Source organism: Vipera berus (genome assembly GCF_964194415.1).
Source record: "Vipera berus genome assembly, chromosome: 1".
NCBI classification, from domain to species: Eukaryota; Metazoa; Chordata; class Lepidosauria; order Squamata; family Viperidae; genus Vipera; species Vipera berus.
Window position 1 is genome coordinate 271,455,105 of NC_138202.1, and position 576,716 is coordinate 272,031,820.

The 576,716-nt window shown below is 39.3% G+C and overlaps 1 protein-coding gene across 6 annotated transcripts; it reads left to right on the forward strand.

Annotated features, from left to right (window-relative positions):
- Positions 1 to 6,122: 6,122 nt before the first annotated feature.
- UTRN (utrophin) lies at positions 6,123 to 383,148 on the forward strand (the record flags this gene model as incomplete). Of its 6 annotated transcripts, none has more annotated exons than XM_081313934.1 (77): positions 6,123 to 6,542; positions 8,128 to 8,236; positions 9,377 to 9,546; positions 60,842 to 60,903; positions 67,009 to 67,101; positions 67,783 to 67,860; positions 68,829 to 68,921; positions 72,798 to 72,970; positions 73,989 to 74,104; positions 74,974 to 75,125; positions 80,563 to 80,766; positions 82,687 to 82,868; positions 84,280 to 84,430; positions 84,724 to 84,843; positions 86,715 to 86,816; positions 90,407 to 90,514; positions 91,191 to 91,370; positions 91,548 to 91,717; positions 92,680 to 92,803; positions 94,467 to 94,554; positions 97,421 to 97,659; positions 98,427 to 98,607; positions 101,063 to 101,208; positions 105,981 to 106,193; positions 112,140 to 112,253; positions 116,371 to 116,517; positions 117,981 to 118,151; positions 119,965 to 120,144; positions 122,103 to 122,237; positions 123,832 to 123,981; positions 124,987 to 125,148; positions 125,438 to 125,566; positions 126,983 to 127,156; positions 127,895 to 128,050; positions 128,867 to 129,037; positions 130,944 to 131,123; positions 132,713 to 132,841; positions 133,679 to 133,849; positions 134,639 to 134,794; positions 136,731 to 136,868; positions 137,885 to 138,037; positions 148,017 to 148,202; positions 149,152 to 149,324; positions 154,083 to 154,233; positions 155,576 to 155,751; positions 157,170 to 157,305; positions 157,749 to 157,898; positions 162,701 to 162,779; positions 163,590 to 163,804; positions 167,806 to 167,923; positions 168,847 to 169,052; positions 172,233 to 172,387; positions 178,054 to 178,243; positions 269,620 to 269,792; positions 276,272 to 276,428; positions 296,380 to 296,509; positions 306,919 to 307,187; positions 309,095 to 309,241; positions 310,726 to 310,804; positions 311,651 to 311,711; positions 324,894 to 324,955; positions 326,678 to 326,752; positions 332,349 to 332,550; positions 335,616 to 335,701; positions 340,520 to 340,677; positions 341,843 to 342,009; positions 345,734 to 345,845; positions 355,316 to 355,452; positions 356,434 to 356,472; positions 356,764 to 356,829; positions 357,544 to 357,609; positions 360,993 to 361,151; positions 363,665 to 363,908; positions 368,097 to 368,205; positions 370,202 to 370,294; positions 381,590 to 381,612; positions 382,944 to 383,148. In XM_081313934.1, the coding sequence occupies exons 3-77, from the start codon at positions 9,468 to 9,470 to the stop codon at positions 382,950 to 382,952; spliced, it is 10,428 nt and encodes a 3,475-aa protein (XP_081170060.1). In that variant the 5' UTR covers positions 6,123 to 6,542; positions 8,128 to 8,236; positions 9,377 to 9,467. The 6 variants fall into 6 exon arrangements, with proteins under 6 accessions (XP_081170060.1, XP_081170061.1, XP_081170062.1 ...); XM_081313935.1 differs by having other exon boundaries at positions 6,133 to 6,173; XM_081313936.1 differs by lacking the exon at positions 6,123 to 6,542 and having other exon boundaries at positions 8,077 to 8,236; positions 97,424 to 97,659.
- Between the last annotated feature and the right edge of the window lie 193,568 nt (positions 383,149 to 576,716).

Consider the following 576,716-nt stretch of genomic DNA (forward strand, 5'->3'; position numbering starts at 1 on the left):
CATGATGATACATCAGATGATCCATCAATTATCTAATCAATTTATAGTGTGAAGCCCATCATGAAGTCTTAATTATGTATAGCAAAAGATACAGCACAAGACATATCCAGCAGTTGGCATTTAATAACGAAGGAGAGAAATTCAACTCCATCATCTTTATTTATATATCCCCCTAAGGGTAAAGATTAGTCTGACATTTCAATTGGGCTATGGCTAAACTATAGTGAGCCATTCTGTATATTAATTCCTGAAATAATACATGTTATTGTTTAGGAGGATGTAAATGTTTTCTATTAATACTTTTGCTGTAGGCCAATATGTGTCAACGTGGTTCTGCTAGTGTTCTTTCTTTGGGAGAAGACATTGCTTTTATTTTTATTTTCTTTTATTTATATATTAGAGCATTATTTGTCCACCTCAACAACTTTAATCTGGGGGGGGGACTACAATTCCTAGAATTTTCCAAGCAGCATACTGTAGGGGAATTCTGGGAGTTGAAGTCCACACACTGTGTGGACATTATCTAAAACACTGATTTAGCAAATGGGCTAGATAAAAGCAAATCTCCTGCGTGTAAAGCACGTATAGCTTTATACGCAGGTGTAAACATAACCACACATTTAACCAGTTCACTGCATACATGATTTGGCTCTTTTCTTCTCAAAGCTTTGCCCCAATGGTACTATTGAGAATAGAGTAGTCTGTCCCATTTAGTACCATTTACTATAAACATTTGTCACTTTTGGAAACAGATGTTTAGGTAGTATTTAGGTAGTATTTGTTCCAGGGTAAAATGTGTGTCTTCAGCAGATAAGGAAAACAAAACAAAACAAAACAAAATCTATTTAGAGGAGTGACCCCTAGTGGCTCTTTGTGGTTATGAAAACTTCCCAAATGCTTTGGGAAGCAAGGATTTGCAATTTGAGCAAAATGTCCATGAACTAACCAGGATGACATGAAAGTTTATACATATATTGAAGTGCTCCAGAATTAATTATCACAATAACATAATACAAAAAGCAAGTTTTTGTTTTGGAAGGAGAAACAGAAGAATTTGAAATGTACAACAAACGTCATTTTGTTTGAAATGTTTTGAAATCCCCTGCAAATTTCTTCACAGGCAGTCCTTGACTTACAACCACAACTGAGCTCAAAATTTCTGTCACTAAGTGAGACATTTATTAAGTGAGTTTTGCCCTGTTTTACGATGTTTCTTGCCACAGTTGTTAAGTGAATCAGTGCAGTTGTTAAATTAACAACCTTCGCTTGTCAGACGGATGCAAAAACACATGACCTTGGGACACTACAAGTGTCATAAATATGAGTCAGTTGCCAAGCATCTGAATTTGGATCACATGACCACGGGGAAGCTATAATGGTTGTAAATGTGACAAACAGTCATAGGTCACTTTTTCAATGTTGTAGCTTTGAATGATCACTAAACAAACTGTTGTAAGTCAGGGACCACCTGTGTAGGTGCCATTCACATTCCAGTGAGGCCTGGCTTTCCTCTTCAGCTTTATTTTGCCAGATTCTACCTTAATTAGAACGAGGCTTCTCCCACCTAGCAGCCTTCAGGGGATTGCTAGAGCGCCCCTCTGGCCAGTTATTTATTTATTTATTCTGTGTCTAGATCAAACCTTAAACTACCAAAATGAGGCCACCCTTTTGACTTTACCATTGGCCAGAAACAAATCACTTTCAGTGGATTATACTGTAGTGATCCACAGACCAACAAGTGGGCCAGACAGTGCGTCTCTCCACATTTGCACACTGTCTTATTATCCTCCAGCAATCTCCATTTGAGCTTGTTGGTCTTGGGCACTCCCACCCTCAACCTACTCATTGTCCTCCAACTCACATAGGGGAGATCAGATCTCTCAGTAGCGTCAGCTATAAAGGCGGATGGATTGCCAAGCAGCTGAATTTTGTTCACATGACTGTGGGGGCCCTGCAGCAGCTATTAACTTTGTCTAAAATTGGTAAGTTCATTCAGTGCCATCGTGATTTCAAATGGTCACTGAAAGAACTGTCACAAGTGAAGGACTACCTGTATCTATTTTGTTGGAAGATATTATATGGGTGGGCTGTTTCCTTTTTTCTGGTATTCTGGGTTGCTGCAGTGTGTCGGTGTTGCTCTGAAAAATGTTCTTACACAGCTCCTCTTGTGGAAGATGGGTTTGCTGCTTTGGTAATGAAGCACTTGGTTAGTGTTTTCGGTAGACTTGTGTTTCTGATTTGCCAACATCTGCTCTGCTAAGGATAACTGGGAAGGGTAACATTGTTGTTTTCTTCTATAATAACAATTACAACAACAACAACAACAACAACAACAACAACAATAATAATAATAATAATAATAATAATAATAATAATAATAATAATAATAATAATAATAATAATAATAAAGTTGGAAGGGACCTTGGAGGTCATCTAGTCCAACCCTCTGCTCAGGCAGGAAACCGAATACCTTTGCAGACAAATGGCTGAATTTTCTTTGTGAATTTTAGTGCTTTGAAGCTGCAGTTGATGCAGGTAGTCCTCGACTTATAACCATTTGTTTAGTGACCATTTGAAGTTACAGTGCTGAAAAAAGTGACTTATGACCATTTTTCACATTATGACGGTTGCAGCATTCCCACGGTCATGTGCTTAATATTTGGGTGCTTGGCAACTGGCATATATTTATGACAGTTGCATTATCCCAGGGTCATGTGATCATCACTTGTAACCTTCCCAGCTGGCTTCCAACCAGACAGGAAGCCAGTTTCACTTAACGACTGCATGACTCACTTAACAATTGCGGTCATTTGCTTAATATCAGTGGCAAAAAAGTTGTAAAATGAGGCACAACTCACACAACAACTGTATCACCTAGCAATAAAAACTTTTGGCTCAGCTGTGGCCATATGTCGACAACTACCTGTAGTCTCATGTGTCTTCGCTAGTTGTTTTACTTTTCTATTACGATTAAGTTGTCATCCACACTGGGTCCATACTTTTAGTTGTATGCATGAAAGTGCTATAGTTTCTAGACACTGCACAATGGTCTTTGCTATGAATCCTGAGAATGGTGATCTCATGGGTGTTCATCTGATTTGTTGATATATTTGTCCATCAAATTGAAAAATAGTAAGACAGTGATTGATGAGGACCATGATTTTGGTACTTCAATCTTAGTGTATTTGGGTTCTTCACTGAGCTTGTCGATCAGAAGGTCGGCAGTTTGGCGGGTCGAATCCCGAGTGCCGCGTAACAGAGTGAGCGCCTGTTACTCGTCCCAGCTTCTGCCCACCTAGCAGTTCGAAAGCACGTAAAAATGCAAGTAGAAAAATAGGGACCACTCCGGTGGGAAGGTAACAGCGTTCCGTGCGCCTTTGGTGTCTAGTCATGCCGGCCACATGACCACGGAGACGTCCTCGGACAAACGCTGGCTCTTCGGCTATGAAACGGAGATGAGCACCAGCCCCTAGAGTCAGAAACGACTAGCACGCATGTGCGGGGGAACCTTTACCTTTACCTTTTTTACTAGTTCTTTACCTATGTGAAGAGTTCTGTGACATCAAATGAAACTATAATTTCATCTTCCATTTTTAGGACTTTGATTTAATAGAGGAACTGTATTGGGGAGTTGTAATGGTATGAGAGAAAGACGTTGGGAGATGGGGTGGGAAACATGCTGCCTAGGAAAGATCAGATAGTGGGGTGCAGGGACGGGAAGTGAGCTGCATAACAGGCCAATAAAAAAATCCAGAAAGGATCCTTTCTATCTTATGGCTGTAAAAAGAGACAGTGGGATATTTGTATTTTCAAACTTGCAAAATTTTATTAGTCTAACAATAATGTAAAATTAGTTCGTCAGATCATGTTCCCTGTCTGGTTTACCTGGAAAGACCAGGAGTTGATGGAATATTTGCTCCTCTCTGTGAGATGTCTATGCTCTTTTGTATGTTTTTTGGCTACGTTGTAAGTTGTGGGTCTTTGATAACAATACAATTGGGCAAAGAGCTACATTGGTCTTATATATTTTTGTGTGTCCATAGACCTGTGGTGGAATGAGTCCACTGCTTTTGATTTACACTGTTCTTCTTGTGTTATTTGACCTTTCTTGATAAGGTCATTGATGCAAGCCCAACACACAGCCTATACTCTCTCTTCAAAGAGATGAGAGATTAGTGGTGTGGGGATGGAGGCATATTGCATATGGCAGGCCTTTAGGTACCACGTCTAACTTCACCCTACAACCATACATTCACACATCCTCTCTCCATAGCAACATAATTATTATAGATTCACTGAAACATATATTCCCATAGCAGAGCCTGCATCCAGGGATAGGTGAGTGGCATGAAGGTGTTTTTTTTATTAAGATGGTAGCTTCAACAATATGATTGAAGTCCCGTCCTTTATTTTTTTAGTATGCATCACCCATGCAAAACATGTAAAATAGGGGTATGGCTTTGATCCGTGGTGCAGTTTCTATCTTGATTTTGGGGAACCCCTCTGTGTGTGCCCCTGCACCCAAGACATAAGACCACCATCCAGCCCTTGGCAGCAGCACTCCTTCAGAGGCAAGCAAAGAAAACTACTGCCCTGCAGCGCATCTAATGGGGACTAAAAATAATACAAGTCTTACTTGCTTACAGGTAATCCTCAACTTATGACCACAAGTGAGCCCTAAATTTGTGTTGCTAAGCGAGACATTTAAATGAATTTTGCCCCATTTCATGAGTTTTCCGGACGTAGTTCTTAAGTGAATCACTGCAGTTGTTAAGTTAGTAACACGACTGTAAAGGGAATTCTGGCCTCCCCATTGACTTTGCTTGTCAGAAGGTTGCAAAAGGTGATTACATGACCCAGGGACACCATATATAAATGAGTCAGTTGACAAGCATCTGAATTTTGATCACGTGACCATCGGGTTGCTGCAACGGTCTTTGAATATGAAAAAAATGGGTCATTAGTGCCATTGTAACTTCGAACAGTCATTTCACAAACTGTTGTAAATCGAGGACTAACCGTACCTGCTCGCTTACTTACTTCTCGGGGAGGAGTGGCCCAACGTACGTTCATACCATCATTCCCTGTTAATACGAGAGACTGTGTATATAATCAGGGAATACACTCATTCACAGAAAATTCTCCTTTGAAACCTTGTCTATTCCCGATATATTTATTTGAATTTATTAATCGCCCAATTCCAATGGATTCTCTTCAGTCTGCTTCCTGAAAAAGGGGGGGGGAGATGTCTTATGTAATTATCTTCACCGCACAAATTGCCCTTTTCCCCTGGACCAGGGGTAGGCAACCTCGGCTCTTTTATGACTCATGGACTTCAACTCCCAGAATTCCTGAGCCAGCGTAGCTAGCTCAGGAATTCTGGGAGTTGAAGTCCATGAGTCATAAAAGAGCTGAGGTTGCTAGCTGGCTCAGGAATTCTGGGAGTTGAAGTCCATGAGTCATAAAAGAGCCGAGGTTGCCTACCCCTGCCCTGGACGGTTTAACTTCCCAATCCTGCCTACAGCCCTGGGATTTCTTAGTGGTCTCCCGTCCAAGGACTCGTCAGGCCCATCCTTTCATGGTTTTTTAGGGTAGTTTCCTAAAGTCATCGTTAGGATGCTGGGTGTGGGTGTGTGTGTGTGTGTGGGGAGGGGGTTTTGTCCCTCCCGGCAGGGTTCGACGGCGTCGATTTAAGACCAGCAGGAGCAACTCGGGCAGAGGCAAAGGCGGGCGTCCCCGGTGATTGACAAGGCGAGCGGTCACGTGCTCCCGTCACGCCACCTCCCTCCGCAAGCAGCGCAGGTCTGCTCTACGGGCGAGCGGAGGATAAGCGCGCGCCGAAACAAAGTTCCCAGCGCAGCAAAAAAAAAAAAAAAAGTTGGCCGAAATTGTCAATGCCCGGCGTGCGGGCGGGCGGGCGGGCGGAGGAGGTTCTATCGCCTCGTCAGCCATCACGCCTCCCTTTCCATTCGCAGCGGAGGCAAGCCGAGCAAGCCGGGCCGAAGCTGAGAAAAACTTTTCCGTGGCGGTCGCCGCTTCCTTGCCCGCTCTTGCCCTCACCTAATAACAAAGGAGGGATCCCGGGGTGGGGTGGGGGGGGGGCCGGGAGGAGCCGAGGGAGACCGCCCCTCGCCGCCGCCGCCTTCCTCTAAAGTTCAGCTCGCCCGGCTGGGGTGAGAGGCGAGGCGCTTCCCTCCTCCCTCCTTAGGGCGAAGCAGCCGGTGGAAAGTGGAAGGAGAGGCGGCCAAAGGGTTTCGCGGGTGAGGGGGGGGGCGGGTTGGGTTGCAACGAAAGAACAGTCGGGTGAAAAGTTGGCTTTGCTTTTAGCGACTTCTTTAAGCGGCGGCGGCGGCGGTTTGCCTTTTGCGCTGGCTTCTGCTCGACGGGCGCTTTGGCTTGCTTTGGGAAGTTTCGGGGAAATCTTTGGGGGGAAAAAAAAGAGCGAAAGCCGCAGCAAAAACGCCACGAAGCGGACCCCCCCCCCCCGAGGACTGACCGTCCGCCACACACGAAAGTCTCTGCTTCCCCCGCCCACCCCGCAGGTAAGCCGATGAATATAATTGACGGTGAAGGGAAAAAAATAAACATAAAAATAACGTGGAGGACCAAAAAAAGGGCTCCCCGAAGAATCCAGGTCTCTCTTCCCAACTTCTCTCCCGCCGCCGTAATCGATTCTCGGTCTGGGGGATACTTTCCGTTTGAGTAATTGCTGTGCTGTGTGTGTGTGTGTGTTTGCGCGCGTGTTTGTCTTCGCTTAGGGCAGGGGTCGGCAACCTCGGCTCTTTTATGACTCGTGGACTTCAACTCCCAGAATTCCTGAGCCAGCTATGCTGGCTCAGGAATTCTGGGAGTTGAAGTCCACGAGTCATAAAAGAGCCGAGGTTGCCGACCCCTGGCTTAGGGTTAAGCCAGAGGTTGGGGCGGAGGGGATTCCGCTGCGAAGTGACAACTTCGTGGAGAAGTCTGCTCCACGTGGGAACGGCAGTTTATTATTAATGTGGCTTATTAGTCGGTCGAGCGCTTTTTTTTTTTACAGCTTCTCGGACTCTTCCGATTGTTTGGAATTTGTTTCCCTCTCCTCAACCTGGCTCCCTTTTAGCAAATGAAAGAGCGCGTTGTGTGTGTGTGTGTGTGTGTGATCTTTATATTGGTTTGTCTTTGAGAAGGGCCATTTAAAAAGCCCCCCCCCTCCCTTTCCCTTTGGCATAAAGTTTAGCGATCTGACTTCGTGGTAGTAAAATGTTTTATTTAGAATGGTCTATCCGGGGACTCTTCCATTGGAGCACATTTTGTGGAACTTATTACCTACCTATAGTGTTGGCGATGGGTGTTAGAGACTGAGCTACCAGATGTAAATGTAAAACTCCGGGCAGCCGCTTGTCAGCACTAAATAATTTTTTTTTGTCGCCATCAAATGATGCCCAGATTTTTGTAGCCCTTTATAAAATGCAGATAGGCTTTCATTGGGTTGTGTTTTTATACTAGATGAAGGTTAGTTGCCTTCGAGTCGAGTTTAACTCCTGCTGACTTTATGGATCTCTTTAAAAGTTTTTGTTTTTGAGAGGTGGGGAGAGCTGACCTCTATTAAACTCTTGATATATAGTACATTTCTGCAAATTTTGATTTCCTGTCCCACTCACCTTTAGATTTCTTGGCATGTTAAAACTACTCGGAAATATTTATCAGGCCTCACGTTTAACAATATTTGCATGCATTTGGTGGGAAGGGGTAGGTAACAGTCCGGAGGCTTAACTTTACCTATGTCATTGGTACTTCCTGAGTTGCTTTAATATGGGAGGAAATACCACTGGAAGTGCTGCTTCTGTTTGTGATTTAATTGTACTGCAGCCTTTCCCAGTCCTCAGGATTTCTTTGACTTCAGTTCCCAGAATTCCAAAATTCTGGAGCGCACCAGATTGGGGAAGGTTAGTGTAAAAGAGAGTGAAGAAAGACAGCTGTTGCTTTCACTTGAAGCGGAAAGTAACTGCAGTCCTCTTTATCATCAGTCTTACTCCGCCTCCTTCCTGATACATATCTGGAGGTTTTTTGGGATAGTCACTGGTTATTTTAAGGAAGAATAGCATGACCTAATCTCTGTTGGTGTTTTCTAATTTAAAATCCTTGCAGGTTCTGGTTGCAAGTAGGCTGGAAGCTGAGTAGGCATTAACTAGCTTGCTCTGGAGTGCTCAGAGGACCTTAGACAAGACTGAAGTTTTGTTTGATGGGAAGGGAAAAGGTAATAACTCGAGTGTGAACTTGGCTCTATTACTAATTGTAAGGGGGGGGACTTTAAAATACTTTCTGGAAGAAAGTCATAGTGACATAGTTGAATGAGCAGCTAGAGTATCCATTACATGCTGTGTGCTTGTAGAGGAGTGTGTGCACTCAGAGGTTTCTTGTAGAACAGGAAAAGGCTGAAAGGTAAATTGGATGGAAACCAGATTCTGTGCTATGTGCAAAATCTGATTTGGATAATACTGCTTGGTAACTGAAATGATCATGTGCTGAATAAAAGTCTAAGTAAAATTTCCCTATCTTAAACCTTATTTCCATATCTTATTATTTTTTCTATTACCTGTTGTAGTTATATACTGATATTAGTGAATATCATGTTTTTATTCCTAGTATGCTTTAAGGTTTGTTACTCTCCACTCTATTCCCAGCCTCACTGAACCTTTACAAGGTGTAGTAGTATAAATGTGGTAGAGAATTGATTCTGAGCCCTTGAGAAAGGGTGCAGAAAAATATTAATGGTGCATTGTGCCTTTGCTAGTGTATACAGTACAACTCCTATTTTACAGAGTTTAGATAAACGAATGTGTGATTGATAACTAGTGTTTAGATAATTAATATTCTCTACTGTAGTCTTGCAGGAGTTATCCAATCTCATCCAGACAAGCTTTGGGGGTAGAAACTGCTTTCTCTGCAACTTTTTTGTTAGTTAAACACCCCCCCCCTCAGTTTTCTGGTCTGTAGACATAAAATGTTAGTGATGAGAAAAAGTGTGAGGTTATAGATTTGCCCATACTTTCATGGAAGTATCCACTAGACCAGTGACCCCCTCAACCTTTTGGGCACCAGGGACTGTGGAGAGAGACTTTTCCTCGGACCCGAGGGGGTGTGGTTTTGGGTGCTGCCTGCAGATGGGTTTCGCTTGTTTCTGTGGCCCGGTTTCTGGCAAGCCATGGCCCGGTGCCGGTCCACAGACCAGGGATTGGGGACCCTGCACTAAACTCCATATAATTGTTTCAGAGAAAAAAAATGTGTGCAATTACATTCCATAAGTTGCACTAGAATGTATTTGGAATGCAGTAAATACAGTATATAGGTTCCAAAATAAGTTTATTTGTTTTTTGTATGTGTGTTTACATTTCAGATATTAATTTCATAACAATCAAGAGTGTGAATTCAGCATGCAGAGATTTTAAAAAATTCTATATCGTGATTTTGAACTGGGAGAAAAAAGGATGGCCAAGGTTTTGGATATTGATAAAGGATCTGAGGGAAGTAACAATGAATTTAGCAACATCATTAAATCCAGATCTGGTAAGTTTCACTTGCAAGTAAATGTTTTTTTCCTAATAACATTCCACTGTAAAAACAAAGGAAGTGCTATTTGTTTGAAGGGCCAGAATGCATGTTATGTACAAGTGCATGCTGATGTCCCTTTAAACAGGAAAAACTTGTTTAAGAAGGGTGTGATTCGGAACAGAGGAACAGAAGTGTAGGGCAGAGCGTTTTAACTCTTTTTTGTCCTCTGTTCCTCTGTCTTTTTGCCCTTATCTCCATTTCTGCTGCTCTTTTTCACTCCCAGTGTCCCATATTTGCAGTAGAAGTATGCATATTACAGAGTGCTTTGAGATAATTTTCAGTGCTTCAATTGACTTTTCCAACCTGTGGTTTTAACAAAAAAAAGTGGGGGGGGACCATGTTATTGTGTAACGTGCAGTTTGTCCTTCTCATTCCTTTCTGATTCATCTGCTTGTCATAACCTTGTTAGGGACTTGAATCGCTACTTCAAGAGGCAATTGTAATCTAATAATAATAATTACAGGCCTCTGCTTTTCTGTGGTGTAAGTCAAGTCTGTTTATTTAATCTCCTCCCCACTCCATATTCCAACTGCATTGGGTTTTATAAAGTGCCATACGTCCAGTATGACTTTATGGAATTATCTAGCAGCATTTGCTGTTTGAGGCCTGGAAAATGTACTGTGTGCATTTAATAGCTTTAAATATACTAATGAGAGTAAAGGTTGCATAAATCTGCAGGGGCAATTTCATGGCTAACATATTGCCTTATTTCAAAACCAGAACTGTAGCAGTGAGTGGGGAGGAAGGTTTTGTGCACATTTTGGAAATGGAGGTTTCTTGCTAAAGGTTTCTCAAACTATGTTAACAAGGTGGAATTGCTTAAATTGAAAGAGTTCAGGTGTAATCTTTCACCATGCAGGAATCAGTCTGAGATAATGCAAAAATGTGGTTTTCGATAAAATGCTTTTTGATTCTTAAAAAGTAATTCTACTAGGCATGTTTTCTGTGAATGTCCTCTCCTTATAACTTGATAATTAAAAATCTTAGCTTTATATTTCAGATCTTTGTTATGGTATAGTTGAGCTAAATCCAATAAGACCTTACTACAAAGTACTCCTACTGACTGAAATAGTTTAAATACCAAGTAGATGTGTGTAAAGTTCTATCATTGCAACTGATTTAACCAGAAGGGAAGTGTTAAACTCTGTTTACTAAAATCAAAATACGTTTGCCTATCTTATTTATTTATAACATTTATATTCTGTATCTTGCCATCAGGTGACTCTATCTACTTTGTAGATTGTCCTGTCCTCAGTTTATTTATTAGTTTATATACTTGAGAATGAACAGACCCTTCAGCAGTATTTCTTAGGAAGCGCGGTTCTTAGGAAGCGCGGTGGCTCATGAGTTTAGGATGCTGGGCTGATGATTGGCAGGCTCACGTTTGAGACCCAGTTGCTGCCACAGGACAGGATGAGCTCCTGTCACATGCTCCAGCTCCTGCTGACCCAGCAGTTTGAAAGCAGGCTACCACATGTAGATAAATGGGTACCACTTTGTTGGCCAAGTTCATGGGGATGTGAAAAGAGTCCCCAACTGGGTCCCCACAGGCAATGGTGACATCAGTGTTCAATCCTTTCAATCCGGAAGCACTTTGGTGCTCCTGGCTGTATTAGTAGAAGAATTTCTTGATGGAGAAGTCGCCATACTTTATAGTATACCAGGCAACAAGTTAAAAACCTGTTGTCAAAATATATTTTTGTATATTTGAACTTTATTCCACCTTCTTGTGCCAACATCTGTGTGTGTGTGTGAGAGGGCTAAACATAAGAAATAGATATGTGAATTCCTACCTAGAAATATATTTGCTTGATATTCAACATTGTTATATAGAAGTGATTCAATGTCTAGTTTTTACTTAATAATTCTCCTTGATAAATTGCAGTGCATGTAAAAAACCTGGCTGATTTAATAATTTTTTTTCTAAGTTGTACATTTGTGCAAATTTTCTGAAGACTCAGATGCACAAATTTCAACTCTCAGAATTCTCAACAATGAGCATGTTAACTAGGGAATTCGGGCAGTTATGATCTGCACATCTGCAGAATGTCTAGCATTTTCATATATGTTGACTACAGTTCTCATAATTCCAGAGGGAATTTCAATGAAGCATATCTGGAGAAGGCGATAAATTAATGGATTATGTACAAGAATTACAGAGTAATTGTATCTGTTAACTTGAATAATTGATGACTGCAAAGCTTCCTGTTGTCATAGTAGTGATCCCTGGAACTAACTGGGGCCTCCAGCAAATATTTAACTAGAGGTGGGTCAGCAGAGAATATTTCTTAAACCAGGCTAGGTTATGGATCCAGCTAGGCCAGTATTGTCTGTTCTGCTTTCAGCAGCTTTCCAGATTGTTGGTTCTCCTTTTAACTGATTTCTGACCTTTTAAATTAGATACATCGTGAATCAAACAAGCAATTTTGGGGGGAGAAAAATGGTAGCTCTGTCATAAAACTAATGTTGCTCACCAAAAGAAATACTGGCTTGAAATCAAATATGTGTAGCAATAAAAAGTCCTTTCTCTTCTGGAGAGCAGTCTTATAAAATACAGATGGTCCCTTGACTTTTATAAATGGCTTTTTAGGAATGCAGGGGCTGAAGTGGGAGAAGGAGCCAAGAAAACTGCAGAGTGAAAATGATTTTCTTCTCTGTTTTTGGAACCAAATCATGATATTTACAATTATTATTTTTCAAGCAAAACCTAAACAGTAATAGTCTCTTTGAAATCTCAGTATTATGACTTAGTGACATCATCAACAATCAAATGCACTTTTGTTATGTATTTTGCTACAATTCTAGTGTATTCTGGCACAGCTGCATCAGAGGCCTCCAACCTTTTGGGCACCAGGGACCGGTTCCGTGGATCTGTTTTTGGCATGCCGTGGACCGGTGCCAGTTCATGGACCGGGGGTTGGAGACCCCTGAGCTACATAACTGTGGGCTACAAAAATCCAGATAGCTACAAGGTGGCAACATGGAGCAAGAGTTTCCTATTCCTCTTGTCTGCCATTTTGTGATTGTTGGTTCTAGGAGCTATAGTGTTCCAATGGATAGTTGAAATTCTTCTCATTCAAAGCTAAGTTGCTATTCTGAAGCTAATATTTTATGTTATTAAATTTGGATAATGTTTAAAGCAAGCAAGACCAGAGCCAGAGTGGTGTGGAGGCTTAAAACTTGTTTTCTGGCCATTGTGATCCCTATCTCTCTATTCCAATGAATACATATAAAAAACATTTTAAAAAAGATATGCAAAAGTGGAAAGCTTGCCAGCAAGGTAAATTTATATCAGGTGTGTGTTTTGACCCCAAGTAGCACAGTGTAAAGACGGTTCAGCAGAAGCAAGTGAGAAAATTATGTCTTCATGGTCTAAAACAGAGGTGTCAAACTGGCAGCCCATGGGCTGGATACATCACGTGCGAACCACGCCTACCCCCGAACCACGCCTACCCCGGCTCTGCAGAGGCGAAAAATGTCACAATACATCACATGAGGCAGTTGAGTTTGACACCCATGGTCTAAAAGCTAGTTGAAAGCTAGCTTTATGATGCTTCCAGTAGAGTAAGTAAGCAACCAAGCTCAGAGAACACCATGGGCTCTCCAGTTTCTGATGCTTATTGTTCGAACCTCTCTTAATAAGAAAAGTATGTGTCAAATCAATGATTTAGATTTATTAAATGGGAAGAACCATTAGGAAAAACATCTAATGTGTGGGAAAAGTGAAGCTGATCTTCAGATAAATATAGTTGTTTCATGGGTATTCTCAGGAATTTTTTTCAGGAGGAAAACTACAGCATAGTATATGACTGTGATTTAACATTCATGTCTATTTCTTGCTCTGATGAATCTTTTTAGTACCATCTGATGAATCTTTTTAGTAACAAAATAATCAAACTTTTGTCTAAATTTGATTATTTTGTATGATTGCTCAGGAATAAGAACATTAGAAATGCCCTTATAGAAAGTCACATCCTGGTGTTCTAAGCTCATTTGCAGTGGCAGCATCTGTTTTGATGTTTTGGTGAGTTTTTCCCAACTCTAAAGCTCAAGAGTTAACACTGGGTTGTTAATGCTTCAAAATGGAAACTGTTCCATTGAATTATCACCCTTCTGACAGTCTTTGAAATATATTGAACATTCTTGAAAGTATCAACAGAGCATCTTCTGCAGCAAGGTCTGCCATTATAGGTAGCCTTGACATTGATCAATCATCATATTTGGTTAATCAAGACATTACAGTTCTCTTTTGAATAAAGTCTTAACAGGATGGAAACCATCAGGCTCTGAAATAGTTTTTAGAATGAACGTTTCTTTTTCTAGCTATTACTAATTGATACCTAATCAGTATTAGGCAGAGGTGTTCTTGATCAGACAAAAGGCAGATCAAGGAATTGCTAGCTGTCTTAAGAGGCATCTAATCAAAAAGAACATTCCTTTCTCTCATTTTGCTTAGATTGCATTCCACTGCAGGCTCTCTGCTAGACTGTGATGTCTTTATAATATTTTTTTTACATGAAAGAAACTATTAATTCTGAGCAGTAGCATACCATACCGTACTGCATCTTTGGCCTCCCCCTACATGTGTGAAATTCCCCAGAATGCGCAAGCTATCAAGGCATTGTTGAGAATTCTGGAGGTGGAAATACACATATCTGAATTATGCCATGGTGAGCGAAGGCTGCCATTTTGCCTCAACACCAGAAAAGAGGAAGTAGCTGCATCCAAGGTCAAAGGAGAAATCTGTGATCTTCCTTAAGCCAGTACATTCATGTCAGAACCCTCTTCCATAATAAACAGCACAAACGTTTACAATTCTTGCATCACAGAGTTGCATTCTCATAAACTGATAGTATGCCTTCCTTTTTTATACATTTTTTTATGTTTTGGTTAAATACACCAGTTAAGAACATATTTCCCAGAACTAAGCTTTGAATAGTAACAGAAAATTATACTGTGCTGATAATAAGTTACGATTCATTAGTTCGTTCTTTTTATTTGTTCCTCCTTCCTCTATCCACTCTTAGTTATGCATTTATATTAACACTCCTTTTTTATTTTAAGGAAAATTCTGATAGGATTGATTGTGCTTTTTATATGTCATGCTGTTCATACATTTTACTCTTCTGAACAAGACATACTTTTGGCAGCTGCATGCCTAGGGCTGGGAATTTATGCAGTGTTAGCCATGTCAAATGGCAATCAATTGCATATTGCTTGGATTCTTTGTAATGGAATTTCAGTAGAGCCTGCAGACAGAATTTCTCAGTTGTGTAGAGTATAATCAAGCCTCTTTATTTCAGGCTGTCATTTCGTCTACATGCTGTTTGTATGTTGCAGTGGTCAGTTGGAATGACCTTGGGACACTGCGGAAGAGATGCTGCCTAGGGAGCAATCAGATGAAAGATGCCTTAGCCTAGAGCTGCCTAATGGGCAGAGGGAAAAAAAACTAAAAAAAGAAATCTCCCTAAAATACCAGACTGTAAAAGAGACAGCAGGTGATTTGTATTGTTAAACTTACAAGATTCTGTCAATCTGTAGCCTTTCTATAAAGCAAAGTAGTCCATCTAGTTGTGTTGCCTGTCTGTTCTCCTGGGAAGGCTAACATATGTCTAAGTTGGATCTATAATATTTGGAGTGAATATAGGTCATTTGGGAAGGAGAAATGAACGTTTTCTATGTAAAATCATCTTTCAGTCAAGTTTCACTTTAGGTGTCTTCAGAGCATATCCATGGAACTTTCCTAGCAACAGTACAGAAAGAATTTATCTTTTGTCACCTTTGGGGGTAATTTTTTGTTTAATTTCTCAGTCTTCCCTGTAGCTCTAGAAAATCTCCCATCCAGGTCCTAACCAACTCTTCTAGCACAGCCAAGATATACCAGAGTTAATAGGATAGGGCTCTTGCATCAGCTGTATGGATGCTATTGACAAAAAAAAAAAAACCACGTCCTGTCCCTGCAACTATTCCAGGTCTGGTCCAGGATACTGAGGAAGGTTTGGCTGCTATAATGAGCAAGAGGTTGTTCAATCTAACATTGGGTCTGGTTTCTGTGCTCTTCTTTTTCTTTAACACAGAGGTCTTCAAACGTGGCCCTTTTATGACTTGTGGACTTCAGCTCCCAGAATTCCTCAGCCAGGCAAGTTGGCTGAGGAATTCTGGGAGTTGGAAGTCCACAAGTCATAAAAGGGCCAAGTTTGAAGAGCCCTGCTTTAACACATGTGGGCAGCATGCCCATATTGGATGGGACTCTCACATGGTGCAAACCTATTGTATAATTTGTTTAGGCTTATGTGTGAAACCTGATAATTGTAATACGCCCAGTAAGCCACAGTTAAATAAACCATGAAATAAACTGATAAAAGGTAAAGGTTCCCCTGCACATGCGTGGTAGTCGTTTCCATCTCTAGGGGCCGGTGCTCATCTCCATTTCAAAGCCGAAGAGCCAGCGCTTGTTCGAGGACGTCTCTGTGGTCATGTGGCCGGCATGAGTAGACGCCAAAGGTGCATGGAACGCTGTTACCTTCCCACCGTAGTGGTCCGTATTTTTCTACTTGCATTTTTACATGCTTTCGAACTGCTAGGTTGGCAGAAGCTGGGACGAATAACAGGCGCTCCCTCTGTTACGTGGCACTCGGGATTCGACCCGCCAAACTGCCGACCTTCTGATTGACAAGCTCAACGTCCTAACCCACTGAGCCACCACGTCCCTTAATAAACTGATAGGTGAACCTATATATGCCCCCATACTTTTATTTTTAATGTTAAGGCTTCTGAACCTATTTAAAACATATACTGGACTTCCGGTGGCTGCGCGGCGCCGGAGACAGCCTTCCCGGGCTGCCCGCGGCTCAGCTGAGTGATTTTCGCCCGAAACAGCGCCGATCAGCTGTTCGGGCGAATTTGAAGCCCCCTCCTCGGGAGAAGAGGAGGGGGTGAGGCCCCAGGTAGGGGTTGAGTTCTCCGGGGCCGCCAGAGCTTGTAGCTTGGGCGGCTGAAGGATTGAACTCCCCCGTAGCCTGGGTGGCTCCCAGCTGGTCAGCGTCTCTGCTCCGGACTTCATGGAGCAGAGCCAGGCGTCTGCGACCACCCCTGCCTGAAGGAAGGACTATGGAATAAAAGGAGCAGGCAGAGCGGTACAAGAGGAAAAGGTGAAGAGGATTATTATATTCTACTCTCTAGCTTGATGGACTTTTTAAACTTAAAGTGAAAGTGCGTCACAAGTGGAAAAGATGGCGGCTAAACCTCCCTCAAAAACTCTTCGGAGTGCTGGAACTTCTCCGGTACAACAATCATCATTGCAGGCGTTGCATCTTCCTGATGTATTGACATCAAAGGATTTACAAGATGCTCTTGAAAAACATGCCCAGGTAATTCTGGAATCAATGGGTGATAAATTTGCACAGATGGAGGCGAAATTGGAGAAATTGGAGGAGAGAATGGAAGAGAGGATGGAACAGAAGTTCAGGGTGATGAAGGTAGACATTTTGTCCTCAGTGTATAAAGTGGCTGAATGTGTGGAAGAATTGGAGGAAAAAGTGGAAGATTTGACTCAAAAGAATGCCATATTAGAAGCAAAAGTACTGGAGAATGAAGATTTAAGAGACAAAATGGACAGAGAATTGAGTCTTGCTCAATATTACCAGATGCAGTTTGCTGTTAGAATTAGAGGTTTAAAAGAGAATATTAAGGAAGATCTAAAGCAGCTGATTTCTGAGGCTCTGGAAGTGGTATTGAATCAGCCAGCATCTGAAATAAAGGGAGGTATGGATAAAGTGTTTCGTGTGAATTCATGGATTTCAAGACAGAGAAAGCTGCCTAGAGATGTGGTGGTTTATTTTACTAAGAGGGAAATTAGAGATGAAGTTATACAAGTTGCCTATGATTCTAAAGTGGTGATTGCTGATCAAGAAGTTTTGGTTTTAAAAGAAATTCCTCCAAAGATTTTAAGGAGAAGGAAGGATTTTATATTCCTCGTGCAAGAGCTCAAGCAACGAGATATAAGGTTCAGATGGGAGATTCCAGTTGGGTTGATGGTGATGTATGAAGGTAAAAGGTACCGTCTGATTACTGTGATGCAGGCGCGAGATTTTTATAATAACGTTTTAAAAGCAACCTCATTATCACTTCTGGAAGCTGTAAAGGGATCTGGAGAAGGAGAACATCAAGAGACTGAGGATGGACAGACAGAGGAGAATGGTGCTGGAGGAGATCAAGCTACAATTTCTTTGGATGATCCTGGAGAGCGGAGGGTGACGCGTGCTGCTTTAAAACGATCAAAAAGAAAATAATAAAAGAGCAAGACCAGCAGAAGTCTATGGAACTTCCACAACGAATATCTAGGAAGTTATCGCAATGGACACGTGGGAAAAGATTTGGGTTAGGAACGTAAAGAGAGAACTTTTATAAAATGCTTTATAGATGGCATTTAGATCCTAAAAAGTTTGCAAGTATGTATCTGGACTATCAGCCAAAATGTTGGAGATGTGGAGATGAAGATGTTACATATTTTCATGTATGGTGGACTTGTAAAAAGATCAAGGCTTTTTGGATAAAAATTTGGTGGAATATGTAGAAGATTTTTAAGTAAAGGATAAAGTTTTGTTCGCAAATTTTTTGTTTTTGTTTTTTTTTTGTTGGGGATAATTACGGACGTTACGGTTGTGGACACTAATTATGTGAAATTTAATTACGGCAGCAAGATTTTTGATAGCTTAGTAATGGAAGAAAGAGGAACTGCCGATTATAGGAGAGTGACTTCAAAGATTTTTGACCTGGCAGAGATGGTGTAGATTTTGGCCTAAGATTTTTTGCAAGAACGTTATATTATGGAATGGAGAAAATGGATTTATAGGGTTAAGAAGTTTCATGTAGCATTTGAATAAGTCTTCTTTCTTTTCTTCTTTTTCTATTTTTGTTTTTTTATATATATTTAATATATATATATATATTATCCTATATAAGCTAGAGAGTGATGGATTTTAGAGTTTATGGATGTTAGTATATGGTTGTTTATGATTTTTTTTTTATATACCTTGTATTTAGCTCTGGGAAGTCGGGGGGGGAGGGGGGAGGGGGGAGAGGTAGGGGGGGAGGGAGAAGGGAGGGGGAGGGGGGATTTTTAAAGGGAAAATTGTATGTTAAAACTTTTTAATAAAAAAAACCATATACTGTATATTGGAATTAAGATAGGAAATGTTTCCTTCATCTCATCCTGAATAATTGAATATTAGCATGAAATGCCAGAAACCATTAAACTACTGTAAGCATATGTCCTCGTTTTAAACAACTGCTCCCAAGTGTGGGCACACATGGGTTTAGTTAAGAAATTGGATCCTCGGCTTTGTGGGCACAAATACGTTTGTTCACATTTCCTGATGACATTGCTAGACTCCCTTATCCCTCCCGATTTTTAAAAAACTTTTATTTTAACTAAAAAGGAATAGGAAATCTGCCTGCTGCAAAGCAAAATGATAGCCTCTAGCATCATTTTTATATGCAAAAAAGCCAAAGGACCACAAATAAGCTTTCTCAGAGTTTAAAAAGATGATGTTCTAGTCGCTCAATGCTTAGTTTAGAAGCCCCACTTCAGAGGGAGCATCAGGATAGCCTGTCATGCAATATTGTGCATTTTTTGAGTTGAACCAAACTAGTTGGCTCTAATTGCAGTTCACATACCATTCAAAGTTACAATTTCTTTGGTAGGTCACAGTTGTCGAGATTCAGCTAACACCTTAAGCAAACAGATCACATTAAGGATTAGGGTGATATGTGAATCAGATCCACATGTGTCTTTCTATGACCATTCCCTGTTATAGCTTTGCTTTGAGATTTCTAATCCTCGCTTCCTTCTGACATAAGTCAACCATAAACACTTGCCTTTGTGATGCAACTTTGTTACTTATTTTTATATTGAAGTCCGTGTGGTCTGTTAAAATGCCTAGGTATAATTCTTCTGTCAAAATGTACAATTGGTCGGTAGTATTTTCTTTTGTGAAGTTTTGCCTCCCTCCACCCCAGTTTGATTATATAGACTTAAAAGATTGCGTACTACAGTGTTGTTTACTGTGTGCCCCGCTGGAGTCAGTAATGGTTTCTTGCTGAGTTGTAGGATGCATGGCAAGCTTTATGAAAGCAGGAATTCTGAATACCTTTTCTTTCAAGTTATTGTTTTCTTAGACTTGGTAAGTATAACGTTAGATATTGCTTTGATGGTTACATTCAAAACAAGACTTCTTTGTCCACGAGCAGGAAAAGTGAGTCAGATTCTAACTTTCCAATATTGCTAGCTTGATCATTGTTGCACATAACTACTCTCCCCTCTTTTTGTGTGTGTCTGTGGCCTAACATGTGTCTTTTATGAGACTTGGAAACAAACCAACTTTTAGGATTCAAGCATAAACATAGAGGCACTTTTATTTTTATTTTATTTTTATTTCATCATTTATTTATTTTTCTTTTACAATATCAGGTAGCTGCATTAATATAATTCTAAGATACATGAAAATCATAAGGGTACTTTTATTTCCCTTTATTGAAATTTGTTGTTAATGAGGAGAGAAATTGCTTGGAACCATTGCAGAAAAAAAAAGAGACAAGAAAAATAATAGAGAAGAATACTAATAATAGAAGACGTGATAGAGGAAGATGAAGTTGCTGGAACCTTGGGTCAAGGTGACCATGTCATTGGAATTCAATATAATGCAAACACAAGCAATAGAATATAATCCAACCAGTGTCTTAAACTTTAAGAGAGCTGATTTTAACAAGCCTAAGCAAAATTTCATGGATAAAAATCTTAAACTCAAGAAGTATGGAAAACACTGACAAATATAATCATAAAAGCCCAGTCCAACACAATACCACTAAAAAGGAAAAATAAGAAATCCAAGAAGAAACCAGCATGGTTGCACAAAGATTTCCCTGATAAACTGAAAAAACATAACTAAAGCAGAATATCAGCAGAAAGCCTGAATCTGCAAAGATGAAGTCAGGAAAGCAAAGGCTCAGAATGAACAAAGACTTGCAACAAAAGTCAAAGATAATAAAGTTTCTTTCAACATATAAATAACAAAAAAAAAAGTTAAGGAAACAGTTGGTCCACTAAAGAGAGACGGTGGCAAGGTAGTAACAGGTAGTAGAGAGAAAGCAGAGCTGTTTAACTTGTCTGAAATGGCATAGAGTCTCCTGCTTGAGCAGCGGGCTGGACTAGAAGACCTCCAAGGTCCCTTCCAGCTCTATTCTGATTCTGAAAAAAAGGAAAAACCATTGAGCTAAGCGAAGTAATAGTTTGATACAGTATAAATATAAGGTGGCAAGAAACAAGTAAATAAAACATACTAATAATGAACGTCAGCTTTTTGGAATATTAAGTCAACAAGTACTCGACCAAATAAATAACTTGCGATATGAGGAATATGAGGGAAAGGGCAACAATGTATAGACCTCATTTTTGAAATGGTTTCTTCCTTATACCTTGGGATAAGGCAGGAATGGGCAACTATGGCTCCTTATAACCTGTGGACTTCAACTCCCAGAATTCCTGAGCCAGCCAAGTCCACAGGTCATAAAGGGCCCATAGATGCCCACACCTGGGATAAGGTGTTTTTTTGTAACAGAAGAATGGGTCCAGTGGTATTGAAATCTGCATGTTCTTAAAACTGAAATAGGTATTTTTGTATGGAGAGAAACTATGTAAAGGCTGCATATTTCAGATAATGACTTTGCACTGACAATAGCAAGCTTGGATAATGGTTTTTGGTTTGAGGTGGGATTGTGCATTCATCTTGTTTAATCTCTTTTATCATGTCCTTTGCATGTTTGGGAAAGTACTTGCTTTAGAATCTACATTCCTATTTATGTACGAACGCAAGAATCTTTGGTTTAACCCCCCTCCCCCCATCTTCCAATTTGGATGCAAAACCAGAATTGTTTCAAATTGCATACACTGAAACTCTGATAGTTACATTGTAACTTTTAAAAAGGTTTTGATTTATTAAGCTAAGACCACTTTATTTATTGCATAAGAATCCTTGAACCACATAGTATCTATCAATACTGTAGTATTCTTCATATTTTATTTTTTGTGGTGTTTGTAATGGGAAAATATACTATCCATGGATAGAAGACTGCAGAAATGAAATTAAAAAAATGTTCAGAATGGAAATTCTATTATGTTTTCATCTCCTTTGCATAAAACATTCCAGTTTCAGTCATATTTGCATTCAGGCCTTTGAAATGGCATTATTCTTACTCAGCAGTTATTCTTCAAAGCTATCCAATTAAGCACTTATAAATAAGCAACTCTGGAGGACCAGAAAGCAATAAAGCTTGTTCCTCGGTCAGAAACCTTATGGCTGAATGGTTTGTTTGCCTCAGAATGTGGCAGTCCACTTCATAGTCACATCTTTGCCTTTTTAAAACTTCCAAATGGTCTTCTGATGTAGCCCATTGACAACATATTGTGCTATTCTTACTTTGTTAGCAGCTGGTGGATAATGGATATTTGATACTGCACTTTGCTTCTGTTCAGATTTTTGGAGGAGCAGAATTAAAGAACATTTGGATCTCTCTTGTTTTTAGTGCAGATCTGTTCCAGTGTTTATTTTTCCAGGTTGTTCCCTGGTCATACGTATCACCTTGGATTCTTTAGGGACATTTTTGGAAGCAGGAAATCACCTTTATCTGGTGTGGGAAAATTGAATTGGAACATTCTTCACTTCTCTCTTATGCAGATTTTCTCTGCATGATTAGATAGATTTGGCCCAGTGAAAGTCAACAGGCAGTAAATTAAAAAGCATGACTATTTGACAACTTCTCTGTAAAACATCTGTAATTCACTGTTCTAAGGAGAATATCCCTGATAGATCTGGGTGTTTATTTCTTCTCTGTCTCACAGTGTGCCAGTCAAGCAGCTCTCAGCAAAATGGTATATTGAGTGCTGTTCTGTTTTAATAACATTAGCTGTCATTAACCACAATGTCCCATTATGCCCAAACCTTGAGCTTAACCAGGTGTGGAAAACGAAAATATTGGCTTTTTTTTCAATTCAAGGTTTAGGCCCAGATGAACTAAATCAGGCCTCATGGAAAAAGTATTGAACCAAAGTCTGTGCTATACTTAATTTTGCAGTTTGGAATTGTACTTTACTTAATATGATTTTGCTAAGCTTGCTTGTTTCAAATATATTTAGAACATAAATATTTGAATGCCAGGTCTGTGGGATCTGATCGAGGAGGAAGGTGAAGACCTGGCATGCATTACGGAAACTTGGTTGGGCCCAAAGGGAGGAGTCCCTTTGATTGAGTTATGCCCACCAGGTTTCCATGTGCTTCACCAGCCTCGGGCTCAGGGTAGGGGCGGTGGGGTGGCAGTTGTTATTAAGGAGACCCTTTGTCCGCGGGAGGCCACTGCCCCTCAGATAGACGGATGTGAGTCCCTCCTCCTGAGGTGGGGCCCTGGGGGTCAGTTGGGCCTGTTACTTGTGTACCTTTCTCCCAGCTGCGTGGCAACGGCCCTGCCTGGGCTGCTCGACGCTCTATCGGGGTTGGCGATTGAGTTTCCCAGACTTATGGTTCTGGGGGATTTTAACCTGCCCTCCCTGGGGGGTGCGTCAGGGGTGGCCCGAGAGTTCATGGCTTCCATGATGGCCATGGACCTGACCCAGATTATTCAGGGTCCGACTCATGAGGGGGGAAACATGCCCGACCTTATTTTTATCTCTGGGCAGTGGCTTAATGGTCTGGGTGGGGTTTCTCCAATCTCTCAACCCCTTTCATGGACAGACCATTATCTCCTGCAGCTGGGCCTCCGTTATGCCACCTCCCGCTGCTGGGTGGCAGAGCCGACCAGGTGGTTCCATCCCAGGCGCCTGATGGACCCGGATAGGTTCCAGACGGCGCTTGGACTGATTCCTGCCTCCCTTTCCCACAGCCCGGTTGAGACCTTAGTTGACGCCTGGCAACGGGCTGCTTCAGAGGCCCTTGACCACGTTGTGCCTTTGCGGCCTCTGACCCGGCGCAGGTCCCGGTTGGCCCCTTGGTTCTCTGTGGACCTGCTGGAGATGAAGCACCGGAGGAGGGGCCTAGAGAGCATTTGGAGGTCCAGTCGGTCCAAATCTGACCGAACACAGTTAAGATCTTTTACTAGATCTCACCTTGTGGCAATGGAGGCGGCGAAGCGTGCTCACTTCGCCGCCCTCATTGCGTCCGCAGATAACTGCCCAGCCGCCCTGTTTAGGGTTACCCGTTCCTTTTAAATCGGGACGGGGGAGGACCCCTTGCATGGACGGGCCGAGGAGTCAGCATCTGCTGGATAAAATCGCTCAGATTCGGGCTGGTCTGGACTCCGACTGGGCAGTATCTGACGAGGGGGAAGCGACGGGTTTGGCCGATAATATTTGGGAGGAGTTTGATCCTGTGACTCCGGATGAAGTGGACAGGATCATGGGGAGATTAAGTGCTGCCGCGTGTCTTTTGGACCCGTGTCCCTCCTGGCTGGTTTATGCGGCTCGGGAGGTTACATGAGGCTGGCTCCTGGCAGTTATTAATGCTTCCTTGAGTGAGGGGTGCTTCCCTGCCGCCTTGAAGGAGGCGGTGGTGAGGCCCCTCCTCAAGAAACCTGCCTTGGATCCAGCTATTTTAAATAGCTTTCGTCCTGTCTCCAACCTTCGCTTTCTTGTGAAGGTTGTTGAGAGCGTGGTGGCACGGCAGCTCCCTTTGGTCCTGGAGGAAACGGAGTATCTGGATCTGTACCAATTGGGTTTCAGGCCCGGGTACAGCACGGAGACGGCATTGGTCGCGCTGGTGGATGATCTCTGGCGGGCCCGGGATAGAGGTTATTCCTCTGTCCTGGTCCTATTAGATCTCTCAGCGGCTTTTGAGAACATCGACCATGGTATCTTGCTGTGACATCTTGGGGGGTTGGGAGTGGGAGGCACCGTTTTATGGTGGTTCTCCTCCTACCTCTCGGGCCATTCGCAGATGTTGTTGGCAGGAGGGCAGAGGTCAACCCCGCGGCCCCTTAGTTGTGGGGTGCCCCAGGGGTCGGTCCTCTCTCCCCTCCTGTTCAACATCTATATGAAGCCACTGGGCGAGATCATCCGTGGTTTCGGGGTGAGGTATCATCAATATGCTGATGATACCCAGCTTTTCATCTCCACCCCGAACCAACCCAGTGATGCCCTCGACGTGATGTCCCGCTGCCTGGAAGCAGTACGAATCTGGATGGGGAAGCACAGGCTCCAGCTCAACCCGGCCAAGACTGAGTGGCTCTACGTACCGGCATCTTGTTTAGTCTAAGAGGTTCCATCTTTGGTTATGGGAGGAGAGGTGTTACCTCCCGTTGATAGGGCGCGCAACTTAGGCGTCCTCCTGGATACGCGACTCAGTTTTGAAGATCATATAGGAGTTGTGGCCAGGGGGGCTTTTGCCCAGGTTCGCCTGGTGCGCCAGTTGCGCCCCTATCTGGACCGAGATGCTTTACGTACGGTCACTCATGCGCTCGTTACCTCCCGTATAGATTACTGCAATGCTGTCTACATGGGGCTGCTCTTGAAGACCACCCGGAGGCTCCAGCTGGTGCAGAATGCGGCTGCACGGGTTGTGATGGGAGTATCCCGATACTCCCATATTATACCCCTCCTGCGTGAGCTGCATTGGTTACCAGTTGCCCTCCGGGTGAGATTTAAGGTGCTGGTTCTTACCTATAAAGCCCTACATGGCTTAGGCCCGGGATATTTGCAGGACCGTCTGCTGCCAGGAACGACTTCCCATCGCCCGGTGCACTCACACAGGGAGGGCCTCCTCAGGGTGCCGTCGGCTAGACAATGTCGGCTGGCGACCCCCAGGGGGAGGGCCTTCTCTGTGGGAGCGCCTGCCCTGTGGAATCAGCTTCCCCTTGAGCTCCGGATGGTCCCGGATCTCTGGTCCTTTCGTCGCAACCTCAAAACATTTCTTTTCCATCAGGCTGACCTGGACTGACGATAGGGGTTTTTTTTTAAATGTTTTTAATATTTTATCACTGGGGCTTGTTAGTTTAATTTTTTTAACATTTGTATTATTGTGTTTTATTGTTGTTAGCCGCCCTGAGTCCTTCGGGAGATAGGGCGGCATATAAGTCCCAATAATAAATAAATAAATAAATAAATAATAAGGACTAAAGTCCTTAAGTAAGAAATAGGGAACTGAAAGTAGCTGATGGATGCAGGTTCCAATGTACACGGGTATATGTGAAAGGTGAGGGTCAGCAGAGGGTCAGCTGAAAGACAGCAGAAAGTGTAAGATTGCTGACCATCTGTCTACAGTCTTAGGACGGGAAAGGGTATAAAGAGTTGGGACTAGACCTGACTGATTTGCCATTGGCCTAGAGCTGTCCTTACTGGAACTGCTATGTCATTGGACCTCATTGCAATGGGTTACTAATGTAAGTGATTTTGTGTTATTATGTTTGCTATGTTCCAAATTATTAGCAAAATAAACCTCTGAATCTTAAAGTAAGAATTATTGTTTTGTGTTGCTTCTCTTGTCTTTTTCATTGGGTTTTTCCATGATACAAGATAAGTATGGAATGAAAAGAAGAAGGAAAGGGGAGAGCATTTGGGCTCGTTGCTTTCTGCCTTTCCACTTATGGGTTTAGCAGATCAAAACTGAACTTCTGAACTAGCCTAGTAGTTCTGTTTTATTTAGCAATTACTTCTTGATACTTCCTTTCTGTAACAAAGTGGAGAGGAAGTTAGAAAACATGAATGCCATGTCCATGCTGGTGCCTTCCAAATGAGTTGAGCTACAACCCCCACAATTTGCAGACAGTATGACAGTATTTGGAAGAATTGTAGAAAAAACTCTCCATTTCTGTTTTAGATCATTAAATTTTCTGCCAGTGCCTGTCATATAATATTCTGCCTTGCATCATTACACTATTGATCCATCTAAATTAATTCTGTCAACACCATCTGACTTACTAGGTTTCCGGCAGGCATTTTTTCCAGTCCTACTTGGAGGCGACCGGAATTAATTTTGGGGTTTTGTGCATGTGAATCAGAAGCTCTACCATTGACCTTCAGCACTGAGCATATGTAGTGTATGCGTTCTTGGAAAGCTATACAGTACAATGATTTCCAGATTATGAAATGGAAATAGAAACAACATTAGGACCATAACCAGCAGGCTCTATTATAGTCATAACTTAAGGATTACCTGTAGTTGAATTGTTAATCCATACATCAAGGGTTAAAGACTAGGATGACAGTTCAGTCAACAGATTATACTTTGTGTGTAAGTGCTGTGTTTGTTCTTTGACTTATGTTCTGAGTAAAATAATAGTTTTCAGCCAGACTCACATTTTTCTACGGGCAGCATGTAAGAATCTCCATTTCAACCTTCTCATTCACCATTGCTACCCACCATTGCTGGCCACCTAATGAGAAGGAAGGACTCACTGGAGAAGAGCCTAATGCTGGGAAAGATTGAGGGCAATAGAAGAAGGGGACGACAGAGAATGAGGTGGCTGGATGGAGTCACTGAAGCAGTAGGCGTGAGCTTAAATGGACTCCAGAAGATGGTAGAGGACTGGAAGGCCTGGAGGAACATTGTCCATAGGGTCACGGTGGGTCGGACACGACTTTGCAGCTAACAACAACAACAACCCACTCATAAAAGTAACTTATATGTCATTTTTTTAGGTGTAGTGCCCAAGTTAATTTTGCTATTAAATGCCTCCCCTTGCTAAACCAGCTTTCAAAGTGGTACCCGCAACAATTTGTTTATGCATATTTATTTTGTATATACTGTATTTTTTATTCAATAAATAAAGCTATAAGGCAAACTAACACCCCCCCCTCCAATTTTGGGGAAAAATAAAACCAAAACAAAAATGAAAACAAATTAAAACAAAACAAAACTTGGGAACAAAAGAATATAACTTGGGATATATTTTGATAAATAAATCAATTATGTGTGTGTGCAATTTATTAATTGTATGCTCAGTCCTCAGAATGGCTCTGGCTATCTAGAACATTAAAAATAATAATAAAGCTAAAAATATGAATCAAACATATATTCCAGCCGGCAGCCACTTTGTTCATTCCCAAGTCATGGACATGTAATATTCAGGCTCACATGCCCAGGGCAAATATATTGTATTGCTTTAATTGTCTTTTATATTTGTGTCTGCAGTTGGATTCCCTAGTCATCAGTATCACCTTTTAAAACATTGCTGGTTACTTTTTGAGTCATATGAATGAATGAACCTTTATTGTCAAAGTACAACCATGTATACATTGAGATTGGCTGAGCGTCTTGTTGCCATGTGAGCTAATTGCACAACACACTGGCCTCGCAAGTCAATCATACATAAAGTTATTTCCCGTGTCAGTGGATAATTTCATAATTAACTCCTGCAGAACAGAATGAACTTCACTAACTTTCTGATTTTCATTATAAATAATGCGTTATAATTGTATTTCCACAATAAAGTGTTCAGTGGTGAAACAAGATAGATGGACTTTTCTTTAATTCTAACTTAATAATAGGTGAGCCTGTAATTACAATTTACATTTTTCCATAATCTAATAGGCTTTTGTCAAAAATGTATTCTAAGCTTTAAGAAATAAGAGCTTCGTTTTAAAGTATTACCTGTAACATAGAAATAATTCAATTGTCTATAAATACTAGGTATTGTAAAGCATAAATATATCCAATATAAATTTAAATAAAAGCATAATGAAAGTAGGTAAGGTTAGGCTAAAGATGATTATTAGTTGTTTGGTTATTTGTAATATATCAGTAAGGGTTGTTGAACAACAACAAAAATGTTACAGGCTCTGCATATGTCTTTGCATGATTCATGGGCCAGTAATATAACTATGGTTTCATTGCTGCCCAGATCTGAAATGAGACTTTATATTGTTTAAATATCTATCTGTCTGATATCTATTTCTTTATGTTAAAATCTCTAAAGGTGCTTTTGATTGACATGACAATGCTAACTTGTGGCTTACCCACAAATGAATCTGGGAGCTGAAAAATCACCTGTTGTGGCTTGTTGGAAGGAGCCGTTTAACCACTGAATTCAGCCCCCTGCTTCATGCAGGAATACAAATGTAAATATCAACAACTTGTTCCCCAGCTTTTGAGTGAAGATAACCAATGAAGTGTCTCTCCTCCTCCCCAGTTGTCTGAATAATTGGTTTCACTGTCAAATGTGACTTACTGTTTCAATTCAGTAGTTGCAGTAAAGAATCTTCCTTTTTGAAACTTGGATTCATTATTTCATGACTAGCACTCTGGATTGATAAAGAGCAGGTATTTATCATTTGTGTGTGTGTGTGTGTGTGTGACATTCCTTACAGGTGCTTGTCTTATCCTTCTTTCTCTTATCCCTCCAAAAATTTCCAGTTCCTTATTCCTCTACTCAAAGGACTTATTTTCTAAATCCCTGAGTATATTTCTTATCCTTTACTGAATAGATTTAATATGGTTTGTTTGAACATGTTGTGATGACTTTGTATTTTGTTCAGAAGAGGCTGTCACTTCACATTCAGCAGCACAGCCGCCTGAAACATGTCATGGACAGATGGTTTGTACCTGTGCTATTTCTTGGTATATTCTTAGGTAACCAGAAGCCACACTTAATGTGTTGCCTGAACGCAGTGTTAATACATTAATCTTGAAATTTTTCACCAGTAAAGATAATAGTGTTCGTTCCAAGAGTTGGTAATATTTTATAATCTTGGATGGATGCTGGGCCATGATCCTGGTTTGCCTCATCCTCCAACAAGTTTTGAGCATTTTCAAAAATTAGCATGAAGTATTTTTGAATTAGCTTTTGAAGAGTTGGAGTTACTAAGTGGATGCCTTGATGCCTAATTCTGGTTTTTATTGGTGGCCTTTGACAACCATGTCACAGGTCTTGGCAAAGTTTAGAACCATTGAGGTTTAGAATTGTAATCGGTATAGCAGGTGCCGGTCATCCTAGACTGACTAGCTACCATTCATCCTCTGAATCATATCCTTGGATGCTTATTTCTGTTACTTGACATAGGTGAGTGAAACTCAGTGTCTAAATGGATCATGGGACTCTTTGAGTTTTCTGTCCCTGTAGTTTACCATTCTGGTTCTGAAGACAGAAATGTAAATTAGAAGTTAATAATTCATTCACATGATTGTGCAGTATGCCATGTATACAGCAAGGCATTAGTGAAGAGTCAGCTGGTTTCAATGATGGTTCTTCAGTCACATGATGGTTCTTCAGTCATATGATGTCTGGTCTAAAAGCTAAGGTGTTGCATGAGACCTAATAGCTGACAAATGAGAATTCTTGTGAATTGTCTCCAAAACATTTGTATCCGCTTAGGTGGAAATAACTTTTTCTTGTCCGCTTTATTGACACCATACATAATTTTGTACATCTCAATCACCTACCCTATGTCGGTTTCAGTTTTAACAATTTTTTTTCCATAAATTTATGATATAGTTCCAAGTTATTTCATTTCCTCCTGAACCCAGATTTTTTTAATAACTGATGAGCCATATATATCTAGTTGGAAGACGTACTTGTGAAAACAGGTGATGGTCATCTGTGGCTGAAAGGAGGCAGATGGGTGCAAATGTCTACAAACATCACTGCTGAAAAGTATGAAAGGCCTTGAAGATCACCTGTAGGATGAGAGGGGCTTCATCTGCTGAATTTTCTAACACCTAACAAGATTATTTCTTCTCTACATCCCTGCACCATTTCTTCAGTTCCCTCAGGTTTTATTCATCCTCTTTTATCCATCTCTTTTTTCCTTCCTTCTCCAGGACAGCTGTCGTTTTCTGCTATATTTTCCTATGTACTCCTTTGTGCTGTTTGTGTTAGAAGATGGTGGATAATATGTGTGTGTAAATAGTTTGTATCTGAGAAAGGGAATTTATGTAGGCGGGGAATGAATTTTAGAAATGTGCCATTCTTTGTAGTGTAATCTCTGGCACATGCATGCATATATATGCATGTGTTGTGTACACACACACACACACACACACACACACAAACAGATTACATAAAGAAGTTTCTTGAAGAGGGAAATAATTTCATCTGGAATTGGCAGTCTTAGATGGCCAAGGCAGAAAAATGGAACATTGTACAGGATTTATGTCTCAGTTAATAGTTTTGTTTTCTGTCTACTCTCTTCCTTGTTTGGAGAAGGGCTATCTTACATTCATAGTTGTGCTGTTTTGGGTAAAAGTGGAGAGAGTCAATGAAGGAAACATGATAGACTTTTTCTGCTGGTTTACTTTATTTTGGATAAATACGATATATGAACAAATTGGATGAATGTTGTTTGTGGAGTAGAAATCTCTATTGTATCCCTTTCCTCCCACTTGTAGCCCCAATCCCTCATGTTACAAATATCAATCAAAGAAGTCTCCCAACCTTCCTCCCAGCAGATTTTGGTGGTTTGGGTGAGCTGTGCAGTACTTCATTTTTTCTTCTGCACATGGACTTCACTATTAGAAGATACAGTACATACTTGATTTCATCCACAGGATATAAGCATTTGGCAAAGGAACCTTGAGCCATTGCTGGGAATATGCTGGATCAGCTGGATCTTTATTTTAATACTCTACATCAGAATTAATGTTATGTTCTTATCCTCCCATAGAAAGGGTTACGAAGTTTTACTACATGGTAATGGATTTATAGTAACATAAACTTGGATATTTCTTGAACTCTAAACTTTTCAAAAATGAAATACGACATTTAAAAAAAATTGGCCACAGTTTTGTTCACTACAGAGAGTGATAGTTATTTTTTTGTTTCTCAGACAGAATTCTGATAAATGCTCAAAATCTTACAAGAGTGGCAGATCACCTGGTATTTGTGTGTAAAGTCTCATGTCTGGATTTCCAGAATAAGAGATTTAGCATGATGCAGCATTAGGATAATAGATATCTGTAGACATTCTCAGTCATCCAGATAATGGTTGTCCCAAAGGTGCTTTTTGTTTTCCTTGGAAGTCATTTCGCTTCTTATCCAAGAAGCTTCTTCAGCTCTGACTGGAGGGTGGCGAATGGAGGGATTTATACTCCTTGCAGACAATAGCTTTACCACTGGAGAATGCCTGTGGCCTGAACATACTGAAAGGATTTCTCCTCCTTTCTGGCAATTGTTACCTGGGACCAATTACTAAACAAATCTGCCTTTTGCGAGTCTTAGCAGACTAATACATTAAAATTACAATCCTATGGTTCTTAAGAAGGAACACTTTCCCTTTGAGGATTGAAAAAGGGAATGTGAAACAGCTGACTGGAGAAGGAAATATCAGCTGGATGTTCCTTTCCTGTCTTTTTCCATGAAACATTCATGTTTAATTCTTCTCAGGGTTGGAAAATCAGCCAAGGTAAAAGTTGGGAGGGCTTACGGATCCTTGGGTAGGACATTCCAACTTAGCATCAGATTACTTCAGCTCTAGAGCCAGTGTAGATTTATGCTGTCCCATTCATTTCTGTGAGAATTTTAAAACGGGGAAGGCTTTGGGGAAACGAAAAACAACAGAAATCCAGATTTTGCCTTAGGTTACTTACCCCTCTTGTGAAGAATATGACAGGGTCTTAGATTTCTTGAAGGAACCCAGGAAGGACTTCTCAGCCCATTTGATAAGCTGTTGTTGTGATAGTTCATTTGCTGCATCCATTTGCAAATTGATACTGAGGCAGATTTGGAGGTTTGGACAGAGCAATGCATTTCTTAAGAAATAAATAGTTGGATTTTTTTTTAGAAATTGCAGGGCAGTGCCAGGATACTACTTGCTTGGTCTTTGGAAATGGGAAGAAAATGCCACACCAAATTAGACATTTGTCTTATTTCATTTAACAGGCATCCACTACCTTTTACTCAGTCTACTTTTGAAATGGTTTATGTTTTAGTATGGGGTTTGGCCTATTGTGTTAAATGGGCGGGTGGTGGAAATGGAATTCTTTAAATTCTTAAGGACTCTTGAAGAATTTCTCTGATTGGATCCCGTGAATGTTCTTTCTTTTTTTTGCAGGGCTACAAATGATAACCTGGAGCAATTTTGTTTGTTTCCAAGAGTTGTGGGTATTTATGGTGATTTGTATGTTGTCTTATGCCTGACTGTAATTAATTTTAGATTTTTAAATGTGCTTGTCAATTGCCTAGTTCCACATTCAAGGTTTTTAGATGTAACAAACCTGGCATGGGCTCAATATCACAGCAGTATTTCATGATAAAAGGCTGGGTTTCCCTTCCTGAGTAAACACTGGAATTTGTAAGGAGTTAGTTTGCAGAATATTTTCTTCCTTAATCTTTCCAAGCTGCTGACCTGTTCAGAATAGCCTTGATTCTTCCAAGGCAGCCTGCCCAGAATGGGCAGTATTAGAAATGACAAATATATTAAGTGAGAGCTTGGCTAATACACAGTTTGCAATTTTAAATGTCTAAAAATTAGACCTGGTTGCTAATATGGCTTGATTTGCAGGGACCTGAAATGCTGTTGGGCATCCATTCAGCCATGGGGAAAACAGACTCTTTCCTTTCTCATGTCACACTTGACTTATTGAGCCTTAATTGCTGATTGCGTGTGGCACAGACAATGTAAACTGAACTGTATTCTAAATTAAATGGTGCCGAGAGAGAGACATTCCATACAAAATCCTTCCCACTGCTGTCCTGAAGCTAACTTTTATGATACCAATTAAACATTCATAGTCAATATCAGGAGCCCCATTAACCTCTGTCTGTTGTTTCTTTATTAACCAAAGATACCCAATGGTTTGTTAAACTTTTACTTTGGGACCTAGTTGTCTTAAAATCCTTTCTATTACTGAAGCTAGCTTCTCACAGAGGTCATATGCTTGGGTTGTACCACATCAGAATGCTAATCAGCGTGCAGGACTGAATGTTTCCCCTTCACTGGAATTCCATTAAACACGTAGTGCTAAAGTTGTGCATGGACGGGTTTTTGTTCCAGGGCATCAATTGTAAGAATTTTAATCTGTGTCTAAAGCGGGAGTGGCATGATTTTACTAGTGGCGCTGTATGCATTTGTTAAGAAAAGCTTGGGGAGACAGTTTCATTGATCAGCTCTTCCCTTCCCATAAAAGGGAGTGAGACTTCAAGGGAAAAAAAATAGATGAAGATTGGGTTCTTTCTTCCATACATAGGAGTCTCCCCTGGCTTGAAAACTCAGGTGATCACAAAAGGATTCCTTGTTGAAACTTTTGCTTCTACTTTGCAAACCAAGCCCTCATAGAATGGGACTAATTGTTTTATGTTAGCAATGTAATCCCGAGTGTCGCGTAACAGAGTGAGTGCCTGTTACTCGTCCCAGCTTCTGCCAACCTAGCAGTTTGAAAGCACGTAAAAATGCAAGTAGAAAAATAGGGACCACTACGGTGGGAAGGTAACAGCGTTCCGTGCGCCTTTGGCGTCTAGTCATGCCGGCCACATGACCACGGAGACGTCCTCAGACAAGCGCTGGCTCTTCGACTTTGAAACGGAGATGAGCACCAGCCCCTAGAGTTGGAAACGACTAGCATGCATGTGCGGGGGAACCTTTACCTTTAGCAATGTAACAATTTGTTGTGCTTTTGACTGTCAGCCATTCTGGGACTGTCAGTGGACATCCAAGATATGAGATCTAAATTTATTAATTATATTTAAATGCAACCTTATTTTGTGTAGCTCAAGGCGGAGAACATAATGTTCCCACTTCCAATATTCCAACAACAACAATCCTCTAATGGATCGGATTGAGAGAAAATGAGTGGCCTAAATTCATTCAGCGGGCTTCATTCTTAAGGGGACACCCAGTTTCTAGTTGCTTTGACCACTGCACCAGAGTAGCTCCTAGCATAACAGTAAGGCATTGTTGGCATTGTGTAAATAATAAAAGTGCCACAGTCATGATCAAAGTCTTTTTAATTGCTTGCTTGCTCTACATGTGGGAGCCCAGCATTTGCAAAGGAGATCTTGAACTTTTTCATGACACGGGACATTTCAGGGACAATTTATCTGACTCTTTATATGCTGCTCATGTGAGTAAACTGTGACTTTTTTGTAGCTCAAATGATCCACTCAAATGCAGATGGAGTCATTATGAATGGCTTCTATAAAGCAATATTCTATTGAGGGCCTGCAGAACAGGAACAGAATGCTTCTGTATTTAAATAGTCTTCCTTGTTCTCAGTTGGGTTTGATGTTTTGATTAGTTCTTAATTTGATGAAGTTGTTTGTACATAACAAAGTATGTAAATGTAGAGCGAGTTATATAAGTTTTGCAAATACATGAATGGCAATTGCTTGCTTTAAAGATATAATATTTAACATAGACCAACTGATTCAATCATTAAAAAGTGCTTGATAGTCTTGTTTGTTAGACAAAACAGTTTTGTAGTAAAAACAACATCATCAAATGGAACCAACTCCCAAACTCCTTTTCTAGTCTGGATTTTGAATTTGAACGTCTTTATTTTCTTGATCTTTTTTCTCTCCTTTCCTTTTACATACAGTGCATTTGTTTTCTAGTCCATTCTTTCACAGCAATAAAAACACTATTCTGCACTTAAGCTCTACAGTGACAGCAGGGTACAAGGATGTAATTTCATAAAATGGCTGGAAAGTTTTATACTAGATCTGAGACATAAAGTGTTCTCCACCCATTTGGCCAGCCACAAAATAAGTACCGTACTATGATTTTTGTGGGGCAGCTCCAGTTGGCTACCAGTGAAGAGGCTGGGTTCTTGCTAAGAGGGCCTGGTGTCCCTGCCAGAACCTAGTATATACAGCTTTAAACATATTTTTTATATTTAAAACATCTGTCTACTTTCAGCCCGAGGAAAACCTTGTAAAATCCAAAGTCCTTGTTTTGGCTTTGCATTTATCAGGTCTGAGCATTGCTTCCTGTTACCCTCACTGGTTGCTCCAGCAAAACATTGCAAATTACTCATGCATGTACAAGGCTTAAATGAAATAAAATGGTCTGTGAGCGGAGGAAAAAAACAGACAACAAGCAACCTGGCTACTATAAAATCAAGAACTTGAAAAGAAATAGGAACATCTGATGAATGCAAGGTGAGGCAATGTTATCCTCTCAGACATCTCCATTAGTGCCTGCTATGTTCTCTGACTTACTTGATTTTATTTGAAAAATACTTTAAAAAAATAATAAAATGGGAAACTGGGAAGTTGCAAGCAATGTAACCAGCTTTCAGCATCATATCTATTTCTAAGAATTCCTTGGAAAATGGATGGTAGCTGCAGCTTAGCATTTTGTTTGGAAGGATGCCCACTTTTTCAAGAAAAAATATTGTGAAGACTACTCCATCCATTTGCACATTGTTTTGCAGGATGTGTAGTGGCGAAAACCAATAGATAAAGAACAGGGCTGTGCAAATCTTTGAAGGGATGATGTGTTTTAATGAAGATTTAAGTGGAATGCAAAATGCTCCTAACTGACAAAAGAGAATGGCTATGATGCTTCATTCATAAAGAGTGGCTTCTGCTCATGTGTTCTGTATCCACTATATAGTACATCAGGGGTCTTCAAACTTGGCCCTTTTACGACTTGTGGACTTCAACTCCCAGAATTCCTCAGCCAGGCACGCTGGTTGAGAAATTCTGGGAGTTGAAGTCCACAAGTTATAAAAAGGGCCAAGTTTGAAGACCCCTGTAGTACATGAATAAGTCCATGCTTTCCATCAAAGCAGAATGGCTGACTGAGAAAGATTGACAATGTCTCGGTGTTTCCTTATGTTAAGGCTGAACAACATATTCCTATGAATCAAAGAAACTAATTGAAGTTGACTGACTTGATCTGCAGAGGCTTAAAGAAACAAGCATGACTGCCCTGATCACATGCAGTTTGGTTCTTATACTTACACTAATTTGTTCATTTGAGAAGTTGGTTTTCTCAGACATTCCAATTATTGCAGAAGCCTATGAAGTAATAATGAAGTATTCCCGTTCAATAATGGATTTCATTTTTCAAAGATAATAATATGAATATAGATAGGCTTATGCTTAAGTCAAATATTGTCCGTAATTACCTTATAGCTAAATAGAAAATACATTCTTGTGTATACTAACATATGCATACGAAGTATATTAAACTTCCATTGCTTCATTTTGTTACTTTAAAAACACTGAACTGATGTAGTAAGCTTAGTTTGAGAAAAAGGCCACACCTGTTGTTAGTTCATCGGGACAGGAATTCCATTGCAGTCACTACTCACATCCTTTTTCCTCTCCAAGTTCAGTCCCTTTTGTGGCTTTGCTTGCCTCATCTTGTAACTGATACACACTAAGCAGCCATTCTCACTGAGTTTTTTTACTGTCTCCAGATTGGAGTTGAGTTAGAAGTTGAATATGAGGTCTGCATGCTTCTATTGCTAGGGCTTGAAGAGGCTGGGGGTAAGCCAAGAGAAGGGTGGGGGATTTACAACAGCTGCTGTTTTCTGAAAATTATAGTTGCATCAGAATTGAGGAGGATGCAAGTTTGCCAATTCCTGAATTTTTACCTGATGAGGCAGGAAGCAAAGATTAGAGAGAACGTTGAGGAAAAAATATGGGAAGAAGAGGGTGATACCACAGACATTCTTTCAGCTTGAATTTTTAAAGCTGAAAGTTTCCATTGGGCTGTACTTTTATTGTCTCATTAGACTTTTACATTGAGTGAATCATATGAACACATCTTTGAATATATACATTTACTTTGTACAATCACAAATCCTTTTACATCTTACCAAAAATACTTAAGAGATGGTGAGACTATCTGGTTTAGTGACAGCAGAATGAGTTAGTGGTCATGTTTAGGATTAATAAACCTATAAGATCTGAGGAAGATTTTAAGTCAGAAAAGTTTCAAAACTGTAGTTGCAAGTTCAAATGATGGGATTGCAGTGTCCTACAAGTTTGACAAAAACAGTTTTCAGGATAAGTGAGTAATATCAAGATGTTTGAATAGCTTCTTCCTGGTATATCTTTCTTGTACAAAGTGTCTGGCACACAATGCTTTAGAAGGCAGAAACAAAATTCAAAATCATCTTCATAGAATAGAGAAAGATAAATGCGAAAATATTCACTAAAAAAATGATGAAAGGCTCAAATACAGTGTGGGAAATATCTGGCTTTAAAAAGAAGACTGGAAAAAATATTGGAATGGAAGTTGATCACAAGTTGCAGATGAGTCAGCTGCAGTGTGTGACATGGCTGGACTACAACGAAAGCAATTATAAGATGTGCCAATAGAAATATAGTTTTCAAATCACAGAAAATAATAATTCCACTACATTCTGTATTGGACAGACACCTACTTGGTCTTGTGTCCACTGGCACACGCCATATTCTGAGATTCAGAATATGAAGAGAAGGACAGTGAGAATGATTCAGGACACCATAGAAGTCTTACAAGGAACGACTGAGGGAATATTGTAAAGCAGAAAATATGGCTGGGGTCGAGTATGATAGCAGATATCTGAAGAGATGTCACAATGGATGAAGGTATTCTCTCTCATTTAAGAGTTCAGGACACGGGCAGTTGCAGGAAGACCATATCTGACCATATCTGACTGGATATTAGAAAAAACTTACTAACAATAAGAGCAACTTCACAAAAGGCAAACAATGACCAAATGGGATGATATTCAAGCAAAGGCTGTAAAGCCATCTCTGTTGGGCATTTTGATTTGCATTCTTGCACTAAGAAGATGATTGGCTTAAAAGTTAGGGGCTGTGTACATCTTCCAGGGGTTACTTCATATTGAAGAAACATCACAACCTCTTGTTTCTGAGAGCAAAGCAGCTGCCTCGTTTTAGTCTATTCTGCCTCTTTAGTGTTTGTTGAAATAACAGTAATACAACATGAACAATTTTGTAATCCCAATCTATTGGTATTTGTATAATGTAATCCCAATTTAAAACTACAACTTAAAATGTGATCATAGTATTTAAAATCATCAGTGGTCCATGATATTTAAAACTGTCACTGGCCCCTCTATCTGAAATGCTTCACAGAGGCCTGTAAAAGCAAAATGTTTCTAACACCACTTAAAAAAAAACAGATTAATAACTTGATTGACTGATGGTCTTTGAAGCTAGTTTGAGAGGGCTGGGGCTAATTGGGAAAAGTTCTCAAACATGATAGGACTGTTTTAGGACAAGGCAATGTAGTTATCTGTGACTGAATAATTGGACTGGGTTTATACATACAGTAGGATCATGAGTCATAAGCAGATTTTTCAAATCGCTGAGTGTGTCAGAAAAGACCCAGAAGTACCTTCTAAAGCAGGGGTCTTCAAACTTGGCCCTTTTATGACTTGTGGACTTCAACTCTTAGAATTGAGGAATTTGAGGAATTCTGAGAGTTGAAGTCCACAAGTCATAAAAGGGCCAAGTTTGAAGTCCCCTTTTCAAATACATCTGGTTAGCTACAGAGAAACTTTTCTGGGATTTGCAAATGTCAGTAGAGGCTGTGAGGTGTATCATCTTTTTGTCTCAATGAGGTTTGCTGTTCACTGGGCATAATTTGCCCAGTGAAGGAAAATCATAGCTATCTTGCTCACTCTTCCAAAACGATCCTTCCCATTTTGTTAATTGAACTGCATCTTAGTAGATGTATAATAGTAATACGTTATTAGCAGTTATTTGACTTCTTTGTATTGTTAATCCACAGATAATTGATATAGTCTAGACACATTGAAAAATTATTTAAAAATTAAAAGGGGCAAAAGCCATAGTTTTAAGGACTCTTCATAAATCACACATAAAAGAGAAAATAAAAGTAAAATGATTTCCCAGTGTGCTGCAGGATTTTTTAAAATATAAAGATAGTTCCATTCATTATTTTAATAGTGATTTTATTAAAATTACAATTACAATAATAAAAGGGTAATAATAAACTAAAATATAAAAGAATAATATGAGCCAATAGTGTGTGGTGGCAGCCAAAAATACCAGTACATTCATAAGTTGCATTAACAGAGGGATTCAATCAAGAGCTTGTGAGGTACTAACACCACTCTATACAGCCTTAATAAGACTATGCCTAGAATACCGCATCCAGTTTTGGTCTCCACACTATAAAAAAGATGAGACTTTAGAAAGAGTGCAGAGAAGAACAACAAAGATAATTAGGGGACTGGAGGCTAAAACAAGTGAAGAACGGTTACAGGATCATGGCTAGTCTAGCGAAGAGAAGGACCAGGGGAGACATGATAGCAATGTTCCAATACCTGAGGAGGGGATCAACCTATTTTCCAAAGCAACTGAAGGCCAGACAAGGAATAATGGATGGAAACTGATCAAGGAGAGATTCAACCTAGAAATAAGGAGAAATTTTCTAACAGTGAGAACTATCAATCAGTGGAACAGTTTGCCTTCAGATGTTGTGGGAGCTTCATCATTGGAAGGTTTCAAGAAGAAACTGGACTGTCATCTGTCAGAAAAGTTGTAGGGTCTCCTGCTTGGGCGGGGGGTTGGATTAGATGACCTACAAGGTCTCTTCCAACTCTGTTGTTCTATTCCATTTTAATAAAAGAAGGCGCAGAAAAGAAACAAAATAGAAAATAAAAATTACAAAAATAATAAAATACTGTAAACAAAAGAAGAAATATATAAAGAAATGACTTCTTTCATAACAAGCATAAACAATTTTAATAACTTACCACCTTCTCTTAAAATACAACAAATGATCTCTTCTTCTTGTATCCCCTCTACCTACAAATTCTTAAATTTTGTCATTTCAGTTCTGATCAGCAAAAGTCCATTAAGAGTTACCAGAGATAACATTTTAACTATGAACACTAAACCAATTTTATATTTTCTTTTCTTTCTTTTAACCATCTTGATCTTTATTTTCTTCAAATCATGTCCTAGAGCTTGATTTCTTTTCATTTTTTTCTTTGTCCTTCCTCACAAAATTCTTCAAGCCTTTAACAAGCTTCTTTTATAATCTGATATAGGAAAATTATCCAGGTTACTCTTTTGGCTTGTTATTTATATATACCTTTTAATTATTAAAACATCAACTGGTTTCTTTTGTACAGTATATCCATTGCAGAATATTTTTCTATATCATTTGTGAGGCCTGTCATTTTTAAAATCACTTTCAGATCAGTGTCTGTCTTGGGTAAAATTTCTTCCTCTTTCATAACATATTATAAACATAGTCTTAAAATTAAACTCTGGATCCATTGTTTAAAAATATCCTTGAATGTGGAAATATTTTACTTTATTCTGTATTATAAAGTCAAAGAAGTGTTCTTCTTTAGATATAATCTTTAGTTCTTTCTAGTTTCCTCTAGTGTCCAATCTTCAAAGATCCATTGTATTGTTTAAAAAACCTCAAAACAAAAGTATTTTTTCTATGAGAGGAATTCTAATAATTGCAAAATCTTATTTCAAATTCACCAGGAGCATTTGTCTGCTTGTAATTTTCCAAAATCAAAGTTCTAATCATCTTTTTTCTGTTTATTGAAAAAAAATCCTTAAACTTGTATTTAAAACTTCTTTTGCTAAGGATTGAAGGAAACTCATCTGGTGTTTTCAGATTTGTTGATCCAAAAGTTCCTAATAGCTAAAAAGCAATTAACAAGCAATTTCCAAAAGTGATCCAAAAAGGAATTACACAATTACATTTTAAAGGTGCCAACTATGGCTTGAACAGTACACGGAAATGAGTCAGGATTCCACTTCCTACATTAAGAGCTCATTTGGACACCTAGGTGATGATCTTAGTTGATAACCATGTTGAATTATTTGTTTATTCTTTCCCTATGTGAAATATTGAAAAATCTATCATTTAAGAATCAATTGATTTTGCATTTGTGAAAAAAAGCAGTCAATCTGATATTTAGTAGAAATTGGTCTATTCATTTAATAAAATATAATACAGGTAGTTCACAACTGGGACTGGCAATTCCATCCCTAAGTAACATGGTTGTAAAGTGAAAAAAAATCATGACGGTGCCTGACTTACAATGGTTATTCGTCAGTTCCAGCTGTGGCTGTTAAGTGAATCATGACAGGTTGTTAAATGCAATGTCATGTGACCCACATGACTTTATTAACTCTATCAGAAGCTAAATGTGAAGGTTACAAATAGCAGTCACATGATTATGAGATGCTACAATGGTCATGCAAAAACCATCAAGTTTATGCTGGTTGCCAAGCACACAGACATGTGACTCTGGGGGTGCTGTGGCAGTTGCAACTTTGAGGTCTGGTTGTAAGTCTCCTTATTCAGCACCATTGTAACTTCAAATGGTTACTGAATGAATGATTAGTAAGTGAGGACTACCTGTACTGAATCCTAAACTAATATACTTTACTTTAGTTGTAACTGCTACTGCTGCCTTCTCTCTTCTTGCACTTCCATGAAAAAAATTACAATATTCAGTTTGTACCTTATATCCAACCAGATTTTATTATTTTGTCCAAACTTAAGCCACCTTAATTTACATAATCATGATTGCCCTGGTATAAACAGTAAGTGGATTTTTTCTAAATCGAATAGAAGAAGAAAAGAGACATCTGGAAGCTGACACTTCTCCTAGTGAATCTCAATAAGTACTAAATCATATTTTGGCATCACTTCTACCAGCCTTCTATTTTTAGGTGAAAAGAGACAAATTCAATTCACATGATTGAGAAAGCCTATAGTTTGGCACGATATTTAACTGTGCTGTTTGGCAAAGTAGAATGAGAACTCAGTAGAAATCTGCAAACTACTTAGTGGTGACTGTGAACTGAGTTAGGAACTAAATTGGCAGTCAGTTTTGGGTATCATTCCTGATTTCTTTTTCAGCTTGGTTAAAAGTTCTCCCTATTTTAGACTGAAAATAACATAAAGGCACACAGCATCTTAACTAATGGTATGTTAAAATAAGTCTGCTTTATGAGCTTTAGTTTGGACTTGATTGTTTCTCATTAACTGTCAACAAAACATTGTTTGAGTTCAGATGTCATAACAAGCCAAAGTTACTCAAAAGTGGAGGCAGAAACTCCCGTATGTGGGAAAAGGAGGGATAATAGGTAATCTGCAGCATCTGCAGTGATGGCTAAAATCATACTTTAGTAGGAAAATTAAACTGCTTCAGCATTTGCTGAAAGTTGGAAAAGAATTGGTGAATGAACAGCAGAGGAAAGAACACATTTATTGTTTATATATTTGGAATTTAAGCCACCATTTGATTTGGTGTATTTCAACCAAATTTGTTGGGCAGTTGCATCCTGTGGAAACGTGAGCTGCAATTCAGTGTCCATTGACATCAATAATGTTGTGCATGCTCTATTATTTAAGTCCCATATGTCAGGAGGCCATGGCTGGGCAGGAGGATTAAACACCATCACATGGGTACCTTCTCTACGAAGCAGAAGTCCAACCTCACTGAGCCATGGCCTGTAATTTTGTCCTGACCGCTTCAATTTTGAATCACCAGCCAGTGGTACAACAGAGGGTGCCTGTGGAGGAACATGCAATTGAGGTACTAGCTGTGCAGTTTGTGCAAATTGGACTTGACCTGCAGGAGGCGCTGGTTGTGCAGGCTGTGCAATTTGGACTTGGCCTGCAGGGGGTGCCTGTGCCTGTGCATGGACCTGTGGCAAATGAATTGGAGCCGCCGTAGGTACTGGTGCAGGGGGTGGCTGTACTTGAGCTGCAGTGCCACCCTGACCAGCAGGAGGTGCTGGCACTTGAGCTGCTACAGTGACAAGGTCCCCAACCTTTTGGGCACCAGGGACCGGTTACGTGGAGAGAGGTTTTTCCGCAGACTGGAGGGGGTATGGTTTGTGTGCTGCCTGCATCCCACAGATGGGGCTTTGCTTGTTTGTGCAGACTGGTTGCTGGCATGCTGCGGCCCAGTACTGGTCCACAGACCGGAGGTTGGGGACCCCTGCAGTAGACCAATCTTGCCCTATCTCTCCAGAGGCCCAGTAGACTAGCCCTTCCTTTGGCTGCTGGAGATAGAGTAGATAGGGTGCAACGGGTTGCTGGTTGTTGAATATAATGCTAGATCAAGATTTTTAATATTGATCCGATGCAGTTCTTTGTCCAACAATCTAACTTGTTTAGTGCAAAACAGATGTTTCGTTCCATTGCCTGTTTCTTCGATTATCAGGAGAATGGTGGAAACATTTCTTATAAAAAGGAAGTACTGATATTTTAATGACTTTCAAATGTATTTTTGATGAAAGATTGCAGAAAAAAGTGTTTGGAGAGGAATGTTCTTTTTCAGTAAAATAAGGAGAAGGCTAAGCAAAAACAGGTGTGGTGGGAGTATTTTAAATAATGGTATTTATTCAAACTTTTTTGCTGAAGGCTTATATATATATTAATATAATCTCCTCTGAAGTCACATATTTGTGAACTGCATATTTGTATATTGTCAGAACTTGTTCATATTCAAACTGAACATGTTCCTGTATTGATATTTATTACTCAGAAATGCGTTGTGCCTTGCCATAATTTACGGAAAAAATAATATGGATAGTTGAGCCATAGTTGAAGATTTGTATTCCATTACATTGCAATCCATTTTTGAAGCATCTGCAACAATTTGATAGCCATAGTGCATCTTATCAGGATTTGTTACAGGGCAAGGGGGATTCACGTGTCTGTCTGAGCAGGGTAAATTGGCAGCTTTGCAGTTACTATTACTGGTATCCTGAAAATAAGCTGAGTAAATTAGAGAAAAAGCGTTATGGAATAGTTGAACCGAGGTTCTGAAGAGAAGCTCCATCAATGAGTTGGAATAACAGCCAAAGCCACTAATGTGAAGATGGTGGTAAGGAAGATTTCCAATTAATACACCAGCAAGACAAAGCTGATAGGATGACGGGTTTGTATCGTATATGTACTATATGTGACACACACACATACTGTTGAGCTGCCACATGTAACTGGATAGCCATGGAGCCTAGGTAATCGCCTATTAAAAGATTGGGAGACATTTGAGCACTTTGGGAGAACTTCAAATACAGGTAGTCTTCAACTTACAACGACAATTGAGCCCAAAAAATTTATTAAGTGAGTTTTGCTCCATTTTACAACTTTTCTCACCACATTTGTTAAGTGGATCACCGCAGTTCTTAAATTAATAACACGGTTGTTAAGTGAATCTGGTTTCCCCATTGACTTTGCTTGTCAACAGGTTGCAAGAGGGGATCACAAGACTCTGGGACACTGCAACCATCATAAAGGTGAGACGGTTGTCAAGCATCCGAATATAAATCAGGGATGCTGCAAAGATCATTAGTGTGAAAGATGGTCATATGTCACTTTTTTCAGTGCCATTGTAACTTTGAATGGTCGCTAAATGAACTGTTATAAGTCGAGGACTACCTATATTAGTTTAGGAGGATTCATAGACATCCCCTACAAAGCTGCTTTCCTTTTAAACACAACACACCAAAAGAATCCACCATCTCAACAGCCATGGACTACTGAAGTAATATCATTGAAACTTTAGCAGGAAAGAAAGAAGACAAATAAAACTAGAAGATGAGTGGTTATGTAGGTAAGAACTTTTCAACATCAATGTAGCATATGAAATTTCTGATCTGATTATACAATAAATGCATTTTCATTAGATTGTTATGATTTTAAAATAATGGGTGGAGATATTTTTGGTTTGGGAGGAAAGAAAAGGTTAAGATCATGCTTCAGATTTTTGAGGTTTCACACTGAATTCTTGGCTTCTGGTCTGGGGTGGAAGCTATTAGGAATCCCTGGTGAGTAATCTTGTTGCAGTTTTTGTCATGTAAAGAAAAGAATGACTAGATATACTGTAAGTAAGTTCACAAAATTACTTGTTTTGGAGATATTGTAGAAATTTGTCCTTTTTTCTGATTTTCATAATAAAGGCAACTGATACCGGGTTTCAAGCAAGCTTCCATTTTTTATTTCTTACTCATAAAAGCTTTTTAAATTAAAATATACTAATGTTATAGAAATGGAACCTGCCATTCTTGAACAAAATTATATGGAGACTTGAACGTAACTAAAGTTTAATTTTGAAACTTTTTAAACTGCTGCAACATTTTTATAAATATTCTTAAATGTAAATGGGATTCTTTTTTAAAAAATATGGATAGGAGCCATTAGCCATTGTTACACCCCCATGTCCAGCCAGATTTCCTTGGCATGATGTTTCCACAAAAGTGAAAACTTTAATTGTGTTAAAAAGGAAGGAGATGAATCATTGTCCAAATTTTCATAACATGATGTAGTTCAATATTTATTTGAGCAAACTCCCTTTTATCTGGAGATAAAACAACTATGGGGAAAATACGCAAATGCCTGTATTTATTTCTAGCAGGTTGTAGCTACCAGACTATGTAAAAATCTAATTCAGTGCTCAGTTCTGTATTAAAATATTAAATGTAGCAATAGCACTTAGACTTATATACTGCTTCACAGTGTTTTACAGCCCCTTCTAAGCGGTTTACAAGTCAGTGTACAGCCCCCCAAAATCTGGGTCCTCGTTTTACCAATATTGGAAGGATGGAAGGCTGAGTCAACCTTGAACTGGTCAGAACTGAACTACTGGCAGTCAGCAGAGTTAGCCTGCAATACTGCATTCTAACCACTGCACCACCACAGCTGTCACAAAATATGTGATTTTGTTAATAGGATTATTGAATCATTGAATGCAATGAATTTAAGATTAAAAAAAACAGCTATATTAAGTATAGCAATTTCAGATCTTAAAGTTATTGTTTGTGTTTATTTTCATTGCATAAATTCACAGTCTTGTCTCCATGATCATAGATATGTTTTGCTAAGTAATACAATAGTTACATTTTTAAAAGATGCAGTTCTAATAGTACTCGGCTGGAGTCTAATGAATAGAAAAGTTGGTTGCTACTTTCTTCTGTAAAGACCACAACTTATTTCTGAAAAGTTTCAGAAGTTCTTGTTACACTTAGCAGATTTATTTATTTCTTAGATTTTATCCCGCCTTTATTCATTCATGAGTAACTCAAGGTAGAAAACATACATAATACTCTTCCCTCTTGCTATTTTCCCCACAATAAGAACCTGTGGCAGGATTGGTCTGAGAGAGAGTAACCGGCCTAAAGACACAATAAAATGGCAGATGACAAAGGAATGGAGATTATTTATATACCAATGGTGTACTCTATTATTGAAAATGCTCTTCCACCAATTATTTGGCATAGATTACTTGCAGGGTCATTTCCTTCTCTATCATTGGCTTTGCTCTCTGAGTTTTAGTGGGGCATCAACAATCAATTTTTGCTGTTAGAAGTCAGGCAGCCTCCTTGTTACAAATTGTATATTTTATTATTTTTATTTATTAAGTTTGTTTGCTGCCCAGTCCATAATCTGTGTTAGCTGCTTGGAGGCATAATGTGGGAAGAGGCAGATTACACATTTTAAAATAAATAAGGTTCTTGGGCTGCTTGGTCCACCAGGAAACCAGAAAAGTTTGAGAACATATTGTGCAACGGGAAGTCTGCTAACACAACATTTGATTCCAGTTTTATGACATTTGAGGAGTTCTAAAATTGGAAAAGTTACCTTTTCTATAATATAAATGAAGATAAATCAAACGTTCCAACATTTATTTAAGTGAACCAATAAAACTGGTAGTGATTTTTTCAACATCTTTTAAAATATTTAAATGATGTGACAAAACCCATTTTTTAAGACAGTAAAAAAAGAAGAGTGCTTAGAAAATAGTGTATACATCTGGCTTGTCATGTTTCATGTTTTGCAAAGTGAGTCATATTGCATCAAAATTAAATGTTTATTTTTCTTATCTTTGCCTATATAAGAATGCCTTCTGTCTGACAAAATCGGTGTTGATAGCTTGTATTTATGAAAAGGGGTTGACAAAAGCAAATAGGGCAATATAAGCTAGCAAATACAGTAGCAATTTAAGAAGCATTGGCTTGCTTAAAATGTGGTTATTTTCATTCTTGTACTATATGAAGCTCATTAAAGTCACTTTCTGTATATCAGTCTGAAGTGCAATAAAAGATGGAGTGCAGTGAAGGAATTAATAAAGACACTTCTATTCTTTAGTACTGCCATTTTCATCTTTAAACATTGCTGAGCAGGTGCCAACAAATAAAAAACAAAGTCTTTTGTGAGATTTATTTTGTAGCTTACTTTAACATTGTAATGGTACAAATCCAAGGAAATAGTACAAAACTGTATTTGATATTATTTCTAAAAGAAGTAGGGTGATTTGGTTTGATCTTTTGAGAGGGATATAGAAGCAATCCGGATACTGTATTGGATTGATCCTCATCTTTGATGCAGCATCATACTTAGAGAAATCCATAACTGAATGACATGGTAAAAAACACAGAATGCTCAAAATTAATGATAAATACTCACTGATTCATTCTGACATCATCACTTTTTTAGTAGTTACCCCAAAGAATAGGTGGGGAAGATAGAGAAAGAAAATAGATGAATAGCCTATTCTGTGGTTGAAGATGGACTTGTCTTATCTTTAGGATTGTTTCTAGCATAGCTATTCTAAAGTGAGGAACGATGTTGAAGCTTCTGTTTTTATCTAGCTTGCTTGGGTTCATCACTTCCTAGATGTGGGAAGATCTGGTGAGGGAATACACATTATAATCATGATTAAGCCACTAATGAATTTAACATCCCCGATCACAAAATTCATTTCTTTCTAAAGCAACTTTTATAGCTTCCAGTGATTGGATTCTTTAACGCTCTGGAGTTGAGGAGTGTTTCGTTCTGAAGAAATTGGTTACTAGATCTGCATATTTAGAGAAGAGAAGTATTGTTAGCTGGGTCCAAATTCATTTTGATGAGAATCCTGGGACAAAATGGTCATAAATTGTACCAAGCTTTTCAAACTTTTAAGTGTGTAACAAGACACAAATTAAGAAAGCATTTTCAGTCAAAAGAATGTGACATATTTGGGGCATTGTATTAGGTCTTTCTTTTGAGAAGCTAGCATGTATAGATACCTTTTATGGAACCATAAATCTGAAGGGAAATTTCAAGCTCATATGCTTAGTCTTCTATTGATTCTAGCAATATTCAAGGACAGGAGAATGACTCTTAAAGTCCAGTATTAAAAAAGAAAAAATAGAAAAGAATCGTATGAGGGATTAACAAAATCACATATTTTGTGACAGCTGTGGTGGTGCAGTGGTTAGAATGCAGTATTGCAGGCTAACTCTGCTGACTGCCAGTAGTTCAGTTCTGACCAGTTCAAGGTTGACTCAGCCTTCCATCCTTCCAATATTTCGGAGTCCCCTGCTGAATCATATTGGTGATTTTGTTTTTTTGGAACTTGTTTGCTGTCAATATGTCTGTCAGGGTGTGTAGTTCTGTTTGTATATATACACACCCTGACAGACATATTGACAGCAAACAAGTTCCAAAAAAACAAAATCACCAATATGATTCAGCAGGGGACTCCGAAACAGAAAAACATCCAAGAAGAAGAACAGAACAACGGACGAGCCATCTTGCCCTACATAAAAGGAACAACCGACAAAATCAGTAAAGTACTACGCAAACATAACATCAAAACCGCATTTAACACTGACAGAAAGATATCAACCATCCTGAGAAATCCCAAAGACAAAATAGAACTGGAAAACCAGGGCATATACCAAATCCCATGCGCCTCCTGTCCAGCAACATACATCGGACAGACTAACAGAAGAATAGAGGTACGTGTAGAAGAACATAAGAACTCAGTACAGAAAAAAGATCACACATCTTCACTAGTACAACACATAAACACTACGGGACACAACATCAATTTTGAAGGTACAATAACAATCGCCAAAATAGAACATCTCAATAGCAGAATAATCAGAAAAGCCATTGAAATAGAAAAACACCCAGACAGTATGAACAAGCGAGACGACACCTCCCGCCTACATACCATTTGGAAACCAGCATTGATAGAGAAACGAATTTCAGCAAACAAGGATTTAAAAAACCAACAAACAACCCCAAATGCCACCAGCCCCAGCAAGACTCATCCACACCCAGAACAAAAACTCTCCCACACAGAAGACAGAACAAGTCAAGCAAAAGTGCCATCACCCAAGCAGAAGAACGCACACACGAACCTGACTGACCCATACCAGAGATACATAGCAGGTCCTCGAACTCGGAGCCAAACCATGGCTCTGGAGGCCACTACACAGCCCACTCCTCAGGACACCAAATCACAACACTCAGGATATTACAACACAACAAAAAACCCCACCCATTCAGAACACACCCCACCCAATCAGAAGACAGCCACGCCTCCACTCAATCAGAAGACAACCACGCCTCCACCAAGTCGGAGGACACCCCCCCCACCCAATCAGAAAGCAGCCACGCCTCCACCCAGTCGGAACTCAGCCCCACCGGCAGTTGGAAAGAAAGGAACAGCCAGACCACGCATTGCTCCTGGAAGCAGCAGGAGGAACACTCCGGCCTGATGATGACGGATGGGATTTCGTCGAAACGTCGCCACAACTTTCTGAAGATGAAAGGAACGCGGGAAGAAACCTGAGACTCCAGATCTACACATACAGACACCCGCGAGAATCTACGAAAACAAATATATATATATATATATATATATATATATATATATATATATATATATAAATTTGATATAGTGCTAAGGTACTGGTCTAGAAACCAGGAAACTGTGAATTCCTAGTTTTGCCTTAGATGTGCAAGTCAGCTGAGTGCCTTTGGCCCAGTCACTCAACCCAACTCATCTCACAGGGTTGTTGTGGGAAAAATAGGAGGAGGAAGGTGCATTTTGTATATTTGCACCTTGAGTTAATTTTCAAGTAATAAAGGTGGGATAAAAAGTAAGTAAATAAATAACAAATTCTCTCCCCACTCCCAAATCACTATAGAGATTTTGGTCAACATATGCTATATCGTTGGCACTATTGATTTGCTAAATCAATTCCCATGGAAAGCAAAGCTTTTCAAAGAATTAACTATGTGTTGATTTTTCCCCCTATTCTATCCTTGTTTCATATCTGTGTTGTAAGGTACATAAGCATCTGGTGTTTTATGCACTTCATAGAGTTCCTTTGAAAACAATTCAGAAGCATCTATTGATTTTAGTTAAGACTTCTAGGGTTTGACTGGAGCCTCTGAATTGGACAATATTGCCTTGATCTTGCGCCTGTTTTTACTGGCTGTTCCATTTGCTTCTGAAGTGACTAAAGATGTTTTGGGAGCTCTTAAAGTCCTAAATGATTTGGGATTATAATACCTATCTCAAGGAATATATTTCTCTCTGTGACCCTGCTTTAGATTCTTCAGACCAGGTATGCTTTCACCACCATTTGAGATAAAATGTGTAGATACTAAAGACATAATGGATTTTAGATAAAATAAGTCATTGATTGGTTATTTTCAGGTTGTGTTTTTTTTCTTTTTTATTGTAATTGTGTGTTGCCCAGGATAGTCAAGGGATCAAAACCCGTTCATTCATGTCTTTCTTTTGTGGAATTTGTAGTCTTTTTAATTAAAATACTAAATTTAGTGCAAGTAACATTGTTGAATAATTAAGACATATACAGAAAGGAAAGAGCCATAAGCAAGTGAGAAAAAGTAGCTTTTGTTATTGTTATTTAAAGAACTCTGGATGAAATTGGTAACAGCTGGGAAACTGGCAATAGAATAGGTTTGAAATAGAAATTTCCATGGACAGTATAGAAGTCAGTTTAGTGTGGAAACAATACTGAATTCTTATTGATTCTGTGACTGATGATTTATAAAAAGTCTATTTGATACCTGATGAATATAGAATATAGAAGCAGCAATTTTGTTGCAAATGATTACAGATTTAATCCCCCCCCAGTCTCCTGGCTGGAGCTGCATGTAACTTTAGAGTAACTAAATAAAGGAAGGAAGTACTTTCCATATACACTCTAACCATGCAACATTTGCAATGGAAAAGTTACATTTTGTTCTATGTCTCACTTTCTTTTTCACAAAGTTCTAGCTGATTTAATTTGGATAGCAGAGCTGTTTTAATTCTCTAAGCTCTTTTAGTTGGGTTTCTCTTCTTTCTTTTTGCAAACACTCGGAATACTTGAGATACAATAGTGGCCAGCATGGCTTGAATAGAAATAAAAATGCAAAGAACAATCTGATTCTAAGTGTAATTAAACCTTTGGCCCTCTTGTTTGCCCAGTTTATGTTTTTCTAATGACAAACACATGCTATAGTTTGTAGACAGATGTAGCAATTGAAGGAAACCAGGTTATTTGTTAACTCATAAGTTATTAAAAATTGGATACCATAGAGTTTCTTCCTGCTCTGTTTCTTACTTTCTCCAGGAAACTGTTACTTATGACTCAGTACTGTTTTGGAGAGTTTCTCCTTCTATTGGCTTCTTTTCATGGCACTTGAATCATATATTAGGCGTATTATCTAAGTTTGATTTGAAAAAAAGTCCTTTTTGAGCAAGTATTGTTGCTCAGGTATAATTAATGATGGTGGTCACTGGAAAGAGCAACCAGTGAGATACCACAGTGTATACATTTCTGCGATATTCACTTTATAACTGTTTTTAATAAAGATAAACATACATAATCATATCTGCACCATTGAAAATCATGTGGTTTGAGCTGGTTTGCTTTATAAATCAGTAAATTAAAATAAAATAACAAAATAATCTTTATGCCGCCTTGATATCTCAAGACGTTTTTGTTTGTACAAGCCGGCCTAGCCTGATGGGGGATTGGTGGGGTTTTTTATTCTTGTATTCTTAATATTATCTTTGGGGTTTTATAATTGTAATATATCAATTGTTTTAAAATCGGGCAATTATTTAATTTTCTTTTAATATTTGTAACTTTGTATTTTATTCTTGCCCTGTGAACCGCCCTGAGTCCTCAGGGAGAAGGGCGGTATAGAAATATTATTAAATTAAAATTAAATTAAAATATATAGTTTCACATTAAGTATAAAGGGAGATAAAGTTTCAGTGTATGGGAAACAGATAGTTGCATTTCAAGAAAGGTCTTTATTCACTCCTTGTTTTCCTGTCTTACATTTTGAGATATGGAGCTTTGGGAGATATGAGACAAATCCCTATCAAAATATTAAGAATCCTCTTATCTCTACATATCCTTATATTCTTGATACAGGAGAGTGACTGGACAGTGGTGTCTATGCCATTGTGAGAAGATCTGGGAGGAAGGATTCCGGAAGCAAATCAACTTGAGATAAAGTTGTTCCCCAACTTTACTTAATCACTTGTTAGATATTTTTCCCCTATCTTACCTCTAGAAGTTCAAGACAATATACATTGTACGTCCTTTTTCAGTTTTCTTTGCAGAGCATTAGAGAAAACATTTTTTTTATTACATTTATATCCCGCCCTTCTCCGAAGACTCAGGGCAGCTTACAAGCTTAGCAGTAGCCTTCATTCTATGTATATGCCTGCTTGTTAGGGCTTTCACACACACCCCAAGCAGCATTATTACAAAGTCAGCTTATTGCCCCCAACAATCTGGGTCCTCATTTTACCTACCTCGGAAGGATGAAAGGCTGAGTCAACCTTGAGCCTGGTGGGATGCGAACCTGCACTAATTGCAGGCAGCTGGTGTTACTTAAGGAGGCATCAGCCCACTGCTCCACCAAGGCTCTTTTATGTATGCAACAATCTGGACTACCAATATATGACAGCAGTCCACTGGCTCATAGTGTGGTACTGTAAATACAGGAGCTGGTGTTGTCATTTCATAGTGCTTGCTTCCCACACAGTAAAACTTCATAATTTTATAACACGATAAAGTAAAAAGTATGCTTAAATTAATGCATTTGGTTTAAAACAGGTTCTCACTAAGTTAACTTGGATTTATTCCTTTAAAAATGTTCTAGCATTGTCGCTGTAGTAACTATTCCAATTTTCTCTAAGACTGATTTGTTTTCAGGAGAATATCTCTGCTGGTTCAGGAAATTAGAGCACTGTCGTATAAAGAGAGAGTGGTATATAGAGAGAAATCATGCGTACTTTCTTACACCTTATTTGAGTGTACTTAACTGTGAATTAGAATGCTTCATGATCTCTAGCATTAGAGATATGGTGGAAGTATTCTGCTTCAGAAAAGAAATGGTACTTTTCATTTAACAAGTAATCATAATTAGTAGTTTTCATTTCTTCAGAGTGGAATCTTTAATGTTAGATAAAGGAATGTAAGTATCATACTTGATTTGCATTTTTAGGATTATGAAAATGGTGCCATCGTTTTGCCAAATCTCTCTCTCTCTCTCTCTCTCTCTCTCTCTCTCTCTCTCTCTCTCTGTGTGTGTGTGTGTGTGTGTGTGTGTGTGTGTGTGTGTTAATTCCATGTGATAAAGCATGAGTGGATAAGTTATGGTTTGGAAACATATTTATTTATTTATTTTGATAGAGAGTTGCCAGGACTTGCTATTGGTATGATTATGTCACAAGATTATGGGCTGAAGTATTACACATACATGAAGTATTACACAGGGATATTGAGACTCATTCAGATAATCCGTTTTAATGTTTAATGTGGTGTCCCCAAAAGAAAAGCAAGTGCTTTTTTGCCACTAAATTTACCTCAGTGTTACAGGCTTCAGGGAGGCAAAGTACAAATTAGTTGTTCCTGTTAGATAGAGGATAAAAAAGTTTACATTTCAAAGTATTTCCATGATCATCTTATCCCAATTTGTGATCCTTCAGATAGGACTGTGGTTCTGAGCCAATGTCTTGTGAGAGCTGTAATCCAAATACATCTGGAAGGTTCCAGATGGTAAAGTTTAGTGTATGTGTCAATCTTTATAATCTGCAAAGTCCAAGCTAGGTTTGGACAATAACTTTGGTGTGCTGGTCATTAAGAAATGAATGAGGTATCTGGTTATAGTACCTCACATTGCATAGATTGACAAAATGTCATTCATACTAGTCTTTGGGTATCTTGCTTTACATTCTGAATCGGGTAAATATCAACTGTAGTTTAATTTGGATGAAAGACCACCTATGAGATGTTTCTGAATGCTCCCAACAGCTTCGCAGTTTTAAACTTTTATCAGCTCAAAAGGTCTGAGAACAGGCAGCTCTTTGCGCTATTGGACTGAAAGAAAATCCAAAAGTGAGAAGAGTTGGCAGTATCAAAGTGCAATGAAGAATGTTACCTGGCAATTATGTGTGTCAGTGTTGTGAGAGACTGCATGTACAGAGGTCCTTGTCCTATGGCCATTTTTCAGCCTTAGTTTGAAGTTACAATGGCACTGAATGAAGAGATGACTAGCATTTGAAGATATAGCCATTGCAACACTCTCATGGTCACATGATCAAAATTCCGGCACTTGGCAGTCTGCACACCTTTATGACTATAGGAATGCTTCAGCTCAATACACCTGCCTATTCCCCCCCCCCATCTCTGCCCTTTTGAGTACTCTGCACAGGGGCATTTCTCAGTGGCGGTGGCCCAGAGTCTTCAGCAATCTGAAGAGCTGTGGTGACACAGTGGTTAGAATGCAGCACTGCAGGCTAACACACTGCTCACTCCAGAAGTTCGATTCTGAGTGGCTGAAGATTGACTCAGCCTTCCATCCTTCCGAGGTCGGTAAAACGAGGACCCAGATTGTTGGGGGCAATAAGCTGACTCTGTAAATGGCTTAGAGAGGGCTGAAAAGCACTGTGAAGCAGTATATAAGTAGTTTTTTTTGCTATTGCTATAATCTCAGCCAGTTGCCATCACCTCCAGGCCTCTACTTCAGTCCCAGTGCAGCCTGCGCCATTGCTGAGGACCTCGGCTTCACTCTGGTCAGCCACCCCAGTGCCACAGCACAAAGCCCCAACTGCCTCACACTCTGCAGACTCTGCTGTGCTCAGCTGACCTGTTATTGTGTTCCTCCCACTGCTGACAGAGATAAATGTTTAACCTTTAGCTTTCTCACCTTTCTAAAACAGAAGTCTCCAAACCCGGCAATTTTAAGACTTGTGGACTTCAACTCCCAGAATTCCTCAGCCATTCTGGGAGTTGAAATTCGCAAGCTTAAAGTTGCCAAGTTTGGAGACCAATGTTCTAGAATAATTTAAACAATTACAGAAGTTGGACTATGTAGGTGGGTTTATTATTTTATTGATAAAGTTTCTTGCCGATGTCTTAACATGCTTAAATTGATGAAGCTGATCTTTCCATCTGATTAAAGCTGTTCTTATCCATTGTTTGGCTTATTACAAAGAATCTGCTTGTGATCAGTGATGCAACAAAATGTCACACTTAAATAGAATGGGATTATCTTGAATTTATAAGAATTTGAGATTAGATAATAGATGGGCTCATATAATATATTGTACTAATATCATGGCATTTTAGCTAAAATTTGTTGAAGAAGCCAAAAGGATTGGGATTCATATATAGTATTAAACAAGAAACTATGGTTTATAAATGAAAGAGCTGGTTTTATAGGTATGCTATACCAATGCTTGATAAATCATATATGAATGATATGAGTGCTCAAATATGAATTCAATGACTTAAGTAACCAGTATAGAATTGGTGAACTTTGTCCCATAGCAATTAATCCTGCAGGAAACTCAGGATTGGGGTTAATGGGATTGATTGACAGCTAAGGTTTCAAGGTTAGTGGATGGTTAATTAGAATATAAAGACCTGCTGAAGTTTGTTAGTATTTACTGAAACCACAATAGATTATTATGCAAGATCCTCTTCTTCTAATTCCTTACTAATAAGGCATATGATCAGAACACTAAATTGATGCAACAACTCTACGTATATAGCTGGTTCAAGGCACACTGGTGTTTTAGAAAGCTCTTAGATTTAATGCGAGGTATGGTTTCTAAGGTGTATTTTATAGATTAGCATCATTTGCCAAACAAGCCATTGTGGCTTAGACAACAAGTTATGATTAATGAAATGATATCTAGGCACGCTGTGTAAACATAATCACAGAATCTGAGTAAACAAAGGTGTGTTTGCATTTGATTTAAAAATGATTCTAAGATACTGTTGTGAAATGCAGAATGGCTGTGTTTGTGATGTTTGCTTACAAATTTGAATGGGCTTGAAATGGTTTCCATAGGTCATATATCAAACATCCTGCTTTGAAGAAATCCCTTTTTTACTTCCATGATCCCATGCTCTTTCTAGTGGTCAAATGATACGAGTATTTTTAATGGAAAAATGAAATTCTTTAATAATTGGATCCTCGAAAAAGAACTTTTGCCAATTGAGCAATCCTATTAGCAAAGATTATCACCTAAAGCAGAGAATCATGTTTAAAAATAGTACTGAATGTTATAATAAAATACATTGCCTAACTTATTAATATTTATTGCATTTTTATGCAAAAAAAAAAGCGTTCATGGAGATACCAGGACATGTGGGTGTGTTTATGTATTCATTATTATTTATACTTTGCAATCACTATTTGATTAAACTATTTATGCCTCATTTTTATATCCTGCCGTCTAGTTCGAAGTGCCGTCTGAACAATTTACAAAACAAAAACAAAACAACTTTGTTTTGAAAGTTATAAGGTAAATTGGACTTCAAATAAGCCTCCCCAAAGAAGGAAAACATATCAGGGAAAAAGAAAGCAAAGAGTGGAGAATGAATTTAGTTTTGGGCTTCTCACGCATTAGGATTTTGTTGAATATATTGCAGTTTGGAGTGGGCTAATTAGTTCTCCGAAGTTACTGTTGTAATGGGGGTCAACAAGGAAGGGAGTCAGTACTCAATTCCTCTTATCAGGATGTACTGAAGTGCTGTGCTGGATGCAGAGGTGGGGTTTTCTGTTTTGGCAGTGAGCTTGATTTCTAGCATTGCTATTCTAGCCCACAATCTTTTTGCGTAGGCTTTTCTTATAACTGTCATCCAAAACCATAAGTAAAAGATTATCTGGATGAAGAAATGTTTAAAGTAGAAAGTGTTATTGCTATTCAGGTGTCATTACTTTCAGATGTTGATGAACCACAGCTGTCTTGGTCCCTGTCCACTAACTGATGGGGTTTAGAATTCAGCAGTCCTATATCTAAAGGTTGGTTGTGGGTTCTCCACTCCTGCACTAAATGTTTCAAACAGCAGACTGCCTGCTCTTATGTATGTTTCATAATTGTTCATTAAGAGCATCATTCCCATTTTGAATACAAAGGAAGGTTGTACAGTACCTTTTCCTAGCCTGCTACTCCCTAAGCTTGAAATCATAAAATGCATGAGCTGCATGGTAAGGTAAAGGTAAAGGTTCTCCCACAGATGCGTGCTAGTCGTTTCCAACTCTAGGGGCCGGTGGTCATCTCCGTTTCAAAGCCAAAGAGCCAGTGCTTGTCCGAGGATGTCTCCGTGGTCATGTGGCCGGCATGACTAGACGCCAAAGGCGCACAGAACGCTTCCCACCGTAGTGGTCCCTATTTTTCTACTTGCATTATTACGTGCTTTCGAACTGCTAGGTTGGCAGAAGCTGGGACGAGTAACAGACGCTCACTCTGTTATGCGGCACTCGGGATTCGACCTGCCAAACTGCCGACCTTCTGATTGACAAGCTCAGCATCCTAACCCACTGAGCCACCGCGTCCCTGGTACTATAGGCTATATAGTTTAACCATCTGCTGCAGGAATCCACTGCATCTCACTTATTTTGGCCATGTCAAAATAAGTGACATGGCCAAAATAAGAGAAAGCTATTATGTTGGGAAGAGTTAGTGGTAAAAGGAAACCCTGAATACGATGGCTGGACACTATCAAATCTGACACCAGCTAAAGTATAGAACAACTCAAAGAAGTAGTGCAAGATTGGAAGATTGTCCCGTAGAGTTGCCAAGAGTCGGACACACTGAATGGATAACAAAACGTCCCATTGCTTAACATCGGGGACAAGTTACTACCCCCTGTTGATAGGGCCCGCAACCTGGGTGTCCTCCTAGACTCGCAGCTCTCCCTGGAAGATCACATAGGAGCTGTGACCAAGGGGGCCTTCTCCCGGGTTCGACTAGTTCGCCAACTACGGCCTTATCTGGACCTGGATTCCTTACGTACAGTCACCCATGCCCTTGTGACCTCTCGCCTAGACTACTGTAACGCTCTCTACATGGGGCTGCCCTTGAGATCCACTCGGAAGCTTCAACTGGTGCAAAGTGCAGCGGCACGGACACTCTTGGGAGCCTCCCGATACTCCCATATCACGCCTCTCCTCCGTGCGCTGCACTGGCTTCCGGTTGCCTTCCGTGTGAAGTTCAAGGTGCTAACAATGACATACAAAGCCCTACATGGCATGGGTCCGGACTACCTACGGGAGCACCTTCTGCCAATGTCAGCACCCCACCGTCCTGTGCGCTCCCACAGAGAGGGCCTCCTCAGGGTGCCACCGCTCAAGGAATGTCGGCTGGTGGCCCCCAGGGGGAGGGCATTCTCAGTGGGTGCGCCAGCCCTCTGGAACAGCTTACCAACCGAAATCCGGATGGCCCCCGACCTCCGCACCTTCCGACGCGACGTAAAAACTTTCCTGTTCCAGCAGTCCGGCCTGGCATGATAGCTTTAATTGGGGTCACAGTTTTGTTTTTACTATTGTTTTTTATTGTTTTTTATTGTTCAATCTGTATACCTTCCTTCCTCTGTACACCGCCCCGAGTCCCTCGGGAGAAGGGCGGTTTATAAAAAACAAACAAATAAATAAATAAATAAATAAATAAAAAATAAAATCATCATCAGCATGGCCATTTAAAAACCGTTTAGTGAAGGCAGATCTACCATTGATGTACTTAACAGCTCTTACGATCATTAAATTCTTCTTAATATTGAGGCCAAATTTCTTTTCTTTTAATTTGAACCCCCACTAGTCTTTGAACTCCTCTCCGTTCCAACATAGGACAAGGTCTGCTCCTACAAGCACATTATGTCCTTTTCGACATTTGTAGATAAATATCATATAGTCTCTTAAAACTTCTCTTACTGGATTATGGTTTTTGTCATTTGCAACAAAATAATGTGATTATGGTTTTAGTTGGAGATAAAAAGAACCAAACTGCTGCACACATTAAGTCACAAGTGTGGGAAGGACAGGATCTTCTCAATTCTGCTACTGTGAAATTCCCTGCCTAGAGGCAACTCTTAAAATCCCTCCTGTTGTCTCTTAAATTGCATGTTGAGACAGTTCACACAAGCTTTTGGATGTGCAGTGATGGTTCTCCAGTGATTTATTTATGTTTGTTAGATGATGTTTTTATGGATGACTGATTTTTTTTAAAAAATGAAGTATTGTATAAAAATTAATGAATAATTTGGCTGTTCAATTCTTCAGTTCTGCCTGGACAGTCTGGGGTGAGGGTTGGTGCATATAGATAGAGCAGTATAATCCCAAGGCAAGCAAATGGAAGCTTATTACTCTGCAGAATTCTTGGTCTTGTGATTGAAAACCCACAGGCTAATTCCTACTTTTATTTCTAAATTCCTTAAGCAATTAAAGGAAAGGGGAATTTTAAGAACCAGTGAAAAGGAATGTTGACCTTTGTGTCTTAATATAATGGATGATGTCAGAATGAATTTGATGTTCCAAGCACATTTTGAAATAAGCAATGTTAGTCTGATGTGTGCTTTCAAACCTCTGTATGATAAAAGTAAAAGGAACGAACCAAAGCAAAGAAGAAACAGAAGCCTAAACAAATGATTTCAGTGTTTTGTTGCAGTAGAGGGAAATCTAACTTTGATATCACTTTTTTGGGGGGGAAACAATGTTTAATACAGAGAAGAAGAGGTGAAATATCGAGATATCTCTTAAATACTATCCCCTGTCTTTGTGGAAAGTAATTAAGAGAATTATCGCTGTGAAAGAAAATTAAAAGGACCTTCTGATTGCCTGTTAAGAAGCATTTTAGCCCAGTAAAACTCGGGAATTTGAAAGCTCTTTCTTAGTAATTAGTTTGTATGAACTCTTCAGAAATTGTCAGTCTTCAGAATTTGCTTCTCCTGAAAAGATGTAACTGTTTTTGAGAATGCTAAGAAAAGTTTTGATCAGCAGGTACAGAAAATACTATTTTATCTATTTCTTTTATGAACTCAGTTTACATTCTGATAGGGACATGTATTATTATCCTTGAATTATGAAAATCAAATAGCTTAAAAACCACATTCTAAAACATTACCCCATGTCTCCATATTCTGATGAACCTCTGTTTTTTTCTTGATAACTTCTCCTGGAAGAAAAATTGGACAGCTATACCATTGCATAAACCTGAGAATGTTATTTAAATTTGTTAACTCTGTTATTTTCTAGATGAACACAAAGATGTACAAAAGAAAACCTTCACCAAGTGGATAAACACTCGTTTTTCGAAGGTAAGGCTGGCTCACAGTGGCTCTGCTTTAATCCCTTGCCTACCAGATGTATTGAATTTCCATTGAAGAGCATCAGGTTGAAAAAGGGTAGCTTAAGTTACGTTCAGTAAAACATAGCATCTTCAGTTATGTACTGGATTAAAATATGTTCTAATTCTAGATCCCAAGCAACATTTATTTTGTTCTCTCCCTATTTCTCCTTTAATTGTGCTAATCACCCTTTTAAAATGGCCATTTTCTTTGTCACCAAGTCCCTTCTTTCCTTTCCCAGCTCCAAGTTTGCAGGATTTGGTTAATGCGTAACTTTTTGAAACACCTTTCATTATAAAGGGCCCAGTAATAGACTGCGTACATTATATGTTTCTTGCAAGCTGCCTGTGTTGGCAGGACCTTCTCCAGAGATTCTGACCTTTCTGCAAACAAATGTTTGATTCAGTGTCTTTTAAAAGCCACATGCAAAAATACTACAGCCCCTTTCAGAGCAGTGTGGCATTGTCAGCAGTCTGTGTTGGGATTTCAGCCAATGTCAGAAATGCAACTCCAAAGTAAATCTTTTGCTTTTTCCAGCAATGAGCTAAGTTATTTCATATCCAGTGATGTGGGTATGGGTGCTCAGCATGACCCTTTACCCAAAGGAAGATCTCAGTTAAATGCAAGGTCCGGTAACTTCTATAGGACGTTCCCTTGTAGATTCTGTTGTCTCTGTATGCATTAGCATTCCTGAGTACAGATAGACTTGGATAGACCACAGATATACTCAACTTACAACCATTTGTTTAGTGACTGAAATTACAACCATATTGAAAAAATGTGACTTATGACCATTTTTCAGACTAACAACCTTTGTAGCATCCCCGTGGTTATATGATCAAAATGTGTAGGCCCTTGACAACTGTATTTATGACAGTTGCACTGTCCCAGGGGTCATGTGATTACAATTCTAACTTTCCCAGCTTTTTTTTTGGACAAGGAAAGTCAGTGGGGGAACCTAGATTTGCTTAACCACAGCATGATTCACTTAACAATGCCAAGGATTTGCTTAACAACTGTGGCAAAAAAAGGTTGTAAATGGGAACCTTAACAACTGTCTTGCTTAGAAGTAGAAATTTGGGGCTCAGTTGTGGACATAAATTAGAGACTGAATGTAGCTGTAATTTGGATAGCACAAATCTAAGGTTGGGGGGTTTGCACTCCCTATTTTTTTATCTATATATGTTAGATATAATTAGCGTTGATGGCACTATGTCTCAAAGTAGCCTATGCCCTACAGCTTACTGTAAATAGCACCTCTAATATGGTTTTTGCTTAGCAATGGAAGTTCTGAGCCCAATTGTGGTTGTAAGTCAAGGGCTACCGGTTGTATTAGCAATAAATATAATATTTGCTTCCTCCCCTTCTGGACATGCAGTGAACTGCACCTATTGAACAGTTCATTGGATTATAAATAGCAGCTCTTTTCTCTTTAATTCCTATAAACACCGTAGATACACAACAAATAATTTGGAAAAGTTCTTTGGGTCTCCTCTGAGTATATTACTATATTCTTCCTTAAAACACAAATATATTTGTTCAGGCTTCCGGAAAGAAAGGAAGATTCCAATGCAGAAATACCTTTTTTCAGGCATAGGCAGGAGGAAAAAAAAACTCTAAGTACACAGTGAACAATTATATTAACTTACCTAATTAAGTTGTTTAAGTATAATTTAGTAGGAACTAAATGGCATTTAGTCTACGTGCCTGTCTGCCTGCTTCTCTGTCTTCCTGTTGAAATTTAGCTTTGGCACATCATTCAAAGGCCAGGTGCAGCCCTCAGCTGGAGATGTTGCACTCCTCTGCTTTAATGCTGCTTAATATTCATCAACAGTGAAGACACCAGGGCAGGATTTGACAGCAGGAATGCAGGATCGGCTTCAGTGCAGAAAACCTAGGTCATCACCTTTTGAAATGAGTGAAATAAAACATAGACGACTACCCAAAAAGTCCCTTCGTTCTGTTTTATGTTAAAAGATATCTTAACTTGGATTAAACTCAAATTATAAGCCGTAATTCAACAATTAATTGTGTGTAAATGAATTTACCATAAGGGTACACTTTTTCTTTACCCTGAAATGTCCAAGCTGCTCTGGGGATGTTTCACCTTTACCCTTCTTGTTTGTTTCACCAGCTAGAAAAATGAGTGGGATTTTGCTCATAATTTGCAAATGGACTTGAAACCATATTTTTACATTCTGGTTTGTGGCCAATCTTTAACTGGAGTTCTGGTATTAAAACCTAATTGTAAATGATTTCGCAGAAAAAGAAAGATACCCAGAAGTAGCTCATATAGGTACCGTATTTTCCGGCGTATAAGACGACTTTTTAACGCATGAATATCTTCTCAAAAGTCGGGGGTCGTCTTATACGCCCAGTCGCCTTATACGCCGGAAAATAGTAAATCCTCAGGAGCAGAGACGTTAGTGGAAATGGACAAATCCAGCGCTCGAGAATGGCGAAAGACGACCTCCTCATAAATAAACTGACCAGCCCAACCGAGGCTGAGGCTGCAGCTTACCGTCGTCCTACGGCAGCAGCCCTTTTTTTTTTGGAAGGGAGCAGGAATTAAGCGTGTGCCAAGCCGGTGGCGCTCCGCGAGCACGAAAGCTCAAGGGAGCGCGGGAAGCCAGGCGGAGGCCGACCTGACATGTTCGTGCAGAGCTAAGCTTCACCTGACCCTGGGAGTTTGACTTCAGGGTGTGGTGCTGCGGCAAACCTACAGCAACACCCGCCCTGGAAGGCGCAGCTCGGGAATTGCGACAGGCAGACCACAGCGGAAAGCTGGCGCTGGGGCTTCAGCAGCCCGGGGTCGCCCCTCCGCCCTGAGGTAGAAGGCGGCCTTGGGGAGGGTGTGTGTGTGAATCTTAAACTTGCGGCGCAGGGCTGAGCCCGTTTCTTCCCCCCCCCACTCCTCCGCTGCCCTGTTCATTAACTAACCTATGGAAAGAACCGCCTTCTTTCAGACCTGGTGCCTCCCCGAAGTGTTGGGCCACAATGCTCGTCGCTCCTGGCTGAAACAGCCAGCGTGTGTGGCTGAAGTAGAAGGGGGCGCCAACGCGAGAGGAGACGAGGTTTAGGCGAAGCAGAGCAAAGCTGATCTTGAGGCCAAAAGCTCTTGATAAACCTTCACCTAATTGAGAAGCAGCCCTGACTTCCTACTTACCCGTATTTTCCGGCGTATAAGACTTTAACCCATGAAAATCATCTCAAAAGTTGGGGGTCGTCTTATATGCCCAGTCGCCTTATACGCCGGAAAATACGGTAAGCATCTGGATTTGCTTTTTAATGGGCATCATTGTGTGAGCTATTTAGAACTGAGGTTTCTCTATACAATTTCAAAATTATTATGGATAAAATGAAGAAATAAGGACATGCTTCTGTACTCTTCAAAGGGGACACACATAATTTTGATTGGACTAGACACTGTTAACCTAATTCTGAGAGCTTTGATTTTACTTGAATATTAATTCCTTACAAATCAGGTTGCTTTCGATTACAGTTTAAACTTTAAACAGTATTTTGAAAGGTAGGGCTGTTTTCACTTACTTATTATCATGGAAGCAAATATAGTTGTTGCTGTTCATTTCTATTTTAGAAGTAATCAACTATATATGAGTTTTTTCCTGTAATGTCATTAAAATAAGTAAATAAACTAACTGAACTGTTTTTTGTTTTGTTTCTGGTCACAAGTATATCAAAGAGCAAATATCCAGTTCCTCCAGAGCCTCAACAACATTTAATTTGTTGCTTTCTTGAATAACTGGAATGCAAACAGGAATTCAAGCAGAAAAATAAACAGCTAGAAAACCACAATAAAATACTTCTCATTTAAGATGGTGCACTAAATTTAGATGCTGGCAAAATGCACTGTACTTTATTTACTGAAACTGTTCTTCTCTTGCTTAGTGACCTTTCTGCTTTGTGAATCGTTTCCCACATCAAATTCTCATGCTTTGGGTACATCAGATGGAAAATCTTGACACAGATATCCAAGTACCATATTTAGATACAGAACATGAATTAGAAATTAGTTTTCTATCTATGTACTGGAAATCTTTCCTTTCTCGAATAGTAAATAGCTAGTAGCAACAATATTCATGTTTGGTTCCTATGAGTTGATGAGGAGAAAAGTTTAATAAGTTGATAAGTTAATGTAATTAAGAGCTAAAGGAACTTCTTTCTCTCCCCTTTTTAATATGCTTTATTAAGGTACTCTTTGAATACAAATAGTCTTTCTAGCCTTCCACATCCATTTTTTGCTGACATTAGGGAACAAGACTAAATTTTTTGTATTGGTGGATATGATGGTAGGTTCCAGTTTGTGAACATAGTATAGGATCCAAAACCTAAGCGGTTCCTAGTACTACTTAATATCCAAATTCCTATTGGTTCATGACTACTATCCTCAAACCTTTCCCCTAAGCTTTTTTATACAAATCCATCACTTAGCACACGTGGCTTGCCGTGACTATGCCCAGGTAGGTCCGATCCTCAAATTTCTGCCTGAATAGACACATACTAAATAAAAAAAGTTTCAAACTATTCATCACTGATGCTTCCCATAAATAAAACTTGGGGGAAAAAACCCCTCTCATCCAAGAATAGTTTAAATAATCTCCCTCCAGAACCTAGTCTTATTTCTGCATTAAGATATTTTGTAAACTGATTGTCCAAACTTCAGCTGTTGAGAGTGTGTGAGTTCAAACCGACTTTGCCTTGTGTTAAACCGTTGTTGGGTGACTTAGAAGGCATTAATATAGAGAAAGGAAAACAGAAACTGGTGGTAGATTGGAAATACTCCTACTGAAGGGTGGGAGCAAGTGAAAAAGCGCAAGCTATGTGTAATAGACTTTCCCCCCCCAAAGAAGAATGCATCCTTTGTGAGCTTTATTTACATCAAGTAGGCCTTTTGAGCCTTGAATCATGAACTTATTGAAGAAGGACATGTGGAAGGGAAACAAGTTCCTAAATAGCTCTTGTTTATTGCATAATGTAGCACTTAATCTTTCCAGATATAGCTTGCTTAGGCTACAGAGGATGACAATCTGAGATGGGAGTGAGGGTTGGGGGGGGGAATATTTGTTTATCTTTTATACTTTATCATTTCATCTCAAACTGGAAACTTTTTTTTCCATGAAGAGTTCTAGAGTAGGACATTTCCATATTTGGAAATGACATTGCCCGAATTATTCTCTTTTCTCCCTTAAATTTCATTCCATGGCCAGCTTGCAAGAGAAGCTTCGAAATTATCTTACGACCACAATTGAGCCCAGAATTTCTGTGGCTAAGCGAGACAGGTGTTAAGTGAATTTTGCTTCATTTTATGACCTTTCTTGCTATGGCTGTTAAGTGAATCTGACTTCCTCATTGACTTTGCGTGTCAGAAGGTTGCAAAAAGGGATCACAGGACATTGCAACCATTGTAAATATGAGTCACTTGCCAAATAGATGAATTTTGATCATGTGACCACGGGGATGCTGTAATGGCTGTAGGTTGAAAAATTATCATGTCACTTTTTTCAGTGCCGTTGTAACTTTGAACAGTCACTAAATGAACTGTTGTAAATTGAGGACTAACTATCTGCTCCATCTTTGCTAGCATTTCACTTCAGCAGGGGAGAGCTGGATTTCCTTGCTTAAAGTCTAGTTTTTCATCATATAGTAGCTCTCTACCTATTAAAGGTAGATGTTCTGGTGGTATAATGGTGGAGGCTGGTAGATGGATGTTGTTTTAAATAGCTGAAAGATTCTGCAACTTTTCTGATCTCCATGTATTTAAAATAAATTCCCCAAAGCATTTCCTTGCAAGAGAAACCTCTGATTTTTTTCTCAGTCCTGGGGTACCAAATTTCTCCTGGTGCTATTCTTTTCCATCTCAGGGAATAGGAATATGTGATTAAAAAAAAATGAGCACAGTCCTGTTATAAAAATCACACTAAGAAATCTGGAATGCTGTAATGTGTAGATAATAGTATTTCAAGATGACATCTGGCTACAGTTTGTCTATTTATGTTGTATTTTGGGCTTAAAAGTTTTTTTATTTTTTTTTAAACTACATATCTTATTTTATAGTTTGGAAAACAGCCAATAAAGGATATATTCACAGATCTTCGAGATGGGAGGAAACTCTTAGATCTTTTAGAAGGGCTAACAGGGAAGCCACTGGTAAGTGGTAATTGCCATTATTATCATCCTCATCTTGAAAAGATAATTTAAAGTACTATGCCGTTGTTTATTTACAATATCAGAACCAGTATTCTGGATTTGGGAATTTTGGGAGTTGAAGTCCCCACATCTTAAAGTTAGCAAGGTCGAATAACAGTGGTCTATATTGCCCAGTGACAATTAGCTTAGCCAATTTTAGTATCCTCAGTGGGAAGCAAAATGAAATGTCAAGGTTTTAAAACTCCTATTTCTTGGACTGTTGGAAATAAAAGTCTACTCACACTGAATTTAGTTAATTAACAAGAGGATTGATATACATGGTTTCTAAATTCTGTTTCTACACCAGCTTTTAATTTTTAAACACAATTGTAAAATGTGCTTTGCTAAACTCATGCTTTAAGAGAGAAAAAGAATGCACATAACTAAAGTTTGCTACAGTGTAATACTTTTTGTACAGTATTGCTCTTTAAATATTTTGACATATGTTGCCAAAATAATGCATATTGCAGGGTGTTGCAGTCTTATTACTTGGATAAAGGAAAGGTATATATGCATTCAGTTCAATTAGAGTAAATATTCCAAAATCTGCATCATTGTTTTAACTCTGCTTTTCCTGAAAAGTTAATTGTAACATTTATTATTATTATTTGCATATTGTTTTCTTTTTTCTTTTTTTGCAAGCTAAAAGAACGTGGAACTACTAGAGTCCATGCTTTGAATAATGTCAACAAAGTACTCCAGGTTTTACATCAGAACAATGTAAGTTTGTAAACTGCTCAGTTTTCTTGAAATGTGAGAGGAAAAGATAATTGTAAAATTGTTTTCTGAAAACTCTGTCTTTGAGGAAGGATATGTGGACTAAAATTCGTACAATTTAACATGCCTCCTTTCAACTTTCCTAGTTTGTGCTTTGAAGGTAACAAAAATATGCTATATGGCATGATTGTTGCTTTAAGAAGGGAACTTGTATTTCTTGTTCTTGGAGATCCTAAGGGGCTATAGATGGAAATATTTATTTTGTGTGGCTGAGCCAAATTATAATTTTGTTTGTATAGACCTCAGTCTGTTCTCAGGTGCATTAGGCTCATAGAAATGATGTTGATTCATTGGCTTGTAAGAAGTAATTACCCTATTAAATATCGCCTACATGCACAAAACCATGTAGGTGGCCACATTTTGAGCCAACTGAAGCTTCTGAATGCTTTTCAAAGGTTGCCCCATATAGAGCTCATTGCCATAGTCAAGACTGGGGGTGACTAGAGCATAGGTAACTCATAGGTAACTCTGAGTAAGGATTGTTCCAGGAAAGAGTGTAACATACTCACAACCTGGAGTTATGCAAAAGCCCTGCTGATCACAACTGCCAGTCGCTTATATTCTATTCATTAATTATGCCTTTATATTACACACTTTCATCTTCCTGCTGGTGTAATTTTTTTTAAAGAAAATCAGTTCCTTTGAATTGATCGTCATACTGTCAGTATATTAAAATCAGAACATTATATAGTAATTAGCTACTTCATTTTGGCTAAATTGAATTATTCACTTACAATTAAATCAGTAAGTTACACAGCTGATTCCAGGAATGTGAGAAACTATGGTGAGAGTTCTAGTAGAGTAACAATTGATAGGCCATCGGTTTCCTTTTACCCACTTTCTACTAATTCCTTTAAAGTATGCATGCCTTTGATTAAGAAGACATTTTCATTGTTTGGCAATGTTTCCAGGTGGATCTGGTGAACATAGGAGGGACAGACATTGTTGATGGAAATCACAAGCTGACACTTGGATTGTTATGGAGTATAATTTTGCACTGGCAGGTGAGCAGATCTGATGCTTTTTCTCAGCCCGTGTGAATAATGTGAATCATTATTTTGCAGTAGAATGCACTGATTGTGTATTAGCTGGAGATGCTATAGAACAGGGGTCTTCAAACCTGGCCCTTTTATGACTTGTGGACTTCAACTCCCAGAATTCCTCAGCCAGGCACGCTGGCTGAGGAATTCTGGGAGTTGAAGTCCACAGGTCATAAAAGGGCCAAGTTTGAAGACCCCTGCTATAGAACTTTCATAGCAACTGACCAACCAGTCTTGAAATTCTGGGTACTCTAAGCCAGTGTTTCTCAACCTTGGCCCTTTTAAGATGTCTGGACTTCAACTCTCAGAATTCTGGGGAGTTGAAGTCCACACATCTTAAAGGGGCCAAGGTTGAGAAACACTGCTCTAAGCAACGATTTGAAACATAGTGTGAAACATCTTATAGAGTTTTCAGCTCCATCCCTTACATACCTGTGTGCTACATTGCCAATCCTGTGCTAAAGTGGCAGAATTCACATTGCAATATCAGGATGCACATTTTGTTATTCGATCCCCCTCTTGCCGGTGCACTCTATCCAAGATGTCACGTATAAAGACCTTTGTGTCCTGTGCTAATCTATGGGTTTTGGTTTGAAATGAGTATGAAACTCACATTTTTGGGCTTCCTTTTCCATCTTCGTTGTCTGCTGTGTTCAGAACAGTGATTTCCATTCTATGTTCTGTAACTACAGATGATCTATATGGATATTACAGGTGGTTTGTGAAGGGGTAGTGAGATCATGTAATAATAATGTAACTTATGGTGTCTCATATGTAACGTAATGTTTATAAAGTAGAACTTATTAAAACCTGAGGCAAAGTTAAGAATTTGCATGCTAGATTTTGTATTAATAATTTGAATAAATCAGAATTTCCTCCATTTAGACAACATAAGAAATGCTTGTTTGCCTCTTTGTTTAAATGACATGGGAAGCTACTGCTTTAGGTTTCTTTACTTCACATATGGAAGAGGTCAGGGAGGATACATTTTTATGTAAGTCTGAAATGAGGGCTGGAAATATCATTGGAACCAGATGTTATGTGTATGATAAAGATGGGATCTATTTAAAGTGATTTCTATAGGTTACCACTGAATCCATTAGAGCAGGGCTTTTCAACCTTTTCACCGATTGTACCACTTTTAGAATATGGCAGTATTCGAGTACCACCTAGTAAGGTGTCAAAAACCTGATGACCAAAAAAGAAAAAACTGTTCAAAGTTGCAATTGCACTGAAATGACTTATGACCATTTTTCACACTTGCGACCATTGCAGCATGCCCAGGGTCATGTGAGTCATGTGATTTATATTTGGATGCTTGGCAACTGATTCATATTTATGATAGTCACGGTGTCCCAGGGTCATGTGATCCCCTTTTGCAACCTTTTGACAAATCAATGGCAGGGCTGCTGGTGGCCAAGTGCTAAGGCAGGACTTTCTTCCCTCCTTCCCTCCCTCCTTCCCTGCCTCCCACTTTCTCATTCCCATCTCCTTCTGAAGGAAGAATTTGAAACACCCCCCCCATATTTTCCCTCTTATTCACCAAATAAGGAAAAGCCTCCAGAGACAGAAAAGACAAGCCGCTGAGGGAACTAGCTTAAAAAGGCGCATTCCCCTTTAAGAATTAGCTACTGGCTAGAAAAGAAAGTTGTTAAGGAGCTGGCAGCCAGCTCTTAAGGAAGAAAAAAAAATGTAGTAAGTACTGGCTGCCAGCTAAGGCAGCCTCCCCAAATGGCTCCATTCATAAGTAAAGGAATGCTATAGGCAAAATCCATTCAGGAGAAAAATACTTCAAAATCCCTTGCAGCAAAACTTACAGCTAACAGTAGCAGAGCAATAGAAGCTAACACAATACATCAGCCATCAGCCAAATAGAAATCGCCAAACACTCCTTAAGAACACAAAGCCCACATTGCACAAATTGAGAACTTCAAATTCACAAAAGTACATAAGAATCCTTCCACTCTCCATCTCCCTCCCTCCCTCCCTCCGTGCCTCACCTCCAGCCAATGCTGCCTTTCTTCCTTGCTGCCTTTCTTCATTCCTCGTGGAGGGCAACCCCTCCCCCTCTGCATTTCTTGCCTGTTTGTTGCTGCCAGCACAGATGGCTACCACAAAAGTTGTAGATCGGCTCACGGCCAGCCTGTTTGATCTCATCTCCTCTTCCACCACCCTCCTCTTTCTTTCCCTTCAGTACAGCTAGAACTGACTCCACCTCCTCCCAAGGTGTGTCTTTTTCTCTCTCTCCCTCTTGCGCCCAAACTGCCTCCTTTTATAGCCTTTTCTGTCTCTGCCCCCCTCCTCCTCCTTTCTCATCCGGATGAGCCAGAATTGAGCCTGGGGCCTTTGCCTTGCCCCAGCCTTTCTGCAGCTCTGGAGGACTCTCACAGTAAGTCCTGCGCTGTGCTGGCTCATTCTCTCCCCCACTACACTTGGCTGGGCAGGGCCATGTACTACCTGCCACGTGCTAATGTACCACAGGTGGTATGCATACCATCGGTTGAAAAGCCCTGCATTAAAGAATCTCTAAAATTTAGGTATATTGGACAGAACAGAAATTTTTGGTTTGTTAAATCCATGTTACTTTTCTAATTTTGGTTTGTAAGTCAATTTATGTAAGTCAATATATGTAAGTCAGCTGTTAAAGAAGGAACTTCAGCTATTTGTCAGTTCAAGATTGGTTTATACTAGGGGGTAGAAAATGTTTTAAATTTGAAACATGCTGTTTTCAGTTCAGTAAACCAGTTCTGATCTTATTGGAAGCATTTTCATGTTGTTTCAAAGTATTCTGAAAATATTTATGTTATGGATGGAATGTCTCTGAACACTTCTAGTGAGCTCAAAACAACTTGTAAACTCAGAATAGGATGCTTCAAGGTTGATTTGTTTGTACATGAAACAATTTGCCCGCCTCCAAATTCTACTGCTTTTTCAGTTGATGGCATCCTAAACACTTTTAATGAAATATAAAAATTCATCTGTATTTTAATTATAAGAAACCATTTCTCATCAGATTATGTTCTGGGTGTTAAGGAATTTGTTGTGCAAAGGTCTCCTTGTGCTACCAAAGAGTTGCACAGACAAGGAAGGGCACTGAGAGCAGTAAAAGTCACACACAGAAATACACTGAGTTCTAAAAGCAAAAAGTATTTTACTTTGAGGTGGTGTAAAAACAAAAATGCACAGTCAACAAATAAACAGTCCAAGGTCATAAACAATAGCAACAGTCCAAGGAGTAATCCAAACTACAAAGTCTTCTTACCGGTCCAGAGGTCAATACACAGTTCAGGTTTACAACAGTAGTAAACCAACAGCAGAGCAAAAACAGTAACAGTAGAAAGCAGTGAATTCAGAGAGAGAGAGAAGCTACGTTCCTAGCTTCCTCTTATGGCCATGAGAACACTTACACACCCATTGGCCAATTAACAACTTAAAGACATAGCATTATGGTTAATATATTTTCAACCCAACATTGTAGGCTAACACCATATGCCTAACACTGGGCTTCCTTGTAGAAATTTCCAAGAAAGCTATTCAATGTGGTTCCATGGCTAATGGAAGACATTGATGCGTAAGTTTGGGAACCAGGGTAGAATTTTCTTAATGTACAAACCTTGTTAAGGGATACAAAGAACTTAGATTAAGGAATAAAACAGAAGAATTAGTATATGGAGTAATTAGATAAGAATGTTTTGAATCTTCATTTGCTGTGGTACGGCATAATTTAATATCTATTTCTAATATTTAACACTTTGCAGTGTTGTTTGAATACTAAGATTGAGACAATGTTTTTTGAGTCCTTCTAATTCTGTTTTATTGACCTTGGGCACTTCTTTTTAGGTTAAAGATGTAATGAAAGGTATAATGTCAGAATTACAGCAAACCAATAGTGAAAAGATCCTGTTGAGCTGGGTGCGGCAGTCCACAAAGTCATATAATGAAGTTAATGTTTTGAATTTCACCACCAGCTGGACAAATGGACTTGCCTTCAATGCATTGATCCACAGGCATAAGTAGGTGACTGCTTGCCAGTATCTGTAATATTTTCATACTGGAGGGGAAAGGGTATTTTGCTTCAGATTGGACAATTTTAACAAAACAAAACAGTTTCTAGGGATGATATAAAGAAAGCTGCCAGTGTAGCATTTTGTTACAGAGCTGTAGTTTACAATAAATAAAGCTTGGAATGATTTTAAAGCCACTTGGCACAGGTTAAGTAGAAAGAAAGCAGAGCATGTTTTAATAGAGTGGTTTCTAATTTGTGTGAGAAGGCAATAAAAGTACTTTTTGTGGGATTTTTTTTAAAGAAAAAACATGGAAAACGTGAGGTACAAATACCTGTTTTTCTAGTTTTACGTGGAAAGATATAATAAACATTTTCCCTTGAAAATCTGATAATGTAATGATGTGCAAATTAAAGTCCTACATCAGTTATTTGCATAAACAAAATTATTCTTTTTGAAGGTATATGGATTCATAGGCCTCATTCCTAGTAAATATAATGTGGACTAGGCATCGTTGAAACCAGTTGAACAGCTCTGATATTATTCTTAGTAGTTGAAACATGTTCCATTTCATACACAGCATGCAGTACGTGGGTTCTAATAAGAACAGGAACAGCTACATATTACATATTATACATAACATGTACTTCAGCCCATGTTTAGCTATTCAGTGCCATCATTTCAGTGTTTATGAAAACATAGGCACTATTGAATATTACAGCGCCTTGCATTATTGCCCCCCCAATCTCTTAATTCCATGTTTTTATATTAAGAGTGAAGAGAAAAAAAAATACATCTAGGAAAGTCTGCTCTGTTGGAAGGAGCTTTCTTATTAAAGTATGGGGCCTAAATTTTCCAGGGAATGGTTATGTAGTTTCCCATTGTTTTTCTTTCCACAAAATATCAGCAACTGTATGGAATTTGATGTCTCCATAAGCTATTTACTTGGGTGTATTGTTATATGCAATGCATACAAGTGTTTTGTTTATAGTGTGAATGTTTTTTTTAATTCACTTAATTTTTTTAGACCTGAGCTCTTCAGCTGGGATAAAGTCATCAAAATGGCTCCACACGAAAGATTAGAACATGCCTTCAACATAGCTAAAAATTGCTTGGGAATAGAAAAATTGCTGGATCCTGAAGGTACAATTATGATAATATAACTGCTATATAATTCCTTTCTACTAGAAGTAGAGAATATCATAGATGAAAGGGGGCAGTGTTGCTCTAGATAAGAATTTAGGGACCCTTCACCTGTAGGGTTATGCAGCTGTGCAGCACAACTGTGTGATTTTAAGAACACTTACAAGATTATACAACTGAATTTCAATAGCAGAGTGACTTATTCTTGCTCAGTTTTAATGATTTTTGAGTGGTTAGTTAAGTAACATCAGGACGAAATTAACTCCTAGTGACTTCATGGACACATAGTCCTCATATTGACTAGTCCTCTACATTTGTAAACTATAAATGAGAAAAATAGCATTTTGTTTCACAAAATGAAGCAAAATAGTCACATTCATGTTTTATCCCTTAATCTCTCTTAAAACACCAACCACTTAGTGACAAGCAGATTGGAAACTATAGTGATATGCCACACTGCTAGCCAATTTATTTGGAGTCGTCAGTGGTCAAAAAAGTTTAAAAATAGATGAAATTGGGCCCAGGTCCAAGCCATGAAATAGGTTTGTCTGTCCATGTTGTAGGTGTTTAAACATTAATAGGTAGTTTGCATATCCCACAGTTACTTATGTTGTGCTTTTTAAAAATTGATTTAAATCCATCTGCTAGCATAGTTATGATGGTAAAAACACGAGAATAGAGAAGTGAGGGTTCTCAGTGGTTCATGTTTCATACTTGCTTTGCTGAATTATATTTTTGTGTGGGAAGAACTAATCTGAGGATATGGAATTGAAGATAATGAGTGTAGTTTTATGGCTTTGTCATAACTATAGCCTGGAAATCTTGCACAGCTATCAAATAAGTATCCCATTTATATGCTCTGTTTTCAGATGTTGCTGTACAGCTTCCTGATAAGAAATCCATGATCATGTATTTGACATCCTTATTTGAGGTCCTTCCGCAGCAAGTTACTTTGGAAGATATTCGAGAAGTGGAGACTCTTCCAAGGAAATATAAAAAGGAATGTGAAGAAGATATACAGGTGGGTGCATATTGATCACTCTATTTTTTTTCTTTCACAGCACTATATTAATTAGTTTTAAAAATACATGCCTGAAAACAAACTTTTCTAGGACAGCTTACCAATATGTAGAATCATGACTGAACACAGAAAAATATAAAGAGTGGGTAAAATATATATATAGGATATGTTAATATTCTGTATGTCCATAAATTAATATTCCCTCACAGAGATCTCCTGTACTGGTGTTTCTCAACCATGGCAGCTATAAAACATATGGACTTCAATTCCCAGAATACGTGGGAATTCTAGGAGTTGAAGTCCACACATCTTAAAGTTGCCAAGGTTCAGAAACCCTACCCCATTTTTTTTAAATTTTAATTCCATTTATATCCCGCCCTTCTCCGAAGACTCAGGGCGGCTTACAAGCTTAGCAGTAGCCTTCATTCTATGTATATGCTTGCTTATTAGGGCTTTCATACACCCCCCAAGCGGCATTATTACAAAGTCAGCTTAATTGCCCCCAACAATCTGGGTCCTATAATTACATCCATACTGCTATTGGAGTTAGTAAGATTCTGAAATGAAATTACACTGGTAAACATGCAGGGCCTCCCCTCCTTCATTGAAGGGGTACATTGTTTTCTTCTTGTCTTTGTTCATCATTAAGTTAACATAATGTCATATGCGGATTTTCTCTTTTTCTTTTTCCTCTCTTCCAATGAGAATATATTCTTTCTTCCTCTTGATAGTCCCTTTCTCTTTTTGAAAATTGCTTACTCTCTCAGTTCTTCCTTCTACTGCACATTCATGGCCTGTCTTCAGTTCTTCCCCCCCCCCCCTTGGTCACCTATGCATGTTCATCATATTACAGCCTTTGACCCTTTATCCATTCTTCCCCTTTATCTCTTCTAGGGCTGAGCAGACCTTTGGATTCTAAGCCACAAAAATGCTTTGGAGCAGGCAGAATGTCCACAAAACATCTGTCACCAGTTGCTCGTATCCGTCTTTCCTTGAGACGTTTCTTTTTTTGTTGTTGTTACTTTAAAGAGTTTGAGAGCATGCTGTCCCCTTTGAGTTCCAAAGCACCTTTTTGTTTCGAATCACTGCATGGCCCTAATCACTTCATTTTTCATTTTCATATTCTGAAGTATATTCCATCCTTGGTTTTTCTCCTTCTTAGATCTTATAAACAGATTCTGATTGTCTTTTCAGAATTTTCATTTTACAGAGCTTCCCCGATTTGTTTCTCAGTGATATTTTTGCAGCAGATCTACAAGTATTCATTTTCTCTATATATTGTTTGGACATTTATTGTATAATATACTTGATTAGTAATTTCTCAGTTCTTAGCATTATGGTGCTGCTTTGTATGTTTTCCTCAGCGTCATCATCCTTAAATATTCTTTTACGTATTTGCTAGCCGTTCAATAGGCCATACAAGATGACTTAGCTGGAGTCTCCATGAACACCAGCATGGCTGTTTACATTAAACCTCTTCAGATCTTCCCCACCTTGATGTCTTGCAGATATTTTGGTTTGCATCTCCCAAAGTATACAAAGTATTTATCTCAGTATGGGAACAAGATTATGCTAAGTGGTTCCACCCCAGTGTTGCATATTTTGCAATCCCCCCACCCAGTTTTTGTGGTATTTCTTGTTTGTGGATAGATATCAGCTGGTACAGTACATGGTGTGCAGTCAGTATTGAACAAACAATCATGTTTGAGAAGGTACTTGGTATAAAGCTTTTACAGGTTTAGTATTAAACCCTCATCTTATATAGCAAATCAATGACTTCCTGTATGTATTTAATTTTCTCCCTCCCTCTTTTGTTGGTCTTCGTTATTCCCCTCTACCTCATTTCATTTCTTAAAAATGTTTTTTTTCTTCCCCCTTCTCAGCTTTTTCAACATCACTTTGTCATACTGCAGTAAAGTTGCTGTTTATCTTTTCCCTCTCAATTTTATAGTATATTTTTATTCCACCCTAAATGTTTATTTTATTTTATTGTGACTTTCTTTGAATTGTCACAGTAATTGGGTCATCTTCATTCTCTCAGACTGCTTTTCTGTGCCTGAAATGTGGCTACTTGTAATCTTCTCTTTGTGGCAGTGATTTGTGCCATTCTTTTCACTAACTTCTTTTCTCCCTTTTTAAGAAAAAGAAATTTGCATTTAACTTTCCATCACCAAAATCTTCTACAGTTGAATGTATTGAAATTTTGCTAGCTGTTTCCTGTATGTAATAGGCATGGGCCATTTGAGGACACTCCAGTAAGCCTTCAAACATGTTTTGCAATTTCCAAAATCTACTTTGCCATTGCATAGCTAAAATTAGATGACACCAAATTTTTGTGAAGTGATTTTATGACTGTTTCCTATTATAAATATAGAAATAAAAGGCGTCAAGTCTTTGATTGGCTTAGTGCAGTGTTTCTCAATTTCAGCAATTTTTAAGATGTGTGAACTTCAATTTCTAGAAGTCTTTAGACTGAGGTTGAAGACTTCACATCTTAAAACTTTTTCAGACAGAGAAACATAGCTTAGTGCATATTAAACCTTCCCTCCTTAGAAAAAAGTGGTAACAATGCCTATTTACCTATATATTATAATGAGATGATCAGTTTATAATACATAATAAGGAGTCTGATATCTTTTTATTGCAAATAAGAAACTTTGTACGATAAAGATTTTTTTTCCTGGCATTTTGCTGTGGTGTTTACAGTACAGTGCAGCCATATATTTTCTTTAAAAAAAGTGCTCTGGAAATTATATAACAATACACACAGAGAGAGAATAAAATGTTGATGCACACAAATGCACTGAATTATTTTTTTATATTTTGTTTTGAGAAGTTGCTAGAGTTAGAAATGAAGCCAGTTAGCTTTTGCATTTGATGTTCTGATTCATTTTAAAAGGAGCTAATCAGATTCTTGCCATTCTATGACTTAAACATATACTTTTAAAAATTTGAAAAGGCAAGGCAGAATGAAATGCCCAAGGCTTTTTCATAATTATTAAGGAGTAAACAGAAGATGAAATTATTCTGATTTATAAAAGGTAAAGGTAAAGGTTCCCCCGCACATGCGTGCTAGTCGTTTCCAACTCTAGGGGCCGGTGCTCATCTCCGTTTCAAAGCCGAAGAGCCAGCGCTTGTCCGAGGATGTCTCCGTGGTCATGTGGCCGGCATGACTAGACGCCAAAGGCGCACGGAACGCTGTTATCTTCCCACCGTAGTGGTCCCTATTTTTCTACTTGCATTTTTTATGTACTTTCGAACTGCTACGTGGGCAGAAGCTGGGACGAATAACAGGCGCTCACTCTGTTACGCGGCACTCGGGATTCGACCCGCCAAACTGCTGACCTTCTGATCGACAAGCTCAGCATCTTAACCCACTGAGCCACCGCGTCCCTCTTTATAATAAAGTTCAAAAAGCTTTGGGGGTCTAAACAACTCCATTATTTTTAAAGCATTAATTTTGAGATTGTAAGTGGGCAAACAAGGCCTATTTAATCACAGTACATAGTAATGCTGGGTATTTTGTAAATAACAAACACAAATTAATGACATTCTTGGAAGTTTATTTATGATTTACTTCTTTTACTAATGACCAACAAATTATAAAGTTTCTACTGCCACATGCTAACATCTTGCTTTTTGTTAGACTAGTTGAAGAACATTCAGTGCGTGTACTATTTAAAGTGTTTGAAATATCTGAAGGGATTTTTGCCAGGCACCTGTCAGAGATCCTAACTGATAGCAGGTTTGTGGTTACATACCATGCTTAGGCATCCGGAAACTTGACTTATGATAGACATTCATACTTGAAATAGATACGGTATGTTTTACAGATGAAGTCTCTTTATAAGTGTAGTACTTATAAAACATATTGAGCTATGATATCAATTTTCAGTGTGAGCTACACAGAACATTGCTGTTACAAGTGACTCTTAAATATTTTTTCTCTCCAGTAGTTTTAGAACACTGAGTTGCATTTGTTTTGAAATTTATATAGACAGGGTTGTATTGAAAATAAAGAATTTCTCCATAGATCTGTAAGGGCAGCTCCCACTTCTGTCCCTTTGAGTGTTTAAAAATAGTTTCTTAGACTGAAGTAGGAAATGATCTATCCAGATAAAGCTGTGTCTTTATTACTTTTTTATATTTATGTGTGACTTTTTCCTTTTCTGTTGACTCCATGTGAATTCTTTTGCCAATTCTGTTTCTTTTAAAAAAATAGAGCATGACTTGTCTTTTGATAAATTTACTCCACTAGCTATTACTTTAACAGAAGTTGAGTTTCCCCTGGACTTGGCTAGTAATTTCACTATATATATATAAAACAGGTGCCTATATAACGTAAGTAACATTGGAAATGGAGTCCAACGTATTTCTCTATTTGGCTCCACATGTCTTACTTTTACCTGAATATTGGTATATAATATCATACAATACTTTTAGGACTGACCCTGACAAACTCACTTCACAGTTGAAGGTTTATTTCTTGAATCTGTCCTTTTATAGTGTAAATATATAGTCTATTCTGCAATAATATAAGAAGTCCTTATATGGAAGGAATATGATTAGAACCCTGAAAATGAAACTAAAGTTCCCAAAACAATTTTATTCCCTAGCCAATGATTGTGAATTCTCATAAATAGAATGTATCATTTTTTTGGTGCTAAACACCTTGCTTTAGGGGGATGTTCAGATGTACAGAATTAGGATGGACATGTTTGGGGTCTGGAAATTCTTAAACATATGGACATGAATGCATGAGTTAACTTTTTCTTTGTTTATTATATGGCCATTTATCTTGTAACTTTAGCAACTTTGGGCATCTAACAAGGCTAGAAAGTTTTTTTTAAAAAAAACCAACTGGAAATAGGAACAATAGATATGTATACTGTCAGCAAAGGACGACAACAATCATAACTATATGTCGCCCCCCCAAGAGGCAACTGGACTTTCTTTGTTTTTCTTTAAAGATGCTTCTTGAAGCTCAGTTCTGAACTGAAGAAGCTTCTTGAATGAGAAGTGAAATGTCTTCAAGGGAAAAACAAAGAAAGTCCAGTTGCCTCTTGAAAAAAGCACCTTTGGAATAACCATGACCTGGGTGACTGAGAATCTCCATAGACAGTCATAACAATAGTACCCATCTATTTGGTTTCTAGTTAATTATGCTGAGCTTCTGAGATTCCCCCCTCCCCCACCAAACAGGCTGTTTTGCATGTGATTACTGCTTGTATCATGGTCCCATAAAAACATCCTATTACAAAAAACATGCTTTTTTCCCAAGAAGATACAAACAGCATGATGCTTAAAACTTATCATCAAAGTGCTTTTGTATTTTGTACTCTTACTGTTACAGCAAGTTGTTCCTATATGGAGGAACATCTGTGTTGGAAAATAATTTTGTGAAAAGAAGCCTTCAGTTTGGTTTTTCTACTTGCAGGGTGCAACGTCTGAAGATGATTGTGCAGATCTAAAAGCAGAAGCATCCAGCACCTTGACTGAAGTGGATATGGATTTGGACAGCTACCAGATAGCTCTGGAGGAAGTTCTCACTTGGCTGCTCTCTGCAGAAGATATCTTCCAAGAGCAGGAAGTCATATCTGATAATGTTGAGGAAGTCAAGGAACAATTTACTACACATGAAGTAGGTGGCTGGGGATGATGGGGAATTAGATGTGATTTTTTTTATTAAGTCAGCAATTAAGTCCCCTTAATATTTTATTTTGTAATGTTTGCAAGGGTATACAAGTATAGAGACGGGAAAAAACAAGTCTTGGCCACTTAAATATTAAGAAATTTGTCACCACATAAGCTTCTGTGGATTTTATTTATTTATTATTTATTTATTTAATTAGTTTTATATACCGCCCTATTCCCGAAGGACTCAGGACGGTTTACAGGGCCAAGTTTAAAAAACAATATAAAAGTTAAAATAGAAATAGAATTAAAATAAATTAAATTAATTACTAGCCCAACAAATTAAAACAAAGTTTAAAACTTAAAACCCTCAGTCCAGGCCAGATAGATCAAAGAGCCATGTTTTCAGGTCCCGACGAAACGAGTGAAGGTCGGGGGCGGTTCGGAGTTCCACAGGTAAGTCATTCCATAGGGCAGGCACGCCCACAGAGAACGCCCTCCCTCTGGGGATCACCCGCCGGCACTCCCTGACCGGCAGCACCCTAAGGAGGCCCTCCCTATGGGAGTGCACAGGACGATGGGAAGTTGATGCTGGCAGCAGGTGCTCCCTAAGATAATCCGGGCCCATGCCATTTTACTACAATAGAATAGATGACAGGAACCCGAGAGCCATGAAAACTTTTAAGATAATATATCTCTTAATTTTTAAGGTGCCCCAAGTCTTGCTTTTCATTCATGTGGGAGATGGAGCTGACTGAAATAAGCTCTGTGTTACTGTTATTGCTGTTACTAGTATGAAAAAAGAGGTTGCCTGTAGAAATTTATCCTTATCCATGTTAAAATTCATGCAGTTTTAGTCGAGATACTTTAAATTGTAATATAACTGACAGTCTGTTATCTTGATTTGTATTTGTGTATTTTGCTGTTGCAGTTTTAAGATAAAAAACGTTGAAATGGGGAACTATTTATATACCTGTAAATCTATTTGCTGCTTTAATATTCACAAGAAACTGAGATGCTTGTTCTAGTATTTTAATCAAAAAGCAGTATCATTAAAAGGTACATTATTGTGGTGTATTTATTTAAAACTGAGTGTTTGTTTTTATCCTTGGTAATATATATCGTACAGTTGTTACTGTGAACCGTCAATCTTTTTTTAAGTCTTCCATTTATTTCTTTGGAAACTTCAGCTCTCATTCATTAATTCTTAAAAATGGCTGGTCTCTGAAGAATGGTTACTATAAGAGGCTGGCTAATATAGTTTCCACTTGATGGTCTTTCTATTCCATGGATGATGAATTAGATTCTAATTAAGGTCTCAGAAACTTTTCCCTTCACCCATCCAGAAAATGCTACAAAGAAACTTGGGGATCGTTTGGATTAAATTTTCCTTTGTGTAGTTGCTCATCTTAAATTGCATCCAACCGTCTGCTTAGAGCTGACTGTAGTTTCCTAACAACAAAGGATTCAAGAAGGTATCTAGAGTTACTTCATGTAATGAGGCTACTTACTTTTTTACCTTTTAATACCTGCTGGGCATAAGAATATGTCAGACCAGTACTTGCTTGCTTTTTGTCAAGTAGGAGTCATACATTTGACTGAGGAATGAAAATTATTTATTTGTTTACCCACCATGGTCTTAGTCTGAATCAGAGTAGTCTTCTCTTCCGAAATGAAAGGGAACTAATTGAAATTAGGACCATCATGGAGCCAAATGGTTAAGGCTACCTCTGTCCATGCTATAATACCAATCTGAATGAAGTCATTCTCTGCCTGGATGCTAAGTTACTGTGGGCTATGGATCTTTGAGAATTGCTGATTATTGTATAATGTTGCAAATTACATTTATGCTTGCAATTATCTGGCAGTCAGTGCATTAGTTGAAGCAATGTTTGCTTTAGGTCACATTAGTCTGAACTTTTTATAGGAATTTATGATGGAGCTGACAGCACATCAGAGCAGCGTGGGTAGTGTGCTTCAGGCTGGTAATCAACTGATAGCCCAGGGCAATATTTCAGTAGAGGAAGAAAATGAAATCCAGGAACAAATGAACTTGTTGAATTCTAGATGGGAGTGCCTCAGAGTGGAGAGTATGGACCGCCAATCCTAGTAAGTGGCATGATTCATGCATGGTTTATATACATCGTTTAGTTTTCCAGTTGCAATGTAATATATTAAGCTGTGTTCTCAGTGTTTAAGGCTAAACATTTTTTTTAACGTTAATATTTTTGAAGAGCCATCTAAACTATCTTTGCAAAAGGAAAGTAAATAATGAGTTGGATCTGTTTGAAAATGGGGTGTTTCAATTTGTCTGTCTTTCCACATGCACACATGAGTACATACATACATACGTGGGGTCTTAAAAACTTATTTTGATTCCTAAATTGAATATTTTGCTAACATTAAAAGCAGAACCAGATGCTCATGAAAATAAACAAATATCTATTGTATCAGTCAATCATCCCTGCCAATAATTCTGTTGACTAAATCTCACAGTAAATTTCAATCATGAATCTGTCAAGCTGAAGTCTGATGTCCAAGGCAATTTGGCTAAAACATTATTTAGCAATAATTGTATGTTGATAGCACAGATCTTTAGCATACAACAACAACATCCACCCACCCCAAAATGATTGAGTTTCTGGTCTAGATTTAACATTTCCCATAAATTAGCAAATATATCTCAACCTGCAGGTCAGATAAAGATTTGAGGTAACAAAAAGCAGTACTGTATAACACATAAGATGGTTTAAGCATATGAGCCAAGCCACATGATCATGCTATAGAGGAGAGGACAAAGCAAAAAGCATGTGAGCTAAACTAAGCCACAACATCATGATATGGGGAATGGAAGAGAGCATAAAAAAGCTACGCTTTATAGATTACAATTAGATCATTTTGTCTGGAAGGGGAATTCAGTTCCATTTCTGATTAAAAATTCAAAAGTATCCTAAGAGATTTTTTTTGAAAGGAACTTTTTTTTAATTAAGATAGTTCCTAATGCCAGAGGAAAGATTACAATTCAAGACAAGTTAAGAAATCCTAATTTTAAGTAGTTGTTTACATAATTAGTTGATTAGTTGATAATTTCATTTATTTACCATACAGTATCATTTGAAATTGGGAAAGTGAACATTATTTTTGAAAAACAGGAGTTTCTTTTCCCCCCTCCGCACCAGGGATCCCTCAACAACCTTGTAGAATAGGTTTCAGAGAGGCTCTATTCTCCAGATAGAATTTGCTTTTATCCATAGATTTGTAATATGTTAACCATATTTTTTGTTAATTATATATTTGTACCATCTTACTTTACAGCGATTCAGGTTTACTGAGATCTCAGTCTCATTGATTGTGTTTGCGATATAACACAGACAAAAGGCTTATTCAGCACGCTTACTAATTTATTCCACAGAAAGCTAGGATTACCAAGTTGCCTGTTTATGTTATGATTACACTTAAGCAGAACATGTGAAATCAGGGCTCTTTGGATGAATTATTCCTTTTTTTTTAACTTGGGCAGCCTCCATGATGCACTGATGGAGCTACAGAAGAATCAGTTGCAGCAACTGTCTGACTGGTTGACTCTTACAGAAGAACGCATTCGAAAGATGGAATCTCAGCGCTTAGTTGAAGACTTGGAGACCTTTCAACATCAGATGGATGAACATAAAGTATTTTTATCCCTTCCTATAATAAAAACAATAGGGGGAAACTTTCTAACACTTTAATTTCTTGGTTGTAACTAAATGAGAATTGTTACATTTTAAAATAAGTCCTGGATTCCCTTATGCTATGATATCATGCTGTGGTTAATGGGATTCAGCAGCATTACTTGCTTGGAAGTAAGAAATCTTGTTTCTTGATTTCCTTGAAAATGAATGGCACAATGGATATAGACATCTAATTACTTGTATACAATAGGCAAAAGAATTATATATTGTAACACTGGAATCAATCCTTTCAGGAGCTCCAAAAAGAAATTGAAGCGGAACAGGTTAAAGTCAATTCATTGACTCACATGGTGGTCATTGTTGATGAAAATAGTGGTGAAAGTGCTACAGCTCTATTGGAGAATCAATTGCAAGTGAGTGGATGTTATTATTATTTTTTATTATTTTGTGGTATCCCATACTGATCGTTCTGAATGGAGTCATGAAGGTGAATGCTTTCAAAAAACGTTTGATGTATTTATTGGTTAGATTTATATCCTGCCTTTCTAGGAGCTAAGAGTGGCTTACATGGAGAGGATCTTCATTTTTATTGTTACAATAGCAACCTGCTTGAATTTTAGAGTGAGTAGCCTGATGTCAGCCAGTGAATGTTCATGACTGGGGATAGATTTGAATCTGGATCTCTCTGGATCAACATTTATTTGTCATCTTAGTGCAGGGCTGTCAAACTCGCAACGTCACGTGACATGTTGCGACGTATCACGTCTTTTTTTCCATTGCCGGCAATGGGTTGGGCGCAGTTTTGGCATGACGCATCCGGCCCGTGGGCCAGCAGTTTGAAACCCCTGTCTTAGTGTCACAAGACCTAATAAGTAGTAAAAATAATGTTGTAGCAGTTATGTAGTCAATTAATTATGGTGATGGTTTCTACTCTCCCAGTTGTTTCTACCTGGGCTAGCAGGAGGGGCATGCTCCAGGTGATGTTGGCTAAGGAGTGTTGGTTGGTGGGGCCTTTTCTGCCAGCCAAAAGGAAGAGGGCCTTTTCTGTCAGCTGCTTGCCTGTGGGACACCATGCCACCTGAGGATAAGTTAGCCCTGATCCTGTGGTCTTTCATAAGGCCCTTAAAAAGTGGGGCCCTGGAAGTATGAGAGAGTCCGTTCCTTGGCTTTGTCAAAGATTATTTTTGATGCTCAGCCATGTGTTTTATTTTATTTGTATTTCATTGTTTTTCTACCTATTTTATTGTAAGCTGCACAGAGTCCCATGTGAGATAGGTAGCTATATAAAATAAATATTAATTCTTGAAGAAATGTAGGATTTCTTATGCAGATATGGATAAGATGGATTTAACCATGTGTACCTGATTAAATAGAACTTGTATTTTCATAATACCCAAAACAGTCCACAGCAGTAAAAAACGTGTGTTTAAAAAAAATAGATGAGTTCCAATTTTGCGACAAATTTTCTATCAGATCTCAATTCTGATATACAACAATACATCTATGAGTTGCACAGCATGAACTATTCAGGATTTTTAAAAATTCTAGTTATCCAAGATGTTTAGATGTTCATTTAAATATAGGCTGGATATTTACTTGTGAATTTTTTTAAAAAATATGAATGAATGTATATACGTATATAAAGTGGTGTTTAGAATGTCAGTCAAATTAAACATTGTTTATCTTGAAAGTGAATGATGTGATGCATCAAACGTGGTTGCAAAGTTTCCAAAAGTTGGTCAACATTGAACAAAAAAAAATAAAAAAAGAATTACTGTAGCACTGGGAAGATATCCAGATTAGAATGGGAAAAGATGATTGGCACATTCAGGAACACTTGAGTAGCAGCTGTCAGCAATTATTTCAAGAAATTACATCTTTTTGCAGGATTGTATATGCAGTGTGATCTGAGACAAAGCAAGTAGGTTCAGGGAGATGCTGACAGGTGTGTGCTGAATATCCTTCAGAAACCCTTCAAAGTTGCACAGCTCAGTTTTCCGATATTTAAATCCTGTTGAGACTAAATAAATGCCGATGAATCTAGATTCTATCCAGTAGCTTAGACTGATTATTAGAATCTTCTAAACCTAGCAATCCACTTAAATGGCAGTTTTATTTCTTAGATTTGATCTTAATTGAGAGGCCATTCCCTAGTTGGTATTTTTGGATAAAAAAATAATACAAAATGCTAAGTAGTTATGATTCTATCAATTTGGATTTTCTGTCTGCTTTAAGAGGAAAATATATAACATTAGGCTTTTTTTTGTGTGTGTGTTATTTTCAGAGACTTGGTGAGCGTTGGACTGCGGTTTGCCGCTGGACTGAGGAACAATGGCTCAAATTGCAAGAGATTAATACCTTGTGGGAAGAATTGTTGGAAGAACAGGTGAGTGATGGTAATCCCTCAAATTCCTGCTGCTGTCGTTGATCAAGTCCTGGGTGGCTTGCACTTTCCCTTCTGGCAGGAAAATGACTGCTGCTGGGAAGTGAGGGAGTGATTATGTAAGTGGCCAGGAAGCTGTAAGCGAATGTTAACAAAATAACAGAGCTGAAAGGACCTTGGAGGTCTTTTAGTCCAAAGGTCCCCAACCTTTTGGGCACCAGGGACCGGTGCCACGGAGAAAGGTTTTTCCGTGGATTCCAGAATGTGTAGTTTTGTGTGCTGCCTGCATCCCATGGATGGGGCTTTGCTTGTTTGTGCGGACCGGTTGCCCGGCATCCCGTGGCCTGGTACTGGTCCACAGACCGGGGGTTGGGGACCCCTGTTCTAGTCCAACCCCCTGTTCAAGCAAGGGACATTTCAGGCAAATGGTTGTCCAATTGTTGAAAATGAGGATCACATGACTGCAGTAGTGTGGCGGTGGCACTGAAGCCGAAGCAGCCTGGCCATGCTGAAGCACTCAACAGTTTTCCCAAATTTCATTCCGAGGTCCAGGCATTCTATAGGTTAGCCCATTAGAGGTATCTGGATTGAAAAGTTTTGCCCTCTGATGCATTGTTTTGCCCAGTTAAAGGTTATAGACCTGAGAATTTTAGTAGTATATAGATACTCTACATTACAAAAATCTGAAAAGGGAATTGATTTCCTTTCACAATTTTAATTTTATTTTCATTTATTTCCTGAAGCCATGCCATTATTCAGGTGTAAAATTAAATTGTACTTTTCATCTGAACCAGCCCAAAGGCATCTTTTAGTTCAAGGTGATAGGAAGCCTATTTTTGTTTTCTACAAACCTTAATTGGTTTTGAGGTCCTAAGTCGTGTTTGACATTTTTTTTTTTAAAAAAAGAATGGCATTGTTAAGACTCATTAGAACAATTGGGGGTTAAACAGTTCTGCCTGTTTTTTGTAAAAAAAAAACATTTGCATATAACAATAACAATAATAGACTTGGAAAGGACCTTTGAGTTTTTCTAGTCCAACCCCTTACTCAGGCAGGAAACCCTATACATAGAGCTGTGACTAGGGGGGCCTTTGCCCAGGTTCGCCTGGTGCGCCAGTTGCGACCCTATCTAGACCGGGATGCCTTGCGTACAGTCACTCATGCGCTCGTGACTTCTCGTCTAGACTATTGTAATGCTCTCTACATGGGGCTGCCCTTGAAGTCCACTCGGAGACTCCAACTGGTGCAGAATGCAGCCGCGCGAGTTGTGCTGGGGGCTTCCCGATACTCCCATGCTACACCTTTGCTCCGCGAGCTGCATTGGCTGCCGGTTGCTCTCCGGGTGAGGTTCAAGGTGTTAGTGATGACTTACAAAGCCCTACATGGCATGGGTCCGGATTACCTACGGCAACACCTGCGGCCGGCGTCAACTTCCCTCCGTCCAGTGCGCTCCCACAGAGAGGGCCTCCTCAGGGTGCCTCGGATCAAGGAATGTCGATTGGTGGCCCCCAGGGGGAGAGCGTTCTCTGTGGGCGCGCCAGACCTTTGGAACTGCTTGCCGGTTGAGCTCCGGATGGCCCCCGACCTTCGCTCCTTTCGGCGCAATCTCAAAACCTTTCTTTTTGAACAAGCTGGCCTGGTCTGATGGGTTGGGGCTGGGTTTTATAATCGGTTTTAACTTTTAATATGTATTAATTTATTACGGGCATTGTAGTTTAATTACTTTTTAATTTTTGTATCCTGGTTTTTTATTATGTATTGCCCTGTTCACCACCCTGAGTCCTTCGGGAGAAGGGCGGTATACAAATTAAATTATTAAATTAAATTAAATTAAATTATTATACCATTTCAGACAAATGGTTGTCCAGTCTCTTCTTAAAAACTTCCAGTGTTAGAACATTCACAACTTCTGGAGGCAGGTTGTTCCACTGGTTAATTCTTCTGTCAGGAAATGTAAGAATGTTTTAATAAATGATGTATTTTCCCATCAAAATGTTTTCAAAACCTGGCCATTTTATTAATAGTGGCTTTACTAATTTATTTATTTATTAGATTTCTATCCTACCTTTCCTCCAGGAGCTGTACATATCCGTTCTTCTCAGGTTTTCTCCCATTTTAACTACTACCATATGTAGTCCTTGGAATGAGAGTGGTCCAAAATCACTAAGTGCACTTCCATTGCTGAAAGTGGGTTTAATTTAGGTTTCCTTGTTTCTAGTCCAAACATGAGAACTGAACATTCATCATGGGAGATGTTTGAGCCCGAATGGATAAAAATGTAGGGTTTCCCCCCCAAAAAAAGTGCATCAAATAATGGTATTTATGATTGAATAAAATTTATAGTGTCTAAAAGTTTTGCTTGTTTTATTTACTATCAAAACAAAAAAGGAGCAGCTTAGCTATACACTGTGTATAAATCATATCTATGTACTAAAAGATGACCTCAGAAGAACTCAGTTAAACAGGAACTACCTAGACATTAGGGATGCGGTGGCTGAGTGGGTTAGGACGCTGAGCTTTGTCGATCAGAAGGTCGGCAGTTTGGCGGGTCGAATCCCGAGTGCCGCGTAACAGAGTGAGCGCCTGTTACTCGTCCCAGCTTCTGCCAACCTAGCAGTTCGAAAGCACGTAAAAATGCAAGTAGAAAAATAGGGACCACTACGGTGGGAAGGTAACAGCGTTCCATGCGCCTTTGGCATCCAGTCATGCTGGCCACATGACCACAGAGATGTCCTCGGACAAGCGCTGGCTCTTCAGCTTTGAAACGGAGATGAGCACCGGCCCCTAGAGTTGGAAACGACTAGCACGCATGTGCGGGGGAACCTTTACCTTTACCTTTACCTAGACATTATCATTGATAGTAGATGTGAGTAATGCTACTACAGTATAGGATATCCTTTCTCTCCTGCTATAAATAATGTGAGAATCAAACAGAACTAATTGAATTAACTTAAAAATAACTGTACGGTTAATACCACAGTTAATAATTTTTAAGAATAATGTTTGGGAAGACTGAGCCAACCAGCACCAGGATCAAAAGCAGATCCTTGCCATAAATTGGTTCAAAAAAGCAGTGTATTATTTTCTGATGTATGGGGAAAGAAACATTTGCTTATATAGGAGCGAGAATGAAAGGTGTGGTTTTGAGAGTCACAATCAATCTGCTTCTTACTTCTGATTGCTCCGTTTTGTTTCTATTTTCATAGTCTTTCCTGTTCTCCTTTTCCTCCCATGTACATTTATGTTCTGCTTGTCTCCCAAGCAGCTAAGGGAAAATTATGATTTACTCAATCTCATCCATGAAAATTAAGATTTACCAATTATTACTATTATGCTATTATTACCTCATGTATATCTAGCAACTGAGTTTTCAGACATTCCTACTCAATTGTGGCTGCTGCATGTAGCATGACACCTACTGTGTTGAAAATGGAAAACAACCTATAACTTTATGTGATTGTAACTTAAAAGGCAGCCTGATTTTTTTCATGCTTTTGGAATGTTGTTGTTAATGTATGATGCAGTTGGTGGTGCTGTATAAAATATAGGAGAATTGAGTAAATATATTTGTGGATGTACTTTTTTCCATCCAGTGCATGTTGAAAACCTGGTTGGTTGAAAAAGAGGAAGCTTTAAGCAGAATACAAACATGCAACTTCAAAGATCAAACAGAGCTTGGTGCAAATGTTAGAAAGCTGGCAGTAAGTATTACTTGCTTTGTACTCTATATCTAATAAATTAATAGACAAACAGATAAGCCTTATTTATTTACCAAATATACCATACATACATACACACATACACACAGAAAATTAAGGCATCCTGCTGTCACAAGATCACTATTTGCAACCTTCACACCCTGCTTCCGACAAGTAAAGTCATTGGGGAAGCTGGCAGGACATCACAAGTCATGGACATGTGACGTCATACTTAGGAATTGTGGGTGATTTGCCCAATGATCACAACCAGAACTGACATTGAAATTTGATCATGGTCCCATGACGTTTCACTTTTTTCAATTGCATTGCTTAGCAATGGAGTCGCCATTCCCCATTGCAGTCGAAAAGTGAGGATTACCTGTATTGGACTTCAGTTCCCATATTTTCAGCATGTTGTTGGTGAATTAGGTGGTACAGCCTATTGGAAAACAGGCTGTTCTAGCAAATATTCAAAATAAATAGTCTCCAATGGAATGGTTATGAATGTTCTAGAAACTCATCTTTCTCGGTCCATAATTCCTATTCTGTTGGAATTTACAACTGTACAAATGTTATAAATTTATTTCCATATATTCTAAGAAAGTTAACTGTTCCTGTGGGAAATCTGAGCAAAAGGCATTTCTCGAAAATGACATGGCTGTTGTTGTTTCACTGTCAGAGTCTGAAAGAAGACATGGGAAAGAAGCGCCAGATGTTAGAGCAGTTGAATGAGATGACCCAGGATTTGGCACAGCTCCTAAACAACAAGAAGGCATTAAAAAAAATTGACAGTAATCTTGAAGAACTAGCGCAGAGATGGGACAACTTAGTTCAGAAACTTGAAGATCACTCTAATCAGGTACCATCCAAATGCCACCTTCTCTTTGTGTTTCGAATGGGCTCCATTTGGATATGAATGTTTGGTTTCCATTAATTGCATTTGTGATTTAAACAATTTAAAGTTGTCATTCGTTCTTTGAATTTTTTTTCAGCTTCATTTGATCAGGATTGACCCCTGTCTCCATTGTTCCTCTAGGTTACTGAGGCGGTTGTAAAAGTTGGAATGCCCCAGATTTCTCAGAATATTCTCACTGAAACAATCCTGGTCGAAAAACAAAAAACAGTGCAGGATGTCCAAATGGAACAGTCTCCTCCACCTCTACCAAGGAGGCAGCAAACTGGCCTAGATACTGAAATGAGAAAAAAGTAAGATGACTTCTCGATCTAGGAACATCATTCCTTTCTCACTAAACAGGATAACATTATAAACAAAAAGTATTTTCTGTGCTTGCTTTCTCTTATAGGCGGTTCCATTTTTTTCTTCATTGAGTTCACACACTGGGTGGGATACACTTCTTTTTGTTTAGTGTGTTATATGAAGCCGCTCTTTGTGTGTGTGTTAACTAGGCTTGTGTTTTAGTGTGGTGAGTTATCTTGAGTTAATTCAACTAATTGGTGTTAAGAAAACCAAGATTTAGCTCAGGTTATTTTCCAGATGCATGTGTTGGTTACAGATGAAAGCAGTTAGTTGCTTTAGAATTAACAGTGGGGAAGGAGGACTGGACAAGCTGTTTTAAGCCTTTAATGGATGTTGTTTACCTCATTGCTTCTCTGGGTGTAAGTCTCCCCAGTTTCAAACTACAGCCACCTTCTTTGGTCATGGGGATGAAGGCTGGTACAATACCTGTAAGAATCTTTTTGCTGCCATTTTTCAGGAAATAAACTTGCAATAATTTCTGCACTTACATTTTCTTGGTTGTTTGAGTAGGGTTTGAATATGTAGTTTCCTCCCATTATAATGTTTGGAAATTATGGAAATCTCAGGCATGTATATTTGAAGAAGGCAGCAAGTTGAGGATACTACTTTTAGGGTGAGGAATAGAAGAATGGAGATTATAGTGAGAGTCTAACTATTTTCTTCAAGGCAAAATATTTTCCCCTCCCAGACTTCACTAAGGTTTCTTGAAGCTTCTGAGATAGGTTACTATGGAGCATTGTGTATTAGTGAGCCTGTGTCCTTCAGTAAATGGAAGAATACATTTTAGACAAAAGATAATGGTTTAACTGGAAGGTTGCAGAGGGGAAAGATGATTAAAATGTTTTAATATCTTTGAGTTTTGAATAGGAGGAGAAATTACTCCAAACATTGTTCTGTTTTTTTACACTAGGTTTGATGTTGAAATTGTGGAGTTGTTGAACGGGATTTTAAAATCAAAAGCTGCCATTCAGGCCATGGAGATCAAAGAGTACAAGAAGATGAGAGAGACTTCAGGCATGAAAGAAAAACTGAAGGTAAAGAGAAAAATGGGAAGGCATTTTCAGTGAATACATTGTCTTGATAACAGCTGGAAGTAGACTTGGATAGGAAAGTTTAAATTGAGTTCTATTTATAAATATCTTTTTGACTAACATAATTATTCTCCACTGGCTACAAGTAATGCCCTTTTACTAATGACAGGCAATGCTCAGGGGTTTAATAGGCATTTCTGGCTACTTTCCACTTTCCTCCCTTATATTAAATTCCCTTTTCACTTTGGAGAAGGAAGAACATTTTTAGAGAAAATCTTATTCTTAAATATGGACCTTGCATAAATTCTCTCAATAAAACAGAGAATGAAGTGAAATCATGATTACAGCTCATAGAGACATCTAATAACCCTCCGGTCCACCCTGTGGAGAGAAAAACATAAAAAATTGAAATGTTGACAATAACTGTTTTAAGCTAATTTTAAATTGCTTAATTAAGAATATCACCACAGAGATCCCTGTAAATACATGCTATGTGAAATATTGTCAGATAGCCTAGAGTTGTTTATGACCCATAATTGGGAGGGGATGGGGGGCAGCGGCTTTGTCTTTGTTTTTAATCCTAAATGCAAATTGTGAAACATCACTTGAACCATTTTCTGAAAAATCTTTAATTTTGTTTATAGTAGTTACACTTTGTGAAAAATTGCAATCTGGAATGTGGCCATTAAAAGAACCAAGTTACTTGCTGCTGTAATAATTATTTATACAGGTGGTCCTCAAGTTACAACACTTCATTTAGTTACAACGGCACTGAAAAAAGTGACTTGTGATTATTCTTCACACTTACTGACCGTTGCAGCATTCCCCCTGGTCACGTGATCAAAATTCAGATGCTTGGCAACTGCCTCACATTTATGACGGTTGCAGTGTCCCAAGGGTCATGTGATCCCCCTTTGCGACCACCTGAGAAACAAAGTCAATGCGGAAGCCAGATTCACTTAACAATTGTGTTACTAAATTTAACAAAAGCAGTGATACACTGAACAAGTGTGGCAAGAAAGGTTGTAAAATGGGGCAAAACTCACTTTACAAATTTCTCACTTAGCAGCATAAATTCTGGGCTCAATTATGGTCGTAAGCCGAGGACTACCTGTGTTCAGAGGGTACTTTCAGACCATTTGACACTTGTTAAGTTTAATGGATTCTTTTCCATGGACCAGAATAGCCTGCTTACAAGGATCCTGACACATTATTTTACAGAGGCTCATTTAAGTTTCCTGTCACCCTGATTTGATTTGTATGTCACAGTATCGTTAGAGAGATGGAAAGATCAATGACTAATCTGGCGACACAATGTTTACTTTTAAGTAAAGATTATTTAATAAGTGCTAATTGGCTGACAGTGGAGTTTCAGATTGAGATAAGGTGTTCCAAAAGATGTAATATCTGGAGAAGTTACAGCGTTTGAAGACTTAATTATTTTGTGTCTTGTGATGTATGATGATTTCATGAAAATATGACCTAGGTGTAAAGCATTTTGATATTCAGTAAGTGCATCCTCGTCTAATTATTTGGTGCTGTAATTCTACTGAATAGTTAGAATTGCTAGTTGCTAATTGCAGAGGTGGAAGAAGGCTCAACTTTGTTCAGTGGAATTTTTAAATGTTAGGTTTTCACTTTTAAGTTTTATGGCTTTGATTGACAGGCAATGAAAAAGGAAAGAGTGGAAAAAGAGAAAATGTTGAATGAATTGAATCAGGCTGGAGAACATCTGCTGGACCAAATGGGAAAAGGTAATATTGCAATATAATGGAAGGGAGAAGCAGATATCTTTTCAATTATTTTCTCTTGTTAATATTTGGAATTTTAAAAAAGTTTGTCATGTATGTTGATAGAAATTTGTAACAATGCTAGTTATAATTTAATGGTGATGAGATTCCACAGCTATAGGCTATGTTCTAATTATCTGGTGTCCCGATGTGGTTTTTTCAGAGGCGAAAGTGATCTGCTTTGTGGTAAACCAAGCAGGAAAGGACCGAGCTCTTGTTTTGTTACAAAATTAATCTCTAACTGGATTTGCCAAGAAGTGTGCTACAGAGCAGACCACTTTCACTTCTGAAGTTGCCAGGCACAATTGCTGGCAAAATGTCAGGATACCATATAATTAGATCATAGCTTACTAATCCAAAAGTTCATCATCATCGGACTGACAATAGACATGAAAGCCTGTATTCTGTTTTAATTGACAGAAATGAAAATCGTCCTGTCAATTTTGAGAAGGCAGGACTTAATGAGTGTAAATTTGTTAAAGTTTTGTATCTTTAACTTTGAGAGTTTTAGTTTAGTAACATCTGGAATTCAGTTAAGGTTCCTCATTCTCAAGCTGTGCTCTTCTTTCAAGCTGTTGAGGACAGTATGTATATAAAATAGAAAGGAACCAGCCCTACAGCAGGGTGAAGTAATTGACACAAATGAAGCTATGCTGTGACAGGAGCAAACAGGATTTAGTTTTTAAATGGAGCTGGAATATTTTGATGGTCATGGCCAAGCAAAATATAGGCAGCCACACAACTTTTATTAATACGTAAGAGCCGTGGTGGCGCAGTGGTTAGAATGAAGTATTGCAGGCTAACTCTGCATTCCCACTGCTAGGAGTTCGATCCTGACTGGTTGATTTAGCCTTCCATCCTTCTGATGTTGGTTAAATGAGGACTCAGATGGTTGCGGGCAATGTGCTAACTCTGTAAACAACTTAGAGAGGGCTGTAAAGCATTATAAAGTGGTATATAAATCTAAGTGCTATTGCTATTCTGTATAGTTTTTAATTAAACCAGTTAGAAGATAAAACAAAAACATCTGAACACAGATTAGTGCAGAGAATAGATGCCTAATAAGGGAAAGATTTGTGACTTTGTAATTTCTTAATGCAAAGGTATATTTATGACTGTTTTTGTCTGCTTTTGTCCCTTTCATTAAAAAGTGAGAGTTTAGTTAAATGAAGCCATGTGTCAAATGATAGTTGCAAAATATAAAAATACTTTATAAAATATATATTGTTTAATGTGTCCCTTGCATGATGCTCAGCCATAATGTGGTTTGTTTGTTATGAACTAGCCCAGGGGTAGGCAACCTTGGCTCTTTTATGACTCGTGGACTTCAACTCCCAGAAGCTGGCTCAGGAATTCTGGTACCGTATTTTCCGGCGTATAAGACGACCCGGCGTATAAGACGACCCCCGACTTTTAAGAAGATTTTCAAGGTTTTTCGTCTTATACGCCGGAAAATACTTACATGCCAGTTGCCAAGTGTCCGACACAAGCCCGATTCAGCCCCGTCTGATGCAGATGGTGCAAAGCCTCCCTTTTGAAGCCCAAAGGGGCTTTTCCTTCCACCCACCCATTTGAGAGCACATTTGCAGACGGAGCAGCCGCGTGTCTGGAGCCAAGCCCCGCCCAGGAGGCAGTCAGCCAGCTGGGCTCGGAAGACGCGCTGGAGAGGCGGGCTTGGGGCGGCCATGCCGAGGCCGGTTGGCGAGGGCCGCTGCGTGGTCTGCGGGCGAGAGGGGCGCCAGGCCCGCCGGAAGTCCCTGGAACGGGCTGGCAGACACGCTCTTCCCCGGCCCGCTGGAAGTCCCCGGAAGTTCCCCAAACTTGGAACAGCCTGGCGGCGGGCGGGCGCTCCCTCCCCGATCCGCCGGGGAGCGTCTCCCAAAGCCGTCACGAAGGGAGCGGGAAGGCAGCCAGAGGCGGTGGGCCCCGACACGCGGAAATAGCGACCCTCGGCCGGCTCCCCCGAGATCCCCCCTGACCCCGTCCGCTGAAGCCCGCTCTCCACAAGGGCGGGTGCCACTATGTTCTCAACCCCCCAAACCCGGCAGCGCTCCTTGATCCGCGGCCACGCCTCCTCCGAAATACCAATGCGTTTGATTGGCTCGTCCCCTTCTCGAGGCGTTTTATATACGAAGCTCTTCCCGCCCGCCTCTAGCGGTGGCCAGTCCGTTGGCCTGGTCGCTGGCGAGCTGGCCCGCGGCTAGGGCCGGGGCCCAGGAACAGGTAGCCGGGTGCGGGTGGGGGGAAGGAAAGCCGGGCGCGGGCTTCTGCGGCTGGTTGCGAGGCCGGATGCAGGCGTCTGCCGGGAGAGATAGCGGGTAGCAGGGCGCGCTCTGCTTATGCTCAGATGCTGCTTGGGTGAGGGGGAGGGGCTTCCTGCCGCTCCCGGGGTCTGGCGTTTGCAAGGGGGAGGGGAAGGGGCTTAGAGGCTCTTGGGGATGGGAAGGGAGAGTCACGATGGAGGGGGGACTGGACTAAGGAGGCTTGAAGTTGCTTTGCAAGAACGGGGACGCTCGACTGATTTATGTTTTTTTCCCGGCGTATAAGACGACCCGGCGTATAAGACGACCCCCCAACTTTTGAGAAGATTTTCAGGGGTTCAAAAGTCGTCTTATACGCCGGAAAATACGGTAGTTGAAGTCCATGAGTCATAAAAGAGCCAAGGTTGCCTACCCCTGAACTAGCCCATTGTGTCTTAGAATGATAAGTGAACCAATCCATCACAAAATATGGCTCATAATCCTGATTTAACATCTATATGTGGAATATAGCTGAAATAAAATCTTGCATGCATTGCAACTTGTACAATTGATTCCTTTTCTTTGTTCAGAAGGGCTTCCTACTGAAGAAACAGGTAACGCCCTTAAAAAGCTCTTGGAAGAATGGAAAGGGGCTACTTGCTATTTGGAAGAAGTAGCAAGAAAAGTGCAATATCAGGATGAAATCAATATTTACTTTAGTGAGTTGGATAAGCTTACTAAGTCTGTGAGCGAAAAAGAAGGATGGCTGCAAGACAATTCTGCAGTAGATGAGCATCAACCATTAGCAGTGCTACAGGAGTTGTGCCAGGTAAGCTTGACAACCTTGGTACACAAAATGCAATTCTTTATGTTTGATCTATACTGCTAGAGCAGGGGTCCCCAACCCCTGGTCTGTGGACTGGTACTGGGCCGTGGCATGCCAGCAACCAGTCCGGACAAACAAGCAAAGCTCCATCCACGGGATGCAGGCAGCACACAAAACCACGCCCCCTCCGGTCCGCAGAAAAACCTTTCTCCATGTAACTGGTCCCTGGTGCCCAAAAGGTTGGGGACCTCTGTGCTAGAGTACAGTCGTTGTCTCATATTTATGTGCCTGGGCTTGAACATGATCTTGAAAAGGTCTATACAACCAGGTGGGGCAAGATGGCTCTAAGATGAAAAGCTTTTTCCATTGTGGTATTTCATCTGTGGAATGTTCTCCTTAGAGAGGTTCATCTGGAATTTATATTATGGTCTTCCTAGCACTTAGATGGACAATAGTATTGCTCTAGTCATTATAGGGATCTATATAGGGACTTAATGAATGTTGTTTTGCTGTGGTCTTTTATTATTATTATTATTATTATTATTATTATTATTATTATTATTATTATTATTATTATTATTATTATTATGTCATGACAATGATGGTGATGGTGATGATGACTGCTGTTTTTACCTAAACAGTTGTTGCTGTTTTATTATTGTATATTGTAATTATAATCATATTTTTAAACTGCCAGATAAATGAGGTTCTTGGAGTCATTAAAAACGTTACGTTAAAAATAACCAGTGTTGGCACTCTGTCTTTCTCAGAGGGAACTCAAAAACCTCTTAAGTCTAACTCCTCAAATGGAACATCTGAAGATCAAGTGCAAGGAGCTGACATCTCATCCTGCTGCTCCCGACTTCATTGAAGACAGCTTTTGCTCTTTGAACAGCCGCTTCAGTTCTGCCCAGCAGGAACTAGAACTTCTTCTGCAGAAGCTGAAGAGAGGTGTGCTTTGATTTCTATAAAATCTCCCCTTCCTCTCCTTCGTATCGTCTTTTAAGTTTCCGCTTTTGCTAGGAGCAAAAACCTCACAACGGGGGCTGCTTTCATCCTAGATTTTGGCAGACGCAATATAAATAACCACAAGCATAATCGTGAAAGGGAATAAATAGTTTGGCCTTCTTTTTGTAATGTCAGAAATGTCCTCTTCGCCACCCTTCTCCCAGCATCATCTAGACTGGGGCTTTTCTGGAATGAACGGATTTATTAAGTAAATCATTCCAAAAGCTGGTGAAAAGAAAGAGTATGGAATTTCTTAGGTGATGTCAAAACATGTACTTGTCATTATCTATGTAATTCTCTTTTTTCTTTTGGTTGTATTGATTCCAAGGTCAGATCACCCCTTTGGTGTGCTTGAAGGACGTAGAATGGGAGTAAAGATGACATTCTAAAGTGGCAAGGTTTACTTTTGTGTTCTGTGTTCTATTAAGCACTTTCCCTTATGTCAGACTGTCAGAGTTCAATCTGTCAAGGCATCCAGCATGTCTAAAACACAAGAACTCTCTTCACTTTTGTTGACCTTGAATAGAAAGTCTTAAGTAGCATCATTTGTTATGATGGTTTAATGTATACCCTGCCAGACTAAATGTCTGCCTTGGGCAGCTAAACAAAATCACACATATAAAATGTATTACTTAAATTCAGCAATAAACACAGAAAATGTCAGTGTCAATAAAACATTCTAGCAAAACCCAAATGTCAACATGCTTGAAGTTATTTCTGCTCAGTTTTGCCTTAGGTTGAGGCAGGTTTTTCTTTCATGCAGCTTAAGTATACTTGCAATTCCCTATAGATTTTTTTAATAGTCAGTTAGATTCAGTTGCCTTTTTTTTCCTGTGAAAAGAGGTTTACACTCACAGAATCGTCTTCTGCTTTGGAAGAGAACATTGATTCTGCCCATTGTATTGATTTTAATTTGTGGATTTGCTGCCTTTTTGTCCTTACTATAGGTTGCTAATATTAACCTTAGTCACTATACCAAACTAGCTCTAATACATACACCCCTAATTAAGTTATTATATTAGATGAATGAACATGTTTAAGGTTTGTAGAACAACAAAAGCAAATCAATTCACCTTCAAAATATATTTTAAATGTTTTATATCAAATACATAAAAATGGAACTGATAATCCTCAGTGGGTTCAATTTCCTATGTATTCTTCTAGGAAAATAAAACCCTGGATTGAGATAATTTTTACAAAAAGAAAATAAAAAGAATAATGCAGCAGTTGCATTTGAATTGCTAATTGGATATTGATTTTTAGAAGTAGCAGAAGGTAGACATTATTATTAGAAGTTAATAATTCTAATACTTCAAATTTCCATATAATCAGTCAGAAACTACATGGAAACGTCTTATAACTCCCCTGTACAAATTGTGACATGCGTAGATAAATAATTGAAGCATCTTTTTCCCCCCAACAATTCTAAAGGAAAAGTGAAGAGGAAAAAAAGTATGAAAAGTTTGAACCTGAATTCATTACTCAGGATACAGCCACTAATTTGCTCAGTTGCAATCGATAAAGCAAACATATCAAGCAGACATAGCTGTGAGACTTGATTAACATTTATGTAAACAACCAATACTACAGATGTTTCTTTCAATGCTAGCTGCGAAAAAGCACCAGGAAATAAGGAGTAATCAGTTGTGTAAGCCATTCTGGATCGTAATCAATTCCTATCAATATTAGCACATATTCAGAACTGAATTAAACAGAGCACCAGCACAGCATAGAACAGCTATTTCAGGCTGTGAAAAGGCATAGAAGAGACCCATTGGCAAGATGCTTGCAATCATTATTTGACATCAGCCGTCCCAAGTAATTGGTCTTTAAAATTTAGATCTAGTGTACACTTTTCTGCAGGGATTCACAGTGCAGGTGAGGATTTTTTGAATAAATGATTCAGTTGGTCAGATTTATGTCCACAGACAAAAATCCTTGGCTTCTAACGCAGCTTTTGTGTTGATAGATTCCAACCCTAGTGTGATTCCGGCTGTCATATAACTACCCTGTGTTTTGAATTATAAAGAAAAATCAATATTACATTGTGCACCAGCTTTCTCCTACCTGATTACTTCCAGATCAGAGCTCCTCTTGGCTCTTGTTGGGAGGGGAATGTTGGCTGCAGATGATAAGTGTAAACAAACAGTTACCAGAGTCCTGTTCTTCCACTGGCTTTGCAAGAGTTTTAGGAAGCAGTTTATATACATTCATCACAAGACCCTTTTTTAAAAAAAAATGTTTTCACCTAGTAATTATCAATAATTGAAAAGCTCTGTATGTACTATGGACCAACATTTCTATAGGACTATATTGCGTTTATATTGCATTGATATAATTGGTTCAGATTTTATAAGCAAGTTGTTAACTTGAATTTAAATGCTTACTTTAAATGCAGAACTTGAAAGTCAGCCCCCTAAGGCTTATCTGGATTCTTTGAAAAAAATTAAAGATGAGTTGAATGAATTGGAAAGCAAAGTGCACTCCATCATGAATTCAGTGAATGACTTGACTCAGGTTGAAAAAGCCTTGGAGCAAACAAAGGTATGTTTCTTCTTGGCACTTGGCACTTGAATTCTACAATAGTGGCCAAAATTGTGGAAACCTTTTGGGAAAAGTGTACAGTAGAAATGCCACCTTTGGTTAAGTTTCCACCAATTTTTCTTCTAATTTCTTTATAACTGTAGCCTTGTTCACTTAATAATACTATTTTACATAAATTTCTGGGCAGCCAGTCAACTCTTTGCACCAAAACAAGATGACACCTGATTGTCTTTCTAAACACTCATGCTGATTGGCTACAATCAGATGAAGGAAAGCTACCTGATACCAACTTAAGCAAGTTGTGCTTCCTTTTCCTGGTTATTTGGCTATAACTTTTCATAGAATACAGTACAGAGAATTGAACAAACTTTGTTGCATTACATTCTTGATTAAATTATCTTTCCATTGCTATATAATTTTATGGTACTACTCCAAAAAAAAGTGGTGTTATTAGCCATCAAACCTCAAGAATACACTTTTCCCAAAAGGTTTCCACAATTTTGGCCACTACTGTAAGTTCAGATGAACGTGGGAGGATTGGTTTCATGTCTTTATCACATTACGTTTTTAACTCTGGTGACTAATGTTGGGATGTGGGTGGAAAGTTTGATTGTCTTCTGCATTTTTAAAAAAGGCTTGTGTGAAAACTGCTGCTCAGTGACAGACCACTAACACAGACATGGAATGCAGAAATGCAGTTAAAATGAAGGCTGCATTCAAAATATTTATTGAGGAAAAACTTCTTTTTTCATAGAAACAGTTTAGGAAGTACTGTATTTTCCGGCGTATAAGACAACTGGGAGTATAAGACGACCCCCTACATTTCCTGTTAAATTATAGGGTTTGGGCTATACTCGCCGTATAACACTACCCCTCTTCCAACGCACACCAAATAAAAATTAAAAAACATCAGAATTGATTTTAATATGGTAATTTTAATTCAAATGCTTATGACATGCAGGTACTTAGTAGGAAAACTGTCACTTATAAACAAGGCTGTTTGTCATCAAACATGTAAATATAAAACAGTGCAAGTGGTTTAAACTTTAATAATAATAATAATAATAATAATAATAATAATAATAATAATAATAATAATAATAATAAGTTGGAAGGGACCTTGGAGGTCATCTAGTCCAACCCCCTGCTAAGGCAGGAAACCCTATACCATTTCAGACAAATGGCTGTCCAGTCTCTTCTTAAAAACTTCCAGTGTTGGAGCATTCACCACTTCTGGAGGCAGGTTGTTCCACTGGTTAATTGTTCTAACAGTTAGGAAGTTTCTCCTTAGTTCCAGGTTGCTTCTCTCCTTGACTAGTTTCCATCCATTTCTTCTTGTCCTGCTTTCAGGTGCTTTGGAGAATAGCTTGGCTCCCTCTTCTTTGTGGCAGCCCCTGAGATATTGGATCACTGCTATCATGTCACCCCTCACCCTTCTCTTCGTTAAACTACACATACCCAATTCCAGCAACCGTTCCCTATTTTCTTAATTCACTTTTTCACTTTTCCTAATTAACTCTAAAGCTTTCCCTGTGCAGAGCCTTAAGTAACACCAGCTGCCTGCAATTAGTGCAGGTTCGCATCCAACCAGGCTCAAGGTTGACTCAGCCTTCCATCCTTCTGTGGTAGGTAAAATGAGGACCCAGATTGTTGGGAGCAGTAAGCTGACTTTGTAATAATGCTGCTTGTGGGGGTGTGTGAAAGCCCTAATAAGCAGGCATATACATAGAATGAAGGCTACTGCTAAGCACATTGATTTGTGCTTTAAATTGTAAGCCGCCCTGAGTCTTCGGAGAAGGGCGGGATATAAATGGGATTTTAAAAAAAAAGACCAAATGGGAGATCCGCTCCAGGTTTTCCAGCCAGCCCGCCCAGTTCCTGAGTCAAATGCGTCCTTAGAGCTAAGCAGCTGCTCTGGCTGTGGCATTCCCCACCTGCCTTTCAAGTTGGGATAGACTACAGCTGCTCTTCAACTTTAGAAGGAAAGACGTCCAGACCCCAGCCTGTAAAAAATCACAGACTGCAGCTTCTTCTCCAATTTGTCCCGCTTTCCCTGCACAGACTAAATGGGAGATCCGCTCCAGGTTTTCCAGCCAGCCCTGTCCCTAAAGTTTCAGCACCCGGCGTATAAGACGACCCCTGACTTTTGAGAAGATTTTCATGGGTTAAAAAGTCGTCTTATACGCCGGAAAATACAGTATTAGCTGAATAATTTAAGTAGCCAGAATAGTTATTTCCTTGCCAAGCTGTCAATTTGCAAGTGCAAGGAATATGGGAGTAGCTAGATCACAACCGATTTAAGAAAACAAGACAAATACACAAATGCTAATTTATGTGATGGTGCATCTAGTCATTTGGCAGATTCCAAGTGACTAGCAAAAATGAAGATTTGAGCAACATGATTCTAATCTATTTCTGTTGTGATCAAAGCAAGGTATAAAATTGGTTCTCATATAAATCATATAAAAACATAGATCCTGGAGCACTGGGGAACTACCAGAGGACTGGAAGAGAGCTGATGTAGTTCCCATCTTCAAAAAAGGGAAAAAAATAGATCCAGGAAACTACAGACCTATCAGACTGACCTCAATACCTGGGAAGATTCTGGAAAAGATAATCAAACAACAAATCAGCGAACACCTTGATGCAAACAAAGTCATCACTAAAAGTCAACATGGGTTTGTCAAAAACAGATCATGCCAGACAAATCTTATTACATTCTTTGACCAAGTGACAAAATTAGTGGACCAGAGGAATGCTGTAGATATAATTTACTTGGACTTCAGTAAGGCATTTGATAAAGTAGATCACAACCTACTACTTGATAAGATAGAAAAATGTGGGTTAGATAGCATCACCACCAGATGGATTCGTAGCTGGCTGACAGGCCGTACTCAGCGTGTGGTCCTCAATGGAACCGCATCTACATGGAAGGAAGTGTGTAGTGGGGTGCCCCAGGGCTCTGTTCTGGGCCCAGTGCTCTTCAATATCTTCATTAACGATTTGGATGAGGGGATAGATGGGGAACTCATCAAATTTGCAGACGACACCAAGCTGGCAGGAATAGCCAATACTCCAGAAGATAGGCTTAAGATACAGAAGGATCTGGACAGACTCGAACACTGGGCGCTATCTAACAAAATGAAATTCAATGGTGAAAAAAGTAAGGTTCTACATTTAGGCAGGAAAAATCAAATGCACAGGTATAGTATAGGTGGTACCTTACTCAACAGTAGTAACTGTGAGAGGGATCTTGGAGTCCTAGTAGACAATCACTTCAATATGAGCCAGCAGTGTGCTGCAGCTGCCAAAAAAGCCAACACAGTGCTAGGCTGCATTAACAGGGATAGAATCAAGATCAAGTGAAGTACTAATACCACTTTACAATGCTTTGGTAAGGCCACACCTGGAATACTGCATCCAGTTTTGGTCACCACGATGTAAAAAAGATGTCGAGACTCTAGAAAGAGTACAGAGAAGAGCAACAAAGATGATTAGGGGACTGGAGGCTAAAACATATAGGGAACGGTTGCTGGAATTGGGTATGTGTAGTTTAATGAAGAGAAGGGTGAGGGGGGACATGATAGCAGTGTTCCAATATCTCGGGGGCTGCCACAAAGAAGAGGGAGTCAAGCTATTCTCCAAAGCACCTGAAAGCAGGACAAGAAGCAACGGATGGAAACTAGTCAAGGAGAGAAGCAACCTAGAACTAAGGAGAAACTTCCTGACAGTTAGAACAATTAACCAGTGGAACAACCTGCCTCCAGAGGTGGTGATTGAGACTGGACAGCCATTTGCCTGAAATGGTATAAGGTTTCCTGCCTGAGCAGGGGTTTGGACTAGATGACCTCCAAGGTCCCTTCCAACTACTTCTTCTTCTTCTTCTTCTTCTTATTATTATTATTATTAATAATAATAATAATAATAATAATAATAATAATAATAATAATAATAATAATAATAATAATAATAATAATAATAATATATTAATACAATGCCTTTACTAAATCAGTTGAACCAAAGATGCTTTTTTCAAAAGGCAACTGGACTTTGTTTTTCTTGAAGACATTTGACTTCTCATCCAAGTTTCCTTTGGGGAAAAAAAACAAGTTTGGGACAACTATTACCTGAATGACTGAGAATCTCCATAGAGAAATCAGTTGAAATTATTTTAAAGCACAAAGCTATCCCATTTCTAGCAGGTAAACTTGCTGAGATGGGTGATCCTGTGACAATACCCAAAACGTTCTGTGATAATGTATCAGTGTTGGAAAAAGTGGTTGAGTCCTTTAATCGGCACAATAGTTCAAGAAAAGCTTTTAAAGAGAATGTTGAAATGAATTATTAGCAAGTCAGGATTTATTTTATCTGGGCTTTTCCATCTTGGGTTAGAATTTTAGTTACAGTTAATTAATTGTCCCTTTGATGTCAGTGTCTAGAGTTGTGTGTAGAATTTAATTTTAGATTTTCAAATGTTGAAGAAGGATGGAATGATATATTCAACCATTTTTATTATAAACTGCTGCCTAAAAACCAACACAAGATGTCAATACAAGAATCAGGTTTTTTTATTAGTTTAATATTAGTTTAATATTTTAAAAAGTTTTTAATTATACAATATAATTTTCACTTTGGCACTGCACGGCATTCTAGTTTGATACAAAGGTCAATTCCATTACTCCAATAAATCAGATTTTTTTATAGGATATAAAGCATGAAGGAACACCATTTTATGTAAATATAATTAATATTTTTATATTTATTCCCTGCAGATGATTTGTGAAACCCTAGAAAATCAAAAAGGCACGGTCGATAAACTTGTTGCAGACACACAAGTATTGGAGAAGCATATTTCTGCTGAAAAATCAAAACTATACAAGAAAGAATTGAAATGTTTGCAAGGATATAGGGATAAATTAAAACTAAAGATTTCTGAAGATGTTCACTTATTGGAAGAAACTGTTTCCAAATTGAGAATATTTGAGGTAACTAGAAATATATTTTGCTTAAATAACTTTCTTGTAAGTATAATATTCCTCATTCTCAAATTAATTTATATTCTGCAGCAAGTTATAATGTCAATACCTGTTTATTTGATTCAAAATGGAATGTCAATTATATGAGTCAATCATTCTGCAGGCAGAACTGATTGCAGTGGGATGGAAAAAATATCAATATAATACCTTGTTCAGTGGAAGTCAATCTAAAAACTAAATAAGCAGAAATAAATTATTTTGGTAGTTTCTTTAAGATTTTATATCTAGTTAGATACCTTTATTGTCATTTTTTACAGTGGGCACATTGGCACACATTAAAAATGAAATTTAGTTGCTTGCTCTCAAAAGTGTACATATGCATAACACACATTTAAACATGCTGTATACAACTTATGAATAAACTTTCACCTTTCCATATAACTAACATATAAATATTAATCACTGTCCATCTTGAATACATAAGGGAAGGAGGAAGCTTGAGAGTTCACAAGGTTAATACTGTATGGAACAAAACTGTGACTGAATCTGGATGTTCTGCTTCGGATACCACGAAACCTCCTCCCAAAAGTTAACAAGGAAAACAGGTCATGAAGAGGATGTGTAGTGTCTCGGACAATCTTGCGGACTCTGCTCAAGAAACGCTTATATGCTATGACCTAGATCAGGGGTAGGCAACCTCGGCTCTTTTATGACTCATGGACTTCAACTCCCAGAATTCCTGAGCCAGCCAAGCTGGCTCAGGAATTCTGGGAGTTGAAGTCCATGAGTCATAAAAGAGCCGAGGTTGCCTACCCCTGACCTAGATGAAAGGGAGGGAACTGCCAGTAATCTTTTCTGCCATCCTCACCACTCTCTGCACTGCCTTCCTGTCTGAAGCAGTGATGCTTCCAAACCAGACTGTAATGCTGTATGATAGGATGCTCTCAATCCTCCCTCTGTAGAAAGTGGTAAGGATAGGGGAAGAAAGATGTACTTTTCTTATGCAATGTGGAAAATGCAGGCACTGCTGTGCCTGCTTCACCAGTTTCTCACTGTTGAGTGACCAAGCCAGCCTACTTGTTAACTGCACACCCAGGAATTTGATTCTTGTAACCAGCTCCACAGGTGAATCATTAATACACAGAGGAATGTGGCTGTGCCTGCCTTTTCTGAAATCGACAATGTTCTCTTTGTTTTTTCCAATGTTTAAAACTAGGCTGTTTTTCTTACACCAGTTCACTAAACTTTTAACCTCCTTGCGGTAAGCACCTTCACAGCCCTCTTGAATGAGGCCCACTACTATTGTATTGTCTGCATATTTCACAATATGGTTGGTGGCAAACCTAGCACAACAGTCATGGGTCAACAGCAGCAGACTTAGGACACAGCCTTGAGGAGAATCTGCTCAAGAAAATGGTGTTGGAAATATTTGTTCCAGTTCGCACATACTGGGGAATGTCAGTAAAAAAATCAAGAATCCAGTTGCACAAAGGGGTGTTTAAGCCTAAAAGGCCCAGTTTGTCTACTAGATGCTGGGGAATGATTGTATTAAATGCCGAACTGAAGTCAACAAACAGCAAGGTTGACAAAATGCACATGAGTATTTCTTTCCTCTAAGTGCTCCCAGCTCAGATGGAAAATAGAAGAAATAATATCTTCGGTAGAGTGATTTGATCGGTAAGCAAACTGAACTGGGTCAAATGCTGGCGGGAGGCTATATACATTAATGTCCTTTTTCAGCCTCTCAAAGCATTTCATAATGATGGATGTCAGTACAACACTTTATGTTGTTTAGTGCCTGTAAATGTAAATTTTAAACTTTAAACTTGATGTTGTAAAAGTCTCCAGTGATTGTATGTATATACTTGGTTTCCAACTACTGATTCATTGAAAAAATGGGGTTTGATTTATTAGCTGATATTTAAAACATTTATTTCCTGCATGATATGTTCCCCCCCCCCTCTGCTGTGGAATGACAATGAATATTAACTGTTTCTGTAAAGCAGAGGTCACGCACTCAGTGTAGTAACAGAATGGATAATAGGCTAAAATAATAGTCCAACACCTTTCTGGGTTGACACATTTGCAATTATGAAAGCATATCATTGGTGCAATCACAGAATAGTTCCAGAGGTCCAGGGCTTCTAGATTCATACAGTACTGCTGCATTCAGCACTCTTGATAATGGTATAACATTAATCATTTGACCTCTGGATATATTTCCTAAGAAAGAACTAGTATGGGTGCACATTTTTATTTTTGAAGAATGTGAAGGAGCTCAAAGGGCACACAAAGCTATTATTTGAAATGAAGTCAATGGGCTATTTGTGAGATCATATAATCTCATATAATCATATAAAACCAAGAATTTGTCTCTCATCAGCTTGATGAGATGAAGATATTAGTGGATATGGAAGTTCTGAAACATCAAAGGAAATAGTGGCCAGAGAGAATAAGAATAAACACCTTTGAGTTTGAGAATCAGAAAAAAAAACATATTTTTGGCGAGGACAATACATGGAAAGGGAAAATGGAAACTAATAGGAGAAACAGATGAAAGGCAAAATATTAGCTATTAGTGGGATGAATTACAGTCCTAGAAGCAAATGGTAGAATAACATTCTGACAATGTTTAGAAGGGATGGATAAATCCAAGTGTGGGTGTTCAAGAACAGGAAAAAATGTAGGTGTCTTTAAATGCAATCTAGTTTGAGTCAAATGGGAAAAAAAAATAAGTGATTGATTTGGAGAGTCCAGAACTAGTGGTCCATAAGGAGTATTTAACCTTAAAATGATTCTTTTAATACCATATAACTATTAGTCAGTATATAAAGGCCTCCATTCTAAAAGTAGAGCAAATATCTTTGGGACTATAGTATGTTCCATCAGTTTTGGACATAAATGAATAAAAATTGGAGGTAGAGCTAAGAATATAAGAACTGGACAAATGAGGCAGAACATGTCAATATGATCATGTAATCATTGACAAATATGAAAAATACACTTAAATTCTGTCAGTAGCATTTATAGAATAGAATAGAATGGAATAATAATAATAATAATAATAATAATAATAATAATAATAATAATAATAATAATAATAATAATAATAATAATAATAATAATAATAAAATTTTATTTGTATACCGCCCTTCTCCCGAAGGACTCAGGGCGGTGAACAGGGCAAAAATATAAAAGTACAGGAATACAAAAACTAAAAAAGAATTAAACAAGATGCCCAAGTTACAACAGTAGATTAAAATACATTTAAAATAGCAATAAAACCTAAACCCATCCCCCATCAGGCCAGGCTGGCTTGTTCGAACAAATAAGTCTTCAGATTGCGTCGGAAGGAGCGAAGGTCGGGCGCCATCCGGAGCTCAACCGGCAAATGATTCCATAATTCCGGGGCACCCACAGAGAAGGACCTCCCCCTGGGGGCCACCTGACGACATTCTCTGACCGGTGGCCCTCTCTGTGGGAGCGCACAGGGCGGAGGGAAGTTGATGCCGGCAGCAGGAATAGAATAGAATAGAATAGAATAGAATAGAATAGAATAGAATAGAATAGAATAGAATAATAGAATAGAATAGAATAGAATAGAATAGAATAGAATAGAATAGAATAATAGAATAGAAGAATAGAATAGAATAGAATAGAATAGAATAGAATAGAATAGAATAGAATAGAATAGAATAGAATAGAATAGAATAGAATAATAGAATAGAATAGAATAGAATAGAATAGAATAGAATAGAATAGAATAGAATAGAATAGAACAGAACTGGAATGGACCTTAGAGGTCTTCTAGTCCAGCCCCCTGCTCAAGCAGGAAAACCTATACCATCTCAGACAAATGACTGTCCAGTGTCTTCTTAAAAATTTCCAGTAATGGAGCGCCCACGATTTCTGAGAGTAAGCTGTTCCACTGGTTGATTGTCCTTACTGTCAGGAAGTTTCTCCTTAATTCCTGGTGGCTTCTCTCTTTGATCGGTTTCCAACCATTGTTTCTCGTCCTTCCCTCTGGTGCTTTGGTGAACAACCTGGCCCCCTCTTCTTTATGGCAGCCTCTCAGATACTGAAACACTCCTATCGTGTGTCCCCTATTTCTTCTTTTCTTTAGACTAGTCAAACCCAAGTTCCGGAGCCGTTCTTCGTATGTTTTGGTCTCCAGGCCTTTGATCATCTTAGTTGCTCTTTGAATTTTTTCCAAGCTCTCAACATCTTTTTTTTGTGATATGGTGACCAAAATTGGCTGCAGTATTCTAAAATAGTGGGATCCTACAATAAGGCTAAAACAGCTCATAATTTAATTCTAAATGTGAATGTTGCTGAATCTAAAATGTATGGTTCTGGGGCATGGCTGAGGACTTAGTTGTTATTTGGAATGAGAGAGTAACAATAGCCCTAGACAGAACTGTACCTGCATGGACCCTCTATGTCCTTGTATCCTGGAACCTGTACTGGTTTTCAGAGGAACTCCAGGAGATGAATTGACATAAGAAACACCCATAATCCTCCTGAAGTAAAACTGTTAAAGTGTGAGTGACCGCCTTTCTTAAGGTTTACATCGTGACAATAAGAGCAGCAAAACACAGTAATTCTTCCTCTTTATTACATTTATGGACAACTAGTTGGCAGTCATGTGTAAAGGGATCTGGTCCCTCCTGTTAAGGATGGTCCAGAAGAACATTGCAAGGTATTGTGAGCATTATTCCAGGCATCTGTCAAATAAAGTCCCTTGGATTTTATTGGGATTTGACTCTGTGCAGGTCAGTGGGGTTGGATGAATCTGTTAGTCCTGATAAACTGGAGAAAGTTTTTGGAATTGTGAGCTCAGGGTTCTGTCACCCAATGCTCACTAGGTTCTTTAAGACAGGGGTACCCCAGCCTGCGGACTGGTACTGGGCCATGCAAGCAGCAGGTGAGCGCATGAAGCTCCATTTGTGCAAGCGAGTGTGCGCGTGAAATCATCCCCTCCCCTGCCGCTGGTCCATAGAACCGAAAAGATCGGGGACCGCTGCATTTAAGCATTCAAGACAATGACTAAACAAAATTGTGGAGGAAAAAATGTCCAGATGTTTAGTGAAGTAATATAAATTACAAAAGGAAGGTATACCTTACGTCCTTTCTAAAGCAAGACAGGAACTGTAAAGCTACATTTGACAGAGCCAGGTTATATGCTGGATTGCTTGTCTCCATTTATTTTCACCCATCAGATCTAACAGAGTGAACATTTTCCAGTTACTTCTATGAATGTGAGATATAAGAGATGTGCCTTCTCTCACACGGAGCCTGTTGAGTTCCATGAGATCTGGATGGCCGTGACCATAAGGTTTCAAAGTCTTGGCTTTTCCCTGAAGCACTGGGGCCAGATGGTTAGGCGAAGCTAGTTAGCTTGGCTGTGCTTTGCTTGTCTACTGTTTGATTTGCAACAGAAAGGAATTTTTTTTAATCTTAGGCACATTGCATTTGATTTTTATTACAGTTGCTTTTAATCATTTTGGGCTGCTGTTGTTCTTGGCTTTTAACCTATTGTTAGCTGCCCAGAGTTGCATTTGTGAGATTGACAGCCATGTAAATCACATAAATAAATAATCCTACATAAATGTAATAAAAATTGTATTTTTGGTCACATGTTTTTCTATTTTAGTGAAATATGACTCTGGTCCTTGCTCAATTCTGAGATAGGAGTCTAAAGGGTTGTAAATCTACTATTCAGGCAACTCATAAACTCTTTTTTTCCTTGTTTAATGTAGTTACTATTCTATGTTGACTGTCATTTAAAAAGATGTTTGTCTAGTTGGATTTTTTGGTTAACAAATATTTACATGAACCTAGTAAAATGTTATGAGCAGATATTTGCATTTTTAAAATGTAGACAATCAAGTATTTGGCCATTGAGTAATACTGTACATCACATTATAGAACATTAACTTTCTATATTATATTCAGGCTGATTCAAAAGTAGTTCAGAGGTGGCTGGATTCTGTGAAAAACTTCCTAATGAAAGACCAAATGAAGCAAACAGAATCTGAATGTCTTCAGGGACAGCTTGATCAATGCATGGTAAGATTTATCGATTTATTATACTATTGTATGTTCACATTTTGTTTATTCCTTGGCTGTGTCTAAACATTGTGAAGAACACTGCATGAAGCTTCTGTAATCAAGGAGCTATTATTGCTATATTTTCAAATTTGTGAATGCAGAGTAATAATGCAAATTGCAAGATGGAAGAAGGAAGTCTCTTTTTATGTATGTCATGGGTGGAATCCATTAAGCTATCTGTAGCCTGGTTCTTAGCACACAAAGGATCTTGTGTGCTGATTCACAGATGCTACCCATAAACATCTTAATTGTTATGATAAATGTTTAGAAAAAGAATATAGACTTTTTAGCATTTTGTATTTTTATGCTCACTCTCTTTGGCACATCTAGTTACCATCCCTTTTCTTTTGTTCTTAGAGGGAAATTTCCCTAAGGAAATCCCTCTCCTCCTCCTTTAATTAAAAGCAGTTTATTAGAGCTATTAGCTCTTTTTGGTCCTAGTCTCCACTTGCAAGGTAGCAATAATGATGTAGGTCTGATGAGTGGCTTGACAGATCTGGGCATGCTTAATTTCAGTTGTACCAGCCTTTGAACCCTTGGAGGCTTGGATCATCTTTTTTTACAAGCCAAATCAGATATGGGTAGAGAATGTGCTGAAAAAATGTCCCCCTTTGGGTTAATTTTGAAATTTTACTGATGTTTCAGAAGCAAGACTTTTTAGCAGGGCACCACTATGCATAATGGCAGATTCCCCTTATGTGATGGTATACTTTCTCTCAGGGCTTTTTTTGTCATAGAATGCTCAGAATGGAGTTCTGGCACCTTTTTTGGCCCGGCACCTTTTTCTTTTACAAAAAAAGCACTGCTTTCTCTGGGCAGTAAATAGGGTTCTTCTGTTTTCCTAATGCATGGTTTTAGTTCATGAGTCTCTGGTATGGGGCTCACAGAAAGAGAAAAATGAATAGCTAATACTGGCATCCATTCTCATCCATATTTTTTTTAGCTGCTGGAGTCTTCCATCATTTCCAAAACAGAACTGAATCAGTGTAGTTCTTGTCTTCACCTTGTATGTCATAAAAGTTTATTTCTTTTTAAATTTGTCGGTTAGGCCATCATATCTGGAACCAAAAGTTGCAAATTTATAGATACTCTCATATCTAATGCTTGTTCTATCAAAGACAGACGTTTTATAATCAGCTGAAACTAGTATCATAGGATCTTTGGAACCAAATCATAACTGTAGCAGATCATAGCAGATTTAGGCAGATCGTAACTGTAGCATAGTTGTGTTGGTATCAGTGCTAGTGTGAATTAGATGTATTCATTTTCTAGCTGTGTCAGTCATCAAGAATATCATGAATCTTTTATGGGTTTGATCAGTATTGAAGCTGTGTGTTCACGGGGAGATACATAAATCCATTGCTTATTTTACCTACTTTCTTGTATTTAATAGACACCTTTCTTATTATTCAGCTTTGGTGTTAGGTGATAGGGGCTATTGACATAAATAAACAAATATTAAAAAAAAGAACAAAGTTTCCTTTATTTGGGTAAATGCCCTTGGATATCTGAAGGACTGTTCTCTGGATTGCAGCCATTAACTTGGTTAACATAGTTATGCAGTTTTTATTTAGTTCTGCTACGTGTGCTGTATGAACACTGACATTTTTAAATGATTGTTTATCACTAAGCATGCTATGTGTATCCAGAAAAGTTTTTCTTTTATCAAAAAGAAAAGTTTTTCTTTTTAAGTAACCATTTATCCCTTAAATCACCTTCCAAGGATAAAAATCCTGTCATTAATAAATGTTCATTTTGCCACCAAATTTTGGTGATTCAATATTACAGTATAAAGTGTGGTTAAGGAGTTGTTCACCCCTGGTTAATATGAGATAATGAAATGACACCCCCCCTCTCTTTCCTCTATGTCTATGTCCATGTATTAACTTACCGTATATACTTGAGTATAAGCCGACTCGAGTATAAGCCGAGACCCCCAATTTCACCCCCAAAAACTGGAAAAAGTTGTTGACTCGAGTATAAGCCGATCCGCCGTTCTGCAAGCCTCCTCCGCCGGCGGAGGCTGGATCCGCGCTCTGCAAGCCTCTGCCGCCAGCAGAGGCTCGATCCGCCATTTTGCAAGCCTGAATACACAGGAATACCCTGTGTGGCCGCGGCTCTCGGGGAAGCCCTGGCTGTCCGCTTCCTCGCTCCACGCTGCCATTCGGGGCCCGCGCGTTCCCCGGGCAAATCGCGGCGCCCAGCAGGCGAGGAAACACGCCCGCTCCAGTCGCCCCCCCTTCCCTCAGGAGACGCGAAGCAAGTGACCGCCCGGAGCTTACCGAGGACTTGCACGCGGCCGAGGCTTCGGTGCTTCCAGGATCGCGCGCACCTCTCCCAAGCCGCCGCCATCCGGAGACCTGCCGAAGTTTGGGGAGGTTTGGGGAGGTGCGCGCGCACCTCCCCAAACCTCCCCAAACGTCGGCAGGTCTCCGGAACTCCGCGCCCTGCCTGCCTGCTTCTTTCCGCAGCGGAAAGAAGCAGACCTCCGCGCCCTGCCTGCCTGCTTCTTTCCGCTGCGGAAAGAAGCAGACCTCCGCGCCCTGCCTGCCTGCTTCTTTCCGCAGCGGAAAGAAGCAGACCTCCGCGCCCTGCCTGCCTGCTTCTTTCCGCTGCGGAAAGAAGCAGACCTCCGCGCCCTGCCTGCCTGCTTCTTTCCGCTGCGGAAAGAAGCAGACCTCCGCGCCCTGCCTGCCTGCTTCTTTCCGCAGCGGAAAGAAGCAGACCTCCGCGCCCTGCCTGCCTGCTTCTTTCCGCAGCGGAAAGAAGCAGACCTCCGCGCCCTGCCTGCCTGCTTCTTTCCGCAGCGGAAAGAAGCAGACCTCCGCGCCCTGCCTGCCTGCTTCTTTCCGCAGCGGAAAGAAGCAGACCTCCGCGCCCTGCCTGCCTGCTTCTTTCCGCTGCGGAAAGAAGCAGACCTCCGCGCCCTGCCTGCCTGCTTCTTTCCGCTGCGGAAAGAAGCAGACCTCCGCGCCCTGCCTGCCTGCTTCTTTCCGCTGCGGAAAGAAGCAGACCTCCGCGCCCTGCCTGCCTGCTTCTTTCCGCTGCGGAAAGAAGCAGACCTCCGCGCCCTGCCTGCCTGCTTCTTTCCGCTGCGGAAAGAAGCAGACCTCCGCGCCCTGCCTGCCTGCTTCTTTCCGCAGCGGAAAGAAGCAGACCTCCGCGCCCTGCCTGCCTGCTTCTTTCCGCTGCGGAAAGAAGCAGACCTCCGCGCCCTGCCTGCCTGCTTCTTTCCGCAGCGGAAAGAAGCAGACCTCCGCGCCCTGCCTGCCTGCTTCTTTCCGCTGCGGAAAGAAGCAGACCTCCGCGCCCTGCCTGCCTGCTTCTTTCCGCTGCGGAAAGAAGCAGACCTCCGCGCCCTGCCTGCCTGCTTCTTTCCGCTGCGGAAAGAAGCAGACCTCCGCGCCCTGCCTGCCTGCTTCTTTCCGCTGCGGAAAGAAGCAGACCTCCGCGCCCTGCCTGCCTGCTTCTTTCCGCTGCGGAAAGAAGCAGACCTCCGCGCCCTGCCTGCCTGCTTCTTTCCGCTGTGGAAAGAAGCAGGCAGGCAGGGCGCGGAGGTCCGGAGACCTGCCGACGTTTGGGGAGGTTTGGGGAGGTGCCCAAACCTCCCCAAACGTCGGCAGGTCTCCGGACCTCCGCGCCCTGCCTGCCTGCTTCTTTCCGCAGCGGAAAGAAGCAGGCACGCAGGGCGCGGAGGTCCGGAGACCTGCCGACGTTTGGGGAGGTTTGGGGAGGTGCGCGCGCACCTCCCCAAACCTCCCCAAACTTCGGCAGGTCTCCGGACGGCGGTGGCTTGGGAGAGGTGCGCGCGATCCCGGAAGCACCAAAGCCTCGGCCGCGCACAAGTCCTCGGTAAGTTTTTTGTTGACTGGAGTATAAGCCGAAGTGGAATTTTTCAGCCCAAAAAGTGGGCTGAAAAATTCGGCTTATACTCAAGTATATACGGTATTTTGCTAATTATTTTTTTCAAACATAATAAGTCTTTGAAATCTATAAAAGTGTCTCAGAAATTAGCAACATCTCAAGTTGTATCTTTGGAAATAGATATTAAAATATGTTTTCTCATTATGAACAGCTGCTTATTATTGAAATGGAAAAGATTGAGTTGTCTCTAAAAGAGATGAAGGAAATAGATTCTTCTTTAAGAAGCCAGCCTGCTAATGCTTGGGTGAAATCCAAACTGACAGACATCCAATCTCAGTGGGACAAACTAAGCAAGCAGGTTAGTTCTTGATACTATTACTCTTGCATTTTCATATCTGTCATTGTGCTCAAGTAGTAGCATTGTTACATGCATTGCAACCAATCATAATATCAAACGTAATGTTTTATTTTCAGCATATAAAATCCCACTTTCATATTTACAAGTGCCTAAATGGAAATGCAAACTAAATAATTGCATTTATGTTCCTCTATGACAGGGGTAGGCAACCTTGGCTCTTCTATGACTCGTGGACTTCAACTCCCAGAATTCCTGAGCCAGCATGGCTCAGCTTGGAAACCTCTCCCTTTTCCCTCAGCATGGCTGGCTCAGGAATTCTGGGAGTTGAAGTCCACGAATTATAAAAGAGCCAAGGTTGCCTACCCCTGCTCTATGAGAAACCATCAATTTTATAATAAACCAATTTAATTTTAAAACTATAGAACTAATATACAGTGCTATAATTTAATGCAGTAAACATGAGATGAATTACAATTCCCAATATTCTTTATTGTTGGTTGGCAGTTATGCAGTAATTCAGCTAGAAGGCTATAAGATTTGTTATAGTGTAAACTAGGCTCTGGGATGTTTTCAGTTCAAATTTTATTTTTTAAGTCACCTTGCCAGATAGATGATGCTGTTTTAGACTCAATTCGTTATCTGTCTAAAATTCTCATCAGAAAATATATCAAATGAGCCATTTTGTTTAACTACTAGGGCAATTGTTGTTGCTATTTATACTGATAGGAAATTTTCAATATTTCCCTATCATCTAAATGGTAAGATTTTACCCACACTATAAATCTGTTTTCTTGCATCCCTCACGCTCTTTAGAAAACATAAAAAATGACATCATTCTTTCAGGTTAGTCCAGACATGTCAAACTCGTGACATCTCGCGATGTATCGAACCTTTCCCCCCATTGCTGGCAATGGGGTGGGCGTGGTTTCCTCATGATGCGTCCGGCCTGCGGGCCGGTAGTTGGACACCCCTGGGTGTCAGTCTATATTCTGAACCGGACTTGTGAACATACTCAGTAGGAAGAAAATATTTTAAAACACAGTTCATTAAGCGGAACTGAGAGTGTTTGTTAGTAATGGGTTAGTCTTGTATGAAATGGTAGAAATCTAAATACTTGCAACAAGAATCTGTTGCTAGTTCACTGCTGCTAACATATTTTATTAACCCTCATGATAACTATGATCACCACCACCACATCACTATTATCACAGGTTACTTCATTGTTAATGTAAATAATTTAAAATTAAGCAGAACTGTATTAGTTACATTTGCCAGTTCTTGTATCTATAGAATATTATTTCCTAGATTTCCTGTTGAAAAAAGTGCTGAACGTTACTATCTCAAAATAACTTTCACCATTCTGTTGATCACATGTTTTTCTTTCATCAGTTGTACAGCACTCTTTAAATAATACGAGTTTAAATAATGCTGTCCACCTTATGTTGCTTTGTTTGAATTGCTAGATCATTAGCCATAAAAATCAATTATCAGAAAATCAAGAAAAAGCTGTCAATCTCAAAAAGGATGTGGCGGAAATGCAAGAATGGATGGCTCAGGCTGAAGAGGAATATTTGGAGAAGGATTTTGAATATAAGAATCCAGATGAGCTAGACAATGCAGTGGAAGAAATGAAGGTCAGGAATACTTGAAAAGCATTTTAAAAATGATATAGTGACTAAACATGGGTGTGTAATTGTTGTTGTTGTTGTTGTTGTTGTTATATTATTATTATTATTATTATTATTATTATTATTATTATTATTATTATTATTATTATTATTATTATTATTATTATTATTATTACATGAGAATGTCCTTGTCCGAAAAGTTTTTCAGGATAGAATGATTTGTTTTTTTAAGAGCTTAAAGCTGACTATCCTTCCTACTTACTCTTGAAAATGAATTAAATTAGGACTAGGATTATTTACATATTTATAAGGCCATATTTTCTCGAGTGTCACTACTAGAGCTTGCACTGTGTGCAAGTGAAAGTGTATGTAAACATATAAAAAACTGTTGCATATCTTAAAATTCTATATGACTTAAGGTGCTGCTGATAGCTTGAATGTGTTGGTTCGTTTGCATACTGATTTTTTTTTCTCCTTTGAGCCAAGATTGCTGCATAGCCCTGCCATGTACTCTGCAGTTTGACCAGATGGCTTCAGGCTACTTCTGTTTGATCAGCAAATACTGGTTGGAGTAGAAATTCTCAATCTTGCTACAGTGAGATTAGAGGAGGCTGGAGTTTGGAATGACATTTGCTTTAATTTTACAGTGAATGTAGAATTAGTGGATTTAATATGATAACTTAGCATTTCGAAACTATGACAGGGATGTAGAGCCCATTTTGCTTATTCTTGAAATTTCAGGCTGTCTCTTAGCTTAATTTTATATATGCTTGTATCCTAATCTAATTCATATGATATGCCTAATTGTAATTTAATGGTGGCTAATCAGCTGTCTGAGAAAACACAATGGATGCACAGTTGGAGCAGCAACTTACAAAATATTGTCATATTTACATACATATGAAAAGATTACAGCTATTCTGAATGCAAAGAGTCCTTTTTATTTCATGTTCATTTTACACATTACAAGTGTAGTATATTGTAAAGAACTGACATTGTCAATAGCCTGGCTATCAAACACTAAATCACACTGAAGGATTTTTTTTAACATTAGAAAATGTGGCAGCTCATTTAATAAAGCTTTTTGAATTGAATGACAGGATTGCCACTGGCCTTTTCTGTTAAATTAGAAAGGGTTTTGTAATTGAATGCTCTGTAGCCCTTGCCAGTCTTGTGCTCCTCAGTTATGTTGACTTTGCAACTGCCAGAATTACTAGTCAGCGTGACCTTGGTGTTTGAAAAATTATTTATTCTGAAACAGTCACATTCAATAGAATGATAAACTTGGCACTTTTAAAAATACTTTTTCACGTTTAGAAATGTAGTACTCTTGATTGTAGTAAGATTATTAAAAATTATACCACAAAAATATATGCGCTCTGAAAGTTTTTTTTTAAATGTACTAGTTAATGTTGACCATATAAATTGGGAATTTTGAGACAGTGGTCTTTATGCACAGGAAATATTTATCTTGGGATGAGTTGACTTCATACAACCAGATTTCTACAAATCAGTTTGCAACAGAATATCTGTGGAGATGAACTCCATTTGTATGACAAGGAAGGTCAAAATGATGGTGGGCAACTAGTGTAATAAGTGATAAATAGACAATATTTATTACAGAGTCCAGTGGAGTTGGGTGGCTTGTAAATTCAGATCAATCAAATACGATAGAACTTCAAGTGAGGTGTCTTGGGATCCAAGCATATATAAAATACAATGCAACAATTCATTTCAATATTTTACGTATTAGTTCAGATTTCATTGTTAACACAGTGATTGCAATTTAGTCTGGTCCTTATTTGCTTCCTCTGGGCAGAGAGCAAAGGAAGAAGTGCTGCAGAAAGAAGTGCGCGTGAAAATTCTGAAAGACAGCATCAAAATGCTAGCTGCTAAACTGCCATCTGGCGGTCAGGACTTAACAACAGAGCTCAACCTTGTACTGGAGAATTACCAGCTACTGTGCAACAGGATCAGAGGGAAATGCCACACTTTGGAGGTATGATCCATAACTAATTGTTCTTTTCCTTAACACCAATGGGAGGGTTTAAGACATAAGTTTTAAACAACATAAGTTGTTTAAAAAAATCATGCCAATGATTTTTGCTGTGTATTTAAAAGTTGGGGATTGGGGCGTTGTTGGACCAGCGACTTGTTTAATGAACAAACTCAAAACTCTTTTATTATATATTTAATTCTAGATATTTTAAAGCTCCCTAGAGAGCCAGTTGGTATAGTGCAGGGGTAGGCAACCTTGGCTCTTTGATGACTCATGGACTTCAACTCCCAGAATTCTTGAGCCAGCATAACTCAGCATGGAAACCTCTCCATTTCTCCTCAGCATGGCTGGCTCAGGAATTCTGGGAGTTGAAGTCCATGAGTCATAAAAGAGCCAAGGTTACCTACCCCTGGCTATAGTGCTTAAGGATCCAGGCTAGAAACCAGGAGACCAGGCAGTTTTAGTTCTGCCTTAGGCACAATGCCAGCTGGGCAACCTTGAGCCAGTCACTCGCTCTCACTCCTAGGAAGCAGACAAGTGCTTGTGAAATTTGGCCGAGAAAACTGTAGGCACTTTCCAAGGAGTCAGCATTGACGTTAAGCCTCACACTAACACACTAACACCCCTTTTTAGATAGTGAAGGATCGTAGTTACTGCCCATTAGTTAGAAGCCATTTCATATACAAGTAAAGTAAGTTCAAATAGTGGCTCCAAAATTAGTGGGAGTGCACTGTTTTTTGTTGATTTTAAAATGTCAATAAAAAGCCAGGGATATACGGATGAGAAATATATAGCTAATGAAATGCCTATATTAAGACTCCATCAATATAGTCATTATTTCTGAATTATGTATCGCCTAATAAACATTTCAGTTATATTTAACTTCTACACACATTCTTATATTTCCTATAATACTTTTGACAGCAATGTGAATTAGCAACTGTGCAATCAGGCCTCTTATTTAATTCTTTGTAGCTGCAAATCAGGAGAAAGTCAAGTTCTCAAACTCTATTTTAGCCACATTGAGCATTACATTACTACAGTAGCTTTGGAACGAACTTTGGAATGTGATCCAAATCAATTTTGGGTCATGTTTAAGATGGCAAATTAGAAAATTCTGTGTTAATGATCCAGGTAAATGAAGTATAGAATATGCAAGATACATTTTTGCCTTTTAAGTTAGGAAATTATTACTGGCTATTGTCTCGAAATGTATTCATTTCATGCAGCATCCAAGTTATCCCCATTGTAATATACCATTGTTTTGTTATTGTATATAGTGCAAACATCTGGAATTGGCATGGGAGATCATTGTAAGTGAGTTGAGCAAGTGAGAGCTTTCAGGCTGAGTGAATTGAAAGTGTCTCATTGTTAGGCAATAACTTGTGAATAATAATGATGATGGTGATAATGATGATGATGTTGGAAGGGACCTTGGAGGTCATCTAGTCCAACCCCCTGCTCGAGCAGGAAACCCTATACCATTTCAGACAAATGGCTGTCCAGTCTCTTCTTAAAAACTTCCAATGTTGGCGCATCCACAACTTCTAGAGGCAGGTTGTTCTACTGATTAACTGTTCTAACTGTCAGGAAGTTTCTCCTTAGTTCTAGGTTGCTTCTCTCCTTGACTAGTTTCCATCCGTTGCTTCTTGTCCTGCTTTCAGGTGCTTTGGAGAATAGCTTGACTCCCTCTTCCTTGTGGCAGCCCCTGAGATATTGGAACACTGCTCTCATTAAACTTCATTAAACTAAATATACCCAATTCCAGCAACCGTTCCTCATATGTTTTAGCCTCCAGACCTTATCTTGAGTAGTTCTAGAAATCATTGCTGTTGATGAACAATATACTCAGGAAAATCTACATAAAGCTTGAGAGATAAATGTATCATGTGACTGAGAGGAACCGGCCTCTGAAATGGAATGAGGTTTTTTCCCCCCCATATATTCTTTACTTTCAGGAAGTATGGTCTTGTTGGATTGAACTGCTACACTATCTGGACCTAGAAGCAGCCTGGCTGAATACATTAGAAGAAAAGATGAAAACAATTGAACACTTGCCAGAGAAAATAGATGCTGTCAGTGAAGCCCTTGAGGTACATAGTCTGTAAAAGGAATTGCAAATAAGCTTAGGTTTTTTTTAAAACTGAAGATGTTTTTCCTCCTATATTTAAATTCAATGAAAATCCCTCATTTCTCATAATATTTAAGTAATTCTAGAAGCGGACAAATGTGTCGAAAGGGTTTTTTTGTTGTTGCTTTAATTCAAGATGCATCAGTGACGCCCACAGGAGAAAAAAATCTTACTTATTTGAGCTAAAAGAAATGGGTGTGTCTGCAGTGGTATCATCAAAGATCAAAACAAGGCAAAATATCAGATGCGGCATCTCTGTGTAGATTCCCCTCTTTTTTTAAATGATGTGTGTTTTGTGCCTGCCATCTTTTATTTTTATTTTTCTACCCACCCACAGCTAGTGGACACTTCTAGGTGTCTAAACATATTTTGAAACGTTGGAATTTTTGGCTGTGGTTTTGTTAACAACAAAGACGACCCAGAAACCTTTATTGGTCTGCTATATAAACACATTATGATCTTCAAGTGTATTCCAACTTTTGTTCTGCTAACTATTTTCTTTGTTCTTTGAAATGTGATAGTGAAATACATGATTTTTTAAAAAAACAAATTTAATAATACAGTATCTTTTGTCTTGGTTTTTCTAAGGACACTTTACATCTCGACAATTATGTTGACTACTTGGGATTCTTTTAACTTACTTTGACAGGTGCATTAATATGTATAAAATAAACTCTCGACTGCTGTTATTCATATAGTACTTCACTGGCATTTAGAGAAGGCTGCTTTATTATGTTCTACATAGAACTCTCTTTTAATATGCTTCAGAAACTATAATTAGAATACATTAGCCAGTCAACTGTTTATTGTCCACAGTTAACTGAAGGAATTCCTAGTATATTTCTGTAGTTACTTCAGAGCGACAGTTATTCTTAAATGTTCCACGTGGAGGAAATTTCAGGCTGCATTTGTTTTTTGACCCACCATATCTATCATGATCAACTCAGGCAGAAATATGAGATTGGGAATGCCCAAGTTTAGATGACTGCTAGATGGCAGCAAAGAGGTACATAAAATTCTTTGTGCTGCCACCTAATGGTCCCCTGAATTTTCACAGCCAGTACTAGTAACCCTAACCAGAAGAGGCCCTATGTATGTCTGCTTCCATCGTAACTGGAGATTACGCAAACAGCACTATCTGCTGCTGTAGAATGCTTTCCCATTGGTGATGCTTCCTTCCTTCCTTTTTATTGTCTGAAGGCATTAAAAAAAACCCTAATGTTTTTTCCATCTACTTTCAGGTTTGGGTTTACATTGCAGTGATTCTGCTGTCATTTGCTGGTTTTATTTCCTCTTGCTCTTTGTTTTGGTAGAGTTCCTGAGTTGTTCTTATGGGTTCCACTATTTTGATTTATTTGTCTGTAATTTCCATAACTATTTTAGGGTGATAAATGCCATATGTTTCATTGTTCTCTTAATGGTAACGTAAGTCCTCAGACACTGTAAATATATGCTTTTTCTGAATGATATTTTTTTCCAATTTTAAAATGTCACGAGTGCTGTGTTCAGTATGTTAGAAAGCAAGTGCCTACATTTTGGTTTAATTATTTTCTCAGTCACTGGAATCCATTCTACGTCATCCAGCTGATAATCGGACTCAAATTCGGGAGCTTGGTCAAACATTGATAGATGGAGGTATCCTTGATGAAATCATCAGTGAAAAGTTGGAAGTTTTCAATGCTCGTTACGAGGAATTAAGTCATATGGTATGATATATAACTTTGATGAAATGAAACATTTGTTTTTATTACTGTCAGCATCCACAATATACAGTTTTGAATGAAGCTTAAAGGTACTCTTCACTAGCTTATAGAAATAAGAGCTGCCCAATATTTAAGATCAGATGTGCATAATTATGCCAACACTACCTATATCTTGTATTATGGTTTGTCAGAAGTTGGACAACCGAAGGACCTACACTGTAAACTGGATGGCTGAGTGAATTCTTAATTGAAAGTGAACAGATCTAGATTAAAGCTTAGAGGATCCTATATTTTGTACAGGCGAGAAGCAAAATTATGATGCCACGTCATGGGGCTACATTCCTCAAACAAAAAAGGGGAGAAAAATAACAGTTTGGGATGCAAATATAAATCATGATAGCTATAACCAAGGTAAATGGTCTCTACCAACAAAGACCTATCCCACAAAAATGTGTAAAATGACTGAAAGTCTGATTTTATATTTTAAAAAGATTTGAAGCATGATGAGCAGATTTATACAATTCAAATTACAGAATATGGAGTAAAGCCATACGTAGTAGTTTTAAAAGTTTACCTGCTGCCTTGGAAAGAAAGCAACTTTTTGGCTTTGAAAAATACAGGACAGAGGATCTTGAAAAGCACAAAGAGCTGAATTGATAGTCGTTTGGAAACTGTTGTTTTCTATGAGGATTGATGGGATCCCATCCTGATTTCAATGGTATTAATATGTCCTCTGGAAACTTCCATAAGTCTTGATAACAAAACCGAATGCTGAAGTCAGTGCTTCTAACTTAAGTTGCCATGCTAGGAATCTCTGAATTATGTTCCTTTTCGGCAGGTATCCCTTAACCATAAGAAAGTAATATTTCACTGCACTGTTGACAATCAGAAAATAACAGCATAGTGCAAGCATAGTGCACATAGTGATTTACTATTTTCGTATTTATGTTTAGGTTTATATACAAGTTCTAAAGTTTTCATGCAGCGTATTTCTTTGTCTCCCCTTAGGCAGTCAGTAAGCAGATTTCTTTGGAGCAACAACTTCAGATGATGCGGGAAACTGAGCACATGTTGCAAGTTCTTCAGGAAAGCTTGAAGGATTTGGATAGGCAGCTAACATCCTATTTGACCAATAGAATAGATGCCTTCCAAATGCCTCAAGAGGCACAGGTATTTATTTATTTATTTATTTTAAAAAAACCCTTTTGTAACATGGTTTTTGAGTTATAGGATAACTAAGGGAATACATGCTCTATGAAGAAATGCTGAAGTGGTGTCTTATGCTACAAAATCAGTAATTTCGGTAATCTTTTGATTTTGAAATAAGCAGTCTGTCACTGAAATCAGCATGTGGGTATTATAGTCTTTATAATAATACATTTTAGTAGTATGATTTATCGGGTAGTCAGATTGATATTTGCTATGTCCTCTCTTCCCCATTTTCTATAACGAATGGCAGAAAATCCAGGCTGAGATTGGTGCCCTTGAGTCCACCTTGGAAGAGCTTAGAAAGAATGTCTATTCTTTAATGCCACCTTCACCAGAATGCCGATCTTCCCGTGGTGGGACTCATTTGGATGTCTTGCAGGTAAACATTTCAAAAAGAAAAAGAAAAAAGCCGTTTTCATCTTTTTTTCGTAATCTTTGAGATCAAGCACTAAAGACATAATTCAAAATTAGTTTTTGCTAATTAGTTTCCCAGAATTTTCGTGTTTCTTTCAAATGCAGTGTTTTCAATTGAAATTGTGATAATTTTACATACTATAAAGTTTAATTTGTCATTTCTGTTCCTTTTCAGTTTCATTTTCTCCAACCTTTCCCCCTTTTCGACCCTTGTAGGCATATATTTGTAAAAGTAGGATAATTTTACATACTTGTGAAAGTTCCTAATTGTGAAAAAAAAATGCTGTAATACACTTTTCTTAGATCCTTGCGCAATTGTTAATCATTTTAATAATTATTAGCATCCTTTTCACAATAGCTTTATATGAGGAGAGAGAGAGAGAGACAGAGACAGAGAGACAGACAAACATACAGAAACAGAGATACACACAGAGAAAGACAGACAAAGATAGAGGACTTGAAGAATCAATATCTGTTGTACAGGATGGATATCAGCATTGCAAATAGGTAGAGAAAATGTTTGAAGAGAAGATGCTACTAAGATCATGGCATTTGACTGGCTAACCTGAAGCACTGTTTAGTGACTAATGAAAACTAAGTATTGGTGTCAAATAAATCCCCTAAAGAGAAGGAAAGGGAAAGCAGTTGTTTCAAACAGAGATTGTGATGAGTGAAGTCTAGACAGAGGCGTTTATATTTTCGCAATAGGGAGAACAATTTGCTTTTGTGAGAAAGATTCAGCGGGCCGTAGGAAATAGAAACCAGGATAGAAGGGTTGAGTTTGGAGTTGATGAAGAACTAAGTGGCATTGATTTTGAAAGGTAGAGGAGAAAAAAAAGGCAGTACTAATTAGAGATAAGGAATGCATTCAAGTAAGAAGATTTTTGATACTCTGGGAAGTATTATAAATTCAGGAAACGAGATGGTGCTTAAGTCCCATTTTGTGAATTCTCTGATTAGGTAGCTAGAGGGAGAACTGATTAGCTCATGGTGTTCCATGCCTGTTTTTGTGCTTTGGGGTTGACAGAAGTGAAGAAGATTTGGAAACGGAGTACACACTGTACCTTTGAAAGTCCCCAAACATAGGCCTAGACAAAACTTCCTGATGGGTTTTTTTTAATCTTGTTTTTGAGGAGTTGAGTTTCTCCTGTTTAAGTGAAAAACAGTGAATCTTGGATTTAGAGATAAATTACTTTATAAGTTAGAGAAGAGGCATAAAGCAGGAAATATGGTTACAAGGGGAAGAAATCCATAATGACATGAAAGAGAGAGAAATGCTGAACTAGAAGAGTAAGATATAATTTATAAATAAGAACAGTTAGAAAGATTTTTCATTCTAAGTGTGTGAATGTATCAAATCTTTGCTTTCTTATATAAACAGAGAAAGCTCCGGGAGGTATCCACGAAGTTCCAGCTCTTCCAGAAACCAGCGAATTTTGAGCAGCGTATGCTGGATTGTAAACGAGTTCTGGATAGTGTAAAAGTTGAACTCCATATCTTGGATGTGAAGGATATTGATCCGGATATCATTCAGTTTCACTTTGAAAAGTGCATGGTAATATAATGCTATGACTAAATTTTCTTAATTTCTCTCTGTGAAACTTTTATTTTCTTCTTTACTCCATGGCAGTGAACTTTCCAGTAGCTCGGCAGTCGACTTTCATAGTAGTGGTAGAAAACATGAATGAAAGGAAAAGACTTTGTGCATTGAGATAAATACGGAATTTCCCATTAAACTGGTCAGTCCAAGTTAGAAAAAAAAATGAGCAAAGTCTTAGCAATGTGAACAAAGCAGTGCATTTTTTTTTAAAATTGTGGTGTTATTTCATTGCACTTGGGCTGTATTCAGACATCATTACTATTACTATTACTATTATTATTATTATTATTATTATTATTATTATTATTATTATTATTATTATTATTTATCATTTCCAGACTTTGAACATCTTGGAAACGTGGGCGTTATTTTCCCTCTTTCCTCTTCTTTTTTTGCTCTATCTTCCATTCATTCTTCATGTTAACTTCTATTTGCTATGATGTTGGGGGCATTTTTGTAATTTATTTTCTAAATAGAATCCATTGCTCAAAATGGGTTACTGACTAATTTGAATCTAGTTATAGTTAATATTTTTCCTTACTGTAGCAAACTGGACACCATGGAATGTGGATTTGGTGTGCATAAAGCTGATAATGTGGTTAAATTCTGAAAAGGGAAATTAAACAAGTAACCTGAAATATTACAATATATTTTAATATAATATAATAAAATTATATGGTGCCCTGGTTCTAGAAACTCTATAAGACCCTGAGTGAAGTAAAGCTTGAAGTGGAGACAGTGATCAAAACAGGAAGGCAGATTGTACAAAAACAACAGACAGACAACCCCAAAAGCATGGATGAACAACTGACAGCCCTGAAATTCCTTTACAATGATTTGGGAGCGCAGGTTAGTCTTTCATACGTACAGTTTTGTTTCACTGTGTGAAATCCATTTGAGGTAAATTTCAGGCATTTAATTAAATATTATGTGAACCCGATTTACTTTTCACCAGTTAAATCTGAAATGAGAATCTATAATGTTTTAAATCGGAGATCAAAATACATGACTTTCCACATCAATACTGTTATCCAGTAGTTGTGGTTGATGAGAAATGTAGTCCAGACTTATCTAGAGTAACTCCACTCTGTTTTGAGATTTGATAAAAATTTTAAAAAGCAACATACACATATTTTGGGAAAAAAAATAAATGATCTAAGAGATGGTTTCTTGACAGATCATTTTTTCCTTCATGAGTCCATCTATATTGTAGAATTGTCATTGAATGTGTTTTCCTTATCCATTTTCCTTCATAGATGTAGTTGACTGATGAGGACAAATTCTTTTTAGAGGCAAGTAACCATAGCCAAAATAGAGGTTGTGGAATAATACTAAAATGTAGAGGTGCTTTGAGTGCAGTTCCAGAAATGTGTAAAACACTGCTTGAAAACTCTTAGTATTGACAAAATCACCATCAGTCAGCTGCAAAAAAACAGTTTTATTTGGAACAGCTTGTATCCTATGAACATATCTTCAACATCATTAGACAGCAACATTAGCCTATGCCAGGACCTTAGGAAGGACTTGATAAGTAAATAAAAATGCCAGATCCCATCTAAACATCTGCTCACTATGTGCCGACACATAATGTCGATCCAATAAGTTTTCTTAATTCTTTGTTCTTGATGCTTGCTTTCTTACATGCTTTTTTTTTAAAAAAAACAGGTGACAGAAGGCAAACAAGATCTAGAACAGGCATTGCAACTCTCATGCAAATTCAATGAAGTCTCCCTCTCCTTATCCAAATGGTTAGAGGTGACAGAAGCTGAACTGGTACACAAGTCCACTTCAGAACGTTTGCTTTCTGATCTGGACACTGAAATTGCTTGGGCTAAGGTAAGCAGCCTGTTCTCAAACTTCTTTGTTTGCATCTCATTCTGATACTTGTTGTTATAGTTCCTGTTGTTGAATAAAAATATACTTTCTGTTTTGCCTTGGAAGCAGGTTAAAAACCAACATTTTTAACCTGGAGCCTAGCTTAAATATTTATTTAATAAATATTTGAATCCAGCAGGTGATAGTGCATTCAGTGATTTCAAATCTGGGTGAATCCCACTGGATTTTCCTTCTGGTTTTATGGGGGAATCTACTTGAAAATGTATTCTATATCGCATGCAAACATGTCATGTTGAATACCACAAGGAATTCCAGACTTCCTGCAAGAAATTTAGTCTCCTTTCCTGTCCTTTCCTGTTATAGGGACATTTTTTTTCCTGACACTATTGTATGCCTCAGAATTCTTTTTAAAAAAGCAATTTTGTAATATGTGTGTTGCTCATTGTGCATTTATTATATTATGATTTTAGAAGAGGTCACTAAATGTTGAACTCAACTTGAGAGACTTATCTCATTTGTTTGCCATTTGTACATATTTTAAAACTTTATTATTTCAGATCAAAAGAATTAAAAATTTAACAGATCCAATGCTCTGTACTTAGTTCTTTTTTCTATTAATGTAATGCAGCTGTTGGCTTTTTGAATGTAATTACTTGTTTTAATTATTGATTGCTATTTTAAAAATGTCATGGTTAGTCAGTTCTTTGACTAATTGAGTGCAAAATGACATTAGCCTGCTAGGAGGAGGTTTGTGCGCCTGGGACTAATGTTGAAAACGAAACAATATAATTTTGGTGTATTATTTAGAACAAAGAAGATGCATGAATTACTAGAGGTATAATCCAAAGTGAAAAGGGGCACTGAATGGCTTCACACTGAAACAGGAAATTGTAGGAATCATTCTGCATGTTATTCCTATAAAGAGAATTGTATCATGAGGAAAAGCATATATTCTACTATAAAAAATATGCCTGTGAGAAAAAGCTTGGGGATTCTTGAAGAGAATTCTAGAATTAAAGGGAGATTTGATATTATTAAACATTTTTGAATACCAGTTTTGTGTAATTATTCCTTTTTGGGGGGGATTGGCATGAAAAAATTATATTCTATGGAATACTTACTTGGTCTTCAAAACAGGGTTTAGATTGTAGCGTGATCTTGGTTTATAGGAAAGTGATAGTTTTAAAATCTTAATTTCCTGGACATTTATTTGCTGTTAACTAGGTCCAGAATTTCAATTGCAGTAAATAGCAGAGGGGAAAGTGAAAATCTATATGAGCAAAAGATTTGTAAGTCTAAAATTGTAGTTCACTATTGCATTAGCTTACTCATTGCATAAATCTTTCTGTTAAAATAAGAACAATTTAAGAAAGTGAGACTGATTTATTAGTAAATAGGTATAGTAAAAATATTAAAAATCATTTTTCCAATTTATGAAAAATATATATTCCCCCAAAAGCAATCTTAATGTTTCCCCTTGAAAGATATGTAGTTCCCCAAATTTGCAAAAGAAACTTTGTGAAAAAGCTATACTTTATTATCAGATTGCATAATAACTGCAATTTGCATCAATTTGGCATGCCATAACAGATTTTGCAAAATCAGTTACAGAATGTAATTAAAACAAAGAATGGTGCATTTAAAGCACAACCTTACCAGTTACTGAGGCTAACATTTCTTTGAAAACTTTCTATTCTGTGACTACTAAGTTACTCTGAATTTTAGAAGATCCCTTGCTTTGGATTGCTTTAGGTATCATATGGTATATCAGATTGCTTATTGCAGTGATATGTCAGTCGTTAGCGAAATCGATCAAGATAGAAACCAAACCAATAATAATTTTTTTTGCTTCTGTCACCTTGAGAAATTTCATTCTGCTCTGTTAATGGTTCTTGTTGCCTTCCAGAATGTGCTGAGAGAATTGGAGAGGAAGAAAGTCGATCTGAACAGTGTAACAGAGAGCAGTGCTGCACTGCAGGCCTTAGTGGATGGAAGTGAAGCTCCTCTGGAGGAAAAACTCTGTGTCCTTAATGCTGGATGGAGCCGAGTCCGAACCTGGACCGAAGATTGGTGCAATACACTTCTGGTAAGCTGAAACCACGAACGGCAAATTTTGACATTTGTAGAATTAGTGATCTGTGTGGCTTTTGATAGGGTCATAAGCATTGAGTGTGGTCTTTTTACTCTTCAAGTAGGAAGTGTTTACAAATGTCAGATTTCCTATCAGGAGAGAACGGTCTTACTCAATTGCCTCCAAGATATGTTAAACTTGAAAGTCCCATGGCCAGGCCAGCTAGGACGATATCTCTGGGGAGTATTTAGTTGGGGAAGGCTGACCTGTTAAAAGGAAAAATGAATCAGACGATGAAGAGTTTTTCAAGAAATAGTAAAATATATTGAACAATTTGATAGATTTGCTTCTTACTTCATGCTCAGGAAGTATCAAAATCTTTTCTTTGAAGCTTTAGCTCAAGAATAAATGCTTTAAAAATAATTATTACATAAGAGGACTCATGGAAATATTCTTTGAATACTTATTTGAACAAACTGTACCCATTATCTGTGCAATCATTATTCATAATAAGGATTTTTTTACAAGCTGTAAAAAACAGAAATGGATGTAATAGGCTCTGAGAATAATCTTGAAGAAGAAGATGAAGAGCTGCAGCCAAGGCAGTGGTCAGATAAGAGGAATCTGAGCCCAGAGTTGGAAGAGAATTTGAGAAAACGTTTCAGGCTTGGCTATCCATAGTTCAGGACAGGGAGAAGAGAGGAACATTCAGGGAAGCAAGGTTTTATAACTCTAAACCTATAATTGAAGTATTTTTGGTATTCTTGAGTTAGGTGTTCAAGTTTGTTCTACTTCCACCTGTCTTGCAGCCCAGAATGTGCCTCCCATTTCATTGCTTTTATCTTACAGGTAACCCTTAGCTTATGACCTTAATTGAATCTGGAATTATGGTGGTAAAATATGGTGGTCATCAAGGGCAACCAAGTGACTGTGCCCAGTTTTACAACTATTTTTGTAGCAATCGTTAAAGCAAAAGCAGCAGTTGTTAAGTGAATCCATTTTTTTCAGTGGGCGTTTTGCCAGAAACTGGAGGTAGATGCCGGAAGCTGGCAAAAAATGCCAAAAATTACAATCACGTGACGGCAAGATGCTACAAATAGCCTTAAATGCAAGCTGGTTACGAAGGGCCCCAAATGTATTATGTGGCAACGATCTCTCTCACTCTCTTTTCCTCTCTGTCTCCACAGCTCACTCTCTTTCCAACTGTCTATCTCTCCCCATCTCTTTCTCTCTCTCTCCCCATCTCTCTCTTTTTATCTATCCCTCTCTCCCTGTTTCCATATATCTCTATATCTATCTTTTTGTGCATGCATATGTGTGCATGTGTGTGCGCGATGTTGGAACTTTTGTTGTAAGAAAATTCTCTGGAAGGAAGTGTATATGTCGTTTTGATCTTTGTGAGAAAAGATAAGATATAAATCTAGTGGCTAAAATTATAATAAAGAAATACCAAATAATTCTTAGGTCTTGGCACTAAAAGAGCTGAAAAAAGCAAATGAAAGTGCCATTGACTGACCTCTGTGAATGTTTTCTGTTAAAATAGCTAAATTTGATAGACATTTAAGGTATGTTTTCATTGATTTATCTTTGTCTTTCCTTTATAGAATCACCAAAGCCAACTGGAGATTTTTGATGAGAATGTTGCCCACATAAGCACTTGGCTGTACCAAGCTGAAGCTCTGTTGGATGAGATTGAGAAAAAGCCTGCCAACAAGAAAGAGGAGACAGTAAAGGTAGCAAAATTAAACTTCTTACTGACGTGACCTAGACAGTAGTACTGGTAGCAAATTAATAATAATAATAATAATAATAATAATAATAATAATAATAATAATAATAATAATAATAATAATAATAATAATAATAATAATAATAATGTAGTAGTAGTAGTAAGTTGGAAGAGACCTTGGAGGTCATCTAGTCCAACCCCCTGCTCAGGCAGGAAACCCTATACCATTTCAGGCAAATGGCTGTCCAGTCTTCTCTTAAAAGCTTCCAGTGTTGGAGCATTCACCACTTCTGGAGGCAGGTTGTTCCACTGGTTAATTGTTCTAGCTGTCAGGAAGTTTCTCCTTAGTTCTAGGTTGCTTCTCTCCTTGACTAGTTTCCATCCATTTCTTCTTGTCCTGCTTTCAGGTGCTTTGGAGAGTAGCTTGACTCCCTCTTCTTTGTGGCAGCCCCTGAGATATTGGAACACTGCTATCATGTCACCTCTCACCCTTCTCTTCATTAAACTACACATACCCAATTCTAGCAACCGTTCCCTATATGTTTGAGCCTCCAGTCCCCCAATCATCTTTGTTGCTCTTCTCTGTACTCTTTCTAGAGTCTCAACATCTTTTTTACATCGTGGTGACCAAACTGGATGCAGTATTCCAGGTGTGGCCTTACCAAGGCATTGTAAAGTGGTATTAGTACTTCACGTGATCTTGATCCCATCCCTCTGTTAATATTTTGGATCCAAATGAAAGTCTGCCAGTTTTTCTGGTTGATTTCTGTCTTGTTCCCCTTCCTCCCTTTTTTAATCCTACTGTGATCTAAATAATAACCCATTTTTTCCCCATTCACAGCGTCTAACATCAGAATTGGATGCTGTTAGTGTCAGAGTTGATAATGTGCGGGACCAAGCTGTTATGCTGATGAACAGTCGTGGGGGATCATGTCATGAGCTTGTAGAACCCAAATTGACTGAACTGAATAGGAACTTTGAAAAAGTATCACAGCACATCAAAAGTGCTAAGGTGAGTACGGAAGACTTCCTGGTCCCAAAGCATATCTACTGGCCTATTTTTACATTTATATTGCTGATTTTTATTTTTCTAATGTTTCTGTGAAATGCATGCTACTGCATTGTATTCTGTCGAAGGAAACTGTTTTCTAATATTTCATTGCACTTTTGGATTTTTTAGGACATTATCTCTTTGTGCACATGGTTGCACAAGGACAAAAATATGCAGGTAGTCCTTGTTTAGCAATTGCATTTGAGACAAGCAAGTTGGTGGTTTGGCGAAGCAGTTTAAAAGTGAAACAGTACAATACTTCAGTCATAAATGCGAGAATGAACACGAGTTATTTTTTTCAAAACCGTTGTAACTGTGAACATTTGTTGTGTGAAGCAGTTGCTAAACAAGGACTACTTGTATTAGTTCTGTCCTACTTTGAGTGAGATAGCTCTACTTCTTCAACAGTACTTTTTAAACAAGAAAAAGAAAGAAGATAACTTACTTAATTTTTAAAATGTTAAAATGACATGTTGCTCCAAAACTTCCTCTTTTTCTCTTTCCAGTTTCCAAAAGCATGTGAAGTAATATATTCTGGGGTTTGGGTGAATCATTTTATTTTATATGTAATTCTCTTTCTGTACTAGCCCACAAGCTATCTGCAAAAGATAATTTCTTAGTGTCAGTTTTGGGGATGAGAACTTCTACAAGGGTATTTATTCATTTACAACTATATTGTTGCAGTTATATGATACGTATACAAATATATTGACTACTGATTAGGGTACTTGCTATCTTTGTGTGTGTCAGATGCTGTTCAGTCTGGACGCTCATAAAAAGTTTGCTAAGCAGGAGCTCTGTGGAATTGCAGTGGCTTCTAAAGACCTTGATAAATTTGAATGTGAGATAAAGGAAATGCTGACCATAGTGGAAAAGCACATGGAATCAAAAGAAGATGATGAAAAGGTTGGAGAACTTCATGTTAAAACAAAACTGTCATACTCATCCTTTCTTTCTTTCTTTCTTTCTTTCTTTCTTTCTTTCTTTCTTTCTTTCTTTCTTTCTTTCTTTCTTTCTTTCTTTCTTTCTTTCTTTCTTTCTTTCTTTCTTTCTTTCTTTCTTTCTTTCTTTCTTTCTTTCTTTCTTTCTTTCTTTCTTTCTTTCTTTCTTTCTTTCTTTCTTTCTTTCTTTCTTTCTTTCTTTCTTTCTTTCTTTCTTTCTTTCTTTCTTTCTTTCTTTCTTTTCCCAGGTTTGACTTTTTAATCTGGAATCCTGAGACCTAGAGGTCTATTGACAACACTGTAATTCATTGGCTGCATGCAATAAATATTGATCTTGCTTGCATCAGCTGTTTTACCATTGCGGTCTTCCCGATGGCTTTATATATTCAATGCTACACGTGCAAGGGATTTGTCTTGTTTAATTACGATAAAATGTATCGTTGTGTCATACTTGAAATCATGCATTTGGAAGCTCATCCTTTTCCAAGTGCTTTCTCACCATCCCAAGTCCTTGGGAGAATTTGCAATGTGTTTCCTTTCTGTGCTACATCTATTATACTTGAAGCATAGGCAGTGCAGGAGGTGACCCACAGGGATTTCTCCCCGTTGCTGTTGCTCCTCCTGGACATTGCTAGAATAGGCAAGAGTTGATGTTTCATGGCCCCTGCTTCCCTCTACAACAAAGGAAAGAGATATAGTTACAGAACATTAGGATTAGATTACAGGTAGACCTTGACTTATGACCACAATTGAGCCCAAAATTTTTGTTAAGTGAAACATTTTTTTAAGTGAATTTTGCCCCCTTTTAAAACCTTTCTTGCCTCAGTCGTTAAGTGAATTGCTGCAGTTGATAAGTTAGTAACCCGGTTGTTAAGCGAAGCAACTATCATAAATATGAACCAGTTGCCAAGCATTTTGATCACATGATCATGGGGATTCTGGAAAAGTGGTAATTATCAAAAGCGGCCATAAGTCACTTTTTTTCCAGTGCCATTGTAACTTTGAACACTCACTAAATGAACTGTTGTAAATTGAGGACCACCTGTATTAACTTAACGCCTGATATCTTCACTGAAAACAGTTTTACTTTGGCCCACAACTACATGTTGCACAGTCAGTAGTTTGTAACATTTTATTAGATTATAGAATAAAATACAGAAATACAAAAGCAAATAGTAGGACACAGTGGGGAGGGAAAAAAAAACAAAAGGCAGTGACTTCCGAACTTCTTCTGTTGCAGTAGAATGAAGCATTAACATCGAACCTCAACTTTTTGCTAGCCATTTCTATAACAACAAATCAATCTATCAGTAAAAACCAAAAATCAAAGTTTCATTTTTTTTCCACCCCAAGCACAAAAGTCCATACGCGGTCTTCATGTAGAAACAAAATTACTTATAGTCTTTCCTTTAATCAAAACAGTCAATTTAGCCATCTCTGCCATCTCCATTAGCTTCTGCAGGCATTCGTCCATATCAAAATGTCCTTCCATTTCTGTGTTGCACAGTTAGTAATTACAATAAGCTCCTAATGAGTTCACTGCAAAATATGAATCCGCTGAGTCTTCATGTAGGATAAAACGATTAATTAGAGTTTTACATTCTTCAAAAAGGATTCTGAGGAACAGAGCACCTCTCTGCTTTTGTGCCAACCCAGAAAAAGGTGATTTCTTTAAGGGACTGATAACATTTTTCCCCCTCAGCTTTGTGCACGGTTCCTTGAATGAATAGCAGAGAGAGGCTGTGCTTGTGTGAGGTTTGCAGCACTTTTTCTGATATAGTTTTTTAAATATGCACAACCATACTATACATGTTTCTCTGTACAGCCTTGCTCTTTGGGAATAACGAAAGCTAGTTGCCCCAAGTATTCCTGAAAATATGTCCTTCTTTTTAAAATTGTAGCTGGATGAAGAAAGAGCCCAAATTGAGGAAGTTCTGCAAAAAGGTGAGCATTTGTTACAGCAGCTCATGGAAGATAACCGGAGAGAAAAAATTCGTTTGCAGCTCCTTCTCCTTCAGACCAAGCAAAGCAATGCAAAGGTCAGTGAAAGTAGCCTTGCTGTGCAATAGATCTGTAATGTTCTATTTCTTCCCCCTGAAGCCTTCCTTATATGCACCTGAAAATTCTCACTCTTGTCTAGAGACATGAATAATCCACCTTTTTGCCTGTTCCTCTCTACTATCATTATTTATTTACAGGTAGTCCTTGACTTATGACCACCATCGAGTCCCAAATTTATGTTGCTAAGTGAGAACTTTGTTAAGTGACTTTTGCCCCATTTTACGACTTTTATTGCCACAATTGTTAAGTGAATCCCTGCAGTTGTTAAATTATTAGGACCGTTGCTAAGTCAATCTGCCTTCCCCATTGACTTTGCTTGTCAGAAGGTTGCAAAAGGTGATCACATGACCCCGGGACACTGCAAATGTCATAAATATGAACCAACTGCCAAGCATTTAAATTTTGATCCCATGACCGTGGGGATGCTGAAGTGGTCATAAGTCATCTTTTTTCAGTGCCGTTGTAACTTTGAACATTCACTAAATGAACTGTTGTAAGTTGAGGACTGCCTGTATTAAATTTATATGCTATCCATCTCACTATCTAGGTGAGTTGGGCAGCTTATAATGCAATAAAAATATAAATATAAGAAGAATTTTAAATATAAAATGACTTAAAAGCTACAAGTTAAATATAGACTAAAACCAAAAGGCTTGAGCAAAATGGAAATGGTGTCTTCTATGTCACTGCACCAACCATGTCCAAAATCCTAAATCATCCGTCAGATCCAAGTCTTAAGGCCCTTCCAAAAGGCCAGAAGGCTGGGGGCAGATCTCATTTCTGGTGGCAAGATGTTCCAAAGGGCAGGGTCTGGGACAAAAAGGGTTCTTCTTTTAGACCAGAGGTTGGGAACTGGTCTAGCATGGTTGACTCAAGAATTCTGGGAGTTGAAGTCCACAAGTTATAAAAGGACCATAGTTCTCTCTCTATCTCCCCCCCCCCCTGTCTTATAATCTTAATTATTGATTGCATAACCTTTCTTTTTGGGTTGTAGGAGCTTCGGTCATTACAAAGGAGGCAGGTATCAGAACTTTCACCTTCATTTACTCTATATGAAATGGAAGCAAAGAGTCATTTGCAGTGGCTTAGTGAAACAGACACAAGTCTCTCTGGACTTCAAGAAGCAGAAGAGAGGGAGAAAACAAAGGTAATTTTTTTTAATATAAACCATTCATTTATGGAATTTTTCAATAGTTTTGATGTCAATAGTTCCTTCTATCAATCCCAGTGTTTCCAAACTGGTGCTTCCACATAGGTTGAATCTCAGTTTATTTTTTTAACAAGCTGCCTGGCAATTATGACTCTTAACATGTTTAGGTGGCATAAGGATCACTTGGGTCATGTTGCTAGTAATGTAATTATTTGTTTATTTAGTCCCAAACTAATGGTTTTACTCTTTTAAAGATAAGAATACTGTTGCCCCGCTGAGTAATTAATTTACTCTGGCGAACTAATTCAAACATATTCCACCACTTGTCTTCTTCAAATCTCAAGTACCTTGAATGAAGAAGTGACTTTTAGCAGCCTTTCCAAAATGAATCAGACTGATATTGTTAACTATGTGAATCAAAACTGTGACTGATACAATGGGCCTATGTGGTACAGTTTATAAATAATAACTGACACTTTAAATTGGGCTCAGAAGTCAAAGGAACATATTATAGTGACCTCAGAATCATTATCTAATTGAACAATTCTAGAACTAAGCTACATGGATTTGACGTCCCTGTGAATATGAAATACATTGGCCTATAATATGAAGCAAGAGTGGATTATAAATATGAAGAATGGCTGCAGGACTTGGGTTTGACTAGTCTAAAGAAAAGAAGAAATAGGGGAGACATGATAGCAATATTCCAGTATTTGAGGGGCTGCCACAAAGAAGAGGGGGTCACATTATTCTCCAATGCACCAGAGGGCAGGACAAGAAACAATGGTTGGAAACTGATCAAAGAGAGAAGCAACATGGAATTAAGGAGACACTTTCTGGCAGTGAGGACAATTAACCAGTGGAACACCTTGCCTTCAGAAATCGTGGGCACTCCATCACTGAAGATTTTTAAGAAGAGACTGGACATTCACTTGTCTGAGATGGTATAGGTTCTCCTGCTTGAGCAGGGGGCTGGACCAGAAGACCTCCAAGGTCCTTTCCAACTCTATAAATAAATGTTTTCTAAAACGCATCTTTAACTAAACATAGAACCTAAGAAGTGCCACACTAGATTGGACACCTGACTTATTAGTCCAGCTGTCTCTTCCTCCAGTGGCCAATAAACTCTATAAGAAAACTCGCTAATCCCCCAGCAATGATCTTTAGAGGCACTCCCACTGCCATCAAGGCTCATAGCCATTGATTTCCATGACTTCAAAGAATTGCGCCAAATCTTCATCCATATTCTTCGTACATTCAAAGAATACTTCCAACAGATTACAGAAAAAAATCATGGCATATATTTTTGAATTATATGGACCTGGCTTGCATTACGGAGACCTGGTTGGGCCCTGAGGGTGGTGTCCCTCTGGTTGATCTTTGCCCATCGGGTTTCCGGGTGCTGCACCGGCCTCGGGCTCAAGGTAGGGGCGGAGGAGTGGCAGTAGTTGTGAGGGAGACCTTATGTCCGCGGGAGGCCACCATTGTCCAAACAGCCGGGTGTGAGTCTCTCCTCCTGATATGTGGCCCTAGGGCTCAGTTGGGCTTGCTGCTGGTGTACCTTTCGCCTAGTTGCGTAGCAGCAGCCCTGCCTGAGCTTCTCGACATCCTCTCGGGGTTGGTAATTGAGTTCCCCAAATTTATGATTTTGGGGGACTTCAATCTACCATCCCTGGGGGGATCATCTGAGTTAGCTCGGGAGTTCATGGCTTCCATGACGGCCATGGACCTGATGCAAGTTATTCAGGGTCCAACTCATGGGGGGGTCACACGCTCAATTTGGTTTTTCTATCTGGACGGTGGTTAGATGATCTGGGTGGGGGTTCTCCAATTGTTATGCCCCTGTTATGGACTGATCATCATCTCCTGCGGTTGGTCTTCCGTTTTGCCACTCCCCGTCGTGGGGTTGTTGAACCAACGAGATGGTTCTGCCCTAGGCGCTTAATGGACCCTGAGCGGTTCCAGGCGGCGCTTGGGTCCCCACCTGCCTCCTTCGCTCACAGCTCGGCCGATGCCCTAGTAGAAGCCTGGGAAAAGGCAGCCACGGAAGCACTTGACCGAGTTGTACCCATGCGGCCCCTGACCCGGTGCAGATCCCAGTGGGCTCCATGGTTTTCTATGGAGCTCCGGGAGATGAAGCGTCGGAGACGGGGCCTAGAGAGCTGTTGGAGATCCAGCCAGTCTGAATCCGACCGATTGCGACTAAGGTCTTTTACGAGATCTTATCTCGCGGCAATGAGGGTGGCAAGGTCTAACTACTTTGCTACCCTCATCGCGTCCGCAGATAATCACCCGGCCACCCTGTTTAGGGTGACCCGCTCCCTCCTTAATCAGGAGGTGAGGGAGGAGCCCTTGCAGGGTCGTGCCGAGGAGTTTAGTCAACATCTGTTGGACAAAATTGCTCGGATCCGGACCGGTTTGGACTCCGACTGGGCAGAGTCTGACGATGAGGACATGGGCAGGTCTTGTTGATATTATCTGGGAGGAGTTTGATCCTGTGACTCCCGAAGACGTGGACAGGATCATGGGGAAGCTGAGCTCCACCACGTGTTTGTTGGTCCCGTGCCCCTCCTGGCTGGTTTATGCGGCTCGGGATGGGAAACGAGGCTGGCTCCAGGCAGATAACTGCTTCCTTGAGTGAGGGTAGTTTTCCTGCCGCCTTGAAGGAGGTGGTGGTGAGACCTCTCCTTAAGAAGCCTGTCCTGGACCCAGCTGTATTAAACAACTTTCATCCGGTCTCCAACCTTCGCTTTCTCGCGAAGGTTGTTGAGAGCATGGTGGCGCATCAGCTCCCTTTGTTCCTGGAGGAAGCTGATTATCTGAACCCGTACCAATCGGGTTTCAGGCCCGGGTACAGCACGGAGACGGCATTGGTCGCGCTGGTGAATGATCTCTGGCGGGCTCGGGACAGGGCTTCAGCTCAACCCTGACAAGACTGAGTGGCTGTGCGTGCCGGCATCTCGGGAAACGCAGAATTTTCCATCTCTTAATATGGGGGGTGAGTTATTACCCCCCGTAGATAGGGCTCGCAACTTGGGGGTCCTCCTAGATTCACAGCTCTCCTTAGAAGATCATATAGGAGCTGTGACTAGGGGAGCCTTCGCCCAGGTTCGCCTACTGCGCCAGTTGCGGCCCTATCTGGACCGGGATGCCTTGCGTACAGTCACTCATGCACTCGTGACCTCTCGTTTAGACTACTGCAATGCTCTCTACATGGGGCTGCCCTTGAGGACCACTCAGAGGCTTCAGCTGGTGCAGAATGCAGCTGCGCGAGTTGTGTTGGGGGTCTCCCGATACTCCCATGTTACACCTCTGCTCCGTGAGCTGCATTGGCTTCCAGTTGCCCTCTGGGTGAGATTCAAGGTGCTGGTTATGACCTATAAAGCCCTACATGGCATGGGTCCGGATTACCTTCGGCAACACCTGCTGCCGGCGTCAACCTCCCTCCATCCAATGCGCTCCCACAGAGAGGGCCTCCTCAGGGTGCCACCAATCAGAGAATGTCCACTGGTGACCGCCAGGGGGAGGGCGTTCTCTGTGGGCGCTTACCGGTTGAGCTCTGGATGGCCCCCAAACTTCACTCCTTCCGACGTGATCTAAAAACTTATTTATTTGAACAAGCTGGCCTGGTCTGATGGGTTTGGGGTCTGGGGTTTTAATATGGATTTTAACTAATGTATTATATTGGGCATAATTATTTAATGTTTTTTAACTTTTGTATTTCGTATTTTGATATTTATTGCCCTGTACACCGCCCTGAGTCCTTCGGGAGAAGGGCAGTATAAAAATTTAATAAATAAATAAATAAATTATTGAAAGAGCTTCTTAAATTGGCTATCAATTTCCTCTTGGTAAGAGTCTCCTAAATTACAATCAATAATATTTTCAAATACATCTGACTCATTGGTATAAAATTCAATGTGAAAAGAGGTACCGTAGTTTCCGGCGTATAAGACGACTTTTTAACCCATGAAAATCTTCTCAAAAGTCAGGGGTCGTCTTATACTCCGGGTGCTGAAACTTTAGGGACAGGGCTGGCTGGAAAACATGGAGCGGATCTTCCATTTAGTCTGCGCAAGGAAAGTGGGACCAATTGGAGTAGAAGCTGCAGTCTGTGATTTTTTACAGGCTGGGGTCTGGGCGTCTTTCCTTCTAAAGTTGAAGAGCAGCTGTAGGCAGGTGGGGAATGCAAGAGCAACTTGAAAGGCAGGTGGGGAATGCCGTAGCCAGAGCAGCTGCTTAGCTCTAAGGACACATTTGACTCAAGAACTGGGCAGGTTGGCTGGAAAACCTGGAGCGGATCTCCCATTTGGTCTTTTTTTAAAAATCCCATTTATATCCCGCCCTTCTCTGAAGACTCAGGGCGGCTTACAATTTAAAGCACAAATCAATGTGCTTAGCAATAGCCTTCATTCTATGTATATGCCTGCTTATTAGAGCTTTCACCCCCCTCCCCACAAGCAGCATTATTACAAAGTCAGCTTATTGCTCCCAACAATCTGAGTCCTCATTTTACCTACCTCGGAAGGATGGAAGGCTGAGTCAACCTTGAGCCTGGTGGGATGAGAACCTGCACTAATTGCAGGCAGCTGGTGTTACTTAAGGCTCTGCGCAGGGAAAGCTTTAGAGTGAATTAGGAAAAGTGAAAAAGTGAATTAGGAAAATAGGAAACGGTTGCTGGAATTGGGTATGTGTAGTTTAACGAAGAGAAGGGTGAGGGGTGACATGATAGCAGTGATCCAATATCTCAGGGGCTGCCACAAAGAAGAGGGAGCCAAGCTATTCTCCAAAGCACCTGAAAGCAGGACAAGAAGCAATGGATGGAAACTAGTCAAGGAGAGAAGCAACCTAGAACTAAGGAGAAACTTCGTGACAGTTAGAACAATTAACCAGTGGAAGTGGTGAATGGTCCAACACTGGAAGTTTTTAAGAAGAGACTGGCCAGCCACTTGTCTGAAATGGTATAGGGTTTCCTGCCTTAGCAGGGGGTTGGACTAGATGACCTCCAAGGTCCCTTCCAACTTCTTCTTCTTCTTCTTCTTCTTCTTCTTCTTCTTCTTCTTCTTCTTCTTCTTCTTCTTCTTCTTCTTATTCTTATTCTTATTCTTATTCTTATTATTATGTTTAATCCACTTGCACTGTTTTATGTTTACATGTTTGATGACAAACAGCCTTATGTTTATAAGTGACAGTTTTCCTACTAAGTACCTGCATGTCATAAGCATTTGAATTAAAATTACCATATTAAAATCAAATCTGATGTTTTTTAATTTTTATTTGGTGTGCGTTGGAAGAGGGGTAGTCTTATACGGCGAGTATAGCCCCAACCCTATAATTTAACAGGAAATGTAGGGGGTCGTCTTATACGCCCAGTTGTCTTATACGCCGGAAAATACGGTAACTTTTGGCTAGGTTTTTGGTTAATTGAGAAGTTTGCTAAACCTTAGTTCTAATTAATTCCTGAAAAGACACACTATTTATACAGGTAATTCTTTTTTTACAATATTTCATTTAGTGACCATTTGACGTTATAATGGCATTGAAAGAAATGACTTGTGATGGTTTTTCACACTTACAACCCTTGTAGCATTCCCATGCTTGCGTGATCAGAATTCAGATGCTTAGCAACTGACTCATATTTATGACAGTTGCAGTGTCCCATGTGATCACCTTTTATGATCTTCTGACAAGCAAGGTCAATGGGGAAGCCAGATTCATTTAACAACCAGGTTACTAACTTAAGAACTGCAATGATTCACTTAACAACTGTGGCAAGAAAAGTCATAAAATTGGGCAAAACTCACTTAACAAATGACTCACTTAGCCACAAAAGTTTTCGGCTCAGTTGTGGTCATCAGATGTTTTTGAAAATATTATTGATTGTAACAGTGATTTAGGAGAGAGATTCCTACCTACTGAGAGGATGTTGATAGCTAATTTAAGAAACTCTTTCAATAATTCAAACATATATACAATGACTTTTCATTTTCTGTTTCTAATGGATCCACTTTTTTTAGATTCTTAGTCTGCCATAGGATTAGTTTTATGTTTATATAATGAGACTTGTGGAGCAGTAAGTAATTTTTTGGACAGGCTTGCATATTAGGCAATCTGTCTATCCTTTTGCATTACTGGTTATGGAGCTTCATAATTAAATTAATCAATCTCTTTATGAGTCTTCTGTAACTTGTAAATCTAAAACCAATTGAGGATGAGACAAAGGAACGTTCAAATCTCAGAATGAGTTCTGTGTAGTATAGAATAATAATGGTCTTCTTGGCAGTAGTTATATGCATTTTCTTTCCATGAAGCTAATAGGAGCTTAGGAAGAGGTGATTTTGATCTACTGATCATATATTGAATGTTTCTTCCTTCAGTGTTAGTGCTGCTGTACAGATGGCCCACCTGTCATACTAAAACCCTAGAAAACTATAACAAACTCCAATATCATGGTTAAAAAAATAATAGGTCTTGAGGAATTCGCATAATGGGTATATAAAGTAGACTACCCAACTTGGGAGCATCTTTCAAATGTGTTGACTTCAACTTTCAGAACGTGTTATCCAGCATGCCCATTCTGGGAAAATCCTGGGAATTAAAATACACACAGCTGGCAGCTGCAAGTTGGAGAAGACCCATCTAGTTTCACTAAAAAAATCATGTTGAAAATCAAACATAACAATGCAAACCTCAGCATACTTGCATCTTGACAGCAGTTGCAAGTATAAAAATTACGAGATTTATGTCGTTTCATTGCAATATATATTTTGTTACATAATATAAATTTTGTTAATATATGATTGAAAATATCCATAAACATGTTTTGTTACTCTTCCCTTCTCCCCACTCATCCCAGGGTTACGGGAACCATATTTTATAACTGTTATATCAGTTTATATATCAAAAGTTACAAGTACAAAAGTAATGAATCAGATAAGGACCAAACACTGTCCTGATTTCCATTTCCATGAAGACCAGGGAATCTTCTTTACACTTACAGAAATGTAAATAAATCATCTATTAAGTTGAAGTATATGTGAACCTACCTTAACGTTTAATTTTATCTTGATATTGCCTAGTTGGAGTTCACACTTTCTCTCTCATACCCCTTCCCCCAGGGGTTTGAGTTTGTCATTAATCTTCCCTGTTTGCCACCTACATTGTGCCAAACAATTGATCAATATTGCAACTGTCTAAAATTTTGCTACTAGGGATCTTAATGACCTTCATTCTGGAATGGACTCCAATAGTGTAATTCAGAAAACAAGTAAATCACTTTTTGTGTGTCAGGATTTGACTGACCATGTTTTAGAAATGTGCCAATTGGGGATTTTTTTATCTAGTATATTGCCTCTATTTTATCAAGTAACCACTTCTACCTTGTAGGAAAGGTAGGATGCAATGTTAATCAATTGAAGCAGTAACTGTGTGTCTTGTTGAATGAATGACCTTGTGGGAACAACCTAAGAGCCATCACCTCCAGTATTATATTTCCCACAGCAATTAGCCAGATGGAAGCTCAAAAATCATGTCATAAAGATTAGCCTCTATTATTGTTTATCACCAGCATCTGGGCGTCCAAATCTACAATTAGATAATCTTTATCATAATATAAAACGTAGCTCTCTTGTTGTTGTTGTTGTTGTTAGTTGCGAAGTCGTGTCCGACCCATCGCGACCCTATGGACAATGTTCCTCCAGGCCTTCCTGTCCTCTACCATCTTCTGGAGTCCATCTAGGCTCACACCTACTGCTTCAGTGACTCCATCCAGCCACCTCATTCTCTGTCGTCCCCTTCTTCTATTGCCCTCAATCTTTCCCAGCATTAGGCTCTTCTCCAGTGAGTCCTTCCTTCTCATTAGTAGCTCTCTTACATAATGGTATAATGTTATAAAACATGATTCTTCAGAAATCATGCCCTATGAGGAAATAGGGCCTTGCCATGCTGCAGGAGCCATCTTTCAAAGTGCTTCACTTGAGATCTAATTCTTTTGTTAGTAGCTATGGCATTAGGGACACGGTGGCTCAGTGGGTTAGGACACTGAGCTTGTCGATCAGAAGGTCGGCAGTTTGGCGGGTCGAATCCCGAGCACCGTGTAGCAGAGTGAGCAACTGTTACTTGTCCCAGCTTCTGCCAACCTAGCAGTTCGAAAGCACGTAAAAATGCAAGTAGAAAAATAGGGACCACTACGGTGGGAAGGTAACAGCGTTCCATGCGCCTTTGGCGTCTAGTCATGCCGGCCACATGACCACGGAGATGTCCTCGGACAAGCGCTGGCTCTTCGGCTTTGAAACAGAGATGAGCACTGGCCCCTAGAGTTGGAAACGACTAGCACGCATGTGCGGGGAAACTTTACCTTTACTATGGCATAGGAGCCCCATAATATTATATCTTCAGTCTGTTCTGATAACTAAAGAAGTGATTGACTGGATGGACCACTGGTGAATCACAGTGTTGGTAACATTGGTATGTGATTTGCTTATTTTCAAGTATCATTGAAGTAGCCTGAAAACAGAATGTAACAATGTTTTAATTATGTATTTGCCCTCTTGGAAACAATTAAAAGTGCAAAGTTGATATAAAAATGGAAATAAAAACTCAACTAACATTTGCTAGGCAAAACCTGAGCAGAGTCTGGTAGCAGCTTTTTTTTTTTTAACTCCCATTTATATCCTGCCCTTCTCCGAAGACTCAGGGCGGCTTACAGTCTAAGCACAAATTAATGTGCTTAGCAATAGCCTTTTGAACTAACAATTTTATTTAAGGCATAAGCTTTAATGAATTGCAACTCATTTCATCTGATGCGTCAGAAGCATGAAGTGGCTTGACTGATGTGTTATTTAAATACCTTGGAATGGGGAGGCGATGGGAAGACAGGGTAGTTATGCTGATGGAGTTCCTTGGCATAAGCTTAAGCCTTAAATAGAAGTGTTGAGCTCCAAAGTGCCACTTTTTGCTATCACAGATCAATCACAACTTTCTACATTTGCTAGATGTTTTCAGGCGGAGGCCGGATTGGTATTTGGAATCACTTGCAAACTTTGAACAACGCATACGAAAAGTATATCGATCAATGAGTTTCAGTATGAAAATGTAATATTTTAATAAAATGAAATGCAATGTAAAACATACTCAAAAGGCATTTGGTGCATGTTGTTTTGATTTTCTTTATGTAGTCATATTGTTACGTATTTAAATAAGAATGGACATCTTTATTTGATACCGTTGAGAACATTTGTGAAATATATTTAGCTTAATTTTTTATCTCAATTTATTAGACTATATAACTTTAGCAAATCCATTGATTTCAGAAGTAATATTTCCAAATGTAAAGTAATAATAGGCTTGCTGAGGTTATCTTCCTCATAAATATACAGTGAATAGTTGGTTCATATACTATGGGTGGAGTTACAAGTGAGAATATACCAGTAGGTCATTGTTCTATGACAATTGTACTATTCTGAAAAGCCACTTTGTGAACTGGAAATTGTGGCCCAGGTACCTGATTAAAAAAAGAAACCTCTGGGTGTAAGTAATGTTGCAATAGATATTGAAGTGTATAGATATTTTTGTATTAACTAAAAATTATTGGAAAAATTATTGGATATATACATTTCAGGAGAATCAAGTGTGCGATAATCCTTTCCTTTTTTAATGCAACTGGAACTACATAAATTAGAAAAGGATATCATTGTTTGATTACAATATCGTTTTACTATATTGTAATTTATGGCATATATTTAGAAGCTAAGCAAAAGGATAAGAGGAATTAATTCATGGGAACACATGATTTAGCCACAGTGGAAACACTTCCTTGTAATTATAATGTAGCATCATCTGAAGAATTATTTAATTAAAAATAGTATTAAATCTTAAGATTAGAATATAATGGAAATGCAAATAAATGGACCCTTCTTTTATTTTATAATGAGGTTAGTTTTAAATAAATAGTTAACTGAAGCTGATTTTGCTTTAGGCAGCTCCACAGAGGATTCAAGGGTCTCACTCACCAATGACCAGGGAATCTCCATTCCCTGCAGAATACCTGGTTGAAATTAACAAGATTTTGCTGGTTATAGCTGATGCTGAGCTCTTGCTAAATGCTCCAGAACTTCATTCAGCAATTTATGAAGACTTTTCTACTCAAGAAGATTCATTAAAGGTACAAGAACCTGAAATCTAATGTTAGAACTCAAAACATAAAAGAGCATTAACATTCTTTTCAATAAATGTTTTAACTCTGGTGCATGACATTACACCTCAAGACACTTTCTGACTTTAAAAAACAGGTTCGGTCTTGGGTATGTCTTGATTTATAAGAACCTGTATCTAATTTTTCTAGAATCATCACCAATCTTATTCCTTGTTAGATTCAGGAAATGTAAAATAATTCATTTAATAAACTAAACGTTGGTCAGCAGTGTAAAAGTTTGAAAAGGAATGGGAAGGAATTAGATAAAGACCATTGTGAATTAAGTTATTAGAAAATTGTATTGGGCCAGATCAAACAAAATTCACACAAACATTTATAGGCATACACATACTTATAAGGGCTCACATCCTATAAGGCTGAGATTGCACTTAATGGATTTTTCCAGTTTGTTCCTTATTTCTTATTTTATTTGTTTAATTTATTTACTGCCCATCTCACCGTGGGGCTATTCTGGGTGGCTTACAATAATAAAATAGAAAAAATAATAATCATGCATTATGTACTTAATATTAGATACATATTATGTACTCCCTAATCTGGGAGACATGGTTTGGCTTCCAAAGTCACTAAGATCATCATGGTTTTGTTTCTTGAACAAGCCTTAATAGTCTAGTTTGTTTATAATGCTGAGCCAAAAGTAAACCATTTATGACGTACATGTGTGCATCATTCTAAGCCATGAGCCAAATGATGAAAGATGTAAATGTGTATGTGTGTGTGTGTGTGTGTGTGTGTGTGTATAGAGATAGATACAAATACACACACACACACACACACACACACACACACACACACACTGATGGTTGTTGCCATCTAATCATGCTCTATGTCTCCAGCTGGCAGTTATCTTTGAGGGGATGCTAATTCTGCCTGGTATTTTTGTTTTACTGTATTACAGAGTATAAAAGATATGTTGGATAAATTAGAGGATCAGATTGCAGTTATTCATGAAAAGCAACCTGATGTTATACTAGAAGCATCTGGACCTGAAGCTGTTCATATAGAAGATTCACTAACCCAGCTTAATGCAGAATGGGATCGAATAAACAGAATGTACAATGACCGCAAATGGTAAGTAAAAGGATGGCCTATACTTTGTACTTACAATTTTTCGCCAAGAAAATGTGATGAGTTAGGCGGAGAAGAGAATAAATCAGGTAATAGCCATTTTGTAGCTCTACTCTCCTTGCAGTATACAGTAAACCAGCTGTGCTAAGTTTGGATATAAACAGGGTAACATTTTAAAACATTTATAAAATATTATTTATTTGCCAAAGTTACTTGGCAAACAACTATGCAAGCTAGCAGGGAAGGAACCAAGAAGTGTTAATTCAGGTGGTGTGAGGAAACTATATATTAAATTAAAAATGAAAATTAAAGTGGCATCATGTTCATGACTTTATGAATAGCGTGGAATGGAGAAAAACCTGAATCCTTTGTTCTCAACCTCTTTTTTCTCTGGAAATTACAAAGCAAATCAGTTGTTGCACCTTAGACATTTCTTTCTGTCTCTTTTAGCATTTGATGTTTTTTAAGAGAAATTTTAGCCAGCTGAGACTTCTGTTTATTAGCATTTCTGTTAAAGTCACAAGAATGTGGGCCAATTAATTCATGAGAATATAGGAATCTGCAGAAACATCCTGTACACTCTTTTCATTGCATTTTCGATCTTTTTCTCTCTAGTTTTGAAGGCAGCACCTGTAGAATTGCATCAGACCCTAGCATCGTCATCTGAACTTATTTTTGAAGAGTTTTGTATTATTTCACAGTTGCTCTTCATGTGCTGCAGGCTTAGGGGAAAAAAATCCTCAGTATTTGCAGACATTTGTGCAGTGACTATATCTGAAGCCCCATCATTCATTTGGAAACTCAAATGATCTTATTAAATTAACAATGAAGTAGCCAAACCTTCCCATTTTAAAAGAGAAATTAAACTTCATAGTCAATCGGTGAAATACAACAAGCAGATTTCCTAGCTGATTTAATTGCTGGATAAGACAGTTCTTGAATCTCATAAATAATGTATCTTATTTTGCATTTGTACTTAAAAGAAAGTCAGCTTCTTTAAAGCCAAGACTTTAAAGCCAAGACTGGTATAAATAAGTCTTTTGTAATATGGAAGAATTCTCTGTCAGCTTCGGATACAAAAACAGTTTGCTTCAATTGTAGCTATATGTACCTCACAATTGGGAATAAAAATATATCTCTAAATAATGACATAGAAAGCTATGTTTTCTATGTGGAATATTTTTCCTTAATAGGAAGATTTTGTTGCAGATTTTGTTGAGGAAGAACACTTTTTTTCCAGCTGCAATGACCTGAAAATTGTAATGTCTCCCTTTCACCCATGGAGCAGTGGAACAATGAGGTGTCTCTAGGCAAGATCCCTGTAAGACTTTCCTGCAGCTTTTCCCCTTGTTACAGGTGGTTCACTTTCCTCCTGTTCAGTTGCTCTATATCCTCTCCTTAAATTGGCAGATTATATCAGGAAAGAGTGTTTTTCTGTCCTTCTTTTTCCTTTTCCTTGCCAAGTAATGGACATTCATGCCTGGTAAAGCAGTGCCCCTGGAATGAACGATGGAATACTTCACAATGTTGCTTATGAAACAGAAGTAGGGGGACAGATGGAGCCTTGGTGGAGCAGTGGGCTAATGCCTCCTTAAGTAACGCCAGCTGCCTGCAATTAGTGCAGGTTCGAGTCCCACCAGGCTCAAGGTTGACTCAGCCTTCCATCCTTCTGAGGTAGGTAAAATGAGGACCCAGATTGTTAGGGGCAATAAGCTGACTTTGTAAAAAAAAATGCCGCTGGGGGGGGGGTCGAAAACCCTAATAAACAGGCATATACATGGAATGAAGGCTATTGCTAAGCACATTGATTTGTGCTTCTTAGATTGTAAGCCGCCCTGAGTCTTCGGAGAAGGGCGGGATATAAATGGGATTTTAAAAAAAATACTGGAGTTTCTATGCTTGCATTCTTACCGTCTTCACTATCTTATCCAGAAATTTTTAGGAAGGCTTTCCCCCAATGAAAAAAGAAACCAGCCAAGTGCTGAAGCAGTCTCTGCTGATGGTTGGCTGAGTAAATACAGGGAGTGCAGAATTATTAGGCAAATGAGTATTTTGACCACATCATCCTCTTTATGGATGTTGTCTTACTCCAAGCTGTATAGGCTCGAAAGCCTACTACCAATTAAGCATATTAGGTGATGTGCATCTCTGTAATGAGAAGGGGTGTGGTCCAATGACATCAACACCCTGTATCAGGTGTGCATAATTATTAGGCAACTTCCTTTCCTTTGGCAAAATGGGTCAAAAGAAGGACTTGACAGGCTCAGAAAAGTCAAAAATAGTGAGATATCTTGCAGAGGGATGCAGCACTCTTAAAATTGCAAAGCTTCTGAAGCGTGATCATCGAACAATCAAGCGTTTCATTCAAAATAGTCAACAGGGTCGCAAGAAGCGTGTGGAGAAACCAAGGCGCAAAATAACTGCCCATGAACTGAGAAAAGTCAAGCGTGCAGCTGCCAAGATGCCACTTGCCACCAGTTTGGCCATATTTCAGAGCTGCAACATCACTGGAGTGCCCAAAAGCACAAGGTGTGCAATACTCAGAGACATGGCCAAGGTAAGAAAGGCTGAAAGACGACCACCACTGAACAAGACACACAAGCTGAAACGTCAAGACTGGGCCAAGAAATATCTCAAGACTGATTTTTCTAAGGTTTTATGGACTGATGAAATGAGAGTGAGTCTTGATGGGCCAGATGGATGGGCCCGTGGCTGGATTGGTAAAGGGCAGAGAGCTCCAGTCCGACTCAGACGCCAGCAAGGTGGAGGTGGAGTACTGGTTTGGGCTGGTATCATCAAAGATGAGCTTGTGGGGCCTTTTCGGGTTGAGGATGGAGTCAAGCTCAACTCCCAGTCCTACTGCCAGTTTCTGGAAGACACCTTCTTCAAGCAGTGGTACAGGAAGAAGTCTGCATCCTTCAAGAAAAACATGATTTTCATGCAGGACAATGCTCCATCACACGCGTCCAAGTACTCCACAGCGTGGCTGGCAAGAAAGGGTATAAAAGCAGGAAATCTAATGACATGGCCTCCTTGTTCACCTGATCTGAACCCCATTGAGAACCTGTGGTCCATCATCAAATGTGAGATTTACAAGGAGGGAAAACAGTACACCTCTCTGAACAGTGTCTGGGAGGCTGTGGTTGCTGCTGCACGCAATGTTGATGGTGAACAGATCAAAACACTGACAGAATCCATGGATGGCAGGCTTTTGAGTGTCCTTGCAAAGAAAGGTGGCTATATTGGTCACTGATTTGTTTTTGTTATGTTTTTGAATGTCAGAAATGTATATTTGTGAATGTTGAGATGTTATATTGGTTTCACTGGTAAAAATAAATAATTGAAATGGGTATATATTTGTTTTTTGTTAAGTTGCCTAATAATTATGCACAGTAATAGTCACCTGCACACACAGATATCCCCCTAAAATAGCTATAACTAAAAACAAACTAAAAACTACTTCCAAGAATATTCAGCTTTGATATTAATGAGTTTTTTGGGTTCATTGAGAACATGGTTGTTGTTCAATAATAAAATTAATCCTCAAAAATACAACTTGCCTAATAATTCTGCACTCCCTGTAATAGCAGGAGGTGGAAGAAGAAGAGGAAAAACATCTTTATATTTCTAGTAGGGAGGATGAAAGATTGTAGCGGAGCTATCTGAGTAGCTTGCCTTATCAGGTAGCATTGAGAAAATATTTCTTTTAGATCCTATGGAGACAGATGAAGTGTCTGTTGGCTTTAGTCATGGGCACTTATCTCTAGTATTGTTTCCTGAAAAACAATGATAGAAGACACACTGAAATATTCTGCTGATTGACGTGCTTGGTATAGTGGAAGGCTTACTCTTTGACGAAGGGTATTATCTGTTCTTGGTGCTTACTGGGATCATCATCTAGTTTTAGCTTGTTACTATTGCTTGTAAATCTGGTGAATTGCACCAGTGACCTTAAGAAGCTTAAGTTTCTTGTTTGGTTTCCACTTGGAAAAGTGTGCTACATAAATATTCATACATTCACATATTTAGCTGTCACTTTCCCCCCCTCTTTGTGCTATCTGGTGAGAGCATGTAGTCATGAGTCTTTCTTTGCTTTTATAAGTAATTAAAAGTTTTATAGTAGAATATATGCCTTGGGGTTTCTTTATTTTTTACCTGATGTTCATCATGCATCAAATGAACCACGGTTCATCGCCCTCTGATAGGGAGATTTTGATTTTCTCCCTGACATTAGCAACCTAGTTTCCTCTGAAATTTGACCGTATGAAGAGTGAACAAGGGTCAACTCTGTGGCTGAATCTGTAAACATGATTTTTTTCCCTGGAATTTCAGTTTGCAGGACTAGTTTATTATGATCCATGTGTCCCAGAGTTATAGTTGATCTTGGTACATTTGCTTCAAAGTAGACAAACTGATTTTAAATAAGAATTAAGCTTTGTAGGTTGCCTGTATGCTTAGGCACTCTCTTTCTGCAACTTTATGAGTTTGTTAGAAATTATAAACGGATGGATCAAAACTATGAATAGTGCTTCCTTTAAATTTGGGCTTTAAATATCTTTGTTTTCCTCACAAATAAGCCAAAATAAACTATCTGCCAAAATTGCATCTGTTGTCTTCAGCATACACACACGCACACGCTCATAGCATGTATATATACTATTTTGCAGTCTTACCATATATGCATTCTGTAGTGCAAAATTATCTTGTTTTACTTTTGAAATACCTTTCACATTTTTCTCCTGTTCTTCTTATTCCATGTAGTTGTTTTGATAAGTCTGTAGAGGAGTGGAGACAGTTCCATTGTGATCTAAATGATCTCTCACAGTGGCTAACAGAAGCAGAAGGGTTGCTGGTTGAAGCCCACGCGCCAGATGGTAGCCTGGATATAGAAAAAGCCAGGATACACCAGCAGGTAATTGATTACTGTGTATTAAGCCCAGGGCTCTAGTCAGAGCCTTTAATTCTACTTTTGTCACAGGAGAAAGAGGTAATTGTCAGACTTTGTAATGTTGGCATCTAGGAGCTGTACAAAGCATTTGAAGGGCTGCTTTGCAAAGTACATTGATCCTGCTTTTAAAGCCCAGTGCGGTTGCTTCAAGGGTTTGTGCATATATTTATTACATTACACTTCTGTGGGAACTGCCAGTAAATCAAAGGGGCTACCATTGTGTTTCAAAGGTTGTGCCATCGCATTTTGCTTGAGTGCATTGATTAGCCTTATTAAAACATATAAAGTCGACCACATGAATTGTATCGAGAAATCATTCGTATAGCTTCCAAGGATGCTGATGAAACGAATAGAGTGAATTTTAAAAAAGTAAAGGAACCAGTGCCTTCATTTCATTTGGAGAGAGGTGCTATACCAGTGATGGTGAACCTTTTAGAGACCGAGTGCCCAAACTGCAACTCAAAACCCTCTTATGTATCGTCGGGTGCTGGGTGGGCGTGGCCCATTGGGTGGGTGTTGCCAGTTGGGTGGGCGTGGCCCATTGGGTGGGCATGGCTGTGGTGGTAATGGCAGACTGGGTGGGACTAAAGAGTGCAGTCAATCAATTCCAACTTTTTTTCCCGCGAGAAGTTGAAATTGATTCATTGATTGATTTAACTTGTTTTTTTTAAAGCAAAAAGGGTTTTATAAAACCCAGCAGAAGGCCTAGGACTGGGGCGATGGTGCGTGTGCCCACAGAGAGGGCTCTGCGTGCCACCTGTGGCATGCGTGCCATAAGTTCGCCACCACGGTGCTATACTAAACACACTTACTAGGATTTCAGTTCTGCTGAAATCTGCTGTTGAGAAAGTCTTGTCTAGTAGAGACAACTATCTTTCACCTCAAATGAAGCTTAAGACAGGACCTTTATTTTGTGGAGGTTAAGTCTGTGTGTGAATGAGAGGGAGAATGCATTTGTGACTGAGGAGAAGGTTTTTGCAATGTTAGAAACTCAAATGTAGTCACTGAGAATATTGAAGAGAAGAATCAGGATGTTGGGCAAGGCTTAGAAGCAGATAGGCATCCCTTGCAGGAAGAGATACATGGAACCCAAACTAATGGTCTTTACTACTAGTAGTAATACTTCTCTGGCTTTTTTTCTAAAAAACAAAAAAAACAAATGAACCACAGATAGATTAGGAAAAATGAGGTCCAGTCCAGATGCATGAACAGCAGTTGTCACAAATCCATCTTCTTGCAGTAGAATACCTGATGCAGATATTCTGGGTCAAAACTAAAACACTACCTATATATGCATTTTCAACAGGAACTTGAAGAGGGAATCAGCAGCCATAAGCTCAGTTTCTCAACACTGAATAGAACAGGAGAGGAAATAATCCAGAAACTCTCCAATACAGATGGAAACTTCCTGCAGGAAAAACTAGCTGGGCTGTATAAACGCTGGAAAAACATCAATGCTGAAATCATGGAAAGGCAACAGAGGTAATAAGACCCCTCAGGATTTGAGGTTACCTTAGTAGCAGTTGAGATAAATTTCTTTAAAGTTTGGATTTTGTGGATTTTCACCAAGAGAAACTTCTCATATCTTTTTTCTAAAAGGTTTCCTAAGGCAGTTTCCTAAAACAGCTTCATAGCTGTTACTATACTATGCACTCTCCAGAATCACTCTGTGAATTAGATGTGTGGTTTCTAAATGTGATTTATTTAAATCAAATATATAGCATAGCATAATGTAGTGTAGCATTATAATCAGTGGTGGGATTCAAATATGTGAACAACCGGTTCTCTGTGTGGATGCTGCTTCCGGAAGTCCATTCTGGGCCTGGACAACACAAATTTAGCTACCAGTTCTGCAGAAGTGGTGTGAACTGGCTGAATCCCACCACTGATTATAATATAATAGTAATAATATAATATAATATTAGTGATACATTAATATTCTTATAACATACATTTCTTTTATATTTTCCATACTTTGGAATCTGAATTAATTATTAACTTACATGATTTTTTAATTTACTTTGGAGTGTTTGAATTGAAGAAAGAATATTCTGAATCACATTTTATTAATCACTGTTGGAAATTTCCTTGAGTGCTTCTTACTAGGCAGGTGGTTAATAAATTTGAAGAAGTCTTCTATCCAAAATGAACAAAATCGAGCTAAAAACAGATTTTGCATTAACATAAAATGGTAACACAAGTATGCTGGAAAGCACTGAGATTCAAAACTATTTCCTCCTAAATGATACCTACTATAAAGTCCATATTCGTACACAGTAATATCAAAACTATATTAATATAGTTGAGATCCAGTGTAGTATAGTGGTTAAGGCACCAGGCTAGTGAACCAGGAACTGAGTTCTAGTTCTGCCATAGCCATGAAAGCCAACTGGATGATTGCAGTCACTCTTTCTCAGCCCAACTCACCTCACAGGGTATTGTTGCAGGGAAAGTAGGAAAGGGAATAAATATTAGATACGCTTGCCATGTTGAGTTATTTATAAGAATATTATGAAAATGTTTTTTCATGAAAAATAATAATTAAAAAATAGTTTTCATAAATTTTCTTAATCTGATGGAAGGCAATGTGTCAATTCATTGAAATTTTCTTTCATGTTGTCCTAAGACTACAACATATTGAAGAGATAAAAATCTTTTAAAAACTAAGGCCTACATTTGAAGACTTCTCTGCATGAAATCACCTTTCTGCATATGAAATGGAATCATTTAATGAAATTTGCATCATTAAGGCATATGGTTCATTCAATCTTATTTTTAATATTGTACGGTATCATTTCTAGGCCGCTTAGTAAGCTATAGCAGGAATATTTTGCTTTTACATTTATTTCAATATTTATGGTGATTTTGTTTTATATTCCACCTTGGGGACTTTGATTCAGACTGAAAGGAAAAAATCAGCAATTAATAGACTTCACAAGAAAACTGGAAGAAATTAGTTGCTGGGTGGAAAATATAGAAAATTCCCTGGATGAGAAACCTGCAATCAGTCATGAAGAGAATTTACAAGAATTAATGGCAAGTAACATTAAAAATATTAAGCATTTTATTTATTCTATCCTGTTCCATTTTGTTGTTGTTGAATAACATTTAGGACTACTCAAAGCATCGGTTGGTACCACTGGATCAAAAGCATAATATATAAGTCTCATACATAAACATGATTTCCATATAATAACTAAGCTATATATTTTTTTCTGTTTTAGCTTAATGTCATGTGTTATGATAAATAAACTTATGGTTTATTTTATAATCTGTTCATGACACTAAATATTGTTTGCTTACGTTTTTGTAGCCATAGAACCTGGAACTTGCTTCAGAATAAATTTTTCATTGAATTTTTGTCGTCAATACCACAATGTGATTTTTTTGTGCTCTTAGAATTTGAAGCATATTACTGCCCTGATTATATATAGAGATAATTTTTTAATGAATGAGTGACACTGTCTTTACTCATTTAGGGTCTGATTAAGGAAATGGATATACAAGGAGAGAAACTTAAGTGGCTAAATAGAAAAGAAGCAGAGGTACTTTCAAATACAAGCATTGGGCCTCAGGAAAGAGACAATATTTCTAATAGACTGAAGACCCTGAATATTAAATGGAAGAAGGTATACATTTTAATCTGTATGCATTAAATATTGTTCCTTTAGTTGTGTTCATGCAAGATAGTTGTTCGTTGTGACTCTGGGACAGAACTGGATAACTTTTTTTTTTAATCCCATGTATATCCCGTCCTTCTCCGAAGACTCAGGGCGGCTTACAATCTAAAGCACAAATCAATGTGCTTAGCAATAGCCTTCATTCTATGTATATGCCTGCTTATTAGGGCTTTCGCCCCCCCCCAGTGGCATTATTAAAAAGTCAGCTTATTGCCCCCAACAATCTGGGTCCTCATTTTACCTACCTCGGAAGGATGGAAGGCTGAGTCAACCTTGAGCCTGGTGGGACTCGAACCTGCACTAATTGCAGGCAGCTGGTGTTACTTAAGGAGGCATTAGCCCACTGCTCCACCAAGGCAACTTATTTGATAAAGTTAGTGTTAAAATTCTTAATGAAATTTGCATTGTTTTAAATTTACAGAAATGATAGTTCATGATTTCCTCTTGTGTACAGCAGGGCTTTTCAACCGGTGGTATGTGTACCACTGGTGGTACACGAGCACCGGGCTGGTGGTACGCAGCATTACCTTCCCCCTCACTCCGCTCCTTCCCAGCTCACTTGGTTGCAGAAAAAATGCTGCTTGGCAGCAGCCTGCAAAAACCCTAACCCGCATGAAGAGCGTAGGCTCAGAGCGAGGCCCTCCCCTCCCCAGGGCCAGCCGTACGGAGTCGCCAGCTGATCGGCCGACCCTGACCTCCACCGATGGGCTCCAGTCCACTGAGAGCTCCCGGCGAATCGAAGGCTTCCCGGTGGCAGCCCCAGCCGGTGAGGAAGCTGGGAGGGAGGTGGTGGCCTGGCGCTGGGGCTGCCAGGGCTCAAGCACCAGGATCAGCACCACTTTCCAGCTGTTTGGCACTTCTTCGGGGCTGCCAGGGCTCAGTTGAAGCACCAGGATCAGTGCCAGGCTCCAGCTGGAGTTCGGCGCTGATCCTGGTGCTTCTGCTGAGCCCTAAATAAGCACCAATCACCTGGAAAGCAGCACTGATCCCGGCGTGTCTGCTGAGCCCCGAAGAAGCACTTATCACCTGGAAAGCAGCATTGATCCCTGCTCTCACACACACAAACACGTGCAAGCAGTTACAACTGAAGGCATTTCAGCCTTCAACTATGGCTCCCAGTGCTTGCCCCCTCTCAGGGCTCCTGATTGGCCCTGCGCCTGGGCGCCCCACCCCCTGGGAGAAGCGCGGCCCTGTCCAAGGCACCCAGTTACCGGTAAGGTGATAAGGTACTTCCAAAGGTGGCCGCTTCAAGGTCACACGGGCAGCCCTCAGCCACTCCCCTCCCCTCCGCACCTCCAAACCGATCCCCAGGCCAACATGTCTGACTGAGGAATTCTGGGAGTTGAAGTCCAGAAGCGGCTTGTAATTGGGTGATGCTGTTAAAGTCTCGCACTGAGCGGGAGGGCATGCCACCGTGGCTCTTGCTCTCCAATAGGCTGTGGGGGCCACCGCAGAGGGTTGGGTTATTTTGCAATGGGGGCGGGTGAGAGAGACAGGAGGGGCGGTTATGGCAGGAGAGACAAAAACGCTTCCAAGTGGCCTCAACATGAATGCCGCCATCCGTTACGGGTTGTGGTTCTTTCGATCCTGGTGCGCAGCTCTGGTAAGCGGGCAGGTGAACATGAGATAGTTCAGGGCATCCCCAGCTGCCCCTTTTCCTCTTGAGCCTCTTTCCGGTAACAGAGGCCTTCCCTGCAAGCAAATGAGCTGGGCAGGAGCCCAGGTGACACCGGCGCTTGTGGCAGCGCAGACCCGAGGGCTGCTTCATTCCTGCTTGGCCTCTTGCAAAAGAGGGAGGGAGGGAGGGAAGGAAGGAAGGAAGGAAGGAAGATAGGAAGGAAAGGAAAGGAAAGGAAAGGAAAGGAAAGAAGAAAGGTAGGGAAAACGGGAGGGAAGGAAGGAAGGACAAAGAGGGAAGGAAGGAAAGAGAGGGGAGGCCAGGAAGATTGTGGGCACTGGCAGCGGCACCAGCGCGGAGGGTGAACGTACACGCGAGCGGGACAGATGCGCATGGCCGAGGCGCTGCTCGGGGCTGGAGGGTGATCGCACGCGGAAGTGCCCTCCGCGCCGGCACCACCGCCAGTGTCTGCAATCTGCCCGGCCTCCCCTCCAGCCCCGAGCAGCTCCTTAGCCATGTTTGGCTGTCCTGCTTATATGTGCAATCACCCTCCGGCCCCGAGCAGCGCCTCTGCCATGCGCATTCCTCGCGGCCAGTCAGGAGGATTCCTGGCAAGAGAGAGCAGGCAGGGGAGTCAGCTGGCACCGTGCCCAGCAAGAGGGACCTTGAGTTGGCTCGGCTGCCTCTCCAGCGTCTCCCAGAGGCATCTCCAGGATCTTTCCTTCCAAAGTTGAAGAGCAGCTGCAGTCTATCCCGACTTGAAAGGCAGGCGGGGAATGCAGCAGCCGGAGCAGCCCCTTAGTCCTAAGGACACACCTGACTTGGGAACCGGGCGGGCAGGCTGGCTCAAAAACCTGGAGCGGATCTCCCGTTTGGTCTGCGCAGGGAAAGCGGGACCAATTGGAGGAGAAGCTGCAGCCGGAGGCAGAGTCCATGATTTTTTTTCCAGGCTGGGGTCTGGGTGGCATAGCGCTGGACAATAGAAGGGAGGGAGGGAAGGAGGAAGAGACAAAGAAGGAGGAAAGAAAGGAAGGGACAATGGGAGAGAGGGAGGAAGGAAGACACCCATCCCAGTCCCACCCCCTCCACCAGAGACCCATGGATTCTCCCCCTCCCACACAGGCACCCTGCAACCTGAGTGATGATGTTCCCCTCCCCGGCCATTGACTTTCCTTGTCAAAAATTTGCAAAAGGTGATCACATGATCCTGTGACTGTCATAAGTATGAATCAGTTGCCAAGCATCCGAATGTAAATCATATGACCCTGGGGATGCTGCAACAGTCATAAGTGTGAAAAATGGTCATAAGTCACTTTTTTCAGTGCCGTCATAACTTCGAACAGTCACTAAGCGAATTGTTGTAAATTGAGGACTACCTGTACTTTATCATTTTTTTCCTTTTTTTGGGGGGGGGTGTCAAGTTTTTGACACCTTGCTGGGCAATTGGTGGTACTCGGACATTGCCTTACCCTAAAAGTGGTACAATGGGTGAAAAGGTTGAAAAGCCCTGGTGTACAGCACTATGTATATGTTCAGATGGAGCTATCTTTGAAAATAATTTTAAAACACTTCTACGCTGTGGTATATTTCCACAACATTCAGTTTTTATATTAAGTTTCTTCAACTGTCCTTTGAAATTCAGCTGAAATTTCAGTTTCCAAAGCCTTCTTTCTCTCCTTCAACAACTGTCAGAGTCACACCCACAAAACTTTGGCATTGTTACAAGACTTCCCTAGCTCCCTGTAAGAAAAATGAAAACCTAACAGGCATAGAAAAAAGCTCTGAAGTAGTCGTCATCTTGTAGATAGGTTTGCTGTATACGTACTCTCTTTTTATTAGTGCGAGCATTCAGACGCATAACCCTCACCTGCATTCTGATGTAATCTTGCAGTTATTTATTTTATTCAATTTAACATTGCCCAGCGTGTAATGACTCTAGGTGGTTCACAAGAAAATAGCAGGGATCATATACCACACTTCATCTGCCTGCTTTTTCATTTTGGGACATGTTGTTGAAATCAACATCACACTGTTGAGTAATGTAAAAATTCTTAGGCCCACGTAATGAAACTGGTGGAAGTGGAATGATCAGTGCCCAAAAATATATCCTAGAAGAATACTTTTAGCATATGGTGAAGTATGGTGTGGTAGGCTTAAAGGGAAAGTAAAATTGAAGCAGATATGAGCATTTCTAGGATATAGTATTTATGGTGTTCGTGGAGGACTGAGAAAACTCAGGTTCTAATCTACTCACAGCTGTAGAAGCTCACTGAGTGATTTGTAATCAATCGTTCTCATTGTCCAATCTACCAACAATTGTATGTTGGTTGGTCCTACCGTCAGCCAGCTGTTGAGTTAGATTTGGCATTGTTTATCCAGCTATCAAGTCCTTCCCCAGGACCTGGGATGGGCAGATGTTTCTATTTGGTGATGTTAAAGATATTGTCAAAGGATGTTAGCTATTCTGAGTAATTATTATGATTATTATTATTTTTGGGATAACATGAAGGGAAAATAACATGTAAGCAACTTACATGATGTTCCTGGAGGAAAGTTGTGATATAAATCCAATAAATTATAATTTCAGGAAGAATATTTGTTTTGGGAATTTCCCTTTAAATCTAATGAATTCCATTAAGTTCATTAAACCATTCAAATGCTTAACTGCAGAAGAAGATGGTATTAATGATTGATGCTCCTTAGAGCAGGGGTCCCCAACTTTTCTGGGTTGGGGGCCCGGTGGGAAAGAGAGGGGCAGGCACCTTTATGCGCACATGCACACACAAACCAATGTGATTGCACGTGCATGCGCACGAATGGGGCCGCAAGCATGCACGCTCCGCAAATGGGACTGCTAGTGCTGGCGCAAGGCTACTAGCTTACTTAGTGCCAGCGCGAGGCTCAGCCTGGTAGTGGGCCGCGGCCCATAGGTTGGGGACCTCTGCCATAGAGCATCTATATGAAAAAGTCCCTGACCCTTTTCAGGACCAATTGCAAACCCCCTGATCATCTGTAGGCTGTTTAGTGAAAGATTAATTGTCCTGCCCACAATTGTCTGTAGTAGCCTAATATTGTGCAATGGTACCCATAGCCTTTGGAATATAAACATTATTTTCCCCTCCCACAACACTAGGTGTTCAAGGAAGCACCTACCAGATTGAGAGAACTGGAGGGATATGTTCATCAGCAGCATTTTGTGCCAAAGTCTTCTGGTAAGTCTTGAGCAGAAATTGTCTCTTTGGAGAAACATTTGGGTATATTTTTGTCATCTTAGTAAAACTTAAAGTAGATAAAGAAGCAGATGTGATATATCTATTTATTTTGATCTTGGAGACAAAGGATACTTTTACTATAAAAGAGCATAAAATGTATTTTGAAAAATGCACTTGTAATGTATTCGCTTAACAAGAGAAAATAATTTGTTGTTGCACTTTTGAAAATTAGCACTTGTGTGTTTTTCCATATGCATGATTTAGAGGATCAGGCAGTAAGTCTCGCTTATGAAAATCAGTGGCATTTCTTTGACTGCGAAACGAACATTTTCAATTGATTCCTTTTTCTTCTTCTCCTAAATAGTAAATTAAGATTAGCAGCAGGTTGCAAAGTTTACCCTCGTTGGCAGCTTACTGCTGACTTAGTGTTCGAATGTTTCAGAACTGTTTTGAGTGTGATAATCAGGGAATGAATTTCTCTCATCTCGCTAAGCTGTCAAATATTTGAGATTTTGCAAAAAAAAAAAAATGACAGCAGCAATCTTGCTAGTACTATTTTGTATCTAGAGGTTAGATTAAAAGGTGAATTGGTGGAAATTTAGACATATGGAAAGAAGCTATTTTCAGAATTCTATCCTTTAACAGTAAAGTCTTGACAGTTTCAAACTGTTAATGTAGAATAGAGATACAAGAGGACTAATATGAACTATACAAGAGGTATTGTGTTGTTGTTTTTGCTTTTCCAATGTAAATAAATTCTAGATAATAAGTACAAGTTAAAATATCAAACAAATTATGTTGGTTGTTTAGGTTTCCCTGTTCTCCAGACAACAGTGCTTATGTCTTCTGCCTCAGAAAATGTGGCACAAACTCAGCATCCTTTGGAAATCTCGACACCTGCTGATTTGGATCAGACTACGACTGAACTGGCAGACTGGTTGGCATTGATTGATCAGATGCTAAAGTCCAACATAGTTACTGTTGGAAACATTGAAGAAATCAATCGGATGATTGCACGCATGAAAGTACGTGATGTTCTGAGGTGAAACTATTTTTTTTTGGAAAGCCTGAAAACATTTCAGAATATTTCTCTTGTTAATCCCTTTCCCTGTTCTTTGTTGTTGTTGTTGTTGTTGTTGTTGTTGTTGTTGTTGTTGTTGTTGTTGTACAATGAAATTCTGTCATGGCATTTCACAATTATGGAAAATAAATCCAAAGAAGAATTAGGGACAGAACATACTTCTGCTTATTTTTAGTGGTATTTCAAAATTTTAGTGGTATCGATGACCAGTCAAAAAGACTGAATGCGTTTTTTTGAATGTTCACCCAATTCTGCAAATTTGTTTGCTTCGTTTTCCTTGCTTGAATCCTCCTTGCCCAGGAATTTATTTTAGAGCAATTGGGAGGGAATTCAGTGGACTTTTTCCATTCTTGCTCCTGAGATATAAATCCATTCCATAGCAGCGGAAGAATGTTTTGTGTGCAGTTTCTCTGATCACACTTTATCATACTCTGTTAAGATATTTCTCTGCCCCTAGGAAACTTCTGTGGAGCATTGATAGAGGAAAATGGCCCATGTCTCACAGAGTCAGGCTGAGCATAAGTTTGCTAAGTGAAGGAGGTGCACACACTTTTGCTTGATCAAGAGTGTGCACATTTGCTGTTAGTTTGCATAAGAAGCCCAGGAAACCTATAATGCATTTTAGAATACCTATTTCAGATTTTTTTTCCTGCACCCAGTAACAGCATAATATAATACATCGACATTGTTCCAGGATCTAACTATATGTTTGTATGTATGTATGTGTGCAATTCATTCATTCATTCATTCATTCATTCATTCATTCATTCATTCATTCATTCATTCATTCATTCATTCATTCATTCATCCATACAAGTGACTGGATGGCAAATAATCATAAAATCAGTAAAGGTAAAGGTTCCCCCGCACATGCGTGCTAGTCATTTCCAACTCTAGGGGCTGGTGCTCATCTCCGTTTCAAAGCCGAAGAGCCAGCGCTTGTCTGAGGACGTCTCCGTGGTCATGTGGCCGGCATGACTAGACGCCAAAGGCGCACAGAATGCTGTTACCTTCCCACCGTAGTGGTCCCTATTTTTCTACTTGCATTTTTATGTGCTTTCGAACTGCTAGGTTGGCAGAAGCTGGGACGATTAACAGGCACTCACTCTGTTACGCAGCACTCGGGATTCGACCCGCCAAACTGCCGACCTTCTGATCGACAAACTCAGTGTCCTAACCCACTGAGCTTAGTTAAAACTAAGTGCAAACACGTGTATAAGAGGCGGGGGGAGGGAGGGAGTGGGAGAGAGAGAGAGAGAGAGAGAGAGAGAGAGAGAGAGAGATACGCCGGATACAATTTCATTTCACGCAGCAGTGATGTTACATGTGTCAAATATCTGACACCATTATCTGTGCAGCTGCATTCTGCACTAGTTGAAGTTCTGACTACTTTTCTAGGGGACATAGAGGGCATTGCAGTAATCCATTTGAGATGTCACAAGGATAGGAATGAGTGTAAGCAAAGCCTCTAGTCCAGGAATGGTGCAAAAGGCACATAACCTGAAGGTGTGCAAAGCTTATAGCCATGGGTGCCAACTGCTCTTCAAGCAGGAACTGTGGGAAGTTTATGCCTTCAGATATGCATGATTCTATTATTGCTTTACAATAAACTAGAATTAGTTCATCTTGTGTTTCCTGTCTTCTTTACCTAGGACAGCTGACATTAGTCTTGGAAGTTATTATTATTATGGTTCTTTGCACAGTCAGCCAGATGTTTAGACTGGATTTGGCAATTTTGTCCACCTATCAGGTGCTTCCTAAGGACCTGGGATTAGCAGATGTGGATATTTGATGGTCTTAATATTATTAGTGGTAACTTTCTCCACAGTCTCTAAAAACGGGAGTTTGGAGACTGGATGAAAATTGTTGATACTAGTCAGAATGAGCAATGGCCCCGTAAGGAGAGGGCACACCACCACCACCTTAAGAGCCGGTGGAACATTCCCTCTATCAAGGAAGAATTAATCACCATCCAGTCCCAATCACTTGTTGTCTCCCAGACAGCTTTAACCAACCAGGAGGGGCATGACTCTAACATAGATATGGTTGAACTAGCAGCTGTAAGAGCCTTGTCCACTTCCTCAGGTTCAATAGCATCAAAATTTCCCAGATAAGCATGCAGGACTCTCCCCCTTTGGAGTAACCTTCAACTGAAATGTTACTATTATCTACGTATAGTTGTCACACATCCATTCAACTTAAAATAATTAAATTCAATTGAAATAGGTTAATTGCCTTGCTCAAGAATTGTTAATCATTGAGATCCAGCTCTAGGCAAGCTGTGATTGAATTTCAGGGGAAATGAGAATATTTTATACTGGCATTTACAATTGTGCCAACAGACGTTAACGGGGAAATGGTTACAGAAACCTATGCTGACATTTTCTTTGCTACTGATATTAGCAACATATGGGTGCAATTAGTAACAAATAACTTGAGGATAGATCTGGGCATAATTGTTCATAGACAGCAATGGACAAACTTAACTGCTCATGGGAATATATTTAATTCAATTTCATAGGAAAATCTTAGAACTTTTCAGCTGCTCTTTTTAGATGAAGAATTTGATTTAATATTTCATGGCCTTAAAATGGAGATGAGCACTGCCCCTGGTAGTCGACAATGACTGTGGAGTAAAATCCACAGGGATTCCTTTCCTTTCCATTTGGTTTAATAGCAAAGGGTGAGAAATAGCTATTCCTTTTTCAGTAATTTGCCATGTGCATGTGTAAATATGTCTGTATACATATGTGTATATATGTATATGCATGTGTGCATATGGAGGGGTGAGGGAGGGAGGGAGGGAGGGAGAGAGAGAGAGAGAGAGAGAGAGAGAGAGAGAGAGAGAGAGAGAGAGAGAGAAGCAGCTACTGCTCTTTGTCTGTGGACATTCTCAGTTATCCAGGTCATCGCTGTCTGAAAAAGTGCTTTTTCCAAAGGCAACTGGACATTTTTTTCCTTGAGGAAGAAGAACAAAAACATTTCATTTCTCATCCAAGAAACTTGATCAGTTGTGAGTGGCGGGGGAAAGGAGGGATGGAAGGACAGGTACTTGACAGTTGAGACTGGGTAGAGGGAGACCAGAGGTTGGGAGCGGGGTGGGGGGGAGGATCAGAGAGTTTTAATCAATAGGGATTTTATTACATCTTCTGCTGTAATAAAATCCCTGTTGATTAAAACACTCTGGATGTATAGTGTCTAAATCCTGGGATCAAAACTGAGAACAAAATTGGAGCAGAGAAACATAAATAATGTATCTTGATATCCTAGGAAGAGATCACAGGAAGTATAAAAGTTTGTAGCTTTCTATGAATTAACATGAATTTTATATAGCTTTATTTCCACTCATGTTTCACTTTGCAAGAGCAAAATCTCTAAACTTACTGGGCAAATCTAATAGGTGGTTAGCCCTATTTCAACTTTTTTAAATTGATGGGCTCCAAGTGTACATTCCTATAGGATTCCAAATTCCCAAATATCATGACCTTACTGCCTGGGAATTCTGGCAACAATAATCTCAACACATCAGATCATGACTTCTGATTGGTCTGTCTGTTATTTCTCTTTAATGCAGATTATGATGCAGAGCTTTTTAATGCAGATTATAATGTGATTAAGTTACAGTTCTTTGTTAGTATTTGAAGTTAATATTTCCTCCTTCCGTTATATATTCAAGTTGGACAGTATTTAATATTTTATTGTTATGTATATGTAGGGGTGTGGGTCTATACATATGTTGTATGTAGTATGTTTTGGGTGTGTGTCATGTATGTGTCTCACTTTGAGAGCGGGCAACTAAATTTCATTTTTGATGTGCGTCATTGTGCCCACAGTAAAAAATGACAATAAAGATTATCATATCTTATCTGAAGCATGGGTTTGAACAATTTTGTTTTTCTTAAACTCCTATCACTAGTATCATATTTTTATTCCATTATTTTACAGATAACAGAAGGTGATTTAGAGCATCGACATCCCCAATTGGATTCAGTTTTTACCTTGGCTCAAAATCTGAAAAACAAAACATCAAGTTCTGACTTAAGGACAGCAATCACAGAGAAATGTATGTGCTTCTTGTTAGTAGACCAAAGATTAGAGAGATGGGCACTAAAAATGATATCATAATATGGTAGACATAATCATTACATTATTTATTAACAAAACAACAGATACAGAATGGAATGACCCACGTGAAACTGGGAAGAATCTAACATACAAAGATGAAGGGAGGATTAATTCTGATAGGCAAAAGGAAGAAATGAGAATTAAGATCTATAGCAGGGAGTCTCCAAACTTGGCAACTTTAAGTCTTGTGGACTTCAATTCCCAGAATTCCTCATCCAAACATGCTGGCTGGGGAATTCTGTGAGTTGCAGTCCACAAGTTTTAAAGTTGCCATGTTTAGAGACCCCTGACCTATAGCAAGGTATCTTGCTTAAAGTGTTGCTTGACATTGCTTATATTCACATCTTTGGATTTCATTGGTTTTAAAGACTAACAAACTGGAACTTGGAGTTGTGAGTTTTTAAAAAGATTTACTAGATGATGTGTTTTGAACAGTTGGCAAATCACAAAATTAAAAATGTTAGATCTGGTTTTCATGTAGAATTTTTGTCTAATTTTCTTTTTTTATATATATAGGGAGTTAATAAAAATGAGAAAAAAATAAGCAGATGAAATAAGAGATATTTGGTAAGATAGTTTGGTATGAAAGATACTGGCACTAATTCAAATGCCAACATAATATTGTCAAATTATCCATTTTCACTAAGAAAGGCATATTGTGTATTTTGGAATGTGTGTTATATATGTAGATTTGACTTCTCTTCCCAAACTTAATGGAATCTATAATAGTAGATCTAGGACCCAATGTTGGTTTGAGTGCTTTTTAAAAAAATATATTAGTGTGAATGGTAAAAAAATGAAGATGATGCAATATTTTCAGTGTCTTTTCGTGGGACTAGATTTATCTTCTGTCTGTTTCAGTGGAGAAAGTTAAGAACCAGTGGGATGGTACTCAGCATGGGGTTGAAGTACGTCAACATCAGCTGAAATGCATGCTGACTGACAGCATGAAGTGGGATGACCAGAAGCAAGAAATGGAGAAGTTAATTGGACAATACGAGATCCATCAACATGCTCTCTTACAGTCTTCTAAAGAAAAGCTTACCAAACAAATTTCAGAAAACAAAGTGAGTTCAAGTGTGCTTTCTAATGCAGAGCTGTGGTTCATAGATTCAGTTTAATGTCTTACTCCTTTCACACAGTTAATTTAGTTTAAGAAAATAATGTGATACAGCTCTTTCTGATATACCTGCAAATTGAAATGTTTTATGAAAAAGGCAGGCAGCAGGATTTCTATTTCTCATGTCTTGAGCTTTTCTTAGATGCTATCCAGATTCTTTTCCATTTTTAGTTTGAAAAAGCATCAAAACTTGGGGAATTGCCAAGTTAGGGCTGGGGAGGACAAGGGAAAGAGTGATTGTAGTGTTCATGACCTTCTGCTGATTACATTAAGAAATAGTGAATGTGTCTTCTAATTAGATTAAAATGAATTTTCCAGAGAGGTATTGCTGCTTGCTAGTGCTTACCTGACAATAAATCTCACCCATCCCTGTTGTAAATCTATATATTTCTCAATTCAGAATCTTGATAGGAAGAACAGACCAATCTTTACCATCCTTTTACCAGCTTGGGAATCTTGGATATTGTTTTTCACTGTTTAAGATGAACAGATTCTTTTTTGATTAATCCAGAAACATTAAATTTTTATCTAAAAATCTATACCAATCTTTGAATGGAGACATTACCTATTCTTGTGGGCCCTTAGTTGCAAAATGTCATTGATTTAGTTCAATATATTGACTAAGAGTTTACTTGGAGTCTTAAACATTTTTTTTTACCCTAACCTCTTACTGTCTCCCCTCTACTGCCTGCCCCATCTTTGTAGAGTTAGATAATTTTCTGTTTCTTTGCTAGCCCAGAGTTTTAATTTGTCTGGAGACTGATAACGCTTTGATAAAAATATCCATTGTCTTGCATAGCACTCTTAATCTGGTTACCAAATTAAACCATTTTCTGGGTCATTACAATGTGAACTATATATGCTGGGCTCAAACAGAAGCATCAGTTTTTCTGAATATGTTTGACAGGGGAAAAAAAAAGAAAAAGCTAGCATTTGTTATTTTTCAGTATCCTGTCAATAATCTATTAGTTATACTAGATTCTCAAAATGATATAAGAAGTTTGTTTGTTAATAAATTAGTACACGTACAATATTTCATCCATAAGTTTATTGCAATGTTCTAACACTTTTCATCAGCTAACGGAATGATGAAATTTGTACTGTAAGAGATCTTTGTGGGTGATATGGACTAGTTTTATATTGATATCAGCCAATCTGAAATAAAATAATGTACAATCTTTTAATATTGGACTACACTGTTAGAAAGATCAAAAAGGAACACATTGGAGGATTCCATGATTTTAAAATTATGGTTCAAGGGAATCAGAATATAAATGCCTGCCCCAGAATCTACAAAATAATTCTTAGAGGCTGGTGATAACAATTGTTTACAGGAGCATTCTTTTAGTCACCAGGCTGGAAACCAGGAGAGTGCGAATTCTTTTCCTACTTTAGGCACAAAACCTAGCTGGATGACTTTGGGCAAGTTACTCATTCTCGACTCAACACACCTTACAGGGTTATAGTTGTGGGGAAAATAGGAGGAAGGGGTATTGGGTATATCCACTGCCTTGAGTTCCTATTTTTGTATTGTTGCCTGAGATTGTGTACAAGAATGCAAATCTAGTTTTCCTTGGCTCTAGATTTGTCATTCCTATAGTTTCTGAGGAATAAACAATCAACTTGACATCATATAATAGATACTATTTTTTATCTTTTTTCCCCCAATGAATGGAATACTTTGTATTCTTAAAAGCTTACGGATTTATCAAAATCTAAGTAAAATTTGCTTTCCAAAAAGCTACTGGAATACAGAAGAATAATCTGGGGAATCTGGATAATTAATAAAATAAACATTTTTTTTACTATTTTGGTAGTTTCCATATAATTGGAAAGCAACAATATTTTGTTTCTGCTAATATTTGTATCTGCATTTATCATTCCAGGGTAATGTTTGATTGTTCTACTACATTAGATTTTCCTATGGAAAAATCAAACCATAAATAATTATTGAAACATAATATGTCAATAATCTTATTAGGAAAATAAAGGAGTCAAGAATAAATAATATTTTCTTATTATAAACCTCTATTTATTCTGATACAGATCATAATACATAATGATTCACCAGCATTGTGTTTCTCCTATATTTAGAAAATAAATGATTTATAGAGCTTTTGTGCTCTTTTTATTTGACATCTTTGTGTTTTATTTATGAGAGTCTAAATAAGAAATAAAGTTATGATTTCAAAAGTAAGTAATAGTATAAGCTTTGTTTGTATCTGACCATACCTATTTATGGAAGGTAGTGCTCTATTACTTTAAGGCTGGGAAGGAAATATCTGAAAAATATCTGTTGTTCATATTTGCAAAATAAAGAAAAGCCTCACGAAAAGCATTTAAAGATTATCCATAGATCCCTTTTTAAATAAACCCCTTTATCTTTCTCCTTGCTATCTTCAGTTGCAAGCCTTTTGAGCAGCACCTTTCCAACTCATAATGTTTTTTTTTCTGCTAAAGTTGTAAAATATGATTTCAGTAATGCTAGCAGATGCTCTGTAAAAAGATTCAAAAATTAAGTTCCAGGTCTCTGCAGAGTCTGCATTCTGCTGAGGGCTTTTGTTTTTAGCACATTGGTCAAATCATACTATTGTACAGTTTCTGAATCTTCAACCTGCTTTCTACTTTTGTTATCTTTCCCTTTGTTCTGCTGTTTCTTCATACATTCTGTTGAGTGAGTTTTGCTCATAACTTATTTCCCAGTTTGCCTTCAGTCCAGTTATTATAATGAAAATATTCAGTATAAGCCAGATATTTAAGCCTTCACATTGGTAACCTTGCTGATTCTCTCTTCTCCCCTTACTAAAATGTAGGAATTAGCTTTCCAGAAAAAACAGTTACTAGAAATAATGTTCTATTCCTACAATGAGAAAAATGAATATGACCTGAATTTTCATTTATACTATTTGTTGCAACAGTTTACTTTGCTTGACTTAATAGAAATGTTGTTCCTTGGTTGCAAAAAGGTGGAAACCATTCAGTGCCATGGGTTCTACCATTAGGAACTTGATACCCACCCCCCAGGGATTGCTAAAATTTGCTAGTTTAGTCAATATCATAAACTTTTAATATGAAGCAACAACTAAATGATTAGAGATTTTTTGACTACCATGTATTTACCTTTTAGATATTATTGCAAGATCTAGATAAAGGAAATGCCAGGATGATTTCATTTAATGATCTGTCAAATAAACTTCTTCAAGATTACAGTGGTGATGACACAAGAAATGTGAAGGAAATTATGAATCACCTGAATACCTCATGGATTAATCTGAAACAAAGGTATGTATGTCTAAATTATACATACGTGTACTCACCTCCATATTTCTAAAATGTGAAGAATAGAAATTATGTTACTGGGACACAATATATGATTTAAATAGGGGACTGTTTTTTATCATGACATGTATGATTAAATCAAAAAGGCCTCACATTTCTTACAGCTGTAGCAAGATGGAATGTAGCCAATCAGTTGTCTGTGTCTTACACAGGTTATCCTCGAATTAGGACCACAATTGAGCCCAAAATTTCTGTTGTTAAGTGAGACACTTGTTAAGTGAATTTTGCCCCATTTTACGATGTTTCTTGTTTCAGTTGTTAAGTGAATCACTGCAGTTGCTAAGTTAGTAATCCAGTTGTCAAGTGAATCTGGCTTCCCCATTGACTTTGCTTGGCAAAAGTTCACAAAAGGTGATCACGTGATCTTGGGACACAGCAGTGGTTATAAATATGAACCAGTTGCCAAGCATCTGAATTTTGATCACATGATCATGGGGATGCTAGACAGGTCATAATAGTGAAAAACAGTCATAAGTCACTTTTTTCAGTGCCACTGTAACTTTGAACAGTCACTAAACAAACTGTTGTAAATCGAGGACTATATGTAATTCTTAGACTCCTAATATTAGTTTACACAATCTTCTAATGAAGAGGCATATATTTCTTAAATTAAAAGCTGTACTACTGAGCACCTGTAGATAATACAACTGGCTCAGGTAATTTAAACTTTGGTTTTATATACCGTAGATAACATAATCACAACAAAGAAAGGAGGACAAGTGCCCTAGTGAAATTGATTCTCTAGCCAATTATTTCCTCTCTGGCTTGCAAAAGCTCCCCCTGTAGCATCATTCTATCTCTTGGATAAGTAGACTACTCATAATATATGTACTTAGAACCATACACCCAAACTCTGTTTGTCAGCTGAGGAGAAAGGAAAGACTATTTTATTTATTTATTTTATTTATTTATTTAGATTTATATACCGCCCTTTCCCGAAGGACTCAGGGCAGTTTACAGGGCATTTAAAAGAGAGTCAATACAAATGTTAAAACAAATTAAAAAAGATTAAATAAAACCCTGAGAACAGTAAAAAACCCAATTAAAATTAAAATTAAAAAAAAAATTCTCAGCCTGGGCCAGAGAGCTCGAAGAGCCAGGTCTTCAGGTCCCGGCGGAATGAACGGAGGTTGGGGGCAGTCCTAAGCTCCGCAGGCAGCTGGTTCCACAGGGCAGGCGCACCCACTGAGAAGGCCCTACCCCTGGGTGTTGTTGTTGTTGTTAGTTGCGAAGTCGTGTCCGACCCATCGCGACCCTATGGACAATGTTCCTCCAGGCTTTCCTGTCCTCTACCATCTTCTGGAGTCCATTTAAGCTCACGCCTACTGCTTCAGTGACTCCATCCAGCCACCTCATTCTCTGTCGTCCCCTTCTTCTATTGCCCTCAATCTTTCCCAGCATTAGGCTCTTCTCCAGTGAGTCCTTCCTCCTCATTAGGTGGCCAAAGTATTTGAGTTTTAGCTTCAGGATCTGGCCTTCTAAAGAGCAGTCAGGGTTGATCTCCTCTAGGACTGACCGGTTTGATCGCCTTGCAGTCCAAGGGACTCGCAGGAGTCTTCTCCAGCACCAGAGTTCAAAGGCCTCAATTCTTTTGTGCTCAGCCTTTCTTATGGTCCAACTTTCACTGCCATACATTGCAACTGGGAAGACCATAGCCTTGACTATACGCACTTTTGTTGACAGGGTGATGTCTCTGCTTTTTAGTGTGCTGTCTAGATTTGCCATGGCTTTCCTCCCGAGGAGCAAGCGTCTTTTAATTTCTTGACTACAGTCCCCATCTGCAGTGATCTTGGAGCCCAGGAAAATAAAATCTGTCACTACCTCCATTTCTTCCCCATCTATTTGCCAGGAATTGAGAGGGCCGGATGCCATGATCTTGGTTTTCTTAATGTTTAGTTTCAACCCAACTTTTGCACTCTCCTTCTTCACTCGCAACAAGAGACTCTTCAGTTCCTCTTCACTTTCTGCCATTAGAGTGGTATCATCTGCATATCTTAGGTTGTTGATATTTCTTCCAGCAATCTTAATTCCAACTTTTGATTCATCTAGCCCTGCCTTTCTCATGATGTGCTCTGCATATAAGTTAAATAGGCAAGGCGACAGTATACAGCCTTGCCGGACTCCTTTCCCAATTTTGAACCAATCAGTGGTTCCGTGTCCAGTTCTCACTGTTGCTTCTTGGCCCGCATATAGGTTTCTCAAGAGACAAATAAGATGTTCTGGTACTCCCATCTCTTTAAGAACTTGCCAGAGTTTGTTACTGAGAACCCTGAGAAGCACCCTGAGAAGACCCTCCCTGTGGGAGCGCACTGGACGAAGGGAGCTTGATGCTGGCAGCAGGTGTTCCCTCAAATATCCCGGACCCTCGCCATTTAGGGCTTTATAGGTCATCACCAGCACCTTGAATCTATCCAGTGCATTAAATGGGAGAGGGATGTTAAGTACCATATATTATTAATTTAAGATAAGACAAGCTGGCCAAAGAGATAAGAGAAGCTGATCAAATACATTTTGTGACAGAATTTTTGCTGTGACTCTGAAATAAATGTAGCAGAACCTGTTTCCAAAACATCCTGTAGAGATGATAGTCTAGCAAATTGACATTTCATAGACAGATGTTTCTTTCTCTCACCCTCCCACCCAGTCAGTGAAAAGACTGTCACTTTCACTTCCTGATCTAAAGCAATAATGGTTTGGTCCTAATTTCACTTGAATTGAGGGAGGTTTTGCTAAGCGGATCTTTTCACTGATGGCATGTCAATTGTGAAATAGCTTCTGCAGTTGATATCCCTAGCATATACTGTATTCTTTTCAGTATCAAGTGAAAACCATTTTCTCTCAGGTAATTTAGCCTTTCACATAAAAAATTGCTTACTGTGTTACTTAGATTTTATTACAACATTTAATTCTTTTTTTAAAAAAATGTTATTAACTGTTCAGTTACATTTTGTTACCTATAGGGAATTTTTTCATTATTGGGAGAGATAGAAGAAGAATAAATAAAACAGTTCAGTAAAAAAGAAAATATTCAAAGAAATTTGTCCTTCTGGAATTAAGTACAGGTGCTTTAAACATTGGTGTGGATGCTTCCAGTCCTGAAATTCTAATTAAGACTCAATCTCATATTCATAATTAAGACTTAATCCCAGATAAAATTATGTAAAATCTATAAAAATTAGCAGTTGTAAGACATAATCCTGTATATATTGGAGAACTGGAATTGGAGAAATATTCTGTTACTCATCTGTAATTGGGTCACAGATGATACACAACACAAAACTTCAATGATTTTGTATTTAATTGATCTATAATTTTTTTTATTATGGATTAAAAGTTGGGTGGATTTAGGTCTCTTTTATTGTCTTTTAGTCCTGGAGAACTAATGTTTAGCTGCTCAGCCAGTTTTATTGTAAACTGCTCAAAATCATTTGGGTGAGGATATACTATAGAAATTAGATAGATAGACAGACAGACAGACAAACAGACAGACAGACAGACACCGTGTTTCCCTGAAAATAAGACCCATAAAGAAAATAAGCCCTTACCTGATTTTTGACGTGTGCCTAATATAAGTCCTATCCCAAAATAAGCCCCAGCTAATAAGCCCACACTGTCTGGTTGCTCGCTGCCACAATGGGGCAGGAGGGCACTTGTCGCACTAGTTCTGCCACCATGGGGTGAGGTGAGGCAGGTGGGGGAGTGGAGCTGTTCCACGCGCTCCTACCTGCTTACCTCAGGGCCCATGCAGGCAGGCCACTCCTGGTTTGGCAACCTTCCCTGTGCCCATTCAGTGACCCAGCTGCCCGCCTGCCTCTTCCCCTTCACTCCCCTCCTAAGCCAGATTGCCATGCTCCAGAGGATGGGCAGGGTGGGCTCGGTCGCATTACCTGGTTGCCCTCTGCCATTTTGAAGCCATGGAGGTGACAGCAAAAGGCTCTGCCGCCGCTGCACAACAGCCATGTGTGCTGCTGGAAGGGCTTTCTTCAATCCTGGCTGCCTGCGTTTTGCTCTGGAGATCACCTGCCCAGTGGCAGTCACCACCTCTTCAATGATCCTGCCACCTCCCTCCACCTGCCAGCCACCTGCTGAAGATGCTCGCCTGTTCCCTCCCACTGTCTGCTTGCCCAAGGTCGCAACAGCTTACAGAGCTTCCCAGGGCAGACGCTTGGAAGGCGAGGGCAGCGCTGACGGAACGTGCTTTCAGGCGAGAAGGAGAGCAGCGCAGACAGGCAAAAAATGTTTGGGTGCCTATGGGGCGCTTGGAAATGAGAGAATTGCCCAAACACTTTTTGCCCAGAGGGAGACTGTGGAAGCTTTGTCTGCTTGCAAATGGGGCGCTTGGAAACGGAGCGAATCGCTCCGTTTCCAAGCGCCCTGTAGAATGCCCAAACACTTTTCGCCTGGACGGAGAACTGACAGAGCCTGGAAGCTTCATCTGCTTGCAAAAGGAAAGATTGTGGCAGATGGAGGGAGGTGGCAGGAGAGGCTTGCGCTGCCTGGTCCTTCGGCTGTCTGTGCGACTCTCCTTCTCTGAAGGCATGTTCCACTGGCACAGCCCTCATCACTGGGAAGCCCTTTAAGCCGTTGGGGCCACGGCAAGCAGATGGTGGGAAAGAGCGAGCAGGAGGCCACAAAGTCAGACATCCCCGAAAATAAGCCCTAGTGCAGGGGTGTCAAACTCAATTTCATTGAGGGCCGTATCAGCATTGTGGTTGCCCTCGGGGCCAGGTGGGGTATGGCCAGGGTGGGCGTGGCCTACTGGGTGGGCGTGGCTAGAGTGCGTATGGCCTACTGGGTGGGCGTGGCCAGCTCTACATCATTCGCATCAAGGGTGCCTATGGGGGCCTGGGCAGGAGTGGGACAGATCTGGGGGTCTCTGGCAGAAGGAGGGTCTCTGGGCCAGGGCCAAGGCAGTGGGGGCCGTTCCCTCACTGTTTCCAGGATGGCTTCGCGGGCCACATGAAACCACTTCACAGGCTGGATCTGGCCCCCGGGCCTTGTGTTTGACATGTCTGCCCTAGTGGGTCTTTTGGTTCAAAAATATATATATAAGACCTGGTCTTATTTTCGGGGAAACACGATAGATAGATAGATAGATAGATAGATAGATAGATAGATAGATAGATAGATAGATAGATAGATAGATAGATAGATAGATAGATAGATAGATAGATGGATGGATGCTATACATTTTGTGCAAATAATGAACAAACAAATTCCAGTTGCTCAAGTTAAGTTATAAAATAAAAAAGTTAAGTGCCACTTTTCATCAACTTTGTGGTTTGACTGTATACGCAGATTCAAAAAATTGTTTGCATTCATTGTGAGAAGCTTTTTCATTACTCATTCACAACCTCTGACAGGTGTGTGCCGTTCTGTTCCTCATACTGGCAGTTTCATACCCTGTTAATGGCAAGAAGAGGAATTGTGTAATTTTCATACATTTTAATACAATGGTTTTAGTGTAAAATATAGTACAATTGTGGTATAAGTTTTAATATTGAAAGAGTAGAGCACTAGTTCCTAAATCTGTACACAGCATATAACAAATACATGCCAACTGCGCTGAGTCACACAAAGGGTGATTTCTTCTCCCTTCCCTCCTGTAGAACTTGCAATAGGCAGAATTGTTTGGAGGCTGACCTGAAGACAGTGCATGCCTTGCTCAGAGACCTTGAAAAGTTCCTCAAGTGGATGCAAGAAGCAGAAACTACAGTTAATGTCCTTGCAGATGCATTGCACAGGGAGCCCACTACTCTGGCCAGTGGTCCTGGAAGGGAACTGAAGAAGCAGATTGAGGTAAGAGGGTGACTAGTTCTATATGTGAGAATATTTTCTATGTTTTTTAGACTTAAAAGGGTAAAGTCCACTTTTGGCTGCTAAATAATCTCACTAGAGTTTGGTGCTTTTAAAAATATATATAAGAAAGCTACATAGCCAATGAATGGCTGTGTAATCTGTTAAAGAGGTTAAAAGTAAAGTAGCCTACTTATCACTTCACTAAGTAGAGAGGAACATGAAAAGATTAATGGGAACAAGAAATGGTCTGAAAATGATGATAGCTCTTAGGAATATCAGTTTGATCAATAGTAAACCTTCAGGGTGATGCCAGAGATGAAAGGGTTAGGGTAAACGAAAACTGTAAGATTAATGAAGAAGGTAAAACTTGTCCGCACAAGATAAATATTTAAAGGATGTTCATTAAATGTCCACTGAAAGAGAAGCAGGTGAGTTGTTGAACTTGAGTACCTGTCTCCTGAAAATTAACAGAGAGTAAACGTTTTATTATTGGATTGATACGCTGTTTATAGTTGCTTCAAAGAAGCATCCACCAGTCTTTTAGCCTGTTGGAGATAGGGTTTATATGCCTTGATTAGCCATGCAACAAATCCAGTCCCTTGTGCCTGACATATCTACTGAAACAATCATAAATTGAGATCTTCCTGAATGGCAACTTCCTAAGCAACCAACTTGCCCTGCTTTTCTTCTTGTCTGATCAGAAGGAAACAAGAAGGAGTTTTTGCCCAGCGTGTTGCTAAGAGTTACTTCTTTATATCTCTTTATGAGAAAAGAATGACTGCAGTATGTTTGATTGGCAATAGGAAGGAAACTGTGCAGGGGTGTCTTACTTTTTCTCAACAGATTTGGGTCTTGCACTTTTCTCTGTCTGTCACACACACATTGCCATTCACTCCAGTTGAAAAAAACAACCCTGACTCTGCATCAGCTTTATATGAAGGTTGACCAATAATGCTTGCAAAAGAAAGAGAAAGAAACAAACAAATAAATAGTGACTTATCTTGCTCTTTATAAATAAGTATGGGTAAATCCACGCTAATGAAACTAAAAGAACAGCTTTAAATGCCTTCACCTTGTTCATTTTCATTCAATCAGTTTCTTTTACATTTGTTTCTGAGCAATTTATTTATTTTGAAGATGCATAATTATAATGCAGTTACCCTTTGTCAATTAACCTCTATAGATTACTCAGTTCATTGCTTCCTTTTGCCCCCAACTGGATGACGTTTAAAGTTATACTTGCTGAAATTCATTCAAATGCCACAACAAATCTGAATTTCACATTCCTAGATGGCTTTAGGTGAATGAGTAATTTAGAATGTGCCCAATGTTGGTTCTGAATGTTTTTATGTTGAAAGTAATTACAAGATGACTTTTGTGTTAAAGTAATTACAAGATGGCTTTTGTGTTAAAGCAGCCTTAAAATAATTCAAGGACAAATGTATTTTGAAGACAGTTTGGAAAATGAATGGGTGCATCTCACCATATGGTAACTTTTAATCACAGTTTATTTTGATTTCAACACTAAAGTATTGGCAATAGTAGGACAAATTATTGTAATTCTATAAAAAGCTGTCACTCTATCTGATGAGTTTCATGATTGCTTAGTGATGCATTTGGGAAGCCGAGGACAAACATATAACCATATTCATCTTGTTATCAATATACATTCTGTCTGGGGAAATAATATTGGCTTTCAAGCTCTTAGTTGAGTAATGTAATTTAAGCATACACAGTTTTCTTGGAGCTGTTCTTATATTGGAGAAGACTTTTATATGGAAGACCGGTGTTACATCATGTAAACATTTAATAGTTATTTTCATCCTGAAGACTTTAATACATGTATGCTTTCTCTATGAATCATCTGGTCTCAGAATCATCTACTATAATGTAACATTGCAAATAAATTGTGCAAAATGTATATTTGATAGTCATGCCTGTGAAGTGGCCAGCATTGAAAAAACAGGCCTTTGATGGCCAGCAAAATTACATTTGTGTTTAGCAAGTGAAAACTTGTGACTCATACAGTAAATGTGCAGAATCCATTGTGAAAACATTCCTTCATAGGGTTATGCCTAAGATAAAGCATGGGCTTGGATACATAGTTTTCATACAATGTCTATTGTTTGGAAACGACATATTTTAGAAAAATTCTGGAGGTCATCCTTGTGGTTTCACATACAAATAGTTATTTTTTGTTGTTGCTCACATAAACTTCTCTCTTCTGTTACAATTATAATTTCTCTTTTGCAGGGCTGTTTGAATGCACAGCCTTCTCAGTTGGTTGCTTAGAAGTTAATGGAATGGAGAAAGATTTTGGACTGTCCCTTTGAATACTAATTTTTTCAGTTGGCTGATCATGGATGTCAGTGTCCACAGTTCCATTAGCAAAAATTCTCAAGCACACTTCTCACATTGCCTGGATGAGTAGTGGGGGAAAGGGGGAGCTACTTCAGGAGTTTTTATATTTTAAAAAAAGGGCATACAAAAATAGTTCAGTGAACAATACCGGTTCCATAAAAATGGGATTGATTGAAGCAATGCAATCAATATGTAATCAAAGTAAAGTTTGATAGCTTGACATTCTGTCATTCCTGGAAAATATCATTTCTGTCATTTTTATTAGTTCGTTGTGTTCCTTCTTCAGCCATGCACATTTTGAGCCAATATATATTAGATAGCTATTTACCAGGCATTCCTGACTAACTGCTCTTGGAAGATGAATGAGTTCTACCTCAAAGGACTTTCTCCATTCAAATGTAACTGAGATCACCCAACAAAGAGAGTACATTTGAAGTCTCTCTCCCTGAGTAAATACAATCTGAGATGAGGTTGAGTTTTGGATTAGATGTATAACTAAATTCTTCTCTTCCCACAAAAAACATTAGGAGCGTTGTGTGTGTATGTGTCAGTAAGTGAGTGAGATTTCCTCCTTGCACTGCACATAGTCTGAAAGAGGAAGAGTGCAAAGTACAGTCTGCAATATTGATGCATTTGCATGCATTTTGATTTCTTCGCTGAGGAAGAATATTGAAGTCTGTCTTGTGTTTTTTTTCCCTGTTTCATAATTTTAAAAAAAATCAGTAGCAATCCAATATAAATGAAATGTCAGTATTATATAGGAGAAGAGTTGCTATTTGCCTGAATTGGGTTACTAATTTTGTATGTTTCGCATTTTCTTTTTATGTCGGAGACATTTAATTTTAGTCTAGTATGCTTCTGAAGTATGAATGAATGAGATGTTTGAGCTGGCATGCAGTTATTTTCTGTCAGTTATCACTCTATTCTTTCATTTCATATGAGTTATTTTTAGCTGTTTGAGCAATGTCCATTTGCATTATACAATGAACTGCATGTAATCAGATAATTTTGTCTGAAGAGGCTCCAGTGTGTTTGTAATGAATTATACAGATAAAAGAACAAGCAATACACTGCTTATTATGTCCTGTCCTTAGGAAAAGTACTTGAGATGAGATATTTAACTTCAGAATTTGTTGTGCATTTCTTGTATTTTTCAAGGAAGAAAATTAATAGTTATTTTGTTCCACTGGCTATGGTGAGTAAGGTTACTTTAGTTGGTTATACCTTCATTAAGGTGAAAATATAAATGGTAAAACCTCTCAGCCTGTTTATTATTTAACTTTACATTGTGAAAGAGCACTTCATAAATCCCAGATCTGTGTACTATGAATGACAGTGCAAAGCACTGGAAGAGATGAACACATGCCTCTTTGCAATTATTAGAGTTATATTTTGATTGGTCAAATGGCATACAGTATGTCCCCTTCTACAGAGGATAGACTTTACTTGGTTCTACTGCACTGTAGCATCCTTAGCAAATAGAAAAAGCAGGATTATAACATTTTGGGGGAGGGCTTAATCTTGCACTGATGTAATTTCCTGGTCATTTTCATCCATTTACTTAGAAAACTTGAAAGCAAAACATCATAACTGCTTTGCTAAGAGTCAGCTTAAGAGATGGGATTGATATTTTTGTCTATGTGTCCTAGATGAAATTGAAATAAGGGAACTGTGCCCAGTTGAATCCAAGTTTCTATCCATCTATCTATTAAAGAAAAAGTGCTGACTAAAAATTCCACAGATGGGGGTTGAAATTGTATTGTTGGTTGTGTGCACAAAAAAAATTTAAACTGGATCTTACTGAAATTGTTTATTTAAGACCATAGTGATAGTGTTAAAATGGACTATTTGGATTACATATTTAAAAGTATTATTATTATTATTATTATTATTATTATTATTATTATTATTATTATTATATAAAGCTGATAGGGTTGGGATATAGCAAAGCTGAGGATGGCAGAATGAAATAAAATATTCACATACTAATGAAACAGAACTAAACTAAAATTAGTAAAGGAGTTACATTATACTGTCAAAAACATTTTTGCCACATGTTAGAGAGAAAACATTCTATTTTAAGGAGATTGGTGATGCAGTAAGGAACATTTCTTCCAAGCATCAGAAAACACATAAACCACCTGGGCAAAGTGTAGGCAAGCAGATTCCTCTGCTAAGAAAGCTTAGGAAGCAAATTCTTTTTCTAAGTTAATTAGAGGCCTGGAAAAAAGTGTAAGGATGGCTAATCATTTCTGAAAAAACCAACTCCACTACAACTGTAATCCATATGTGTGTCAGTAAAATAGTCAATTTTACTGACACGCTTGTTTAATCTATAATCTTAAACAGCATCCTTTGGGAAGATACACAGAAAGAAAATAACTTGCATAGTACTTTTGTATGTACATCGTTACAATATTCCCTTAGGAAGTAAGCATTGTTATGGAGAACTCAGAAAAGGATAAGAAATATTAAGTGAAGAAATTAAGGCATGAAGTAAGAAGAAGAAAGACAAAGACATCTAGTTTGCTCTGGCACCATTGGCTAGACCTCTCCATACCTTTCCATCCTTGCAAATCAGAAATAATAATTGTTTCTGTACAGTATAACATTCAGTCCTTCACTCCATTTCCCCTGTCAGACATCATAGAGAATAGAGATCTGATATTAGTATTTTATTTATTTTATTTATTTATTTTAATCCCATTTATATCCCGCCCTTCTCCGAAGACTCAGGGCGGCTTACAATTTAAGCACAAACCAATGTGCTTAGCAATAGCCTTCATTCTATGTATATGCCTGCTTATTAGGGCTTTCGCCCCCCCCCCAAGCGGCATTATTACAAAATCAGCTTATTGCCCCCAACAATCTGGGTCCTCAATGTATATACCGTAAAATGTATATACCATCTGACTCCCAGTAACAATAATTCTTGTTGCATTGTACAGTCCAACATCTGCTGAAATCATTTAGGTTCTTATCCAATAATATTTCCTAAAAACAATATTTTCTAAAAACAATGTGCACATTTGTATTCTCAATCAACACAGTCCTAACACAATTTCATATACATTTGTTCATGTATTCGCTGAACTTCTCACATCCTTGATTATCTATTTGCTAAGTATGGAGCTATTCACATTTTAGATATTCTTCTGTATGCTTTTCTTCCACCATATATTTCTCATTTCTCATTAAGCAACCAACCTTCAGCACCATATTTGCTCTGAAAATGCCATAATTCGGCCCTGTATTTTCTCTAAATTGACAAATAAGGAAGAAGCTTCCTCACATTCATGCATTCCATACTGCACTTCCAAAATTAGAAAACTAATGAAAAGTTTGATTACATAAATTAGAAACATTGAGAATCATTGTAAACATTTAAGTATTGACTAAATCAGAAAATTAACAATTTAACAAAAGAAACCATAGTACCTAAAAGCTACCCATGAATCAGTGAAAGAACCATTTAGTATCATATTTGTTATTTGATGGAAAATAAGAACAATATTAGTATATTAACTTAAGAAAGAGAAAAGGGAAGTAAGGAATACTTATTTGGGGTTGAAATTTACTTACTTCTGAAGACATTGAGGCTTGCTTGGATGCAATGGTAAATCACCATCAATTGTTGCTTAAGTTTTGAAAATCCCCTACATGCTTCCAACTTGACTAAAGGAAGATTCTAAAAGATGTTTACTTTCAACAGCTTATTTAACTGAAAAGAAACTTATGATTTTAATGGTTTGGTACGCAAGTCAATTGAACATTGCTTTCTAATATTAGCTTATTTCTGCAACCTATATATCCAGTTCACATTTAACAATAGCTCACTGAGAATGGAAACAAACAGTTCTGACATCTTCCATAGGATGTCAAGGAATTTAGTTTTAAGTTTGAATGCCGTCAGAATGAAGGACAAAGTTAATTTAAAAAGTGCTCATTATGAAATTGTGTTGAAAGTATCAACTAGAATAATGGATGGCTAAGGACTTTAGCTTGGACTTTGCCAGATTTCAAGAATGGGGCGATTTCCTCTTCCCCTTTTTGATTCTAACCATCATTCTGTGTCTCCACTTTGAATATCCCAGTATTTTATGTTATTATCAATTGATTTAGCAGATTGTTAACCAATGCAGTCTGCCTCCATTCTTTTTCCTGCCACATAAGCCAATCAATAACTTCATATCTTTCAACATCTCTGCCTTGTAGGGAACAATTGAATCACACTGTTAAAATAATACACAATGCATTCTAATAGTACTAGGTTCAGTATGTATAGATAACTTGAACAAGCTGATTCATGTCTGAGATGTGTTTGAATATTAGTAGCTCAGGTTAGTATTTGGGCTGTTGGTTTGATCTCCCAGCTTGACGAGTTGGCTGCAAACATTTCATCTGCATTCGGGGGTGGGGGATCTCTTTAGCGCGCTTTCAATGTCTTTTCACTGTCAGGCATTTTATGTGCTCCAAACAAGATCAAGTTTACAAGACCTTGGAAAATTTTGGCAATTTTAATGCACTAACCAGTTGGAAGCAAGGACAGCAACACAGAGGCATATTTATGTATATGTGCATGCATGAAAATATTACTTCTTACATACATGATTTTCATTTTCTATTTAAATAAGACTAGAATTCTAGGGCTAGAATAAAATGAAATGGTTAACTAGCAGATTCTAATTACTGACATATATTTTGATTTGTTCATAAGATAAAATACAGAAACCTACCAAATTCTTGTGAAGGCCTTTTCAGAGTTCACCATCTTGTGGATCACTATCAGGAGTAAATATTTTTTTTATTTGCAGTATCCTATTTTGGGAATGCCTTTTTCAACTATGTTGATATTTTAAGTGGTAAAGTTAACCTTTACAATTGATCTGCTTTTGTTTATTTGATGTTGCTTGATGCATATTGATTGCTTTGTTATTGTTTTTTTCCTGATATCTGATGCTGTTGTTGTTGTTTTTTTAATTGTGTGATCTTCTATTATAAGATTTTATTATTGGCTTGGATGCTTTTGTAGGAAAATTAGTCATACTTTCTTAAATGTATAGTATAACATTGCTGTATATTGCTAGAGAAGATTACAGATTTGTTTTTATACTCTAAGATACCCTGAGACCTATACACATAGAGTCAAGAAACTAATTCTAAATATTCAGTGTAGTATATCAAAGCTTTCATTGATTTTGCTAATGGCTGTAAATTGGTTAGATGTACAAGAATCTTTGAAGTTCTAGCATAAATCTAATCTTTCTGAGGAAATGGATCCAATTAAATCATTAGTGACAAGCAACCACGTGTGGCTATCTTTATAGTTTGTGACTTTTCTATTCTGATGTCTCAGCCAATCAATATAATGGAGGCTCCAATCACATGCAAAAAAAACATGCACCTAAGTTTCAGCTGCCGGCCTTGGAGGAGCCATTTACTTCCTTGGATTTTTGAGCAATTGCTGGAGTGAAGTATCAATCTGCTCAGCATCCAGATGCATAAATTGATTGCTTTTTAAACACAGCTGGAATTATCACATGGAATTCAGAAAAGCAAAAACCAATGTTAAATATAAGATAAATATCTAAGCCATGTGGTATTTGAAGCCTTGAAAGGTTGTCATTATTTTAGGGTTTTCCCAATTACTGCCATTCATACTTTTTCAATAAGAAAGGAACATACATTCAACAAAGCAGACACACCACACAGACACACACAAAACATAGGAATGGAAGTAGCAGATAGGAAGAACCACGAGTGGCTCCTGACCCTTGAAAAGTTCAAGTAATCGCTGCATGTCTCTTGTGGTTTCAGCTTCTTCTTCATGCTAATATTGTATGTCATGGAATAATGCCATGCAATTTTGCTGCTGTTCCAAATCAGGCTTCTGAGTTTGTAAGTTGGAATTATTAGGAATTGTTTCGAGTATAACAGAGGTTCTAGAATTACTGGCTAAAATTAGGTTCTGTACACATAATAATCAATTTTATTTATGGTTGAATTCCCACATAATTTATATTGTCTGGTATGGATTTCCCTTTCTTGAATATCACATGGGCCAATTTTGCTCATCATAGTCCTCTGTGCAGCATATTTGCTTACTGGTTGTGATTGGGTAATAAGTCGGCGATGTGTTCAGCAAGATGTTGCACTAGATGAGTTGTTTGTTTCGGTGATCTAGTTCTTTCTAAAGCACAGAGATGAAATAAGATGAACTTGCTGCCCGATTGTCAGAAACCAAGATTCCTGTTGAAGTTCTGTGTGTCTTGATGTTCTATCCCATCTTTCTTAAGTCAAGGGAACATATTAGGGTTCCTAGGCATTACTCTCTTGGGTACTGGTCTGTTTACACTTAGATTGATAGTGCTTAAGCTATCTGATAGCATCGTCTGCCTTTTTTAAACATGATGTAACATGTGATAACACTTGCCACAATGGGAGTATGTTCTTGCTGCTAAACTCACATTGTCTCTCACAGCAAGAGAGTTAAATGATACTACTTGTCAGAGTTTGTTATCAAGATTTAAAACTGCGAAGATCCTGACCACGGAGGAGACAAAAAGGTAGAGTAATCAAACATACAAAACCATTTTTGAAAAATTAAAATCAAATCTTTGGTCAGTGGAGAATAGGAGATTTCACCAGAACTATTCTACGTTCATACTTCTGCATGTAGCATTCTTCTTTCGGGAGCAAATTAGCTTAGGAGAGTTTTTACAAGATAGGTTTTGCCCCTGTAGAGTTTCCTTTTGATGACAATAATCTAGCTTTTGGAGAGTAGCCACTATGGGATTTATTGTCTTTTAATGTATGGCTGCTATAATTAGGGCAGGTATCCCTCTGTTCTTATAAGATTTAGAGCAGTCTGTGTGATTCACTTGCTCCGCAGCTCTGCCAGAGCTGCTTTCAGTGTGAGGGTGACAGCATCTTCCTCCGGAGTGAGGGAAGGAATGCCATTCCCTGTTTTTCTATGAAGCCTATCCAAGAGGAGAACTATTATGATGATGTCAGAGCAGGCTTCCCGGAGGAATTGTGCTTCATCTCTGCAGCTCTACCTCGTCAATTAATCAACGTTTGCTGGTATGTAGTTCTCCACTTCGAAGCAGGCATCTCTGTCTGATCAACAACTTCTCTCTTTCTGGAACTGCTAAACAAATCCAGCCTTTGAGGATGCAGGCAGGCTTTGCTTTTTGTATGTATTTGGCTCTCTGGAAGAAGGAATACTTTTAACATGATGCTTATTGCTTATGCCTTTGAGTCTGTCCCTTGGAAAAGCTGTCTTGGAAGCGAGCATGCTCAGAAAGCTGGCAAATCATTGTCCAGCGACCGAGAGAAAATGCTGGGTGCTCTTCATTTATAATGCAAATTCTGAGGTGCCTTCAGAAGTGTGGCAAACTTAAAATGATGGCGGTGGTGAGAACATCACTGCAGAAAGTTGTGGTATTGCTACATCGCTTGCAGAGAATGGCAGTTTCATCACCACGTTATCAAAAGCTTTGTAAGGTGAGTCAGAACTAAAAAGTAGGACTGCTAATTCCACTACAAGAACACATTGTTTGGGAATTTTGATAGAAATATATTCTTCCAAACAGATCTAATGTCAGTCATTAGAAATGTGTTTTTGTATATACTTACTTCCAATTATAGAGCTCTGTAGCTAGTTTCTTACTTTTCTTTTTTTAAAGTCATAGGTAGGTAGGTATTGTTGGAAGTTCTCTGATGTGCAAAGTTAACTTAAATGTTTGATCTAGTCTAACCATCCTTTTTCACAGTTAAGTAGTATGTTGTGGAAGTTAATGCCTTTCTTCAGTTTAGAAAGGAGTATCTGCCATTTGCAGATTTACAGCTAAATCTTCATTTATCATAGGAATTTTGCCTTTTTGCCTATTAGGAATTTTGTCTTTTTCCTGTTTGAACTTTTTATTAAAAAGTTACAAATAAGGAATGGCTTCTCATGCCAAAGAAAGCAGTGGTGATCCAGAGCTTTTGACAGTAACTTTTACTGCTCTTAACAGAATGTTTATTTTCCTTTTTGGAGATTTAAAATTGCTGCTTCACAAACTCCACTATTGTGGGCTTTGGTTTTTGTTGAAGTGGCTTTTGGAACGTAGAAAATTAACTTAGTGATCTTCAATTGTATCATTAAGTTCACTAACTTCAGATTTTTAATTGTGTACTAAAAGTCACGTTTAAACCAGAATTGGAGCAGGAGAGAGCAGGTCAACAAGGGTGCTTCTGGAAGGTTATTGGAAAACTGAAGTAGTCTTTTTTAAAACTAAACAAAAGAAAACTTTGGAGTATTACTGCACCAAACATGAACTAATTATAAATATCAGAGTAGAAAAATATTTGACTGTGTGGGATAGGACTTGTGAAATTCTTATTTTCGGTTTTAATTTTTGCTAGTGTCTTCAGTGTGAAACAATGATTTATTGTGAATAATGATTTTCTATCATTACATATGTATGAACAGAATGGAAATGTATTAGAACCTTGGATGATAGCCCATTTTATTTTCATTACTTCTGGAACATATGGAGGAAACAGAAAAAGATTCAGAAGTCATGCAGTAAATCAGACTATTCTATTACAGATTCAAGAATGGTTGTTTGACATTTTTGATTTTTTTCAATTACAAAAACAATTGTAATTTGTAATTTGAAACTGCCAACTTTCTTGAGCAAAGATCAGATCTTATTTGCCCAGAAATAGTGTGTAAACATATAGTATAGCTTTGCTAAATCCTACAAATTAAGTAAAAAGTTGTTGCTGTGAACATGTATAAATTTAATATAGTTTTCCTTGTATAAAGACAGGACTCTTTCATTCTAAGGTGGAAAGTTAATTCAGAATATTTTATTTTTGGAATGGAATGCTGAGGGAGCTTACAGTGAAATACATCACTTGCTAATGGAATATTTAAAGGTGGTACATGGGAAATGGAATTCCACTTGTGTTTGCCACATAGAAATGTATACAGCATGGAGCAGTTAATTGAACATATAAATCTTGTTTGAAATTATTAATTTCTAAAGGAGAAGGAGTAGTATTTTAAATTGCATAAGGTTGGTTGTTTTCATTTGGCCTTTCAGTATTTTAAGCTGCTTGTAAATCTCACTCTGGTGCCAATGAGCAAATAGGCTGCAATACTCCACCAGGTGTCAGTGTAAGGCAATAATAGATAATTATATTCATCACTTCATGGGCTAATAAAATTCTCCAAAAGAATGCAGTGTGGACTGCAAATGTAAAAACTGTCATCAATGAAGTAATGAACTGAAACTGTCCCTGTGCTCATTTTATTAATATAGATTGTAAAAAATAAAAATGAAACAAAAATGAAAACCTGAAATGTTGCCCATGAACATGTGTATCAAAAATGTTCTTTATTATGGTCCTTATTTTCAACTCTGTGCTTGAGTGTGTTGCATATTATTTTGTACACTAACACTATTTTGGTTGCAGTAGTAAGGCTTTTAATGGGTTGGTATGCAAAACAAGAGAGGGTTTGAGATTTAAATTTATTTTAAAATTGTACATTTAAACTATAATGCAGCCTTTAGAAATAAGACTGAAATAAGAAACTGCTTGTAAATTTTGCAATATTAAATATAACATATTGGAAGTCTAATATAGTTCATAAGTTCATTTAAAAAAATAAATTTATAATAGTTCATAAGTAAGTTTAAAAAAATTAAATTGTCTATTTAAAAAAGGTAAAGGTTCCCCCGCACATGCGTGCTAGTCGTTTCCAACTCTAGGGGCCGGTGCTCATCTCCGTTTCAAAGCCGAAGAGCCAGCGCTTGTTGGAGGACGTCTCCGTGGTCATGTGGCCGGCATGACTAGATGCCAAAGGCGCACATAACGCTGTTACCTTAGGGACCGTAGTGGTCCCTATTTTTCTACTTGTATTTTTACGTGCTTTCGAACTGCTAGGTTGGCAGAAGCTGGGACGAGTAACAGGCGCTCATTCTGTTACACAGCACTCGGGATTCGACCCGCCAAACTGCCAACCTTCTGATCGACAAGCTCAGCGTCCTAACCCACTGAGCCACCGTGTCTATTATGTAGTTTAATAGTTGAATAAAATTGATCTGATAAAATATATTTTCTAGATTAGGTCTAATGATATGCTTCTAATAGAGAGCCTGCAAAGAAAGTAAGCTTTCATGAATATGAATTCCTTTCTTCTAAGGAATAGAAAGAACATTTTTTCAGACTACTTTGCTCTGTGACATTCCGACCCATTACTTTCCATGCTCTTCTAGAAAGTTATTCAATATGTGATAGCATTGGATATAATCCTTCATCAGTATTGACATGAAAAAAGTTTCTAGACAATGAAGAAGGGGAACCACATTTCTCTGGTTATGGTATTCCCATCACCTTTTTTGATATGAGCCTATGAGTTCTCTTCAGAGGAAGTATAATGTTCTCCAAATCCTAGCTTGCCACTTTCTGAGGCAATCTGACAATTTTGCAAGGACCAAACAGTTCTTGTTTACTTGTTGCAGCCCAGATGATCAGTATGTATAGGCCAGAAACACTGGTTTCCTTCTTATAGCTGACTGTAGAATATTAAAGCAAAGGGCTTCAGAAATAATCAGAAGCTCTCAGGATAAAAAGGCTAAAAGTATTTTACTTCCTTCCCTTTGTCAACTTTTCAATAGATGTAGAGGGGTTCCCTTTATAAATCAAAATTCTGCAGCTTTTCAAAGTTATTTTATACCCTGATCTAATTGTAGAACATCACAGACTATTCTGTGATTCAAAAGTGCAATTGTTATAACCAGGGCTTTTTTTCTAGTAGAACTCTCAGAACGGAGTTCCGGTACCTTTTTTGGATGGAACCTTGTAGGGTAGGCAAGGTGAGTTGTATGACATGTGTGAGTTCCGGCACCTTTTTCTTTTACAAAAAAAGCACTGGTTATAACACATAATAATATTAGGAAAGGCAGCTACAAAACATACATGGAATGGAAGGAATGGGAAATATAGTTAGAACATAGGTATAAGGGCATATCTGAAATCCTAGTCCAGTATGATATATGCTGATTTATGCAAGATATCTTTTTGTTGTGAAGATAAATGGCAAACCAGCACCAAGCTTGCTCTGATCCAGCCAGAGTCTTTCACCATTTTCCCAATATCTCTAATGTAAGCATATTAAAACAATTTCAGTTCGTTGTGGTAAAATTTCATTACCTTATACTCAATCTATTGTAACTCCCTACATAGATTGGTATCAGGGCATGTAGCCTAGTTATTTTTCAAATTAGTCTCATGTATATGCTATATTCCTTCTTATAGGATACGTACATGTTCAATTTAGAATTTTCACTCATGACTGTTTTTTTTAAATAAGTGGGAATATTGCTATCCAGTTCAGGATCCAATATCTCACTGAAGTCTCCTCCATAATAATAAAATTATGGGAGATATCTAAATAATAAAAACTCTCATGAAACATGGTGGGAAAGTCAAAACTATATCCATAAATATTGGTTATAACAATTATATCCGAGATTTTAATTAAAATTATATTTTAATTTAAAAATCCATTCTTATCTGTTGTGGTATCTTGAACCTAAAAAGATGTTTATGATAAGGATAGGTGCCCTTTTCACCATTCAATGAAACACTCTTCGAATGAATCTATCCAACCCAGTCTATAGACCAACAACTTCAACTTCTATTTAAATGAATCTCCAATAAAAAGCAACATTTGTTTTTAAGACTAGAGATGAATTAAATTTATATATTGATTCCTGTATTGTCTTAACTATGTAAACGTTGAAGGTCATTTAAACACATTCTTTTGGTAGATACACAGACACAGACACACACAGACACACAGACACACACACACACACACACACACACACACACACACACGACTTTTGAAAAGATATAATTAGGTTAATCAAAGATAGGAAAGCAAGCTATTGGTTGTCCAGTGGTGTAATTTCTGGAAGTAATACAGAAATATTTCCCATTTCCCCAAATCAAGAGAGAGGATTCTGTTTTGAAGATCTGAGTCTCATTTAGATTCTGTATGGTACGGAATCTACTATGTAAGTAGTTCCTTCAGGCAGACATAATAAAAATGACTGAATCTCTGTTCTGGCCATTTCTGCCCTAAATAGGGAAAAAGGAAAAGGAGACCTGTTACAAAACAAGAACTGGTTTTGGCAATTCCATTGTATGCTTTGTCTTTTGACTGAAAAAGGCATATTCCTCTTCCAGGAATTTTGCTGCTCAAAAATCTGATTCTTACATTTTGCAGTTTGCCTTCCCTAGTTTGCCTTTTTTAAAGAAATAAAATTCAGGAGTAATATTTGATTTCAGATTGGTTTGATACAGCTTCAGTGTTTGTCTTCACATAAAGCCTAATTGGAAAAAAAAGTATGTGTTCCTTGAGAACAAATTCTATATTGGCTTATAATGGTTAGCTCAGACTTTGAAATAACAGGTTACCCTTTCATATCACTTGTTAAGCGATCAATACTTTTAATTCTAAACATGCAGAAGAACGCAATTTAATTATCTTGAACAAAGCTTAAGCTATAATTCTACTAGTTTCCCTAAATTTTTAATAGTGTTAAAACTGATGAGATAGAAAATTCACTGTCATTTCCCTCAGTAGTTTAAATGTAATACCATACTAGTACATAGTAATAGACCTCTGAGAACCTGAGAGAGGTTGGCAATTTATAAAATAGTACAGATTCAGAACATCTACATATTCATTGTTTGTCAGGAAATCAGGTAGCCTTCTTTACTGCACCAACACTAGCTAGAACAATGTTTCTTAGCTTTGCTGACTGGAAAATTCTGGGAGTTGAAGTCCGCACATCTTTCAGTTACCCCAGGTTTAGGAACACTGAGCTTGAGAATTCATACCCTAACACATTCTATAAAAGCCTAGTAAGACCACACCTGGAATACTGCAACCAATTTTAGTCACCATACTTCAAAAAAGATGTTGAGGCTTTGGAAAAGGTTCAGAGAAGAGGGACTAAGATGATCAAAGACCTGGAAACTAAAATGTATGAAGAATGGCTGCATGACTTGGGATTGGCTAGTCCAGGAGGAGGCAACCTTGGCTCTTTTATGACTCCTGGACTTCAACTCCCAAAATTCCAGAGCCAGGTTGAAGTCCAGGAGTCATAAAAGAGCCAAGGTTGCCTACCCCTGGGCTAGTCTAAAGAAAAAAAAATAGAGGTGACATGATAGCAGTATTCCAGTATTTGAGGGGCTGCCACAAAGAAGAGGGGGTCAAATTATTCTCCAAAGCACTGAGGGCAGGACAAGAAACTATGGTTGGAAACTAATAAAGAGAGAAGCAACCTGGAATTAAGGAGAAAGTTCCTAACAGTGAGGACAAATAACAGCTTGCCTTCAGAAATCGTGGATGCTCCATCACTGGAGTTGTTTTTTTTTTAGTTTTACAAAAACAAAATTTTACAATATATCCCCAAATCCCCCCCCACTCCAAACCTGCCCACTTCCCCCCCACTTCCCAGAGCTAAATACAGGATTATAGTTATAATAATCATATTCTAAATAAAAATTATGCATGATATACAATTAACCAAATTCATAATGTGCTTTAACTCCCCTTTAACATAACTACATACAAAGTACCAATAACAATATCCTACTAAAATCTACTCATAAGCTAAATGGAACTTTTTAGTCCCATATTTGTTCTGAATATTTATTTATTTATTTATTTATTTTAATTCCATTTATATCCCGCCCTTCTCCGAAGACTCAGGGCGGCTTACAAGCTTAGCAGTAGCCTTCATTCTATGTATATGCCTGCTTATTAGGGCTTTCATACACCCCCCAAGCGGCATTATTACAAAGTCAGCTTAATTGCCCCCAACAATCTGGGTCCTCATTTTACCTACCTCGGAAGGATGGAAGGCTGAGTCAACCTTTATGGCACTTTTGTATTGGCATGGACCCCCACTTAATATTCCTCAGCACGACAGCAAATCCTCACAGCCATGAAGGTCATTAGGTGCCTTACTATAGCCAATTTCAGAGGATTACTCAAGAATAAAACTGGGGAACAGGCATAATCTATCCATCTCCTCCAAACTGAAATATATCTTTCCTGTGAATGATCTTTCAAGTAAGCAGAAATCTTAGACATTTCTGCAAGATTCGAAACTTTAAACACCCATTCTTCTATAGTAGGCAAACTATTCTTCTTCCAATATTGTCCCACCAGTAACCGTGCTGCTGTTATCATATTCAACATCAGATTAGGACAATTAACCAGTGCAACAGCTTGCCTTCAGAAATCGTGGGCACTCCATCACTGGAGGTTTTTAAGAAGAGGCTAGACAGTCATTTATCTGAAATGGTATAGATTCTCCTGCTTGACCAGGGGGCCGAACTAGAAGACCTCCAAGGTCCCTTCCAGCTCTTATTCTATTCTAAACTCACCAGTAAATTGGAGGCTAAAATAAGTAAATCTAGTTTTCTATAACTTTTGCTTTCTCAGTCCTGTCCCCCAATTAATCTGATTAATAAGGCCATATGCCATACATATTACCCACAAAAAAGGTTTCAGACTGCATGTTGCCAGAGTTCTGATTCAGTTTTGTTTTGTTCTGCTGCCAGTTAGTGTCCAACTCCTTAGTCATGACTCAACAGTAAATCACGGACTTCTAAGCTTTACACAGCAAATCTCTGTTTCTATGCAAAGGCTCAATTAAAGCCTCGCAGGGAAAAAAAACCTGTTAAGAAAATTGGTTGGTAGGAAGGCTTATTTGCTGGGAAGCAGCAAGTATGGTGGAAGGGAGAACCTTGAAGGATGTAAACCTTGCATCCCATCGAGTTAAAAGGTGATCTCAGTACGGTCGGAAAGCATATGTGGATTGTGAGTATGGAGCTGATCTATTCACAGATAACTGGAAAACGTAATGAGAATGGTAAATCATGCAGGAACTCTATGGGTGGCAAATGGTGATTTGTGCACTTTGTCGTAGACCCTGAGTGTAAGAGTGAGCTAGAAATAGTCTCAACCTTTACAGGGAGAACATAGTAAGAATATGTATGTGCAAAGCATGGTTTTATAAAATTGCCATGCTGCGAAAAACTTACTAAGGCTTGCAGATATATTCCAGTGCCAAACTGGGTCTGCAGAATAACGAGGGGAAAAAAAAGACTAACACTTGATATGTAGTCTCTATGTGTGGACCCTGGTTAATTTCTGATTGTTCCAGTATGGATGCTCCTAAGAGAAGAGACAGAATTCTTAGTTGCCAGGGCCACATTCAAAGAGATTGAAGCCAGGTGAGCTGTGTAGGTGGAAAGGATAAGAAAACAATCTCATTTCCTTTTAGATGTAAGAGGAGCCCTACGGAACAGCCAGTTCTCTCAAATATTATAAATGTTTTCCCCATTAATTATTAATGTCTGGAGATAAGACCCAATGGGACAGAATGAGTTGTGTGATGCGTATTTGTTGCTTGAAATTTAAACAAACATAGACAAAATGGTGTTATACACCAAAGAAAAAATATGCCATTTCAATTGAGCAAGAAGGATCTAGGCAAGTGAGTTCCATATGGAACTCAACATGGTATGACATATGCATAGAAATATGCATTTTTATTAAACAGCATTTTAGACATTCCAGAGATCCAGCCATTCTGTTCTTTTAGTGGCCAGTCAGATTGCTCTTGAATGTGGTATCAGTAGCATCCAGCCGTCCACTAGACATTTGTATCGAATGTATTTATATTTGTATTTTCAAAACATAGCCTCCTGTAGATAATGCGCCAATCAGAGTCTTAATTTTTGTGAACTGGTCTTTTAAAGCAGGTCAGTTGATGAGTAGCAGTATATCTTGTGGTAGCAAATTACATAGTATTATGTAATGCAGTGTGAAAAATATTTCCTTTCATCTTTTCCGAATCCCCTACTGTTCAGCTTAATCCAATGTCTAAAGTTATATATTAAATTACAGGGAAGGGGAAAAATACCCTTCCTGTTCAGTTTCTACACAGCATATGTGAATGCGTCTGTCTGTCTGTCTATCTATCTATCTATAAATATATAATCTACAATTTTATTTTACTTTGTCTTTTTCTCTAAAGGAAACCTCCCAAAACACAATAATTCCTTTTTTTAATAGGAAGTTGTTCCAGCTTTTGATTATTTGGGTTGCCTTCTGTATTAGCTTTTCTCGGATAATAATAATCCTTCTGAAGATCTTTTGTTCAAAAAACTACTTAGTATTCTAAGTATGGTCTCTCTGCCTCCTTTAAGGTTATGAGCACACAAGACTACATCTGGACTAGAGTTTATACATATAGTTACATATATCTATACCTACAAATATACATAGATACATACATACATACATACACACACATATACATACAGGTAAAGGTTCCCCCGTACATGCGTGCTAGTTGTTTCCAACTCTAGGGGCTGGTGCTCATCTCCGTTTCAAAGCCAAAGAGCCAGCGCTTGTCCGAGGACGTCTCCGTGGTCATATGGCCGGCATGACTAGACGCCAAAGGCACACGGAACACTGTTACCTTCCCACTGTAGTGGTCCCTATTTTTCTACTTGCATTTTTACGTGCTTTCGAACTGCTAGGTTGGCAGAAGCATGGAAGAGTAACAGGCGCTTACTCTGTTACACGGCAACCTTCTGATCGACAAGCTCAGCATCCTAACCCACTGAGCCACCACGTCCCTTTCCATGCACACACACACACACACACACACACACACACACACACACACACACACACGGTTCAGGTTTCAGAGAATGGATTGAAATAGGCATCAAATATGTATTAAGTGTCTCTGTAAATCTCAAATATATATTATATTATCTCAGTATATATCACACAATCTTTACACTTTTTTTTGAGCAGGGGTTACCTTTAAACAAAAGCAATCCTAGCTTTTAGGATATATTATGGCAAATGCCCTCAACGTTTAAACAGTAAGCTTATTTAATATTTTAGGGTAAGTATTATATGTCCTTTAGAATAGATGAATAACTACCAGTTGACGCACAGACAAAATCCTAGCTCTGTTCTTTGGGCAATCACAATATTATTTTTCCCTTCTGTATCTTTTAATATCCCCTAAATATTATGAATTGAACATTTCTAAATAAATTCTTAGACTCTATTTTAATTCTAGCCTGAAGCACTTAATGGCAGCATGAAGGGAGTTTATCTGAGATGTAATGCACTATTTAGGAAGCAATCTTTTTTTTCCCATTCCTGCCTTGAGGACAAGTCTTTGCAGTAAAATTAATCAAGCATTTTAGACAATTTTTGTTGTATATATCATTTAATGTGTCAACTCTAATTGGTATCTGATAATTTCTTCATTTTTCATGAGTCTTCCATGGTTGCATAACCACAAGCTATAAAAAATAATTAAAAATAGTGAAATATATTTCAAATTTGTATGTTTCAAACTCATGGTCTGCAAATAGCTTATTTAGCAAAGGTTGTTATGCACCGTAGGAATGGAAACTTTCTACTTGTGTAAAGACAAAGTAGAGTCATATTTTCTGAATGCTAAATATACTAATCATCTTCATTTTTTGTCTTAGTTTTTAACCCTTTTATTATTACTATTATTCTATACTGAATCTTAAAGTGGGATTACCCAGAAGTGGGAGCCCAGAAGAATGAGTCTGACCAAAGAAGAGTGTAAAAATTACAGTACTCACTGTGATGGAAACTGGACTTTGTTGATGCAACCTAAAACTGCACTTATCTTTTTGCTGCCATTTCATATTGTTAGCTCATACTCAGTTTGTGGCAGAATTAGTATTTTCAAGCTATATATGCTCCATTCTACAGCAGTGCAATATATTCTTGTACCCTTAATGGAGAACTTAGCATTTGCCTCTGTTAAATTTCAGTCTGTTACTTTCAACCCCTTTGCGTAACCTATCAAGATCATTTTGAATTTTATTTCTATCTTTTGAAGTATTAGCTATCCAAATGATTTATGTACTGTCTCCAAATTTGATAAGCATGTCCTCTACCTCTTCATCCAAGTCATTAATCAAAATATTGAAGAGTAAAGGAACCTAGGCAAAGGACATACTGTAGCAAAGCACACAACCTTTGCACTTCAGTGTTGAGAGAGAGAGAGAGAGAGAGAGAGAGAGAGAGAGAGAGAGAGAGAGAGAGAGAGAGAGAGAGAGAGAGGGAGAGAGAGAGAGAGAGAGAGAGAGAGAGGGAGGCAGGCAGGCAAAAATAGAAAGTGTAGGTAAATTAACTTCTGTGGATCCTCAGGACATGCCTTAATTCCTGGTTCTGAGTGGCTGACACATTCCAAAATAATTATCCACCAGTTGTATTTCCTAAGACTACCTCAGGAATTCCTTGTCGCGTACAGACACTTTTGGGGCATGCAGCGGCTCAGTGGTTAAAACAGTGTGTCTGTTAGCTGGAAAGCTGGCAGCCCAGGTTCAAGACCTGAGCGTTGCACAATGGTGTAAGCACCTATCTTCGCCTAGCTCCCGCCCACCTAGCAGTTTGAAGACGTGCAAATGCGAGTAGATAAATAGGTACACCACTTTGGTGGGAAGGAAACAGCATTTGGTGATATCATGCTGGCCACATGACCGCGGAAACTTCTTTTATTATATAAAGAAACCTAATCAAAGAAACAGACATTTTGGATTGGTGAATATTTCAAAATAATTTCTATAACTATATAGAAATTATAAATTTCTGTTATAGTTGTGTAATTACAGTCGAGAGAGATATTGGGATAGTTAGAACTTACTTGGTCTCTGTGTTGTTTCACCTCCCATCCCTTTCATTGCAAAATGGGTAATCATTAAAGTAGTTGCCAAGTATTGTTGGGACCAAGCAGCATCAGAACAACCTTTTCTCCTAGACTGGGAAGGACAGGATTTTTTCAAAATGTGAGGCTTGATGAGGTTCCACGTACAACTATGGGGGAGGGGGGGTGTTCACTCATAAATAGACAGTTTTCTACCTTTTTCTATTCCTACCCACTCGATTAAAGGTTCCAGGATCATTTTTTAAAATTTATTAACTTTCCCAGCATAAAAGGCTTGAAAAAGCCTATTCTATAATGCATCGGGGGGGGGGGAGGAATCAAATGACTAAGTAGTGCCACTTTCTGTACAGCTTGTGTTTTGAAGAATGGGGGCTCTCTCTTTTTATAGCTCTATGCAAAGTGTAACCTTTACTTTTACACATGTTTTGCCTTTCTTTGGATGTTAGTGCTTTGCTGGTGTTGTGTATTAGCAATCAGTGATTGATTCACTGGTGCTCGCATCCTGGCTTCTACCCTTTAGTTAAAGCTCCATCTGTGAGAGAAAAATCTAAGTTGCTTATTAGTATTTTCACCAACACAAAGCCCACTCTTTTGTGCCTCATTATAGGTATTCTCATAGGATGTTCTGCCTTGGTAGAGAATTCTGCAATGGATCTTATTGTTTGGGTAAGGTGGTATGCCATCTCACCATATTTAGAGGTATATTAAAGATCAGCTTTTGTTTCAAATTGGGTTAGTGCCATTTGGTATGTAATGGTGGTTGAAGGGTTGGGCAACAACTAATTCAAATCCATCTCACTGAGTAATGTTTGACCAGTCACACGCTCACAAACCAAGCTATTCCACAAGAAGCCTTCTATATGCTGCGTCGTGGGGGACAAAGTCTTTTTTTAAAAAAATATTTATAAAAAATCCAAAAAAGTTAAAAAGATGTCATATAACAGAGGTCCCCAACCTTTTGGGCATCAGGGACCAGTGCCATAGAGAGAGCATTTTTTGGCTGACCAGAGAGGGTCAGAGATTTTTTGGCTGACCAGAGATTTTCATTATTGCCGGCATCCCGAGGATGGAGCTTTGCTTGTTTGTGTGGCCCGCTTGCTGGCATGCTGCATACTGGTGCTGCTTAATGGACCGGGGGTTGGAGACCCCTGTCCTATAATTTAAATATAATCAGACCTACCTTAGGCATAAAAGTGTAATGGATGACTTTGGGCCAATCTCTCTGTCCCTCTCAACCCAATCCCACCTCACAGAGTTGTTGTGGGAGGAAGAAGGGGTGTTAGGCATGTTTGCCAGCTCAACTTATTTATAAAGTAACAAAAGTGGGGTAAGTTTTTTTTAAAAAAAATGATGGAGTACGGAAAATAAGCCCAGGTTTTATTTTTCTATGAATTCTGCATTTCCTTCATTTTCTACATTTAACTTATTTAAGTTTTGCACAAGGTTAAAGGCCAAATGGCTCAGCAAAGGTTTTATTGTATGGAATGTTTTCAGTAGATAAATGTTGTAAATGTGTCTATCTGTAGATAATTATTGCTTGGCTAATCCGGCATTCAGTCAATGTAGAGTATAGCAGATGTCTTCCGAGATGGAAGTGTTAATTGCCAATTCTCTGAGGACAGATCTGATGGACAGTTATATTTATTTCCTCACATTCTTCTTGGGAAGTTGTGTGATTAGTGTATTAGCACTCAAAAAAAAGCCTGCCATCAGGCACGCACCTGAGAGCAAATCCCTTGGAAAGCAGTAAGATTTCTTCCAAGGTGATAGAAATAGAATTGGCTTCAAGTCAATGATCTTTGTAGCAGGGTGAGAGAAACTGGCCAACCTCTCATATAAAGTTGCATATGACTTAATTTGTTGCAATTTCAACATGCTGGCTGGAGAATTATGGAAGTTGAGAAGTTGCCAAGGTTGAGAAACAAACACAGGTTTAGATCAGTGATGGAAAACCTGATAGTGCTGGGAACTACAACTCGCAGCAGCTACAATTTATTTATTTTATTTATTTATTATGGGACGTATATGCCGCCCTATCTCCCAGAGGACTCAGGGCGGCTAACAGCAATAAAAAACAACAGTACAATTAGTGAGGGATGCTTGGAAATGTATTCAGCAACATCTTGTGGGCATAGATTCCTTGTTTTTTTATCTTAATGGTATGGTATTTTAAAACTCAAAGTATTTTATTTCTCCATTTCTTATATGCATTGTACAACTTCAAACTTGTCCTGAGGCAGCTGTGGCTGAAACAAGATATTTAATTTCTCAGAGGATTCACCTTCAAGGCCTTTAGCTCAGGGGTGTCAAACTGCCGGCCCGCAGGCCGGATGCGTCCGCCCACACCCCATTGCCAGCAATGGAAAAAAAGTCGCGATGCGGCGCAACACGTGACGTTGCGAGTTTGACACCCCCTGCTTTAGCTTAAAGGGTTGGAAATTCTGGTACTTGGCTGTATCACACCTTTAATTTCAGCCTGTTTTTTGCATCCTGCATACTCTCTGATCAGATGTAAGCACTGTCTCTAACCTCATATAGGAGTAGGCAGTATATATTGTTAACTAGAGAGGAATCTTTGGAAAGTAATAAACAAGAATGGATCTGTATGTCTGCATAGTTTTCCTTCCCCTGTACGTTATCTTGTTTTAATTTTGGTTGTTTTTTTTTTAAAAATATTGAAGAGATTTAAATAAATCCATCAAGGTAATCAAGGCCTTCTCCTGAGTAGCTTGATCTTAATTCTCTTCACTGACATCTGTGTTGTCTGACTGACTGACAGATTGATTGAACTTCTATAGCTATTTAGTTCTTCTTAAATTATAAGGTCCTATATGTTTTCCACCATGTCTAACCCGCAGACCATTTTGTACTGGGTATGATCAGCACATAGACTAGCACAAATAGGAATGTTGATTTAGACCTGGAGTATGCAACTTCCATCACCTGTACCGTTGTACTAGTTTTTAAACAGTGTGCTGGCTTTCAGGTGTAATGATTAGAATATGAACCCATAACATTTCACTGGTTGTAAGTAGTTTTCCGAACAAGATTTGTGTCAAAAAAACAACAACCCCAACAACAACCCAAAAACAAACCTGTGCTTCTGCAGCTAAAAATGGTGGACTAGTTTGAGGATGGAAACCAAGCTTCAGGAATATATTTTCATGTGAAGCATATGTTTTCAAAGTATGGTCACTAAGTGATTTTTTTCCACTTAGTGTCACTTGGTGATGATCTCAGCAATGGTCACTAAACAAGGACTACCTGTACATTGTTAAAATTGAAGTAGTTATCATGCCATTCTGAGAGAAGAATGGAGTAATGACCTTCTACCATTAATACTTTCATCACTATGCCATCTCACCCTGAACTCATTTTTCAGTCATGGAGGGAAAAGCCCAGGTTATTTCTTTACTTAACACGAGTTTCAACCTGATTTTGAATATCTGTTGTTAAAAATATACCATTGGGAAAGACCTTCAGAGCTATCTGGTTCAATGATCTGTTAAATACAGGAAGCAAAAACAGCAGATTTGTTGACAAAAAAAGACTTGAATTTTTCAGTAAAGTTTGGAAATGTTCTTTTCCTTTTCACGCTTTCTGTGAAAAACATAAATGCATCCTATAGTTTATCGACTAATCATAAGGCTAGCAGTATTTTTTCCTTCCAATTCTCCTTTACTGCTGCCGGGAGATTTTATAATTTTCTGCAGTTTCTTTGAAAGTGAAACTGCGCTTTTCATCAAATTGTACAAGAAAAAAAAGTGGTAATTTGTCTACGTGTGTCTAATATTTTTGGTTATTCATTCTTTTACTGTGCCCAACACAATCATTTCTTTTTAAAGCTATTTGCAGTTAGTATTTTATGACAGTTTAAATATCTTCTAGATCATTAGATAAAAATTACTATTTTCTTCATATCTTTTGCCATAAAGAAAAGTTCTATATTGTTTTGTCTTTTTTGTTACACCAAGACTGCTGTAGTAGTTCTATGGTATTTCTTTTATCATTATTTCTAAAAACTGTAATTTGATGTGGATGTGGATCCTATTATTGGTCAGGTATTTCCCTATGAAAGCACTGCTCATCATTTTTGTGTGTGAAATAAGGGCAGATAAAAGAGAAATACAGGAATTCGGATACATTCATTTAAATTCGGTGTATTTAACTTAACATCTCTGCTCATGGAAGCACTTACTTCGCTGCCCTCAAAACAGAGGTAAGAAAACAAAACAAAACAAGGAATCTGTTACCTCTTCAGTCAGAGGAGGCAGTTAATATCTTTAAAAGACATTTGATGAAAAAAAGTTGCACTGGGTATTACTATTTACATAAGATAAACTTGGGGAGTTATTTTAAACTGGTGCAAGCAACTTAAGCACACCACTGAAATTTGCCCAGAAAATAATGTTTTGGGGCAGCATGTATTCCCTTTTTTAAATTATTCATTAAAATATTCAGCAAAATAGATTCATTGAACCTCTGATAAGCCTTCTGCGGAGAGGAACTAGCAATAAAATAGCTGGGCATTTTTGCCCCGTTCATTAACATGGTCTTCTGCAATCCTCAAAGCATGAAGATTGAAAACAAAGTGTAGCCCATCAAAAGAAAAGGTAAGTAAAATAACACTTTTACATTGTGTTTCTTCATATGTCCTGTGACCAAAAGCAGTCACGTCTTTATAATCCCACAAACTCTTCTAAGTTTTATATTTGTCAATAGAAAAGAGTTTTAATGGGGTTGTTTTCATTCATGAATGAGGGCTAGATTGAGCTATCTGTAAACATTAATATTGTCTTGTCTTACATTTTATAAGTGTTGCTTTACATATAGTTTCCTATTTCAAACCATTCTGTACAAGGTGGAATAAAGCTAGGTTTTTCCCCCAGCATTTTTTAAAGAAAAATCTATGCAGCCTAACGAAAGAATTCTCCCCTCTCCAAATCTATTAGTGTGAATTTAAAAATCTCCCCCATCCCCAAGGATGTATATTTCATTTAAAATAAAACCTTAAGGAAAAATGTTTTAGATTTTCCCCATCAGCTAGCTTATAATGGTCCTGATCTACCCTTTCTTTTAATATAAGGGTGTTTTTCTTACATAGGCAGAAATAGATTGGGTTAAATTCTTTCCACATAAAACAAAGCAGTTGATGGATATTGCAGCCCAAATCTTTCCATAATTTTTAGTGCTTTCTGAAGAGTGGTATATTTTAGGGGTCTTTACATTTCAGCTTGAGTACTGTCTAGAGAGGAAATTATTTTATGCAGTTGCTGTGCAAAATTACTTGTTTGTGTGTTTCTTCCCTTTACTCCCAAAATATATACAATTTTAAAGAGGTGGAAGAAGCAGAATGAAATGTTAGTAACTGTAATAGTAGCATATGCTTACTCAGAGATTAAGACATGCTGTGCAAGCATACAAAATGAAACACAGAATGGTTAATTAAATCAGTTCTGGTTTATTTGGCTACTACCATCATAAGTGACTGATTCCAGTTGTTTTTTTTTCTAAATCCAAACAAACAAACTCCTAGTAATGAAAGGCAACTGGAACTATCTGGCATCTTTATTTGTCACAGAGATGTATAGTATGAGCCAGCTCTGAAGAATGACTCTTCTCCTTACTTAGTTCTGCCTTAATCTCAAGACTGAAGAATAAATCATGTATACTTAAATTTGACTGGCTATTATATTGCAACTGTAAATGCTTCATTAATCAATTGTAAATCAACAGTATCTTTTTGCCACTGAGAAATATGTGCAAAAATTGCATTCAGATAACAAGAAGCTATATCTTGGACTCAAAATTATGCCGACTTTACCCTGATGTGTCCATGCATACTTTCCTGCAGATAACATCATACTTACCAGTAGTTGATCACTTTTCAAGAGGTCAAATAATATTTGCAAGCAATTGGTCTAATACTGTACTATCTAAGTAAAATTCTTTTTCAGTGACCCAACTTTTCTTTTTCTTTGTCCACTGGCTTAGCATTATTGAAAAAACTCACTGTATGTTTGCTTTGTGAGAAGGGAGAAGTGTTCTGAAAGACAATATTTTTGGAGTTCTCAAAATATTTGGACCACTTTTAGTGTGTTCGCAAATTAGTGAACTCTCCACCGCTCACACAAGTTTCTGTGAATTTTTCAGATTGCTGAAATGATCAAAAGATGTCAGATCATCAGTTGGTTCCCACTCCCTCTTGTGCCTTTGACACAGTTTGTCAAGTTTTGATCATGTCTCTGTACTCTTGTGCTAATAGCCTATTTACTTTCAAGGGCAAGAAGTTGTGAGACTTATATTCAAGAAGGATTATGAATTTAGTTGTATTATGGTGAAGATAAGAGTCCAAATATTTCAAGATACATGAGTTGAAACTTCAGAGTAGACATAATTTTATGAACTTGACTGAGAATCAGTGTGAGAACTTCAGTGAAGACATCATTTTATAAACTTGGCTGGGAAAACTTATCACTAGATAATCCATTGATTTACATGGGAAGAAAAACACATGGGAATATGTGTTTACATGGGAAGAAAAACACAACTGTACACTGGAAGAGTTGCAGCAAATATGTCTGGAATGAGTGAATCAAGATAAACCATGACAAGTCCTATCCAGACATCTAGTTGGGAGAAACGTATTTGTGTGTGTGTGTGAGAGAGAGAGACAGAGAGAGGGGGAAATCATTCATAAAAGCTCATTTACCTTTGATTCTGTGATTATCCAACTAGCATAAAAAAATTGGGAATGATTCTCACCCAAGATTAGGAACATTCAATGAGGATATATAACATTTTGGTTTGAGTCTGATGTGTTAAAGAAAATGTAAAGAAATAGCTTCTCATAGATAGTCTTTGGTTTACCTTCATTTATTCAGCAACCATTCATAGTTGCAGCAGTGGTGAAAAAATGAACATACAACTGGTACTTAAAGTATCAGTCATCAAAGCATCTCCATCATTGCTTGGTTACCATTTGCGACCTTCCCTGCTGGCTTCCCACAAGTAAAGTCAGTCGGGAAGTCCGCAGGTAAAATATTCTGGTAAGTCATTCTCACTTTTTCTCCTGTATGCAGCATTCCCCGTTCCACCATGCGCACCCTACTCCAGCCTTCCCAGGTTTCCTGCAACACATCTTGCATGAGACCTCCCACACCCTTCCCCAGCCTCCTGTGCCTTCCCTATGGCACAGCCATGCTCCTTACCTGGGATTCTCACATCTTCCTGTTTAACAATTCACACATCTAGGGGTTCCAGGGGCAAACAGGTCTGTGTGAGATTGCCATCACTAACTGATACCATCCTATGATGTTACATTTTATGACCATATTGCTTAGCTGTGGCAATCCCTGTCTTAGTTGCTGTTGTAACCTGAGGACTACCTGTTTGTGCTGGTATTATATGTGTTGGTCTTCTCGTGCAATATTTTTAGACAAAAATTGTTATTAATATCATAATGCAACAAATTACAACCTCAAGTGTTTATATTAGTTCCTAAATTGTCCTTATTAACTTCTTTTGATAATGTAAACATTTTGAAAGCAAAGAATTGATAGTTTTCTTATTGATTGTAGCCAGACAGTAGCAAAATTCTAAAATGCAGAAAAGAATTTGAATATTTAATATAATATATGGTGGTAAAAACTCTGGAAAATAGTTCTAATGGAAAAACCTTCCCCCACCACCCCAAAGTGTAAATATTACTATAAAGGAAGATTTTTTTTATTTTACCTGGTTTAAACTTATTAATTATGCACAATAAATGCATAATTATTGTCTCCTATGCAATTCCAGGTTTCTGAATAAGATTATATATGAGTTTTGCTTCTACAGTATATATATATATATATATATATATATATATATATATATATATATATATATATATATATAGTACACCATATTATTAATTAATTGGTAACAGAATTAAATAAAAACAATATTCTAACTATTCATGAATATTTTCCTTTTTAGTTTTTAAAGTGTGATTAGAATATATTTATAAGTCAGTGTATGTGTCATGTATATATAAATCTTGCCAAACACATGTTTGAAAATGTCTTAATCACAGTAGGAGGTTTGTGCTATGACAGAAATAATTACTTCATGGCAAAAAACATCTGGATCAATTATGTGTTGTCTGGAAATAGATACAACCTCAAATCTTACTCTGAGAAAGCAGCTTTCTGTATTAGGTAGCAGCAAATACAGTCTTTTAGCTACTCATTTCAGGTAGTATAGAAATGGAAATCATTATAAAAATAACATTGTTGTTCACATCTATCATTCTTGTTGTGTGCTGAATACAATTATTTGAAATGGGTGATTGGCTATCCAGAATAGCTCCAGCATCATGTTTTGTAACTATTCTAAGTTTGCAAACACATTCTTTCCTCCAAACACTGTTACTGCGTTTATCACTTGTAAAGGTGATCCACATCTCAAACAAATCCTTCTTGAGTTTCTTTGTGAATTCAGCAGACATATCAGCCGTTTTTGATAGGTGTTCTGAACTTCAATTAGTCTTGACTGCAGACTGAAGTATCCCCTGGAAATGGTTTCATTGAATCATGATTGCTTCCCTCTGTGGAAACTCCATAGTGTGCAGTATGATTTTAGAGCACCGTCAACAAAATGTGGTACAAGTAAGGTGAGCAATTGCATCTACCTTGATTGAAGTACTTGAAAATGTTGGGGCAATCTCAGATTATTTTTTTCAATGTGAAGCACGAAAACATCCTTTGCTATAATAATAACTGCATTGTTGACATGTTAACAGAATCTGTCGATTTTCCTGATGGTTCTCCTCTTTGAACTGCTTTTCTTGCACTTTTCCAAGGTCACATGAAACTGAATCAGTTGTGTCTTTCTTTGCAATGGAGGTATATCTGCTAGCTTTCTGTATTAAAGCTGGGTAGAGTTCCAGATTCAAAGGGCAAAATGGTTGCACACATAGCGCATGCTGGCAACATCTTGAAGCAGTGGCGTCTTTTCCTGACATTGAACAACTGCGGCTGCTGCAGATTTGAGAAAAGATGTATTTGCAAACTCATTCTCTCCTCCAAACACTGTTATTACAGTTGATCACTTATAAAGATGCCTCCTGGTTCTTTATTTTTTTATTTGATTTCTATAACTACCCATCTCAACAAGTGACTCTGGGCGGCGTTGATTTGGATATGTACAGATAGTCCTCAACTTATGACCACATTGGAGCCCAGAACTTATTTTGCTAAGTGAGAAATTTGTTAAGTGAGTTTTGCCTCATTTTATTTCTTTTCTTGCCACATCTGTTAAGTGAATCGCTGCAGTTGTTAAATTAGTAATCTGGCTTCCCCATTGACTTTGCTTGTCAGAAGATTGCAAAAGGGGATCACATGACCCCTAGGACACTGCAACTGTCATAAATGTGAGTCGGTTGTCAAGCATCTGAATATAAATCACATGACCAGTGGGATGCTGCAAAGGTCGTAAGTGTGAAAAATGGTCCTAAGTAACTTTTTCCAGTGTCGTTATAACTTCAGTCACTAAATGAACTGTTGTAAGACGAGGACTGTCTGTACTCAAAATCCATTTTGCTCTTCAAATCCAAATTTTTGCCCAGCCATACTCTATACCAAACAGTCTCTGTCAAAGTTTAAGTGAAAACAAAATCCCCCCACTATTATATTTTATTTATTTATTTAATTAGTTTTCTATACCGCCCTATTCCCGAAGGACTCAGGGTAGTTTACAGGGCAATATTTAAAAGACAATATAAATTAAGATAAAAATAGAATTAAAAAGAATTAAATTAATAATAGCCCAACAATAAAACAATGTTAAAACTTAAAACTAAAAACCCCCTCAGTCCAGGCCAGATAGATCGAAAAGCCAGGTTTTCAGGTCCCGGCGAAACAAGCGCAGGTCGGGGGCAGTCCGGAGTTCCACAGGTAAATCATTCCAAAGGGCAGGCGCGCCCACAGAGAATGCCCTCCCTCTGGGGATCACCCGCCGGCATTCCCTGACCGGTGGCACCCTAAGGAGGCCCTCACTATGGGAGTGCACAGGACGATGGGAAGTTGATGCCGGCAGCAGGTGTTCCCTTAGGTAGTCCGGACCCAAGCCATTTAGGGCTTTATAGGTCATCACCAGCACCTTGAATCTCACCCGGAGGGCAACCGGGAGCCAATGCAGCTCGCGGAGAAGAGGTGTTACATGGGAGTATTGGGAGACTCCCATCACAACTTGCGCGGCCGCATTCTGCACCAGCTGAAGCCTCCGAGTGGTCCTCAAGGGCAGCCCCATGTAGAGAGCATTGCAGTAGTCTAACCGGGAGGTCACGAGTGCATGAGTGACTGCGTAGGGCATCTCGGTCCAAATAGGGGCGCAACTGGCGCACCAGGCGAACCTGGGCAAAAGCCCCCCTGGTCACAGCTCCTATATGATCTTCCAAACTGAGCCGTGAATCCAGGAGAACACCCAAGTTGCGAGCCCTATCAACGGGGGGTAACACCTCACCCCCCATAGTTAACAATGGTCAAAACTGGTTCTCCCGAGATGCCGGTATGCACAGCCACTCAGTCTTGGCGGGATTGAGTCGAAGCCTGTTTCTCCCCATCCAAACCCGGACCGCCTCCAGGCAACGGGACATCACGTCGAGGGCATCACTGGGTTGGTTCGGGGTGGAAAGAAAAAGCTGGGTATCATCAGCATACTGATGATACCCCACCCCGAAACCACGAATGAGCTCATGTTGTTTGTATGAAAGTCAAACTCTCTGCTATTCACTGTCTATATGAAATCAAACCTTACATTTTTGTTATATCATCTCTCTTTGTCCGAAGGAAACAAGAAATAATGGAGTCTCGCAACTTTTTCCCCATTGCCGGCAATGGGGTGAGTGCGGTTTTGGCGTGACACATCCGGCCTCAAGGCCGGCAGTTTGACACCCCTGTTACATGCATTTTGGCCAGTGCCTTATGCTGTCTTAGTCCTAGTCGTTTGGGTTTTACTTTTTTCCTGGTCTACTAGCTCAAATGAGGTATAGAGAGTATCTCTTCAGAAAATCCATATTTATGGTAATCCAGTTTTAACTTAAAAGAAAATGAATTGTTAGTTTTGCATCTGAGGCATTTTGTACCAAGAGCTTCTTTAAGGAATTAGTTTTGAATTTCTGTTATTAAGATACTGCAGTTGGAAAGAAAAAAGAAAGATTAACTTTTGTTTCCTGAAGCTTCTTGTGGTTCTCAGTGCCTTATTTGTTCTCAGATACAAACTCAGAGACAAGACAGCGTGATCCAATCGAGTTCAGTCCTTTATTTGCTTAAACCTAATGGACAGAATCTTGCCAAACTAATGCTATAATTGTCTTACCTACTAGTTATAAACTGAGAGACTCCAGGGAGTGGCTATCCTGAACGTCTTCACCCCTTACCCCTCCAGCTCAGGACCGCAAACTGTCTTAATCTGGGCATTTCTCTGAGAAAGCTCGTGTATTGCCAAAAGTCCCCCCACCAGCTCCTGCATTTGCACATACCATCACATTTACCTTTAAATGTAAATCTCCAAGTCTTGAACATACAATTGTTTACCATTGCTTAAACTCCAAAAGATCACCTGGACCATGAGTGTTTGGGGAAAAATTTTCAATGAAAGGTTAAGGGGATTCATCTGTAGATAGCTTCTTCCCTCCGACCCCTGCCCCCACTAGTAAAGTTGCTCTCTAAAGAATAGATTTCTAATTAATTACATCTTGCTGACCAACTCTTTATGGAAAGGTAGCATAAAATATGGAAAACACTGTGTTTCACAAGACCCATTGCTTTTCCTTTGAGTTTGGCATAAGCGATAATTTTAAACCTGAAGTAATTAGCGATCTGTTGTGAAACTTACTTAATTTTATGAATAAAAGAAAATGAAACTAGCTTGCTATTTCTAAAACAAAATTAAAACAATTCTCCAGGTTAAATACCCATTTTCTTCCTTAGATTAATAATGTCCATTTCTCCGTTGAAATTAGGTTAAAATGCAATGGGTTAAAAGAAAGTTCATTAAAAGTTTGACTTTGTCAGAATGTACTCTTCAATTTCAATTATGAAATTGAAACTGGCTGCTTCTGAGGCAGTAACTGAAGAGAAAAAAAGAAAATAAAAAAGTAAACAGCTAGAATAAACTTAAGTTTTCCTGTTAACATGGCTATTTTGGAGCACTGCAGAATTAGTTACTTTCTAAATTCTTGTTCCTCTTTTAGCAGAACTTTCTATACAATCTCTCATTTACACAACCTGCACATCTCATTTTCTTCTTGGCCCAGTGACTTTTACCTTAGGCAAAACTGGATGATCCTGTGATTCTTTGTGTGTAATACTGAGATCACTTTTGCTTTAGTTTGTTCAGTGGACATGAATGGAAAACCCCATCTGTGTTTCTGTGTCACTGAAGTAGTAGTAGTAGTAGTAGTAGTAGTAGTAGTAGTAGTAGTAGTAGTAGTAATAATAATAATAATAATAATAATAATAATAATAATAATAATAATAATAAGAAGAAGAAGAAGAAGAAGAAGAAGTTGGAAGGGACCTTGGAGGTCATCTAGTCCAACCCCCTGCTGAGGCAGGAAACCCTATACCATTTCAGGCAAATGGCTGTCCAATCTCTTCTTAAAAACCTCCAGTGTTGGAGCATTCACCACCTCTGGAGGCAGGTTGTTCCACTGGTTAATTGTTGTAACTGTCAGGAAGTTTCTCCTTAGTTCTAGGTTGCTTCTCTCCTTGACTAGTTTCCATCCGTTGCTTCTTGTCCTGCTTTCAGGTGCTTTGGAGAATAGCTTGGCTCCCTCTTCTTTGTGGTAGCCCCTGAGATATTGGAACACTGCTATCATGTCACCCCTCACCCTTCTCTTCGTTAAACTACACATACCCAATTCCAGTAACCGTTCTTCATATGTTTCAGCCTCCAGTCCCCTAATCATCTTTGCTGCTCTTCTCTCTACTTTTTCTAGAGTCTCAACAACTTTTTTACATCGTGGTGACCAAAACTGGATGCAGTATTCTGTGACTTGGAAGCACATTGGGTCTTGTTATGTTATAAGGATCCTTTTGGTTTAAATGCTGCAATATCATTATATTCTTTTACTATTGTAAAAGATAAATGTACCCTGCTCAGCTTTTTTCATAGTGTGCCTTTTAATGAAGAGTGCACAGATAACTATAACTTTGGGCTTCTGATTTTTACAGGGTGTAAATTGAAAATGCATGAATATTTTAAAATCAGAGAATTAAACATACTAGAAAGCCCTATGTGGTGTTTTCAATATCTAATTCTTGCAATGTACTCCAAGGTACCAGATCAGAGGTTGTTATTATTTTTTATTGAATCTTAGTAGGATTTCAAAAAAGTATTTCTGATTAATTGGCTGCTTAAGACCTAAACCTGTAATTGCATTTAAAGTGCCATTCGTTCTACTACTTTTGCCTCAATGTATCTTAGTCAGGGAGATGGATTGCTGCAGACATTCCTGAATTAAATTTTGATCAAACTGTTTAACCAGATTAGATGTTACCTGGGTCATGCTAAACCTCAAACCACATCGCAACACAGTTTACATGAGTCCAGCCACTGCAACCTGGATTATAATTTAAGTGATGTGTGTAAAACCAGACTATTGGATCTTGTCTTTTAAAGAGGCAAGGCCGTTTCATGATCTTGGTTTCTGATGAATCATGACAGTTTGGTTCTTACTGACAGCAGCACATCTATACTGTGAGGTGAACCATGTATTAAAACATGGGAGATACTGTTATTTTGCTGCATTCTTATCTTTGGAAGCAGTCATTCAGTAAGAGTGATGACCATTTTGCACACCCATAAAATGTATCCCAAAACTCCACTCCAGAAGTCCTTGTCTAAATAGGATCATACCAAACCCAAAGATGTCTGAAATTAAACATCCTTTAGTCAGGATAATGAGAGCTGGTCTATATTTACCCTAATCTCCCTTTTTCTTTTTTTAGTCTGCATGAACAAGAATGCAACGGAGTTTAAGTTAGAACTTTCTTGTATAACAAATAATTTAATGCATTTGGCAGTTATCAATACTACAGGTAGCTCTAGATGTAAATTTAAGCACTTTTATTCTTATCTACATTAATATTTTGGAAAGCATAGTTAATATTGAAATAAACCTTGAAGGTTATCTAAATCATCAGGGTGTTAATAATCTCTAGTCAATACTGTACAAAAATAGTGCATGTGTATGTACACACCCACACCCACGCACCAAGCAAATGTCCAAACAACAGGTGATGGAACTGTGAATAACAAGGGCAACTCATATATTGTATAAGTAATTCTTCATTGACCACAATTGGGCTGAGCAGTTCTGTTGCTAAGCGCTGCAGTCAATAAATGAGTCATGATGGGAAATCGTTCCAGACTTAACAACTTTACTTCCGCTTATTCATCAAAAATTGTAAATGTAAGCAGTACTTTGGAGATTACCTTTGAATTACATATAGAATCAAATAGGCAGGAGAAATAAATATATGTGTAATAAAATTATATATAATTGTGCAGTTCTGTAATTTCAGCGAATCATATATTTGAATATATTTGCAACAATTCTTTCCACTATCTCTGTGTGTATGCATGTGTATGTGTATTGTATATCTTTAAACTTTAAATCTTGTATCCTGTATTCTTATTTTTATTGCCCTGTACACCGCCCTGAGTCCTTCGGGAGAAGGGCGGTATATAAATCAAATAAATAAAATAAATAATAAATAAATATCAGTGTGTGTGCACATACGTGCCCACACAGTTATCTGATATCTGTCTCAGGAGTGTGACTTCCTATTTTGCAAATAGGTGGTTTTAACTCTGGTAAGAGTAGAAAGGTACAACAATGGAAAAAATTCAAATAGAAATAATAATGTTGGCTACATTAAATAAAAATCCAAAAATGTAACCACATCTTTTTAAGCACTAGATTAACATCTTCATGTGAATTCAAGATCTTTGTAATGTGAGCTAAGGCAGGACAAAACCAAACTGAAACGTTAGATGTTATTCCTACTGAGATCAAAGAAAATTACTCAAATTAAAATATCCCTTGGTACAAATGTTTAGACTGCCATTTCATTATGCAGAAAATGACAAAAAGGGTGTAATAGCACAGCAGGACAGCTCAATTATTCCTTTGCTTGTATTTTTAGAGTCATAAATACCTTTTCTGCTGCTTTTTGACTTTGACTGGCAATCAAGCATAATCCTGAAGTAATGGTTAAGAACAATGGAACAAAGGTAGATTGAGTAGGTTTGGTAACTGAGCTTCATCCACACTCCCTCCCCACTACATTTAGCTAAAGAAAAGAAAAGAAATTAAGGGGACATTGTAAGATCTCAATGTGCTGCGAGCACATTGTTCATTTCTGAACTTCCATCCCAGCCAAGAGATCAAGTGTTGAAGTTGTGTCTCCAAAGGATTGGAACATGAAGCATCATCCACTGGGCCTTTCAGATGGATTTCATATTCAGTAAGAGTATGGAAAGGAAGAAATCCAGGCTTTAGCTAACATAAGATATTACAGTAAACAGATGTTACCCAATAGCATCATAATACATTTGCAGGAAAGGAATACTTATATCACTGTAGATTATAATATGGAAGCTTCATGTGCTCCTCTGAGTTTATTTCAAAGGGGGACTGCCAGGATTGTCATGCTTTACAACCATATCACTTAGCAATGGGAATTCCATTGTTAACCAAGGACTACCATTTCCAACTAAATGTACTGAAGGATATTTGTGAATACAGGTGAAACTCGAAAAATTAGAACATCATGCAAAAGTTCATTTATTTCAGTAATGCAACTTAAAAGGGGAACCTAATATATGAGATAGACTCATTACATGCAAAGCAAGATAGTTCAAACCGTGATTTGTCATAATTGTGATGATTATGGCGTACAGCTCATGAAAACCTCAAATCCACAATCTCAGAAAATTAGAATACTACATGCAATCAATAAAACATGGAGTGTACATAGAACAATATCGGACCTCTGAAAAGTATAAGCATGCATATGTACTCAGTACTTGGTTTGGGCCCCTTTTTCAGCAATTACTGCCTCAATGCGGCGTGGCATGGAAGCTATCAGCCTGTGGCACTGCTGAGGTATTATGGAAGACCAGGATGCTTCAATAGCGGCCTTCAGCTCTTCTGCATTGTTTGGTCTCATGTCTCTCATCTTTCTCTTGGTAATGCCCCATAGATTCTCTGTGGGGTTCAGGTCAGGTGAGTTTGCTGGCCAATCAAGCACAGTAATCCCACATTCATTGAACCAGGTTTTGGTGCTTTTGGCAGTGTGGGCAGGTGCCAAGTCCTGCTGGAAAATGAAGTCAGCATCCCCATAAAGCTCGTCTGTGGAAGGAAGCATGAAGTGCTCCAAAATCTCCTGGTAGACGGCTGCATTGACCCTGGACTTAATGAAGCACAGTGGACCAACACCAGCAGATGACATGGCTCCCCAAATCAACACAGACTGTGGAAACTTCACACTGGACTTCAAGCATCTTGCAGTGTGTGCCTCTCCATTCTTCCTCCAGACTCTGGATCCTTGGTTTCCAAATGACATGCAAAAGTTGCTCTCATCAGAAAAGAGGACTTTGGACCACTGAGCAACAGACCAGGTCTGTTTTTCTTTAGCCCAGGTAAGATGCTTCTGACGTTGTTTGTTGTTCAGGAGAGGCTTGACAAGAGGAATATGACATTTGAAGCCCATGTCCAGGATCTGTCTCTGTGTGGTGGCTCTTGATGCACTGACTCCAGCCTCAGTCCACTCCTTGTGAAAGTCCCCAACACTTTTGAATGGCCTTTTCCTGACAATCCTCTCCAGGCTGCGGTCATCCCTGCAGATTGTGCACCTTTTTCTTCCACACTTTTCCCTTCCACATAACTTTCTATTAATGTGCTTTGATACAGCACTTTGGGAACATCCAACTTGTTTTGCAATTACCTTTTGAGGCTTTCCTTCCTTATGGAGGGTGTCAATGATGGTTTTCTGCACAACTGTCAGATCAGCAGTCTTCCCCATGATTGTGATTCCTACTGAACCAGACTGAGAGACCATTTAAAGGCTCAGGAACCCTTTGCAGGTGTTATGGCTTAATTAGCTGATTAGAGTGGGACACTTTTAGCCTACAATATTGCACCTTTTCACAATATTCTAATTTACTGAGATTGTGGATTTGGGTTTTCATGAGCTGTATGCCATAATCATCACAATTATGACAAATCACGGCTTGAACTATCTTGCTTTGCATGTAATGAGTCTATCTCATATATTAGTTTTCCCTTTTAAGTTGCATTACTGAAATAAATGAACTTTTGCACGATATTCTAATTTTTGGAGTTTCACCTGTAGTGTATTCAGAAGTTTATTTTAAGAATGGCTGCCATCATTGATGGACTATATGTAAATGATGTTATGGAAGTAGAACAAGTTGTATTGGATAGGAGTGAAATAGATTTGAACACAGGTTTAATGACAGGTTACAAGAATTATCTACAAAAAGATGAAATAGTTCATTTGAAATACACAGAAAAATGGCTGATGTTTTAATAATTAAAAGGAACAACCAACAAATCAAGCAATCAGGAGAGTGATTTGGATAATTTTCCTATCTTGCATTTACAAAGGAACATGTTAAAGTTTTGATAGATTTGATGAGATAGGATGAAGAAAAAATATCAAGCTCTAGGACATTGTTTGAAGAGTGTACAAGATGGATTTATTAATGTTATTAGCAATTTTGTGAGAAGAAATAAAGAGAAAATGAAAAGAAACTAAGTGCTGGGATATTATTTCAAGGGAATAAAGACCAATATTATTAGGAGCAAGGAAAAGAAATATAGAGTTGGTCTAATTCCATCTCCAATCCATACAGTTTAAAATCTTAAAGATCATGTTCACCAAACAAAAGGTTAACTAAAGTCTTACATCAAATAACAAAGGGAAATTATTTCTATAAGAGGGACTATTAAACTACTTATTGAAAAATCAAGGATATTAATTTACCAAATTAATGTTCAGAGCATGGTTAATAAAAATGAGTCTGAACTTTCATTAGAGGAGACCAATACAATTGAACAGGTATAAATGAGTTGTGAGATAATTGGAATAGCAAAAGGATATTTTAACAGAAACAAAAAAACTAAAAGAAAGGAGCTCCACTAAATCTTAAAAACATTTGCCTCAACACAAAAATGCAAAAGAAATACTGCAGTTTGGTAGACTGTTGAGAGCATGAGAGCTAAAATGAGCAAAAGAAGGAATAATAGCTGTGTGATTACTCGTATCCACTAATGGTTACCCAACTAAGGGGAAGATACAGATGATACTATCCAAATGAAAATTGCAGATTTGTCATGGTATGTGAAATAGTACTTACTTAATAGTCCTGAACATATTACTGAGACAAACTCTGCCAAGAATTGTTCTTCCATGAATTTTTTGACCTTATTGTTAACTTTCTACCTCGGGTGGAAGAATACATAAAGGAATCTCTTGTCATTGAATTGATGTTAATCAGTAAGAAAAACTTAATGGACTAAGTAGAAGTAATGACAACACTGGGGGAAATTGACCATATTATGTTGGAATTCTTGATATTAAGGTAAACTAAAACTGAATGTAGTAAAAAAAAATACTTAGACTTCAGAACAAAAGCATTGTAATACTCACAGAGATAAATAAGACTCTTAAGGCAGGATAATTTACAGTAATAGGAGACACACCAAACTTCATTTTTCAACAAACAACTGAATTAGCCAATGTAATTCAAAGTATGTTCTTTACATATATTTAAAAGGAAGTGAAAAATAGTCTATAGGGGATATCAAGATTGTTCTTTATTATTGCAGAGCATAAACATACTAAGTTTTAAGTTACAGGAAAGCAGATTCTAACTGAATCCTGGGGAAAATGTTCTAATAGAAATAACAACTGGAACTAGTTGCTAAGAGAGATAGAAAGTGTAAACTTCCCTTGACTAAAGCTTTCCAAACAAACTCAAGATAATGGTGTATCTTTCACTAAAGTATCACAAAGCTTGCTGCAAACTCAAAGCTTTCTGTAGTTTCAAGTTCAGGAAGATTTAACTACAATCTATTTCTATTCAAAAGATCCGGGCAACCTAAAAGTAACAGCATACAGTCACAGGAAGGAAATCTGAACATTGTTTGCTACAGAGAGCTAATGATAAAAACCATGTATTTTAAATGATTCTCAGTCATCCAGGTCATAGTTATTATCCCAAAGGTGCTTTTTCATGAGGCAACTGGACTTTTTTCCCCCCCAAAGACGTTTCGCTTCTCATCCAAGAAGCTTCTTTAGCGCTGAAGAAGCTTCTTGGATGAGAAGTGAAATGTCTTTAAAAACAAAAAAAACAAAACCAGGAAAGTCCAGTTACCTCACGAAAAAGCACCTTTGGGATAACCATGTCTTTTGTTTTGCCCTGATTATTGGCACGAGTAAAAGCTGAATCCTCTTTCTTTCTTTGGGTAAATGACCTGCCTTTGTTCTTCATAATTTGTGACGTGTTGCTGGGTTTGGACCTTGTCTAGCTCAGGCTCTGGATTACCTGAATCAGCCTGAGTGTCCCTTTAGTTAATCCCAGTAGTTCAAGCTAATGCTCAGATGGTCAAATTATTTGGCTTTTAAGTCTGAAGATTTAGACTGATCTCTAGTAGTCCAATTAGTGCTGACATCTTTTTAACACTTTATTCTTATACTTGAGGTGCCATGTTCATGGCCTGACTATTCCATTCAGTCCCTATTTTATTACCTTACTTGAATGTTTGTTCTGCTGTGTTTATTGTTTTACTTTGTTTTTATGGACTATATCAAACAATGACATCTTTGGGATAGTTGGTGGAATATCTGTATTAGCAAGGAGAGTAGAGCAAAGCAGAGACATGTGTTGGGGTTGCTTTAATTTGAACTCTTATATTGAATACAAGAAATCGTGTGACCGCGAGTTCTAGTCCCACTTTAGGCACAAAGCCAATTGAGTGACCTTGGGCCTGTCACTTTCTCTCAGCCCTAGGAAGGAGGCAAAAACCTGCAAGGACTTGTTTAGGCGGTCTCTGAGAATTGGACACAATTGAATTGGGAGGGGGGAAGCTGCTTCCAGTTCTGTGTTTTCATGAAAAACTTAAAAGAAGTCTAATCGGGTTCTTTAAAATCAAAACTAAGAATCATTGATTATTCTCAGCACTGTCTAGATTAAGCACTTTAAAAGCTGCAAGGTCATGCCATTCAATTTTATTACTGTAACATCAAAGTGCTGTTGCTTCATTTAAATTATCATATTTACTCATGGACATTTCTTATTTCTCTAAAGGGAAACAGATGCAATTCTAGCTTGTTCAATTTAGCATTTTCATGGTCACTAGTCAGAATCTAATTTACTACAAATGTCTTTGATTTTGGCTAAGTGCCTGTAACTGGTCTACTATCCTGAAAACCTACATGTGCATTTGGCAGTGCTATATCTTTGCATTTTTATAGTATCAATCAACTTTTTGTTTGCTATTATTTGTTAGAATTCCACCTAATAGAATGCTTGTTTAGATATTAAAAATCACTGTTGATTTAAGACCAGCATTAATGCTCATGTTGGGATTTAAGAGCAAAATTAATGCTCATGTTGACTTAACCCTCATTAAACTAGGAAATTAGAGACTAAGTTAAGCATAACCTGTAACCCTGCGGAACATTATAATCAAGGGACATCCTAAATAGATGTGTCCCAACCTTCTGCAATGTCACAATTTATACTTTTTCCTAACTCACTCTCTGTCCTTGCACAGTGCATTTTTCAAGCTCACATCCATCCACCTTTGAGTATTTGAATGGGTCTATCATCAAAAATGGTTCCCATACATATTTGCAGGACCGTCTGCTGCCAGGAACGACTTCCCATGACCCGGTGCGCTCACATAGGGAGGGCCTTCTCAGGGTGCTGTCGGCTAGACAATGTCGGCTGGCGACCCCCAGGGGGAGGGCCTTCTCTGTGGGAGCGCCTGCCCTGTGGAATCAACTTCCCCTTGAGTTCCGGATGGCCCCGGACCTCCGGTCCTTTCGTCGTGGCCTTAAAACATTTCTTTTCCATCAGGCTGACCTGGACTGACAATAGGGATTTTTAAAAATGTTTTTAATATTTTATCATTGGGGCTTTAATTTTTTTTTAACATTTGTGTTATTGTCTTTTATTGTTGTTAGCCCTGAGTCCTTCGGGAGAGAGGGCGGCATATAAGTCCCCCAAATAAATAAATAAATAAATAAATAAATAAATAAATAAATAAATAAATAAATAAATAAATAAATAAATAAATAAATACATACATACATACATACATACATACATACTAACACATCATGCAGTATGTTAAACAATTACCATTGATAAAAATTTTATTTTCCTCTTTTTATTTTCAAATACATCAAACTTTTTGAATAATAGAATGTTAATAAATTTTAATCAAATAAAGATTACTGCACTGAAACCTATATTGAAACAATATGGTGTTACCTGATGAACTACATCATTGATGATATCACCTAGTTCAGAGGGGACCAACCTTTTGAGCACCAGGGACCCGTTCTGTGGAGAGAGGTTTTTCTGTGGAGCAGAGCGGTCGTGGTTTCATGTACTGTCTGCATCCCGTGGATGGGCTTTGCTTGTTTGCATATATTGTTACATATATTGTGGAGCAGTGTATCATGATTTACAACATTACAACAAGAGGAGGCAAAACAGGACCATAGTTCTTGGACCCTTATTATTCAGATGGCCTTGCAAATGGTTTCAGTTTATGTTGGTGCTATTGTTGGCATATGCTATGTATTACACAAAAATGTTGCTGGTGGCAGCAGATGAAGTCTTTTGGAAGAGTAATGTGGAAAGAGTTTGCAACCAGTCTACCAAATAAAGATGGCCTTTGTATCCAGCTGCGGATATTCTGATCTGCAGAGACTAGTAAGATCTGGTTATGCTTCCTCTATCCTCTCTTGAATTGCTGTGTTTTAATGGTTTTAGAAAGAAGACAGTATACTGTGTATAACTAAAGAACAAAATGTTTCTCAATACTCAGTTTTGATTTTCTCAATTTTAATGGCACACATTTTCACAAAACTCATTCCCCCAACTTTCTTCCTGCCTAAGGTCTGTAGCCTGTTTTGGTTTTCAGCTACAAAACAACATATATTTTTCTCCCATAAAATTGTCCAGGCTTTTCTGCCAACCTTCTTTCTGAGGTAAAGTGAATTGCTGCTGTTCCTGCTCAATATTGTTTTCTTTAGAAGTTATAGTCTAGCCAATATATGTTTGCCTTTATCCAAGGAGCGGCATTCTAAAAGGGGAAAAAAATACTATAAATCAGCTGGATCACTTCTTGTTTTCCTAAGATATAAATGTGCATATTTGTGTAGCAAATGTAACAAAATGCAGTGATATGATTCATAAGCCCTCCAGTTGTGGATTCATGATTTAAGTACGTTAACAGAATATTGATACTTCCGGCTGTTTTTGAAAATCTTAAACTGATGTGTTGGAAACCACGGGTCCAGTGTTTGCTTTTCAGTTTCCAAAAAGGATGTGCATCCTGAAATTAGATGCATTGCATGTCCATATACCGACCATGGGGAAATGGATGGTAAATCCTACTTGGGAGGGCTGGGACTAGAAATGGTAAAAGATGTGGGGTAGTAGTCATTGTTCAACACTTTATCATTTTATAGGCCATAAGTGGTGGTGAATTGAAATGGAAAGAAAGGACAACCGGATGTGCGACATTGTGCACATGGTTCTCCTTCGAGAAAAAGATATAACTACGAAAATCTGCTTCTATGTATTCAGAGCGCTTAGCTGGGTTCAGGGCCAGTTCTTCTCCCTTCGTTTGATTAATGAACTCAAAAACGTGACAGGGCCATCTATAGGATTTTTCATGTTCACCTGTCTCCTGGAACACCATTGACTACAGATGGAGCTGCTTTTTCCTTTTTATCACTGCAGCCCATTAAATGAGAGAATTGGGCAAAGCAAGGTAGACATTCTGTGGATTTCCTCTTCACTGAACATATTCAGTAATACAGAAGTAGTGCTAGTAGTAACTCAGAGTTTGAGGAAGAGGTTGTAAAAAAGAGTTGCTTCCTTTCATAAAGCCTATGCATTAAAAATGTAAGAGAAACAATGTAGGTAGTCCTCGACTTACAACAGTTTGTTTAGTGATTGTTTGAAGTTAGAATGGCACTGAAAAAGGTGTCTTATGACCGTTTTTTCGCACTTATGACTGCTGTAGCATCCCCACAGGCATGTGATCAAGATTCAGACGTTTGATAATTGACTCATATTTATGACGATTGCAGTGTCCCAGGATCATGTGCTTACCTTTTGTGAAGTTCTGATAAGAAGAAGTCAGTAGGGAAGCCAGATTCACTTAACAACCATATTACTAACTTAATAGCTGCAGTGATTCACTTAATAACTGTGGCAAGAAAGTTTATAAACTGGGGCAAAATTCACTTAACAACTGTCACTGAGCAACATAAATTTTCGGCTCAGTTGTGTTTGTAAATTGAGGACTATCTGTAAAATCTTCAGAGGAAAGTTCTGGAAAAAACAGTAGTGAAAGAAATTAATTAAAGAAATTAATCTCATACATAAGCAAGTTAGGGACGTGGTGGCTCAGTGGGTTAGGAAGCTGAGCTTGTCGATCAGAAGGTCGGCAGTTTGGCGGGTCGAATCCCGAGTGCCGCCTAACAGAGTGAGCGCCTGTTACTCGTCCCAGCTTCTGCCAACCTAGGAGTTCGAAAGCGCGTAAAAATGCAAGTAGAAAAATAGGGACCACTACGGTGGGAAGGTAACAGCGTTCCGTGCGCCTTTGGCGTCTAGTCATGCCGGCCACATGACCACGGAGACGTCCTCGGACAAGCGCTGGCTCTTCGGCTTTGAAACGGAGATGAGCACTGGCCCCTAGAGTCAGAAACGACTAGCACGCGTGTGCGGGGGAACCTTTACCTTTACCTTACCTTATAAGCAAGTTAACATGTTTGCATCTAAGTAGCTCTGGTGGCAATTCTTTTATCTTGCTTCAAGCTTTAGCTTATTTTTAAAAGCATCTGAAGTGGTTCAGGCACACTCTTTAAAGATACACACAGTAAAGACCCTGCTTTTTTAAAGTTCAAAGCCATTTAGTCCCTTCCACTTTTTTTTGTTTTACAGTCATTCAGAAGGTATTTGGAATTTTTACATTTACTTTTCAGTTTGAGTGATGATAGTGTTACTTAATGACAGAATCCAAAGTTCTGCTACAGCAAATCAATTTGCTGTATAATTTTGAAATTCTTACTTTCCTCTGAAAGAAAATAGCATGTCATCTGAAGCCGTTATGTGAATTACGTTGAGCCCATCCTAAGTAGAACAAAATTATTATAAATAAAATTTGAGATTGTTTTTTATTAAAATGAACATGCCTCTTTGTTGCTGGGGAATGACATTTTTGATTCATTATTTTGTCCAGAAATAAATTATGGGAAATTGAAGTAGCTCTTCATGAAGTACAAATAGTGGCTATTTTTAACTATATTATGAAGTACAATTTTGTCTTTGAACACGGCTTAAAACTATAAAAGTTGCTCAGTGGCTTGTCCGTGTATTAAGCAAAGACAGAGTGCTTACACTATGGCTGCATGAAAAGGAAATTATTTTCTATAATAGGAGACATCAAAAAGGGAACATAGTAATTAATATGTTGACAAATACAGTCCATTAAAATAATACTACAAAAATATCAAATCCTTCACTTCTGCTGTTCTTCGGACAACCAAAAGAAAGCATCTTTTTGACCCAACTCTTTTAGATGAAAGGACCAACATTCCTTGTTTTTTCTGTGTCCACAGCAGGACATTTTATTAATGACTGCACTAGCTTGCCCTAATTGAAGTAGGCCATAAGAAGTCTTTCTTTCACTTCTATCCTCACAAATACAGGTTGAAAATTTCTACAGCTGTCCGCATTCCAGCATAATCCAGGATAATGAACAATTGTTGAAGTCAAAATATTCAAAAACTGTGTTTTTGAAAATACCATATTTTTCCTTAGTCAAGTAAAGGTTTTTATTATTTATTTACTGAAGCTATATGGCTACCTATCTCATCATATAATAAGTCTAGGTGGCTCTCAATAAACACAAGCCTAAAAACAAAATTACCCTTCTCCCTTAGGCATGAGGCCAACATCCTCCCAGCTCAAGCCCCACTCTGGCCCAATGCTTGGGGGAAGAGCCAGGTCTTAGGTGGAAGGCTGTTTGAAAGGGCTGGGGCAACCACCAAGAAGACAGATCTCCAAGGTCCCATCAGGTGACAATACTTAAATGGACCTACCATATCTGACTTAGTAAGATGGCAGATACTCTCACTTGGTCCTACAAATAACCTGATCTTGTGTCATGTGGGGTTTTCAGAGTAATAGTCAATATCTTGAATTGCACCTGGAAAACAACTTAAACCAGTGTAACTCACACACAGTTTTGTAACTTGGGTAAACTATGTGTCACTGTATTTTAGACCAGATTCAGCTTCTGCATGGTTTTCAGGGACAGCCCTATGTAGAGCATGTTGCAGTAATCTCAAGGGGAGGTGAATAAAGCACGAGTGATTGTGAGCAAGACCTCCTAGTCCAGCAATGGTCATAATTGGTGCATAAGATGAAAAGGATCCCTAACCATGACTGTCACCCACTCTCCCAGATGACGCAGTTCTCTTTAAGTCTTATCTCTTTAGTTATTATCAAAAATAAGAATATTTTAACTGTAAACTCCTCTTTGTTTAAACCAAAAGTGCTAGTTGGCCTATACAGAGAAAAATAATTTCAAAGACATAACTAGAAAGACATCTAAGTACAAACCGTGTTCTCTTTTCTTTGTGCTGGGTTTGTCTAAAACTCCACTCCTGTTAAGAGACGTAGCCGAACATTTTCACATCAGTAACTTCTTTCCTCTAGAGTTTGTGCTTTACATTTTCTGTTTTCTCTTGCTTTCTGCCATGCTCACTGAGACATGAACCAGGATTCTGTTGTACTGTATGATGTGATCATTTTTATCAAGGAAATCTGCTCCGGAAAATAATGAAAAGCATGAAATCAAACACCTTCACTTGTGTTTTACATTATTTTAAAAAAAGCTGAAATGTAAAACATTGTATAGCTTTTCATTTTTGCCAGCTCTTCATTAGCTATTCAAATTTGTTGGCAAATGAGAACGCTAATGAAAACAACAAGCCGTATGTTCCAACTTTTATTTGGGAGAATTAATAATAATATTTAAAAATTAGCAGTCAGAGCTCTCGGGTAAGATAAATATTCAGTGTAGCAGCATGTGATCATACCATATTGTTACCATTATGTTAGGGAATAACAGTTCTGCCATCCTGGATTATTTTAGTAAACAACAGACATTTTCTTATGTTCTATTTTGTTAAAAGTAGAACTGCAGCTCCTTGCTAAGGAAAATCATATAGAAAACAAGACTACAGCCGTTCAGGAATAATATGTAAAAAGCACAGGAGAGTGCAAATATAGGACCTATCAGCAAGTTTTAAAGCGGGGATCTGATGCGTAATGGAACCACAAGGACCATTATTTGGGTTTTGGAAGAATGATAGATGGCACAGAAAACCATCTTTCTTGTACTGCTTCAGACAATCCAAGTTCACCTGTGGCTTCTTGTTAGTTCCTGTGGACACTGAGTAAAGGCTAGCAGAGGGATATGTTACAGCATTAAACTTACCACAGAGCAGTTACATGTGTTATACAATTTTTGCATTTTCTAGAAGGTTGATAAATGTCAAGATGATGTTCACAGGCTTTCTGCCCAGCAGACATGATGCTTATTTTAAGCCTCATTCCAATGCTTAAACAGGTTAACATTATTTAGCTGCATAAATATAGCTAGACTTAATTATGTTAAGGTTTCTACACTTCTGCCCTTGAGGCAAAACTGTTCCAGGAATATAACTAACACAGAGAAGATGCTTGCTGCACTGAACAGTGAAAACTGTACAAGGGCTTGATTATAAGATTCAAAGTTTCAATAGGAATTTCATACACCTACACCTTCCATATAAACCAGAGAAGCCATCTAAACCAGGGCTTTTCAACCTTTTCACCCATTGTATCACTGTTAGGATATGGCAACATCTGAGTACCACCAGTCGCCTAGCAAGATGTCAAAAAAAAAAAAGGAAAAAAGTGAAGTACAGGTAGTCCTCGACTTACAACAGTTTGCTTAGTGACTGTTCGAAGTTACAATGGCACTGAAAAAAGTGCCCCCCAAGCCACAGCCGAGCAAGAAACCTGCTTGCCCACTCGAGGTTTTCATTGTTGTGAGCATTTTTGTTGAGGATTGGCAGCAGGGGTGTGGTGGGGTGGGGTGTTTGGTTTTTATTCCCCCGTCTGCTGGGTGGTTGCAGCAGGTTTTGGTCCCTTCTCTTGAAAGGGACACCATCTGGCAGCAGTAGAAAACAGAGGTGCCATTTTGCTCTTCTCCCCCCCCCCCACGAATAAACTTACATAATAGCTTCTTCGGAGAAGATACCAATTTCACTCCCCCACAGCCCCCTGGATCAGACCCCCACATGGTCATTTTCCCTTGCAACCCCCACCTTTCACTAAAGATCCCATTTTCAGCTATTAGCCCCAGACCGCTTATTATAAGCCTCTCTGGATTCCTTCAGCAACGTAACGGGCACTTTGGAGCTGGTGTTCCTGGGAAAGAGGTCAGTCGTGTGTGTGTGGGAGAGGGGCAGGAAACCCAACCGATTCAGGCAGAATTTTTAATGGATTTAAGAGCGACCCATTGGAACGGGCGGGAGGAAAGTTCACCGTATCCTGCTTGGGATGGGGGGGAGGAACTGGCTGCAACGCACACATCCCGAAAACACCCACGATCCTCCCCCAGGTACGGCAGGGATATTGGGAAATCATAGTAGGCTGGGTGGAGAGAACAGCTGGTCGGTGGGTGGGAGTTCCAGCTTCTGGAGCACCCAGCTGATTGGCGGAGATGTGCCAGGCTGCCGGTGCTCCCAGCTGAGGCTGCCGACGCTCCCGGCTGTTCAGCGGTGCTGGTGCCAGGCCACCGAGACCCTCAGCTGGTCGGCAGTGGCGGAGAGAAGATATCGGCACTCCCAGCTGATCCGCGGCCTCGATATTAGGCCGCTGATGCTCCCAGCTGTTCAGTGGTGCCGGGGTCAGGATGCTGAGACCCTCAGCTGGTCGGTGGCGGTGGGGAGAAGATACCAGTGCTCCCAGCTGTCCGGCGGTGACACCCCCTCCCCCCAGTTGCCTCCTTTGCATTCTGTTTTCAACCCTTTGGGGGGAGGGGGTCGAGAGAGCCCGCTCTGCGCGGCATCCTGGCTCTGCGCTGTGTAGCCCGCTGAGGCCCTGCTGGCTGGGCACCTCCCACTGCGACCACTCACTTATCCATTGGAGGAATTTGACAAAGCCGATTGGCTCCTTGGCGGGCCCCAAATCCAAACTAAACATTTTCAGCAGGGAGCAAGCAGAGCGCAAAGGAAGGCGTCTCTTTCAGTTTCTCGGGGCAGAGCAGGGCAGGGGGAAGGGGTGGTTACAACCGAAGGGGCTGCCTGCCTCCTACCTGATTCACTCAATCCGGTGTGGCGTGGCCTCGTGGCTGCTGGTGCTCTGCCTCGCGGCAGGAGCGGCAGCTGCGAGGCGTCGGCCCTGCCGCTGGTGACAGTCGTCCTTGGAACTGCAGGGGGAGTGTGCTGGCTCAGCCGGGAGCCTCTGTCCGGCCAGGCCCTCTGTTGTAGCAGGCAGTGCCTTCTTCCTCCAGGGCCTGCTCTATTTTCTGGGCAGAGGGGGAGGAAGACGAGCAAGACACTCGCCCTTCTGAAGTAAGAAGGGGGGAAGGGCGACACAAATCCCGCATGAGAAGAAGTCAATCCGGTTGACTCCCTGGGGAGGGCAGGGCCTCGCTCTGCACCTGCCCTCTTCGCACGCCCTTGGTAGGGTTTCTGCGGGCCACAGCCATGTTTTCCGGCAGCAAATGAGCTGGGAAGGAGTGGACAGGGGGAGGCAGGGGGGGCAGGGCGGAGGAAGGCAACGCCGCGTACCACCAGCCAGATGCTCCTGTACCACCAGTGGTACTCATACCACCGGTTGAAAAGCCTTGATCTAAACCATCTGAATGGTTACTAGGAAGCAGTAATGATTCAAGCTTTTTAAACCATATTTTCTTGACGCAGTGAATTTCTATAGTTTTTGTCTAGTATTCATTCTAATTTGCTGACATCTTGAAAAGGGATGGTTGATGCGGAAACACAGATTGCTATTAAATGAGTGAATTAAAGTGAATTATTCTATCATTTGTCAAGATCATAGACCTCATTAAAATTGAGAAATTGAAATAACTGAAATTTGTTGCATTTAAATTTTTTAATTTTTAATAAAATTTACTTTGTTTCAAGGGAAAAATTTTTTTTTCCATATGCAGAGAAAAAAATGTATGCTAGTCCACATTATTTTTTTAACCCATTTGATTTTATAAAATTTAGAAAACCATCCAACTCCATGAAGACTTTGTGCAGTGTATAATATTAAAAATAAAAAGGTAAAGGTAAAGGTAAAGGTTCCCCCGCACATGCGTGCTAGTCGTTTCCGACTCTAGGGGCCGGTGCTCATCTCCGTTTCAAAGCCGAAGAGCCAGCGCTTGTCCGAGGACGTCTCCGTGGTCATGTGGCCAGCATGACTAGACGCCAAAGGCGCACGGAACGCTGTTACCTTCCCACCGTAGTGGTCCCTATTTTTCTACTAGCATTTTTACGTGCTTTCGAACTGCTAGGTGGGCAGAAGCTGGGACGAGTAACAGGCGCTCACTCTGTTACGCGGCACTCGGGATTCGACCCGCCAAACTGCCGACCTTCTGATCGACAAGCTCAGCGTCCTAACCCACTGAGCCACCGCGTCCCTTAATATTAAAAATAGTAAGAATCAATAAAACAAAGAAAATGATCGTTTATATCAAGAAGAAGAAACACTCAAACTCACTAAAAAAAACCCTTACAAGAGGTTCACTATCCGCCATAACCCAAGGCCTTCGGGAAAAGCCCAGTTTTCAGAGACTTTTTACATTGGAGCAGTCACATTCATGAGGTGACTAAGGCATGAGTAACTATCTGAAGCGCCTCTTGGGCCATGATCTGACTATAACAAAGTCTGACAGTAATGTGCTTTCCTACAAGATCATGTACTACTGCACTGAGACAAAAACTAGAGCTTGCATGCAACCCTTGTATGTGTTGACTGTTCAGTTACTTGAGTTAGGTCCCTAATGGCCATGAACTTTTCAGCTTGCTGCAAAGGGCAAGTTGAAATCCCCAAGAACCAACTATCAACATAAGGGTTTCTCCACTACTAACCTGGAGATGGAATTAGCAGATGAGGCAGGAATGATGCAATGTAGCAAAGAATGATCCAGGTTGTACTTCACAACAAAACCAATGGTTCCCCAGAGCTGGGCTTCAGCCCCCAAGTCAGATGTTTATAGAGGAACAGAGCCCCTTGAGCATAATGGTGATCTCACCTCTTCCCCAAGCTTGTGGCTGAGGAAGAAGCCAGTTTTGACTGTTTTATCCCCAGTAATATCATACATCAGGGCTAATTTATTATAAACTGACCTGGCATTCAGAAACAACAGCTGAAACCTAGAGTCACTGAGAGTCTCGTGATCTGGTCTCAGGGGAGAATACTGAGCAATGGATGGTGGGACAGCTTTCAGCCAACCACTTGTGTCACCTTCAAATAAAGCTTGCTCTCAGTTTCTCACTATACTTTCCTCTGCCTATCACGACATCATTATTACTGCCTGCCCTAGACACTGAGGAACCTATACCCCAGGGATGGTGAACCTTTTGTGTCCAAACTGCAACCCAAAACCCACTTATTTATCGCCGGGTGCCAGGTGGGAGGTGGCCCACTGGGTGGGCGTAGCTGTGGTGGTCATGGAAGACTGGGTGGGTGTGGACAAAGTGGGCGTGGTCACCTCAATGTTGCTCGTGGGGAGGGAGGCCTGTGGGGGCTGGCAGGGTTGGGGGAGATCCAGGGGGTCACTGGCAGGTGGGGTGGTGGGCAGGAGGCTCATCCTGTGGGGTGAAGTGAAGCGAGACAGGGCGGGGGTGCCATTACTGCAGGGCAAGGTGAGGCAGGGGCTGGGGCAGCCGCTGCCTGACATCATTGGCCCCTGCACACAGAGGCCAGCGAGCACATGGGGGCCAACGGTGTCCATCAGCAGCCACAGCCTGCTGGCTCCTTGACCGGTCCACTCTGGGGCTCCACAGCCCGCCACCAGCAGTTGAGAGAAGCTGCCTCTGAGGTGGACAGCTGGATGACAGCTGAGGAGGTGATGCAGTGGGTCATGCCCGGGAAAAGGAGAGCATGCAAGGCCAGGAGGGACGGGATGTGAGAGGAAGGAAACCAGCCATGCCGGGATGCATCCGGCCATGTGGGACCTCAGGCGACTGGTTGAAGAGGGATGGCTGCCATCTCCGGAACATGGCACATGTGCCCGTAAAAAGAGCTCTGAGTGCCGTCTCTGGCACCCGTGCCATAGGTTTGCCACCACTGTTATACGCCTTCATTCCCTACCACTTCACCAATCTCTCAGAACCCAGAATAAATTTTTCACCTCAGATCCCAACACTGTTCTGATTTGCTCTTGTTCTAAGGCACTCAACTGTAAGATATGCACTCTGTGCCTGGGGGTATTCCCACCATACCCCAATCCCTGCTTCCCTTTCCCGGTCCAAGAATTACAGTCCAAATTCAAAGTGGGACACTGAATTTGGGATAACAAGCCTGCCAGGATCCCAAACCAAATTCCAGTGCAAAGGTGCATGCAGATTTAAGAATTTTGTTCATGTTTGAAGAAAGAGGCCTGGACTCTTCACATCATTGGGAAATGGAGATCAGTCTATTTCTCTAATACTATTCATGTAGTCGATGATGTGAAAACACTTTAATGGTATTCTGGGTGTTTATGAAGTTGTCAACATTCATGTTCTAAAAGTATAGGAAGAATAATTGTACCACAAATGAGACAAGGCTCAATTAAAATTAGACCCATGCCTTAAAATAGCTTTAAATTTCTTTTGTTGTATATGGCATTCAGGAAAATCAGCAAGACACTGTCTAGCAGGGAATAGAACACAACTTCAAATCTGCTATACAGCTCTCTTCTTTTTGTTTGCCAAGCAAAATCCTATCTTGCTGTTAATTTTGACACACATTCACTTCTTTGTTTTGGACAGTGATCACATAATTAATGAAGTTGATTGTAGTCTACAAAATATTATGGCATAATGAATCTGTTGGGTTTGAGGTGCCTCAGATCTGCGTTTTTGTTTTTCCTGCAGTATACTAATACAACTCCCCAATGGAAAAGGTCATATTTGGGTCAGGTTAATGTATTTTTGTAGCCATTGTTTATTATTTTTTCCCAACACTTTATTAAATTTCAAAAAAAGTATAAAATACAGAAAAGCAAAGAGAAAATAATTAAAAAGAACGAGGGAGGGGTAAGGGAAAAAACAAAATTAGGGAATGAGAACAAAAAGGGGGAAAAACTATAGAAAAAAAGTAACTTCTGACTTTTTTCAGGACAGATAAAAACCTAAGAATCAATAACCCTTTGAACTAGAATAAGCCATAACAAACAGTACTTCTGTCATCATAAACAAGTCTAGTCATCAAAACCTGAGATTAAAATTTGATTTCTTTCCGTTTCAAACAAAAAAAATATCCAAAAAATGCTTCCAAGTAGAAATGAGCTAGACAAAATCTTTTCTTTAATCAAAGCAGTCAGTTTCACCATCTCTCCAACCCCATTAATTTTACCATCCATTCTTCCATTGTGGTTATTAATGAATCTTTCTAGGAGCCTTGTAGCTGTTGACATATATAAAGACAAAGTTCCGTGTTTTTCCCCCCAGTTTGTCCTCCATATGTAAAAGAAAAGCCTATGCTTCAATTTATATTCAGTTTAAGAATTCTCTGAGTTAAAATATATATTTGAGTCCAATAAGTCTTAGCTTTCTTATACGTCCAGAGGGGTGATAAAAAATTGTCTTCAGATTGTTTGCATTTCCAACATATATTGACACACTCTTAAACATCTCTGAAAATTTATCAAGTGTTAAATGCCAATGGTACATCCTCTTATAAAAAAATTCTCTTTCAAATTGTAATTCAAGGTAAATTTCAGTCCTTTAGTTACATATTTTCTGATCAAGCATATTATAGCCAAAATGTCCTGCCCTTTTAACATATTCATCCTCCAAGTTCATTTTCAGTGGTACGCAATTTATATATCTTATCAATCAGATGCTTGTCATTAGTACATAAATCCAACTCAAAATTGGTTTTCTCATTGTTAGAAATGAGAAGGTCTGGTGAGCCAGTTTGCTCTAGTGCAGGGGTAGGCAATCTTGGCTCTTTTATGACTCATGGACTTCAACTCCCAGAATTCCTGGGCCAGTGTGGCTCAGCTTGGAAACCTCTCCCTTTTTCCTCAGCATGGCTGGCTCAGGAATTCTGGGAGTTGAAGTCCACGAGTCATAAAAGAGCCAAGGTTGTCTACCCCTGGTCTAGTGGCTAAGATACCAGGCTAGTTAGCTGGAACTGTACGTTCAAGTCCCGCCTTAATGATGAAGGTGAGCTGGGTGACTTTGAGCCAGTCATAAACTCTCAGCTCAGTCCATCTCACAGGGTTGTTGTGGGAAGATAGGAGGAGGAAGATGTTTGCCACTTTGAGTTATTTGTAAAAATAATATAGGCGGGATACAAATAAATATACCTAGAATTATCATCACCATTGTTTATTACTAATTATCTCATATCTCATAAGCATTGTAAAAGAAGAGAATGAAAAATGTTTTTCTGTTATTGTCTGCCTTCACACAGAGAAAATTATTTTTAAACCGTTTTTTTAAAAAAGAGCAAAAATTACAAGGAGTCCTGTCCTTATCCGATGGCTTAATATTATATTTGTTACCTCTTTCTTTGGCTCATTGTTTTGCAAATACTTAATCTGAAGACTCAAAATATCCTGGTTTTTCTTTCTTTTGTGATCCTCATGAATCACATTTTTTAATTGCCCAAACAGTTCCTGTGCTATCTATCATATGCCATACTGCTTTAGCCAATGACTGACATTGATCTAGGAATGACTGGGAGGACAAACTAGTACAAGATAAACCATTTCACTAAGATCCTCTAAGGCACGAGTGTCAAACTCGATTGTGTCATGTGATGTGACATATCGTGACATTTTTTGCCTTTATGGAGCTGGGGTGGGTGTGGCCTGCGTGTGATGCATCCGGCCCACATGCCACCAATTTGACACCCCTGCTGTAAGGTAATCAGAGTGAAATTGAGATAAACATTTTGTGTTTTTTTTTAAACATTTGAGCACTAAGTGGATCCTTTATTCCATGTTAGCTTTTAAAAGAGGCTGCAAATTATTTAAATATAAATTATTAGGAAACACACATATCCACACACACCACTTTCACTGTTATTTATAAACTTCATAAAGAAGGCCATCTAGCTGTTGTTCCTTGCCTTGGCATAGAAGTGAAAAAAAATATACCACAGTGCTAAGAGAGAGGAAAATATTTCTGAACTCTGGACTAGTTTATACCATTTTAAAGACACCCCCTTTTTCTTTTTTCTTTTCTTTTTTATGGGCTGGATAACAGCCAAATGGAAAAAAGTCCAACTAGCCCATTTTTAGTCAAGCTGAGAGTGAATTTGTTGGCTAACAAAGATTGACCATATAGACATAGATCTTGTCTTTCATTGGCAATGTTTTGATCAACAACAGTTAATGGTCATTAGGGTCCATAGATAGCTGTTCAAGAGAGTTTTTACTATTTTCATAAATTTTGTAAAAAATATTGCATATTTGTGCATGAATTTCGCAGCAATAGTGGTATCCTTAAATGCATGTCAATGTGTAGTTTGATTTTATAAACATCTTTAACAAATGAATACTTTAAGGTATAAATAATGTTTTGTGTGCCAATGTTATCTGTGTCAGTCACTCCAATCAACTTGTATGACCCCATAATTGATAAAATTTAATTCATTATGACTCAGTTTTGATAAGATTTAGAGATATTGCAGCCTAAATATATTGAGAAGTAAAAAAAAACAGCTTAGTGATTAGAGAACTTGCTTTCAAAATGTTCCACCACCAATTAATCTGTTTTTTCTTAATCACCCATCCCAAGAGATATTTCAGAGATTCTCCCTGTGGCCTCAACATGTAATATGTATTTGCTACTAAAAAAACCAAAGCTGTATATCAACATCCATGCAAAATTTTTTTTAAAAAAACTTGGTGAGATACAGTCATTTCTATAATTTAATTTGATTTCATGGTGGTAGTATCACGTCAGAGTCAAATTAGGAGTGTCTCCTTATTTTTTGTAGGAAATAAAATATTTTGTTTTTTTAAAATATTTTTTACTTTTATAGTTTCCTCTGGTTGATTTGCACTCACTTGTCGCTAATAATCAAATCATATATATACTTGAAACTGTTTCAACTCTTAGTGCATATCTAACGTGGCTACACACACACACACACACAGACACTATTGTGTTAGATGTGTGTACTGTTGTTCTAATGGCCAGATTCACACATATCACTAAGCTATAATGATTAGCATTCTGTGTGTACCGGGATATTACTTTATGGTTTGTTAAAAATCATAATTAATGTTTTAATTTAATGGTAAGATCCCAGTGAGTAAGTAAATATTGTATTATTATATACATAGATATATTTTGTTGAATCCTTGAGACTCTGTTAAAATACTGCAGTGGTATAAATACTACCTCTTTTATGTTTATACCTGGTGTTTGAGGGTTCCAATTTGTTCCTTGTTGTTGGCACTAATGTATTTTCCTGTAGTGATAAAATAAATTTCATAGCAATACAGTTTCCATTGTATCATTTTGCATCAACATGTTTTTTGTAGCATGTAGCAATCACTACAGTATCTGGAGGTGTTTTCATGGTACAGTAAGTCTTCACATGCAGTTTTTAGTGGCTACAAAAATATTTGCAGCAAAATCATTATCCTGCATGAATAATTCTTATTTATGATATAATCTATATTTTATCTATTTCCCCCATGGCATTGTACATTGGCTAGATTGTCATTTCAGGAAATATGTTTCTGATGAAACTGGATATGCACTGGCAGACTCTTAATGCTTGCTCAGTGTAAACCTGTTCTTGTTTTGTTGCTCTTCACCATGTTGTACTGAAGTCATTTTAGACTGCAAATATCACTCGCAGCGCTGCTGAATTCTTGAATTCACAGAATAGGTCATTTCAGAACTTTAGTCCATATTGTTAAATATTTTGTTGACTTGACGTTTAGTCTTTATTGTTTTGCTGTCCTGCCCTTTGGTACATAGACCCTGCCCCAACAATATAAATGCCTTAAGCCATTTTTAAGAGATGTAGGAAGAAAATGCTAATTTCCTCAGAAGTTTTAACGTACCTTTTGTATAAAGTAGGCTGCAAAATTCATTGAGCAAAAAATGTTTTTGTACGCGAGCTCCGATACAAGACTGCTTTTGGTGGGAAGCCAATTTTATCCTTAGAAGATTGGCTGAAACATATTTGCACAAGTGCTTAAACGGTCAGAATGCCAACTTCCTTGCTTTTGCTGCTTTTAATCTTTGTAAAGTGTATTTTGTTCTACGGTGCTTTTGTTATTTCGCTGGCAAGATTGGATGTTATTGTGTCCAGGCAGGAAAACTAAATTATACTTTTGTTACTTTATAGGAATAGCCAGGCTTCCTGTTCTCCTCCAAATGAAAGTGGTCTATGTTCACAAGTCAGAATACCCACAATTTCATTGTTTTGTCTCAAATGTTCTGAAACTTTCATTTACAGTACACAATCTGAGCTACAGTTCCAAAAAAATTCAGTAATTGTTAGTTGAAGGTGCTCATTATAAAATATACGGTATTATAGAACACTACACAAAGTGGTATGAGGAACATGTGGTCTAAGGGAATAGATAATCGTCCTCAGTAATAACTGACTCTCTGACAAAGGGACTACCTTAGTTTTCTGAATTACCCTGTTTTGTCTTGTTTTCACTCTTTGTTTAGTGCAGATAAGGGTTTAGTGTAGTGCACTACATGAATGATGCTGTTCAACTCTGTCCGATTCTTGGCAGTTCTATGGACCACCTCTCTTCACATTTTCCACTCTTGTATGGCTTATTTCAGTTGTTCAGTTGTTTAATGCTCTGGCTGGTATTGGCTTTAATTGTATCTAGTTACTATTTTGTTTTTGGCAGCTTTGTTTCCTTACACCACTGAACATTCTGGACATAACTGCTTTTTACCAGTGAGTTTGACTGCATGATGTGGCTACAATAAGTAACTGTAATTGTGCAATGGCACAGTGCTGGTAAAGCTGCCTGGGTTGTGGATGAATTTACCTAGTCTCTCTTGTGTCTCCAAAATAGGCTTTTCATATGGTTCATGCCCTTTCATAGGGGTGAAAATGCCAAACTCCCTACTCTTGCACAAATGGATAAAAGCACTTATTGCATGTTCCTATTGTTTAATAAAAACATTATATTTCATTCTAATAGTCTAGCTTTAGATATACACTAAGAGTTGAAACAAGGGACGCGGTGGCTCAGTGGGTTAGGACGCTGAGCTTGTCGATTGGAAGGTCGGCAGTTTGGCGGGTCGAATCCCGAGTGCCGCGTAGCAGAGTGAGCGCCTGTTACTCGTCCCAGCTTCTGCCAACCTAGCAGTTCGAAAGCACGTAAAAATGCAAGTAGAAAAATAGGGACCACTCCGGTGGGAAGGTAACAGCGTTCCGTGCGCCTTTGGCGTCTAGTCATGCCGGCCACATGACCACGGAGACGTCCTCGGACAAGCGCTGGCTCTTCGGCTTTGAAACGGAGATGAGCACCGGCCCCTAGAGTTGGAAACGACTAGCACCCATGTGCGGGGGAACCTTTACCTTTACCTTAAGAGTTGAAACAGTTTCAAGTAAACTACAAATAGTCTTTGCTTAATGACCGGTCACCTAGCAACTGTTGGAAATCACAATAGACAACCCACAGCTCTGGAGCCGCATGTGGCTCCCAGTCGTCCTCTGCCATTTGCAGAGAGACAGAGACAGAGAGAGGCACTTGCGCTTCCTCCCCCCCCCTGTGTGTGTGTGTAACTCACACTGTTCTCCGAGAAGGCTCCTGCCTTTGCTGCATCTCCACAGGAAGCAGGAAGCAGCAGAAAGCAGGGCAGGAGAGCCAGCCCAATAAGAATGCGTGTCAGCTTGTCTGAGAACAGCGTGAAGCGAGCTTGCCAGGTGAACAGAAGATCGGAGAAAGGGAGAGAGGGGGGGGGAGAGAGAGGGAGGGAAAGAAAGGGAGAGAGAGGGAGGGAGGGAGAGAGAGAGAGAGAAAGAGAGAGAAAGAGAGAGAGAACTCATGCACAGCAGCCTCTATTTCTTTTTAATTAATCCCAGTGTTTTTTTTCTCTGGGAAACGGGTCCAAGTAGCTCTTTTGAGTGTTTAAGGTTGCCAACCCCTGCAATAAACCCTTTCCAAAAGCTAGTTACCACCAGTTCCATAGTTCCAATGACTGCGGACACATCTGGAAGTCACATGACAGTATTTTGGCTGGTTGGCTATCAGCTCACCTTGGCCATCAGCTCACCTTTATGACCAATTGCAGCGCTCTGCAGTCATTGATGATGTATGACTTTTGCCAGGATCCATCCTTTTCAGCTGGTTTCTGGCCAAAAAACACCCATAGGAATACACTGATTCACCTAACAACAGGGTGTTTCCTTAACACCTCCCTTTCCGTCCTAAGCAAATGCATTCTGCTAAGGACTTTATTGCCTCTTCCCCTTGAATACAGGTAGTCCTTGACTTACAACCATGCATTTAGTGACTGTTTTAAGTTACAATAGCACTGAAAAAAATGACTTATGACCATTTTTCACACCTATTGTTGTGATTCAGGGTCAGCCTGTGGGTTCGGCAGTTGGGTCGGATGACTCAGATGAGGGGGAGGAGGGGGGTGTTGAAGAACTTGCTGATGATGGCTTTGAGGCTCCGCAGAGCCCCCAGCCAGGCCCCTCTCACCTGGTGGAGACCCAGCTGTGTGAGCCTGACAGCGTGGATGAAGATGACCCACAGCTGGCCCTGTTCAAGGACGCCTGACGCAGGAGGCAGTCAAGTAGGAGTAAACAGAGGAAGGCAATGGGGCTTCTCGGAAGGAGGGATAGAGAAGCCACGCCCTGAACTCTTTATAAAGGACTTGTGTGGGGAGGGCTGGTTTGCTGAAGGCAACCGCTCAGATAGTGTTTCAAAGCTCCGGTATCTTGGTCATGTTTTGTTTGTTTTTGTAATAAATTTGGCAGACGTATTCCAGCCTCTTGCCGTCTGTAAAGGGGTTGCCTTTTCTGCAAGGCCGGTAGCAGGCTGGTACAGAACACCTATAGCCATTGCAACATTCCCATGGTCATTGGTCAAAATTTGGAGGCTTGGCAACTGGCATGTATTTATGACAGTTGCAGTGACCAGGGTCTTGTAATCACCTAATTTAACAACTGTCTTGCTTAGCAACTGAGCTGTTGAACTCCATTGTGGTCGTACGTTAAGGACTCCCTGTATCACTTTTAGCACTTTTATCTTCCTCTGACAAAGGCTGTGAGCTGTTCCAGAAAGCTTTGAAACCACAAACTTTGGTAGAACTGCTATGTACCGTATATACTTGAGTATAAGCCGAATTTTTCAGCCCACTTTTTGGGCTGAAAAACTCCACTTCGGCTTATACTCCAGTCAACAAAAAAAAAGAACTGTCCGTTCGTTCGGAACAGGCTGCTGAGAGAAGCTGCCTCGCCTGCTGCGCCCCCAACAACCGCCGCTGCCGCTTTCCCCCCCCATCGCTCACCCGCTGCCCCCGAAAATGCCGCTGCCGCTTTCCCCCCCATCGCTCACCCGCTGCCCCCGAAAATGCCGCTGCCGCTTTCCCCCCCCCATCGCTCACCCGCTGCCCCCGAAAATGCCGCTGCCGCTTTCCCCCCCCCCATCGCTCACCCGCTGCCCCCGAAAATGCCGCTGCCGCTTTCCCCCCCCCATCGCTCACCCGTGCTTTCCCCCCCATCGCTCACCCGTGCTTTCCCCCCCCATCGCTCACCCGTGCTTTCTCTCCCCATCGCTCACCCGTGCTTTCCCCCCCCATCGCTCACCCGTGCTTTCTCTCCCCATCGCTCACCCGTGCCGCCCCGAAAATGCCGCTGCCGCTCGCCCGCTTGCTCGCTTCCTCGCCCGGGGACCAGCACCAGCCAGCCAGCCCGCCGGCGAGAAGCCCGGCCCGGAGGTGAGGGGAGGGAGCGGAGTCGCTCACCCGTGCTTTCCCCCCCCATCGCTCACCCGTGCTTTCTCTCCCCATCGCTCACCCGTGCTTTCCCCCCCCATCGCTCACCCGTGCTTTCTCTCCCCATCGCTCACCCGTGCCGCCCCGAAAATGCCGCTGCCGCTCGCCCGCTTGCTCGCTTCCTCGCCCGGGGACCAGCACCAGCCAGCCAGCCCGCCGGCGAGAAGCCCGGCCCGGAGGTGAGGGGAGGGAGCGGAGTCGCTCACCCGTGCTTTCCCCCCCCCCATCGCTCACCCGTGCTTTCTCTCCCCATCAAAGATTCTTGGAAGTAATGGTTGGAAAAGTTTGCAAGTCTTTGGGAAAGTTCAAGAAGTGAAAGGAATACCCTCCTCTTGAAAGACCAGATAAGGCAGACAGGGAGATGAAGAGTTCAACCGAGTTTCCTCTTTTGTTCAGGCATCTGCACCCGCTGCTTTTAAACTCGCCTGGCGCTGCAACGGCACCCGTTTCCCCCGGCGAGTTTTCCCTACCTGGCCCCTGCAGAATCGCGGCGGCGCCCCCGGAGAAGCCTACCCCGAGGCTGCGGCCGATTTTTCCTTCTCCTAGACTCTGCCGCCCAGAGCGTTGTTTCTCCCCCTCATGCGTGCATGGGATGAGGCGAGAAACCAACAGCCTGCGTCCGTCTCTCTTTATGTATATTTCTGTATATATCTTATCTCGGGATCTAGACCTTTCGAAGGAGAAGGGGCGGCTGGAGTTCGTGAGTTGCTGTGGGACCCAAGGGTTGGGGGAAGAGAGATGGGAGGGAAAAGGGGAGAAACCTGCCGCTGGCTAGTTCTTTGTCTGATCGGGGAGCCTGAACAAAAGAGGAAACTCGGTTGAACTCTTCATCTCCCTGTCTGCCTTATCTGGCTTTTTGAAACGCACCACCGGCTGCTCCGTCCAGAAGCCCAGATTCGGGAGGGCTGCTTGGCTTCCACTTGAGCCCATCTATGTCCGCGGGCCCCCCCCCACTACCCCTAGACCTCCGCCGCCGGCGGAGGCTGGATCCGCGCTCCGCAGCGGCAGGGCGCGGATCCAGCAGAAAGAAGCAGGCAGGCAAGGCACGGAGATCCGGAGACCTGCTGATGATTGGGGAGGTTTGGGCACCTCCCCAAACCTCGGCAGGTCTTCGGATCTCCGTGCCTTGCCTGCCTGCTTCTTTCTGCTGGATCCGCGCCCTGCCGCCGGCAGAGGCTTGTGGAGCACGGATCCAGCCTCCGCCGGCATGCAGGCAAATCCTGCTAAAGGGCTTTCCCCCCCCCCACACTGGATCCGCGCTCCGCAAGCCTCTGCCGGCGGCAGGGCGTGGATCCAGCAGAAAGAAGCAGGCAGGCAAGGCACGGAGATCCGAAGACCTGCCGAGGTTTGGGGAGGTGCCCAAACCTCCCCAATCATCAGCAGGTCTCCGGATCTCCGTGCCTTGCCTGCCTGCTTCTTTCTGCTGGATCCGCGCCCTGCCGCTGCGGAGCGCGGATCCAGCCTCCGCCGGCGGCGGAGGTCTAGGGGTAGTGGGGGGGGGGCCCGCGGACATAGATGGGCTCAAGTGGAAGCCAAGCAGCCCTCCCGAATCTGGGCTTCTGGACGGAGCAGCCGGTGGTGCGTTTCAAAAAGCCAGATAAGGCAGACAGGGAGATGAAGAGTTCAACCGAGTTTCCTCTTTTGTTCAGGCTCCCCGATCAGACAAAGAACTAGCCAGCGGCAGGTTTCTCCCCTTTTCCCTCCCATCTCTCTTCCCCCAACCCTTGGGTCCCACAGCAACTCACGAACTCCAGCCGCCCCTTCTCCTTCGAAAGGTCTAGATCCCGAGATAAGATATATACAGAAATATACATAAAGAGAGACGGACGCAGGCTGTTGGTTTCTCGCCTCATCCCATGCACGCACGAGGGGGAGAAACAACGCTCTGGGCGGCAGAGTCTAGGAGAAGGAAAAATCGGCCGCAGCCTCGGGGTAGGCTTCTCCGGGGGCGCCGCCGCGATTCTGCAGGGGCCAGGTAGGGAAAACTCGCCGGGGAAAACGGGTGCCGTTGCAGCGCCAGGCGAGTTTAAAAGCAGCGGGTGCAGATGCCTGAACAAAAGAGGAAACTCGGTTGAACTCTTCATCTCCCTGTCTGCCTTATCTGGTCTTTCAAGAGGAGGGTATTCCTTTCACTTCTTGAACTTTCCCAAAGACTTGCAAACTTTTCCAACCATTACTTCCAAGAATCTTTGATGGGGAGAGAAAGCACGGGTGAGCGATGGGGGGGGGGAAAGCACGGGTGAGCGACTCCGCTCCCTCCCCTCACCTCCGGGCCGGGCTTCTCGCCGGCGGGCTGGCTGGCTGGTGCTGGTCCCCGGGCGAGGAAGCGAGCAAGCGGGCGAGCGGCAGCGGCATTTTCGGGGCGGCACGGGTGAGCGATGGGGAGAGAAAGCACGGGTGAGCGATGGGGGGGGAAAGCACGGGTGAGCGATGGGGAGAGAAAGCACGGGTGAGCGATGGGGGGGGGAAAGCACGGGTGAGCGACTCCGCTCCCTCCCCTCACCTCCGGGCCGGGCTTCTCGCCGGCGGGCTGGCTGGCTGGTGCTGGTCCCCGGGCGAGGAAGCGAGCAAGCGGGCGAGCGGCAGCGGCATTTTCGGGGCGGCACGGGTGAGCGATGGGGAGAGAAAGCACGGGTGAGCGATGGGGGGGGAAAGCACGGGTGAGCGATGGGGAGAGAAAGCACGGGTGAGCGATGGGGGGGGAAAGCACGGGTGAGCGATGGGGGGGGAAAGCACGGGTGAGCGATGGGGGGGGAAAGCACGGGTGAGCGATGGGGGGGGAAAGCACGGGTGAGCGATGGGGAGAGAAAGCACGGGTGAGCGAAAGAAGCAGGCAGGCAAGGCACGGAGATCCGGAGACCTGCTGACGTTTGGGGAGGTTTGGGGAGGTGCGCGCGCACCTCCCCAAATCTCCCCAAACTTCGGCAGGTCTCCGGACGGCGGCGGCTTGGGAGAGGTGCGCGCGATCCTGGAAGCACCGAAGCCTCGGCCGCGCGCAAGTCCTCGGTAAGTTCCGGGCGGTCACTTGCTTCGCGTCTCCTGAGGGAAGGGGGGGCGACTGGAGCGGGCGTGTTTCCTCGCCTGCTGGGCGCCGCGATTTGCCCAGGGAACGCGCGGGCCCCGAATGGCAGCGTGGAACGAGGAAGCGGACAGCCAGGGCTTCCCCGAGAGCCGCGGCCACACAGGGTATTCCTGTGTATTCAGGCTTGCAAAATGGCGGATCGAGCCTCTGCTGGCGGCGGAGGCTTGCAGAACGGCGGATCGGCTTATACTCGAGTCACGAACTTTTTCCAGTTTTTGGGGGTGAAAATGGGGGTCTCGGCTTATACTCGAGTCGGCTTATACTCAAGTATATACGGTAAGTAAGAATAAGACTCGTCATGCTGACTGGTTTTGGGCCATTCTCCTTTCAAAATGAAGCATTTTAAAGCCCTCTGTAGGGTCTTACAGATGTAAAAAAAACATGGGTGATGATTGCAATATGTGCTCTTCCTCTTTTTTTTTTCAAATGGAACGTCTTTTTTAACTAAATCAGAAATGATCGCCTAGTAGCTGGCTCTAGGTGTCAAATTTCCTGCTGAAATGAGAGCAAAAGGCCCCACATGAGAACCATCTGCATGCGTGTGTTATGACTGAAATCATGCTAGTTGAACGGCAGCAGGCTTCGTTGCAAGATTTTCCTGTTTCTTTATCTGGGTTTTTGAGTGGCCTTTTTGTTTTGATTCAGTCTGGCCTCTTTTCTTTTCCAAGTCATATTTAATGAGTCTGAATTTCTGGGTTTCTTTTGGAAGCAGAGCAGGAGAGAAGTTGTAAAAATAGCAGGCATGTGGATGGTCCAGGATTTTCCATTCCTCTATAGGTACCAAAACTTTTTTTAAAAAACTCCCTTTTCAGCAAGGGAGGGAGGGCTCCAGGAAGAGGGAGTGGGCTGATCTTCAGAGGGCAGTAAAGGTGGGGAAGGGCTGGACAACTTTGCAGAGTTGTCCAGTTCTCGAAGGGGGATCTGAAGAACAAGATTCCCCCTGTGAAGGTTAGAGAGGCTAGTCTGTGCTTTTGCTCAGGGGTGTTATTGAAACAAAATGAAGTGGAGGTCTCTTTTGTTGTTCTTGTTGTTGTTTCAGTGGAAAATAGCAAAGCAGCATCCCTTAGGCTACTCAAGCAGAAGGAAATGGAGTGAAACTGGCTTGGTTATTTCCATAGCAACACAAGACTGCCGGTTGCTCTGTGTGAACCTGAGTGTGTGTGTGTGTGTGTGTGTGTGTGTGTGTGTTAGAGAATAAATTGAGGATGCTTCTTATTTCAACATACAGAGATAGCGAAACTGAAGTGAAATTCTTCCCACTTTAAACTTTGTTACAAGTTGGTTAGTGGCTTGTGGTATTCTTTTTATATGTATTTTATCAGTGTAAATCACTTGTAAATGGAGAAACACTGGTACAATATGTATATTTTTCTTATTTCTAATGTTGCCCACAAGGCGAGATCTCCTTTGCAAATGTGTAATTGAGACACAACATTCAGCTCAGAATTCAGGAGAGAGAAACTTGTGGGTCTGCTGGTGATTAGCAAGTGGTCCTTGGCAATCTACTAAGATGTGCCAGCATCATGGAACCTGCTTAACAGACCAAGCAAAATTAAGTCTCCTGACTCTGACTTGCCCAGCCTGAAAATTTTGGGGGCACAATGTGTCAGTGACTCAAGGGTTGTGGCCTTTATTGTGTGCCATTGAAAGAGTGCAGTGTGAGAGAGATGCATGATCAGGATTTTCCAAACAGCTTTTAAGAAACAGAGTTGGGGGGAAAAATGTAAACATACATTTGAAGACAACAGACTGTTGATTTGGAAACCTTTATTAGGAAGATGTAGGCACAAAAGGGACAGTGAAGAATGATTGGCCTGAACTTCAGCTTACGGGAAGTGCTGACAAGATTTGAAAAGGTATGAAAAAAAGCAAATTTTAAGTACTTTTTTTTCTCTTTAGAAAGAAGAACAGGGCTCTATTTTTTTTTATTTCTTGGAGATTCCAAGATGTAAACCTTTTAAGTGTTTGCAATGGCACTCCCCTCCCCCTTTCTCCCCCTCTCCCCCACTGCTGGCAATACTGGTGTAGTGTATAATTCATCAAAACTCCTCTTTCTAAGTTTCTTAATAACTAACAGAAGTGCCCAGCTATGAGAATAAGAGATCTTTTCAGGGAGTGATGTCATCTGATGCTTGCCCACAGCAGAAAGCACTGCTCTTCATAACTTTTTTTTGCTGACACTAATTGTCGCAATATGAGGGGGAGAAAGAAATATATTCATAAGAGATGTCCTGGCTTCATCAGATGAGAACATGGTTTTCTCCTCTTTGCATCTCTTTCCTCACTTCAGGTATTCTCCTACCAGATAACCAAATATGAATGGAATTAAGAAAATGTGCATATTTTGATCTGATGTTATTTTGCATCCTTTTTCCTAGATAGCCAGAAATGTATTTACTGTATCCTCTGAAAAGTATAACTCTAAAACCTGACCTACTTTTTCCTATGAAAACCATAAATGTTATAAGGAGCAGGTTACCTTATCAGGAGCAAGATAAATGTTCTTTCTTGAATATCATGAGACTTCAGTGTTATACTAAGTTGTCATTAATTTATAAATAGTTTTATGAGCTATGCATGCATTTGGTTTTTAAAGTACTGTATCTGAATGTCTGTTGGGTAATCTTTCTACAGTCTTGTGCTGATAGTAGTTTTCTTCTGTGGTAAGTAAAGTATTCTTTTAAAGGGTGTTGCTGAAATCTGAGATAAGAATGAGGTAAAGAATGAAGATTATGGAGTGGGATTGTTTGGGCATAAAAGATACAACATTTAAATAGTTTAATCTCCTTATAAATTTAGCCAGTTAACTAATGGAAAATGCTTAAAACCAAATTGTGTTTCACGGTGGTCTACAGGGAATAAACACACTTCTGGCAGAAGCAGTATGCCAGACTAATAAGGAGATTAAAGTTAGGGTTTGTTTTTATTTATCTTATTCCATCCTGCCCACCAAATTCTATTTCACAGCCTTTGAGACTCTATCATTATTAGCAATAACTGGTATATTTGCAGCTATTAATTTTAAAATCTTAGATTAGATAGTGAAGGGAGAACAAGCATTGCAGTTTCAATGTGCCAGCTTTCGTACCCTTTCATGATGATTATAGAAAGAAACTTTTGCCTAATCTTTTATCTCTGTCTCTCCTTCAGTGATTTGCTATCTGCAGTTTTCAGCCTCTGGGTGCTAATGCTCCCAGTTCTCATTGCATTTAACTCTAATGGCAACAAGGGTAGTATCAACAAAATTACTCTTGAGTTTTACATCAGTGCTGCTATTCACATAAAGCTAGCCTTTTCACTTTTAAAACTTGTTGCCCTACTTTGTTTGCAGTAAATGTTCAGGAGATAAGAGCCTTGGCAACTTTATTTTAGTGATTAAGAATTTTAATGGGAGGGTTTTTCGTGATGTTCTGCCATCAACATTGTATCTAAAAGGTAAAGGTAAAGGTTTCCCCACACATGCGTGGTAGTCATTTCCAACTCTAGGGGCCGGTGCTCATCTCCATTTCAAAGCCGAAGAGCCAGCGCTTGTCTGAGGACGTCTCTGTGGTCATGTGGCCGGCATGACTAGACGCCAAAGGCCCACAGAAAGCTGTTACCTTCCCACCGTAGTGGTCCCTATTTTTCTACTTGCATTTTTACGTGCTTTCGAACTGCTAGGTTGGCAGAAGCTGGGACGAGTAACAGGCGCTCACTCTGTTACGCAGCACTCGGGATTCAACCCACCAAACTGCCGACCTTCTGATCGACAAGCTCAGCGTCCTAACCCACTGAGCCACCGCGGCACTAACATTGTATCTACAAAATGACAATTTTAACTGTTTCAAGAGGTGAGAAAGAAGCCTTTTTGCAATGAAGAAAGAGGAGAAGTGAGTTGAAAAATAAGTCCTTCATGTACTTATAGCAGCTAATTTGCATTATAGTTTGAGAAATAGCTTTTATTTGCTCTGATTTGGATATCATCATTTGACATTCAGGAATAGAAAATACTTGCAGCCACTAATCATAATATTCACAAAATAAAATGGGGTGGCTTATGATTGCGTTTGTCTTGCCATTTAAACTTTGACCTGTGTTTTCCTAGTCAGGTGTTCCAGTTCATATCTTAATATTCAGAACTTCTGTAGCTCTTTAAGTGGCTTTGAACGAGATTTTAATACTGATGACAGGTTCTATCATGTAAAACGTATAGGTGCACAAGCATATTCACCAAAGGTCGCATTTTTTGTTAAGATCTTTTGCTAATTGTCCAATGATTCCTGATCATTCAAATCTATTTCAGTTTCTCAAAGTAAGCAGAGTCTAGTAGTACCTTTTCCAACTAACATTTTTTTATTTAAAGTTATCATAAGCTTTTGTGAACTGCAGTCTGTGTTTTGTGCAGAAAATTTGGATAGAAGGATATGACCAATGTTAGTTATTATTTATTTAGTCATTTGTATCCCGCCTTTATTATTTTTACAAATAACTCAAGGTGGTGAATGTATCCAAAACAGCTTCCTTCTACTATTTTCCCTGCAATAACAACACTGTTAGGTGAGTCGGACTGAGAGAGAGTTACTAGCCCAGGGGTAGGCAACCTTGGCTCTTTTATTCTGGACTTCCCAGAATTCCTGAGCCAGCATGGCTCAGTTTGGAAACCTCTCCCTTTCCCCCCAGCATGGCTGGCTCAGGAATTCTGGGAGTTGAAGTCCATGAGTCATAAAAGAGCCAAGGTTGCCTACCCCTGGACTAGCCCAAAGTCACCCAGCTGGCTTTCATGGTTAAGGCAGGATGAACTCACAGTCTTCTGAATTCTAGCCTGGTGTCTTAAACCACTAGACCAAATTGGCTAAAAGATCAGATATGCAGATGGGAATATTTCCTGGTTTCTGATTTCAGTGACAGGATAGATAACTTTGGGAGAGGAGTTATAGCTGAAAGCTGAACTGTCATTTTAGATACAAAGATAGTCACTCACTTTCCGTCTCCCCCTCCCCCACACCAATCTTTGCTGAGAACAGCCTTTAACTTTCCCATCATTATAGTCCTGATTCACTTCCCCTCATATACTTTGTGTGATTTGTGTGAACTGAACAGGATCCCAGTGTGCTCTTATGGCCAATCAAAAGTGATGGTTTTTGACTTCCGGTGGCGACGCGGCGCCGAAGACAGCCGCCTTTGGCCTGTCCGCTCCGCAGCTGTGTTTTTCCATCGTAAACAGCGTCGATCAGCTGTTTAGATGGATTTGAAGCCCCCTCCTCGGGAGAAGAGGAGGGGGTGAGGCCCCAGGTAGGGGTTGAGCTCTCCGGGGCCGCCTGAGCTGAGAGTTTGGGCGGCTGAAGTATTGAGCCCCCCCGAAGCCTGGGTTGCTCCGAGCTGCGCAGCGCCCCTGCTCCGGGATTTATGGAGCAGAGCCAGGCGTTAGCAACCACCCCTGCCAAAAGGAAATACTTTTGATTATCAAGATGCAGGCAGAGCGGCACAGGAGGTCAAGGTGATGTGGACTCTTATCTTTACTCTCTAGCTCAATGGATTTTATAGCTTTAAAGTGAAAGTGCGCAATAAGTGAAAGTGGGGGAAGATGGCGGCTAAAACTTCTAAAGCTCTTCGGAGTGCGGGGTCTTCCCTGGTGCAACAGACCTCATTGCAAGCTTTGCTTCCTCCTGCACCTCCTTCGGCATTGACGCTTAAGGATTTACAAGATGCTCTTGGAAAGCATTCACAATTGATGTCTGACATGATGGATGAAAAGTTGAAAAAGTTGGAGGAGAAAATGGAGGATAAAATGGAGAAATTGGAGAAGAAGATGGAAGAGAAGTTTAGAGCAGTGAGGGTGGACATGTTGTCTATGATTGAATCTGTAGCTGAATGTGTGCAACAGCTGGATGTAAAAGTGAAGGATCTCAGTCAAAAGAACTCTATATTAGAAGCAAAGGTATTAGAAAATGAAAATATAAGGGATAAAATGGACGGAGAATTGAGCCTTGCTCAGTATCATCAGATGCAGTATGCTATTAGAATCAGGGGTTTAAAGGAGAACTGTAAAGAAGATTTAAAGCAGCTGATTTCTGAGGCTCTGGAAGGGGTATTGGGCCAGCCAGCATCTGAAATTGAGGGAAATATGGACAAAATTTTTCGTGTAAATTCATGGATTGCAAGACAAAGGAAGTTACCCAGAGATGTGGTGGTCTATTTTACAAAGAGAGTAATTAGAGATGAAGTCATTCAAGCTGCTTATGATACTAAACTGGTAGTGGCTGAGCAAGAAGTCTTGGTTTTAAAAGAGATTCCTCCGAAGATTTTAAGGAGAAGGAAAGATTTTGCATTTCTAGTACAGGAACTTAAGAAATGTGATATTACCGTAAGTTTAGATGGGAGATTCCAGTTGGACTGGTGGTGACGCATGAAGGTAAAAGACATCGTCTGGTTACTGTGGCCCAGGCACGTGATTTTTATAGCAATGTGTTAAAAGCAACCCCCCTATCATTTTTGGAAGCTGTAAAGGGATACGGCGAGGGAAAGCTTCAAGATGTTGCAGATAGACAGATAGAGGACAATGGTGTTGGAGGGGATCAAGATACAGTTTCATCGGATGTTGCAGGAGGCCAGAGGATGACGCGTGCCGCCCTAAGAAGAGCGAGACGAGAGCAAGAGCAAGACCAGCAGATAGTTATGGAATCTCCAAAGTGTACTTATAGTGAAGCTGTGGGAGGGGCGCGGTCCAAAGAAGTTTTGGGGGTCATGACAGACGTGCTCCAAAAGCTTTGGGGCGTTAAGATTGCTGATTAAATTTTTAAATTAGAATGTTAATGGATTAAATTTATCATAGAGGAGAAAGAAAGTTTTTTTTTAATATTTAACACAATTTAAGATGGATGTTATTTGCTTGTTAGAAAAGTATATTAGGGTTATGGACTAAAAGTATGTGTTGAACTAAGAATGGGTATGCAAGCTCCTAATTAACAACAAGTTGTCTTACAGACTGCTTAAACCTTTTTTTTTACTCTTTTTATTTGAACTCAAGGATGACTTGGAACTGCGAGACATTTGGCGTGATACATGCAAGAATTATTTTTTGATTATGGTTTAGTTTGGTTGGAGATTATTAAGGTTAATAGATAGGCGCTTTTGGCGCGTAACTGAGAATTTGTTTAGAAATTAGAGAAAGGTTGGAGAATGTAAATAGTAGGTGAAAGTTTTTTTTTCTTTCTTTTTTTTGAAATTAATATGAATAAGGACTGGGATTAAGAAAATCTATTCTGAGTAAAGCTCTTTTTCTGTTTTTCTGTTTTTCTTTTTTACTTTATTTGTAATATTAATATTGTTTGTATTCATTTTACATGAGCTAGAGGGAGATAGAATTAATAGTTTATTGCTGATAACATAGGGGTGCTTATGTTTGTTTTTTGATTTTATACCCTGTATTTAGCTCTGGGAAGTCGGGGGGGGGAGGAGGGAATGGGGGGAAGGGATAGGGAGGGTTGGGTGGGGGTGGGGGAGGGGGGGATTAAAGTCAAAATGTATTGTAAAACTTTTTAAATAAAAAAAAAGTGATGGTTTTTATCTTGAAGTTCTCAGCAGTTTGGGATCAGATTATCTAAAACATTTTTCTGCATTTCTGCTTCATTGCATTGATTGTTGGGGACCATCAAATTGATGACTGCTAGAGACCTAGATCTAAGGGACGCGGTGGCTCAGTGGGTTAAGACGCTGAGCTTGTCGATCAGAAGGTCGGCAGTTTGGCGGGTCGAATCCCGAGTGCCGCGTAGCAGAGTGAGCGCCTGCTACTCGTCCCAGCTTCTGCCAACCTAGCAGTTCGAAAGCATGTAAAAATGCAAGTAGAAAAATAGGGACCACTACGGTGGGAAGGTAACAGCGTTCCGTGCGCCTTTGGCGTCCAGTCATGCCGGCCACATGACCACGGAGACGTCCTCGGACAAGCGCTGGCTCTTCGGCTTTGAAACGGAGATGAGCACCGGCCCCTAGAGTCGGAAACGACTAGCACGCATGTGCGGGGGAACCTTTACCTTTACCTAGAGACCTAGATAAGAATGCCTTCTTAAATGAACAGTGCAAAGAAATAGAAGAAAACAATAGAATAGGGAGGACCAGAGATCTTTTCAAGAAAATTGGAGAGATGAAGGGAACGTTCAATGCAAAAATGGGCATGATAAAGGACCAAAATGGCAGGGAACTAACAGAGGCAGAAGAGATTAAGAAGAGATGGCAAAATTACACAGAAGAACTATACAAGAATGAGCTTAACGTCCCTGATAATCACAATGAGGTGGTCACTGACCTCGAGCCAGACATCCTAGAATGTGAAGTGAAGTGGGCCTTAGAAAAGCTGAGCAACAACAAAGCTAGTGGAGGTGACAGTGTTCCAGCTGAGCTATTCAAAATCTTAAAAGACAATGCAGTAAAAGTGCTACACTCAATTTGCCAGCAAATTTGGAAAACTCAACAGTGGCCACAGGATTGGAAAAGATCAGTTTACATTCCAATTCCAAAGAAAGGCAATGCCAAAGAATGTTCAAACTATCGCACTATTGCACTCATTTCTCATGCTAGTAAAGTTATGCTTAAAATCCTACAAGCTAGACTCCAGCAGTATGTGGATCGAGAACTACCAGAGGTACAGGCAGGATTTCGAAGAGGCAGAGGAACTAGAGATCATATAGCCAACATACGCTGGATCATGGAGAAAGCTAGGGAGTTCCAGAAAAACATCTACTTCTGCTTCATTGACTATGCTAAAGCCTTTGATTGTGTGGATCATAACAAACTGTGGCAAGTTCTTAAAGAGATGGGAGTACCAGAACATCTTATTTGTCTCTTGAGAAACCTATATGCGGGCCAAGAAGCAACAGTGAGAACTGGACACGGAACCACTGATTGGTTCCAAATTGGGAAAGGAGTCCGGCAAGGCTGTATACTGTCGCCCTGCCTATTTAACTTATATGCAGAGCACATCATGAGAAAGGCAGGGCTAGATGAATCAAAAGTTGGAATTAAGATTGCTGGAAGAAATATCAACAACCTAAGATATGCAGATGATACCACTCTAATGGCAGAAAGTGAAGAGGAACTGAAGAGTCTCTTGTTGCGAGTGAAGAAGGAGAGTGCAAAAGTTGGGTTGAAACTAAACATTAAGAAAACCAAGATCATGGCATCCGGCCCTCTCAATTCCTGGCAAATAGATGGGGAAGAAATGGAGGTAGTGACAGATTTTATTTTCCTGGGCTCCACGATCACTGCAGATGGGGACTGTAGTCAAGAAATTAAAAGACGCTTGCTGCTCGGGAGGAAAGCCATGGCAAATCTAGACCACACTAAAAAGCAGAGACATCACCCTGTCAACAAAAGTGCGTATAGTCAAGGCTATGGTCTTCCCAGTTGTAATGTATGGCAGTGAAAGTTGGACCATAAGAAAGGCTGAGCGCAAAAGAATTGAGGCCTTTGAACTCTGGTGCTGGAGAAGACTCCTGTGAGTCCCTTGGACTGCAAAGCGATCAAACCGGTCAGTCCTAGAGGAGATCAACCCTGACTGCTCTTTAGAAGGCCAGATCCTGAAGCTAAAACTCAAATACTTTGGCCACCTAATGAGGAGGAAGGACTCACTGGAGAAGAGCCTAATGCTGGGAAAGATTGAGGGCAATAGAAGAAGGGGACGACAGAGAATGAGGTGGCTGGATGGAGTCACTGAAGCAGTAGGCATGAGCTTAAATGGACTCCAGAAGATGGCAGAGGACAGGAAAGCCTGGAGGAACATTGTCCATAGGGTCGCGATGGGTCGGACACGACTTCGCAACTAACAACAACAAGAGACCTAGATATTTTCAGGAAGACCAAGGTAATCTGTCCTTCCTCCTCCCTTTTTAAAATGCAGTTTCAGAATCTCATTTCTATCAACTTTTACTGATGAGCTTGAAATTGATTCGGATCTCTGCATTAGAATCAGCGGGCTTAGGATATATATTGAAGTATTCCTATATATCACTGAGGCGTGTATAGAGACCAGAATTCTTATCCTCTTATTTATGTCTAATAACAGCCTCTTTGTTATTAGTTCTACATTAACTTCATGTCAACCCATACTTTTCACTCTTGTGTCATTTATTTTGATAAAAGCTGTAACATTTTCTGAAGGAGCATCCATCATAAATTATAGAGGCAATTACGGCTGCTGCCCTGAACTGGTTCCATACATATTTGATTTACCTGTCCTTCATTGCCTCAAGGAATAGCATGAACTACCGGCAATGAGACAATGTGCTTAAAGGAGACTGCTTCAGTTTAGATATTGTCCATCATTTTAGATATTGATCTGGATTTGGACAGCCTTGTTTATCAGTTATGATAAGGGCATCCACAATCAGTTAAGCTTCTACCACGGCAAAAGTTTGAATATAAACCACATCAGGTAGTTTAAAATTTTCATGAAATATTCCATTTCATTTAAAAAATGTATAGGTGTAAAAATGTTATTGAAGCTGCTCTTGAAGAATTATCTCCTTAGCTTGAGAGGAGAGGCATTGTTTTTTTCAGTCTTTGATGCTGGATCAATCAGAGATAATGACTAAGATGCTGCCAGCATATCAGAAATATGACCTGAGAGTATTGTTTGATGGTTTGGCTTGAATAGAGATAAAGAACTTCTGAACGCTTCAAACACACACATCTATATTCAAATGTGCTATTAAAATATGTTGAGCTCTTAATAGTAGTGTTTTACACGTATGGTAAATAGTCTTCATTACCTATATGAAATGTGATATATGTTGTTCAGAATGGATGATCTTAGGCATTATAAACAAGATAATAGTTGTCATGGGGCAACTTAAATATTATCACATTATTTCTAAAACAATACTAATTAAATTCAATTAAAATAGGAAAAAAATAGGAAAAAATAAAAAGATCTTCACCTGGAGGTAAAATGCTAATGTAGGTGCCAAAGAAAACTCTGAGCATTCCACAAATGGGGTAACATCACAAAAAAGGCTCTTTCCCTTATAGAGATGAGATATTGATTATTGATCTTTAGCTTTTTTCATACTCTGGATCCACGTTTGCTTTCTTTAGGGACATCCTGATCACTTCCTATTTAAAGGGGGTGGAGTCACTCCCTCTCTCACAATGAGACCCTTACAACTTCCTAGATCCAGTTGTGTTAGACAAATATAACTATCTTTAGGAAAGGTAACTTTTTGTTATACTTTTATGAGACTGGAACCCTTAAAAAAAATCTAGCCCCTCAGATTCACTAAACTATACACAATTTGGGTGCTTCTTTTTTTTTTTAGAATTTCATTCTTTCTTGCTTGATAGATGTTCTTAATTTACCAGGAGTTACAGCACAGGCAGATTTCATTACAATACGGTTGAGCTACAATTCACGATGGATTTAGTATTTTTCTTGTGGATTAAACTTTATATCTTATCACATAGGGATGTGTTATTTCAGCCGATTACTCTTAAGATTGTGTCACACTCAATCCCCATTTTTTGTTAAAGGTAATAATTTATTTGTAATTTTCACCAGCTGCATGTTTGTTTATTTCTCTCTTATACATGTGTGCATATATGTATATTATGTATTTCAGTGGGTACATGTAATATCTTCCTCTCAGCTCAACTCACATCACAGGGTTGTTATGAGAAAAATGGGGAGAGGAAGGATTATTAGATATGTTCACCTCAAGTTGGTTATTAAAAATGATAAAGGTGAGATTAAAAAATAAAATCTGAAAAAATCCTCCATATTATCATAGCTTGTGATTCACAAAAAAGTTACATGGAAATATATGTGTTACTACCGAACCTATCTTCAGAGGGGTTTACAGAGCTACCCATGTAGAAACAAAAGGCAGAGATGCATGAACAATTCAAAAGTCACAGCTGTGTTTTAAACCTGGGAACTGGATCCTGTGTTCTATTATAATTCATTTCTTCCTTACTCCCTTTTGAATGCAAGCTAGGCGTTTGTGCTCTTCCTCCTGATACACTTGGAAGCTAGATAATTTGACATTGTGAGGTGAAAGTGCAGTTGATTTATAGCAGGAACTATAACTAAAGTACTCAATACAAATTCAGCAAGCTGTTTGGCCTGCACTACAAAAGCCAAAGTTTCTTTTTTTTATCATTGACAGCAAGTCCCTGTTAGCAGTGACCAAATGTAGATTCTTCTGATTACAGCTGCCTGGAAGAAAGCAATTCCATTTGATTGTGATTGTTTTGCAGAGATTGTTCTTTTAGTTTCTTTGAAAAGAGCATCCCACATTTTCTTTTTTTTTAAATCACTTGCAAGCAAAAAAGTAAAATGGATTGTTCCCCAGTGCCCCATATACAAAGTTATCCTAGAAACCATTGGCTATTTTATTGTCTTAGTTTTTATCTACTTTCTATGTGGGCTTATCTGTCCGTTAAAGGTATCTTGTTAAATTTTGGTAACTGAATTTGTTGGGTTGCATTCTCTTTTATCATTTTATAGGTATTTGGCTCCGTAGATGTTTGGATTGAATTAAAATTAATTTCTGAATTGGGGTATGCACCATTTCCTGCAGTTTTTATTTCGTGTTTTCTCTTAATTGCAAAATTATGTCCCCTTTGGCATTATGTTTTATATACTGGAGCATTGATTAAATGAGTATACAAGTAAACTGCAGTTCATGCAATTGTGCAGCTCTCAGTATTCATTTTCTTCCAGTCATTTAACTAATATACATACTAGTAACGATCTTTTAAAAATACAAAATTAGATTTAGTCCATTTCCATAAATACATCATTCTGATATATTTATATTTGTCCTACTGGCACCACTCTGGGAACAGTATCAGACAGAAGAACAGTAATAGAGAAAGATCTGTATGCTATTTAGTTCCCTATTCTTCTACTTTGCCACTTGTGAAAACAGCTTTCCTGCAGGACTGGACTTTCAACCATGTCTTTTCATAGAGGTCATATGCCTTATGTTATATTAGTTTCCGTGGATTTAAAAGGAATACTAATGTTGGGTGACTCCTGAAGGACCAAATGAAATAGGGCAGACATGTCAAACACAAGGCCCGGGGGCCAGATCCGGCCCGCAAAGTGGTTTCATGCGGCCCGCGAAGCCATCCTGGAAACAGTGAGGGAACGGCCCCCACTGCCTTGGCCCTGGCCCAGAGACCCTCCTTCTGCCAGAGACCCTCAGATCTGTCCCACTCCTGCCCAGGCCTCCATAGGCACCCTTGATGCGAATGATGTAGAGCTGGCCACGCCCACCCAGTAGGCCATATGCACTCTAGCCACGCCCACCCAGTAGGCCACGCCCACCCTGGCCATACCCACCCGGCCCCCTGAGGGCAACTGCAATGCTGATGCGGCCCTCAGTGAAATTGAGTTTGACACCCCTGAAATAGGGGTTACAACTTTGAGAAGTCTGGGGCTAGGGGTACCTACCTCACTTTTAATTTAGGTGTTGTTGTTAGCTGCGAAGTCGTGTACGACCCATCGCAACCCTATGGACAACGTTCCTCCAGGCCTTCCTGTCCTCTACCATCTTCTGGAGTCCATTTAAGCTCACGCCTACTGCTTCAGTGACTCCATCCAGCCATCTCATTCTCTGTCGTCCCCTTCTTCTCTTGCCTTCAATCTTTCCCAGCATTAGGCTCTTCTCCAGTGAGTCTTTCCTTCTCATTAGGTGGCCAAAGTATTTAGGTTTTAGCTTCAGGATCTGGCCTTCTAAAGAGCAGTTGATCTCCTCTAGGACTGACCGGTTTGATCGCCTTGCAGTCCAACGGACTCGCAGGAGTCTTCTCCAGCACCATAGTTCAGAGGCCTCAATTCTTTGGCGCTCAGCCTTTTTTATGGTCCAACTTTCACTGCCATACATTGCAACTGGGAAGACCATAGCCTTGACTATACGCACTTTTGTTGACAGGGTGATGTCTCTGCTTTTTAGTATGCTGTCTAGATTTGCCATGGCTTTCCTCCCCAGGAGCAAGCGTCTTTTAATTTCTTGGCTACAGTCCCCATCTGCAGTGATCTTGGAGCCCAGGAAAATAAAATCTGTCACTACCTCCATTTCTTCCCCATCTATTTGCCAGGAATTGAGAGGGCCGGATGCCATGATCTTGGTTTTCTTAATGTTAAGTTTCAACCCAAGTTTTGCACTCTCCTTCTTCACCCACAACAAGAGGCTCTTTAGTTCTTCACTTTCTGCCATTAGAGTGGTATCATCTGCATATGTTAGGTTGTTGATATTTCTTCTGGCAATCTTAATTTCAACTTTTGATTCATCTAGCCCTGTCTTTCTCATGATGTGCTCTGCATATAAGTTAAATAGGCAGGGCGACAGTATACAGCCTTGCCGGACTCCTTTCCCAATTTTAAACCAATCAGTGGTTCCATGTCCAGTTCTCACTGTTGCTTCTTGACCCGCATATAGGTTTCTCAAGAGACAAATAAGATGTTCTGGTACACCCATCTCTTTAAGGACTTGCCACAGTTTGTTATGATCCACACAATCAAAGGCTTTAGCGTAGTCAATGAAGCAGAAGTAGATGTTTTTCTGGAACTCTCTAGCTTTCTCCATGATCCAGCGTATGTTGGCAATTTGATCTCTAGTTCCTCTGCCTCTTCGAAATCCTGCCTGTACCTCTGGTAGTTCTCGATCCACATACTGCTGGAGTCTAGCTTGTAGGATTTTAAGCATAATTTTACTAGCATGAGTAATGAGTGCAATGGTGCGATAGTTTGAACATTCTTTGGCACTGCCGTTCTTTGGAATTGGAATGTAAACTGATCTTTTCCAATCCTGTGGCCACTGTTGAGTTTTCTAAATTTGCTGGCAAATTGAGTGTAGCACTTTTTACTGCATCATCTTTTAAGATTTTGAATAGCTCAGCTGGAATACTGTCACCTCCACTAGCTTTGTTGTTGCTCAGCTTTTCTAAGGCCCACTTCACTTCACATTCTAGGATGTCTGGCTCGAGGTCAGTGACCACCTCATCGTGATTATCAGGGACGTTAAGCTCATTCTTGTATAGTTCTTCTGTGTAATTTTGCTACCTCTTCTTAATCTCTTCTGCCTCTGTTAGGTCCCTGCCATTTTGGTCCTTTATCATGCCCATCTTTGCATGAAACGTTCCCTTCATCTCTCCAATTTTCTTGAAAAGATCTCTGGTCCTCCCTATTCTATTGTTTTCTTCTATTTTTTGCACTGTTCATTTAAGAAGGCATTCTTATCTCTTCTAGCTATTCTCTGGAATTCTGCATTCAATTGGGCGTATCTTTCTTTTTCTCCCTTGCCTTTCACTTCCCTCCTTTCCTCAGCTACTTGCAATGCTTCCTCAGACAGCCATTTTGCTTTCTTGCATTTCTTTTTCTTTGGGATGGTTTTGGTTGCTGCCTGTTGTACAATGTTGTGAACCTCTGTCCATAGTTCTTCAGGCACTCTGTCTATCAGATCTAATTCCTTAAATCTATTTGTCACCTCTACTGTATATTCAACAGGGATATGATTTAATTCATACCTGAGTGGCCTAGTGCTTTTCCCTACTTTCTTCAGTTTAAGCCTAAACTTTGCAAGGAGAAGCTCATGGTCTGAGCCACAGTCAGCTCCTGGTCTTGTTTTTACTGACTGTATAGAGCTTCTCCATCTTTGGCTGCAGAGCACATAGTCAATCTGATTTCTGTGTTGACCGTCTGGTGATGTCCATGTGTAGAACCGTCTCTTGGGTTGTTGGAAAAGAGTGTTTGCTATGACCATCGTATTCTCTTGACAAAATTCTATCAGCCTGTGCCCTGCTTCATTTTGTACTCCAAGGCCAAACTTGCCTGTTATTCTGGTTAACCTTTGGCTTCCTACTTTAGCATTCCAATCCCCCATGATGATAAGGACATCATTTTTGGGTGTTAGTTCTATAAGGTGCTGTAGGGCTTCATAGAACCGGTCAATTTCATCCTCTTCAGAACTGGTGGTTGGGGCATAGTCTTGGACTACTGTGATATTGAATGGTTTGCCTTGGATTCAAACTGAGATCATTCTGTCATTTTGAGGATTGTATTCCAGTATTGCTTTTCCTACTCTTTTATTGACTGTGAAGGCTACTCCATTTCTTCTGAGGAATTTTTGCCCGCAGTAGTATACCTGATGGTCATCTGAATTAAATTCACCCATTCCTGTCCATTTTACTTCGCTAATACCTAAGATGTCGATGTTCAGTCTTGTCATCTCTTGTTTGACCATGTCCAGCTTTCCTTGATTCATGGATCTTACATTCCAGGTTCCTATGGAGAAAATATCTTTACAGCATCGGACTTTCCTTTCACCACCAGACACATCCACAGCTGAGTGTGCTTTCGGCTTTGGCCCAGTCGCTTCATTCTTTTTGGCGCTACTAGTACTAACTCTCTGCTCTTCCCCAGTAGCATATTGGACGCCTTCCAACCTGAGGGGCTCATCTTCCAGCGTCATATCGTTTTGCCTTTTGGTACTGTCCATAGGGTTTTCATGGCAAAGATACTGGAGTGGGTTGCCATTTCCTTCTCCAGTGGATCATGTTTTGTCAGAACTCTCTGCTATGACCTTTCCGTCTTGGGTGGCCCTGCACGGCATAGCTCATAGCTTCATTGAATTACACAAGCCCCTTTGCCACGACAAGGCAGTAATCCATGAAGGGGTTAATTTAGGTAGCAGGAGACTGTGGCAGAATTTTGGACAGTGATTGATTGTAGCCTATTTTTAAAAGATACATCATAAAAAAGGGGGACATTGTGGAATGAAAAATAGGCCAGAGTGAACACTGAAGAAGTAATGGATGGGAAAGATCTGGTGTGCTTTTCTTATAGGGAAAGGACGACAGAGCAATGGCTGGTTTTGTCCCTTTCAGACAACAACCACTAATGGTTCCTCCAACGTTAAATTCTTGCTCTTTAATATGAAATCATTTGCTGGTAAGACAGCTGCTATCCAATTCTGGATGGCAAGCATTAATAAGTCCCAGAGTTTTCATTCAAGGCACAGATAATCAGCCTAATTTTTTTATTTTTAATTTTTATTTTAATCCCATTTATATCCCGCCCTTCTCCGAAGAGTCAGGGCAGCTTACAATCTAAGCACAAATCAAATGTGCTTAGCAATAGCCTTCATTCTATGTATATGCCTGCTTATTAGGGCTTTCGCCGCCCCCAAGCGGCATTATTACAAAGTCAGCTTATTGCCCCCAACAATCTGGGTCCTCATTTTACCTACCTCAGAAGGATGGAAGGCTGAGTCAACCTTGAGCCTGGTGGGATGCGAACCTGCACTAAGGAGGCATTAGCCCACTGCTCCACCAAGGCTCTTAAAAATTGTCCTACTTCAGGCACATTATACAGAGGCCCTGCACTCTATTGCTGGGAAAGGTGGAAGGAAGAAGAAGAAGAAGAAGAAGAAGAAGAAGAAGAAGAAGAAGAAGAAGAAGAAGAAGAAGAAGAAGAAGAAGAAGAAGAAGAAGAAGAAGAAGAAGAAGAAGAAGACTGGATAGACTCATTTACAGCAGGGCACTGTAGGGAGACTTGGAAGAACAAGTTAGGGATAGGGCAGGGGTAGGCAACCTTGGCTCTTTTATGACTTGTGGACTTCAACTCCCAGAATTCCTGAGCCAGCATAACTCAGCATGGAAACCTCTCCATTTCTCCTCAGCATAGCTGGCTCAGGAATTCTGGGAGTTGAAGTCCACAAGTCATAAAAGAGCCAAGGTTGCCTACCCCGGGATAGGGCATCATGGAGAAAATCTATGTGATTGCTAGGAGTCAAAAATAACTTGATGGCACATAATCAATCAACCAAAAACCATCTCTCCTAATTTTCCATTTGGAGGGAGCAGTTGTATGCTGTAGGAGTTTTCATCTTTTTGATCAGATATTCCATCCAGAAATGTAAGCATATGCTAATATGTCAGGATAGTGAGGGGATGCTATTAGGGTATCATTGATTATGCTGCTTTATAGTTAAATGTCTATGGAGATTTTCAATCATCCACGTTGTCCCAAAGGTGCTTTTTTTTCAAAAGGCAACTTGACTTACTTGGTGTTTTTTTTCCCTTTGAAAACATTTCGCTTCTCCTCCAAGAAGCTTGTTCAGTTATGAAGAACCGAACTGAATTCTAGTTCTGAAGAACTAGAACTGAAGAAGCTTTTTGGATGAGAAGCAAAATGTTTTCAAAGGAAAAAAGAAACCAAGAAAGTCCAGTTGCCTTTTAGAAAAAAACAAAACAAAACACCTTTGGGCTTTATATTTAACTTCCTGAGCTTGCCAGAGTGATCTCAAAGATGACATTGAATTATCCTAAGTTCTTGCCTTGGGGCATTTCATTGCCCAGAGTGAGGTAGTCTAATCAGGAATGGCTTAGTATATTTCACATCCTTTATGAAGATTATGAAGGTCTCAAACAGTATCTGTCCCTATACATATAGCTGGGCATAGACTGGATTCAGTATTCTGTTCAGGTAAGATGGAGTTCTAAAAGCAGAAGAGTCCTGTATGGCTCTGTTGTCAAAAATAGATAATTCCATTATTAGTTTTAAACTGATAGCTGATATAAGCTTGGTAGGGATGGAGAAATGGTTAAAACAGTCTAATCCAAAACAGTGAAGAGTGATTGACTTTATGGTTCTTAAGAAACTTCCAGAAGAGCCATATTAGCCCCTTGGTTTACTGAGAAGCTAAGAGCAAGAAGAAGGTTGATTATCAGGGAGAGGGTTTCCTAGATTATTTCCTTTTGGAATTTCGTGTGCATTTTATTTTCCTCAGAAAATCTGTTAAAAACCATCTCTTATACCATGCTTTTAATATGTATTAAAATTAATGAATTAGTAAATTAACATTGACTTCTATGTCCAACTTTATATTATGGGTTTGTGTTTGGTACACACTAGAGAGAAAGTTAGTGTTTAAAGGAAATATATGAATAAATAAAAATAAAGTTGGGCAGACTGCAAGCCTTTTCATATTCATCCTTTATTATATAAATGTTCAACTTGAAGTTTTCTTTTCCCTTTCTCTCAGCTTGCTATTACCCTCTAATGAGCGTATTGTAGCTTCAGCTATCTCATGAGTATGTGTGTGGTGTACTTAAGATTTCAAAAATGTCTTTTTGAAAGTTTTCTGACTATGTTTGGCTCAATGATAATAATGGTAAATTTGTACATTTATTTACAATAGCTGCAGAAAATTGTATCAAGCTCACATTATAGAAGACAAAACGTAGAAGAAGGAAATAAAAGAAAATGCAATTATTTGGATAGTTTCTCTGTTCAGAGATTTGCTTTGATATTACTTTAGCCAATAGGGATCAAACAATTTTCAGACAATAATTGGAATTCTATTTCTGCTTACTCTGACGGTACTTCAGAAGGATTCTTTTCAAGTTAGAATTGGGATTGTAGGCACTATCTGTGGCTGAGATCAACTGGAAAATTTAACTGCTACATCTCCCGACAAAATGAATCAGAGATAGTCTTAAATTTGGATTGGGGACCGCAACAACTTAAAATACTTGGAAGAAATAATCTGAAGAATTGACAGAAAGGAACAGAGTTGCGTTTGATTTTCCAAGACAGAGCAGGAATTCTATGGAAAATATCAACATAGTTGTGTCCACGGTCTGCATATTCTTTACACCAGTGAAGTAAAGTACCAATGTAGAACTCAAACAAAGCAGTGAAGTGTTAACATCTAGGCCAAAATAAAAATGTAGCATAGCCCAGGGAACATAAAAGACTAACTGGGGAGAGACATGTATCACGAAATGTTGTTTGCTGTCTCAGATGATAAAAGACTTACATCTGGTTACTGATGCAATTCAGTCTATAGTCCTTCTGTTCCTGCCTGGGTGTTGTTTATATTTTCAGACATAACTATAGAGACTTCAGACATAGCTTCACCATCCTGACAGGAAAATAATGAATTCTAGCAACTTCACTGGCTTGCTGGTATTTTAATGCTCTGATATGTCTTTGGACTCTATGCATATGACTTTATATAAGGTTAGATAATAACTGGATAGTTGGATATTACAGGCATAATTTGCATTGATTCCCCATATGTTTTCTAGTTAAAATCAAATTGCTAGTCACCTGGTTTAATTCTAAGATATTTTAAGGATTTGAGAGAGGGAGGGGAATCCTCAACTTATTACCACAGTTGAGACCAGAAATCCCATCATATGTTAGTGCACTTATAAAGCAAGTCATCAGTTGACCACATCTAATTCTGCAACCATTTTAATCATGGCAGTTAAGCAAATCACATGGTAATTAAGTGAATCTATTTCCCCATTTTTCGTCAGAAACCAACTGGGAAGGTTGCAAATTACAATCATATAACTGCAGGATGCTGCAGCTGGTCATAAGTCAAAGTTGGTTGCCAAGCACCCAAATTTCAGCCATATGACTTCAAGGATAGTACAATGGTAGTAAGCAAGAACATGCTGCAAATCATTTTTTTCAAGACCGTTGTAAATTTGAACCATTGTTAAACAGTTATAAGAGGAGAGAGAGAGAGAGAGAGAGAGAGAGAGAGAGAGAGAGAGAATACCTTTTGGGAGTTAAAATATGATCAAATTTACTTTGATTTGAGGCTATGTAGGCCATTGTCCATAGCAATATGCAGATTGCTTGACTCTCTGGGCTAGTTTGAACACTTAAAATCCTGTATCCATAGGATGTAGTAGTGGATTGGGCCCTACTGGCTGCCATAAAGAGGTCTTAACATGGGTCTTCAAACTTGGCCCTTTTATGACTTGTGGACTTCAACTCCCATAATTCCTCAAGCCAGGCACACTGGCTGAGGAATTCTGGGAGTTGAACTCCACAAGTCATAAAAGGGCCAAGTTTGAAGATCCCTGTCTTAACACCTATCCCCATTAGAAGAACGAACTTTGAACCAATGCAGCCACTGGCCAGTTTACTCTAAAGGAACTGCCTTTGTGGCACCAGCTTATGTGGAAAAGACAAGTGGCAGTTCCCCTTTCTTCAAAACTTGATTGAATTGGAAGTTATGTATAAAAGGCTGCCCCCCCTTGTCAGAATGAGTATTCTGTTTCATTATTTATTTATTTATTTATTTATTAAATTTCAAGTTTTTATTATGTATATCAAGGTTAAAGAATAGAAGGAAATAAAAAGGCACAAAAGATGAAAAGAGGACAAAATGAATAATTAGTTTTGAAGTCATTTCTTCAGCCCAGAATCTCCTGCAGAGATGCACACAAAAAAACAAAATCATGCAACTCTGATCACAATGCATTAAAGAAAATATATTGTGTATTGTTTCTAACATTCAGTAGCTTACTCTGTAACTCCTTGATCTTTGACCCAGTTTTATATGCAGGACAGTTTTGATAGCAAAAAAGACAAAAAACTAAAATGGTCCTGGTCCTTTTAAAAGCCACCCCCTCTCCCAATCCAAAACCAGATAATTATGCACATTTACCATCATTGAAAAGTCAGGTTTTCCTTTAATTCTTTATATGTCTGAATCTAATGGAATGGAGTGGAATTTTTGCCTGATAACAGTGGTTGGCATTGTTTTGTTTTGTAACTATACTGTGTTTCATGATTTGGGTTTTTTAAAGGAATTTTTATGCTTCTTGGGTACATTGTATGTATGGTGTCTTAGATACAAAATAAAACAACACAGAAAAAATGTGATATAACTGCAATTTTTCAATACAGTAGTTACTTTAATTGAAAAAACAAAATACCAAATTTACTTATTTTTTTGAGTAGTATCAGAGTTGGTTAGATTCTGTCCTATTTCCTTAACATCTTCTGCCTCCTGAGTTTCAAAAATTCTATGTGACTTAAACTATAGGCAAGAAAAACCAAATGTACAGATATAGTATAGGGAGTACCTTGCTCAATAGTAGTAACTGTGAGAGGGATCTTGGAGTCCTAGTGGACGATCACTTAACTATGAGCTAGCAGTGTGCTGCAGGTGCCAAAAAAGCCAACACAGTGCTAGGCTGCATTAACAGAGGGGTAGAATCAAGATGACGTGAAGTATTAATACCACTTTACAATGCCTTGGTAAAGCCACACTTGGAATAGTGCATCCAGTTTTGGTCACCATGATGTAAAAAAGATTTTGAGACTCTAGAAAGAGTACAGAGAAGAGCAACAAAGATGATTACGGGAGTGGAGGCTAAAACATATAAGGAACGGTTGCTGGAATTGGGTATGTCTAGTTTAATGAAGAGAAGGACGAGGGGGGGACATGATAGCAGTGTTCCAATATCTCAGGGGCTGCCACAAAGAAGAGAGAGTCAGGTTATTCTCCAAAGCACCTGAAGGCAGGAGAAGAAGCAATGGATGGAAACTAATCAAGGAGAGAAGCAACCTAGAACTAAGAAGAAACTTCCTGACAGTTAGAATAATTAACCAGTGGAACAACCTGCCTCCAGAAGTTGTGAATGCTCCAACACTGGAAGTGTTTAAGAAGAGACTGGACAGCATTTGTCCAAAATGGTATAGGGTTTCCTGCCCGAGTAGGGTTTTGGACTAGATGACCTCCAAGGTACCTTCCATCATCATCATCATCATCATCATCATAAAACTTTTGTTCATAAAACATGAAACTCAGTCAACTGAACACTCAAATTGACTGGCACTAATGGTTGACACGGGTTGCTGCCAGCATCCTAAGTATCAACCAGGTATCTCCTTAAAATGTAAGATGTTCTGAGTAGCGCAGTTTTTTGTAGCTTTGCTGGAGTTATTGCAGGAAGCTGCAATTTCTTGATGTATTTTGCAAAGTTTTTGGACATAGTTCCCAGTGCCCCGATGACAGTGGGTATCACTGTTACACCTTTATTATTTCTGTTATAATCTATAGAGTGGCTGTGTTTATGCAGATTTTTTTAAAATTGCACTCCAATAAAACAAACGTACTTTGTAAATAAAAATGGTTCTTCCAAATTACAGCCTTTCTACCCATGTATGTTCTAAATGATTTCTAAGTTTCTCCCCATTTTTGTTTTTGGAAAAAATCTTGTTGAGTGAACACCATAATGTATTTATAAATTATGGTCCCACTGAGACTTGGAACTTTTTCCTGTGCTACTACTGAGAATAAAAGACCAGTTGTTTTCTGAAATTGTTTTATTTGATTTTGCCATTAGGCATTATGAAAGAGATGGCTGCAGTGTAAATAGAAATAGCTGTATAAAATCACTGTTATGGTAGGATTTTTTTAAAAAAGTTTTGTAATCCATGCTGTAGAGCATACACTCATATAAACAGAATGTCTCCTAGACCTAGATAACTAGGCACTGGAAAAATAAAACAAAAATAGTTATGTAATATTACTGCTTTCCTACTTATCTGGGGATGAGAAGCAAAAATGCATATTGCTTCTCTTTCAATGTGAAATATTTGAGCTGTATTATGTGTACCTGTTTCTGCCTCATTTTTCAAGGGATATCAAGAAATAATATTTTTACAGCTGCATTTATATGACCGATACATGAGTCACTTCAAACTGTTCTGAATGTTTGTCAAAAATTCTGATGTCACATGATTACTATGGATATATGTCCTCTTTCAGAACCATATAAATAGGTGTCTATTATTATTATTACATCTAATGGCAGCAAATTCCACAGATGAACTATGCATTGTGTAAAGAGATACTTCCTTTTATTGCTCTTTGGTCTCTTCCCACTTAGATTTAATTGATTATCCTGAATTTTAATATTGTATGAAATAAGAACTTTTCTCTAGTGACACATTGCATACCATGCATGATTTTATGTACTTCTTTTGTATCTTCCCTTACCTGTTTTCATTTTTAAAAAGATGCAATTATTTTTCCTATAAGGAAACTATTCCAGTCTAACCTATCATTTTAGGGTTTTTTTTGTTAGCTCTACAAAATCCTTTTTTTGGATGTGGTAATCAGAACTATATGCAGTATTCCATACACGATCTGCAGGATATTTTAATACAGAAATTAACTTATTCCCTTCCAATTACAAAGCTTACTTTTCTAGAGCAGAAATATCTTGGGTTGTTCAACTGAGTCCGGAATTATTTTCCTGATCATGCCACTATCAGTTGTCTTTCTGGCTGACTAAAATTGTTCTAAAAAATTAATAATCCAAATTTGATTTCAGTCCATAATTTTGATGAAGCATCAGATTATCTCATATTTCATTTATTTTGTTTTCCTCATTGAGGATAATGATGCATTTCATAATATCCCAAATGAATAGGAACAGTCACTGAATTTTTAAATGCCTACTAGGTGTATAATAATAGTAATAATAATTTTTTGATGCAGTGCTGCTCTCTGGGGCTCCTTTGTAAAAGCTCATGTGGGAAAGGCAGAGATGCTGAGTAGAAATAGGGAAGAATCATGTCTTTAGGGAAGTCAAAACTGTCAGATTGGTTTCTCTCAAGACAAAAGACTGTAATACTATAAGGATTTCTCTAGTAAACTTTGCTGAATAATCCCTTGGAGATATACAGGAACTGTATGGTTTTTCTCCATATTTGTATGTTTCTCTTTAAACTTCATTTCCTAAATATTGAAAGACTTCCCCAATAATAAAGATGGCATATTTCTTACAGTGTTGTTTGTTTCTTCTAAGAAAAATGAAAGCTTTCTCTTTCCCTACTCCTTGGAGTCATAGAACTAGATTTATCCAACTTCTTTGATAGGGTGTAGTTTCAGGAGCAATTCTGTTCTTTGGAGCAGGGATGATATGTTCTTCCAGAGGTTCCTGATCTAAAACTACCAGCATTCTTTATCACTGATTATGCTAGCATAGATTTTTAGGAACCATAGTTAAACACTATTTTGAAAGTCAGAAGTTCCTCATTCTAGAGATGAGAACTTCATATTCTTTCAAAGCTGTAAGAACAGCTCTCAAATGTCTGCAGGACTTGAATTGTATTTTTTTAATATTAAGGACAGAATTATTAAATATTCAGAGATTGATTTTATTCAGTATTATACCTGAAATTAAATTAGAATTATCCTGACCTGTTTTTGAAAATGCAATACCTTGGATGACATTGGAAGAGTACCGGTAAATACATTTCTGATCTTGAATCTTCATAGACATGACTACTCTAGTTAGAATGCTAGACTAGAACTGGAGAAAGTTTAAATTTATCCTTTGCCAGAAGCTGGCTGAGTGACTTTGGCTAGTCAATCACTTCATTCCAATCCTTATAGTGTTGTTATTGTGATGATATGAATAATGCAAAACTCTATGTGAGCTGCCTGAACATTTCAGGATATAATTTGTAAATGAATAAACGTTCCATGATCTAACAATAAAGCTTCAAAGAATTGTTATGTTTGTTTGCATCACAGTTTTATACAAGTATGAGCAAGTATAGTACTGTAAACCAAAACAGAAAAAAATATTAAATTGTGCTACTTAATTTTGAATACTATACTGGATCAGGGTTATAACTTGAAAGCTATAACTTCCTGCCTAGATTTCTGGAACGCATGTAAAGGCCATGTCTTCATTTAAGTCAACTCAAATCATGAGATCATGTTCAAGCTTTCAAGCTCATATGTGTGTGTGTGTGTATGTATGTATGTGTGTGTGTATATATATATATATATATATATATATATATATATATATATATATATATATATATATATATATATATATTTGTTTTCGTAGATTCTCGCGGGTGTCTGTATGTGTAGATCTAGAGTCTCGGGTTTCTTCCCGCGTTCCTGGAAAGAAAGGAACAGCCAGACCACGCATTGCTCCTGGAAGCAGCAGGAGGAACACTCCGGCCTGATGATGACGGATGTGATTTCGTCGAAACGTCGCCACAACTTTCTGAAGATGAAAGGAACGCGGAAAGAAACCCGAGACTCTAGATCTACATACATATATATATATATATATATATATATATATATATATATATGTACTGAATTATCTCTGAAGGTGGCAGTTTTGTATTTTTAGACCCCGGATTTATTCTTTCAACCATTTCCAGTTGTTTACTCCAAATAAAAGAAGAATGTCAGCAGTGTATTTTTTCCTCATTATATGTTAAATGCAGATCTGAAGTCCACATCTCTGGTTTTGGTTTAAACAAGTTATTTGTTTTGTAAGTAGGAGCAGGGGAGGAGTTCATCTTTTTTTAAAGAGACTGGAAGATTCTAGAAGAAGATTCTAGAAGCTCACTGTGCTTTGTGGAGGATTACAACCACCTAGGATTTGTCTTTACTGATTTTCCTAGTATGAAAGTTGTGGTTCTTGACACTTTTGTAATCCTTGATATAAATAATAATAATGATAGTGGCATTTTGGCATATATGTTATTTTTAGTACAGGAAAACTTCAGAAGAAAGCCCTAGCTATCCACTGTTAGCAATCAGCATAACTTATTTTCTGCAGCATATCACAATGGAAAAATGCATTCTTTAAAATCGTTCCAGTGTAGTAATTTTGATATATTCATTTTTATTTAGACAGTAAGAATTTCGAATGGTTCATTTTCTTATTCTGAGCACAGGACTAATATAAATTTTGTCTCTGGATTTATTAGCTGGCCTTTTTTCCCCTTAGGACATCCAGGCTGAAATTGATGCTCACAATGATATCTTCAAGAGCATTGATGGAAACAGGCAGAAGATGGTAAAAGCTTTGGGGAATTCTGAGGAGGCTGCATTGTTACAACATCGTATTGATGACATGAACCAACGTTGGAACGATCTGAAAGCAAAATCAGCCAATATCAGGTAAGATCAGACCTGCACAATTCATACAGGCAAAAGGACCACCTTGATACACTTAACAATAATTGCAGGCCAGAACTGCTGACATGCCAATCATCTGTTTGGAAGCTAGTGGTGTGTTGGCAATGCTGAAGCTGGCAGTCTTACTGACTTCTGGAGGTGTTGGAGTCATTTGACAGTTTGTCATTTGGGTTGGAAGTGACTGTAAAAAACTAGACAGCAGTGTATCCTTCCAGGTTGCAGGGCCATTTGTTGGCTCTGGATTCGTTAAGCTTTCAAAAACAAAAAAACAAAAAACAAAAACAAAAAACCAACCCCACAACCTGGCGAGCTGCACAAGTCTCCATGGTGGCCGTGTATGGCCTCTGGTTGTTATGTTATACAGGTCTGGGGAACATTTAATAAAATATATGCTACTTTTAAAATTCCAATGTTTTATGTATCTGCAGAAAAATGCAGGATGTTACAGCAATTACATGCTTAAAATCAAACTGTTTTTGAAATTATTTGTGGATCATATTTTAATAGACTTTCCCCCAAAGTGATGTCCCTCAGGTCCAGGCCTTTAATTAGTGTGGCCTTTAATTCCAGGGCCATTAGGAACATCAAGCTGAGAACAGTTGTTTTGCATGTTCTCTTAGGGCAGGGGTCAGCAACCTGAAACAGCAAAAGAGCCACTCGGAACCGGTTCCGTCACACACACAAAAATGTAGGAGCTGCAAAATGTGTGCGCGCATGCGTGTACACATACACATGCGCAAAACAATGCAAAATGTGCACCAGCCCTGCCCCCGTCCACCTCTAATATGGACGGCTCTGCCGTCCTGACTTTTCCTCCCTCAGAAAAAACTGCTCTCCCCCCACCCTGTGCTCTCTCTCTCTCTGGGACTTTTTTCTTTCTGCCTTTTGTGAAGCTTCGGGATCAGCTCCTGCCCTGGATCGCTTGCACTGCACTGATCCTCGGCAGCCCCGATGCCCACACCGCATCCTGAGCTGCGCGCACCTATTGTTGCCCAGTGCCGCCAGCTTGCCAGGGGAGGGGGGGACTCGCAGGCCAAGACGACCGTGGAGGGCTGTGCGAAGACGAGGAAGGAAACGTTCATTCAGAAGATCCCGCCCGGCCCCACCTTGGAGCCATCGGGCCCTTCCCCGACCGAAAGAAGCCTTGCGAGCGTCTCCTGCAACGCGGCTCCCCCGAGCCGGGAGGCACCTGTGCAGCAGCGGCGGTGGGTCTCCCTGGCAACGGGCACTGGGTCGCAGCGCTGCCTTCAGCCCGGGTGCCGCCGGAGCCACCCGAGCACCCTGCCCCTCCCCCTGGGACCTCCAAACTTCCACCGCCCCATTTGGAGAGGCCTCCAAACCTCCGCTGCCCCAAAAGAAACGCGGATGAAGGCAGCAGGTCTCCAAACCTCCTCTGCCTCGTTTGCAGGGCTGCCGGCTTTGTCCATGTTTGAGGAAGCCGGCAGATCTCCTGGCATCCCTGCAAACGGGGCGGAGGAGGTTTGGAGAGCTCCGCGCGCAGCTCTCCAAACCGCCGCTGCCCGTTTGGAGATCTACCGGCTTCCTCAAACATGGACGAAGCTGGCATCCCTGCAAACAGGGCGAAGGAGGTTTGGAGAGCTGCGTGCGCAGGTCTCCAAACCGCCGCCACCCCGTTTGGAGAGCTGCTGCCTTCGTTTGCGTTTCTTTCGGCCCCGAAAGGCACCAGCTCTCCAAACCTCCGCCACCCCATTCTCTCAATAGGACTTTTTTCCAGAACGGCAGAGGAGGACTGGGAGCTGCATGAGACGGCTTAAAGAGCCGCATGCGGCTCCGGAGCTGCGGGTTGCCGACCCGTGTCTTAGGGCAATCTATAGAAAAGAGAAGAAACATTTAGTTTCATTAACATAGGCAATCATGTGATCCAGAAACATAATTTTAAAATCCTGCTCTAAAGGAAGTATTAATAGCAGTTGAGTTGGATGAATCTCAGATACATAGATCCACAGATGAGAAGGCCTTCTTTTCTTGACTAGCAACTTAATTCTATCAGCAGGTGAATGAGGCCTCCTCTGAGTAAAATCTTGATAAATGAATAATATTATACAAGTAAAAGGGGTCCATTAAAAACCTGCATAGAATAGTTGTAACCCCAGAATATTAAATTTTTCTTTTGCATGGCACTGCATATGGCTTTCATGGCAAATAGCCACCATGGATCCCAGAAGAGCATACTGCTGCTGTTATCTGCCTAATTATTAAGTCAGACAAGCTTTCTTTAAAAAGAGTTACTATACATTAGTGAAATGACCTGCACTGTCTAATGATAAGAGAAAATCTTAGAGGAGCTCATTCATTGTGCTTGCAGCCTGCCAGCAATAGAATGGATGGTGCCCTTTTGTTCATTTATTTATTGGTAGCTTATCTGTAGCCCAAAAGACAAAACCTGGGCTAAGTGATGCCTTGTGGGACTCAGATCTCTAGGTGATTCTGGTCATCAGAGTAAATCATGCGGGAAGCTTCATGGCTGGGATGTGAGTTTGTGTTGCATTTTTTGGCTGTGTGAGATTAGATCCTTAACATTGATATTCTTGCATGCAATAAGAGAACCAATTTGGTATAGTGATTAAGGCACCAAGCTAGAAAGTGGGAGTCTGTTAGTTCTAGTCCCAATTTAGGCATGAAGCCAGCCATTCTCTCTTGGCCTCAGGAAGGAGACAATGGCAAACCACTTCTGAAATCATGCCAAGAAATCTGCAGGGACTAGCACTAGCCATTCAATCATCAGGAATCAAAACTGACTTGAAGGCAGAAAAAAAGTAATAAAATAGGAAGCAAAGATCAGGTTTTTTCTATCTCTTTAATCAGTAGTATGAATTATCCAAAACTTGCATTCATATTGAGTATGTGACCATGTCTTCTGAATATGTGGACCTTTTAAATGAAGAACTTCCTGATTTAGGGATTATATTATGTACACAGATGATGAAGCAGAAAACATACATTCAAGAACCCATTTTAGCCTCACCCTAAATAGAGACAGATCAATGAAACCGACTTGAGTCTTGTGACGTAGTAATTTCAGTTATCAGTACTAGAAAGTAAGAATAATCTCTGCCTGCTGCTCCTCTGAGAAATGTGCCATTATAAGATTATCTATTTTCATAGCATCACAGTAAACTCAATTCTCATAACATCAAAATAAATCCAAATTTAAAACTTGTTGCATGGAGAATGGGGCAGAGCAAGTTAAAAAAATACGGCTGGCGATCAGCATACCTTTCAAGATTAGGATTTAATCTTAATTTTAATAGCATTAAAAATTGTAAGCAGTTTGACCAAGAGGACCAGTTGGTATTTATGAATGAATGATTGGATTATAAAGATTAGTTGCAGATTATGATGCATCTGACAGTTCGCTAGAGGCAGGAATACAAGTTGCACCAGGAAGCAGGAGTCTGAATTTGAGATATCGCCTTACAATCTTGTATGACAGCATGTATCTCTAAATCATTCAGGCCCAATAGATAACATTAGCAAGCATGGCAAATAAATGTTTTTTTTAAATTTCATTTTATTATCAGAAACATTTTCAGTTCATCAGATGTTAAATATCAACAGTGCATACTCTTATAAAAATTCTCTTTCAAATTTTAATTCAATATAAATTTCAGTCCTTTACTCCATATATGCTTCCATTGCCCATGTATTTCTTGGAGATTAATCATCATTTGGAAGAATGAATGGTTCTTGCTGCCTTATAGTCATTTACTTCAGGCACTAATTTCAGTGTCAGAATATGCAGATGAGGTAATGAAGGTAATTCTCATGAATGGTGCATTACAATCATATTTAAATGGTTTTATGGTTGAATTTGTGTTTGTCTGATGTTTGCATCACAATTTTCAGCTGTTTAGCTTCTTTGTTGCAGAGATGAATATAAAAAATAATTGTACGATATAGATCAGGGGTGTCAAACTGCCGCCCTGTGGGCTAGACATGTCACGCGCCCACCCCATTGCCAGCAATGGCAAAACAGTCCTGATACATTGCGTGATGTAACGTGACATCACGAGTTTAACAAGTCTGATATAGATACTCCATATAGTAATAACAGCAGATAAGAAGTTTGAATTGCACTTTTTAGGCAGAACCTCAATTTCAGTCAAATCAGAAAGGTTTCTATTAATTCATCGATGGAGAGACCACATTGAACTAGTGAACACTTGACAAAGAAGAAACAATGCAGTACTAGGCACAGGTATGCCGCAAGCGCACCAAATAGTTGAAGAAGAAAAAGGGCATCGGAATATCTGAAATATCTGGGAAGTACTGGAGAGACTAAACTGGAAAGACCAAGTAAAGAATAGGAAAGAGACATGATGAGGCAAAATATTACACGGGCAGCACATCAGATAATAGCAGGCAAAGCAGATAACATCAGGACCTGGCTAGGGTTAACAGCAGGAGATCTGAAGAAAGAGGGGGTTAATTCTGAAGAAGAAAGAGGGTTAATTCTGGCTGCACAAGACCAAGTCTTAAGAACAAACAAAGCCATAAACTTCCTTTTGTTTTAACTATTCTTTGGCTGTACAACTTGTGTTTTAGGTCACTGTCTTGGTGCATGACCCACTTTCTTTTGAGCTGTATGCCATCTAAATCTTTGAGCCACGACTTTCTATAAATATATCAATGGCATATTATCCTCTGACATACTTTTAATCAAGATGTCTTTTGAAGCGTGGTAACAAAAGAGAAAACTATGTAAATTAATTTGATGTATATAAATAACATGTCTACATAGGTGCCTCAATAAATGAGTGTGATTAATTAGCCAATAGGGAGCCTTGGCAAGACTTACTTTTACTACAAGAATTGGTAAGAGGCTAAGCAGATAACAACATAATTAGCAATAAAATTAAGAGATATTGACATCAATTTCTGGGGCATTCAGAAAGATCCTAGTAAGCATTCAGAAATGCTCTAGATCAGGGGTGTCAAACTCAATTTCATTGAGGGCCGCATCAGCATTGCAGTTGCCCTCAGGGGGCCGGGTGGGTATGGCCAGGGTGGGCGTGGCCTACTGGGTGGGCGTGGCTAGAGTGTGTATGGCCTACTGGGTGGGCATGGCCAGCTCTACATCGTTCACATCAAGGGTGCCTATGGGGGCCTGGGCAGGAGTGGGACAGATATGAGGGTCTCTGGCAGAAGGAGGGTCTCTGGGCCAGGGCCAAGACAGTGGGGGCCGTTCCCTCACTGTTTCCAGGATGGCTTTGCAGGCCACATGAAACCACTTTGCGGGCCGGATCCGGCCCCCGGGCCTTGTGTTTGACATGTCTGCTCTAGATCAAAATTGGAAAAAAGTATGTTAATGTTTAGATGGATACTCCCTGCTTAATGGATTATTATGATTTGTTTTACCTTTATATTGGTTTGCATGGGGATTTGTTGTTGTTGTTTGCTTCAAGCTGTCTTTATGGATATTAAATGTATTGTTAAAATGCTTGGAATTTCATATTGAAAACTGAAAACTTTATCAGAAAACTAAAGGGAGAACTTTTAACTGTGCCCTGGAGCCTAGGTGACAAATAGGCGTTAAAATTGTAATGCTCTCAACATTAATCAGGATCATTGAACAGATGTTTTGAAAGAGAGGGATGGGATACTTTCACCATCATTCTAGGGGGGAAAATAGCTATAGAAGATTGTAACAATTTCCTCTTAATTGTTAAGGTGCTCTCTGTTTGCCATAAATAAACAAGAGACTAAATAAAAGAGATCTGACATCAAGTGTAGTTATACTAACAGCATGTCATATTAACTGAAATACTGCACAGTGCTCTAGTGATTTACTGATTCAGCAAAATACAAAATATAATCAGTATCAACAGTGTTCAGCTGGATAACGTTTACCTCCCCCCCTCCCCCAATGCTTATGCCTTTCTGGAAATGTGGCTATCAAGTAACAGCTTAAATGGAAGTTAAAATAATTGCCTTAAACTGGAGAGTGTGGGAAGTGTGAGATCCATTTATATGGTGGCCAGAGCTTGGATTTGAAGGAAGTGCAAAAGTAAGACGAGCTTTTTGTGCTTTTATTTATTTTTTTAAACACATTTAGAAATCCACTAAATAAGATTTTTAAAATGCATCTTAGTACCACGGTGTTATTCATTAATTTTTTTTTACTGAATTCGTTCATTTATAAATAATTTTCAAATATACTGAAGGCATCGTTTGTTTTGTCATTTGCTTTAAATCAGGGGTCGTCAAACTTGGGCCACTTTAAGACTTGTGGACTTCAACTCCCAGAGATCCCCAGCCAAGCTGGCTAGGGAATTCTGGGAGTTGAAGTCCACAAGTCTTAACGTGGCCAAGTTTGAGGACCCCTGATTTAACAAAGAAAATTACACTTTATTCACCATGCAGAATTTGACCGCTAAAATCTAGTTATGTCTTAATGCAGCACACAAAACTCCTGAAAAATGTGTTGAATCTTATTGTAGGGCTCATTTGGAGGCAAGTGCGGAGAAATGGAGTAAATTAGTGACGTCACTGGAAGAACTTATCAAATGGCTAAATTTGAAAGATGATGAATTAAAGAAGCAGATGCCTGTGGGTGGAGATGTTCCAACTTTACAGCAGCAACACGACCACTGTAAAGTAAGTTGCTTAATTTCACATTGTTATTTCATCATGAGCATGCTTCAGTAAATCCTTGCACCATTTAAACAAGATGTAAAACATACAGGATTGCCCTCCATTTGAAATGTTCAAATATCTGCCTGCAAACCGTTGAGTCCCGTACGCAACTAGCAATACAGAAGAAAGAAAAATGACAGTTTTGTTTTGGAAGGTACTGTTCTATTCTGTGAATATAGCCATGTTGCTGAAGAATTCAGTAACTGCTGATCTTAGATATAGCTATATGAATATATCTTTAGACATCATTAAACCTAAAAGGCCACGGGTACATTGCCAACTGGGTCCATAAGCCAGATACAAAAAGTTAAGTAATGAAGAAATGAAAAATAATCATAGCTTTCCGTTGATAGACAATTATGTTCAGAGTCGCCAGTATTTTTTTTAAAGCAGAATTCAGTACATGTTAGATACCATATTTTAATGCTTCGTTTCAAGAAAGCAAATGTTTCTGGGTTCATGGGGTGTTATTTTTTACATAGATCCAGAGTCATTCAACTTCTGTGTGTTTGAAAGGAAAACGCGAATTGAGCTTTAGAGAGAATTAGAGAATGTAATATGTTTAACATTAAATTTAAAGAATTTAAAGAAACAACAAAAATGCAGCACTCAACTTTTGTAACATCCAGTATTGGTACTTTAGAATATGTGCTGTCAATGTGAACATAAGAATATTTCTACTTCAATTTGGGGGATTCCTGGACACGCAATAGAGGGGGTATCTATGGGTGTGAAGATGGATATGATTTCTTATAAGCAACTACTTAGATTGGTAGGGAGTGATTGGCAACTAAGGTCGGTAGCTGAGTTAAAGCAAGAAAATATCGTACAGTCTTGGTTTCAGTATACTCAATTGCAAGCTAGGTGGAAGTTAGATCAGAAGGTTGGTTTGACACTGATGGATGAAAACTTGGTAAAACAGATTAAAGATCAAACTCGAGCGCATATAAAGAGAATTTATAATGCTTTAATAGAATTGGACTCGGAAACGGAATTGGTAAAAGACTGCATGGTAAAGTGGGCTCAAAATATTCAAGAACTGATTTCATTGGATGTGTGGGAGGTAATTTGGGTTAGAAATGTAAAATTTCCTCAAGCCCAAAATTTAAGAGAAAATTTTTATAAAATGTTTTATAGATGGCATTTGGATCCTAAAAAGCTGTCTTGTATGTATTCCAATTTACAGCCCAAATGTTGGAGATGCGGTAGCTTGGATGCTACTTATTTTCATATTTGGTGGACTTGTAGAAATATAAAAGCTTTTTGTATTAAAATTTGGTGGAACATTCAAAAGATTTTTAAGAGAAAGATAAAATTTACTCCACAATTATTTTTATTGGGTGTCATTACAGATTGTGATACTAAAGAAATTGATGTTGAATTTGATAACAGCTGCGAGGTTATTGGTAGGGCAATATTGGAAGAAGGACTGTTTGCCTACTATAGAGGAGTGGACACTTAAAGTGTCAAATTTAGCAGAAATGGCTAAGATTTCTGCTTACTTGAAGGATCATTCACAAGAAAGATACATTTCGGTTTGGAGAAGATGGATAGATTATATTCAGAAAAAATATGGGACTAAAAAGTTCCATTTAGCTTATGAGTAAATTTTAGATTGTTATAATTTAAATAATTTTTTTTCCTTATTTTTTTTTTATAAGTTGGATATTTTTAGAGTGTTTGTAATCATGTTATAGGCAGGTTAAAGTGTATTATGTATTTGCTTATTTATATAGTCGCTCAATGTTAATTAGACTATGATTACTATATATTTGTAACCCTGTAATCAGCTTTGGGAAGTGGGGGAGGGGGAGGGGGGTTTGGGGGGGGGTTGGGATGGGATAACATTGTAACTTTTATAAAACTTTTCAATTAAAAAAAGAATATTTCTACTTGTACTGAAACTGAAAATTGTGAGGCGGGATAAAACCTGATGGATCCTTTTTAATCATGACTCCTTTTGAATTCCTTCAACGAGGCATTTGATTCTTTTGTCATTTAAATATCAGGCACATGTTTAACTACTCATTTAAACTCTTCAGAATAATACTATTCACTTAAGCATTGGATAAACTGTTTCTGTATTCCTAGGTTTTAAGGCAGGGATCTTCAAACTTGGCCCTTTTATGACTTGTGGACTTCAACTCCCAGAATTCTCAGCCAGGCACGTTGGCTGAGGAATTCTGGGAGTTGAAGTCCACAAGTGATAAAAGGACCAAGTTTGAAGACCCCTGTTTTAAGGTGATTTCCTCCCTCTCTCCCTCTCTTCCAGCTCTCCATCTACATCAGGGGTCTTCAAACTTGGCCTTTTTATGACTTGTGGACTTCAACTCCCAGAATTCCTCAGCCAGGCACGCTGGTTGCTCTGCATACATGACTCTAGACAGCTTACATTAAACTAGATAAACTACCAGATGCAAAAATAAAAATACATAGCAGCTGAGCATCATAACATTGGTTTGAACCTACAATCTACTCTCCTACTTGCACTAGTTTCTATGCTGACCTCAAGCCTGTATAATTGAGAACCAAGTAAGCATTTAGGACTTGAGCCCATTTTTGTGGTTCTATTTCCCTTCCAATCATGTTTTCTCCAAATGAGCAAAATGTATTATGGGAACTGGCCCCAAACAGTAGAAATAAATAAATAAATATAGTACTTATAAAATATATTTATAAACATATGGTTGATGATGATGATGACGACGACATGAAAGCATTTTCTGTTGTCTCTGTCTAATACTAATAGCCTGGGATAGATCTCACTGAATTGAGATCATTCCAAAGTTGGTGTGGATTCTACCTCCTATGAGGACTCTTGAGTGATATTACTAAATAGACTTCTTAATTATAATTTAGAATAGAATAGAGCTGAAGGGACCTTGGAGGTCTTCTAGTCCAGCCCCCTGCTCAAGCAGGAGAATCTATACCATCTCAGACAAGTGACTGTCCAGTCTCTTCTTAAAAATCTCCAGTGATGGAGCGCCCACGATTTCTGAAGGCAAGCTGTTGCACTGGTTAATTGTCCTCACTGTTTGGAACTTTCTCCTTAATTCCAGGTTGCTTTTCTCTTTGATCGGTTTCCAACCATTGTTTCTTGTCCTGCCCTCTGGTGCTTTGGAGAATAATTTGACCTCCTCTTCTTTGTGGCGGCCCCTCAAGTACTGGAATACTGCTATTGTGTCACCCCTGTTTCTTCTTTTCTTTAATTTAATTTAATTTAATAATTTGATTTCTATACCGCCCTTCTCCCGAAGGACTCAGGGCGGTGAACAGGGCAATACACAATAAAAATCAGATACAAAAATTAAAAACCAGATTGCTTTAGATTGCCAAACCCAAGTCCTGTAGCCGTTCTTCGTTTGTTTTAGTGTCCAGGCCTTTGATCATCTTAGTTGCTCTTCATTTGCCTTTGCCTTTGCCTTTGCACATAAGTTCAAAACTAATAACAACACTTTATCATTATTAGTTTAACAGTTCCACTTTGATAATTACTGTTGCTCTGAGCTTTGCAAGAAAACAAATTCCACTATTTTGACACAGTTGTTCATAGAAAAGTACTGGATCTAATTTGGTGCTGCAAAAAAAGCTCCTCTGCCTCTAGTCCCCCCCCCCATTTTTTATTGTCCTGTTACTTCCTTTCTTCATAGGCCTAAAGGGCTACTAATTTAAAGTGAAGGAAGTTTGATCACAGTGTAGAGGAAGAAATCTGTTTTTTTTAAAAAACAACACTATTCTTTTTAATTAAGTGAGATGAAGAACATAGGGAATCTAATAAGAGATCTGCTTTCCCCCCTCTTTAATAAGCTCTCTTTTTGAAAAAAAGCTTTGTATAAATGATTGCCTGGAACCGAATTTTATTATCTTAAATAAGGTACTTTAAATAATTTCTCCAATATTAATCTTATTTTTCTTTCAGAATAGCTGTGGGTCAGCTTTACCTAAGAAAAAGACAAATTGATAATCATATAATGTTATTTATTTTATAAATTTACAGCCAGAGACTAAATTAATCAGTATAATAGCAAGAGTTATGCACATCTTAGAGCCTACATGGAAAATTAGTTATATAATTGCTGTCTTTTTTTTGTTCACAATGCCGTACTTTTATTAATTATCCTTTTCTTTTCTATGTAATTACCCTTTTGTGTGTTTTGTTCCTTTTATCATCACACCAACATTTAATACTTAGAGGCAGTGGTAGGATTCAAATAATTTAACAACCGGTTCTCTGCCTCGCCTTCCCTCTGCCTTGGTCGGGGTGGACTGCTTGGGGATCGGCTGGGGTGGGGGCAAGAGGTGCCAGCGTGTGGGGGGCACAGGAGCTCCTGGTTGTGAAATTGCTGGAGATGCCAGCTGGGGGGGAGGAAGATATGGTTGGGGGGGCTGCAGGAGTCTCGGGTGCAGGACAGTGGGGTTGGCAGATCCCGGTTGGGGGAAGGTGAGGGGGTCCGGCTAGGGGGTTGGGAGGGCCAGGATGCCTCCACAGATGAAAGCCCCCCCCCATCTGTTGTGAGTCCTCACCTGCCAGCAGATCTGGCAGCCGAGTCAGATGAATTGAATGAGGGGGAAGGGTTACCTGGGGTCACATTGGAGTCTGTGGAAGGCTCTGAGGAGTACAAAGACTCAGAGCTAGATGTGACACCTGGCCCATCTACTCAAGCTCAGGCAGAGAGACAGCTGGGTTGGGGGCCTGAACTGAGCGAAATCGAAGAGCAGCTGGGGCCTGTTCCAGATGCACGGATGTGCAGGGAGGAAAGGCATGCAGGACAGCAGAGGACGGTGGGGCGGCTCTCCAGGAAAAGTAAAAGACTAAGAAGCCACATCCTGGCTGGACTATAAAGAGGAGAGGTGTGGGAGGGGCTGGTTGCCAAAGGCAACCGTTCATGCTAGGGCTTCATGCTTATGTTGTTGGATTTTTTGCCTCAGGATTCTTGGATATTTAATCAGGTTTGTCGGCTTTCTGAGTGTTTGAGTGACTTAAACCTTGAGCATTACAGCTGACAACTCAGAGACTGAATCTTGTTCAACAGCTAAAGGACTAGTTGGAGCTTTGTTCCATAAAAGCTGTGTAAAAAAAAATCCTCACTCTATAATTCAGTAAGAGTTTTCCTACCTTACCTTCCTTGCCAAGTCCTACTTTGTTCAGTGCAAAGGGGTTTTTCCTCGTGAGTAAGTGGTTGAGCAGTATTTGTATAGGCTGGGACAGAACACCGCCAGCTGAGCCGTTCATCCATACCGCGGTCACATAGGATTGCATAGATGGGACACAGGGCAGGGGGCTAGCAGGGGGAGATCAGAGTTGCTGCCATCTTTCTTCTGCAGCACAGCCCCAATACACGGGGCTGGGCAGGTGACTCCAGACCCCTGGCCACCCCTCTGCGTCCTCCTACTTCCCTGTGTGGCTGGCCGGTCAAGGGGCTTGGAGCAGCAGGAGCAGCTGCCACCGCCACTGCCCCCCCATCAGAGCTGACGAGTGGATGGGGTCTGGGCCGGGCAAGGGCTACCTTCTGGCCATGCCAGGCCCTTCTCCGCCTGCGCCAATGGTGCTCCGTGGCCGGTTCGCCATGATGCAGGACAGCGCCTCTTATGTTTTCATTTGTGGGACTGTACATGGCAGTAGAGGAAGTGACGGAGGACCACATCAGAGCTGGAAAGAAGGTGTTGCAGGGGTCCAATAGGGGGCAGAAAGGGGGGTGTTTCTGCCACGTATCAACCAGTTCGTGGAACTCAAAAGAAATTAGCTACCAGTTCTACTGAACTGGCGTGAACCGGCTGAATCCCACCATTGCTTAGAGGACAGCTCTTTCTTGGCTTATCCTGAAAGCACTATGTTTATTTTGCCATATGTAACCATTATGAAAATGTTTGTGTTGCAAAGATCATTAAATACAGCTTGTTGAACCATTAGCAAAGCAAAAAATGTTATCTGTAATTAAAAAAACCCCACTTTCTGCAACGAGAAAGTGGAAGGGTAGGATGGTGGAATGAAGCAAAAAGAAACAAAAGGAAAAAAGGGCCTAATTGAGATACGTGCAGAGTACTTAATGTTTCCTTTGTCCCTGAAACACCATGTACTATATTTGTGAACTGTTGGCTTATGAATTTGTATCATTTTAGCTTCTTGACAATTATTTATTGGACATGTTATTCTGTGGTTATATCTGCCATTCATTCCTAATGCTTAATAACTAGCTTATGTAATCCTTTGCCTATCTCTTCTTTATTCAAATTTCCATTCTTACATTTTTAATGTGTTGTTCTCATTTCAAAGTAAGTTGTGGCACGTTTTTGTTTAAAGTTATTAAATTTAATAGCTCTGTCTCCTTTCCCCCCAGTACCTTACTTCAGAGAAGTAAATAAATAAGCAGCATACAATCTAGATTCAAATTCCCTTGCTTCATTTAATTTAGATGTTGCTAAAATGTGCTTGAACTCTGAAAAAGTAATATATTTGTTTTTTATGAATTTGCCTGGATTTTGTATTATTAACAGTTATATTTGATGTAGAGAACTTTATACAAGAGCTATGTAGACATGAAGACTGAAGAGGGATAGTGTCAAACAAACAGAAAATAGCCACTAACAAATATACATATAAATATTTTTACCTCCTAGTGTTTAATTATATTTCCATCTTTTAGGTTTTATTGTAACTGCCATGCTCCCAAGCTAGTGAACACACACACACACACACACACACACACACACACACACACACACACACACACACACAAAACATTTTTCTGTTCTCCGTTATCACAACTGTTTTGAGCAAAAGATGCATAAATTCCTACAAGGAAATTTAGAGGGATTGAATACCAATTAAATAGCAAACAAATTGAAATTTCCTTAAATGCTGTCATTTCTGAGCAATCTTACTGCAAATATTTGAGCTTCTTGAGGTGACTGCAAAGAATTTATTTATTGACGCATAAAATTAACATGGCAGTATAAATGGAAGCTGGAAGCAATTTGCTGCATGTTTAAGACTCTGAACTTTGAAAAAAGGACAGAAGCTCCCACAAGCATAACTAATGCAGAATTCAACAAGGAATGTAAAAGGCACAAACGAGGTGACTAGGCAGGACTAAGGATATTGCAATCAATTTAGACCTATGATGAGAATGACCTGGCTTTTTCCTGGTGCCCAAATTCTGATTGTATCACTTTGGGGATGCTATGATGGTTGTAAGTGCAAGGACTGGATCATAAGGCATTATTTTCAGTGCCATTCAGAAGGTCACTAAATGGTTGTAGGTTGAGAATTACCTGTATCCTGAAAAAGCAAACTTTGTTGCTCTCTGGAAATAATCACAAGCAGTACATTATGTTTTTTGTTAATATTGTAAAATGTGGATAGGCTGAGATTATCATTAAATTTAAAAGATATTGTGCTTTTATGCTGTACACAGATGATCCTATGAAAGAGGTCCATAGTACTTTTGGCATTTCCCTGATTCCTTCTTGTATAATAGGAAAACTTACTGAATTATAGAGTGAGGATTTTTTTTCCTTAAAAAAGAACTGGTTTTCATTGCCATTTCTGATTATTAGTGCAGAGAGTATTTGGATGTGTCATATCCTATATACCAGGGGTTAGCAACCTGAAACAGTGAAAGAGCCACTTGGAACCGGTTCCCTCACAAAAGGAAAAACTGGGAGCCGCAAAAAAAATGTGTGCGCATGCGCGTAGATGCGCACATGCACAGAACAGGGTTTGAAGAGTGGAGCCAAGGCGAGATATGCACCTACCCTGCATATTTGAATTGATTGGTTGAACTTTTTTAGTCCCACTTTTTTTTGGGGGGGGACTACACATAGCAGAGGACTGGGAGCCGCAGGAGACGGCTGAAAGAGCCGCATGCGGCTCCGGAGCCACGGGTTGCAGACCTGTGCTATATACTGATGATTGGAATGATAGGTACATTGCTCTGTAAGAAAGCATAACCATTAAGAGATACACATACATGCCAGGAGTCCTGTGAGTTAAATCTTTAGACCAGACAAGTCAAACTCGTGACGTCATGTGATGTCGCACAATGTATCTGGACAGTTTTCCCATTGCCGGCAATGGGGTGGCCGTGGCTTCTGGATGATGTGTCCATCCCGCAGGCCAAGAGTTTGACACCCCTGCTTTAGACCATGAAAATTTTATGATTTTCAGAAAACACACTGAACTTGAAAGACAGAATATAACTAGTAAATAATGAAATGTTTTCCACTTAAAAGCTCATCTTTGGAGGCTCCTGCAGCTTGGGCCAAATCCAAGTATTTTTAGGAAGTTAATGTAGGTCTTCACTGTAGGTAGTGTTGCCTTTGGAGCAATAAGATAAATCATATTGATTATGCAATTCTATACATAATGAAGAAAAGAAAACCAAAATGCCTATTTCATGATTCTGCTTCTTTCTGCTGGAGCACTCTACCAGATCTTCAAAGATTTCTTTTAAAGCCCTTGTTTAGGGTTTGTGTGATCCCAAAAGAGGGGAAGAAATTTTTGTGTGGATAAACTGAATTTTGCTACTTGGAAATGATATGTTTTAAGCTATTTATCTGCAGTTCCACTATTTTGTATAACATAACCTTAATCTTTATAAGAAGCAAAGAACCGGTGCAGCTCTATAAACCTGCATTCTTTAAATACTGAAAATATTAACCAGCTGTTTCTGTGGACTCAACTTAACTTTACTAAGGCCAATGAAGGTTGACGAGGTTCTACTGAAACTTTTGAAAATTCATTAGATACTCTCAGATGTATTTATATTTAATCAATAGCCAATACGGACTAGAAACCTGCTTTTAAATGAAAACAAAACTCTGAAATTCTGTGCTCAGGACTGCATTTTATGTTCGATTTGCACAGCAGTGAAATTCATAGTGGATAAAGCAATAGAAATTCCTGCAAGTATTCTCAGATGCCAGATTGGTAAATTTCTTGCTCTAGCTCAGCCAGAATGTGTCTGGCCCTGAGCATTAAATTTTTATTCCCAGAATGCAGGAAATAATGTTGGAAATGAAATACTGTGGCAAAGGAGGCACAACTTACAAAATTAGAACTCTGGAGGATCATATCGAGAAAATCATAAGAGAACCTTGACACCACAGTTATTATTTTTCTTTGCATATTTTGCTTGCCTGACTCCTTTCTAAAATGAATTATTGTATGTAAATATTATCTCCAGAGGTTGATAAAGAGGCCAAGCATGCAAACTTTGCTAGGGATGGAAGGGATGTGACTTAAACAGATCCCCTCCACCCCCACCCCCACAACCCTTTTAAATATCTCATCCAAAATATTTACTTAGAAGCTAAGAAGATTCTATGAGGCAGGCTGCTAGGGAGTAAGATAATTTCTTTGCTGGCAGAATCCTTGACTTGAGCATTGCCATTAGTGGAAGAAAACATTTTATTAGGATGCGAGCCTGTCAGTTAATTCTTAAAAAGTTGGGGATGATTAGCAGAACAGGGGGGCTGAGAGAAACAGGAGGAAAGTGAAAGTTGGACTCTAAAAGAGAATGAAAAGACCGGGATTATTTTGAAGTGCAGAATAAAACTGTGAAATTGTCAGGCCAGAGAGAATCCTTAGGTGTTACAAAAGCTTAAGAGAAGTAAAAAAAAAAACACCAAAATTGAGGTACAAGCAGGGATGTAATGGGATAAAAGTAATGAACGTGTTAGGATTCAAAATTTGAAGATAGAGAAAAGAATGAAAACAAAAACTGTGTAACAGGCATGGAAAAAAAAAGATGGAGTACAATTTTGGATATTTTAAAAGTAGAAAATATACAGATGATGGACAAAGAACAGGAGCAATTTACAGAGTCACATGATGTTGATTGGTGTACAGAAAAGGTTGGGGAGAAGAACTATAGTGGAACTGCTTTTGATGAACACAATTTTCACTGAAATCCACTATAAACCAAATATCATTTCATACGTCTCCTTCCTCTTAGATTTGTGTACATACTAATTAATGATTCATGAATTGTATATGCTATCGACAGCATTGCCTCAGTATTCAGATACATGGATCTTCTCCATCATAATATGTCTACAACTTGACCTGTCAGGTCTTCTAATGGCGACCTCTTTCAATCTGTTGACCCCCATGTCATTCTCCAGATTTGCTGGCATAGCTCAGTTAGAACCTTTACTATTTATTGTTCAGTTGCTTGTCACATTTTTGTAGATATTCCTTTAATTCCTCTGGCCTTTTGACTTGGTAATGATTGGAGTGCTGACCTAACATTATGTTCTAGTATAGAAGATATTGTAAATAGGGACCATCTTATAATGTATGTTGGATTTAAACATCTCTACTGAATTTCATTGTATGCTCCTTCCATCTTTGACTGTCACAAAATCAGTTAGTGTCTGCCTATTAGCATATTAGTATTACCAATTTGACGTCAGAACCTCCTTCTGAATTTGGAGATATTTCCTTTTTTCCCCATGTTTATGTTCATTCTCAGTGTCTTTATTGATGCTGTTGTAATATTGCTTCATGTCGCTTCGAAGAGTGTTCTGAAATTCTTTGTGAAGTTCCGTTCTGAGAAGTTTGTCATTCTTTGCTTTGGCTCCTCTTCTCTTCTTGACAATTTCCCCAGCTTGTTCTGACATCTAGTTTCCTATCTTACGTTTTTTCATCTTTGGCAGTCTCTTTTCATGTTCATCCGTAACAACTTCTTTGATTTTATTACATAGTTCCAGTTTCAGGACCTCAAAACAATCCCTGATGTTCAATTTGAAAAGTGAGTATAAGCTCAAGATCATGTACTGGAAGTTTGTTGGGTTTGTTGTTCCACTTTAACTTAGAATTCTTTTACTTCCTGGAACGAATAATATAGTCAATTTGATTTCTGTGTACTCCATCTAGTGATGTACATATGTGTTACTTTGGCTGTTTGAATACTGTGTTAGCAATGAAGAAATCACAGGAATGGCTGAACTGATAAGTCATTATCATGCTTCATTTCTATGTCCTGGGCCATATAGTCCAATTACATGCATTTTCTTACCAGTTCCAACTCTGATATTCTACTCTCTATCCTCAGTGTATGTACACTGAGAGCTTATGCACCGGAGACAAATTCCTTGTGTGTCCAATCACACTTAGCCAATAAATAATTGTAATTCTATTTCTAAAATTTAAAAGTTTCATTACTCTTCTAATCCTGCTTCTTTAAAGTCCAACTTTGGCTTCCATAGAGTGTCACAGGGAATATCATCTCTTGCACAGTTCTGATCTTTGTAAGTACAGTATAGACATCTAGGATCTATTACGTTGCTGATTATATAAAGTGATCTTTTTTGCTATAGACAAAACTGGACAGGACGAAAACAAAATCTGTGCTCTAAAACTTTTTTTAAAATAAGTAAGTAAGTAAGTAAGTTCTTATGGGTGTCCAAAATTTTGGGACTGGAAGACAATCTAGAATTTTGAGTGTGTGTGTTAGTGAGCATCCTTATAGATTAGAAGTACTATGAAAAAGAGACAGTCACCATTATAATTTGCTCCTGCCACCTCTGTTATCTACGCAAAATGGTCTCCAGCTTTTCTAGAAAGCTAGCACAGCTGCAAGCAAATACTGGACTATAATAACCCACCTCTTCTTTTCAAAGAAAACATATGAATTACTGAGCTCTTCAAGTCCTTCCTTAATATGTTGCAGAACAACAACCAAATTATAAAATGACGGCTAGCAACCAAGGCTGAGTCCTTTTTTTCTTCATCATTTTTGTCACGCGAGCTCCTGATGTGATAGCTTCTGTTTTGGAAATTTAATCACTGTGTTGAGTAACTGAATAAAAAGGCATAGCAAAGTAATTTAGAACAAAGATTTCAGCCCAGTGATTATTACTTCTTCTGGTAAAGACTGTGTAAAATCTAATTGTATATAAGAGCGAGGTACATGATTAAAACTAATAGAAACATGATTTAACTATTCATTTCTATTAGGTTGTTTTTGCTTAAAATTTACAGTGAAACTAAATTATTACAAGGATTTATGAGCAATGTAATTTCAGTCAAGTTATCTTTTAATAATTCAAGTTGTTTCCATCACATTCAGATTTAAGGTATTCTGTGTGATATGTAAATTACTAGGAAAGACTGAACAGGAAAGGAAAGACTGAACAGTTATTTCCATATTCTTTTGGTTTCAAATATATTTTCCTTGAATGTATAATTTTTTTCATTACTTAAGTAATTCTTTTGTAGATTATAATTTTCTGAAACATGTTTGACGAGAAGAATGGATTAGGCACATTTTGCTGCTTTTTTGTGTAACCTTCCTAGTTCTATACTATTCCTTCAAAAATAAGGAAGAGAAGGATTATCTTTCCTATATTTATTCAGATTCTGATACATTTATTAGTTTACAGGAAAAGAAGTTTTGTCTTTTTTTTTAGGATTGAGTGTACGCCAATTGATGGTGAGTTGGGAGATGCACATTAAAAATAAAAGTAAACAAAAGTATTTCTTTAGTATGAACTATTATTAAGAGTTCACAAACTTTTAAGCACTTTTATGTACACCAGGCTTAAGGTTAACATTGTGAATTCATATCCTTTTTTGAATCAGGAATTTTTTTAACGTTTTCATGAACTTTGCATTGAATATATTAGCATTCTAACAATAATTGAATAAGGGTTTACTGAGTTGAAAATTATGCATTCATATGCTGTGGATTAAACATTAACATATTCTCCTGCCGTAGAAAGAAGAGTTGCAACATGTTTAAAGAAATATATTAGGATAATTATATGAGCATTATGATAAACTAAATCCCATTATTTTCAGTTAGGTTTACCTACGGATTTGAAACCAATTTGATCAGTTGTGCATATTTTAGTGGATTGATTGATGAAGTAATTATTTTGAATAGCCTGCATGTTTATGATTTAGAAATTCTGAGGGCAATCGATATTATTTGAATAGAAGTCAATCACATAATGGAACTTTTTATTCTTTCCTAAAATTGTCTCCCTGAGTCCTCATCAAACTTGCTATGGAAATTTCCTGAATTTCTAAAAAATGGCTTTTGTTGGCACCCATAGAGTTACAGGACAGGAAGAAGAATCAATTCCTGAGTTCTGTGAATAAAGAAATTCTGCCAGTGGAGGTAGAATCTTGAATTTTAGCCTTAGCCTGAATTCAGTGAAATCAATCTGGCTTAAATTTATCCCATTAACCAATAGAGTGGGTTACTTTAAGTCTATTCTACACACACACACACACACACACACACACACACACACCAATTTGAAACAATAATAAGCATTTTTATTTTTAAAAAAAATAACCAGCGATCAATGTTTTTTTTATTTAAAAAGTTTTACAATACATTTTGACTTTAATCCCCCCCTCCCCCACCCCCACCCAACCCTCCCTATCCCTTCCCCCCATTCCCTCCTCCCCCCCCCGACTTCCCAGAGCTAAATACAGGGTATAAAATCAAAAAACAAACATAAGCACCCCTATGTTATCAGCAATAAACTATTAGTTCTATCTCCCTCTAGCTCATATAAAATGAATACAAACAATATTAATATTACAAATAAAGTAAAAAAGAAAAAGAGAAAAACAGAAAAGAGCTTTACTCAAAATAGATTTTCTTAATCCCAGTCCTTATTCATATTAATTTCAAAGAAAAAAAAATAAACAAATTCTCAGTTACGCGCCAAAAGCGCCTATCTATTAACCTTAATAATCTCCAACCAAACTAAACCATAATCAAAAATAATTCTTGCATGTATCACACCAAATGTCTCGCAGTTCCAAGTCATCCTTGAGTTCAAATAAAAAGAGTAAAAAAAAAAAGGGTTAAGCAGTCTGTAAGACAACTTGTTGTTAATTAGGAGCTTGCATACCCATTCTTAGTTCAACACACACTTTTAGTCCATAACCCTAATATACTTTTCTAACAAGCAAATAACATCCATCTTAAATTGTGTTAAATATTAAAAAAAACTTTCTTTCTCCTCTATGATAAATTTAATCCATTAAGATACTAATTTAAAAATTTAATCAGCAATCTTAACGCCCCAAAACTTTTGGAGCACGTCTGTCATGACCCCCAAAACTTCTTTGGACCGCGCCCCTCCCACATCTTCACTGTAAATACACTTTGGAGATTCCATAACTATCTGCTGGTCTTGCTCTTGCTCTCGTCTCGCTCTTCTTAGGGCGGCACGCGTCTTCCTCTGGCCTCCTGCAACATCCAATGAAACTGTATCTTGATCCCCTCCAACACCATTGTCCTCTATCTGTCTGTCTGCAACATCTTGAAGCTTTCCCTCGCCGTATCCCTTAACAGCTTCCAAAAATGATAGGGGGGTTGCTTTTAACACATTGCTATAAAAATCACGTGCCTGGGCCACAGTAACCAGACGATGTCTTTTACCTTCATGCGTCACCACCAGTCCAACTGGAATCTCCCATCTAAACTTAATATCACATTTCTTAAGTTCCTGTACTAAAAATGCAAAATCTTTCCTTCTCCTTAAAATCTTCGGAGGAATCTCTTTTAAAACCAAGACTTCTTGCTCAGCCACTACCAGTTTAGTATCATAGGCAGCTTGAATAACTTCATCTCTAATTACTCTCTTTGTAAAATAGACCACCACATCTCTGGGTAACTTCCTTTGTCTTGCAATCCATGAATTTACACGAAAAATTTTGTCCATATTTCCCTCAATTTCAGATGCTGGCTGGCCCAATACCCCTTCCAGAGCCTCAGAAATCAGCTGCTTTAAATCTTCTTTACAGTTCTCCTTTAAACCCCTGATTCTAATAGCATACTGCATCTGATGATACTGAGCAAGGCTCAATTCTCCGTCCATTTTATCCCTTATATTTTCATTTTCTGATACCTTTGCTTCTAATATAGAATTCTTTTGACTGAGATCCTTCACTTTTTCATCCAGCTGTTGCACACATTCAGCTACAGATTCAATCATAGACAACATGTCCACCCTCATTGCTCTAAACTTCTCTTCCATCTTCTTCTCCAGTTTCTCCTCCAACTTTTTCAGCTTTTCATCCATCATGTCAGACATCAATTGTGAATGCTTTCCAAGAGCATCTTGTAAATCCTTAAGCGTCAATGCCGGAGGAGGTGCAGGAGGAAGCAAAGCTTGCAATGAGGTCTGTTGCACCAGGGAAGACCCCGCACTCCGAAGAGCTTTAGAAGTTTTAGCCGCCATCTTCCCCCACTTTCACTTATTGCGCACTTTCACTTTAAAGCTATAAAATCCATTGAGCTAGAGAGTAAAGATAAGAGTCCACATCACCTTGACCTCCTGTACCGCTCTGCCTGCATCTTGATAATCAAAAGTATTTCCTTTTGGCAGGGGTGGTTGCTAACGCCTGGCTCTGCTCCATAAATCCCGGAGCAGGGGCGCTGCGCAGCTCGGAGCAACCCAGGCTTCGGGGGGGGCTCAATCCTTCAGCCGCCCAAACTCTCAGCTCAGGCGGCCCCGGAGAGCTCAACCCCTACCTGGGGCCTCACCCCCTCCTCTTCTCCTGAGGAGGGGGCTTCAAATCCATCTAAACAGCTGATCGGCGCTGTTTACGATGGAAAAACACAGCTGCGGAGCGGGCAGCCCGAAAACGGGTGTCTTCGGCGTCGCGTCACCACCGGAAGCCCGATCAATGTTTTTAAAGTAATAGAAACACAGTGTCTCTTTCATTTTAAATTTCACACATGCTCCAAAGTGAATTTTTAGTGTGGAAGAACAAGTAAAATTTTGAATTGTAATGAAGGAATGATTTTTAATAGCAGCCAAAGTTCATTGTGAAGGATAAACTTAGAGCATTGACAATAGTATTCATACAATTGCCCTTTAAAGTGCTGAGCCAGAGTGAAGCCAGTATTGCCATATTAAATAACCTACTTAGAGGTGAACTCTCATTGACCTGACACCTTTGTCCAAGCATAAAATCGGTTCTAGACACTTTTGATGGGAGTAACTGTACTATTCAGGTTTAAGGCCTTTCAAAAATATATATGTGACGTATAATCTGTGAAGGACTTTGTTTTATGTATTAATGCATGGTTAGGAATAATGTGATTTGTGCAAATATCTATAAGGCTTGGGGGCCTTAGTAGGCTCATTTGAACTTTACTGCTGAAATTTGTAACAGAAAGTTGCTCCCTCGATGTGAAATAGAATTATTTCTGGTTGCCGTATTTGCTATGGTGCAAAGAAAATCCACAATAACACCAACATTTTGTATTATGAGAATGTTCTTTAAAATATCAGGGTGGCAATGATATCTGATATTATAGTCCATAAATTATGTATACATCTTCCACTAATTAATAGGTGATAATATCGGTATTATATGCTATGATGGCAGTATATTTCTGGTTTTTTTCTTTCTACCAAAACTCTAAATCATTATTTCCTAAACTAGGGTCCTAGGGTCTCTGGGGTGGGTATCCGCAAAATCAAAACTGTTTGCCAGTCTATGCTGAAAAAAATGTTATAATATGAAAATCCCATCAAAAAATTGTGAGAAGTGGTAGTGGCAGCTAATGCATCTATTTTAATTTTCAATATGGTAAATATTGATAAATATAATTTGTACAGGTATAGTATAGGGGGTACCTTGCTCAATAGTAGTAACTGTGAGAGGGATCTCAGAGTTCTAGTGGACAATCACTTAAATATGAGCCAGCAGTGTGCTGCAGCTGCCAAAAAAGCCAACACAATGCTAGGCTGCATTAACATAGGGATAGAATCAAGATCACGTGAAGTATTAATACCACTTTACAATGCCTTGGTAAGGCCACACTTGGAATACTGCATCCAGTTTTGGTCACCACGATGTAAAAAAGATGTTGAGACTCTAGAAAGAGTACAGAGAAGAGCAACAAAGATGATTAGGGGACTGGAGACTAAAACATATAAGGAACGGCTGCTGGAATTGGGTATGTCTAGTTTAATGAAGAGAAGGACGAGGGGTGACATGATAGCAGTGTTCCAATATCTCAGGGGCTGCCACAAAGAAGAGAGAGTCAAGCTATTCTCCAAAGCACCTGAAGGCAGGAGAAGAAGCAATGGATGGAAACTAACCAAGGAGAGAAGCAGCCTAGAACTAAGGAGAAACTTCCTGACAGTTAGAACAATTAACCAGTGGAACAACCTGCCTCCAGAAGCTGTGAATGCTCCAACACTGGAAGTTTTTAAGAAGAGACTGGACAACAATTTGTCCGAAATTGTATCGGGTTTCCTGCCAGAGTAGGGGGTTGGACTAGATGACCTCCAAGGTACCTTCCATCATCATCATCATCATCATCATCATCATCATCATCATCATCATCATCAATTCAAACAAAAGCTATTAGAATAAGTTTTGACTGCTTAATCATAGTTTGGAATGTAGCAGAGATCTAGAGAATGCATTTGACAAACATATCATCCAAAGAAATAGTTCTACCATGTTACAAGCTACTTTAAAAAATTTCTCACAAGTTTTCTCAAGATGGCAACCTGTGTGTGTGAAGTTTAGAATCTACCCTCTCTGTTGTTATTAGGCTCTAAACTTTAGTCATTTGTTTTTTTTAAAAAATGGATAATTTGGCCCACAATTTCAATAGCAGTAAAGTCTTTGTCAGTGTGGGTTACTGTGTTAGAGATAGAGAGCCAGTTTGGTCTAGTGGTTAATACACTAGCCTAGAAAGTGGGAGGCTCTGAGTTCAAGTTCTGGCTTAGCCAAGAAAGCCAGTTGGGTGACCTTGGGCCAGTCACTTTATAAACCTAACTCACCTCATAGAGTTGTTGTTGTGCAGAAAATAGGAGGAGGAGGAAGGTGTGTTGGATATGTTTGCCACCTTGAGCAAAGGTGGAATAAAGGTGGGAAATAACTAAATAAATAAATAGACAAGTATCTAAGTGTACTGTACTGTATAGAATATTTTGGATTCTAATGGACACCTAGTCCCTTGGCCATTAACTGCATAAAAACTGTACTTTTGTGCTCTGGAGTCTATGGTACACTAGGTGTCCACATGTATTCATCATAAGCAGTGATGTGAAGTTTGCTAATGCACTGCTTGTCTACTAAATAAAATACAGCATTCTTAGTAAGGAGCATCTTCTTCTAACTACAAGGAAGATTTCATTTCTATTACCTGAGTGGAAGAATATTTTTCTTTTACATTTGTGTAAGGCTCCCACCAAGCTTTAACAAAATTAACTCATAAATGATATAAGAGCATGGGATACTGCTAAGCAAGTTCATTTACAAAATTAAAATATAACATATTCTCCTTTATGTTTAATTAATGTTACAAAGGTCAATTGAATATGAATCTCTTCATTTCAAGAGAAATCAATAGGTTTGTGCCCTTAATTCAAGATATCGGACTAGATCCATATTTTTAAATTAATGACATTTGTGCTATATACAGAAGGGTGGAAATAAGTATAGAAAGATAAAAGCAACAATTTTCTGCACCAGCCAAGGAAGCTGTATGTCCCTAAAGTGGTTTTTCCAAAAGGCAACTGGACTTTCTTGGGTTTTTCCTTTGAAAACATTTTGCTTTTCATCCAAGACTACTTCTGTACTGAACTGAAGAAGTTTCTTGGATGAGAATTGAAACATTTTCAAAGGAAATGTTTCAAAGGGGAAAAAAACAAGAAAGTCCAATTGCATTTTTGGAAAAAGCACCTTTGGGACACCCCTGATCTGGAGGATTGAAAAATCTCCATAGGCAAGGAAGCTAAATGTTCTCATGAAGGAGAATTGTAGGAAATAAATGTAATGTTTCTTTGGTTGCACAAAACAGCATCTCGTTTTCCTTTTCCACTTCCTTTTTTTAGAACAAATCAGACATTCTCATTTATTTGCTGTCTTGGGTTTTATAATTTTCATTCTTTTTATGTTGGCTGAGGTAAGGTGTGCTGGAATGGGGCTAACATTAATACCACTTGCTTGAAAACATTTGACTTGAAAAGTTGCAGTGGTTTTTTTAAGGCGATATGGTATTCTGCAGCATTTTCCTAAGTGTTTTTCTATATTCTGTTGACGAGACATAGCCATGATTCCACAACACTAATAACTTTGTCACTTGAGGACAGCACAGCCAAAGATTAGACAATAATACAGGCAGTCCTTAACTTACAATCACAATTGAGACCAGAATGTCCATTGCTAAGTGAGACAGTTGTTAATAGCATTTACTACTAGCATTTAGGCTTATATATCGCCTCATAGCGCCTTACAGCGCTCTCTGGGCAGTTCACAATGTAGGAGAATTATTTGCACATTAAGCAAATCACACCTGATTTTGCAATCTTTTTGCCCTGGTTCTTAAGTGAATCACTTGGTCTTCAAGCAAATCCATCGATTTTGCTTGTTGTAGGCTGGCTGGGAAGGTCACAGATGGCCATTACATGACCCAGGAGGCTGCAACCATCATAAATAGATGCCAGTTGCCAAGGGTCCAAATTTTGATCATGTTAACTGCAGAGATGCTGCACTGGCTGTAAGTGCAAGGACTGGTCGTAAGTCACTATTTTCATCACTGTCATAATTCCAAACAGTCACTAAATCTCGAGGACTGTCTGTATTGTCATTAATGGTGTTATGCATTAAGCTTAATCCTCATGGGTTATTTCTGAAATTGCATCAGCATAATATTTTGATTCCATGTGGGATTTTTCTCTTGCTTGCATGTTTTTAAATTTAGTCTATTAAAATACCTGCCTCGCCTCCAGATTTCTAGTCTGGTTTTGCATGTTCTTTCACGCTGTATTTATTTACTCCACCTCTGCGTTTGGTAAAGTGGGTATTTTTGTACTATAAGTTTGATAAAGTGAATGGAAATAGTGGGCTGCTTTTCTGCAGATTGCCTGCAGTGTAAATTTACAAATTATTCTTGTTTTGTTTTTTGGAAAGGCACTCAGACGTGAATTGAAGGAAAAAGAGCAAGTGATTTTAAGTGCTGTAGACCAAGCACGAATGTTCCTTGCCGACCAACCAATTGAAGGGCCGGAAGAACCAAGAAAAAACTTACACTCAAAGTCAGGTCAGTTTTGTTTTTTTTTATTGCTGAATTTGACAATAGAGTCTCTCTCAAGTATAGTTAAAATAATTGTTTTATTGAACATGTGAGCATAATGCCTTTGATATTTCTTCTTCTTTAAAGAATGTTTAATGAATCTTATATGCATTGATAAATGAACACAGACTTATTATTATTGAGAATTTCTGATGGAAGCACAGTTCAAATAAAATTTAAGCTGCAGGAAGCAGAACTCAGTAGCTTATGAGCAGAGTTGAAATTATACTCATCCAAGGAACTGGGCAATTTGAAACATGACTCTGATTCTTGTTTTTGTTAGAAGCTGTCAAATGTGTTACACTGAGACATATTAGCTATCATTTCTTTCTAGCAGTTTAGACATCTCGGTAAAGATAAGTTTAATGACAGGATATAAAACCTTATCACTCTTAATGGTTAACATGAACATTGTTGAAGAAATATGAAAAATAAGAAGAAATTTAAGGATGCGAGCAAGTATCTGAAATTATCAATTACTTGGACTATGAATTTCTTCCATGCTCTGTTAACACATTGGTTTTCTTTGGGACCTTTAGCAAATTTAGGCAAAACAGCATATTTGGATAATAAAAGCATATTATAAGAACCTTCATTAAATGGCTGCCATGATGGGTCAGCCTAATCACAAACTGGTCAGCATATACATTAGTGTATGGAATTGTACACTGTAGTAAGGTCATTCCATCTTTCTAAAAATTTGTTCTGATTTAGGTATTTCATATCATTAAAATGCATAGATATGCCCAAATTTTCAATCTAGTACCAAACTATGTTTTAGATTAGTCTAAGAGTAGCTTCCAGTTTGAGTTGAAATCTATGCCAAATTTGTTTTTAAGGTGGGAAGTTATTCTGGTCATTGCAGCATGTTCCCACAACTTGGTTAGCAAAAGACATATATATGCTTATAGTTGTTTTTGGATGTATTTCGGAACCTAAAACTATTGGCTTATCCATGAGTAAGTATGGCAAAACTTGCAATTGGAATGAATTGTTATCCCTCCATTAAAATTTGACTTGTCATAAAAATAAATATTTAATAGTTATATTAGAGGGGATTATTTTTCTGTTATTTATTACAGATATTCAGTGTATAACTTACTATTGCACAATCTCTTAATGGCTGTTCATTCAATTATGATATATTTATGCAAACCATCTGAAAGTCCTGCCATTTCCTTAGATCTAATTGAGATACAATCCGTTCTGAAATCCATATTGAATAGCTAACCTGGTGATACATTTTAAATTTTGGAGCTGCTAATTCACCTCAGTCTTTCAAATCTTGTAGCATCTTGAATTTTAATCCTTGGATTGTACAAGTTCATTATTTGTTCATGCCAATCATTTAATACCTCATTTTCAATATGAACTGGAAGAATTTAATAGAGAAAATTAAGTTCGGGTAAAATACTTGTTTTAATGAATGTAATTCTGCTTAACCAAAGCAGAATTGTTGTGTTCAAGAAATAGTAAATAGTTGCTTTTAAATAAGCAACTAATTTAAGATTATTTTATGGTTAATTATTTTAACCTTGTCCCCAGTTGTTTAGGATTTTCCTACTAATATCAGTGTCCTCAACCTTGCTCAATGGGCACCACAGATTGTTTAGCATAATTATAATATGTACATGCCCCCCATCAGTAATGAATTACGTTTTGTAATAATTGCAATTTCTGAACAGATTCCAAGGTCATGGATTACAATACAGTTATCCAAGGGTAGTCTCATATGAAGCAGTGAAGCAATTAGAAGTATACTGATGCATGAATCACAATAGGCAAGCTGTTGCTGTCCAGAAAATCCATGTAGCTGACATACCTGACAAACCTAATGGTAAATATTTCTAGCTGTAAGGATCACTTTGAGCTCTAGTAACAATGATGAGTACTAGCACTCCCAAATGGCAGAACTGTTTCTTCAGGAGTATAACACAATCCCCAGTGTAGCTAGTTGTTGAATATCTAGCTTAGGGAATCATGTACCCAGTGAATTCTCAAACACACGATGCATTAACTAAACCTCATGAAATACAATATTTTCTTCAGATATTGTTTTAGGTCCTCTGTGGTTTCTCCCAGATCAAATACTAGTTTTCAACATGATGATATCGTGAAGTAAATCTTCTGATGTCCATATAAAGCAGCTTTATATAAATTTAAAATAGTATCTTGAGAAATCACATGGTAAATGGAAACACTGATAGAATGTTCGGCAACTTAACTCTGCAGAACCAGTCCAGGATGTTATGGTCAGTAGCCTCAAAACCAGTTGAGAGGTTAAATAAAAATAATAAAATAAATAAGAGTATCAATTATTTTCCTACTCTGAAGAGATCATACATGCATTTCTTTTGAGTCCGATAATTAGGATACAGTCCAGATTGAAATTGATTTAGCTAATATCATATAATAATATCTGTAATTAAATCAATATCTTCCTTCTTGTCACCTTGCTTCCAAAAGAGTATTTTATTATTTTCTTCTTGTCTTGTACAATAATAGTGTATTATCTATTAAACACAAAAAAGGGATACATATCCATTCATATCCTTGCATTGGTCCTCTGAAATATATGAAAAAGTTGGTTTTATTTGCTTGTATAATTTATCCACCATCCTAATTTTTATGGACTTCTAGTTTTTATTTCTTCTTCTTGTAAGCTTTTACATTGTGAATATTTAATTATTAAAGCAAATAAACCTTTTCTCTAGGCTAGTTCTTTTGTTGAATATTCTTATCACTAGCTGTTTTGAACAGTTAAGTAAATTGATAAGTCTACAGCTTTGATGAGAAGTTGCACGCATAATCTTTAATCTAAATTAGGAGTATTGTTAGGAAAATATATTTATTAAATTCAAATTTGTCAAGGCCCTTGTGTTGTGAGAAAACAGTGATCAATAACTTTTATTCAGTATTTGAGCATATCAGGTTGGTGAGTAATGATATAGTAAATTACTTCATTTAAAAATCTAGCTGCATTTTGAGTAGCTAATTAACGTCTTGCATCTTCCAGTTTAATCAAACTTACAAAAAATTATACACATACCAATTTGTAAACATTCAGTGTTCAAATGATGTAATTGCTTAAGAATTCAGATAAATTTAAATCTCCATTCCACTGCAGTCTTATACCTTGTATTTGAAAACTAGAGCGGTATTTACTTTAAATAAATAGTAGGATTCTTTTTTCCAAATAATTTACTTTTAATTAATGTCTAATGAGATTCAGTGAGAAAATGATAAATGAGGTGGACAGGTTTCTAACATTCAGAGGGCGATGGTGAACAAATAGTTTTCCTTTTAGATCAATTTGGCAGTAACCCTAAGAAAAGAACTTCTAATTGTTGCCAGTGGTGCTAATATTCAGTGTGTGATTTTCATCGAAGCGAGGGCAGAAAAGAATTAACAGCAACATTTCATCATGATCTGCAGTTTTAATCTTGATCACCCATCCTATTATTTAGGAGACGAAAACAGAAATCTTAAGGGCAAATCCATGTTTTAACATTACAATAAGGCATCTGCTGTATGCAATAGGCCTAGTTGGTTGGCTGACCAACTGCAAGAAGCTAGAAAAATTTATGTACTTCATAATCCATGAGTGTAGATGGAATAATCCAAATATCTCTAACTCAAATTACATGAAAGTTAAGATCCCCTGTTATATATTTTAGTGGGAGCCACGGTAATTTGGATCTTGCCTATCGGTATAACATAAAATGTCACTACCCATGTGGAAATGCAATTATTCTTCATCATCATTTATGAAAACTGAACAAATGCTAGCAAAGCATAGTCTTCTGCCAACTTAGCTCAGAGCTTGTTACAATTTTCTAGAAAGAATGGAAGCTTTATAGTCCAGCATAATATAAGACAAGCGGAAAGACTACAGAGGAATAAGCTGTATTCAGCACTGTGACAGCCAGAATTATACAAAAGAAAATGGGACATTGTGCAAGAGGTAATGTGCAGAACATTGTGTCAATATACATTTTAGCATCACAAACAGGTATTTTGTGCATTACCTCACAAGCAGAAACAGGTGCTGATTTTAGTTCTGTCTCTTTTTGCATAAAAATCTTGTGCTAAGAAGAAAGAGTTTTTGCCCCTGATAGGGCCCAAAAGAATTTAATGGTTTCGGGGAAAAAAGATGTCAAAAGAGCCTGGCAGATTTTGCTGCCAGGATGGACACTTGGGTGTAGTTTGCTTTCAATGTTAGGATTTTTGTCTGTTTGACAACTGTTTGGAGAATCACATAGACTTTTGTGCATTTGAATTCCACTGTCCCTTATTTAGCACCAGTATGGTGCTGAGCGGTAGTTGACTAGATTCTTGACTAGACTGCAATCATAAATCCTATTTGCTTAAACTCAGTGAATGATCCTGGTACTTTGCGGCTGATAGCAATTCTTCTCTGCCTCAAAGTTATTAACAAACCTACTTTTAAGTTAATTATTATCAATATTAGTTAATACATTGGCATTCCATTTAACAAATTAAAAAAAGTATAAGTCTTTTTGACTACCCTATATATGCCCTGGAAATTATTATCTGTAGTAGCAATAGCAGCAGCAGCACTAGTAGCAGTATATTGATAATATTGGAGAATCAGCAAGGGACTATTTAATTACAAAATAAATACTTTGCACAGTTTGTTCTAGCATACAGTATTTGTAAGAAGTTGATAGCTTATGATACTATTCCCCTTAGTACTGTCAATTATGATAAAAAGGCACTCCCAGATTTATATTGGTTGCAAATCCCAAGATTTGTACAGCCCCAGCATATCTGAAACCATCAAATTGCAGAAGATTGACCTAATTCCATGTGTCCATTGCTGATGATTGACTGAGTCAGAACAAGTAAGAGGGCAAAATAAAATGCTCAAAGCTGATAAAAAAAGAAATCTAATTCATCAGAAGTTTTTTCCCCCCTCCCATGGCCAGTATATGAAAATCATATACCGGTACTTTCAATACAATATAGAGGAGCTTCATGTATGGGGATTAGTGAGAGAGTACAAATATGGGACTAAATAGCTGAATTTAAAGAGTTTTTTCATGTTCATGATTTTTTTCTAGCCTCATAGGATAGTATATACCAGGTATGTCAAACCTGTGACGTCACATGATGTCGCACGACGTATCGCGACCTTTTCCCCATTGCCGGCAATGGGGTGGGCACAGTTTCAGCATGACACATCCGGCCCGTGGGCCGGCAGTTTGATATGCCTGGTATATACAGTATTCCAAAACTAAACCTACTTGTTAGAAAAAAAAGCAAGTTGGGAACAAGGGTAAGTTTGAACACTTTCTAATTGTTTCTATAGAAAGCACTGCTTTTTTTTTTAAAAGGAAAGCTTGAAAATGGGGTAGCAGTCTAAGATGATAGGTCTTAGAATGTGATTTTACTAACATATTGTTTATGTGTATGTGTGTTTGTGTGTCTAAATGGCCTCAATTAAGTTATTCATTTATACCTTTTTGCTTTGAAATTAATATTTTGGGGATCCTGGATTGCATTGAACCCCTCATTTCCAAAACTTTGTCCTTTCAGAATGATGTGCTTTGAATACCAAGATTGACAAGGAAAATCTTACAAACTGTTTCCTAAAACTAAGCGACATAACGTAGGGCATGTTTTCAAGACTTGATTTGGGATGTGTAGTCTATGGAACTCTTTCACAATATAGCTAACTTAGGTTTAGCTTCACCCTCAGTAATAGAAGCCCACTATTTAATGTGAAGGAAGTCTCTGTCCAACTTACTTAATTTTTTTTGAGGTAGGGGGGAGTTTCTAGGGAAAAACACAAGTTTAGAATGCTCTATGCATTGGTGGCATGCCTGAGAAAAGGCAGAAGAATATAGTTAATAAATAATAAAGGTAGCTTTTAAAAGTCATGCTTGTCATGTAATTCCTGTAGCCAACAGTAGCAGATCACATCCGTTTTCCAAGGTGTTATTTGGCAAAGGCTTTGAACAATCTATAGGGACATTAAGAGTGTAAAAGAGAACATAGAAAGAGAGAATGAAAGATTTTAGAATCAAGGAGGAAAATGTTGAGGAAATCCCCAGGTAACATCAATAAATATGCAGAGGCAAAGATTATTTTCATAAGTGAAGCATTTTAAATGAAGCATTCACCATCTGTTCTGCCCCTTAATTACAAACACAAGATGTGCAATAAATCATACTTGAGCCGTAAAAGATATATTGGCTACAAGTGATTTACATGTGTGCACCTCATTTATGTTAGGTACCATCTGAAATAGCTGTATAAGGCAGGTTTAAGGGAGACTGTGCAGCTGCTGTGAAGAGGCTGCATTTGTTATGACTCACAATGTCTTCAAGTCATCATCAGAAGCTTTAAAACAAAATGTTGTGTGGGGGGTATGACAGAGGTCCATAAAACTTTATTGTATAATGATCATAACAGTGCTCCTTAAGCTGTATTTGATGCTCTACAAAGTGTTCATAATTGGGTTATAGTTACACTGCATTTGCTCAGGGGCCTTATGTGATTAGAGAGAGAGAGAGAGAGAGAGAGAGAGTGCAAGCATGTGTGTTCTCTTATGTCTCTAAGATGGGTCATTTTGTGAAGTGAGCTCTATGAAAATAGAGTTAATGCACTAATTTCCATTATATGCACCACCCCATGAGCGCCCCCCCCCCAAGTACATCTGTGCAGGGATATTCCCTAATTTGTTGAAGAAGAATTGGAAAAGCTTCAGAGAAAGGTGAAATTGCCTACTTCTGCTGACAGAAGAGGTTCACTGGATTCTACCCAACATAATTATTCCAAAGGAAATCAAACTACTCTCACAAATCTTATTTAATAGCACATTGTCTCTGCAGCCACCGTTTCTCTCTGCAGTTACTGTATGACCTCAGTTTTTTTCTAAGTAGTATATTTTTCATTAATGTGCTAGAAGATCTGAAGGGCTAGTATATTTATGGCCAAGAAATGCCTTCTCATAATAGTTCCTTCATTACTCATAATAGCACATATGCTTTCCTTCAGTCCTCTTCTAAATTACATTTTTATATCAAATATAAAAGCAATTCTACAATTCTTTCCTGAAATAAAAATCAGGGTGCTTATACTGAATTGTCCTTTGAATCAACTTCCAGCAATCTGAAAATTCCTGATTTTAATCAATATACTGTGGAAATTTACAATGAAGAAAAAATTATAGTGCCTTTTGCCATCTTTGGCTTGGCTCCTTAGAACCCAACCCCAGCTCCATCTTTCCAATTTACACATAAGGCGGCATTAAAAGGTAGCCTTTCAATACAGTGTTATGTTATATTAATAATTGTTCAGCTTGTAGATATTTAAATATTAAAATACAATAATGTACAAGCATTATGTCATGATACTTGAGAGATATCTAAAGAAGTGTCTTGCCCAAGATCGGTGCCAGATTTTGTGGGTCCATGGATATCTAATCCTCTTAATAAATCATCCCCAATAAAAAATTAATTAGCAAAGAACAGGTGTCCTCACTAATGGGAACCATGCCAACCTATGGTAGGGTTGAGTATTGAAGGATGTTTCTGTGCTATGCTGTGTCGTGTAGGAATCAGTTTGCTGATCAACTCCTGCCTAGCTTCTATCTTAATTTTCTCAAATGTGGCACATATATTGTACTGTCTGATCTCAACCAATGCCTCTGGGAAGAGTAGAGGCAGGACATAAGAGCAATAAAATTTTTCTTTTAGTTTCTCTTTAATAAGTAGAATTTGGAAATAGTATACAGTAGTCTTCTAAAACTCTATCTGTCTACCTATCACATAAAGAAAATCTGGAATTTTCATGGCACATAACAGTTGTTCTGATGGATATAGTCAATTTAAAAATTATTTACTAGGAGCAAACTAGTAAGATTATTCTCTATCATCTCAGTCTTCCCAAAATGCTTTCTGTGTGCGCCTTCTGTGTAAGTGCACATGCTTCCAAGCATCAGCCTGCAGCTATTGTTTTGTTTTCTAGAAAATTCTTTTGGGAATCAGTGTGGGGCCTTCCCTAGTCAGGTCCACCTGCAGCCATGGAAGCTCACTGGATAATTTAGGGCTAGTTGCTCTTTCTCAGGCCACACAACCTCATATGGTTGTTATTGCAAGGAAACAAAAAGTGTAGGAATGCTAATATACAATACCTTGAGCTGCTAGAGGAAAGCCAGCATATACATATAATATAGACAAAAACATTTTATATCTGTCTACCCACTCGGGTTATTTTATGTACTTTGCTTTGCAACATTCTAGCTTCTCATTGTTTAGAACATTAAAAATAAACAAATCCAAGTAAGGACCTGATGGGAACCAAAGCAGATGTAGGCAGTCACTGAGAATGTAACATTGGGTACTCTGGGAGTGAGATATAAAATCCTGACTATCATGCCCTTCAAAAACTAAAATAAATTTATAATCAAAAAATGGAATTTGCAAAGTTGAAAAACTCAACAGATTACTTCTAATAGCCTAGAACACGGGTCCTCCCAACCCCCGGGCTGTGTCCCACTACTGGGCTGTGGAAGTGGTGGGCGAGTGCACACATCCCCATTGGCACAAGCAGCGGGTGAATGTGTGTGCACACAAAGCTCCATTTGGGCCATGTATGGGGGGCATACATGACTGCTGCTTGCCCAAATGGATGGTGCGTGTGTGTTTATCCGCCACTCACATGGAACCATTATCATATGGAAGCCCCCCCCCCCTTTGTCAGTCCGCAAATCTGGAAAGGTTGAGGAATGCTGGCCTAGAAGCTATCAGGAGAACACATCTATTGTTATGGGTCAGTACAGGAACAATAAAGTCACAATTTGCCCACTTACGATCTTTGAAGAAATAGACTGGGATTTTTTTTTGTTCCAACAGCATCCTTCCTCCTCCCCCCTTTAGTGTTAAAAGTGTTAATGGCATTATTTGCTATAGACAGGAGGAATCTGAGTTTTCATTTACCCAACCCCTGAAAATCAGTTCAGAACACAGTTTTAGAGCTTCATAAACAAGTAATCTGTTCAGCCTGCAGAGATGATTAATGATGATGACGATGATGGAGGTAAATTATGATTACAATTATTTTGCAGTATGACAAAATTCTGAAGGAAAAATACATTAATAATAACACCATATTGCATTCTGTTTTCCTGGAGACGTAAGCCTAAACCGCGTCACAATTTTCTTCTCTGGCAAATGAAAAAGCTATTATATCTAAGTGGCTTCTAATAGTTTTCAAAGCAGATATTTATAATTTTCAGATATTTATGCCTGTTGAGTATATGTACTATGAATTATTAGTGTGTTTTTCATTATATTTTAAAAAAATAGTACTGATTTGAAATCAAAGAACTTGGTTCATTCAATTTCCATAGGTTGAAAGTGTACAGCCTAAACTTTTTAATGAAAATATTTTGTAATTTATTCCATAACTTAATTGCTTGTGCCCCCAAATATCTAGTAGTGTCACATACATATTTTGAGAAGAAAACACAGTAAAGCTGGGGAAACTGTGGCCTTCCAAATAGTAATAAATTATAGTTCCCAGATTCCTTTATCTTTGGCCCTAATTAATGAGGCAGCTGAGATTCTAGTTTGAAAACACTACAGGCTGTTGATTACAGTGCTATTGGGGCTAAAATCCCACCCTGGACTTAATGGATTTTCCCAGGAACAACTCCTCAAAGGAGAAAAAAACAGAGAACCTGATCTGAGTCTGATTTGAAGCCAAAGTCTAAAACAAATTATGTTTTTCTAGTGCTTGCTTGTTTTTTTTATGGACAATATTAAGAGGTCTGCAGTTTTGTTCCTAGACCTGATCTTAGATAACATCTTTACAATTGCTGTATTCATAGGATGCTTTTTCTCCTGTTCATGATATTAATCATCCACGGATCAACTATTTTAAATTATTTTGTATCAAAGGCTCTTAAATGTTAATATCACAGGTATTATTTATATCTTGTTCAATAGATCTTGTAAATTAATTATATTCTTGCCCTGGAAGCTATTTTCATATTGATGGCATAAAAATACTATTTTATTAATCAGGTATCAGTTGTTCTCAGCATTGCAATAGCACTACAGTAACATTGCAAGTTCTCCAAAGTTAGCCATTTCCTTTTTACAACCCAGCTTTTGCTGACACTTTGTTAGGAATAAAATTCACCATTTGCCTTCATTTGAACATTATTTCAGCCTCTTTCTCTATTAATTTGGATCACCTCGAAACACACCTCTTACTACAGATGGGAATGGAAGTCCATATTTAATAATCCTTGGCAGCAAGTGTATTTTGAAAGTAGCAATATTTCTTGTCCACATTCTGTTAATCCCTATTCATTCCACTGAGCATTTTTCCCCCATTTTCAGAGTTGACCCCTGAAGAAAAAGCACAGAAGATTGCTAAAGCTATGCGCAAGCAGTCTGCGGAAGTGAAGGAGAAGTGGGAAAGCCTGAATACCTGTGCCAGTGGTTGGCAAAAACAGATAGAACAAGCGCTAGAGAAACTGAAGGACCTGCAGTGTTCCATGGATGACCTGGATGCAGACTTGAGAGAGGCAGAGAATGTGCGAAACAGTTGGAAACCTGTTGGAGACAGGCTGATGGCCTCATTGCAGGATGAAGTTGATAAGACAACCGTAAGATCCCAGGGCTGGTTTAAGTGCATTGCCAGCTGATGTTTAGATTTTGGCTATGGAAACTGTTTAGTGGTATTCGGGAAGTCATAATCCAGTGCCCAGCTGGATCCAGAATAGAAAACTCTTTATCAGTGAAATAGTTGTATTATTCCCGCTTCATACATTCCACTGGGAATTTGCAGCAGTTCATTGCAATTATTTTATTTCTACAGCAGTAAAATAACAGCAGGAGGCGTAGGTTTGTAGTAATGTATATAATGAGAGCAACATAACTAGAGGGAGATGGAGAAAACTCTAAGGAACTCAGAAACTCTCTCTCTGTGCCCTGAATATTAAGCATCCTAACCATTAATTAACCATAAGGGTTAATTAATTAAATCCCATTGTCAAGTTGGACTGCAAAGACCAATCCCATGTCACCTCCACTTGTCCACAGTAAAGATGGGGGTGCTACAAATGTGTTATTTGTGAAGGGATATTTTAATTGTGCAGTGAGGTGATATTTAAATTATTTAGCCCTGTTCTGTGAGTGCATTGTTTTAACTGGGTAGCTAAAATTGTTCTTAAAATATATTTTGCTCTCTCTTTTTCTTTTGAGGAGAAAGGTTGACTGTAAGTGCAATTATAAGCTGGAATATTCACACAATTACCTTCCCACAAAACAAAATGAATCTGTCCCCCTTAATGCCTTTGAATTTATTTATTTATTTTAATTCCATTTATATCCCGCCCTTCTCCGAAGACTCAGGGCGGCTTACAAGCTTAGCAGTAGCCTTCATTCTATGCATATGCCTGCTTATTAGGGCTTTCACACACACACACACCCAAGCGGCATTATTACAAAGTCAGCTTAATTGCCCCCAACAATCTGGGTCCTCATTTTACCTACCTCGGAAGGATGGAAGGCTGAGTCAACCTTGAGCCTGGTGGCTCAAGGTTGACTCAGTAGTTTCTACCATAGACCATTCTGCTACTAGTCTAGGAATTCCAGACTGTAACAACTAATAGTAGAGCGCCTAAGAATTTTTGTCTTTCTGAAGTCAATGAGCATTTTAGCATTGGACTTAGAAGCTTTTTGCCTGTATATCCAAGGATTGTCTAGAAAATAACAAATTAGACCATTTATGAGTAATGGAGCATTAACATAAACACACAACACTCTGCCAGAGGTTTGTTTTTGCTTTCAAATAAAGATTAAGCTAAATTTAATTAAACACAATTTCTGTTACCTTAGAAGTAAATCAAAGCAGATTTAAATATGTTGATTTAAGCATAAAATATCAATCTTTCCTTTTTTTTGTTTGAATACAAACATAAAAGAATGCTTTTGTGTTCTAGTGGGAATATTTCTTGTTTTTCTGCCTGCAAGAGGTAATTGTTCATATTTTAATAGTATTTGCATAAAGAACTGTAAAGGGAAACTTATTATGTTTTCTGTTTGTTCAAATAGTATAATCTGTTGAGGATTAAAAAAATCAACATTGATGTTGAAACTGATCTAGTAATTCTTGGGGAAAACAGCATGAAGTTGGAAAATTGTATCAATTTTGTAGAATTATCTGGCTTTTAGCAGATTTCATTTTTATGCTTTATTGATACAATATAAAGGTAATGAAACTCAAATTACACTTATTGAATTTGAAGATATGTTTGTTTTTCTTTCTCATTTTCACTATTTATTCAGTGGCTTTTTGTTTCCTGGTAAATCTTTCCTGGTAATATAATACATTACCAACAAATTCATGGCTTTTTCAAATACTTACAGTAACATGTAATGTATTTAAGGAAAGTCAGGAGAGATAGTGAAAGAATGAAAATGAAGGAGGACACTTACATGTATCGTTTAGAGATTTTATTTTTGCTTTTCAAGATTTTTACTAAAAGCAGTTGTGTATTCCCTCTTCTAGGCCTTTAGAGAAGAAATTTCACCAATCAGCTTGAAAATCAAATCCATCAATGACTTATCTGGTCAACTCTCTCCACTTGATCTTCATCCATCCTTGAAAGTAACACGACAGCTAGATGATCTGAACATGCGATGGAAACTTTTACAGGTAGCTTTCATTGGCTAAGTGTTAGGGAGAACCATGAGAGTGTTACTGATTCCACATTATCCCTGTCATCAGGGAGAAAATCCTCTGACAATATTATGGATAAATGACCACAATTTACAGCCTTACCTCAGTCATGTCATTACACAAATGTCATAAGATGATGTAAATAACACATCTGCTAAATTGAATTTTCACTGAATATCAAAATGACTCAACATATGATTTGGGTAGACAGTAAGGAATATAAGCTTGATGGAGATACACAGGTTCCATTATCAAGCCACAAGGACTAAATGATAAGCCCAGAATGTCCAGACATTTCCTTCATTCGCTGAACTATAAAAAAGGAAGAGCTGGTACACCAAAACCAGACTTTTCTGATCTGCTATTATAGCCTATCTCAATAAAAGTAGTTTTAGCCTGCTTGTAAAGTAGATTTCATGGTCTGATCTACCTGGTGGCACCGACACATTCTTTAATATGGGAGAACGCAGTCTTTTAGGTATAAATAATATAGCTAAACAATGTGGGATCTAAATGCATTATTTAAAATACAGATAATACTTGAGGCTGGTCTTTCCTTTGCACTGTGTATTTGTTAAATTTAGAACCTACCTTTCCTTCATCTCAAGGCATTTCCATTTCCATTTTTCCCACAACAATCACCCTGTAATGTGGTTGGGCTGAGGGAAAGTCAGTGACCCAAAGTGACCCAGTAAGTTTCTGTGGCTAAGGATGAATTTGAACCTGAGCCCCGAGTGTCAGTCCAGCATCTTAAACTGCACCATACTGTTTCTGAAATATTGTGTTACTATTTGCTAATGTTTCATTAGAATAGCCTTTAAAGCCATTTGGGAAGACTATTAGGTGCCATGTAAAATATTTTGGGTTTCATCAGAGCCCACAGGAGCTCTTTAGTTAGAAAAGAACTGATAGAGCTGTTTACATAGAATCATGATTAAGCCCCTGTTCTGAGGAATTTCTAAACATATTTTTCTTCCATTTCAATCTAATTTGAAGCGCTAAAAACACTTGTTATGCCTTAAAACGATTTGACTGAGGAGTTTTGTATCATTCATCCAGCTTAATTAGCAAACCAGGAGAATGTTGACCCATAAGGTCAATCACTAAGCAGCATGTCCCAATATGGTTTCTTGTAAAGATCAATAAAATCAAAATAAGGCATGTTGACTGCAGAAACTTAGACAAGGGAAGAAGTGAACATTTCAGTAGACCATATTAGACACTAAGAAGGCCTTTATTTGATATTGATTTGCACTGCTTACAGAAGAATCATTACTAGCTTCTATTTAAACATTATAAAGAGGGAAGAAGATTTAAGAGGAGAGAATATTTTATCTTTAAAATCGGTTTGGAAAAATGAATCATAAACCACTGTTTGTCTTGTTGGCTGTATATATTGGCTTGGTATGATCAGTTGAAAGCTTAGTACTGCTTTTCCTTGTTTGTATTTTTATATGCAGATATCGGTAGATGATCGCATTAAACTACTACAAGAAATACACCATGATTATGGACCTGAATCTCAAGATTTTCTTTCCAGTAAGTGTTAATGAAATTGGTTAATGAGGACTCTAATAGTAGATCAATGAAGTACTTCAAAGGTTCTTAATTTTCTTTTTACCCCAAATATGCTTATATTTTAATAACTGGCCTTTGAGGAAAATATAGAACAAAATGATTGTCACATATGAAAGATCCTTTCAGAGAAATTTTCAGAAAGACAATTCTCACGGAATGACAGTTTAGAATTATAATTAAATTGTGCTTAGCCAATGTCAGAAGCAGGTTTACAAGCGCTGGACAGGAAACAAAAGATGATAGAGAGTTAATATATGACTTTGGACATAGTATTAAGTCTTGATTAAAAACTACCATCCGAAGGTGATCTTTTAACAGTTTTACAAAATGTTAATAGTTCTGTCCTCAAGTACTTGAAACAACTATGGGAATTGGGTCTCTGTGTGTGTCAAGAAATAAAAACTAACTGAAAAATATTCTAGAAAGATATATTTTTAAAAGTAGAATCAATGTATGCACTCACAACTTTGCAAGCAAAGATTCATAAAAGAAAAAGGAAAGTTCCCAAACCAAAGGTTAGGTAATTACCTGGTATACTGGGCCTGTTCATTGTTAAGTGGATTGGAATGGACCAAGTTCTCTTCTAAACAAGTGGTTCTTCATCAACAATTGTTTTAAACTGGTGATTATTTAACATTAGTAGTGATGATTTTGAGGATAAATGCTAAAAAAAAAACCTGTTCAGGAGAATTCACTCCCAGAGTTTGGAATATTTCTTCTCATTCAGCCTCTTTGTACAAGTATGCCTATTTGTAAATAATAAATTAACACTTTCTTGGTTTATTTCCATTTTTTTTATTTATATAGCCTCTGTACAACTACCGTGGCAGAGATCAGTGTCTCATAACAGTGTTCCATACTATATTAAGTAAGTTGGTATTTGTTCTCATAATTATATTAGAATAAAACGGATGGGATTTTTAAAAAGCACCATTAATTTTCAGATGTCCTTCCCTATATTGGTCATATAATTAGACAAGACATGAATGCTTTGGGTGGAGGTATCTGTCCATCTAAATAAAATAAATGGAGCAGAGTTGCACTCCTCCAAAAAATCTGTTTAATATCTATTTGGACTCACTGCTGTCTGTGGAAGCAAAGCGTTCCAACAGTAGCCAGGAACACCTTTGTTATTTTTGGCTTGAAAAGTTCTGAGTCCGAACCCATTTAAGGAAAGTTATAACCAGTCTGGTCCACTAAACCAAGTGCTGTACCTGAGGTTACCCCTAAAAACCTTAGTTTATATGAAACATAGCCACCTGACTCTTTGTTATGTCTATACAACAAGCTAATAGTATCTTTGTATACTTTGTACTAGCTAGCAATGTTTTTCTGGAGATGTGATGATGGCCGTGATGTAGGCTATTACTGTCATATGTAATAGAATCTTATCAAATACTAAGTAAAACACTTATGGAATTACTTTCAAGAGATGGAGGTTTTATTTCACCTATGCCTGCTTCCCCAATTCCTGCCTCTTTCTGCATTCCTCAGGTTATCGAGTTCTTTGAGGCCTTTCACAGCAGCTGCAACTGCTTAATGTCAGGTCTGCCCTTTAGGTATCTCTCTTTATCCCTAACCTAATTGTGATTAGAGAGAACACCTGATTTGCATTAGCAAACCTGGTTGAGAAATAAGAGAATGTCCCCTTTCTAAAATGTACCCTTATGAATTCTGGGTATGACTCTAGCTGTGAGTTCAAGGCCAGGGACACAAAATGGCAATTCTCTCTACAAGTGGCCAGAGGTAGATAAGGAAGATAAGCAGATCTGAGGAATTATTGAAGTTTGGTACAAGTAGATATTGCTGTTGTTGCTTGATAGCATCCCTCCCTCTTCACCAGAATGGTATTGGAGCTTACCAGACATTAGATGCTTCTATCTGCCATCTCTGGGAGTGGACTCTGTAATTCACGGTCACCATGTCAACCCTGGACACTTTTCAGATCATGTTGGCTCCAACTTGTAGAAGCTAACAGATTAGACTTGGATTTCTTTTGGATGGACAATTTGAGGGCAGAGGACTCTCTAAGTCTCTTCCATTGGGGATTGTCATCTTTGGAGGCCACGGGATCAAGCCTTCTCAGTCTTCCCTTTAAAAAACAGATCATGTCCTGCCTTGTTAGGCATTAGGATAACTGTTAAAGCATGATTTTGAAGAGAGCTTTGGGAATGGAATGGCCGTGAGTAATGAGGTCCATTGAGAGCTTTTTTTAAATGCTTGATCGTTCCTGGTGCCAATGTTTTTGTATTTTGTCATGCTGTTCATTTTGATTTTTTAACCTTATTAGCATAAGAGGGGAATATAAATAGGTCAGAGCCCTTTTGGATTGTTGACAGCACATCAGTTTAAACAAACAGTTTACAATGGCTTTGAACTGACGGCTTTAATGGTACTTGCTGATGATAGGCATTATAAAACTATTTCATTGTTTAACTGGCACACTGAAAATGTTCATATTTAATGTGATTTAATGACTATTTGATATTGCCTTGTTTTTGTTTGCTTACTTGCTGTTTGGCTTGATTTTTTTATTCTATATCTCTACTCAAATGAGTTCTCCAGCCAGCAAAGATGTTGTAAGCGATTACTATATAATGCTGTGTGTTATCATGGGGGACTATAATTGTGGCTAAAGATTTTTTTAAAAGTAGAAATATTGCCATAATTAGCCCCAGTAATTGAATTTGTCTACCTGCTTTGTTAAGCTTTATTTTCTAATCAACGCTGGTAGTTGCAGTGAATAGAACAACAGTTTGCAGGGGTCTATATCCTGTCTGATGGTATCAGAAATTCTATTAAGTTAATGATACTACTTTTACATTAAATTAAAAAGGTGTTTAAGAAACTTCTGGAAAAGATAACTGAAGTTAAATTTCTAGGTTAAAGAGAATGTTTTACTACTTCTAAACTTTGTCTTGAACACAGTATGAATTGTGTTTGTATTTTCTTGTCAGAAAGTGATTTGGAACTGAGTTTTATTGTGTGTGAAGAGATTCAGGTCTAAAAACATCTCAGTGTTTCTTTGTCCCTTGCTTAGTTTATTACTTCAAAATAGTCGAACATCCATTGAATAAGATTTTAATTCCTGTCAATAGATTGGATTTTCTTGACATCCAGAAGCTGGACTACAAACAACCTTGTTCAGCATACAGCCAAATATCCCAAGCCATCATACTGGCCTAACCAATAAATGTCAGATGATTTATTCCAGGAGCACAATATGGTACAAACAGAATTGTATTTGAATTGGGGGGAAAAGTAAAAAGGCAGGCATTCTATCAAAGCACAAGATTCATTTTCTCCTTAGCTTATCAGTTAAAGTCCCATGTAAACTCCCAAGGCCTCTAAATCAGGAGAGGGCTCTCCATTTCAATATTTAATAGGGTTTATTCTTAACTCAAGCGTTCCTTAATTATGACTCTGGGCTTACTCTGGGCTTAAAAGGATTGGTAGAGTCCATAGAATCCCATTGATTAAATAGGAGAATTCCTAAATGACAGATTAACTAAGTTCATGGATTTAGATGTTTTATCCCCCCTCCCCCGTTTGTAGCAGACTAAGATGTTTTCACAAAAGAATAGATGCTCTGCAATTTTAACTCTTTACATTTTGGAGAGTGTAAGAGGCAGTACCATTAAAGCTAGCTATGGATTAAGTGGGCCACATATCATAATTTACAAGCATTCTTCAAAAGAAATCATACTTAGTCTCTTGCCCTTGCCTGTAACAGTCCTTTATGCATAGACAAGAGAAATCGATTTTGAAGTCAGATCTACATTATTATATATTCTCAGTTTCTTGATGGATGGGCCAGTGAGACAATCAGCAGCAGTGGCAGAAAGGTCCTTTGATGATTGCTGGGATTTGTCTGTTCACAGGATAATTGGCAACAGTAATGGAAAGACTTCAGTTTCCCAGTCTTTTCCCTCAAATGCAGAGATTGACTGCAAGTTAATTTTTTAAGTTCTGTGTCTGGATAGACTAAGGCAGGGGTGTCAAACTGCCAGCCTGCTGCCTGGATGCATCATAGCAAAACTGCGCCCAACCCATTACTGGCAATGGCAAAAGAGTTGTGATACGTGACAGTGCGAGTTTGACATCCCTGGACTAAGGCATCCAAAGCCTTGCATCTTGTAGGTCCTCTAATTATTATTTCTATGGCCCTTATGCTTTCTAAAGAACAGGCAACATGAAATTAAAACTTTTTATTATTTTGTGCTCAAACTCAATTAACTTTAAAAATGTGACCCCGAATCCATATGGTAGCCAATCTTATTTGAAGCAAGAGTTCTACTGATTAGTATCTTCCCTTTCTCACCTCTTGCTTTTCAGTCATGTTTTGGTATTTCAGTTCTGATCTAGCTGGATTTTTTTTCCTGTAAGCAAAAATTTAGATGTAAATACTAAGGGCAAGGGAGAATGATACTGGGTATTTTGTTTTGGGCCATGTATTTCACATGCAACCTGAAAAGTAAGCAATAACAAACAGAGAAGCATAATGTAGTGATTAAAGTGTTGACCTAGATGTAAGAATACAACTGTGGAAATTACTGGGTTGCTATCTCTCAGCCTAAGCAACTCGATTGGTTGGTTTGGGATGTGCTTCTCAGTCAGTGGCGTAGCGTGGGTTGTTAGCACCCGGGGCAAGGCAAGTAATTTGTGCCCCCTAACCCGTGGATTTTAGCACTCGAGTCTCTTCCACTAGATTAGTTAAAGAAACCCTTACCCCCTAAGCACATGTATTGTTTGTTATGAAAATACTGATGTAATTAAAGTAAAATGCATCTAATGCGGCCCCCCAGATGTTGCGCCCGGTGCGGCCGGCCCCCCTGCACCCCCCACACTACGCCACTGTTCTCAGTAAAAGAAGGAATATAAATGCAACAATACAATTACATAAAATAAACGTGGGATATTTGGGAGAACAAATGATAGGTGTAATTCAGAATAGTTGGAGACAGTGAGGACCCTTTCTTACCTGGACAGTTTGGCAAAACAAGCAAGGAGTTAATGGAATGATAGTTGGAGCAAGTAGGGAACTAAGAAGGAAGAATAACTCCAACCTGTGGAGATTAATTATGATTCCCATGTCATTTGCATTCTGGGGAAATCTGTGTTGGGAATGGGAAAGTGACAGACCTACGCTTAAGAGGTGTATAGGTGAGGTGGGATGGTGCTATTAAGCCGATCAGTTTCTGCTATTAAATTGGAGGGAAGCAAGAAAGAAGCAGGGAATTCTATTCCCCACATTAAAACTGGAGGCCATACAATAAATCTGAGTAGGAGATTTAAGACGGATGAGAGGAAGCATTTATTCATCCAGCATATAATTACTTTGGGGAATATACTGCCACAATCCTGGCCTTGGCTGCTAGTTTAGAAGAATTAAGGACTAGACAGATTCCTAGAAGACGAGCCAGTGGTTGTTACTCACTTTGATTACTGGGTATGTTTTCCAGGCATGGGATAGTCCATCTCTACATAGGGGACAATAATGTGATAGAAAGGCTACATTGAGCTCCTATTTATGGTTTTCCTAAATGCTTCTGCTAATGTGTTAGATGGAATGCTGAAGGGATGGGCTTAGGTCTGATCCAAAAGGACTATTCTCATGTTCTCATTCTTATGTTTTAGGTTAGGAATTAGCCATGTCAACAATTTATGCAGTAGCCTGATTTTATACGCCCAAAAGAGTAGAATGGCCAATAAAATGTAATCATTCAAGTTTACTACTGCAAATCCTTCTGAGATTGATGAGACCTATTTCCAGGGAAGCCAATATAAAATTATATAAATAAGAAAGCAGAGAATTGATTTGAGGCAACAAAAGCTATTGAAATCTTGCTTACTTCTGGCAGCAAAAGTTGTAAAAATAGAAGGTTATTATTGACCAATCTTGATGGGCCGAACTTTTTTTCAGTGCAGTCAAAACTGTGTGCAAGATGAGCTAAAAGTTGCATCTGAAAGCATAGAAAAGTTTTACACAGCCGTGTAAATTCCTATCTTGTCACATATTGCTCACACCTGCTGTACTTTTTTGTCCCATTATCTCAACTCCCATCCCCTACATAACCAATCAAGCAAGTTCCACAGAAAGGTTTCTTTGTTCAAAGTGCAATCTCTTTTTCAATGAAAATTTGAATGAAAAATTTCAATGAAAAATTTGTTGTGAAGTGCAAGACTTACAAAGTTCATGTACAGTTGTGGATAGGTCAAGTTGGGCTGAAAATTGGCAACATATTTATAACTTTTCCCAGGTTTTACATTCTAGCACCATAACAAGAATAATACAGCTGAGTTTGTATGAGATAGCAATTAGGAAAAATAACCTGATGATCCCAGAATTATAATATGCAGTGAGTAGTTTATTATCAAGATAATACTTTCAGTACAGGTAGTTCTCAGCTTACAATCAGCCACTTAGTGACTGTTTAAAATTTCAACAGACTTCCCCAGGTTTGCTTACGACCCAGATGTGAAATTATCATGCCCCCTTCTTCTGCAGTCATGTGATCACATTTGAATCACAACAAGCCTGCATTTATGGTCATTTGCAGCCTTCCATGGTCATGTGACCGTGATTTACCATGTTTTTGCTAGAAATTGGCATTGATTTTTGGTTTCCGGCAAAAACCAACCATTGCAGACAATGGATTTGCTTAATGGCTGCAGGATTTGCTTAATAAATTTGCTTTATGATTGTTGCAAAAAAGGTCATAAAATTGGTCATAGTCATGTGGTGACCTGCTTAATGACCAGCACAATTTATAACCGTATTTCCAGGCTCAATTTTGGTCATAAGTTGATTACCCTTATTCATTTTCAGTGAACTGCATTTCAGAGAATACATTGAATCTTGGAAGATCCCTTAGAGCAGGGGTGTCAAACTGCTGGCCCGCGGGCTAGATGTCTCACGACAAAACCACGCCCCATCCCATTGCTGGCAATGGGAAAAAAGACGTGATATGTCGCGACACATCACGTGACGTTGCGAGTTTTACACCCCTGCCTTAGAGGATCTGATTCTCAAAGACAAAGATTCCTGAACTTGCAGTAGCTAATGCAGATCTCTGCAGAAGACCAGATTAGTGAAGTCAGGATGGATCAGTAACTTTTAAATTTCTAAAAATGCATGGTTTTGTACAACTGATCAAAGGTTACAACAGTAGTCAGGGCTTTGTAGTTGGTGGGAGAAAGCTATAATGCATTGGATGTAATTACAGAATGGAAGAGATGAAGGGATCTTAGAGACTGTCCAGTCCAATCCTCTGCCCAGTGAAAGAATGTACAGCATCCACAAAAGATGGCCAAGCAGCCTCAGTTTAAATACCAGCAACGATTTAGAGTTGACTGTCTCTGGAACATCTTATCTGAATCTTGGAGACTATCTAAGTTATATAATGTATAGTTTTTCAGATTGGTTTTTATAATTTATTCTGGGTCCATAACATGGATTTTTCTGGCCACCTTTTGAATTTTGTGCATAGATCAAGAACACGGAGAACTTCTGCAAAAATACTTCAAATACAAGGAAAAGGAACTGTCTTTTTGAAAGCATATGTAATCATGTACCTTTATTTGACTCAGTTCAGGCGTTTTTTTCCATTTTTAATTTCTTTCTTGTGTTCAGTGATAATCGTTTTTATGCTTCTGCATTTATGTGCTCCATTTATTGACCAGAGATCAAGGAGACAAAAGCTAGTTTTCCAATTGTCAAATTTGGATGCTTTTAAGTAAAGTCAAAAATGAGTTGATGAAAAATAGACCTAATGGGTCCAGCATAATAAGCAGAAATAAAAACACTGTGTTTATGCAGCTAGAAAAAAAATCACTGATTTACTGCTATTTGTAATACTGTAGACACGATGTTTAGATAAATGGTTATCAGAATAAGAAATTGATTTCTCTAAGCCAATTTTATATTAAATGAATGCTATATGTTTTTTTTGTTTTTTTTTTAATTCCATTTATATCCCGCCCTTCTCCGAAGACTCAGGGCGGCTTACAAGCTTAGCAGTAGCCTTCATTCTATGTATATGCCTGCTTATTAGGGCTTTCGCCCCCCCCCCAAGCGGCATTATTACAAAGTCAGCTTATTGCCCCCAATAATCTAGGTCCTCATTTTACCTACCTCGGAAGGATGGAAGGCTGAGTCAACCTTGAGCCTGGTGGGACGCGAACCTGCACTAATTGCAGGCAGCTGGTGTTACTTAAGGAGGCATTAGCCCACTGCTCCACCAAGGCAAACATATCTGGATTATAGCAAAACCTATTGCAGTTTTATTTTTAAATTTATTATGTCAAACTAAACAGCAGAATAACTATCAAATCAGTCAATCTTTACTGCAGCCAAAGACCAGCATAAAAGGATGGAGTACAATCATTAATAAAAGTATAGAAGTATAATAAAGAAAAGGCATAAAACATGCACAGTATGTAAAAGCCATCCATGTAAACCAGGGGTGTCAAACTCAATTTCATTGAGGGCCGCATCAGCATTGCAGTTGCCCTTAAGGGGCCGGGTGGGCATGGCCTACTGGGTGGGCGTGGCCTATTGGGTGGGTGTGGCTAGAGTCCGTATGGCCTACTGGGTGGGCATGGCCAGCTGTACATCGTTCGCATCAAGGGTGCCTATGGGGGCCTGGGCAGGAGTGGGACAGATCTGAGGGTCTCTGGCAGAAGGAGGGACTCTGGGCCAGGGCCAAGGCAGTGGGGGCCGTTACCTCACTCTTTCCAGGATGGCTTTGTGGGCCACATGAAACCACTTCGCGGGCCGAATCCGGCCCCCGGGCCTTGTGTTTGACATGTCTGATGTAAACTATATAAACTAAAAAAATTAAAAGTGTATATTAAAGCATAAAAACTATAAAAAATTAAAAAGTGAGAATCTAAAAGAAGACACGGTATTATTAAAAAGCTACAGGGGAATATGTGATAGACAGACAGACAGACAGAGAACCCTATTATGGCACATGAGTAACCACTGAGTCTAATTTATAATGTTGAGTCCCAAATATGAGCCTCAAGTCCATCACACAGATTTTAGGGTACACAGACTTGACAATGTTATATGTCGTAGCAAGATTAGTATTCAAAATCTGCAGGGAATGTCTCACGCATCTTGGATATTTTTGACATAATTATACAGAAAGACTATACATTTATGGTACAACAATGGAGAAGTATGTGCTCTGTTGTTTCTATGTGTCCAGAGATGTAAGGGCATAGCTACTCCAAATTGGGAGTCTTCCTTTATGTACTCTCAAGGATGACTGAATGGATAGCATGCTTAAGATTTTCCATTTTGGATGGGAGATACCTGATGAATTAGCTGACAAAGTTCAGGGTCGTAGTTAAGAAAAGAGAGGTACTCTGTATTTGTTATGCACTGTTTGATGCTTTGCCCTATCATAACCCCTGCTAAGTAGAATTCTTCAGGAGATGTCTAAAAATGACATTGTAGTTGCTGTTCTATTTTTCCAAACAAATAGGAATTCATTGCTATTCATTGCTATTCATACTTAGGGAGGGGGGGGCAAGAACCATGGATTTATGCTTCAGGAAGACAAATCCCAGATGAATGCTGGAAAAACTTCCCAACAGTAAGAGCAGTTCAGCAATGAAACCATTTAATTACCCATGGATCTTGCATGGTTAGGATGCTGGGTCGGAGGTTAGCAAGCCCATGTTTGAGACCCGAGTGCTGCCACGGAGTGGGGTGAGCTCCTGTCCTTCACTCCTACTCCCAACTGGGCAGCCCCAGGCAATGGTGGTGATGTCACTGGCTAATCCTTTCAACCTGGAAGGGCCTTGGTGTTTCTGACATGAGTGCAAAGCAATTACCCATGGAGGTTTTGACTTTCCCTCCAGTTTAAGCAAAGGCTAGACAGCCACCTGTCAGGGGTAGTTTTGTTTGGGTTCTTGAACTGAGTGGAGTGGTTGGACTCAGTGATCCATTCCAAGAGCCTGGGCGCGACCTTGTAGCAATTTTATTATTTTGTATGACCATGCATCTCAAACATCTTAAGCCATATTTCCAATATTTTGGTAGAGTCCTTGATTCTGAGATTTGAATTGGGTATGTTTGCCTTTGAAGTATTTATCCTTTAAAAATATCGTGTGGTTAACATGTTGAGCAAAGCCTCAGCTTTCCGTTATCACTTTAAATCAATACACAGGGATGAAAATAATAAACAAAATGAAAATTCATGTTGGACAAGGGTGTCTCAGCACTGTGAAAAGTTAGTGCACAATAGGAAGCTTGGAAAATAAATTTTCAGAGACATGAGAAGCCTGCCTTTTAAATCCTGTTTTTTACAATGTTGTAAAACTACTAGCATTTCCCTTGTAATTTTTCAAGGCTGATGAAATATTTGATCTATATCTTAGATCAATTTTATGCTACCCTTAAAATTCGGAAGAGAAATATATATTTCTGTGAGTAGCAACTTAAATCTAAAGCTTTGCTTTCTGCCTTACAGCACTTAACACAGAAATTTTAGTTTGTAAACAGTTTTTATTACTTTATGCTTTCTCTTCTGATATTCACAGAACTAGTCGAGCGCATGTAAAGATAGTCAGCCCACTGGATAATTTTGGTTTGTTAAAATTTAAGCCTGGAATCAACAAATAACATTTTTGTGTGAGAGAATTGAATAATTATTGAAACATATTACTCAGCATTAAATAGAACATGTTTCCTGTTTTTTCCTCACTAGTGGCAAACAAAATAGCTTATTAGAAAAAAAGACATTTAACTCTCCACTTCCTTATGTTTATCCAGAATTTGATATTAACCTCTCCACTCATTGATAAGCCATAGTAAATAGATTTAAACTTGCATTTTTAGCAGAAATTGCTCACAGTAATGAAATATAAACCTGAAATAAGGTAATCTTAAGAGTATTTGCAGGATCAGTTAGATTGGAGCTGTCTTGCTAAGTACCCTGAGAGTTACTTGAGTTGCAGCAGGATAGAAATGAAATGAATTCCTTTTAAACAGAATTATTTATTTATTTACAGGCAAAGTTTTTGCCTGTGATCAAAGTTTTTAAAATAATAGTTAACAAAGACATTCTGTGTTCCAGTTAGGAGAGTTGGAGAAATAGATGCCACTTCCATTGCACTGTCAGAATAGCTTATAGTGCCTGGAATGAAAAGTATGCAATAAGAAAACCCCCAAGTGGGGGAAAAAATGGAGGTGCCTACAGTATCTGCAAAAATCTGCTCTGGTTATCAATGTGGGGCCTTTAGCAATGATGACATTCTTATACTAGCAGCATACAAAAAGTCAAAAAAGGCATGCAGCGAAACATACAGCAACAGCACAAATCCTAAATTGTCACATATAGATATAAAAAAAGTAATCTTCCTTGCGTGAGTGACTTGGCATTGATTGATACAGAGATTATATTATCTTATTACTTGGACTGCTCTTTATAGGTACACAATAATATACAATTGTGTTAAGTTTAAATTTTATAAGTAGTGTGTGAAAGCAATCCTAAGCCTCCAAGGTCAGTGGCTGAGGAAATTAGAATGACAGGCTGATAGACCTCCATTAAATGAAGGGAAGAAAGCTTATGTCTTAGGAAATAAATAACAATTTCTGAGCAATTTTTCAAGCCATCAGCAATTTAGTACAATGGGACATTAAGGAGACAGCTTGGGAATCAGTGAATCCACAGCCAATTTATTTTCTTTAGATAAACTGATCAGCTACATCAACTGAATTAGCAGTTGCGTAATACAGCACTGGTGCCATATTACTTTATTTGGGTGGAAGTGAGCAATGAAGATGGATGTAAAGATTGGGGAGTAAATGATCAGTTAAAAGAGGAAGCAGTGATGGCTGAAAACTGAGCTCTGGAGGGTAACAAAACTATATTCTCTGTGAACTAGAAATGTTTTCCAGTTCTCCATTTTGATATCAATAAAAAATATATCACAATTTTTTTCTAACCATGGCTGGGTAGGCAGTGAAAATTTATTTTCTCATTGATTTTGGCCATCAATGTTATTATTTAGCTGAGTGTAACTCACTTATTGGAGCAGATTTAAAGAGGAGAATATAATGTATTGTTTCATTAAATAATGCTTAATTTGCTAAAATATACTCAACTTATGAGCATTACATAATATTGGATGTTTGAAAGATTTTTTAAAAAAAATATAAACCACTGTATCTAATGAGATTAGTTTTTTAGTTTTGCTGAAATAAAATACTGTAAGGTGTATTATTTGAATGAGATAATTGATTGATTATATATCATCAGGTCACTGCTGACCACATAAATTGTTTTTCTCCTCAATGATTTGTTCCTAACCTGATCGTTCAAGTCTCCCATTAGTGTATTCATTGCCATTGAAACTGGGTCTATCCAACTTGCTTCTGGTCATCCTCTTTCTTTCTTTCTTTCTTTCTTTCTTTCTTTCTTTCTTTCTTTCTTTCTCTTTCTTTCTTTCTTTCTTTCTTTCTTTCTTTCTTTCTTTCTTTCTTTCTTTCTTTCTTTCTTCCTTCCTTCCTTCCTTCCTTCCTTCCTTCCTTCCTTCCTTCCTTCCTTCCTTCCTTCCTTCCTTCCTTCCTTCCTTCTTCCTTTTCCAGCATAACAGCCTTCTCCAGAGAACTCGGTCTTTGCAAAATGTGGTCAAAGTAGGATAATTTGAATCTGATCACTTGTGCAGTGAATGAATGCTCTGGGTTGATTAGTTTGATGACCCATTTGTTTGTTTTCTTTGCTGTCCATGGTATTTCAGGAATCTTCTTCAACTCAAAGCATCAACGCTCTTCCTATTCTGCGTCTTCAAAGTCCAACTTTCATTTCCATAAAGTATCACGGGGAATTCCATTGCTTCATGTTTCTGATATTTGTAGATATAGACATATAACTGCATCTGAATATTTTTTCCAAGGCCTTCCTGGCTATTGTCACAAGTGCTGATCTGTGGCTTATTTCTTGACTGCATGTTCCTTTAGGGTTGGTGGTTGATCTAAAAGGCAGAAGCTATCCACCCCTTCAATAGCTTCATTGTTAATTCTGAGATTAGTTTTTCTACCTGTTGTCATTAGTGTGTTTTTGCTAATATTTAATTTTAGTCCTTCCAACCCCCCCACCCCCGGTGGTGCTTTATTACTAGGCCTTGAAGATCCTTTACAGTTTTTGCTATCAGGGTAATGTCATCAACATAAGGCAGGTTATTGGTGTTTCATCCCATCTGTCACTAAACAAGATAGTTGTTACGTGAGTTGGAACCCATTTTACAACTTTTTATGCCATAGTTGTTAAGCGAATTACTGCAGTTGTTAAATGAATTGTGTGTTTGTTAAGTGAATTTGGTTTCCCCATTGGCTTGGCTTGTCAGAAGATTGCAAAAGGTGTCAATCACATGATCTAGGACAGGGGTGTCAAACTACCAGCCCCTGGGCCGTTATGCCAAAACAGCACCCACCCCATTGCCAGCAATGTGAAAAAAGTCACGAAAAGTGACATCATGTGACATTGCGAGTTTGACACCCCTGATCTAGGACACTGCAACCATCATAAATATGTATCACTTGCCAAGCATCCAAATTTTGATCATGTGACCATGGGGATGCTGCAACAGTCATCATGTGAAAAGCAGTCATAAATTACTTTTTTCAGTGCTGTTATAATTACGAATGGTCACTAAATGGATGGGTGTAAATTGGGGACTATCTGTACTAAAAATAATAAAAATCTGAGACATGTAGAGCAAGGATTCAAAGAGCTAATTTTATTCCATAAAGATATAATACATGCTCTTCAGATAAGAGATTCTGCCATTATAGTAAAAACTATTTGTTAAATCTCCCATGTCTCAACATTATCATTTCATCTTGTGTAATTGATACATGTATTTACAATACGAAAGTTTGGAACGTATTTCAGTATAGAGTCATCACTGTCTGGATTCCTGAAACTTGGTCATTATATGTTAACAATATAGCTGTTATTTTCAGGCAAATTGTTTATTATATTTTTGCTTCCTAGTGATTAAAAATAATACTCATCTTTCTTTCTTGCAGTCATCACACTCAAACAACATCCTGGGATCACCCTAAAATGACTGAACTATTCCAATCACTATGTAAGTGCCCTTAAAACTAAAGCGTCGCCACTTTTTTCCACTTATATGGAAAAAAAAATTGTGGTCCTTAAGGACATTGTGCCTCCTTAATATTCACTAGGTTCAGTTTACTAATTATACGCCTTTCAGTTAACATATCTAGTCAAGATACGTTGCAATTTAGATAGTATTTTGGTACAATGGTTATATTTATTCCTAAAAAAAGGCATGGCATCCCATGCATTTGAATAGAAACATATATGCTTGATGACACTCTAAGGCAGGGGCCCTCAACCTTGGCAACTTTAAGACTTGTGGACTTCAACTCCCAGAATTCCTCAGCCAGCAAAGCTTCTTTAATTATAAATTCAAGGCATAAGAACTGCAAGATGAAAACAGTACATGACTTTTTAGTAGCCAGATAGTATCCAGAGTTGTGGAATGGTTAAGGTGCTGAGTTTAGGGTTGGTTTCAAGTCTGCCATGAGGTGGATGTTTTGAAAAGTAAGGCTATCCCAGATAGTCATTTTTTAAAAAGGGTTTAAACACATGACTGTTGCTAATTCATTGGATGCTTGTAACCTATCTCATGTGCATATACATAACATACTTTCCTCCTCATGACCTGTAACATCCCAGCTGAAATCCTACCTCAGTTCAACCATTCCATGTATCTGATGAAGTGAACTACAGTTTACAAAAGCATAAATTATTAGTCTGAAAATGTGCTACTAGATACCTGCTAAATCTCAGCAATGAATGTTCCCAGGATGACTTTAGGCCCATCATCTTCTCTTAGCCCAACCTATCTCATTTTTTTTATTTTTTTTTATTTTTACAAGGGTGAAAAAAGTAAAAGTGCAAGTTTCTGGAGAAAAGGCTAGAAATAAACATGCTAAGGGATAGCCATCAAGGATTTCTGTTCAATGCATTATTAGCACTTCTTATCTGGCTCTGAATACATTGAAATTAAGAACCATGCAGTTAGAGATTAATCATTTGGCCCCTTTCCATAGAATTCAAATCCAGTGGAAAGTTGCTACTAGTGTATGTTTATCGAAGTTTTGACTATGAAGACCTGGAACTGTGAGAGTTGCTACTAGGAACCGCTGAGGACCTTATCAGAAATATGCCACGGAGAGGGCTGGTGCAGGGCAGAATGTAATATTAAAGATCAAGGTCTCATGCACTTCTGAAAGGCTTAGGAATGGCTGCTGGAGCATCTCCAAGGGTTGTCACAAAAAAGAAACACCTTCACTATATTTGACTTAATTTGCATTGAATCAGATCAATTCACTTTTACCCTGGGTCTATCTACTGCTTTGTTCTGATGTATTTTTGAAATACAATCCTTAGTATAGCTGTCCGTGGCCTCTTGCATATCTCCATGTAACAGCAACTCTATCCTGCTTTGGGCTGTAACATAAATTGTTTTTTTCCCCTCATCTGAATACATTCATATAAGTGTTACTACGATATTCAAAGTAAACCTGTCTAAAGTGTTAAAACAGCTGCCATTATCCCATTCATTTTTTTCTGAACAGGAACTAACTCTAAACCGTTCATTTGATTTGTAGTGCTGCATTCCTACTTTCTCTTTTTCTCTTAATTAATTAAGAAAAGAATGAACTATTGATTGATACACTATTGATGCATTTTGTTAAAACTGACAACAAATGTTTGATGGTATTGGTCTAGTGCTTCCTTAGAATATACTAACTTTCTCTTCTTTGGCTTTTTTTAGCTGATTTGAACAACGTGCGTTTTTCTGCTTACCGTACAGCCATCAAGATCCGGAGACTACAAAAAGCCTTGCGTTGTAAGTATGCTTTTTAAAATTCATTATTTCTTTTTTGTCTTAGCAAGCAAAGTTATCTTGAAGAATCTGGAGATAAGTTTCTTAAGCTGCAGATTTTGATATTCAAAATGGTAATTCTAATCACTCTGAGCCTGAATAAACTCTTCACTTAAGTTGCATCACATGTGTCACTGTTTTGGAATGACAGCGATTCATACTCTTATCGCTTTGAGTTTAGATGCCTGCAAGGCACATGTCGTGGAATGACTGCTTTATAAAGATTCAGAAACTGCAATTGTTCCCAAATGCAACAGCCCAGCTGCTGACGGGAGTAAGCTGCTTCAGTGGCATAACACCTATGCTGTGGAATCCATCCATCTTCCACATTTAACTGGAGGCAAAATGCTTTAGGACTTTTCCTCTGATAAAACGTGTTTAGGACTTTTCCTCTGATAAAACCTGGACTTAGAGGAAGGTCTTCTTGGTAATTGCTCCTGCCCCTTGAAGCATCTTTCCTCAGAGGTCCAAAATAGCTCTCTATATACTGTTATTCTGGAAAGCTTTTAAAATTATTTTATTTTGAAGAATCTCCAGAGTTTAATGGTGTGCTTGCATGTCATTGTGGTAGGAGGAGACATTAGCTTTATTTATTTTAGTTTTAAATTACTTTGTGATCACTTATGTTGCTCTGGCTAATTTGTTTTATGGATGTAATCCATCTATATATCCAAAAAGGATATAAATCATTTTGAATTTCAGGGTATACAAACTGTTAATTAGTAAATAAATAACAAACTTGGTGCCCAGGAAATGCATGGGTGATACAGTTCCAAGCAATTAAGGCAGGTAGGCAATAGATAAATGAAAAGAAGAGGGCAAAATTTATTTATTTATTTATTTATTTATTTATTATTGGGACTTATATGCCGCCCTATCTCCCGAAGGACTCAGGGCGGCTAACAACAATAACATACAATAAATACAGAAGTTAAGATAAAATTAAAATTAAAGGCCCCTGTACAATAAATTAAAATTAAAATTAAAATAAATTAAAAATTAGAGTTAAAAAATTAAAAACATAATTAAAATCCCTGTCAGTCCAGGTCAGCCAGGTGGAAAAGGAGTGTTTTGAGGCCGCGGCGAAAGGACTGGAGATCTGGGGCCATCCGAAGCTCAGGGGGGAGCTGGTTCCATAGGGCTGGCGCTCCCACAGAGAAGGCTCTCCCCCTGGGGGTCGCCAGCCAACATTGTCTAGCCGACGGTACCCTGAGGAGGCCTTCTCTGTTTGAGCGTACTGGGCGATGGGAATTCGTTCCCGGCAGCAGATGGTCCTGCAAGTATCCCAGGCCTAAGCCATGTAGGGCTTTAAAGGTAAGTACCAGCACCTTAAATCTCAACCGGAGGGCAACCGGTAACCAATGCAGCTCATGCAAGAGGGGTGTAATATGGGAGTATTGGGGTGCTCCCATCACTACCCGTGCAGCTGCACTCTGTACCAGCTGAAGCCTCCGGGTGGTCTTCAAGGGCAGCCCCATCTAGAGAGCATTGCAGTAATCTATACGGGAGGTAACAAGTGCGTGGGTGACTGTACGTAGGGCATCTCGGTCCAGAAAGGGGTGCAACTGGCGTACCAAGCGAATCTGGGCAAATGTAGAAAGAGCTGTCCCTGATTCCTTTTGGAGCAAAATATATGTTGAGGGAGGAAAAAACTTAGATGCCACATCATATTGTCTGCTCTGTAGAGCAGGGGTGTCAAACTGCTGGCCCGTGGACTGGATGCATCACGACGAAACTGCGCCCACCCCATTGCCGGCAATGGGGAAAAAGGTCTGATACATCGCACAACATCACGTGTTTGACATGTCTGTTGTAAAGGAACAGCATGCAACAGGGAAATTCCCTTGCTGTTTGCTGAAAAAACTATTAAAGCATATATAGGTACATCTTTTAGTGAGCTAAATCCTTTTGGATTCCTGGTAGTAGGTTATGCTTTTAAATAAACATACAGTTTTTTTCCTTTTAAAAAGTAATCCCTGCATCTGCCGAAATACCAAGAGATTACACAGCAGGAGAGGTATTTGACTAATGTTAACTTTATTGAAATGTCCAAGTATACCTAGAAATCCACAGCTGTCTTTTTCAATATCTCAGCTGTTTATTTTATTTTGCTTGGCAGCAGCCAAATCTTCTGCTTTTCTTCTATCATGGATTACACTGACAATTTATGTTCAGAAAGGCAAATCAGGTTCTCAAAAGCTATCAACTTGGTATTTATACAGATAGCTGAAACTGCAATAGTATATTCATTTCTGAATTGCATGGTGTGAATGCAGTCATAGGGATAATTAAATGTAAATCCACTACAGAAATCCTCTCATAATATATAGTTCAGTAAAGTAAACAAAAGGGATAAGATAATTTTATTTTCATTTACTGGTATACACAATGGCACACATTAAAAGGAAATTTGTATGCCCAGCTCTCGAAATAAGAAATGCCCCACTTTGAACAATATCATCAAAAAGTAAAATTTGAAATATATAAAAAGCAAATGGATGGATGGATGGACGGATGGACAGTTAGTTAGTTAGTTAGTTAGTTAGTTAGTTAGTTAGTTAGTTAGTTAGTTATTAGTTAGTTAGGTCTATTGATTAAGGCACCAGACTAGAAAGCAGAAGACCATGAATTCTAGTCCTGCCTTGGCCATGAAAGCCAGTTGGGTGACCTAAGGTCAGTCAACTTTCTTTCAGCCCAATTCATCTCAGGATTATTGTTGTGGGGGGAAAAGGAGGAGAAAGATGTATTAGCTATATTTGCCACCTTGAGTTATTTGTAAAAATAATAGAGGCAGGATACAAGTAAATAAATAAAGATACTGAAAAACAGAAAATCTGTTGTCTGATATATTGGCTTGCAACTATCAAATCTTGAACCAATGTGTTCTTGGACTTCTGGTCTTTTAAACAAAAGTTTTCTCTTGATTATTCAGTGAGATATTCTTTTGAGATATAAAATGGCACTAGAACTCATTGAAACATCGACTGTTTTGTAGACAGATAATGAAAGAAAGATAGTGATGAGACACTTCTGGCACTGAGAACTAGGTTAATCACAGTTTTATTTTTAGTTTTGTCTTCCCAGAAAAAAAAGTAAGGTTTCCCTGTTCACAGATAAATTACTGGAAATCTCTTCAGCTCTGATGTTGTATAGAATGACTATAAATGACTGAGGTCAAAAATCTTGTTGGCTGCCAGGCCTCACTGGATCCAAATCCAATTTTGTTCTTTTAAACTAATCTCTCTGAAGCAGAAATGCTGACAGGTGTTTTTTTTTACTTTCCAACAGCTCTGACAATGAAATATTTTATAATCTCTGTGCAGAAATAAGCAATCACTGTATTAGTTATTAAATGTATTTAATTCAACAAGAAATCTTTTAAACAACACTACATTTTCAGTTATTCTCAACATGGTTTTTAAAGCTTGGTCGCCTATCTCTATTTGGGATAGGTAAAGTGGAACAAGTATTGTATATTTTATTATCAGAAGGCACCAAAAATAACTTGAAGAACTTTAATTTGGGGACAATAATTCTCTAATATGTAAATTTGGGTGAACAACTCTGCAATGTTTCCACTTTTGGTATCACCCAAACCAAGCTATTGTGTATGGTCTGTTGAAAAATAAGCTAAAGATTTTGCAAACAGGTGACATAATGCAGTAGAAGAATAATAAGTATGAGAAAAAGAGTGAGAAAGATCATGCTAATTTTATCTCTAAAATGTTTTCCTGACTAGAAGATGGATGCTGATCAACATCTTATTTGAACTAGCAATTCTGAATAATTTCAGTCCAATTTTGATTCCTGCACAGTATAATATAATTGTGTGGGAAACACAAGATTATACTTAATTGTATTTTTAATTTTATTATGGCATGCATCAGGCATAATTGGGAATTGTGGAAAAAGGAATGAAATTGCCTCCTGAGATTTCTGTAAAAGAAGGGCATGAGAATTATGTGAGATAAATGCTAACACTGGGATTTTGTTTATTGCCAGTGCTGCATCAGTGGTAGCAATGTTTGGCAACCCTTTTCTACCCTACTATTATAAAGAGCTTTTCTGTCTAATTCCATATCAGTGATATGTAATAATTTATCACTCATCCTAGAACTTGCAAATATATTTATATTGAATATGATGCTTACACTGATTCATATAAAAAGGTTTGAAAGAAACTAAATATTAATGTTCCAAATGTACATATCAGGTGAAAAGAATATGAAGATAACATACTGTTTGCAAAAAAAAATATTGTTTCTAGTAAAAGGTGTCTCTAAAAATTATGCAACCATTTGACCTCCAGCTTAAATCCTCTTTATCCCATGCAAAGCCTGTCTCTGTAGTATAAGAATACTTGGAGAAAAATTCATGAAGAGCTTTATTTCCCCTCCTATCTCATTGTACAAATGATAATTAGTTTCCCATAACCACTACTGTAACTATAGATCCTTTTGAAATTAGCACATATTGTTGTCATCAGCTGTGACAAAAATGGAGGCTTCCATGATGGATGACTACCACTTTATATGTGCAAAGCCCCATTCTCATGTTTTTCAAGATCATTAAGGGATTCAAAATGATATATCATTTTTCATGCTCTGCTTAGCACTGTTGGGTACCAATATACAAAGCAATTGGTGAATCCTGTCTAGATATCTTTGAAATCAAGATGATTAATGCTTGTTTACATATTGTACCCATAAGCCTTCACTCCCATCCTGGTTTAGAATTCTTGGCAGAAATGATGCTTCTTGTCAGAAATATTGAGTCTTGAAGTTTGTCAGAATATTGAGGCTTTTCACCTGTCACAAAGGTTATCTTTTAAAATATCATTATCCACATTTTAAAGGTTTTAGCTGAGCTTTCATGTAGTTAAAAAGCCTGGGAAGATAAAAACATTTTGATCCCATGCCACAAAGATATCAACACCAGGATCAAGGAAATTTTCTTTTGGAGGAATATCACTCTGAAACCTGTATGCTTAATTTGGCTGATTTCCCAGTAGATGTGCCACTTGAAATAAAAAAAAATTGTCTGTTTTTCTTAAAGCTCGTACATATTTATAAATCTTGTTCATGCATGCTAAATTATTATACACACGAGTACATTGATGTGTTGCTTCCTGAGAATTATAATTTAGGGTGCCATCAAATGGTTAGCTACCCTTAGTATTATTTGCACACAGAATATTATGACATATCAAAAGCAATAAATAGATAAAATGAAGATGACATACATGACTGAAATTGTGCTGGATATGGATGTGAATGACACAGAATCCTAGCTCAGGTATTTCTCATTGCAGTAAACCAAATTTCAAACAAGATTAAATGTTAAAGGATTTATTCATGTGCATCTATAAAGCAGATGGCTTTGGACTGTTAAATGCAGACTGCTTATACAAATACTTTTATTTAACATCAGTTGGAAAATAACTGAGAAAATCCTTCTTGAGCTTGAATATTGCTTTAGGTTAGAGAACTCATATAATTGTGATAAAAGAAATATCTTTCAGTTGGCATATATTTATATATATATATACATATTTTGCCAGTGGACCTCTTGGATTTAAACTCAACGAATGAAGCCTTTAAACAGCACAAATTGATTCAGAATGATCAGCTCCTTTGCGTTCAGGATATCATCAGCTGCCTCACTACGATTTACAGTGGAATGGAAGAGAAGCACGAGGATCTTGTGAACATTCCACTCTGCGTAGATATGTCTCTCAACTGGCTCCTCAATGTTTATGATAGGTAAGTGTGAGATGTTCAGGAAAGTGTTTAAAATGCACCAACGCCCTTTTACTGTTACATGTGGGAAAGATAAAACAAGTCCACATATTCGTAAGGCTTTTTTCCCTAAAACCAATGAAGAACTCAAATGTATCTACTAAATTCTGCTTGATAGATACCCCTGATTACTATTTTCAGAAGGCTGGCCACTTTAAGACTTGTGGACTTCAACTCCCAGAATTCCCCAGCCTTAAAGTGGCCAAGTTTGAGGACCCCTGCCTTAAATGAAAGCAGATCTAAAGATTGTTTGGTGCCTAGTTTTATGGGAAGAAGGGGCCGTGGAGATTTGAATGCAATTACAGAATTCAATGGGTCCTCAATATTTTGTTTCATATGGAACCTTGCCTAGCCTTTTTATAACTCTGTTATTTTCTACTTTGTACAGCATGTGTTCAAGCCAATGCAAAGTTTACTCTTTCCTGTAAAATTCTCCACCAGTAAAATGATTGTGCATAACTTTATCTTAACATTTTTGCAACTGGGCTTGGTTTGTTTCTAATTCATCACTTAACATGCTCATGGTTTATATCATTGACGTATACCATTTTTAAATAATTACCCACCTACAGATGCCATCTGCTTCTCTCATGCTATTAATCTGGAATTTAATTAGCATCTGTAAGACATGCTTACTGATGTTTATGGCTGTTGTAAGACATTAAGTGAAAACAATTGACAGCAACACCTATTGTCTTTTGTATTTCTGTCACATTAAGAACTATTTATTCCTCACATTAAGTCAGTAGACAGAAGAAAAGTGAAATTTAATATCACCAAATATTATTTTCAAAGATTCATATATTTTAGAATCCATTAACATCTGCTCTGTAAAATGCTCCAGCCTTAAACATAAGCCTATAAATATTTGCATTGCAAATACGGTTTAAGTATGTAATGCTGAAAACATAGTAATGTACTGGAGCTAAAGAATAGCATGAGAAATTAGAATCCTTACCCCTGATTTCCTTCTGGAAGAATTTCCAGCAGTGCCAAACATTAAAGACTATCTGAATGAGGTGCATTGTTTCATAGAGAATTGAAAAGAAAAATTGGTTGCCTGTAAATGGCAGAAATGAATGACATTGGGGGACAAAAGACTAGACAACCATCATGCCCATGAACACAGAAAGGACCCGCTCTAGTTTTTAGGAAAGTAAAAGTAACGAAGGGGAAAATTACTTTCAGACTTGCACAATTCTGTTTCTATTTCTGTAACTTTACAATAAAGGTAGTGTCGGTAATCATGGTTGTTGTTCTTGTTTGGACTACTTTGAAGGGCTGAGAATGCCTGAAAATCAGATAAGGGATATCAACAACCTATTTTACAAATGTTCCAGTAGAGCATTTCAAGAAGAATTATTTAGATAACCTCAAAAGCAGATTATTTTATTAAAAATATTGACTCTGAGCTTGTACATTGTCTGACCTGTCCCAAGGTTTGTATGATAAGCACGATTAGAAAATCCAAGGTGAAACCCAAAACATGGCACTTTCCATAGATCATTGTGCAATCAGATGAATTTGTCCAATGTCAGTAGCAAGTTTAGACTTTTGGTCAGCCAGACATCACATCTAGACAAAGCTTTGTAGGAGGTCCAACAAGGTGACGAGTCAGTGCGTACAAGTGAGATGTCACAGAAAGACACATGTGTATCATTTATCTGAATTCAGCTGGCATTGATGAGAGCGTGTTGCAGAACTAGACTACTTAAGATTAATGCTTAAGTAGAATGTTAACACTGAGGTAGTTTCTTCTTGTCTCTGCCTACTGACTCTTAATAAATATTTCCATAAATAGATTGGGCTTTAAGGTTGTATCTCCATAGTGAACCCAGTTGTCTCAGTAGCTATGAACCTGTTTATACAGAAGGTCAGTAAAGAGAAAATACACAACAGAAGCTGGGTCACTACTCAAAAATGTGAGTAGATTTGGGTCATAACTTGGAGATATTAGCCCAGAGAAATCCTAAAGCAATCCAACATCACAGTAAGCAGGCTGAAGCACACAATCACAGTCAAAAATAATTACAAGCAGCTCAGTACTAGCTGACACCTCCTGGCAATACTGAAAGACATTTAGGCTCAGACTTAAATATTGTAATGTTGGGCACCTCCTTTGAGTCCAGGTATTGGGGTCTTTAAAGAAATATAATTCTGCAAGATCTCTGTCTTGGTTTTCCAATATGTCTAATTTCTTGAATACTTAGCATTCCTAGAGGAAACCAGTGTTGATGACTGTCCCAAGCTTACCCATCTGGCTTTACACATAAGGCAAAACTAGAATTCACAGTCTAGTTGGTTTATAGCCTTATGCCTTAACCACTTCAGAAAAATTCACAGAAAAATTGTCCAGGTTATTGTCAGGAGTTAATACTGACTCAAAGGCAAAAAAATAATAATAAAAAATGGAGGGAGGTCTGGGGAACTGTCCATGGGGGAAAAAAAGACATTGTCTAGCAAGTCTTCCTGATTAACTTTCTCATTTGTAGAAGCAATGCTTGACCCATCTCCAGCTATACCTGGATGCTCTTCTTTCACTGGTTCTGTTGCCAGTGACGGTTTTGTAAATACCAGATTGTGTAAGATTGAAGTCATGATGCTAGATGAAATCAGTACTATTCATTCTCAAATTGACATATACACCCAACATTTTTGCTCTAATGTGCATACACATCAAAGTTTTTAAAGCTCAGACTAGGCAAATAGTACTCTGAAAAATATTAATGTACCTGTAGATACTATAATTTGCATTCCCTTGTCATCCACTCATTCAGTGCAGGGTGTCATATTATTAGGACATGCTGTGATGCTGTGCGCTTGAACTACAATGTGTGATAATTAATGTGTTTAAGCTGAATGTAAATATTTAGGCCTTGCACAGAACATTTGTGAAAGAGACTCATTGATATGATTAGTAGCTAATGTCTAGAAATTGAAGTACACCAGGTGTTTTTGCTAGCTCTTTCAATGTTTGAATTCAATTATACCACCTCCTGCCAAGTATTTTAATGCTGTTTCTATAACAGTGCCCGGACTGGAAAAATCAGAGTGCAATCCTTGAAGATTGGCTTGATATCTCTTTCTAAGGGTCTCTTGGAAGAAAAATACAGATGTGAGTATGTTTTAAATATAATTCTGCAAAATCCATAATTTTGCCAGGGCTCGGCAAGAGATGAGGTAGAGTTTATTGGAACAAGTGCATTCCTCTGTCCCTTCTGTCTGTCCATCCATACCCAGACGCATGCTTGTGTGCACACACATATACACATATTGCTAAAATGTTAATTTTACATTCCCTTTGTTTCAGTATTTGAAGTAGGACAATATTCCAGCTTCACTTTCAACAAAGTCCACATTCTGATAAAATGTTCCATCAAAATGTAGGACTCAGCATCATAATTAAGTTTATTGGCCACCAACTTTTCCACAGGATAACTCTGGGTGACTTACACTACTTTCGTCAGAATTTCCTTCATTGTGTGAGGCACAGGTAATCTATATTGTTTCCCTGGAACCAGTGTGCCCCAACATTAGACATTCTGGTAATGTTAAAGGAAACTGAGCTATAGCCAGATAGCAGTTTCATTTAAGCATTAGCAATAGCAATGGCATTTAGACTTATATACCACTTCACAGTACTTTACAGCCCTCTCTAAACAGTTTACAGAGTCAGCCTATTGCCCCCAACAATCTGGGTCCTCATTTTACCGACCTCAGAAGGATGGAAGGCTGAGTCAACCTTGAGCCGATCAGGATCAAACTGCTGAACTGCTGGCAGTCGGCAGTCAGCAGAAGTAACCTGTAGTACTGCATTCTAACCACTGCGCCACCATGGCTCTTATATGTATTTGCAGCAATGCGTCTGTATAGTAGAGAACTACCCAGTGGAATAGTAGAGAATACCCAGTTAGGCAGTTTGCTTCAATCAGTATAAATGGATATTTTGTAATGGAACATAACATAACTTTTTATGAATAGGTAGGTCTTCTATTGGGAAGCTTTTTTAACGCGCCATCACAATTTCACATGATTCTAAATATACAGCCAGCTCAAAAGGTCTCAATTTTTAGTGTAAACTTTCTGTACCTCCCTCTTCTGCACATGCACAGATTCCTATTTGCTATCCCTATTACTTTTCTCACTGGTTCATTACCCAGGAATAAACTGCTGTATGAGAAGAACAAATAACACTATCTGCTGTTCTGCAGCACATGATGGCATCAAACGTTTTCTTCCTATAGAGTTAAAGAAAACATAGTTTGGGCAAAATTTGTAGCTTTGTGTACAATTCAGCTGTTACAAATTTCATTAATGTTAAAAAATGCCTCTCAAGTAAACATTTGAAGACAATAAAATCAAAGGAAATTAAGTTACGAGAAAACAGTGGGGGATTTCTATTTATTAGAATATTTATAATCTGCCATTCCTCTTTACCTAACCAACTAGTCCTATAAAGTAAAACAAATAAAACGGTTGAATTAATAATGACTCGTCTCACTGCAATGGATTATATGTTCTGTTTTACAAAGTAGATTCGTTGTTTACTGTTCATAGTAGCATTAGCCTTTTACATTGTATTAAGCTACCGTAATTTTCTATCTGAATAGAATTAGTAAATAACAGATGCTTATAGTAGGCCTGCAATGGGCATTCTGTGTAATTCAGGTCTGCAGAATAGAATAAAATGACATGCCTTGCTTTTGTTTCTTTGCTAGTAAATGATTCTTTTAAATCCTATTTTGATGTCCCAGTCCTCTTTTCTCAAGATATGCACAAATTCCCCTATTTAATTATTTAGGAAGTTCCTTAAGACTTGGCTTTGTTCCCAGGCCTGGAAACAGGGTGTTTGTTGAGTCCCTTTTGAATATTGTTGTCAATTCATCCAAGCACTTATGTTTTTAATTATGTGTTTAAGTTTTGTGCTTTAAATATTGAAAGCTGCTCAAAGTCTTTTCAGAATTGGTTAGCTCTGAAAATCCACTCAGTCCATCAGAATAAAGAATAATTTTATCCAACCTGCATATATTGAAAATTATAGGATCTGAAACCAAATAGTATATATTCTTAGTATATTTTCGACTCTTGGGAAGGTAACTGCTTTGAGCAGGGATCTGTTGGTGGACACCCTGGAATTTGCATAAGATGTGGGTGCTCTTGCAAAATAGCTTATAACCAGATAAAGAACCACTTTACATGATGTATGCGCCATCTTCTCCATATCTTCCTCTGCATTCCATCTAAATGAGCTTGCTTGTCTTTATTATGGGCAAATGAACGTGCTTCCAAACAAACAAAATAGATTTGGTGCTCAGCTAGAACCATTCATTTTTATCAGTCTCAGAAGTAAAAAGTTTTGATTGGAAGCATGCAAGCTTTTTTCCCCCTTTAATTAAAATACTTTTTAAAAAATCTCTTATTGAATGAGTGGGGAGCTTAATGGGCAAAAAGGAACAATCCTCAGGACCATTGAAATCTCCAGATACCATTTTAGAATCCCCAAGCATAAAGAAACATTTACTGTGACAGAAGGAGTACCACTTGCACAATTTGGACAAAAATATTATTGAATCAAAATACAAATAAATGAAAAACGAGCAGTTGATTACTGGCTAGTGAAATAACAGATTCTTGGAATACATTATAAATGGACCTATACTCTTTAGATAGCGTCAAATATGATATGTAAATATTGTGTTGCTTATCAGTGGACCTACCTATTCATAAAAAGTTATGTTCCATTACAAAATATCCATTTATACTGATTGAAGCAAACTGCCTAACTGGGTATTCTCTACTATTCCCATCTTCAAAAAAGGGGGAAAAATGGATCCAGGAAACTATAGATCTGACCTCAATACCTGGGAAGATTCTGGAAAAGATAATCAAACAACAAATCAGCGAACACCTTGATGCAAACAAAGTCATCACTAAAAGTCAATATGGGTTTGTCAAAAACAAATCATGTCTGACAAATCTTACTGCATTCTTTGACCAAGTGACAAAATTAGTGGACCAGAGGAATGCTGTAGATATAATTTACTTGGACTTCAGTAAGGCATTTGATAAAGTAGATCACAACCTACTACTTGATAAGATAGAAAAATGTGGGTTAGATAGCATCACCACCAGATGGATTCGTAGCTGGCTGACAGGCCGTACTCAGCGTGTGGTCCTCAATGGAACTGCATCTACATGGAAGGAAGTGTGTAGTGGGGTGCCCCAGGGCTCTGTCCTGGGCCCAGTGCTCTTCAACATCTTCATCAACGATTTGGATGAGGGGATAGATGGGGAACTCATCAAATTTGCAGACGACATCAAGCTGGCAGGAATAGCCAATACGCCAGAAGATAGGGTTAAGATACAGGAGGATCTGGACAGACTCGAACACTGGGCGCTATCTAACAAAATGAAATTCAATGGTGAAAAAAGTAAGGTTCTACATTTAGGCAGGAAAAATCAAATGCACAGGTATAGTATAGGTGGTACCTTACTCAATAGTAGTAACTGTGAGAGGGATCTTGGAGTCCTTGTGGACAATCACTTCAATATGAGCCAACAGTGTGCTGCAGCTGCCAAAAAAGCCAACACAGTGCTAGGCTGCATTAACAGAGGGATAGAATCAAGATCATGTGAAGTACTAATACCACTTTACAATGCCTTGGTAAGGCCACTCCTGGAATACTGCATCCAGTTTTGGTCACCACGATGTAAAAAAGATGGTGAGACTCTAGAAAGAGTACAGAGAAGAGCAACAAAGATGATTGGGGGAACGGTTGCTGGAATTGGGTATGTGTAGTTTAACGAAGAGAAGGGTGAGGGGTGACATGATAGCAGTGTTCCAATATCTCAGGGGTTGCCACAAAGAAGAGGGAGTCAAGCTATTCTCCAAAGCATCTGAAAGCAGGACAAGAAGCAACGGATGGAAACTAGTCAAGGAGAGAAGCAACCTAGAACTAAGGAGAAACTTCCTGACAGTTAGAACAATTAACCAGTGGAACAACCTGCCTCCAGAAGTGGTGAATGCTCCAACACTGGAAGTATTTAAGAAGAAACTGGACAGCCATTTGTGCGAAATGGTATAGGGTTTCCTGCCTGAGCAGGGGGTTGGACTAGATGACTTCCAAGGTCCCTTCCAACTTCTTCTTCTTCTTCTTCTTCTGATGATGATGATGAATGTGCTGAAGTCATTTCAGATGACTGAAATGGAAAAATCTGTCAGATTCTTCTTTCTTCCATGTGGTGTTTAAATAGATCTGCTAAATCAGAGGTCTTCAAACTTGGCCCTTTTATGACTTGTGGACTTCAACTCCCAGAATTCCTCAGCCAGTAAAACAAAGCCCTAAAACACCTCTTCCTCATTCTGAGTGTTGAATGTACATTGATTTTTCTGTGATTTTTCCTTTAGTATCAGACAAGAAATAGTAGAGAATGGCAGACATTAAAACTGTGGCTGAAATACAAATTTACAGGAACTGTAAGAAAAGCTCCATTTTTCATTTCTACTCTATGCACTAAGGAAGAGATGGCTTAGAGCAGAGGTCCCCAACCTTTTGGGCACCAGGTACCAGTTCTGTAGAGAGAGGTTTTTCTGCAGACTGGAGGGGGCGTGGTTTTGTGTGCTGCCTGAATCCTTTGGATGGGGCTTTCCTTGTTGTTGGCATGCTGCGACCTGGTACTGGTCCATGGACTGTGGGTTGGGGACCCATGGCTTAGAGCAGAGGTCTTCAAACTTGGCCCTTTTATGACTTGTGGATTCAACTCCCAGCGTGCCTGGCTGATGAATTCTGGGAGTTGAAGACCACAAGTCATAAAAGGGCCAAGTTTGAAGACCTCTGGCTTAGAGTAATTCACAGGTAAAATTGGAAGAACTTAGACATTGCTCCTTCTCAAGCAAGTGTCCTTTTTTTCTCTCTCCCTTTTTGCCTCGAAGATCTCTTTAGAGAAGTGGCTGGACCTACTGAAATGTGTGACCAGAAGCAGCTTGGCTTGTTATTGCACGATGCCATCCAAATCCCACGACAGCTTGGGGAAGTAGCTGCTTTTGGAGGCAGTAACATTGAGCCCAGTGTCCGCAGCTGTTTCCAGCAGGTAAGTGTGTCTGTTTCCATTTCTGAATGCTCTAAATGCAGAGCATTCATATGTTAGCTGGGTTCATAGGGAGCCTCTTTCAGAACTTCTGAAGATTTGAAGTTCTCTTCCAGAGGAAGAGGGGCATAACAGAATAACATAATAACAGAGTTGGAAGGGACCTTGGAGGCCTTCTAGTCCAACCCCCTGCTCAAGCAGGAAACCCTATACCTTGGGTTTATACACCCATTGCTGCCATCCTTTCCTTTAATCATTTGAAGTACTTGAAATGGGCTTTAGTCTCATAGGTTTGTACCACTTACCTGATCTGAAAGGCTTATACAGATAAGGTAAAGGTAAAGGGTCCCCCGCATATGCGTGCTAGTCGTTTCCGACTCTAGGGGCCGGTGCTCATCTCCGTTTCAAAGCCGAAGAGCCAGCGCTTGTCCGAGGACGTCTCCGTGGTCATGTGGCCGGCATGACTAGACGCCAAAGGCGCATGGAACGCTGTTACCTTCCCACCGTAGTGGTCCCTATTTTTCTACTTGCATTTTTACGTGCTTTCGAACTGCTAGGTGGGCAGAAGCTGGGACGAGTAACAGGTGCTCACTCTGTTACGCGGCACTCGGGATTCGACCCGCCAAACTGCCGATCTTCTGATCGACAAGCTCAGCGTCCTAACCCACTGAGCCACCGCGTCCCTTCTTATACAGATAGTCGTTGACTTATATGATTTGGGACCAGAATTTCCATAGCTAAGTAAGGAAGTTGTTAAGTGATTCACACCTGATTTTATGACCATTTTTGCCATGGTTGTTAAGTAAATCACATAGTTGTTAAGCAAATCTGGCTGTATTGACTTTGCTTGTCAGAAGCTTGCCAATGGTGATCAAATTACCCCAGGATGCTGCAATCATAAATAGTTGCAAGTGCTGAAATTTTGATCACCTGATCATGGGGATGCTGCAGTGGTCATAGGTCACTTTTTTCAATACCCTTATAATGTCAAATGGTCACTAAACGAATGATTGTAGGTAATTGTCTTTTCTTCTTTGACTGAATATTGGTGGGATGAGTAATGTTTCCTTGAAGATCAAACTTGGAATACATTTTTTTAGAAACTAGACTGGATAGGAAACTTTGATAGGAATGTTAAATTATTTTTGATCTCATCCTCATTTATCAGAATAATAATAAGCCAGAAATTGATGTAAAGCAGTTCATAGACTGGATGCGTCTGGAGCCACAATCTATGGTATGGTTGCCAGTTCTACACAGAGTAGCAGCTGCAGAAACAGCAAAACATCAGGCCAAGTGCAACATCTGTAAGGAATGTCCAATTGTTGGCTTTAGGTGAGCAAAATAAAATGCCTTTTATGAATTGCATCAGTAATGTAATTGGCTTATATTCCAGCTTCATTGTAGATGCTATGTTAGTAAGTTATTATTTAATATGTTACAAGTTAAGACTCATAAAAACTAGGGGGGCCTTAGAGGTCTTCTGGTCAGTAGAGGCTGCAGTACAGTTTCTCTGTAGTGATGACCTTCTACCCTGTCTGAAGATATCTAGCAAAGTAGACTTTGCCAAGTTGACCACATCTTTTAACTGTTTTTCTTGGGTTCTAGTGTTTAAACTCTTCATCATCTTAACAGTCACCCTGAGCCCTTATGGTTTGGGAAAAATGAACACGAATCAATGTGTATGCTTAACTCAATAAGTGGAAAATCCATTGGGCAGTATTGGTTCAGAAATTCACACTCAGTCAATGGATTGTCACCTGGTTCTGGGTTATAGCCTTTAAAACAACTTACCAGGTGTTTGAAACCAAACTATAAAGTAATTTACTACAGAAAAATTCACAGCACAGTAAATTATTACATGAAGAAAATGTTTGAGAAGATTATGTAGATTAACTTCTACAGCTAATATGGATTAGAATGTAAATAGGCTGAAGCCAGCCATAATTCATGATAGTCCTCGCCAGTCTCATAAAGCTGCTTTACAAATAGCACTGTATCCTTATGTGAGCTTATTATCACAACAACACAGTATTTGCATTATGCTGGGGAAATTGCAACTCAGTAACACAGACTTCATGATAATTTTGTTCTTATGTATAAGATTTTTGTGGTCAATTTTTCTCTGAAATATTTATCATGTCAGTAATTGAATCTGAATTCATTACAAGTGTTATTACCAATGTTCCCAAATGGTATGAAAATTCATAACAAAAACGTTTTAACAGTAGCAGGTTTGCAAAGCTGTCCATTCTAAGGAAGGTTTCTTCTCTATGAAAGAAAGCAAAGGGAGGGAGCAGATAGTGACAGTTCAGAATGGTCTCCCTGTATGAATGGTCACACATATGGTGCCCTCTTCCATAGACATAGATTTAATTAAATCAGATGGAGAGCTAGTCTCTAAGTCAGTGACCCCCAATGTTTTGGGCACCAGAGACCGGTTCCGTGGAGAGAACCAATGGAGCCTTGCTAATTTCTGCGGACTGGTTTCTGGAATGCCGTGGTTTGGACTGGGGGCTGGGGACTCCTGCTCTAAGTCACTGGAGTTAGCTATATTATTAGTCTGGGATTTCCTTCCTTCCTTCCTTCCTTCCTTCCTTCCTTCCTTCCTTCCTTCCTTCCTTCCTTCCTTCCTTCCTTCCTTCCTTCCTTCCCTGCCTGCCTTCTGCAAACATCTGGGATTTTTGTGTTTCTTATTTCCATACTGCAAATTCCTGCTTTTTCAACTTCCAGCTGTATTTATTCAGCGAGTCCCATAGTCTCATTTCCATCATACACTTATTCCATGATCTTTGAACCTATGAAAGATATTCTCTTTTGAACTGAGCTTGCCTTCTAGTCATTCCACAGACACATCCATGTATTTGGGGGAGGGAAGGAGGGAGGGAGGGAAGGAAGGAAGGAAGGAAGGAAGGAAGGAAGGAAGGAAGGAAGGAAAGGAAGGAAGGAAGGAAGGAAGGAAGGAAGGAAGGAAGGAAGGAAGGAAGGAAGGAAGGAAGATTTCTGATGCTCTGTGCCAACTTCTCATAAGGAAAGCTGACAGTACATTGGAAATCGATCTCATTCCTGTTGCTTTTTTGCCCACCTGTGGTCATTCTGTTTCTCTGTTTAGGTAATGAAATATCTCTGAAACTATGACCCAACAGGGCACAGGTTGTCTAGTCTCTATGCCAATAACAACTTCAGAGAAACACTTTATATCACCAACATGGGAAAGATTGCAAGATTAAATCCTCTCTGTCCATCTTTGGTAGTCTTATCACTGTTTGATTCCTTTGCAGCTTCTGTTTAGTTTTAAGGACAGTGTGTTAATTGTATTTACTTAGTATAAATAAGAAAAATGAATATAGAGTAAAGAAAATGAATGATTACAAAGCGAAGGCATGGAAAAAAAAACAATGTGGCTATTGCATCCAATCATAAAATAAATTACATTATTTAAATAAATTACATTATTTAAATCATATTTTATATCACACTGGAATAGTAATAGCCGGTTCAGCATTTCTCAGCCTAACCCCCTAAAGCAGGAGTGTCAAACTCACAATGTCACGTGACATGTTGCAATGTATTGTGACTTTTTTTTCCATTGCCGGCAATGAGTGGGGCACATGACACATCTGGCCAATGGCCGGCAGTTTGACACCCCTGCCCTAAAGTATCTACATACAGTATATTCAAAAGTCATAGTCAAGCCAACAAACATTGGCATTAAGACTAAGGTACATCAATATCAGCAGTCACTCAGATGTTGTTGGGATATCTAAAAGTGTGTTACACAAAGGTATATAAGCTTGCTAACTACTAAAAATGATCATAAATTTTGGAGTTCCCCCATTTCTAAATGGGTCAGTAGTAAAAAAAAACTAGGTCATTATCTTCTCTATGTTAGTAGGCCACACCATTAGCCACCTACTATTTTCAAGTCTCATTTCAGCATATTTTCCTGATTCTAAAGAACTGCAAATTCAGGTTATGCTGTTACAATACAGATAATGCTGGTTGCTATTTACCTATCTTCTTTTCACAGAATATATTTAAAAATGGATTCATTTTTCCCTTTATCGAAACTCACAGATTTATTCATTTAGATCAGGCATGTCAAACTGCCGGCCTGTGGGCCGGATGCATCATACTGAAACCGTGCTCACCCCATTGCCGGCAATGGGGAAAAAGTCGTGATACGTCGCGCGACGTCACATGACGTCGCAAGTTTGACATGTCTGATTTAGATGTAAAATAATTTGTCAGCTGGCATTGATAAAAGGTAGCCCAGTAACCTTATCATACATTTCTGTTGATTTTCTTATTAAGTGTTTATGACAGTCTAATAGAAATTGCCTATTTTGTAGTTAACCTTCCACTAGGCCAATGCTGGAAATTTAAGTAAAACACAATATTTTTGTTAGCTGCTAATCAAAAATGCCTTCATCAGTCTGAAGCCTCCCAGGAAACAGTCCTGACATCCATGAGTTGAACATTCGTAACGTATATTGTCACAGATCAAAGTGGCTTGGTCTGTCATCAAATTGAAATATTTTAAACACTTGGAGAGAATGATTCCTCCTTCCCTGTTTCAAACTCTTTCTTTTGGAAAATCAATATAATTGAATAAATAATGTAAACTTAGCTGTGAACAGAACTGTGGGTACAAATTGTAGAACAAAGAAGACCATGATGTAAGTTATAATAAAGAAAATAATTCTTAATTTTGGGGGGGGTTGTTCTGACATTCAGTTTTATTTGCTATTTCTAAGGACTAAATTAAACGTATTCATACAATGGGTAGATGAGTATAGTTTTTAATGGAATAAATAGGTATGGATAGTTTGCACACAGTCTTTAGTCAAATCATTATCATCATCATCATCATCATTATCATCATCTTGCCAGCCCCCTGAATAGTATCACAATCTGTTCATTAATTAGGTTGTGTTTTAAACCCTGTAATTTAAAATTTTGAATTACAAAATCTGTGGAGCTTGGCATTAAGTTTTTGAACCTTTCACAAAATTGAGGGTCTTCATTAATTTTTTTTTTTTTCAAATTCCATTCACAGATATCGGAGCCTGAAACATTTCAATTATGATATTTGCCAGAGCTGTTTTTTCTCTGGTCGAACAGCAAAAGGTCATAAATTACATTACCCAATGGTGGAATACTGTATACCGGTGAGTATTGAATCTTCTTAATTGATTAGAAAAGTAAAGGTAAAGGTTCCCCCGCACATGCATGCTAGTCGTTTCCAACTCTAGGGGCCGGTGCTCATCTCCGTTTCAAAGCCAAAGAGACAGCGCTTGTCCGAGGACGTCTCCGTGGTCATGTGGCCGGCATGACTAGATGCCAAAGGTGTACGGAACGCTGTTACCTTCCCACTGTAGTCCCTATTTTTCTACTTGCATTTTTATGTGCTTTCGAACTGCTAGGTTGGCAGAAGCTGGGACGAGTAACAGGTGCTTAACTCTGTTACGCGGCACTCGGGATTCGACCCGCCAAACTGCCGACCATCTGATTGACAAGCTCAGCGTCCTAACCCACTGAGCCACCGTGTCCATATTATAACTTTCTCACCACTGAACTGAGGTGGCGCAGTGGTTAGAATGTAGTACTGCAGGCTACTTCTGCTGCCTGCTGGCTGCCTGCAATTCGGCAGTTCGATTTTCACCGGCTCAAGGTTGACTCAGCCTTCCATCCTTCCGAGGTCGGTAAAATGAGAATCCAGATTGTTAGGGGCAATATGCTGACTCTGTAAACTGCTTAGAGAGGACTCTAAAGCACTGTGAAGTGGTACATAAGTCTCAATACAGTTGCTATTGCTACTCTTCTGTTTTTAAGATTCACTCTATTTTACCATGGTAACTAGTATTGGATGAATGTATTGGAAGTAACTATAGTTAGTATGGTATCTGGTAAAATAAATGTAGAGTTATGTTTTTTGAGAATGGACTAAGTTTGTTTTGGATTAATGTTGTTTATACTTTCTTACAAAACATTTGTTTACTAGACAGAAAGAATAAAATTTTGGGGTCTTTTTTTTTAAAGTCTCATTTAAAAGAAAATTTGAACAAAAATATATTCCTTTTTAAAAATATATTTCTCTTATTAATTTTAGTGTTACTTTTGTTGTTATCCACTATTATTATTATTGCCATTAATATGCATTGTTACACAATCAGTTTGAAAGATATGGAATTTGGAAAGTTCATGAATATTGGCTGCTTTTAATATATTATTTAGGAATTCATGCTTATAATTTTCTGGAACACCCATGGTGGTTATATAATCAGACACTTGTAATGTTCCTTTGGGTTGGACTCAACCCATGTTCAGTTGGCTGCAAATTTCTTGATTTTCACCCCATTGCAATCTCATGACTCTCAGCAGTTCTAATGTCCAAGTAAAAATAAATATAGAAACAAAACAGCATACAATCCAAATTGCAAAAACAAAAAAACATGTAGGAAAGAACAATAATAAAAAGCAAGAAGAGATGCAGGAGATGTTCTGAAAGGCTCTTTGAAAAAAAAAACCCTCAATTTTTGTTAGTAACTTCTAAAAACTGCTGGATGGAAGCAGCCTGGTCTCCGTGGGGAGCCCATTCCATACAAGGCTGAACATCAAGAGAATTGAGATTCATTGCTGTGCCTGATGTGATATCTGGCACACAGTGAGTTTTTGAGTCTCTGTATGAACATAATTAATTCTTTCAGGTTTTGTATCGCTAGAATGCAACTTCCAGGGGATGAAAGGAAGTATCTCTCTTTGTGCCTCACTAAATGAAGTGCTGTCTTTGCAGTAATGCATAACAGCATGAATTACTATGGAACATTAGGAATATTTTTTATATTAAGCATGAAGACTTGGTGTAGTGATAGACCATCTTTTAGTAATCCCTTTCAAGATTTGTTTTCACTGTCCCACTGCTGAAATGCTGGCTTCGATAGCAAAAATTGAATTATGGTAAAATTCAAGACAGCACTAATTATATCCTCAGTGTGCTGGTTTTATCCACCCCATAACATGTAATATCAAAAGGGATTAGGCAGAGCAACCCTTGCATATATTCCTAACATGTTTCTAAAGGAAAGATGAGGAAATGATTTTGGATGCTGAGGTTCTTCTGCCTTCCTCTAGGAATACTACAGTCTATACCCCGTGCTTATCATTTTGATTAATCATATACATTTATACATTTTGTGTGTAGAATGCTTTTGTTGTCGTTCAAAATTGTAGAAGGATGCCAGCTTGCTTTAATTATTTATTACCTTGATTTGTATGGCCATTTGTGATATGGTTGCTAAGTGGAGCGGGAGGGAGGGAGGGAGGGAGGGAGGGAGAGAGAGAGAGAGAAAGAGAGAGATGGTTGTTGCCATCTCATTCATTCAAAGTTCATTTACACCAGGAGTCTTCAAACTTGGCCCTTTTATGACTTGTGGACTTCAACTCCCAGAATTCCTCAGCCAGGCCCACAAGTCATAAAAGGGCCAAGTTTGAAGATCCCTGTTTTACAGTCTCCTTTGTCTGAGCTGTTCGTTTTCCTTTTTCTTTTGCCCCCTCACAGGGTATCCCTAAAATGTGCTAACTGCAAGTTAACAAGCTCAGTTCTGTGACCTTTTGTTGATTAGAATCCTCTGGCTGGCTGACAATTGCTGCATCAGATTGACCAGACCTTAATCAACAGACCAATCTTAACTGAAGACTTTTGTTGTAATAAATGCCTTAACTGGTCAGAATATATATTTTTATTACCATTTATTTGCAAGCCCTCTCTATCTGAGGCAGTTGTTAAATGAGGACTGGCCATAGTACTTTCAATTATTAAAATATTTATGCTCAAGTCAACTGATATGGGAGGTGCTTTTTGCGGCTTAAGCAAATATATTGCAAGATAGAGCAATATATTTTCCATTGATTATATAAGACACTATTCTAGACTTAGAGCCTAACTTCAAAATGGTCTTAAATCTCACATAAAGTTTTTCCCCACTTTGCAATATAACTATAAGTGTTTAAAAAAAACCTGAAACTTTGAACATCAGGTTTTTATGCTTTGGCTAAAATCCATAGATATTGAATCCCCGGGCAATCTATTGCAGTAGGTAGCAATTATACATTGTAGACAACTCAAAATATATAAGTATGTAGACTACTGATACACATTCTTCTTTTAAGGATTTCATATTTTTAAGCAGATAGATGCAAGATATTTTTGCAATGATTGCTCAGATGAAATTAAGAATTACACTATTCTATACTTAACAGGATAAATTTAAATGTAAACTATCATCTTCACCATCTTTATCAACTTCTCATTTTTTAACTCACAGGGTGAAAGTGCTTTGGACAAAAACTAATTTAAATTTAATCAGAAATTCTGTTAGTAAATAAAAAGTATTAGTCTAGGCTCTTTGTAATCTCACAATCTCCCTCCTCCCTTGTAATTAGGAATTTATATAAAAGACATTATTTTAAACTTGCATGGCAGCAAGCAAAAACCGGGAAAGCTGAACTAGGAGATTAATACCAGGAATGTCAACATCCATTCTGTAATGCATTCAAGTGCTAACTGCATCCATTATTCATACAACCTAAGTCTAGGAGCATGTAATTATTCATGAAAGTCCCAGATTTCCACATAAATGGGTAAGATATGATTATCCTAAATATTTGTCAGAGAGCTGATGGAATGTTTTCTAGGGTCTTGATGCACAGGGCTGGGGCATCATTAAAGTAATTTAGGCATTTATCTAGCATGGCACAAGAGATGGGTGTGGTGCAAGGTGGCAGGTGGAAGCAGGTTGTGTTGAGTGGCTGCAATAATTTGCTAGCACCTCAGTGAAAGGGTGTGAAAGCTCTACTTCATGTTGGCTGAGCCCACAATGTACAGCACCAAGGAAACCCTGAATTGTCTCAGGGTGTCTTGTGAATCTAGATGTTCTCCAAATTATATGGAGTATCCAACCCTTGCATTTTGATTTCTCTTCTGAAGATCTCCATTCCCAGAAATTGGCAATAATGTATATAATCTTAAAATTTATCCTACCAAACAACCTTGTCTGAATCCTATATGCCAGCCCAGGGTTTCATGAATCCTTGAATAGTACCTCTCTTATTAATTTGCAAAACTAATAAGGATGCACTTTTTTAGCTTTTGAAGTGCTTATTAAATTTATAGCCTACTCATCATCAAATGTATAGCTAACAGTAATAAAGATCTTTATTACTCTGTTATTAGCTTAAGTGTGTTATTCGTAGCTTTTCTTTTGGGTTATTTGAAGTTGATTTTTTGAACTCCTTCAAGAACAACAAAAACATATTAGAATATTTGAAGCTATCTTCTTCATTCACTCTTTAAAAATCTGAATTTTCTCAGTTGCACTTAGAAAGATAGGGATGAAGTTTGTTAAGTGCTTATCAAGAGGAACTGATTGATAATCTCATTTATTTCCACTAGAATATTCAGTATTTACAGCTCTTTCCAACTGCTACAGAGTTCTTAAAGATGAGGATCTTCAGAGGAAAAGCAATAACCACTTTAGCTGAGTGTATGAAAAATGACTGAATCTTACGATAATTTTAATCAAGCCAGTCAAAACCTAGCCATCGTATGCATACAACCTGTTAACCATGCCTCATTATAATTTTGTGAGTGGCTTAATACATTTCATGAACTTAGTCTGTTTCATCAGCCTATGATTCAGTGTTTTGGGTGAACTTAGAAAATAGTTTAATTCAGAAAATAGGTTAAATGCATCTATGGGAATTAAAACAAGCATTTTAAATCCTCTGATAAAAGTCTGTACTGTATTTTGTATTTTTCCACATGTAACTTTTTTTTTAAAAAAAATGGGTTCTTTTCATCTTCTTTACAAAGAATTCCATAATTTTAAAAGCACGGAACAATATTCTCATCCATCCTTAACATTAAATGCCTTAAAGTCTTAGTCTGTGCCCTAACCTGTTGTTTATGACTTTACTTCTGCCCCAGAAATTGGAGGGGAGGGCGCATTTGAATCAAATTGAAAATACCTTTGGAGTTTTAAAGGAACTGTTATTGAAATGTTACATGATCCCTTCTGAGATCAATTTGTTCCTTTTCACGCTCCCAGCTCAAAATCAGGTGATCTTTTATTTCATTTTGTAAAGCCACTTATTTATGCTGTAAAAACAGAGGGAAAATTTGGTAATGTCACAGAAAGTAGGAAGGGGTTTTATGTTGTCTGTCTATTTATCTATCTATCTATCTATCTATCTATCTATCTATTTTACTTTTGGGAGTGGTATTACAGGAATATTTAGCAGCAAACAAGCCGTGTGACAATTTAACATACCAATTTTACCTTTATTTCAACAATAGCTAATTGGCAGTTTTGCCACTGAATTTCAATGTATGTTTTTAAGATCATAAAATAAAAGGTCTGGTCATCCATGGGCTGAGACTGTCTTCTCGTATTGTAACTGAAACCTTGTCTCTGTGTTACACTGTAATGAAAGCATTTTATAGTCAAATCTAATTTCATTTTGTCATTATTATGCTTGGGGAAACAGATGCAAATCAGACGCTTACATTCTAAAAAAGACATTAGTGCCAGATCAATGTGCATTTTACTATATACATAATCTCAAGAACAAAAAGAGATCATATTTCACCAAATAAATTCCAGGTTGATGCTGTGTGCTATTTTTCATTTTGTTCTCCCTGCAGTTCAGATGTCTCCACCACTACCCATCACACCTCCGTGTTCATTTTCCTACTGCCCTTTCTCTGCTTATCTTTCCTAGCTTATAATCATCTGATTGTTATCAGGAGGCCCCTTAAGTCCCTTCAATTCCCCAGTACACTGAAGAATGCTAAACACAATCCTTCTGTTAAAAAATGCCAGTCTTCATTACCAGCATATTCAAACCCTGTAAATAAGTGTTACACAATTTTTGATTATGCACATTTTTGCAAACAAGGGATTATGCAAACAGAAAGTTTGCTTGAGGTGCCAACAACTCTTGTAGCAGCTCTTCTGGTCTAGTATTGCAAAGTTGAAGGTTTTTGCCCTGGATTTGAACTTCTGAGGGGTATGAGAAGGGAAATGGGAGCACTTCTCTACCTTTATACTTTTTATCTTTATACACAGCAGAGAAAGAAGGTGTCAGTGAAAAAGTGAGGGGCAGTATTGCATGACCTGTCCCATTTAGCTTTAGAAAAGGTGCTCCATATACAGTATATATTATTAGTCATTTATTGAAAAAATACAGTCTTAAGGGACAGTTACTCATACAGTTGTAGACAATTTTTCGTGCTTATATAGCTTGTGAGTTTAAGAAATCAATGCATAAGCAATTGTCAACATTGAGCTAACCTATTTTAATTGCTGATGTTTCAGGCGCTAGGCTAAATAAAGTCTCTAATTTATTAAAGTCTTTCATTGTTACAACATGACAAATTCAGCAAAAGTGACTAGGCTCTTTGGCAGGGATTCACTAAAAATCTTTTTCTCAAGGGGAAGACTCAAAGGGAAATTATGGAGTTGGGAAAAAGAACAGGTGTCTATAGCAAGGAATAAATTGAGCAACACATCAAACAAAGTGAAATTGATTTTGTTCTTTATTGAAAACCAATAAATCAATCTCAAAACCTTTGGTTGGATTTCTTACCAATTTTTACAGATCTGGGAAATTACTTTTATATCTTAGTTTTCTTCTCTTTTAAAAAAATAACTTCAAATTATTATTATTTATTAAATTTTTATACCGCCCTTCTCCCGAAGGACTCAGGGCGGTGTACAGGGCAATAAATATCAGAATATAAATACAAAAGTTAAAAAAGAGGTTAAAAAGAATTAAATAATTATGCCCAATATAATACAATAATTAAAACTATGTTAAAATTAGATCCAACCCTAAACCCATCAGACCAGGCCAGATTGTTCAAATAGATAAGTTTTTAAATCGTGCCGGAAGGAGCAAAGGTCGGGGGCCGTCCGGAGCTCAACCGGCAAGCGGTTCCATAGGTCTGGCGCGCCCACAGAGAACGCTCTCCCCCTGGGGGCCACCAATCAACATTCTCTGATCGGAGGCACCCTGAGGAGGCCCACTCTGTGAGAGCGCACTGGACGGAGGGAGGTTGATGCTGGCAACAGGTGCTGCCGTAGGTAATCTGGACCCATGCCATGTAGGGCTTTATAGGTCATTACCAGCACCTTGAATCTCACCCGGAGGGCAACTGGCAGCCAATGCAGCTCGCAGAGCAGAGCTGTAACATGGGAGTATCGGGAGACCCCCAACACCACTCGCGCGGCTGCATTCTGCACCAGTTGAAGCCTCCGAGTGGTCCTCAAGGGCAGCCCCATGTAGAGAGCGTTGCAGTAGTCCAAACGAGAGGTCACGAGCGCATGAGTGACTGTACGCAAGGCATCCCGGTCTAGATAGGGCCACAACTGGTGCACCAGGCAAACCTGGGCGAAGGCCCCCCTAGTCACAGCTCCTATATGATCTTCTAAGGAGAGCTGTGAATCTAGAAGGACCCCCAAGTTGCGAGCCCGATCTACGGGGGGTAATAGCTCACCCCCCATATTAAGAGATGGAATATTCTGCATTTCCCGAGATGCCAACACGCACAGCCACTCAGTCTTGTCAGGGTTGAGCTGAAGCCTGTTCCTCCCCATCCAGACCCGGACTGCCTCCAGGCAACGGGACATCACATCGAGGGCATCACTGGGGTGGTTTGGGGTTGAAATAAAAAGCTGGGTATCATCAGTGTACTGATGATAACAAACTCCAAAACCACGAATGATCTCACCCAGAGGCTTCATGTAGATGTTGAACAGGAGAGGCGAGAGGACCGATCCCTGAGGAACTCCACAAACAAGGGGCCTCAAGGTCGACCTCTGCCCTCCTGCCAACACCGACTACGAACGCCCCAGAAGGTAGGAGGAGAACCACTGAAGAACTGTGCCTCCCACTCCCAACCCCCTGAGGCGCCGCAGCAGGATACCATGGTCGATGGTATCGAAAGCCGCTGAGAGGTCTAATAGGACTAGGACAGAGGAACAACCCCTGTCCCGAGCCCGCCAGAGATCATTCACCAGCGTGACCAATGCCGTCTCTGTGCTGTACCCGGGCCTGAAAACTGATTTGTACGGGTCTAGATAATCAGCTTCCTCTAAGAACAAAGGGAGCTGATGCGCCACCACGCTCTCAACAACCTTCGCAAGAAAGCGAAGGTTGGAGACCGGACGAAAGTTATTTAATACAGCTGGGTCCAGGGCAGGCTTCTTGAGGAGGGGTCTCACCACCGCCTCCTTCAAGGCGGCGGGAAAACTACCCTCCCTCAAAGAAGCAGTTATCATTGCCTGGAGCCAGCCTCGTGTCCCATCCCAGGCTGCATAAACCAGCCAGGAGGGGCACGGGTCCATCAAACACGTGGTGGAGCTCAGCTTCCCCATGATCCTGTCCACATGATGAATGCGTGATTGTTTGATATTGTTATTCTTCATGCAGAAGTAGCCATTCATCTTTTTGTTGAAGCTCAGTGCAGTAATATGTATTCTACACTTAAGTGGAAAAAATAAACCTCATTCTACATTTGATGAGTTACATATTCATCCACTTTTTCATATTCCAGTGAGTGGCAATGCATGAGTGCAGCATTTGTTTGTCTGAGCAATGCATATTCTCTTAAAACTTTCAAATGGATTGTCAAATAATTTGATGCAGAAGTAACATTATTATGTTTTACTCTCAAATATATTGATAGAAAACACTGGTGGCCCTCTTAGTTTTGATGCTCTGTGAGAAGGTTGTAAGTGAGACGTACAGTGCTTCATTTTATTTAGTTCTATTTTAGGAACATATTAAAAATATTTAAATGTAATTAATTTATTATATTAATTCATAATTTGAGTAACATCTGAAGAGATTTTAGATTTTGTCCTCACGTTTGTTCAACTCGCTTTATTCAATGGAAAATTTTTCTTTTTAAGTCAAGCTTTTTGTATTCTTGCTTTTGCATTTGGCCTATAACAGTTTATTTCTAGCATGTTCTGTACCAGCCTGCTACCGGCCCTGCAGAAAAGGCAGGGACAACCCCTTTTACAAGAAGGCAAGAGGCTGGAATTAAGCCTGCCAAATTTATTGATACAAAAACAAACAAGACACGAACCAAGAAACAGGAGCTTTTCAAGCGGTTGCCTTTAACAAACCAGCCCTCCCACGCATTCCCCTTTTATACAGTTTAGGGCGTGGCTTCTCTCTGCCTCCTTCCGAGGTGCCCCATTGCCTTCCTCTGTTTACTCCTGATTGACTGCCTCCTGCATCGGGCGTCCTTGAACAGGGCCAGCTGTGGGTCATCTTCATCCACGCTGTCAGGCTCACACAGCTGGGTCTGCGTCGTGACCAGGTGGGAGGGGCCTGGCTGAGGGCTCTCATCAGCAAGCTCTTCAACACCCCCCTCCTCCTCCTCTGAGTCATCCGACCCAACTGCCGAACCCACAGGCTGACCCTGAATCACAACATAGCATTTTAAAATCATTGTCATTTGCATATTGTAACAAGCATCAGAAGACAATATAATGTCATACATTCATCATTTCCAGCAGAATGTAAACATTTAGTTTGTGTTTTCTGTTTGTTTGTTTTTTTCTCCTAGACAACATCAGGGGAAGATGTACGTGATTTCACCAAAGTGCTAAAAAACAAGTTCCGATCCAAGAAGTATTTTGCTAAACACCCACGACTTGGTTATTTGCCAGTGCAAACAGTCTTAGAAGGCGATAATTTAGAGACGTGAGTTTTGATCAGAGATTGTATTTTTCAATATATTTTTTCTCCCAAAGTGGTTTTCTAAGGGTAGAAGCAACTTCATTTATAGCTAAACATGTTCTACCGCAAGAAGAAAGCTAAAACACAGAAGTATTAAAAAATTCAGGCATAGTAAAACGTCCTTTAATAAACCATATAAGCTATACTTATTTAAGACATTTGAAAAGTACATTTCATGAAAGTGTCCAATGCAGCTAAAATTAACTACTTTGAAGTTCCATTTACTTAGTGGGAATGAATTAAAAAAAGTTTTAAAATTGCATACTGAACCATCCCCAGTAATTGGTTTTTATTCTTTAAACAAAAAGGAGAACATACTTCAAATGTGATTACAGTGAAAGAGAAGCATGTTACTTAAGATGGTCTCATCAAATATATTCATCCTGATAGTATCTTTAAATTGCACTCCAGTTTAGGTGCATTGTAATGACATCATTAATGAATAGAATTACCATTAGATTTAGTTTACTGTATATTCAAACTTTCTGTACACCTGTTTGTTGAATGGTATACAGGCCAAAGATATAAAAACTGGTTTATATACTGAAAAATTGCAATAAAATAAAATTGTACAGAATGAAGACTTCCACTCTAGATTAGTGTAATAAAGTGTAAAAATCAGTTTAAGCTTCATTTTTAGCAAAATACTTTAAACGAATTCCTAACAATTAAGAACTATGTAAGGTTTTAATTAGTTCCTCTTCTGGTTATAAGATGGGGGGAAAGATATTGTTTTTAAGATTATCGCTCTTCTATTTGATTACCAAGAGATCATGTTTTCTCTCTAATATATTCTAAAATGGGCAATTTCATTTTTTCCCTGCTACTTCTACAACAAAATATTGGAATAGATTAGAACAATAAATAAATATATTGTACAGTACCTGTCTAAATAGCATCAGTGTTTTAATCTCCTGTTTTCTTTCTGTACTTCTTTTCTTTCAGTCCTATCACTCTTATTAGTATGTGGCCAGAGCAGTATGAGTAAGTATTTTCCATCTTTGTGCTTAGTAAGGTAGCTGAGTTTAATATACCAAATTTTTCTTTTGCAAAATTAGGGAAATGAATGAGACCATGCATAATCATGCTTTTTGGTGTCTCCCATTTATTTGAATTGAACAGATGTGAAATAAAACTTTTCTGAATGGTGAATATTTGTATGAGTTGAGCCCATCACCTTAAAAGACATTTCATTCTTTTGTGTTTAATACTGTAAAAAGTTCTTGTTTTTTATGATTTAGAAAATTCAACTTCTTTTCTATTAAATTCCACTAGCCCTTCCCATTCTCCCCAACTGTTTCATGATGACACCCATTCCAGGATAGAACAATATGCTAACAGGTAATAGGCAATCTCTTGTGTGTGTGTGTGTGTGTGTGTGTGTGTGTACAGATTTTTATTGTGATATGTCACAGAACTAAGACTGACATTACAAAATGGAAAATATGCATTGTTCTATATTGTTGTCAATCTATCTATGTAAACTTAGAGGAAATAGTTAAGCATTGAAAAATGATATAACAGATAATTAAAGTTATGACTGTCATTAAATGACCATTTCATGGTTAATGCACAGTGTCTGTGTCAGAAATACATCCTTATTTATCAGTTTGGGGTTTTTTTGGGAAGTTTTTAATCTCTTTGGGGAGTTGAATGGGTCTATAAAGTGATTTACCATTTGCTCAAATTATAAAAAGTTAAGGCATACAAATAATCTGATACAAATCTTAGTTTATATAACATCTGTAAACTAATAAAGAGGAAGTGAGGCCATTCTCCTTCAAAAGTGAAATAAGGTTTTATTTCAAAGGAAGAAGAAAAAAAAAAGCGAGGCAATGACATGGAAACATTTTTTACAAAAAATGATATGTTTGAGAAAATCATTAGGTTTTTAAGTAAAGAGATAAGAATGAACATTTATTGTGGAATAGGCAGTAACGTGATTTGGTTATTCCCATATTAAACTGCCAGCAAATACTACAGTTGCTAAACTGAGAAGTGATCTGTATGAAACATAATCATAATTTATCTTCCATGAATATGTTTTTCTTTTAGGCTGGCCCAAATGGAGCGGACCAATGGTTCTTTCTTCACCGATGGTAGCTCCACCACAGGAAGTGTGTAAGTAGATTTACTAACTGGAATTACTGTAAAAATTAATGGCCACTCATCTGATTATAAGTGTTTGACAAATCTTTTATTCATTGATATGTATTATGTTAGTTCCCACCAAATAGATATTAATTAGAATTTCCTAATGGTCTGCATTAATGACAGATAATCATAATTGCATGGCATAAAGGATATAGCATTTAATTAAATGAAGTGAGTGACTTAGTAAAAAAAGAGAGATTTTTTGTAAGGCTGTATTTTGAGGTACTTACTATAAACAAATAATTGCATAATAAAATCATGAACAGTGCATACAGTTAGTCCTCGATTTACAACAATTCACTTAGTAACCATTTGAACTTACAACAGCGCTGAAAAAGAAAGAAAGCACATATCTCTTGAGTTGTGACCATTTTTCACACTTATGACTGTTGCAGCATTCCCATAGTCAAGTAATCAAAATTCAGATGCTTAGCAACTGACTCATATTTATGACAGTTGCAGTATCCTGGGGTCATGTGATTACCTTTTGCGACCTTCTGACAACCAAAGCCAAAGCCAGATTTACTTCCCAGCTATGTTAGTAAATTAACAACTGCAGTGAATCACTAACAACTGTGGCAAGGAAGGTCGTAAAATAGGGCAAAATTCACTCGCTTAGCAACAGAAATTTTGGGCTCTACTGTGGTCATACGTTGAGGACTACCTGTACAGTGCATATAATGGTATATGAGAATGATGTTGAGGGAAGAGATGCTGTCTAGGAAAAGATCAGACAGGAGAAAGGGGAACCCACAGTTATTTAATGGTCTGAGAAAGGCCCACTCATAAGGATCAGAGAGTTAAAAGTGTCTGCGGGAGATATGTGCTTTCTTTCTTTTAATATAACCGTACATTTCGCCCCTAAGGCTTCGTTTTTAGCATCAGTGTGACTCTGTACCAGGGCCCTTTCTCTTTGCTTCAGACTCACTAGGTCAGGGGTAGGCAACCTCGGCTCTTTTATGACGCATGGACTTCAACTCCCAGAATTCCTGAGTCAGCTATGCTGACTCAGGAATTCTGGGAGTTGAAGTCCATGCGTCATAAAAGAGCCGAGGTTGCCTACCCCTGCACTAGGTCATCATGGAAACATTCACCTGAAATTGATGTGTGCATAATAGATCTGCCTTAAACAGTTTGGTCTCTTCAGGGATGGCTTCTAGACCAGTCAGGTGGCAAAGCAGATGAAAAATGAGAAGGCAGTGAGAAAATATTTAGTTACTGATGTTACTTCCACAAAGAAGCGATTGGTTGCAGAATGATCTAATTAATTATTTTTGAAAAGCAAGCAACGTACACAGTATTATAGGAGGAGAGATGTTACCTCCCGTTGATAGAGCACACAACCTGGGCGTCCTCCTGGATTCACGACTCAGTTTTGAAGATCATATTGGAGTCGTGGCTAGGGGGGCATTTGCCCAGGTTCGCCTGGTACACCAGTTGTGCCCCTTTCTGGACCGAGATGCCCTACGTACAGTCACCCACGCACTCGTTACCTCCCGTATGGACTACTGCAATGCTCTCTACATGGGGCTGCCCTTGAAGACCACCCGGAAGCTTCAACTGGTGCAGAGTGCAGCTGCACGGGTAGTGATAGCACCCCGATACTCCCATATTACACCCCTTCTACGTGAGCTGCATTGGCTACCGGTTACCCTCTGGGTGAGATTTAAGGTGCTGGTACTTACCTTTAAAGCCCTACATGGCTTAGGCCTGGGATACTTGCAGGACCATCTGCTGCTGGGAACGAATTCCCATCGCCCAGTACGCTCACACAGAGAAGGCCTCCTCAGGGTACCGTCGGCTAGACAATGTCGGCTTGCGACCCCAGGGGAAGAGCCTTCTCTGTGGGAGCGCCAGCCCTGTGGAACCAACTCCCCCATGAGCTTCGGATGGCCCAAGATCTCCAGTCCTTTCGCCGCAGCCTCAAAACACTCCTTTTCCACCTGGCTGACCTGGACTGACAGGGATTTTAATTATGTTTACAATTTTAACTCTAATCTTTAATTTATTTCAATTTTAAATTTTAATTTACTGTACAGAGACCTTTAATTTTTGTTGTTGTTAGCCGCCCTGAGTCCCTCGGGAGATAGGGCGGGATATAAGTCCCATTAATAAATAAATAAATAAAATAAATAAATAAATTTTGGGAGTCCGTAATGCATAAGGCAGTGGTGCAAAATGGGAAACCCTGCATGTTTATGGCAATGCCAAGATCACCCATATTTTTCTGCTGTGGGGGAGGAAAGTTTAAAGGGGGGCTTTTGTATTAAGTCTGTTTTAGCGACTACCGGATATTTGTGTAAGTTTTACCAATTGTGCAATTCTAGATAACTCTAGGGTCCCCAGCTGCCCACCACCACCAAAAGCATTCTCCAGAAATAAGTTGCCCTGCTATGTTACACAGGTGGCTTACTATTTAAAGCAGCAATCAATTTAATCCTTTATAAAATTGTAAGTTTATCTTCTTTTCAGTTAATACATCTTGCTTTTTTTTTCTTTTTCAGGCAATTTTATAGTGTTTAAAACTATGACATTAGTTCTGCATAGACCAGGGCTTTTCAACCTTTTCACCCATTGTACCAATTTTAGGATATGGCAACATCCGAGTACCACCAGTCACCTAGCAAAGTGTCAAAAACTTGATGACCAAAAAAAAAAAAAGGAAACAAGTGATGAAGTACAGGTAGTCCTGAACTTACAACAGTTCGCTTAGTGACTGTTCGAAGTTACAGTGGCACTAAAAAAAGTGCCCCCCAAGCCACAGCCGTGCAAGACACCTGCCTGGCAGCGCTCTTCCTCCTGTTCGAGGTTTTCATTGTTGTGAGCATTTCTGTTGAGGATTGGCAGCGGGGGTGGGGTGGTGGGTGTTCGGTTTTTATTCCCCCCATCTGCTGGGTGGTTGCAGCAGGTTTTGATCACTTCACGTGACCCTGGGACACTGTGACCGTCATAAATATGAATCAGTTGCCAAGCATCTGAATGTAAATCACAAGACCCTGGGGATGCTGCAACATTCCAGCTGATCGGCGCTTCTTCTGGGCTCAGAAGCGCCAGGATCAGTGCCGAACTCCAGCTGGAGCCTGGCGCTGATCCTGGCACTTCCGCTGAGCCCTGACAGCCCTGCAGCTCCAGCCGTCTCTCAGTCAGGCTTGTGCGGTGCTGCCACCCGTTCAGCTCATTCCCCTCCCCCGCTACCACTTTTTTAGGATAGTCGCGTACCACCTGCCAGGTGCCAATGTACCACAGGTGGTACCCTGGTTGAAAAGCCCTGGCATAGACTATTCGTATACAATTCATTTATATTTCAAACACGTAAAGTATATATTTATGCTGATGCTCTTTATCTGTAGGGAAGATGAGCACGCTCTTATCCAGCAGTATTGTCAGACTCTGGGAGGCGATTCGCCGATCAGTCAACCACAAAGTCCCACACAGATCTTGAAGTCAGTGGAGAAAGAAGAACGAGGAGAACTTGAACGAATCATTACTGACCTCGAGGAAGAGCAAAGGTTCCATAACTTTCCCTTAGAAAAAAAACTGTTCTACATTCACCAGATTGGCTATGAAAAAAAAACCCACTAAGGGTCAGAGGTTTAGTTCTGTGTGTCAGTAGGAAAATAGGAATCAAATGTGCTAAAATTGAAATGGAGGGAATTGTTTGTATCCTTGGTTCCCTTCCTCGCTGCTCTTCTTGTAACTCAACATTTCAACCAGTGTAAATAATTTGGCACCTCCTCAGTTTTCTCCATGCCAACCTCCTCCTGTCCCAGTGATGTTTCTTAAGAGTTCTCTCTCTTAAACTGAATTGAATAAGCCCTTCCTTTTCCTTTTCCTTTTCCTTTTCCTTTTTCTTTTTTTTACACCAAATATAAAGGCAAGAGACACTCTTATCGGTCCATGGTTGAGGGCAGGATTTACCACTCAGAAATCAAAACTTCAATCTCTGTCTTCCCCAGATAAAGCTAGAAAGATTCCAGACTAAAATCAAAGTAGTTTATATTCCCGAGAAGTGGCCAATTTTTATGAGCCTGAGGACAACCGTAGCCCTTTGAATGAATGAATGCACCTTTATTGTCAAAGTACAACCATGTATACATTGAGACTGGCTGAGCCTCCTTTCGTGCCCCCGCCCACCACAACTCACAGTGACAACAAACCCACCATCTTGTTGCCATGTGAGCTAATTGCACAACACACCGGCCTCGCAAGTCAATCATATATAAAGTTATTTCCCATTCAAAAGCCTGACAGCCCACGGGTAGAAGCTGTTCTTCAGCCTGTTGGTACGGCTGGCTATACTCCTGTATCTCCTACCCGATGGTAGGAGAGTAAAGAGGTACTGACCAGGGTGTGAGTCGTCCCTGAGAGTTTTTCTCACTCTTCCAAGACAGCGAGCCTTGGCGATGTCATCCAGTGGTGTCAGGGGACAGCCCACGATGTTTTGTGCTGTGCTCACCACCCTCTGTAATACTTTCCGTGGCTGTCAGGCCAGCATACCAAACCACAATACAGTGCGAGAGGACGTTCTCTATAGTAGACCAGTAAAAGAAGGTCATTAGCCGTTGTTCTACCCTCTTCTTCCACAAGACCCTGAGGAAGTGGAGTCTCTGGTGGGCCTTTCTGGCCACCTGGGTTGTATTGACTTTCCAGGTAAGATCTTCACAGAGGTAGACTCCCAGGAATTTAAAGGAGGAAACTCTTTCCACACAGCCTCCCACCCCCAATGTAAAGCGGGGCAGGTTCCTCTCTTTTCCTCCAGAAGTCTAGCACCATCTCCTTTGTCTTGCCGATGATCAGGTGCAAGTTGTTCTCCAAACACCATATGGATAGTTTTTGTACCTCCCCACTGTATGCTGTTTCATCTCCACCTGTAATAAGACCCACTACAGTGGTATCATCTGCACACTTAATTATCGCAGTAGATGGGTCGGACGCCACACAATCGTATAAGTACAATGAGTACAGGTAGGGGCTAAGCATGCAGCCCTGTGGCGAGCCAATTCAAAGCTTCAGGGAGGTGGATAAAACAGACCCAACCCTCACTGTTTGTAGCCGGTCCCTTAGAAAGTCTTTAATCCAATCGCAAATGGAGGGGGGAAAATTCAAGTCAGTCAGTCAAGTCAACCTTGGCTGAAACAGCAAGGTTAGGATTTTTACTGCAGTCCAAACTATAAGCCCAGGAGGACTTATTAGAGCAGCAGAAGAAAAACTCATTAACTATGTCATTAAGCATAGTTAATATTATTCTCTCTGAATTTATTTATTTTTCTTTTGCATCAAAATGATAATTTGGTAGAAATTTCTACTGTGATCATACCAATGTTTAGGGGCCCTGTGTGCATCCTTGGAATTTCATAGTACCAAACTATAGCACAGAGTGAGGTGAATCAATTCTGTAAGAAGTGAACTTCCTGCTTTTCTGAGTAATGGGGCAGAATCTGACAGAATTGAGAAGATTTTCTCTAAATTAATTTGATATATACAAATTGACTCATTTGTTCATATTTGCCACTCATTAATAGTAGCGTCAAGAGGGGACTTCTCTGGTCAAATATGTGTTACAGGCCAAATTGCTAACATCCCAACTCCAACATACTACTTTGCAAGGAAACATTATTAAATTCAGCAGCCAGTATAAAATAAAAAGTGGAATTATTAAAAAAAATATACTTTTTCCAGAAGTATTGAGGTGGTATAAAGGGGAATGTTTAAAACCATTGTCCTTGATTCAAAGCCATGTTCTCCCACTTCTCAGCTGTTTCTGACAATTCACCTGGGGAGAAATTGCACAGAGAGGTTTCAATCTTCATCTTCTTCCTGCTGCTGCTCTGTTATTTTGTGCAGATAACCTGCAGAAGGGAAAAGAACGTTCTATTAGCATTATATTCTGCCATCGCTAGGGAAACATTTATCTTATAAGTTGCTGTGACCTTTTCGTACAGTTAGATAACAAGGAGAAACGTGAAGTGGATTTTCCTGTAGTTCTGCTCTAAAGTCAGCTGCTTTTTAAAATTCCCTTTAGGATACTACAAGTGGAATATGAGCAACTCAAGGAGCAGCATCTTCGAAAGGGAATCAGTGCCCTAAATTCACCTCCAGACTCAGCTGTGTCACCTCAACACACTTCCGAAGATGCTGAACTCATTGCGGAGGCCAAACTTTTACGACAACACAAAGGGCGCCTGGAAGCTAGAATGCAAATCTTGGAAGACCACAACAAGCAACTGGAATCTCAGCTTCATCGGCTACGGCAGCTGCTCGAACAGGTATTGTATTCAGTGACTTTCTCCCTAAGACAGCAATTATTTGTAGACACACAGTATGAAGCTAGTTAATTGTATTTGATTTCTTTACAGGCATACTGTTTGGAGCTCTGTTTGGGTTCTCTCTCAAAAATGACTTTAATTTTTTTTATTCTAACCATGCCAAGAGTAAAGCCATATTTTTTTTTATTTACATTTTATGTTTCTAGACTGCCTATCCTTCAAGGAGGGGCTTTGGGCAGTATCATTGGCATATAAAGAGGCATATAAAATTAACAATAAAATATTTAATTTAGGATTTGAAATTTTTTAAAAATTATAAGATTGTAACACAAAATTTCAAAGAAATAAAAAGAATTCCAAGTTCGTCGTGGCACCAGCCAGCCCTATGATTGTGTCGACTTTTGTGCCCCCCCACGCAAGGCCATAGAGCAGGGGTGTCAAACTCAATTTCATTGAGGGCCGCATAAGCATTGCGGTTGCCCTCAGGGGGCCGGGTGGGTATGGCCTGGGTGGGCGTGGCCTACTGGGTGGGCGTGGCTAGAGTGCGTATGGCCTACCAGGTGGGCATGGCCAGCTCTACATCGTTCGCATCAAGGGTGCCTATGGGGGCCTGGGCAGGAGTGGGACAGATCTGAGGGTCTCTGGCAGAAGGAGGGTCTCTGGGCCAGGGCCAAGGCAGTGGGGGCCGTTCCCTCACTGTTTCTAGGATGGCTTCGCGGGCCGCATGAAACCACTTTGCAGGCCGGATCCGGCCCCCGGGCCTTGTGTTTGACATGTCTGCCATAGAGCCAAGGGTTGACCTCTTTACAGAAGGCCAGGACCCCTCTGCGGAAAGGATGTTCCATAACGTGGCAAAGCCTTGGACAGGGTCTGCAGCACATCCTTCCTATAATCCCCAATGAGATTTGCTTTTAAAAAGTGGTTTCCAAATGTTCTTCCGTGAAGGAACAACTAGGAAAATTTAGAAAAGTATCCAAGGGAAGAAGGATCGGAATGAATAAATGCTTACTGGTCGCATGTATTGTCAGCCTCACATTATCTGGCAGTAGAGTTATTTCACTATTGAGATTTTGAGAGTGAAGAAAATAGAAACGTGGTGGAGCTTCAGTTAGTCTGAAGCAAAAAAAACAACTGATCAGACTACCCACCAAACCCTAAATGCCGCCGGTTAGGGAGTGCCAGCGGGTGACCCCCAGAGGGAGGACATTTTCTGTGGGCGCACCTGCCCTTTGGAATGATTTACCTGTGGAACTCCGGACCGCCCCCGATCTGCGTTCATTTCGCTGGGACCTGAAAACCTGGCTTTTTGATCTATCAGGCCTGGACTGAAGGGGTTTTAGCTTTTTAAATATTGTTTTAATTGTTGGGCTTTAATTAATTTAATTCATTTTAATTTTATATTATCTTTTTATATTGTCTTTTATATGCTGCCCTGTAAACCGCCCTGAGTCCTTCGGGAATAGGGCGGTATAGAAAACTAATAAAATAAAATAAATAAATAAATAAATAAATAAATGCATTGGCCCCTGTAAGCATTTTTATTCTCCCTTCTGTTAATTCATAGAAAAAAAACAAAAAACAAGAAAGGATATTGTTTGTGTGACTTTCTTATCTTTTGTTACTATTAATAATAGAAAAACCCGTTTATTCTGAAATATGTGAATCCAGTTCCAGTTTAACTCTTCTCCTGTATTTGAGGCATTGAACTAGTCTACAAATTTCACTTTTTTCATAGTGCACAGCAAGCATTTTGTAACAGCCTTTTTTCAGGCTGTTTGTGCAACTTGTGGAAGCATTAATATGCATTGTTCTTTAAAGTGCCTATTTGTGAGACTGTTCAGTTACATTTCTTTTCAAGTTTTAAAATGGACTATGTGGTGACAGGTTTTACGTAACCTTGTGGCTTGTGCTACTGTTTGTTTTTCTAATATTTTATTTGCAAATCATTCTCTTTTTTAAAAAAAAAAGATTTCTTCGTGAATATGATATATTGACTGAAGAGTGTTGATTAGATTAATAACCTATCAAGTGTGTATTCTTTCAGAGCTATGAGGGGTGGGGGAAACTAATTGAGCTGGTGTTATCAAAGAGGATACTGTTGGTAAGATTATTTTGAATCCCTGCATTTCATCATGTTGAAACTTGAAATTTCAAGCACAGTTTAAAGGTGTACTTGCTATTTTTATTTCAATAAGCCCAAGGGATTGATGGTTCCATGACATTTGGCCACTGTGTTCAAAATACTCAGTTCAAAGAGCCTTGGTGGAGCAGTGGGCTAATGCCTCCTTAAGTAACACCAGCTGCCTGCAATTAGTGCAGGTTCGCGTCCCACCAGGCTCAAGGTTGACTCAGCCTTCCATCCTTCCGAGGTAGGTAAAATAAGGACCCAGATTGTTGGGGGCAATTAAGCTGACTTTGTAATAATGCTGCTTGGGGGGTGTATGAAAGCCCTAATAAGCAGGCATATACATAGAATGAAGGCTACTGCTAAGCTTGTAAGCCGCCCTGAGTCTTCGGAGAAGGGCAGGATATAAATGGAATTAAAATAAAATAAATAAATAAATAAAGTCAGACTGAGAGATGAAGTAGAGTTGCACGTGGGAGCTTCATAAAGACATGTTAAAAATAGAAAATCTAATGAAATCATAAAAGTCTTAACTAAATCCTTATGAAAATCTGGAAGCTTGCAGATCAAATACATTTATTAATACAAAGACAAGGAATAACAGAAATAGGCTATAAGTAAATTAACCATTGCTTATATGGTATTGGAATCAGTTGAGTTTGTCAAAAAAATCAAAGAAAAATATTTTGTGAATTCATGTCAGCTTGAAGAAAGAATGAGACTAAGGGGATTCATCAGCTCATTCTTTGCTGAGAATTGCTTTATAATATGGAACATCTATTTAGTATGACATGAAATTTGCAGGAAGAGCCATCAAAAAGATACTCATAAAAATAACTTTTTAAATTAGATAATGAAAAACACCTCTAGAAAAGTACTCAGTATTTCATGGGGACCCTTTTTAGAACTTAGTTTTTAATTATAATGTACTGAATAAAACATGAAAATTGTTACTTAAAAATATCCTTTTACAGAATTAGTTTAATCCTAGAAAACCTACAAGGGACGCGGTGGCTCAGTGGGTTAGGACGTTGAGCTTGTCGATCAGATGGTCGGCAGTTTGGCGGGTCGAATCCCGAGTGCCGCGTAACAGAGTGAGCGCCTGTTACTCATCCCAGCTTCTGCCAAGCTAGCAGTTTGAAAGCACGTAAAAATGCAAGTAGAAAAATAGGGACCACTCTGGTGGGAAGGTAACAGCGTTCCGTGCGCCTTTGGCGTCTAGTCATGCCGGCCACATGACCATGGAGACGTCCTCGGACAAGCGCTGGCTCTTCGGCTTTGAAACGGAGATGAGCACCGGCCCCTAGAGTCGGAAACGACTAGCACGCATGTGCGGGGGAACCTTTACCTTTACCTTTTTAGAAAACCTACAGTATTGTAAATAAGTGTTTCTCAATGACTGGGGAATTCTGCGAGTTGGAGTCCACAACTCTTCAAGTTGCCAAAGTTGAGAAATACTGCTAGAGACAATGGATCCCAACCTTTCTAGCTCTGTAGACCCGTGGCAGCGGTGGTAGCTGCACGGGGGGGGAGGGATGGGTTTGGCTCCTTGAGCCTGCCGCTTGCACAAGTGGGGCTTTGCATGCCGTCTGCTGCATGCATGGCCTGGTTCCCAATGGCCTCAGACTGGTTCCCAATGGGCCACAGGCCGGTTGGGGACCCCTGGCTAGAGAAAGATGTCACTTGCATTGGTACTGCTATTCTGCTCTGCTCTGACTCTGGGCTCTACACATCCTTGAAATGTTCCAAAAATGCAAAAGCCAACACAGGATTCAGCTTACATCAAAACTGTTATGAAGTCTGTTAAAAGTCCAATACATGTGTTCATTGCAAGTTGAACAAACCGATTGCCAGCATGACACTGTGGGATAGGGGGAGAACCTTCAGGTTCAATGAGTAAAACCTACTGTATCTCTATCAAAAGCTTGCTCCGCTTTATGGGATCTGATTCATTTCAATCCTGGATATTGACTACTACAAAGTCCATTTTATTAAATTTGAACAGATATTTAATGTACGCTCTGGTACATTCAAATTCACTTCTTTCCACCTCTAATTTATAGCCTGAAACAGATTCCAGGGTTAATGGAGGCTGTTCTAATGCATCACCTCAGCAATCCACCCTGGGATATTCATCTGATCAGGATGCTAGTTCACAGTTTAATCAGACAGGTAAGTCACTAATACGTGCACAGCTAGTAGTGTTATATTTCCCTTGAATGAGTTTCCAAAGTCTATTTAGTTATAAGATTAATGCTAATCAAAATGTATGCTGAGATCTGAGATATCTTGCCATTGTGTATTCAGGTTGAAATTAGACTTATGGGACGACCCCATTTCTGTCTCAAACCCCCTCCACACACACACAGTTTGCCTAATGCAATAACAGAAATAAATGTTTTTCTTTGATGCCACGAGCATTTCTTCTTAGAATTAGAAAGTTAATGTACAAAAAACTAAGTAAGAATGTACTACATAAACTGCTTAGTGCAATACATTATTATCCGAGTCAGGTATTCAATTTATTCATAGGAAAAAGTATAATTACTTGTATGAAATTTGTTATTCAAAACAACAAAGTTTCATACTTTGGCTGAAAGATTCATACCTTTTCTGAATTTGGAAAAAAAAACCCATTATTCATTCATTTATCATTTTGGCCGCTATAAAGTAGTTTTAACCATTGTAAAGCCCTTTGGGCATCTTACAAAAATTTAATATAAAACAATGAAATATTAAAAAGAATGTAACAGCTAAGTGGATAAAACGGCCAACAAACCAAAACCCGTCAACTGAATATGTCACTACTGAATGTTCAACAATTGTAAAATGATCCCATTAAAGTCAGGCCACAGGCATGACAAGTAAAACAATTACTGTGTTATGGTTACCTTGTGATGATAGATGACTTTGATTTTATTGTAATAGTTGAGATTAAAAATAACTTTAAAAGGGTGAGGTTGAATTTTTTAATTAAGTACAAACATTGATATTGAAAATGCCTATGAAAAGGATATGTTCTTTTTGCATCTCACTCCTTTCAAGCTCTGAAATTACTACAGATGTTTCCACAGCCTAGAGCTGCATAGAGGCTCCAGTCCCATTTTTGCAGGTCCTGGAATTACACTAAATAATGCTGCCAATATTCATAGCAAAAGAAAAAACTTTGGCTCTGTGACTTTTAATCTTTTTAAAAAAATTTTAAAGGTGGACTCCAGTATTATTTGCACAACTACTGTTCATGCATACACCAGTCTCTCAAAAATTGTAAACACCCAAGCCAAGCCTTCCAGTACTTGTATGTTTTTTGCAGTCTTTGTAAGTTTGTAGGTGAGAGAGTATGGCTGGACAGAAGGATGAGTAATAGGTGGCTAAACAGTTGGATGGATGGATAGTTGACTAGATGGTTGAATGGATGGTTGAATATGTGGATGGATGGATGGATGGATGGATGGATGGATGGATGGATGGATGGACCGATGGCCGGCCAACTGGCCAGGCAGATAGATCAGCTTCTACTAGCCACAAAATAGTCCAGATTATGAAATGAGTGCAGATGAATACCCCAGAAGTATTATAGAGCCTTAGGGAAGCTAGAGAACAAGGAGTCAACCGTTGCCTTCAGCTACCTCAGCTTTAAGGCATACAACTGATTCCGTACTTTTGTGCTCCTGAAGGCAAGGAACATGCATCATCTATATGGGGGCATTTGGCAGTCAGGACTACTGCTTTTTGTTTTTCCTCTTCTTTATTTAAAATATGGAGGTTCTAATCATTGGCCATTTGGGCACTGAGGCTTTCTGCTAAATACATTGACTTGAAATACAGAGCCATTTTGCATGTATCACCTACTTGATAAAACTGCAATATTACCACAACTAATTGCCTTGGTAAAAGTTCTGTCTAATATTATTGCAGCCATCGTGGGTAAGCTTTATAGTTCAGATATGAGAAAAAGGATTACATTGATACTTTTAATTTTTATTCCTCTATATCCAAGCCCTTATCAATGAGCCATTCTTGCCTAACAAATCAAAGATTTCAATTAGTGAAATTCTTTTTTAATTTTTCTCTTAAAACATAACTATAATAGGGGTAGGTGGAAACAGCTTTTGGGATTTTAAATACTATTTTTTACTAAAGTAGTTGCATATTTTGTTCTCTTTAGGTGTAGATGACTTGCTAGTCCCGCCTCATCATACTAGCACAGATTTAACAGAGGTCATGGAACAAATCAATAGCACATTTCCAGCTTGCCGCTGTAAGTATTCAACATAGCAAGCCAAAAATCTGCTGAACTTGAATACAATTGCCTATTTGAAAGGCAGTCATTTAATGTTCTCTCCAGCCTGGAATCAACTGGCAACAGTTACTTTTGGAAAAATATTATAGGGCAATGCATTACTCCATAAAGATCTGAAACTTTGTTTCTAAAAAACCCCCAAAACCTTTATTTTCATTACACAGGAAAGGTATATGACTAAACAGCTTATAAAAATTCATAAATTTCCAGAATTTAGCTATGTTAGCCTGTTGAAGCAAATGCAACAGAACTGAAACACATTTCTTATAGCGTATACATTAAAATGCTTTCTAAATGACATGATGCATGACACAGAAATTTAATAAATAAAAATAAATATTTTTGTCTGAATATGGAAGCCGCATAAATAAGGCTGGCCTTGATTAAGAGAGGTGGGACTATTCATGACCAAGAATACAACATGTAGATGAAAGAGTAGGGAACCCTACAGTACTCTTTCAGTGTGCCTTAGTGCTGCATGTACTTTGATATTATCTGGGGGGGTTCCCAAATTTTTGTAAGCCTAGAATGCCAACTGATCTCTTAGCCTGCTAATTAATCACCCAAAAAAGAGAACAAATGTCAGCCCTTTGAGAGGTAGGTAGACTAAACCAGGAAACCTTTATTATAAGTTAGAGTTATAAACCTTGCAAGTTTTGATGGGTCTCCCCCACTCCTGCCTTAACGTTTTAATATCGATTTAGCACTTTTTAACTTTTTATTACATTGTAAGCCACCCAGAGTTGCTTTCATGAAAACTAGAGCAACTCAAGTCGTGAGTCAGTTTCTCAAATTACATTTCTGCCTTGAACTCAATTATATTTTGCCTCATCGTTTTCTTTGTTCTTATTCCTGTTCCTCAAGAATACCCTAACAGCCCAATGCATCAACTTAACATTGCTAGCGTGCTTTGCTTAATGCCCACGTTGAAGAAAATGCCTAGTGATGAACATTGTAAACACCATAAAGCTTAGGTACCTTGAGCAAACAGTATGGTCAGAGGAGAGTGGATCTTCTCATATTATAGAAAAACTTTTTATCTAGATCAGGGGTGTCAAACTGCCGCCCCACGGGCCGGATGTGTCACGTGGAAGCCACTCCCACCCCAGCTCCAGCAAGGGGGAAAAAGTCGTGACATGTCACGTGATGCGGCAAGTTTGACACTCCTGATCTAGATAAATATGCAATCTGTGTTGGCTCAATCCAGATTTGTTGCTTTTTTAATATGCAGAATGTCAACTTATATAACCAGCTTCTAAGAAATGTACTTTAGGCAATTGATGTAACCTGTAGCTTGATTCTTGTACTAGTTTGAAATGCTACTGTATAATTCAGTAAAAGATATACACAGTACGTCACATATCTTTTTATTTGTATGATTGTGTACATCCATATCCTTGACGTAGAATAGCTAATAACCTTGGCCATCTGTTCAAGAAGAGGTCTTCTAGCAGCAGGAAAGCACACACTTAACCTTTATTGCAAGTATCACAAAATTATGTGCCAAGAATTCTGCATAAATACTAATTTACTTTTTTTCCTGTTCACACAACTTCTCTTTAATAGAAAAAGTAGGTGGGTCAGGAAGGTTTATAATACTGTTCCCCCCATGCAGAGTTTCAGTTAATGAACTTTGTTGCATTTAATGAGATACTATTAATTTAGCTGGTGATTACATGCTTTCTGTGCACTTTAGTGCTGCATTTGTTATTATCTAGGAGCCCCAAATTTTTGTAAGCCTAGAATGCCAAGTGATCCCTTAGCCGGCCAATTAATCACCAATCTGTGAAGTCTAGATAAAGCAATTATTGAGTCCCACATGAGTTTTCACTTTTTTTCTCAGCTGAAAGTTTTTTTTTTATCTCCCATTGTTTTCCCTCCAAATACAGTTTTCTTTTTTTAAAAAAAATTGAATCCACCAAATTGAATTTTTAACCTCCTTTTGAATTGTGTTCTCATTATGACAACCGATTAAGGTGCTGCTTGGGGTATGAATTTTTTATTATGTTTTCCAACAAATACACAAGAGATGATCAACTAAGATAATGCAGACCTGCAGAAGATAGAATGTAAAGTTGCCTCATTCTGCACAGCAACAGAAACAAATCTGCTTCATAAGTTTGATAGTGCATAATGACAAATTTATGCATTCCTGTTAGTGTTTTACTAATTGTTCATTCTCCATTAGATAGGTGAATACTTTATTCTTCCCTAGGGTGATTTATTCTGATCCTTAATAGAGTGCATGAACACATACATAATAATTATTATACGTAACTTGCACTGTCAATCTTTATTTTAAGTTGACCTGACATTCATTGAGAACTTATGTTTGTTTCTAATTCAATATCAATTTTGCACTGCTCTCTTTGAAATCATAAAAGCAAATGCATTTAATATTCATAAAATTAAACCATTTAAGGTACACAATCCTATGCAAAATAACTGAGATAAAATCAAATTTAATTATGTATCATGTTGTTTGTAGTTGTGCTCTGCTCTGCTATACTCAGTTATAAGTTATAAGAATACAGTCAGACTGTATTCAACTCTCTTAAATATTTCCCATATAAATTTTCTTCCTACTTGCAGAACTATCATACACTTTACAACCTAGTTAGAAAGCAAATTAAAATTCAGCTACTTGAATTGGTCCCTGGGGTTTATTATTTTTTCTGATAATTATTCAAATTTTATTCTAATTTAGGATATGGAGTTCTGATTCTGAACAAGTATTATTAGATAGAAATGTGGATTGATTGTGGTTAAAAATATTTATCAGATTCAAACTTTTCATTATCTCTTTGGCGATGGTCTTTAGAACAAGCTATTTGGAAAGACTTACATAAGGTCAAAACACATTTTCATATTCTCCACATGCTTAAGGGATTTTCCCTTTGAAACTAGTAGTTTTAACACCTGACACATGCATGCATGTTCCATCTTTTCTCCAAAACCTATGCTATGTGTTTGATTAGTCATATAGAGGCTAGTTCAGGAAGAGGTGACTGGATGAAGGATAAGGATTAATAAGGATCAAGAAAAAAGGAAGAAGACACAACTAAGATCAAGATGGAGTGATGAAGAGCAGAAAGCAGCAATCCCAAAGTTGACAAGCTATGATAGCAAAGTCAGTAGGCGTTACAGCATCCTCTGTGCAATGGGAAAACTCTTGCCGATTGTGTTAAAGGCAAAACCTTGTTTGTAATAAACATTACAATAACAACAGACAGCTATTTTTTTAATGTACAGCTTCTTTTCTCAGGTTAATGGCATGCAGTTCCTAGTAATCAGCCTGTGATAACTGTGGCTCCCAACAAATTAAATTTAATGAAAGCAGAGTCCCTCCAGGAAGACCCTCTACAGTGAACTGTTACTTTCTAAAATATAATGGGCTGAAATGCTTTGTATTACATTAACTGGCACCCACAGGAATAACATAAAGGTCCATTATGCTCAGTAGATGGCATGGCACTGACTTTTTCCCTCAGTTAGAAGGGCATTTATTTTGCACTCTTGAATGCATGTGAAATGTAGAAAGTAACACCAAAAGCCTATCTAGCCAGCATCCTATTTATCCCATTGTTCAACTAAATTTGATACATAACAAAATGCCACTGGCTTTTCTTTACTGTTGAACCCAGAGTTGGTATATAGCTAAAGGTAAAGGTTCCCCCGCACATGCGTGCTAGTCGTTTCCAACTCTAGGGGCCGGTGCTCATCTCCATTTCAAAGCCGAAGAGCCAGCGCTTGTCCGAGGACGTCTCCGTGGTCATGTGGCCGGCATGACTAGACACCAAAGGCGCATGGAACGCTGTTACCTTCCCACCGTAGTGGTCCCTATTTTTCTACTTGCATTTTTACGTGCTTTCGAACTGCTAGGTTGGCAGAAGCTGGGACGAGTAACAGGCACTCACTCTGTTACGCGGCACTCGGGATTCGACCCGCCAAACTGCCGACCTTCTGATCGACAAGCTCAGCGTCCTAACCCACTGAGCCACCGCGTCCCTAAATGGTATATAGCTATTACAACTCTAATAATTATATTCTCCACAAATCCATCTAGTATTCCTTTAAAATAGCGATCGTAAAGATTTCATGGCAGTGAATCTCATAGATTATTCTTTAAGCTATTGAAGTATATCTTTTTAGTCTTTATGAAATCATTCATCATTGTTTAGCTTCATTGGATGAGATTGTGCATTGCAGTATTTGTTCGTAGAGGTCATTCAAGTGATATTTTGAAAATGCTCTTCCTGTACAACAGTTCATTCAGGGACCATTCTAAGTTACCACGGCACTGAAAAAAGTGACAGATGGACTGTTTTTTTACACTTATAACCATTGCAGGATCCCCACGGTCACATGCTCCAAATTCAGATGCTTAGCAATTGATTCATATTGGCGATGGTTGCCGTATCCCAGGGTCCTGTGATCATATTTTGCAACCTTCTAACAAGTAATGTCAATGGGGAAGCTGGTTCACTTAACAACCATATTACTAACTTAACAACTGCATGATTCACTTAACAACTATGACAAGAAAGGTCATAGGCAAAACTCACTTAACCAATCTATCACTTAGCAACAGAAATGTTAGGCTCAATTATGGTCATAAATCGAGGACTATTTGTATTCATTAAAACAAGCAAATAAGTTGCAGAGCCTCATCACCAACGAATAATGATGATGATGATGGAAGGGACTTTGGAGGTCATCTAGTCCAACCTCCTGCTCAGGCAGGAAACCCTATACCATTTCAGACATTTAAATGGCTGTGCAGTCTCCTCTTAAAAACTTCCAGTGTTGGAGCATTCAGCACTTCTGGAGGCAGGTTGTTCCACTGGTTAATTGTTCTAACTGTCAGGAAGTTTCTCCTTTGTTCTAGGTTGCTTCTCTCCTTGATTAGTTTCCATCCGTTGCTTCTTGTCCTGCTTTCAGGTGCTTTGGAGAATAGCTTGACTCCCTCTTCTTTGTGGCAGCCCCTGAGATATTGGAACACTGCTATCATGTCACCCCTCACCCTTCTCTTCGTTAAACTACACATACCCAATTCCAGCAACCGTTCCCTATATGTTTTAGCCTCCAGCCCCCTCATCATCTTTGTTGCTCTTCTCTGGACCCTTTCTAGAGTCTTGACATCTTTTTTACATCGTGGTGACCAAAACTGGATGCAGTATTCCAGGTGTGGCCTTACCAAGGCGTTGTAAAGTGGTATTAGTACTTCACGTGATCTTGATTCTATCCCTCTGTTAATGCAGCCTAGCACTGGGTTGGCTTTTTTGGCAGCTGCAGCACACTGCTGGCTCATATTTAAGTGATTGTCCACTACTAGGACTCTGAGATCCCTCTCACAGTTACTACTATTGAGCAAGGTACCACCTATACTATACCTGTACATTTGGTTTTTCTTGCCTACATGTGGAACCTTACTTTTTTCACCATTGAATTTCATTTTGTTAGATAGTGCCCAATGTTCAAGTCTGTCAAGATCCTTCTGTATCTTAAGCCTATCTTCTGGAGTATTGGCTATTCCTGCCAGCTTGGTGTCATCTACAAATTTTATGCTAGTGGTTACTTTACTCAGAATGAACTAAGACCCTACAGTAATTGCTTAATAACCAAACCACAAAAACAGGAAGAGTAAAAAGGCTCTCTGAGGAAAAAAAAATGGAAACTGAAACCTTTTCCCACTTTGGAAGAGTTCTAAATCTTTTCCTTGAAGTTCCTGCTCCTTATACACTTCTCAAGTATCAGCATTAAGCCTAAACTACCTATTCCACTTTAGAAATAGTTCTGTGCCTTTGATACTCTTTAAATGATAGGGTTTGCTCTTCTAATCATAGTGTGTGGAGAGCGAAGGCATCTACATTCAGTAGTCCACTGTGATCAGAATGGAAATTAAACTTCTCTCTCCTTCCCAGGGAGCTGAGGGGAAAAAAAAGGGCATCAGTGAAAGTATCTCTCCAGAATATTTACTTTATGCACATAACACAATACTGTAATATATTAATGTTAAGTAGCGAGTGAGATCCTTACTGCATTTATTTAGAGCAGGGGTGTCAAACTGCCGGCCTGCGGGCCGGATGCGTCACCAGGAAACCGCGCCCACCCCATTGCCGGCAATAGGGAAAGAGCTCCGATACGTCACGAGTTTGACATGTCTGATTTACAGTGTCTCTTCTTTGTTATTTCATACTTTGTAGAAGAAATTCTGTTCTGTTCAGAGGGCAGAATTGAGCCAGATGCTGAAGTTTTTGTGTATACATATAAAAACACATATATTAAGGAACAGGTCATTTAAAATGGGCATATTTGCAGGACCGTCTGCTGCCAGGAAAGACTGCCCATCGCCCTGTGCACTCACACAGGGAGGGCCTCCTCAGGGTGCCGTCGGCCAGACAATGTTGACTGGTGACCCCCAGGGGGAGGGCCTTCTCTGTGGGGGCACCTGCCCTTTGGAATCAACTCCCCTTGGAACTCCGTTCCTTTCGTCGTGACCTTAAAACATGGGTTTTTCAACAGGCCGACCTGGACTGATGGAAGGGAGGTTTTCTTAATTTTGTTTTATTGTGTTTTTAATTGGACTATTTATGGGATAATTTGATTTAATACCTTTTAATGTTTGTATTTTGTGTTTTTATCATTGTTAGCCTCTCTGAGTCCTTTGGGAGATAGGGCGGCATACAAATCCCATAAAAATAAATAAATATTCAGGGAAGTAGAATAGGAAAATGGGAAATTTCTTGCTTTCTTAATTTGCAGAACTATTTTTACAATTCTTATAATTCAGTAGAGGCAAAATTGATGCAGACTATATGTAAAATGATTCATATAACTAAATAAGCCAAACTGCCGGCCTGCGGGCCGGATGCGTCACCAGGAAACCGCGCCCACCCCATTGCCGGCAATAGGGAAAGAGCTCCGATACGTCACGAGTTTGACATGTCTGATTTACAGTGTCTCTTCTTTGTTATTTCATACTTTGTAGAAGAAATTCTGTTCTGTTCAGAGGGCAGAATTGAGCCAGATGCTGAAGTTTTTGTGTATACATATAAAAACACATATATTAAGGAACAGGTCATTTAAAATGGGCATATTTGCAGGACCGTCTGCTGCCAGGAAAGACTGCCCATCGCCCTGTGCACTCACACAGGGAGGGCCTCCTCAGGGTGCCGTCGGCCAGACAATGTTGACTGGTGACCCCCAGGGGGAGGGCCTTCTCTGTGGGGGCACCTGCCCTTTGGAATCAACTCCCCTTGGAACTCCGTTCCTTTCGTCGTGACCTTAAAACATGGGTTTTTCAACAGGCCGACCTGGACTGATGGAAGGGAGGTTTTCTTAATTTTGTTTTATTGTGTTTTTAATTGGACTATTTATGGGATAATTTGATTTAATACCTTTTAATGTTTGTATTTTGTGTTTTTATCATTGTTAGCCTCTCTGAGTCCTTTGGGAGATAGGGCGGCATACAAATCCCATAAAAATAAATAAATATTCAGGGAAGTAGAATAGGAAAATGGGAAATTTCTTGCTTTCTTAATTTGCAGAACTATTTTTACAATTCTTATAATTCAGTAGAGGCAAAATTGATGCAGACTATATGTAAAATGATTCATATAACTAAATAAGCCCATCCCAAAGTTTATGCCAGGATTTTTCTAAGGAGTACTTTCTTGTTTGAGGCAAGAGTTTCCATTAAAATTGATTAAAGACCGAAGTGACTTAATCTGGAGTTTCTAACACACCTGTCCCCACTTTATCCTGTTCTGGGAATTACAGTTTGAGAAAGATTCATATAACCAAACAGATGCAAAGAAAGCTAACAATGATAATCAAGGGGATTGGATTTAGGGATCTGGAAATATTTTCTCTTGAGAAAAGATGATAATTGAAAATGTAAACCTTATTTCTTCATATCTCAACTCTTAACTGTAAGAAAACCCACATTTCGAAGATATAATAAAGTGGTCTCAGTATCCTAGCATGAAAAAAAGATGAAAGTTGACATAAACAACAGGGACAATTTCTCCTTTAAAGAGAACAAGCTGGCAAAGAGTCCTTACTTTAAACAAAATAACAATTAAATTTAAGGCCAAGTAATTAAGGGACACGGTGGCTCAGTGGGTTAGGATGCTGAGCTTGTCGATCAGAAGGTCGGCAGTTTGGCGGGTCAAATCCCGGGTGCGCGTAACAGAGTGAGCGCCTGTTACTCGTCCCAGCTTCTGCCAACCTAGCAGTTCGAAAGAACATAAAAATGCAAGTAGAAAAATAGGGACCACTCCGGTGGGAAGGTAACAGCGTTCCGTGTGCCTTGGCATCTAGTCATGCCAGCCACATGACCACAGAGACGTCCTCGGACAAGCGCTGGCTCTTCGGCTTTGAAATGGAGATGAGCACTGGCCCCTAGAGTCGGAAACGACTAGCATGCATGTGTGGGGGAACCTTTACCTTTACCTTTAATTAAGTGACCCATGTTTTCATTTGGCAGATGTAACAACATTTACTTCAGCTAACATGAAAGATCATTCAAAACATTCTGTACAGTGATACTCTGATGGATTAACAGGTAAAATAGGTTACGTGATGTCAAGAAAATCAGTTTTAATGTAGTGGTTAAGATATCAGACTAAAAACCAGGAGGCTGTCAGCTCTACTCCCACCTTAGGGGGTGAACCTGTGCCTGTCACTCTCAGTCCTAGAAAGGAGGCAATGGCAAACCACTTCTAAAAAATCTTGCCAAGAAAACTTCAGGGAGTTGCCAGAAGTTAACACTGACTTGAAGGCATCCCTCCCCAATCTTATGAAATGAACACTTTTACAATAAGATCATTCAGGAGAGCAACAGTGGTATGGTGCGGTGCTTCATGGTGATCCAGAAGAGAGAGAGAGACTGTATGCGAAATCCATTCTAATTTCTTGGAAATACTGAATTAGCAATACCTTTTTAATGATGCTAACTTGTCTTTCTTCAACCTTGGAGAAAATGAATGGTTAGAATCAGACCCTGTCTTTTTGTTAAAAATAACACTGGCTTGAAAAAAAATAAGGTCTCTTCTACTTTTTCTCTCTTCTAGTCTGTTGAATGATTTTGCCCAATATGGATTCTTTTTAGAAAACCTCTTACAGGCTATAACAATAACAAGATGCATTTCAAAAAAAGCTGCATAGAGTTAGAAGGGTACCGTTGTCTTGTCCCCATCTTTCATAATAAAATCACTATGTGATATCTGCTTCTGGAAAACTGCTCATTCAGGCTTTCCAGGCCTGTGTATATACAATGTCAGTAGCCACATACAGCCAGCGTACATTACATTGCAGGTACTCCTCAACTTATAAATGTCCAAAGTTCTGATGGACCTACCTGGGGTTTACTTAGGAACCAAATTCAAAGTTCTGATATCACCTCCCACCACACAGTCACATAACTGAACTTTGGGTGCTTGGCAACTAGACTGCAGACTCATGACATTTTTGGATGGTTTTGTCAAAAAATGGTAGTTACTTCAGATTTCTGGCAAACCCACACCCATAACAAACCGTTGATTTGCTTAATAACCACTGTGTTCACTGCAAAAATGCTCATAAAACCTATTTATGACCATTACGACTTAAGATTGTGATGGGCATAGGCTTTGTTAGGACTTTAAATTGAGGACTAACTGTATATCACTTGTAACATCATGTTTTCCTCTAGGGCTAGTGAATAGGAAGCCCATGCTTTGTAGTTGATTCTGGAGGTGATAAAACCAAAAAGAAGCTATGGTGGGCAAGACTGCAAATTCTCCCTCCTCTGTGTTTGGAGATGGGAGAACTTATCTCTGAGGGAAAAAAAAGTGAAGATGGGTGCAGGTTATTGGGATTCTGGATCTAGTTCATTACACTTCTCATCATCCATTTTAAGATACTTTACGGATCAGCTTGAAGATGATGTATACATTTCATATCATAGCATCACAAATTAGAAAAGTAAATCAAGTCAACTTGCAAGGATAGAAATATGATTATTTATGGTGGCTTGATGGCTCAGCGGTTAAAGATTGCTGAGCTTGCCAGTTGGAAAGCTGACAGCCCAGGTCCAATACCCAAGCACTGCGTGACAGGGTGAGCTCCTGTTACTTGCCCCAGAGCTCCTGCCCACTTAGCAGTTTGAAATCATGCAAAAGCAAATAGATAAAGAGGAATCACTTTAGTGGGAATATAACAGTGTTCCATGCTGGCCACATGATTGCAGAAGAGTCTTTGGACAATGCTGGCTCTCCCGGCTAAGAAATGAAGATGAGCACTGCCCCCTAGAGTTGGACACAACTAGACAGGGGAAACCTTTACCTTTATTTTTATGATTATTTCATAAAATCTCAGGCTAGTCCTGGATTTATTGTGTCAGAGGCCCGAAGATATGAGAGACCTTAGGAAGGCTAAGAGGGGAAGCTTTCCAGCAGAATGCCTGTTTAATCCACTTCACACTTTCCTATAGAACACAAGCCCCTGTGAACGCTTAGATCACCTTCAATTTAATGAACTAACACCAAATTAGTTCTGTATATTTAGAGCCAGCAGCCAGCATGCATGTGTGTTTTTGTAAAACAAAAAAGAAAAAGAAAGTGAAATATGAAAGTTACAATTGAGTACCAACATCAAATTTCACAAAGTGGGCGTAGCTATAAGGTGCTGCCTTTTAATTTGGGGTTATCATCATGCAGAATATTTAAGTGAGGTTTATTTCCATTTTATTCGATTCTGCAGGAAAAGGATGACCAATGAAAATAGTGTTGCACCATTGCAACCTGCCCCTTTTGTATACCCCTGTGAAAGTGGCAGTGCCTGAAGTATGATGCTGCTTTTTATCATTTTGATGTCCGTGTTGGCATTGTTTTTTGTGGTTGCCTAATGATCTGTTCTCCAGTCTCTAGATTTAAATTTAAACATGTGTCATTTGTTTGAGTGATAGTCCATATATTTTCTCTGCCACCACCATGTGTTGTTATAGCACTAATGTAAACCTGTCTATTTGAATTCAGTTCATTAAATATGACCATTAAAAATTTATATGCTAACAAATTTGACGTGTGCAACTACTTTATGTTAGAATCAAACAGTTGAAAGAGTGCTTAGGATTTATGGGAAGGAATTCTGACAGATTTGTAAAAAAAGTGTTGGATATAGATTGTTTTTCTGCACACAGCATAGCTACATCTTAATCTTTGAGACTGCATTTTATGACAACTAATCACTGTGTTTTCTTATTTACAGCAAATCTTGCTGGCAAATCACAGGTATGAAACATTTGAATGCTTTTTGGGACAGACATTTTTGTTTCATTTTTTCTTAGGGCAAATGCACAGATTTAAAATGTCTTTTTCCCTAAGGCCCTGCCCCCTTGCAGAATATCAGATGAGCAGTATTTTGGGCATGTTAAGGGTTATCTGGCTGAAAATGTGCAGCATACGGGAATGGGTAACCTCATCCTATCTTATTATTTTACCATATTATTATACCTGTAGCACAAAACCACACCAAATCTACTTTCATGCTACTTTGGTTTCCATGGATCATAGATCTAATTCTGCATTTCAGGGATGGTGAAAAGGAAACACTGTTTTAATTTTCTTAGATTTGTATGGAGAAAAAAATAAAGATTAAATGCACATACATACACCCTACACACAAAAAAATTGCATTAACAATTCAAGGATAGTAATACTGTCACTTTTTTCATATTTTATCAACAAAACCCTGCAGTTGTGGTATAATTGAAGGAAATGTGTTATAAACAGCTCCAAAACTATCTGTTGAGATATTATACCCTGCTGCAGCTGCCAAAAAAGCCAACAGTGCTTTATTATTAACTGATTACCACCATTCATATTAATATTGTACAATTCTGTAACAGGACAAGAACCTCTTGCTATGCTTTTGTTAAGATGCCAAGGCAGAAGTGCACAGACATAATCAATAGGGAAAAAATCTATTATGTGAAGCTATTTCATCCACTGCTCTGCTTGCTCATCTTGATTCAACTCAGAGGAGTTGCTGCATCATACTTGGTTAGTGCCAATATGGTGTAGTGGTAAGGTGTCTTGGACTTTGACAAGGGAACCCAGGTTTTAGTCAACCTACAGAAACTCCTGAGATACTTGGGACCAGAGATACTCTCTATCAACCTAACCTACCTTACAGGATTATTGTGGGGAAAAATAGGAGGAGGAAGCTTTGGATATGTTGCCTTGAGCTTCTGAATGGAAGGTGGGACAAAACAGGCATTATGTTTTATTGCCTAATAGGGAAAACAACCCCGTGTGGTGAAATGGATTTAATAGCTTGGCCCTGAGCCTGGGATTCCTATCCAATGAGGCAGATTTATTTTTTATTTTTTTTAGAAAAGATGCATCTAAATCCCAATGCCTTGCTTAAGTATTGTCTCCATAGGGCAAAAGTTAGGCATGCCTTCTTGTAACATATGTTGTGCATTTTTGCTATGTTTGTCTTCCTAGCAAACGTGACGCCTCTTAGATAATTTAACTCGGCTAGCTGATATTGAAAGAAGCTGTGGTCTCTTCAAAATACGGTCCTCAGTTTCTCTTCTCTTACTGTTTCTTGCCTTCAGGCGATGTGAGCATCTTCTCTGGAAGATCACCTGCTCTTCCCAACTTCAGCTCAACCAGTGCCAATCACAAGTTCCAGTAATCACATGGCTGCTTGGGACCTTGTAACCTGCTGTTCAGCTCTGTGTATTCTTATCTCAAATAAGAAAACACTTGAACTACCCAAAGACGAGGATGTCGTGTTTTATATTATTGTGTGTGTTTTCCCCTTCTCCCCTCTCTATGCAACTGTAAATTAACAAACCGTGGAGTATTTGGAAATGGTTATGCATATGTACTTTGATTTATATAATTATGCAGCATCAGGAAAGAGGATGGTAGGGATTTATATCCATTCTTTTTTGATATTGCTAAAGTGAATTGCCTTGAGAGTTTGGAGCAAAGAGTTACATTTATACATTCCTTTTGGCTTTTTGCATTTACCTTTTCAAGAACCTTCTCTTCTGACACGCTGCTTTTTCTGCACAGGTCATTTATACTTAGCCTAAGAGTCCAAAAACATGGGCAAAAAATCAGTTTCTCATAAACTGCACGGTTAGTGTTGACAAATGCCATTTTTGGCTATCTACTAGGCAGACGGGCTCTATTGTTGCCCCCACTAATTTCACTCAGCTGCAGTAACCGTTGGCACTGAAGTAGTATTTTAATGGATTTATTTCCCGCACAGAATATGGAATGTTTTTTTCTTCCAGATTTGGTTGTTTTAAATTTTTGGGTTAGGCCTGCATTTTACCTTGATACAATTGTTCTGAATATGTGCAGTTTTTATTTTCTGTGGCGAGGACATGGTCATCGTATTGTGCCAAATTTTATGTCTATCACCCTATTCAGAGTATGAAATCTAGTCCTGAAGTAATTGTAATTTGGAAGCGTACATAAGTGAAGGAACTCAGACTACTTTAGTACTAATTGCTCTGCTTTTGTGCCAGAAAGATTGGCTGGATACCTTTAATCAATAGCATTGTACATTTTTAAAATGATTCCCTTACAGTCAGCGCTTCAAGGTAGAGCCAGCTGAGGAGATAAAATTGGTCACTGTGATGAGTAGCAGGGCTTGGTTCCTTCCCCACTGCCTGTGTGGCTTTGCATGGCCCTTTGCTCTCATTACAAAGCACTCATTCTTTCCATACGTTGCATGTGTGCAATAATCATATTTAAAGGACCGAACTAGTGTTGGATAAATTCCACTGTTGGGTATTATTAACAGGCCTGTCCAATATTTTATCATTTACAAGGTGAGTCCTAACAGAATTTGATGTGGTATCCCAAATGACATTGCAGTAGAAGAAGCATTAATCTTGGGGTGATGCGAAGGATGGTGCCTCGTAACCACTCACGTTTTCTCATTGCTCATTTCCAGTACGGAGGTGGTAATAGTAGTAACTATGCTTAGAGGTATTATGAGGGTCAAATTAGCTAATATATATTATATAATCAAATTATTCAAAGTGCTATCTAAAAGTATTATTTTTTTCAGCAGCAGGGGGTGGGGGGAGTTGCCTAGAGTAGGAAGCAGAAACAGATTGCAGGTTACTATGTGGATTTTTCATCAAGAAAGAAATATATTTTGGTATTGATATTTTGAGAAGGAAAAGAAGTTTTGCAGAAAAGGAGAGCCATGACCACCTTTCTACCTCAAACCTCAATTTTCTTTTTCTTTCTTTTTTAGTATTTAGCTTGGGAAATAATTCAGAGATCGGATATTTTTAAGTATTTTCATTTACCAGATAGTATCAAGCCAAAAGGGGGGGGGGGAGGAGGTAAAAAAACCAACACCTTAGAGCATGGGTCTTCAAACTCGGCCCTTTTATGACTCATGGACTTCAACTCCCAGAATTCCTCAGCCAGACACTCTGGCTGAGGAATTCTGGAAATTGAAGTCCATGAGTCATAAAAGGGCCGAGTTTGAAGACCCATGCCTTAGAGCCTCCTTTAAACATACTTTAGCAGAAAAACAAATCCCAGCAATGGATAAGATGGAACTTTTGCTTTTATGGAAAGGATATGTACAAATTCTTTTTCAGCCTGTGTTTGTATGCAAATTCTGTCCCTTACTCTCTGCTGTCAGTAAAAACGACTTAACAATATTACATTGTAATACTCTTCCTTCCTCCGGTAACACTGATAAATAAAAGGAATATGTTGTGGTAACATCTCAGAAAAAGAAAAAGTTGTTCTTTTCCATTTTGTGGTTTTAAATTATTGCATTTCCCGTTTCTAATCTGATTATATAGTATGATTTTCATTCTCTGAATAAAATTAATTTTTAGTGAAGACTGTTTGATATTCTTCATAGGAGTAAATACATTTCAGAAGCTCATTCCCTTTGTAAGAATGCTTCCAATTTCAAGGTGTCTTTAAGTAGCAAATATATATAGCATCATACATAAAGGTAGGGATCAATGGACAGCATTCAGTCTTCACTAGTGAGAGGCCTTGCCACCAATCTCTGAAATTAGTTGTATTACTATTCACATTGAAAATGTATTAGCGTGCTTTGCTTTATTCAGTGGCAGAGCTTAAAATTTTTCTTCCTGGCTGTCAGCAGGTTTTCCCTTTGTATTCCAACGTTCTGTATACTGGCAAGTATCATAATTTATATCCCAAGTTGATATAACTTTAAACACCCTCAAGGCTAAGCCTAAACAGGTGTTTGAAGCCATGACACCGTGCTTATCAGTGATATAAGCATCTGATACAGGACACTGCACAGCCAAGTTGGGAAATACGCGGCCTATAACTTTTAGTCAGTGACAGAGAACTGAAGATACAGTTCAACATCACCTGGAGAGGACTATCTAAGGGAACACCTGCTGCCGGCATCAACTTCCCATCGTCCTGTGCGCTCCCATAGGGAGGGCCTCCTTAGGGTGCCGCCGGTCAGGGAATGCCGGCGGGTGATCCCCAGAGGGAGGGCATTCTCTGTGGGCGCGCCTGCCCTTTGGAATGATTTACCTGTGGAACTCTGGACTGCCCCCGACCTGTGCTCGTTTCGCCGGGACCTGAAAACCTGGCTTTTCGATCTATCTGGCCTGGACTGAGGGGGTTTTTAGTTTTAAGTTTTTAACATTGTTCTATTGTTGGGCTATTATTAATTTAATTCTTTTTAATTCTATTTTTATCTTAATTTTATATTGTCTTTTAAATATTGCCCTGTAAACCGCCCTGAGTCCTTCGGGAATAGGGCAGTATAGAAAACTAATTAATTAATTAATTAATTAAATATCTTCATCAGCCTTGCCAGGAGGCAAAAACTGAAAAGACAACCACTAAAAAAAGATATTGTATGTAAGGAAAATTCTCCCTGCTGAGGGGGAGAAATTCCAAAATCTGCCTAAGGTGTTTGAACCATTATCCATACTGATCTGCTCCTGAATCGTGAACTATCTGGTAGAAGAGATCTTTGGAAAAAACAAAAAAAAAGCATGCCTTAGTTACAGTATCAGCTGCCCCTACATTAATTGGCCATGAGGGGAGGAGGCAGAAAGTTGCCATATAATCCAAAAGATATCAAAATTGGCTCTGAAGAAGACATGCCTGATGAACTGGATGACAAACAGATCTTTAATATCTTTAAAGACTTGGTGACATCACATCTCTCCTGTCCATAATGTTGGTTTTAAATGGGCCACTGAATTAGTGTGAATGTTTATTATTGTACATAAAAGCATCTCCTACCTGCAGTTATAGGAAATTTGTTAGCCATGATGAATACTAGGAAGAGACTAGAGTAATGAGGGATTAATATTTAACCATTTATGTGCCATTTTTGATGCTCTCTTGTGATAATTTATGATATAAAACTAGAATGTATATAAAAGCCTCCATAGTAGAATGATTAAACACTGTTCAAGAAAAGCTGTTGGTGCACAACCCTAGCACTATTTCTCATTGTGAGAGAAATTCTTTTCCATGCTTCAAAATGCACTGGCCAGAAATCTTGGAATTTATAAACCTATAATTTAAAACATTACACAAGATTTGCCCTTCTATTGAATCTAGAGTATCTGTTGAGCATATAATGTGAGTCACTGCAAATATATGTCTAACCTCGTACTATAAAAGAATTGAAATGATTTGTTTAGCTGTGTAAAAACAACAACCCCATGACTGATTTTGAAATGTTTAGAAATGAAGCACTACGGACTACTTATCTTTTCCCCTTTTAAGGATTTTTTTAAGCATTATCTTCTTTAAATATATAAATGTCAAATATCTTCTAGTTATTTTTGGATTACCATATATATACTCATAAATAAGAAGAATTTTCGGTGCCCAAATACACCCCCAAAATTGGGTTTGCCTTATCCGCGGATATCTGTAGGTATATAAGGTAGTACTTTTTATAGTATTTACATTTTCACATATATACCGTGAAAATGGATTATACAGAGATTAACCTATAGAAGAGAATATTTGTAGTTCAGGGTTATACTGGAATCCTTTGTACTCTCTGAGCTTGGTGATTTTCTTGCAGATGTTTCATTACCAAACTAGGTAAGATCAGGGTTAGTAGGGTGTGGGGTTTGCTTTAACTTTATATTCCATGGGCTTGCACTGTTGGTTTTTCTGGGAGTTTCTGACAGTTTCTTGATTGGTATGTTTTGCTTCTTGATTGTTAGTCTAATGTTAATCTTGGCATTTGCTGGTTTTGTTTCCTTGTTGGCTTGTTGATTGTCTCTTTGAATGGTATGTACATGTTGTTTATGTCTGTGTGCCTGTTGATAGCCAATTTGTTAGAATTCTCTGGCATCTTTGGACTTGGCTTAGTTTATTCACAGTTTCCCAGTTGAAACCATGGTTAAGTCTGTCCACATGTAGTAAAATTAAGGAATTTTCATGTCTTCTGACTGTTAGTTGGCATTCATGAATGCACTCTGCTAATCTTCTACCTGTTTATCCTACATACAGTAGTGGCTGTTGCAATCCTTACATAGTATGTTATATATGAGTGTTTCTCCTTATGGGACTGCTGGGTGTTTTGGTTTACTTAGGATGTTTTGGAGGGCTTTAGCTGATTTATGCTACAGTGATGCCATGTGATTGTAAAAGTCTGTTGCTGGTTTCTGAGGTGTTATTGATTTATGGTAGTGCAATTCTTTTTGCAACTTATATTGGCTGTGCTATATTGGGTTGAGTGGTCAGGCATTGTTTGATGAAGTTGTGTGGATATCCGTTTTGTTGGAAGATGTCCTATAAGTGACTTGTTCCCTTTTTCTGTTGTTCAAAGTTACAGCAGTATGTTTTTGCTTGTTTAAATAATGTATTTAGCTTCCCTTGTGGAAGTTGGAGGTTGCTTGGTAGCGGAGCACTCGGTTGGTGTGTTTCTTGTTGCCCATCACTGTTTCTGAAGATGAGCCAATTGTGCAAACCAAAACACAAAATGTTGAGAGTCAGCTTGCCTGCAGGTGGTATACTTCTTAGAGTATTTTGATTGTAGTAATTTTATTAAAGATTACAATTACAACAATAAATTTAAATCAAGCTAAAAGAAAGAATAGAAAAAAAGTGTAGAAGGTGCCAAAAAGGAAGAAAATGTAGCAAAGAGAAACAAAATAACTTCCAATCTTCACCACAAGTATAAACAATTCTAACAGATAAGATAAGATAACCTTTATTGTCATTTTTTACTGTGGGCACAACGACACACATCAAAAATGAAATTTGGTTGTCTGCTCTCAAAGTGAACACATACATGACACAATCTAAACATACTATATACAACACATCCATACTATATACAACATATGTATAGACCTACACCCCTACATATACATGGCATATGAATATTAAACACTGTCCATCTTGAATATATAATGGAAGGAGGAAGCTTGAGAGTTAACTTATTGCCTCCTTTTAAAATAAAACCAAAGATCTCTTCTTCTCATATCCCATGTCTATTCTCTAAAAAAAGGCCATAAAACATTGTCATTTCAGTCCTGGTGTCAGCAAAGAACTATTAAGGATTACCAGAAACATATCTGTATTAAAGGTAAAGGTAAAGGTTCCCCCGCACATGCGTGCTAGTCGTTTCCGACTCTAGGGGCCGGTGCTCATCTCCGTTTCATAGCCGAAGAGCCAGCGCTTGTCCGAGGACGTCTCCGTGGTCATGTGGCCGGCATGACTAGCACGGAACGCTGTTACCTTCCCACCGTAGTGGTCCCTATTTTTCTACTTGCATTTTTACGTGCCCCTTCCACCGGGGAGGTGCCATCCCTCACGGAACATTCTGAGCACCCCAATAGGAAATGATATATCACAACAGCTATCACCTTCAGACTTTGGGAACTTTTTTTAAATCAATAGAAGAATATGCACAAGTCCTTCATAGTACCTTTGTGCATTATAGAGGCACAGTGTCTACCTTGGTTCTATTCAATTCATATGCAGCAATCTAGGAACTCCATTACTAGACATGCTTGATTGGAAAGTTCTCTAGAAAGTAAGGAAGGTGACCTTGATAGAAAAATGCAAGAACAGTTATCTAGGTGTCTATGGAGATCCTCAATCATCCAGATCATGGTTGTCCCAAAGATGCTTTTCCAAAGGCAACTGGATTTTCTTTGTTTTTTTCCTTGAAAACATTTCACTTTTCATTGAATAAGTGAACCGAAGAAGTTTCTTGGATAAGAAATGAAACATTTTCAAGGGAAAAAAACAAGAAGAAAATCCAGTTGGCTTTTGGAATAGCACTTTTGGGACCCTAGGTAAAGAGAACTGAAACATTATTTAAGTCCTGGAATATAAGACAATATCTTCAAGCAGTTCAGGTAAATATCTACTTGATTCATTGAGTATAAGAAGGAGGGGAGCTGAAACACAATCACAGTTGCAAGATTTGAGTATTGTACTCTAACCTCAAAAAATATAGTTCTGGTCTTCCTGGGGAACTGATTTTCTAGCCTGATCCTAGTAGGGTTGACAAATTATGACATTCTTGATCCTATGAAATACTGCAAATGGACATAAAAGGTAAAGGTAAAGGTTCCCCCGCACATGCATGCTAGTCGTTTCCATCTCTAGGGGCCGGTGCTCATCTCCGTTTCAAAGCCGAAGAGCCAGCGCTTGTCTGAGGACGTCTCTGTGGTCATGTGGCTGGCGCACGGAACACTGTTACCTTCCCACCGTAGTGGTCCCTATTTTTCTACTTGCATTTTTACGTGCTTTCGAACTGCTAGGTGGGCAGAAGCTGGGACGAGTAACAGGCGCTCACTCTGCTACGTGGCACTCGGGATTCGACCCGCCAAACTGCCGACCTTCCGATCGACAAGTTCAGTGTCCTAACCCACTGAGCCACCTTGTATTACCCTTGCTCAAATAAAGCAACTTTATATTCCTTCTTTTTACTTCTAACAATTTTAATTGTTGGTCCATTCAAACAATGCAATAGAACTTGATTACTTTTCTTTTTTTTTTCTTTGTCCCTTCTCAGTACTTTGGTTAAAAAAAAGGTTGGTTTATAAGTAGATGGGCTTATATGCAAATATGTAGTACAATTCATAGAATATTTTGCCATTAATGATATGGACTGGGGCTGATGGAAATCTAACACAGGAGGAAGCCATCAGACATCATAACATATTATCCTTCTGATAGAAAACTTTGGGTTTTTTATATTATTCACAGTGCAGCCCTTGTAAACCTAATATAAAAATTGATAAGGGAACATAGATTTGAAAGGACTACCTTGTTCCTGATTAACCGTCCAACTCCAGATTCATATGTAAAGATTATCAAAATTAATTCCAAAATCAAGATGGGTGTTAACATCACTAAAAATCAGCAACTCGAATAGAACTTAAATTGAAAAATGGTGATATCAGATTAATGGCTGGGATAAAACTTGGAAAGCAATTGCCAAAGTTGTTATTTTAGGTCTAGGCTTTTGAGTACCACTAGAGACAAATTTTACAAGGCAGCTTAGAATGGCCCTGCCAGATGTTTTCTGGAAAAAAGAGAGAATATATTCTCCATCTGTCAAAAATCTAATCAGTAAAAACACTTGGGGAATGGCAAGTAGAAGAAAATTGAGCAGCATTTGGGATGCAAATTTCTTTCAAACTTGTATTTAAACAGTTCTGGTCTGAGAAAATTTTATTGATAGAGTTGTTCATTCTGGACAGAGAGAAATCCAAGAAACTTCATTAAACGTTACTGTATAACCTTTAAACATTCGTAAATAGCCAAGATATGCAGGTGGTATGGGTACAGCTTGACTTTATGAATGGATGTGCTATGGTGATTGATAGTTCACATTCATTTTGATAATGAAAATATGGTCAGTTCTTTGGATTACAAAACTCTGGCTTGCATCAGAGGAACTAAAATTGAAATAGCATCATTGTCTTTTTGGACTGTTCAAAAAATTTGCAATGCTCAGTTTGGGGAGTTAACAGCTTTTGGGTTTAGCAAAATATTTCAGCAAGTGCTTGATTGGCATTGTCACCAAAATGTGATTGTAGTGCAATCTAGTCATAAAAGAATGCTACATTTCTGGGGCCATTCATCATCTTGTCAGTCTCATCATTAATGGATATAAGGATTGTATAGAACAAACATAAATAAAGCTATACATACTGCCGATGGAACAAAAGATTAAAAGTAACCTTTATTAAACTACTAAGAGGCCATAAAGATTTGCCCAGCCATGGCAAATTCCAGATGTGCAGATTTAATTTCCAGCAAAGATCAGGCTAAATGGAGAAATATAGCAGTTAAAGTCCATCTGGAAATTGCCATGGTTGGGAGACATTGCAGCAGCTAAATGGTTGCCTCAGCATCGGCCTGGTTCCTATTTGCTCGCAATGCGTGTATGTGTGCATCCAAGTTTCAAAGTAACATTCAGTTCCATTGGCGTTGTTTCTCTCAGAACTACAAAGAAAAAAAACACTTTTTTTCTCTAGGAGTTTTAGGTAATCTGTTAAGTGAAAACATATGCTTCACCTTTTATGTCCATTAGCATTTCCCATCCTGAAGACGTTTGGCTGTGTAGGGATTGCAATTACCAGAATTTCTAGCCAGACTAGATCCTGGAGAGCTTGACTCCTAACACACTTGGAAAAGACTAAATTGGCAAGGTAGCACTACAGCACCGTGAGGTCCTAAACCAGGGGTCTCCAAATTTGGCACCATTTAAGACTTGGGGACTTCAACTCCCAGAATTTTTCAGCTAGCCATGCTCAGAATTCCTCAGCATGATTGGCTGAGAAATTCTGGGACTTGAAGTCCACAGGTTTTACAGTTGTCAAGTTTGTCCTAAACCAAGACCTAAACCACAACAATCCAGTTAAAACTATTTGTATTTTCCAAGGTTGCTTCCCCGCCCCCTTTCTTCTTTCCTCCCTTCCCTTCCCTTTCCTCTTCTTCCCCTCCTCCCCCATCTTTCTTCCTTTCTTGGAATAAAATAGATATTTCCATGAATAGAAGCATTTTCATTGGCAGCTTCAGTGACAATATTCTGAATTCAGAATAGCTAAATAGATTTCCAGCTGAGTTTGCTAATAGCTTTACATACATACATTTTTTTTTTAAAAAAAAGTAAGATCCCAAATTAATAAAGGGGAAACAAGAAAATTAATTTCCCTACAGAAAAGATGTACAGCTGTTTAGAAATATGCTAGTATTTATGCAACTATGTTTTAATCATGCTGATTAAAATGGATTGTTTGAGAGGAGAACACGTTTATGAAGTATCGCGGTTTTATTGTGGGGTTGGCAAAAGAGGTCAGCTCACTTTTGCTTCTTGTTGATCACAACTATTCAAGTTTCCTGAATGGATGCAGGCACGGCAGCTATTTTCATACCAACCAAATAAATAATGTTTATTTCTATCTGAAGTCAATATTTCAGCTATCAGTAAGAAAAAAAAACACTTGGCAATCACACATGCATGTTGGATTAGGCAATAAATGTTTCCTTCCATGAGAAATCAGATCCTAGTCATTTTTATAGTGCAAATAATCCCAAAGTTCACAGTTCACTCTGAAAGGTGGCTGATGTTTCTACCTTCAGTATTCTAGAGGTGTACTTGAAATACTGCAGTATTGAAAGAAGAGTGGGAATTTCAGCCAGTATGGACTAAAAAATTATTATCTAGCAGCTTCCAGTTTGTTTAGCTTCTAACCTGCCTTGAGTTATATCTATCTCCCCTCTGCCCTCATATCCCTCCACTGCATGTTCTGCAAAAGCTCAATTCATATCATTTTGTATGCTGCAGGCCAAATATACCACTGATATGAAAGCATAGCAGAACTGGAAGCCCAGGTTACTGTTTTAATTATTATTCATTTACACAAATAGCGCATCAACAAAACACTGAAAGCCAAAGAGATAAACAATTCCCAGAGTAAGAAACAAAATGCAAATGGCACAGCAGCAAATTAACATAGCACAGCTCACAAGTATATGCAAGTATGCGTTTAAATTTAAGGACACCAAATTCTAAACATCTCAACATTTTTGTCCAAAATAAATCAGTAGAGGTGAGGGAAGTTTATTGGGAATCTGTTAAGGGAGGAAAGGAAGATCATATCCTGAACTAAGAGATTATTCAGGAGCTTTTGTTGTTGTGGTGGTGGGGGTGTTAAATTTTTAAACAAAAAAGAGAGAGGAAATAAAAATGCTAGCCAAAAAAAAAAGGTTTTATTGGGCCCGATGTGTTTCAGAAAACACATTCCTTTTTCAAGGGTACTTGTGGACTCTCTGTGAACTAATAGACCATATTCAGCAGCGTTTCATCCTCCCTCTCCTCCTTTGTTTCTTCATTGCCTTCTGCTTCCTTCAATGTTATTTTTTCCAGTGTTAATTTCTTAGCAAATGTTAATTTCCCACCCTTTTAAACGCCATTGATCCAAAGATCGATACGCTCAGTAGACACTTGTAAGCGGTGCAAGTTGTGTACTAAACAGGCTCGCTGCACTTGTTCTTCTAGTCTTTGAGCTCCTCTGTGGGAACAAGGCTTTAAAGATAGCAGATGTGAAAGCTCTCGGCTTCATCTTTCTCCAAGCCATGTGCCCCATCCAGAACAACCAGGCAGTCCCTTTTCATTTTAAGAGATTGAATTATCCCATCTGCAGAAAGTCCTCAGGTCTCTGGTGTCTTATTATCAGCACTAAGAAAGCTTCAAAGTTTTCCAAGTAGTTTACTCTCCTGATAACCAAGCAAGGCAAAAAGAAAAAGAGGCATTCTTCCTCTTGATTCTGGTACAGCAGCGTCAAGTTCTTCACAACGGCGGGCTACAGTTACATTACCACCACTACTTCACACCCTATTGCACAGTCCTGTCTTCAAGCACCGGAAACAGTTTCAGACAGGAAGCTTCAAGATTCCCCTCAAGACAAATACTTCCAAAATAATCACCTTATCCATCAGGATAGTTGAAACTGCAACCCTGTCTTTCAAGTATGTCAAGGCAGCTCAGATCATAGCTGATGGTCTTGTGCCCACCCTGTTATGTACTGGGCTTTTGGAATAGCACCACGTGCATTGCTGGAGAACTAACGGTTCTCCAGCAACCCAGACATGAGGTCTCCAGTCCTGCAATTGGTCAACTTTGGGCGGCAAACATGGGTTCAATCCGATTGGTTGCTACCAGAGGGTCTGGCTATATATTGTGGCAGGGTGACTCCAAATCCTCAGTACAGTTTCTGCTTTAATAAAGAATGAGTTTCTCTGTCCTCAACTGCGTGTCTTCATTCCTGCTCATCAGAGCCCATGACATAATACAAACCACTCCCAAAACATTTTTTCTCTCTGATTTCAGGGATGCACAGCCTTCAATAACACACGGCACAATACAGTCATTGAGGAAAGTGGCCTAGTGACATCCTGTTTCTTATGCTTTTTTGTTCATTTCCGATAGTTGAAAAATACAAGAGTGATTTAAGTTGAAAGTAATCCCTGGTGACTCTGTTGTCTCTCTGGTCTTCAAGAGCTTTTGCCAACCAGCTTCCCTTACACTGTGTTAAGCTGCAGTTGTTGTGGGGACTGCCTTGCTTCCTTACTGCCAAGGATGCAATCAGCCCACTCTGAAAGTATTGTTCCTTGGCATTCTTCGCTGCACTTTTTCTGTGGTTTGTAATGTTAAAATTTATCCTCATAACGTAACTAGATATGATAATCCGAGCCTCCTGCCCCTACCCCCCCCAACGTGGTTGCTATGAGCTCTCTCCAGCACACATTTGATTCCTTGTCTTTCCATTTGAAATGTCCCACTTTTCACATCTTCAGTTGCAACCCGCTACCTTTCATTCCACTTCTGCAGGTTGCTGACATAAGACAATTTCTTTTCTCAGTTATGCTCTGCATCAAAACATCCTTCCAGGATATCTCACTTCATACAAACTCCTTTGGTTTTCTCTGCCTATGCTTGGTCAATGCATCCTGTTGCCGCCTCTTTAATATGTCTTTAACTCAAACTCATGTTCTCTTGAGTCTGCACAGATGCAGTGCAAGCCTAGGAAAAAATATAGCTTGTTTAAGGAACAACCAAGAGACAGAGAGAGTGCCTTTTCCAAATACAAGCCAACCTTTTCCGTTTCAGATTTGAATACTACATACACACCACCAGAAGCTCATAACCAAACTCACTGTATTCAAGATACAAAGCCATATGATAGATCCATAAAGTCAACTTCTTTTGATGGCTTCCAAGACTGTCTTCATGGGCAAATTATCCAGGTGATATCAGGCAATTCCATGACTCATGAATAAACAAGGTGGCAAAAAGATCAACTCTCTGTGCCTTATTTTACAGATTTGACATTGGCACATCCATCACCCCTTCACCCTTTGGAACTGCTGCTGGAACAGTCTATGAATGTAGGAGAGCTCTTTCCAACCAAATTTTCTAAGGTCTAGAACAGGGTTTTATATATATAGGGAGGTGGCCTTTGGGGGTGAATTCAGATATGACAACTTGAAGAGCAACATTTACAGCAAAGTAGTTAGTTCTTCTTGGTCCTACTGTAGAAAGTAAGCACTTGAACGGTCCTGAGGAGTGTTGATATTAGGAGTCAACATTTGGGTCCTGTACCCCAAAGGTCTCCAATAGTTACCTAAATAGTGGCAGTTAATGAGAATGAGCCAGCATAGGGATCTCTGGTCTCTCTTGAGACCCATGTTTAGCACTGTAGCAATCTTTTGTCGTTACTTTGAAAAGATTTTATAGCCAGTGGCTTGGCAAGAAAGGTTCCTCTTCTCATTTTTAGTTTAAAAAATATCTTACAAAAGAATGTTCTTTCTAAAGTAAATTTATTCAACATTTTATTCTTGCAGTTACATTGCTGCTATGATTTAAGAGAGCATAAAATGCAAAGTTCCAGACACTCAGCATATTTCCTTTTTCTTCATGGTTGAAAGCATGGTTCAAAACAATTTTTTTTGTATCTTCTAACATACCAGGCACATTTTTAAGTGTGGTGCCTTGTGCATTACAAGGGGATATTCGTTTCCTATAACCCCATTGCAGTTTAATTTGACTTTTGGAAAAAGACCACAACTAGCCAGAGTCTTGTCATCATTTGCAGGGCAAAAATGTCTTTGGATAATGAGAGGTGAAATCCAACATATGTGAAGGGCACAGAGAGATGCTGGACGGATGCATCCTGTAAAGAGGAAAACAAGTTACCTATTTTCACTTGGGAGCTATTTCACCATACTCCCTGTTAAACTTTAAAACAATTTTTTAAAAGTCTATGAGAAGACAAACTGCAAATTGTTTGCTGAAGTGGAAAAAATACTGGAAATGATGTTAATTTTACCTTCAAGAAAATACAGCAGTGAGGTTTTGAACAAAATCAATAAAGTCATTGCAGGATCAGATCTGGTCTTGAAAAGCAAAAATATTATGAAATGTGCTCTAGATTGGTGAAAGATTGACTTTTCCAGAGGTGCCACATTTGAAATGAAACCATTTTTTCACCAAACACTGTCTTCCTGGGGCATGTCCCTGCCTGCATCCATTTTCATGGTCAGCAGGTAGCCAATCATGGAAAACCATCCAGGGCACTTGAGAATTGCTTTTGACTCTGCTGATGATGTCAAGAAGTGAAGGAAGGCGATGGTCATCCCACCCAGCTCTTGTTAGCCAACACAACAGCTTTGAGATGTAAACTGTGTGGTAGAGTAATAAAATCCTGAATGGCACTTTCTTAATTAGGTGAGTTTTTTGGAGGATTCAGTAATGGGTTGGCAGCATTTGTTACTTCATAAAATCTTGTATCTCCAGTGGTCCAATTGACATTACAAATTCTAGATCTATAACTCATTTGTGTGCTTTCATTGAATCCTCCCAAGTTTCCTGGGGAATTTTTAAAAAGTGTCTTCTTTTGGTTAAGGTTCTATTCTCTTTTATGACCTGTGTTTTCCAGGTAGCCTTATTTCCATTATTCAGAAATTCAGTAATAACTAATAACTCTTCTCAGAAAGAAATTCAAATGTACTAGTAAAGAGTCAGTTTGGTGTAGTGGTTAAGGCAACAGGCTAGGAACTGGGAGATGGTGAGTTCTAATCCTGCCATAGGCATGAACCCAACTTGAGCCAGTCACTTTCTCTCAGCTCTAGGAAGGAGGCAATGTCAAACCATTTCTAAAAAATCTTGTCAAGAAAACTGCAGGAACTTGTCCAGGCAGTCTCTGAAAATTGGACACAATTGAATGGAAGAAAAAAAAATTGCCATGAAAATGGCAATAATTTTTAAAAGTCTTACTTCTTGCAAGCGAGCCAATCAAATCCTTACTTCCTGCTGATAAAATAGAGATGATATTATTAAGTTTAATGAAAGAGCTTTTAGAGAATCTCTCCTTTAGACCTATGAAAACTTTTTTTTAAAAAAAGGTACATTTACCACAAGTAGATTGGAACATATAAGCTTTTCACAGCTTAAGGAATTTACAGTTTGGTGTATCACATTTTAACATTTTAATCAAGCAATTAAGAGACAAAATAAGTCCTACTGTGCTGCCTCATGGCAGAGGGTATTTCTGGGAGGGATGAGTGAAGAATAACTATATGCCAAGAATATATGATCCAAGCAGGGTCATCCAAAACATGAAAATCGTCTCAGTTGCCCAGACACCTATCCAGGGCAACAGTGATCTAGGAAAATATGGAGGTGAATAATCACTTCAGCGATTAAAGGTGAAGGCATTTATGTATTTATCGCATCATTTCATTCTGTGCAGGAAAAGACAATTTTTTCCTGTTTTTTTTTTACTGAGGAAACCAATAAATGCAAACTGATTGAAAATATAGTTCTAGGCCTCTCAGGTCAGCTGGCACCCAACATGGCATTAACTTTCAGGATAGCTGATTACTGAAGTAGCCATGCAGAAAAAGAAAACCCAAAGCTTAAAGACAAAAATTACAGTGGAAATATGAAATATAAGAAGGATGAACATCCTGAAGGCAGTGAAAGATAAACTATATTGACTATACATTGAGGTGAACTGGATTGGAATTGAACCCTTTCACTCACAAGATTATGCAGTCTCCTACTCAGGAGAGAAAACACAAAGAAGAAATGGTATTGCTTTCATACAATGTAATTAATGGCTGAATAATATCAGCTAGACTTTGTGGACAACAATATGACAATTATCCAAGTTTATGCTCCAACCACTGATGCAGAAGAAAAGGAGGTTGATGATGAGTTTTAAGCTCAATCTGAAATTGACAGAACTTACAAACAAGATGTGCTGCTTGTGGTTGGAGACTGGAATATTAAGAAAATATAGTTGACCTAGTGTTGGAATACATATTAGAATATTTTGTATTGCAACAACTACATAATTATACAGCCAGTAGATGGCAGTATTTCGTTTACATCTATGGTTATAATCTATGGTTCTTTTATAGTCTGAGGACAGTTTGCTGTGACAGCAAGGCCCATTGTGACTGTACACTGTAATTTTTATTTGATCTGTATGGCTATGTAATAATCCTCTGCTACCATTTTTTATATAATAAAATATAATTTTCTAATACCTAGAAAACAGAAATGCAACATCAGTTAAGTTGGATTGTATCTGGTTAGAGCTTGGATAGGAGACCCCAGGAAATAGCTGACCTGGAAGATATCCTGGAAGATAGAAATTGCAAATCACTTCCCTATTGTTGCAAAGATATAGACATATCCAAGTAGATGTAAGGAGTTACATTTGGGCCACAGGTTTCTGAATTAATGACTTAGGGTAGTGTTTCTTAACTTTATTATCTTCAACTCCCAGAATTCTCTAACCAGTGTGCTGATTGGGGATTCAGGAGCTGAAGTCCATACATCTTAAAGTTGCTGAGCTTGAGTAACACTCTCTTAGGCAATTAAACCGAGGCTATTAAACCATCATTTATTGGTAGTGAGATTATTGAGATTTTATGAAGAATAGTCCCACAGTAAACTGAGCTAGAAGAAATCACCAGTTTCATTTCTGATTGTTTGAAACCTATGGTGCTTATCTGAGATCTAAGTCATTCCACTCTTCTTCATTATGTTAGATACCTTTGTCCAAAGTTGGTATGGAAGTATGAAAAGTTAGTGTTTCCCTTGTGACATGATAACACATTTCATAAATTTTTCATTGTTGCAATTCATATCCTATACTTATGGAATCAATCCCATTAAGTTGCTTAAGATCCAAAGGTCTTCAGATTTATTAAAGAGATTGTGTGCTCCAATAGAAGGTCTGCATCTCTGAGTAGAAAAAGGAGAATTATGAAGATTCTGTAAGTTGTAACTTTCCTGTAAGAAGCAGGTTTCAAGGATAACCTAAGCATATGAATCCTCTGACTAGGAGAAATGAGGATAGAGACAGGAATCAAGAGAAAGCCCTTCATTTGATCTCTAGAAGTCAATAGAATAAACGTTGGGAAGAATATATCCTTTTGGAGCTGCATCTCAGATAAAGAATACACAACAGACTATTCTAAGGTTATGGAGTATGGTGATCAAGAAGCTGAATGGTCCTACTTTGACTTTCAAACTTTGAGTTTGAGAAGGCTGATTAAGCAAGAGATCTATCACTTGTACTATCAGATAATTAAATGGCCCAAAACATACCAACAGAGCAAAGAATGGGGTCTCCAGAACTTGTGAATGTCCCTCTACTCATTGGCTACTGCATGAGGCATATTTCAGATGACACTATCCAGGGTTCATGAAAATCCCACAATAGTCACAAAGGGCCCCCAACGCAGGAAATATAATTTGCAGAAACTACCCCTGGTTTTTTTTATTCAACTTTTACTAAACAATAGAGACGTCAGTATTTTATATCCTGTTCTTTGCTTCATTTTTCGAATACCAACAGTTCCTGCCTGAGATTTTAATTTCTTTCCAGGATGCACTAGAGCAGACATGTCAAACTTGTGACATCATGTGATGTTGCGCAATGTACCGGAGCTTTTTCACCATTGCTGGCAATGGGGTGGGCGAGGTTTCTTCATGATGCGTCCTGGCCCACTGGCCGGCAGTTTGACCCCCCTGCACTAGAGGCAGGACTTGGTTAGGCTTCATTCTACCTTCTGCCTTAACCTTGACTTCCTCTTCCCCTTTTGTTTACTATCTTGTTTGTTATTTTGCTGCAAATTCCTTCATAAACTGAAAATAGTGAGTTGACTTTAGCAAATAGACTATTAATCTTCTCAGATTCTGTTACAAAATGGGGGAATCTCCAGATTAAATTCAGAGCATAATGGGGATGTGTGGGGAGGGGAGGAAAACATCAAGGAAGTCTTGTTGCAGAAACTGAAGCAGCTTGCTTAATGTTGCATGTAGCCTTGGTAGTTGTGATCCTGGGATTAGGCAATTTGCTTTCTCTGCAAGCTTTGAGAGAAAAAAGTATAGTACACAGGCTTAAAATGACTCCCAGTGGCCTAACTATATCTTATCAGAGAATCGTGGTCAAGTTCTGTACCTCCAGCTAAAACCCACAGATTTGAAATCTTCTCTTTGAATCCCCTCCTCTTTGGACTATTAATATCTGAAATCTGATTCTTTCTCTCTCCTTCCCTCTTTCGTGTCCCAATTTTTCCAATTATCACTTTATTCTATTTTTGCATTGTCCAATCCTACATCACTGTATTTTAAGTTTCTCCTGTCAAATTTCCAGTCCTACCTGTCATATCGCTACCACCCTCTCCTTCCCTTCATTTGGCAGCTGTGTTATTCCCCTGACTTTCTTTCTCTCATTATTGTAAAAGTTCTTGTTTGCCTATGGACCTAAAACAGCTGTTTTACCCATCCAGCACTCCACAGAGATAATGTTTTAAAATTATGATAGATAAACATTACATTTCCATAGAAAAGAAGAAATAGATGTTAATAATTGCAAGTGACAGGAGTCCATTTTGTTGTGTCTTTTTAGATTACACTAATAAATCTTGGGAAGGTAAAGAAGCTTAAATTATGCCAAATAAAATGTACAGAATTCTTATAATGAAGTCTATTTTTGTTTCTATGTGGATGCCAACAACAGTCTTGCAGTCAGAAATTCATATACACAAACATACTTATTGGATAAAAGAATGGTATACGTATTAGGACTAAACCACCATAAGCAAGCAGCAGAGAAAAATCAAATAGTTCCATTATAAGTACTTTAAATATGTATTCAATATATTACATTTACATCCTTGAACTAGATCCTGATTCAAGGTGGTTGGATTAAGTCTAATCTCAATAGGTTTAATCTAACCAATGCTTACATTCAATAATTAAATAGCTAATTTTGACTGACATTATAAAGGAAGAGCAAAGTTAAACTTGGTTAGAATAAGAAATCTCAGGAAATCTCAGCTATGTGGGAAAAACAACCCTAAAATAAGCAAAGGAACTACTTCTCAAATTTGGTGAGTATCCATATAATACCAGGAGTACCGATAGAATACCAATACCTATCTGGACCGAGATGCCCTACGCACAGTCACTCATGCACTTGTGACCTCCCGGTTAGACTACTGCAATGCCCTCTACATGGGGCTGCCCTTGAGGACCACTCGGAGGCTTCAACTGGTGCAGAATTCAGCCGCGCGAGTTGTGATGGGAGCTTCCCGATACTCCCATGGAACACCTCTTCTCCGCGAGCTGCATTGGCTTCCAGTTGCCCTCCGGGTGAGATTCAAGGTGCTGGTAATGACCTATAAAGCCCTAAATGGCTTGGGTCCGGACTATCTAAGGGAACACCTGCTGCCGGCATCATCTTCCCATCGTCCTGTGCGCCCCCACAGGGAGGGCCTTCTTAGGGTACCTCTGGTTAATGAATGCCGGTGGGTTATTCCCAGGGGAAGGGCGTTCTCTGTGGGTGCGCCTGCCCTATGGAACCAACTACCCACGGAACTTAGGACTGCCCCTGACCTTCGCTCATTTTGCCGGAACCTGAAAACCTGGCTCTTTGAGCTGTTTGGTCCAGACTGTGGGGTTGTTAATTTAATTGGGTTTTAGATTTACTTTTGGGGCTTGAATTTAATTTAATTGTTTTAATTGATTTTGATTTTAATTTTTTGTATTTCATGGTTCCAACTGCCCTGTAAACTGCCCTGAGTCCTATGGGAATAGGGCGGTATACAAATTCAATAAATAAATAAATAAATAAATACTGATAGAGCAGCAAGTACCGTTAGAAGTGAATAATTGATGTTAACACCAAGATTAACATCAGACCAACAATCAAGAAGCAAACAATACCCCAAACAAGGAACTGCCAAACAAGCTAACAATAAACAGCCCAACGAAAGAACTACCAAGACCATCCCTACCAACAGTGACAGCGCAAGCCACTAGAATATAATTTGAGAACAAACCCCACTCCTTACTAGCACTACTTTGGGCAATGAAGTATCTGCAAGAAAACAAGAGAGCATTAAGACCCTGCCATACCAGGAATTGAATTTAACCTAAGGGGAAACCATATATTATTATTTTGTGTTTATGTTTATTTGCAGGGAAACCATAATACATATACTAACACCACATCTACCTAGTTGGGTAACAAAGAAAATATATTAAGCGACTGGAATTACAATATTCAGTGATAGATATCAGTAACGACCATCACCACAACCACAACAGACAAATAATAATTGGCATAATTATAAGGTTTGTCAAAGGCATTTGATTGTCTTTGGCCAAGTGCTACCCTATTGCTATGGTTTGAAGAAAGTACATGTGGCATTTTTTATCAGTGTCATGCAGATGGTGGACCTCTTTGTCCTAAAGAGATGTATAGCAATGGGCCCTGCCATTGAGATTTAGACACACATCAATGCTTGTTTGCTTGGTGCCTCTGTCTTTGTTGATCTGATTTCTGCTTTGGCTTTTGCGATTGCTGTGGACCGTTGACAGTTTGTGGATTTCATTATTTTATATCCAAGTTCAGTGCTGCCCTGAGGGATGCGGAGATGGAAAATAGAATCTGTATGCATATTTTTATAAATTATAGATGTTATTTTTTTCAGATGCAACTTCTCATGGTAATCCCTGACCAACAGAAGACAAGTTATATAAGAAATGTGTTACCCACTGCTGATAGAAAAATCAGGGTCTCTATAGTGCATGTAGTCTGCCAAAACCTTGGCTGCAACTCAGGTCCTCTAAAGGTTGCCACCAAATTGTAGTGTTTAATGTGACTGGTGGTAAACATTATTGACAAAATGAAGATGAATCGTTATTAACTTTATATAACTGGTTAATTTAAACGCATATAGTTCCAAAAGTCTCATCATGAAGAATCAGTAGCATTCAAGGACAAGTGTTGTAGTTTTCAGGACAATATAGAAAGTAATTATGGCAGCAAGTATTTTGCTGTGCTGTGCTTTATCCCTTGAGGTACAGTATTTAAGTTTGATGAATATTTCTATAATGTTCTTTAGATCAAAAGCTGACAACATTTTTCATCCAGTTCTTAAAATCTCTGAATTCTAATATTCAAGTACTTCTAATGTACGGGTTTGTGTGTATGTGTGTGTGCGTGTTTGTGTGTGCATATTTTTTTTAAAAAATAAACTTCCTGTTTCATGCAGGACAACTCTCCTTTGAAGCTGGAGGACCTCCTTATTAGGTGATTTTTCCTATCCTGTGTAAGAAGAGGCAACAGGAAACCTGGGAAGAAACATTACTACCAGGCTGGCTACAGATGAGTTAGCAGTTCTTCTGCAGTTGTGCTCTATCTACAGAAATAGAGCAGAACAATAATGAAAACTGTAAACTTGAATGCATTTGGGTCAATATAAAAGGAGGGAATTGTCATAGGTGTATATTATAGGCCACCCAACCAAACAAAGGAAATAGATGAACTTTTTGCTAGTCAGCTAACTAAGGTATGTAGGAAGCACATCACAATAGTAATGGGGGACTTTAACTACCCTGACATCAACTGGGAGACAAACTCTGCACCAAGTGGAAGATCAAACAGATTCCTGACAAACCTAGCAGATAACTTTGTCACCCAAAAAGTAGAGAAGGGAACTAGGGGATTAGCCATTTTGGATCTAATTCTCACTAACAGAGATGAAATGATAGAAGGTGTTGAAGCCACAGGAACCTTGGGAGGAAGTGATCATGCAATATTGGAATTCAACATTATGCAAGCACAAGCAATAGAACACAGTCAGACAAGAGTCTTGGACTTTAAGAGAGCTAATTTCAATAAACTTAGAGAGGGCTTGGGAAGGATTCCATGGATGAGAATCCTCAAGGGGAAAACAACTCAGGAAGCTTGGGAAATTTTGAAAAGTGAGATAATAAAAGCCCAGTCTAGCACAATACCAATGAAGAGGAAAAAATAACAGCTCTCAAAAGAAACCAGCATGGCTGCATAAAGAACTCTCTGATAAATTGAAAGATTAAAAAGGACAAGTATAAGAAGTGGAAAGAGGGGCACATAACTAAGTCAGAATATCAGCAAATAGCCCGAGCCTGCAAAGATGAAGTGAAGAAAGCCAAGGCTCAAAATGAACTAAGGCTTGCGACCAAAGTCAACAATAACAAAAAAAAGCTTCTTTCAACATGTAAAAAACAAGAAAAAAGTGAAGGAAATGATTGGTCCATTAGTGGGTGAAAGTGGCAAGAAGGTGACAAGCAACAGGGAGAAAGCAGAACTATTTAACTGGTTTTTGGCATCTGTCTTTACACAAAGGAAAAAACCAGACCAACCTATCAAAAATAGTGCCATAAAGAACAGAATAGAAACACAAGTTAAGATAGGCAAGAAAATGGTAACTGAGCACCTGTCCAGCCTAAACAGACTTGAACACTGGGCGCTATCTAACAAAATGAAATTCAGTGGTGAAAAAAGTAAGGTTCTACATTTAGGCAACAAAAACCAAATGTACAGGTATAGAATAGGGGGTAACTTGCTCAAAAGTAGTAACTGTGAGAAGGATCTCGGAGTCCTAGTGAACAATCATTAAATATGAGCCAGCAGTGTGCTGCAGCTGCCAAAAAAGCCTACACAGTGCTAGGCTCCATTAACAGAGGGATAGAATCAAGATCACGTGAAGTGTTAATACCACTTTACAACGCCTTGGTAAGGCCACACCTGGAATACTGCATCCAGTTTTGGTCACCACGATGTAAAAAAGATGTCGAGACTCTAGAAAGGGTACAGAGAAGAGCAACAAAGATGATTAGGGGGCTGGAGGCTAAAACATATAGGGAACGGTTGCTGGAATTGGGTATGTGTAGTTTAACGAAGAGAAGGATGAGGGGAGACATGATATCAGTGTTCCAATATCTCAAGGGTTGCCACAAAGAAGAGGGAGTCAAGCTATTCTCCAAAGGGCCCGAATGCAGGACAAGAAGCAATGGATGGAAACTAATCAAGGAGAGAAGCAACCTAGAACTAAGGAGAAACTTCCTGACAGTTAGAACAATTAACCAGTGGAACAACCTGCCTCCAGAAGTGGTGAATGCTCCAACAATGGAAGTTTTCAAGAAGCGACTGGACAGCCATTTGTGCGAAATGGTAGGACTAGATGACCTCCAAGGTACCTTCCAACTTTATTATTATTATTATTATTAGCAGTTGTTCTTTCTCTGCCCAGGTTCCAATCAGGAAAGAAAGCCAACGGGTGATTTGATTTCTGAAAGTCTGGTATAGTTTTTTGCCTGCCTGCCCACCTACCTTTTGCTTTTGGTTTCTGCTGTCTTTCCTGCGACAGAGAAGCAATAACCAAGTCCTCTTCAAAGGCAGAGGGATTTTCCAATAGACCCATGACATTCTTTGACATCATGGGTGATGCTTTGTTGGATGAAAAAAATGCAACATTTGTGATGGGAAGAGAGAGGAGAGAGGGAATGGGACCTTATCACTTTGTATCCCTTAGAAAATCCCTGTAAGGAACAATGCTGAATCAGATGCCTTGCATAGTCTTCTGGCTGACAATCTGAAGCAAGAGTAAAATTAGAACAAGGCGAAACCAGGTCTTCTCAACTGTCAGAGGTATGAAATTTAATCCAGACATGAGATGTGGAGTCAGGTGCAAATAGAAATGGAAATGGGCAATGAATATAATTGCTGGATTGATACAAAAGGGCAGAAACTCTGGACATGATGTTATCTTGAGTCCCAACCATGATGCTTGCAAATGAAACATGTCATGGATTTTTTTCTCCTGGTGCCTATGACAATATCTGGCCCAATATCTATTTTCTTTTTAAAAATTACTCTTTTAATCTTTTTTTAAAAATGGGAAAGCACCGTGCTGGAAATCTCTAGCAGCATCTTTATTTTGAAGAATGCCCCAGGGCCTCATAAATGTTTTTAGGAGACAGAAATAATGGCCAGCTATAGCCTGGGGGAATTGTCTGGTCTGGGAGCAGGTCCCTTATTCAATAAAGGGATAAAGGTTAGCCAGGCTAACAGAAGCCTCCTCTTTAAGAGTTTGCTAGAGTGGGGGAAATGTTCTGTCTCTGGATTTAGATCCAGAAAGACGTGCAACTTTTGCAGGGCTGCTAAGAATTAATGTTAGAATTAATTTCCATGCATAGTTTTAAAACTTTGATTGTAATTACTGTTGCCATCTTGCTTACTTATTTGAGTAGAAATCTGGGCATAATGATAGTAATAAAAGGTAAAGGTTCCCCTCTCCAATTGTGTCTGACTCTAGAGCAGAGCTTTTCAACCAGGGGTACGGGTACCACCTGTGGTACATTGGCACCTGGCAGGTGGTATGTGACCATCCTAGAAAAGTGGTAGTGGGGGAGGGGAATGAGCTGAACTGGTGGCAGCACCGCACAAGTCTGAGCGAGAGATGGCTGGAGCTGCAGGGCTGTCAGGGCTCAGCAGAAGCGCCAGGATCAGTGCCAGGCTCCAGCTGGAGCTCAGCGCTGATCCTGGCGCTTCTGCTGAGCCCAGAAGAAGTGCTGATCAGCTGGAATGTTGCAGCATCCCCAGGGTCTTGTGATTTACATTCAGATGCTTGGCAACTGATTCATATTTATGATGGTCACAGTGTCCCAGGGTCATGTGAAGTGACCAAAATCTGCTGCAACCACCCAGCAGATGGGGGGGGGGAATAAAAACCAAACACCCCCTACTCCGAAGCTGTGGCTTGGGGGGCACTTTTTTCAGTGCCATTGTAACTTTGACCAGTCACTAAACAAACTGTTGTAAGTCGAGGACTACCTGTACTTCACTTTTTTTTTTGGTCATCAAGTTTTTGACATCTTGCTAGTGGTACTCAGATGTTGCCATATCCTAAAAGTGGTACAATGAGTGAAAAGGTTGAAAAGCCCTGCTCTAGAGGGCAGTGCTCATCTCCGTTTCTTAGCCTAGGGAGGCAGCATTGTCCAAAGACATTTCCATGATCATATGGCCAGCATGACTATACACCGAAGCGTATGGAATGCTGTTACCTCCTCACCAAAGTGGTACCTATTTATCTACTTGCATTTACATGCTTTCAGATTGCTGGGTGGGAAGGAGCTGGGGCAAGTAACGGGAGCTCACCCTGTCATGCGGCTCACCCCATCATGCAGCAAACCCAGGCTGTCAACTTTCTAGTTGGCAAGCTCAGTGTCTTTAACCACTGAGCCATCACACACCCCCTTAATGATAGTAATACTATGGCAAGTTGCTGCTTTGGTTGTATTCCCATGGTAGTCTTGTTGTAAATGGAGAAACTTTCAGAGAAGCTGAGAGTACTCAGAACAGGTTCTCAGTATTCCAGTTCTCATCAGCTTTCAAAGGCAAGGATTCTCAGTTGAGATTGACAGATAATGATGATGCCAATTAATTACTTGGGATAAGGGGGAAGCAACGGTGTAGGCTTCAATTCAAACTACACACTCCCCAGAGAACATCCCACAGAATTCAATGGGAATTCTTTTGGAGTACACAAAGTTATATCTTATTTCTGGAGAGCTGATAAATTCCTAATTATTCAACCTGGGAGGGAAAACATTGAATCTGGGCCAGAGAATAAAACACTGTCAAAACAATTGTTTTTAAGGATGAATGTTGAAATATTTTCTACAGGACTATATAGCTTAATTTGTTAACTTAAACAGATTTTGGTTCAGCCTAGTACTGTTGCTATTTTGTTCTTGTTTCAAAAAGGAGTTTCAGTTGTGCCCTTTAAACACTTGACTTTTAGAAACTCAATTTTCAATATGCATTTAAAATAATTGGATAATAATGACATAGAAAGAATGAAGTGCAGAAGCAAATCTCATTCCTGAATGCACAATATAACCATTAAAGTATTCATTTTTTTAAAAAAAATAAATTGGAAAATTAATTTCCAATAATTGTTATTCTTATTTTAGAAAGAGGTGCTATTAAAATTGAATAAAAAATTAAATGCATTCAAATATTTTAAGGATCCCGCCCCCATCAATGGAGGACAGATATTTCTAAAGACAAATCTGTATCTTTAAGCCAAGAATATTCAGATGCATATCGGCCAGGTTTTCTTGCTTTTTACCTAGCTTGCACAAGACCGTATCAGCCATTAAATTTGTTTGGATGGAAAGTATAGGGCAGGGGTAGGCAACCTTGGTTCTTTTATGACCTGGACTTCAACTCCCAGAATTCCTGAGCCAGGGAGTTGAAGTCCATAACTCATAAAAGAGCCAAGGTTGCCTACCCCTGGTATAGGGGATCAAAGCTTCAGGAAAATTATCCAATCCCAGTGAAAAATACAATGCCTCCATTGGAAGTTAAACTTAAAAGATTAGCAAACATCCCTGTATTTCACTGGATTCTACTCATAGAACAACCCTTAGTATTTATTATAAAATGACCAGGGTCTTTACAAATTTGCTGGGCAATTGTTTTTCCTTTGCACTTATTAATGAATGTAAGCTTTTCTGAAAGTAGTGTTGGCAAGGCTGCATCTTTGATTTAAACATTCTGATATTCCAAATCATTCTAAAGGGCAGTAAAAATGTTTAGAGATATTGTGAAACTATTGCAGATAATTCTTCTTATTGTCTTTGGTTATGTCTTATCATACCAAAAGAACAATTGCCAGGAGGATCTGTGGAGCTCAAATGTGGTTATGGGGCTCTTGGTACTCTCTGAGGTTGATTGTTTTCTCACACACTTTCATTACCAAACTGGGTAACATCATCAGTGTTAGTAGGGAATGGGGTTTGCTCTCATTTTATATTGTTGTTGTTGTTAGTTGCAAAGTTGTGTCCGACCCATCGCGACCCCATGGACAACGTTCCTCCAGGCCTTCCTGTCCTCTACCATCTTCTGGAGTCCATTTAAGCTCATGCCTACTGCTTCAGTGACTCCATCCAGCCACCTCATTCTCTGTCGTCCCCTTCTTCTCTTGCCCTCAATCTTTCCCAGCATTAGGCTCTTCTCCAGTGAGTCCTTCCTTCTTAGGTGGCCAAAGTATTTGAGTTTCAACTTCAGGATCTGACCTTCTAAAGAGCAGTCAGGGTTGATCTCCTCTAAGACTGAACGGTTTGATCGCCTTGCAGTCCAAGGGACTCGTAGGAGTCTTCTCCAGCACCATAGTTCAAATTCTTTGGCGCTCAGCCTTTCTTATGGTCCAACTTTCACAGCCATACATTGCAACTGGGAAAACCATGGCCTTGACTATACGCACTTTTGTTGGCAGGGTGATGTCTCTGCTTTTTAGTGTGCTGTCTAGATTTGCCAGGGCTTTCCTCCCCAGGAGCAAGCGTCTTTTAATTTCTTGGCTGCAGTCCCCATCTGCGGTGAACTTGGAATCATTTTATATAATAGTCTAGTATTCTAGTCTAGTATATAAAATGAGAGGAAACTCCACTCCCTACTAGCACTGATGGTGTTATCGAGTTTGCTAATGAAACATCTGCAAGAAAACAACCAACCTCAGAGTGTATCAAGGACCCCACAGTTCAACCCTGAATTGCAAATATTCTGTTCTAAATGTCATTATTTCAGCATTAGAGAATAGATCTGAGAGAACTAGGTTGAACCTCCCCTCAGTGTATTATAAAAAGAGGTACACATTGCCGTTTGCTAAACTTGACTCTGGACTGCTAAACATACAGTATCTCTACAGTATCTCTGGACAACTCTGTAGCATACCCTTATTTCCCATGAACATGAAGATTTCAACTATTTCCAGTGGTGGGATGCAGCTGGTTTGCACCGGTTTGGTAGAATTAATACGGATTTTTTTGTTGAGTTTGGCCAACAAATATGATAAATCTGTTTTTTTCCAGAACACATCTGGTTTTCGTTTAACTTCTTTCCAGGTGGAGGGGGGGAAACCCTCTCCAAAAGTCCAAGACAGGAGCGACAGAAACCAAACGGAGATGTGGCGCCTTCAATCACGTCACTCAGGTGAAAACTAGGTGGTGCTTCTCAGAGTTAATTTCAGGAACAGATGCTTCCTCTCTCTAGTTTCCCGATTGGTGCATTCGGGAAAGGGGGCGAGGCCACCAAGTACAATCTTTTGGTATATCTTTTTTATATACTTAAAATAGTTATTAGGGCAGAGAACTGGTTGTTAAATTATTTGAATCCCACCACTATTTCCAATAAACTGCCCGTGCTGAGCAGAATGCTTGTTCCAGTAAGGATAAGAACTTACCGGACCCTAAAGCAAATCACAGGTGCAAACTTTAACAGACCCTGTTGGAATGAAGAACTGCATGTGTAACCTTTTAAACAGTAACCACAAGGATATCCAAGAAGTAGTTGGAGACTGCATTTTGTGGAGATAAGCCAAAATAACACATGCATGCTTAAAATATGTATATATGATTAAGCATTGGTCTAATGATGTAACTAAGGTCGAAACACCAACATTTATATATAGAGAGAAGCCTGTTGCTTGGACTTTTTTTCTTCTTCATCTCTACCTGCTGTAGATTCATTGACCTTTGCATGCCAAGTAAAATAATTGTTACAGCCAACTCTCTCTATTGCCTTATTGAAAAGTAAACAATATTTGCAACACCTACTTAGCTCTGAGAGATCAGCAAAGATCACCAATGTATTTGCCACCTACTGCAATCAAAAAGAAAATAACACATGATTAAATGCACAGAAGCTGCATTAACTCCTGGCACAAGTTTATACAGTATAAAAAAATCTGAAGTGGATGAAAAAGCATGTGCTTCTAAGATATAGTGATAAGTTGGTAGAACATCTTAATGCCCCATGTGCTGGCCAATATATTCTATTTCTGGAACAACAACAACAACAACAACAACAACAACAACAACAACAAACCTTGGAGGTCATCTAGTCCAGCCCCCTGCACAGGCAGGAAACTCTATACCATTTCAGACAAATGGCTAACCAGTCTCTTCTTAAAAACTTTCAGGATTGGAGCATCCACCACTTCTGGAGGCAGGTTGTTCTACTGATCAATTGTGAGATACAGATTGTTCTAACCAGGGCTTTTTTTGTCATAGAACGCTCAGAACGGAGTTCTGGCACCTTTTTTTGATGGAACCTTGTAGGGTAGGCAAGGCGGGTTGTATGACATGTGTGAGTTCCGGCACCTTTTTGTTTTACAAAAAAAGCACTGGTTCTAACTGTCAGGAAATTTCTCCTTAGTTCTAGGTTGCTTCTCTTTTTGATTAGTTTCAATCCATTGCTTCTTGTCCTGCCTTCAGGTGCTTTGGAGAATAGCTTGACTCCCTCTTCTTTGTGGCAACCCCAGAGATATTGGAAGACTACTATCATGTCACCCCTAGTCCTCTCTTCATTAAACTAGACATACCCAATTCCAGCAACCGTTCCTTATATGTTTTAGCCTCCAGTCCCCTGATCATCTTTGTTGCTCTTCTCTGTACTCTTTCTAGAGTCTCAACATCTTTTTTTACATCGTGGTGACCAAAACTGGATGCAGTATTCCAAGTGTGGCTTACCAAGGCATTGTAAAGTGGTATTAACACTTCATGTGATCTTGATTCTATCCCTCTGTTAATGCAGTCTAGCACTGTGTTGGCTTTTTTGGCAGCTGCAGCACACTGCTGGCTCATATTTAAGTGATTGTCCACTAGGACTCGAGATCCCTATCACAGTTACTACTATTGAGCAAGGTACCACCTATACTATACCTGTGCATTTGATTTTTCCTGCCTAGATGTAGAACCTTACTTTTTTAACCATTGAATTTCATTTTGTTAAATAGTGCCCAATGTTCAAGTCTGTCAGGATCCTTCTGTATCTTAAGCCTATCTTCTGGAGTGTTGGCTATTCCTGCCATCTATCCTCTCATCCAAATCATTGATGAAGATGTTGAAGAGCACCGGGTCCAGAACAGAACCCTGGGCACACCACTGCACACTTCCCTCCATGTAGATGCAGTTCCACTGAGGACCACCTGCTGAGTACGGCCAGTCAGCCAGCTATGAATCCATCTGGTAGTGATGCTGTCTAACCCACATTTTTCTATCTTATCAAGTAGTAGATTGTGATCTACTTTATCAAATGCCTTACTGAAGTCCAAGTAAATTATATCCACAGCATTCCTCTGGTCCATTAATTTTGTCACCTGGTCAAAGAGTGCAATAAGATTTGTCTGGCATGATCTGTTTTTGACAAACCCATGTTGGCTTTTGGTAATGACTTTGTTTGCCTCTACGTGCTCACTGATTTGTTGCTAGATTATCTTTTCCAGAATCTTCCCAGGTATTGAGGTCAGGTTGATAGATCTATAGTTTCCTGGATCCATTTGTTTTCCTTTTTGAAGATGGGAACTACATCAGCTCTTTTCCAGTCTTCTGCTAGTTCCCCAGTGTTCCAGGATCTTTGAAAAATATAGTTCAGTGGTTCTGAGATCACGTCTGCCAGTTCCTTCAGAACCTTGGTGTGTAATCCATCCGGTCCTGGTGATCTGAACTCGTCTATGGTGGACAGGTGCTCGCTTATCATTTTCTTGCCTATCTTAACTTGTGTTTCTAATCTGTTTTTTATGGTACTGTTTTTGATAGGTTGGATTGTTTTTTCTCTTTTGTAAAGATAGATGCAAAAACAGATTAAGTAGTTCTGCTTTCTCTCTATTGTGTGTCACCTTCTTGCCACTTTCTCCCAGTAATGGACCAATCATTTCCTTAACTTTTTTCTTTTACATGTTGAAAGAAGCTTTTTTTTGTTATTGTTGACTTTGGTAGCAAGCCTTAGTTCATTTTAAGCCTTAGCTTTCCTCACTTCATCTTTGCATGCTCGGGCTATTTGCTGATATTCTGACTTAGTTACAGTATGTGCCCCTTTTCCACTTTTTATACTTGTCCTTTTTGTCTTTCAATTTATCAGAGAATTCTTTATGCAGCCATGCTGGTTTCTTCTTCGTTGGTATTTCTACACTGTCAAATAAACTTGCAATTAAAAAAAACTCCAAGAAATATAATCAGACAAGAAATAAAGCTAAATGGGCTTCCTATGGAAAAATGTTCCAAGGTGCTGGTGATGACCTCTAAAGCCCTAAATGGCTTGGGTCCGGACTATCTAAGGGAACACCTGCTGCCAGCATCAACTTCCCATCGTCCTGTGCGCTCCCATAGGGAGGGCCTCCTTAGGGTGCCACCGGTCAGGGAATGCCAGCGGGTGATCCCCACAGGGAGGGCATTCTCTGTGGGCACGCCTGCCCTTTGGAATGATTTACCTGTGGAACTCAGGACTGCCCTCGACCTGCGTTTGTTTCGCCGGGACCTGAAAACCTGGCTTTTCGATTTATCCAGCCTGGACTGAGGGGGGGTTTTAGTTTTAAATTTTAACATTGTTTTATTGTTGGGCTATTATTAATTTAATTCTTTTAACTATTGCCCTGTAAACTGCCCTGAGTCCTTCAGGAATAGGGCGGTATAGAAAACTAATTAAATAAATAATAAATAAATAAAATAAATTTATCATGATAGAACATCCTTGGCTGCTTCAGTCTACTTCTTCTACCTCCAACACAGAATGAGTAGAAGCAAAGACTCGGTTATCTATTTTAGAATTTGACTAGGGTTCTTGAGGTTTCAGATGATTTAGGGCTACCCAGTTCTGCCTCTGTTTCCTTTAGAAATGTGATAGGCACGTAAATTTTGTGCTGTGAATACTTATGCTCAGCTTGTTCCTATCTCTACTGCTGATCTCTATATGTGTGTGTGTGTGTCTGTGTGTGTGTCTGTGTGTGTGTCTCTCTCTGTGTGTGTATGTGTATGTGTATATGTGTATGTGTGTGCGTGTATACACACACACAAACACACACACACACACACACACACACAAAACCAGCAGCACTGTTCTTTTGGAATGGGGGAGTGTGGCAACAATAATCAGAATGACCAGCAGAATCAAATGATCAAAATGATGCAAAATACAGTATGTGCAAAGCATATTATAAAGGATCAAGAATTCCACTACCCAATTGTGCCCAACATTTTTACATCATTGACTCTATCAAATAAAAATTCCGGTCCTGCATATAATAGTCATCCCTTTGTGAATGGAGAAAACATAGCAGGAATGGCCTGCAAAATTCTCAGTTAATCTAGCTCTTTTCTCATGGCTTCCCTCTTGTGTAGTCATTTGGTTGGTTAAACTTTGCACATTCAGAACTTGGGGGAAAGCTAATTCTTAGTTTCTCTGGAGATATTAGAACCAATTGTCAGATGGGATTGAGCAGAATCCGAAACTGTCTCTTTGAGATAATACAAATGAGTAGTGAAGCGATCCTCAGAAAGCTGGAGAGGTACAAGCAGAAGAATAACTGCTTTGGGAAATCCATAGGCCTGAATGTCTTTTTTCCGATAATGTCACACTGCTGCTTTAGGGTAGAAATTTCCCTGTCCCTTGTGGTTTTTCTGCAACTTAAATGTTGATAGCGAGTTCCAGATTGCATTTTTCAACAGATGTTCTATTTGCTAGATGCACAAGCAGTGTCTTGCTTTCATGGAGCAGCACCAGTTCCTCAGCTTTTAAAATAGTTTCAGATTGTGAAAGAAAATACATTCTTCCTTATCATGAAACTCCATGAAACACGGTTATATGGAAATGGTTATATCAAGTGCACCGGTGTTGACTACATCATTTCCATATATTAAATACAGGTAGTCCTCAAGTTACGAGTGTGATGGAGTCTGCCGATTCCACTCGTAACTCAAAAACTTGTAGAGTGAATCTTGTGCCTTGAACAAGATCACTCTCTTCCTCATTAAGACTCACACAACTCGTTAACCGCACATGAGGTATCTCAGGGTGGGGAAGGCCATGGAGGGCCTAGTGATGGAACGGTCCCCCAAAGCCTCCCAATCCACTAAAATACCTCATGCTTACCCCTCCGTTTCTGCTGCGCCAGACTCACCTGGAAAAGATCCATCTCCTCTCTGCTGTGGTTCCTACAGCTGCCAGATCTGAGGCCAAGGGACACTTCTGTGCCCCCTGTAGCCTGATCCTGGCTCTGGAGGCCTTTTTCACACCACTTGCACCTGGACCTGAGGCTGGGGTGATGCTTCCGCCCCCCTGGCCCAATCCAGGCTCTGGAGGCCTTTTCCAGGCCGCTGCTGTCAGATTTGAGGCCGGTGAATGCTTACGTTGGCCTCTGGCAGCCCATTTCCGGGCAGCAGCAGCCTGAAAAAGGCCTCCCGAGCCCAGATTGGGCCGCGGAGGGAGGGGGCACGGAAGCATCATCCCAACCTCAGATCTGGGTGGCAGCAGCCTGGAAAAGGCCTCCAATGCCCTGATCCAGCCTCTGGAGCACATGGAAGCATCCACCAGCTTCGGTTCTGTTCTCTGTTGCAAAGAGCAGAGGCCTAAAGTACCATGAGATCACACAAGATCAGTAGCATGATATCTCACCCCACTGATCTCACCTGATCTTATTTTATTATTTATTTATTCCATTTATATCCCGCCCTTCTCCGAAGACTCAGGGCCTCTATTCTCTGCGAATGCACCGAAGGCCTGGAGCATCTAAGGAAGCGAAGGATCTCAATCTTTTCAGATTGAGTATTGAAGGCCTGGTGCCTAGGGAGACCCGGGGTGGTGGTGGTGAGGAAGGGTATAACCAGGGTGAATGTTGTAGTAAGGGTGAATGACTGCCATGGGTGGCAACATTTGTAATTTTGGGACTTTCTCGTAAGCACTAGGGGGCACTCATCATGCAACTGAACAAGCGTTAAGTGAACGCTCGTAACTTGGGGATTACCTGTACTTTTCTTTCTGGTTTTCAGTAGAGAAGGGAATCACAAGATGTCCTAAATTCCATCTCTACTATGGAGGCCACTTCCTTTGGGACTGTCCAGTGACTCTGGAAAGCTCTGTGTCTTTTGATAGGTAATATACAGAAAAGGGACAGAGATGATGATGATGAAAAATAGATAGATCTATCATTATAGTTAGCTTATAATAGGTTATTGCAGCTATAATTTTTAAAAGGTCATCTTGTTGTGAAAGGGAAAAGAAAGAGAGAAGTTAGAATACCTTGTAATTAAGTCCTCTGTCCTTTTATCCTTGCCAGTTGCTCTTTCCTTCATTTTGTCCTATTTTCCCCAGTAACTATTTTTGATGTTTGCCAGTGTTTAATAATTAAACATCAGGTTATATTGTTTGCTAGCTGAAATGAGTGGTGTGAATGCTTGGTCTGATCTGCATATAGGGATTGACTGAAATTGTGCTGGTACAAACTAAACTGGAAATTACATGTGAGTGATTTTGGAACGACTGTCCGGTGCCATTAAGAGCATCATATCATGTTTTATAGGATCAGGAAATATATTGCATGCACAGCATTATGTTTTAAAGTCAACTATTTAAAAAGCACCCTTTTAACTAAACAGAGTCATGGTATTAAATTAACCCTCCAAAAACTGAGAAGATGCTGAATACCTTCATTTCTTCTCTCCCTATCTTTTATATAAAAAATAATTTCTAGCAGCTTTTTTTCCCTTTGCCTGTTCTTTGAAGTTTTCTAATTCTTTGATAGTCAGGTGGCCTGTGGTGTAGATCTGAATCATACACTGAATTATAGCAGGTTATATCAGTTGTAATTTTTTTTAAAGGTCATCTTTTTGTTATTGAGAAAGAGAAAGGAAAGAGAGGAGACAGAGGAGAAAAAAAGCTGAAAATAATGATGGAGATAGGCGTAAAATGGTTGACTTCTTAATCTGCACTAGCCATTAAGCCAGGGGTCTTCAAACTTGGCCCTTTTATGAATTGTGGACTTCAACTCCCAGAATTCCTCAGCCAGCATGGTCTTCAAACTTGGCCCTTTTATGACTTGTGGACTTCAACTCCCACAATTCCTCAGCCAGCATGCCTGGCTGAGGAATTCTGGGAGTTGAAGTCCACAAGTCATAAAAGGGCTAGGTTTGAAGACTCCTGCATTAAGCAATCAGTTCTCTGTATGGAGCAAAAGTCCTCTACCCCCACTGAGATTAACTACAATGAGGTATTACTTTGGCCGCAGCCATAAAGCAGGTGGCCAAGATTTCTATTTAAGTCAGAAACCAATGAATTGTAGTTTGAGTTACCTACTGTTGTTCTGGCACAATCAAAGACTGCAGGAGGAGTAAAGTAATAAATCTTATACATAGTGTTGATTATGAATGGTAATAGCTTGACTTTATATAATCCTGTCAGCAAGCAAAGTGAAGGGAGGACAATACCATTAATCTTCCTTTTCCTTTCTGAAGGAGTTAAAGTGTTTTCCTCCTTCCCCCAGATAATTTTTGTAAACATGGCTCTAAGTACGGATCAGTTGCCAGAACTTTTGCTTTGGTTTGTTCTGCTAATGCAAATTCAGTTCAACAGCTTTAAGTGAATTTTTTTTAAAAGTGCTAACGATACTGAGAGGTTATGAGCTGAACTTTCCTGATCTAAAAAAAGATGTTATGATGCTGGTTGGAGCTTGAAAGTCATTCAGTAGGTGAGTTAACATAAGCACAATAGATCATTTTGGATGTTTATTTCTGGAAAAGAAATAAGGTAGTGACTAATATCAACCAAGCTAAAAGTTACCTCACTCTGTAAAGTTTACTTCAGAGTTAGTTTACCAACAACTTTCAACTCAGTGGCATGATGTTTAGAGAAGGACTTTGGTTCATAGCAGCCAATGGTGACCCTTTCTCAGTTGAGTATGTCAAGTGGGGGGATGATCTGGGCCAGAGGTGGGGAACTATGGCCCCTTTATGACTTGTGGACTTCAACTCCCAGAATTCCTGGAATGCTGGCTGAGGAATTCTGGGAGTTGAAGTCCACAAGTCATAAAAGGCCATAGTTCCCCACCCAGTGGTGGGATTCAGCCAGTTTGCACCACTTCAGCAGAACCAGTAGCTAATTTTTTGTTGCCCAGACCCAGCATGGACTTCCAGAAATGGCATCCACACAGAGAACTGGTTATTCACATATTTGAATCCCACCACTGTTCCCACCCATGTTCTAGGCTCTGATTTCACATGTGACCCAATGCATAGAGATGAAGTTGAGTTGTACAATCCTGCATTCAACTGCTCTTGTGCTGTTTAGTCTAAACACGTATCACGATATTGTTGTTGATTTCCATTGCTAAAGGGTAGACTTATGATGTTTATATTTAAATAAATTTAAAAAAGAATCAACAACCAGGCCAAAGGTGTAACATTTTGACTGCATGCTATACCACCCTCTATTTAGTATGTATTGTTGTTGTTGTTTTCCTTTTTAAATCTGAATTACTGAGCAAATACTGAATTAGCAAATGAGTGCTGAACTAAAATGAGTGTTTCTTGCAGACCCCATTAATATTGCTGGGATAGCCTATTCAAAGCAGTATGATATTATGATATGAAGGAGCAGACAGCCCAGACCCCGTGCCTCCTCCTAGAGCAGGGGTCTGCAACCTTGACAATTTTAAGACTTGTGGACTTCAGCTCCCAGAATGCTGGCTGAGGAATTCTGGGAGCTGAAGTCCACAAGTCTTAAAGTTGTCAAGGTTGCAGAACCCTGTCCTAGAGATAAAATTGCTGTTTTACTTTGTCTTGTGCAGAAGGCAAAAATCCTCCTTAGTCAGGGACCCTCCTAGCTCAGATTAAAAAAAAAAAGAAGCTTTCATACATTATACCTCCAGGAGGACTCAGGTCTTTTTTCAATCTAGGTGTCCTTCCCTCCCCAAAATATTCGAAGCTGTTGGGCGATGGGTGGCTGCACAGGTTAATTGCACAGGGGAAGAAGCTTCCCGTTCTAGCAGAGACAAGAGTACACAAGGGGATGGTTAAACAGTCAGCAATACTGCATTGAATTAAGGGCTATGGAGATTCAAAATGCACATGGGGTCTTCCTCCAGAATTGGGGGAGGAACATAAATTACTGAGGAAAGGAGAGTTCAGGGATAAAGGGACTGGCAAAAAAGAAGGCAGAAAGCCAATGACACATAAGGATGGAAAATTGGCCCATCCCTCTTAAAAAAAAAGTAAGGATTTGATGCTATTATTTCACTTCTCTATAGCCCTGTTCCAAAAGAAAACAAAAAGCAAGGAGATGAGATAATGGTCAGAGGACTGCTAACATCTTCGATGGATAAAAACTAAGTTATTTCAAGGTGTCAATGACTTAATATTCCTCAGGATATTTGGGACAGGAAGAAGCCCCAGCTTGTTTTGGAAGGAAAGCAAATCTGGAATTCTAGATTGCCAAAAGGACAAATGCGAAGACAAAATGTCTCAAGCAATCTGGCATTTCTGTTTCCTGCACTGCTGCAATCAAAAGGACAGCCACTTTTTAATTGTTGATTAAAATATATATCATTTGTTTAATGATATATATATATTCCCTAAATTTTTTATTATTTCTTGCAAAATAAATTGTAATATTGCAAAACAGTCCTCGGATTAAAAGGCTTCAGTTGTGTGGTTATGGCTGCTATCTTGACTTTTCTTTAGGCCTCATGCAGTCCCTTGTAAGAGAAGCCTTGGCTGTCCTGGGATGGGTATCTGGGAAACTCAATTGGTAGCTGTACTACTGTTGCCCTTTGCCAAATTTCTTTTCATCTTCAAGTCTTGCTGTTTTTACTGCAGCAAATTGCATCGTGTTTATATTTTATATATTTTATATATTTTATTTGTCTAAGGTAGAAGGCTGCCTTTGAGAATGAACTTTTAAAAAATCCTTAGGGTTTGTATTGCCAAAACCACATTGTATTAGCAGGTATATATTTCTGAAAGAGAAACCCAATAGAAAGTTTCATGTTGTGACATTAACTTTCAGAATGTTTGATGTATTTTTAATAAATAGTTTCATCTTCTAGGATTTGAACTTGTTTCTGAAGCATGAGGAGAAGTCTGTCACTGAAATAACAAAAGGGATCTGATTCTTGAAATGATGTATTCAAGTTTAGCAATCTTTTTTTTTTATTGAGAAGCCCTGCTAGCATTAAAAAAACAATTTGAGAATCATAAATCTGTTTGAGCAGTTCTGACTTTCATGAAGCAAAACCATGTGTGTGTATGTAGATTCACATACTTGAATCTGTTTAATTGAACTGATTTTAAAGTAAATTAGTGATGAAATGGTAACAACAAACCTCAAGTGTATTTCTTAATTAAAGGAGGCCCATTTAAATGGGTGTTATTTCTGCATTGTGTGTGTTTGTGTGTGTGTGCGTGCGTGCATTCACAGATTAGAATTTTCCAGGGGCAACTACAAGGGCCCAAAAAAGTTAGAATGGTGAACAATTCATCAAAGTCCTGCACTTTTCTAATATTTGCCAGGCATGCAGTGCACTTTAAAAAGGACAGGTCTTCAACTATGCAATTGCAGCTGCCATCTTGATTTTTTTGACCTTCCCTGCAGGCATCTCTCACCAATTTATTCCCAGGATGTGCTTTTTTTATTTTATTTATATAAACATATAGCTACCCATTTCCAGGAAGAATAAAACCCAAATGAATGTACCAGAAGGCATAAAAATAAAAACCCAGCATATTAAAAAAGACGATTTAAAACAAATAAACAAAAACATTATAAAACCTATGCCCATCCACCAACCACCAGCAGTTCCAACATCCTGTGTTTGGGGGAAGGTCCAGATTTTCACTGCTTTCCAGCAGATGGACAGGGTCAGAGCAATCTGAATCTCTGGGAAAGGCTATTCCATAAGATAGCCGCCATGACAGAGAAGGCAGCTTTCCGAGGCAACATGGTTTCACCAAAGGGATCTGGGACATTTAGTAGGTTGGGGGGAAAAATCAGGGACAAGTGGTTCCACAAATAACAATGCCAGGTTCCTTGACATGTAGAACTTTTAAATAATAATAAGAGATTTGGAAGGGATCTTGGAGGTCTTCTAGTCCAACCCCCTGCTCAGGCAGGACACCCTATTTCAGACAAATTGTTGTCCAATCTCTTCTTAAAAACTTTCAGTGTTAGAGTATTCCCAACGTCTGGAGGCAGGTTGTTTCACTGATTAATTTTGAGATACAGATTGCTCTAACTGTCAGGAAATTTGTCCTTAGTTCTAGGTTGCTTCTCTCTTTGGTTAGTTTCCATCCATTGCTTCTTGTCCTGCCTTCAGGTGCTCTCATGCCACGTCTAGACCTCTCTTCATTAAACTAGACATACCCAATTCCAGCAACCGTTCCTTATATGTTTCAGTCTCCTAATCATCTTTGTTATTATTCTTCTCTGTACTCTTTCTAGAGTCTCAACTTCTTTTTTACATTGTGGTGTCCAAAAATGGATGCAGTAGTTCGTTGGGAGATAAGGCACGTGTGATTGTGAGTAGTGACCCCCCCAATCTAGGAAAGAGCACAAGTGGTGCACAGGATGTATTTGTGCAAAGATTGACATTACCTCATGAGTAAGCCAAAGGTTTCATGTAGACTGTATCAGGATTGGGAAATAGATTTCCCATCATACTTGCAGCCCTGACAAATTGGACTTAACAACCTCCATCCACTGACAATTAGAGAGGGGAAAAATTCTATTGCTATCATAAATTTCATAGACTGCTGGCATTTGTTAAAAGGGTAATCCTGCATAAAATCCTGTCTTATAAAATCCTGGGCCCTAGACAGCTGAAAACAGTCTTTTGGCAAGTTCCCACAGCTCCTCCCAGTTTGTATTTTTATTTTGCCCCCTTAGGAATCTTCTTTGGGGCATGCTTATTTTCATAGCCATTTTATCAATTTTCTTCTCGTAGCTGAAAGAAAACCCTCTTGCAATTAAGGGCAAAAGCAACCTGAGAGAATCATAAAAATGATAAATTAACCACATCAGCAAATTGCTTCCCACCTGCAGTTCTGCTTGCACCTCCCTGGCTCAGGAAGTATTTGCTTGATGAATGGCCAGGAGCCGAGCAGAAAGGTAAGATCCTGGTGCATTCAAACAGTGTTGTTCCTGATAATATTTTGTTATGTTTTAAAAACTGGCAAGAAGTTTATGCAATTAATGTACAGGGGATGGTAACATGCGCAGCTGTGACTCTTGCTTATTACTGAGAAGATTGGTGGGAGAAAAGGTTATATGATATCACTGAGGCCTTAATGCCTTGGAGTATCTCCTTCCCCTTTGGACTCATAAAAGATGGATTCCTAAGTCCACCCTTGGTCCAAGGCAGAAATAGACCAACATAATTATGAGAACATAAGAATAGCTGTTCTGAATCAAATCAGGGCCCACCTAAAGGGCTACCCCAGGGGTAGGCAACCTCGGCTCTTTTATGACTCATGGACTTCAACTCCCAGAATTCCTGAGCCAGCAGCTGGCTCAGGAATTCTGGGAGTTGAAGTCCATGAGTCATAAAAGAGCCGAGGTTGCCTACCCCTGGGCTACCCTAAGTCAGCTGCAAAACTGTGGCTGACCACTAGATGGCAGTCAAAGGTTAGAACTGCCTTATCTCTTTGCTACAGTAGCGGTTGTCTGGATTTTTACTGCTTAAATATAGTATCTCTAGCCTTAATCAAACAATTTGTTTTTCACCCAGGAAAGCTTTCCTTTTGTAGGGAAATGTGATTATGTTGGGTCCTGCTGGCAGTCGTCCCTTCCCCCTCCACCCCCAATCTGCAGGTATGCTAAATATAATAGTACTATTGGTTCCAGGACCATTAAATCAGGGGTCCCCAACCCCTGGTCCATGGACCAGTACTGGTCCGCAGCATGCCAGCAACTGGTCCTCACAAACAAGCAAAGCCCCTTCCGTGGGATGCAGGCAGCACACAAAACCACGTACCCTCCGGTCCAAGGAAAAACCTCTCTCCATGGAATCAGTGCCTGGTGCCCAAAAAGTTGGGGTTACCTCTGCTTTACAACTCATAACAGGTCATGATAAGTTCAGGGTTCTTTTGGTTGATTCCAGGATCAATTTTTTCTAAAACACGAGTTTCTTTCTTATGAGCTGGGCACATGAGGGTAATTGAAGTCTTCCATTATTACAGCTTCTTCTGATTTCTTTCCCATTTCAAGATAATTCTCAACGTTGTAATGAAGTGGGCATAGTATATTCTAATCCTAGCCTACATTTAAGATCAGATACTGCCACAAATAGCCATTTTGTACAGAATCTGATACTCTGATCTTTTGTAGTTCTGTAGGTTATATTGTATACTCCTCTTGAAATAAAAAAAAATGCTTTTCTGCTTTGTGGCTTGGGAATAAAAATGTGCAGTGAGTAGGCAATTGTTATTGTTTTTAAATGTAGACTCATTGAAATGATCACATGGCTATTTTCAGACCGAAATTTTTGCAGGTTCTAAAACTACCTTGCTGCATTTTAATTTGATAAGCCAACCACCTTTCCCTTGTTGAATAACATTGCTGCATTTCCTACATCTTTAAAACCTCTTTTCTATCCTCGGGCGTATGGGCTGGGAAACAAAAGTGAATCTGTCAGAGGCCTGATAAAAGTTGATGATTTTGAAAGAAACTTGAGCACATTCTTTTAATTTGCATGTGGTTTAAGGCATAAATAATATTCTCTTTTCAAAAGTCTCTTTAACACTTCTACCTGTATGCTTCATACTCAGTTTAATATTATATTTGATTTGTAGAGAGCCACATTATAGAAGCCTACTGGAATTATATATATACTAAAACAAATTAAAATGTTTAATTTCTCATCTAAGCTCTCTGTTTGTCTTGAGAAGATGGTAGGATTTGTTCTGCTGATTGCATGGATTAGCACTGTAAATCCTATTTAGCGCCATCACCTAGAATATAGTTTTTTAAGGTAAGCTCAAACTGTGTACTTGAAGAAATATTCATGTTGGAACTTTTTACATTTTTGTTTCTTAGAACCAATTAATTATATTAATGACTATATATTGCTTTCCCTTGATTGCCTTTAGATGTTGAGACTCTAGAAAGAATACAGAGAAGAGCAACAAAGATGATTAGGGGACTGGAGGCTAAAACATATAGGGAACGGTTGCTGGAATTGGGTATGTGTAGTTTAACGAAGAGAAGGGTGAGGGGTGACATGATAGCAGTGTTCCAATATCTCAGGGGCTGCCACAAGGAAGAGGGAGTCAAGCTATTCTCCAAAGCACCTGAAAGCAGGACAAGAAGCAACGGATGGAAACTAGTCAAGGAGAGAAGCAACCTAGAACTAAGGAGAAACTTCCTGACAGAACAATTAACCAGTGGAACAACCTGCCTCCAGAAGCTGTGAATGCTCCAACACTGGAAGTTTTTAAGAGACTAGACAGCCACTTGTCTGAAATGGTATAGGGTTTCCTGCCTGAGCAGAGGGTTGGACTAGATGACCTCCAAGATCCCTTCCAACTTCTTCTTCTTCTTATCATCATCATCATCATCATCATCATCATCATCATCATCTCTGTAATGAACTCTTTTTTTCTGTTCTGTTTTAAGACCGCTGACATTCTTGTTCTTATATTGAAAGTTTGGGACGAAAAGATTATGAACTGAATAGAAATGTTAGTGACTCATAAAGCATTTTAATTCTCAAGACAGTACTTCTCAAATTAATTGCTGATTTGTAATCTTTGTAACTATAAATAACCTCCTCCATATTTCCTCTAAAATACATTTGAATGCTGTTTTTCTTCTGCTTTCCTCAGTAATATTGTCTAATCTGCTGATTATCAATTCTGCTTTGTAAATTATTGATTAATTTTTCTACTTCTTAATAATAGGCAAAAGTATAAAAACCTCATAGAAACCTGGTTTTCTCCCTATATATTTTTTTTCAAATGCACACTCATACTCTATACAAATACAATTCTTTAGTATAAAGACAAAAAGAGTTCATTACATTTTCTGATGATGATTTCACAAAAATGTACAAGGAAAATATACATTGGAAATCAAACTGTTAATCTATAACTTAGTCAATATTGTTATAATTGCATATTTAAATTACATACAAAATCTATTTGATGCAAACTAGTTATTGCTTTCCATAATGAATTTATAATAATAGTGTATTTTTAACTTATAATGAGACCTTGCAAATGGTAAGTAAGCACTGGAATATACAAGAAGGAAGGAAGGAAGGAAGGAAGGAAGGAAGGAAGGAAGGAAGGAAGGAATTTTGGAAAAGACATTGGTCTAATCCACAGGTCTGCAACCCGCGGCTCCAGAGCCGCATGCGGCTCTTTCAACCGTCTCCTGTGGCTCCCAGTCCTCTGCCATGTGCAGTCCAAAAAAAAAGTGGGACTAAAAAAGTTCAACCAATCAATTCAAATATGCAGGGTAGGTGCATATCTCGCCTTGGGTCCACTCTTCAGTCAAACCCTGTTCTGCGCATGCACGCATGTACGCACATGCGCACACATTTTTTGTGGCTCCCAGTTTTTCCTTTTGTGAGGGAACTGGTTCCGAGTGGCTCTTTCACTGTTTCAGGTTGCTGACCCCTGGTCTAATCTAATCTATGTATTATTAACAACAGTTCAGAAAATCTTTGCAAGATAAATTGTGAATACCTTGCATGTTTACTGATTAAAATGAGACATTTTCAAAATTCTTTAGATTGCAGAATCTGTTAATTAAAAAAAAAACACAAATAAACCTTGGAGCACTTCATCAGTGATAGAAAACAGGCTGCATTCAAGAGAACCTTCCCTATCTCCTCAGTCTCTCACGGAACCCCATCAAGTTCTTGTGGAACTCTATAAGAACACCTTTCTAAAAAAAATAATCTGATTTAAACCTACCTTGTCCTGAAGACCCACAAGAGATGGACAAACTTCATCTATCTTTATTTGTATCATTTTGCTTTCCCTCTGTTATAGAGTCCTCATAAGTGTCAGCCCTTCAAGGTAAACTGAGAAACCAAAGATTACCTGTATTAGAAAGACACAGTGACAGAATCTTGCATGTCTGGATGTCCTTTCCCACTTCCCCACTGTGTCATTGTGAGAACCAGGGATGGTCTTGTCTGATATGTTTTCTTAGATTATGGTTCTTTTCCAGATTCAGGTTTCTTTAATCTGACCATTGGCTTCATAGCAGCTTTTCCTCTTGTCTCTCAAGGCCATTTCTTTAGGCCACTTCAGTATAGTAACATCAAATTAATCAAGTGTCTATCTGAACAATACACCATGCCCACAAACATTTTCCCTGCCCTACGCACATAGACAAGATGACCACATTTTGTAGGCATCTAAACCTTTAACTGGGATGGTTAAGTGTGAAAATTGTTTTGTAATCATACTTGGATTGTTGTTTTTACTATTGTTACTAATGAAAGCCCTATATTCAAGACATAGCCCTCTGTGACTTGTTTATGTGCAAAAATGCAAGAATAATTTTGATTACTGATTCCACAATTAAAAGTTTTTCTTTTCAGAGAGAAGACAGGGCTAAAAAGCAACTAATCTTGCTGGGGAAAAAATACAAACCCTAAGATAAAGAGACGTTATTGACTATTTTCCCTCAATTCCTTCTGAATTAACACTTTATTTGTCCCGCAACTACAAATGGGTGAAAAACATTCCCACTTTATGTCAAGTAATTGGTCCAGAAAAAGAAAATCATGGAAAAAGTATTATGCTCTTTGGATTTTAGCTTTTCTCATTAGCACTGAATTTTTTTAGCTCCATTTATAGTTACTGCTTGTAACAGTCCATGGAATCTAATCACTGTGCTCTTTGCAATAACAAAAGGATTTATTCAGAGTAATATTTTAAAGAGGTTTTGACAGATCTGTGACCATAAACTGTAATAAATGCAGGAATGAATATGAGTCATCTATCCAGTTGATACATTCCTCATCTAATACACCTGGGATGTAGTAGGATTTTTCCCCCCTCTTGGCTAGGTGAAATTATTCTTCTACATTGTGCTGAAATATCCCTTGGAATTGAGAATATACTAAATTGCACTGAATTGCATACAGTATATAAGATTTGTGCCTGCCTTGTCCAAACTCATTTCCATTTGGAACAAGATAGGTGGCAGAAAGTTATTGGCTGCACATTCTCTTCGTTTTTAAATAATTCCCGGGAGTATTAAAATGCTAACACTATCTGCTAGGACCTGCCTGGACTTCTGTTCTATCACCCTTGTCTTACTGTTCTTTTTAGACTGTATGTTACTTTAAGCAACATTTTTGAAATGACAAGGTTGGCCCACCGAAAAACAGGTCTCAGTTCTCTCCTACTTTCTGCTCTGTTTCCAATACACTAATCCTCTGCCACCAACTCAGGAATGGAGAGCTAACAATTTTAAAAAGTGATGTTTTCCACATCTTCTTGGTTGCAAGATTTGAACTGCTGTTTGAATGTCCATGGTCTTGGTCAGCCAATGCTGTTAAGATAATTGGAAAAATCTATCGGCCTGTCCTTCATCTGTTGTAGTCCTCAATTTACAGCAGTTCATCTAGTGACTGTTCAAAGTTACAACCTCACTGGAAAAAGTGACTTATGACCATTTTTCACACTTACAACCATTGCAAGATCCCCATAATCACATGGTCAAAATTCAGACAGTTGACAACTGACTCACATTTATGACAATTGCAATGTCCTGAGATCATGTGATCCATCTTCTGCAACTTTCTGACAAGCAAAGTCAATGGGTAAACCAGATTCACTTAACAACCATGTGACTAACTTAACAACTACAATGATTCACTTAATAAATGTGAAGAAAAGTCATAAAATGGGGTAAAACTCACTTAACAAATGTCTCACTTACCAACATAAATTTTGGTCGTAAGTCTAGAACTATCTGAATATAGTTATGTTCATCTTGGAAAACCTGTGTCTTTCACTGGTGACTGTACAGGAAGTGTTATAATTATGTGCAGTGCGACAAAGGGATGGCCATCTTTTACTGTGTACACAAGTTTCAGAACAATGTTTGGAGTTGACCCTGCTGAAATGTTATCTTTAAAAAGTTTTTAATTCATCACTTAAGTTACACTATATTGCAATAGCATCATGTATTTCTAGGGCCCTACTTCTTGGGTGCATTTTTCAGAAATAATGAAGAGTTTTGGAAGATTGCACAATATGCCAAATATACTGTGAGGGTCTTTGAGTCAGACAAAACAGTTTTTCCCTGATTGTGTTGCAAAATCTAGCACCTAGTTAAAGAATTCAGTTCAGCATCACTGTTTGGGGTTTCTTATTGGATAATCTCATCCCTCATAATCAAAATATTTTCTTCAATAACTCTTCCATTCTTCAATGGATAGAAAAATAACTTATGTGAGAAATCCTCTCCACTTTGTTATCACTGGAGTTTTTGCATCTGCAAAGGGTTGGGTAGAAACCTCAATTTCTATTGTTTTTCAGAAAATGTGATGTTTTTCACTTTGTTTCAAAAGATTATGGAATTCTTTAACAGGCAGGGTGTGCAAGGTACCATCTGCACCTGATAAGAATGAAGACAATTTCATAGATAGCCTGGCAGCATGCCATGTACGGCTTTATAAGTCATAGCCAACACCTTGATTTAGATCTGGAAGCAAACTGGCACCCAATGCAGCTTGTGGAGCAGAGGTGTTGCACGCACCCTTCTTTGATGGTCCAAAATTTCCAGTGTACCCCATATAGAACACATTTCAATAGTTGAAGCAGGAGATGACCAGGGCATGAGTGACTGAGCAGAGAACTTCCCTTGTTGAGCAGGACCCATGAGTCCAGGAGGACCCCCAGATTACATACCAGGTCTGTCTAGGGTAGTGCAAAGAGGACAAACTCCTGGATAAGAGCCCACTCCATCTTACTCAGGCTCAGCTGAAGTCTGTTGTTCCCCATTCAGGCCCTCAGAGCTCCCAACCACTGCAGAAGAATGCTCACTGCATCACGCACTTCCCCGGGGAACTAGGTATCATCATCCCAGGTGATGGATGATCTCGCCCAATGGTTTCATGCAGATGTTAAAAAGGAGCAGAGAGAGCACAAACCCTATGGCACCCCACAAAGCAGCAGCTGACAGCAGGACCTCTCACTCCTTGGGGCTAACCTTGGAGGAAGGAGGTGAGGCAGAACCGTGCCACCCACTCCCAACTCCCTAAGTCGGCCCAAACGTTTTTTCAGTTGGGCCACTGATCGCTGTTGGTTTGTTAGATTAACTCGCTTAGGTTGCCCATATGTTTTATTTTATATGTCCGCCCCTCTCTTTCTTGCCAAAAGAAAGGAAGACTTTTCTACCCAAATCTACTTTAAAAAATCAAGAATAAGGGCTGCTTTATTTAATCTAATTGAATCTTATTTTAATCTATTTAAAATTTTCAACATCACTCCACCTAATATTCTTTGTTTTACTTTGGTTTTTATACTTTTAATGCATTTATTAACTGTTTCCAGCTCTGTTGTAGGCTGCCCAGGGTTGCTTGTTCATGAGATGTGTGGCTATATAAGTTTTTTAAATAATAAACAAATCAATAAATACATCAAATTAAGCTGCCCTTGAAGAGTATCTGGAAGCTTCAACTTACTCAGTGAAGTGGGCATTTATTTGTGCTCCCAGAAAAGCACAAATTATAAGAAAAAAAGAGAACCCTATAAAAAACAAAAACAGTATTAGAACACCTGAATACCCAGTGAGAATAATCTTTAAATGAAGGAAACTTGGTTACTTATAAAATCTGCATTTCAGCTGTTATAAATATTTAAATCCACTTCTCCAAACTGTTTTCTTCCCTTCATTTCATGGTTAATTATTTTCATTTTCAGTATCTCTCCTCGAATTGTTGCTTAGTTCAAGATATGTTTAACTATTAAGGTAATTCCATGTATTTATTAGGATCTAAATAAGCAAACAAGTATTTACTTTGTTCTACTTTGGTTTTAATGGAGTAGTGTATTTGCTAACATTGGCTTTCATTAAGCGCTAAGGTTTTATGCCTGAATAGGGAAAAGAAATAGAAAGTATCCATAATCTTGGAGATGTTAATAAGAACAATATTTTTACGCCCTTTGGCAACATTGAAAATTGTTTATTCAGATTGTTAAGGCAACTAGAATAGGTTGTTAGAGATGAGAGAAAAGAGCAACAGGTGAAACGGTAAAGATTTGGGTTGCATTGACTGAATTACCAAATACTAAAATACATAACATGATAAATTGGTCCAAATTAATCTAGTTTCAAAATTATTTGGCACCATTGCATAATATGATGAATTTCTGGATTTCTAATTTTAAAGAGGGTAAACCAGTTTTGGAAAGTAGGCCACACTGCATTAAAATTTCAAGCTTTTGGAAAATACAAAAATCTGTGATGTTAAAACTCTAGAAAAAGTACAGAGAAGAGCAACCAAGATGATTTCCTGCCTGAGCAGGGGGTTGGAATAGATGACCTCCAAGGTCCCTTCCAACTTTATTATTATTATTATTATTATTATTACTATTATTATTATTATTGTTGTTGTTGTTGTTGTTGTTGTTGTTATTGTTGTTGTTGTTGTTATGTTCAGTTGAGAATTTTTTTAAAAAAATCTTTAATTGAAGCTAATTCCAATTTGAAAAAACTGTCTTGATTTTAATATTTCCTTCTATTTTCTTCCTTTATTAATATGCCAAGTATTTTAGCTTTGCTTCTGTTTATTGGAAGGAAAAGTACAATTGTAATCTGAAGACTAGATACATGGAAGTAGACACTGTTACTTGGTACTATTCATTTTTGGGCCAAGCTACGTTATGCCAAATAAATTAAAAGCCATTTCCACATTGCTTCATTTTTAATGTATTAATTTCCAATCTTTATAGACCATCCCAATAAAGACAGATTCATTTCTTTTCTAAACTTCTCACATTTTTGTTCTTCAGAAACTCATCAACTCCACCTCACCACAATTTTTTTAGACTTTGTCCTCTTATCAGCTCCATTTCCATCATAAATTTCATTTGCACTTTAATCTTAATTTTTTCTTTCTATATAACCAAACCAACTCAATATACTTCTTTCGTATTAATTACATTCTTTGTTTGCAATCCTCATTCATCCAGCACCCATTTGTTCTTGACTCTCTTCTTGTTTAAACATTCAATTTATTTTCACGTAGCTTTACTTCCATTCAGCAATCAACCTTACATTCCATATTCCAGCCTATTCACTTTCAACTACGCTTTTTCTAAACCAATAAACATGTAATAAATTCTATTTCTCACACTCCTTTCTTTGTCAATGACCTGCTGAAGAGCAAAAAATCTAGACTGCACATTCTGCCCAGCACAAAACCATACTATTCTTTTCAATTTTTGATCAAAACCATCTCTAATCACCATTTCAGTCAGAATTTTGCAAATAATTCCCTGTGGTTTTGCATTCATTTTTGCTTCTTTTCTCCCTGCATAGGAGAATAATAACAGCTTGCTTCCACTCAACAGAAAAAGACGGAGCCTTCACAACACATTAAACAATTTGCACAGCCATTCCATAAAAAAGCCGCATCTATATTTATCAAAGTTCATCATCCACATCTGTAGTCTTAGCATTTTTCAACATTCTCACTACATTCCTTTTCATCAGTACCATTAACATGTATAGTGTTGGTTTCACTTCCATTTTTTAATATAGGCAGTCCTCGACCTACAACTACAATTGAGTCCCAAATTTCTGCTGTTAAATGAGACATTTGTTAAACTTTCTTGCCGTCAAGTTCACAAAGAGCCTTGGTGGAGCAGTGGGCTAATGCCTCCTTGAGTAACACCAGCTGCCTGCAATTAGTGCAGGTTCACATCCCACCAGGCTCAAGGTTGACTCAGCCTTCCATCCTTCCGAGGTAGGTAAAATGAGGACCCAGATTGTTGGGGGCAATTAAGCTGACTTTGTAATAATGCCACGTGGGGTGTGTGTGAAAGCCCTAAATAAGCAGGCATATACATAGAATGAAGGCTACTGCTAAGCTTGTAAGCCGCCCTGAGTCTTCGGAGAAGGGCGGGATATAAATGGAATTAAAAAAAAATGAACTAGTTGCCAATCCTCTGAATTTTGATCCTGTGACCAAGGGGGATGTTGCAATTGTTGTAAGAGTGAAAAATGGTCATAGGTCCCTTTTTTCAGGGCCATTGTGACTTCAAATGGTTACTAAGTGAGTTGTGAACTGAACTCTCTATGACTCCAGGCAGCTTACAAAGATAAGAGTACAGAGAAGAGCAACAAAGATGATTAGGGGACTGGAGGCTAAAACATATAAGGAATGGTTGCTAGAATTGGGTATGTGTAGTTTAATGAAGAGAAGAACAAGGGGTGACATGATAGCAGTGGTCCAATATGTCAGGGGCTGCCACAAAGAAGAGGGAGTCAAGCTATTCTCCAAAGCGCCTGAAGGCAGGACGAGAAGCAATGGATGGAAACTAATCAAGCAGAGAAGCAACCTAGAACTAAGGAGAAACTTCCTGACAGTTAGAATAATTAACCAGTGGAACAACCTGCCTCCAGAAGCAGTGAATGCTCCAACACTGGAAGTTTTTAAGAAGAGACTGGACAGCCATTTGTCTGAAATGGTATAGGGTTTCCTGCCTGAGCAGGGGGTTGGACTAGATGAACTGCAAAATCCCTTCCAACTTTATAAAACTTTTATTCGTAAAACATGAAACTCAGTCAACTGAACATTCAAATTGACTGGCACTAATGGTTGACATGGATGGCTGCCAGCATCCTAGGTATCAACCAGGTATCTCCTTAAAATGTAAGATGTTCCGAGTAGCGCAATTTTTTGTAGCTTTGCTGGAGTTATTGCAGGAAGCTGCAATTTCTTGATGTATTTTGCAAAGTTTTTGGACATAGTTCCCAGTGCCCTGATGACAATGGGTATCACTGTTACACGTTTCATCCATAATCGCGCAGTTTCGATGTCCAGGTTATGGTATTTCATATTTTTTTCCAGTTCTTTTTCTTTGACTCTGACATCTCCTGGTACAGCAATATCAATCAACTGTATGCTTCAGTTCTCTATGACTGCGATATCTGGCATGTTTTGTTCCAAATGGCGATCTGTCTGTATTCGGAAGTCCCACAAGATCTTCACCCTCTCATTCTCAACAACATTTTCCACCCTATGTTCCCACAACTTTTCAGACACAGGCAAGTCATATTTTTACACAATTCCCAATGGATTAGTGTTTTTATTATTATTATTATTATTATTATTATTATTATTATTATTATTATTATTATTATTATTATTATTATTATTATTATTATTATTATTATGCAATGTAGAAACAATAAAAAGCAATAATGCCCCCACCATCCTGATGACAACAATCAGTCAGCCAAATAAGCCACTTGATGGGCTCCATCCCATTCTGGGTTCTCTAGGCCTGTTGGCAAAACCAGATCTTCAGGACTTTGCGGAGAGTGTCTAAGTGCAGACAAAAGAGTGTCAAAGTGCAGGCAAATGCTGCATGGTAAAGAGAAACTAGCATGGTTCTAGTTTAATGTTAGTTTATTATTCAGAACAATTGAATAAAGTAGAGAATAACACATAGAGAAACATGAACAATGGATTGCATTCGTAACCAAACATTTCATTTTTTTTACATTTAATTCACTGCATCAAAGATAGTGTTTTCAAATCTATGAAGTTATAAGACAAATTAGGATAGATGTCATTTGAGCTGTCACAATGAGAAGCATTGGGCCTGCCTAATAAAATTGAAAAGAAACATGAAGAAATCAATTTACTGCCCAAGAACCGCCCCCCCTTTTTTTTCCTGCTGAGATACATGGTCAAGATTGACAATGTCACTAGCAGAATTATATTCTAGATGATTTTGTGCTGCCATTAAGATTTCATGCATTCAAAACTGACAGCCAGCAAAAATTGTTGACATGAAAGATTATTTCTGCAGTTCAACTTAATGGCTAGTATTTTTGAACACAGAGAATTATAGGGGTCTGAGCAAGGTTCATTCCTCATGGGACCATAGAGTTATATTAGATTGAGGATTAATTTCTATAGAGCTGTTTCTGCCAGATCTTTCAAAAATAAGAGAAATAATACAAAATAATAACTGGTAGGACCGTAAAATAGAGAAAGTGATTAAAAATGAAGAAGCTAATGTACTCTGGGACTTTAGAGTTCAAATTGACAAGGTCTTATATGCGAAACTCTTATATGCAACTCTGTCACGTAACACCCCAGACTTACCTCTTGTCAATAAGAAAGACAAAAAAAATCTGCATGTACTCAAAGACAGCAGAATAGAAGAAAAATAAAATAAAATACAAAGACATGGAAACAGAAATACAATGACTGTGGCAAAAGAAAGCAAAGGTCGTGCCAATAGTAATAGGCACCTTGCATGCAATCCCAAAACAACTGGAGTACCAATAAGAATAACAATAATAGAATTGGAAGGGATCTTTGAGGTCTTCTACTTGAACACCATCGGCACTGAGAAAATCGCTATTCATCAATTGCAAAAGACAGCTTTACTCTGAACAGCTTGCATCCTGTGACACCATCAAACATTAACATTTGTCTATCCCAGGTCCTGGGAAGGACTCAATAGGTGGATAAAAATGCCGAATTCGGTTTGATCATCTGGCTGACTATGCAATAAACCACAATAATAAATACTGACATGCAAAAGAAGACTCCTGAAAATACTGTGGTCAGTCAAGGAAACAACAAATGGACATAGAACATATCAATCCAGACTTCTCATTCAAGGCGCAAAAAATAAGGCGCAAATTACATTTTGGACACATTATGAAGGCTACTGCTAAGCTTGTAAGCCGCCCTGAGTATTCGGAGAAGGGCGGGATATAAATGGAATTAAAATAAATAAATAAAAAATTATAAGAAAACCCATTTCTCCAGAGAAGTCCATAATGTTGGGAAAAGTGGAAAATGGAAAAGAAGAGGAGTATGACCAACAGCAAAGTAGATGGACTTGATTATACCTTCTTTAAGTGTGCCATTGGAGGACAGTCCAGACCAGGGATAGGTAATCCTGGATAAAGTCTGTTTATGTAATTGCTAGCAGTTGATATCAACTCAATTAGATGTAATTTCAAAACTTCTGAAACATGGAAAAAACAGGGAAAACAAGGAAAGCAACATCTCTGGGTCTTTAAGATGAAGGTAAAGTTTTCCCCTGTCCAGTCATGTTCTGTAGGAGGCAGTGTTCATCTCTATTTCTTATTCAAGGGAACCAGCATTGTCTGAAGATGCTTCTGTGGCCATATGGCCAGAATGACTATATGCTGAGATGCACAGAACGTTGTTACCTTCCCATCAAAGTGGTAACTATTTATCTATTTGCATTTGCATGATTTCAAACTGCTAGGTTGGCTGGAGCTGGAGCAAGTAATAGGAGCTTACCTCATCACACAGTGCTTGGGTCTCAAACCCAGGTTGTCAGTTTTCCAACTGACAAGTTCAGTGTCTTTAACTGCTAAGCCATCACATTCCCCTACGGTCGCTAGTCACTACTTAAAGTTAACTGACCTGAGGTAAAATGATAAGAGTTCATTCAGCACACTATCATCTGGGTCACCCATGGGGATGATAGATTGGTATTTGTGAGTGTCCTTCACATAGCCAAAATAGAGCCACCTAACTGGAGGAATAAATTACAAGAGAAAGATGGTCTTCCCCATCTCAGATTCTAATGTAAGTCAAATGGAAGAATAGAAAATTGCTATATGCAGATTGTATAACTGTTGATAAATGTGACCAATTTCATATAGTTACATCTTGTCTGGCTGACATATTATTTGATCTGTGAGCAAATATGAAGGTCAAAAGGCCCATATCAAAAAAGCATTATATTGACTTCCGGTTTTGCATCATGGTGAATGGACATAGGAAGGCAGTGGTCTGCCTTCTGTGCCTGATTTTGCCCTGCTGGGGGCCTTAAAAAGGCCTAAAGTTGCCCCAAAGAGGCAATGAACAAGGAAGGGTGCCTTGACGATCACAGAGAGATGGGGGTCTTTCCGTCTGATCCAAGAAAAGCCTTCCAAATTGACAGAGGAAAGACTGGCTACATTCCTGCAGCCAGCCATTAGCTGCTGACAACTGAAGAAGAAAAGCACTAACTAACATATCGTAAACAGCATGTTTGGGAATGGGTGAGAATATTGATCCTTTCATTACAATTTTACAATTGAATTTCCTGGGAAAGGATCCCAAGAAGCTAAAAACCTCCGAATATGAATGGAAGTGGTGTTTTAATTTCTATGGGGGACAGAAATGTGCAATATTGAAGTGGAAGTAACATAAAGCTACAGTTGTGATAAATTTGAGAACTGAGATAATTGTTAAGATTTTCTCTTTGGAAAAAGATACATTGTGGTGAAATATAAGAAATCAGTCCTTTGTCTTAAGAGTGGAAAATGGATTTTGAATGACATCTAGTGGTGGATTTGAGTTCAGCACTATATCTAACTTCCTGGCTGCTTGGTGATTCCTAGATTAAGGGAGAACAGCTGGCAATAAAGGAAAATATTTTGGCATACTTATCACCCTAACCTTTTTTTTTAATATAAACACCTACTGAACTTGGACTTTTAATCTCAAGAGCTAGTGGGAGAGAAATAAAAATTTGACCTTTGATTATGTCTGCTGGGAGAGACTTTTGAGCTGTTTTCAGAGAGGTTGAACATTTTGAACACTTTGAGCATTGTGGATTATAACCATGCCTGACTGATAATTTTTGGATGCCTGAGACAAAGGATCACTATAAAATTTTGCTTTTGGGACTGGACCTGTATTCTGCAACCTATTGGATTTTAGAGGCTATATATAAAGATGAGAAAACTTGAGGAAACTTTGTTCTACTCTTACTGAGACTGGTGATTTTAGAGGATCTCCAGGAATGATGCCTCAAGAAAAAACAAACACCTTTCAGAAGGAAATATACTCTATGCTACAACTAATTCACCAAACAGTTGTTGCATACAAAGAGGACATAAAAAGAAATCATAATGAGACTAAAAATAATCTAGATAACATAAATGAGCAAATCTCCAAATTAAATCTACAACTAGAAAGTTCCCAGACAATGACCACAACATATGAACAAATAAACCAGAAATCAGAAGATGAAGCAGAGGAAATGGACCTAGAGTCAAAAGAGACAAAAGAAAGGAAATAAAAAATACCATATACAAATGAAATACTGCAAGATTTGCCCATAAAACAATGAAAATGCAAAAGACCTTTTACCCCTTAAGTCTGCAAAATACACCTGATGACAAGAAAGAGGATTTCAAAAAATGGAACATAGAGGTATCAGGGGAAATGTTACAACTTGGGAAACAAAAAATCAAAAGAGAAATTGAGGGAAAGTGGGAATTGTTTAAGGAACATAAATGGGTGAAGTCCGCCCCCCCCAAATAGCTAAACTGTCTTCCTCATGCCAAGCAACTTTTACAAAAATAGAAAGAAAATTCCTGGGTGATTTAATTGCCTTGGCTTGGAAAGCTACTTGGCAAAGAAAGAAAGCGAGAGTTAGATTTAAAAAAATAGAAGATTTGATCTATTAAAGGGGGCATTATATGTTTAAATACTTGTTTGAACATGATTAAAAGAATGGATGACCCTTAGATATAATTAGACTTTTATAATGAAAGATATGATTTAGAATTAAAATAGCTTTTTTCTCTTTTTTGATATGGGAAATATGAAAATAAGATGATTAGTATGAATAAAATATTTAGCAATATAAATGTAATTAATATTGAGAAAATCATAACTGACAGAGATATTTCAAATATTGATGGGAAATCAAACTCTAACAAGAGCACAAAAAACAGGCGATTGATTTAGGAATTGACATTATTGTTATTTGTATAATATTAAGAAAATATGATGAAGATGTTTATATCTAACTTTGTATACATCAACAGTACCAAGAATTGTAACTGTGTAATGAGGGGAAAATGGAAAAAATATGGGGAAGGAAGGAGGATCAGGGAAAAAATACCGGATTGTGCATTATTGAATAATTTATATTGAAGAAGTTAATGTTAAATATGTGAACCCAGACAACATGTTGTTTAAGGTAAAGGTAAAGGTAAAGGTTCCCCCGCACATGCGTGCTAGTCGTTTCCAACTCTAGGGGCCGGTGCTCATCTCCGTTTCAAAGCCGAAGAGCCAGTGCTTGTCCGAGGACGTCTCCGTGGTCATGTGGCTGGCATGACTAGACGCCAAAGGCGCACGGAACGCTGTTACCTTCCCACCGGAGTGGTCCCTATTTTTCTACTTGCATTTTGACGTGCTTTCGAACTGCTAGGTTGGCAGAAGCTGGGGCAAGTAACAGGCGCTCACTCTGTTACGCGGTACTCGGGATTCGACCCGCCAAACTGCCGACCTTCCGATCGACAAGCTCAGCGTCCTAACCCACTGAGCCACCGCGTCCCCTTGCATGTTGTTTACTAAGCACTAAAAATTGTAATTCTTAAAAATTAATAAAACATTTTTAAAAAGCATTGTATCATCCCATGGATACCTGCTCTTCATGTTCAGTAGAGTTGTGCTTATTTCTGAATCTGTAGTCTCACCTACTGATATTTTCATTAAAGAAAGACTGTTTCAAACAGAGAGGGGGCTTTGAATTCTTTAATTGCTCGTACATTTCCACTTCATCAAATCAAAGTAAGTGGCTATCATTTTAGAAGAATTTCAATTGCAGTCTAATCTTGAGAGAGTAACCTGAATGATTATATTTTAATATTTTTGGCTGCTTTGTCTGTGTCCTTCACTCAGGATTATCCTCAAGGAACCAGCCTGACACATGCCTGCAGCTCAGTTTTAACCTCCTCTAAAGGTTAACAGTTCCAGACGCTTTCCTTCTTTGCTATGAAAATTCCATGATGTAGATTTTACTTTTTCCACAATGTTATAAATATGTCTTTGTCTTGTTCCAATGCAACTTGAAACCCACACAAAGCTACATTGATTTTCTTAAAGACTTCATTAATGTAAACAAGGCATAGAAAGATATGATATCGCATGGAGTCTAAGGATTCAAGGCGTCATGAATTAAAGGGCATTCAAAAGCTATTCAAATTTTAGAATTGGCTTAATGTGTGGCTTAATTCTATATTTAATGTTTGACATGTTTTATATGTAAAAAGACCAATGAATCAGTTCTGCCTTTAGTCTTCTTACTGTCTCCTGCATGTGCTGCGTATTTGCAAGTGTTAACAAGTAAACAAATAACTGTACTGTATCAGGAGCCTGCCTTCAAATCAGATTATTTTATTTTCTTTCTTAAAAGAGCCTGAGGCAAGGAATCAGAGGTAGCACATTATCAGAACAGTGCTGAATGCTATAATAGAGTATAGTTATTTATGGGCTCAGGAGAAAATAATAACCCTAGACTGTTGGCACCAGTCATAGTCCATGTTATGAATAGTATAAGTGTGCTGCAAGAATACAAGGGAAAAGCTGGACATTTCATTTTCCTTCCTTCCATTATGTTATTGATACTAAATGAATGTCATGAATAAACAAATTCTCAAACTAATAATGAAATTAATGCTATGGTAAATCTTGACAGAGGAACAAACTAATCTTCTCTGGAACCATTCTCTCTCTCTCTCTCTCTCTCTCTCTCTCTCTCTCTCTCTCTCTCTCTCTCTCTCTCTCTCTCTCTCTCTCTCTCTCTCTCTCTCTCTCTCTCTCTCTCTCTCTCTTTTATATCCCACTTTCAGAAGCAAAAAATGTCATACATTTTCCTTAGAGCAGCTGTCTTGTATGGTAGGTTGGGCCAAGAGAATAACTGGCCCCAAATCTCCCATAAGCGTCTATGTCTCTGGATGGCAAGAATCCAGATTGCTCCACTGATAGTCCAACATCTTATCCCATAGTCACTTTCTCTGTATAAGTTGGGTCTTCTCTCCTAGGGGCTGCCTTGCAACCAGCATATTATTACCATCCCATCAACTAAGCTGTGTAGAGCATATTCAGGTTAGAAAGCGAGTCTAAACATCTTCCAATCATGTGAAAGCAAGGAGACTATGGGAGGAATAAAGAGGGAGCTCCCCATTTGTCATTGCTATTGCTGATATCAGTAGGGACCTGTAGTACATAGAAAGTAGAAAGAACAGATGCTCTAGAATTGTATCTACGGTGTGCAATATTAGATAAGATGTTGGACTAGCATTATCCTTATGTGTTGGTAGCAGTGGATATTGGTGAAGTCAGATAAGTAAAGATTACTCTTTGGGGAAGGCTGTTCAAGATAAAAGTTCTGGGGATGCTACACTTTAATCCCTTTCAGAACCTCTAATAAATTTAGAGCAGAGGTCTCCAACCTTCCTCAGTTGGCGGACCAGAGGGAAACAGAGCGGGAAGCATTTTATGAGCATGTGCACATGCACACACAAATGGGGCAGCGAGCATGTGTGATGCAAATGGGGTGGTGTTAGCCCCTGTATGACACTCGCTAGCACCACCCTGTTTTCACCACATGGTGACCCATGTTTGACGTGCGGCACTCTGTGTAGTGGCGACGGTGCTAGCCCGAGTGTGCACACATACGTGCATGCACTGGCCAGCCTGTTTTGCGGCCTGGTGGCCAGCAGGCTATGGCCCGGTAGTGGGCCATGGCCCATAGATTGGGGACCCCTGATTTAGAGGGCTTAGAAGACCTGTAAAACAGAGTGCCTCTATGAAAAAAATGGGGCCACTTTTCTTGGCCTCTCCTCTGAAGAAGGAAACCCATGAAAGCTCTGGCCCAGGGCTCTGTTGAGGCTCCAGGAAAGGTGAGGGAGAAAAAAAAAACTACCCAGTGAAGCTCCTTGATAGGTTCCAGAGACTGTTAGCAAGGCAGAAGATGCACAAATATTTTGTTTGGTTCTTTGGTTACCAGTGAAGAGGTTCTCTTCTAAAGTCCTTAGCCCAAAATAAGAAGAGCTCCAAATTTCTAAATTATATGTACTTATAAAAGATCTCTCCCTCCCTCTCTCTCCTCTCTCTGTCTCTCTCTCTCTCACACACACACACAAACAGAGAGAGAGAGAGAGAAAGAAAGAAAGAAAGAAAGAAAGAAAGAAAGAAAGAAAGAAAGAAAGAAAGAAAGAAAGAAAGAAAGAAAGAAAGAAAGAAAGAAAGAAAGAAAGAAAATAAATTACATGGAAATGTTTGTCAAAATGAAATTTTAAAGTAAATTTTAATTTAATTTAATTTAAATGTAATGTAATTTAATTTAATTTAATTTTAACTTAAATTTAATTTACATTTTAATTAAATTTTAAAAGAAATCAGGGAGAAATATGGAATCAATAATAAAGAATGCCTGTCAAACTCTTTGCAACCTGGTCTGTATGGAAATTCTCACGTTTGTGAGTTTTGCATACACATCAATCATACCCAAGCAGCTCTGATTGTCACCTCTTTGATTCTGGAAATTGAGGAGAAGGAGAATGCACTCTTGCAATGAATTAAAAGTCAAATGAAAATAAAAAAAGAAAATATAATTAGTGTTTTTGCATTTAAGCCCCAGGGGGTTCCATGTAAACACAGAAAAAAATGTTGTTTTTATGTGACAGGTGTTACATATGAGAGAGAAGGCAGTGAAAATTCTACTATGCCCTTCTTCTCCACTTAATCATAAAGCCAGGCAAGGACATTTCTCATAGAAAAAATGGAAAAAATTTTGTTCTGGTTCTGCTTCTTTCAAGCTGACCTCCCTTGGTGACAAGAAAAGTTGGTAATGGGATATAATTCCAATTGATGCAGAGATAGGCTCTTCTGTGATAATCTGGTGCTTATGGGCACTGAAGTGCCTACAGACACCTACCTCATTTCCCAACAGGTTCCCTGCCCTAGCTGATTTCATTAGGATGATTTTTTAAAGTGTTCTTTTGATGATATAAATTAAATGGTAAGTTGGCACTCAGTAATTTGCTTTCTGGGAAATGGGTATTCTGCAGTTGACGATGCCCATTTAGACACACAAGTATTGTGTAGACTAGAAATCTATTCCCTCACCCTTGCATATTTTTGAGACTCTTCACACACGCATTCACAATTGTAGACAGGTATGAGAGTCTGTTACTCGTCCCAGCTTCTGCCAACCTAGCAGTTCAAAAGCACGTAAAAATGCAAGTAGAAAAATAGGGACCACTATGGTGGGAAGGTAACAGCGTTCTGTGCGCTTTTGGCATCTAGTCATGCCGGCCACATGACCACAGAGACGTCCTCGGACAAGCGCTGGCTCTTCGGCTTTGAAACGGAGATGAGCACCGGCCCCTAGAGATGGAAACGACTAGCATGCATGTGCGGGGGAACCTTTACCTTTACCTTTTATGTCCATTTGCAGTATTTCATAGGATCAAGAATGTCATAATTTCTCAACCCTACTAGGATCAGGCTAGAAAATCAGTTCCCCAGGAAGACCAGAACTATATTTTTTGAGGTTAGAGTACAATACTCAAATCTTGCAACTGTGATTGTGTTTCAGCTCCCCTCTTTCTTATACTCAATGAATCAAGTAGATATTTACCTGAACTGCTTGAAGATATTGTCTTATATTCCAGGACTTAAATAATGTTTCAGTTCTCTTTATCTAGGGTCCCAAAAGTGCTATTCCAAAAGCCAACTGGATTTTCTTCTTGTTTTTTTCCCCTTGAAAATGTTTCATTTCTCATCCAAGAAACTTCCTCGGTTCACTTATTCAATGAAAAGTGAAATGTTTTCAAGGAAAAAAACCCAAAGAAAATCCAGTTGCCTTTGGAAAAGCATCTTTGGGACAACCATGATCTGGATGATTGAGGATCTCCATAGACACCTAGATAACTGTTCTTGCATTTTTCTATCAAGGTCACCTTCCTTACTTTCTAGAGAACTTTCCAATCAAGCATGTCCAGTAATGGAGTTCCTAGATTGCTGCATATGAATTGAATAGAACCGAGGTAGACACTGTGCCTCTATAATGCACAAAGGTACTATGAAGGATTTGTGCATATTCTTCTATTGATTTAAAAAAAGTTCCCAAAGTCTGAAGGTGATAGCTGTTGTGATATATCATTTCCTATTGGAGTGCTCAGAATGTTCCGTGAGGGATGGCACCTCCCCGGTGGAAGGGGCATACTTGTGTGCTTTTTAGGACTGTTTATTCACCTTTCGTCCTTGATTGGCACTCAGCTCTAATCTGTGGCTCCAAGTAGCTGTAATAGTGGCCAGATTCCTATAAATTATCTTGCAGGTGGGCCAAATCAGGTGAGGGTAACCAACAGGTGTTTGGCTCTCAGAAAAATAGGGGATTTGTCAACCCCAGTGTGTGAAGTCTGGCCTTGGCAGATTGAGTGGAGGAGACTGATCAACAGTTCAATGGTCAAGAAGGCAGATCCAGCAGATGTGACGGAGTGCCAAATCGCTTAGAAGATCTGGTCATTCATGGCAGAAGGAGAGGTCTCCAGCCATAACAGCTTTCTGGACTAACTAACCTCTTCTGCCAAAAGAGTGGAACTGTCCCATGCAATGTCTGGTCCACTAGAAACTCCATCACACATAGGTTTCTGTTGTGCAATGCTCTACATACAGTCACTCATGCACTCGTTACCTTCTGTATAGATTACTGCAATGCTCTCTACATGGGGCTGCCCTTGAAGACTACCTGGAGGCTCCAGCTGGTGCAGAATGTGGCCGCATGGGTTGTGATGGGAGCATCCCGATACTCCCATATTACACCCCTCCTGCGTGAGCTGCATTGGTTACCGGTTGCCCTCCGGATGAGATTTAAGGTGCTGGTTCTTACCTATAAAGCCCTACATGGCTTAGGCCTGGGATATTTGCAGGACTGTCTGCTGCCAGAAACGACTTCCCATCACCCGGTGTGCTCACACAGGGAGGGCCTCCTCTGGGTGCCGTTGGCTACACAATGTCGGCTGGCGACCCCCAGGGGGAGGGCCTTCTCTGTGGGAGCGCCTGCCCTGTGGAATCAACTTCCCCTTGAGCTCCGGATGGCCCCGGAACTCCGGTCCTTTCGTCGCGGCCTTAAAACATTTCTTTTCCATCAGGCTGACCTGGACTGACAATAGGGATTTTAATTTTTTTTAAATATTTTATCATTGGGGGCTTTAGTTTAATTTTTTTTTAACATTTGTATTATTGTCTTTTATTGTTGTTAGCCGCCCTGAGTCCTTCGGGAGATAGGGAGTCATATAAGTCCAATAAATAAATAAATAAATTTAAATCTAACTAGCTCTCAGCTCTGTAATATACAATATCCTTTCACATGTGTTATCATCAGGGCTTTTTTTGTCCTAGAACGCACAGAAGGGTGTTCCAGCACCTTTTTTTGAACGGAAGAACTGGTTCCTTCTAAGCTGCCAATGGGAGTACAGGTATGGCTGCAGAGCGATTTTGTGGACCCCCAGCAGCCCGATCTGGGCTCCGGAGGCCTGGCAAAGGGCTTTCCACTGGAGCTGGAGCTGTGCGTGAGTTCTGCCACCTTTTTTTTTCTTTTCTTTTTTTTACAAAAAAGCACTGGTTATCATTATAGATTATTCCTAACATTTTCAGATCTCAGATACTTTCAGCATGGTGCTTAAATGGCTGTAAGCCTGGTGCTCACAGAGTGGACCTTTGGTGCTCATTCTGAGTTAGCCAATAGCTGAATCATTGCTCCCAAGTGGTTTGCATCATGGTGACTGCTAAAGAATTTGATTTTTAAAAAATGTTTACAACTATTGAGAAATTTAAAAAGCCTTCTGTTCACCCTAGCATCAGATCAATATTTCAGAATGTAGCCTCTGAAAGCAGCATTATAGTGTATTGATATCTCAGTAAATCCTGTGAGTGTTGCATAGCAGCAACTTTGTGAGAATAGCTATAAACACTTTATGATTAGGTGATACCCCTAGGTCCCTAACCTAAAGAGCAACACAATTTTCTGTGGAACTCAAGTTTAGCTTTGAGACTAATTAGTCTATCATGATAAATTTATTTGTCATGAAGGAAACTAGAGATCAGTCAATAAAAGTTTTTTTACAGGGAACAAATATCTACAGACTGGAAGCATAACAGAGCAGATCCTAAACCAATGGGATTTTATTAAAACTTTAAGACAATGCTGACTGAACAGAGATGTATAAATGAAAGGCATTCTTACAGAGCTGTCTATTATATTTGACATTACACCCAGTGTTTTTTTAATATGTCATTTTATAGGAAAATTCAAGGTGTTGTTCATTCTTATAAAATGCTTCATGATAAAGGTAAAGGTTCCCCCACACATGCGTGCTAGTCGTTTCCGACTCTAGGGGCCGGTGCTCATCTCCGTTTCAAAGCCGAAGAGCCAGCGCTTGTCTGAGGTCATCTCTGTGGTCATGTGGCCGGCATGACTAGACACCAAAGGCGCACGGAACGCTGTTACCTTCCCACCGTAGTGGTCCCTATTTTTCTACTTGCATTTTTACGTGCTTTGGAACTGCTAGGTTGGCAGAAGCTGGGACGAGTAACAGGTGCTCACTCTGTTACGCAGCACCCGGGATTCGACCCGTCAAACTGCCGACCTTCTGATCGACAAGCTCAGCGTCCTAACCCACTGAGCCACCGCATCCCTTAAAATGCTTCATGACATAGGGCCTAGTTTTCTAAAGCAGTGTTTCTCAATCTTTTTTTTTCTTTTTGCCCATGGCCTCCTTTACTGGATATGGGTAAATAACTTGTACATTTTTCTTGCATCAAGAAAATATTTGCTGTATGATACTTTTTTTCCCCTAGTGATCCCTGTTACATGTTTTTCACCTGCGACCCATGAAATCTGCTGGGGCCTCCAGATTGAGAACTGCTGATCTAAAGAACTGTCTGTCTTCTGTGGCTTCTGCCTGGTTGCATGATTGGGTAGAATTGGCATGCTGGAGAGCCGTCGCTTAAGCAGCCCCACCTGTCAGAATCGAGAAAGTATGCCTTCTGTGCCACAGCTCCAGTCCTCTGGAATGCCATACCCCTGAGATTACAGAATAACAGAGTTATTCAAGAGGTCTTTTAATTCAACCCCCTGCTCAAGCAGGAAACTCTATACCAGTGATGGCGAACCTTTTAGAGACCGAGTGCCCAAACTGTAACCCAAAACCCAGTTATGTATTGTCGGGTGCTGGGCGGGTGTGGCCCATTGGGTGGGTGTGGCCCAGTGGGTGGGCGTGGCTGTGGTGGTAATGGCAGACTGAGTGGGACTAAAAAGTTCAATCCAATTCCAACTTTGCAAGATTTTTTTTTCCAGCAAGAAGTTGAAATTGATTGATTGATTAACCTTTTTTTTTTTGCACACAGCAGCGGAGACCTAAAGCAAAAAGGTTTTATAAAACCCAGCTGAAGGGCTAGGACTGGGATGACAGCTCATGTGCCCACAGAGAGGGCTCTGTGTGCCCACTGTGGCACGCGTGCCACAGGTTCGCCACCACAGCTCTATACCATTTCAGATAAATGGTTGCCCAATTTCTTCTTAAAATCCTCTAGTGATGGATCACCCACAACTTCTGAAGACAAGCCATTCCATTGATTAATTGTTTTCATTGTCAGGAAAGTTCTCCTTATTTCTAGGTGGAGATGCCCTTACACTGGCCATATTTAAAAGAGCCTTGAAAACATGGCTCTTTCCCCAGGCCTTTACTTAGAGCAGATGAGAGGGCCTGTATGTTCAATGATTATTTTCCATCTGGGCATTTGGGTTTTAAACTCGTATGCCACCCAGAGTTGTTCTAGAGTTGGGCAGTCTTATAAATTTAATAAAATAAAATTATGAAATGAAATGGTAGGGTTAATTAGTGCCATGGCCCCACCTAATTGCAAGACATTAAATTGGGGAAAACTTAGTGCAGAGGCTTTCCAATTAAGCTATGTTTCCTTACCATAAAGACCTTCAAGGCTCAATAAATTAGACTCAGAAATTCAATTTATGTGACATTTCCCAAATATTTGTGATGTGGACATCTATTGTGATTCTGACAGTGAGCAATTGGTTATTGATATGACGATCGTTTAGGTCATCATTCATTGATTATAAATCAGAAAAAAATGTAATTCAGTTGTTGGTCATCTAACCATCACAGATGGACTGTCATTTGCCTTGTTTTCCTGTTCATTGCAATTATTCTGAACCTTATTTAGACTAGTGAAGTGTCCTCCAACTATTCATCAAAGCATGTACAGCCCACTTTTTCATTTTGTTTTTGAAATCTCATTGATTTTTTTAATCAATGTCCTAAGTCCAAACAATGTGGACTTAGGCTGGAAGTTTGGATTAATACGTAGTAAAATTTGTTTGGCTGGAGCAGGAGATGAGCCTAACTGCCCCCCTTCATTGTTTGCCAAGAATACTGTTGAACTGCTATTAAAAGCCAAGGTTACTGTACAAGTAATTCTCACTTAATGACTGCAGTTGGGACTGGCAATTCCATCTCTGAGCAATGCAGTCATAAAGTGAAATGTCATGTGGCCAAGCCCACTTACGACATCAGTTCCAGCTGCAGTTGTTAAATGAATCACAATGTATGATTAAGTGCAGCATCACATGATGGCAATTTATGAGTTTCTGCCAGCTTCCCCATTGACTTTGCCATTGACTGTCAGAAGCTGGATGTGAAAGTCACAAATGTGATTGCGTGACTACAGGATACTACAGGATACAGGATACCATCCGAAAATGATTGCCAAGCACCCGAATTGTGATCATGGGATTTCAGAGATGCTGTGATGGCTGCAACTTCAAGATGTATCATTAGTCTTTTTTTTTTTTGGTCACGTTGTAACTTTGAATTGTCACTGAATGAGAGGTTGGTGAGTGAAGACTATCTGTCATTACTGAAGAAACTGTAAAAGGTTTAAAAATGTTATTCTGGAAAGCATGATAAATTATGGTGATCAACAATTAAACCTGAAAGAGTTGTGGGAGGTGCAGTTAAATAATGTTGGTATATTTACTGCTGAGTTCCTATGAGACGCCCAGCAACTAATTCCAATATCTTAAACAAGTATTCATTCATACGTTTTATACTGTTTCAGCCTGACAGACTCTAAGCAGTGTGCAGTTAATAAATGAAATGATAGGTTGGCCTTTGGATTTGAAGAAGAGACTGGGTTGTGCAAATTAGCTGTGAACATGGAAAAGGCTCTGCAGTCCCAGTCTGGAAGTGGAGAATCTAGCATAATGGGAGCACTGGAAATACTTTATTACATAACTCTGAATATTATTCTGTGACACTGCTCGTGGTTTTCCATCAGGTTTTGGCAGTGTCTGTCTTCAGAGTTAGCAGTAGGCTTCATAGCACCAGTGGGTTTCATCAGCACATGACAGAATTATAGAATTAGAATTAACGATAAATGCACTAAGTCATATACAGTAGGAAATACAATAATCAGCAAGCAAGCAAGCAAACAAACAAGACTATTTCCTGGTGCCATTATCACCCATATATTAAAATCAATCTCCAAAAGCTTTTTGGAAAAACCCCATCTTTCCAGATTGCCATGGAAATAGAGGCCACTTGATGCCTTGGAGTCCAGCTGTTCACAAGAATGAGAAGTCCCCTCCCCAGATATTGTCTGCCACTGTTGCCTCTTTTGATATGTCTCTCTCAAAAGGTGGGAACCTTCAGCAAACATTCGCAGTTTAACCATTAAGGTAAAGGTAAAGGTTCCCCCGCACATGCGTGCTAGTCGTTTCCGACTCTAGGGGCCGGTGCTCATCTCCGTTTCAAAGCCGAAGAGCCAGCGCTTGTCCGAGGACGTCTCCGTGGTCATGTGGCCGGCATGACTAGACGCCAAAGGCGCACGGAACGCTGTTACCTTCCCACCGTAGCGGTCCCTATTTTTCTACTTGCATTTTTACGTGCTTTCGAACTGCTAGGTGGGCAGAAGCTGGGACGAGTAACAGGCGCTCACTCTGTTACGCGGCACTCGGGATTCGACCCGCCAAACTGCCGACCTTCTGATCGACAAGCTCAGCATCCTAACCCACTGAGCCACCGCGTCCCTTAGTTTAACCATTACTATGGACAGATAAATTCTGCCTGGGAAAGGCAGCTTTCCAGTCTTATCCAGGCTGAAAATTCTCTACAGTAGAACATTGTACGTAGATAATCACTAGGATATTGAATTGCAGTAAGGAACTGTTGAAAGAAAAATCAGGGTCCAGTCCAAGCTGGGAATAAAAAACATGGAGTCTGATTTAGAAAGAAGGTTTGTAGTTTAGACAGAAAGATGGCTCTGGAAAAAAACTGACCACATGGAGCAGAGTGATGGGCTTTTATACCATCTGGGGCTCTTGAGGTGGTTTCCTGTTCCTGTATGAGGCTTTGTATTTCCTGTGTCATGTACTTTGACCTGAGTCTGAGTGTGCCCTTCTGGTATTCTGGGGCTGATGACTGTTGGATTTTTTGGTGTGAGGGGTTGTTGATTCTAGGGATCTTTCTTTCTAATCCCAGTTTCTTGACTCCAATCTTTCTGACAAGATTACCACATCTGCATTTCGGCAGACCTGGTTTCTGTCTGGGGCAGAGAGACTTGGTGAGTGGGGGGGGGGGTTGGTTTCTGCCTTTAAAATCCTTTGGGGAAATATATTCTGCCTTATTAATATTTCCCAAAAGATTTCTTTCTCTGGATTCTTCCCACAGAAGAACCAATAGTTAGACAGCAGTATCTATAGCAGCGGTGTTACATGGGGATAATGAAACCAACCAAGGGAGGCACATTTTGCAGCACCTGAAGTTTCCAGGTAATCTTCAAGGGCAGCCCCATCCAACAGTAAACTAAACGAGAGATGATAAAGGTCAACTTTCTTTCCTTCACCTGCAAGACTACAATATGGATTCTCTGAGTTTCTATTTTATTCACTGTATTTATGCAGTTGGAGAAACTGCTTTTGTAAGCCTCTCGCGAATGTAAATAACAATCCAAGCAGGTATTTGTTTATTGGATCTTTAATTCTCTGAAATCAATGTTCTCCAATCACACCACTTCCCTGCACCACATCCTCAAATGGTAGATACTGGCTGATCAGTAATGATTGCCATAAGGTCATGAAGGAGGTTTGGTGACTTTTGTGAGATATAAATCTTCCAATTATTAAGAGACACTTCAGCTATTGCATCACAATGGATTTATTTAATGACATTCTGAAAATATGGAACTCATTTTGTAGATATTTACTTACTTTACAAATCTGGCATTATAATGGATGTTTTATATATTTCTGTCTTTAAAAAGATGCAGTTAATTGTAAGTTGCACCCATCAAGTAGATAGATGACTGCTGTGTCCCTTATTTTTAACTTTTGACAGAGATCAGTGGCCAATTGTCCTAGCAGTAATTTAATTGTTGACTCATTCTGCAGAATGCACTGTCACACTGCCTTTCTTCAAAGCCAAACAGCTTTGAAATGCAGGAAAAAAATGTTGAAAATCTTTTAATTTTTTAAAAACTCCTGGCTACTTCACTAGGGGGCTGGGGAGGGGGAGAAGGAAAAGCAAATTGTCACAGTCAATTTACCACAGTGACATATTAGCCGCCTAAAGTCATGTATAAAATTATATCAGAATGATATAGAATGCTTACAAAAGACCACATTTGCCTATATTTAGTATGAGGGAATACTTTGGCGCTCTGCCATATGTCTTATTACCAATGTAAATTATCTTCAGAGTTGGATGTAGCTAGGGTATGTTTGGAGGGGATTACATTTTCTCCCCTGAATTCGTGCAATTATTTGAATAGTTGGCTACACTGCTGGAAGTTGATAGATGCCATTTATCAGGTAAATAATCTCTAAAACTAGCTTGGAGTTAAGGTTCACCCCTGCCAAGATTGTGATAACAGCTTTATATATAACAAAAAGAGTATTTTGGTGCCTACAAGAAGGCTTATGGATGTCATAGATGTTCTCTGTCTCTCCCTCCCTCCCCTCCCCCTCCCCCCTCTCTCTGTGTGTGAGAGAAATGTGTAATAGACAGTGAAAAATTCTCATAGTATAACAACTCCAAGGAAGGCAGAATAGGAGCTTTATATTCTATTGATATACACTTTTGCTAATTATTCCAGAAATGAAATGCCATATTGATTACTGGGAGTCTGAGAAATAATAAATTAATAAAGCTGTTTGTTAAGATGATAGTATTGTATTATATACCTTATTCAATCAAAATAAATAACTCATTTTGCAAATTGTTGGATTGATCCTTTCTGTTGCAGTGATTCTTTCCAGAAACCTATCCCATGAATTCTATGGTTTATCCAGTTAAAGGTTTTTTTGTGTAGTCTTTGGATTAAATCTTAATATGGCTTCTTGTAATTAGGCTTACCAAATAAGTCACTCTCCATGAAAAGGCTCCCAATGCAATAATATGAAACTGATTATTAGGCATAGGAATGTTACTGGATCAAGACTGCCGAAATTGTGTAAGAGATGGGGCTAATTCTCTTTTTGTGCTTTTACTGTAAATTTTGCTGATCCAGCTGTCCATGGAAGTTTTAGCATATTAAGTAGTGAAATGCTTCTTCATCTCATAGAGGTCATGTGTGTGAAAGTGCCTTTCTGTTGGGAAATAGTTTATCTTTTGGTTCAGATTATCCTTTCTCTCATTAGGATTAGGCATACTAGCACTAATTTAAATTGAAACAAGCAAGCACACACAGATACACAAACACAAAGACACAAACACACACCTGTACTGAAGATAAGATCTTTATCTGGATGATCTCCTGTTTATTTACTTCCAGGGAATATAACTAGGACAGAGCATTCATACTGTAATGCATAATGGGTGCAAACTATCAGCCTGATATGGTGAGATCACAAATGTTCTTAAAGGGAAACAGGAGTTAAGACAATTCAGTGTTCCTAAAGGTGAAAGGATCTACACTTTGCCATGTTTCTGTGCCTGACTTTCCTTCAGTTGTGCTGGAAATAAGATATTGGAAGTTCCCTTTAATACATTGTTTGTGGTATCCTAGAATACTCTAGTAGAAACTTTAAATATGTTCTCCTGCACTTACTGCACATATTACACAGACATTTGCAGTACACCTATTCATCCCTTTCTGATAAGGATGCCATGCCATAGCAACATATTCTCTGTTTGTTTTTTCTTTATTCCAGTATTTAAAGGGTATCCAAGTTCAGTGTGATAGCATCTAAACAACATTAAAACTCAGAAGTTAGTAAGATTAATTGGGTTAGAACTACCACATATTTCTATTTACTAACAATTTATACCTCAGTTCCAAGATACTTGGATGTTCTGCTTAAAGTCTTTTTAACCAACTTGTAGTTATTATTTTAACCAAATTATTATGCCTAATGTTATGGTGTGGCTAGAGTATGGTTATTTTCTATTAGATTATTTAAACATATTTAACAGTGTCTTTCAGACATTCAGTCTATCAATTTACCTATGTATAGTTCTTAATTTTCTTAAAGAGAAAATTAAATCTTAAAGAGCCTCTTGTTGCAGGTGAAGAAGGAGAGTGCAAAACTTGGCTTGAAAATTAACATTAAGAAAACCAAGATCATGGCATCTGGCCCTCTCAATTCCTGGCAAATAGATGGGGAAGAAATGGAGGTAGTGACAGATTTTATTTTCCTGGGCTCCAAGATCACTGCAGATGGGGACTGTAGCCAAGAAATTAAAAGACGCTTGCTCCTGGGGAGGAAAGCCATGGCAAATCTAGACAGCACACTAAAAAGCAGAGACATCACCCTGTCAACAAAAGTGCGTATAGTCAAGGCTATGGTCTTCCCAGTTGCAATGTATGGCAGTGAAAGTTGGACCATAAGAAAGGCTGAGCGCCAAAGAATTGAGTCCTTTGAACTGTGGTGCTGGAGAAGACTCCTGCGAGTCCCTTGGACTGCAAGGCGATCAAACCGGTCAGTCGTAGAGGAGATCAATCCTGACTGCTCTTTAGAAGGCCAGATCCTGAAGCTAAAACTCAAGTACTTTGGCCACCTAATGAGAAGGAAGGACTCACTGGAGAAGAGCCTCATGCTGGGAAAGATCGAGGGCAATAGAAGAAGGGGACGACAGAGAATGAGGTGGCTGGATGGAGTCACTGAAGCAGTAGGCGTGAGCTTAAATGGACTCCAGAAGATGGTAGAGGACAGGAAGGCCTGGAGGAATGTTGTCCATAGGGTCGCGATGGGTCGGACACGACTTCGCAGCTAACAACAACAACAAGTTCTTAATTTTATTAATTTATCCTTATTTTTTTATTTATTCAATTTATTTATTTAGTCAATTTCTATAGTAACCCATCTCAATGACTCTCAGCAACTTACAGTACATAATTATATATATCATAATATAAATGTAATAAGAAATGTGTAGACAATCCTTTGTAATTTTCAGTTTATAGATTTTGAATCTCAAGAAATTTATAATAATTTATATAGGTAACATTTAACAATACAGGATGCTTTTATCTTACAAAAAATGTTTCATATTTTTGTAATAGCTTTTCTGTTGTTTCAGATTTTATGTTGCTCAAAAAAACAAAATGAAATTGAAATATTGCATAATACAAGTCCTCACATTTGTTGAATTAACTACTGAAAATTCAGTTCAGTGCAAATTCTCCCAGGATAAAATATCATGGCTTTTAAGATTTCTAGTACTCTGTAATTAGAGGGGCATTCCTTCATGATCAAAGGACTCAGACTTCATACATTGATATAAGAATTTCTACTGAGTCAAAAATGAAGAAAAGGAGGAGTACACCATTAACCATAGGGTACTAAATTTAAAAAACTCTACTGAGAAATGGAGCTGCTTATAAAAGCTCTGAAAAAGAGCCATTTTACTTTAGTCATCATGTTCTTCATTAACAAAACACCAATATTTGTGTTTATTCGTGGACTGATAATATTATTCCAAGATCAAATCTAGGATAATAATGTATCAAACCAAAATCCTGTTGTTGTTTTTTCTTATTCCTTGCTGAGTAGATTCCCCGCCCCCTGCTTTTTTGGTCTTGCTCTTGATTTCTCTTATTTTCATTTATGAATTAGATAAATCTAATAAAAAAACATACGGCGGTATGTTCTCCTGTTCTTTTTGCTCACAATAACATTCTTGTGGGGTTGGTTGTGAGTGGCCCAAAGTCACCACCTCAATCCACATCTTAGGAAATAAGAACTCTTGGATCCAAGTTTGTCCAAAAGGAAAAGTTTACTAGGATGAGATCGGTTGTGGCAATAGAAGACGGGATCTGACACTGAGTTACATTTCAATACTATATAAAGCATTCCCATTTCAACCCCCTCCCCTCGAATCCATTTGGTCAGGCTCACATCATTTACTTAGGTGTCAGGCCCTTTCGTGGGAAAGGGAAATCTTCTTGCATTTTATTGTTATTGCTTTCTTCCTTTCAGTTTCAAATGGAGATGCAACCCAGATCTCTCTCTCTCCCTCTGTTCCCCCCAGATCAAAAGCTTTCCTGGTCTTTGAAAACAGCTTACGGCAATCTGAATAAACATCCTCTCCCCCCCACTCGGAGAGATGGTAGAATCCTGAGAATAGGCACAATATTCTAACCATACATTTATGAAATGTGATATAAATGGATTCTGACAGTGGACTTGAACTTCCTGCTGTTAGTCCCATGGATCAACCCTACACCACACAGCTTTGTCTCCTCTCTTTCTCTGTCTCCCTTTACACTTTATTTGCCCAGCAAAGGAATTGTATTTTGTTACTTGCCATCTTTCTGGAAGATGACTCTGAGGGGCTGAGAAAGAAAAGGGAAGAAATGTTTCAAAACATGAATAGTGAAAAGCAGTTGGATTTTTCAGTCTCATCTGGCAAAAGGGCCACTAGCCCTTCAGTTAAGCATTCTCGGAGTGCTTCCTGGCAGCAAACCTGATAAAGGAAATGCAGGTTAAATCCTGCTTTCCTGTGAGCTGCTGTTAGGGGGTCTGAGTTTGGGTTTGTTTGCTCAAAACTCTCAAGATAGGGTGGTCAGAATTGGCCTTTCTCAATTTACCTCTCTTCCTTTCTTTGAGCAGCCCAGTTATCCAGGCCATTTTTCTTGGCAAATCCCCACTTGCTTGGTGCCCTTGATCAGAAGCAACACCTGCCAAAGAGCAGGTGGGTAGATGGGCTTCTCAGAGGGCTGGGTTCCTTTGAGCAAGAGACCTTGGGTTACTCTCTGTTCAGCCTGGCCCACCAGGCTCGGCTGTTGCCAGGAAATCTGGTGGTGGATCAGGCTGTGTTGAGCTGCTGGGGTGTTCCTCTTCTCAAAATCCATCCGGGGGGGGGAGGGGGGTTAGGGGGAGGGGGGGGGGAGGAGGGAGGGGGGGAGGGGGGGGAAGGGGGGAGGTAGGGAGGGGAGGTAGGGAGGGGGAAGGGGGTTTTTTAAAGGAAAACTGTATTTTTAAAACTTTTCAATAAAAAATAAAAAAAAAAAAATCCATCCTGTGGTCCAGGCTGCAAGTCTCAGAACTTGTTGGTGGGCATCTACAGCACCCAGATACATGTATTCCTAGATCTTTGCTCCAGGAACATAAGAAAAGCCATGAAGGGGTTGTCAGAAAGTGATGGTTATAAAATCTTGTCCCTGCAGTGCTTCACATAGATTCCTATATGTAAAATAATGGTAATAACTAAACAAGGTCATATTTCCTTTAACTTATATATAGATGTGTTTGTGTGTGGGTATGGCAGGCAATAATTACAGTAATAGTCTTGTACCATTTGTAGGAGATTTCTTCTTAAGTGGAATTTTAAACAGATAAATCGTGTTCTGCTGCAGATGCCATAGCTATTCATCGGACATATTGCTTATTATTAGCATCTTTGGATGGGGGTATTGAAACAGGCAAGATGGTAATTATGGCAGTAAATTGAAACACCACCAATTTTTTTAAAAAATGGGCAATGTTGATGCAAGTACAAAAGGTGTGGAACTTGGGTTGTGCTGCGTCTCTCCCATTTTGCCTGTTTAGACGTCTTCTCCACCCCATCCCAAGAAATTGTTTATTATAATTACATAGATCCAATTTGAGTCCCTATAATCCTTGAAATATTCCTAAATGATTGCTCCCAGCACCCCTCATTATCAGTAGTTCAGACAAAGAAAGGATCACTTGTAGAGTGGGATCAACAACTTAATCTGACATGGTTGTAAGCTGTACATGAAAGAAGCAAAATTCTGGCCATACTGAACATTTAATATTTGTATCCTTTACAGGGAGGAATTTTAAGGGTGTTTTTCAAGGTTTCAGCTGGAATTTCATCATCTGGATCATTTCAATTGGAATAGGCAATTTTATTCAGAAAAATATGCTGGCTTAAAATGTAGTTGATTTGCTATTTAATGAAGAAGAAGAAAATATCAAAGACCAATTTCCCTTTAGTTCATAATTAAAACTCTGAAACTATTTATTTATGTTGCCTGCTTTTCATATATCAACCCTCACCTTCATTCGCCTTCTAGATTTTCTTTTAACTTGTAGGCTTTCACACATGTTCAATGAATATTCATGGACATTTCATATTTATGCGGCTATACAGATTACAGTTCTTGCCTCTACAATTTGCACTGGTGATGACATTGCCAGAAAATGGGTGGAATTTTGTTCAGCAGAGAAGAGTCTGGATTATAACAGGGTAGAAAACACACTGCAAAGTGGATATGGGGCAGAGGCTGGCAAGAGAGGAGAAGATGAATTTGGTTTCTTGGATAAAATTTAACAGAAATGAACTTAGTCAACCTGGTTGATTTTAAAAAGCTGAGTGGAATCAAATTTGGTAAATACTTAGATGGAAGCCACCAAAGGTTTTATTGAACTGTCTAGTTAGCCTGTGGTTAACAACTATTTTTTAAGGTAGAAAAAGATGAGCTTTTACTCACCTCCCTCTCTTTGCAAATTTGGGTTCGGTAATTTAAAAATATTATTTTCTTCTTATATTGCTCTGAGAGCTCTTCGCCACTATTACTTATCTGTATTGGTTGGAACACTTTCCCGCCATTCCATCATTTCTCCAGTCATATAAAGTTAAAAGGTTTCACACAATATAGCCTTGGTGGAGCAGTGGGCTAATGCCTCCTTAAGTAACACCAGCTGCCTGCAATTAGTGCAGGTTCGAGTCCCACCAGGCTCAAGGTTGACTCAGCCTTCCATCCTTCCGAGGTAGGTAAAATGAGGACCCAGATTGTTGGGGGCAATTAAGCTGACTTTGTAATAATGCCGCTTGGGGTGTGTGTGAAAGCCCTAATAAGCAGGCATATACATAGAATGAAGGCTACTGCTAAGCTTGTAAGCCGCCCTGAGTCTTCGGAGAAGGGCGGGATATAAATGGAAATAAAATAAATAAATAAAATAAAAATATAGATTAACCTCAAACTGTAGGTTAGAGTGGATTTTTTTTAAAAAAAGAAGAACCCAAGAAGGTATTGGCAAGCCTGTTTGCTAAGAGAACAACAGCTTCATTTTAAAATCCATTGATTTTTAATCCATATGTAAGTAGTAAGGAAGATTGGGCATCTGATAATGACTTTAATACATCACTTTTTTTCTTTTTGAAACTAACCATTACAAAAAATAATAATAATTGAAACTGATTTATGGAGGGGGGGAGTGTAGGTTATCCCAGAGTCCTGATTAAAATTGCCAATAAGTTCTGCAGTAAATCATTTGTTAAGCAGAAAGATGCTGTCATGAATTTAGTCAGGGCCAGAGACATAGTGAATGAACTAAAAAAACGATGAAGGCAGGAAGTATTCATAATTCCAGGTTGAAGTACTTCACAGAATAAATGACTTTTGATAAAGTCTATCCTTTCTCCTGTCTATATCCTTTCTCCTTGCTTTTTCCAACAACCACTTCAGGTCATCTCTCAGCTGGAACCATCTCTGTGGACAAAATGAAGAAAACAGTATTGTATTATCACAACACAAGCTCTTCCCCTTTCATATGGTGTGCAAGGTCACAGTGCAATGCAAAGCTTGCATTGTGACAGTGCATCGTTGCTTTCGCCATTTGCTTCCCTTGACTCTCCATTCAGATGCTCCAGATTTGATGACCTACTTGCCTATTTTTATTATTAGACTTTGGGGATATTGTTTTGCTTTCTTATCAAACCAATTCAGGAGAGATTTATAGATAACCGGGATCCTGACCTGGTAAAAATTCTTGCAGGAGAACTGAATAATGGAAAAGCTCTTCTACTCTTGTCTCTGATCTGAGAAGGCAGACACAAAAGGTGGTCCCAACACTGTTTTAGTCCATTTTTATATTGAGCATTTTTTTTCCATTTAGCATATACTAAAAAAAATTAGTCACTGAACTAATTAGTTCAAGCTACAACTAGTAGATTAGATTAAGAAAATTATCAACACTAAAACCTTTGCGTTCATTATCATGGCAGAGGTCTTGGTGAGTTATTTGCTTGATTGCTATAGCAAAATCAGATTCAAGTAGTCACTGTCGTGTAAATAACTTTTGTACAAATATTTTACAGAAGAGTTCTGGCAGTTCTTGTCTCTCTTTTTCAAAATAAACACATTTCTGCAGCTGTCGTCTTTTGGTGTCTTTCTGTCATTTACAAAGTGATATGTTTCCGATTTTTACAAAGTGACAGTTGCCATGGATAGCTTTTTGGACTTACTTCTTTGGACATGTGAATCTTACTAATGTCAGTGGAATGGCAGCAGATTGAATAAAGGATTACCCCTGAAGGTTTGATAAGAATTGTTTTCTTTTCCTCTTGTAGAACAATTCTTTTGAGCCAATTTCAGCTTTTCTATCCAAGTTTGACCTTTTTATGAGATTGTATGACCCTATAAAGCCATAAAAAATTGGAATGAGGATAGCTGACAAAATACATATTTTGTTGACTGTTTTGACTCACAACAAAGCCTTCTCCCCAACAATTGTTCTATATTCTTCAGCTGTTCATTTCAGCCAGGGAGATGGCTTTCTACCTTGTGGATCTCTAGTGGATAATGACGTGCCAATCTTATGACCCTTTAATTCATGTTTCCCCACCTCAGCAAATGTGTGGACTTCAGTGCTCCACTGAAGAACTCTGGGTGTTGAAGTCCTTAGATCTTAAATTGCTCAGGTGGAGAAACATAGGTACAGCTGAATGCTAAATACACTTTTATTTGCCATGGGGTTTAATAGATGATGATAAAGCTGCTCTACCATTCACGGTTGCTGTTTTAAAATTAATATATTTTAGTACTCTTGTCACAAAATATTTAATCAGTATTTTAAAAGATGTATTTTGAGGTTGTATATTTCTGGAAATTGTGTAGCACAAGTGATGCATACATATTTTAAATACATAAATGAGAAGAATTGTTTTTGCATTTCTTCCCTTCTCAATAGAAGATACTTGCTAGTAACTTTCTACATTTCAGCTTGGAAAGCTAGGTAACAAAAGCCTTTGATTTTGCCCATCCCTGCTTTTTGTTTACTTGTTATATTCTCTTATAATTTGGCATTTAGTAAAATGCATTACCTAGGCAGTTTCTCCCGCATTTTCAAGAAGCACTTTGCGTATATGAATATAGCTGTTTCAGTATGCTTTTGTATCTTCAGGGAACAGATTAATTTTATGAGCTTTTAAATGGTAAGTTGGTCTGCTAATCAATATTTTTTGTCAATTAATAGAACATATAATTTCAGCTTTCTCAAAATGACACAATCTTATTCCTTGGGCTTCCAATCATTTTTATAAGTGGTAATTCTGAATGTTAACACATCTTACTTACATCTTATGTTAGAACATCTTAGTACATCAAGAGCCATGGTGATGCAGTGGTTAGAATGCAGTATGGCAGGCTAATTGTACCAACTGGCAACAGTTAGATCTTGACTGGCTCAAGGTTGACTCAGCCTTCCATCCTTCCGAGGTCGGTAAAATGAGGACCCAGATTGTTGGGGCCAATATGCTGACTCTGTAAACCACTTAGAGCAGGGGTCTTCAAACTTGGCCCTTTTATGACTTGTGGACTTCAACTCCCAGAATTCCTCAGCCAGCGTACCTGGACAAGGAATTCTGGGAGTTGAAGTCCACAAGTCATAAAAGGGCCAAGTTTGAAGACCCCTGACTTAGAGACTGCTGTAAGTGGTATATAAGTCTAAGTGCTATTGCTATTAGTGCCAATTAAATTAAGGGAAACTATGTTTCTCTACCTGAGAATTTGTCCCTCAGACAGCATTCTTGTTAAATGACTGCTCAGTTCTCAAAAGTATCTTCTGCTTTCAAATCTGAAAACTGTCCACATTGGTTTAATCTATTTTCCTCTTGCAAACATTTATTTTAGTCTTTACTAGTAATTCCTAGCGTACAATGTACTTGCTGTAGTGAGGACTATACCCAGGCTATTACAGCACTCCCTGCTAATATTTTTAAAATTGCTTTAGTCCAAAATCCTCCTAATAGATTTTAAAGTTCAACACCAGCCTAGTCTCCTACAGTGCTGCTCTTTTATGTAGCTTTTAAATTACACTTTTATTCCTTTCTCACTAGGCAACATTTAGAACGCTGTTTTGATGAATTCCTATTGATACTAATGGGAGAAATGCCATGTATTTTTATCTCTTCTCCTGTAACACCTGAATAGTGTAGACAAAAAGTCTATTTCTAGAAAAAATGAAAGAAATCATATTTTTGTAAATTTATGTTAATTGCTCTCATAGGAATCTCCTTTACAAGGATCTAGGAATAGTAACTTTTCACTTAAAACCTTTCTCAGTTCATTTCCCCTTTTGCAAAATTTATTGTCTTTTATTATATACATTGTGTGAATTTACTGCACCTTGGGAATTATTTATTGATAATAGAAAAAGGTTAACAAATATGGGACTAAAAAATTTCATTTAGCATTTGAATAAGTTTTCTTTTCTTTTTTCTTTTCTTTTTCTTTTTATATGTAATATTAATATTGCTTGTAGTTATCTTATATGAGCTAGAGGGCGATAGAATTAATAGTTTATTGTTGTTAGCTTATGGATGTTTATGATTGTTCTTTGTTTTTATACCTTGTACTTAGCTCTGGGAAGTCGGGGGGGGGGGGGAGGGGGGAGTGGGGGGAGGGATAGGGAGGGTTAGGTAGGGGTGGGGGGAGCGGGGGATTGTTAAAGATAAAATGTACTGTAAAACTTTTCAATTAAAAAAAGAAAAAAAAAGAAAAAGGTTAACCATGTTTTAGTTTTCTCTTGAAGATTTCTTAACTGTCACTCAAACATCCTTTTTTCTGTGCGATCATCTTCTCCTTTCATTATATTTTGAAAAGAAGAAGGGGAAAGGGGAAAGGGGAGGAGGAAGAGGAGAAGAGGAGGTGGAGGAGAAGAAGGAAGAGGAAGAGGAAGCTATGCATGTTTTTGTTCAGTTGCGGATTACTATATCTCCAATCCAAATTCTCTAGAAAACTATAACTGATTCAATGACCTTTCAGTCATGAGTCTTTATGCTTAAAGCTAAGTACATAGAGTCATTCATACATATCCCCAGTCCGGTTCTGCAGTCTCATCCTGGTGGAGAAAAAAGGGTTTCAGGAGGATTTGAACAAAGAACATCAGGAGTTATGCCAATAGTATATACAAGTAATCCTCACTTAATGGTAATTGGGATGGGAATTTCTGTCACTTAGTGACACAGATGCAAAGCACGTCACATGACCGTGCCACTTAAAAACATCCATTTTGGCACTTCCAGTTGCTCTTGTTAAGTGAATACCGCAATGTTAAGAAATCGCTATTGAGACCCCGTGCTGGATTCCCCATTGACTATGCTTGTCAGAATCTGGCAATTAAGTCATTAATTGTATTGCAGGCAGGTTCTGTTCATGCTATACCCTTCCTAACTATAAAAACAATGCCATACCTTTTTGTATTCTTTTTAAAAAATAGTATCTTGAAATCTGTATTCTATTGTTCTATAACTATTTTCATGGAGAAAATCTGTTTGTCACTGAGAGTCAACACTGACTTGATGGCACATCATCATTCAATCCATAGTCACTTACAGATTCACCTGCCTTGTCAAAACATGAAGGGATTCCCCCCCCCCCCCCTAACCACCTAGATAGCATGGAAGCTCTTTCTTATACGTACAGACATTGAAGGAATACCTGAGGAGGATTTGTGGGCATTTACTTTAGACCCCAAATTCTTTACGTTTATTTATGGAAGACTTGTCAGGCATCCAAAAACAGCAGATAATATATAGTGTTTTTTTTTAAAAAAACCACCTCCAGAGCTAGATTATAAACATTTCCCACACAAAGAAACTAAATATACTGCATGACTGAAACACAAAAACCATTAAAGAAAGATACAAAATTTAAGATCCTATTTTTTGAAAAAGAAAACAAAACCTGGGAGTCTCCAAATATATAGAAGATCCAGCTATGTATATAAAGAAAACCACTGTGCAGACTTTTTGTGAGCATGCAAAGACATTGGATCCAAGAACAGTTAGCACAGCTTTGCAGAATCCCCCCCCTCTCTCTCCTGTTGATTACATGTGTGACTCTAATAATGTAATAATCCTTCTATATTTGTTTAAAATAAACTTAGTCTCTAATTCATGCTCATGTACAGCTCAAATATGAACCTTGTTAATAAGTATTTAAAGTAGAAGTGATATATTAACATGGCCAAATTTAGAAGCAAAATTTGTGCAGTATTTGTTACAGTTATTTGCATTATAATTGTAGAGGTGCCCTTTAAAACATTATAGAAGTCATGGAACAATGAAGTTAGTTGGAATGTTGCCTGTTGCTATTTAAGATTTCAATTGATCTATTAGGAATAATGGAGTCCATAATGATGGGGAAAGTGGCATTTGAGCCAATAAGTAACTATTAATAAACATGCTCTCATCTTTTTATTGCCCTGCTTCCCTTATGATGGTTACATTAACTACTCCTCTAGGCTCTTGAAAAAGGGTTTGCAAAAATATTGTTTCTATGGCTTTAAATGATTTATAATGAAGGAATGGCCCCAACTGAGCACCATACAATATTTGGGTCAAGGGTTTTGCTTTGCTTCAGGGTAATCAAATATTAAAACTATTTTGATTATAGAGTTACAGTAACAGAATCATGCAGCTCCCACCTCCCTTTTATTCTAACTAAGAAGGGTCAAGTCTGAGACAAATTCTCAATTTCTATTCTTGCTTTGGGCTCAGATTTTTCATATCTGATCATTGCCTTGACTGTGTTTGTTCCTTTTCTTCCTTGAGGTTGTTTCCATAGACCATAACATCAAGGTATAATCATAGCTGTAAATGATAGAAGCAATGTATGGGAGATACAATCTTTCGATTTAAATGTGTTCTCTTAAAATTAATATAAAAAAGCAGATACAACATTTCAACCTGGAACACTAAGACCACTTTCATGTCTTTGGATCTGTTGCGAATGCAGAATACAAGACCTTGCTCTTTAGAACAGAGATGATAGATAAAGCTAAAAGATACATCATAGTTCAGAATAGTAACTTTCAGAATCTGTCCAATGCCATTTTGTCAGTGATTTTCTATACCTCAGTCAGTAAAGAAGGTAAAATTTCTGGTGTAGTATGAATATGTAACATTTTCATTTACAATGTTTGGAAGTTCTTTATGTCCACATTAAAGGGACATCAGAAACATTATCCTTGCCGATAAGCAGCTCCCAACCTTTGCTATACCCCGCACCCCTAGAACACTTCTGATATATTCTCACACCCCTTACAAAAGTTTGAAATAATGAATTATGGATATACATTATAATTTTGAAACTTCTAAACCAAAGTTTTCACACACCCTGGAATATTGTCTCGCTGTTCCTCTGTCCTGGTCCTACTTGACCTCTCAGTGGCTTTTGATACCATCGACCATGGTATCCTGTTGCGATGGCTTGAGGGGTTGGGAGTGGGAGGCATGGTTTTATGGTGGTTCTCCTCCTACCTTTCGGGCCATTCACAGTTTGTATTGGCAGGGGGACAGAGATCTACCCCGAGGCCCCTCACTTGTGGGGTGCCTTAGGGGTTGGTTCTCTCCCCCCTCCTGTTTAACATCTACATGAAGCCGCTGGGTGAGATCATCCATGGCTTTGGTGTGAGGTATCACCAATATGCGGATGATACCCAGTTGTTCATCTCCACCCCGAGACAACCCAGTGATGCCCTTGATGTGATGTCCCGGTGCCTGGAGGCGGTGCAGGTCTGGATGGGAAGGAACAGGCTCAGGTTCAACCCCTCCAAGACTGAGTGGCTGTGGATATCGGCATCTCGTACTGTCCAACAAGTTCCTTCTCTTTTGATGGGGGGAGGCATTGCCCCCTCAGAAAGGGCTCGCAACTTGGGTGTCCTCCTGGATTCACGGCTCAACTTGGATGATCTTCTAACAGCCATGACCAGGGGGGCCTTCACACAGGTTCACCTAGTGCACCAGTTGTGCCCCTTTTTGGACTGAGATGCCCTATGCACGGTTACCCACGCCCTCGTCACTTCTCGTTTGGATTACTGCAATGCTCTTTACATGGGGCTGCCCTTGAAGAGCACCCAGAGGCTTCAACTGGTGCAGAATGCGGCCGCGCGGGTGCTTATAGGAGTATCTCGGTACTCCCATGTTACACCACTCTTGCGCGAGCTGCATTGGCTTCCGGTTGCCCTCCAGGTGCGATTCAAGGTGCTGGTTATAACCTTTAAAGCCCTACATGGCTTAGGCCTGGGGAACTTGCGAGACCACTTGCTGCCATTGTCAACCTCCCATCGCCTGGTTTGCTCCCACAGAGTTGGCCTCCTCAGGGTGCCGTCGGCCAGGCAATGCCGGCTAGTGACCCCCAGGGGGAGAGCCTTCTCTGTGGGTGCACCAACCGTCTGGAATGAATTGCCCCCAGAGCTGCGGACGACCCCTGACTTTCGGTCCTTCCTTCGGACCTTCGGACCTGAAGACATGGTTGGACTGGACTGACTATGGTTTTAATTAGCTTTTTACTGGTTTTTAAATTGTCATATAATTATTGTATTTATTGTTTAATTCTTTTTAAAATTTTCTATTTTATGTTTTTAATTTTTATTGTTGTGCGCTGCCCTGAGTCCTTAGGGAGAAGGGCGGCATATAAATTTAATAAAATAAATAAATAAATAAATTGTCAACTGCGACCTTCTCAGGGGGCTCCAGCAAGCAAAGTCAAGGGGGAAAGTCAGATTTTCTTTAACAACCAAGTGATTCACTTAAGTATTGCAGTGATTCACTTAACGAACCTGGACAAAAAATGGTCATAAAATCGAGCATGACTCACTTAATAACCACTTTGCTTAACAGTGGAAATTCTGGTCCCAGTTGTGTGGTCATACGTCAAGGCCTACCTGTAGAGAAATGCACACACACATACACACACACACACAAATTACAGTGAGATTGTTTGGTCTTACAGTAAAATACATGAAAAATGATGGGTTAAAAGGAAGGGGAAGACTAAGAAGTCATAGTAGGACAGGTCTGAAGAGATCCTCAAAAAGAGCCAGATGAGTATTTGAAAGAACAAAAGGCAATTTATGAAGGTGCGTATCAGTGGTGAGATTCAGCCGGTTCACACCAGTTCAGCAGAACCAGTAGCTAAATTTTGCTGAGTTCGGAGAAACGGCTGAATACACACAACTTGCGGAAGTCTGTTCTAGGTCTAGGAACAAATTTTAATTTATTTCCATGAATCTTCTAATTCTGCTAGACAGGTAATACACTTTCAAATTACTTTTCTAAGAAATATACATGGGTGTTATTAGGTTATCTGTCAGATATAAAATATACAGGTTCAATATTTTATTCAAATAATTTGAACTTGGCCATTTCCTAAAATACATTTTATGATAATTTATCCAAACTCCTTAAAATATTTTCATAAAAGTTTTCCATGAACAAATTTGCAATTAATAAAAATATGTCCCAGTTTTATTACTAATTATCATTATGTATGTGATTTAAAAAGTGTGTGTGATTAGAAAAATCCCAACCTTACTTTTAATAATGAAAATAGAGATGTATCCTTCTGTAGAAATGGATCAGATTATAATCTTTGCTGTTGAGAAGAAAATGGTTTTAATGAAATATGATGGAATGTTTCTTGTCATTCTCTGACAGCCACTAATGAAGAAATAGTAGATGTTCAATATAGCCAAACCTAAAACAGGTTGTGTGTGTGTGGGGGGGGGGAGAGCAAATGGGCGGGGGGGGGGGGAGAGAAAGAGAGAGGAAACTAGAGGTCTACAAGCCCTTTTAATTAGGCATGTAAAACCAATTCAAAAATGCTAGGTAATTCCTGGAAGCTTGGTATTCTGACAAATTGGCCATCACTAGACACATAGAGATAAACTCCATCTAGATGCAGTTAAAAGATACAACCAGGAAACAATCAGCCCATAGCACATCTTCTCTAGCAGTCAGTGCCTAGATAAGCAAGCAACAACTCAAAGTAAACAATGAGTGTTTTCTTCCTTCCTCTCCCTCAAATGAAGAGATTGCTTAAACAAGTGAGAGAGGCAAAAAAGAAAAGAAAAGAGGGAAACAACAACAACAAACAAGTGACCTCTGTAGGCAATCTCTCCTGTACCTGAATTGTTTTTTCTTTCCCCCACTCACACAGCGAAGAGACCCGGAGAGAAATGGATTACAAGAAAATAAATATGTCCATGGAGATTCTCAGTCACCCAGGTCATGGTTGTCCCAAAGGTTGCTTTTTTCAAGAGGCAACTGGACTTTACTTTTCTTTGAAGAGGTTTCACTTCTCATCCAAGAAGCTTCTCCAGCTCTGAGTTTCTTGGATGAGAAGTGAAATGTCTTCAAAGAAAAACAGGAAAGTCCAGTTGCCTCTTGATAGAAAAGCACCGTTGGGACAAGAGAGTAACTAGGCACATAGTGGAAAATACTCATCTCCAGAGAACCCTTAGGGCTGCTGGGACTAGTGCATTCCTTTCAAAGTGTATTCCTCAATGAGTATAAATACCAATATGAATTCTCTTCTTGCTGACTATCCCAATGCCAGGATAAGCATCCCAAAAGATGGGCAACTGGGAGAAAAGGAAAGCACAGTTAAGGTCATGTGATTTCCCATTTAATGACTGCTTCACCTAATAATAGAACTGCCATTCCCAAATATTGTTGCTAAACAAGGACTACATGTATGGATAAATGTTTCCACGTTAAAAGTTGTTGAAGTTGTAATGCTATTTTAAATTATATTCCTAAATCACGGAGAATAACAAGTTTGAGGAATATTGGTTGTAGCTAAAATGGGGAATAATCAAGGTAATTATTTGAGAATCTGGAACAGTACTTCTGCTTTGGCTATCAAGATTAAATTCCAGAAATGTGTAACCAATTTTTGTAAATGTTATTTTTTCTACATATTCAGTAAATGACAGAATATATCTACTTCAGAAAGGGATTTCATAATATTGCAATACATTTTAATGCACAAATTGATTTATTGTTATTAATTATATATAATATTTAGATGGTTTGTATTAATGTAGCATTAATTCCTGGGTTTCCCCTCCCCCCTTTGTTTATATTTTTGTGGGGGTTTGTGCTCTATTTTTATATTATAATCTTGATTTGTTTTTGTGGGTGTGTGGATTACTCTTTTATCTTGATTTGTTTTATCTTGATTTCTTTCTGTTTTAATTGCAATTGAAACATTAATAATAATAATTAATTGGAGTGTGTGAGGATAGGCAGTGTATAGAAAAAAAATCCTGGCTTCTTCCCGTACTTTAACTCCCATGCATTCAACTAGGATATCTAAAGAGATGAATTTGTGTTTATATATGGGATTCCAGATGATCTCAGAGCAAGTTGGTTTCATGTTCAACTGAGCATTACCACATCACTCTTTCAGGTCTCCTAGCTAGCTGAATGCATGGAAACTGGAGAAAGTGTAATGTTAACCAGTATATACTGTACCTGTACCATTCTCTAACCCAGGGGTGTCAAACTCAATTTCATTGAGGGCCGCATCAGCATTGCGGTTGCCCTTAGGGGGTCAGGTGGGTATGGCCTGGGTGGGCGTGGCCTACTGGGTGGGCGTGGCTAGAGTGCGTATGGCCTACTGGGTGGGCATGGCCAGCTCTACATCGTTCACATCAAGGGTGCCTATGGGGGCCTGGGCAGGAGTGGGACAGATCTGATGGTCTCTGGCAGAAGGAGGGTCTCTGGGCCAGGGCCAAGGCAGTGGGGGCCGTTCCCTCACTGTTTCCAGGATGGCTTCATGAGCCACATGAAACCACTTTGCGGGCCGGATCTGGCCCCCGGGCCTTGTGTTTGACATGTCTGCTCTAACCACTTACAAGCCCACCCATTTTCATGCAAAAATCTTTAAAAAAACTTTGATCAGTCCAGGAAGCATCAGAGAAGGGAAGAAAGAGAGATAAAAGAACATTGTATTCTTCCGCAGATGTTATATATCCAGACTTGGTGGATCCTCAGATTATGCTGCGTGGAGTTTATGAAAGTTAAAATCCAACATTTTGGAAGAACTGATGGACCACTGATGTAATATTTGTCCTGCTTCTTTCATTGCTACAATTTTTCATCTTTGACCAGCTGAATAACATAACAAAGTTTACGTGTTCTCACAATATGCTATATCACAATGTGATTTCCCTGATTTTAGTTAAGATGTTATGTAAATCCAGCTAATTGTCATGGCTCACCTAGATTATATTTAAGCATGGGTAGGTGCTAGGTTGAATTTAGTCACCCCATCTTTTTGTCATATAACCTAGCTATGATTTTGACTTTCGGCCATAAGCTGTGGGCTATCATATCAAATATTTCAAACAGAGCTGAAGCCACTGATGAAGAAGAAAGTGCTGGGACTTATATTAGTGAGATTCTTTCTGTTTGTCCCAGTTTTCCCATCTTTATGGGTTAACACTGACACATTTTAGAATTCGTTTGCGTAACTATAAGGCTAATATTTTAAAATAAAATTTTACAGATGAGAACGATGCACATAATTCCATAAACATTCTTGGGATGTCCATATAAATTATAATATCAAATTCAGGGGCCGACACTGTAGCCCATGTTGGGGGAAACCTCTATTTCTTGGCTGTTCTTTTAATTTGCTAATTATTTGGATAATAAGGTTCTCTTTCCTCCCATTTATATCCTTGTCCATCCTTTTTGCTGCAAAATGGATTAATTTGACCTTCAAAAGGAACTGATAGGTGCAGGGAAGGATTTCTCAGTCTGCCTGTCATTTTCTTCAAGTAGTTTGCCGGTTGATACGGCTGCAAAACACATTGTTCCGTCTGTAATCAAAATCTGCCACCTGCTAAAGTTGTAGGATTAGGCAGTGGCTTTATTTGCTCAAACGAAGACCATCCAGGATGATTTATTTCCAAACAAACAACATTCCTGGCCTGGGGGTTGGGGGGAGAGAAGGGTGTTAATTGTACTGGGTCATTATAAAAGCGATTGGATGCCTTGCTTTGCATATGCGTGCTTATTTGTGTAGCAAGGATGCAGTGCAGAGATGATTAGAATGTTACTGGTAAAAATAATCATGTTCAATTCGCAGGTAATGTGAGTATTAACATGTAACTGCCATTGTGTTTAGTGAACACAGTCTGCTAAAGTTGTTCTTCTTTCTGCAGTGACTTGTAGTTTGGGTCAAGGAGATTTTTGGTTTATGTGCTTTTTTTTTTAATCCAGGGATCATTAGGTCTTACAGCTTTACTGCTAATTAGCTCTGTCTAAAAGAAATCCTCATTAAACTAAGTAGGGTTTTTTTCCCTCCTCATTGTTATCTTCTCTGTACAGCTCATACTGGCATTGAGTTTTCCAAGCCATGAGTTCCTGATATGGAAAAATAAAATATGAGTATGCTGTGCAAGATCCATGCAAGATTTTTGATTAGCAGGGGGGTTTTTTTGTTCATGTTCGCTCAGTCTGACGATAAGAGTACAATTCTTGCTCATTAATCTATGTCTGTTATTTTGTTTCTTCTAAACATATGGTTTCTCAATTCCAGTTTGTGCTTAGGATAGTTTGAGTTTTTGATGCTGATTTGTTTTAACATAGTGCTTTCAGCTCGCATGATCTAAACTGATTTGGTTAGTTTTCTGATTGCCATATTATTCTAGAGGCAAAATGCACAGGAAGAGTTCTCCCTTAGGTAGAGAAATATTCTTATGATTATATTGTAAATGCTAATTGTCAACAGATGTTTCTTTTGTGGATGGATAGCAGTGTTCAGTGTGGGAGATAGCATTTTTATATAATTGTAAAAGTACGGTAACTCAGCGTGAAACGATATTGTGCTTTGCAGTGAAATACAGGATCTTTGCTCTGGCAAAGGTGAGGGACATTAGCACTGGTAAAAAAAGAGGGAGTTTTAATAGGAATAGTTGGTAGAGAAATATCTAGAAGTAACAAGGTGGGCAGAGAAGAAATATGTAGCTAGACAAAATGTATCTCTGAAGTGGCAGTATGATATCAGTTAAAATTAGGAACAAACAGGTGCAAACAGATCTAGTACATTTCTATAGCACAGACTAAAGGAATGGAACAATACCACGCTCAGCTTTTCATGTAATAATGCAATTTCCTGGTGCTTCACCTCAGTGTAAAGAAATGACAAGTTTGTAGCAATGGAAAATGTGGAAGGAGGAGATAACCTCCAGATAAAAGTATCTGGCATGATGCAGGCAACTGACATATTTATCTCAGCACCAAGCAGGTACGGTAGATGTTGGAGCCGGACCTGCAGTAAATTACATAGAGTTAACAGGAGAAAGTAGACTCTCAATGGATTTTCTTTTCTGTGTACATTTTAGCCTCTGAGGAGTGCCAAAGAGCAATTTATTCTTTAAAAAAATAATTCACTTAATTAGGACAATAAGCAATGGGGTTCTGCTGCTAGGGCAGAAAAGGTACTGTATGTAAGATTTTTCTTTCAAATAATAGATCCTTGAAATCATTCATTTAATAAACTCATGACCTTCTTTTTGTACTTTTCAAGTTAATTTCTCCTGTCATTATTAAAAAACATGGACGATCTTCATACTGTTGCTCCGATAATATCTAGAAGACTTTCAAGGAGCAGCAAAGCAACATCCAGGAATTAAATTTTTTACTTCTCATAAGTTGTAGTTACCACTAAAAGGTCTGCTACCATGTATAAAAAGGTAAAGTTTCCCCCGCACATACGTGCTAGTCGTTTCCAACTCTAGGGGCCGGAGCTCATCTCCGTTTCAAAGCCGAAGAGCCAGCGCTTGTAAAAACAAATGCCAATTAACATTAAATATACTGATAAGCCCAGGAATAGAGAGAAGGGGGAAAGAAATCACAGTCATTTATAGATGCTCTGTGAGGAAGATGGGTGACCTCCAAATATGATTAATGCTTCTATATTTAAAATATACTTGGGAAAAAATATCTAAATTCAATTACAATGAAATAAAATCACCAACATTAATACTTTTCAATTAAATAAGTTGACACAATAGTTGAAAACTTTCTTCTTGGAGAAAAAGATGTCAAAGGGAGGGGACTATTATTAGAGTTTGTAATTGAACCAAGAAGGAGCGGGAAATGATAGTGAAATCGGTTGTCCCACCTTGCCAGCCCCTTTGCCAACCCTTCCTCCACTGTCACTTACAAAAAAAGATGTTGAGACCTTGGAAAAAGTTCAGAGAAGAGCAACTAAGATGATCATAGGCCTGGAGACTAAAACATAGGAAGAACGGCTGCAGGACTTGGCCTTAGCTAGTCTAAAGAAAAGAAGAAATAGGGGTGACATGACAACAGTATTCCAGTATTTGAGGGGCTTCCACAAAAGAAGAGGGGGTCAAATTATTCTCCAGATTATTCTCCAAAGCACCAGAGGTCAGGACAAGAAACAATGGTTGGAAACTGATCAAAGAGAGAAGCAACCTGGAATTAGGGAGAAACTTGCTGACAGTGAGGACAATCAACCAGTAGAACAGCTTGCCTCCAGAAATCGTGGGTGCTCCATCACTGGAGGTTTTTAAGAAGAGGCTAGACAGTCACTTGTCTGAAATGGTACAGGTTCTCCTGCTTGAGCAGGGGGCTTGACTAGAAAACCTCCAAGGTCCCTTCCAGCTCTTTTCTATTCTAAGATTGTAGGTGAAAATGTTGGACACATTTTCCTTGAAGCTTCTTTTAGATGATGACAGAACCAGAGGGAAAATACTATTATAAAGGCAGTGTATCGATATAAAACTGAAGCCAATCACACTCATTGGCTGGACAAGAGATAAAACATTGGAAATGAACCCATCCATCCCTTCAGGAAAAAGGAAGCAAGTAGGGAAAAAGTTATAGACTGAACTAAGTTAAACCAGCATATTTGGCAGAAAGCAGTGTTTATGTTGTCTGGAAAAAGAGCCATAACACAGGAGTATTGTCCATGGCTGACATGCCACTACATTTTCTGGCACCTTTGGTGAAAAGAATCTCAAACTAGCAGTGTGAAAGAAAAACATAAAAGCTGATGCCAAATTTAAAAAAAGTCTTGAATAAATGCACCAATACTCTTTCTATGAACTGGTAGGAATTTTATTGCCTAATATTTACTGCATTCAGGGCCCAATATTTTCTAAAAGAATTTGAATTTGAATTTTATTAAATTTATATACTGCCCTTTCCCGTAGGACTCAGGGCAGTTTACAGGGTATATAAAACATCAATACAAAAATTAAGAACAATTAAAAAAGATTAAACTAAATCCCTGAAAAAATATAAAACCCCAGTTAAAACCCCAATTAAAACTCAGCCTAGGCCGGAAAGCTCGAAGAGCCAGGTCTTCAGGTCTCGGCGAAATGATCGAAGGTCGGGGGCAGTCCTAAGCTCTACGGGCAGCTGGTTCCAAAGGGCAGGCGCCCCCACAGAGAAGGCCCTCCCCCTGGGTGTTATCCGCCGGCATTCTTTTACTGGCGGCACCCTGAGAAGGCCCTCCCTGTGGGAGCGCACAGGACGAAGGGAGCTTGATGCCGGCAGCAGGTGTTCCCTCAGATATCCTGGACCCAAGCCATTTACGGCTTTATAGGTCATCACCAGCACCTTGAATCTCACCCGGAGGGCAACCGGAAGCCAATGCAGCTCATGGAGCAGAGGTGTTACATGGGAGTATCGGGAAACCCCCATCACAACCCACGCAGCTGCATTTTGCACCAGCTGAAGCCTCCGAGTGGTCCTCAAGGGCAGCCCCATGTAGAGAGCGTTGCAGTAGTCTAAATGGGAGGTCACGAGCGCATGAGTGACTGTGCGTAGGGCATCTCGGTCCAGGTAGGGTCGCAACTGGCGTACCAGGCGAACCTGGGCAAAGGCCCCCCTGGTCACGGCTCCTATATGGTCTTCAAAACTGAGCCGCGAATCCAGGAGGACACCCAAGTTGCGAGCCCTATCAACGGGGGGTAACACCTCACCCCCCCATCATTAACGATGGAATAGTCTGGTTAACCCAAGATGCCAGTATGCACAGCCACTCAGTCTTGGCAGGATTGAGACGAAGCCTGTTTCTCCCCATCCAAACCCGGACCGCCTCCAGGCAGTGGGACATCACGTTGAGGGCATCACTGGGTTGGTTCGGGGTGGAGAAAAAAAGTTGGGTATCATCAGAAGCCATAGAAGGATTTCTAAGACTTTTTGCTAGTCAGCTGATGAACTTTTTGCTAGTCAGCTAACTAAGGTATGTAGGAAGCACATCACAATAGTAATGGGGGACTTTAATTACCCTGATATCAACTGGGAGACAAACTCTGCACCAAGTGGAAGATCAAACAGATTCCTGACAAACCTAGCAGACAACTTTCTCTCCCAAAAAGTAGAGAAGGGAACTAGGGGATTAGCCATATTGGATTTAATTCTCACTAACAGAGATGAAATGATAGAAAGTGTTGAAGCCACAAGAACCTTGGGGGGAAGTGATCATGTAATATTGGAATTCAACATTCTGGAAGCACAAGCAATAGAACACAGCCAAACTAGAGTCTTGGACTTTAAAAGAGCTAATTTCAATAAACTTAGAGAGACCTTGGGAAGAATTCCATGGATGAGAATCCTAAAGAGGAAAACAACTCAGGAAGCTTGGGAAATTTTGAAAAGTGAGATAATAGAGGCCCAGTCAAGCACAATACCAACAAAGAAGAAAAATAACAGCTCTCAAAAGAAACCAGCATGGCTGCATAAAGAACTCTCTGATAAATTGAAAGATAAAAAGGACAAGTATAAGAATTGGAAAGAGGGGCACATAACTAAGGCAGAATATCAGCAAATAGCCCCAGCCTGCAAAGATGAAGTGAGGCTCAAAATGAACTAAGGCTTGTGACCAAGTAAAAAATAACAAAAAAAGCTTCTTTCAACATATTAAAAACAAGAAAAAAGTTAAGGAAATGATTGGTCCATTAGTGGGGGAAAGTGGCAAGAAGGTGACAAGCAACAGGGAGAAAGCAGAACTATTTAACTCGGTTTTTGCATCTGTCTTTACACAAAGGGAAAAAACAGTCCAACCTACCAAAACCAGTGCCATAAAAAACAGAATAGAAATGCAAGTTAAGATAGGCAAGAAAATGGTAAGTGAACACCTGTCCAGCCTAGACGAATTCAAATCACCAGGACCAGATGGATTACACCCCAAAGTTCTCAAGGAACTGGCAGACGTGATCTCAGAACCACTGAACTATATTTTTCAAAGATCCTGGAGCACTGGGGAACTACCAGAGGACTGGAAGAGAGCTGATGTAGTTCCCATCTTCAAAAAGGGGAAAAAATAGATCCAGGAAACTACAGACCTATCAGCCTGACCAATACCAATACTTGGGAAGATTCTGGAAAAGATAATCAAACAACAAATCAGCGAACACCTTGATGCAAACAAAGTCATCACTAAAAGTCAACATGGGTTTGTCAAAAACAGATCATGCCAGACAAATCTTATTGCATTCTTTGACCAAGTGACAAAATTAATGGACCAGAGGAATGCTGTAGATATAATTTACTTGGACTTCAGTAAGGCATTTGATAAAGTAGATCACAACCTACTACTTGATAAGATAGAAAAATGTGGGTTAGATAGCATCACCACCAGATGGATTCGTAGCTGGCTGACAGGCCGTACTCAGCATGTGGTCCTCAATGGAACTGCATCTACATGGAAGGAAGTGTGTAGTGGGGTGCCCCAGGGCTCTGTTCTGGGCCCAGTGCTCTTCAACATCTTCATCAACGATTTGGATGAGGGGATAGATGGGGAACTCATCAAATTTACAGACGACACCAAGCTGGCAGGAATAGCCAATACTCCAGAAGATAGGCTTAAAATACAGGAGGATCTGGACAGACTCGAATACTGGGTGCTATCTAACAAAATGAAATTCAATGGTGAAAAAAGTAAGGTTCTACATTTAGGCAGGAAAAATCAAAAGCACAGGTATAGTATAGGTGGTACCTTGCTCAATAGTAGTAACTGTGAGAGGGATCTTGGAGTCCTAGTAGACAATCACTTCAATATGAGCCAGCAGTGTGCTGCAGCTGACAAAAAAGCCAACACAGTGCTAGGCTGCATTAACAGAGGGATAGAATGAAGATCAAGTGAAGTACTAATACCACTTTACAATGCCTTGGTAAGGCCACTCCTGGAATACTGCATCCAGTTTTGGTCACCACGATGTAAAAAAGGTGTTGAGACTCTAGAAAGAGTACAGAGAAGAGCAACAAATGATTGGGGGACTGGAGGCTAAAACATATAAGGAACGGTTGCTGGAATTGGGTATGTGTAGTTTAACGAAGAGAAGGGTGAGGGGTGACATGATAGCAGTGTTCCAATATCTGCCACAAAGAAGAGGGAGTCAAGCTATTCTCCAAAGCACCTGAAAGCAGGACAAGAAGCAATGGATGGAAACTAGTCAAGGAGAGAAGCAACCTAGAACTAAGGAGAAACTTCCTGATAGTTAGAACAATTAACCAGTGGAACAACCTGCCTCCAGAAGTGCTGAATGCTCCAACACTGGAAGTTTTTAAGAAGAGACTGGACAGTCATTTGCTTGAAATGGTATAGGGTTTCATGCCTGAGCAGGGGGTTGGACTAGATGACATCCAAGGTCCCTTCCAACATATTATTATAATTATTATTATTATTATTATTATTATTATTATTATTATTATTATTATTATTATTATTATTATTATTATTATTATTATTATTATTATTATTATTATTATTATTATTATTATTATTATTATTATATCTGCAATTAAATGCTCCAAGCATCTCCTTCAACTGTTCTCCTACCTAGACTGATTCTGAGCAATAGTTTTGTTTCAGCTTCTGCTTTTCTTTATTTACTATATGTGACAGCATAAGATTAAGTAGTTTTGGGCTGCCTGATCTGGGCTGCCAAAACCTGGAAAATCTCTAAGATTCTAAATTATGCAGAGATACAAACAATTTCAATTCTGATATCATTTTATGCCAACAAGTTTTAAATAGAGGAATGGAAAGAAGAAAAGGCAAATGTGAGGCAGTCAAACCTCCCTTTCAAGGCACTTTCTCCACTATTGTTCAGATCTTGAAGCAAGGGGTCAAAGGAAGAGCAATATATACAGTACAAGAATGCAGCAGCAGATAGGTATAAGGTACAACTTTTTGTTGAAATTTCAATTGTGCAAACCAATTTGCCAGAAAAGGAACCATTCTGCATCTTGAAAAGAAAGATAATGTTACCAGATTTTTGAAGCTTCTTTTTAAGCCCACAGCCTCCATCACATATTGGTCCAAATATATTTCACCTTGAACTAGAGATTCTTCTCCATGTTAACAATTGTGATAGAACTCCTATGACACCCAATTAGTTAACAAGAAATACAAGTTTGAACTTGTGAATGGCTTAGGAAGACCTTTGTCTGCAACCCTGGATAATCATTGGGATTTATTTCTACAGAATATTTTTAGGAGCAAGTTTTAATTAGCATTTCACATGGCATTTAACTCGGTGGCAATGCTTCCACTAATGTTAATGCATCAGGACTGCAATTTTAAATATATGGAAGTGTAGTAAATGGAAATGAGTTGTAGTCCATTGAGATGCTGTCCCTCATGAGTTTACAATCCACAAGCAATTACCTGTATTTACTCCTATGAGACTCACTGCATGTCTACATGCTTTTGAGATACTGAATATCATTTCAGAATTGATTGTAAAATTTTTAATGGTATCTAGTTCTACACTGTTCTAGTTCTAACAGCTATTGCTACACTGGCCCTACAAAGGTAGCTAAAACTACATCTGGCACAGGTATGCCAGATTTTGGCATAGGACTCTTCCAAGGTGAATTATAGTAAGTTGTGTTAGAGGAGGGGAAAGTCTAAAATGCCTGTAGCAAATTTATGTTATTTTTACAACTTCTATAAATCAGCAGAGACTAACTTAGAGAGGCACAAAACTCTGAGAATGTCATAGAGAAACGCCAAGGGTAAAATGTTCCATCTTTTGTTGGTGGAAATTCAATTTAATGGGGGATTTAAAACATTTTTTTTTGGAGTTCTGACAGATTGCACTTGTCTCTTTCCTTCCCCAGATACCTTGATAGTCTAGTTGGTGACATCTGTGTCACTCCTGTTTGAGGGAAGATATCATTATTATTGCTTTTAATGCAGGGCTATCTCCACATTTTGACAGAGGCATCTGGTGTCTCAGCTGTAAATTTATGTTCCAGGCTTAGCACATGCTATCCTAATTTTAATCTTTACTCCAGGTTGGAATTAGAGACAATCCTGAATATTTTGTGGCCTGTGTTGGAAAAACAAATAAATCTCTCCTCCATGAGTCAAGAAGTATTTTACTCAAAGCACAGTAAGCAATCAAATAAAGAATAATTTGTTGCCCTGTCTGACATCCAAAATTTACCTTTCTTTCCTTAATGATCAGCTTTGTACTGATCTGTGTAACAGGGTGCAAGGGATATTTATCATGTTTGGAGGTAAAAGGACAAAGAAATGGTTCTCTGAAAAGCATTATACATTATTATTGTTTTTCTCCTCACATGAAAACCCCCTAATCACTTTTGTTATAATTTCATGTAAATGCAGCAGTCTTCATCCAAAATTCAGTTTGCTGGTTCTGTGGGTAATAGTACCGAGTCAACCTTGACTGATGTAATGGACTACCCAGAATCTGGGAAAAAGGATGGGCATTAGCAAAATATTACAAATTTGGAACATCTGCACATTCCTCTTCTCATCAAGAAAATGGATACCTACTTCCCCACTACATCATTAGGCAATGAGGATGAAGATCAAGAAATCCCATTCTGACAAATTTAAAGGTACAAGGAGTTAGCTTACAGTGACATTGACAACTGGATAACTTTAGTAAAGTGCCCCATTTATCTTTATATCAGCTAAGGAACAGATTAAATGATCTTCTTAATTGTTATCTATTGATGTAGTGAGGAAGTAGCTACCTGTTTTCCTGCCAAATGAGAAATATATAGCTTTCCAAATATATTATTTCTTACAGTGCTCTATCCACTTTGTCAAAAATTGAGATGAGCATTACAACCCAGCTGAGAACTTACCCAAGTTAGCCCTGATTAGTATTCGACTCAGGGTATTGCCTTGCAACTCCATGGTTGTTGGATGGATTGAGAAGACAAAAGAAAAAAGAAAAATGCTGGTAAATTGCTGAGAACACTGCGTGGATATGTCCATATATTGACTCAACATGAAGGGGGTCTTTATCTTTTCATCCATGCTACTCTTCTGAAATCCTTTACATCTTTCTGCAGAATGTTCATGTCTACCATATGATCTTTTTGATTCTGCATAGTATCAAATAATAATCTAGAACAATGACCTTCATTAGACTCTATTGCTAATGTAGTCAGATTTGAGAGAGATTTCCCAAACAGAGATGATTTAAAGTGCTGAGCTATGTGTTAAATTATTTTTCTTTCAGGCAGTTTAATTTTCTTTAATCTATAACAATTTAATTAATCCGAGTAGTAAGAGTGAAACTTCAATAAAAGTAAATTTAAATTTTCACATTCAGGGTGAAAACAATGAAGTTACTTACAGTATGCTTTTATTCTGGATAGGCAATTTGTATAAGAATGCTCAATGTTCTATTAATTGTTTACAATAAGGATTATAATTATTGTAGTGCATTTCAAAATCTGCATTTTTATAGTTTTCCTTGGTTTAGAGAAGGGTTGTGAAGCTATAATTCTCCCAATGTTATTGGATTCCAGTTTCCCTCACTCACTAAGCAGCTATGGTACATAAATATGGTCATCATTCTCCATGCCTAGTGTAGACCTGAGACCTACTCTAGAAATAAAATAGTAAAATGCAAATGCAAATGAGATTTCCTACATAATAGGCAGCAAAAGCACAAAGAATTCTGATGGCAGCTACAGCATGATTATACAGGTAGTCCTCGACTTAACAACCATCCATTGAACAACTGTATGAAGTTACAACAGCATTGAAAAAGGTGATATACAACTGATCCGTGTACTTACACCCGTCACAGCATCCCCATAGTCATGTGATCAGAATTTGGGTGCTTGGCAACCAGCATGAATTTACAATGGTTGCAGCATCCCAGGACCATATGATCACCATGTCTGAGCTTCCCAGCTGTCTTTCAACAAGCAATGGGGGAAGCCGGATTTGTTTAATGACCATGTGATTCACTTAACAGCTGCAATGATTTGCTTAACAAATGTGGCAAAAAAGGTCATAAAATTGGGTGCAATTTACTTAACTGCCTTGCTTAGCAAGAGAAATTCTAGTTCCAGGTGTGCTCAAGGATTACCTATAACCTGTATTTCAGTGAAATAAATATATTTAAGGGGGAAAGTAGCTTTGGATAATGCTGTTATTGAGATTAATCTATTTTTTTTCTATTCCAGTTCCTTTATTTCAAGACCTCTGGGAAAAATGTCAGTTCCCTTGCCACTGAATTCTTTCTTCCTTTTTCTCTTGAATTTCCTGTGGTTAGGAATAGCTCCTGTTAAGCCGTGGTACAAGTAGCTATAAGTAGCATCAGATGTAGGTAGGAGCCATTTGCTGTATATAGTAGTACTATATTACTTATTTTATTATTATTAAAGAAAGCTTTTGTTATTTAATTATCACTGTTAGCAAATGGTGGCAATGGAGAGATTGTGATTGTGACTGATTCGGTTATCTTTTGAGAAGTCAAGTGCATGCAAAAGAGAGAGAGAGAAAAAGATTAGGAGCTTTGCACATCCTGGAAACCAAAATGTTGCAAGAATGTTCACTGCTACAGTAATAGAATAGAATATTCTTTATTGTGATTGGACATACAAGTGTGATTGGATACACCAGGAGTTTGTCTCTGGTGCATAAGCTCTCAGTGTACATACAAACAACAAAGTGATTATCATAAATACCAACAGAAGAAGATAATAGGAAAAATGAGGAAGATAATAGTGATAGAGCCCTACTACATGGGTAAATACCCTAAGAGTGGTAATTAGGTGTTTAGCAGAATGATGGCATGTCAGAAAAAACTGTCCCCATGTCTATTTGTTTTGGCATGCAATGCCTTATAGCAGCATCCTGAGAGGAGGAGTTGAAACAGTTTATGTCCAGGATGTAAGGAATCTGTAGATATTTTCTCAGCCCTCTTAAGTCCTCAATGGAAGGCAGCCTGGTTGCAACGGTCACACCAAGAAAGTGGTGAATAAAGAAGTAAGTGAATAAAAAATCCCAGATGCTTCAGCTGCGCATTGGACTGTTCCATGAAAGCAGTTCCATATGGATGCTGTCTCCACGCTGCTACAGTTTCCCACAGATGTCTGTCATGAGTGTACATCACAAACAAGGAGATCTATGGAAACTGTACATGTTTTTCTTGCCATATGAAGGTAGACACTTTGTCCACATCGTTATTAATATTACAGGTAATACTCTTCCAACATTCTGAGAAATCAACACCATGTTGTGTTTCAGGGTTGCATAAATGTTGTTGGCTCAAGTTAAATTACATTTAAGTATGTCTTCTGGATGCACGTTTTAACTTTTCTGCACTTCTCTCCTTAACTGAATTTTGCAACCTGAAATGAACTTATGTGCGATTCCCCTGCCAGACTCTTCAGCTATTTCTGTTTGCTATATTGGGATTATCTATTCTGGTGATGAAATCCTGTTTTGCTTCACTGAATATTCTATTTTCTGTCTACATCTATTGACAATATGAGTTACAATTTATGATTCATCTATTCACTGTTTTCAATGGTGTTCTGAGGTATTCGTTGTTTTCTAGCACATACTGGTCTTTAGGTTTCCGGTGGTTTAATATTTGCACATTTTCCCCTTCACAATGTTTATCCCCAATATTTCCATCATAATGTAAAATTATTTTCATAGAGTTTATTTTAGAGGAGGGCAATCCCACTGCTTGATTATTAAAATATCCCCTCTCATAAGAGGGGAACAGAGTTATGTTGGACACTAGCATCTAAAGGTAGCTTATTCTAGTTACTGCACTGGATATTGTAGTAGATAGAAGTGGTATTAGCATTTGTGTGTGCAAGGTTTAAAGATTTTAACACCTTACCCTTTCAATCTGTGTTAAAGGTGTTGCATGTCTACAATGGTACAATGGTTTAATAGTTTAATAATCTGATAGTAAAGCCCAGTCACAATCAAGCTTACATTCACTTTCCTTGAAGACTTACTTCCAAGTATTAGGGGACTGGAGGCTAAAACATATAAGGAACAGTTGCTGGAATTGGGTATGTCTAGTTTAATGAAGAGAAGGACAAGGGGGGAAATGATAGCAGTGTTCCAATATCTCAGGGGTTGCCACAAAGAAGAGGGAGGCAAGCTATTCTCCAAAACACCTGAAGGCAGGACAAGATGGAAACTAACCAAGGAGAGAAACAACCTAGAACTATGGAGAAATTTCCTGACAGCACAAAAAAAAGCCAGAGTTAGATTTAAAAAATGGGCTCTTTTCTTTTTTGATTTATAATGAAAGAGCCTAAAACTGCATTTAATGGGCTAAGGGGAGTCTTTAAAAGATATAAATTGATTTAATATTTAGGATTTAGATTTACAAGGGAAATGAAAATTAGCTATTAGAACATAGTTTTGAACTATATTATGGAAGTTGGACTGAGACAATAAAAGATACTTTATTAATAACTGATGAGCTACTAAGATGAGAAATAGAATATATTTGTGAAATAAAATAAGAATATATTTAAGTAAACAATATGTGTATTTTAGATATGATAAGTACTATGTAATGAAATAGGGGAAATTTGGGGTACCCGAAAACTAAATATTATGGATACTAAAGGCTAATTTGGAGCACTGTAATTGAAATTAGGTAAAATTTAAAAACAGGACATGGATAAGTATAAGTAAAAATATATTGATAAATGTCTTAACTGACTGTGTTATAACTAGAAATGTATTAACTTGATTGTGATATTGTAATTAAGGGAAATGGAGAGGGAATTTTTGTTATTGGACTTTTGATTATGCAATCACCTCGTTGCTTCCAAAATATTTGGATGTAAAATTGGAAAATTAATAAAACTTGTTTTAAAAAAACAATTAATCAGTGGACAGCCATTTGTCTGAAATGGTATAGGGTTTCCTGTCTGAGCAGGGGGTTGAACTAGAAGACCTCCAAAGTCCCTTCCAACATTATTATTATTATTATTGTAAAGCTTTTATTCATAAAACATGAAACTCAGTCAACTGAACCTTCAAATTGACTGGAACTAATGGTTGACACGGGTTGCTGCCAGCATCCTAGGTATCAACCAGTTATCTCCTTAAAATGTAAGATGTTCCGAGTAGCACAGTTTTTTGTAGCTTTGCTGGAGTTATTGCAGGAAGCTGCAATTTCTTGATGTATTTTGCAAAGTTTTTGGACATAGTTCCCAGTGATGATGATGATTGTTGTTGTTATTGTTGTTATTATTGTTGTTATTATTATTATTGTTATTGTTATTGTTATTGTTATTGTTATTGTTATTGTTATTGTTATTGTTATTGTTATTGTTATTGTTATTGTTATTGTTATTGTTATTGTTATTGTTATTGTTATTGTTATTGTTATTGTTATTGTTATTGTTATTTAGACTGTTTCATTAGTTACATTGCCTTAAGCGGGAATATGTGTGTCTGGAAATTATTTTAAAATGTATATTTTTCCTTGATTCTACCATCTCAACGTGGTTGCATTGTCAGCCAAATATTTAGATCTGGATCTGGAATGTTTATTCACCTACTGAGTCCTTCCCTGTTGTTGTTTAATGGTGTTAAAGGTATTGTCACAAGCTACATGCTGTCTCAAGTAAAGCTGCCATTTGCAATTGGTGGTTGGTGGTGATTTTGTCACTGCTGCTGGTGCTGCAATGGTGATCCAGATGCTCCAGGATTATATTTGAAACAGGAGACACAATAATAAGTTTTCCTATCCCTATGCCATAACATTCTTTATCCTTTGTTTTATTAAGGCTGTCCACTCAGTGGTTAAATGTGCCTGATGGCCCAGGAGACAATTCGGCAGTCTAATAAGCAGCATAGTTGAATGGGGTATACATCTGTGTAAAATTGCTGGCAAAGGTGGATTTTTTCCAAGAATTTTGATATTCAGGTCAGGATGATAATTTGAGAGAGGAACGAAATGGAAAGCAAGAAACAGAAACAGCCACAATGTGGTTATCAGATTGACTATATAAAAGGGAGTGTGGAAAAGCTATACATCATCTCAACATTAAATAATAGCATCTGAACATTAAATAATAGCATCTGAACATTAAATAACAGCATAAACTTTTCTTGGTCATAAGACTATGCCGAATTTCTAAGCTATCTGAATTTATAGGTTTCTAACTCACCGAGTGTCATCCTTTGTTCATAACTAATAACCCAGTCAATTGGATAATAATTACTTTGAAACTTCCTTAATGGGAGAAACTAAACTCAATTTATATATGCAGTTCTGTAGATTTTTAACTGAGCAAATGCTAGTGTCTGGAGCATGAATAATTTCACTGATTTTAAATTCTTAAACACTGCATAATAATATCTCCTTGTTGCTCTGAAAGCAGTAATAAAATATAGAGGGTGAAGCAATTGTTCCTGATGCCAAATATATTCTGGAAAGATGAAAATAATCAAACCAGAACAGCAATATATCCTAAAGAATGTTGTTGCTTTGAGTGCATTGTTCCAAACCATTCTTATTCATTTTGTGAAAGATTATTATATTTAATTCTTCTGGGTTCTTTCATTAAGAGACAAACACTCGCAGGTACTTAGTTTAAGTTTTAAAAAGGTCACAGATTCAAGAACACTTTAGAATTCTAAATTATTATCAGAAGAACAAGTTACCCATTTTTCCTGTAGAAAAAATGTGGATATTAACTTTGAAGACTGGTTACTTGAGAAGTTCACAAAGAATAACTTAAAAACTAAATTTGAATACATATGGACCTAAGAGCAGCCTTTCCTTAGGCAAATTTAGCACAGTGTGGTCAAGCAGATGCTTATAAGAACACCACAAAAGACCGGAGAGAAAAAGATAACGCTTCCTTTTTGTGTTCAGCACAAAGGGGAATATTTCCATTAACAAAATGAGGCTGACTTGTAGAGATCAGCTCAAAAGATCACGAGTGAGCACCATAACTTAATCAAATTTCCTTTGAAAACCATCCAAGATCATGAACATTAGTACATTTTATGACAGCAAATTTAATTAGCAAATTTTAATTCATACTTCAATTATTCATTGTTTGAAGAAGGATGTGCTAAACAAAAGTGGTTGTTTTAACGCTTGTCTGAATGACCCTCCCTTTGCTTCATTTCACCATTCAGTTTCACCTGCATTGTATTATCTACTCAATAGAAAATATTATCTGGGTGTTTTTTTAAATACCTTATCTACACTATCCATAATTTCACCACCATGCCCCTTCTCAATTTCTCTTTTATAAGTGAAAAAGCCCTCAGAGATTCTAGCACTTACTTGTTGCCTGTTATTCATACACTTTTCTTATTTTTGCAGCACTCAAGGCAGCAAGCAAAATTTAAAACAAAAACAGAATAATAAATGATGCATTCTAATAAAGAATAGATTTTCCCCCTTTATTAACAATATTATTCATTATATATAATAAAGTTGCTTCAAGTACTTGATCATTTGGCTTGTCATTTTCTATACTTTTTAAAATTCTAAAATATCCTTCTTGAATTTTGGAAACACTAACTGTGCTCAATCTAAATAGATTCATGTATTTCCCAATGAACTCTTAATGTGGAATTTGTGCTTTTTAAATCTGTTATCTAATCACTTGAAACAAAATTTTGATCAACTGTATTGATTAAGCTATTATAGTTATTAATCTTGATATCTGTATATCAAATAGCATATCCCAAATGCCAGTTGTTACAGAATAACAATAAGAAACATTACACTCTTGGCAATGACTGAGCAAATTAAAGCCAAACTGCAAGATAAGTCTGACAGCTACCAGATCAAACTTTGACCTTAAATGATGAATCGACAATCCAAAAACAAACAGAAGAAGTGGAAACTACCGTATATACTTGAGTATAAGCCGACTCGAGTATAAGCCGAGACCCCCAATTTCACCCCCAAAAACTGGAAAAAGTTGGTGACTTGAGTATAAGCCGATCCGCCGTTCTGCAAGCCTCCGCCGCCGGCTGCTTCGTTCCGCAGCGGAAAGAAGCAGGCAGGCTGCTTCGTTCCGCAGTGGAAAGAAGCAGCCTGCTTCGTTCAGGCTGCTTCGTTCCACAGCGGAAAGAAGCAGGCAGGCAGGGGGCGGAGGAACGGAGACCCGGCGACGTTTGGGGAGGTTTGGGCGCCTCTCCAAATATCCCCAAACGTCGCCGGGTCTCCGTTCCTCTGTGCCCTGCCTGCCTGCTTCTTTCCACAGCGGAAAGAAGCAGGCAGGCAGGGGGCGGAGGAACGGAGACCCGGCGACGTTTGGGGAGGTTTGGGCGCCTCTCCAAATATCCCCAAACGTCGCCGGGTCTCCGTTCCTCTGTGCCCTGCCTGCCTGCTTCTTTCCACAGCGGAAAGAAGCAGGCAGGCAGGGGGCGGAGGAACGGAGACCCGGCGACGTTTGGGGAGGTTTGGGCGCCTCTCCAAATATCCCCAAACGTCGCCGGGTCTCCGTTCCTCTGTGCCCTGCCTGCCTGCTTCTTTCCACAGCGGAAAGAAGCAGGCAGGCAGGGGGCGGAGGAACGGAGACCCGGCGACGTTTGGGGAAGTTTGGGCGCCTCTCCAAATATCCCCAAACGTCGCCGGGTCTCCGTTCCTCTGTGCCCTGCCTGCCTGCTTCTTTCCACGTTGCTTCCAAAATATTTGGATGTAAAATTGGAAAATTAATAAAACTTGTTTTAAAAAAACAATTAATCAGTGGACAGCCATTTGTCTGAAATGGTATAGGGTTTCCTGTCTGAGCAGGGGGTTGAACTAGAAGACCTCCAAAGTCCCTTCCAACATTATTATTATTATTATTGTAAAGCTTTTATTCATAAAACATGAAACTCAGTCAACTGAACCTTCAAATTGACTGGAACTAATGGTTGACATGGGTTGCTGCCAGCATCCTAGGTATCAACCAGTTATCTCCTTAAAATGTAAGATGTTCCGAGTAGCACAGTTTTTTGTAGCTTTGCTGGAGTTATTGCAGGAAGCTGCAATTTCTTGATGTATTTTGCAAAGTTTTTGGACATAGTTCCCAGTGATGATGATGATTGTTGTTGTTATTGTTGTTATTATTGTTGTTATTATTATTATTGTTATTGTTATTGTTATTGTTATTGTTATTGTTATTGTTATTGTTATTGTTATTGTTATTGTTATTGTTATTGTTATTGTTATTGTTATTGTTATTGTTATTGTTATTGTTATTTAGACTGTTTCATTAGTTACATTGCCTTAAGCGGGAATATGTGTGTCTGGAAATTATTTTAAAATGTATATTTTTCCTTGATTCTACCATCTCAACGTGGTTGCATTGTCAGCCAAATATTTAGATCTGGATCTGGAATGTTTATTCACCTACTGAGTCCTTCCCTGTTGTTGTTTAATGGTGTTAAAGGTATTGTCACAAGCTACATGCTGTCTCAAGTAAAGCTGCCATTTGCAATTGGTGGTTGGTGGTGATTTTGTCACTGCTGCTGGTGCTGCAATGGTGATCCAGATGCTCCAGGATTATATTTGAAACAGGAGACACAATAATAAGTTTTGTTTATTATTATTGTTTATTCTTTCCACAGCAGAAAGAAGCAGGCAGGCAGGGCACAGAGGAACGGAGACCCGGCGACGTTTGGGGATATTTGGAGAGGCGCCCAAACCTCCCCAAACGTCGCCGGGTCTCCGTTCCTCCGCCCCCTGCCTGCCTGCTTCTTTCCGCTGTGGAAAGAAGCAGGCAGGCAGGGCACAGAGGAACGGAGACCCGGCGACGTTTGGGGATATTTGGAGAGGCGCCCAAACCTCCCCAAACGTCGCCGGGTCTCCGTTCCTCCGCCCCCTGCCTGCCTGCTTCTTTCCGCTGTGGAAAGAAGCAGGCAGGCAGGGCACAGAGGAACGGAGACCCGGCGACGTTTGGGGATATTTGGAGAGGCGCCCAAACTTCCCCAAACGTCGCCGGGTCTCCGTTCCTCCGCCCCCTGCCTGCCTGCTTCTTTCCGCTGTGGAAAGAAGCAGGCAGGCAGGGCACAGAGGAACGGAGACCCGGCGACGTTTGGGGATATTTGGAGAGGCGCCCAAACCTCCCCAAACGTCGCCGGGTCTCCGTTCCTCCGCCCCCTGCCTGCCTGCTTCTTTCCGCTGTGGAAAGAAGCAGGCAGGCAGGGCACAGAGGAACGGAGACCCGGCGACGTTTGGGGATATTTGGAGAGGCGCCCAAACCTCCCCAAACGTCGCCGGGTCTCCGTTCCTCCGCCCCCTGCCTGCCTGCTTCTTTCCGCTGTGGAAAGAAGCAGGCAGGCAGGGCACAGAGGAACGGAGACCCGGCGACGTTTGGGGATATTTGGAGAGGCGCCCAAACCTCCCCAAACGTTGCCGGGTCTCCGTTCCTCCGCCCCCTGCCTGCCTGCTTCTTTCTGCTGTGGAAAGAAGCAGGCAGGCAGGGCGCAGAGGAACGGAGACCCGGCTTCGTTTGGGGAGGTTTGGGGAGGTGCGCGCGCACCTCCCCAAACCTCCCCAAACTTCGGCAGGTCTCCGGACGGCGGTGGCTTGGGAGAGGTGAGCGCGATCCCGGAAGCTCCAAAGCCTCGGCCGCGCACAAGTCCTCGGTAAGTTTTTTTGTTGACTGAAGTATAAGCCGAAGTGGAATTTTTCAGCCCAAAAAGTGGGCTGAAAAATTCGGCTTATACTCAAGTATATACGGTAACACTAAGATAGGAGACTTTAAAGAACAACAAACACAATTTACAGAGAACTTTGAAGCCCAAACCTCGATCTCAACTATAAAACCTACAACTAAAAAAACATCAGTACCCGAAGAAAGCAACATTAAGAGGGAAGATATTAAAGGCCTTCAAATACAGTATGTTGAGGACCCAGCCAATCAATTGATAACCATGACTCTACTACTTTTAACCTAAGACAGATGGAACTGGAAGAAGAAAAAGACCAGACTGAACTAATGACAATTACATTACACCAAACATTGAAAATTGAGCTATTAAAGCAACTCTTCAATGACTACAAAGGGGACACTTTCTTTGCAAAACTGACATTTGGATGGTCTCCCTGGATTCAAACAATGTGTGTAGGAAGAAAGGGAGACACATCTGAGAATCTAAAGGCACCAATATGGAAGCCTGATTGGCACAAAAAGAAGGCGAGAGTTAGATTTAAAAAATTAGACTTGTCTCTTTCTTGGGATTTGTAAGAATAGAGCTTAATAAATTTCTTTTAATGGGTTAAGGGGAATCCTTAAAAAATATAAACTGATTTTATATTTAGGTTTTAGATTGTTAAAGAAAAACAAAATTAAGCTATTAGAACATAACTCTGAACTATATTATAGAATCTGGAATGATATAAATAAAAGACATTATTTTAATAATTGATGAACTATTAAGATGACATATAGACTATATTTGTTGTAATGATATAGATATAAATTGACTTTATATTTAACTTTTAGGTGTTTAAGGGAAAGGAAAGTGGGCTATTAGAATTGATTTATATTATATAATTTGGAAGGATATAACAAAAGATATTTTTCTAATAATTGGTGAATTACTTAGATGATAAATAGAATTTACCTGTAAAAATAAGAATGTATTGAAATGAATAATGTAATTTCTGTAGACAGGATAAATACTTTTTTACTGAAATAGGGAAATGTGGGCTACCCGAAAATTAAGTTTTTTCTTTCTTTTTTCCCCTTTTCTTTATAAATCATAGGCTATTCCAGGATATTCTATTGCAATTAGGTAAAAATTAAAAACAGGATATGGATATGTATAAGTGAAAATATATTGAAAATTCTTCTAATTGATTATGTCATAATTAGAAAAGTATTAATTCGATTAATTTGATTATGTCAAATTAATGTACATAGTGTACATTATGTACATAGTGATGTCATAGCACAACCCTTGGCCTTTTATACTTGTGTTGCAACATGGCACATCATTCATACGGTTTGCATCAAAATTTCATCAGTTGTCCACTCCTGCAGGCACCCATGCTGTGAATAACAACTATACCACATTAAGCAAAAAGTCGTGGACTTGGAATCCAATATTCAGATACATTAGTTCAGGCATGTCAAACTGTCAGCTCATGGGCCGGATGTGTCACGCTGAAACTGTGCCTACCCCATTGCCTTCAATGGAGAAAAAGTCCCGATACATTGCATGACATCACATGAAGTCACAAGTTTGACATGCCTGCATTAGTGTCTCTTGGCACAAGTCACCTGGCCATTTTGTAACTTAACTGACATAGAAACAACCTGAAGTAAAAGCATAATGCTGCTTAATCATATGGCAAGAATCATACAAGAAACAAATGGGCATGTAAAATGGTTTCATACAGAAGTAGCATTTGGAAGCTCAGTGTGCAAAACTGAGGCATTTTTTGTTTGAAATATTGTTTATCTATGGTGTACCTTTGGTACTTGTTGTCAGTCCAATAAATCAAACTCTACCTAGAAGGCAGATTTTGGTGCAGTAGCCATGTGGTGAGCAAAATATCATAAGTCTTGTTGAGACTTAAAAGCTAGTAAATTATCCTAGCATGAGCTTTTGTGAATAAGAGCCCATTTTGTCAGAGGCAAGATTATCCTCTGTTATGAAGCATGGAAGAGTTATTTGCATTTTCTGTCAGAGCCCCTCAGATGTGTTTGTCTTTATTCCCATCATCCTTCCTTTCCCATCATCTTTCCTTTATTCCCATCATCCTTCCTTTTGCCTATGTTTTTTCAGGGCTTGCCATGCTGTTGGGAGAGGGTGCTTGCATGGGGAATATTGTTTGCTTTACTCTGCTTTGTACGAGGTGCCCTCCCGCTGGGTGGGAAGAATGCGATCTGAAAACATCTGCCTTATCTCCAGAAAACAGATCCTGGGATCATTGGGAAATGAAATCAAGGGAGACCTTGAGAAGCATGCTAAATCTCCAGCTTCTCATAACCTGGTGGCACCTGTGGATTGGCTGGATTTCAACAGGACGGATGGACATTAGTGGCGGAGTAGTTGTGAATTGCCTTTTTGATGTAATCCTTTATGGGTCAAATCTCAGGCCTTGCTTTGCTCTCTTGCCATCACTAACTTCCAATAAAAGTTCCTTTTGAGACAATGCCTGTTTCAAGAGTTCTGCTTTCTTGGGAGATCTAGTGCATTTTCATTCTACTTTTAACCCCTTTTCTCTGATACACATGACTGCCAACTAAAGTAAACATGCCATTCTTTTGATATTGTAACCCTGTTCTTCAAAGGTTTATGTCATCTATATTGTTTAATCTTTAAGTTATTGTTTCTGATGTCCAATGATTATGGCATTTTCAATAAAAGTAAAAGTGTCAGCAGAAGAATAGAAGCTATATATTTAAATAAAGTCTAGTGAATCAGAAATTGTGGCATGTACTCTCTTTTATTGATGAAGAGCTACTGTTTCAGAAAGGGCTGAATCTTCAAGTTAGCTGAAGAAACCTACTCTCCATGCTACATAAATAAGTGTGCAGATTAAGGTTTGAGGCATTTACAGGTTCAGGTATTGCTGGAGAATTAAGAGAATAAGCAAACAATTCTGCAATGAATGTCAGCCTTCTGGAATATTCATGTTACATTTTTTTTTGACAAAGCTGATTGCAAATAGGCTCCCAAAGAACACAGCTGTAGCTGTATACTTATGGACATTCAAAATGTGCCAGGAAGGATAAAACCATGTTCAAACAGGGTGTGTGTGTATGTGTGTGTGTGTGTGTGTGTGTGTGTGTGTGTGTTGATGCAGCAAACAAACAAATGAAGATGAAAGCTTTCTTCCATCAAGAATACTGTTTAAATCAATGGCAGAGCAGTAGTGGAGAGAGTTTCATTCCTTTCAATTTGCTCTGAACAGTTGGGAGGCTCTTTAGGACACTGGGGAGAGGGCTTCAGAAGTAGGAGGATTGGTAAAATTCTGCCCTCACTTTCTATCAGTGGAAGTGTTTGGAGCATAACTGTACCTGGGGATACTCTCAAGAGAGAACTTTCCCACAACAAAGCAAAAAAAAAATTAGACTCAAGATTTCACTGTAATGAATTAAGCCTTTTAAGAAAGAACTCAGAATGAATGCATTCCATCCAACAGTGTTGTCTGCTATCAAATGACATTCTGACATGGTGCAAATCCTTCCCTTATTTTTCAAACAAAGCAACAAGTCACTTGAATGACTACGTTCATAACTTATGCTCTCAGAAGTCACTCATGGATTTCAGAAAGGTCAGCCTTTCAGTTTAATCAACTAAGAAACTAATATTAATACGCATTAGTTTGTTAATAACTAATTATTAATGCAATACATTAATAAAGGAGAGAAGCAACCTAGAACTAAGGAGAAATTTCCTGATAGCGAGAACCGTAAATCAGTGGAACGGCTTGCCTTCAGAAATTGGGGGTACTCCATCACTGGAGGCTTTTAAGAAGAGATTGGACAGCCATTTGCCTGAAATGGTATAGGGTCTCCTGCTTGAGCAGGGGGGGTTGGACTAGAAGACCTTCAAGATCCCTTCCAATTCTGTTATTCTGTTATTCAGTCAATAATTCAGTTTCTTATTGGCAGCCATTGCCTGTCCATCAAAACAATTCTCAAGCCTTCATTGCTTGAAACAAATCAGACTTTTCTCTTCCCCCTCCCTCAAAGCACTTATGAAATCTCTTAGTTAAAAAAAATGGAAATATGACATCTGCGTGCTTGCATACGGATCTAAAGTTCCTTCAGAATGCTAGCTTTGCCATTTCTTTATGTATTTTTACAGCAGTGAGCCCTTTGTGCATATCAAAGCAGCCTGGCACTGCAATTTGCAGTTTTAATAGACCAGATTAATAATGCTTTTTAATGTTTTCAAGATCAGATGGCCAAGAACATGGAAGAAGAAGGCTGATCATCTTGAAGATGCTGAATAGTTTGTTATAGTTACAGATTAGGTTGCTGTGGGATAATAATACATTAAAGTATATTTTATTAACAATAAGACTACTTGTGCAAATGCAATTAAAACAACAAATGAAAAGACTGCAAACAATAGAGAAAACGACGAGAGGTATGTACTTAGAATAATACATTACTCACAAAAAGGTTAAAAAATGGAAAAAAAAATGATACACAACTTGATTCAGTGTAAGCTGATAGCTAGAGGCAAATCATTATTTCAATGAAAGGAACTCACAGTTTCAGGTCCCCTCCCTTTGGCTGAAGTCAGCTTAATTGATCATTAGATCTGAGTATTTGTTACAGACACCTTTAAAGTTTCATAATTAACAACCACAAAGTTTTTTGTTGTTACAAATAGCATGCACGCTTGCCTTGATTTCTGCATCAGGTCCATGCTGACTTCCATGCTGATTTCTGTTAATAAACAAATAAATAACTTGAAATTATGGCCCCAGATGCTTGCATGCTGTTATCTGTTGCCTAGGCAACAGAAGGGAAACTCAGTCTGAGTGGTGTTAAGTACACGTCTTTCTCTCTTTGAATAATACACTGGACACAGAGACCTGTTGCCAAATTGAAGTTCTTTCACAAAACTGATACTCAGCATACAGAACTTCTCTACGGGGACATGAACAGATAATCATTTATTTATAGGACTGTCCTTCCCGTATGTGTGGGTTTTTAAAAAAATTTTTTTTAACAGAATGACAAAGTTGGAAGGAACCTTGGAGGTCATCTAGTCCAACCCCCTGCTCAAGCAGGAAACCCTACACCATTTCAGACAAGTGGCTGTCCAGACTCTTCTTAAAAGCTTCCAGTGTTGGAGCATTCACAACTTCGAGGCAAGTTGTTCCACTGATTAATTGTTTAACTGTCAGGAAACCTCTCCTTAATTCTAGATTGGTTCTCTCCTTGATTAGTTTCCATCTATTATTTTGAGAGAGAGAAAGAAAGAGAGAGAGAAAATGGCAAAGAAAGAGAGCCAGTTCTGCCGACAGACTAAAAGTTTATTCTTTTCTTTATTACTGAAAAAGTCTTGCTGCTTTGCCATGCTATTGATATGTGGCCATTAAACTTTTATTTGTGCTGTGATGTCACATACTTCAAGAATATCCTCAAGAAAAATATATGGGTGGGAGATAAAATACCTGTAATAAATATGGTATTTCTAAAAATAATTTGAAGCACACACCCACACATATGACCTAGCTAAGCATGTTGTTTCAAGCGTTTCTATTCTCCAGTCCTTTTTAACTTACCTTGCAATGCACTCAGTTTAAAGGTAAAGGTAAAGGTTCCCCCGCACATGCGTGCTGGTCGTTTCCCACTCTAGGGGCCGGTGCTCATCTCTGTTTCATAGCCAAAGAGCCAGCGCTTGTCCGAGGACGTCTCCGTGGTCATGTGGCCGGCATGACTAGCACGGAACGCTGTTACCTTCCCACCGTAGTGGTCCCTATTTTTCTACTTGCATTTTTACGTGCTTTCGAACTGCTAGGTGGGCAGAAGCTGGGACGAGTAACAGGCGCTCACTCTGCTACGCGACACTCGGGATTTGACCCGCCAAACTGCCGACCTTCCGATCGACAAGTTCAGCGTCCTAACCCACTGAGATCCTGGTTATTTTGGTTATGATGATCAATTCATAATCAAAATCAATTCCCCATTCCCTTCCCGACCAATAAAGAACAGAGATCTATCAACCAATCAGTGTTTATTTGCTACAATTTCAAGGATGCCAGTATTTGAATGTGTCATTCTATCCTCTTAGATTCTACCCAGTCATGCCTAAATAAGTAGTTCTTTCTCCTTCTTAACAAAAAGAAAATAAACATCTGGTTTCCCCTTTTTCAATTTTCCATTTCCATCTTTTGAACAGTTCATCTGCCCAATGTTTTGCAAAAATTAAAAAAAAAATCAGCAATTTTAGGGAACATACAATTGTATAGGAATTACATTACACATTGTAATCCTAAATAAAAAAGGGTGCTTGAAATATGGAACTAGAAAAGTTTTAAAGGCGAAACATGTAGGCTGGTTTTCATGGGTCAATCTTCCTCACAAAGCTGTTATTTTAAGGTACTACCTTGAAGTTTTAGAAGAAAGGGAGGATATATGCATTATTATATCATTGAGCTGCTGTGTTGTCTGAAGCAAATTAAATGCTGTTGATATGGCAAGACTGCCTGGCCATAAACAAATGTTATACATTCCCAGATGAAAGTTGTCATCTCCTTTGTTAGTTTTAGTTTTTGGTCTCTACTTGGCCATGTTCTTTTGGTTATAGCTGGCATATATATTTTTTGCCAATACTTAGAGCAGGGATCTTTAACTTGGCCCTTTTATGACTTGTGGACTTCAACTCCCAGAATTCCTCAGTCAGGCGCACTGGCTGAGGAATTCTGGGAGTCCACAAGTCATAAAAGAGCCAAGTTTGAACACCCCTGACTTAGAGAGTTGTACAGACAGCCTTCCTGGAACTCTGCATGTATATTTGTACAGACAGGCAAATAACACTATAATTCAGAATGCACAATCTGACAGTCCAAGGACAACCGTGTCTCCCAAAAATCTGTGGATAGGAACATTGGATACATTCAGAATTTTCAGCAAATTTTAGTTTAAAGTGAAAATTATTTATGTGACCAGAAACTAATTATAACAACCACATTAAATGAAACTGTAAATGAAACAGCAAATCAAATGAAATCAGTTTCCAAATTTTGCCACTTTCACTACCTTGCATTGTATTATTTCTTTCAAAGGTCAAATACATTGCTTGGGCTGGGGAAAAAAACCCTGACTTACTTGGGAATAAGACCACCTGAACATATTAATAGTTCCTTCAGGGTTAAAATCCAATATGTATAGGAGTCTGGTATAGTAAGTGAAAGCATGATAAATACTTAGTAATTATGACTGTCATTTATAATTTCATCATAATCTCTGATACTTAGATATCTAGAAACATGCCCTCCAGGTATATGTGTTAAAGACGAATATTGTTATTTTGAGCTACAGGGAGTCTTTGACTTACAACCATTCATTCAGCGAATATTCAAAGCTACAATGGCTCTGAAAAATGGCCAGTTCTTGCACTTAGAAGCAGCCCTACAGTCATGTGAACAAAATTTAGGTACTTACATCCAGCGTGTATTTATGATGCTTATGTCCTAAGGTCATGTGATTGCCATTTGGGACCTTCCTAGTGGGCTTCTGACAAGCAAAGTCAATGGGGACAAACCAAATTCACTTAACAACAGCATGGTTCACTTATCAACTGCAGTGATTTGCTTAACAACCTGACAAAAAAAGGTCATAAAATCACGTATTATTCAGCTAGCCTCGTTAGTTGAAAATTCTGGACCTAATTGTGGTTGTACCTATCACCTGCATATCTGAGGACTACCTATATGTCTTCCGCCTTTAATTTTTATTAGGAGAAATCTTATATTTACACTTTCTCTGAGAACAGAGTGAACAATCTGGAATCCAGCATTAACTTTAGTTAAGCTGAACAATCTCTGACTGAACTAATAGGAAGTGGAAGACAATCATTTTAATTTCCTTTTCTCCTTTTTTGCTCTCCAGTTCCACACTGTCCTGGAACATACTTGTGGGTGCAGGGCAAGGAGGAGAAACATACAAAATTGTAGAGTTGGGCTAATTGGCAAGCAATCATTTTTTCCCCAGAACTATCAGTAGCATTCTCCTTCTGATCCAAAGTTTTTAATATATTGAAAGAGTCCTTGCATTCAAGGAATGTAAGGTCTGGACTCAGGCCAACATAAATAAATTGGAATCAAATGTCTCTGTTCAAAAGATAAAGTCATAAAAATGTCTTCATAAACTTCAGAACTGCAGTCTCAATGGCTAAGAATTATCTTCCAGGGTACCTTTGTTTTTTTCTTTAAAAACAATTCTTTATAACCTGGTGGTAAATATAGGATTAATGATTTTATAGCTTACACATTTCCCCTCTCTCTAACTTCAGAAGTGTCTGTCAGTTATTTGCAGTCCTCTCACTATTCTCCTGGTTTGCTGACTTCTAAACTTCTTTTGTTGGCAGTTTTAGGTATTTAAGAGTGTGAAGTTCTATAAACTCCATAGGATCATCCTCTCCCGGTTCTATTTCCCCCCTTTTGAATCTTTTATCCAGAAAATAAGGCTTAATTCAACTGACAACTTTTTAGCAAGACAAATGCTTCTTGTGCACATATACTGGCAGCCTTGGGATTCTCCACACATTTCAATTTAGTGATCAGTTTAATATAGAGAGAAAATATATTACAGAACTGTCTCAGTTCATATAGTTTTTGCTACACAAATAGAGCTTTCCAATCCCATTCAGTTTATCGGTTATTATCACTCTATACAAGTCTTAAGAAAACCAAGATCATGGCATCTGGCCCTCTCAATTCCTGGCAAATAGATGGGGAAGAAATGGAGGTAGTGACAGATTTTATTTTCTTGGGCTCCAAGATCACTGCAGATGGGGACTGTAGCCAAGAAATTAAAAGACGCTTGCTCCTTGGGAGGAAAGCCATGGCAAATCTAGACAGCACACTAAAAAGCAGAGACATCACCCTGTCAACAAAAGTGCGTATAGTCAAGGCTATGGTCTTCCCAGTTGCAATGTATGGCAGTGAAAGCTGGACCATAAGAAAGGCTGAGCGCCAAAGAATTGAGTCCTTTGAACTATGGTGCTGGAGAAGACTCCTGCGAGTTCCTTGGACTGCAAGGCGATCAAACCGGTCAGTCCTAGAGGAGATCAACCCTGACTGCTCTTTAGAAGGCCAGATCCTGAAGCTAAAACTCAAATACTTTGGCCACCTAATGAGAAGGAAGGACTCACTGGAGAAGAGCCTCATGCTGGGAAAGATTGAGGGCAATAGAAGAAGGGGATGACAGAGAATGAGGTGGCTGGATGGAGTCACTGAAGCAGTAGGCGTGAGCCTAGATGGACTCCAGAAGATGGTAGAGGACAGGAAGGCCTGGAGGAACATTGTCCATAGGGTCGCGATGGGTCGGACACGACTTCGCAACTAACAACAACAACAACAACAATACAAGTCTTTGAATGGCTTTCCCAATTTGCACAGCATACCGCAAATATGGGCATCTTCTCTTTCACTCTCTCTATTTGCTTTGTTCCACATCTGTTCTCTATCACATGAGTGAGATAATTTTAACTTCTTTGTTTCTCTTTTCAGGACAATATCCCAGTATCCCATGCGAGGCTCAAGATGCATAAAATCTGTTTTGTCAAGAGTGTCAAGTGACTTGCAACGTCTAGGATTAAAGGCAAAAGGGAGGAGATATGGTTTGGCCAAGGAAGCTAGCAAATCTCATGCCACAAAATTTTTCTACTGAGTAAAATGGCACATGGCACAACACAGGAGATCAAAACCATCAGGACAAGATTTAGCATTTGAACGACCAAGTTGACTCTTTTGAAGACAGCAAAATCCACATTTTGGATAGTTTGGATGGTATGAAAGAGGGGTAAAAGGCCATTTATGCTAACATTGAGCAGCCCTCTCTCAACAGAGGGGGAAGGTTAAGACACCACCTATCTCCTGTGTGTACAACACAGCACTTGCACCAGTTCCAAGAAGATTCCACAACCAACTGCACTCCAAGGGCAAAGATAAATCCCCAAGTGGCCTCAAGAGCTCTCACAGAGAGTGCTAATGGACCAGATGCATGCAAAGAAATACAATCCTTCTATTCCCACCCATCCCCACCCCCACCCCCACCATCCCGTCAGAATCTATCCTTCCATCCCCCACCACTCAGTCTCAATTGTCAGTATCCTTCCATCCCTCCCCCTCATTACAACTGAAGATGTTTCTTGGATGAGAAACAAAAGGAAAAAAACCCAGTCCAGTTGTCTTTTTGCAAAAGCACTTTTGAGACAACTATGACTTGGGTGATTGACAATTTCCACAGATACTGAGTAAAATGTGAGTTTAGAGCACTTTGGCAGTTCTTCAAAGGGGAAAGACTCTGAGATGTCAAATAACAGAGGTGGATTTACTTGGATTTAATTCAAACGTGCCAACAAATCTTAGGCAAAGCTAAAAAGTACCAACTCTATTGATTTAGTTTTAAAAAGTGCCTTATTCTACTACAGCTAACAGCACATTTTAGATTTTCCTGAAAAGGTGAAGGAAATAAAAAATTCAACATTCTAAAATATTGAAAAATGGAAGTAGTCATGTTCATTAAAAATGCAGCATGGAATTATATTAAAATCAGAGGCATCCACAGAGGGAGTTAAAAAAAAAGAAGTCAAGATAGGGATCATAACCATGTGATTAAAGTCCTGTCCCTTTTTGATCTGTGCTGCATGAAAAAAAGATGTGGGGCTTTAATTGTTCAGCTGCGGCCCCCACCTTAACCTTTTTTTTTACTCTCTTGAAGATGCCCCGGCTAAAGTCTTTCTAATGCTTAGATTGTAAATAACTACATACATAACTAGAAAGATTGCAAATTCTATTTTAAAAAAATCTTAGCAGCATGTTCCAAAAGTGCTTTTTCAAGAGGCAACTGGACTTTCTTGTTTTCCTTTGAAGACGTTACACTTCTCATCCAAGAAGCTTCTTCAGCTCTGACTGGATGGTGGGGAATGGGGGGATTTATATTTCTTGCAGACAGATGTCATTTGCATTCTTTTAGACTTAGAGAGTTGTTGAGGCCACTTGGAGGTTTATCTGTGTCCTCAGGGTCACCTGAGTGGTGCAAATGGATGTGGAGCCTACTTGGAACTGGTGAAAGTACTCTGTTGTTGACAGGAGACAGATGATGTCACATTCCTCCCGCTGGGGTTGAGAGAAGACTGTTACCAGCATCAAAAAACTATTTAAAAGCATGACTCCCAAATCACTACATATGCATTGCTTCTGTTCGTGATTTTGCTCTACCCCATCGGTTTAAAACTTAGAAGCCTTTAATAGGTCTATCTAGTTACAAAATCATCAAAGTCTATGAGTCAATTCATTTTTCTTTTAGAAATGCTTCTTCCTGTGTAAAAGAAAAATCTCGCCATTATGTATGTGGACCACATTTAAGAACCGCATTTACCTTTCTTTAAAGTAGAGCTCCCCAACCCCCCGGTCCTGGCCCACTATTGGGCCATGGCCTATTTGAAACTGGGGCGCAGGAAAGATGGGCAAGCACGTGCACAAAGCTCCATTAGTGCAAATGGAGAGCAAGCGCGCATGCTTGAACTTCCACCCATTTGAGCAGAGGGTGCTTGTGTTCATGCGTGGAACTCCATTCCCATGAGTGGAGCTTCGCATGCGAGCAGAAGCACCCTCTGCTCAAGTGAGAAGCTCCATTTGTGTGAGTGGAGGTTGTACACACACACAGCTCACACAAATGGAACTGTGTGCATGCACCTGTGCCTGCCACTTACATGCCCCCCCCTGGACTGGGCCAGGCCAGGCCACCAAGCTGGAAAGTTTTGGGGCCACTGCTTAAAAGGGTTATTCTAAATCAGGGGTGTCAAACTCAATTTCATTGAGGGCCGCATCAGCATTGCGGTTGCCCTCAGGGGGCCGGGTGGGTATGGCCTGGGTGGGTGTGGCCTACTGGGTGGGTGTGGCTAGAGTGCATATGGCCTACTGGGTGGGCATGGCCAGCTCTACATCGTTCGCATCAAGGGTGCCTATGGGGGCCTGGGCAGGAGTGGGACAGATCTGAGGGCCTCTGGCAGAAGGAGGGTCTCTGGGCCAGGGCCAAGGCAGTGGCGGCCGTTCCCTCACTGTTTCCAGGATGGCTTCACGGGCCGCATGAAACCACTTCGCAGGCCGGATCCGGCCCCCAGGCCTTGTGTTTGACATGTTTGTTCTAAACGAATTCCAATTGATAGTGAAAGTAAATTGACATAATTCTCATTTAGCAACCGCCTCATTTTTATTTATTTATTTTATTTTATTTATTTTAATTCCATTTATATCCCGCCCTTCTCCGAAGACTCAGGGCGGCTTACAAGCTTAGCAGTAGCCTTCATTCTATGTATATGCCTGCTTGTTAGGGCTTTCACACACACCCCAAGCGGCATTATTACAAAGTCAGCTTAATTGCCCCCAACAATCTGGGTCCTCATTTTACCTACCTAGGAAGGATGGAAGGCTGAGTCAACCTTGAGCCTGGTGGGATGCGAACCTGCACTAATTGCAGGCAGCTGGTGTTACTTAAGGAGGCATTAGCCCACTGCTCCACCAAGGCTCTTAATTTAGCAACCATTTGCAGTTATGATGGTGGTGATAAAGTAACTTTAGAGTCATTCATCACATTTATGACCTTTGCATGTTTACAAGGCAAAGGAAAGCAAAAGTAAGATCATAAGCACACTTGCAGTTCCACTTAGCAACTGCTTTGTTTAAAGTCCAAGTTATCAGTCTCAATAGTGGTTGCTAAACAAAGATTACCTGTATTTGCTCTTTTGCAAGAGATGAACGTCATATGAAGCAAAAATGGTTGGGTATAGAATGCGCTTCTGCCCACTTTAATGGAAATGAAAGTTAATCACGTTAGCAAAAACATAGAAGTAAGCTGAATACATCAGGCATAGGCTTGATTAGAACAGAGGGGATGGGGGCTGTAGGGAGGTAAGGAAAGATGAGTAAAGAAGGAATGAGTGATGAATAAATGTGAATAAAATAAAAATGTGAATAATGGCTAGCAAACATTGAGATGTTTTGGTTATGTAGAGGAATGTATCACAAAACAAATGTAGGTAAAGTGAAAAGTAAAGTTAAATAACTAAGAAGAAGGGGGAGATTAGGAAAGCTGATTGGATGAAGTTGATGCATCACCAAAAAGAGACAAGTGAGGATTTGTCTTAAGAAAGTAATTTATGAATCAAATTACGGACACAGTGAAAGCAAGGATGACCTGCAAAAATAGAAAGGTATAGAGCAGGGAGTTTCAAAGTTATTCAGACTATGGAACAGGTTCAAAATAATAATTCCCAAAAACCTTCAGTCAGGAGACAAAGCACTTTAGCAATTTTTTAAAAAGTTGCACTAGTCGTTATTTAATAATTTATTGCGGTATTATATGCCATTAAACTTATATATATATAAGTATAAGGACAAGTATAAGAATTGGAAAGAGGGGCACATAACTAAGTCAGAATATCAGCAAATAGCCTGTGCCTGCAAAGATGAAGTGAGGAAAGCTAAGGCTCAAAATGAACTAAGGCTTGCGACCAAAGTCAAAAATAACAAAAAAAGCTTCTTTCAACATATAAAAAAACAAGAAAAAAGTTAAGGAAATGATTGGTCCATTAGTGGGGGAAAGTGGCAAGAAGGTGACAAGCAACAGGGAGAAAGCAGAACTATTTAACTCGTTTTTTGCATCTGTCTTTACACAAAGGGAAAAAACAGTCCAACCTACCAAAAACAGTGCCATAAAAAATGGAATAGAAACGCAAGTTAAGATAGGCAAGAAAATGGTAAGTGAACACCTGTCCAGCCTAAAAGAGTTCAAATCACCAGGACCAGATGGATTACACCCCAAAGTTCTCAAGGAACTGGCAGACGTGATCTCAGAACCACTGAACTATATTTTTCAAAGATCCTGGAGCACTGGGGTACTACCAGAGGACTGGAAGAGAGCTGATGTAGTTCCCATCTTCAAAAAAGGGAAAAAAATAGATCCAGGAAACTACAGTCCTATCAGCCTGACCTCAATACCTGGGAAGATTCTGGAAAAGATAATCAAACAACAAATCAGCGAACACCTTGATGCAAACAAAGTCATCACTAAAAGTCAACATGGGTTTGTCAAAAACAGATCATGCCAGACAAATCTTATTGCATTCTTTGACCAAGTGACAAAATTAATGGACCAGAGGAATGCTGTAGATATAATTTACTTGGACTTCAGTAAGGCATTTGATAAAGTAGATCACAACTTACTACTTGATAAGATAGAAAAATGTGGGTTAGATAGCATCACTACCAGATGGATTCGTAGCTGGCTGACAGGCTGTACTCAGCATGTGGTCCTCAATGGAACTGCATCTACATGGAAGGAAGTGTGTGGTGGGGTGCCCCAGGGCTCTGTTCTGGGCCCAGTGCTCTTCAACATCTTCATCAACGATTTGGATGAGGGGATAGATGGGAAACTCATCAAATTTGCAGACGACACCAAGCTGGCAGGAATAGCCAATACTCCAGAAGATAGGCTTAAAATACAGGAGGATCTGGACAGACTCGAATACTGGGTGCTAACTAACAAAACGAAATTCAATGGTGAAAAAAGTAAGGTTCTACATTTAGGCAGGAAAAATCAAATGCACAGGTATAGTATAGGTGGTACCTTGCTCAATAGTAGTAACTGTGAGAGGGATCTCGGAGTCCTAGTAGACAATCACTTCAATATGAGCCAGCGGTGTGCTGCAGCTGCCAAAAAAGCCAACACAGTGCTAGGCTGCATTAACAGAGGGATAGAATGAAGATCAAGTGAAGTACTAATACCACTTTACAATGCTTTGGTAAGGCCACACCTCAAATACTGCATCCAGTTTTGGTCACCACGATGTAAAAAAGATGTTGAGACTCTAGAAAGGGTACAGAGAAGAGCAACAAAGATGATTGGGGGACTGGAGGCTAAAACATATAGGGAACGGTTGCTGGAATTGGGTATGTGTAGTTTAACGAAGAGAAGGGTGAGGGGTGACATGATAGCAGTGTTCCAATATCTCAGGGGCTGCCACAAAGAAGTGGGAGTCAAGCTATTCTCCAAAGCACCTGAAAACAGGACAAGAAGCAACGGATGGAAACTAGTCAAGGAGAGAAGCAACCTAGAACTAAGGAGAAACTTCCTGATAGTTAGAACAATTAACCAGTGGAACAACCTGCCTCCAGAAGTGGTGAATGCTCCAACACTGGAAGTTTTTAAGAAGAGACTGGACAGCCATTTGCCTGAAATGGTATAGGGTTTCCTGCCTGAGCAGGGGGTTGGACTAGATGACCTCCAAGGTCCCTTCCAACTTTATTATTATTATTATTATTATTATTATTATTATTATTATTATTATTATTATTATTATTATTATTATTATTATTATTATTATTATTATTATTATTTTATTATTATTATTATTATTATTATTATTATTATTATTATTATTATTATTATTATTATTATTATTATTATTATTATTATTATTTACACACACACACAGACACCCACATTTACATTTCACAAAACACTTGCCCCATTATATACCCAGAAAGTTCCTCTACCTATTTTATGTATTAAATATAGAAAGTTTACTATAAAAACCAGCTTAACATTTTCTATGTACAAAAGATAAAATATAGAGTTCACACTTATTTGGGAAGTTAAAGTTAAACAAAATGCCCAGTATTCAGTGATTAGGATGTGATTGCTTTTCCTTTAAAAAAAAGTTCACTATTTGGAGCAGTTCAGATTACTTGCAAGTGGAAATTGCCTTTTATGCTTTTCATATTTCTCGATTTGGTTTTTGTTGCTACATATAAAGCAATATGTTGTTTCAGATGACACATTTTAATGCTTGATGGCAATTTGAAAATGTTCTTGAAAGAGCTCTATTCAGAAATTCATAAGTTCTACTGAAGAAAATGTTATTGGTAATGTGAAATCAGTCAAATAACTCTTAAGTCTTTAATAGCAATTCAAATGGAGTGTGTGCAGCAAAAGGATTTTGGTAGAGGTGGAAAACATTCCCTAACTGGGACATGCAAATCAGACCTGTGTTATATCACCAAAATTTTGACATATTCACTGAGGGATATTTCATTTGTTAATTAAAAATGCAAAGATTTGGAAATCCTGCAAGCTTGTTTTTAGAAACATGTTCCCTTCAAAGTCTGAGCTTTAGCTGAATTGCACTCATTGTACTTTGAAGTTTGAATCTAGTTGTAGGTCTTCCTTGCAGTGAAACATTTAACATCATTCAAATAAATAAATATACCAAATAAGGTCGGCACCCCACATTTTTACATTTAATTTCTGTGCCTATTCAAATGTGTGTTCTAATAAAAAGATGCACCTCCTCCTGCAGTCCATAGAATCAAACCAATATAGTTTCACAAGTCAGCCATCTCATTTCAATATGCAGATGAAATGTGTTTGTTATGCAGATGCACTGTCTCTTCACATGACATAGAAAATAACCAGGAGTTGAGCAATCTTACTTTTATGAAATTCACAATTTTAACTGCATCATTGAGTATAGTTTTGAAGTCTTGTGGCATTTCACAGTGCATGAGAATTAAGGTGTTAATGGTCATGTTTAATTTGTGGATTCATGGGCTACATTACATGATGTTATTCCAATCATAATTGCTGGACCATTGATATATGTATTACAGCACAACTACCAGGGTTATTCAATTTTTCCATAAATGAATTAACCAAATTAGATATTTCTGCTCCTGTGGTTCTGGAAAGGTAAACCTCTCCTCCTCAACTGAAGACTCATGTCTACAATCCACAAACACAAGTAAGGGTACTAAATCTGAAATTTGAAGGAACGAACTTGCTTTGCTCTCTTTAACTTACTCAATTAGTTCCTATTTACAAAAAGTTGATACGTCTCTCACATGCCTTAAAACTGTTTTATCAGATAGTGATACACAATTGGGGGTCTTTCATGTGAATTTTAAGTGTTCAATCAATCATGCATTCTATCATATAGTTTCTGCATGGCCTTTTCAGCTTTTCTCCAATAGCATACGCTTCATCAGTTTTTGCCATGTGATAGGGCAGATCGTTGTAAGGACATATTTGTTGTTGTTGCATAACAATGCATTAAATGCTGTTTTTGGATTCTGAACATTTTTGTAAGTACTCTTGGCTTTTAAATTGCAGACTAAGTCATCCTGTCCCTCTTCACTGCATTTAGGACAAAGCGATCATCCAACTGAAATTGGGAAAAATACCTCAGGCACTGAAGAGAGAAGCATCTTCTGTGGTTAATCTTATGCTGTTAAGCAAGTTAGAAGCTGCTGCCTGATTTCAAGCTTTTTCTGCTTTCAATTTTTTTGTATCCAAAAACACTCTTTCATTTTACCTACCTTAATTGACCTGTACAATAGAATAGAATAGAGCTGGAAGAGACTTGCAGGTTTTCTAGTCCAGCCCCTTCCTCAAACAGGAGGACCTATAACATCTCAGAAAAGTGGCTGTCTAGCCTCTTAAAAATCTCCAGTGATGGAGCAGCCACAATTTCTGAAGGCAAGCTGTTCCACTGGTTAATTGTCCTCACTGTTAGGAACTTTCTCCTTAATTCCAGGTTGCTTCTCTCTTTGATCAATTTCAAACCATTTTTTCTTATCCTGCCCTCTGGTGCTTTGGTGAATAACGTGACCCCCTCTTCTTTGTGGCAGCCCCTCAAATACTGGAATACTGCTATCATGTCTCCCCTATTTCTTCTTTTCTTTAGACTACCCAAACCCAAGTCCTGCAGCCGTTCTTCACATGTTTTAGTCTCCAGGCCTTTAATCATCTTAATTGCTCTTCTCTGATTTTTTTTCCAAACTCTCAACATCTTTTTTGTGATATAGTGACCAAAATTGGCTGCAGTATTCCAGGTGTGGTCTTACTAGGGTTTTATAAAGTGGTACTAATACTTCACGGGATCTTGATTCTATGCCTGTGTTTATACAACCCAGGATTGTATTAGCTTTTTTGGCTGCTGCTGCACATTGCTGGCTCATAGTCAAGTGGTCGTCCACTAGGACTCCAAGGTCCCTCTCACAGTTACTGTTTTTAAACCAGATCTTGCATAATCTGTACTTGTACCTTTGATTTTTCCTGCCTAAATGTAAAACTTTGCTTTTCTCCACATTGAAACTCATTTTGTTGGATAGGGCCCATTGTTAGAGTTTGTCAAGATCTTTTTGGATTCTGAGTTTGTCTTCTGGGGTGTTGGCTACTCCTGCTAGTTTGGTGTCATCTGCAAATTTGATGAATTCCCCTTCTATTCCCTCATCTAAGTCATTGATGAAGATATTGAAGAGTACTAGGCCTAAGACCTTGTGGCACCCCACTGCTTGCTTCTTTCCATGTGGATGTAGTGCCATTGAGGACTACTCATTGAGTACGGTTTGCCAGCCAGCTATGGATCCATCTGGTGGTGATGTTGTCTATACCATTTTTTTTCTAGCTTACCAAGGACAAGGTTGTGGTCTACTTTGTCAGATGCCTTACCGAAATTGAAGTATACTATGTCCACAGCATTTCGCTGGTCTACTGGTTTAGTCACTTTATCAAAGAATGGAAATAGATTTCAGTTTTCTCCTTCGTGGATCACTGACAATTTTGGCTATTTATTTATTAGATTTGTTTGCCACTCATCTCTCCTCAAGGTGACTGTGAATGGCTTACAATGCTGGTGGAATACAGACAATGAAAAGGGAAGAACCAGAGTCAAGGCAGGGATTTGAAGGGATGGCTGGGTATGCAAGAAAGGAAAGGGAGATGGTTGCGTTCAAGGTTTTTCTTTTCCTCCTTAGTCCTGCACAGAAGCACGTGACGTTCTTGTAGAACCCTCGGTTTTCAGGCAACTCAATGTGAAAATATCAGCATAGAGAACTATAGTGAATTATATTGATATAAACCAGCTATAGTTAAAATTCCTTTTCTTTTCTTTTCTCTTATCTCCTTCCTCCAATGTCTGTTTTTCTGCACTTGGCTTAACAGTGCTTACTCAAGAAGGAAATAACATCATGTTTATGTATGTATCATGCATTTATTTTAGTCTTCAGTAATATGTGAGAATCAATTCATTTACTGTATAATAGTTCCCATTTTACTAAAATCTGCAATAAGTCTAGAATTTATTTGCCTTGATATATGAAAAATATATAATAATCTGCACTATCCATTGTTTCACTAAAGGTGAAACCAAGGTCAGTCTATCATAGTTCATTATTCTGCAAACGAATCTTCCTGTTATATCACCCCATTGGCTTCTTAATGATTCAAACAGATCAGAGATCATAGCAAGATCACAAGTTCATTATCTTGAAATAATATTCCTCTAGAAAGATACTTATATGTGTGTATGTGTGTTTTAAATAGTAATTGGCTGTCAAAACGGTCTATGATAAAATTCATAGTATGTAATAAAATCTGAGATATTTATATTATATGTTGCCACTTTCATCCAAGATATATATATATATAAGAGAGAGAGAGAGAGAGAGAGAGAGAGAGAGAGAGAGAGAGAGAGAGAGAGAGAGAGAGAGAGAGAGAGAGAGAGAGAGAGAGAGAGAGAGAGAGAGAGAGAGAGAGAGAGAGAGAGAGAGAGAGAGAGAGAGAGAGAGAATCTAAAAATGGAAGCATACACACATGGATATATGCATGTCTGTAAGGCAACATGGATGGATGGATGGATAGCAACATACAATATAAACACCTCAGATTTTATTACATACTGGGTATTTTATTATAGACTGTTTTGACAGCCTATTACTATTTAAAAAAAACACACACACACACAAACATATATAAGTATCTTTCTAGGGGAATATTATTTCAAGATAATAAACTTGTGATCTTGCTGTGATCTCTAATATATATAAATATCCCTCCCTTTCTTTGGTTAACATCTTTCAGAATTTTCATTGACTGTCACCACTCAAGTATTGTGGGAACTATAGTCCAAAATAGCTGGAGGTCCCAAGATGGGGAAGGGTGGTTTAATCTTGGGAATTTTGCACTGAACATCATCATCTTGATCATCTCCTACAAGCACAATTTGGTCTTGTGATCTGAATGTTTGTGCGGTTAAAAAATGCATTACAATAAATCTATTCTTCTTTAAAGATTTTCATCAGACCTGAACACAGCCTTCCTTCCTGATATATGACAGTTAATCCAGAGAAAACTGACCACCAGTTGATCAACTGCAGAAAACAGATATTGATCACAAACACATTTTCAGACTTCCATTTTCCTCACATGACATAAGTAATATGCAAATAAATTTATTGAACGACAAAGATTTTTGAGTCATAGTTATACATTCCTGTAGTGACTGCCAGACCAATTCAATAGCATTAAGCGAAGGTACCTAATAGAAATGCAATTTGACTTTCTCTGAAGCATATAACTCATGCAGAATCTATGTTCATCTTAGAAATTTGGGTAGGAAATAGCCTGTTGAGCAGTGCCAATTATGTCTGGTTGAGCATAAACAATTTCTCAGATGTTTCTCAAAGTTTCTTAATGACTCGCTTTCTTCCTTTATAGGTAATTTCTTCTTATCAAAGAAGCCCAACCATTATGTTTCTAGAAGGGTGTTATTTGTTTTGATAATCTTGCCATTTCTCCTTGCTGTTTTTTAAAAAAAATTTGATTTATGGATCAATTTTGCCAACGGTTGAGAAAATCGGCTTTACGTATTAGTGGTATAGACTATGAATGTTTGCCTGCCTTTAATTCTGCGATAATTCAGTGCTTCTTGTCAACCCTAGGAGACATAATATGCTTTAAAGGATTTTGTGCTGCTTGACAGAAACAAGTTAAAACATTAAACATAGTTTATGCTGGTTCTCAGGCTGATAAGAAGTCTAGCAACGGTTTCTAAAACAATCAGCCAGGTGCAGTCTGCCTTTCCTTCACAAAAGAGACGATAGGAAAGTAACAAAAGATGCTGAATCTCTCCATCTTTATATATATATATATATATATATATATATATATATATATATATATATATATATATATATATATATATATACACACACACACACACACACACACACACACACACACACACACACATATATTTGTGTGTGTGTGTGTGTGTGTGTGTGTGTGTGTGTGTGTGTGTGTTCTATAGGTAATCCTTGACTTACAACAGTTCATTTAGTGATCAATTAAAGTTACAATGGCACTGAAAGTTACAATCATTGCAGCTTCCCCATGATCACATGATCCAAATTTAGACCCTTGACAACTGACTCATATTTATGATGGTTGCAACGTCACTGGGTGATGTGATCAGCTTTTGTGACCTTCTTGTGACAAGCAAAGTCAATAGGGAAGCCAGATTCACTTAACAACCGTGTTACTAACTTAACAACTACAGTGATTCACTTAACAACTGTGACAAGAACCGGGACAAAAGTCACTTAACACATGTCTCGCTTAGCAACATAAAATTTGGGCTCAATTGTGGTCATAAGTCGAGGACTTCCTTTGTTAGTTTCGAAAAGCATAGATGCCATCTGATTCTTTGGGGTATTTGTCTGCAGGTTACTTGCTACAGTTTTTCATAACGTGCCATTAATGATTACATGATTTGCTGTTGCAAAAAGAGTCTAACATATAACACTTAATTGATTTCTTTGCTGTTTTAAGGTTTTTTTAAAATTCAGTATTATGGAAAGAAACTTAACTGCTAATTGCATAAATTCTCATAAGCACAAATGTAATTTCCAACAGCTTGCTAACTCCCCTTTTTATTAATTTGTTTTGAAGTTACCTGTCCTAGAAGACTTCACAAATTACATAATTTCTTCATAACTAATAATTAGTGAACCTTTGGGTACCACACACCTTACAGAATTTATTTATTTATTTCTCTAGTTTTTACAGTTGTACATCTCGTAAGAAGTGATCTGGGTAGCATATAACAATCACATAAAACAAGAATTATATAAGTACAAGCATTTTAAAATACAGAATCATAATTATTAAAAATTAAAATATATTAGAAAGTAAAATATGCAAACCACAGGTATGGAGAGAGTGAATATATCAGTAATGGATCCATCTTAAGATGTCATTGGTTCCCTGGGACCACCAAACCTGGTGAGATAACCAGGTCTTGAAAGACTTCCAGAACATTAACAGGAACAGAGTTAACTGACTTCAGGTAGGAGAATGTTCCATAAGGCACAGCAACTTGCTGCAGCCAACTTGCCACAGTTAACTCACTATGGCCAATTCACCATGGCCAATTCACCGTGGGACAATTTGCTGCAGAATAAGAGTTACACTAATATTGAAGAAATGGTGGAATATAATTGTCAACTCTGCAACAAACCTGGCTGAAGCCATCTTGCTCGTTTTTGGTTGCCACAAGAATGGGGGGAGGGATGGGGAGTTTTATGATAGTCTAAACAATTCTCTGTCCCATGGGAACCAAGGTCATTTCTGTTTGTTAGACTGGGGGTTGAGCTTAATGTTAGAAAGCTCGCCATACTATTCTATTGGGAAATGTAGTTGCATAGTTTCTGGGGTGGGAAGTTTAACTTTGTAATAATGTACCTTTTTGGAGGGAACTTTAGTCTTGGTTTCACTTTGTAGCCAATAAACACATTCTTAGAGGAAAACTCAAGCCTTGGAGTTCTGTTTTAGTTGGTCTCATCTATCGGAACATGACAATAATCATTAAAGAAAGGATGCCTATTAATGAAAAGTGAATAACAAAAATTAAAATAAATTTTAAATTATTTTAAATAATTGAATTGAATTGTTGAATTTTCTGTGGTGAGTTGTTCTGTGACCAATTTGCCGTGGTGAATTGGTTGTGGTGAGTTGGCTGTGGCGAGTTGTCCCATTCTGGCAGACAATGCCTGCCTCCTTTGACCCACCAGATATAGGTCCTTGATGAAAGATACTCAGAGCATACCTCCTTTGCCAGATGATTAGAATAGCACTTACACTTATGTACCACTCCACAGTCCTTTATAGCACTCTCTGAATGGTTTACAACATCAGCATATTGCCCCCAACAATCTGAGTCCTCATTTTAAGCACCTCAAAAGGATGGAAGACTGAGTCAACCTTGAGCCTGTCAGGATCGAACTCCTGGCAGTGGGCAGAGTTAGCCTGCAATACTGTATTTTAACCACTGCGCCACCATGGCTCAGAATGACAAGTTTTTAATAATAATATGTTGAGAATTTTTTTATGGATTATCACAGATGTTTGGCAGGGGTGGGAGGACAGCAGAGGTAAGTTTAATATCTTTAATATCCAAGGGCTATAAATAAATGAGATGATTTTTTTTGTCCAAATTCTTGTGAATATTTCAGCATTTCCATTGATGTGTATGATGCTTTCATGTGAAAGAAAGAGGAAAAAGCATTACTCTACAACAAACATTACAACGTTGTCACATTATTTGAGCTTGTAACTCTGTAGATAGCAATGATTAGAAGCTATTTCCAGAACCACTTACAATTATAGGAGAGTATATTTATTTTTAAAAGAGGAAGCATACACTATTTGGCCATTTTTTTAAGCTATGAGCTAGAACTACAATATATAGTGTCATGGAGAAATAAAAATTCTCTAACAAAGAACCCCAGTGGCTATGGGTGTTGGTGGATGGTAATATAAGGTGATCCAAAGTCTATTAAGAATCATATTGGACTTGAATCCTTTGAAAGGATAAAAGGGCTATTTGACATAGAAGAAGCTTTGATTCCTCCAGCCAAGCTTCAAGCCTTTTCCTTCATGCATTACAGTAGTTTTTGTTATGAATATAATTTATTTGCATGAATAACACTCCATTTCAATAAATGTCATTTCCCAGATCCAGATTTATAAAATTAATCAAATGCATCTATTGAATATTTTATGAATTTCTTATGGGAAAGGAGGAAACATTTAAACTTAATCTTTCTTTCTGATTCTTGCTTTTATTGCCCTGGACAGTACAATTCTTTTCTTAAAAATTGGAGAACTATACATTGTTATTATGGGGCGCATGATTGTGTCTTTATTTTACCAGCCGGTATGTCTTTTTCTCCAAAGGACAAATATTGAACATTAACCCATGTGAAGGAAAAAACCCTAAATGTATATTTGAGGACACATTTGGGATGTAGGCTAGACATGCTCTTTGCTGATCCTCATCTGTATATGTGTGGGCTCATCGTGGTTTGTTATTGTTACAAATTTCCACAGTGTAGAGATATTCTTTTCTGGTAATTGTTTTACAATGTCATCTAAAAATAGCCTTCTAGAGGCAGCCTCTTTTTGTGCCCTCCAGACAGGTTGAGACTTCATTTTTCAAAATTTGCAATGTGCAGAGGAACTGTCATCCAAATCTGGAAGTCACCAGGTTGTAAAGATTTACTTTAAAAGTCTTGTTGTTCTCTTGACTTCCTAGAAAGATTTATGAAGTTAAAAACATACAAAATGAAGAGTGTGATCCAAGGACTCTATGCTATAATAGGAATTGTGATACCTGTTACTGAGGACAACATGGATCCAAGATCTGATTATGATATAGGCAAGACCACGGAGTTTTAACTTTTATTCTATTTTTTTATTCAAAAGCAAAGGCAGAATAAACAATGTGGGGCTCAGATGATTCTTATCAGAGTAAACAGGGATTTATTATTTTCCTGCTATTTATTTGCATTATATAACAATTGTCCCCTTGTTTAATTAAGCATAGGCTGACCAAACCTTCTGCACACCTTTTTCCCTATTAGATTTCCATTTGTAGCCAAAACATTCTAAATAAGAATACAATCTAACATGTGTGTATAAACCAAATCACTAACTACTGGTTTTATTTGCTGCCCCTGGCCTAAAGAAAGGGCTTAATTAATTAATTAAATAATGATGTATTGGTCAGTCCTCTGGCTGATTATCAGCAGACAGACAGAACACTCAAAGAAGGAAGTCAGGAAAGCAAAGGCTCAGAATGAACAAAGACTGGCAACTGAAATCAAGGACAACAAAAAAGTTTCTTCCAACATATTAACAACAAGAAAAAAAGTCAAGGAAACTGTAGGTCCACTAAAGAGAGAAGATGGCAAGGAAAAGGGAGAAAGCAGAGCTGTTTAACTCATACTTTGCGTCAGTCTTCACAGAAAAAGAAATTATAGCCCAACTTACAAAAAAAAAACCACTGCAAAAGATACACTAGAAACAAAAATTAAAATAAGCAAGAGTAAGAGAACTCCTCATTGGGACCCGACAGATTACATCCCAGAGTTCTGAAGGAGCTGGCAGATGTTATCTCAGAACTGCTGCACCACGTCTTTCATAAATCCGGCAGCACCGGGGGAAATACCCGAGTATTGGAAAAGAGCTGATGTGGTCCCCATCTTCAAGAAAGGGAAAAAAACAGACCCAGGAAACTACAGACCAATCAGTTTAACATCAATATCTGAGAAGATCCTAGAAAAGATAATAAAAAAACAGGTCTGTGAACATTTAGAAGCAAACAAAGTCATAACTCAGACATGTCAAACACAAGGCCCAGGGGCCAGATCCAGCCCACGAAGTGGTTTCATGTGGCCCACGAAGCCATCCTGGAAACAGTGAGGGAACAGCCCCCACTGCCTTGGCCCTGGCCCAGAGACCCTCCTTCTGCCAGAGACCCTCAGATCTGTCCCACTCCAGCCCAGGCCCCCATAGGCACCCTTGATGCAAATGATGTAGAGCTGGCCATGGCCACCCAGTAGGCCATATGCACCATAGCCACACCCACCCAGTAGGCCACGCCCACCCAGGCCATACCCATATCATATCATGCCAAACCAATCTTATCTCATTCTTCGATAAAGTGACTAAACTAGTAGACCAGAGAAACACAGTGGACGTATTATACTTAGATTTCAGTAAGGCATTTGACAAAGTAGACCACAACCTACTAATTGACAAGCTAGGAAAAGCTGGAATAAACATCAACACCAGATGGATCTGTAGCTGGCTGACAAACCACACTCAACGGCACTAAATCCACATGGAGAGAAGTAAGCAGTGGGGTACCACAAGGTTTTGTCTTAGGCCCAGTACGCTTTAACATCTTCAAAAATGACTTAGATGAGGGAATTGAAGGGGGACTCATCAAATTTGCAGAGAACATTAAACTGGCAGGAATAGCCAACACTCCAGAAGACAAACTCAGGATCCAAAAAGATCTTGACAAACTTGAACAATGGCCCTATCCAACAAAATGAGTTTCAATGTGGAGAAAAGCAGAGTACTACACTTAGGCAGGAAATATCAAAGGCACAAATACAGATTGGGTGAGACCTGGCCTAAAAACAGTAACTGTGAGAGGGAGCTTAGAGTCCTAGTGGACGATCTCTTGATTATGAGCCAGCAGTATGCAGCTGCAACCAAAAATGCTAATACAATCCTGGGTTGCATAAACAGAGGCATAGAATCAAGATCCCGTGAAGTACTAGTACCACTTTATTTATTTTATTTTTTTTTATTTTTTTATTACATTTATATCCCTATTATTACAGAGCCCTAGTAAGACCACACCTGGAATACTGCAGCCAATTCTGGTCACCATAACACAAAAAATGTTGAGAGTTTGGAAAAAATTCAGAGAAGAACAACTAAGATGTTCAAAGGCCTGGAGGCTAAAACATACGAGAGTTTGTTTGAATTACTTTCCTCTCATTACCCAGCCACGAATTCACAGAAAGACTCAGAGGTGTTTTTCCTCTGAGCCAGCACTAAAACAATGCCAATTGCAGACTTGACCTACTTCTCATGAACACTGGGAATACTTTTGTGCATATAAGGTTTTGTATGGATTCTCATCTATTCTGTAAAAACAATATAATAAGTGGTGCCCTTGATGCTCTCTCAGCTTGCAGTTCTTTCTACCCAACTAGATAACATCATCGGTGCTCCAACATCTAGTTGGGTAATGAAAAGCCTGCAAACAAACAACCAAACTCAGAGAGCACTGAAGACTCCACAGTTCAACCCTGAGCTACAAATATTCTCTTCTATTGGAAATATGGTAAGTTTGAGTGCATGATGAATAATGAAAATTTTCCAACTACAAGCTGAGTAATCCATGTCTTTCTTATCCTGGAAGAATCCAGTCATTGCATTGGAGACATTCCAGGGAAGTTTGTATACTTCTAATAAGTTCATCCAGCCTCCTATATATATGGGACTGGGGGGGGGGGAGTCAACAGCTTTTGCACATTTTTGTACAAGACAGGATGATAACTGTGACTATAAAACGTGTGAAAAAAGGAATGAAGCTTTGATGTCATAGTTGCAGCTATGTTTTTGATCCTTCTTGCAGATATTCCTGAATGGGAGGTAGATTTTTGGTTAACTGGATTGCTATTCGGTGAAGTCTGGTTTAGAAGGTTGAAGACAGGGGCCCTTTGAGTCTTTGGAGAAAATCTACAGACAATTGTCTGTACAAAGACTCTTGCAAGGCTTCTGTGAGTTATTTGAAGATTAAATATTCAGACTCTAGAATCTGGTTGTCAGCCGCAAAGTTTTACTTTTATATTATAAAAGCCACCAAGGAATTCACCATAGATTCAAAGGTGTGGTTATTAGATGTAGAATCTCTTCTTAAGACCAAGGCATTTCAGGTTGTTCAAAGCAGTTCATTTTTATTTTTGACTAATGTTGAATAAAAAAAATCAAGCTTTTATGTGAGTCTAAGTACATCTGTATAAGATAACATCAGTAAGAACTTCAGCATTTCAGTAATAACAGTGAGACCTGTCTAAAAATACCTTAGCATTACTAAGGTAGCACTATTTTATTAAAACACCAAGATCTATCTATCATCATCTATATCTATCCATCCATTCATCCTTAACATTAATACTGAGATGACAAATTAAGAAATGAAAATACGATATAGAATATTGAATAGAAGATATTCTCAGCCTTTTAACTAAGATGAAGTGTAGTATCAATCAAAATATTAGTTATAAGCTAGAGGAGTCAAGTGATCTGCATACTCCAGAAAAACAAGAAAAGGCAGAAGGAGATGACTGACTAATCTTCTCTTATTTGACCGCTCTTTTGTTAAAACTCATAGCTACTTGAGATTTTGTTTTCTAAAGCCAAAAAAGAGGGGGGGGAGGGGAAAGATAAATGTGCTCCTAAATTTGCAAGCTGCAGTGTGTCTGATAGTCCAGGATGAATGAGGGAAATGGCTGAGCAGTCTTGGTAAATCCGTCATATATCCAAAGCTGCAGAAATTATCTGAAAGCTATTAAAGAGCTGACACTGGTCAGCATAATAATTTATCAAAGCTCTAATAGGCCATATATTAAGGATTAAGAATCTAGAACATAAAACATATAACTTAATTTTATTGATGATAGTACCCTGATCCACAAAGTATAAAACTTACAAAGCTAGTCCACAGTTCTTTGTCAACAGAATTACAATCGCTACAGGGAGTATCAGAATAGTTTCCTACGATCTCCAGCAATCTCCGATCTATTTTATTTACAAATATTCCGATTGTAAAGACTGAAACTTTTCTAGTCATTTCAGTGCAAGACTTCAGTGGTCAAATGAAGATAGACATTGGTTGATTAATGTACCCCTTTCATTCTTTCCACAATGTGGGACTTATTTCCTTTCTTCTGGCTGTCTCATTCCATGTACCTCACTTTTTAAATATAATTTTGATTAAGAATTTTTTACATAAGTTAAAAGCAAATGTAAAGAAAAACAATGAAGGAAAAGAGGAAGTAATAAAGAGAAAGAAGAAAAAGAAACTGCAAAAAGCAAATCAGAATAAGAAAGAAAAATACTTAAAGAAATAAGAAAAAAACAAGCAACTTCAAACCTTCATTTCAAACTTATAAACAAACTGATTATCTCTCCTCATTCCATTTTTTTCTGATCTCACTCCTGATTTTGATTATGTTTATTTATTAATTTCTACTATTTTATTTTTTTATTTTATTTTAATCCCATTTATATCCCGCCTTTCTCCGAAGACTCAGGGCGGCTTACAATTTAAGCACAAACCAATGTGCTTAGCAATAGCCTTCATTCTATGTATGGGAGGTTTAATCCCCCACATCTTTTAAAAAATCATTTGTAAAGTTGTAATATTTAAGATGATATGCTATTTTGCTTCAGGAACTTATACTCTAATTTTTATGTTTTACACTAACCAAACCTCCTCTTTAAGGAAGCATTTGGGCTTGTGACAGCATAGGAATGTCTACAGGGAATGGTATAAAAAAAGTTAAGATGGTGGCCATGCATTTTTGATACACATAAAGAACAGGTGGAGCTTTGACCAGACTATTGTGACCACCATCTTATCTTTTTTGACCATACCATGTAATGGCTGCTTATAGTCTTCAATAGTTTCAGTTTTATGCATTGGTTTTACAGATATATTTTTTGATTTAATTGACATTTTATCTTATGTTTTGGTTAGCCACTTAGTCTCAGAGAAGTAGGCACCATAAAATTCTAGTAATAACTATAACTATAAATATTTATGCTGATTTATATGGCTTCCACTCCCACCAAAGTGACTCAAGGGGAGGCAAAAAATAAATAAAACTGAAGTAACAGTGAAAATACTTATAGGCCAGGAGTTCCTAAACTCTCAGCTCATTAAACCTTCATGACGTTTCAAATTGTTTGTCAATTTCCAAAATTTATTACATGAATATAATTCATTAAATACTACTTTAACTAATAGTGCTATGAATAATCATCATAATAGAAACCTTATTGCTGGTGATTCACCATTGAACCCTGAGTAACACCGGCCACTAGCTACCTCACCTTCAGAACTAAGAACTGGCATGGATCTGAAAAGATTAATTGATCCCAATTGACCCACCATCATTTTTTTGACCACTTCTTGACTCTCTTTTATTTACCATTTTATTGACCCCCTCGGAGGGACCTGTCCAATCTTGGGAATTGATACTAACTACTCTTAGCATCTTCGCTATAGGCACAACATGCCATTCCCTCCCCCACCACCAAATGAAAAAAGACAGCTGAGACTAACATCTCAGAGCACTATCCAGCCATTTGGGTCCCACTAACTTCCTGACTCCCATGCTTGAGCAAACAGCCAGGACTTGAGTGTTTTTCTTGAAGACCAACAAAGTTGGAGCCAATCTAACCTTGGGTACACTCCACAAAGAGGGCAAACTGTTATCTTTCTGAAACCTGGAACTTCTATTGCCTTGTTTCTTTTGCTTGTCTGCAGCAGAAAGCCATGCTGTATCTGTAGCAGTGATGTCATGATAGCAAGGGGAAAGGTTTGAAAAGACAAGATGAGTGTCAAGGCAACCTAAGGCAACCCAAGCCAAAATAAGGAGATCCTGCCTAATGCAAAAAGGCATCTTGGTCTCTTCTGCTCCCTTCCTATTCACACCATCTCTCCCTCCCCTGCACCTTTTCACCTTGGCCATCAAGTAACACCTGTGTTCAGTGTCTGGAAAATATAAACATATTTTAGACTCTGAAGAAATATTGGATTTGGCAGTGATTTTTACTGCTTCTGTGGCAACTAGGACTGGCCTCTAAAAGATCAATCATCCAGAACATGGTTCTGTTATATGATGTAATTACATGGTAACATTTTAGCTTTCTCTGTACAGAAACCTTTCTGCAGGAGTAATACATTCAATATCTGACTGTATGAAAGAGACAAAATGTTGACATATCCAATATCAAATCTCAGCGTGATCATAAAAATAATGGACCATTATTTAGAACAACCAGAGACATCTGTTGTATGCTTAAATATATGTTTCCTTCCTACCTACCTAGTTTTAACCAAATACCATTTTTTTCTCTCAAGTCATTTTATTCCTTCCGTGGTTTCGATCCCATCCCTTGCTCAAAGGGAAATCATAGTCGTTTAACAAAAATGGTTCATTTGACCTATGGGTAGCAGATCTTACTACCTTTCTACCTTACTACCTTAATTCTTTCAGAATTAAGGAAAATCTGGAAATAAATCCTAAAGCTAATGTTTAATCTTTGTTGGCAATTGCAGTTTTATTCGAGGTTGTATCATCCCAATACTGTACCTTAAGAAACGCATGGATCCAGATAGTTTTTAAATGTTATTTATTTAATTATATCCCATCTTTATTATTTTTATAAATAAGTAAGGGTGAGGAACATATCTAATACTCTGTCCTCCTCCTATTTTCCCCACAACAACAACCCTGTGTGGTGAACTGGACTGAGAGAGAATTCACAACCTCCCACTTTCTAGCCTGGTACCTTAACCATTAGACCAAATAGCTTGCTTCTTTGTTTGTTTAAAAAAACAAGTTCTTTTTAAAATTAATTTAACAAAGTCACATTTCTTTATGATTCTTTGAGCTTAGCTTTTAAATTATGCATTGGCCAGCACGTGTGCAGTGTTTTACACATTGCTACATCACTTCCCTAATTTCTGTGCAAAGGAGGAACGTTCTGCAGCCCACGAGAATGTATAGAGCCTCTACCTTTATTTTCGGAGCCCTGCCCCCCCCCCAAATCTCATCTCCAAAATTTCGCAGCAGATCAATAATTTTAGGCCCTTTGGTGGTTTTTTTTTATGATCTTTTCACAAATGAAGGTTAAAAATAATCCATCAACTTTTCCACCATTCCACCACCCCAAACCAGCTGAAAAATTAAATCCTGCCATGAGTTGAGTGTATTATTTCTCTCTCCTCTGATGTAAAAATATTTAATGTCTTTTAGGCCACAGGTTACTGTACATCAACAATGCATAGAGAGAGAGGCTGATTGTACTTGTTAAGAACTTTTGGCCCTAAATGCACAACCATACAGAATTCTGCTTGTCCAATTCAGCTGAGGCCATAGAGCAGCTTATTTTAAAGAACTGTAATTTATGATTTAACATGATTACCAGGGAACAAATGCAACTGTATAATTGCATCTGCTTCATCTCAGGATTTCACTCTCTGTTTTCTGTAGATATATATATTCCAAAATGCTCAGATATATAAATTGACCGTACATTTTTATTCTGATTCCACAATAAACCAATTTCTACGTAAGCTCTTCAAGGTGATTCTAAGGGGATGAGGTGGTGCAGTGGATTAATGATGATGAAACTGCCTGTCAGAAATGATCTGCACTCCGGCGGTTTGAGCCCAGCTCCTCTTGCTCACTGGCTCCTGCCCATGCAGCAGTTCGAAAGCATGCAACATTGCGAGTAGATAAATGGGTACCACTTTAGGGGGGGGACCTAGCTGCGTTTGTGCATTTGTCACATCAAAGTAAAAAGTTGAGATTTTTGTTGTGATTCAGGGTCAGCCTGTCGGTTTGGCAGTTGGGTTGGACGACTCAGAGGAGGAGGAGGGGGGTGTTGAAGAGCTTGCTGAGAATAATATTGAGGCTCCACAGAGCCCTCAGCCAGGCCCCTCCCACCTGGTCACGACGCAGACCCAGCTGTGCGAGCCTGACAGCGTGGATGAAGATGACCCACAGCTGGCCCTGTTCAAGGACGCCCGACGCAGGAGGCAGTCAATCAGGAGTAAACAGAGGAAGGCAATGGGGCACCTCGGAAGGAGGCAGAGAGAAGCCACGCCCTGAACTGTATAAAAGGGGAATGCGTGGGAGGGCTGGTTTGCTGAAGGCAACCGCTTGAATAGCTCCTGTTTCATGGTTCGTGTCTGTATCCATAAATTTGGCAGGCTTAGTTCCAGCCTCTTGCCTTCTTGTAAAAGGGGTTACAGAACAATTTTATGTTACTACCTTCTATTGCACCAAAAGGAGTCAGAGGTCAATGCTTTTCTGTTTCTTTTCCCCTTTATCTTCCCCTTTTCTCTCTTCCCCTTTTCCTCCCTTATTTTCCCTTTATTTTCATTTTTATTTGTACTTCTGTTTTCTATTTTGATAAACTGATAAAAATAAAAAATAAAGCACATTAGTAAGGCAGCTGCACAGAGATGGTTGCATTTGAAACAATAAGATTAAAATAGCTCACTTCATTTAACATTCTTTTAACTTTTGTTCAGTTCATGTTTATATATATTTTTCATTCTACCCATGTGTTGTTTGGTAAATGGAAATGAAGAAGCCTACAGAGTTGGCCGGACTTACAGCTGCCCTTCAGCGGGAGTAGGGTAACACCTTTTAGCAATCCTCCTTGCTCTCTTGTTATCTTACTTCCAACGTGGTCCAGGAAAATCTCCAGTATGAAGAGAAAATCTTCAGCAATAATAAAAGATGATAGAGACAAAGACAGAATCATAAAAAAACAGCCTTTTCCTTTTCCTCCAGGATGAAACTCTGTATCTGAACTAAGATTTGGCCACTTTTGATATTCTGGATGAGGACAAAGAACACTTCGCCCTCTATCCACCTCCTGCTTTATTTGTGCAAATCATTTTTGCAAACCATCTTTTCCCCTTCAGCCTTTTCAGTGAGTGTTTGTTCACTTGTGTACATAAAATAGTAATTTTACATTTATAAATTCTCACCAGCAATCCCATTTCTCTATTTTGCTGTTTACACCACTTCTCCAGGTTAGGCAGACTTCTCTATCTTACCCATAAGCGCACTATTAATGTGGCAATGAACTCACCTATTACTCTTCATTTTTTCTTTCCCTTTTCCCCCCATGAGCTTCACATTTACAGTATCTCTTTCCATAGATCGCTTTTAGTATGCAGAATTTGTAGATAAGCATAGCTAAATGCCTTCTGCCAGAAGGAGGTGTTAAAAGTAAGACTACTTTTAGTCCTGCACCTAGATCAGGGGTGTCAAACTCAGTTTCATTGAGGGCTGTATCAGCATTGCGGTTGCCCTCAGGGGGAGTGGGTATGGCCAGGGTGGGCGTGGCCTACTGGGTGGGCGTGGCCAGCTCTACATCATTCGCATTAAGGGTGCCTATGGGGGCCTGGGCAGGAGTGGGACAGATCTGAGGGTCTCTGGCAGAAGGAGGGTCTCTGGGTCAGGGCCAAGGCAGTGGGGGCCGTTCCCTCACTGATTCCAGGATGGCTTCGCGGGCCACATGAAACCACTTCGCGGGCCAGATCTGGCCCCCGGGCCTTGTGTTTGACATGTCTGACCTAGATCAAGTCAAAGCAAGTGAAATAAAAAGAGAATGAGAAAGGCAAAATTATAATTCTCTCCAGTCATTGTGGTGTTCCACATAATGCTTTCTATCAGCATCTAAAACAGGGGTGTCAAACTCAATTTCATTGAGGGCCGCATCAGCATTGCGGTTGCCCTCAGGGGGCCGGGTGGGTGTGGCCTGGGTGGGCGTGGCTAGAGTGGGTGTGGCCTACTGGGTGGGCGTGGCCAGCTCTACATCGTTCGCATCAAGGGTACCTATGAGGGCCTGGGCAGGAGTGGGGCAGAAGGAGGGTCTCTGGGCCGGGGCCAAGGCAGTGGGTGCTGTTCCCTCACTGTTTCCAGGATGGCTTTGCGGGCCGCATGAAACCACTTCGCGGGCCGGATCCGGCCCCCGGGCCTTGTGTTTGACATGTCTGATCTAAAATAACTCTGGACCCAGTAATAGAATCCGTATAGCCCATCTCTCGTGAATATAAGCAAACATGTCCAGTTATGTTACTTTGGTTCATTTCACTGAAATATGATAAAAATTCAGATGAATTAATTTCAGATCAGCAGATTTTGGATACAACAAGCTTTGCCCCCATTTTATAGATTGGGGTCCATTATATCAAGAGTTTGTTCAATATACAGGTAATCCTCAACATACAACCACAACTGAGCCCAAAATTTATGTTGCTAAGTGAGACATTTGTTAAGTGAGTTTTGTCCCCTTTTTATGACCTTTTTTGCCACAGTTGTTAAGTAAATCATGGCAGTTGATAAATTAGTGACATTTGCTAAGTGAATTTGGTTTACCCATTGACTTTGCTTGACAGAAGTTTGCAAAAAGTGATCACTTGATCCCAGGACACTGCAACTGTCATAAATGTGAGTCAGTTGCCAACTGTCTGAATTTTGATCATGTGACCATGGGATGCTGCCACAGTCGTAAGTGTGAAAAGTGATCATAAGTCACTTTTTTCAGTGATGTTGTAACTTTGAATGGTCACTAAATGAACTGTTGTAAGTTGAGGACTACCTGTAATTAGACGATGTAACTTGAGCCAATGACATAAGTGTGGATTTAACAGATATTCATATTTAATACACACTACATTCCTGAATGACCTTTTACATAGAGATTTCCTGTTGATTGATTGATGATGTGCCGTCAAGTCATTTTCAGCTACTAGCAACCACATAGGCAGATTTTCTCCATGACATTCTAGCCCTAATCTGATCTTTGTAGGTACCGGCACATCATGACATTTGAATATATTTTCCAAAGTCTTCATGGCTGCTGTACCACATGCTAGTCTGCAGCATACTTCTTGACTGTTTGATCCCTCTTACTCTGGATAAGGTAAAGTTTCCCCCGCACATACGTGCTAGTCGTTTCCGACTCTAGAGGCCGGTGCTCATCTCCGTTTCAAAGCCGAAGAGCCAGCGCTTGTCCGAGGACGTCTCCGTGGTCATGTGGCCGGCATGACTAGACGCCAAAGGCGCACAGAACGCTGTTACCTTCCCACCGTAGTGGTCCCTATTTTTCTACTTGCATTACGTGCTTTCAAACTGCTAGGTTGGCAGAAGATGGGACAAGTAACAGGTGCTCACTCTGTTACGCAGCACTCGGGATTTGACCCGCCAAACTGCTGACCTTCTGATCGACAAGCTTAGCGTCCTAACCCACTGAGCCACCGCGTCCCTTCTTACTCTGGATAGTTGATTCTAAAAGGCAGAAGCCATTTACCACTTTGATATCTTCATTGTCAGTTCTCAGGCTGGATGTTCTACTAGTTGTCATTGGTTGGGTCTTCTTCTTTATATTTAGTTTTAGTCTCACTTTTTCACTGTTTTTCACTTTTATACTTTTATTCCTAGTGCTTGTAGAGTCTCAGTATTTTTCAGCTACTAGGTTAGTGTCATCAGCATAGTGCAGAGTGTTGATGTTTCTTCTTCCAGGTTTACAACCAAATGAAGATTTGACTGTATTCAAAATTAGGGCTCATAAAGTACAGAGTTGTGGTTCAATCCTGAAGTTAATGAAATCTTTGCACTGCATATTTATTTTCAAAGTATATCCTATCTCTGCTTTCTACCAATCTACCCAACGCTAAGAAAATTAATGTCTGCCCTCAGAGCAGCTATATTGACACACAAGATTTGCTTATCTTTTCAGATCCTTCCTCTTCTCATTTATCTTCTCTTCACTTTTCTAAAGATTTACAAAAACAATTAAAGTTTTGGATAAGACTATAAAATTGACACAAACGCACCCTGTCACATTGCATGCCATTGCTTGATCAATTTCATTCCTTTCAGCCAGGGATATAGAAAACTGTGTTAAAATATATATTTCTGGAGGACAGCACTTAATTGTTGCAGACTGATATTTTCTCATAAAATATTTATTTCCTATATAATGTAATTAAAATTTCAATCAGATTATATACCTCTTAATAACTAGCGTGTCCTATAAAAATATTTACATTAATTCTAAACATCCTTTTAAAAGAGGAAATAATTTGTTGATATTACATCTGTGTTTCTTAGTTTAATGCAAGTTCCTATGACAACATAATGATTAATATCAGCCAAGCACTATAATAAAAATGAAAGAAAAATGCTTTGAATTTTAAAATATTGCTTTAAATATTTACATTTTTTTTATTCCAGCAAAGATCAACTGGAATGCAATAGTTGCTGGGCAAAGGTTTTTATTTTTGGTAAAGTTCAGTGCTTTGCAAAGGATTCATTCATTCATTCATTCATTCATTCATTCATTCATTCATTCATTCATTCATTCATTCATTCATTCATTTATTTCCACAATCTTTAAAAGAGAACTTTGGGTGATGTACAATCATAATATGAAAACTGTACCATACAAAAAGTTAAAAGCAAAAAAACAATGAAAACAAGAACAGAAAAACTTGGCACCACAACCAAACTCTCTAGATATGCCTATATACACACACACATACATACACACGCTATAAATACTGTAATTTCTTGAAACATATGCACAAGGGAAACAGAAAAGTTTTATTTAACTTATCTATGATGTGATAAATGAATCTGCCTCGCTACATAGAATACTGATACTCCTCAACTTACAACTATTTGTTGAACAACTGTTCAAAGTTACAATAGCATGGGAAAAAGTGACTTACGCTCATACGACTATCACAGCGTTCCCATGGCTATGTGATCCCAGTTCTGGTGTTTGGCAAATGGCATGTATTTAACACAGCTGCAGTATCCCAGCATCATGCAATCGCCAATTGTGACATTCCTAGCCAACCTCTGAGAAGTAAAGACAATGGGGGAAGCTGTATTTGCTTAACAGATGTATGGTTCATTTAACAACTCCAGTGTTAGCAACAGTGACAAAAAAGGTTGTGAAACTGGGTGCAATTCACTTAACAACCTGCTTGCTTAGGAAGAAAAACTTGTAAAAGTTATGCTGCAGGTGTAAACTGTTAAAAATATTTTATTAAGATATTAATAGCCTGTGGATGGCTAGTTAATAATCCACTTGTTATATGTGAGATGCTTTTCAGCATCTCCACGAAGAGTGTAAACAAATTAAGCAAACAAAGGGCATCATTATCCTTTCTTGTACATTTGTATAGTGTTCATTGGAGTCGATCTGGACTTGCACAGGAAAATAAAAGGCAGTTCCAAAATTTTCATTATGGCCATAGATACAGCTTTTCCCTGAAAGTTTGGCTTTACTAAGGACAGATTACTTGACCATGATATATCTGTCTTTCTGCCCATCCATCCATCCATCCATCCATCCATCCATCCATCCATCCACATGTTAATTGGAGAGGTAGGAAGTGGATAGAATTCAGACAAACCATGCCACCAAAAGAATATGAAGTAAGCCTTCTCAGTTCTCACTTTCTGGCTTTACAAAAAAGTTCTTGTTCACTGTATCCAAGTAATTTAGAGCCACTAGTCATCGAAGACATTTAAGCAAATTTCTTACATTTCGGTTTGAGCCTGATAAATCTATTTCTCATGGTTAATGCTGTCTCTGTGATGGGGAGATAGAAGTCAATACTCATCTGTTTCTTATTTAGCTAATATAATCCAAAATAATAATTTTTGCAAAGAATCTGTTCATCTGGTTTCGTTTTAATTTTTTTTTTAAAAAAAGGCAATAGATCATGTCATCAAGCAGGACAGAATATTTTAGAATAACACTAAATGATGGACTACGTGAGCAACATATTATGTTTAATATATAGAACAAGCCACCATTGATAGATGGTTTATGGTATTTGAAGCTGCTAACAACAATGGTTGTTTTCCAAAGACAAAAATTTATAATTGGTGGCCAGGTTTTGGCTTTAGGTTTGGGTTAGTGCATTCAAATAACCACAAAACCACATACACACAGAGGCAAGCACAAAAGGGTCTCAACTTTTCAGAATGACTCAGAATGATATGTACTATGCATCCTCTTTTATATCTTGAACATGAATTGCAAGTAAAGCAGTCAATTAGCCAAGTAAAGCAGTCAATTAGCCAAGACAGGGGACTAATTGAAAAATCCACCATAAATCCCCCCAAAAAAATGTTATGCTTGATTAGGTCTGCCCTTGGAAGATTCCTAGGATGTTGTCGCCTTAGTTTAAGAATGTTACAGTCCTTTTTTTCAATTGTTCTAGAGCAGTAAATTCCCAATCTTGACAATTTTAAGACATGTGGACTTCAGCTCCTAGAATTCCCCAGCCAGCAGGAGGAAGAATTCTGGGACTTAAAGTCCACAGATCTTAACGTTGATAAGATCGGGAAACCCTGCTCTAAAACTTCCTGGATTTTCCTGACTATAGCCCTCAGACTACAGTATAATTTGGAGCATTACTTTAGTTGAATCCTAAAAATGATTAGTCTCGATGATTTTATCCTGAAAAGTATCCTATACAAATGTGCTAGACATACTGTACATAGAGAGTAAGAGAGATAACTCGACAGATCTTACTTAGGCAATCGTGGCTGAACAATTTTTTAAAGTCCAAAACAAACAGATAATAATTACTGTGGGAAGTGACTCAAGCAGATCTCCCCGATTCACTGGAGTATAAGCAGGAAGAGCAGGTACAACACAATCAATCTCAATAAAAAATACTGTAAGTTTAAATTGTTTGTGGAGTTGATTTGCTGCTCTATTTTAATTTGTGGGAGCTGACAATATCATTTTATATTTTGATGCTGTATCGATGAGGGAGTGACTTCTGATTCATGTTCTACCTGAACAAGGAAACAAGGAAATCTAGCCTTCCAAATCAGTTCAACTACTTCACATAAGTTAACGATGTGGGAGCAAGTCTGCCCCATTTCACATGTTGCCCACAGAACAAGAATTGCTTGATCAACATTAGTTAAAGGTCAAATGTACACCAGAGTAAAGTTCTACCATTCTAAAAAGGTAAAGGTTCCCCCGCACATGCGTGCTAGTCGTCTCCAACTCTAGGGGCCGGTGCTCATCTCCGTTTCAAAGCCGAAGAGCCAGCGCTTGTCCAAGGACGTCTCCATGGTCATGTGGCCGGCATGACTGGACGCCAAAGGTGCACCGAACGCTGTTACCTTCCCACCATAGTGGTCCCTATTTTTCTACTTGCATTTCTACGTGCTTTTGAACTGCTAGGTTGGCAGAAGCTGGGACGAGTAACAGGCGCTCACTCTGTTACACGGCACTCGGGATTCGACCCGCCAAACTGCCGACCTTCTGATCGACAAGCTGAGCATCCTAACCCGCTGACTACTGCTAGCTAAAATAGAAATAATATGTGCAAATAACACTGAGTAGAAAAGTTCTCCTTCCTGAACTAGCTGATGATGATAACTTTATTGTCACTTTGAATGTACACCAATCGGCATACATCAAAATGAAATTTCATTGCATACAGCTCTCAAAGGGTCACCACCTCCGATATATACTCCTTGTTCGGGGCTCCTCAAATTTCACATTGTCCATTTTAGTCTCTAGGGAGTGAACGATGGCAAACAGGACAGATGGAAATGGGGCTCCATGTGGATTAGCCCTCAAATTCGCTTGTATTCTGACAACCTCGCCTTCTTTCCTTTTTCTGATCCTGACTCTTCCACCCTTTCCTTAAAGAGGCTTTGCTTCTTTTCGCCCCTGGAGCACGCTGCTGCCGCCGCCACCAACTCCTCCAAAAGCCTCTCTCTCTTCCTCTGGGCCTGCCAACAGCCTCATCCAGTTCCTTCGCTCCATAAGCTCCAGGTCCTCTCCTCCTCTGCCTCCTCTGGAAACAGCCCTGATTTGCAATAGAATCCATCACTGGGCCAGCAGTCAGATCTTGCTGCTGGTAGAACAAATTCAAACAGCGCCAACGACTTTTAATGGTCTCACCAACAGTTCCAAAACAACTAGAAACTTGCCATGCCAGCAAAGATTGTGGGTCGTATGTTGTATGTTACCCTAGTTCTACCATGTTGCTCAAGCATAACAACTTCCAACTAGAAAATAAAAATAATTTTAATAAATTCTCCAGGATGGGGATATAATTCCCTTCACATCATACCATCCTGCCAAATAGAGATTAATACGTTGATATATGTATTTTATATTGTCATGTAGACATCATGTATACTCCATGAGAATAGGCAAAGTGAACAGGTAAGTTTCTACTCTGATTTCTTACATCTCCGAGAAAATCACTTTTAACTATTAAAATGGAATAATTTTGTACCCAGGTGATTGAAAAGATACCAGCATTATATGGTATGTATATGAAGATTATCCTGAAAAACATATTTAAGCTCATTTTCATACCCTCCTTTAAAAACGAGCAACAATTTATGAACTAATTTGTTTTGTGGCAATCTTGTATGAATGGGAAATTTACTATAAAAATGATCGTTTCATACAGTATTTCAAGGACAGTAATGAGAGTTCATAAGGTATCCACATATTTTATTGCATTACTTTGGTAATGTCATTAATACTAATGGCATTTTAAAGATGCATAAAAGTCTAATTTCCTGCTCCCAAGGTAAGCTTCATATTTAATGCATGGCAAATAACTTCTCCATAATACATCTGGCAAGTTTATGATCTAAGCCTAGTCAAGATATATGATGGAGGTGATCAAATGCAAGAGGAGAATTGGGGACAGTAACAAAGGTACAGTAATAATGAATGAATGATGATGACATAGGCCACGATGCATGGGCTCCTTTAAATTGTGTCCTGTGTATACAAGTGATGTAAATCTTGGCCTTTTATTTCTTGCGAGTTTAATATCTGAGGAGAAGACAGATTTAAAGAATGTCCCTACTCAGAACAATGGCCATAAATATTGAATAATATATGAGAGAAATATTACATCTGCAAATTTGCATGGAAACAAATAAATTGTCTTGTATTTTGGGTACAAATCTTATTTCATCCTTTTTTCCATCATGGAACCACATACATGGAGTTTCCAACAACACCCATTGACCAGCTAAGACCTGCTTAGCTTCAGCAATATGACTATTGCATGCTTTCGGTTAAACCAATATTCCCTTATCTCCCTATACTCTTGCAACTCATATTAGGGAAAGGACTTTCTCAGCCCTGCTTCCTTGCTCAGATACTTTGAAGTTGGTAACCCAGGCACAATGTATTTAGGATATTACAAAAAAATAAAATATTGTGTTACCAGTTTATGAGTGATTCCTTTTCTAATTCTATTAACAGAGGGACGGAATCAAGATCAAGTGAAGTACTAATACCACTTTCCAATGTCTTGGTAAGGCCATACCTGGAATACTGCGTCCAGTTTTGGTCACCACGATGTAAAAACGATGTTGAGACGCTAGAAAGAGTACAGAGAAGAGCAACAAAGATGATTGGGGGACTGGAGGCTAAAACATATAGGGAACGGTTGCTGGAATTGGGTATGTCTAGTCTAATGAAGAGAAGGGTGAGGGGTGACATGATAGCAGTGTTCCAATATCTGCCACAAAGAAGAGGGAGTCAAGCTATTCTCCAAAGCACCTGAAAGCAGGACAAGAAGCAACGGATGGAAACCAGTGAAGGAGAGAAGCAACCTAGAACTAAGGAGAAACTTCCTGACAGTTAGAACAACTAACCAGTGGAAAAACCTGCATCCAGAAGTGGTGAATGCTCCAACACTGGAAGTTTTTAAGAAGAGACAGCCATGAAATGGTATAGGGTTTCCTGCCTGAGCAGGGGGTTGGACTAGATGACCTCCAAGGTCCCTTCCAACTTTATTATTATTATTATTATTATTATTATTATTATTATTATTATTATTATTATTATTATTATTATTATTATTATTATTATTATTATTAAATTCAGTGCAACTAAATAATTTATACCTGAAAGGCCAGATTAGGAACATATCATCATGGAGAAAATCTATTTATATGGTTGCTAATAATTGACACCGATTCAATGGCATATAATCCATCCATCCATCCATCCATCCATCCATCCAAAGTTAAAATCAACAGTACACAGTCTGCCTATAATCCCTTCAGTTTCTTCTTAATTAATATTTTTGCACAATATGCATCTTTCTCTTCATTCCTTCACCATATTATATGAATGTAAAAGAATATGCTCTCTGGATGTTATTTTGCATAACAAAAGGGACAACACCAACACAGAAGCTTTTTTACAGGAAATACTAAATGCCTGTACAAACGGTGACATTTTCTTATTTTTTGTAGAATATATTTGCAATAATTGGACAAAATATGATACAATCCTAATTTATTTACTGTATTGGAAATTACTACACTATGTTCAGTAGGGTTTACTTCTAGATATTGGATAGAAGAAAAGTTAAATAAAAACATAAATTTTAAAATATAAGTAAGGAACTTTCCTAAAACAATAAATGCTATATTTGCATGGAAAGGCTATAGCTTTTCATGCACTACTTTGAGCAAGTCCCACTGAACAGTGATCCATATTTCTAAATATATATAAGATTAGATTGCATGGAAACAGTTTGATGAGATTTCTGAAGCCATAGTATTTCTTTAACACAGAGATGATAAGTTTGTACTATCCAGATACTACTGAATTAAAAGTCCTAGCAGAGTCAAGTAGTATGGCAAATGCGGAATGATGGCAACTGAAATTCTGAACTTTTATGATCAAGTTGATCATAAAACAAAGCCATAGAGAAGTAGCCAGGCTTTCAACCTTCAGAGGGCCCCATTTATGCTGAAACTTCTTTTATCATTAAGGGGAAAAAAACCCTGTTGGACACTTAACTACAAGAACGGTCTGTACAGATTTTCCTGTAATAACATGAATGTTTAATCTCTGCCTCCTTGAGCTTCTTTACTGATGCTCAAAAATTTAGCAATTCACTTTATGTAGCTAAGCTTATAAATCAAATTTATATTGCAAAAAAAAGCAGCTCTTACCGCTGAAATATTTTAAATGTGGAATTAAGGATTTGTGTGTGCTCAGCAGTTCTGAATATTGGAGCATTTATAAACATAGAGGCCGATCATAATTTGTAAGTAGTGGCCAGACTTTATTGCTAAGGTACACACACAAAAAGGACTGCCTTTTAATTGGTTAGATACCATTTTCTTATTTGATTTGAGCAAATGTCTTATCTGGATAAAGGAGGAAGAGGAAAAAAAAAGCTAGAAAATAGGATTACAGATTAGTTAAACTCTGCATTGCCGATCTGAAGCTTCAGATTTATTTTTGTACCTGTAGCAAGCTAATTGTATCTACTATAGTATGCAAGAATTAAAAACCTTGCTACCTTGCATTAGTGTCATGTCATATTTTTTCATACATCATTTTATACTACTTGAATGGGAAATTCCATGAGGTTCTGAAACCAGGAAAATCAAGAGATCTTAAACTTAGTGCTCTATCATTATCTTTGCTGTTGCTAATTGCCTCCTCCTGCTCACCATATCTGAGTGTCAATGAAACATTTGCTCACTTCCTCTTTACGTTTTAGCCCAGGTGCAGAGATGTAGCAGTAGTTTGCTAAGCCAGAGAAAAAAAGACACAATTCTGATCCCAATATTTACTGCCTAAAAACATTTTAATTTTGAGACAGGTTTTGCTTTTATTTTTCTGACAAGCTTATGATACATGTTTGCATTTTATGTAAATTATACATTCCTTTTTTCCCCTCTGGTGCTCTGAGCTTGCATCTATGACTGAAATAAATAAAATAGCAAATGTATTAACCCTCCCATCAACACAGAGAAATAACCTATAGTATATTCTCCAACTACAGCCACCTTCACAATCCATGGGGAAATTCCAACTGAAGAAACGCTAAAAGTGAATCTAAATTGCTGTAAGGGAAAGGATCAGAAAAGTAGTTCTTTAAGAACTAGCTCTAATTGCTGTTTAGCAAATTAGCTTTAAAATGTTTGAAATCTGTATTTAGATGAGCATCTGCTAAAGATGGCATTCTCTTTGTTAATATTCTAAGAAAAGGCTGAAAACCTTTTCTGTATTGCTGGGTTGAAATCATGATGAAGGAGGCCAGAAGAATCAATTGAGAATCACTTTTCAACACTGAATGAGATGAAGTCTATTCTCAAAACCTTCAACTGAAGTTGGATAAATTGCATGCCAAGAAAAGTCAACAGGGGAAAGGCAACACAACTACAATTGCTACAGAACAGCAGTTCAAAATCCTTACCTTAACAGTTGTTTTAAAGTTCTGGTTTGCTATCTTAACAGTATTTTTAGTCACGTTCCAGATCAAAGGAATTTATTTGTAGGATAAGAGTAAGAGTTCCTCCTCCTGTTAGCATCTGAACTGCTCATTTGGAAAAAAAAACCATTGCTCTTCATAATTCTAGGGCATAGAAGAATATGTAGTAAATATACTGCTCAAAAAAATAAAGGGAACACTTAAACAACACAATGTACTGTATTTAATAGTAGGTTGTCTTATCTTGTGTTCCCTTTATTTTTCTGAGCAGTATATATTGTTGATAATATACTTCTGAGGTGACAGATTTAATCAAAACTGGGGGTTGGAGATCCAGCCGATCCGAATCCGACCGATTGCAGTTAAGAACCTTCATAAGGTCTTATCTTGCGGCGATAAGGACGGCGAAGTCTAACTACTTTGCCGCCCTTATCGCGTCCGCAGATAATCGCCCGGCCGCCCTGTTTAGGGTGACTCGCTCCCTCCTTAACCAGGAGGTGAGGGAGGATCCCTTGCAGGGACGAGCCGAGGAGTTTAGTCATCATCTGACGGACAAAATCGCTCGGATCCGGACCGGCTTGGACTCTGACTGGGCAGAGTCTGATGTGGAGGAATCAGGCGGTCTTGAGCACGTTATCTGGACTGAGTTCGACCCTGTTTCCCCTGATGATGTGGACAGGATCATGGGGAGACTGAGCTCCACCACCTGTTTGTTGGATCCGTGCCCCTCCTGGCTAGCTTATGCGGCTCGGGAGGGAACACGAGGCTGGTTCCATGCAGTGATAACTGCTTCTTTGAAGGAGGGTGTCTTCCCTGCCGCCTTGAAGGAGGCGGTGGTGAGACCCCTCCTCAAGAAGCCTGCTTTGGACCCGGCTGTTTTAAACAACTATCGTCCAGTCTCCAACCTTCGCTTCCTGGCGAAGGTTGTTGAGAGTGTGGTGGCGCATCAGCTCCCTCTGTTCCTGGAGGAAACTGATTATCTGGACCCGTACCAATCGGGCTTCAGGCCCGGACACAGCACGGAGACGGCATTGGTCGCGCTGGTGAATGATCTCTGGAGGGCTAGGGACAGGGGTTGCTCCTCTGTCCTGGTCCTATTAGATCTCTCAGCGGCTTTCGATACCATCGACCATGGTATCTTGCTGCGGCGTCTCAGGGGGTTGGGAGTGGGAGGCACCGTCCTACGGTGGTTCTCCTCCTACCTCCAGGGCCGCTCGCAGTCGGTGTTGACAGGAGGGCAGAGATCCACCCCGAGGTCTCTCATTTGTGGAGTCCCTCAGGGGTCGGTTCTCTCGCCCCTCCTGTTCAACATCTACATGAAGCCGCTGGGCGAGATCATTCGTGGTTTTGGGGTGGGGTATCACCAGTACGCTGATGATACCCAACTTTTTCTTTCCACCCCGAACCAACCCAGTGATGCCCTCTCCGTGATGTCCCGGTGCCTGGAGGCGGTCCAGGTCTGGATGGGGAGAAACAGGCTTCGTCTCAATCCCGCCAAGACTGAGTGGCTGTGCATATCGGCGTCTCGGGTTAACCAAGTTATTCCACCTCTAATGATGGGGGGTGAGGTGTTACCCCCCGTTGATAGGGCTCGCAACTTGGGCGTCCTCCTGGATTCACGGCTCAATTTTGAAGATCACATAGGAGCCGTGACCAGGGGGGCTTTTGCACAGGTTCGCCTGGTGCGCCAGTTGCGTCCCTATCTGGACCGAGACGCCCTACGCACAGTCACTCATGCGCTTGTGACCTCCCGTTTGGACTACTGTAACGCTCTATACATGGGGCTGCCCTTGAAGACCACTCGGAGGCTTCAACTGGTGCAGAATGCGGCCGCGCGAGTTGTAATGGGGGTTTCCCGATACTCCCATGTAACACCTCTACTCCGCGAGCTGCATTGGCTTCCGGTTGCCCTCCGGGTGAAATTCAAGGTGCTGGTTATCACCTATAAAGCCCTACATGGCCTGGGTCCGGGTTATTTGAGGGAACACCTGCTGCCGGCATCAAACGCCCTTCGCCCAGTGCGCTCCCACAGGGAGGGTCTGCTCAGGGTTCCGCCGGTGAGAGATTGCCGGCGGGTGACACCCAGGGATAGGGCCTTCTCAGTGGGAGCGCCTGCCCTCTGGAACCAGCTGCCAGTAGAGCTGAGGACTGCTCCCGACCTCCGATCATTCCGCCGGGGCCTGAAGACCTGGCTCTTTGAGCTCTCGGGCCCAGGCTGAGGGGAAAATTTTAACTGGGGTTTTAATGTACAGGGTGAATTTAATGCTTTTTAAATTGGTTTTAACTTTTGTATGTTTTGTTTTTAATTCCCTGTAAACCGCCCTGAGTCCTCAGGGAAAGGGCGGTATACAAATGCAAATATTAAATTAAATTAAATTAAATTTTTTTAGATGTGCTCAGGCACACCGGAGAGAGAAAAAATCCCTTTCACAGTTTGTGAATATGACCCTTAAAATACTGTGAAAATTTCATAGTCTGCAGTCAAAGAAGTCAGGCCTTATTACTCAGTTGCCGGAGGAACAATTGGCAAGAAAAATAAATGGCAAGGAAAGAGTTAAGGTGCTCCCCTCTTTCCCTTCCAAACTGCTTCCTCTCCAGTCTGCTTTTTATTTAAGATGTGGCAAATTGAAATAGTTGTACACATTTGTAGTTGAATCATATCGGGAAACTAAAGGATTCCAAATTACAGCCCGGCAGACCTTTGACAGTTGACAGCTGTCAAATGGCTGCCAGAAGCATCTACGCATGCGCACCGCCCCGCCGGCCGCCATTCCCGATGACAGCTGTCAAAAGAGCTGCCGGGACCAAACACGCACGCGCCGGATTTGACAGTTCCCGGAACTGTCAAATCCGCAGTCCACAATCTGGTCCTCGAACTGAGCTAAGCGCTCAGCTGAGAGGAATTCCCCGGCAGCCGTCGAGCTGTCAAAAATGCCGCTCGTCGATTGGCTGTTCTCCGAGCGGCGGGGAAAATACTGTTACCTGATTGGTTATGATGTTTGACAGTTCTCTATATAAGCCTGGATTGTTTGACAATCAGCTGCCAGGAGCTGAACCGAATAAACTTCTGAAACCTTGCCGATGGTCTCGCTTGTGTCTTTGTAAAGACAATTCACCTGGCGACGAAGGTGGGATCCCGGTACTAGAGAGCTGCCGCTGAGCTAAGTCACACCGCGAAGGAGTTCCGATCCCTCTCGCTGACAAGTCACTGCTGAAGCCACTTTCGAGGGTAAAGGAACCCTTCGGCAGCTTGAACAGTACTGTGGACCCAGACCATGGCAAATTTAGGTCACGTCAGAGAATTCGACGTCCGTCACCCCGAGGGATGGGAGTCGCACTGGGGGCAAATTGAAGGCTACCTCGTTGTCAACAAGATAACGGAGGACCGCCACAAAGCCGCAGCTCTACTCTGCCTCAGCGGGCCCGCCGTTTACGACATCGCTGTTGGGCTCTGCAGCCCAGACCCCGTCGCGACCGTCCCCTACGCTGTGCTGACCGACCGCCTTAGCAAGCATTTCATGCCCCGTCGGTCTGAGCTGTATTGGCGCCTCCACTTCGCCCGCCGCCGCCAGCAACCTGGCGAAACGTCCACAGCCTTCGTCGCGGGGGTTCGTCACGCCGCCCGTAGGTGCCAATTTCCAGACCTGGAAGACCGCATCAGAGACCAGGTTATCGCCGGTCTCTCCAATGAGCGGCTCCAGCGGAAATTGGTAGCCAAGGCCACGATGGACCTCGCTCAACTCATACTAGAAATCATGGCCTACGAAGATAGCCACCGTGAGGGCTCCCCAGTGCTCAGAAGCAGCCCGGCCGGGTCAGTCCACCACACCTGGGAGCCGGACATCGAGCAGCCAGAGGCCTATAACGGCGTCGACGACATCATGTCCCGTTTCAACAAAATGAGCGCCGACTACGGGAGAAACCGCAAGCCATTCAAACCAGCCGGTCCAGGCCAAAGACCCACCTCCACCGGCCCAAAGCCGAAGTGTGCCAGCTGCGGCGGGGCTCACGCCAGAGCCACATGCCGTTTCAGAAATGCAAAATGCCACGGATGTGGAAAGACCGGGCACATTCGCTCTGCGTGCCGCAGCCTGAACCGGGAAACCCTCCACGAACTTGAGGAAATTCCGGCAGGTAGGGAAAAAGTCCTTTCCCCTCCCACTAAAACTCCCCAGTCCTCAGTATTGTCAATTAGGGCCAAACAAAAAAACTGCACCGTCCACCATTTACAACCTAAAATTAAGATTTGGGTTAAGATTCAAGGGGTGCCCTGCGAAATGGAAGTCGACTCCGGGTCCTCTGTTTCAATAATGTCTTGGGATACTCTCAAAAAAATCGGGTTTAAAAGCAGACGACGTATTTCTATACAGCCCTCTAAAATACTCCTCGCAGACTTCCAGGGGGCCGCCATTCAGTTAAAGGGACAAGCACAAGTTAAAGTAGAATACAAAAGATTCCTGGGGCACTTAACGGTCCAAATTACAGAGGCACCCAGGACCACCCTCATCGGGTTAGACTGGTTTGAGGCTCTGGGCATCCACCTGGAAGGCACCAACCGCATACAATCCCAAACACTAGAACAGGTCTGCCAAGCGTTCGCGGATGTTTTCGACGGAACGCTTGGCAAATATACTGGCACCCCTATAGACCTCAAACTAAAACCTGAGGTTGGTCCCATCCGCATTAAGGCAAGAAGGGTCCCCTTCGCGCTGAAAGAAAGAATTGAGACCGAATTAGACCGTCTAGTCAGCTTAGGGGTCCTAGAACCAACAGATGGGGGAACCTGGGAAACTCCCATTGTGACACCAGTTAAACCCAATGGTGATGTGAGAATATGCGCGGACTATAAAGCAACTCTAAACCGCGCATTGAATCCCCATGCATACCCAGTACCTGCAGTCAGAGACGTGCTATCAGAAATAGGGTCCGGCTCAATATTCGCCAAACTCGACCTGGCGCATGCCTTCCTTCAGCTACCTGTCACCCGAGAAACAGCTGAAGCCCAAACCATTGTTACACACCGCGGCGCTTTTAAGGTAAACCGCCTACAATTCGGCATCTCAGTGGCTCCTGGTATCTTCCAGGAGGTTATGGAAAAAACCTTAAAGGGAATACCAGGTGTCTGCCCCTATTTCGATGATATACTCATCGCAGGGGAATCGGAAAACAACTTAGCGGACAGGCTACAAGAAGTACTATCAAGATTTAGGAAAGCGGGGCTAAAACTCAAACGCGAAAAATGTTCCATAGGCGTCCCATCCGCAGATTTCTTAGGCTACAAAATTGATTCGCAAGGAATTCACCCCACCAACTCAAAAAATCCTCGCTATCAAAGCTGCCCCAACCCCTAAAAATAAAACTGAGCTCCAGGCTTTCCTTGGGCTTTTAAACTTTTATCATGCCTTCCTGCCAGGGAAGGCAACCATCGCAGAGCCTCTCCACAGGTTACTCGACAAAGGGGCAGCCTGGCAGTGGACATCAGCCCACGAAAACAGTTTCAAATCACTCAAACAAATGCTTTCCAGCAACGCCACCATTTCCCACTACAAAGAAGACAAACCTCTCTGCATAGCCTGCGACGCTTCCCCATACGGGATCGGAGCAGTTTTAAGCCATTTAGACAGCGATGGCACTCAAGCCCCGGTGGCTTATTATTCAAGAACTCTTTCCAAAACGGAAAGAAATTATGCCCAGATTGATAAGGAAGCCCTTGCAATAGTGGCGGGAATAAAAAAGTTTCACGACTACCTTTACGGCCGCCCTTTCGTGATCTACACTGATCACAAGCCACTGTTAGGACTGTTCACCTGGGACCGCCAAACCCCCCAAATTTTGTCACCTAGGATGTTGCGCTGGACAACATTCCTCGCAGCATATTCCTACCAACTAGTATACAAGCCGGGGAACCAAATGTGTCACGCTGACGCTCTCAGCAGATTGCCTCTGCCCCACTCGGAACCAGACCCTGCCCCAGCTAGCAACATCTTAGCTATCCAAGAACTCCTGGAATGCCCACTGACAGCGAACGATATCGCTGCCGCAACATCCCAAGACAAAACACTTAGCAGAGTGTTAGCGTGGGTACACACTGGCTGGCAATCCTCCTGTCCAGGCACAGAATTTCAACCATACTTCTCAAAGCAAAACGAATTAACTTCGCACTTGGGATGTTTACTCTGGGGGTGCAGGGTAATCGTGCCGCCCAAACACAGACCCAAGGTACTGCACACATTACACGAGGGCCACCCTGGCATCGTAAAAACAAAAGCCTTGGCCCGCAGCTACGTTTGGTGGCCGGGAATAGACCAGGACATAGAAAAACACATTGCTGGCTGTTATTTGTGCCAGGAATCCCGCCCACTCCAACCCAGAGCTCCAATCCACAAGTGGGAACTCACAAAAAACCCCTGGTCTCGCATCCACATCGATTATGCCGGACCTTTCCAAGGGCAGGTCTTCCTCATAGTTGTGGATAGTTATTCCAAGTGGCTGGAGGTTCTCCCGGTTCACAGCACAACGTCCGCCGCAACCATCCAAGCCCTCAGGGGAATCTTCGCAACACACGGTCTCCCCGACGTTATTATATCTGACAATGGCCCTCAATTTACTTCTCATGACTCTCAGATCTTCACGAGGAGCAATTGTATTAGGCACTCGACATCGGCTCCCTTCCACCCATCGTCCAATGGCCTTGCAGAGGTTATGGTGAGGACCACCAAAGACGCTCTCAAAAGAATCATCACAGGAAACTGGCACCGTCGCTTGGCACAATTCCTTTTAGCCCACCACGCAACGCCCTGCTCCTCCACCGGCAAAAGTCCGGCCGAACTCCGATGGGGTCGCCGCCTGGTAACAAGGCTCGACAGACTCCACCCCGACAGACCTGCAGCCGAATTATCACCCAACACTCAGCCAAAAACATTCTCCAGGGGTCAAAATGTTTGGTCTCGAGATTATGGGGGAAGGGATAAGTGGGTTCAGGGGGTTATCCTGGACCAAACAGGACCGTTGTCATATACAGTGGACACTGGGACAGGACTTGCGCAACGCAGACACGCAGACCAGCTCCGACCCAGGTCACCCCCCAACCCCCTTCCGCAATCAAATCTAGGCGAGCCTGCGCCATCCGACACTCACGAACCCAATGAACCTTTCCCTCTCCAGGACCCGCAACCGCCTGCGGAATTCCCTTCGGAAACAACTCCACCGGCTCCGCAACCCGTAGAAAGCACCCCCTGCCTCCGACGGTCTAGCCGAGCCAGAAGACCCCCCGCATACCTCGCGGACTTTGAGTGGAAAGGAAACCCGCCAACAGCAAAAGACCCCGTTAATAATACTTGTTTAAAAAGTTTAAATGTTGTTACAAATAACGTACCAGTTCTGGGGGGGGGAAAGGGGGTGAATCATATCGGGAAACTAAAGGATTCCAAATTACAGCCCGGCAGACCTTTGACAGTTGACAGCTGTCAAATGGCTGCCAGAAGCATCTACGCATGCGCGCCGCCCCGCCGGCCGCCATTCCCGATGACAGCTGTCAAAAGAGCTGCCGGGACCAAACACGCACGCGCCGGATTTGACAGTTCCCGGAACTGTCAAATCCGCAGTCCACAATCTGGTCCTCGAACTGAGCTAAGCGCTCAGCTGAGAGGAATTCCCCGGCAGCCGTCGAGCTGTCAAAAATGCCGCTCGTCGATTGGCTGTTCTCCGAGCGGCGGGGAAAATACTGTTACCTGATTGGTTATGATGTTTGACAGTTCTCTATATAAGCCTGGATTGTTTGACAATCAGCTGCCAGGAGCTGAACCGAATAAACTTCTGAAACCTTGCCGATGGTCTCGCTTGTGTCTTTGTAAAGACAATTCAGTAGTAACAGCAGCTTGCCTATAAACGTATAATATTTATATAGAACTCAGAATTGATTCCTGGATGGATCACTCACTACTGCTGTTTTTCATTTAATAGTTGCAGTGGGTTGTCATGCTTGGTACAAACAATATATAATGGACTCCAGGAACTCAAACAAGAATGGCAGAATCTAATACCATTGTTTAACCAGCTTGAAACCAGAGAAAATATCAAGTATACAAGAGAATTAACTCCTTGAATTTATTCTTGCACAAAGTATTTGGTTCATCAGAACAGATAATATGGCAAGAACACTGAACTTCTGTCCTTGTGAGATCATCTACTACTACACTTTATTTCCAATTTCAGTGGATTTCCAATGGATTCCAGAGACTTGGACTAAAGACGGAAAGACCCCCAATAAATAAATGCAGCATTCTTGCTCCCTTTCAGCCCATCAAAATAGATCAGACTAGTAAAGGTAAAGGTAACAGCGTTCCGCACACGAGTGCTAGTCGTTTCCAACTCTAGGGACCGGTGCTCATCTCTATTTCAAAGCCGAAGATCCAGTGCTTGTCCGAGGATGTCTCCGTGGTCATGTGGCCGGCATGACTAGACGCCAAAGGTGCACGGAACGCTGTTACCTTCCCACTGTAGTGGTCCCTATTTTTCTACTTGCATTTTTACGTGCTTTCGAACTGCTAGGTTGGCAGAAGCTGGGACGAGTAACAGGCGCTCACTCTGTTACGCGGCACTCGGGATTCGACTCGCCAAACTGCCGACCTTCTGATCGACAAGCTCAGCGTCCTAACCCACTGAGCCATAGGATGCTATGAATACTGATTCCACTTTATTATAAAATTACAGTAATAGAATCTTGTGAGTCTGAATGCTCCTTCCCACTCCTTAACTTTATCTTCATGAGAATCAGGAAAGATCATATCTGAGGTGCTTACTCAAATAACATTTTTGCCGCAGGCTCAGTTTTTTTCTAGCCAAGTATTGCCTTGGTTGCAACTCTTCCACCTCTTCCTCAAGGTAATTTCTACTACCCATTACATCCCCCTCATCAATCCCCCAAGGTAGCATTGAAAAAGCACAGGTGATTTCCTGATGCTATCTTTTTAACTTTCCCACCATAGATTGATATATGGAACTTACATTAAAATAGTGCCACCAGCGATTTCGAATATGTACAGTTGTTGGTCAATCCGGTGTCATTCCTAAGCTGCACATCAGAGTTTGCTGAGCTTTCTGTGGTTTTGCAGCCTGGCCTATCCATCACAGTGCTGAGAGCCTTGGCAAGGAAGGCATGGATTCCAGTATGCAAGTTTTTGTTTACTCTGGACTCTTTGTGAGCAGCATTCTCTCCCATCTTTGGGTGAAGACCAAGCCATTTTAAAATCTAAATTATTTACATCTGACAGTTATGTACGGTAATCATTTTCTATGATGACAAGACTCTTTTCTTATTTTATTATCTTTAATAACAAGAATACCCCAAAATTAACAAAATACAAAAGTTATATAAATGAAAATACCAAAACCAGCCATTCAACAACAGAAAAGGACAAAGAGTGGAGAAAAAAGGCAACAAAAATTAAAAATGAAGTAATATCTTCAAATAAGAAAATACTTCAGGTATCATTGAAATGGCCAAAGCATTTGGCACATACTGAGCTATCAAAGCATACTTGAGTTTAAGATTCTGCCCCTATTGTGAATTAAGAAGATGAAATCCAGTTTGAAGCCAAGAAAGACACTTGAAATAATCATTACATATTAACTATTCTGGCTTCCATCTATATGTTCCAATAAATCATTTTACCACCTATTTTTAAAGTAGATTTTTTTTCCAAAGAATTACTTGCACATGAGTCTCAATATCCAATCCAACTTAAATCCCAATAGTCCCCAAAGATTTTTCATGGCATGCATTCATGGAAGTAAAAACACCTTTTCTACTATATGTTGATGCAAGCACTTTCCATGATTGTAGTAGAGTTAAGTAACTTTCCAGTGAAGCACATGAAAGATAATACTCTATTAAATCTTCATTCCACATACTTATATCAGATGCAGTAGTGTCCCAAAAAAAGAGTCCGAACAAAAAGCTGTTATGTTCTCTTTCCTTTTAGAACTTCCTAGAATCTAGCTCTCCCATCACTTTTAACCCTGACTCCAAAGGGATCTAACCCTAACGCCCTCATGCTAACTCTAGTTCCATTTTAATTGTCAATGGGATGTTCCCATGCATTTCACTGTGGACCAAAAAAGAGTCCGAACGAAAAGTTGTTATGTCCTCTTTCTTTGAATACATCCTAGAGTCTAGCCCTCACCCATTTTTCACTGATCCACAGTGGTTTAACTTTGGATCAGGGCTGAAAAATGGTGTGAGGGTTAGATTCTAGATCTAGAAGCTTCTCAAAGGAAAGTGAAAATGGCAGCTTTTCATTCGGAATCTTTTTTTGGGCCACAGTGAAATGAACTGGAATATCCCATTGACTCTTTTATTGATTCTTTGATGCGTCGCAGTGAAATACATGGGAAAATCCCACTGACAATGAAAATTAATCAACGGTTAGGGCAAGGGTTTGATCAGCCTTTGGAGTCAGGGCTGAAAAAGGGTCTTAGGGTGACATTCTAGTAGGTTCTCAAAGGAAAAAGAACATAACAGTTTTTCAATCAGGGTCTTTTCTGTGTCGAAATGAAATACATGCAAAATCCCATGGGGAATGAAAATGGAACTAGGGTCACAGCTAGTCCTAGGATTAGTACTAGTGTTAGGGTTTGATCAGTTTGGAGTCAGAGTTGCAACAAGGTCTTAGGGCCAGACTCTAGTAGGTTCTCAAAGGAAACAGAAAATCACAACATTTTGTTCGGATTCTTTTTTGGGGGGCAGTGAAATACATGGGAAAATCCCATTGAAAATGAAAATGAAAATGAAACTAGGGTTAGGGTTTGATTACTTTGGAGTCAGGGCTGAAAAATGATGTGTGGGCCAGATTCTAGGAGGTTCTCAAAGGAAAGAGAGCATAACAGTTGTTTCATTCAGACACTTTTGTGGGCTGCAGACTCTTTTTTTGGGTCAAAGTGAAATGCATTGAAAAATCCCATTGACACTTAAAATGAAAGTAGTGTCAGGATTTTGGCTAGGGTTAGTGTTTAATCACTTTGGAGTCAGGGCTGAAAAGAGGTGTTAGGGCTAGATTCTAGGAAGTTCTCAAAGGAAAGAGAACATAACAGTTTTTCATTCAGACACTTTTGTGGGCTGCAATGAAATAAATGGGAAAATCCAATTGATAATGAAAGTGAAACTATGGTTAGGACTAGGGCTAGGGCTAGGGTTAGGGTTAGATTATTTTGTAATCAGGGCTGAAAAGGGGTCTTAGGGCTAGATTCTAGGACAGGGGTGTCAAACTCGCAATGTCATGTGACGTGTCGTGACATATCATGACTTTTTTTGCCTTTGCCGGCAATGGATTGGGCGTGGTTTTACTATGATGCATCTGGCCTACAGTCCGGCAGTTTGACACCCCTGTTCTAGGAGGTTCTCAAAGGAAAGAAAACATAACAGGTTTTTGTTCTTACTCTTTTGAGCACTGCGCTGAAATACATGGAAAAATCACATTGACAATTAAAATGAAATTAGGAATCCCGTGTGCCACATAACAGAGTGAGCGCCTGTTACTCGTCCCAGCTTCTGCCAACCTAGTAGTTCAAAAGCACATAAAAATGCAAGAAGAAAAATAGGAACCACTATGGTGGGAAGGTAACCGCGTTCTGTGCACCTTTGGCGTCTAGTCATGCTGGCCACATGACCACGGAGACATCCTTGGACAAGCGCTGGCTCTTTGGCTTTGAAACGGAGATGAGCACCGGCCCCTAGAGTTGGAAACGACTAGCATGCATCTGCGGGGGAACCTTTACCTTTACCTAGGTTTAGGTTTAGATCACTTTTGAATTAGGGCTGAAAAAGGGTCCTCGGGTGAGATTCTTGAAGGTTCTCAAAGGAAAGAGAACATAACAGCTTTTTGTTTGGCTTCTTTTGTGAGCCTCAGTGAAATACATGATAAAATCCCATTGACAATGAAAATGAATCTAGGGTTAGGTTTAGGGCTAGGGTTAGGGTTAGATCACTTTGGAGTCAGTGCTGAAAAAGGTTTTATGCTCTCTTCCCCCCCCCCCTTTTCTCTCCCTATTATAAAATTATCTAAAGGAGTTGAAAGTACCCTGTGGAAAATGAATAAATATTTGAAACCTCCAGATTAATTTGTCCATGATTTTTACATGCTTGTGCATCCAGGAACAATGTACTGTACATGTAAACTTTAGGGTCACTGTGTAGAGCAATCCATGGTAGTATTTTTAGGTGCTGGAGATCTTCCCACATCTTGGCATTCTTGTTTTTTCCAGACTGGACTATACACATTTATATCTATAGTAGTCTAGTTGACTGAATGCATATTAGTCTGTAAGCCTTTATTTACTTGACTGAGAATAACTCTACTGAATGCAATGAAACTTCTTTCTCAATAGATACGTTGAGAAACATGCTCTTAGAAATGATTCTCTGGATTATCAGCATATTTACTGCATGGTTTTTTATGGATCTACCATGTTATGGGAACAATTTTTCTTAGTGTCATTGTTAATAGGGCACTTTTTTGCATTGTGCTACTATAGGGTTTTTATTTTAAAACCACACTTAGCATAAAGAATGCAATATCTAGCATGATGTGACGATAGTTCAGAAAGCAGAAGATCCTTCTGGTTCTGCTATGATGATAAAGTATATGTCTGGGTTGGGTTGGGTCAAGTTAGGAAATTGTTCTTTACTTTGATTTATTTCTTCTGCAGTAAGATTCCTCTTTTGGATTGCAAGGGACCCCTATGCATCCCTTAAGATGCAGCCCAAAGAGAATTCATTCATCCCTTTCAGTTGTGTGTGAGTGCCTATAATCCTGTCAACTAATATTATATTAGAAAAAGCAGGACTGGATTTATTCATGGGCATTTGCCTTTCCTTAATTGGGGTAATTATGTTTGATTGAATGGAGAGGGACAGCTATCCCTCTATAATGTGTGATTCCTTATCCATTCATTTGGGTCATCATTTTTTTTTGCTGTAGTCAATGAGCACTGGATCTGTATTTAAAAGACAGAGGTTAGATGTTTGCCTGTGATGATGCACAATTTAATTCCTGAATACAGCATGGCTGCTAATAAAGTTTGCCCTTTGTTTCATAATTTCACAGAGGTAACATCATCCACCTTTCTAGGTAATGAAACTTGTAACACATTGTAACCTGTATTCAGCTGCAACCTGAAGTGTTTCTTGACTGGTTGAACAATTTATTATTGAAACTTAGTACCCTATTTTATTCCAAATACAATCAATGGACTTTTTTTGCATCATCTTTGGCTGGATTTTGCTTTACTTTAGAAGGGCCAATAAGCTATTATTTTTTCATTGGGGCTCTTTTCCTAATTGCTCTTTCTCTTTGGTGCCTTTTTCCTTTTGAGAATACTTTCTTCCTTTTGAACGTAAATTATTCTGATTAATTTGTGGTTATAAGGTCTTACTTTCTGGTTATAAAGCACAAAGACTGGTTCTTTGTGCAATGCAATTCACTTTATAGTGTTGGCTTCCAAACATTTTGTTTTTTTCCTCCATTTTCCTGTCACCTAAAGATTTTTCTGACCAGGCAACAATGCATGAGTTAAGGCTGTTTTTGAAGGGTTTTTTAAATTTAGATGCTACTATTTATCTCTGGTTTTAAAAAATATCTCTGCATCTTTGCTGTAAACATTATTTAATATTCATTGGAATTTTTTTAAAAAAAATATAAATTAGGGATGATCAAATGTTTGTGTTGAGGCTATTTGTTTTTTAAACAAATCATTTTTAGCCTGAAAGGTTTACATACTGCTGTGTCTCAGAGACTATGATCTTTCTTCAGGGAATAACACTGAATGCCCTGATACTACAAAATATTTGGATTTTTTTTTAAAAAAAAATAGTCTGTATGTCTGTGTGCTCAAATTAATGTTGACTCTTAATAGCAAGATTTTCCAGAAGTGTTTTGCTTTTGAAGGGCTGAGAAAATGACTGGCCTAAATTCATCCAGCTGGCCTTATGCCTAAAGTGGGACTAGAACTCACAGTCTTCTGTTTTCTTAGCTCTTTAGCATTAGCCTTAATTACTATATCAATCTGATCTCAAGGTAGAAACAGGTGAGGCTTCATGTACTCAAAATTGTTGGTTCACTGCTGACAATGGAGTAGGGTGGGGTGGCTCCAGCATTTGCTGAAAAGTGCAAGGAGCCCCAAGTTCCTGCTTTGGCCTGAGGTTTCAACCCTGCTGTAAATGCATGTTTAAAAATTAAGCAAAACAATGTTAGTTGCTCTTAAACAATCCTGCTTCCTCACTCTAAGGCAGCAAATGCAAAGCTAAAAATTCTGCATTTTATGTTACAAGCATCCCAAGTGGATAACTCAAATCTTTGATAGTCCTTGAATATTTCAAACAATGATCAGGTCCGTGCATGTGTTATAATGTGGTTTGTTTCACTTTAGCTTACTGCAATACATGAATGCAACCATGATACTTTATGTTTAGTTTACAGTAAGAGCAGAACAAGCCAGCTGGAGTATTCAATCTCTGCACCCTTCCTCAGTGACTTTGAGGCAAAAACAAATGCCACGTTAATCAAGCTTGCTTGAAAGCCAGTGGATAGAAAGCAACTCGCATCCCACCAGGCTCAAGGTTGACTCAGCCTTCCATCCTTCCGAGGTAGGTAAAATGAGGACCCAGATTGTTGGGGGCAATTAAGCTGACTTTGTAATAATGCCGCTTGGGAGGTGTGTGAAAGCCCTAATAAGCAGGCATATACATAGAATGAAGGCTACTGCTAAGTTTGTAAGCCGCCCTGAGTCTTCGGAGAAGGGCGGGATATAAATGGAATTAAAATAAAAATAAAATAAAAATAAATAAACTCAAGCAACCTAACAACACACTGAAAAACCTCTCTCCCCACCCCCACTCCCGGATTTATTTATTTATTTATTTATTTATTTATTTATTTATTATTGAATTTCTATACCGCCCTTCTCCCGAAGGACTCAGGGCAGTGTACAGGGCAATAAAAGCATTACATACAAAAGTTAAAATAAAATAAAATTAATTAAGCCCTTACAATAAATAATTGAAAATACCCCAAACCCTTAAACCAGGCCGGCCTGTTCAAATAAATAGGTTTTCAGATCATGGCGGAAAGAGCGAAGGTCGGGAGCCATCCGGAGCTCAACCGGTAATTGATTCCAAAGGGCTGGCGCGCCCACAGAGAATGCTCTCCCCCTGGGGGCCGCAAGCCGACACTCTCTAACCGACGGCACCCTGAGGAGGCCCTCTCTGTGGGAGCACACAGGACGAAGGGAAGATGACGCCGGCAGCAGGTGCTCCCGTAAGTAATCCGGACCCATGCCATTTAGGGCTTTATAGGTAATCACCAGCAATTACATAAGTTGCATCAGAATACCATTAAGCAGGATTTTAGCCAGGATAATATTTTCTTTTAGGCATTTTAGTTATCATCTTAAAGTTGGAGCTTGAACCTATGAATGACTTTTGGTTTGTCCCCACCTACTCACAACATTTAGAAGCTGAACTCAATAGTGATTTTTTTTTGTAATATCCTCATTACACTGAATTTTCATCTAAGGAAGACCACTTTTGAGTACAGAAACAATGTATGACATCGTCTTCCTCTCATTTCCTATCCTTTGCCAATGCACCCCACATCTCTGTTTTCCAGCTTCGATGTAAAACTGTTCTTTTCCGATCCAAGTAATTTTAAGGCCAAAATCATTGGGATGACTTGCATTCAAGTTGAACTTTGCGTCTTTAGCTTGTTAGGATAATTTATACATTCCTGGAGAATTCTTGGAAGCAGATAAAAGGTTACTACAAGCAGCAGAGAATTTGAACTCTGTTTCTTCTGTCCATGCTAAGGCTGGGGCTTGCATGTCTAAAAATTAAAACTACTGGTTTCTCCACTTTTTTCTCTTTTTCTTTAGCATATAGGATATATTGCTTTTTTGTTTTTATTTTTCTAGGACACTCCAGACAAGGAAGGAAGGAAGGAAGGAAGAAGTAGTTCGGATATGCCAATCTTCAGGAAACACATTCTTTCCAGTCTTTATGAGTCTTTCCATTCTTTCCATCTCTTGTCAGACAGCCTTTAACCTTTAGACCAAGAATCCAAAGTTTTCTCAATTGCATTATTCCTTGAGCTAGCAGATCACTCAAAAATCCTTTATTGCTTTCTCTGACCTTACTATAGATCAGGGGTCTTCAAACTTGGCACTTTTATGACTTGTGGACTTCAACTCCCAGAATTCCTCAGCCAGCATGCCTGGCTGAGGAATTCTGGGAGTTGAAGTCCAGAAATCATAAAAAGGCCAAGTTTGAAGACCCCTGCTATAGATGAAACCACCGTCTCTACACCAAGTTCTTTTTATTTTATTCCTAGCTCTTCATGATCTCTCAATATTCTTTCCAATAATATTATAATAAGGGGAGGGGATGGTCAGAAAAAAATGGAAATGGTCTCATTTGGTTTCTATGGAGATAATACAGAGGCAGTGAAGGCATTCCCATGCAAACATCTCGGAAAGCAAAGGAAAGGCAAAGGAACCAGAGAAGAGGGAACAATGTCTAAAAGGAAAATGCAGGCACTTATAGAGTGGTCCACAAAGGAACCAGGCAGTGATGGGATGGGATGGTCTTTCATGGGGTAAGGGTAAGGAGATGGGAAGGGTAAGGAGAAGTGGGGTGATTAATTGTTGGCTTTTGAAGCAACTGGCAAAAACATAGTAGTCAAGTAGCTTATACTTCGGTATGGACTTACTCCAAGAGTAATCCATTCCAAGCACCCATTAAACCAGATCTTGAGGTCTTTTGTAACTCCCAGTTTAGCTTTGCTCTGAGCAAACCCTGCTCAGTGCTCCATTGGTTCCTAGCAAAACTAGAATCCACAGGAGCCAAAAATAAGGGGCTATTCACTGTATAGCAATTTGTACAAGTGAACAAACTGTAGATCACAGCTACAGCCTCCTCATCTCAGCTACATATCAAACATACTGGATTTTTTTAATGGTTTGTTTCACATATTCAACTACTATTACTTTTCAATTGATAGATCAAATTATATACATATTTGTGATTTAGGCCCCCTCAAGGATGCATGATAGTAATATCTAGAGAGTGCAGAATGGCAAATTAAGGGTAAAATGTACAGGGCAATAGTCTTAGCATGTTGTTTTCAGTCCTTGCAGCAGAATCCTGCTGATTTTTTCCCTCTCAGAATCATCTGGCATTGGGCTTACTTTTGTTTGCTTATATCTACCTGGATAAAAGTAACTCTTAATTGGCTTACAACTGATTTTACAACACACTGAAACAATCAAACTTTTTAATGCTTCCAAGAAGAGACTCAAGCCACACCCAGCCAACTATTTGCAATGTGAAAACAGGTTAGAAGTCTCTGTAGGTTTCTTTCTGTATGGAAAAAATGGGATTTCCTTATTTTTTAACTATAGTATTATCATTATATTTTAGAAGAACATCTTGGCATTAGAAAAATTATCTTTGGGAAGGCTTTTTTTTTAAAAAAAACAAAACTCTCCAGAAGTTCATTAACACAATGGATTGAGGATTTACTAGTATTATGGGAGCTATTCGGTGTCTATTTCCAACACATATAATATAACAATTTCTCCTCAAGTATTTTTCTGCCTCTGTGCCTTTGAGCAGTGTACCAAAAGAAATTGAAAGAAAAAACTAGATATTAAATTTTAGCTTGCATTTATGCATAATTGAGACCTATCAGTGTTTGAATAAAACAGCAACATCTTTGGGAGCAGCAGCAGGGAATGGTCATGCGATCCCAGGAAAAAAATATGCTTATTTTTAAGAATTGTAGGCAGGTGCTTTCACTGAATTCTTGCAAGTGCAAAAAAACCCTTTTGGAACTATCCAAGGTCCTGAATGAACCCCCTGGTTAACTCATCCTACCATGGTATCTTTTCCATTGGAACCAGTTTAAAGATTTTCCTGTACACAGTATTATAGATAACAGAGAGCCATTTGGGGCAATAGTGGTCCCAAATTTATTTCAGTCTCTATTCTATAACACTTCATGACTTTAAATCCTGGTTGTAAAAGGTTTTTGGGTTTGGGTTTATGTAAATTTTGAGGAGTATCTTGGGAATTATTTGTGGGCAAGACAAGGATGAATGCAGGTAATGGCAAAGTAGAATCTAGTATGTCCAGACTAAAAACCAAACTATATTTTCCTTAAACTCTACCTAATTGATGTGCCACCCCCTCCTACCTTAATCCATTCTAAAGACATTAATTTTGATTTAATTTCTCAAATCTGGCTGCAACTATATAAGAAAACGTCATATGCTGGATGCATTTAATCATAATAATGATATTTTATATATGTATAACATTTCATCTTTTTCAAAGAGAGTCACAGGCTTTATTTCCATAAGAGAGTGAGATTGAAACAGCATTTATCATATGAAAGCTGTACATATTATACTATGTACATTTGGGACATGGGAATTTGATGGTTACTTAGTGCCAAATGATGACTCAGGAAAAGCTGAGGATCTTTTGGAGAATTAATGGTATACTTGGGGTGTGGCATTTGGGGTATCTACAGCATTTCCTAATGTTATCATACAGGGGGAAAAAATCTAAATCTGAAAAGATTTAGGAACATGGAACAAATCAAGAATATGAGAAAATTCAACACAGTGAAAGATGAAATAAATTGACTCTACACTGATATTTTAGGCATGGTAAGGTGAATTCAGATGGACTGGAACACTTTTTGTCAGAAATCTACTTCTCATTTTCATGATGTACCCAGTAGATGAAAAACAAAGAAAAAAATGGTGTTGCTTTAATAGGTAGGAAGGGTATAGCAAGAGGATACTTAGCTACAAAACACTCAATGACTAAATAATATCAATTAGACTTTTTGGACAATCCTATCCACATTTATGATCCAGTGATGCAGGAAAAGAGAAAATTGATGAATTTTAGGATTAAGCGAAAATGTAGTTGGACAGTATAGCTTAGGAAACCAAACTGAAGCAGGTGAAAGAATTATTAATGTCTCCAAATCCAATTATTTATTCATTGCTATCGTGGTCTTCAATCAAAACAACAGGTAAGGAGATGCTAGATAAAGCTCAAGGAACATGAGACATTATTGCTAAATCACTCTGGATAATTGAGAAAAGTAAATATTACTAATAAGAAGTCAGTATGTGCTTCATTGGTTATAGAAAGGCCTTCAATTGTATCATAACGTCAGGTTTTTTTTTTGTCATAGAACGCCCAGAATGGAGTTCCAGCACCTTTTTTGGATGGAAACTTGCAGGGTAGGCAAGGGGGTTGTATGATGTGTGTGAGTTCCGGCACTTTTTTTTTTTTTAAGAAAAAAAGCACTGCATAACGTCATTGTCCTCATACAAAATTATTAAGGAGGATGAGCTTAACAAAGAGAAGGAAAATCTATAGTGAAGATAATGAGGGAACAGACATTGGAGAAGCCCAGATAAGCCCAGTGAAATATGAAAATTGGACAGACAAACGCCTCCTCCCCCCAAATTCACATAAATAAAAAAGAGGGAAGAGATGTACATTCAGACTTGCAACATTCAATTATTATTTATGTGTTTATTTAAATTTGTATGCTGTCCATCTTGCCGCAGATGACTCTAGGTGACTTACACTTACAATTAAAATACACCGTAAACAATTAAAACAATAAATAGGGACCTTAAAATTAAAATTCAGTTAAAATAGAATAAAATTGTATGTTATTATAGCCAATCTCCATAAAAGTACTTTTTGGTTCATGTGACATTTGTTTCTTAGTCTGGTTTATCCTATAGAACTGGTAGAAATTTATACACAGGAAGCCACAGTATGTACAGAACATCGTGAAACAGATTGGTTTCAGGTTGACAAAGGACTGCATTAAAGGCTACGTATTCTTCTTTTATTCATCAGCCTACTTTATATGTGAAATATATACTGAGGGAAGCTGGATTGCAAGATATGCATGTTTTAAAATTGAAGGCGATAATGCAGTCCCAGGCCTTGGCAGTTTCTCCTTGTCTGGGAGATCAGGAGGACACCATCACATTTTCTGAAACCAGATGGGGCAGTTTTAGTAATTGATTCCAATAATGTTCATAGTTACCAAAGGAATGGCAAGAATAAATATTTGAAAACCTTCATAACATTGAGAATTGGACAAGTGGTTTATCAGAAAGGAACTACAGCTGGGAAATGTGACTAATCCATTACACAGAGAACCTGACATCATTTTAAAAGCATGCCTTTCTATTTCATATTTAGATGACAAGGAAGCTAAAATGAGACTGAAAGTACCAGTGTCAAGAAATGTAATTTGCATGGTTTCTGTTTAGTCTAAAATGTTAATAATTTAGCTTCTTCAAATCCTCCATGACATATATTTTTGCCTGCTGCCTAACATGATAGAGTACCCTTTTAGCGTAAACAGGGTTAGCTTTAAAAAAAAAACAACTTCCAAGTTTTTCTGCTTGGAAAAAAAAGATAGCCCACAAACCCATAATTCATCTTCTATGGCCAAAGGTGTCTAAATCTGGAAATTGCTTGCTTCCATCATGACTAGGACACTGCCTTATTCTTGACCGGTCCTCTTCTAAATCTATCTAGTTGCTAAACCTTCTACCCTGCTTCAATGCTTCCTGTACCAATGATTATGAAAGAAAAAACCCAAGATGTGACTGCATATTTCTTGTTGCAAGGTCTAAAACAATCAAATCACTTCATGCTTTTGTGATTTTTTGCGGGGGAGGGGGTTATGAGTTTAGTGTATTATATGAATTCGGCTACTGGTTTAGTCTTAATTACTGGTTGTAAAAAGATCAGCTGATCAGCTCTGTACACTCTTTTTATATATAATCTGCTCAGTCTTTTCCAGCAGATAGGGAGGGGCCATTGGGATGTGGCCCTTAAAATCCAGAAAGACTTGCTGTGAACAATTTGCTGGCCTTTCTGCAGGAAAAAAGTTGTGATGGCACTGTGGTTAGAATGCAGTATTATAGGCAAACTCTGCTAGGACTTCGATCCTGACCAGCTCAAGGTTGACTCAGCCTTCCATCCTTCTGAGGTTGGTAAAATGAGGACCCAGATTGTTGGGGGCAATATGCTGCCTCTATATACCATTTAGAGAGGGCTATAAAGCATTGTGAAGTGGTATATAAATCTAAGTGCTATAGCTAAGTGCTATTGCTATATCAGTGTTGATTCTATGCTCTTTTAAAACAAAATAAAAATAGACTAGAGCAGAGGTGTCAAACTCGCAACGTCACGTAACGTGTCACGACATATCATGGCTTTTTTTGCCATTGCCAGAAATGGGGTGGGTGGGGTTTCACCATGATGCATCCAGCCCGCGTGCCGGCAGTTTGACACCCCTGGACTAGAGCTTCCTCAATTTATCCTATCAGAAAGCCATTCTACTTGCACAATGTCCTTGAAGGAATGAAAGCCACCATTATTGTTCTAGAACCCAGTGATCCAAATTTATGACATCAGCCACTGCAGTATTTATTATTGGAATATAGAGTGACTCACTCATTCTAATAAGAGTGACTTCCCAAGCCTAGTTTAAATCTGCTCAGTTTGAGAGGAGCAATTTGATCCATATAATTTCACCTTCTCTTACAAACACAGAGATGGAAGGGTTCTTAGGAGTCCTCTAGTTCAACACACAGACACAGACACACAGAGAGAGAGACAACTTCAGGGCAGGTTGCACTAGAGCAGGGTTTTTCAAGCTGTGCTCCATGTAGTCTTGGGGTTTTGTGATGGGATTCTATGAGAGACTACAGGCAAATAGACAAAAATTGACTTGGATGCAGTCAAATTTCTACCACAAAAGCTTCACCTCTTGATCAGGCAGTCTGGGAATATATATGCCTATACTTTAACTAATAAATCTGATGGTTTGAACAGTTTGAAAAACCTTGCACTAGAATGTCTCTGGCAGACAATTATCAACTTTTGGGTTTCAATAGCTGAAGCCCTGCTCATATCCCTGTTTGGGAGACCAAGAAGGCTGATAGGCTGAGAGATTTTGTCAGCTATAACCTAGCTGTGGTTATCTGGGGCACAATACAACCTGAGTTGTAACTTTTTAAAGAAGTCTTATTTGTTTTGAATGGCAGTGGCTAAAAAAGATTTTACTGAGTGCCTAAACGATGCTTCTTTAATTAAAGTACTTACGGATTTTAGTATTTTCCTGGGAAATATTTTTCTTACTGTTCTTACTGAACTTATAATGTGTGCAGTTTTGCAGTTCTTTTCTCTGAAACTGATTATCAGCAACTGCCTTGGAAGTGTTTTATTCTTTATTTATGGGGATCTTACTTAAATTATTTAAATATTGAATATATAAAATGATATATATATAAACAAAGTTCCGTAACTTTTTTCCAGCTGTTTATCTATCAGTTTCCCCTCCCCCCCACAGCCTTCCAAAAAAAGGTTTCAATTGTACATTAGTCTTTAAAATAGCCTGAATTAGTGCATATATATATGTATCCAAAATTTTCTGGCTTTTTCACACATCCAACAAGTGTAATACAATGTTCCTTGATATTGTCCACATTTCCACCATGCATTAAATGGTTGGAAGTACCTTTATACATTTTAGACAATTTCACTAGTGTCATATATCAACAGTGCATCATTTTACAAAAATTCTCTTTAAGACTATAACATAATGTAAATTCTAAGCCTTTCAACCACATATTTCCCATTGTTCCATTTGAGGCTATGATTTTCAGAAGGACAGGAGCAAAGGAGCAAAAACTATTCTATAATTACTTCTGAACACAATCATTCAATTTTCCCTCAAGATGATAATTTTTTTTGATAGCATCTATTTATGCACTGGAATTTCTATCCAATTCTTTTCTCAATGTTTGGGAAGAATAGATATGCACAAAATTTAATGCACAATGAAAGTGCCTTGTGGATTAATGATGCCAAAAAATAAATTACAAAACACAGTGCAGGCAATAAATAACAAATGTAATGGAAAGAGTCCAGTGGTTGACAAATTACAAAAAATTCTGGGGAGTTGTAAAGCCTATTTAATGCAACAGAAATGGGAAAACATTTAAATGCAGCACAGAGTCATAATTAATTGCTGTATAGAGTTCTAAGTTTGAGAGGTTTAATTTTTAGGGAGAGAGAGAGAGAGAGAGAGAGAGAGAGAGAGAGAGATACTGTTGTGAACTATCTAATCAAGCTAATAACTTTTCTAGAAGAGCTAATGGAGGTTTTTTTAAAAAAGAAAAAAAATTGATTTGATTAATCTTTATAGCAGCCCAGGCAATATAGTAGAGATCACTGAAAACATAAGACTCAGATTTATACCAATAGACGTATCCTAGAATTAGGGGCAAAGGCAAAAATGTTGGAGGATGAGTAGAAATCAATAAATTAGTGACTCAGACCAGCCTGCAAACTTATATGTGCTTTGATAGAATGGAAATAAGAGAAATCTGAGGTCCAGCTATGCAGTGCTTGAGTATCTGTCTCCTTATACAATCATTACATAGCAACCCAAAATAAAAATAATGCACAAGTCATTCGAAGTACTTACAAGGAGAGATCAAAGCATCAAAAAGAAAAGAAGTCATGGATACATTGAAAACTGTAGTAAAATCCACCAAAACAAAATTCATTGTGGCATGGACATAGTAAAATTCATGGATGCTTCTAGCATATTGCTTTTCGACTCAAAAATGTACACAAAGCCATTCAGGTTTCCAAAGAATATACATTTAGATGTGTAGACATATTTAAGAATATTGCATATCAAAATTGCTTTTCAAGGACAATTGCTTTTAAAACCATATATTTAACACAAAGTTGCCTATCAAAGCACATAGAATGGAGAGTTTCCAGTGATCTTAATCAACATTTGATTTGACGGAATAATTTATCAATCTTTTTTATACTAACTAGAGCTCAGTTAAGCTGATCTGAATGCCACATCCCTTCCTAAAGTAGGCAGGGGACAACAGAAGGACTGAAAGAACTACATTTCCCTTAATCCTTCACAGCAGTAAGGATAATTAATGCTGGGGGGAAAAGAACTTAGTCAAAAATATTTAAGAGCAGTTGGCAGCACTGCCTGCATGATGTGGTAAAAAAAAAAAGTCAAGATGGTGGCTGCATCAATGTGACCAAAATTTGGCTTGTTTTTTTATGTGTGGATCATGAAAAACAGTCACACTCTACAAATATTCCTGAGTGTGGAAGAAATGCGACAGCAAAGAAATTCAGTGCTTCCATTGCTATGAGACCAAAATATAATTTTAAATAGTTGTCTATGAGGTCCGAATTTAGCAAACATTAGTAAGGAACATCTTCAACCCTGAACCAGAAAAGTGAATGTGACATTAATGAGAAACAGTGTAATGCAGTTGAACACAGCTCTGATGGCCATTTTAATTGGATTGCTCCTGTCATGAACAGGAAAAAGCCTGCTACAATATTAGAAAGCCATGGCTAGAAGTTAATTCCATCCCAAGATGTCAGAATGGCACGATCTGCATAACTAATGAACGAATTGAACGTGGCCCTTGTACTCAAGGGTAATTTCATATAGTTGTTGGATAAACATGGGGAGATTAATAACCCAGCCTATGGCCATTGTGTCAGCAGCTCACTTCCTCTCTCTGAGAACAGTGGAAGGGGAAAAAAAGATTTCAATTTTGTTGGTGTCCTTTATTATTTATGAAACTATTTCAATCCTCTTACAGGTATGTGCAAGAGCATTAATCAAAGGATCTTGGCATATGCAGGTGTCTAAGAGGAAAATAAGATAGGAGAGCGTGCGCACATCTCACTCATTGCTAAAGTTGTCACGCATGCACACACACACACATACTCATTACATCAGATCTCAAAAGTGGCAACAAAATTTACTGGTCCTTGGAAGGCTATGCACATGGTGATTTCATGGTTTTTCATTTCCATATGTTGTATGCTTTTATGGTCTGCCTCGGAGGAACTGTTTATCTGATGATTTATGTAATTCTTGCCAAGTGCTCCATACCACATTATCATGTATTACATTGTCATGACTATCATTATCATGTATTGTTTTTCAGTAAAGTTGGTATAAATTTAAGAATATATGATTCTACTCTCTGTCTAATGTTAGTTTTAGTGGGAAGGAACTCATTCTTTTATCCCAGAACTTGAACTGCTATTATAGGATTAGTTGTGCTGGCCATCAGGAAAAGCTATGAAAAGGACAATGTTGCAGATAGCTTGGATAATTCCTTATTGCCTAATCACTCTGGAGCATAATTACAGTAATAAGGCATTTTACTGAAAAGCAATCTGTGCTTTTTCCAGGGGGAAACAGCATCGGTTGAGAAAATGCCTCACTTGGAAATTAGTTTAATTGAATGTAATGGAACTTATTCCTCCAAAGACATGGATAGAATTGGCCATGTGAAAGTGCTCTCCTTCAATCCTGGAGGTGATATAAAAGGATGGTGGCATATTTCATCACCTTGACCCCATTGCTGAGTCCTGAACTGTCTGAGGAACAAAACCAGGAAGTGATGCTGTCTTCACAATTTAATTGGTGGACAGCTTGAGGTGAAGGATTGGTGAACTCCCTTGGCTCCTTTTGCTCATCCATGAAAGATGCCAACCTAATCTGATGGTGGTGGTGGTGGGTTGATATTGGGACTGGAGCTAGTGATGGATGCCTTGTGACATATGACTAAGTGAGTGGGTTTTGCTTTGCTTGAGTTTGGCAGAGATGCATTCCTGAATAGCACTCTTCAGCTACAACTATCTATAATAGAAGTCAAAATATCAGCAGAGAGTTGGGTTTCCTGGAAGTTCACCTGTGCAAAACCTACTATCACTACTCAGGACATTTTATTTCTGTGTTATATCAATGGAAGGTAAATGAGTCTGCTCCTTCTTTCTTTCAGAGTTTCCTACCAGGATTGCACATCCTAAGGAAGAAGCCCCTTGGAATTCTGTGAAGCACAGTCATCAGCACTGGAAACTCACCCTCGATGTATAGGATTACAACATGGCCCCTTAACTTCCCATGCCAGCCATACAATACTCTGCATCTCAACTCAGAATTAACCTAGGCTAGAGCTTGCTTGGCATTTTCAAAAAGCTGCTTCGGATTTCCTCCTCAGGATGGAAGGCACGGCTACACAAGTAAAGTCTGTTGTACCTGATATCAACACACATACAAAGTCATATTTTTGTCATATTTTTGGAACTGCCAACTTGATTTTTTTTTATACCTTTCCCCAGAGACTTTGCTCTATGGAAGTCAGAGTCCACTCACTTTCTCATGCAGCCCAAGCCGACATGACCATAAAGGACAGTGCCAATTGACAGGAGGGGAACAAACTCTGGAGTTGGCCTGGAATCAGAACAGATCCAAGTCCTGACTTTTTCACACCCCCCAAAAAAATATTCAAAGAATTAAGTGTACCAGACTCTTGGTACACAAGCAAGGCTTGTGCTGGAATACGAGTGAAAACACATACTAAACCGAAACAGCTCTTTTTAACCTTATGATGTCTTCTCAATGGGCCAGGAATGATATGAAGACAACTTCCTGAAGATATTTCTTCATCTCCTCAAGGCATCATCCTCATGTGCATTTAGCAAGCCCTGTGGGTAAACGCCCTCATATAAAATGAGTAGTAGTTTATGAGAGAATTAATTGGAAAGCTTTTAAATATTGGTAGTTTAGCATAATCTTAAAAATTAGCTTGGACCATATTTACAGCTAATGATTCTGCGCTTGTACCCATTATTTTCTAAATAAAATTTCCATCCATGTAAGTTGTAACACACACACACACACACACACACACACACACACACACACACACCTGCCTAGTGTGCCCAAATATAGTTGTGGTGATCAATCTTCCAGATCAGATTTTGAGACAGACGGGATGAAGCGAGAATCTCCTTTTGTTTATTCTACTGGCAGAAGCCCTTTTGGCAGGAGGAGTTAATTGCCTAACCCTTCACTCAGTTCTCTGCTAATATCTTTTTTCCTGGTTGCATTTTGTAAGTATGAAAGCAATAAAGACAGGGCTGTTTATCAAGGAAGCTACAGTTGGATGAGGTAAGACTGACAGTGTAAATCATCCAGGCCTGGAGCTTTGAGTGAACTTAATAAGATAACCAGCTTCAGAATTCTTCTGAAAGAGGGACTGTGACAATAAATGACAGTAGCAACCAATGTTCAACAATGTCATACATTTGTCTCTAACTGTGAAGCCTTTGAAATGTTTGTTTATGTAATGTTTATAGTGTTGACTCTATGCCGTAGAGAATGTCACCTATTCTTAAGACAACATCTGGAGAAAACACTCCAGGCAAATACATTCTTCAATTATTTAGAGTGGTACATAGCAGCTTTAAACATACTCTCAGTTTGCTTCTTTTGGTCTATTTATATATATGAAAAAAGGAAATGCAAATCCGAGAATGTTATCCCTGGGAGTCCTTCAGTTCACATATAAATGGAAACTTTTCCATTTCACTTTAAGTCGGCATTGCAGTAAAAGATTCCCCCGCACATGCGTGCTAGTTGTTTCAAACTCTAGGGGCCGGTAATCATCTCCGTTTCAAAGCCAAAGAGCCAGTGCTTGGCTGAGGTCGTCTCTGTGGTCATGTGGTCAGCATGACTAGATGCCGAAGGTGCACGGAATGCTGTTACCTTCCCACCATAGTGGTCCCTATTTTTCTACTTGCATTTTTACGTGCTTTCGAACTGCTAGGTTGGCAGAAGCTGGGACGAGTAACAGGCGCTCACTCTGTTACATGGCACTCGGGATTCGACCCGCCAAACTGCTGAACTTCTGATCGACAAGCTCAGTGTTCTAACCCACTGAGCCACCGCGTCCCTCTTTTTCTACATAAGTATAATAATTTGTAGTAGCTTTCTCCAATCTGGTGCCATCCCCATGTCTTGGACATAAAATCTCCCATTCTGGCTAGCATAGCCGCTAGGTAGAACATTTGTTTGATCTTCAAGCCTTTTTTAAAAAAAATAATAATCTTGAAATAAGTTAGATAAAGCCAAGTTAGGTAAATGTACGAGTATGGTCCAGGATATGATGCCAGATGGTTACCAAATGATGCCTTAAGCCATGCTGATGCTCCTGGACTACAATTTCTTGCCCCCTTGTTCTTGATTTTTTAAGATTGCACCTTTTGTGTGCAAGTTTTCAAAATGCAAGATCAGGGCAATGTGGCTAATAGCAGTTTGACATCTTTTAAAAAAATGAAATAATACATTTTCTTGAAGATGTCAAACTTCTAAATTTTAATGGATATTAACTCCATAAGATAGAGCAAAGAAGGTAATAAGACAAAGATGTTTGAACCACATATTATGATATGTTCAACAAACCATGATTAGAGAAACCAAGGCTTATTAGATATTGTCCATTCTAGTCTTACAGTCATTTTTTTTTCCATTCACAAAACAACAGAGACTTGGTGGCTCAGAAGGACACAGATCTCTTATAGTTATGAGAGACTTTGTACAAACATTACTGTTCTTAAGATTTTTTTCCCCTAAAGAACAATGGAGGAGACTCAATCTGGACTCTGATTAAATTGTGTGCATTGTTGTTCCAGTGCAACAAAGTTGATAGGGAATTAACACTTAAACTTTTTTAAAACATTGAATTTAATTAGGTTAACTGTGAAGCTTTGCAATGAATTATGCAAAGTATCTGTCTATAGCAAAGCCTGATATAATTGCATAACTAAGAACTGCTGTCAGGGACTAAATACCTTTGTCTAATCCATGAATAGTCTACATAATGTTGCCATCTTTTACTGAAGTTAGTTTGTCATACTGACATAATGAGGGCAAGTTTTAAAAGCCCTACATTAAAAGGTTGCACTTACTCTGAATCTTGCCAGTTCGTGCAAAATATTAGTAAATCATAGGCTTTCTAATGGTTATAATGAATTATGGACTTTCCAAAAGGGGGATGTGCAAAGCCTCTCTAAAGTACAAACTTATAATTTGTGCCAATTTGAGTTTTTCCTCTTTCTCCTATCCTGAAGAACAGATTCTGTCAAGTAGTTGCAGCATGCACACAATTGGATCCATAACACAAGCAATACAGTACTCCGTAATTTTTGCACATTATATTACTCTTTGTGTGGTGTTTGTGTTTGTGTGTATGTGTATAAGAAGGAGAAAGAGTATGCGTCTGCTTCTTGGTATCTATATATTGGCTGATATGATTTCTTTTTTGGTTGAATTTAAAGGAGGAATTATTAGAAAATTAGATTCTAATATAGTATACAGATTAAAAACAGATTTTCCCCATTATATTTATTTATGGTATAAGTTAGTTTTTATCTGTATTTACCATGAGTACTAACTGGAAAATCAAAAGCTAATAAGAACCAAATATCCACAAGATTTTTTTTTCAAATTAACTTTATGAAAGTCACTATTATTTGCATATTTAGGGGGGTTTGAAAAGCAGCATTTTTTTTTCTTCTGTTCAATTGTTCCAATTCTCAGAGGCCACCTGGACAAGTCCCTGCGGTTTTCTTGGCAAGGTTTTACAGAAGTACTTTACCATTGTCTCCTTCCTACGGCTGAAAAGAAGTGTCAGGTTCAAGGTCACCCAGCATAGGTACAGTATTTTATATTTTATTACATAAAAATGGTAGCTCTTAGGCCCTTGGTGGCAGAATTTTACTGGAGTCAGAACTTGATTGATTGTCTGGAAATCATTTATAACCTGTGTTTAATCCCTTTTGCTTACAAGATTTTAGTTTTATTCAATTATATTTCATGATTAAAATTTTGCTCAGGGTAACTGTCACGGTTGAATTCCCAAGTTGCCTGCTAACTTCTATCACTACCCAATTTTCCAAAGAAACAGGGGGGAGGGGTAGGAAGCGTGAGAAGGAAATGGGAATCTAAGAAGCCATCCATGAGAGACAAGGTCACTAACCGACAGAGAAGTAGACCGTTCTTATAATAAACCAAAGAAGTATGACTGGGCAATGTGAACACTTGGTGGGTGGGGGTTATGGGAAGCTGGTTTTTCTTCTTCAGTTCTGAGATATGTATTCAATAAAGTTATCTTTTATGGCACTTCAAGGCCTTGAAAATTCCTTAATTTTGAGATCACTAGTCAGATGGTTGACGTGCTTGGCAAAACTTTGCTGCTTCTTCTATAGTCATCTGTCTACTGCATCCAGCAGTCACCCTGGGCAAGACAATGCAGAAGACCTAGTCAGAGATTTCAAGGAGCATCTTGCCACTTCAATTAGTACAATTATTACCATTGTCCTTTATTACAAGTTTGACCATCTTTTCCTTTCTCCATTTGCTTAGGATGCATTCTGTTCACTGATAGTCATCCATTTGTCCCTATCAATTCCTACACCATGCTGTTCCCGCCAAGCTTGAGCAACTCATCTCTGATTTGATTTAAACTTTTATGGTTATTTGATGGTTTGTTGCCTTATTATTGCCTTATTAACTTCTCCAGTTATGACCATGTCCAGATTTGCAGGTGGCTTTACTATAGCTTGTGGCTGGGCTTGCTCAGCACTTTTTAGAAGTATTCTGCCCAACATGCATCTTGTTCTTATTACATGGCCATATCTTCCCATTCTTATCCTTTACAGGAGCATTTGTATCACTACTCACTCCTATTAATTTTCAAACAATATGATATAGTGTCTGGGTGTCATTTCTGTTTTCAGGTTCTTGTGCTTTGCCTCGTTTATATTCAAAACATTCTTTCTTGAAAAAGAAGCAACTAATTTTGACTGTATGGTCCAATGACTGCTATTTTTCCTTAGATTCTGCTTTCTTATTTACTGACTTTGCTTGATCACTCGGTTGCTTTGCAATTGTTGATTCATTAATTAGCTGTCTTGCATCCAGCATTCTTTCTGCGTTCCTCTTCTTCATCCAGTTTTTTTTCCCTTCTTTATTCTCAGATACACCCACCCCCATTTAAATTGTGTTCACTGATCTTCAAGCTCAGTTTCATCATGAAAGTGCTGGTCACTTCCTTAAGAGGCTAAACCTTGGCTATGCCATTCTGGACAACTATTGGGCTGTCTTTAGTCTTCCTCTTTTAGGTAAGGTGGCACTTACCCAGAGGACCCAGAATGAAGCTAATTATCTTGATAACTTATAATCTCATTTAAAGCGTGGGTTATGATTTTGTCATTTTGTTATGATCCCACTCCTTTTTGAGTGTGTAGTTCTAATTAAGGTTGGGGGTGAATAGAAGTCATGCTTCTCTTCAATAGGGCTGGTTTTTGTGCTTTGCTCTGTCTTCTGTTTTGTTTAACGCCTACAGGCAGCTGCTTGAAAACATCATCCATTGATGAAATTTTATTGATTTAGTCATCTGACTATATCAAAAGTAAAAAAAGCCCAGTACAAATTCCAAGGAAATACAAACAAAAGAGTAGGAAGGTATTCATAGTAAGTTGCCATCCCTGCAGTTAAGCACCATCTGATCTAGATAATTTGTTCTCTTCTAAATGATACAAAGTACAATTTCACTACTGATATGCAGCCTCATTCCCTGTAAAAAAGAAGAAGAAGAAGAAGAAGAAGAAGAAGAAGAAGAAGAAGAAGAAGAAGAAGAAGAAGAAGAAGAAGAAGAAGAAGAAGAAGAAGAAGAAGAAGAAGAAGAAGAAGAAGAAGAAGAAGAAGAAGAAGAAGAAGAAGAAGAAGAAGAAGAAGAAGTTTATCCTGGGTGCCCTAGTATTTTTTAGTTTTTAAATAAAAATCTAAATAAATGTTCCTTTCTTCAGAATACAGTTTGCAATTTAAAAAAAATGCTGTATGTGCAATGTCTTCAACAGCTGATGCACCATAGATACACAGTCTTTCTTCAAATGAAATTCCATGAAACCTCCCATATTTTACAACAGAATCTAGTTGTTCAAAATGAGTTCCCCAAAAAAAGCTCTTTTAAGATGTTGAGGCACATAACTCTTTAAATACTTTTCTAACTGGGAGACTGATTTGTTTTGAGCCAGCCATTTGAATGATTTAATACAGGGATCCCCAACCTCTGGTCTGTGGCCTGGTGCTGGTCCGTGGCCCATTGGAAACTGGGCCATGCAAACGGTGCATGAAACCATCCTCTTCCCCCCCCCCATGCTGCAGCCAGGTTGGGTACCGCTGACTTAATATGTTTAAGTAAATCACTATCCTCTTGGGCAGCCATACCTCTGATCCTTTGTTTGAAACTTTTTTGGTGTTCGGAACTTATAGGATTGAGAACTACACGGAGAATCCATATTGTGAGACGACATTTGAAAGCTGAGCAGACCAGGGTGAAGAAGCATATTATATAATTGATCTTGAAAATAAAGCTTGGGCAATCTATCTGGATCCATAGATAAGCTCTTCAGCCAACTGCTGAATACTTAATAATTATTACATGGTTTGTATAGGGGTATATATCCAATTCTGTCCATACTGCTGAAGCCGGTGTAGACTTATCCACCCCAAGATAGATTTCAAGAAAGTGGACTGTATCTGTTCCATATATATCCCTGCAATTATGTACCATATGTAATCATTATATATTTTATGACTGCAATTAAAGAACCTGGGTAGTTTTGTGGTTTTGGCATATAGCTCTTAAAAGAAGTCTTCTTACAATGTGGGAGACAGGAACTTGATTCTATAAAAACAAGTCCTAAGTATATGTTACCATACAAGCTCCAGTTACATCTAGTCTTTCTCTTCCTCTTCCTCCAAAGCAACTGCCTTGGTCTTGGAGTTATTGATGTTCAGGTAGTTGAGTATACAGTATGATCAAAACCTGTTCAGCCATCTCATCATCCCTACCTGGTGTATGACATCAATACCAACAGACATATAAATTTAATAAATCTAGTAGTAGTCTTGACTCTGGAAGACTGTAAAGATTAATGGGACAGGATAGGTTTAGGTTTGGTTCCAAGAAAATGGAGGTAATGTTTGTTCATTTTTCATTATGTATTACTGAAAGGTCTAGATCAGGGGTGTCAAACTGCCGGCCCGTGGGCTGGTTTCATCATACCGAAGCCGTGCCCACCCCATTGCCAGCAATGCACAAAAGAGTCGTGACATGTCTTGACAAGACATGTGACATGGCGAATTTGACACCCGTGGTCTAGATTATGCTTAGTGCAATAAACTTTTATTCAATACAGACAAAATCCTTATTAATTATTTATTGCTTCATTGAGTTTCAGATTGAATCTGGGACAGATTTTATTCTTGAGTTCCCCACAGAAAGGAAAGATACAAATATGCAAACCCCCAAATATGTAGCAGTATCCCAATTAAAACAAACCCTTTTGCTGGTCCCCTTTTGGTGTCGCAGAAATGCTGGTGAGGTCTATTAGTAAGTCTGTGTTTTTAATTCTATTTTGCAATACAAAACACCACTGATGCTGTCAGCTTCACAAATATCAGTAGAATAAATAAATATGAAATTGTATTTCTGTCTTTGTACACCTGGGAATGTTTTCTATTCTGGGCTGAATATTAATAAGTAAAAATATAAAATAATTTACATTTCTGCTCAGCCTCAAAACAAAGCGTGGATTTTTAATGAGACATCTCCTTGAGGAATCCAAAATTAATAATTTAATTAATTAATCAATCAATTCAAAGGGGAAATCAAAGGCAATTTAGGAAGGGATCCCTGATTGTCAAACAGTAGTTCGATTTGGGATCCTGGGAATAGTGTCAAGCCCCTCGGGCTCGACATCACAATGGGACACAGGGGAGCACCAGAAGCAGTATCCGCATGGGTCAGGAGGAGATCCAGTCACGCCCACGCCCAACAGCTGCGAGGCGGCCGAGAACAACCTCGGGCGACCACGCTGGAGCCGCGCCTGCCCGATCAGCTGTGCGGCGGCCAAAAGCGAGCCCCGGCAGTCGCACAGGAGCCGCGCCAGCCCGGTCAGCTATGCAGCGGCCAGAAGCGGGCCCCGGCAATCGCGCAAGAGCCGCGCCTGGCCGATCAGCTGTGCGGCGGCCCGAGACCATAGTAAAGCGGCTGGAAACGTCCATCGGCAGCCGCGCAAGACCTACGGAGCCTCAACCGCTACAGCCGGACGTTTCAGCTGCTTGCATACCGGCGGCGGTGCAGGGCGCTCTACAGCTGCGCTCGGACGACGGGGCCTGCCAGGGGGCTGCGGGTGTGGCACGGAATACTGAGTTGGTGGAGGGGAGCACAATGGGGACTTTAGAGTACGGGAGAGGGGGATGCTGGACTTACACCTTCCTTCACGCTGTATGGACCTCGGCGTCAGGGGGAGAAGCAGGGCGTGGGGCGACGGGATAGGGGGGTGGGGTCTTTACGCAGTTCAGGCGGATGCTGGTCTGCGCGGGGAAGGGGTGGGGCTAACGGGTGGGGCTGTTGTTCAATTATTGGCAACGTCTAAAAGACGCGTTGGGGGCGAGTGACTCCCAACGCTGACTTTGCAATTGCTTGGATATCCTGCTAGTAAAGGTACTCTCGCAGTCAACCGTACTACGTCGTCATTCTTGCTCGCGTTCTCCGGCGTAGACGGGGATTTGACAGTAAGTCAGCGTTCACTCAGCACAGCGCCCCTTGTTGTCGTGCTCTTGCCTTCAGCGTGCCAACATGGCTGAGGGGACTCAAGGTGGTGTGCCCGTGGCAGGGGGGAAGAGCCAGCTGGGGTTGCTGTGCCCCTTGAGGTGGGGGAATTGGGAGAGGCCCCACCAGTAGTCCGGCCCAAGGTCCGGGACCCTTGTCCAGCACCAAAGGGTGCCGAGGCCCTGGAAACGGCTGTCCAGGAGAAGCCTGGGGAATGGTGGCTCAGCCCTGTTTTGAGCCAGACGGTGGCTGGACGAAATCAACCATCAAGGCAGAAGGGGTCCCTCTGGGAATGGAGAGAGCGTCGTGCCACCGACGAGGGCGGAGAGGAGTGGAGTTACACCACGGCACCTGGCAGTTACACCATGGACGTCCTGAGGGACCATTTTGGAGAGCCTCGGCCATGGACCCCCACTGATTCCGACCTGGAGACCGGCAGATGGACACAAACCAGGACCGACCCGGAGCGCAGGAGCCAGACCCGGTTCCGTTTGGCGAGTCCCCGCTTCTGGGCCCCGCAGGGCCCTGGTACCCCACAGGTCCCTGGTCCTCCACCGCCAGGACCGGCGGCTGCACCCGACCTGGGCCTCGCAGGGCCTGGTGGAACAAGGCCGGGTGGTGCTGTACCGGCAGGGGTGTTGGGGTGGAAGCAACCAGGGGTTGCACAGGGACCGGGAGGCCCGGTGGGTCCATGGGGAGGGCCTGCGGCTTGGGGCCCACCGCCGCTGCCCGTGACCTTTGACGGCAACCCTGATCATTTGGCCCTGTTCCTCGGACAAGCCATCCATCATCTGGACCAGTACGGTCCTTTGTATACATCCCAGTGGGCGATGGTGATGGCTGTCACTACGGCATTACAAGGGGAGGCAGCAGCTTGGGTGGCGAACGTCTATGGTGACCGTGCCCGTGAGCTGGGGGACGTCGGCCTTTTCCTCGAGGCTTTGCGCATACGATTCGAGGATGTGACACGCACATCCTCGAAGGCTGAGGATGGAGGCTGAGATTATAGGCCTGCGGCAGAATGGCCGTCCAGCTACGGCATACATGCAGGACTTTCGAGGAGTGGCCGGCAGGCTCAGTTCATGGCCGGAGAGGATGCTAGTCCACCATTTCCGGGCCGGGTTGGACGACTATCTCCTACGGGCTTGTATCGTCCGCGGAATCCCTCCTAGGCTTCAAGAGTGGCTGCAGGTTGCGGTCGAGCTGGATGTTGGCTTACGGGTTTGTCAACGCCGTGTGCGGGCCACAGGAGACTCCCGACAGGTCCTGCCGAGGTCGCAGGGCCAGGTGCAGAAACCGTCGCTACCGTCGCTGGGGCCCGCCGTTCAACCACCACGGTCTGCTCTGCGTTGCTTCTGGTGCGATCAGCCAGGGCACCGCGTGGCCGCCTGCCCTATACCCGCATCCCGGGTGGTCGCAGCAGCAACCCCAGCAAGGGGCGCAACCCCCGGGCACTTTGCGGAGCGTTCCCGGGCTTCTCGGCAGGCTGTGGAGTCAACACCAGGGGGAAGCGGCCAGACGGAGGAAGACAGTGCAATCGATGTGGACGTGGAGTTTTACGAGCGTGGTGATAGGCCAGAGGAGGACCCCATGGTAAGTGCTCCGGTTAGCCCGTTTTCAATCCCGGTTACATTAACGAACCCCACCACGGGGGAGGTGATGGGGTTTAGGGCTTTAATCGACTCTGGTAGCACGAGGTGTCTCATTAGCCGGAAGGTGGTGGCCAAACTGGGTGTTGGGGTGGTACGGCTGAGGAATCCGATACGTTTCCAGCAGGTGGATGGGTCTCTTCTGGGGGGGGTGCCCATCACCCACATCACAGAACTCATACGGCTGGGTATGGGGGAGCACTGGGAACGGTTGCGGTTCATTGTGGTGCCCTCCATGACAGAGGAGGTGATCCTGGGACTAACGTGGCTGGACAGGTGGGGGCCGACCATCTGGTGGGAGGGGGGTTATCGACACCTGCGCCTAGGGATTGGGCCCCAGCCCCCTGATCATGAACATCCGAGCACGCCCGACCCGCCAGGGAGGCCGGAGGAGAGTTGCAGGGCTGGGGCAGAGGTACAAGTGCCGCCAGAGTACGCCGAATTCCTCGAAGTTTTCAGTGAGTAGGAATGCGATCTCCTGCCTCCCCATCGACCTACGGACTGCGCAATTGAGATGGAGCCAGGGGTCAAGCTTCCTAAGCCCCGGATGTATGCCATGACACCGCGGGAGATGTCGGAACTCCGGAGTTACATTGACAAAAACCTTGCACGGGGGTTCATACAACCTGCTCGTTCGCGGATGGCAGCACCAGTTCTCTTTAGGGAGAAAAAAGACGGGGGACTGCGTCTTTGTGTGGACTACCGGGGAGTCAACGCAGTGTGTGTTGAACATTTGTACCCACTGCCCTTGATGAAGGACATGTTGTCCCACCTGGCTAAAGGGAAGGTGTTTACCCGGTTGGACTTACGCGAAGCCTATTATCGGGTGCGTATTAAGAGGGGAGACGAGTGGAAAACGGCGTTCAACTGCCCTCTTGGCAGCTACCAATTTCGTGTGATGCCGTTCGGACTCCAGGGGGCCCCCGCCGTGTTCATGCAACTAATAAACCAAGTTCTGCATGAACACCTGTACAGGGGGGTGCTCGTGTACCTTGACGACATCCTGATTTATACGGAGACGATGGACCAGCATGTTGCCCTCGTACGGCAGGTTCTGCGGAAGCTCCTTGACGCATGGCTGTATGTGAAACTGTCAAAATGCGAGTTCCACGCTTCTCATCTAGATTACTTGGGCTATCGGGTCTCGGCAGCTGGGATCGCGATGGACCCAAAGAAGGTGGAGGCCATACTGCAGTGGCAAGCCCCAGGGACCAGACGACAGTTACAGAGCTTCCTGGGGTTTGCCAACTTTTACCGCCAATTTATACCATCATTTGCTGCAGTAGCTCTTCCGCTGACAGACCTACTTAAAACCAAGAAGCTGGTGGTGAAACCACGACCGGGGTTGCGTGTAGCGTGGACCATAGAATGTCAGCGGGCGTTCGAGACCCTGAAAGGTTTGTTCACCCGAGAACCCATACTTTTGCATCCCGACCCAGCGGCGCCATACGTCGTGCAAGCGGATGCTAGCGACGTGGCAGTCGGAGCTGTTCTTTTGCAACGCAACAGTAAAGGCGCGTTGCAACCTTGTGCTTACGCGTCAAAAAAGCTATCGGCCACCGAACGCGCCTGGGCTATCTGGGAAAAGGAGGCCTACGCCGTTCGGTGGGTGTTGGAGACGTGGCGGCACCTCCTGGAGGGGGCAGAGAAGCCCTTCGAAGTGTGGACGGACCACAGAAATTTAGAAGCCCTACAATCCCCACGTAAATTGGCCCCTAAACACGTACGGTGGGCCCTGTACTTCAGGCGGTTCAGGTTTACCCTGAAATACGTTCCAGGGGGGAAGAATTTCCTGGCGGATGCCCTCTCACGCCTTCCACAGTATGACAACCAGCGAGAGGAGGTGGTACAAGCTCTTATCCCTCCTCTCGGCCCAGAGGTGGTACGAGCTGTACAGAACAAGGTTGTGGATGACCTTGTACAGCGGCTGAAAGCGGCTCTTGTGGGGGACAGCTGGTTACAGCAGCATCCGCGGCTCCTAACTCGACGGGATGACCTGGCATGGTATGGGAGCAAGATGTACGTGCCGCAGACCCTGCGTGAGACTGTACTTTATAGGTGTCATGATGCCAAGCAGGCCGGACACCTCGGGTTCCTAAAAACCCTGCACCTCGCCAGGCGTCAGTTCTGGTGGCCCGGAATGAGGTGGCAGGTTGAGGATAATGTTCGGCGTTGCCACACGTGTGCTATGGCCAAACCCCAACCCGGGAAACCAGCAGGGCTTTTACAGACAGTGGCGGACCCTAGCCGGCCATGGCAGGACATCGGGATGGATTTCATCGTGGACCTACCAGAGAGCCGGGGGTACACTGTCATCTGGACCTTGATTGACCTGTTTTCCAAACAGGCCCATTTTGTCCTGTTGAAAGGCTTGCCTTCGGCCCGGCGTTTGGCCTGGCTGTTTATAACCCACGTGTATCACTTACACGGGGTGCCTAGACGCATTATCTCGGACCGGGGAGTGCAGTTTACCGCCAGGTTTTGGCGTGAATTCCTCCGGTTTATAGGGTCATCCCAGGGATTAAGCTCAGGGTACCATCCCTGCACGAACGGTGCTGCTGAACGGGCCAACGCCGCAGTGGAACAATATTTACACAGCTACGTTTCGTACCAGCAGGTGGATTGGGCAGACCTACTGGCGTTTGCAGAAATCGCCCACAACAATGCTGTGCACAGCAGCACTGGCCTCCCACCGTACACAGTGGTGTCCGGCTACGATTTCCCTCCCGTTCCTGAGTGCGACCAGGGATCGCCCTCCCCCTGTCAACCCCAGGAGTGGATGCTGCAAATCAGGAAGGCATGGGCAGCAACCAAGGAGGCACTGAACAAGCAAGCCAGCATTGTAAAGGGCCAAGCAGACAAGAAGCGCCAACCGTTCTACACCCCAGGGGTTGGGGACTGGGTGTACTTGTCCACAAAATATTTGCGGCTGCAAATACCTAGCAAGAAGCTAGGCCCTAAGTACATAGGCCCCTTCCAGGTCACCCACATCATCAACCGGGTCACGGTGCGCCTCCGGCTGCCCATGTTCCTGGGCAGAGTGCACCCCGTGTTCCACGGGAGCTTGCTAAAACCAGCTCCCGTTCCTGTCCGGGGGGAGTCAGTAGGCCCGGGGCCTGTGGGTAATGGGCAGTACGAAATACAGGAGATTCTGGATTCCAGGGTGCGGAGGGGCCGGCTGCAATACCTAGTGCTTTGGAAGGGATATCCGGCTACTGAGGCGTCCTGGGTGGCAGAATCGAATGTCCAGGCCCCTAGGTTGGTTAGGGCGTTTCACCAGAAGCACCCTGGTAAACCCTCGGGAGGGGGTCGAGGGGAAACTACTGCTCTCCTTGGCGCATGTATGAATTCTGTGTCTTGCCTTCCAGGAGGAGCCTTGGTAGGAGGGGCCGACTGTCAAGCCCCTCGGGCTCGACATCACAATGGGACACAGGGGAGCACCAGAAGCAGTATCCGCATGGGTCAGGAGGAGATCCAGTCACGCCCACGCCCAACAGCTGCGAGGCGGCCGAGAACAACCTCGGGCGACCACGCTGGAGCCGTGCCTGCCCGATCAGCTGTGCGGCGGCCAAAAGCGAGCCCCGGCAGTCACGCAGGAGCCGCGCCAGCCCGGTCAGCTATGCAGCGGCCAGAAGCGGGCCCCGGCAATCGCGCAAGAGCCGCGCCTGGCCGATCAGCTATGCGGCGGCCCGAGACCATAGTAAAGCGGCTGGAAACGTCCATCGGCAGCCGCGCAAGACCTACAGAGCCTCAACCGCTACAGCCGGACGTTTCAGCCGCTTGCATACCGGCGGCGGTGCAGGGCGCTCTACAGCTGCGCTCGGACGACGGGGCCTGCCAGGGGGCTGCGGGTGTGGCACGGAATACTGAGTTGGTGGAGGGGAGCACAATGGGGACTTTAGAGTACGGGAGAGGGGGATGCTGGACTTACACCTTCCTTCACGCTGTATGGACCTCGGTGTCAGGGGGAGAAGCAGGGTGTGGGGCGACGGGATAGGGGGGTGGGGTCTTTACGCAGTTCAGGCGGATGCTGGTCTGCGTGGGGAAGGGGTGGGGCTAACGGGTGGGGCTGTTGTTCAATTATTGGCAACGTTTAAAAGACGCGTTGGGGGCGAGTGACTCCCAATGCTGACTTTGCAATTGCTTGGATATCCTGCTAGTAAAGGTACTCTCGCAGTCAACCGTACTACGTCGTCATTCTTGCTTGCGTTCTCCGGCGTAGACGGGGATTTGACAAATAGATTATTTACTTGTTTAAAAGATTCCTGTAAACTAACCATTTATACCAGCAGGAAGTTTCCTATACAACATACAGTACAACTACAAAACTGCTGTAGGTTCAGAACTAATTAATAGGTTAGGATATAAATAGAGTAGAGAATGTAGAATGTAGATCTAGAATACAGGTACAGAATGCTGAATATAAATAAAAAATTATCTTGTATTATTTTCTAGTGTAGGATTACAATGTCAGTGGTAACTATCTGGCAGGTTGATCCTCAATCTGATGGCCAACTGCCTATTTATAAAAGTATATGCCTTTATGTAAAGATGGAGCTATGCCCAAGATCTCAAGTCCTTTCGCCGTGGCCTCAAAACACTCCTTTTCCACCTGGCTGACCTGGACTGACAGGCATTTTAATTATGTTTACAATTTTTAATTTATTTAAATTTTTAATTTTAATTTATTGCACAGATGACTTTAATTTTAATTTTATCTTAATCTCTGTACTTATTATATGTTATTGTTGTTAGCCGCCCTGAGTCCTTCGGGAGATAGGGCGGGATATAAGTCCCATTAATAAATAAATAAAATAAATTTATTTATTTATTTATTTATTTATTTATTTATTTATTTATTTATTTATTTATTTATTTATTTGATTTCTATACCACCCTATTCCCGAAGGACTCAGGGCAGTTTACAGGGCAAAGTTAAAAACAGTTAAAACAGTACAAAGATTAAGATAAAGTTAAAAATTAAAATAGGATTAAATAACAATAGCCCAAATTTAAAATTTAAATTTAAAATTTAAAATTTAAAACCCCTCAGTCCAGGCCAGATAAATCAAACAACCAGGTTTGTAGGTCCCGGGGAAACGAACAAAGGTTGGGGGCTGTCCGGAGTTCCACAGGCAGGTCGTTCCACAGGGCAGGCGCGCCCACAGAGAACGCCCTCCCCCTGGGGATCACCTGCCGGCACTCGCTGACTGGTGGCACCCTAAGGAGGCCCTCCCTGTGGGAGTGCACAGGACAATGGGAGATTGATGCTGGCAGCAGGTGCTCCCTAAGATAACCCGGACCCATGCCATTTAGGGCTTTATAGGTCATCACCAGCACCTTGAATCTCACCCAGAGGGCAACCGGAAGCCAATGCAGCTTGCGGAGGAGAGGCGTTACATGGGAGTATTGGGAAACTCCCATCACAACTCACGTGGCCACATTCTGCACCAGCTGAAGCCTCTGAGTGGTCCTCAAGGGCAGCCCCATGTAGAGAGCATTGCAGTAGTCTAACCGGGAGGTCATGGGTGCATTAGTGACTGTGCATAGGGCATCTTGGTCCAGATAGGGCCACAACTGGCCCACCAGGCGAACCTGGGCAAAAGCCCCCCTGGTCACGGCTCCTATATGATCTTCCAAAGTGAGCCGTGAATCCAGGAGGATGCCCAAGTTGCGAGCCATATCAACACCTCACCCCCCATAGTTAAAGATGGACAAAACTGGTTCATCCGAGATGCCGGTATGCACAGCCACTCAGTCTTGGTGCGATTGAGTCGAAGCCTGTTTCTCCCCATCCAAACCCAGACCGCCTCTAGGCAACAGGACATCATGTCGAGGGCATCGCTGGGTTGGTTCGGTGGCAATATACATTGTATAAATGAATAAACAAACAAAAAGATAGGCACTGCTAGTGAAAAACCATTTCTAGGACTTCCAGAGGAAAAGATGGTGGGCTGAAGATGGCTTCACAAAAAAACTAAGCCAATGATGGCAGCAAAGAATGAACTGCCAGCCAGTAGACTGCCTCTTCAAACCTCTCTGGACAAGTGCTCCAGACAACCACTCTACATGAGTAGATTGCAAGATAGTCATCTCTGATAGGTTTAGAGCTCTTGGAGATAAGGAATAGCCGTCTTGCTCAGACTGCAGTCAGCAACTTTCAAGGAACACACAGTTTGCATACTTTCTTTTCTGATCACTTTTGGAAATTCCTTGTTAATATTTCAGCTACTAGAAATATTTGTATCAATATATTTGTCAGCACCGAGTTTCCTCTTCAATCCATAGCAAAATAAACTTTTAACTACAAGTATAAAAAGCTAAAACAGATTTTTTTAATAAAATAAAATAAAATAAAAATAAAGACTGACTAAAATCTTGATTTCAGAAAGTTACAAATGGACTAAGGATTCAGATACATAAATTTGAGGTACAAGTTTAAGAGGGGTTAATAAGTTACCAAAGTTATTTATATTTGTGGTGAAAGTTGGGAGAGAATATCTTCAGGGTTGAACCTTGAGGTCCTTGGTGCTCTTGGAGCTTGGTGGTTTATATGTGGGTATGTGCATAATTCTGTATTTATTTATTTATTTTTGTCATATTTATGTAGTGTATATCGGAGGTGATGACTCTTTG